The sequence below is a fragment of the Canis lupus genome, chromosome 15, assembly GCF_003254725.2.
Source record: "Canis lupus dingo isolate Sandy chromosome 15, ASM325472v2, whole genome shotgun sequence".
NCBI classification, from domain to species: Eukaryota; Metazoa; Chordata; class Mammalia; order Carnivora; family Canidae; genus Canis; species Canis lupus.
Genome location: NC_064257.1, coordinates 34999620 through 35576335, shown reverse-complemented (window position 1 = coordinate 35576335; position 576716 = coordinate 34999620). Strand labels below are relative to the sequence as shown.

Here is a 576716-nt window from a genome sequence, read left to right as displayed (position 1 = left end):
GGAAGATTAAATAATCAATACTTAAATATTTAATCTCTTTAGAATGTATGAAATGTATTCTGGCAGTAACATTTGGTTTGTTCTTTGTCCTAATTTTATAAACAGTGAGCCACAGAGTAAAATATAGTCAGAATCTAAATAAAAACCAGTATAACAATTCTACTGCCTATACATCTTCTTTCTGTTTGGATTTGATAGCTAAATGTATTTAAGATTATGTTTGCAGGGCAGCCCAGGTGGCTCAGTGGTTTGGTGCCACTTTTAGCCCAGAGCCTGATCCTGGAAACCGGGGATCAAGTCCCACGTCGGGCTCCTGTGGAGACTGCTTCTTCCTTTGCCTGTTCTCTCTGCCTCTCTCTCTCTCTCTCTGTGTGTCTCTCACGAATAAATGAATAAAATCTTTAAAAAAAAAAAAAAGATTATGTTTGCAGTAGGCAAATGGCTGATATTCTTTTAGCTTAATGATATGGGAAACAGTGGTTGAAAATGTCTAAGAAGGAAGAGTATAGTTAATATAGGTAAATAAGGTGAAACCAATGCAAAAGTTAGTGAGCCTAATGATTTTTTTGAGTTTTTTTAAATTCCAGTATAGTTAACATACAGTTTTATATTAGTTTCAGGTGTAATATACAGTGATTCAATAATTCTAGATATTACTCAGTGCTCATCAAGTACCTAATGATTTTTAAAGCAAATTTCCACATTTCCATCATTAATTAACTTTTCCATTATACTCTGAAATACATATTTAAGTTATTCCAAATCCAAAAGGTACTATGAAATTCTATGCATTTTGACTTTTGGAATTGTGCTGTTACAGTACTAAAAATAAAGATTTTATCAGCTCACGACAAAGGATCCCATGCTGAGGTCAATGTGAAGATAAAAAAAGTCTTAAAATCTACCAAATTGAAAATTTTACGAGGAAAAAGAACATTGTATCCAGAATCATGGACTAACAGAGGCTGCACTTGTCCAATCCTCAATCCTGGTAAGCTTTATTAGACTTGTCTAGCTTAATAACTACTTTGTCTATGCTGATTTGCTCCTTGTATTAACATTCTCAAACCACAACTGAAACAAACTCACCGAGATGAGCACTGGGTGTTATTCTGTATGTTGGTAAATTGAACACCAATAAAAAATAAATTTATTATTAAAAAAAAAAGAAACAAACTCACCAAGAGTATCTCTTCTTTTCACCATCTGAATTCTGGGAAAAATCCAAATAGAATTCTTTGAGCTGACATCAAAAAATTATTTCTCTTCCACACATTTTATAAAAGTAAAATATTTTTAAATCCAGCAATATAATATTTTCTGTTCTAAAAGAGAAGTCTCAGCTTGGTTCCAGGTGCCAGTAGTATAGAAAACACTTTCATAAATTTAGTTGCCACTAACAATTCATCTGAAAGCTAGGTCCTAGTGCAGTGCCCTGGGTAGGATTTACAATCCCAAAGGAAATTCAAATGCAAAATTCCATCTGTACAAATAATATTGAATTTATTTTTACAATTGCATGAGAAGCATCTGTGTCTCCTGGATAGAAAACAGCTCTAATTCTCATCATTTTGTTTTTCATTAAATGATCATTCTGGTTTCAAATTAGAAACAGCAGAAATTAAAAACAGCAGGAATTAAGGGAAATTTGCATCTTAAAATGTAATTACCATGGTAGAACCAAGCAAGTAAGCGTGGGATTCTTACCTTTACACTCTATAAGTGCACTTTCATACTGTGTCATAGGCTCTTTATTTCTCTGTCTCCATTAAATTTGAGAATGGGTTTTAGATTTTTGATCATAGCATTTCTAGTACCTACCATTAAATGATAACATGATATCCAGATTAAGTTCTATTAAGACAAGTATCTTTTTAAAAATCTTCTGTATTTCTCACTTTGTGTAGTTACCATCTGTGTCTTTATGGCACTGCTAAAACAGGTGCATAATTTATGTTCTGGATCTAATTCCTTTCAAATAAAAGCCCAGGAAACCCCAGTTATGTTCCATAAGAAGTCACTGTAGTATCTGATTAATAACTGAGAGAAATAGATAACTGAGTGACAGAGAAAAAGAGAAACTATCAATGAAATATTCCCCCCAACCTAAACAACCTAAAATATAATATAAAACTCTTGACTTTTTGTCTGTTGACTAATCTCTTCCATCCTTTTATACCCCTTTAGTATTTTACATAAATTCATTTAAATTTTCATAAGGAAAAGGAAACAAAGACATTTTCAATAATAAACAAATATGTTTCCAAAGAACAAATGAAGTAATCAGAATCTGAGATTTTGAATACAGGAAATGAAGAGTCATTAATTTAGGTTCTATTTCCCAGTAATCTGTGTGTAGAGGCTCTTCCTGCAAGCACTTTCTACTATCTTGGCAAAAGAATAAATAATCTGTCCAGTTTTTTAGTAAAACATTAAAAAGAAAAAGCTTTGAGCATCTGAGCCACCCTCCAGGAAGTGAACTATACTTCCTCATCAGGTTTCTGCCAGAGTCAAAGAATCAACTGAGTTCATCACAATTGAAAACATAAGTGCAATTATTCAAAGAATTCTTAAAAACATGTTTACTTGCTTTGAAGAAAAGACTGGAACCTGCCAAAGCAAAACCAGACACTCTTTCATTTCACTTTGTTTTTCCATTTTTTACAAGTTCAGTAACTAAGGCCAAAGAAAGCTGATAAGAAAATTCGGAAACCTGAAACGCCAACTAGCTTCCTCTGCTACTTTTTTTGAAAAGGAACAATCTAATTGGCAACCCTGCAAATTCATTCATTCCTACATTCATATATACACTTACTCATTCATCAATAATTTGGGATATCAACACTAGCAATAAAGTATGTTTTTTATGAGAACAAAATAAACTTTGTGCCCTCAAACGTATCAAAGTAGATGTCAAAAGCATAAAAATAGGAAAGTAAAAAGTAAATGCTAGTAAGTGATACAACAGATAACATTGTTTTCTATGCTAATTTTTTACATGATGCTGCTCCATAATTTGTGGATTTATTCAGTATCATTTTTATTAGTTTAATGTATATTCATACTTTAATGGAAAACTCCTATAGTATTTCCTCTCTTTATAGTTTCAAAGTAAATTCATTTAAAATACTAGACTTAGTGGAGCACACGGGTGGCTCAGTGGTTGAGCATCTGCCTTTGGCTAAGGTCCTGATCTTGGGGTCCTGGGATCAAGTCCTGCATCAGGCTCCCTATGGGGAGCTCGCTTCTCCCTCTACCTATGTCTTTGCCTCTCTGAGTCTCTCATGAATAAATATATAAAATCTTTAAATAAAATAAAATCCTAGATTTAGCAATGAAGTTTCCTAAAAATTATTTATTGTATTTTTACACAAGGATTTTATTACTTAAAGTATGATACAAACAATATCAAGACCATTATATTTTAATTAGCCCATTAATTAAATACTGGGATTCTTTTCATACAGATGCCAAGGTTACTCTTTAAATAATGTAAATACCTTATAATCCATCTTAACATTTGTGCTTTCCAGTGCTTAAAATCTCTACCATTATTTTCCCTTTATTTTCTCTCTCTCTCATTTTTTTTTTATGAAAACACCATCATAGATATTTTTAAGTTTAGGGCTGATTTCTTTTAATAATATTTTAAATAACCCTCTCCTTATAGAATGTATACATGTGTACATTATAAAAATTTAGAGGAAAAGTTAAAGTTTCACATTTCTTACCTCCAGAGATCCTCTCTGTTAACAGCTTAGTGCAAATCCTGCAAGGTCTTTGTGTGTACATATATTGTATTTTTTCACCAAAATAAAATCATAGTATGCTCCATTCTACAACCTACTTTATTCAGTTAGTGATCATTGCCTTCAATTATAGTTTCTTTTCACACGTTCTAATACTCAGACGATATTCCAATTTCCTAACTAGCCCAAAACTGTCCTTTAGAACTGGTTTGTCCTTGTCAGTGTTTAATCCAGGATAACACATTGTATCTGGTTTTAAAGTCTCTCAAGTATCTTTTATTCAAGCACAGTTCCTTTTTTAATTGTTGTTGAAGAAATTATTAGTATTGAAGAATCCAGGCCAAATGTCCTGTAGATTATCTTACCTTCTACAGTTGTCTTATTGGTTCCTGTGGTGTCATTTAGCTTGTCCCTCTACCTCCTATGTTTCTTGTAATCTCTAAAGAAAAGCTTGATAGATCCAAGACAAACATTTTGACTAGAATCCATTAGAGATATTGCTGGGTATGGACTTCATGTTAAATCCTATCAGAACACACATAGGACCTGGATAACCCACCATCGGAGTTGCTAAACTTGACCGTTGGTTAGATGATAACAGTCTGATCTCTCCATTGGGCAGTTTTGTTTTCCCTTTAGAGATTAGAAAGTAATAAGTGTGGTATAACTTCATCATGATACAAATATTCAGTTTCCCACTAACCATTGACTTAATGATGTTACCACCAACTAGCAATCCTTCCTGAATCAATAATTTCATTGGAGCTTGAGAAAAGATGTTTTTCTGATTCCCTTCATTTACTAGTTGACATTCTTCTGTAAAGGGATTTTCTCTTTCAAGCTGGGCTATAGGTTACTGTTAACCTATAGCTGCTATTCACAGTTCCTATTGTAAAGACAGGATAAGTGCTAAATTCTTTCCCTATAACTCCCAAAGTACTCATTTTTCAAAGTAAGTAAGGTTTTAACAGCTACCTCAAAAGATGATAAATTAGTTTTTCTCTGAATTTCTTTTTTTGAGTATCATTTTGAAATTACAGATTTTTGTTGATTCAGTATGTTTCAATAGATAGCAATTATTATGTTCCTTGTTGCTCAAATTATCACAACTTTAACAAGTTGTAGCCTTTTCTTCCTAGCTCCCATGTCCTTTTACAGTGATCCCCATTAGTCTTTGAGAGCTTCCATGCTTTTTAGCACAATAAGATATCCCATGCTACTCTGTATTTTCCTGCCCTGAACCTGTAATAGCATTTCTGCAAGAAGCCTTGTTTTGTTTTTAGTGAGATCTGTTTAATTTGAGACCACAGTATGTCCATTATAGGTGTTCATTGCTACTGGGAGGCCTTCTAAAAAAATACATATATATATATGTTTTATTTTATATATTTTATTAATATATATTAATTTTTATATTTACATACAAAGCCATGAGTTTAAATTGGTATTTTCAGTTTAATATTAACATCTAGTATTGTCTCTTAAGTTTTAAAGTATATGTCTCTTTATCTTGGAAAGTTTTCTTTTATAAATGTAATTACTTATTTGCTCTGTCCTATAATGTTAAAGAAAATTGTTTCAAAACACCAATATTGATATTTTTAATAATAAATTTATTTTTTATTGGTGTTCAATTTGCCAACATACAGAATAACACTCAGTGCTCATCCCATCAAGTGCCCCCCTCAGTGCCCATCACCCATTCACCTCCACACCCCTGCCCTCCTCCCCTTCCACCACCCCTAGTTCGTTTCCCATTATGCTGAGTGAAATAAGTCAATCGGAGAAGGACAAACATTATATGGCCTCATTCATTTGGAGACAGAACATGAAGACCAATATTGATATTATTACAAACATCTACTGAAGGAGATTAACATACTTCATTTTTTTGTTGTTGTCTAGATAATGAGATTGTATTTTCATTTTTCTGTACATTAGCCAAAAATTTTTATTTGAAGCCCAAATAATTTTGAATTACAAATATCTGGTGAAGTCTCATCTTTTTCTTTAAATATGACAAACAAATGTCTATATTCCAAAAATACATGGACTTTCTATAGGAAATATGTATTACTTTATATAAGTCATAAGTCTCTTCCAATATGTTTTCCCAAATAGTTGTTTCACTTTTATGAAATCCTCCTTAATATACACTACCATACATAGTGAGACTCCAAAAAATACTAATTTATGGCAGTATGCTAAGTACCCACAGAATCCTCACTTCTTTATCATGGAGGGTAGTACAGTATAAAGTAAAAGTTCTACAGCCAGACAGACCTGAGCTTAAATCCAAGTGCTGCTATTCACTGGGAGACACTAAACAAGCTTTGTAATCTTGCAAGGCCTTAGTTTCCTTATTTGTAAAACCAGAAGAAAAAAAAAACCTACTTCCTAGGGTTATTTTCAAGATTAAATGAAATAATACACACAAACCATTTAACATAGAGTAAATGCTTAATCAGTGCCAGCTGTCATTGCCTGTGACTCCCTATTTCAACTATGAATATATAAAACCATGAACTGTGCATATGAAACCACTGAGGTCACATCTACTCCCTTCAACAAATTATGATACTGTGTAGCCCCTAACTTTGTTCTCTTTTAGGTTTGGAATACCTTGTGGCAGGACATGAAGATGTAAGAACAGGCAAACTAGTCGTGAATATGAAAAGTTTTGTCCAGCACTGGAAACCATCCCTTGGAAGAAAAGTCATGGATATTTTAAAAAGAGAGTGCAAGTAGCAATATAGGTATATAGCACATAATGGCACTTCTCTATGTATGAAACACAAACTTAATGGAAAGGAGACCTCAAAAATGAAACTGAAATTTTTTAAGTGCCAAAATATACAGAAATATTCCAATTCAGGGGCCTTGTCTAATCCGTCTTTTGGGGGGCCATGTTTAAATACAGTTTGTGTCATAAAGACAAATGAGAAATCCTATGCTGATACCTACTTTCTATGGGACTGATTCTGTAATTCATAACTATTAAGAGTATTTTTAATAGCAGTATGATATTTAGCAGTAATCCATTAAGAGCAGTACATCTAACTCCTTCCAGCTTCAGATATGTTACTTATATTTGTGCTACTTAAAGTAATTAAGGAGATTTTAAGGACTCCCCAACCCAACTATCAAAAAAGGTTTCTCTTAAAAAAGAGCCTTCCTTTGTGTGATGTGTGTGAACTTTGGTCTGTGGGGTGTTAAATGGAACCTCTCCACATGTATATAGTATTTCCTTGTATAAAGCACTTTACTACCTACCACTTGTGTTGTGAAAGTTTGAAGACTGTTGTTGGCGGAAAGAAAAATAAAGGGCGTGTATAAACACCTACTGAAACAGAAGCACTGCCACTATGTGTGGACAAAAGGAAGTTGTATGGTTTTAGCTCTGAACATTTGGAAAAAACCTAAAAGGAGAACATGTTTGCATATGAAGTCTCAGCTTCAGGGTAGAAGTTAGATTCCACAGATACCAGCCATGATGAAAATATTTTTTAAAAACTAAACAAGATGAGACTTTAATTTAAGAAGAAGAAATCATAAGTGTAGAAATGCTTGAAGAGGAAATGGACTTTAAATTTTTAAAAGCTCATTTATTTGCAATGCACTTGTATACACTGCAAAAATTATTGTAGACACGGAATTTATTTTTGTGTTTAGTATTTAAACCTGAATGAAACAGTTTCTTCCTTATCTTTATTAACAGTATATGGCCATTATATTTACTCATTTTTTTGACACAATGTATGTGATAGTTCACCAAACTACAGTTTCCATTATTATTCATCTTCTGTACCCATGCATAAACACAATACATACAGTTTCTTCCGTACTTGAATATACAAAACATAAACCACAGTGCCATAAAATTAACTTCACATACAGAACATAGTTTTTTTCCTGAGGTCCTGTGGACTTGCAATATATATATATGTTAATTTTTATATTTCATATATGTAATAAAGGAATATGATTTCCCGATTTTTGTCTCATTTCCTGATCAACTTTTTTAATGATGCTAAAGATTACTTTATCTTAATGAGGGAACTCAAAACTAATTCCCTAGGAAAATCAAAGAAGGGCCTGGTACTTATACTCTTTTACTCTGAGGTATGGCGATAGAGTGGAAGCTAATTGAGATGGGTTTAGTTACTATAGTCTTTGTACATGAACTTTTATCAGATGCATTTTTATACTACATTTACTTTTTAAAAAGCAATGGAAGCTCATTGTTGAAAATACAGAAAACTGGGTGCCTGGATGGCACAGTTGGTTAGGCACCTGACTCTTGGTTTTGGCCATGTCATGATCTCAGGGTCATGAGATCAAGCCCCATGGTGGGCTCCATGCTTAGAATGGAGTCTACTTGAGATTATCTCTCTTTCTCCTTCTGCCCCTCTTGCTCATGCTCACTCTCTCTAAAGTAAATAAATAAATCTTTAAAAAAAAAAAAAAGGAAACCAAAAAACCATATCAGAAAAAAAAAAAGAACCCTACATTTAAACCATCCTGCAATGACAGCTGTTAGCATTTTAGTATCTAGGCTGCTAGCCTGCTTTCTACACATGTACATACCTTTTATAGAATTTGAATTATACTATACATATTCTCATGAAATCTGCTTTTTTTTTTTTTTTTTTGAAATCTGCTTTTATTACCTGTGGCATGTCTTATCTTTTCCTATCTTATCCTGGTAAGTGGAATGCCATCTAGTGGGGCATCATTTACAAACAATTATCAAACATGTCAGCAAGTATATCACATCAAGAAAAATATTTTAAATACATCCAATATAGAATTTTGCTTAAGTTTCAGAATTGCCAAGGAGTCTTGGCTGGCAATACATTTCAGTTTATTTAAATAATTGATTACCCATTAAGAAGAATACAAATAATGTCTATTTTTTAAGGGTACAAAAATGTACATAATATATTAAGATTAAAAAAAAAATTGCACAGTCTCCTTGCAAGGAGCCTGCTTTTCCCTTTGCCTGTGTCTCTGCCTGTCTCTATGTCTCTCATGAATAAATAAATAAAATATTTTTTAAAAAAGGGACTCCTGGGTGGCTCAGCGGTTGTGTCTGCCTTCAGCTCAGGGCATGATCCCAGGGTCCAGGATCGAGTCCCTCATCAGGCTCCCTGCATGGAGCCTGCTTCTCCCTCTACCTGTGTCTCTGCCTCTCTCTGTGTGTCTCTCAAGAATAAATAAATAAAATCTTTTTTAAAAATAGCAGAATACATATAGTCATAGCATCCACCCTAAAACACATTTATAATATATACAGTGTTCTAAAAGGCCTGAAAGATAAATAGATTATAGCAGTATTTACCCCTGTAAGGGAAAGAAGAGAGATTTTCACTTTTTATTTTGCATATATCTATAGTGCTTGACATTCTTTTATTGATCATGTACTACTTCTGTAATTTATTTTTTTAACAATTCAAAAATGTAATCAATTGTTTGTAAGGTTTGTTCAAGCAAAGTTATAATTAAAAGTTTAATTTTAACTAGTTTGTCAAATTATTGAGCCCCTTTATGTCTTCTCATTCCTTTTTAACTAGAATCTTTTTCCTTAGGTGCTCTTTCAAAACTTTTTTCTGGTAACATTGAAAAAAAAATCATTGTTATAACTGTTTCTTAGTATCTTCGTTCTTGGGGCACCTGGGTGGCTAGGTGGTTGAGTGTCTGCCTTTGGTTCAGGTTGTGATCCCAGGGTCCTGAGATCAAGTCCTGCATCAGGCTCCCCGGTAGGGAGCCTGTTTCTCCCTCTGCCTATGTCTCTGCCTCTCATGAATAAATAAATAAAATCTTTAAATATATATATATATATCTTCATTCTTAAATCCCCTGCAGCTCTCAACTGCAGTTTTAATTCCTTATGAGCATCATTTGGCTTCCAAAATAGAAAAAAAAAAAAAAAAAGAAAGAAATGCTATGTTCCCCACCTGTTAAAGTGTCAGCAAGCTACTCATGGCTCCATTCCCATTCCATCATTCCATCATTCTGCCATAGTTCCTATCTATACTTTCTCTTCCTTGGCAGCTTTCAAAATAATCATCACAGGACCAAGGCAACAGAGTCATATAAAACTTCCTTCTGTGGCTTTACCTTTTTCAAGAACTGCTAGGGAAGTCTCTGCCCCATGAGCATTACTCCCTGTACCACTGGGCTTTATTAGTCAGACGATTAGTCCACATACCTATCTGTATGATTTGCCTGAGGTCAAATCAGTCTATGCCCTCTCATTACATCACTTTCCCCATAGGGGACGTTACTAATATTTAGAATGTGATGCAATGGAAATTCTCAATAATAGGATAATCTTTTAATAGTGTCCACCAAATGAAGTCAAATCTGTGGGGATGTGACCATGAGTCCAAAAAGCAGTGTCCTTCTGGCTACGTTAAACAGAGAGCTAGGCTTGTTATGGGTAAACATAGTTCTTTGGGATACTTTGGGTTCTTGCAGAACAAATCCTTTGCTAAAGGATCAGAGACTTATCAACTCTGAAGGGTGGGAAAATTGGAAAGAATTTTCAAGTATTTGAAAATTCCTTGTGCAGGCTGTCCTGTAGCCACTCCCCTGGAATGCCTGAGAACAAGGAGCATGAGTACCGCCTGGGTATTGAGGAGTTTTGTCAGAGGCCCCAGGATTGAACTGCTTTTGTGTTCATTGTTTCAGTGATAAGCAGTCCCTTAACCTAACTTTATCAAAGAGCCAAAGTTACTCATGACTTATTTCCCACAGTTTGGAAGGAAAATATGAACAACTTCAATTTTGCAAAGGAGATTGATATGATAAAAATGGAATAGAAGTAAAGGGGTGTGTCTTGCATGACTGATGTTATTTTCAGTCTCTCAGAGAATGATTTGTCTGAAAATACTTTTTGAAATATGATGCCCTTTTCTTTGCTTTCTTACACTTTTGCCAAAGGGATTTAAAAATTCCTCTACTTACCATTACTGGTTATGTACGAGACCTACAATATTTTAAGTGACAAATTCCCAGATTTACTATCAGTTCACATATGCTGAATATCAACAACAACAACAACAACAACAAAGCAGAATGTTAATCACGAGAAAGAAAGATGCACTGGGCCAAATAGATATTTCCAGAATTGAGATGTGCATGCTGTAAAGGGAGAGTTTTAGTACATGCTGAATACATCTCTGTTTTCATAATATGTAGTTACAGGTGAATTAGCAATGAATTAATTTATAAATCCAGAAATATCTGAGATTTACTAGAAATCATAGTGCACTTCACTGAATAAAGATGTGAACAGCAACCAGGCAGGGATTTCACTTCCCAGAAAGAAAAATAACTACTGTGTAAATTCACACAGTACAAGCAAATTGGTCTGCCCAGAAACTCCCTGCACACCTCCTCTGTCAGGATATTTCAAACTTAGTGAGTAAAAAATACCAAAGATAATAACACTAACAGCAATTGATAATTGAGAGTTTACTTCAAGGTAGGTATTTTCTACGTGCTTTTCTAAGTATTATTCCCATTTGTTCCTCCTAGGCACCCCTGAAATGTATGCCATTATTATCTCTATAATAAGGAAACCGAGGCAGAGGGAGAGTAAATCGTCCAAGGACACTCAGCTTATAATTGTGAAGCCTGGATTTGAACCTAAGAATTCCACTTCCCAGAGTTCATATTTCCACCACTCAAAAGGGATTCTGGCCTTTAGAAAGGAATGCATGGGAGGTGATGCCAAGTGCACCATTTTCCTCATCGGCTGTGTCTTTTAGGTCGTAGTTGAAGGAAGAACACTGAAAGTCAGCATTTCTCGCAGATCTCCTCCTCCATACTCCACCTTATAATGTATCCCATTTACCAAACCCTGCAATTACATAATATTCTACTGACTTTCTCATTTTTACATTGCCATTGGGTAATAGTGTTTACCATAATCTATAGCAAGATAAACTAGTAAGAATCCGTTTTTTACCTTCACTGTTATCCTTTTGGTTTGGCACTCTGAGATCTATTTTAGGCATAGGCCTGCTTGTGTATTTATCGATACCAACTCTGAATAAGCTGCTATGAAATTCAACAGCATTCCAAATAAATTCTCTCAGCTCTGACTTTAGCTGTGTAGAGTAATTCTGCTTATAAGGTGAAGGAGAAGACATTACACAAGAGAAAGACAAAAAAAACAGGAAAAAATGGAGAACGTAGGCACTTCGTCAACCAAGGAGAGAGAGCAAGGGGCAGGAAAAAGGGGTAAAGATATAAGATAATAGGGGCATGTTGTGGGCTTATTGGTAGAGCATGTGACTCTTGATCTTAGGGTTGTGGGTTCAAGTCCCAAGCTGGGTGTAGAGATTACTTATAATAAAATATTTTTAATGTATTAAAATACATTTAAATATAAAGGAAAGCAACAGCTGGTATAGAACCCAGGTGGGGGATGCCTGGGTGGCTTAGGGGTTAAGCACATCTGCCTTCAGCCCAGGACGTGATCCTGGAGTCCCGGGATCGAGTCCCACATCGGGCTCCCTGCATGGAGTCCACTTCTCCCTCTGCCTGTGTCTCTGCCTCTCTCTTTCTGTGTCTCTCATGAATAAATAAAATATTTTTTAATAAAAAATAATAAATCAGGTGGTCTGTTCTAGTAACAATATGCAAAATATTTCAAAGTAGAACATACTCAGCTAACCAATTCTTCAATTGTGAGATACTATGGTTTATGCAAGATAGTTCTGAATATTTATTATGAAATTTTTCCATCCAAGTTTCTTGCTGTTAGTTATGTTTGAGGAGACAGAAAAGCAAAAGGTAATAAAGCAACAGAGAAACCTTAGGTAACTATAATTGGGAAATTAGGAAACCAATTGGTTTTACCATATACTGAAACAGAATTTTAAATTTACTTTACTTTTACAAAGTAAATAGTCCATAAAATATTTAATGTCAGTAAGCATTGTCTAGGAGTCTTTTTCAATATACATACTCATTATAATAATAGTTAGCACTTTTGCCCTTAGTAGGTGCCAGGTGCTATGCTTAACTTCACAGGACTTTTCAGACCTCACTCAATAACCTTGCAAAGTCCCTATTCTAATGAGGAAACTGAGAACTAGAGGATTAAATAGCTTGTCTGAGGCCATAAAGTGAGTAAGCAGCCAAGCTAGCTAGCATTTGAACCTTAATTAGCCACCTCTAGGAATGCCTGGGTGGCTCAGCAGTTGAGCGTCTGCCTTCAGTTCAGAGCATGATCCCGCGATCCTGGGATCAAGTCCCACGTTGGGCTCCCTGCACGGAGCCTGCTTCTCCCTCTGCCTGTGTCTCTGCCTCTCTCTGTGTGTGTCTCTCATGAATAAATAAATAAATAAAATCTTTCAAAAAAAAATTAGCCACCTTATGATCTACTAATGCCTCTTAACTGGTGATTCTCGAATAGTGTTCATAAAAATCAGCAGACATGTTTGTTAGAGGGTAGAATCCCAGGCCCCTACCTCAGAACATCTGTTTCAGAAGGTCTGGTGAGGACCAGGAATGGACAATTTAGCAATACCAGAAACATCACTCCAGACACTTTTACAGAATAGTCTGAATAAAGTCATAGAATTTATCATTAATTCTGTTTCTCCAAATGTATCTCCCTCTGGTCATAAGTCTACTTGGCCTTCATCACAATGTTATGAATAAAAGAATCATTAGTCTTGTTATAGTTACCCAAGACTAAGATGGTAGAAAAGGGGAATTGAAAGGAGATCCCTCCAGCTATTATGTACCCTACTTCCTAACCTGGCCTTAAACAGAATTGTGAAATATCTAAATGTGTCTTTGATATCTTAGCTCTTCAGTCTAGTTTGGGGAATCTCCTCCCCAAGGCTTATTGGCTTCACACTGCTCTAGTCTACAAGAAGATCCTACACAAGACTCTAATTCCCAATTTCCTTCAGCCTTAAATAGTATATTGATTTAAGATACTACCCTTGACCAAGAGGCTGAGAGATTCAGAAGATAAAATCATTCTAATGAGATACTTTCCCATTTTCCCACTTTCCTCTTTCTCCCTAACACAATGCTTTATTGACCCAGATAAACCATGCGTGTCTGCAGAAAATTTTTAGTGGGTGATTCTTATCATGGGAATTTCAGGCACTGATGGCAGGCGAGTGAAAGAGTTATTTTTGGTCAGATGTGCCTTTCAATGCCTCATAAATCAGGCTGCTTAGGCAGCCTCCTAATTTCTACTTAGGCAGTGCTAGTCCTGCTGACACACTCAATTTTACCCTAGTCAGAGGCTAAAGAAGTAAGGAGAAAGGTGAAAAAGCAGTGACATTGAGAAAGGAAAACAGAGGGGACCACCTAACTTGCCCTCTCTCAGAAATGAGGATTCAACCACAAATAAAATAATAAACCACGCAGACTTCACATTTTTCTTTCCCATTCTTGTAAACAAGAAATAAAAACCAGGGACTATCCTTTCCTTGATAGGTATGGAGAGAAAAATCAAGGAAATCCATCACAGCAAATTTCTACTCCTTAACCTCAGAAACACTCACATTACGTACACATACGCACTCCAACCTCTGACGCATGGAGACTTGTCCAGCAGTGACCTTCAGCAACCTAGAGAGCTTTTTATAACATTTGAGAATGCACAACTGGATATTTTTATCAGCATGTGCTCTGGCTTTGATAAATGTTACGCTAAGCAGTTTGAAGCAAAAACACAAACAATGAATACATTTTTTTAATGCAGTAGCTACAAGAACACTTAATTAGCATCCTCCAGAGTTGTGCAGGTTTTACCAAATGTCTCTGTAAAGAAGACCAAGTTTAGAAAAGATAGCTCCAAGTTTTAACTTGTCCCCAAATGTTATCTAGTAAGATTAGGCAAAAGGTATTTGAGAAGTGATGTTTAGGGCAGCCCCGGTGGCGCAGGGGTTTGGCGCTGCCTGCAGCCTGAGGTGTGATCCTGGAGACCGGGGATTGAGTCCCACGTCGGGCTCCCTGTGTGGAGCCTGCTTCTCCCTCTGCCTGTGTCTCTGCCTCTCAGTCTCTCTCTCTCTCTGAATAAAATAAATAAATCTTAAAAAAAAAAAAAAAAGGTAGAGAAGTGATGTTTAAAGCCTCATTTTGGCTGGAGTTGATTTGCAAGATTCTCATTCAATATCTTTATGTGTTTTCCTTTTTTTAAACAGAAAATAAAATAACACATGTCTAAAAAACAATAAATGCCCTACAACATGAAGAGTTCTTTTTTTTTTTTTTTTAAGATTTTATTTATTCAGGGATGCCTGGGTTGCTCAGCAGTTGAGCGTCTGCCTTTGGCTCAGGGTGTGATCCTGGAGTCCCAGGATTGAGTCCCACATCGGGCTCCCTGCATGGAGCCTGCTTCTCCTCCCTCTGCCTGTGTCTCTGCCTCTCTTTCTGTGTCTCTCATGAATAAACAAATAAAATCTTTTAAAGATTCATTCTCTCATTCATTCATGAGACACACACACACACACACACACACACAGAGAGAGAGAGAGAGAGGCCTGGGGATATAGCAGTGAACACAACAAAATCCTTACTCTCATAGAGCTCACATTCTAATGGGGGACGACCTCCAGAAGATAGCTGTAATATTCCCTGATTTCTATCCATGTTCTACAGCACTCACTGCCCTAAATGATTTAAGAGAAATAGTCTTTTTCCATCACTAAGGGTCACAGACCCCTCATCCTGATTGAATTCAACACTGTTTTTCCCCCCAGATGAACTGAAAGCAATACATGACTAAATTCTTCCAAGTGAAAACCTGTTATAATTGGATAATGACCACAAAGCAGGCGGTTCTGTGGGGTTTTTTTTTTTTTTTTTTTTTTTTTTAGTTATACTAAGTGCCTCAAGGGAAGTAGCAGAATTCTTCTACCCGCCACCCATTATGGAGCTGACAAGGTCCTGCTCTGTGCCATACTTCTTAATTTTCCTGTTGGCTTTAAAGATTTATAACAGCTCTAACACCTATTGCGTGAGAAACACAGGGATCCCTCAGTGCCCAAACCATGGTGCACTGGCCAACTTTGCTCCCCAGAAGCCTGCTGGGGACTCATCTACTGGAACCAGGGCAGCTTGGGAAGATTCACTTGCTTCTGTGAGAAATAACAGTGACCATAATAGAAAAAGAAATTCTAGGCATTCTTTCAAACCGTTGGGAAGTTCCAGCACATTCCAGTTGCAAAAGAATTCAAGTCCCTCCACTCCCGTCAAAACTCCATCACCATTCTTGTGTGCTTTGTACATTTTCTAGACCAAGGCCTAGTAATTATTTTTTAAGACTTTTTATTTATTTGAGAGAGAGAGAGAGAGAGCATGAGGGAGGGGACAAAGGGAGAGGAAAGAAAGGGAGGAGCAGACTCCTCGCTGAGCAGGGAGCCTGATGCGGGGCTCAATCCCAGGACCCCAAGATCATAACCTGAGTGGAAAGCAGCCACTTAACCAACTGAGCTAGCCAGGCACCCCCAAGACCTAGTAATTAACTACAAATTCTTTCCCTGCCCCCCCCCCTTTTTTTTAATCATGAACCACAAGGTGATTCTATAGGTGAATCTGGGATTTGGCAATTATCCTTAGGCTTTGATAATCCTCAAGCAATGACAGATTTCAGATGTTTGAAGATTCTCAATATAAAGCATTGCTATTCCAGAGTACTGTGCCAATCATTTGTGATCTGGAAATTTTGCAAAATATTTTATTCCTTAAGCTTTAGAAATCCATATCCATGATGACTTACAACTGTTATTGGATAAGTCTTTACTCTTTTCAAGTTCCAGAAAGCCAAATGTTCTCGTGGTTTGTTTGTTTGTTTCTAGGCCCAAAGGATTCCCAACATCACTCCTCTTTTAATCCTCTGTAAATTTCATTCTCATCTGTGATTCTATTTAGAAGACATCTTACTTATTACTTACCTCCTAACTCTTTTTTTGCCTTTTTCTTCCTCTACAAAGTAAAGAAGAAAAATAAGCAGAAAAACAGAAGAAGTTGATCCAACTACTCTTAAGGCGAAGGAAAAAAAATCTCTCATCATTAAGAAGTATTCCTGAGGAACTTCAACTGGTACAAATTTGGCTACTGCTACTAGGAGTCAAAAACACTGACCTTGGGGTGCCTGGGTGGCTCAGTTGGTTAAGCATCTGCCTTTGGCTCAGGTCATGATCTCAGGGTCCTAGAATCAAGCCCCGCAGCAGGCTCCCTGCTCAGTGGAGAGTCTGCTTCTCCATCTCTCCCTCTGAGTACCCCTGCTTGTGCTCTCTCTCTCTGTCTCTGTCAAATGAATAAATAAAATCTTAAAAAAAAAATACTGACCTTGCGCAGCCCCCGTGGTGCAGCGGTTTAGTGCCGCCTGCGGCCTGGGGTGTGATCCTGGAGACCCGGAATTGAGTCCCACGTTGGGCTCCCTGCATGGAGCCTGCTTCTCCCTCTGCCTGTGTCTCTGCCTCTCTCTCTCTCTCTCTCTCTCTCTCTCTCTCTCTCTCTCTCTGTGTCTCTATGAATAGATAAATAAAATCTTAAAAAAAAATACAGACCTAGATAACACGGCAGAATTATTATACCCTGCAAGAGAAAGCATTACATTACTGTGCCACAGATTCAGTATTTATTTCCTTCAATACAGAATGCACATACCCTCATTCCAATAATTGAGGGGTGGAAGAGGGAGAAGACTAATACAATTCAAACACTAGCAAACAGAAGTCAGGTGGGAAAATAATACTGACAAGCAATAGTGTGTCACCCCGGGAGAAGTGCTATGAATGAACTAAAAATAAGCAGTGCTGAAAAGCCTTGAATGAGAGATTGTGGAAAGCATTACAGAGATGATGGCTTTAAATGGATCTATCAGCATCCGCTCAGCTTTTGAATTTCACTAGGCAGAGGAGACAAACTCTACACTGTGGTTTTATAACAACTATGATGACTCAGATGCCCAGACTCCCCTGAAATCCAAATACCACAGTCACTGAGATCTGCTTCATATGCATTATCTTCACAACAACTTGATGCTAACCTCTGAGGCAGGTGCCATTATTATTCCCATTTTAACCTAGGAGGGAAAGGGACCCCAAGTAGACAAGTAGGCTGCTGTAATCCACATGGTAAGTGAGCAAGTGAGAGTACAAGCCCAGGTCTAAGCCCCAGACTCTGTGCTCTAGGTCATCATACTATAGCACTCCTTCCTTAATATGTTCCTTTTCAGTCCACAGAGGTGGCCAACTGCTCTGGCTCCCCCTGCATCTCTGACTTCTCTCTGGTTCTCTGGGTTAGTTGATGAAAAGACTCAGGGATTGAGTCCTGAGACAACAACTGGGTAACTCTTCCTAATGCTAAGCTCCACCACCGATAGGAGCTTCAGCACCTCTATTCTCATCTCCCAGCTAAGACAAAGAAATGATGACAGCTCTATAATCTTTTTTAAAAAGTCACTGTGTAGGAAATGTTGTCCTTATGGCTCCATTACCTAAAAGTATACCTTATAGAACAGGCACTGGTGATACTCTGATTACCTGAAAGGATACATCTTATTGAAAAGAAAACCAAACATCGTGGGTAGCCATGATAGTGGCTATGCCTCTAGACTGCCACCTTAGAAAAGGGAAAGTGGGGCACCTGGCTGGCTCAGTCGATTGAGTGCATCTGACTCTTGATTTTGGCTCAGGTCATGATGTCCTCGCTCAGCAGGAGAGTCTGCTGAAGATTCTGTGTCTCCCTCTGCCCCTTCCCCACTCACACACCCATGCACACTCACCCTCTTTCTCTAAATAAATAAAGAAAATCTTTTTTTAAAAAAGGAAGGAAAGTAATGGTTCACAATAATATATTTGCTCATTTTCACATTTTTTAATCTGTTCTCTTTTATTAGATTATACAAGCTTTTTGAGGTCAAGAATCACATCTGTTTTATTTTTATGGTATGCACATTGTATCCCCTGTGCATACCATAATACCTGGCATATAGGAAGTGCTCAGAAAATATTTGTCAAATATCACAAATAGGTGATATCCCCAAATTTGAAAAGCATATACAATTACTCCTTTTCCTTTCTTTCTTTCTTTTCTTTTTTTTTAAGTACACTCCACACCCAGCGTGGAGCTCAACATGGGGCTTGACTTCACACCCTGAGATCAAGACCTGAACTAAGTCTCCCTCTGCCTGTGTCTCTGCCTCTCTGTGTTTCTCTCATGAATAAATAAATAAATATATATTAAAAAAAAAAAAAAGAGGGATCCCTGGGTGGCGCAGCGGTTTGGCGCCTGCCTTTGGCCCAGGGCGCGATCCTGGAGACCCGGGATCGAATCCCACGTCGGGCTCCCTGCATGGAGCCTGCTTCTCCCTCTGCCTGTGTCTCTGCCTCTCTCTCTCTGTGTGTGTGACTATCATAAATAAATAAAAATTTAAAAAAAAAAAAAAAAAAAAAAAAAAAAAAAAAAAAAAGAGACGCTCAACCAACTGAGCCACCCAGCCAGCCCCACCTCCTTTTCTTTATTTATTCGATCATTCAGATTTATTGAACAGCTGCTGCAAAAACAGAATAATGGATTGGTTAAGTACATAGAATCTAGATACTGACTGCCTGGATTCAAGTATTGGTTCTGGTACTATCTGTGTGGCCCAGGGCTAGCCAACTGTAAAATGCAAGAAATAACAGCACCTAACTCACACCGTTATGAGGATGAAGTAAATTAACATAGGTAAAGTATTTATAATAGCACCCGACATATAGTAAATACTAGATGTTTGCATGATGATGATGATGGTATTCCAGGCTTCAGGACACTAAGGATATAATACCAAAGAAGTCTAGGTCTCTGTGTGCTTACATTCTAGTAGGAGAAACCATCAACCTGCTAGTGATCCAGTAAAACAATTACAAATCATTTTAAAATGAAGAAAATAAGAAAATGAAGAAAATAAGGCTTCCCTGGTGTTGAGAAGCAGACACCGAGGTGGAGTTTAGAATGCAAACTATTTGCTAAGGAGGGTCCTTAAAATCAGCATCAGTGCAAGAGAGAGGAGAAGGAACTAGAGGCGGACAGAGAGAGAAGTTGGTGGCAAAGCAGCCTGAACCCACCCCTTCGGGAATGTTGAAGTGCACCAACCCTTTGTAGTTTCCTGACCATTATACCCCATTGGGTGTGGGTCACTATGGGAGGGGGTGTGGCCTTGCTCTCTGCAGCTGAAGCAATCCCCCAAAAGGGCTGACAACTGAAGACTGTCTGCCAACAGCACTCAGCAGCGAGGGCAGCAGAGCCTCCACTGCAGAAGGCTAGGGCAGCACAACACAGTATGCATTCCACCCAGTAGACAGGACGGTAAGGGTGAGTTTCTACCTAAAAGAAAATGGTCAGGGAAGACCTCTCTGAGGAGGTAATATTTAAGCTGATAGAACGATACATGAGGAGGCAGCATTCTTGTTATAGGAAGTAGCCAGTACCATGTCCCCTAGGTCAGAATACGTTGGCAGTGTGAAGGGCAAAAAAGAAGAGCAGTGAGGCCAGAGAGTGGTATAAAGTGAGGTCTGAAGAGGCAGGCAGGGGCCAAAATATGAGAACCCTTAGGAGTTTGGATTTTATTCTGAGTCTTGATGGGCAGCTATTAGAGGGAAGTGGAAGGATCTGATTTACTCTTTTAAAAGATCACTCTGGACAATATGTGAGGAATAAGTGGAAGAAAGGGAAAAAAATGAAGGCAGGAAGATAAAAGTTTACTGAACTTTTTTGGATAAGAGATGGTATATTGATGAGAAAAGTGGATGAATTTACATGCAGAACTCTGTAGGAAACCATGCAGGGATTGCTAATAGAATAAATGTGGAAAGTGAAAGAACAAGCAATCAAAAATGACTCCTAGTTTTTTGGCTTAAACAACTGGAAGGATGATGGTATATATTGAGATGAAAAAAAAGGTAAATTTAAGAGATGAAAGTAGAGTCACATCTTAGATTTCTTTTTTGGTTTGAGATATCTATTAAACATCAAATAGAGATGCCAAGTAGTCAGCTGGATACACAAGTCCAGAGCACAAAAGAGAGAAAAAAGGCTAAATATTTATATTTGGACATTTATATTAGACAAATAGGTGATATGTTGATCTGCTACTGCTATATAACCATTATCACCAGTCAGTGGCATAAAGCAATAATATATATTTTTAAAGTAGGCTCCATGCTAGGCATGGAGCTTGAAATCACAACCCTTAGATTAAGACCCACACTGAGATCAAGAGTCAGATGCTTAACCAACTGGGCCACCCAGATGCCCCAATAATAGTTTATTTTTGCTCACATCTGCAGATGGGCTGGGGTTCAATCTAGGCATCTCTGTTTCTATCTGAGGGTTAGGTGAATGGCTATACTCTGAATGCCTCATCCTTCTGGGACCAGCAGGCCAGAGAGGCAATGGTAGAGGCTCAGGGAGGGAGAGGAAACAAGCAAGGTCTTGAGAAAGTTCTAGGAAATGAAAACAGGTATCAAAGAGATATCTGTGCTCTCATGTTCACTGTAGCATTATTCACAATAGCCAAGATAGGGAAACAACCTAAGTATCCATCAATGGATAAAAAAGATGTTATATATATACACACAGGAACATTATTCAGACATGAGAAAAAAAGAACATCTTGCCATTTGTAACAATATGGATGGAAATTGAGGGCATTATGCTTAGTACGTCAGAAGGAGAAACACAAATTCTGTATGATCTCAGTTATTTGTAGAACCTAAAAGAACCAAACTCAAACTCATAAAAACAGAATAGAATGGTGTTTACCAGGGACCATGGTAGAGAGGAGTCAGAGAGATGTTGTTAAAGGGTAGAAACTTGAAACTAGAAAATGAATAAGTTCTGGAGATTTAATGCACAGCATAGTGATTATTGTCCACAATACTGTATTATACATTTCGAAGTTGCAAAGAGACCAGATATTAAATGTTCTTAACACACACAAAAAAAAGATAATGAAGTGTGATAGAGCTGTTAGCTAAATCCACAGTAGTAATGCTATTGCAATATATAAATGTATCAAATCAATACATTCATATACCTATACAGTGTTACATGTCAATTGTATCTCAATTTTTTAAAAAGTCCTGGGCTCATGATACTGGCCTTGACTTTCACCAGTATATCATTACCCAAAGCAAGTTACATGTCCAAGACTTGTATGATGACATCTTGGTTGAGGAATTGGGAGAGGGAAGCAAAATTGGAGTCCATAATTTAGTCTGCCACAGATGAGATCAGCCAGGCGAAGAATGTAGGAAGTAAAAAGAGCCAGGCTTGGACAAATTCCCAAGGTGCTTCAGCATTTACCAGTAACCTAGAAGAAGAAAAACCAGGAAGGATTTGGGAGCAGCAAGTGCAGTTGGAGAATAATTAAGAGAACATGAGAGAGGTAAAAGAGAACAATGTTTCAAGGAGACTGTTGGATGTTGCTGAGACATCAAATAGGACACGAACAGAGAGAGGCCTATGATAACTGGCAATACGGTCCGCCAATCCAAGGTGTTCCATAACAGGACACCAGGATAGCTGAGAGCATAAGACCCTGTTGTCTCATCCTAGGTTCTCAGACAGCAGGAAATCAAATTATGTTTGGACTATAAACAAAAACACACCACTCCACCAGGAATGGTGGGGATTAGGAAGGTGAGTAATTATTAGGTTGTTTAAGGCCAGATTGGTGATGTTCTTCAATATCTGCCTAGGGAGTTGGAACTTGGTCCTTTAAACAACAGGAACTCATTCAAAGTTTTTTGAGCAGAAGAGTGATAAATTCCAAGTGTTGGATCTAAATGTAGTGTAAGAAACAGTGGATCATAGGGGAAGAGAAGAAAAAATAAAATCAGATGAAATCATAGAGGGAGACAAACCACAAGAGACTCTTATTCATAGGAAACAACAGGGTTGCTGGAGGGGAAGAGGGTGGTGGGATGGGACTGGGTGATGGACATTAAGGCAGGTAAATGGTGTAATGAGCACCTGGTGTTATATAAGACTCATGAATCACTGACCTCTACTTCTGAAACTAATAATACATTATATGTTAATTGAATTTAAATTTCAAATAAAAATTTTAAGATAAATAAATAAATAAATGAAGTGTAAGATGGATTTGATAGAGAAGAGACTGGTGGCAAAGAGCAGGTTATCCTTGTTCTATCAGCCAGACCTCTTGCCCAGATCCCGACCCGAGAGAAACTTCGGTTCCCTTAGATCAAGTTCCTGATGCTTGTTACTATTAAACTTTCTTGTCTGCTTCTTCCTTGCCTGGCTGAAACTTAGTTGACTCATGATAACTTTCTAATCAAAATCTGGGTCCTGGGACACCTGAGTGGTTCAGCGCCTGCCTTCGGCTCAGGGCGTGATCCTGGAGTCCCCCGATCGAGTCCCGCATCAGGTTCCCTGCATGGAGCCTGCTTCTCCCTCTGCCTATATGTCTCTGCCTCTCTCTGTGTGTCTCTCATGAATAAATAAATAAAATCTTTTTTAAAAAATCTGGGTCCTGACCCTTGGCCTCCACCTTCCATCTCAGCACTCACTTATTTAGAATTATCACCTTTTCTTTTGTGTCCATGTAGGAAGCTCCTGCACCAACAAGCTTCAGATGGCAGCGTGAAACCAGAGCCTATCTTATTCACAATTCCAGGATGCTGCTCTTCAGACCTGTTCCCCCTCATCCCTGCTGCTTTCCTTCCCCCAACCCATCCCTTTCCATTCTCTCAGAGCATGTGAAAGTTCACGGAGTTCAGAACATGGTGGTAGTCTCCAAATCACTACTAGCATATGCTCCATTCCTTCCCTAGTCCTCCTCCTCTCAGGCTTGACCTCTGAGGGATATCTACCTTGTACAAATCCTCTTTCTACTTGAAGTCCCATTGGGCTTCTTAGTGACTCTTAGTATGGTGAGGTAGGGTTAGGGTGCGAACAAACAATGATCCTAAAAAGCAACCACTTTGTCCCGCTTTGGCTCAATCTGCACCATTTCCCAAGAAGCCTAAAGGAAAATGCATCAACAAACGTCTTACATAGTGAAATATTACCATTGGTATTACATAGTAATTTGGCTTGGAAAATTTCTCCTGCATTCTCATGCCTGGACTTCCAACACATCTACAGAAAGATGAACAGGTGTTGTCTCTAGAACACAAGGATTACTTGAAATGAGCTGTGGTTTAAAATGAGAAGTCATTATTTGATATATGCCAGGAATCTTAATTTTATAGGGTCATGATGTTTTTCTCTAACAAGTACATCTTCAATTGCTATGCATGGTATTTTCCTGTTGTCTGCTAGCCAAATATTCTTTAGCTGACTGGTGCTAGCAGGAAATGGAGAAAATCATAAAACTGGAAATTAGGAAGTAATGACATCAGTATTCAAATCACAAAAGACAAGGTGGAAACAAATATTCTGCTTTAACCTTGATTTATACTGTTAACAAAAGACTGAAGTTGGCAAAATTGGAAATTACTAACTCTCCTCAGTCACTACCATAGTAAAAATTTGTTCCCCTTACCTCAACAGTACTTCATTTGGCCATAGTGCTCACTGGGAAATTGGCAGTGACATGTGAACTCTCTCAGATTGCACCACTCCTGGGTTCTAGCTGCATCCTCTGGCCACAGAATCCTTTTGTGGCCTCTGCCTCTTCCTTCAGTCTTTGCTCTGAAAATACGACAAAGAGTAACTATGCTGCCCACCTGATGACAGAGCAATTCAGAGCTGCCTTGTTCTTACATTAAATTAGGCATCTTCAGAAGCAGCTTTAACTCTGGTCTCTGCTATCAGACTATTTCATTATTTCATGGATTCTACAGTTTGTGATACCTAACCTAAATTACTCTTGTCTGATAGGGACCAGAGTAGACTACAAGGCTGATGGTTCATGCTGCTCCCTTCGCCCATGCATCCCACTAGTGGCAAAAGTCTCATAAACTCTGATGTCGGGACCCCTGGGTGGCTCAGTGGTTGAGCATCTGCCTTCAGCCCAGGGTGTGATCCCGGAGTCCCGGAATCGAGTTCCACATCGGGCTCCCTGCATGGAGCCTGCTTCTCCCTCTGCCTATGTCTCTGCCCCTCTCTGTGTACTCTCATAAATAAATAAATAAAATCTTTTTTTAAAAAAAAAAAGCCTCTGATGTCCTTTGTTGCCTCGTGAGTTAGTTACACTTCTTAGATGGCTCTGTACTACCTTTGTCAAAGAGTGGTTCATTGCATTTTCTCGGCTAATGATCCAATATTACTTGCATAGATCATACCTCACAGCTTTTCCAAACAAACTTTTTGAATTTAACTTGTGTAAGGCCCTAAAATATCATAGTAGGGAAGTTAGCTTAAAAGAACACATCACAGTTACACTCAAAGCTGCCACCTGACTCTGTCGTTTAGGTCTCTGAGACAGGACATGGGCCCACTGACCCTTTTTTAGCCAATGTCTTGAAATGTGTTCTTGGCCTTTCCTCCATGACTTCCATCCATATTACTACCCCCAGATGAAACAGGAACACGTGAGAAAACCAGCCCTGAGTATCTCTTAGCTTCTCCAACGTAGACCTATAACACCATGGGTTATATTGGTGAAGAAATGGAGTCCATGACTAGAGCCTGAGTCAGAGTCAAGTTGCTTCAAATATTTATTGAGCACCTTCTTTATGCCCAATATCAAGGAGATCTTGGCACCTAGCTATTATCACTAGTCCCAACAGGTTTCCCTGAAAGCATGATTACATCACATGCTTTTCACAGCCCTCACTGCCCTCCAGTAATTATGGAGCAACACTGGGTAACTGTGGACTGTTGAATGAAGCAAGCCTGGGCCACAGATGAACCAAAAGCAGATCCAGTAAAGCTAACTCCTTCATCCCTCCTGGATCCTCCAAAAAGCTCAGAGTAAACAGTACCTTTATGTTATTGTCATTATGTTGTGCTTCCCTCCTTTGCTTCATTACTTCGTATCTGTTGCTTAGACTGTAAACAGAGACCCAATGCCAAGACACAAATAAAGTCACCAGGAAACCCAGCTCCAGGTGCCAGACCTACCTTTGTGCTTTTGGACTATTGCTGTTTGTGTAGAGATGGCGGGGGGAAAGTGCCACATGGCTCAGTGCTCATTTGTTTCCTGCTCTGTTAGGTATTAAACCCCAGCAACCTGCCCAAGGCTCAGTCTCCCTCACTATAGCTAACTAACTAGAACACTAACCCCCAGCTTAGTGCCCCATAAGCACAGTCCTCTCCTCTTTTCTTTCTTCTTTTCTTTTCTTCCCAAGACCCTGTGCTAATTACCATTATATAATAAGCAAGAAATGTAGAATGCAGAGATTTCTTTATACTTCTCCTCATATGGAAAAAAAAAAAAGAATTGTTGATTATCTTAACCTACACATAACTTGTGGAACAGAAAGATTCCTGTCAAATAATCCTCCCTTAATAGATTCCCTTCACTATTATAAACTAAGACATGACCTTCAAGCATTAGTACCCAGACAATACAACATTTGTGTGTTATTTAATTAGCTTATTTCTTTTGTTAATGTACATTCCTGTGGTTATATCACTTTCCACTCAAACTTTTTAAAAAATGCTACATGGTATTAAAAAATTTTTTTACCAATGTGTCCATACTTTTGCTCCATTTAAAAAAAATTTATTTCACCAGCCAGGCTCTCGCAATGTTTTGAGGTTATCTCATAACAATGGCTAATTTATTAAGTCCTGGAAAATTATAACAACAGTAAGTCTTTGTGCAAAGTTGGCATGCTGGAGATTTTTGGTTAAAAAAAAAAAAGAATGTGATAGATCTACCAGAGACCACTGTCATTTCTGTACCATCTAATCCTCATTATGGAGTGATTTTTATCAAATTGGGAAGTGATCATGTGGCAGCCTAAATAACACTGGAAAACTAATTCAATAAATCAGAAGGGTTATTCCATGTCATCTACATGCTCAAACAAGAGGGAGAGCATATTGGCTTTAATAAATCCTCAGTTTCCAGCCAAAGGACTTTCAGAGCTCTTGGCTGCCTGATCAGATGTCTGGAATTATGAAAGCAAAGAAAGGTTTCAGACATAAGGAGGAACTTCTGATATCATAAAAGGAAGATTTGAACTGGACAGATTGCTTAGTATTCTACGTAAGTATCTAATAAACATGTAATTGTCTGATAATTGTTATCTCATTTTACATATAAGAAAACTAAAACTAAAAAGAGTTAAGAAACTTGCTCATAATTAGAGCTAGGAAATGATGGATCTGCAATGCTAATCTTTCTGTAATGTCCACATCATAACACAGGATATTAGAGGGTATGCTGGTTTTGTCAGTGATTCCTACTCAGTTGGCCAGCCAGCCTGGGCATGCTGTATGTGACCAGTGACTCAGATCGCTGGGTTGATGAAGTTGAGAGTCATTTAGTGATTCAGCAAATATTATTGAAAAACTACTATGTGTCAGGCACTGTTCTAGGTGCTAGAGAAAATGCAGTGGATAAACAGACAAAATCCCTTTCTTCCCTGAGTTTACATTCTACTGATGGGAAACAAATAAAATAAGCACATACCATCAGATGGTGATAAGAATTTTGAGGAAAAGAAGGATAAGAGGAAAAGAAAAAACTTCAGTGGAGGTGCTCATCTATTTAGATGGTCAAGGAAGTGCTCTCTGATAAGAAGACATTTGAGCAAAGAATGAAGGAAATGAGGGAAGGGAGAAGAAAGTGAACCATGTCATATCAGGGGAAAGAGCATTTCAGTCAGAGTGAACACCAAGTGAAGGGCCTAAGCCAGATGCTCTGCACACTTAGGGAGAAGCACTGAAGATGCCAGCAGGGCTGCAGCAGAGTAAGCAAATGGGAGAGTTGAAAGGGATGAAGTGGAATGGGTGGCAAGGAGGGAAACGACCATGAAAGACCCTTTGGATCCTACAAACATTTAGGGTTCTACTCTATGTGAGATGGGAAGTCCTTGGGAAGTTTTCAGTATGGTGACATACTGGTTTATGTTTTAAGGGGTCTCCTCATAATTAGCCAGTTGACTTGGATGCCTCTAGGCAGCAAGGCCCCAAAAGACAAATGGAATGAGTAGTAGGACAATAGTGCAAAGGACATGGGCTTTGAAACTAATTCTGTGTCCAGACCTCAGGCTCCATCACCAGCTAGTTCTCTTAGTCTTGCACTAATTATATAACCTCTTTGAAACTCAGTTTCCTCAACTGCAAAAAGACAATAATATAATCTACTCTATAATTATTAATTAAATCAGATATGTAGAAAGCACCTGAAATATTACTGTATTTTATTAGCATTAAAAAAATAAAAGTAACCAGACATTATATTTAATTTAGTGATTAATTATTGAATTATTTACCATTATTAAAAATAATACAGGCAAGACCTGGACTGGATAACATTTCTTCTCACTTCTAGAATAATAACAATAACAAATTAATAGTGGAGAAGATAAAGGATGTGCTCTTTCTCTTAAAGAAAAACTTTGTATTTTTGGAAATTTTCAAAGATATACAAAATTAAAGCAAGTACCCTAATGAGACCCATGTATACAGTTTAAATAATGAGCATTTATTCAATCTTATTTCATCTTTTTTTCTGCAATATTTTAAAGCAAATCCCAAATATATTATCATTTCAACTATAAATACTTCAGTTTGTATCCCTAACAGAAAAGAATGTTTTTTAACATAACCCAATACAATGAATATATTTAACAAAACTAACAATCATTTCTTAATTTCATCTACCATGCAGTTCATGGTCAAATTTTTCAGATGTCTCAAAATATCTTTCTACAGTTGTTTTGCTCAAATCAGGATCTAAACCAAGCCAATAGATTGCACTTGCTGATATGATTCTCAGGTCCCCTTTTATCTGTGACAGTTCCTCCTTTTTTTCTCCCATGACTTTTGTTTTGGAAGAAATTGTCATTTGAAGGATATGTTCTCTTAATGGCAGGTTAGTAATGTTCCCTCCACAGGCAGAGGACATCAAACCTACATATTATACTAAAGACCCAATCCAAGTGCTTTCTGAGAGGTGTAAGGGGAATGTTTTCTGCTTCTGAAAGAGGAAGTTAATACTATCAACTCTTGTAGAGAAAATACCACTTAATATGGTAAGGAGCTGGCCTTAGACTCTTTAAGATGGGCATAAAGGACTCTTGTGAAATAGACCTAATGGCTTTCTTCTGTCCTAGAATTCTCTGGGACCTATCCTTAGACGTGTATTTAAATGATCACCGTGAGATAATGACCTAACAGAATTTCCTGGTTTCTGTTAAAGAGCAATCAGAAATTCTTCTTTGTTGGTAAGAAATTACAAGAATACTTCTTGCCTAGTGAAAGAAGACAGGTCAGTTATTGCTATGATAGCCTATACATGGCCCTTAAAACTGATGGCCCAATTGGATTAGTTTAGATAAATTCAACTCTGCAGTCCTAACTAGAGCTAATAGGCTTTCATCAATTCTTTCAGGTAATTCAATAGAACAATACTCAAAAGAATTAAAGAGATACTGATAAATTCTGAATGAGCAGAAGGGGTTTTTTTTTGATAAGAGGGGAAAAAAGCAAGATAAATGTAGCCCCTGTTGGTTCTATACCATGGTATGAGTAAATTTTATCAAAGGATCACTTGTAGAAATAACTACCAAGGAGATAAACATCCAAGATTCTGACCAAGAATTGACTTTTGGAAGCAAATCAAAACTTAGATATTGGTTCCCATACACATTATTTAACCATCAAATACAACATTCCTTTATAGACCTTAATAAAGGGCCAAAATTATAAATGAAGTGTTTGTATTCATTACAAAGTATTTTGGACTTAGGGATTCTTTTGAAATGTCCATGTGAGTCAACATGGGGTGGAAGCTGGAAAAAGAAAGCATGGTCTCCCACTCATAGCTAATTCTGGCTCTGGTAATCAGGAAAACACAAGAGACAGCCAAGTATGGACTGGCAACCCCAACTATCTTGTTTTGTCATTTTGTCTTTCACTCAATAATCAACCTTCCTTGGGCATTCATTAGAATGTGACCTAGCACTACGTCCACTGTGTTCTGAGTATAATAATTCTTCATCAAAATGTGAGGCCAGGAATTGATTTAACACTGATATTCATTTTTAATTAAGATGGATAATTCAGAAAGATGTTATTGTTGGCAAACAAACCACAAAAGGAAATCAGTGGTCTGTGAGACATAAGGCAGGATGGTGGAGAGAAAAGAGTAACAGGAGAATAAAATAGGAGAAAGAAAGAATATTTTTGTTTTTAAATATCCCAAATAGGGGATCCCTGGGTGGCCCAGTGGTTTAGCGCCTGTCATCAGCCCAGGGCTTGATCCTAGAGACCCAGGATCAAATTCCACATTGGGCTCCCTGCATGGAGCCATGGAGCCTGCTTCTCCCTCTGCCTGTGTCTGTCTGTCTGTCTGTCTGTCTCTCTCTCTCTCCCTGTGTGTGTCTCTCATGAATAAATAAATAAAATCGTTTAAATAAATAAATAAATAAATAAATATCTCAAATAACTGATGAAAAAGAAAAGAGAAGAAAAAGAAGAAATGAAGGAAAAGAAACTATAGTGACAGCTTTAGGTTCAAAGATGTTTTTAAAAGTTGGCACATGTGAAGTGCCTGGGTGGCTCAGTCAATTGAGCATCCAACCTTTGATTTTGGCTCCAGGCATGATCTTGGGGTTCTGGGGTCAAGCCCCAGGTAGAGCCTTGAGTGGAGCCCTTAGTGGAGCCATATGTTGAGTTCCATGCTCAGTGGGGAGTCTGATGGAGATTCTCTTTCTTCCTTTCCCTCTAGCCCTCACCGACCTCCCTGCCACTGCCACTGCCACTCACATGTGCATGCACTCTCTCTCTCAAATAAATAAATCTAAAAATGAGTGGGAAATATCAGGGAGGGAGACAGAACATGAGAGACTCCTAACTCTGGGAAACGAACTAGGGGTGGTGGAAGGAGAGGTGGGTGGGGGGTGGGGGTGACTGGGTGATGGGCACTGAGGAGGGCACTTGATGGGATGAGCACTGGGTGTCATTCTATATGTTGGTAAATTGAACACCAATAAAAATAAATGTATTTTAAAAATAAATAAATAGGGATCCCTGGGTGGCGGAGCGGTTTGGCACCTGCCTTTGGCCCAGGGCGCGATCCTGGAGACCCGGGATTGAATCCTACGTCGGGCTCCCAGTGCATGGAGCCTGCTTCTCCCTCTGCCTATGTCTCTGCCTCTCTCTCTCTCTCTCTCTCTCTCTCTGTGTGACTATCATAAATAAAAATTAAAAAATAATAAATAAATCTATAAATAAATAAATAATAAAAATAAAAGTTGGCACATGTGGGATGGCTCAGTCAGTTGAGCAACTGACTTGGTTTTGGCTCAGGTCATGATCTCATGGGTCACGGGATGGAGCCATGCTCAGTGGGGAGTCAGCTTGAGGATTTTCTCTCTCTGCCCCTCCCCTCATTGCATGCTCTCTCTCTCTAAAATAAATAAATAAATCTTTAAAAGTTAAAAAAAAATCTTTAAAAGTTGGCACATGTAAGATTGTGGCAGAAAGCTTCAAGTCTCCTACATGCTGGGCCGATTGGAGGCAAGTGGAGCGAGGTGGAGGGTAGCCTGTATGTGCTTCATCGGTACTGACAGGAGGAGTGAAGGAGGCTCTGTCTTGGATCAGACCTTTCCCACATATACACAAGGCTGAGCTGTTCCACTGGGCTTGGTCTTTGGGGTGTGGACAGCCCAATCCATTCAATGTACAAATGCTGTTTACAGCTATTCACATTGGTTAAGGCCTAGAATTGATAGAAAGCAGCACAATTTTTAATCCTTCAATTTCAAATCTCAACAGGAGGAATTTTGGTTAGATGTGACCAAACTTCTATAAGTTGCTTTAACAGAAAACAAATCTGAAAAGCTGGCAACTGATAAGGGCTGTTCCTTGGAAGAAGGCATAATATATTGATTATGTTTCTTCAAACTAGAATCACTAAGACCAGTGGGAAAATACAGGAAGGTAGATTGCAACTCAATCCTTAAGAACATTTTTTAATGCTTTTATCAAACTAATCATGAAACTCTGAAGAAGTGAGACATATGACACTGAAAATTGTTAAGAATAGATAACTTCTGCCAGAAAAACTGAACAAGAGTGATTTCCAACCTTGGTAGGACTATGAGGACCATTTTGAAATTTAGTTAGGACCCCCAAGTTAGTATTTGTGCCATAGTATCTGTTAAGAAACCATGATAACTAATGCTACAGACCTGTCCACTTAAAAATTATTAAAATGGTAAATTTTCCTATGTTTATAGTTTACCAAAATAAAAGACAAAAAACCACGATGACAAAAAAATTAATTTAGTAGTGCTTTTAAAATAAATTTACATATTGGGGCACCTGGGTGGCTCAGTCGGTTAAGTGATTGTCTGTCTGCCTTCAGCTCAGGTCATGATCCAGGGGTCCTGGGATCGAGCCCCTCGTCAGGCTCCCTGCTCAGCGGGGCAGTCTGCTTCTCCCTCTCCTCTGCCCCTCTCCCTGCTTGTGCTTTTTCCCTCTCTGTCTTTGTCAAATAAACAAAGTCTTTTACAAACTAATAAAATATAAATAAATTTGTATTTTATTTATTATAACAGCACTCACATACATTAGAAAAATAATAGTCATTATTTCCTTTATTCATTTATTTATTTACAGAATACCTAATGTGTCCTAGGCACTGATGATACAAAAATCAATATGGTTCCCAACCTCAAAAAACACATATATTTGCAAGACTTGATATTTATTGATCTACATACAATGCTGTTTCACATACCAATTAGAGGGAACCAACCTTGTCTCCAGTTTCTCAGGAGTCCTGAGCCTGCAGGTTGAAAACTACCCATATAAAGCAATTTCCTTCTTCTTTAATCTTCTTTAAACCTCTACTATGTGATATAAACAAAAACCCCATTCAGTAATAATATTTGGCTATAGGTAATATGGTAAAGCATGAAAAGTTCATCCCATGCTGATTTGGTCACAAGAATATAGACCTTTCTCATGTAACCCAATATGCCCTTGACCAGAATAGGAAAGTGATTGATACACGTTAATTTGTCATTCTAGGTTTGGACTTTCACACCTATTGTACAAAAAGGAAAAAAAGAAAAGCACATTTTTAAAAAGTTCTTCCGAAGGAGTATTTAGGGACATCTTAAAAATGGGACTATGAACCACTAGTTTAAAATAAAGAGGTTTTGCTTTAGTATCACACTTAATTTTGCTCTTGTAAAAGAATAGTCAGATAGTTAACAATTTACCTGACATCTTGGGTGCCTGCCAAGGTACTTGCTGATTTCATTCTAAAATGTGTCCTTCCAGGGGGTACAAAATGAGAGTGATTCCTCTGTTTTGCATCTGTATTTGATACACTTTCCTTTAAGGAGGGAGGCAAGGGAAAGGGGGGATATCTCATATTTAACTATACTATTTGACAACAGAGAGCCCTCCAGTAATCAGGGTTTTTTTCTTCTCCACTTGGCCCCCAACTGAGCAGGGTAAAATCCTTTCCTACCTGGAGCGCTGCAGGGGGTGTGACAAGTGGAGATATTACTGGACATTTGCATTTAAAGAATTAATAAAAATTCCTCATTTGCCTGAAAGGCCTATGAAGTTTATAACCTTGACATTTTATAACCCCCTACACTGGTTTCCCTCCTGGTATGGCCAAACAAACCAACATAAATCTCTATCTTAAAGAATGCAATTAGTAATGTGCTACTGGGCCTAGTAATGTACTAGAACTATGCAGTTCCCCAGCCACAGAATTTCACAAAAGGGAAACAAACAATGCAGAACAATGAAAAGCATTTCCTAAGCTATAATAACCTTTAGGTCACCCATATTAATGACAACTATTCCATGTGAACATTTCTTTTTTTTTTCCATGTGAACATTTCTTAACCAGTCTATCGAGAACAAAAGGTCAAAACTACCTTTCGTTGAGGTTAACATAGAAAAACTTATTTTCACTTATTCTTGCCTAGAAATTGATATTATTGGTGCTTCCTGGGGATGATTTTCAAAGTTTAGTCTGTCTTAAGGCTCTCTGAGATCCATCCCTAGAGTAGTACTGAACCCAGTCTGCCTCTATGGTCCTGTACTTTAGGCAACACAGAAAGAGCTCATTAGAGCTGTTGCCAAGCCCACTAGAACCCTGAGAATGGTGGGACACCTGGGTGGCTCAGTGGTTGAGGGAGCCTGCTTCTCCCTCTGTCTATGTCTCTGCCTCTCTCTGTGTGTCTCTCGTGAATAAATAAATAAAATCTTAAAAAAAAAAAAAAAAAAAAAAGAACCCTGAGAATGGGCCTTGCCAGGGGAAAGTGATGGGTTCTACTATGAACATTGTTGTAGTATAGGAGGAACACTGGGAAGGGAGTACACATGGAAAATTCAAGAATATTTTCTGAGCCAAGGGAGAGAAAGAGAAGCTGGCCCTAAGTCTGTCACTGAAAAAGAGAACACAGAACACTGATTAGGACTCCACAGTCCTGCTCCTCTTGTGTAATCTTTTTCTTTTCTTTTTCTTGTTTTATTTAAATTCAATTAGCTAACATATAGTATATCATTAGTTTCAGATGTAGTTTTCAATAATTCATCAGTTGCCTCTTGTGTAATCTTATAAAAGGAATTTCTTGGAAGACAAGTGGAGTCCCAAACTGGTGAGGCCGTTCAGGGCTTTGGTAGAGACCCAAGCACTCATCGGAGGTAACTGACATTTTTAGTCACTGTGTTTGGGAAGGGGGTTGAGCGATGGTCACCAAACATTAAACCTGAGAAAGTCCCCAAGACCAGCAGCACCACTAGGAGCTGCCAGGGAAGTCCTGGCTGATAGGAATGATTCCCAAGAGCAGCAGTGTCAACTGTCTTGAGGGATACTGAAGTCAGTCTTTTTTTTTTTTTTTTTTTTAAGGTTTTATGTATTTATTCATGAGAGAAAGAGAGAGAGGCAGAGACATAGGGGAGCCTGATGCTGGACTCTATCTCAGGACCCCGGGATCATGCCCTGAGCCAAAAGCAGACACTCAACCACTGAGCCACCCAGGTGCCCCTGAAGTCAGTCTTTACTGGCTATATAACAGCGAAGAGGGAAAAGGATGATCTTTTCTTCTTTTGGAAACCACTCTATGCTCTCAAGCCCTTTTGCCCTAAACCATGTGGATCCTTGACTCCAAAATTATTTCCTGTTTTTTTTTCCCCTGAGAAATCCTTGCAGACTTCAACCTGCCACCTTCTCAGCAGCCTAAGTCCACAGCCTAAGCATGGATGGCTTTCTTCAATTGATGTCCCTCATGAAACAGCCTCTCAACTAAGAATGGATGGCTTTCTTCAGCTTGATCACCAGCACTAACTCCTACTGCTCTGGCTTCAGGGATAAGGCATCACCCTCCCCCTGCCACATCCTTTTAAGACGTAACAGGCCCTTCCAGTATTTCATCACAGCAGATTACCATCTCTAATAAGACTTCAACCAAGGTTCAAAAGTAGCCAACTGGAAGACAGTCTATCTCCTAAAATGTGAACTAAATGCATTAGAATTGTCTGGAGTATTGCTACAAACAAGGTTAAGGGCTCCACTTCACACTTATTTAATTGGAATTTCTAGAAGTGGGTCTCAGATATCTGCATCTATAAAAAAAAAAAAAAAAAAAAAACCTCCCCAAGAGCATACCAATATGCACACCAATACTTGAATCACTGGCATGGGAAGTAATTTACAACTGCTATAAGATATGCCTTCTCCTAGAGCCTACAGGACAAGGAGTCAACATCCAGGGGACCTCAAGGTACTTTCATATCTAGATTTCACCCAGCATTCATGGCAGAAGCTCTGGCTCAGTCCCACCACTTGTAGTGTACTGGCATGGCCATGCAGCAAAGCCCAGGCAAAGTGCCAAAAGGTCCAATGAGAGAAGAGCTCTCTCTGTTGCCTCAGTCTAAGGCTCACCCAAGTCCTGCCTTATTTCCAGTCCTAGGATTTGCCTCTTCTGAGATATGTGAAAACAGAATTCCTACTGTCATCACGGAAACTACGACCCCTCCAACTTACAAAAGGCATGATCTTGCTCTGAGCATCTCAAGGATAATCACTTCAATATATTTTCTGAAGTCTGGGCCATTTCTTTCCCAAATAACATCATGGCTTAGGCATTAACAGTCCAAACTCAGCTTCACCAAGTCCAATCCAGTTCTTTTTATAGTCTCTCCTCTGTTTTAAGATAAAAATAAGGCCTACATCCCCTTTCCTGTAGTTTTCTTGGCCCTATAACTCAGACTATGTAGTGAATCTTGTTTAAGCAGAATATAACAACTCTCCCCAAGAAAAAGCAAGAGGTAGCAGACAGAGGAGTCTTGATCCATACCTGGAAAAGAAGCATCTCAAGTTCTTTGATTCTAAATAGTGGCATCAATTGTCAGAGAGAGCATCAATATAATGCAGTTAAAAAAAAACATATTAAATGTAAATAAAAATGCTTTCCTAGGGACTCCTGGGTGGCTCAATGGTTGAGCAGCTGCCTTAGGTTCAGAGCATGATCCCGGATTCCCAGATTCGAGTCCTGCATCGGGCTCCCTGCATGGAGCCTGCTTCTCCCTCTGCCTGTATCTCTGCCCCTCTCTCTCCATGTCTCTCATGAATAACTAAACTCTTTAAAAAAATGGTTTACTAAACAATGGCATAAACTTACTATATAATAATGTTACACTCTATTGTGCAGTATTACAAAGTTAAGGACTTCTCCTATTCATGAACTTCCAAATCACTTTTTATAGAAAGCATGATACAAAAAAAAAAAAAAAAAAATTAAAAAAAAAAAAAAAAGAAAGCATGATACATGGTATCAGCAACCTTGATTTGGAATAATACTTGCTGTTCCTCTTTACCGCCTTTCGGATTAACAGAGTAACTTCAAAGCAGATTACTTAAAGAATACCAGGATATATTCTACACTCTGCATTTGTTTTTATTTTCTTAGTTGAATTGCATATGAGTGCAAGTCAGACAGCTTTCCTTGAATATTATCCAGAAAGTTTTGACATAATTTACTACTTGAGTCTTTCATGATGTCTGAATCAGTTATACCAATTCCTCCTATATTTAGTAATTTCCATTGCCTTTAGTTGTATTGTCAAGCCCATGATACCTAATTATTTTGCCCAAATCACTGACAAAATGAAACAAAGTATTTGTGGATGGATCCCTTTCTTGGAACCTGGAAAGCATGTGGTTTTTGCTAACCAAGAAAATATGGACAGCAAATCCATCTTTGACAAACTTTTGTTCCCTGAAAAAAAAAGTATATCCTATAGATTTTCATGCCCTTCAAATATACAGCAACTTTTCATTGTTATATGAAAGTGTAATCTTTTAGAAATTATTTTGAATGACACTAAAGGACCCAAATTTAAATTTAATATTTTTAAAAAAAATAAATTTAATATTTATAGTATTTATAAATACTGTACTATTTATAAATAAATATTTATATTAAATTTAAATTTAATATTTATAGTATTACGGAAATCACTCCACCAAAGTGACAAATAGGAATTTCTATACATGGCTTAAGTTTCCATTAAGTAACTGTAAAAAATCATTTTAATTCCCAGTTCTGTTGGACAGTTGGTAATTTCAAAATCATTAAAATGTAAATGGTAAGTAGTTGCAAAGATACAACTCTATCTGCACTATAAAGGACCTACTTTTTAACACAGAGAACATGTAAAGTAGTTTTACATTTAGAAAAAATATACTATGAGCACACACACATGCACACAATCAGCTCTAGGAAGTGTAAAGATTTAAATATGAAAAGCAAAACTTAAACACTCTTAGAAATACATATAGCATTTAAAAGAATGATCAATAAACATCTAAAGAGATGTTCAATCTTACTAGTAACAAGAAATGTAAATTTAAACAATCAATGAGATATAAGATAGGTATCTGATAATACCTAGTAATACCGAAGAAGTGGAAAAAATAAGAACTATAAGACTATTATTTGTATAATGGAGCAATTTGGTAATATCTAACAAAGTTAAAGGTACACCCCACTTCTTGATTTATCCTTAGAAAAACTTTCACACATGTGCTCAAAGAAACATACCAAGCAAAAACCAAAATATCTACCAACAGAAGAAGAGATGAGTAAATTATGGTATATTTATGCAATAGAACCATATACAGCAGTTTTCTTCCCCCCTTATACAGCAGTTTAAATAAATGTATTGAAGCAACACCTATCAACATGGATAAACTTTAATGTTTTTTTAATTTTTAAATTTATTTTTATTTAAATTTAATTAATTAACAGAGTGTATTACTACTTTAAGAGGTAGAGTTCAGTGATTCATCAGTTGTATATAATACCCAGTGCTCATTATATCACATGCTCTCCTTATTTTTTAAAAAATATTTATTTATTTATTCATGATAAACACACACACACAGAGAGAGAGAGAGAGAGGCAGAGGGAGAAGCAGGCTCCATGCAGGGAGCTCAACGTGGGACTCGATCCCAGGACTCCAGGATCACATCCTAGGCCGAAGGCAGGCGCTGAACCGCTGAGCCACCCAGGGATACCCACATGCTCTCCTTGATGCCAATCACCCAGTCACCTCATCCCCCTACCCCTCTCCTCACCAGCAACTCTCAAACTCTCAATTTGTTTCCTATAGTTAAGAGTCTCTTATGGTTTGTTTCCCTCTCTGATTTCGTTTTTATTTTTCTCTCCCTTCCCCTATACTCCTCTGTTTCTTTTTTTTTTTTTTTTTACTCCTCTGTTTCTTAAATTCCACATATGAGTGAGATCATGTGATAATTTTCTTCCTCTGATTGACTTATTTTGTTTAGCATAATACTGTCTAGTTCCATCCACCTCATTGTAAATGGCAAAATTTCATTTTCTGATGGCTGATTACTATTTCATTATATATATATATATATATATATATATATATATATATATATATACCACATTTTCTTTATCCACTCATCTGTCAGTGGACATCTGGGCTCTTTCCACATTTTAGCTATTGTGGACATTGCTGCTATAAACACTGGGGTGCAGGTGCCCCTTTGGATTACTACATTTGTATCTTTGGGGTAGATACCTAGTAGTGCAATTACAGGGTTGTAGGGTAGATCTATTTTTAACTTCTTGAAGAATCTCCATATTGTTTTCCAGTGTAGCTGTACCAGCTTACAGTCCCACCAACAGTGTAAAAGGGTTCCCCTTTCTCCACATCCTCTCCAACATTTGTTGTTTCCTGACTTTTTAATTTCAGCCATTCTGACTTGTGTGAGGTGGTATCTCATTGTGGTTTTGATTTGTATTTACCTGATGTCAAGTGTTGAACACTTTTTCATGTGTCTGTTGGCCATGTATATGTCTTCTTTAAAGAAATGTATATTCATATCTTCTGCCCATTTCTTGATTGGATTATTTATTCTTTGGGTGTTAAGTTTGGTAAGTTCTTTATAGATTTCAGATAGTAACCCTATATCTGATAAAACATTTGCAAATATCTTTTCCTATTCTGTCGGTTGCTTTTGGCTTTGTCAATTGTTTCCTTTGCTGTGCAAAAGCCTTTTATCTTGATGAAGTCCCAAAAGATTTTTATCTTGATGAAGTCCCAATACTTCATTTTTGCCTTTGTTTCCTTTGCCTTTGGAGACATGTCTAGCAAGAAGTTGCAGCTGAAGTCAAAAGGGTTGCTGCCTATGTTCTCCTCCAGGATTTTGATGGATTCCTGTCTCACATTTAGGTCTTTCATCCATTTTGAGTCTATCTTTGTGTATGGTGTAAGAAAATGGTCCAGTTTCATTCTTCTGCATGTGGCTGTCCGATTTTCCCAATACCATTTGTTGAAGAGACTGTCTTCTTCCCATTATTCTTTCCCGCTAAGTCAACAATTAGTTGACCACAGAATTAAAAGTCCATTTCTAAAAAAAAAAAAAAAAAAAAAAAAAAGTCCATTTCTTTAAAAAAAAAAAAAGTCCATTTCTGGGTTCTCTGTTCCATTCCATTGATCCATGTGTTCATTTTTGTGTTGGTACCATACTGTATTGATAATTATAGCTTTTTAATATAGGTTGAAGTTCAGAATTATGATGCCACCAGCTTTGGTTTTCTTTTTCAAAATTCCTCTGGCTACTCAGGGTTTTTTCTGGTTCCACACAAATTTTAGTATTATTTGTTCCAGCTCTGTGAAAAAATGTCAATAGTATTTTGATAGGGATTGCACTGAATGTGTAGATTGCTCTGGGTAGCATAGACATTTTAACAATAATTGTTCTTCCAATTCATGAGCATGGAACATTTTTCCATTTCTTTGTCTTCCTTAATTTCGTTCATATGAGTTGTGTAGTTTTCAGATCTTAATCTCTTTGGTAAGGTTTTCTCATAGGTATCTTATGGTTTTTAGTGCAATTGTAAATGGGGTCAATCCCTTCGTTTCTTTCTTCTGTTTCAGTCAGTATATAGAAGTGCAACTGATTTCTGTGCACTGATTCTATATCTTGCCACTTTGTTGAATTTCTGTGTGACTTCTAACAATTTTGAAGTTGGAGGCCTTTGGGTTTTCCATATAGAGTATCATGTCATCTGTAAATTGAGAGTATGACTTCTTTGCCAATCTGGATGCCTTTTATTTCTTTTTGTTGTCTAATTGCTGAGGCTAGGATTTCTAGTACTATTTTTGAACAACAGTGGTGAGAATGGACCTCCCTGTTGTGTTCCTGACTTTTGGGGAAAAGCTCTTGGTTTTTCCCTCATTGAGAATGATATTCACACTGGGCTTCTCATATATGGCTTTTAGGATATTGAGGGATGTTCCCTCTATCTCTACACTGTGGAAAGTTTTAATCAAGAAAGGATGCTCTACTTTGTCAAATGCTTTTTCTGTATTGAAAGGATCATATGGTTTTTCCTTTCTTGTATTAATGTAGTGCATCACATAAATTGATTTGGAAATGTTGAATATACCCTTGCAGCCCAGAGATAAATCCCACTTGGTCATGATGAATAATCCTTTTAATATACTGTTGGATCCTATTTCCTGGTATCTTGGTAAGAATTTTGGCATCGGGGCAGCCCCGGTGGCTCAGCGGTTTCGCGCTGCCTTCAGCCCGGAGCGTGATCCTGGGGACCCGAGATTGAGTCCCGCATCCGGCTCCCTGCATGGAGCCTGCTTCTCCCTCTGCCAGTGTCTCTACCTCTCTCGCTCTCTCTGTGTCGTGAATAAATAAATAAAATCCTTAAAAAAGAAAAAAAAAAAAAAGAATTTTGGCATCGATGTTTATCAGGGATATTGATCTATACTTCCCCTTTTTGGTGGGGTCTTTGATTTGGGGATCAAGGTAATGTTGGCCTCATAGAAAGAGTTTGGAAGTTTTCCTTCCATTTCTATTTTTTGAGACAGCTTCAGAAGAATAGGTATTAATTCTTCTTTAAATGTTTGGTAGAGGGACACCTATAGGTGGCTCAGTGGTCTAGCATCTACCTTTGGCTCAGGGCATGATCCCGAGGTCTGGGGATTGAGTCCCATATCCGGCTCCCTGCGGGGAGCCTGCTTCTCCTTCTGCCTGTGTCACTGCCTCTCTCTCTGTGTCTCTCATGAATAAATAAATAAAATCTTAAAAAAAAAAAAAAAGAAAGAAAGAATAAAATCAAACAGGTGAACAGAAGAACAGAACAATAAACTAGATCGTGGGTACATTTTGATCTGTTTGTTATAAGAAACTAGATCCCAAAATTGTGAAGAAAAAAAACATATATATACACACACACATATATACAGAAATAAAATTGAATACAATGAAAGAAAGCAAAAAATGAGATATAAATATAAATATATATATATTATGTAAACGTAAAAAAATGTTTATTTAGAGACGTAAAAAAAGAGTTGATAAGGGTACCTGGGTGACTCAGTTAAGCAGTTGTCTTCAGCTCAGATCATGATCTCAGGGTCCTGGGATGGAGCCCCAAGTCGAGCTCCCTGCTCAATGGGGAGCCTTCTTCCTGCCCCTGCCCCCACTCATGCTTGCTCTCTTTCTCTCTCAAATTAATAAAATCTTTTTTTAAAGTTGATAAAATCAGAAATTAGCTGAAAAGGAAAAATAATTTTAAACTGAAAGACTACAGAATCATGAGAAAAATAACATGAATTCTATATACTTTTTTCCCCTAGCGCTGGAGTTTTGCAGTTCTGTATGATTGGTAAACTTGGTATTAGCTGTATCTTCTGGGGGTGGGGCCTATTGTGCTGATTCTCAAGTTTTGTTTTGTTTTGTTTTGTTTTCAAAGAGAGGTGGGAGGGTTGGGTTTTTTTAAGATTTTATTTATTTCTTCGTGAGAGACACAGAGAGAGGCAGAGACACAGACATAGGCAGAGGGAGAAGCAGGCTCCCCACAGGGAGGCCGAGGTGGGACTCCCTAGATTCCGATCCCGATCCCGAGACTCCGGGATCATGACCTGAGCCGAAGGCAGACGCTCATCGTCCTGATTCTCAAGTATCTTTGCCTGGGGCTGGGTTCAGTGTCAGCCCCTCCAGATTGCTGTATGTGGCTTTTGTCCCCTAAAGACTTTCTGTACCACTTTGGGGGATGAAAATGGAAGTGGCAGCGCCCCATCTCCGCCCTGGAAAGGGAAGTTCACCACCCCCCCCACCCCCCCCACTCTCCAATAAACCATCACAGAAAAGCAATCACTTTTGTCTGCCTAGTTCCCATCCACACTGCGTTCACCCAGCCTGTGACTGCGCCTTATCTCAGGTATCTTATCCTGTTTGGAGTCTCCAAATTTCACAGACTCTGGCGGCAGAACACACACTTCTGGGGCCGGGGGTGGGGGGTGGGGGGCTCCGTGGGGCTCCGCCACTTGCTGGACCCACACTCTGCCCCAGGTCATGCTCTGTGGCACCCCCAGCTGAGAGCCCACTCCTGCGCTCGCTGATTGCAGCTGGCTTCCCCGCTCCGATGCCTATGAACTCTGTGGCAATCAGGCACCCTCATTCTTTCCGTGACCCTGGGGATCCTGAGACCATGCTGTCCCACCTTGGATTCCATCCTGCTTGGCCACCTGAGTGCCTTTCAGGGACATCCCTCTCTGAAGCAAACCTATAAAAGCTCCGATTCTGCACTCCACTGCTTATATCCCTTTTGGCTACCTGGCTTACTGAGGCCCCACCCAGGATTTATCTTTCAATATATTGCCTTGAATTCACTTCTCTGCATCTCCTACCTTGCAAAAAGTGGTTGCTTTTCTACTTGCAGAATTGCAAGAATTATTTTCTTAGATCTCCAATCGAGTTTGCAAGTGTTTATAATGATTTGATAGCTATCTAGCTGAATTCCGGAGAACAGACAAAATTAGTGTCCCTTAGTCCTCTGCCTTCTTGCCTCCTAAACCTTTTATGCTAAACAAAAAAGCAAAGTAATCTACAGACTATAGGTACAGAATGCCGTTTATATAAAGTTTAAAATCAAACCTACCTATTGTTTAGATAAATATATACACTATATTGTACACAATGTATATATATATATATATATAGCATATATCCTACACAATATACTATATCCTACACAATATACTACATACTATACAATATACTATATTGTGTATATATATACTATATATGCTATATTGTTTATAGATATATGTATACATATAATAAAAAGAGGCATAACAAAACAAACAAACAAAAAACCCAAGCAAAAATAAAAACAAAAAACCAGGCATGGGAATATTAAACACCAAATTCAAGATAGTGGTTATCACAGGAAAGGGGCAGATAAGGGGTACACAAGTATTTCAACTATATCTTACTTTTTGGTACTCTTATTCCAAAAGAAAGAAACAAAAAGATCTGAAAAAAATGTGGTAAGATGCTAAGACTTCTTAAAGCTGGGTAGTGGGTATGTTATTTGTCCTATTATTTTCTATACTTCCTATATGCTTAAGTTATTTCATAAGTTTATAAAGGAGAAAGATCATATTATGAGACAATAACAACAGAACTTAAAGACAATTGATGGGTCATTGATACTGGGTTAGCTTTGTCTTCCACTGTTAGATGAGAGTTACTCCAAGTAGATAAATGAAAATAAGTCAAAAATTTTCTGTGACACAGTACTTGAAAGCATTAGCACATTTCAGTATGTATTTGTAAGTAAGCATACTGATCACTTTTAACTGACTTGAGTGATAATGGGAAGTAATTTTCCATTATTTTCACTTAACAATGAAGCTTTAAATTGAGAACAATTAATAAAAGAAAACTTCATATTAGTTTTTCTTTAGGAGTACTCTTCTCACTTTGAAAGTACTAGTCCTTTCATATTTCCAAAGATGAAAGAGAAAGAATGTTTTTAAATGATGCTTTTAGTGACTTTAAAGAAATAGAGTTCCAAAAGGTGAACACGTTGCGTTTTTTTCAGTGCAAAATCAAGTCAAAATATAGGAAGCAGCATGTGGTAACAAAAACACCACAAAGCCAGAAATCAAGAAACTGAATTTTAAGGCAGATTTTGGTACTAACTAGCCTCTTAAAAGTTCGGAGATTACATTTAGTTAATCCCTAAATTCTCTTTCAGTCCCAATTAAGAATATTTTAATTTATCTTGAACAGTAAACTAATATGGTGGTTTAGTGAAAATAAAAAGCAAAATGTAGCCTCCAGATGAAAGGCAAGCATTTTAAAACTCCCAACCAGTGGCCTAATCATCTAAATCCAGAGTACTATTTGCTAGGCACCAAGTAATAATCAGATGGTCAATTGGATCATAGAGGCATATCCTTGTGGTTTGAGGAAAACTGAAGTAATTGAGAAGAACTAAGACTATTGAGAATAGAACACTATAATCAGTGGTTCTCAAATTTTCCTGTGTATCAGGATCACTCATGTATCCTGTGGAAAATACAGCTGCCAGGGCTCCATCATAAAAATTCTGATTCAGGAAATCGAAAGTGGGACTCAGCTGTATTCTTCATAAGCCCCACTGATAATTTTAGTGTAGACAAGCACCTAAGACAAACGCATATCACTGTTATATAAACCATACCAGCAGATTTACTGGTCATTTTACTTAGTTATTAATAGCAGAGTTATAACTACGGGTTACAATTGTTTAATTATCACGTACCTTCTCACTTAAAACAAACAAACAAACAAACAAACAAACCTGGTCATGATGACTGATGACGATGATAATGATGATAATGATGATTGTGATGACCATGATGATGATAGTAGCTAATATTAATTAAGCATATATTATTATTCAGTCATCATACTATGTTTTCTACCCATATAATCTCTTTAAAACCTCACAATAACCCCAAGAGATAGGTGTTGTTGATGTTGTTGTTGTTGTTGTTGTTATTGCCATGAGCTGGCCCAATATAACAGTTAGTGGGTGGTAATGCCAGGATTCCAACTCAGGCCAATTGACTTCAGAGCCCAAACTATCAACTGCTGCCTTATACTATCTCTATAAGTGGTATAAATCCCAACTATAGCTCTTAATAACAACAGCTGTCATTTTATAATACACCTACTATGTACTGAACTCTGTTAAACACAAAATCTCATTTAATCCTCAAAGCATTCCTGCCAGTTAAATATTTCTATCCCTGTTTTACAGATGGGGAAAGGGACTGAGAGATGGGGCCACACAGCTGTGACGTCGCAGCACTCAAACTTTAGGTCAGATCTGCTGGCTCCTAAGCCTATTCTTTTTTGATTATGTCATACTGCTTCTCAATCTATATCAGTGGCCAGAACCCCAATTCCTATCCATTTTCTCCTTTTCCTGGAATCTTAACCTTGTTCTGCCTGGACTGGTCATTTTCTAAAATACCAGTGGCTCTAGGAGTGTATTGTCCATTATATCTGCTTCTGAAGGCCAAACATTGTGTTTTGGATACTTGCCTCTTAGGGCTGTTTTAATTTTCCCAGCATTCTACGGCAGTGGTTTCCAAATTTTGTTTTGACTACTCAACCTTATCAGCAAAACATTTTGAGAAGTCCCATCATACAAGTATTTATTTATAGATTATATAATATGTACTCATATATTATGTATTTCACAAAACATGAAGAAGTAGAACTCTTTTTCATTTTTTTTTTTAAGTAGGCTCCACACTGGGCCTCAGGACGCTGAGATCAAGACCTGATGGCTAACCAAATGGGCTACCAGATGCCCTAAAGTAGAACATTTTTAAATAAGATTTTTTAAATGTAAGTATACAAATATTTCTAATATTTTCTTATGACATCCCCCTATGGAAACTATCACTTTAAGAAACTCTCAGAAGGTCTGAGGACCAGAGTTAGCAATCTCACAATTTAAAAGTTATAAAGCCCCAAGAAAGCAGCTCCTAACCTGCCTGAGTTGAAAAACCTTTTAAAAGATAGAATCTCAAGCCCCACTTCCCAAAATTCCAACTTAGAACATGTTAACACCCTACTTGTGATAGGGTGGAAACCACTGCACAAAGAGACCCAAGCCCTGGCCAAAGGACCACAGGGTCAGTGATAACAGTGATTATATCTGTTTGGTTCTAATATTATTGCCTCGCCCTCCATGGGCTTATCTCTCTGATAAACTCTGACTCATAAGATTTCAATTATCCTTCTGATCTCTAAGAGGAGAAATTACTTAGGCCTACTCTTTGGTTTTTAGATGGAAAAGGATAGTTCCCAAGGCATTCTTTTCCTACTAAGAAGACTGTCCTAGGTAATAATGGACAACTTTCTCAGGTGGATTGGTCTTCTATCCCTTAAAAGAAAGATCCCCATTCCCAAAGTAGCAATGTAAGCACAAAATAGCTTTTCAACCATCTGGCTAGGCTCAATGCAGAATGCCTTTAATTATTTCTTATCCACTATCTTTGGGTTACATTTATGCTCAAAATATTACCATTTCCAAAAATAAATGTTTCTTTGAAAGATTTTATTTACTTTGTTGAGAGCGAGAACAAGTGAGCATGAGTGAGGGGAAGGGCAGAGGGAGAGAGAGAAGCAGACTCCCTGCTGAGCAGGGGGGATGTAGGGCTCGATCCCAGGACCCTTGGATCATGACCGGAGCCAAAAGCAGATGCTTAACAGACTGAACCATCCAGGTGCCCCTAAAATAAATGCTTTTAATAGTTAATTTGATTCACACAGCTACATTTTTGGGTTCGTGTGCATGCATGTGCGTGTGTGTGTGTGCACGCACTGTACATGATTGAGGGAGAATACAATCATGCAATCTCTTCCCAGGGTCATGTCTTAATAACCCACTGTATCCACACTTGAGAATGGCTTATCAAATGTTTGCATAAGCCATTGTGTTTTAGGATATCAAGAGAAGATTTTCACTAAACCAGCTGATTAGCGTTCATTAAAATAGATTAAAGTATCTACTGTTTCTCAGACCCACTCTGACCAACCTCAATTATCACCCTTTACTTTCTTATCTGACTTGGCATTAATTCCTAATCTGTCTTTGGTCACGAGTTTTGTCTCTTTTTCTAACCTCTAAACCTCTGAGTGATATGGGGGATTGTAGAGGCCCGGGAAAAATTAAGGCCATCCCACCTAAAGTTTATCATTAGCACAAGTACAGCCATCTTAGGCCCCTGTGAATAAGAGCTGAACTTTATGGGAAAAACTGCAGGGAATCCCATATCAAAAAGACAACAGAGCTCAGAATTGCCCTCGGCAGAGAATCCCATATCAGAAAGACAACAGAGCCCACGCCCCTGGTAGAAAGTCCCATATTAGAATGAGAACAGAGCTCAATGCCCTTAAGCCCCATATCAGAATGTAAACAGAACTTGAGAAATTCCTCCACTCCTTCTGAAAATCCCCTAGACCAACCTATAAAAAACCCAGCTGTAACCCACTTCGGGGTCCAAGTCCCTGCTCCGCTGTGTTGGGTATACTTGGGCCCAAGCTCGAGCTTGCTAATAAACCCTCATGCGCTTGCATTGGTGTCGGCTCCTTAGTGGTTTCTCGGATTCCCAATCTTGGGCACAACAGGGATCCCTGGGTGGCTCAGTGGTTTAGCGCCGCCTTCCGCCCAGGGCATGATCCTGGAGACCCGGGATCAAGTTCCACATCAGGCTCCCTGCATAGAGCCTGCTTCTCCCTCTGCCTGTGTCTCTGCTTCTCTCTCTCTCTGTATCTCTCGTGAATAAATAAATAAATAAAATATTTTTTTAAAAAGATATGAGTAACAATATCAAGTCTATAGCTGCAAGTGGATAGCTATGAATGAAGCAATGGCAGCAGGAGAGGACCCCATGCCAATTTGTTCTCCAAATATATTCACAAGGCTTATAAAATCACAAACCATGAAACTGATGAAGTTTCATTTGTTGAACAAGCCAAAAATATATTTCCCATCTTAAAAAACAAAACAAAGGGATCCCTGGGTGGCGCAGCGGTTTGGCGCCTGCCTTTGGCCCAGGGCGCGATCCTGGAGACCCAGGATCGAATCCCACATCGGGCTCCCGGTGCATGGAGCCTGCTTCTCCCTCTGCCTATGTCTCTGCCTCTCTCTCTCTCTCTCTCTCTCTCTCTGTGTGTGTGTGACTATCATAAATAAATATTAAAAAAAAAACTATTTTGTTAGAGAATTCATTTCTCACACGTAGAAGCTGAAATGAACTAGTCGTGGAATGACAAGTTTTGTCATTATTTCATCCATTAAAATTGAGGTGACTATAATTTTGAACTCATTAATCTTCTTTTTAAAGATTTTATTTATTTATTCATGAGAGACACAGAGAGAGACAGAGAGGCAGAGACACAGGCAGAGGGAGAAGCAGGCTCCATGCAGGGAGCCTGATATGGGACTCGATCCTGGGTCTCCAGGATCACACCCTGGGCTGAAGGCAGCGCTAAACCGCTGAGCCACTGGGCTGCCCTGAACTCATTAATCTTATATTTATGAATTTATCCTAAGGAAATAAGATATATCTGAAAATTTATATTCAAAGCTATTGTTCTCGATGTTCCTATAAAAAGGAAAAATTGAGGCCAATCTAAGTGTCCAACAGTAGTAATTTTATTAAACTGTGCTATGTTCATTAGATTAAGCTTTAAATCATGTTACCAGGGGTGCTTGGGTGGCTCAGTCAGTAGTAAGGTGCCTGCCTTTCACTCAGGTCATGATCTCCAGGTCCTGAGGGAGCACCACCTCCCTGCTCAGCCAGGAGTCTTCTTCCTTTCCCTCTGCCCCTCCCACCTGATCATGCTTTCTCCTTCTCTTCCTCTCAAATAAATAAATAAATCTTTTTAAAAAAATCATATTACCAAGTAATATTTTAAGAAACAATTAAATGTAGGAAATATCATATGGTGAAAGGAAACATATAGTGTTGTAAACAGTGTTGGATTTATACAGACTTTGAAGATATCAATTTTGTAAAGAGTGTTGGATTTATACAGACTTTGAAGATATCAATTTTGTAAAGAGAAAATGCTTGTGTCAATTTCTTTAAAAAGACTGGAAAGGTATACAAAAATATTTGTAATCATCTCTGATAAAATTTCAGGTAAAAACTTTCCACATTTTCTACAATAAGCATTCTTTTACTTATATACAGATACACACATTACTGAAAAATGATTTTTATCATGAAATATGCTTTGGTCCTAAATCACTGTCTTTTTTTTTTTTTCTAAATCACTTTAATTTGAAAATCCATGTAAACAGAATTTCCAACATTTTATTACAGAGACTACTCAGTGTATATTTATATTATTATTCATATTACTAAATTTCTTTAAGCCATGTTCACTTACATGAACATAATATTCCTATGTTGTTTTTATTCCATCTAATTTTCTTAGTATTTGGGTATATGTTAAAATTACAAAGAGAAAAATATTCTCTGACATCTAGTACTAAAGAGTTACAGTAAATATTCAAAGGAGCCAGCTAATAATAATATTATTTCTTCTATAGGAAAAGAGAATTTTTTAAAAAGATTTTATTTATTTATTCATGAGAGACAGAGAGAGAGAGAGAGAGAGAGGGGAGAGGTAGAGACCAGGCAGAGGAAGAAGCAGGCCCCATGTAGGGAGCCCAACGTGGGACTCCATCCCTGGTCTCCAGGATCACACCCTGGGCTGAAGGCGGCGCTAAACCGCTGAGCCACCTGGGCTGCCCAGAAAATAGAAATTTTAAGACAGTAAATCATAGCAAATAGGTGGCCTTTGCTATGCAATGATAAAACTCAAGTTTCTCACGATCCTGTAATATCTGTCTTTATATTAAACAGTGTCAGCTTATATAATTCTTTGGGCTACAAGTTAGTAACTCTAAAAATGATCAAAAGGAAAGTTAGCACTTATATGTGACTCCTCAAGTTTCTAAGTTTTTCAGAAAAAGCAAAGAAGACATGGAAATTTTCAAATATATATATATATATATATATATATTTGACTTGGGACTCAATCCAGGGTCTCCAAATCACGCCCTGGGCTGCAGGCGGCGCTAAACCGCTGCGCCACCGGGGCTGCCCTCAAACATATTTTAAAGTGTTGACTTGGGGTTCCCCGGGTGGCTCAGCAGTTTAGCGCCTGCCTTCGGCCCAGGACAGGATCCTGGAGTCTCAGGAGTCCCACATCAGGCTTCCTGCATGGAGCCTGCTTCTCCCTCTGCCTGTGTCTCGGCCTCTCTCTCTCTGTATCTCTCATGAATAAATAAATATAACCTTAAAAACTAAAAAAATAAAGTGTTGACTTTTGGTATTCGTAATGGCTCATCTCTTCATGGGATCTATGCCATTAAAAACACAGATAAATCACAGAAGAAAAGCACCATCCATTTAATTATCCCAATGAAGATGAGACAGAGAAAGGGAGTGGAGAGCTTCCACCCAGCAACCCAGCTTTAAGCCTTCATGTGTTGTTCGGACATAATGGCATGAACAGTTTTAATACATCCACAGAACAGTATTCCTCTGACAAGTTATTTAAAAGATTAGTGCCAGATATTGGAGGGAGGATGTGCAAGTGAAGGCTGAGTGTAGCTCATTTAGTGGGGGTCTTTAAATTGAGCTATCACATAATAATAATTTTTTTTCTCACTATGCAACAAAGGACAAAAAGGCAGGGAAGCTTAAAAGAGCTATTCATGAGAACAAAATTTGAGCTCTGAGTCAACTGTTTACACATTGCAAATGTATTTCATGCACTTTAACACAACACCACCCTTGGTGGTGATGCCTGCCAAGCTCCAGATTGTCTTAAGTTTAAGGACCCAAAGAAGTTGACTGTAGGCTTTAAAATGTCCCCAAATGCACTGTTCTCCCAGGTAAAAAGGAAATACCTGGATTTTGGACTAGCTCCTCTCCTAAATCTGCTACTGTATATAATTCCAACTTGGAATCTCTTCCTTCTACTTATACAGATGGTATCATAACTGGAAAGGGTTTCCCAGATAAAAAGCAAACATGATTCAAGGTTGAGACCTTATTAGCATTTCCAAAGGACTATGAAAAGCCTCCATTCTATCTCCCCTGCCAAGTAAATTTTGTTTTGCTGAGCTTTGGCACTGTTCCTCTGTTGTCATGGTGGGGCATTATTGTCACAGCTGTCTCAGGGGGTGCTGCCTTGAATATGTTTAGAAAATAACACACAAATAAGAAACATGACATTTGCTATACAACCACACCTACTACTGCAAAACTCCAAGCTGGCAATATATGCATCACTTTGCACTTAAAAAAATGAACACAAAAAGATGAAATTAAGCAAATGAATGAATGTATTTACTACAAAGAACATAGAGTGCATACAGATGCTTTCACTAAAGGGAAAACGCAAAACAAAAAAAATAATACTTTGAAGATGTACTTTTTAATATGAACAATTAACGCAAACTCCTCAAAAATAATTATAAACCATTCCATCCAACTGCTCCAACTGCCTGCTTCACTTAGCTATTTTCTTTTTATTTTTTTTATTTTTTTTCAATTTTCTTTTTAAAATGACCATTTTGTTTTGATTATCTTGTTCTTCAGGAAACAGTGGGCTGTCAGCCTTTTGAAATATTGCACTATTCTCAATTTCATATTGATTATGAATTGAAAAAGGTACTTATAGGGAAGTTGATAATAGTACATATAATGCCTTGAATGATGAGTAAAATGTGAATATCTTATGCAACATACTGGAATTTCCTTTACAAGCTTACTGCCTTTTTTTTTTTTTTTAATTTATTCATGAGAATACACAGAGAGGAGAAAGAGAGAGGCAGAGACACAGGCAGAGGAAGAAGCAGGCTCCATGTAGGGAACCCGACGTGGGACTCGATCCCAGGTCTCCAGGATCACACCCTGGGCTGCAGGCAGTGCCAAATCACTGATCCACCGGGGCTGCCCAAGGATACTGCCTTTAGGATATTTATGTTTAACCAGAATTACAGGTAGGAGCCTGCAACTAATGTGCATTTAATGAAATGTTGTTCATTATATACTTACTAATAAATAAGTGGCTCAGAGGTCATTTAACATCTCTTAACTACCTCCATAATGATTTCAGGTTAAAAATAAAAAACATAAGCATTCTTTTACTTATATACAGATACTTAAGTTGCCACTTTTAACTGACATCTTCAGAGTCAAGGGAAATGGGAGCATTTCTCCATACCATCACAGACTTGCCATGGGATTTTGAGAAAGTTATTTACCCAATCATCACTTCTCTTTCTAGAAATAGATTATGTGATTAAAATAAAGTAACAATGCTTCCAATGTATAATAATTGTAAGTATTTAGGGAATTCTTACAATACGATACACTCACATTAAGATATTGGTTTGAGGGACACCTGGATGGCTCAGCAGTTGAGTGTCTGCTTTTGACTCAGGGTGTGATCCCAGGATCCAGGATAGAGTCCCACATCAGGCTCCCTGCGAGAAGCCTGCTTCTCCCTCCTCTGCCTATGTCTCTGCCTCTCAGTTTCTCTGTGTATCTCATGAATAAATAAATTAAAAAAAAAAAAAAACATTGGTTTGAGGGTTGCCTGGGTGCCTCAGATGGTTAAGCATCTGCCTTTGGCTCAGGTCATGCTCTTGGAGTCCTGGGATCAAGCCCCATGTCAGGTTCCCAGCTCAGCAGGGAGTCTGCTTCTCCTCTCCCTCTGCCTGCCTCTCACCCTGCTTCTGCTTTTTCCATCTCTCTCTCTCTCTCTCTCTCTCAGATTAATAAATAAAATCTTTAAATAAAAAAAAAGATAATGGTTTGAACACCTTAACAGAATCCAACATAACAGGGACTCAAATAAGAATGAAGACTTGTTTTTCCACATAAAAGTCTGAGCTAATAGATAAGAAGGAATGTAGGGTGGCTTTCTTCCATGAGGTCACCAGGGACCTATATTTCACCTATCCTATTGGGTTTTTTTTAAGATTTTATTTATTTATTCATCACACACACACACACCCACACACACACACAGAGGCAGAGACACAGGCAGAGGGAGAAGCAGGCTCCCTGTAGGGAGCCTGACATGGAACTCGATCCAGGGTCTCCAGGATCACACCCTGGGCAGAAGGCAGCGCTAAACTGCTGAGGCACCCGGGGTTGCCCTCACCTATCTTATTGTTCTATTAGATTAGTGATGGAGAAATTATAGTTGGTAGGCTAGACACCTGCTTTTGTAAATAAAATTTTTTGGAACGTAACCATGCTCAATTGTATATCTGCTTTTGAACTATGATGGCAGATCTGCGTAGTTATGATAGAGACTCTATGGCAGGTAAGACTGTAAGTCAAAGTATTTCCTATCAGGCCCTTTAAGAAAATTTGCCAACCCTTGCAGAAAAAAAGTTACTATATGAAGCTCCCAACCACAATTCAAATAATTTACTACTACATTGCAGCTTGTGTGAAAGAGTAAAAAGAGAAGTAAAGATATCTTCCTAAGGCACAGATTATCTCCTTTCACATCCCATTCATCAGGCAGGACATAGTTCTAGGGCCCACCTATGTACAGCTGGAAAATGTTTCTAGCCTGATAACCATGTATCCAACTAAAATCTAGAGGCTCTATTCCTAAAAGGAAGATTGAGGGAATGAGTATCAAAGGCCAATTAGTAGGCACTTTTTTTTTACAAACCACCTCTCTGGCTGCCCAAGTATTAATATATACCCTTCTGATATGTAAGAACACATTTACCTCTTTCCCAAGGGAACCAATACATCCTTTCCCAAGGGAACCAATACATACCTCTTTCCCAAGGGAACCAATACAAGCCAATTACCAATCCCACTTTGCAGTCCAAGGTCTCTGAGTGTTAGGCAGTCCTCTCCATCAAGTTTGGATGTGGTTCCTTTTGGAACACCAACTCATAAACTAAGACATCTAATATGCAGTGGTGTGGCAAAGACATGATAACCATAAAAAAAACTCCAGGTCAGAAAAGGGAAGAATGGGAAATATATAGTAGTCACTGGTCCGTAGCAACTGTCAAATCCTAATAAGCAGAAACTGCAAAGATTCCCTGCCCTTGGGATCCCTGGGTGGCTCAGCAGTTTGGCGCCTGCCTTTGGCCCAGGGAGTGATCCTGGAGACCCAGGATCAAGTCCCATGTTGGGCTCCCTGCTTGGAGCCTGCTTCTCCCTCTGCCTATGTCTCTGCCTCTCTCTCTCTGTCTCTCATGAATGAATAAATAAAATCTTTAAAAAAAAAAAAAAATGGGAATCTTTTTTTTTTCCTGACAGAAAGTAAGTCCCTTCGTTGGCTCACCTGCTCAGCCCTGATTCTGCTATCTGGGAGTTTCTTTCACGCCCATTATCCTCTGTAGCCACATCTGAAGTGAGTATTGGAGACTATGCTCTTCCTGGAGATTGAAAATTTTCCCAGCCTGTTTCCTACTGGTGTGAGCTTGGAGGCCCCAGGGGCTGTTTTAGGGGTTATAAAATCATAGGTTTGTGGCTTCTCGCAGACATTTAAGAGATTTCTCTTAGTGGTGCTCCTGGAGTTGTATAGTGCACAAACTGCAAGGCTGTATGTGATGACCTTTACTCTGATCGAGGTCAAATTCTAGGATGGCTCTTAAGAGACCCATTGGAAGACAGGTAGAAAGAATTAGTCTAGTGAGCCAAGCTTACCAAGAAGAGTTGAAAGTCAGAGTGATGGCTCCAAATACTTTGCAGCTAATATCAGAATCCATCCTGAACCAGCCACAACAGAGCTGTGAGTGCACCCCTGGGGGAAATTTCTGGGCGCTTATAAGTTGAGTGGAGCTCTACCTTTTGGGATCCACAGAGTTTTTGCCGGAGTCCAGCCCTAAACAAGCATTACCCAGAAAGAGGAAACATTTTCTCCTCTCTATCCCTCACCTTCAATACAATGATATGGCATTAATATAAAAATTTTACTCTTCCCTCCAAGCAAACTAAAAATTCCCCTTGGCTATGAGTTCTTCTCATATCCAGATCAGAATTAATCAATTCCTCCTCAGGGCTCAAGTAGCATTTACAAAGTGTGATCATTTAGTGGTTGATTCTAGTTACTTAATTTTCCTATGACTTAGTTTCTTCCTGGAAATAATAGTAAAGATTTCATAGAATTATTATAAGAATTAGATTTGTTAACATTTGGGAAACATTTGAACAATTCCTGTTACAAGTGGGAAAGCACTTGATAAAATTTGGCTATGATTATTATCATGAGCTAGTGAATTCTATTTTTTGTATAAGCAATTTGGACTGTGTTTCTATAATTTCCAACTTAAAGTGGCCTGATTCAGTTTTGCTTTGTAAGAAACTGCTAAGAGACAAGAACCAATCCCTCATACTTGGCTGGCTCAGTTGGTTAAGCATCTTTGGCTCAATTCATTATCCCAGGGTTGTGGGATCAAGCCCCATGTCAGGCTCCCTACTCATGGGGAGCCTGCTTCTCCCTCCCCTTCCTACTCATGCTCTCTCTCACTAACTCACACACACCTTCTCTCTCTCTCAAATAGATAAGTAAAATCTTTTTTTAAAAAAAAGATCCAATCCCTCAACATAAGCTCATTTTTTCACTTCGAATTATACTGAACTGTGCAAAATTTGTTTTCAAGACATTTAATATGAAGGAAATCTAAAATTTTTAATTGCATACGGAACCTGTTATGCCTTATGTTCAACACACAGTGTGGACATTGTTAGCTACCTAACCAAATCCATTACCTTCCTGACAGAACCCTGATGGGTTCAAGGATATATATCCCCATCTACATTACACAAACCTGATTCACTCTCAGCTTTGGGAATAATTCTAAATTATCTAAAGCAATGGTTTCCAGTCAGGGTGATTTTACCTCCCAGGGGACATCTGCAATGTCTAGAGACATTTTGGTTGTCATAACTGGTGGGAGGGTGCTGCTAGGGTAGAAAACCAGTGCAATGCAAAGGATAGCCTTTCACAATAATTATTCCCTACAAAATGCCAATAGTGCCAAAATTAAGAAATCCTGTCTAAAGGGAATCCCACCCTTCTTATGAGTGGGAATAATATGTGATCCAATTCTAATCAATGAAATATGAGAAAAGGTTTTCTAGATGCTTTAGGGAAAGCTTTTCATCTATTCTAAGAAGATCAGGAGTTCCCCCTGCCCCCATCACATGCCAACTTAGTAAACAGTCTAATCCCTCCAGCAGCCATCCTCTAACCATAAGAGAAAACTACCTGAGGATTAAAAGAGAACAGAGCAGAGGAGTCTGTGTAGCTCAGTCAGTTAAGTGTCCAACTCTTGGTTTCACAGGGTTATGAGAACAAGCCCCATGTCAGGCTCTGCACTCAGCTTTATCTGCTCCAGAGTCTCTCGCCCTTTGCCTTTCCCTCCCCCACCTCCCCATTCCTACTGGTGTGTGCTCTCTCTTCCTCTCAAATAAAAAAAATAAATCTTTTGAAAAAATAAAGCTAAAATAAAATAGAACAGAGCAATATGAAGAACCTCTGATTCTTGATGACCTACTGAAACCACTGGACCTACTTTGCCACTGGAGATTCTCTTATGTAAACTAACACACTTCCTCATTTTTGAAGTCTGTTACATATTCCATGAATTATGTCAAAATCAAGTTTTTATTAAATACCTACCATACCAAGGATAGTATTAGGCACTGAGAATATAAGACAGTCAGTTGGCCCATTGTAGAATTTCCATTCTAAAACAGGGCATGTATCTCCAAAGAAATAATTATAGTATGTACTACAATAGAGATAGGTGCAATGTGAGCCTAATGGAATAAATATTAATTTCCTTGTCTGAGAAATCAAGTCTGTCTCCCTTACTAGCTAGATTCCTTAGGAGCAGAGATTCAAATTGTTTTCATCTTTTGGTTCTCAATATTTGGCATGATTCCTTGTACACAGATGTTCAATAATATTTGGTTAATATAGTCAAAAGGAACATTTCTGCTAGGTTCTCGGATGTGCCTGTTGATTTTTTATAGGTTAAGAGTTCAAATGCAATGCATGTATATCCATTAATATTTCCTCCTATTTTGTCTCCAGCCTTATCTAGTGTGCATGTGTATGTATTTGTTGTGCTTTCAAAATGTGTTTAAGGTACCTTAAAATGTAAAATAGTGACATATCTGAATAGACACTTTTCCAAAGAAGACACACAAATGGCTAACAGATCATCAGGAAAATGCAAATCAAAACCACAATGAGATATTACCTCATATCTGTTAGAATAGCCATTATCAAAAAGTCAAAATATAACAAATGTTGGCGAGGATATGGAGAAAAGAGAATCTTTGTGCACTCTTGATGTGTATATAAATTGGTGCCACCATTATGAAAAACAATTTAGAGGTTACTGAAAAAATGAAAAATAGAACTACCCTAGGAGAGCCAGCAATCTCACTTCTGGGTATATATCCAAAGGAAATAAAAATCACTATCTTGAAGAGACATTGGCACCCACTGAGAGGCTTTAGCCCAAGGAATATAATTGTAGATTCACTTTAGCCTGAAATACTAGGAATACAGGACCCAGAGAAATCAATGGAATTAAGGAACAGGGATCCCTGGGTGGCGCAGCGGTTTAGCGCCTGCCTTTGGCCCAGGGCGTGATCCTGGAGACCCGGGATCGAATCCCACGTCGGGCTCCCGGTGCATGGAGCCTGCTTCTCCCTCTGCCTGTGTCTCTGCCTCTCTCTCTCTCTATCTCTCACTGTGTGCCTATTATAAATTAAAAAAAAAAATTAAAAAAAAAAGGAATTAAGGAACATTAACCAACGTACCTCCTTAAGAATCCCTGTAAAGATAAATATTGATTTTAAGATGTGCTGATGATGTGATGAATGCACTGAGCATGAGCTATTTTCTGATGGGTGTGCCAGGAACAGTGAAAATGACACTTCAAAGCACAGATCAATAAACTTGTTTTTAATGCATCTCTAGCTGCCACGTTTGAAATTACATGTTTTTATCCTTACAAAGAAAACTAGAATAATCCTTCAAGATTTTCCAAGTTTAAGACTGTCTACTCCTTCCTTCTACTACTTCCCTTCCCACATTATGGACTTGAATTTTGTCTGTTTACTCTGATTAGTGATTTTCAGTTTAAACCATGTCTCTATCTTATTCATTCATTCATTTGTTGATAAAATTGTATATATTTAAGTGTACAACATGATGTTTTGTTATAAGTATACATTATGAATATGAAATGATGTTCAAAACCAAGCTAATTAACTTATCCATTACCTCCTATAGTTATGATGAATATGTGTATGTAGTAAAATCTGCTCTCCACAAATTTCAAGTACACAGTACATTATCATTAGCTATAATCACCATGCTGTACATCAGGTCTCCAGAACTTACCCATTTTATAACTGAAATTATATATTTATTATATATATTACACTGCTTTACACATTCCTCCTAACATGTAAAGAAGTATTAACATCATTACTGCATGTGCGCTAAAAACCCAAGTCTTCTGTTCCCTTGGGACAGAACGTTGCATGTGGGGTGGATGATCAAGTTTCTGTGACCCATGTCAGTTACACAGCAAAGCCAGATCCCATAGCAAAATCCCACAAAATGGAAATCAAACTTAAATTTCTTTATTAGCATTGTGTAAATAAATCTGGATGTGTTTAACTTTGAAAAAAATGTAATATATATTATTTATAACTGTAATATATATTATTTATAACTGAATTTGTACCCTTTGATCAATATCTCCCCATTTCCCTGCCTCTAGCATCTGGTAACCACTATTCTACTCTCTGTTACTATGAGTTTGATATATATATATTTTTAGAATCCACATGTAAGTGATACCAGACAATATTTGTCTTTTTCTGTCTGGCTTATTTTACCTAGCATAATACCCCCAGGTTCACTTATATTGTTGCAAATGACAGGATTTCCTTCTTTTTAAGGCTGAATAATATTCCAGTGTGTATATACATACACACAAATATGTATATATGTACAAAAATATGTATGTACAACTTTCTTGATCCATTCATTTGCTGATGGATATTAATGTTGTTTCCATACCTTGGCTATTGTGAATAATGCTGCAGAGAACACAGGAGTATAGACATCTTTTCAAGATAATGGTTTCAACTCCTTAGGGTATATATCCAGAAATGGGATTGCTGAATAAGAAAGCTATTTTTAGGGCAGCTTGGGTGGCTCAGCGGTTTAGCGCTGCCTTCGGCCCAGGGCATGATCCTGGAGACACGGGATCGAGTCCCATGTCGGGCTCCCTGCATGGAGCCTGTTTCTCCCTCTGCCTGTGTCTCTACCTCTCTGTCTCTCTGTTTCTCATGAATAAATAAATAAAATCTTTAAAAAAATGAGTTATAAATAATAGCAACCTATTCTTTAAGGAAAATATATGTAACCATAAAAATAGCTTTTTTAAAAAAAGATTTTATTCATTTATTCCCGAGAGACAGAGAGAGAGAGAGAGAGAGAGAGAGAGAGGCAGAGAGAGAAGCAGGCTCCCTGCAGGGCACCCAATGCAGAACTCAATCTCAGGACCCCGGGATCATAACCTGACCTGAAGGCAGATGCTCAACCACTGAGCCACCAGACATCTTCATTTTTTTTTAAGATTTTATTTATTCATTAGAGACACAGAAAGAGGCAGAGACATAGGCAGGGGGAGATACAGGCTCTCTGAACAATTTAAATGAGTTTAAGCCAAAAAGCAAATGAGCAGCTTGTCTGAAAAGTTCAAATACAGCTGTATCCTGAAGCCAGACCAATACTGGTGACTTTTATTTTCTCCGTGTCCCCACCCTACTCCTATTTGTTAGTTTTCTCCTAATATAAGACAGCCCCCATGAGGTTTGAGAAGATTTCCATGTGTGGCTTCCATGCTGTATTCTAACCTAGCAACTTCTCCATTATGGCCAAATGAATGAGGCCCTAGGAATTGTAGCCCATCAGAATCACAGGAAGTAGAGAAGAGGTAGTTCCTATAAAGAAGAGATGCTGGATTGAAAAAAAATGTTTAATGGCCAGTATAGTAAGAAAGTATAACATCACATAAATCATATTGCTCCAGAACGTTTTTAGGCCCATATACAGTGCCTGTAACAATTTGTGTTCTACCAAGGTTGAGAAGGTTGGTGGCAAGGGGAAACATTGGCCTTCTGTCCTAGAACTAGTTACCTTGCATCATGAGAATGTACTTGTGTTATGCTAACCTTACAGGCTACATGTTCCACAGATCAACTCTTCTATTTTGCTGTTATCTCAGATAACATGCTTAGCTCCTATTCTGAGTATATCATGTGTGAGACAGGATAAATGGGCCCTAATATGGCAGCAGTTCTTTTCTAAAGCACATTGAAATCCTGGGAAGACTGGGGTTATAGCCTATGCTCCAGTGAGTCTGTTAAGATTACTCATGATGACTCTAGGCTATGTTTGGAACTCTTTCTGAAGTGAATAAACAGATGGCCAGCAGTGGCTAAAATTGAAAGTAGTTTTTAAAATGCTGAGAATCAATTACTTTCATATCCTCCAAGCTTAAATATCCTTCAGAAATGACTGGACAATATTTACTAAGAAACATGTGCCTTCTGGAATGAATTCAGCTCAAGGAGAGCAAATGTGCTGTAATATTCTAAGACATGAATTCAAAGTGATATGAAAAAAATTACTGGTTTCATATCCCTATCACAGAAGTCTTGAGGCATAATTAATTGATGATGATTGCTTTAGAAATATTCTGAGCCAAGACTTCACCAAAAAAGAAAAGTATTTTTCTCATCAGCTTTCTAATAGCACTATTATTCACAAGAAATTCACAGGAATGGGCATGTGATATCTTAGAAAAGTGATCCATTTAGGGTATGCTTGAGCCAGAAACAGCAAAATGGTGGGAAAGGCAAGTTTCTGAATCCTAGAAACTATGCCAGTAGGATTTTTGGAGGGCCAAAAAAAGATAGTGAATCAGCCAGTCCAGCTGTGAGAATGCAGCTGTGAGTTTGCTGAAGGAAATGATGAAGTAGAAGGCAAGCTCATCAAATGACATGCCACCAAGCTGAGAGCAGTATTAGCACAGTGGAGGACAAAATAAGTATTTCCAATGACTTTAAATTAGAGACTTGGATCTAAGAAAAAAACTTCAACAAGACTAGTCACAAATTAGCATCAAATAAAAATCTATAGGAGCAACATAGGCTGTAGGCAGAAGTTGTGGAGCAGTGGAACAAGGTATATCACACTCTAATGGAGAGTTTAGAGTATGTAGAAAGTATCTTGTTCAAATTAATTCACAGATTTAAAAACAAACAAACAAAAAATAGGTCTTGCCCAGAGAAGATGTTTCAATTGTCTCTACTTAACAAATTACCCCCCCCCAAAAAAAAAACTAGTGCCTTAAAATTGCTTATTTGCTCACAATTCTGTAATTTGGGCAAGGTTTGTTACTGTCCCACATGGTGTCAGCTGGGGTGGCGCAACTATGACTAGAGAATCAACTTCCAAGATGGCCTTACTCACAGGCTGGCAAGTTGGTATAACTGTCAGTTAGAAGATTAGCTGGGGCTGTTGGCTAGAGTCTGGTTCTCCTCCCCATGGCCTCTCCATGTGGCTACGTTGGGCTCATGGAGAGGCCATGTGGAAGACAACTGCTCACAGATGGCAGTCTCAGGGTAAACATATTACACAGCAGCTGGCTTTCCCCAGAAAGCTAAGTCTTCTTAAGGCTTAAGCCTGGAACAAGCACAGTGTTACTTCCTCTGAATTCTATTGGTTAAAGTGTGGCCAGTCCAGATCCAACAGAACACCACACAGGTGCACGAATATAGGAGGCATGGTTCAGCTTACCACAGAGGAGATGTGACTTGTACAAAGTTAACTATATGCTACTATTAGAGGAAAAATTGATGCTAATAAGCCCATAAAATAAAGCAAAGGGGAAGAGAGAAAGAGGATTGCTTTGTATGGCTGCAAAAGAAGAGAAAAAAATAAAGGAAAACAAACATAAATAGTAAAATAATGATCCTATTATAAGGACCCTGGTCAAATCTCAGCTTCACAATTTAAGAGAAACCTGAAATTTTTAGAGATAAGTCAGAGGGGAACAGTAATTAGGAGTGGAAGATAGGAAAACAAAACTTATGAAAACTTTTTAAAAATAAAGTTATATAGCCTGAAGAAAAGAAGACTGTAGTGTGACTTGATGATGAATTTCAAAGCAGTGTATCAACATTTACCACCAATCTCTATGCTCTCAGAACAGGAAAAGAGGATATCTATTTAAATTGATCATATAAGATTCAGGCTAAAGAATTTCCCAGAATATATGATGGACTATAAAAATTAGAAATAAAAATTTCAGTTGAGCATCCAACTCTTCATTTCAGCTTGGGTCACGGTCTCACAGTCTCTGGGTCATGCGGTCGAGCTCGTGTGGGGCTCCATGCTCAACACAGAGTCTGCTAAGGTTTCTCTCTCTCCCTCTCCCTCTGCCCCTCCCTGCTCTTGCTCTCTCTCTCTCTCTCTCAAATAAGTAAATAAATCTTTAAAAAACAAAACAGGAGGACCACTGACCTGGGGAGATAAAATAGTGATTATGAGCACCAGGTCCAGAGTTGGACTCACTGCAAGTTTCTTAACAATGTAAACACTAAGGTTTTGATCTGTAAAATGGGGATAAATAGTAGCTAACTCACATTCTATTTTGCAATTGCCATATGGATCCATTTGACCCTTTAAAAATCAAAGATAGGGATCCCTGGGTGGCGCAGCGGTTTGGCCCCTGCCTTTGGCCCAGGGCGCGATCCTGGAGACCCGGGATCGAATCCCACGTCGGGCTCCCGGTGCATGGAGCCTGCTTCTCCTTCTGCCTATGTCTCTGCCTCTCTCTCTCTCTCTCTCTCTGTGTGACTATCATAAATAAATAAAAATAAAAAAAATAAAAATAATAAAATAAAAATAAAAATCAAAGATAAATTACGGGATATTAGTTGATCTTATTTTTCGTATATCTTGAAATATTCTGCTATTTCATCAACCTTGGAATAAGTTTATCATTACCAACTAATTATTCTCAACCATGATTTTTAAAAAGATTAAAATAAAAAAACAATGGAAGAAATATTAAATTACCAAGAAGTATGTGCAATGGTGGAATATAATAACATTCTTCAGCTTCTTTTTCTTTTCCTTCAGTTTCTTATTGTACTGACCAAAGTATTGAATCATCTTTCAAGAAGGCATAAAAGATATAGGAAAGACTATCTTTGAGTCTTTTTTTTTTAACTTTTTTTTTAAATAACCTTGAAAAATTTGAACGTTCAAGTTTAGGAGGTAAGAGAGTTCAGGGAAGGAAAAATAATACTTCATATGGTACACATGACAACAAAGAAAAATGGTAAATGAATAATTAAGGTTTAGGAAACACGCCCCTTAATTACCTAGAAACCTCTCAGCTAGATTGTAAACACACGGAGAGGGCTTTTATAATTTTTTTATTCTCCCCAAGCTGGGCTGTGCTGGGTTCATAGTATTCTTTTAATAAATGATTGATTAATTGAAAGAAATGGACTCAAGTCAGTCCTTCGTGTCAGTAAAGTGGAATGGCCAGAAATAACAAATCTTGTAGTCCAATTAACCTGGGTTCTAATTCCTGTTCTGCCATTTAACTAGACATTTTACCTTAACTTACCCCCTCGGAACCTCAATTTCAAGATCTATGAAAGAGAAGCAGTAACAGTATCTACCTCATAAGACTGATATAATACTAAGAGAGCTAATACAAGTGAGATATTTAGAGTGGTCAGTACGTGTTAGCCTCTTTTTCTTTTTCTGTTAACAGTTATTTTTCACTAGCACAGAAATCAAATGTTCAAAACCAAATGTCAACAGCATTAAAACAATAGTCTCATATGACTACTTTTTTCAAGAGCAGAAGCCAGCTTTTCACTTATTGTTATGATTTACGATGGGATTACATTTATCAAGGGAATGAATTTAAAATCTGGAACTGGTTTTTCCCTTAATAAACCAAGCAAAAGAGCTCCTTATGACAGGCAAATTATATCTTTTAAAAGCAAAAGGGAAGAATATAATTCCCTTTATCATGTGAAAAGGACTAGCACTCATAAACTTTGAAACTTTTTCAGGATCAACTTGATAGAATGAATACACAACAGAAAGGTTATAATATTCTTTTCTACTTCCTCATGCTTAATAAAAATGAAACTTAGAAAATAATATCATGTTTTTTTCAAGATTGCTCTTTACTAGGTGAGAATAATATTAATAATAGTATTGAGGGATCCCTGGGTGGTGCAGTGGTTTGGCGCCTGCCTTTGGCCCAGGGCACGATCCTGAAGACCCGGGATCGAATCCCACATCGGGCTCCCGGTGCATGGAGCCTGCTTCTCCCTCTGCCTGTGTCTCTGCCTCTCTCTCTCTCTCTCTCTCTCTCTCTGTGACTATCATAAATAAATAAATAAAAATTTAAAAAAATAATAGTATTGATAATGATAATAATGACAGCACTTAATAAGCACCATAAGTGTTCCACATGAATTATCTCATTGAATTATCATACTGATTCATATTATATACTTAAAAAAAAGACGCATGAGCAATTTTAAGAAGTTGATTCAAAGAATAAGAAGGGTGAATGAGACAGAAATTGTGATGAGCCACCCAGATCCCTCATCATTGAAGGACTTGCTACTCCACCTGCTAGGAGAACTGTTGGCAGATAGCCCTACCCTGCATTAACACCTTTCAGAAATTGTCTCAATCAGCTATCAGCTGTCTGCCAGCCCCTTCCAGGATTGCCTGAGAAGCAGAGAGCATCTTTGCTGGAAACTATGCCCCTTCCAGGTTGGCCCACATCCAATGACTAACTGTTGCAAGAGTACAAAGTCTTGGCCATCTAGGGCCAACTTAGGGCAACTCTGAAGGGCCAGTCTAGCTTCAGAGCTGTTTGTGGGGTAGGCTGGGATTGTGGTTGGTGCATATCACAGCTGGACTTATCCCTCTGCTTCCTTCCTCATGTTTTGACAAGTTTTGATCCCAAGGGCTCTGCTTAATAAACATCCTTCATGCTCATCTCTGTCTCAGAGTCTGTGGCCTGGGAAACCCAATTGCAACACTGCAAGTACACTACTAATAAAAGGCTACTTTCACTCACACAAAAGATCTATCTTTAATAATATGTTATTAAATTTACTTATCATAAAATATGGAATCCCAGGCAATTTATATTATGCTTAGTCTTATTCTGTACACTTCCATAGCCTGCAGGTTGGAGGAAAGATGGCCATGGGATAGCTATGCTCTGACAGAGCACAGAGCTAGTTCTAGCATACAGAGTGGGTAAATATTGGGAAACAAAACTTGTCAGACTGAAGGTGATAACTGATCCCTTAACCAAAATAAAATCAAAATAAAGAAAAGTAGGATCTTCCTCTGGAAAAAAGGACAAATCTAAGTGATACATTCTGATTGGGAAAATTTTAATTACAGAAATTTTATAAAATTAAAAAGGAAAAATACACTCTTTCCTCACACTTCAGTCTTTGTCCCATTTCCCAGAGGTAGTCACTATTGGTTTGGTGTGCATCATTTCCAGACTTTTTTCCATGAGTATTTAATTATAGGTGTACATATGTTTGAATATGAATTTTTAATAAAAGTGGAATTTATGGTATGTGCTGCTCAGCAACTGACATTATGGAAGTAATCTGCTTTACTCAAACTACTGATTTAAATGTTAATCACATCAAAAAACCACCTTCACAGCAACATCTAAGATTGGTGTTTGGCCAAACATCTAAGCATCACAGACTAGCCAAGTTGACGCATAAAATTAATCATCACAAGACCACCTCTTGTCAAGTTGGCACTCTTTAAACCATACTTAATATATAAATAAAGATAACAAGTGTCTTTGGGGCACCTGGCTAGCTCAGTTGGTAGAGCATGTGATTCTTGATCTTGGAGTCATGAAATCAAGCCCCATGTTGGATATAGAGCTTACTTTAAAATTTTTTTAAAATTTTTTTCTTAAAAATAATGTCTTAGTTCATGCCACTTACCAAAGTACCATAGACTGAGTGGCTTATAAACAACAGAAATTTCTCATAGTTCTGATATTTGGAAATCTGAGAACAAGGTGCCAGCATGGTTGATTTCTAGTAAGAACCCTCTTCTGGTTGCTGACATTTTTTTTTTTTAAGTAAGCTCTACACCCAATGTGGGACTTGAATTCACAAGCCCAAGATCAAGAGTTATATACTCTAGTTACTGAGTGAGCCAGGCCTTCTAGACTGCTGACTTCTTGTATCCTCATATGGCAGAGAGCAGGGAAGAAAGGTCTCTTAAGACTCTTATAAGGGCACTAATGCTATTCATGAGGACTTCACCCTCATGACCCAATCATAATTACCTCCCAAAGGCCCCATTTCCTAATACCATCACAGAGTTTCAACATATTAGTTTAGGGAAGAAACAAGCACTCAGTCCATAACAAATGGTTATACTTCCACCTAAAATGATACAACTAACTTTTGTACAACTGAAAAAACATTAACCTTTTCCCCAGATGAAGATGCAAAGTTTTTGGGTGATGTTCACTCTTCTTAATAGCATATAACTCGGGGATACCTGGGTGGCTCTGTGGTTTGGCGCCTGTCTTTGGCCCAGGGCGGATCCTGGACTCCCGGGATCGAGTACTGCGTCAGGCTCCTCGTATGGAGCCTGCTTCTCCTTCTTCCTGTGTCCTTGCCTCTCTCTCTCTTCCTCTGCCTATCATAAATAAATAAATAAATAAAATCTTAAAAAAAATAGCATATAACTTAGGGATGCCTGGGTGGCTCAGCGGATGAGCCTTTGGCTCAGGGAGTGATCCTGGGTCCGGTGAACAAGTCCCACATTAGGCTCCCTGCAAGGAGCCTGCTTTTCTCTCTGCCTCTGTCTCTCTCATGAATAAATAAATAAATCTTTTTTAAAAAATCATATAACTTAAATATTATGATATAAAGTCAGTTTTATATAATATGATAAGGGAAGAAAACAAAGATACTTGCTACACACATACATACACATAAACATATTCATAACATAATAAAGAAAAAATACTCATGATAATTATAGACCTCATTATTACTGATCATGTGGTCATACCTAGTATTTAAAACTATTCTTCTACTCTTGGGATCCCCGGGTGGCTCAGCGGTTTAGCATCTGCCTTCAGCCCAGGACCTGATCCTGGAGATCCGGGATCGAGTCCCACATCAGGCTCCCTGCATGGAGCCTGCTTCTCCCTCTGCCTGTGTCTCTGTCTCTGTGTCTCTCATGAAAAAATAGATAAGATATTTAAAAATAAATAAATAGGGATCCCTGGGTGGCGCAGCGGTTTGGCGCCTGCCTTTGGCCCAGGGCGCGATCCTGGAGACCCGGGATCGAATCCCACATCGGGCTCCCGGTGCATGGAGCCGCTTCTCCCTCTGCCTATGTCTCTGCCTCTCTCTCTTTCTCTCTCTGTGACTATCATAAATAAATAAAAAAAAAAAATTAAAAAAAAAAATAAATAAATAAATAAATAAATAAATAAAACTATTCTTCCACTTTCTATTTTGTATTCCCTTTGTCCTCAGCAAGCACCTCAGCTAAGATGGGGTAACTTAAACCTTCAATCCTAAGGGGTTTTACCAGGTGGGGTAATTTAAACCTTCATTCCTAATTGGTCTGGGTCATCTCTGCTTCTACCTGAATGGAGTTGTTGTAGTTTTCCGTTAACTTTAACTACATGGTAATAACAAGAGATAGCCAGGGATGCCTGGCTGGCTCTGTCAGTAGAAAATACAACTCCCGATCTCGGAGTTATAAGCTGAAGCCCCCATGTTGGCTGTAGCAAATACTAAAAAAAGAAAAATTAAATTAGAAAAAAAGGCCCAATATACCTTTCTTCCCCTCCATTGTGAAGTAGCAGTCCAATTTCCCCTTGGTAATCAAGATCAATCACTTCATCCAGCGCAGAACTCCATTCTTTGCCCATTTAGAGGCATGGGGAACCCAAAGTGGCCAGATGGCAGTCTTAACTTCCAATTCAGTGGAATTATTGTTGGGTCTTCTAGTAAAGGCATTCTTCTATTTGGAACCAAGACCTCTAGGCCAGGAGTGCATGAGGTCATAAGGACAGGAAAGAAAAACTTTACTAGGGGTAAAAGTGAGTGGTTCCACTCTGGTTTCCACCCCTTGATTCCTGGACCCATGAATCCTGGCTATGGAAGAACAGCAGAATATATAGAGCATATAGAACCTCTCAGAGAATCTTGTGCTAGCCCTACAAGATATTGCCACCTAGCTGGCACTGTAACTGAGTATTCAAAAGGCCATTCCAGCATTCTATGAAGCCAGCTGCCTCATAATGGTGAGGAACACAATAAGACCAGTAAATTCCATGAGCATGGGCCCACTGTCACACTTCTTTGGCTGTGAAGCAAGTTCCTTGATCAGAAGCAGTGCTGTTGGGATCCCTGGGTGGCGCAGCGGTTTAGCGCCTGCCTTTGGCCCAGGGCGCGATCCTGGAGACCCGGGATCGAATCCCACGTCAGGCTCCCGGTGCATGGAGCCTGCTTCTGTCTCTGCCTGTGTCTCTGCCTCTCTCTCTCTCTCTCTCTTTGTGACTATCATAAATAATAAATAAAAAAAAATTAAAAAAAAAAGAAGCAGTGCTGTTAAAAAAAAAAAGGCAGTGTTGTGTGAAATACCATGATAATAGAAAAGGTATTCTACTTTTTTTTTTTATTTTTTATTTTTTTGGTATTCTACTTTTGATTGAAGGATTACATGCAGGGAAGGCAAATCTAGATTCAGAGTGTCTATTCCAGTAAGAACAAAGTGCTGCCCCTTCTGTGATGGAAGTGGCCCAATATAATCAACCTGTTAGCAGGTAGGTGGCTGATCACTCCAGGAAATGATGCCACACTGGGGGAGCAGACTAAGGACTCAGCAGTGGTCCTAGCCAGGTTAGCTATGGTGAAGTCCATGCTATTTAGCCTATGAACAATTTCTATCCCTGCCACCATGGACACTTTGTTCATGAGCCCATTGCACAATAACAGGGGTGGCTTGGGAAAGAGGCTGACTGGAATCCACAGAATAGGTCATCCTATCCATTTGGTTATTAAAGTCCTCCTCTACTAAGGACATACATTGGTGAACATTCACATGACACAAATATCTTCATATTTTTCACCCAATCATCAAGATCTATCCACATACCTCTTCCCCCAATCTCTTTGCTACCAATTTTCTAATTATTGTCTTTCCAAGTCTCTTACCAGCCAGCCAAACCATTGGCCACAATCCATGAATTAGCATATAATCATTAATCTGGCTGTTTTTACTTCAAAGCAAAATGAACAACCAGGTGCACTGCTTAACATTTTGCCCACTGAGAGAATTTTCCTTCATCATTGTCCTTCATTTCCCATGTTCATTTTCAAGTGATGCCTACATATCACACAGAACTACCTATAAACCAGGCCTACAATTTTGCTTCTTCTGTCAACTCATTGTAGGAAAGAGGCACCAGCTGAGAAAGAAAAGGTAATGTAGTAGAAGTAGGGATACTTTTATATCTGTAGTATAAATTTAGGTCATTCATTTTAACAGCTGGATAGTATTTCATCTTATCCTTGTACCATAATACAACTATCCCATTGTAATGGGTTTTTAGTTGCCTCCAATTTTTTTCTTTTAAAATGTTCCAGAGAATGAATGAACATATATATCCTTAGGTACTCGTGAGATTTCCATAAAAATTAGATAATAGAAACAGATAAGGTATTAACTGTGACAACTAGATTTGCTACCCTAGAACAAAGATGCATCCACATCAAGAAGCTCAAAGAATCATTTTGAAATCTATTACAAATATCCCCAACCACTCAGAAAAGAAACTAATGAGACTCTCAAGAGAATGTGTATTTTATCACTTGATATTGTTGCACTAACATTTAAACCAATATAGGTGGGGATCCCTGGGTGGGTCAGCGGTTTGGCGCCTGCCTTTAGCCCAGGGCATGATCCTGTAGTCCCAGGATCAAGTCCCACATTGGACTCCTGGCATGGAGCCTGCTTCTCCCTCCTCCTGGGTCTCTGCCTGTCTCTTTCTCTCTCTCTCTCTCTCTCTCTCTCTCTGTCTATCATAAATAAATAAATCTTTTAAAAATAAATAAACCAATATAGGTTAAAACCAACTGTTTTTGTCCACAGTTTTGAGTTGACTTAGCAGTTATTGTCACCAAATGAATTTTGGGTATTCAACAGTCAGAATATAGTCCACATTATTTGAAAGTCTTCTGTTGGCTGCTTCCACATATTACCAAGTAGATCAGTTAGCTATTCAGTATTTTCTGATGATTGTTTCTATCCCAAGAGATGGTCCAATCCTACAGTTATTTAAGGACCACACTCTAAATTCAATGAATAACTTATTCTTATTTCCACATAATAATATATATTTTCTAACTTTGCCAAACTAGTGATCTTAACAATTTATAGTTTATAAGTCAAAGAAATTCATTCCATCCCAGCCAAGAGTATAATTTTCTTCCAGTTTTTTTTTTTTTTAAGATCTTATTTATTTATTCATGAGAGACACACGCAGAGAGAGGCAGAGAAACAGGCAGAGGGAGAAGCAGGCTCCATGCAGGGAGCCCGAACTGAGACTCGATCCCGGGTCTCCAGGATCACACCCTGGACTGAAGGCGGCGGTAAAATGCTGAGCCACCGGGGCTGCCCTCCAGTTTCTTTTATGAAGGACTTCTAACCTCCATATTTGAGTGTTTAGTTATATTTCATTTGTGTAAGATGAGAATAGTCCTCTCATACAGAGGTAGCTAAAATGTGTATCTCTATTTACAGTCCACGGACTTAGTAGAGATTTTATCTCTGAATCACATGGCAAAAACTTCAGGCAAAGCGCTTTACGTCTTTGTCAGTTTCAAAAGAAACCAATGTTCAGACTAAAGGTAATCTTTTCTTCAGTGGATCATCTATAAGCAGAGGCTGCTTGTTACTCACAAAAACTTACAAGTGAACCACCTTGTAAAAATAGCTTAAATTCCATCATTGGGATTTTATTTAGAGTCTTTAAAGCTTTTCAGTCTACTAAAAAAATCTCTTAAGATACAAATTCTTGGGAGAGTTAATCCCTTAAGCCAAGAGATCCATCTTCATTAAATAATTTAGAAATGAGACGTGGGATTTGGGCAAAAAGATATAATCAGAAAGAGAAAGAAGGCCATTGACTCAAAAAATTTTGCCTATTTTACAATTTTACTAGTAGTCTATTCTATTCTCATTACATTTCTGGTAATAAATAAATCAGAAAAATAAATCCATACTGACTTAGGCTTGTATATTAATTTATCCTTTAAAACATTTCAAACTATGGATCTGATAACTGATAGAGAATGCCTTATAGATATCTCTTCTCTTAGACACACTTTCTTTTCAACTCATGAACTTTCTTTTTCTTTATTTTTTTTTTTAAGATTTTATTTATTTATTCATGAGAGACACAGAGAGAGATTGAGAGGCACAGACACAGGCAGAGGGAGAAGCAGCCTCCATGCAGGGAGCCTGATGTGGGACTCGATCCCAGGTCTCCAAGATCACACCCTGGGCTGAAGGCGGCACTAAACCGTTGAGCCACCTGGCTGCCCAATGAACTTCCTATATATACCTTGTTCCTTCCAGAAATCATCAATACTTGCCAACTCTGGAGAATGGACCCCTTTTTATTCTCCCATCCCTCTGGAGCTAATCATTATCTTAACTCTTATCATGATCATGTATTTGCTTTCCTTTAGTTTTACTACCCGTGTGTATCCTTAAATAAAAGAATTTAGTTTTGTCTATATTTGAACTCTATAGATATGGAATCATCTATATGTATTCTTTTTTGTTGCTCCACATTGTTGCCGATAACTCCATATTGTTGTTTACAGCTGTATTTTGCTCATTTCCATTTCTGCATAATTTTCCAATTTATAAGATACTTCAATTTATTCCTCCATTATACAGTTAATAGATATTTATGATGTTTCCATTTGGGGGCTACTATGAACAGTGCTGTTATTATAAGCACTGTTAGGGAAGCCTGGGTGGCTCAGCGGTTGAGTGCCTGTCTTTGGCCCAGGCCATGATCCTGGGTTCCCGGGATCGAGTCCCACATTGGGCTCCCTGCACAGAGCTTGCTTCTCCTTCTGCCTATGTCTCAGCCGTTCTCTCTCCCTGTGTCTCTCATGAATAAATAAATAAAATATTTTTTAAAAAAGCACTGTTGGGGATCCCTGGGTGGCGCAGCGGTTTGGTGCCTGCCTTTGGCCCAGGGCGTGATCCTGGAGACCTGGGATCGAATCCCGCGTCGGGCTCCCGGTGCGTGGAGCCTGCTTCTCCCTCTGCCTGTGTCTCTGCCTGTCTCTCTCTCTCTCTCTCTGTGTGACTATCATAAATAAATAAAAATTTTAAAAAAAAGCACTGTTAAACATGAACTCTGATAAACATAAGCACACAGTATATTCCTAGGTGTGAAATTGTTGTGTCATAGAATATGAGTGTCTCAACTTTACTTGGTAATGCAAACTAATTTCCAAAGTGGTTGTGCCAACTTACACTGCTACCAGAAATGTGTGAGAGCTACTATTGCTCTTATCCTGACCAACCCCAAATTTTTCTAATTTTCAAAAATCTGGTCAGTATAAAAAAGCATCCTACTTATCTTCATAGCCCTGATTAGAAATGAAGTTGAATATTTTTTTCACATATTTTACCACAGATTTAGATATCCCTTATTATGAAATGGTGACACTGGCTTTCTCCTTTTTTATATAGGGTAGTTTGTTTTTTAAGAAGTTATTTATTCTGGATACTAGTATGTACTTGACTGGTGTTATAGGTTGTAAAAATCTTCTTCTATTATAGAATAGAATATGTCTTGCCTTTTCTTTTTATATTGCCTTTTGACCTTTTTTTTTTTTTTTTTTAATTTTAGGACAGCCTCCTAATCAGAAGGAAGCCTAAAGGCCCGCCCTTGGAAAGAAAGTCCATCATGAAGAGTAAGTCTCCCACATGGTGAGGGAACAGCATGGGGGCTGGTACCAAGAATGGTGGTACTCACCAAAATTTGATTGATCCTTATTTTTTTCCATTCACTGAACAAAATTCAACTTGGAAGACCCATCCAGAAGCAACCTTCTTCTTCCTCTTCTTGACTTTCCTAGTCTTGCCTTCTTCAGACTAAACAACACAAAGATTCTTTCATTCTTCCTTAATGTCCTAATTTTATATCCTCTCATCATCCTAATTGACGAGCAGAAAGTAGAATAAACTATCACCTTCTTTACTTCAAATATAATACCTCCATTAATGTATTTGCTTTTTCAGAAACCACTTTCCACTGCTGCTTTTGTATGCTATCCACAACTAAGTACTATACTGACATAAATTTAAATGTCTATTTGTTAACACTACCAAAAGGGATTTTGTTCTGAAAAACAAGTGATTGAGTCTAATATTTCTATATTTCTCTCATTCTTAAAAATAACCTCAGTTATGTTGCTTAGGTACTTACTGATGGTTTCAAATTGTTTAAAATACATATGTACACACACACATTTCTTGAGAGGAATTAAAATCACTTCTAGTAAAACATGTATCTAAGTGAGTTCTATATTTCATTCTTTAACATGTAAAAGTAGAGTTTTTTTGGTCACTTTGTTTTCTTCACTATTCTTTTCTTTTAATGAACCAAGGAAAATTCTGTTTCTCTGCCTAGTCACATTCTCAGCATATGAATGGGACAACACCTTTGCCCCTCTCAGAAAGTTTTTTTTTTCTAGCATAGACAATTACAATTATGAAGTCTTTCCTTTATTTCATTGTGAAGTTTCTTTTTCTTTTTGAAGAATTACGACTGATGCTCAAAAAAACTCAATTATGCCTAGCAAAATTCCATTATCTAATTTCCCCAAGGGGTACTAGTGAGCCCTGCCCCACCAGCCAGGATACACAAGAATTCTGTTTTAAAGCAGTTCCACATGAATGCCTGTTTCTCCCTTGTGTTCTCCATGGCTGGGAATCACCTCTTTGAAAAACACAATGCCATGCTGAATGTGCATTTTTCATTAAAATGTGACCTGTTTCCAGGCTGGTATCTGTGCTCCACATTCAACTAACCCTTTGGCCAAATTCACACCCACATATTTTGGACATTCTTCTGGCCTAAAACTGCACCCAGATCATCTGTTCTGTGCAAAGGATTAATAAAAAAAAAATGTGTGTTCAGGTCAGAAGCCAGTCTAGTGACTGTACATCCCTCTTCAGATGTTAGATCAGCTCACAAAATATATGAGACAACTATCAGCCTATCAGTAAGTTTTTGGCTTACTTTAAATCTTAAAACCTTTAAACTAATAGATGAGAAGGTCACGAGAAAAACAAAAAACAAAAACAAATCTTAGAGAACATTTTCTTTCTTTCTGTTTTAGTTCTTGGCCACTTGATAATGTCTTATGGTTTCTAATATTAGACTCCCAAAGAAAATCTTTTCCTTAGGATATTCTATTATAATCAAGAGTCTAAGAAAGACTTGGGCTATTTTTCTATGAGTAGAAAGAACAAGAAAAATATAATTTTAAATATCAAAATTAAGTGGGAAGGAAAACTTGCATACATTTTTCTTTACCTAGAGCTCTTTCTTTTCCTCTTTTCTCTGCATCACCTCTAGAAAGAAAAGCCATAAAGGTAACCAACTTGGGAAGTAGAACCTGAAACATATTTAAGGAAAATGTATTTTCAAAATATATTGATATGAATATATCTTTTTAAAAAAAATTAATGCAGTGCATAAAGAATGCACCAAAGACTGATGTCTAGACATTATTCTCAAATAAAATCTCCCAAGTTATATTATATAAACCCTCAACTATATTTCCCTTTTGCATATAGAGAGTTAAATGATCATAAAGATGACTAGAGAAGGCTTACCTACTTTTGCCTAAGCAGATGAGTTTAAGAACTATATAATCTTTCATAACCAAAGATGTAACATTTCTCTCTATCCTTCTGCTGTATATCAAGGCCATTTGCCACCCAGGCAGGAAGGAGCCAACAGAACAGACATTTGCAGTAGAACCCTATGAGTTATTTAGACCAAAAGAGGGAAGACCCTCTGTTCTGGCCACCAGATGTTGTAGCTATCTCTCCAAATGTCCTGTTGGTGACCTTGACTAGTTAGCATTCTGTGTTTGGAATAGATGCTGTGATTGCCTCTCACTCTCTCTTCTAGTCCATAAAAACAGAATTGAGTTTCCTCCCCATTGCCTCAACCTCCACCCCACCAATCGTAGGGAGGCAAGAATAGAACCTAAGAACTGATCAATAAATGTGGCAGGGGTGACGGTAAAACTATTGTGGAAGTCTTGGTTCTTAACTCTCTGCTTTTTTTTTTTTTTTTAAGATTTTATTTATTTATTCGTGAGAGACACAGAGAGAGAGGTAGAGACACAGGCAAAGGGAGAAGCAGGTTCCCCACAGGAAGCAATGTGGGACTCGATTCTGCAGAGTCCGGAGTCCCGGATCACGCCCTGAGCCAAAGGCAACACCCAATCACTGAGCCACCCAGGCGTCCCCCTAACTCTCTGCCGTAAGAATAAATTACTTACAAAAACACTGATACAACTTAGAAAGAAAGCAATTTCAACTATAGCACATCTTGCAGCATTGGCCAAAGACATAGTGAAAACAATGCTACAAACAAAACAAAACAAAAACTGGGATACTTGGGTGGTTCAGCCGTTGAGCGTCTGCCTTTGGCTCAGGGCTTGATCCTGGGGTCCTGGGATCAAGTCCCGCATCAGGCTCCCTGCACGGAGCCTGCTTCTCCCTCTGCCTGTGTCTCTGCCTCTCTCTCTCTCTCTCTCTCTCTCTCCTCTCTCAACAGTTTTCAATATTCCTTTCACCTTTTAAATTTACACTGACACTTTTTGAAGGTTAATGAATCTGGATGCAAAATAGAATTAACAAATGTAAATGTTTGCTTTTATTTCAGATAGCAGAGCAGAAAAGATAGCTGCTTTGTGGAAAAGTATTATCCCAGAGCACCCCCTGATGGCAAAAGGCACTAATGTAAAGTGCTTCCATGGGAAAAGTAAAAAGTGTTTCAAATCTTCAATATAAGTGGGAAAATATTGCTATTCCACTCTTAAGACCTTTTCTTCATTTTCCTTTTAATATTTTTATTTCTTTATTCTTGAGAGACAGAGAGAGAAAGAGAGAAAGGGAGTCCAACAAGAGACTTGAACCCAGGTCTCCAGGATCACTCCCTAGACCAAAAGCAGGTGCTAAACCACTGAGCTACCCAGGCTGCCCTTCATTTTCCTTTTACTTTACTTTTTTATATAAGCTCTATGGCCATCGTGGGGTTTGAATTCACAACCTCGAGATCAAGTCACATGTTCCACCAACTGAACCATCAAGTTCTCTTCTTTATTTTTTTTTTCCCCTTTTCATTTTTGTTGGGAAATTAGAAATCATCTTGCCACTTAAAAAAAAAAATAGTCCCGGTTCACTTTATAGGTAGATTTATTTACTACAAAAATAATTTCTTTCATGCCAGAACATGGAATTTTATACCTTAGATTCACCCAATAAGGGTAAAACTAAACCAGTTTTTATACTCCTGTTGAGCTTAATTCTCAAATAGCCTTCTTCTACCACTACTGAATTTAAAGTGTTTTGTCAAGTGCTGTTCTTCACCAAACCATGCATACCCACTAACCTCTGAATTCCTCTTGGATGTCAGCTTTATAGCCCATACATGTTATGAGTGCCATATGAGCTGTTATTTACTAAACAGGATCATTAAGTCCTATTGTTAAGATCATGAATGGGCACAGCTGTACACATGGTTCTCTGGAAGGGTTTTGCTGCAGCTAGAAAGATAAGTGAGATAATTCTGCAGGCAGGCAAATGTTTATAATAACTTAGCACAACCAGAAATTCATACATAACTTGTTTTTTCTTTTTTTTTTTTTAAGATTTATTTATTTATTCATGAGAGACACAGACTGAGAGAGAGAAGCAGAGACACAGGCAAAGGGAGAAGCAGGCTCCTCACAGGGAGCCCAGTGTGGGACTTGATCCCGGATCCCAGGATCATGACCTGAGCCGATGGCAGATGCTCAACCACTGAGCCACCCAGGTGTCCCAACTTGTCTTTTTCTAACTATTAAATAGACTTTGAATTTTTTATATGTACTTAGAATACACCTTTGTATTCTTGTATTAAACTTTAGAAAAAGGCATTTGAATTTAAATGCATAATAGAATTTGGTTTAACAGCATCTTTAAATGCTAATCAAAAGAATATTAGGTATTGAGTTTTCCTATTCCTTTGAGAAAACATTCTCATTATTAATCTATAATCACTTTATCCTGAGGCATGATATAAATCCCATCATAACAGTGTTCCAACAAGGTCAGGACTAACTAAGGAAACCTGAGTCCTACAGAGTTAGATGAGACCTAGGCGTTAAACATGGGACCAAAGTCAGGGGGTAGTGACTTGAGAAAAAGGCTCACAAGTACAAGACTAAATACCACGTTAGAGGAGGCAAGGGCAGGAGGGATTATTATTAGACAAAAGGCCCAAACCAAATGTCCAAACCAGCTATTTCCCAGTATAAGAGTGGGCCAGCTGCTGCCAGGATTTGGGTCTTCATGGATAAGAGCTGGGGCAGGGTATTCTCCCTAAAACATCCAAGAGTAGGTTACTTGCTGAAAGGTAAGTCCAAATAAATGTTCTTGAAGAGTTCCAAGTAGCAAGCCAGGTAACCAAATCAGTGCAGGTCCAGTGGGTAGAAGCATGACCTAGAGCCAGTAAAGGAGCCAGTAAAGTTCATGCAGCAGATATCTTTATACCTTGGTTATCACAAAGAAAAGGCAGAGAAACTGAAAAGTCCCTGCCCCCAGGTTTAGCAGTTAAGGAGCTGAAATGAACCTGGCCCACTGATTTGAACTGTATTAAGATTTTTTAAATTCTTTTAAAAATAAATAAAATGTTCCTTTTTTTTCCTTCCAACAAAAAAGTCCCAGGACTCAAAACAGAACATAAAGCTTTCTGCCCATGGACACTGCTGAGTAAGCATCATTAAAGTCTCCCCTGGGGGCGGGGTGGGGGAGGTGGAGCTAGGATGGCTGAGTTGGTTAAGCATCTGCTTTGGGCTCAGGTCATGATCCCAGGGTCCTGAGATGGGGCCTCTGAGTTGGGCTCCCTGCTCAGCAGAGAGCCTCCCACTCCCTCTGCCACTCCCTCTGCCACTCCCTCTGCTTGTGCACTCTCTTGCTCTCTCAAATAAATAAATTTTTTAAAAAATTATAAATAAAATAAAATCTCCCTTCCCACCATGGTTATGTCTAAGTCAAAATATCCCAAAGAGTATGAACAGCCGTGGAAGTTCTTCTGTGGAGGTTTGAGATTTGCAACGACCGATGAGAGTCTGAGGAGCCATTCTGAGCAGTGGGGAACGCTTATGGACTGTGTGGTAATGAGAGATCCAAACACTAACCACTCCAGAGGCCTTATTTTGAACCGTATGGGAAAACTGAAGTGACTGACATCATGACCAAATGAGGCAGTGGCAACAAGAGATGCTTTGCTTTTGTAACATTTGATGACCATGACTCTGTAGACAAGACTGTCATTCAAAAATACCACACAAGGAGATCTCTGGGTGGTTCAGCAGTTTGGTGCCTGCCTTCCACCCAGGGCATGATCTGGAGTCCCAGGATCGAGTCCTGCATTGGGCTCCCTCCATGGAGCCTGCTTCTCCTCCGTCTGCCTGCCTGTGTGTGTGTGTGTGTGTGTCTCATGAATAAATAAAATCTTAAAAAAAAAAATACCACACTGTAGGGACTCCTGGGTGGCTCAGCGGTTGAGCATGCGCCTTTGGCTCAGGGCCTGATCCAGGGGTCCCAGGATGGAGTCCCACATTGGGCTCCCTGCATGGAGCCTGCTTCTCCTCCCTCTGCCTGTGTCTCTGCCTCTCTCTTCATGTCTCTCATGAATAGAATAAATAAAATCTTTAAAAAAAAAACCCACAACACTGTGAATGGCCCCCACAATGAAGTAAGGAAAGCCCTATCTCAGTCCTCAGTCCTTCTCTCGAGAAATGTTAGTTCCAGAGAACTGTTGCAGCCACTTTTACCAGTGATGTATCATGCTTCATCCAAAAGTGCCTCCCTCACCTGTCCCAGCCTTGCTATTGAAGCTTACCGCACACTGAACTGAATTTCAGGGCACCAGGGCAGCTGAACAGTTTATCTCATTTCAGTGGTCTATACCTCTACCAGCTCCTTATTCCAGAATTTCCTGGGAACTACCAGGAAAGTCCACTAGAGGTCACTTTATTGCCACCTGCAATGGATGGAGAATTTCAGAGCTTCATTTCTCCTAGAAAGGTTATAAAAATAACAGTGTTGATGTTAAAAGTTCTAAGGACCTAGGATAGCAACTTGGGAATTAATATGTCTTTTCATGCCATGGTGTAGAGTGTTCCCAGAATATCAAACAGAGGAGGCTAAAGGTGTTTATGGGAATTATGAAAAATTGAGAGGAAATTGGTCTACTGCTTTTGAAAAGCCACATTCACCACCTATCCCTACATAGTAGACAGAACCCGTAGGACTCCAGTAGGACACTAGAGCAGGCAGGGTTCCTAATTTGGAGACAGTACATCCATGGGTATCAGAAGGTCTCTTACCCTCTACAAGTGTGTTTTTCTGAGGACAGAGAGATCCTCAGAGAGATTTAAGAGATAAGGGACTCAAAAACACAGGCAGAGCTGCTCTTTTTTTTCCCACCCACTCTTTCCTGTCACCAAGAAAATTCAAAGAGAAATTTGGACTCTGAAACCTTCTCCAGGGCAGCCCAGGTGGCTCAGCGGTTTGAGCGATGCCTTTAGCCAAGGGCCTGATCCTGGAGACCCAGGATCGAGTCCCACATCAGGCTCCCTGCATGGAGCCTGCTTCTCCCTCTGCCTGTGTCTCTGTATCTCATGAATGAATGAATGAATGAATGAATGAATCTTTTTTTAAAAAATGACACCTTCTCCAACACTAAGATTTTTCTCAGCCAGCCAGAAACAGATCAAGGAATTGATGTTTCAACCCCCTGTTCTTTATAAAGGGCTTGAATGACAGCAACTGAAAGGCAAGCAAAACTTCAGCATTCACCACCAAACTAAAAGGTACAGAGTCAATGATAATTGCAGTGAAGGCTGAATTCAGCCTAAAAACAAAAGGAAGATAACATGAGAATGGCTCACCAGGACCCAAAACCCTAGGCGCTAGGGACAAATGGGAATCATTGACATAGAAAAAGGGGTGGAAACCCTCAGTGTGATGCAGATTTGTTTGAAGTGGAGTGACCCCCTCCTAGACAGGGGAATCCCCACAAGCCAGCCCACCCCTCCCCCACATCCCTGTGTGAGCTCACAATACCTAGCCTTCTGATGGCAGTTGCCTCAGAGGAATGTAAACTGACCAAAATGGAAAGCTTTGGATGAGTGGAGCTGGAGTCTGCCATCGGTATAAAGTCTGAGAATTTAAAAAGTTCTGAAGTGTGAGCAGGTGAGCCTGAAAGAAAAGAGAGCTGAGACAACTGCGCTTTATTTCTGTCCTGTTAGGGATAGAAGATTTGGGTTTTGAGGTATACTTAAACCATCTCTGGGGAGTTTGGACTATAGAGTGCTTTAGAAAATAAAGGCCTTTGATTTTGAATATTACTCCTGATTCCATTTATCAATTAAATTTGACTTTATTGTTAAAATAGCAAAAATCCTGTCCACTTGCAGATGGTTCTAGGTATCCTGGTACCTACACACTCTCCCTAATCCTCCAGGGAAATTACTGTATTCTCTTGTCTCAGCACTGGGCTCTCTCAGAATTGGTCAGGCTTATGGAAAGAACTGGGTTTTATACTATGTCTTAAAGCAATCAAACTGTAAATCCTATAGTGGAATTATCTCAAAATAGAGGCATAGTCCAATTTTGGAGCAGTTTGCCATCCATACTGCCCTAAAGATACTAACAGGTTCTTTTCAAATCAAAGGATCAAACAGGCACCTCTGTCTACAAGCACTTTGGGGGGAAAAATGAGCCAAATGTGTACCTTCAAGCCAATTAACATCCATTAGACTACACAAGCAAGTAGAAACAAAACCAAGAGATTGCAAGACTGATTCCAGCTCCAAAACAATTTCTGTGACCTTCGCAGGTCCCTTATCTTCTGGCTACCACAAGATACTCCACGTGATCAGACATTCAGCATATTACAGCGAAAAGTCCAAGGATTCAAAGTCCAGGCTTTAATCCTTTGCAAACTCTGAGATCTAGATGCCAATGTAGCTATTTTCTGGCTGGGTGATTTTGAAGTTATTTAATTTCAGTTTCCTTATCTGTAAAAAGGAAATAATAAACTCTACCTTGTAAGGATTAGGGGTGTGTGTGTGTGTGTGTGTGTGTGTGTGTGTGTGAATTATTCCAGCCCCCTCTTGGATGACAGGCTAAGACAAAATACAACGTACTATACAGAAAGCACTTTGAAAAACAAAGGTATTATATAAGGAACAGTAATTTAATATATCCATGATGACTTAGAGCATATTGAGCTTTCACTTCTGCCATCACACACAACAAAAATAGACTAAAACCTGTTTCAGATCTATTAAAATTGCTCCTTCAATCATTTGCAGGACAAATACAAAGCTACCAGAAGATTAGTCTCTATTCAACATCAGGAAAAGTTACCGACAGCAGTCCTAAAACAGAAGGGCTGTTTCTGGAAAGTGTGAGTTCCCTGTTAGTAAAGATCCTAGGACTGGGGAAGATGATGGGAGGGAAATGAAGAGGGAACTCATGAATGTCCAGATCAACCACTGGCCTGGACTTTATCAGGTCTGAAAACCCTTAGCTAGAGAATTACAGAAGGATATTCTACATCATGGGGGACCTGGATGGCTCACTCGGTAGAACATGGGACTCCTGATCTCTGGGTAGTGTGTTCAAGCTCCACATTGAGTGTAGAGCTCACTGAAAAACAAAAACCAAAAAAAACTACACCCTTGATCTACTTTCCAACTAGCATGTTTCCTAACTGGTTGCACTGGTTGCATTAACTGAAGAAAAAATATCCATTCATATTTTCTGCTTCTTTGCAATTATTTCTAAAAACACTCAGTCAATGGTAGCTAAACACCCAGCTCTAGGATACAGTGGCTTAAAAAGCAAAAGCTACATGGGCACCCAGCTGGCTCAGTAGGTGGAGCAACTCTTAATCTCTGGTTCAAGCCCCATGTTAGGTGTAGAGATTAATACAAATAAATAAACTTTAAAAATTAATAAATAAAACAATTCTTTTAAAAAAAAAAAAAAGCAAAAGCTACAGGGTACCTAGGTGGCTCAGTCAATTGAATTCAGGCTCCTTGAATTCAGGGAGTCTGCTTGGGATTCTCCCTTTACCTCTACCCCTCCCCTAGTGTGCTTTCTCTCTTTCTCGCAAATAAATCTTTTTAAAATATATTTATTTAAATTTTATGTATTTATTCACGAGAGACACAGGGAGAGGCAGAGACACAGGCAGAGGGAGAAGGAGGCTCCCTGCGGTGAGCCTGATGCAGGACTCAATCCCAGGACCCCAGGATCACCACCTGAGCCAAAGGCAGACGCTCAACCATTGAGCCACCCAGGGGTCCCTAAAATAAATCTTTTTAAAAATATTTTTAAATGTAAAAAAATAAAAAAGCAAAAGCTACATTAATGGCATAAAAAATTATTTTGTAGCACATTTCAGATTGTTTGCTTAAAAACAAATACAAACTTTTATGTATATATTTGAATTCAGTTCTCTAGTTTACCTTCCTAATGAACTACTCTTTTTTCATAAGAATTCTAAGAAAAACAAATATGTTATCAGAGCATCTGAAGACTTTTGAAGTTAAAATAAGCTAGAAACTACTAAATAGATGTTTTGTGTGGCATACCTAAAAGCAAACCCAAAGCAGAGAGCTGCCAATTGTCTCAATGTGTATATAGATCAAAGCACTGTATATAGTGGTAATATACACAGAAATCTCTGGATATATACACAGAACCTCTTCCTGGATTCAAATCCTGATGTCACTACCTGTTAGGTACATGACCTAAAATAAGTTACTTGATCTCTGTACCTCAGTGTCTTCATTGCCAAAATGGAATAACAATATATATCTTCATAGGCTTAGTATGAGGGTTAAATAACGAAATACTTAAAAAGCTGTTTGCATATTCCCCAGGCATATGAGTGAGTGCTTATAAAGTAATAGATACCATTAACACAGTAGCTTCCTATGGATGGGTGATAGGTTTTAAATACAGACTTGCTGAAATATTTTTAAATGAAATTTTAAAATATTTTATTGTAAAATATGGTAATGACTACAAAAAAAACTTTAAAAGAACATTAATTACCCATAATCCTACCAATTAAGGAAAGGGCTAATACACTTGGTGTGTTTCTTCCAAAATATTTTTTCTTGTATGTTTTTCCATAGTTGGGGATCATATGTTCACAGTCTAATAGATTAAAAACTAAGGTTTAGAGCTTCACCTCCTTCAGTGTCTAGGTGAAGTCTTCCCATATATACCTTGAAAAACTGTATTTTCCTCTTCATTATCCTCTTTCTCCAGGAATTTAATACCTACCTAGTAAGGGCATAGCCCTGTGATCCCTGGCTGCTGCTTTTTCCTCCTTTTTTTTTTTTTTTTTAAAGATCTTATTTTTAAGTAATCTCAACATCCATTTTGGGGCTCAAAAAACTTCAAGATCAAGAACCACATGCTCAGGCAGCCCGGGTAGTGCAATGGTTCGGCGCTGCCTTCAGCCCGGGGCCTGATCCTAGAGAGCCGGGATCGAGTCCCACGTCAGGCTCCCTGCATGGAGCCTGCTTCTCCCTCTGCCTGTGTCTCTGCCTCTCTCTCCCTCTCTCTCATGAATAAATAAATAAAATCTATAAAAAAAAAAAAAAGAACCACATGCTCTACCAACTGAGCCAGCCAGGTGCCCCTCCCTGGCTTCTTAATGTGAATTTTCTTTTTTTTTTAAGATTTTTATCTATTTATTCATGAGAGACAGAGAGAGAGAGAGAGAGAGAGACAGGCAGAGACACAGGCAAAGGGAGAAGTAGACTCCATGCAAGGAGCCGGATGTGGGACTTGATCCCGGGACTCCAGAATCACACCCTGGACCAAAGGCAGGAGCCAAACCGCTGAGCCACTCAGGGATCCCCTTAATGTGAATTTTCTGACTTTCAAATGTCTCTCTCTTTCCTAAACACCTTGGGAGGTACCCTCTTCTTTCATAACCCAAACTTCGCTTCTCTCCTTTTCTCCAATGCCAGCCTGGCTCTGGAGAATTCCTTCCCTGGACTGTGTGGAGAGAGTTTAGAGTTGGAGCTTTTTCTCACCATGATTTCCTTCAACATTTTATAACTCTACAAAGTACATAAAGCTTTCATAGATATAATTACCCATTTGTCCTCATATTAGATGTACAGCAAATGGGCATTCTGGCTGGATCAGTCAGAAGAGCATTCAACTCTTGATCTTGGGGTTGTGAGTTCAAGCCCCATGTTGGGTGTGGAGATTACTAAAACTAATAATAATAAACTTAAAATAAATAAATAAATAAATAAATAAATAAATAAATAAAATATAACTTTAAACTGGATAGTCCAGAAATTGTTCCTCACTCTATAATAAGGCACAATGATTATCAGAAGTAGAAATTATCAACTACTACCATTGAATCTAGTACTTTTCTTTTTGGATTTTATTTTTAAATAATCGTTATACCTAGTGTGGGACTCAAACTTGCAACTCTGAGATAACTTGCAACCCTGAGACCAAGAGTTGTATGCTCTACCGACTGAGCCAGTCAGATACCCCTCTAACCTAGTACTTTTAACTGTGTAGTTCATTCTTACTATAGCTATTGCCAAGTAGCTAAGCTATTGCTTCAGCAATAAAATATATCACCATCATAATGTACTATCACCATCATCAGCAAACACCTACCATTTATCATGTGTCTAAGTAATTGGTTATATCTATTTTTACACATATTAGCTCATTCAATCCTCAAAACAACTCTGTGAGATTACCTATTATGCAGGTGAAGAAAAGAGAATTGGAATCAAGATCTCTTTTGATTCCAAAATCACAGAAATTTTTTTCTAATTCATACCCTGAAAAATCTTTTTTTTTTTTTTTTAAATGTTTATTTATTTATGATAGTCACAGAGAGAGAAAGTGAGAGAGGCAGAAACACAGGCAGAGGGAAAAGCAGGCTCCATGCACTGGGAGCCCGACGTGGGATTCAATCCCGGGTCTCCAGGATCGCGCCCTGGGCCAAAGGCAGGCTCCAAACCCCTGCGCCACCCAGGGATCCCTGAAAAATCTTTTTCTGATCACACCTCGTTTCAGAGTTTTGACACATTCACATTTCATAATACTCTAACATAACATCTTTCAGATTCATGCTAGAATATTAGACTTCTAGAGAGACAAAGACTTATAAAATATGTCTGCGAAGGTAGTCCTCTCTGAGAGAGTATACTTTCTGGCACAAGAAAACATGAAGTGGGAAGACAGGGAGAAGATGCCTATTCAATCAGCTAAACTGGCTAAATCCCGGAGGCAGCTAATCACAGCCAGTACAAGTACAGCTTCACAAAAACAGGCTGGCAATAAAATACTTCAGATAACCAAACCAGAGAAAGTCCAAGGCAGTCCAAGATGCCATCAAGTACTACTGCTCTTTGGCTGATAGAATTATAGAGAGGTTCTTAAAGTTTTACATATGACAACTACCCCTATCATTTGGTGAAACATTTTCCAGCACAAATTTCATAATCTGGGATAATTAGTATAATCTATTTTCTTCTAAAGGCTAAAAAGAAAATAAAAGTTCGATTTTCCAAAATATTCCAGGAAAAGACACCTTCTAAGCTCTTTCCCTGTCTCTCTATTATGGCTCCTATATGTGGCTCATAGTAGGGAGAATGACAAAGAACTCAGGTAGAACAAGCTGCCATTGTGCAATTTTCAAGCTTCTTGAAAGAAACAGAAAACAAGAAAAACAAAATTCTTTAAAAATTCCTATCATCCTATCTACAATGCCCATCTCTGGTTCCTCCTGCTCCCTACCTTACCACCCCCATTATCTGGCTCATCTGAACCTTCTGGCTGGTCTTAGAACCTCATAAAAACAACTTCTTTCTAGCCAATCTGACTGATGCTCGCCCAGAGATCCAGATTGGAGAGCATAGCATATACAGCATGTATACATACTTTTATGTGTGTACACATGTACACACAAGATGGCCAGCAGGACACACATGCACAAAGGATATTTGGAAACAACTATTCCACATGAAGTAGGGGTATAATGGAGGATGAGCAAAAAAAGCTGTATTAAGAGCTAAGGAAATATAAATGGATATTGTTAGTCAAATGAATGTATGGAATTTAATCTCAAGAGGCTGTCTAAATAAATGTAAGTACTAGTCTCATAAGACCAAATATCTAGATTTACTCAATAATCATGTATAGGGGGACGCCTGGGTAGCTCAGTGGTTACACATCTGCCTTCGGCTCAGGGTGTGATCCTGGAGTCCCAGGATCCAGTCTCACATCAGGCTCACTGCACGGAGCCTGCTTCTCCCTCTGTCTATGTCTCAGGTCTCTCTATCTCTCTGTGTCTCTCATGAATAAATAAATAAAATCATTCAAAAAAATTATTTCAAAAAAATCATGTATAGGCACGTATAGGGAAAGTCCTAAAGGTTACAAGGCAGACTGATAAGACAATAACATTAATTATTACTACCAATAATATCTTAATCTGATTATTGCTCCATGATTTCCGAAGAGCTGTCATATCCATTCTCTCAGATACTTACCACTGTTCACAGGAAGTTGAAGCTCAGATACCATTTTTGTTATTTACACTCAATTCCTTCTTTCCCTCCTTCCTTCTCGCCTGCCTTCCTTCCTTCCTTCCTTCCTTCCTTCCTTCCTTCCTTCCTTCCTTCCCTCCCTCCTTCCATCAAGTATAGAGTGCCTAAAACGTGTAAACACTGTTTGAGGTACTGAAAATCCAGCAGCGAACAAGACATAAAAGTTGCTATTCTCATCTAGCTTATAAGGTTTTTTGTTTTAGTCATTGAAGGATAATTGACATGTAATGTTATTTTAGTTTTGGGTGTACAATATAGTGATTCGACAATTCTACACATGAGGGGCGCTTGGCTGCCTCAGTCGACTCTTGATCTCAAGGTTGTAAGTTTGAGCCCCATATATGGTGTAGAGATTACTTAAGAAGAAAATCTAAAAAAAAAAAAAAAAAACAAAAGCAAAATAGCACCCAGGTACACCTGAGTGGCTCAGTCAGTTAAGCATTTGCCTTTGGCTCAGGTCAGGATCCCAGGGTCCTGGGATCAAGCCCCATGTGGGGCCCCTGATCCGTGAAGAGTTTGCTTCTCCCTCTCCCTAAGCCTGCTGCTCCCCTTGCTTGTGTGCCCTCTGTCAATAAATAAAATCTTAAAAAAAAAAAAATCTACACATTAGTCATTGCTCACCTCAATGAGGGTAGTCACCATATAATGTTACTACAATATTATTGACTATATTCCTTATGCTGTAGTTTCCATCTCTGTGATTATATACCTTACATTTCAGTAAGAAAGAGACAATATACAATACATATAATAAGGGACGCCTGAGTGGCTCAGCGGCTGAATGTCTGCATTCAGCTCAAGGCGGGATCCCGGGATTGGGATTGAGTCCCACATAGGGCTCCCTGCGGGGAGCCTGCCTCTCCCTCTGCCTATGTTTCTGCCTCTTTCTCTCTCTCTCTCTACGTCTCTCATGAATAAATAAAATCTTAACAAAAGAAAAAAAATAGGGCAGCCTAGGTGGCTCAGTGGTTTAGCGCCACCTTCAGCCCAGGGCCTGATCCTGACCCAGGATCAAGTCCCACGTCAAGCTCCCTTCATGGAGCCTGCTTCTCCCTCTGCCTCTCTCTCTCTCTGTGTCTCTCATGAATAAATAAATAAAATCTTAGAAAAAAAAAGAAAAAATACATATAGTAAATAATTACAGAGCTATTTAGAACGTGATATTAGAATGATGCAGTAATTTATAAAATATGAAATACTATGGAAAAATAAATACATCAGGGTAATGGGAAGTGTTAGAGGAGGGCTATAATTTCAAATAGCATTGTTGGGGATCCTTGGGTGGCTCAGCGGTTTAGTGCCTGCCTTCGGCCCAGGGCGTGATCCTGGGGTACTGGGATTGAGTCCCGTGTTGGGCTCCCTGCATGGAACCTGCTTCTCCCTCTGCCTATGTCTCTGTCTCTCTGTCTCTCTGTGTGTGTCTGTCATGAATAAATAAATAAAATCTTTTTTAAAAATAGCAAAATAGCATTGTCGAGACAGGCCTAATTTAGAAAGAATATGGGCACCTGGGTGGCGCAGCGGTTGAGCATCTGCCTTTGGCTTAGGTCATGATCCCAGGGTCCTGGGGTCGAGTCCCACATCGGGCTCCCTGCATAGAGCCTGCTTCTCCCTCTGCCTATTTCTCTGCCTCTCTCTCTCTCTCTGTTTTGCTCATGAACAAATAAATGAATAATCTTTTAAAAAATAGAAATAATATATCTTGGAGAAGAGTAGGCAATCAGAGTGACCAGCCTGTCCAGAGGTCTAGGGGCAGGAGCTTGACTGGACTGTTTGATGTGCAGCAAAAAGACCAATGTGATGAGGAAAATCATAAGAGATAAGGAAAGACAAGGGAGAAGGCATGGGGCCAGATCCTTTATAAAGACCCTTGAGGTCTTTATAAAATCTTTTTAGCTTTTATTCTGAGTGAAATGGGAAGCCTTCTTGACTGTTATGATGAGAGTAGACTGCAGGGGGAACAAGAATAGAAGCAGTGAGACTAGTTAGAATATGCTATTAAATAATCCAGGGCAAGAGATGACAGCAGCTTTGTCCATGGTTACAGCAGCAGAGGTAGAGAAACAGATTCTCATTATGTTTTGAAAGTAGAACCAAAGAGATTGATTCTCTGATGTGGAGTGTGAGGGGTAAACATATAGGATGTCAAAAAAGACACTGAAGTTTTCAGTCTGTGCAACTAAAAAGGGTAGAGGTGCTATTTACTAAAAGAAGGAAAACAAGACAAGTAGATTTGAAGAATTTGACATTTGTAAATGTTAAATTTAGATGTCTATTAGACATCCAAGTGATGTTGGATAGGCAGATATTATGAGTCAGAAGCTAAGGTGAGAAGTCTGGATTGAAGATAAAATTTGGGAAGTATCATTATTTAGGTGGTATTTAAAACCATCAGCATAGATGAAACCACTAACAGAGTGAGAAAAATAAAGAGATAAGGACAAGAAACTGAGCCCTGGTTGCTTTCCAACATAAAAAGTGGAGAAAAGAAGGGCAGCTGGATGTGTCAGTTGATAGAGCATGCAACTCTTGATCTCAGGGTCTTGGGTTCAAGTCCCATGTTGGGGACAGAGTTTACTTTAAAAATTAATTAATTTTAAAAAATAAATTACTTTAAAAAATAAAAATTAATTAATAAAATAATTAAAAAGTGGAGAAAAAAGAAAGATTCAGCAAAGGAACTTGAGAAGGAATAACCAAAGACAGAGGAAGAAAACCAGGAAAGTGTGGTATTCTTGGGACACAAAAGAAATATTTCCAGGAAGAGAAAATGGGCAATTGTGTTAATACCCCTAATGATGAAAATTAAGAATTGACCTCTGTTTATAACAATTTAGAAGTTGCTACTACTAGGTTGCTCCACAAGAGCTGCTTTTATGGAATGATAGAGATGAAAGCCTAACTGAATTAAGTTTTAAAGATTATGGGAAGACAGCAGCCCGGGTAGCTGAGCAGTTTAGTGCCGTCTTTGGCCCGGGGTGTGATCCTGGAGACGGGATCGAGTCCCACGTCAGGCTCCCTGCATGGAGCCTGCTTCTCCCTCTGCCTGTGTCTCTGCCTCTCTCTCTCTCTGTGTGTGTGTATTCTCATGAGTAAATAAATAAAATCTTAAAAAAAAAAAAAAGATTATGGGAAGACAGAGTACCTGGGTGGCTCAGTCAGTCAAGTGGCTACCTCAGTTTTGGCTCAGGTCATTATTTCACAGTCCTAGGATGGAGTCTGGGTAGGGCTCTGCCCTCAGCAGGGAATTTGCTTGTGGATTCTCTCTCCCTCTGTGCCTCCCCCCCACTTGCATGCTCTCTCTCTAAAATAAATAAATCTTTTTAAATTTTTTAAAAAATTTAAAAGATAATGGAAAGAGAAGAATTAAAGACAGCAAGTTTAGAACATTTTCTCTTTTTTTAAGATTTATTTATTTGAGCAGTGCCTGGGTGGCTCAGTCCATTGAGCATCTGCCTTTGGCTCAGGTCATGATCCCAGAGTCCTGGAATCAAGCCTCACATCAGGCTCCCTGCAGGGAGGCTGCTTCTCCCTCTGCCTCTCTGTCTGTCTCTCTCATAAATAAATAAAATCTTAAAAAAAAAAAAAAAAAGGAAAAAAAATTCCCTTATTTAGTCATACCCTTTTGTTTTACAGAAGAAAAAAAGCAAAACTTGTATTAGTTTAATGATTTGTCTAAACAATTACTATTGGGAGCAGCTGGCTGGCTCAGTGGGTAGAGCATATGACTCTTGATCTTGGGGTTCTGAGTTTGAACCCCATGTTTGGCATGTAACCTACTGTAACAACAACAAAAAAACCCAACTAGTTACTGTCAGAAGCAGGGCTATAAAGCAACAGGTCTTTTAGCCTTAACCAAGTCCCTGATTTTTTCTCATTATTACACTTGATCTTAGCCAAAAGGCCGAGAAGCGATTCTCATTATTACAATAACGTTGATCACATTGTATTGCCAGTCTTCCTCATCCCATAGAATTCCTGGAAGGCAGTAACAATGTCTTCTCTGTCTATAATATATCCCTTGATTAAAGATGATGAAGGTAATGAATCAAGCCCCTGTGCCATAGAAACAACCTCAAAATCAGATAGAGGGGCTTGCAATCCCCTTTAATACCACTTGTCTATAAATAAATTAATTAATTAATTAATTAATAATAATACTTGTCTGTACTAATTTCCACACTGTCAGAGATACCTGAATGAGTTTTAGTGAAACAGTGAAATAACCCTGAGCTTTAAAGCCAAACACACCTGAGTTTAAATCCCAGTCTGAAATTAACTATGACACTAGGCATACTATTTAAAATTTCAGAGCTCAGTTACCTTATCTGCAGCCCAGATCAGAAAGGCCAGGGAGACAGGTATCAATGCCTATCCTGCAAACTAGCATGCTATAGGTGTTCAATTAAATGGTAGTTATTTTATTGTTGTTATTGTTAATGAATTAGCTAATTCATTCATTAAAAAGTAGGGCATTTTTTAACTCCTCTCTGCATATCAAAACCTCACCTGTCAAAAACAAAAACAAAAACAAAACAAAACAAAACCTCACCTGTCCTTTAAACCATTTCCAGGCAGACATCTCCAGAAATTTTCAGAGTGGTAACTACCTTTTCTTGACTTCACATGAAACTGAGTGACCCATTGGATTATAAATTCTATCTTGTCCCATTCTCTAATTTTTTACTATGTGCATATCTCATTTTTCTCATCGAATTATAAACTTTTTGACTACGTAATAGGGTAGCATAGAGAGAACAGAAGCAGGGAAACCAGCACACTGGCTAATTATCATAGCTCTGACAAGGGATGATGAGAATAGGAACTGAGGCAGTGGCAGTGGAAAGTGAAATGGGTCTCAGAGACACTTTAATAATAAAACTAGCAAAATCTGGCCCCTGATTCAATGTGATGGATAATGCGGGGGTGGAGATAAAAGATGATACTAAGGTGTCTAAAATAAATGGTTGACTAGATGATTCTATTATCTAAAATAAGGAGTAAAATAAAAAGAAGAGATTGGAGACTGGAGGTGGTGGTAGAAGGAAGGACAAAAAGTATTAGGGACATGTTAAGTATTTTGCAAGTAGGCATAGGTGGGCAATGAAAAGAGAGAAAAGAGGGTGGCCTGGGTGACTCAGCGGTTTAGCTCCACCTTCAGATTGAGTCCCATGTCAGGCTCCCTACATGGAGCCTGCTTCTCTCTCTGCCTGAGTCTCTGCCTCTCTGTGTCTCAAATAAATTAGATAAATAAATAAATAAATAAAATCTTTAAAAAGAAAAGAGAGAGAGAAAAGAATCTAAAATCCTAAAAATGCTTGGTTTGGGGATATTTCCTCAGGAAACAAAGGGCGAGCAGGATGTAGGAGCTTGGAGAAAGCAGTTCATTCAGTGAGTGCAGAAATAGGACCAGGGAGTAAATGTTACAAGTAAATTAATTTTTTATTTGCCATAAGGGAGAATTTTCTGATAACATAAACTCTGGAAGCTAAGTATCCCATTGTATGATTTTGGATCAGTCATTTCACCCTCAAGCTGTCCCATCTGTAAAATTCATACCAAAGCTGCTATTCTTATCATTTGTATGCTAGTGCTTATTAGGATACTTCCTGTATCATTGAATGTGACAGAAGAAACAGATTTCACATAAAATGCAGATGGAGTAAGTAAGGTTACAACTCAGATCAGGAAGATGAATAAAGCCTTAATTATGAACTAGTTGACCCCCACACCTATTCATAAAATAAGTAGTTTTTTTTTAAAGATTTTATTTATTTATTCATGAGAGACACACAGAGAGAGGCAGAGACACCGGCAGAGAGAGAAGCAGGCTCCATGCAGGGACCCCCATGTGGGACTTGATCTAGGACTCACACCCGAGCTAAAGGTCGAGGCTCAACCGCTGAGCCACCCAGGGATCCCCAAATAAGTAGTTTAGAAAGCAGATACTTTTTAACAGAAACAGTTTTCTTCTTTGAGACTGTCTTTCCTTACCTATTTTTCTGTCCATTCTTCAAGGTCATGAGTTTACCTATGAGTGAATAAATTATAGTAGAAGAGCTTCTATAACTTATGTAGAACAACATCTCAATCAATTTGGACACCTTGAAATACATATCAAATTAGCTTGGCAAGGCAGGGATCTAATAGGAGATAAAATGTAGGTAAAATTCTGTAAGCCTATTTTTTCTCATTATATTTATACAAATTCTGCTTGGAGATTCTAACACAGTATATTCCATCTGATTTAGACAGGCTTAAATACTTTTTTTTTCACAAGTAGACAAGTTGAGGGGTTGGGGGTGTTTTAATTACTGTTTCTCAAAAGAAATAACTTCCATGGTACCTATAAAGTACACTGCAAAGAAAAATGGTATCTATAATGTATACACACTGTAAAGAACAATGGCTGTTCATAGGAAGACTTGTTTTCTAATCCCAGGTCGGATGAATGCTGTGTAGCTTCAAACAATTCAGTTAATACCTTAATTTCCTAACCTATGTAATGAGAAGTATGAAGAAAGAAAATGTATGTGAAAATCCTGTGAGGTATAAATTGTTCTGCAATGAAAGGCTTAACTAATGCATAATTCCTCCTTTCCTCAATCTATTTATACAGAAATGGGGTCCTTAATTAATATCTTTGAGATAATTCATAATCCTCTCCTCCCTCCATCAGATTTATTAATCAAATGATTAAAAGTATTTTAGTAGATAGGTAAAAGATTTAGTGACAAACCCTGCTAAAAGAAGAAAGCCAAATGCCTCTGAAAAAGGTAAGAATATCTTAAATGAAAAAATCAAAGACTATATATACATTTAATGTATTTGTAAGACAGATACTCAGTCTTTATTATTTCTCAAATTTGTCAATTGAAAAACAAAAGTAGTGGTGTAATATACTCCATAGGCTTAATATTACATTAATCAAAGCTGATGACCATGAAAACCATGTATTGTTGTATTTGAACCACTAATTTCAGATGAAATCTAAAAAACTCAAGTCCCTATTGTTAACACTGACATGCCAACAAAAACATTAAGGAAATCCTTTGTAGCTAGTTTATACTAGTATGCGTTTACTTGAAAAAACAAAATATGTAGTAACTAATGTATCTAAATCCTAATGTAAAAGCCTTCAATAAAATCCACTCAGTCAAAAGTTGAACAAATTATACTACATAGCTTAATTTAAAATCTTTGTTGTCATGCATCAAAGTCTGATAACCATACTTTACAATTTAGTGTATGTGGTTAGACCATTGCCTAGATTAAATAAATCCAAAGGTACATATCCATTCCTACAGGAGCCAGTTAACCTGAAAAGGAGGATAAAATCAGTAACCTATCACTATCACAACTTGCTATCTCTCCAAGTTCTCTGATCTTGGTCAAAACTGAGTTCAAAGGGCACTTGATAAAATTGTGGATGAATAGCCTTGGTAAAAAACTACTTAAAATGCCATCTTCACAAATGAAGTACAGTACCCCTTCACAAATGAAGTACGTACTCTAAATATAGGGAACAGAGCATGCTGTGATCCAGTTAAGAAAGGGTTTTCCTCTCTATTGCTAAATTGAACACCTCTCAGAGTGGATCCCACTCTGGGAGAATTTGAACAAGTTGAGCCTGTTTCCTCCTCAGCTGTAAAATGAGGATAATAACACTGACCTCCTTAGGACAATTGGGAGAATTACAGTAAGTACAGTAAGTAGTGAATACAAGCTAACTAAGCAAAAGCAGGAATAGTAGTACCCAGAGCTGCAGCCCTCACTGTTCTCATTCTGTCCTAATGCATAGGAGATCATGTACAGGTCTTAGAATAAAAAGTAGGAATGTGTTTTAAGAAGGAAAGGGTGATCAACTTCAGCAAAGGGTGAAGGAAGATCAATGGCTTTTGAATTTGACAGGAAGGAATTGTTGCAAAGTTTGCTTTAGAATATTTTCAAAGCAGTAAAGTGAAAAGCCTGATTGTAAGTGACTAAGGTGGCTCAGTTAGGCATGGATCATGATCCTAGGGTCTGGGATCAAGCCCCACACTGGGCTTCCTGTTCAGTGGGGAACCTAATTCTCCCTCTGCTGCTCCCCTTGCTTATGCTCTCTCCCTCTCTCTCTCAAATAAATAAATGGATAAAAATTTTTTTTAAAAAAAAGGAGATGGCAGGTGTAAGCCAGAGGTTTTCAACAGTTTGCCTCCAGCAATCACTATCAGAGTCATGATGATTTTTCTAAATCAGAGAAGGACCTATATTTCTAGGCTTTTTATTATAGTTCTCATTTACAATAAATATTAGAATTGAGAAAAACAATTACTGAGACTGTCTTGTTACCATGGTCTAAGTCACAAAATGTCCTATTAGTGGTTGACAATATATAAAATCATTGAGGTTATAATGGTACAGAGAACACTGATGATGCACTAATAAATGGAAAGTAAAGTGGGCAGGGGGAGGCAAGCCATATCTCTAAATAGGAGACTGACAGAAAATGAATTTTTAGTGATTGTGATGAAATATGGTTTCATGGCAACTATTTCTATGGATACAAGCTTGTTGTTCACGATATGAGGGAGAAGAGAAATACAGTGGTTGAGACAAGAAACCATAAGTCAGGCAATTTCTTTCAAGATGTGGAAAACTGCATGTTTGAAAGCAGAGGTCTAGGAGCCAGTGAAAAGTAAGAGAACAAAGAAATAGAAGAAGAAAGCAAGAAAGCTTAGCCACCAAGTACTTCACATAGGATAGGATATGATTCAATAATGATAATAGGAATCTAACATTTATTGGGAACTATTATCATTTAAAAATTGTTACATCTCTGTGTTATACACAGTAGCAGCTTAATAGGAACAGTGCAATTCTGATTCTTACTGTTGTCAACAAATTTGTAAATTATGTAGAAAGATCATTTATCCACCTTTTTAAAAAAGGTATACTTTTTAATTGTATTTTTATTTATTTATTTTTTTTAGATTTTATTTATTTATGAGAGACACACAGAGAGAGAGAGAGGCAGAGGGAGAAGCAGGCTCCATGCAGGGAGCCTGACGTGGGACTCAATCCCGGGTCTCCAGGATCATGCCCTGGGCTGAAGGCTGCGCTAAACCGCTGAGCCACCCGGGTTGCCCTACTTTTTTATTTTAAAGATTTTATTTATTTATATGAGAGAGAGAGAGAGGGAGAGAGGGAGAAGCAGACTCCCTGCTGAGCAGGGAGCCCAGCAACAGGGGCTCAATCCCATGATGCTTAACTGACTGAGCCACCCAGGCACCCCTCCACCTTTTGTACTTAAATTTCACTTTGAATTCATGTCATACTGCATGTTTTACAACAGCATTCACATAATCCTCAACAATGTGAATCTGCTGAGTCGGTTTTGTAATTTTCATTTTCAGATATAGAAATTAAAATACATGAAGGTTAAATGACTTGAAAAGGGTTCTTTTTATTTTTCTTAAGCCCAGAGATGATTATGAAGATACAACTCTTAAATTTTCAAGAGATAAAGTGTCAGACTTCCTAACTAGCACTCATCTTAAAATGTTTTTTGTTCATTCAGATTCTATTTCCCCAAAGACCCAGTGAGTGCCCTGATGCTATTCCACTCTTGATCAGATCTCTCAGAGGTAACATAATATCTATGCGTGTTTCTCATTTCTCCCCACCCTTCCCCCGTCATCCTCCAAATTTCAAAACTCATTTCCCATTATCTTCAGAGCACTATTAATTTATCTAATTCATTAGTTTGCATTAAGATATTAAAACTGATCAGAGCTTGGGGTACCTGGCTAACTCTGTCAGGGAGCATGTGACTATTGATCTTGGGGTTGTAGGTTCAGGCCCCATGTTGGGTGTGGAGCTTGCTTGGAAAAAGAAAAACTGATAGAAGCTGAACAAATTATCCTCTCCTAGATTTGCATTTTAACCTGGGGCCTTAAATTGTTTTATTAAGATGGCATTTCTGACCCTCATAATGGAGCCAAGGAAGTTTGGTTTTTCCTGGCATCCCTTCACATCAACACATCAGAGGCATACTTTATAGGACTTTTTGTAGAAACAACCATAACCTTCATTACATGTACCGGAGTATTAAACAAAAAGGGAGAAAATTACTCATAATAAGACTAGCCAAAATTATAATCCTTTTTGCCCAGCTTAATTTTGTGATTGATGATAATATTAAACCAGTTTCATCTTAATTCAGTAAAATGTTACAAGCATAAGCAAATAAGTTAAAATGTTTAAGTTACTCTTTAATACTATTACTCATTTTCATGAAAAGAAAAAATAATTTTATAAGTGCTGGTGAATTTATACAGTTTCCTTTCGTGATCAGTCCTGAGACATTTTAGAGTTCTCATGCAAATAGATGAAAGAAAACTTCATTGTTGCTAAAAAGATCTCATTTATGTCACCTTTTGTTTTCTACTTATTGACTCATCATTATTTTTCTAAAGATCAGGAGCCACATATATCTAGTTTAAAAATTAAGAAACCTCTATCAAGCATCTGTTCTGCTTAGTTCTGTAAACACTTGTTTCAGGACCAAAGACAAAATGAAATAGATGGAGGCTATCTGTCTTACATACAACCTCCTTTCCCTTTAAGACTCTCCTGTGGAAATGTGGTTTTCTAGAACTTCATTCATCTCTGGTTACCTGAGCAAGGAGAAGCTAACTGATACTAATAGACGGCTGAACCAATGACTGTCACCAAGGGGGCTCTCAGCCTGAAAGAAAGTCACCTTAAGATCTTAAGAAGAGGGGCACTTTGGTGGCTCAGTTGGTTAAGTGTCTGCCTTTGGCTCAGGTCATGATCTCAGGGTCCTGAGACCAAGCCCCTCATAGTGCTCCCTGCTCAGTGGGGAGTCTGCTTCTCCCTCTCCCTCTGCCCCTCCCTCTGCTCATGCTCTCTCTCAAATTAATAAAATTCTTCAAAAAAAAAAACAAACCTTAAGATGGCAGAGAAAAGCAGGGTGGTCATCCTGGATTTTGCACATGAAAAATTGTCAGCTTTTTTTTTTTTTAAGATTTTATTTTTAAGTAATCCCTACACCCAACGTGGGGCTCAAATTTACAATTCCAAAATTAAGAATCACATGTCCTACCTACTGAGCCAGCCAGGTATGCCAGAATTGTTAGCTCTTTTTATTGCATGTATATATCCTGAAACTACAGTATGAAGTTTCTTTATATGATGTAGTAGTTTACTACATTAATTGCTGCTTTATGTTCAGCTTTCTGGTTTTTTGCAACTCTAAAGGATGATGTTTCCTTCCTTCCAAATCGTTTGGGAAGATGTACATGATTATACAAGCAATTATGGTTAACCACCTATACTTTCCTTATTATTTTTTTTTTAAGAAATGGGTTTAAAAACATGTACAGAGTATAAAACAAAATTTAGGTATCTCAATCATCTTTCCTCATGAAAGATTACTTTCCCTAATGAGGGGTGCCTGACTGGCTCAGTTGGAAGAACAAGGAATTATGGAGCTCAGAGACATGAATTTGAGCTCCATATTGGGTATAGAATACTTAAACTAAAAAAAAAAAAAAAAAAGAGGGAATCCCTGGGTGGCTCAGCGGTTTAGCGCCTGCCTTTGGCCCAGGGGGTGATCCTGGAGTCCTGGGATCAAGTCCCACATCAGGCTCCCTGCATGGAGCCTGCTTCTCCCTCTGCCTGTGTCTCTGCCTCTCTCTGTGTGTCTTTCATGAATAAATAAATAAAGTCTTTAAAAAGAGAGAGAGCAAGAGAGAAAGATTACTTTCCCTCATGAAAGGTACTTTTAGTATCTTTTTGGTATGGTTTACTAAAGTTTTATATTAAAATTTCCAACTCTAATCCTTTTCCTTTCTCTCACTGCTTTTCCAGATTCTTCCCTTGCTTGCTATGAGAAACAGAGACTAAAACTTGGTTCTACATGTTTCTCAGAATACTAATTTTTAACTTCTATAGTATTTATCCTCCAGTTAACTATTACTTTAGTATAGAAGGAAAACACAACTTAATGGATTATAAACACAAACAAAACTCAGTTCCTGACCTTAAGAAATTTTACAGGTTAGTAATAATCCTGAGAGAAATGATAATGATAAATATATTTTATTTTTCTTTTTACACTTTATGAAGGGTTTACACATGCAAAAGTTGATTTGATCTTTAAAACATCCTTGTAAGGAAAAAGGACAGCAACTATCTTCTTAATTTTACAGAGGAGATAGAAGTAAAACTTGCAACACATTTAAAGAACTAAAAATATGTAGATAAACTGTCATACATTGTGATTATAACCAGATAAACAGGGACGCCTGGATGGCTCAGCGGTTCTGCGCCTGCCTTTGGCCCGAGGCATGATCCTGGATGGAGCCTGCTTCTCCCTCTGCCTGTGTCTCTGCCTCTCTCTCTGTGCCTCTCATGAATAAATAAATAAAATCTTAAAGAAAAAAAAACTAGTTAAACACGTTATATCATTATACACATACATCCTTAGCTTATCCTTAGAAAAGTATCTAGGCTTACAAAAATATCTATCCCACATATTTGCCACAATGCCTAAAAATCTCATTTTATTCATTTTTATCTATCTATTAAAAGATTTTTAAGTAATCTCTAGATGAGGCTTAAACTCACTACTTAAAGATTAAGAGTCATACACTACTCCAGGGCATCTGGGGGCTCAGTTGGTTAAGTATCTGCCTTTGGCTCAAGTCACAATCTCAGGGTCCTGGGATTGAGCCCTGTGTTGGGCTCCCTGCTCAGCAGGGAGTCTGCTTCCCCCTCTCCCTCTGCCCTTCCCCCCATCCCCTGCTTGTACTCATACTCTCTCTGTCTCTCTCTTAAATAAAAAAATACAATCTTGGGGCAATAAAATGTTGGTGCACCTGGGTGGCTCAGCGGTTGACCATCAGCCTTTGGCTCAGGTCGTGATCCCAGGTCCTGGGATCGAGTCCTGCATCCGGCTCCTCACAGGGAGCCTGCTTCTCCCTCTGCCTGTGTCTCTGCCTCTTTCTCTCTCTGTGTCTCTCATGAATAAATAAATAAAATCTTAAAAAAAATACTAAATATACTTTAAAAAATAAATAAAATAAAATAAAAAGTCAACACTCCATTGACTGAGCCATCCAGGCACCCCTAAAGTCTTATTTTAGAAATCCCATAAAAAAAATAAAAAAAAGAAGTCCCATAATCAGTGTCTATAGGAGGTCCATTACAAATAGTCTTAAATAGAGAAAAATGCAAAAACATTTCCAAGCACAAATAATTTACTACATGATAGTTGGGCTCCTTAGAAAATGGAAGTTTGGGATAAAGGGTGCTAGAACAAAATGGGAATCATTTTGCTGGGAGAAAAGAGAGAAAGGCCCTGACAGATCTGAGATAAAGCCTTGGGCAAAAGCAGCCTGTGGATCCCTGAGAAAACTGAGTAGGGTGGAGATGGAGTCGATACTAAAAGGAGACCCCAAATGACTAGCCTCACAATTTTGCTACTGCTAATGACAAAACCCTGGGCTCAGTTTCAGTTTCTGGTAGGTCTATGTTGGAAATTCACTGCCAATGTACAAGCGTCCTTCACAGGCCACCAAATAAACACTTAACAGCCCTTTAAAATGAAATCAGCTTTGGTATCTTCTACTTCTTAACTTACATTTGCCTCCCTTACCAGGGCACCACACTCATTCTTTCTTTCTTAGAATTAAAAATGGTGTCTGTTTGGCTCTATCCATAGAGCATGCAACTCTCCATCTCAAGGTAGTGAGTTTAAGCCTCACATTGGGCATGGAGCTTACTTTAAAAAAAAAAAGAATTTAAAAAGGCTAATTTTAAAGCCATTTCTTTCTCCTCACTTTCTTCTATCTATATTCACTAAGACCATATTTTGTCATCTGCCATTCTATTTCAATATTACTCTCTCTTTTCTTATATATTTGCCTCAAATTTAAGATTCTTTGGGTAACTCTATTTAAAAAAATAACTGCAGGGTGTTGCTACACCTTAATCAAACTATAGGTCTGAGTCCTTTAGTATTTTCTTTACCTATTTTCTCCATTAAATCCTTTATCTCTTCCTAATGTTGAAATGAAGGTCATGGGCATCTCAGTGCCTAGCATGATGCCAAGCATATACGTGTTCAAAAATATGTGTTAAATGAATCCTTTATAACTTTTTTTTAAAAGATGTTATTTATTTATTCATGAGAGACAAAGAGAGAGAGGCAGAGACATAGGCAGAGGGGGAGGCAGGCTCCCCATAGGGAGCCTGATGCAGGACTAGCAACTTAATCCCAGGACCCCAGGATAACCACCTGAGCCAAAGGCAGACAGTCAAACACTGAGCCACCCAGGCACCCATAACTTTCTTTTTTTTTTTTCTTTAAAGATTTTACTTATTTGAGAGAGTGAGTGTGTATGTGTGTGTGTGTGTGTGTGAGAGAGAGAGAGAGAGAGAGAGAGAGAAGAGAGAGAGATTACTAGCAAGGGCGAGGGGCAGAGGGAGAGGGAGAAGCAGGCTCCCCGACATGAGATGGGACTGGATCCCAGGACCCTGGGATCATGACCTGAGCCAAAGGTCCACGCTTAACTGACTGAGCCACCCAGACACCCTCTTTCATAACTTTAAGAATTATTAATAGGAACATATAGTCTATCAAATTCTGAGAATTATTTTTTTAAAAAGATTTTTATTTATTTATTCATGAGAGAGACACAGAGACACAGGCAGAGGGAGAAGCAGGCTCCATGCAAGGAGACTGATGTGGGACTTGATCCCTGGTCTCCAGGATCACACCCAGAGCTAAAGGCAGACGCTCAACCGCTGAGCCACCCAGGCACCCAAACTCTGAAAATTCTTGTAAGTAGTTTCCTCAAAGTTAACAAGCTCCCAAATTCTTTAATTGACCATTAGGATTCCTAAGATATTTCGTATCTTCATGAAAGACTGGAATACAGAATTCTAAAAATCTGCACAAAGATTAAAAAGCAGCTCTAAGATTATACAAAATTTGCAGTGTTTTGTCTTCCTTTAATTCATTCACATTTTCAGGATCCAAGGAAGAATAGGTTTGTGTTCTACCCACTTCAGAAGTTGGATATGGCCAGAGAATTGAGGTATCGGAGTCATTAAAATTTTATCGTTAGAAAACTGTCCACTTACCTTAGAAAAAGGGCAAATTGCCATTTCTCCCAATGTGGGGACTGTGGAAACAAGGGAAACCCCCATACACCATTCCACGATCCCATATTTTGTGAGGGAGCATCTAATTTTAACTCATGAAGCATTTTGAGAATATTTTTGGCCAGCAGTATACTCTTAAAAGCTGTAAAGAGACACACAAGCAAAGCAAGTGCACATTCCTTGTCCCCTAAGAGGTTACAATGCAGAGAACCAGGCGTGGAACTCAGAACAAAAGCTGTGACTGCATAATAAGGTATTGGGGTGTGGGGGATGGGGCTCTGAGAGCCTAGTTACTAGGAAAGCAATTTCCAGGAGGTGAGAGTTTAGGCTAGCCCTGAAAGAGTTTGATTGTAATGATTTGCAGGAGTGAAAGTTGGAGGGCCTTCTACGTAGGAGATAAACATCTGCCCTGATTTAAAGGTGGGAAGTGCCTGAAGTGTGTGAAACGTAAAGAGACTGACCTAGCAGTCAAAGGTGGATAAAGGGGAAGACTGATTTTGAGGAGATAATAGGTAAGTTTGGGGAAGACTTGATGACGTGTGAAGGGAAGAAGACATTTTTTTTCTTTGTTATAGTAAGCTTAGATTTCATGAAAATTAGTGTAAAACAAGTAGGAAAATTGCATGAGAAAAAATGAGTATGACAGCTATATAAAAATGAGATTGCAGTAGAGAGGTTCTGGGGGTCAGGAAACAAGCTGGACACACCAAAATTTAGGCCTAGGTTCTTAAGACCTAGAATAAAATGGTAGCTGAGGGAATTTTCAAAGCTGAATAAATAGTAATAACAATACATATAAAGCTAAACTACAATCTCATTGCTTATCTTTAATCATTAACACAATTATTTTTTAAAAGATTTTATTTATTTATGAAAGACATACACAGAGAGAGGCAGAGACAAAAGCAAAGGGAGAAGCAGGCCCATACAGGGAGCCTGATGTGGGACTCGTTCCCGGGACTCTAGGAACACGCCCTGGGCCGAATGTAGGTGCTAACCCACTGAGCCACCCAGGGATTCCAATTATTAACACAATAATCTCCAGAAAATTTCTTATCTCCAGCTCATCCTTCCCATCCAGCACCTCTCCCTAGCTTGTATCTTTGTATTCAGTCCTATGCCTTACTCAACTTGCCCTTGTTTTGTTGTCTTCCCATTTCTTTTTTTTAATTTTTAAAAAATTATTTATTTATTCATGGGAGACAGAGAGAGAGAGAGAGAGAGGCAGAGACACAGGCAGAGGGAGAAGCAGGCTCCATGCTGGGAGCCCGATGTGGGACTCCATCCTGGGACTTCAGGATCACACCCTGGGCCGAAGGTGGCGATAAACCGCTGAGCCACCCAGGGATTCCCCCCACCTTTTTTTTTTTTTAAGGTTGTATTTATTTATTCATGAGAGATACAGAGACACAGGCAGAGGGAGAAGCAGGCTCCCAATGTGGGGTCTGATCCAGGATCAGGCCCTGGGCCAAAGAAGGCGCTAAACCGCTGAGCCACCCGGGTTGCCATTCAGGCACCCCTGAAAATAAGATTTTTGAGGATATCAGATATACTTAACCTTCCCCATAGTGCTGAAAGTTAGGTTATTTTTTAAAGATTTTTATTTATCCATTCGTGAGAGACACACACACACAGAGACAGAGACACAGGCAGAGGGAGAAGTAGGCTCCACACAGGGAGCCTGATGTGGGACTCGATTCTGAGTCCCCAGGATCACGCCCTGGGCCAAAGGCAGGCGCCAAACCACTGAGCTACCCGGGCTGTCCAAGTTAGGTTATTTCTGATTTTCACTATCCTAAATAACACTGAGATGAATAGCCTTCTAAGTTGCTGGAGTCTCAGGTAAAAATTATTTGTATTCCCAAAAGTAAAATCCCTAGATTGGCAGTGGCAAACTTTTAATATTTGCCAAAGACCTTCCGGAAGGGGTTTTTCACATTGAAAATGAAGAGCAAGGGTACTGAACTCATATTTTACTTTCTAGGAAATGCGGGAAGCACTATATCGTTATGTCGGAAACACTTAGAATGAAAAACTCCCTCTTAAGAGATACTCTCTAGTAATGCATTTAGTACATTTTAGAAATTAATGAGCTGAGAAAGATTACAAGACAGCGGTTGATGTGTTTTGAGTGGGAGGAACGTGCAGGGGACAGAATTGAATTATAAAGAATTATTATGCACTTAAGTATGAGGGGGAAATGAAGGAAATATTAAGCTCTATAAATTCATTCCTTATGTATAATCTTTATGTGCATGACTACATTTTATGCAGTTGAATCATGTACATTGTTTTTTTTTTAAGATTTTATTTATTCATGAGAAACACAGAGAGAGGCAGAGACACAGGCAGAGGGAGAAGCGGGCTCCATGCGGGGAGCCCGATGCAGGACTCGATCCCCGATCTCCAGGGTCACGCCCTGAGCTCAAGGCAGACGCTTAACCGCTGAGCCACGCAGGCGTCCCTATTTGGTATTTCTTCAAATATAAATTGATCACACTGAGGCCGCTTTGTGATCTACATAAGAATTCTCGAGGTTAATATGCCAGATGTTAATTAGCCTTTTCCCTTCAAACTTCTGTTTCCGATAATATACTACGAGTACCTTCGTGCGCTCGTTTTTATTCTCCAGGTCATACTATGGAACGATATTCCCCAAAGTAGCTGTTGACTAGAAGACATGCACAATTTTATAACTCGCCTTACATATTGCAACGTAATGCACTTCACGGACGTGCTACTAACTTGGCGCGTCCGTCTTGCTGCTCCCACCTCTCCTGAGAAAGGCAGGGTCTTTCCACTCGCAATACTCTCCTCAGGGTAGCGGAGGCGGAAACGGCTCAGAGCTGAGCAGAGAGTAAAAGCTCGACAAATACTAACGGCTTAGTCTTCGTGTACCTGTACGTTTGACTTTAGTCCAGACTTTTCAGCTTCATCTTCATCTACCTGGACGTTGGGCTTTCCTCTTCTCCAGATTTTTCTCTCCCGGCTCTTCCTTTCGGTGTCTATCTCATTATCTTAAATTGGCAATTTCAGGTCAGTCGGCAACTTCAGAGTCAACTAATTCTGGACAGGGGTGTCCCTTCGGGCCCCTTAAGTTTATTTCTCACTAAGTGTGCCATTCTGGAACCTTCCTTGCCCAATTGCTGTCTGAGGAGGCTGAGTCCAAGGGGATGCCCTTGAGCTCACACCTGGGTTCCTCCTCAGAAAGGAAACGTTTTGTCGAAGAATTTCTACGCCAGTTAACCTGCGCTGATTTTTATTTTATTTTATTTTTTTTTTGAAGACAACCGAACTGGCGCGCGTCTCTGCCAAACAGTCCGCCGCGGCCTGAGTCGCAGAAACTCCGTGGGCTGTGCCGCGTCTCCGGACTCGCGGTGCACGCTGGCGACGCCGCCCCGGGCCGCGGCCTGAGGACAGGTGCCAAGCCGGCCTCGGGAGGGAAGCCCGGCTCCCAGCGCCCCCGGGGGCAGCCGCCGAGCGAGGCTGTGGAGCGAGGCTGTGGAGCGAGGCTGTGGAGCGAGGCTGTGGAGCGAGGCTGTGGAGCGAGGCTGTGGAGCGAGGCTGTGGAGCGAGGCTGTGGAGCGAGGCTGTGGAGCGAGGCTGTGGAGCGAGGCTGCAGCCCGGGCGCTCCCGAGGCGCGGGGGGCGGGGCAGGGCGGCGTCACCGCTGACGTAGCCGCTCGGCCGGGCCGCCGCCGCCGCCGCCGCCGCCGCCGCCGCCGCCGAACCGGGGGGCGCGGGGCCCGGCGTGAGCGCAAAGATGGCCGCGCCGGCTCGGGCGGGTGAGTGTGGCGACGGGCGCGCTGCCTCGGCGTTGGCCGAAGGGGGCGGGGGCTGTGCGGGCGCGGAGGTCCCACGGGAGCCCCCCGGGGCCGGGAGGCACCTGGCGGCGTTTTCCCGCCGCGCTGGACGCGGGGGCCCCTGAGGGAGGGAGGGGGGCTGCGACGGACGGAGGGGAGCGAGCCCCCGGGCGCGGAGGCGGCGCTGGCAGCGGCGGCCGGTCCGGCGAATTTAGAATTGGCGCCTGTGGGAAGTTCCGGTGGGTTGTGCGATGCCGCGGCCGGCGTCCCGGTGGGGCCGCCTGCCGAGTGCGCAGGGATGCTGCGAGGAGCCGCGTCCTCGGCGGCCGGGCTCGCCGTGCGGCCACCCCGCGCGGGGCTGGAGGGGGGCGGGTTGCGAGGGGAAGGGGGGAAGAGCGAGACTGTCGGGGAGGCGCGGGGGGGGGGGGCAGATGTGCGAGACCCGCGGTCCGAAGCGTTGAGGAGACGGGATCGCGAATCCCGCGCGCACCGGGCGCTCTGCGGAGCTGGTCTCCCTCTGCCCCGCCTGCCACCGAGGGATGCTCCACGCCCTCGGGAGGCTTTGCCAGCGCCGTTTCTGGTCCTCCGTTTGCGAGGAACGGCTTGTCCTCTCTGCCTCGGTCGGGTCCCAGCGTTGCCAGCACCTGCTGCCACTTAGAGACACTTAGGATTTTGGGATTCTAGCCTAAACCATCCCCGCTGGCCTTCGGGGAAGGAATGCTAATAAGCTAACCTCGTTTTGAGGCATAAGAAATGGGTCAGCACTAGGAGAAAAAAAAAAAAATGCTCAAGTTTAAGAGGTAGTAGGACACGGTCCTCCTAACCCTCACCCCCAATTAAAAAAAAAAAAATGAAACATGGTAATTGTTGCAACTGCAAGTTTGAGCTGTTGTAAATTCTACCGGTAACTGGGTAATTTCTTGCAGTCTTAATTTTGGAAGTAAACAATTTAGCGAGTCTCAGAAGAGTCGCTTTGTTCTGAAGCCCTCCCGATTCCCTCCCCCCTCCTCCTCCCGCTCTTTAATGGTCATATCTTGCAAGTAACGGGATTGTGAAATTAGCATGGAAATAGGACCTTCAGGCCCTGCACTTGAATTCCTTATTATCTGTGAAGTAGCTGCCTGTGGGGAAAAAGTAGGGGGGTGGTAACATTGGGGCCTGGAATTCCATATTGAGTCGTCCTTAAAACCAGTATTCAGTGTAAACAAGGAAAAAGAATTGGCTGTTCACTGTGATCAAATTCAGAAAGCCAAACATGAGTTAAGTACATGTTTATAGAATATTTCATAATCTCAGTGAGATATTTAGTTGTCTTGAAAGAGAGGAAAACTTTGTATTCTTGGAACCCTAATCTTTTTATTTTTAATTTAGCATCTTGGGATTTGAAAGAGATTTTTACTTAATTTCCCCCACTACCACCCCCCCCCTCCCAGATTTTAAAGAGATTTTAAACATTTTGGCTTGTTGAGCTTCTATCTTCCCTGCTCTGATTTCTCTTAACATTTTGTGTACTAGCCATTAATTTTGCAATGGATGGCAGATTTTTTAATCTAGGATTTTTTCATAAGATTTTCTGTATTGAAATTTAGAAATATTCTAATATTGAACAGAGTTCAACGCATACATTGTAGACAGTTGAAATTTTTTTGTCTGTTTTGATTGAACATTCATCTTGTTTGTTTGTTTTTAAGATTTTATTTATTTACTCGTGAGAGACACAGAGAGAGAGAGAGGGAGAGAGAAAGAGAGGCAGAGACACTGGCAGAGGGAGAAGCAGGCTGCCTGCAGGGAGCCTGATGTGGGACTCGACCCAGGGACTCCAGGATGATGCCCTGGAATGGTGCTAAACCACTGAGCCACCCAGGGATCCCCTTGTTTTTCTTTTAAAATATCAATTGTCTCAGATTTTTTCAGTTTAAAAACATTTAAGTGATAAGTGAATCTGTGTTGTATACTATACAATGATACACTTACTGGAATATTTAAAATGAAAATCTGTTGATTTGGGTTAAAATATTTATATTGTTTCTACTTAATTATCTTTATACCCCCCCTTCAGATTTTTTTTCATTTTGTACTGCAAAAATAAAGGAGTAAGTTATCATATATATCCTCTACCAAACTTTTCCTCTACATACTTGAATCTTATTGAGTATTATGGTGGTACATAAGAGGATTTTCTGCTCATTGGGTTGTCTGAGGGCAGAGTCTGGTTGTATTTTGTTTGTATCCCTAGCACCTATCTGCTTAACATGCTGGAAAACCCCTTGTAAATGTTTGTTGAATTGTGTTTTCAAATGGTATAGAGATACAGAGAAAAGCAGTATCTTGACTTCTTGGTAGCAGAAGAAAAAGGGTGCTCTGGAGTTTTTCTCCTTCCTGTAATGTTAGGCAGAACAAACATGGTTGCCAGATTCTAATGGCAGATTAGAGAGAGACTAGAGCACAGGCTTAAGAGTCTAATCAAGGTAGGAAATTTGAATTCAGTAATGGCGGACAGTTTTGCCAGTAGGCCCAACCTAAATATTTGACAAGTAACTAAACTGTAGGACTCAATAATACTGGCTTTCTGGCAAAGATTAAGAGTATTGAAGTACATTGGTTTTTCACAGCACTTTCAGGTACCATAAAACTTTATTATAAAGAATTCCTTTTTCGTGGAGTTCTACATAGGAAAAGCTAATTTATTTATGGTCCCAAGAATATACTTGTTAGGCCAAATCATGAATATGCTAGAATGATAGTCTAGGCATTTTATGCAAAGTATTTGAAATCCGTTTTCTAGACACTTAGTAGAATGGTCAATCTTTTTGTGAACATTTCCCTCATTGTTATGAAGTTAGCTGCAATAGATTGATGTATAAGTATGGTGGTGTGACACTAATGATAAATATTTTGGAACAAAATTGCCCATGAGTGAAATACTTAAAAGCAGTGATGGGTGAGGAAATCAATTAACCTGGTGGGAGAACTTGCTTTCTAGAAGCTTTTTCTTAGAACATTATCAACTAGATTCAATTTCTGTGCTTCTGGGGGGTGGGGGGTGGGGTGGCAATGTTAAGAGACGTGGAGAAGATCCAGGGTAAAAGAATATCCTTTTTTGTCTAATGAGGAGTTTCAAGCAAGATCAGGGTAATTATAGACTCTAGATCTCTAGAAGCAGAAAGAATAACCACAGCCTTTCTAGGATAAAGGAAAGGAAATACATCATGATTGACAAGAAGAGGTGCCAAAGCACATAATAGGCATAATAGCATACCTAAGAGGGAAAAGGGAGTTCATTGTGTTCGTTCATTCAATAATTTCTTCCTTCAGAATTTTGAACCCTTTTGTACCAGTCACTATGCATGTCCCTTGGCATTTTTTTTTTAAGATTTTATTTTATTTACTCATGAGAGATACAGAGCGAGTGAGAGAGAGGCAGAGGGAGAAGCAGGCTCCACGCAGGGAGCCTGACGTGGGACTCGATCCCGGGTCTCCAGGATCAGGCCCTGGGCTGCAGGCAGTGCTAAACTGCTGCTCCACCGGGGCTGCCCTCCCTTGGAATTTTGTAAACATCTCTTAAGATAACAGGGTACTATGGTAGTTCCATAAAATAAATGGAAATTTGTAAACTACTCATAAGGAGTGGGTAGGGTTTGCCCTAATTACTATGGATAAAGTTATTTTCATTCTTAATCCAAATGCATGCAAAGATTGTGGTGGCTAGTAATTTTTAAGGCCTACTTCCTGTTGAAATTGCCATTTCCTCCTATCTTTTATTATGGAAAATAATAAGTCTCCCTACTTTTAATAGCTTTTAGAGGATCTGTTTAGGTTATTTGGTACCGTTAAAAGAAAATTAAGTTTTGTGGGTGGCTCTGTCAGAAGCTGCCCACTCTTGATTTTGACTCGGGTCGTGATCTCTGGGTGAAATCAGCCCTGTGTGGGGCTCCATGCTCAGCACAGATTTGGCTTGGGTTTCTCCCTCTCCCTCTGCCCCTCCCCTCCTCAAATAAATCTTTCTTTAAAAAGTAAGTTTTGTTATAAAAATTAGCTTTGTTAAAATTCAACATATGCCTACTCTTTAATATCTGTCCCTCTGGGAGGTTCTCTAATAAGATAAAGATGATTACTGTAACATGATTTTATTAAATATTCTTTTTATAAAAAATTATTTATTTTAGAGAGAGAGAGAGAGAGCACACACACCCACAAGGAGAGGGGCAAAGAGAAAAGAGTCCTAAGCAGACTCCACACTGAGCACAGAGCCTGAGGTCATCACTCTGAGATGACCTGAGCAGAAACCAAGAGCCCCTTACTCAACCCCTTACTAAATAAATAAATAAATAAATCTTTAAAAACTGTACAACAGTGCTATGAGACACACTAGGAATTATATCAAATGCAACTTATGTGATCGTTTGACAAAGTATGAGCTATGGAAAGGGAGAAGCTTCTTAATAAAGCAAAATATTTTAGCATTTATTCAGATTTGAAAATACAGATTATTTTTAGGAGCGTATATTAGCCAGATCCCTCATTCTGTGTCACTTTAAAAAATTTTTTTTAAAGATTTTTTACTTTATTCATGGGAGACACAGAGAAAGAGGCAGAGACTTAGGCAGAGGGAGAAGCAGGCTCTGTGCCGGGAGCCCAATGTGGTACTCCATGGATCTCAGGAGATCCCAGGACCCTGGGATCAGGCCTTGAGCGGAAGGCAGACATTTAGCCACTGAGTTCTGTGTGTCACTTTTTTTTTTTTTTATTGATTTATTCATGAGAGGCAGAGAGAGACACACACAGGCAGAGGGAGAAGCAGGCTCTATGCAGGAGCCCCATGTGGGACTCAATCTCGTGTCTGCAGGATTACGCCCTGGGCTGAAGGCAGGTGCTAAACCGCTGAGCCACCCAGGGATCCCCCCATGGTTTCTTTCTAAGTGTCTTAAGGTGTAAAGGGAGTGGCCAGCTGAAAAGATCATTTTGTTGAGGTTAACAAATTTATAGTGGAATGTTAATTTTTTAAAAACCTTTTATCTATTTTTTTGAGAGAGAGCATGCACACATGACCAAGAAGTTGGGGGGAGGAGGGGAGAGGACTAAGTGGACTTCCCACTGAACAGGTAGCCCAACTCCATCCCAGAACCCTGGGATCATCACCTGAGTTGAAGGCAGATGTTGCTTAACCTACTGAACTACCCAGGTGCCCCGGATTGTTAATTTTTGAAGAAAATATTAGCTACCCTTCTAATTTTTCAGTGATATTTGTAGCTCTTAGTAATATTTATATTTGGAGCATAAATATATATTTAAAGGGTCACTACATATCCTACCAAAACCTAAAATAATCTTTTTTAACTTTTTGATCTATTATTTTTTATTTTTTTAAAGATTTTATTTTGTGGACATTTGAGTGGCTCAGTCTGTTAAGCCTCTGACTCTTGATATCAGCTGAGATCTTGGTCTCCAGGTCCTGAGTTCAATCTTGTGTTGGCTCCATACCCTCCACACAGGGTATGGAGCCTACTTAAAAGAAAAAAAAAGATTTTATTTTATTTTTTTTAAAGATTTATTTATTTATGATAGAAATAGAGAGAGAGACAGAGACAGAGACACAGGCAGAGGGAGAAGCAGGCTCCATGCCAGGAGCCCGACGTGGGACTTGATCCTGGGTCTCCAGGATCGCGCCCTGGGCCAAAGGCAGGCGCTAAACCGCTGAGCCACCCAGGGATCCCCAAAAGATTTTATTTTTAAGTAATTTCTACACCCAACATAGAGCTTGAACTCAAAACCCCAAGATTAAGAGTCGCACACTCCACCAAATGACCCAGCCAGGTGCCCCTGTTTATTTTTTAAATTTAAAAAGATTTTTAAAAATATTTATTTGAGAGCAAGCAAGCACAAGTAGGGGTGCAGGCAGAGGGAGAGGGACAAGCAGACTCCCTACTGATCAGGGAGCCCCAACTCGGGGCTCAATCCCAGGACCCTGAGATCATGACCTGAGCCAAGGCAGATGCTTAACCAACTGAGCCACCCAGGAGCCCTAAAGATTTTATTTTTAAGTAATCTCTATTCCTAACATGGGGCTCAAACTCACAACACCAAGATCAAGAGTTAAATGCTCTAGGGGCACCTGAGTGGCTCGGTTCTGTCCATTAAGCCTCCTGACTCTTGATTTCAGGTCAGGTAATGATCTCAGAGTTGTGAGATCAAGACCTGTGTGTGTCATCCCCCCTGCCAAAAAAAAAAAGTTGAATGCTCTATTAAGAGTTGAATGTATACAGACTGAGCTAGCCAGATGCCTAAAACAATCTTAATTAGGGGTGGGGAAGTATATCTCCATTTACTTTTGTTTAAAATCTATTTGGGTATCTGAAAGCACAAAGAATGGAACAAGACATGTGGTAGGCTGTGGTTAAGGATGGAGAAAGTAGGATAATGACATCACAAAATATCAGGAAATTGCCTTGACTGACTCTGAGGGGGAAATGGCCACTTGAGTGGGGATGGAGGGCAATTTTGGTCACTAGTGATCCATGACTTCCTATTCTTTCTTTTTCCTTTCTCTCTCTTTTGAAGTATAATTGACTTCCTATTCTTGACCACTTACTCAAATGTTATAAAGAGAGCTGAAGCAAAACCTGCATTTAAACAAGTTGGTTGATTGTGCCAAGAATTGGGTAACCTGGAACAAGATGGCTATAAAACCTATAGGATTGGTAATTGTCATCATTTAAGTGGTGTTTAAAACCATGAGCATACATGAAGTGGGGCACCTGAGTGGTTCAGTTGGTTAAGTGTCCGCTTTCAGTTCAGGTCATAATCTCAGGGTCCTGGGATTAAGCCCCTGATCAGGCTCACTGCTTGCTCAGTGGGGAGTCTGCTTCTCCCTCTCCTTCTCCCTCTGCCCTCCACCCTGCTTGTGCTGTCTCTGATGCTGTCTTTCTCTCTCATATAAATAAATAATCTTTAAAAAAAATCCTGAAGGATCTTCATAAAGTTTTTTTTTTTTTTTGCTAAGATGATCAAAACCTGTTTGAGATATTATCCCTCACTGGCCATAGGGAACCTACCCAACAGTTCAGTGGGTATGAACTGGGTGAATATACAAACACAAGGATTCACATTTGGTACAACCCAAGTCCTTTAGGAAGTTAGAAGAGATGATAGATAGATAGATAGATAGATAGATAGATAGATAGATAGATTGATTTAAAGTAATCTCTAGACCCAACATGGGGCTCACACTCACAACCCTGAGATGGAGAATTGCAGGCTCTACAGAGTGAGCTAGCTAGGAATTTCATAAATCTGCTGTTTTATTGAACTATGGGGAACAGAGGATTTCTTTTAAGATTTTATATGTTAGGACTATGGAGGGGGAGCAGAGGAGGAGTAGGGGGCCTGACATGGGGCTTGATCCTGGGCCCAAAGCAGATGCTTAACCCAGGCACCCCTGGGGAACAGGATTTTAAGAGTAAAACCGTCAAAGCAAACTTGAAGATTAATTTGCCAAGATAGTACAGGAAGAGCCTGGATGATGGGAAACCAGTTTGGATGTTACTGCTGTACCTCAGGAATGATATAATAAAAGTCCATAATAAGAATGATAACTCTTCAATTGAAAAAAAATAAGAAAAAAAAAAAAGAAAAGAAAAGAAATAAAGACTTGGGAAGTGATAACCTTATATCCATAGGTGACAAATTGAATGTTTGAGTGGAAAAGATGGGAGGAGTAAAAACAACAAAACCTATTCTGGATACTTCAGTGATGATATACTATCTTTAATAAGAGAATATTGGAAAAGGAACTAATTCTGTGAAGGTAAGATGTATTGGTAAGCTAAGTTTTGCAGTGTGCCTGAGACTGATGCAGAAAGATTTTGGTGGTCAGCTATTTAGAACTGCCAATAGGATGAGCTATTGAAATATATGTCAGAAAGGTATTACTACATGCTTAAAACCTGGATTGTATGATGCAAAGGGCTATAATTTGAGTAGATTAAAATTAATTTCAGACACTCTACACTGGGTGGTAAGCATGAGCAGTTTTGTTTTATTGAACTGTAACAAGTTATATGTTTTACTAATGATATTTGATTTTTTCTATGATATAAATTTTTAACTAAAAATACCATATTTAATAAAATTGAATGTTTTATTTTTCTTCTAGTCATTTTAGCTTTCTATTTTGTAATTACCTTAATTATATGTTAACCCTCTGTAAAATAATCAGCTTTTTCAATAAGTCAAATACAATTATTTTCTTGAACTTTAGGGAATTTTAAAAATAAAAATGCTTAGTTATAGGGCATGAAAAGCTTAAATCATTTAAATGGTTTTCTTTGAGCCATTTGAAAATTTTAATTGTCTTTAAGCAGTGAAGAATGACAAAGCCCTCAGAATATTTATAAATCGGTCTTTAAAATAAAGATAGCGTACCTGGTTTCAAAAAACACATTTCGTAGATATTCATTGGAATTTTAAGTATGAAACATTTTTTAAATACACAAAATGATAGTATATATATTATTTTAATCTTTATAGATTTCGTTCAAAACATCATGACTTGTGTGTGTTGCTATTATATACAGGGACAGGTAATATTTTATCAGATTCTACATGAGGATGCAGAAATATTTGGTTATCTCTATTTAAAGTGAATATATTGCTAAAAATTACATAATCAATCTCCAAACTAACCAGTTAATACATAGCTTCTCCACAGTGGATTAGCAAGTGAAAAGAAGTGCTCTGAACCCAGTAGAGGAAAATAGGAAGTGTCAAGAAAATACTCCCATCCCCCTTTCCTTTCCTCCCAGCTCTTAGGTCTTTGTGTGTTGAGGCCCCTTTGGGGATACCTTAGTAAGTGTCTTTGAGCTTTGGCTCTAAGCAGCAGTGCTAGCTGGAAATCTCAGGCAGCAGTCTTGTTTGCTAGCTCTTGCTTACTTCCCTGCCCTTCTCTTGGTTGTATGCCCCCTCTTGGTTTCTTTCATAAGTAAACAGGGTGGGCCCCCTGCTCTAAAATATTAATCTCCTGATCTGTCATTCCAGCCTCTGGTTTCACTTCTTTGTGTGTTTGTTTTGGTTTTGGTTTTAAAAATTTATTTTGGGGATTCCTGGGTGACTCAGTGGTTGAGTGTCTGCCTTTGGCTTAGGGCGTGATCCTGGGGTCCTGGGATCGAGTCTGCATCAGGCTCCTTGCTGGGAGCCTGCTTCTCCATCTGTCTATGTGTCTGCCTCTCTCTGTGTTTCTTTTCTTTTCTTTTTCTTTTTTTAATATTTTATTTATTTATTCATGAGAGACACACAGAGAGAGGCAGAGACACAGGCAGAGGGAGAACCAGGCTCCGTGCAGGGAGCCCCACGTGGGACTTGATCCCAGGTCTCCGGGATCGGACCCTGGGCTGAAGGCGGCGCTAAACCGCTGAGCCACCGGGGCTGCCCTCTCTCTGTGTTTCTCATGAATAAATAAAATCTTTAAAAAAAATAAAAATTTATTTTGAAGTAATCTCCACACCCAACATGCACTTTGAACTCACAACCCTGAGATCAAGAGTGTCTTGGGTTCTACCAGCTGAGCTAGCCAGGGAACCCTGGTTTTCACTTCTTTGGATTTTTTAAAGGATTTTATCTTTAAGAGATCCTCTTTTAAAATGCAAATACCCTGGTAGAGGTCAGACCTTAGTTCTCAGCTAACATCTTAATTATCAGCTAGCACCTTAGTTAGGGTGAGAAGAATGAACCCTTGGCTAAAAGTGAGAAGTTGGGGTGAGAAGAATGAACCCTTGGCTAAAAGTGATAAAACTAGAAGGAAACGTGTATTTACAGCAGCAGCTGCAGCAGCAGTATTGTCAGCTAACATGTACTGAGAGCCACATAATTAAGTGACAGGGTTTATTCTAGGTGCTTTATACATATACATTTATAAAATTCCCTCAACAACCCTGCTGGTGTTCTTACTATTGTATTTTAAAGATAAGAAAACTGAGGTGATTGGAGCATAAATAATTTGTCTAAGGCACACAGCCACATGTTAACATTGAGGCTTTTGGATTTCAGAGTGTGCTTTCTAACCATTTTGTTGTGATACCTCTCCACTGCTATATTGCCTCCCAGAGAGATGGCATCTGATAATCATTTCACCCTTTTCATGACTTTTTATTGAATAGAATCATGTTGAAGGGTGCGGAAGGTCTTACTATCATCTAAATAGATTTTTTTAGTAATATCTAGGCATGTATTTGCAGAATATATTAAAGGGAGTAAAGAGGCTATATTTAGCACATACATATAGCTAAATCATACACTAATATGTATACCTACTTAAAACTTATACAAGTAATATGCTCATAATTTCTAGATATTTGAAAATATGAATAACCCCAAAATAGGCTATATACTTTGTAGGGTTTTTTCTTTTGAGTCTTCTCTGAATTTTGTGTAAAGTGTTAACTCATACCACCTTTAAAATTTAGAAAGAGGGGCTCCTGGGTGGCTTAGTCAGTTAAGCCTCTGCCTTCAGCTCGGGACTGGGATTGAACCCCTGTGTCCTGTGTCTGGGAAATCCTGCTCAGCGGGGAGTCTGTTTCTACTTATCCCTCTGCCCACCCCCACTTGTGCTCTCTCTTTTGCTGCTTCTCTCTCAAAAATTTTTTTCAAAGGAAAACAATTTTTTTAAAGATTTTATTTATTTATTCATGAGAGACACAGAGAGAGAGGCAGAGACATAAGGCAGAGGGAGAAGCAGGCTCCATGCAGCGAGCCTGACATGAGACTCAATCCGGGGACTCCAGGATCATGCCCTGAGCCAAAGGCAGACACTCAACCACTGAGCCACCTAGGCATCCCTCAAATCTTTATTATTTTATTTTATTTTATTTTATTTTATTTTATTTTATTTTATTTTATTTTATTTTTTAAGATTTTATTTATTTATTCATGAGAGACAGAGAAAGAGAGAGAGAGAGAAAGGCAGAGACAAAGGCAGAGGGAGAAGCAGGCTCCATGCAGGGAGCCCGATGTGGGACTTGATCCGGTCTCCAGGATCATGCCCTTGGCTGAAGGTGGGCGCCCAACCGCTGAGCCACCCAGGGATCCCTCCCTCAAACCTTTAAAACATTTTTATAATGAAATAATTTCCCTTGAGTACAGATAAATGGCATTTCTCTCTTCATCTCAAGCTGAACTAATAATTACTGTCTGACTTACAGAAATAAATGTTTAAATTATCTCTGTATTCTTTATATGATCCTTTTAATTTTATTTTTATATGATTTTTTAAAAAAGATTTTATTTATTCATGAGAGACACAGAAAGAGAAAGAGAGAGGCAGAGACACAGGCAGAGGAAGAAGCAGGCTCCATGCAGGGAGCCTGATGTGGGACTCGATTCCAGGACTCGAGGATCACGCCCTGGGCCGAAGGCAGGCACTAAACTGCTGAGCCACCCAGGGATCCCCCCATATGATCTTTTTAAAAATAAAAGTAGAAGGGTGTCTGGGTGGCTTAGTTGGTCAAGTGTCTGCCTTCATCTCAGGTCATGATCCTAGGGTCCTGGGATCAAGCCCATGTCAGACTCTTTGCTCAGAGGGGGAATCTGCTTCTCCCTCTCCCTCTGTGTGCTCTCTCTTTCATTCTCACTCTCTCTCAAATAAATCAAATCTTTTTAAAAAATAAAAGATAAATAAAAGTAGAAGAGAGCCCTAGATTTTTCTCTTACTCTCCATATTCGATCAGTCCTTTCAGCCAATGTGTGTGTAACACTAATTTACCTCTGCTCCCATCTTTGTTTCAATGCCGCTGCAGCTTTAATTTCCATATAATATCTGGAGTAATAATTTCCTTTTTTTTTTTTTTTAAAGATTTTGTTTATTCATAGACACAGAGAGAGAGGCAGAGACACAGGCAGAGGGAGAGAAGCAGGCTCCATGCAGGGAGCCTGACACGGGACTTGATCCCAGGTCTCCAGGATCACACCCCAGGCTGCAGGCGGCGCCAAACTGCTGCGCCACCGGGGCTGCCCTGGAGTAATAATTTCTTATAATCACTCACCCTGTATCTAGATCTGCCATTTCAGATCCATCTGTAACCTATGTATCTGATCATGTCATTCTTCAGAATTCTTTAGTGGCTTTTTATTGCCCACAGGCCCTGGAAGCAGGCTTGGGGATGATTGGGGCAGGGAACTTTTGAGGTTCCAGGTACTGGTGAAGGAGTCCAAAAGGGGAGTTAGGGATGTGTGCTGGTAACCACATCCTAAAAAGCAGGGACCCTCTAAAATGGCAGGTCTGGGCCCTGGTGGTTTGAGTTCAAAGGCAGAGTGTGCTGTAGCTGTGTAAACTTTGGTGGCAGCAAGAATCAAAGTGGGGAGACCAGTTAAGGAGCCTTATTGCAGCAATCCAGGTGAGACTTGATTGTGCTTGGCGTGGTGAGAGCAGTGGAGGTACTAAGTAGTCAGGTTCTAGATATATTTTTAAATATATAAACCAATTTTAAATATTTTAAATATTTAAACCAACCATTTTTCCTGAAGGATTGGTGTGGGGAAAGAAAGAGGAGTCAAGAATGAGCATTTAGCTTCAGTACCTGGAAGGATTTAGGATAATGGAGAATATTCATCACTGATGTCTTAATTTTGCCATTAGCAATTATTGTTGAATACTAGCAGTTCTAATAAGATGCTATATTTGAATAGGTTTTGGACTTTAGGAAATTTTGGAGGAAGAGAAATAAACTTAAAATATGCTCTTGTATGCACATGTAATGGTCAGGACTGGTCAGCCTTAAGTCCATATTCAGGATACACCCAGCATCTGAAAAAGTTAAGTGGAGGGAAAGGGGCTCTTTGATTGCTAGGAGATTTTACAAAAAAAGAGGTGGGAAGGAATCAAAAATTAGCTTCACTTCTGTAGCTTTCTTAGAGCCCTGGAGGTGGCATCTGCAAGTACTGCTGAAATTCATATTGTCTTGCTGCCCTAAAAAACTTAAAGCATCGATCATGCTACATAAAATGATCTGAGTGTTTTGTAACTAGGTTTCCACCTGTGACCTGAAATTTGTGATTGATTTGCGTTAAATCAGTGAAGGAACTATTTTGTGATCCCTACTTTTTAACTAGATTTCAGTTTACTAGTTTTATTTTTATTTTTAAATATTTTATTTTTAAGTAATCTCTTAACCCATCATTGGACTCAAACTCACAACCCAGAGGTCAAGAGTCATGTGGTCCACCAACTGAGCCAGCCAGGTGCCCTATCTTTAGATACTTGTAGCAGAAGTAAGTATTCCTGACTCTACTATGATAAAGGAGCATGTTTCTGGTCAAAACCATATAGGTTTCATTTGTTTTATTTGATGGGGGGTTTTGTTTTTGTTTTTAGAATGAGCTTATGATTTCAGATAGTGTGTAGGCCTGCCAGAATGTAAAAGTTCATAATATTGTCATCCACTTCATATTCTTCCTTTTTTCTCTTTGCCTGTGTATCCTTGCACATTCCTAAGAGGCCATTCAAACACAGTTCTCCTCTTTTGTGTTCCTCCCTCCCTAAGGCAAATTGTAAAGTCTATCAAATTAAAAGTATGTTATAAAGCCATAAATTGAAGGTCATTATTGATTTATTAGCAAAAAGCTAAATTTAAAATGGTAATTAGGTAGAATATTGTGATTTATTTAAATAAATAGAATATTAAGATTTGTTCACTATAACTGCCATAATATATATATAGAGAGATTTTATTTATTTATTCATGAGAAACACAGAGAGGCAGAGACACAGGCAGAGGGAAAAGTAGGCTTCCATGCAGGGAGTCCGACGTGGGACTTGATTCCGGGTCTCCAGGATCACTCTCTTGAGTGCTGAAGGCACTGAAGGCAGCGCTAAACTGCTGAGCCACCCGGGCTGCCCTATAACTGCCATTATAGCTACCATTTATTGGGTGTTTAGTATGTGGTAGACAAATATTTTATCTCAATTCTTCATTGAAATTGATGTGATTCTTCCCTGTTTTACAGAAGAATTTTAGAGAAGTTAAAATAATTGCTCAAATCAGACAAACAGTATGTGGCAGAGGTAGAATTCTTATCTCTTAAGTTTTTATTTCAGAACTCATGCTTTTACACTGTGGTTATGCTTTAATAACTATGTTGATAAGGCTCTCAAAATGTGGATATTTGTAAGATCTATTTGAGTCCCTTTAAGAAAGGGAATGTAGTTTTATAAATTGCCCTCAACTGTTACATAGGAGGATGGATCTTATTCTAGTTCATTGAAAAGGGGTCAGTACCCATTCTTTACCAGTAGATGGTGGCAGAAAATTAAAAACAGTTTTCAAAGGGAACCCATTAGAGAAAATAAAGTGAAGTGTGTGGTTCTCTCTGAGCAAGGCGGATGAGAGATTAGAGACCTCCAGAGCAAGAGAAAAGTGAGAACTGTCTGTGGCTTATGACAGGCAGCCCAGAAATTGGGAGGAAAGGAAGCAAATTTATAAAATTATTCTTGGAAAAATACCTTATAAAAAAGAAAGATACTGCTTTCTTTTATTTAAAAATGGTATTGTTCTGCTTAGTTTTCAGATGCTTCAGGTATCGTGAACAGAGACTTGTTTGGATTATGTGTTTCTCAGCTAGACTAAATAAATGTTAACAATGGATAAGTGCAAACATATTGGGCAGTTGCAGCTTGCTCAAGACCATTCCATCCTCAACCCTCAGAAGTGGCATTGTGTGGACTGCAATACAACTGAGTCAATTTGGGCTTGCCTTAGCTGTTCTCATGTTGCCTGTGGAAGATATATTGAAGAACATGCACTCAAGCACTTTCAAGAAAGCAGTCATCCTGTTGCATTGGAGGTGAATGAGATGTATGTTTTTTGTTACCTTTGTGATGATTATGTTCTAAATGATAATGCAACTGGAGACCTGAAGTTGCTACGAAATATGTTAAGTGCAATCAAAAGTCAAAATTATCAGTGCACCACTCGTAGTGGAAGGGTTTTGCGGTCTGTGGGTACAAGTGATGATACTTACTACTTACCTGATGGCACCCAATTTCTCCTTCAAAATGAAGATCAAATGTATACTGCCCTGTGGCACAGGAGAAGGATATTGATGGGTAAAATATTTCGAATTTGGTTTGAACAATCATCCATTGGAAGAAAAAGGCAAGAGGAACAATTTCAGGAGAAAATAGCAAAAAGAGAAGTGAAGAAAAGACAACAAGAATTAGAGTATCAAGTTAAAGCAGAATTGGAAAATATACATCCAAGAAAGAGTTTACGTTTGCAAAGTCTAGCTCAGTCTACTACTGTAGAAATAGTTCCTGTTCAAGTTCCACAACAAACCCCAGCATCACCAGCAAAAGATAAAGTAGTATCTACCTCAGAAGATGTAAGATTAAAAAAAGCCAGTGACTCCTCAGGTAAACGAAGGCCAATAGTAACCCCTGGTGTAACAGGATTGAGAAATTTGGGAAATACTTGCTATATGAATTCTGTTCTTCAAGTGTTGAGTCATTTACTTATTTTTCGGCAATGTTTTTTAAAACTTGATCTGAACCGATGGCTGGCTGTGACAGCTGGTGATAAGACAAGGTCACCTTATAAGCATCCACCAATCACAGATGCAGTATATCAAATGAATGAATGCCAAGAAAAAGATACATGCAGTGCTCTCTCCAGACATCCAAGTTTATCCTTAGGACTAAGTGGTGGAGCATCCAAGAGTAGAAATATGGAACTTATTCAGCCAAGGGAGTCCAGTTCACAATACATTTCTCTCTGTCATGAATTGCATACCTTGTTCCAAGTCATGTGGTCTGGAAAGTGGGCCTTGGTCTCACCATTCGCTATGCTACACTCCGTGTGGAGACTCATTCCAGCCTTTCGTGGTTATGCCCAACAAGATGCTCAGGAATTTCTTTGTGAACTTTTGGATAAAATACAACATGAACTAGAGACAACCGGTACTAGGTTACCAGCTCTTATCCCCACTTCTCAAAGAAAACTTATCAAACAGGTTCTGAATGTTGTGAATAACATATTTCATGGACAACTTCTTAGTCAGGTATGGGTTTTTTAAAATCTCATTTTCATCTTGGGGAATTCATAAAATGAAGCCTAAAAATATACCTTTTCTCTGTATGTCTAGTGTGTTAGAGCTAGGACTTTTTTAAGGTAAAAATTGCTTTTTCAGAAGTCAGCTCACGTAGTGTTTCACTCATTTACAGGTTTCCTTCATGAATCACTGAAAGTTTTTCATCTATGATATCAATGTTTTTTATTTTTGTTTTTGTTTTGTGTGTGTGTGTGTGGGGGGGGAATCAGGAAACAGCCTCTTAGGTTAATATTAAATTCATTTTCTGAGGGATTGAGAAGAGAGGGTTTAACTCCACAGAGAATAGATTTGAAGATGCTGCTGTACTGGGAATGGATTTTAGTAATCTCAGGATCCAAGAAGTAGCCCTGGAGGACTTTTTTTCTATAAAACCAAAGGGGTATAAGATCTGAAAACTTAAATAGGGAAATTTTAAAGTAAATAAATACGATTTCATTGAGAAAAATCCTGAATGGTTTCCTTTATCTTAATTACAGCTGTAAAAGTTGCCTTGTGAAAAGGAATCACAAAACCAGAATCTCCCATCTAATTAATAGCTCTCTGTAATGAGTGGACTTATTGGTAAACTATTAGTAGGCAAAAGGCTCTCTACTTTTCCATAGCATAGAGCTTAAAATTTTTTCTGTTTTAGGTAATTGGGCTGTTAGGTCATTTCTTTCCCCTTGCACACCTGCCTCTTCTCCTCAGTTCAACTCTCACAGTAATGATACCATCTTTATAGCATACTTTTCTGGAATGTAGCTTAAATATATTTAAAAAAATTTTTTTAAAGCTCATCATGGGGCTTGAACTCAAAACCTGAAATCAAGAGTCACGTGCTCTGTGGACTGAGCCAGCCAGGTGCCCCTGTAGTTTAAGTATTTCAAATATAATTTTCCTTAGAGTTTATCTGTGACACTTATTCCACTTAATGTTTCAGCAATGTAAAGATTCTACATTGTGCCATTTAGCAAGTAAGAGCTGTTTCTTGTGTTGCATGCAATTTTATTTTTCCATCATTTTTATACGGAAGTTTAAAATGCACTATTAATAGGAGTGCCTGGCTGGCTTAGTCAGTAGAGCACGTGGCTCTTGATCCTTGGAGTGATGAGTTCAAGCCCTACATTGGGCACAGAGCCTACTGAAAAAGTTAAAATGAACGATTATAAGTAGAAGTAATTTATACTCCTAAAAAAACCTATATGATACAGTAAATCTATGCAGTAAAAGAGAAATCATCCCCTTGTCCCATAACCCCACAACTCACACATAAAACTATTAATATTTTGGTATATATCCTCTGGTTTTCCTTCTCCTGTAGATTAAATTTTTTTATTTAAAGTTGTATATTTATTTTAAGTAAACTCCGTGTGGAGCCCAACATGGGGCTTGAACTCAAGACCCCAAGATCAAGACCTGAGCTGAGAGTCAGGCACTTTAACCAAGTCACCCACATGCCCCTATCTTCTGTACATTTATATTTTCTCCTTCTGTGTGGTCATGATGAATTTACCTGATTTTTTTTCATTATTAATGTAAAGGTCATTAAAATATTTGATATTTTTTTTACAGCATGTTAATGTCCATTATATGTAGAGACCATAATTTAGTTGCCCATTCCTGCATTGTTGACTTATAAACTATTTCCACTTTTTCTGTTATTATAATGTCACAATACATTTTTTTCTAACAATTTCATTAAGACAGAGTCCTAGAAGTAAAATTACTTGGTGTCAGAAGTTAAGACTTTTGATACTTGACTACAAATTTCTTTCCAGAAAGTTACTATTTTCTATTTCAAGTAATGCAAGGTGCTGATGTGCTTATTTTTCCCTTTATGGATGACTTGAAATTAGCCAAAAACTGGCATAATAATTTTTATTCTCTTCCCTTCAGACACATAATAAACTCTTAGGAAACTGGAAACCAGTCATCCAAGGAGATTCAGATGATTGGTTCCTGGAATGGCTTCTTCTTTCTTTTTTTTTTTTTATTCAAGAAGCTGTTCTCAAAAGGTTAAATCCCTGCCCAATGAGTTTCCAAACACCAAGAGTATTCTTTTCTTTGTGTCAGTTTGTTAAATCTAGAATCTGCATTAGACATGGCTTATTTATTTCATTGCCTGTTCCAGGAACCTCTCTTTTATAAAAGAGTTTAGTAATGTATCATGTAGGGATTCTTAGATCTATAGAGTCTGTCTTCAGTTTTGTGCAGTGTTTGTTGGCATTAAATCCTGCTGAGTGCTTCACTGGTTAAAACTGCCCCATGTTCTTCGTGGTTCCTGTATTTGATGAAGATTTTAATGTAGTGACGTTTGCTTTAAGTGATAGTATGACATCATTTACATTAAACGTCTTGTCTTTTGAAATTATCAGTTGGTAGGTATCCAATATATATAAAAATATACAAATAGTATTTTGTTTGTATCATGGTTAAAAAGCTATAGGGATTTGGGGGGAGAAAATTAGTGGAAGATGAGGAAGGAGAAAGGGCAAAATACAAGGCTAATAATCTAAACACATTAAATGCATGTAAATCGGTTTCTTTTTTTTAAAGATTTTATTTATTTATTCATGAGAGAGACAGAGAGAGAGAGAGAGGCAGAGACACAGGCAGAAGCAGGGAGCCATACTTGGGACTCGATCCCAGGTCTCCAGGATCACACCCTGGGCTGCAGGCGGCACTAAACCACTGCACCACCGGGGCTGCCCATAAATCAGTTTCACACACACACGATGTATACCTAATTAAATGAGTCCACAGGTGTTTGTTTACCTACATTCAGATTTGATTAATGCCTTTGGAGTACATAATGAGTTTAATGATAGTCATCGAAAGGAAAAATTGTAATAATGAAAAAAATTCCTGAAAGTATATAAAAAGCAGATTACTCAGAATTTTGATGGTGCATTTTCAGAAGAAAAGCTAATTCACTGGGAGTGACCTCTAGAGTGAAAGGAGTAAATGTTTTGATGGGATTGTAATCTGAGGAACTAATTATTTTTATTTGCAGGTTACATGTCTTGCATGTGACAACAAATCAAATACCATAGAACCTTTCTGGGACTTATCACTGGAATTTCCAGAAAGATACCAATGCAGTGGAAAAGATACTGCTTCCCAGCCATGTCTGGTTACAGAAATGTTGGCCAAATTCACAGAAACTGAAGCTTTAGAAGGAAAAATCTACGTATGTGACCATTGTAACAGTAAGTAGAGACTTTATATTGAGAGAAAGCTGAGAGATATCCTGAAAGCAGTTATGGAAGTAAACTTTGTTGGTTCATCAAAAGAAACTGGGATAGATATTTCTACTTTATAATTGGCGCTGGTGAACTATGTGTTTGTTTTCCCTTATTGATGACCTTTAAACTTTTTTGATCTCATAGTCAATTATGGAAAAGATTAATAAGAAATTTGAACTTAATATGTGAGGCAGAATAAAGAGGCAATAGGGAATAGTAAAAGGAAAGCATGGTATTTAGTACTAAATAAAATGTTTGCTTTATGAGTCCTTTTGCTATCTATACAGTCCTTTTGATATATAGATAATATACATATATAAGTGTGTATATGCATATACATATACATATATATGCATATATATATTTATTAAAGGAAATATATAGCTGGACTGCTGCTATGGAGATTGGCTTCATAAAAACAAAGATTTAGTCAAAAACCATCTGCTATCTCTTCTATATTCATTATTCTAATTGCTATGGATAGAAATAAAACACCTTCAAGGTGCTCACATACCTAATGGAAGAAACAGACAATTAAGATCTATTATGAGAAATTTTCTACTAGAGGTGAACCCAGGAACTCAGCACTGGGGGGTTGAAATAGTAATTTCAATTAAAGGAAAGCATCAAACTCCAGGGAAATTGTGTATGAAACTATGACAGATCTGCTGTGTCTTTTTGGTATCTTTATCTTCTCTATCAGTATGCATGTGGTATCTTAGAATACCAGGTATTCAGGTGTTCTCTAATTTCCATGTTTGAAAAAAAGGATCCTGGATCTTAGATACTAAACTTCAAAGGTAATATAAAAGAAATATTGGATGTTCCAGCACTGAAGAAATGTCACATCAATTGATGTTTTTTTTAGAATGCCTTCTATTAACATTTTCTGAGTGCTAATATGAACTCTGTGATAAGTAGCCTAAGATTTATAATGTTTGAAAAAAACCTTTATCAAATTCGAATGATGAAGTAATTTTTTTCTTGGACATAAATGTGAATGGTTCTAGATGCCTCCAACACCAAATCTGGGAATAGAAAGATATTATGAATGAATATAGAATATGGTTTTATAACCTGTTTCTATGTGTTTACTGGGTTTACCAAATAAAGTCCTATAAGAGCTGTTATAATTTAATACATAAAGGCAAATGTTTAAAATTATAAGTCAGGGAGTTGACATCACGTATATAGCCGTATTTGAGGCCATACATTCAGGGAGGTGATCCAAAAGTAAGTCTAGGACATTAAGCAGCACAGGAACAGGAACAGCACAAGTCTCAGGAACAGAGACCTGGAAGACAGGATACCTATGGCAGGTGGAGATGGCTTAGAAGACAGCCTCCTGGGAGACTAATTCCACCTTAGGAGAAGCAGCTGCTGCTGTGGCTGGAGTCAGAGCTCTTGTATACGTTGAAGGACCGCTCCTGGGTGTCCAGAGCAAGCTCTGGTAAATAGTGCCCCAGCCAGAAGCTTTAGGTAGACCTCTAGAGAAGCAGAAGAGACAACAAAACAGAATCCCAAGTGCCACTTGTTTAAGATCTGGTATGAAAACAGCAAAAGCAAGACACTGAGGGAGGCCTCAGGCTCTGAGCTGGAAGAGGACTGCTTTATCAGGAAGTAGGAAAGAATATTCTGAGCTATTAAGGGCCCACCCCCACTGGAATTCCAATTTCCCTCAGTAAATGAACTGACCATGATATTTTCAAAGAATTTGGGAAGAGTATATTAAAGTATGTTTAGGGAAAGTTTTAACTTTTTCTTTAATTGGAATAGTCAAATTCATTTTTAAATATTACAGCACTAGATCATTCTGTTGCCTTATTTGTAGGAGTATATTAAATCAGATACTTAATTGTTTATGTGTCTGTCTGCCTAACTAGCTCTTAAATTGTGTGTGTTTGTACTTACAAGTTTTTTGAGAACAAGGCCATGTCTTTATCTCTAGCGCAGTATAATATGTTTCTAAAGTATCTAAAGTCCACTCAGCATTTCTTTGTATTTTTAAATTTGATTCTTATTCTGTCTTTGATGTCACAGCAAAGCGTAGAAGGTTTTCTTCAAAATCAGTTGTACTCACAGAAGCACAAAAACAGCTTATGATTTGCCACCTACCTCAGGTTCTCAGACTACATCTCAAACGATTCAGGTCAGTAGTAGTAATATTCCAACTACACACTTCTTTTGTTTTAAAGATTTTTTTATTTTTAAAGTAATCTCTGTACTCAATGTGGGGCTTGAATTTACAATCCCAAGATCAAGAGTCTCATGCTCTACTGAGCCAGCCAGTCTCTCTTCCAACTATACACTTCTCATTTAGTCATTCCTTTTGCTTATAGTGCTTCAAAACTTAACACATGATGAAGCAGATTTTAATAGTATAAATTCGGCTAGCAGATGACTTAACATCTATCTACTTCTGGGTTTTTTTTTAAAGACAAAGAAATTCTGTCATTATCTCTAGCCTTGACTCATGGACACCTTCCGTATTCAATAAGAATACCCTGGTTAGCTTCCCTGGATTGACGATGAGTAGACCCTTCACATTTTCTGCGTAGTAATATTATTCTTGCAAACTTCTGCTTATAGAGTTTAATATTCAGCATATTTTAGGTATAAAAGTTTAAAATTTTTAACTTAAGAGTGGCCCAACTGCTTCATTCTTGGACGATATCTAAGGTATTGTATAGTTCAATTCAGAGCAGTTAACAAAAACAAAAAATCTCTAGTGTTCAGAAACAGGTGAATTAGTTTGCATAACTATTGGTTAAGCAAGGCATATGGATTTTCACACCTTGAAATAACTACGTTAACCTTAGAGCTTATTCTTAAGTTACTTTATGTGCTGTGATTTGAAACTATTGAAATCATGTTTTTCACACATTGGTTTTTGGTTTGTTTAAAGTTTCTTTTTTTTAATTATTTTTTTAAGATTTTATTTATTTATTCATGAGAGACACGGTGGGGGGTGGGGGGCGCGGGGAGAGACAGAGAGACAGAGAGACAGAGACACAGGCAGAGGGAGAAGCAGGCTCCATGCAGGGAGCCCAACATGAGACTCGATCACACCCTGGGCTGAAGGTGGCGCTAAACCACTGAGCCACCCAGGTTGCCCTAGACCATCCTATTTAAAAGTAGCACCACCTAACCCTCATTACATTACCTATTTTTGTTTATTTATTTATTATTTTTTTTAAGATTTTATTTATTTATTCATGAGACACCGAAAGAGAGGCAGAGACACAGGCAGAGGGAGGAGAAGCAGGCTCCATGCAAGGAGCCCGATGCAGGACTTGATCACATCTGCCCTGAGCCAAAGGCAGATAGATGGTCAACTGCTGAGCCAACCAGGTGTCCCTTATTTTTGTTTAAATGGTAAAACCCACTATCTGCAATTAGTAGTTTATTTACTTATTTCTCTCCCTCTGGCAGTAATGACAGGGACCTTGTCTATTTCACCTGTATCCCAAGGCCCAGAACTGAGCTCTGTGCATAGTAGTTGCCCAACAAATGTTAATTAAGTGAATGAATGGGGCATATACAGAAGGGGGAGCACTTCAGCCCAAGGGAGCAACATGAACAAAGGTATGGAGGAAGGAACAGGGAAGTGTACACAACAAAAGGTTTAGTGAAATCAGGTGAGACCTGTCATTATGCATAAAATCAAGTGGAATGGAAACAGGAAGATTAGTTAGGAGGTTAATTTTGTATTTCATGGTAAGGTAAGAAGGGCCAGGGAGCATGGATAGGTAAGAGCATAAATAAGATTCTGTAAAGATAGAACTGAAAGGATTTAAATTTTTTTTTTTTTTAATTTTTGTTACTTAAAAATTTGCATTGAATTGGCTACTGTAATCTGTTGAAGAGTTCCTGTTCTTTGTAATTGCTGTTGTAATCTGATATTTGAAGCTCTCTTTCGAGTTAAACCTATTTGACTCTATCCCTTTCCGTCTTTTACCCAAAACCTTTTTGACCCTTCATGCGGTATTTGTTACTGATTCAGAGATTTTGTTTATGCTGCCTTTACCACATTTGTCTTTCTCTTTTTCCTTCATTTGTTCAAAAAGCCCTATTGTATTTGCCAGTTCATAAAATGTATAGGATATATAAAAGATAAAAGGGAGAACAGGATTGGGGAGGGGCATACAGGAACCTCTGAAAAAGCATTAAAAAAATGGAACATTCCTAGTACCTTAGTACTACTCCCCACGTGTGCCTCCCAGTCCTTATTCTCCCTTCTCTTTGAAGCAAACCACTATGAACTAGGGAGATGGGGTTTTCTTGTTATCATTTTACTGTATTTCCATCAGCGGGGAAAAAAACCTGGGCACCCAGCTTAATCCATAGGAATGAGTATTGTCTATTTAGGTGGTTTACAAGTGTTTATTTAGCATTATTAGATAATGTCAGGTTTGAATTTTATGGTGAACTGAAATAATCTTTTGAATGATAGGAATTATAGGAATGTGTGTGAAACAAGTCCCACCCCCCCCTCCCCTTTTTTTACATGCTTGGTCTTCCATGTTGACTAGTTAAAGGTACATTGAATATAGGATCTTTTATAGATTTCATGGGGAAGGGCAGCTTGAGTGGCTCAGCGGTTTAGCGCCTTCGGCCCAGGGCATGGTCCTGGAGACCCGGGATCGAGTCCCACGTGGGGCTCCCCGTAGGGAGCCTCCTTCTCCCTCTACCTGTGTCTCTGCCTCTGTGTGTATGTGTGTGTGTGTGTGTGTGTGTGTGTGTGTGTGTCTGATGAATAAATAAAAATCTTTAAAAAAAAAAGATTTCATGGTTAAGTCTTGTGATATGACTCCTACTTCAACAGATAATTTAATTTGCAAGTCTCACCTTTAGTTCCATAGATTTTATATTGTACTAATAGCATTTTCAGTAATTTTGCTTCATAAAACCTTTCTCCTTCTCTACCACTGTTATTTATCATAGCTTCATGTTTTATGCTTTAATGCTATCATATTTTCATCTATGTATATCTGTAGTCTCTTCACCACCGCATACCAAGCTGCATTACAATTTCTTGAACAACACATTATTTTCCCCTGTAGCACCAGCTCATACGATGTGTATGATGAAAACATTGCTTGCTATGCTTTGGTCCAGTATCAGGAAGCATGACCATCAGACTGAGCAAATGACAGTACAGAGGCATTATTTATGTCTGTCCTAGTGAGTATAGTGGAGGGTCCCAGTTCCTTTTTTTTTTTTCCCCTTAGAAGAGCTCTCAAGCGTTCTGAAATTAGAAGTGCGTTGCTTTGTCCTGCTTTTTCCCCAAATCTAGCCAAGAAAGGTCCAGATTATGTCTCACAAGAACAAATTCTAGCTTCTAGGGTAGCCTCCTCATGGTGTGACAAGGCAACAGAGAATTAAAAACCCATTAGTACCTTGAATTAGTATATTAGAAAGGGGAAACTGCTATAGGGCCATAATTTCCTTTGATGAAAAGTTCATTTTCTTCCTATATTATCATCTAACTACAGAAGGCAGATTTTTTTTTTTTTAAGATTTTATTTATTCATGATAGAGAGAGAGAGAGGCAGAGACCCAGGCAGAGGGAGAAGCAGGCTCCATGCAGGGAGCCCGACGTGGGACTCGATCCCGGGTCTCCAGGATCGTGCCCTCGGCCAAAGGTAGACGCTAAACCACTGCGCCACCCAGGGATCCCAGAAGGCAGATATTTTAAAACCTAATCAGACCTGTTTAATAAGCTTAAATTCTTCCATTTATAGCCCACTTCAGCATAAAAAGGATTTTATAATTACATTATTTTACATATGATACTTTGTATTCTATACTGAGGCCTAAGTCTATTATTGTGACTGTCTGAACCTAGTACACTTTTTGATAATTTTACCCTGGTTTGTTCACAGGTGGTCGGGACGTAATAACCGAGAGAAAATTGGTGTTCATGTTGGCTTTGAAGAAATCTTAAACATGGAACCTTATTGCTGCAGGGAATCCCTGAAATCCCTCAGACCAGAATGTTTTATCTATGATTTATCTGCTGTAGTAATGCACCATGGGAAAGGATTTGGCTCAGGACACTACACTGCCTACTGCTATAATTCTGAAGGAGGTATAGATGGGGAAAAGTATTTTATCTTGGGTCAGACTTGGAAGATAGAATTTAGGCTTTATGATTTCTAAATTGGCCACTTAGTGAAGCCACATGACCTTTTGTTTTTTTCCAAGAATACTTCTGCAGTTAATAAAAAAACAAGAATTTATGCAGAAAATGGGCTATATTCTGCAGGATAGTAGTTTTGACTTTCAAAGGCTATAGCGATAGGATAATAAGGATGGTCACATTAATGAAGTCAGTGCTATCTTACAAGCACATTTCTAAGGGCAAGTCCTCTATTCACTGATTTCTTCTAATTATCTTTGTTAAACAGAGCATCTAAGTGAACTGGGGAATCACATATTTAGAATAAACTCTGGGTTCAGGTTTTAACAAAACTCACTTTCCCTTACTGCCTCCATGGACCTTCAAGGACAGTCTTCATAGGTAGCACAAGTGATTTAGGTTTCACTTTTTATCTCCCCTTTCCTTAACTACTGCTGAACGAAAACTGAGCCTCCCCGTTTGTACCATTTCCCCTCACCCAGAAAAGGGGCGTGGACAGAAAGCCCACATAATCTATGAAGGCAATTAATTTAACAATGAACTACCAAGAGTAAGTTGTACATTATTTGTTTTACGGTATGATTAGCAGCAGAAGCATTAACTGGCAAGATTATACCTAGAATTAAAGGTCGTGTCAAGTGAACTAATCAGATTTTTAAACTTCAGATTTACTTCTAGAATAAAGGCAGACAATTCCAGAATAACATACAGCCCAAGCTGTATTTCTCAGTAATAAAAGTGAATTGGCTAGATAATTATTTTCTCCTCAAAGAAACTTAACTCGCACTGAAACTAATACCCCTAAATCCATTTTAATTTATACTTGAAACTTTTAGTTATTTTATAAACCCTAAGGTATATTTCTGTGCTTCACTCTAGGGTTCTGGGTACACTGCAATGATTCCAAGCTAAGCATGTGCACTATGGATGAAGTATGCAAGGCCCAAGCTTATATCTTGTTTTATACCCAGCGAGTTACTGAGAATGGACATTCTAAACTCTTGCCTCCAGAACTCCTGTCTGGTAGCCAACACCCCAATGAAGAAGCTGATACCTCTTCTAATGAAATCCTAAGCTGATCCAAAGACAGTGGGGCTTTCTTCTTGTGATTTTATATATACTTTTTAAAAGGGCTTACAATTTTGAGCTTGTTTTTTTACCTAGGAATCAGTGCACTGTTTATACATTTTGTATCTACAACAAAGCTCTTTTTACAGAGACAAGATTAGCATAAATATGTACTATCAATGACAGCAAGTAACTTTTTTCAAGTACTTCAGAGTTTTAAACTTTGTGTTTACTTCAGACTGGCATTACCTTTTATATTTTGATGTCTAAATTGGCTCAGATCATGAATTTGTGCAATCTTTTACCGAAGTTCAGGTGGCATCATTTTATATTTATCTTTTGTAGGTATTTTCTATACAAATTCTTAATTAGATACTTTCTTCACTGATAGTCATACCAAAAAAAATTTCTTTCAGGCCATTTGCATACCTGAAGTTACTTTTGCCCCTTGAAGGGAGTTAAACTACTACATTCATTGTGAACTATCAAAGTATCACCTAAATACTCAATTACACTAATTGATATTCCTGACGCTTTGTGTGTTACAGGGCTCAGAATAGACATTACTTTGGCTAATGGAACTTCTATTTTTCCAAAGATTTATTAAGATTTAATAATTGTTCTTTATTTGGCATGGTCCAACTTTATACATGAAAATGACAGCTTTATAAATAGTATGTTTAAATTACTTCAGTACTGTTGACATGAAAACGATGGCTGGGATTTATAATGATGATTTGGCAACAAACAGGTTTGTCCAGAATCTAATAAAGTCTTACCAAAAATCTGAATTCAGCAGTGTATTATGATATATAAGTACCGTTTAACTTGAATAGTTCATTTGATATGTTTAACATTAATCTCTTAAAAAGCTTTGTACCACATCCTACCTTGAGATTTTTAAAGGAAGAAATCTTGAAGAGATAAAAATTGCATAGGACAGAGAAAATAATTGTTCAAAATTGGCAACTGGGCAACATGTTCAGCATCTCTTATTTCTAAATAACTAAAGGCTTGGACAACTTTTGCTCTGATTATGTGAAGACTAAGAACCTCAGATAGTCAAGCACTGGGCCCTTACTTTATAATAGAGTGCAAGTTTAGGTAATTTTTTAAAATATAGCATGACACACTCTTTGCTCTTCCCTAATAATCTCACTAGATCTCTTTAAAATCCTACTGCTGCTAATTATCCACTAACCTCTATATATCAGCTATTTAACATTTTAGCTCAGTTTTAACCACTGGAAGATCTTTTTTTCCTTTTTTAAATGGGTTTTCTTGCAGGTTGAAATTTTTTTTTTTTTTTAAGATTTTATTTATTCATTCATGAGAGACAGAGAGAGAGGCAGAAGCAGGCTCCATGCAGGGAACCCGACGTGGGACTCATCCCAGGTCTCCAGGATCACACCCTGGGCTGAAGGCAGCGCTAAACCGCTGAGCCACCCAGGCTGCCCGCAGGTTGAAATCTTAATGAAAGATGATATCCTACAGAGTGTTATTCTCTGCTAGTAATCATCTATTAAGTTTAAGCTTGAAAAGGACCTTTGTTAGCAAATTTTCCTTAAATTTCAAAGAGCAAGTTATTGGGCAGCTGATCGTGAAGTGCAATGAGAATTTATCTTTGAACAGACAAATCATTTATGCCAAATATATAGCTTGAGTATTAAATGGCTTGGAAGTTTAAAAAATCGTTCATTTAAATACCTATGCAAGTTGTTACCTCAACTGTTAACATAATTATACCTCATTAAAGATTTATGTGTTCAAGATACTAGAGTCTAGCCTTTTTTAACTTTAAGGATTACTTTATACGTGGGTTAACTGCTGTATACTCTAGCACCTAATTTTAGGGACATAATTTTAAAACCACTCTGAAAGCTTTGCTGTTTATAATAGTATAAGTTGCTTATTTCAGTACTTAATTTCAATATAATATATGAAAGAAAGTGCCTTAGGCTTTTACTTTTTAATCCCTCAAACCCAAAACCTATGGGGGAGGCTGTGTGTGTGTGAGAGGTCAAGAAGGTATATGAGAACTCTACTTGCTGTTCAATTTTGCCACAAACCTAAAATTGATATAAAATTAAATAGACTTAAGACAAAACTAAAACTTAGCCAATGAACAGAAACTTAGATTTCTTATTGTGTATCTCAGTGTAGACTTCTACATTCAGCTAAGTTGATCTAACAAAAAACAACATGTTTTGGTTGTAAAATAATTTACTAAAGGCACTATTTGTTAAACATCAAACTAATAATTTGTTACCAAAAAGGTACATCATTGTAAACATGACAAAATGATTTCAAGAGATACATGGCTAGTAGGTAAACAATACAATTTTAAGTGACAGCTTTCCTATTTACAAGATCATATTCCTTCCAGCTCTTCCAGGGGCTTGCAAGTGATGCTACTGCTTGTGACAGTTACCTGAGAGGGGAGCTTGGAGCTCCTAACTGGTTTGAGATCACTACTGCTAAAGAGGTCTTACAAAGCTCCAAAATTCTTCACTCATAAGGTCATTTGAAAACTCTTGAGCTTAGAAATCAAGATACTTTCTGTCTCCCACCAAAACACATCAAAAAGATATGGATTCAGAACCCCAAAAGAACTAGCTGGAGGGCACAAGCCCTGTAACATGTCTATGCATGAATTGGTGAGCTCTGCCACTAAGCACATCACAGAAAATGGAGAAAATAATCCAAAAGTAGCTATTGAACATTAGCACCATAATAAACATGGCTCATATAGCTAAAAACTAGATTGTTTATCCCACCAGGTAACATTCATTTATAGCTCTAATGCTGAAAGAGCAGCTTTTTAATGTATAAGTGATCTCAGTACAGAAGTCCGGTTTTAATTCCTATGAGAAAAATGTTAAACAAAATACAAACTAAACAGCATCCCAGAGGCAGTGAATCTTACTGTGCTAAAGCATATACAGATTAAGGCTTTACTTTGGTACATAAACAATTTTGAAATTAGGTTGGAACATTACCAACAAATCAATTACAAAGAATTCAAGCAATTTGTTTAAGAATCTATAGTGGGACTCAGTTCAAAAGTATTAGGCATCTTACATTCAACTTATGCACTTAGCTGCCATAATAAGTGTTACTGTAACTTCACTCCCTGAAATGCCACCCACAGTTTTGAATTCAAGCCAGTCAAGTGTTAAAAGAATTTGGTTCATTAATGAAAAAGCCTAATGATTCAATTAAACTCTTCTAACTAGAGAATGATCCAAGTATAGGAAGTTTCCCTGTTTTAGTATTTGTAGTTTCAAATGCCCTTTTGGTTTACTGAGTAAACACATTTCCTAATAAATACCACCACTGGACAATAGATCTAAATGTTAAGATTTTACTAAGTCAAGGTTTCAAGCTGGTACAATGTTCCTACTAGGTCATGTTTCAGTTAATCTTTCCAATGTCAGGGAAAAAAATGAAAGACAAAGACTAACATGGTTTGAAAAAGAAAATAAAGGCAAACTATTCCTAAAGCTATATTATGAAGAGTCTCCAATTTTATGCATGTATAGATCTTGTTTTAGCCACTATGCCAGAAGTTTCAGTGTAGAGGTTTACAATCTAGATAAAAGGCTCTACAATTTCCCTACATGTTTAGCTATTTACTGTGCAGAATTATAACCACAGACATTGAAATATAGCTCTCAGATCTGAAAATGTCTTTATTTTTTAGAAAATGGATTCCAGGAAGGTTAAAAAGCAATACCAGAGGGTATAGGTGCAGAATTGGATGTAGTCATTCAAAGCATTCAATTAAGAATATGGCAATATAAATATCTGAAAAGCATCTCTTAAGTGTTCAAAACAAAAAATGTATAAGTCATTCCTAACTAATTTGAGCTTTATAGCATTTCCTAGATGGGAAAAACAGTTAACATTTGAAAGTCCTGAAAGCTTTTTCCTTGACTAATTACATCAGATGGTTTGCCTTTGATCAAATTCCTTCCTTTTTAAACATGGATAAAAGCATTACATAGGTCCACTGTTAAACAGACAACATGTTGCAAATTACTTCTGGTATAATGTATTCCAACAAAGCTTAGAAAATAAAAGATGTTGAGGCGGCTTTGGACTAAGTTTAATAGTCATCTCCTCTGCTGACAACTTCTTTACACGTTGGACGCAACAGTATGGTATGTTCAAACTGCGCTGTATATGATCCTTTAATGTCACATAATGGTGGATATGGATCTACAATGCCCAAGTCACACAGATTCTTCAGAGCCATCAAGTATTTACTTTCTCCCAAGCGATCCAGCCATCTGCGGCAGAAGGCTAGGGTGCCAAAGTTTTCATTGATGACATTCAACAAGTGTTTTGTTCTTGGAAGCCTAAGAGGAGAAAATCCAAAATTAACAGGTAGCTAAATGAGTTACCAACTCATTTTCCCCATTAAGGAAAATTTATATAGTACACGTGGCTTTATTCACTAATTCAAAAAACATTTTGTTGCCTCTTTGAATATTCAAGTCAGAAGGTAAACAACCCATACCTAATCCTACATGGCAACTGAATGGGAGACCAGCTGAAAGCTATCTTATCACGTTTATGTGTCTATACATCTGTGTGTTAAATTCCCAGTGGAGACTCATCAACAGTATTATGGTGGCAATTTCCTTTTTTGTACATCAAGCTGAAAGACCTGCGCATAAAGGAGGTATAAATCCATCCTTCAACAATCTTCTCCAAGAAGTTTAAGGGGGGAAAAAAAAAAAAAAGAAGTTTAAGGGGGGAAAAAGGTAAAAATACAAGGTTTACCAAAAGGAAAGTATTAACAAAAACCTAGAAATGACAGCAAAATAATTACGTGTGAAATTATTGGAAATTGGATCTGAACAGAATACTTGTTTATATCATTTTTATTTCAGTTAAGATTTGTAAGAGGCCAATTTCTATGCCGTACTACAAAAATCCACATAATTTACTGGTAGGCTACAGAACTTTACATTATGAATGCACAATTGTGGATGTTTGTTAAATTTTTTAAAATGCTAACTGGGAAAAGAAACTTAATACTCCTAAAAACAATGGTCTCACCTGATTGGCACGTGTCCAACATCAAAATTTTTCATATAATGTGAACATTCCATGTCATCATGAACAACGCCTTTTCCTGTGCTTCCAAAGGTTTCAATGGCATACACTTCTCCTTCCTAGAGTATGTAAAGGTCACAGGGAGAGAAGAAGAATCCAGAACTAATCAATATTGCCATTTGTTAACTTCAGGCTGAGGTATTACTTTCTTCACATAAGAAACAACATAAAAAAACTCTAATAGTCATTACCCGCCCTTCTCTGCTTTATCTCCTTAGCTCTTTTTGGTCTGTGTCCTCCTATTAGAATGTCACCTTTATGGGGCACCTGGGTGGCTCAGTCAGTTAAGCATCCAACTTTTGATCTCAGCTCAAGTCTTGATCGCAGGGTCGTGAGTTCAAGCCCCACACTGGGCTCCATGCTGGGCATGGAGCCTACTTTTAAAAAAGGAATGTAGGGATCCCTGGGTGGCTCAGCAGTTTGGTGCCTGCCTTTGGCCCAGGGCGCGATCCTGGAGTCCCGGGATCAAGTCCCACGTCGGGTTCCCTGCTTGGAGCCTGCTTCTCCCTCTGCCTGTGTCTCTGCCTCTCTCTCTGTGTGTCGCTCATGAATAAATAAATAAAATCTTTATAAAAAAATAAAATAAGTAAAATAAAAATAAAATAACATAAATAAAATTAAAAAAGAATGTAGCCTTTACATGGGCAGGGAATTTTATTTTGTTCACTACTACATCCTCAATGACTACTAAAGAGTCTGGCACCTAAGAGATGCTTAATAAAAAGTGGTGAATAAGCACTCTTTTGGCATACCCAATATCCACAGCTAACTGTGCCCTGTTCTGACCAGACACAATTTGCACACACAGAGACCAATTCCTATTGGAGTACAAATGGCAAGTTAATTTCACTCAACATACTATATACTCAACTATCACCAACTTTAGTTTGGAAAAAAAATTAAACAACACAGACACTGTTAATGGCATATATACCTCCATTCTTGTTGCCTCTCCTCCTTTCACAATGGGCACTGTTTTCCCAGCATGTATTCTATATGGCCCAATTGAATGTCCATTTAGGTTACGGATTGGTTTCACTGGAATAACAGAAAAAAGAGTTATTCAAAGTCTACAGAAACACAAACATCTCTTGGCTTTTTTTTTTTTAATTAATTTATTTATGACACACACACACAGAGAGAGAGAGAGGCAGAGACACAGGCAGAAGGAGAAGCAGGCTCCATGCATGGAGCCCGATGTGGGACTCGATCCCGAGTCTCCAGGATCAGGCCCTGGGCTGAAGGCGGTGCTAAACCGCTGAGCCACCCAGGCTGCCCCAATCTCTTGGCTTTCTGGCAAAGAGTTCAAGAATCGACTTAAAATTAAGACATGGCTCTACTAAACTCCATGTTGACATAGTTAAATGCAAACTGGAAAACCAGTGGAATATAAAAAGATGTTTGCTACAGTGTTACTGATTAAAAACTAGAAGGGAGTAAGAGGAGATAGTGGGAAAAGAACAAACTATGTGATGACACAACAGGGTCATCTAAAGAGGTATTGTTAATAAAAAGTTATAAAATGCCATGTGATTAGGGATTACAAACATAAAAAAATATGGCTATGGTTAAGGACCAAAAGGTAATGTGAAAATGAGAATTTTGTGTTGAAATGTCAGGATTATAAAACCTTAAATTTTATAATTATAGCACTTATAGTTCGTTATTTTTTTTTTAAGATTTTATTTATTTATTCATAAGAGACGCACAGAAAGGCAGAGACATAGGCAGAAGGAGAAGCAGGCTCCATGCAGGGAGCCTGATGCGGGATTTGATTCCAGAACCCCGGGATCACGACCTGAGCCAAAGGCAGATGCTCAACAAATGAGCCACTCAGGTGTCCCCAATTCAAGTGTTAATAAAGGAAAATCTAAATAATTCCAAGGTCCAGAGACCAATGTCAAATTGTGGTATATTCACACAATGGAACACTACACAACAATAAAATGAAACAATAAAAACAAAAAGTTGGTGATACTGAACTGAAATAAACCCAAAGAAAAAAGAACAAAAGAAGGCACAATTACATATATACCGTTTTGTTATTATATATCAAAATTAAGCACAATCATGCTATTGTTTAGGGATGCATAATTAGGTGATAAAGACCAAAGCAAATGCAAATACTTTAGTACTCCAGACAGTGGTCTGCTAAAGGAAGGCTGCACTAATTCAAAGGGGTATATAGAATTGAAGGGCTTTTGGAGTGCTGGCAACATTCTATTCCATAAGGGATAAAATTATGTAGCTTTCACAGTTTAGCTGAATTTTTATATTGTGTATCTCTAGTGTGTATTTCACAATAAAAAGATTTCTTTTAAAAAGATTTTTTATTTATTTATTCATGAGAGACAGAGAGAGAGAGAGAGAAAGAGAGAGAGAGAGGCAGAGATACTGGCAGAGGGAGAAGCAGGCTCCACACAGGCAGCCCGATGTGGGACTTGATCCCGGGACTCCAGGATCACACCCTGGGCTGAAGGTGGCGCTAAACCTCTTAAGCCACCAGGGGCTGCCCTAAAAAAAGGTTTTAAAAAATCTAGCTCTACAGTGCTAGAATTCTCAGTACAAGCTACCTTTTTTATCAGGGCAGAATTAGGTAGCAGGATTTTGAACTCTACAACAATGAAACGATGACAATTATATTTAGAAAATGGCACAGAAAAATAAAAATTAGCTCTTCAAAAAAATTCTCCTTATACAAACAATAAGCTAAGTTTGCTTTAAAATTCAGCAAGCTTGGGCAGCCCGGGTGGCTCAGCACTTTAGCACTGCCTTCAGCCCAGGGTGTGATCCTGGAGACTGGGGATCGAGTCCTACTTCGGGCTCCCTGCATGGAGCCTTCTTCTCCCTCTGCCTGTGTCTCTTGCCTCTCTCTCCTCTGTGTATTCTCATGAATAACTAAATAAAATCTTAAAATAAAAATAAAAATTCAGCAAGCTTTACATTTCTCCAAGATGTGGCAAACTTACCCCACAGGCCAATCAAAAACACATTTACATAAAAAGATTTCTTAGCTATTCCAACCTAACATACAACCAAGTTACATAAAAGCAGGGCACAGGAGTATACATTTTTGTATTACACAGGTTGTGACAACACCAGGCTAATTCTGGGACTAACTGTAAAGGTTAACTTTCAATTCTACAGCTTCTGATGAAGGTAAAAATCATTCCCTTGATGGCTGAGTTATGTGGTTTTTGGAAACTGCTGCTCAGAGTACAGCTTGTCCATTTTTTTATCTTCCCAATGTCATGATTTGTCTATACCCTTTCTGCTCAAACTAGTAAAAATTAATTATACCACCCTCCACTAAGAACCTTAACACAATAACTGGTATCAAAAAGGGGTGTGAGGGGGATCCCTGGGTGGCTCAGCAGTTTGGTGCCTGCCTTCGGCCCAGGGCGTGGTGCTGGAGTCCCAGGATCTAGTCCCACATCGGGCTTCCTGCACGGAGCCTGCTTCTCCTCTGTGTCTCTGCCTCTCTCTGTGTGTCTCTCACGAATAAATAAATAAAATTTAAAAAAAAGGGGGGGGTTTATGTTAAACAACAGAACCTAAAGTGTTGCACCGGCTTAATGGAAAGAATAAGAAGGCAGATACCGATTCCAATATTGCAGGTTGGCATTGTTTTTTGTTTTTTGAAAGATTTTATTTATTTGACAGCACGAGTCGGGGGAGCAGGCTCTCCACCAAGTAGGGAGCACAACGTGGGGCTCAAACCCAGAACCCTACGATCATGACTGAGCCAAAGGCAGATGCTTAACCAACTGAGCTGCCCAGGTGCCCCTGCAGGTTTGCAGTTATGTGGGGACTCAACATTAAATCAAACTCGCTTAATACACCTTGAAAGGCAGACCACAAGCCAACCAAAGTTGTAAAATTAGGAAAAATTAGAAGGGAAAGATAATATGAGAGGGACTTGAATAAGCATTGTTTGTTGTGGCACCAATCCCAAATCTGGGGGCAGGAAATGACAAGTATACATTTCTTAAAAAAAAAAAAAAAAAAAAATGCCCCACTACAGTCAAAGAAACTTGGGTTCTGGAGTTTTTACAAAGTTCATCTAGGCTCAAAGATACCCCATAATACCTCCCATCCAAGTGTGAGCAGCCTTAAAGTTTTTTGATTTGTACTGATGTTCACAAGATCTCTGAGAGAGGAACAAGGATAGACACCATCAGGTTGCAGAGGAAGAAATCCTTCTGCAGTTGGCAGAAACATAATACTCTATCAGTATCAACAAAATTATGCAAAGAATGCTAAGTGATGTGGATTTACTGAGGGCAAGGAGGCATGAGTATCTCTGCAAAGAGGAACATAAAGAAGAGAGAGGATGTAGTTAAAAAGGGAGAGAGGTCATCAATGGAAAGAGCCTCTGGCTTGTCTCTCAGCCTCAATTTAACTAAGTCACAGAAAACCAAGCCTGCATTTTGGCCAGCATGGAATAAATCCCTGGGTGTCCTTCAGTTACCACAGTAGTTTGGCAATAGTTCCCACCTAGTGACCACAGTTTCCCTAATTTGAGGATCACTGACATTTTCCCTCTTTATATTCCCAGGAGATAAAAATAAAGCAGCTGACCCAAAGAAAGCATTCAACACTATTCTGTAAAATTAATTCTGCAAGAGGTCATATGCATTTCAAAGTAAGATACATTTAAAAAAAACATACCTTGATAGGTCTTCCCATCTATTTCAACCTCATAGGATTCCATAACTTCTTGGATGGCCTCACCAACATCACATAGACGGACATCAATTCCAGCACACTAAAAACAAAATGATGTATATTAGAATTTTACAGCAATTTGTTAGTATTTTAAAATAAAGGACAACTAGATAAACTGCTTTGCACGTTATAACTTTTATAAAAGTACACTGTACTAGAATTACACACTTAAAACCCTAAGGCCAGTGGACTGGTCTTACATAATCCAAAGACCTTAAATGGGCTATAAAATGTTCAAAATATGTTCAATGAAATTTCCTTCTAGTTCACATACCTTTATTCCAGTGTTAGTGGCATCCTTTACAGCTTTTAATAATGTATCATATTTGGGATTAAAAGTAACAGTAAAAGCACAGTCAATAATCCTACCTGAAAGAGAAAATTATTTAAGTTGACTTAGCAGCTAGTCAATTTGCCTACTTTATAGCATCTACTCTATTAACTTTGCTAGTTAAAAGGAAAATAAAACGTGGGTTCAAATGAAGGCAGCAATCCAAGTACCCAGATAGCATTCACAATCAAAGTGGAAAAAAGTATAAATTATATAAAGGTTTCAGATCAAAAAAACTAATTCCAGTGTTAGTATATTACTTCAAGATAGTATCAATTCAGTACTAACCCAGGTGGCTAAGCAAAAATAGAAACTAATCAAAGAGAAAAACCCAGGGGACTAAGAAATAGCAATGTGGGCAGAGAAAATGTACAAGGTCCACAGACACTAATCATCAGTCCAGCTTCACCAATTTATCAAAACCTCAGGTAAGTACTTAATCTGAGTTTTATTTTCTCACCTAGGGTGAGATAAAAAGATACTAACCTAATGAGGTTTGGGACAGAATTTAGAAAAGCCAGCAAGTATATTAAAGGTTGGTAAACTTAAAAGGTTCTCAGTAAATGTTTGTTGTTGTACGGATAAATGTCTGAAACAACATGAAGAAATATAAGATTAAGTTCTTCAGATTTTAATAGAAAGAGTAATAAACCTCAATTACCCAAAGATTTGCATTATACTCCATTTAGTAGGATGCTTAAGAGTACATTTCAAAATCTGCCTCAACACAACTCTACTGAAAAGTGTGGCATAAAGAAGAAAACTAGCGAGTTCAAGTAACTATATCCCCACCCAACAGAGAAAAGACTAATTTTTAAGGGGAGGGGAGGGGGTTTCATATTTCCAAGAACTCACCACTTATATGTGTTCCAAAGTCTATCTTACAGATGTCATCATACTGTAATACTGTTGTATCACCAGCATTTGGAGTATAATGGGCAGCACAGTTATTCAGAGAACACCCCGTAGGAAAAGCCAGGCCTGCATTTAATCCATTCTCTTTAATTAGCTTTCGTGAACAGTCTTCCAATTTTTCACTATTAAAAAAAATTATTTACTTTTACATTTTTATCCTTATATATCTTATACATCATCAGCTCCAGAGAGTTTACTAAAAATTCTTAAATTACTTTCTTGAAGTGATCTGAACACTTCCTGGATGTGAATAAGTAAGAGTTCTCTGATGCTATGAAAATAGTAGCTCATCTCTAAAAGATGTAAGAATTTAATTCCACTAGAAATCTAAAGAAACAGAACCACATGAACCACTTTTAACTTAGTTTACTAGGAAATGAGATTCTTAACTTAGACTAATTTAAATGCTGATTATATTTTATTTGCTCAATGTTGCACATTTAAAAAATCGTCTAAATTACAGAATTGTTGCTTGTTACAGCTAATTACTTCTAAAAGGGAAAAACTAAAGAAATAATTACTTTATTGTTTTCTTCACTGCATTATAACTTATGACCAATAATTTTAATATGAATGTTAGCTAGCAAAGTAACAGATCTCCAAATAAAACATAAGAATCATAGTAATGTGTGCATTTGCACATGTAAATGTACATGAGTACAAAATAGGGTGGTTGAGGTACTAATGCCCCTCTTACAATTTTCTCATTACATTTACAGTACGAGATGTCAGAAGATATTTCTAGGAGTTTAACTTCAGGTTTTAGCAAAGTAGTAATGAAAGCCAAACATTACAGTCAGAGTTAGCACTAAAAAAAAAAAAAAAAATTATCATGTTCTTACAAAAACATATTCCTTTTACCAGATTTCTATCATTGTCATCCCAGGCTTGATCCAGCTCATAACATATTTTCTAACTTGTCGATGTGCTTCCGCAGCTTCTCGAAAATCATTCCAAATCTCTTCACTAGCTTGATCTAATGCTTTCTTTTCTTCACTCGTAGTTCTCCAAGCAGCTGTTCGCCTTTACAGTATGCACAGCATAGTATTAGTCATTTAAGAAACAGCAGATAAGCATTAAAACTGAGAGATAAAAATATATTAAGACATTTTAGATAAAAATGTTACATATTCAGTTTCTTTTATTAAAAGTCAGCAAAGTTTCTGAAATACTAGTCACACAATTGCAATCAAGCCAAATCAAGTTAAACCTTTTGAGAGACTCAAAATCCTCAAGTGAGATTTTATTCATACAGAGACTAAAACTCTGCCACACAAAAAAACATAAAAAGAAAAACAAACAAACAAACAGAGAATTCAGAAGAGAGTCCTAGAAACCAAGCAGTGGGAGAAAAAAAGTCATTCTTCCACTCAAGGTTACAGTCTAGAAGACTTCAAAAGACTATACCAAAAATTAGCATTTAACTTTATACACAGGGTAAGTACTAATGTGAAAACTTGCTCTGGAAATCTATATACCTTCCTCAAAACACAAAATATTATGTGTTTTTGTAGGATTTTTTCTAATTGCATATATATAAGAAGTGATCTTCCTTCCTTGAAGGATATAGCTCATATTTTAAAACTGCCAAGAGCAACAAACATTTTCTATTCAGTATCTGGGAATGAGGAGATCCACTGACTCCCTTTTAAGCGCACATTTCAAAAACAGTTAACGGTTTTCAAATGAAAATCTTTTAAGAAGTTGTAACTTTCACACATTAAGCAATATTGAATATACAGTTCACAAACTCAGTGATCACTGATGTATAAATACATTCAGTTATAATAAAAGTGATGTCTTCGGGATGCCTAGGTGGCTCAGCAGTTGAGCGTCTGCCTTTGACTTAGGGCATGATCCCAGATTCCCATGGAGCCTGCTTCTCCTCCCTCTGTGTGTCTCCGCCTCTTTCTGGGTTTCTCATGAATAAATAAAATCTTAAGAAAAAAAAAGTGATGCCTTCAAGAAATTCCTATTTGTCTTAAAGAATAGCTTGCAGGCAAATCCAGCCTGGCGCCTGTTTTGTAAGTAAAATTTTACTGCAATACAGTTATGTCCGTTTGTTTACAGACTGTCTATAGCTACCTGCATGCTACAAAGGCAGAACTGAGTAACACTTAAGGCCTGAAATATTTACTGTATGTCTCTTTAAAGTTTATATAACTGCTCTACACTATGCCCCTAAGTTAATGCCCCCAAATGCTGGGAATTGTTCTGTCACTGTCAAGTTCATATGATTACTTCCTACTGCAGTAGCTACCTGTGTGCCAACATCTAGCACCTCTAACTTGCTACATAGACTCAAAGGGGCTGTCCTATGTCAATTTAAGGGTACTTAATCATCAAAGAGGCTTCTTTGGCTTATTTTGTTTGGAAATGTATTTTGGATCTGTATACTGACATTATCGGAGAACTGAAATATTGCAGCACCATCTCTTAAAGTCAATTTTATCTCCACAAATACTTAAATGCGTATGAATTACTTTTATTAGAATAGTGACAATCCAAGAGGCAATTCCTAATAAAAGCATTCAAATGAACATCCTTAGACTGAAAGGTAACAGGAAAAGATTCAGTAACAAGTATATTCTCAAAATGATGGGACAGACCAGCCACAATATCTAACTGAAGATGTAACTCCTCAGTCCATGCTCTCCCATGAATCCAAAAATATTTCCCAGGAACAAAGAACCTGAATATTCTAAGAACAAATCATTTTCTGGCAGAAGAGAGTAGTGGCTAAAGTCTCAGATCAATTTTTAAACAAAACTTATCACAATTCTTCATCTCATCCAAGGCCATAACTCTGGCACATATACTTGACAATGACTGAACAGCCATACCTATATGCACACCCTTGTCTCAAAAGCCACACATTTTGTGAAAAGCAAAAATATCCTCAAATGTTTACTCTAGGATGGTCCATCCACAGGGAACTGATGGATATCATGCATGTAGGGCCACGAATATGAAATTGGTCATTATCAATTCCCATTTCTTCCCAATTCTTCAAACCCACTTTTACAGGTTAAAATGTTAAGTATAATTAAATTACAAATGCTATTTGACTACATTTTAGAATCAAAATACAGTACAATAAAAATCCCCAATCTGAAATCAATAGGCCTCACATGATCTTATACTTTTTTTTAAGATTCTATTTATTTATTCATGAGAGACACAGAGAGAGAGAGAGAGAGAGAGAGAGAGAGAGAGAGAGAGAGAAAGACACGTAGGCAGAGAGAGAAACAGGCTCCATTCAGGGGGCCCAATGCAGGACTCGATCCCAGGACTCCAGGATCACACCCGGGCCAAAAGCAGGTGCTCAACTGCTGAGCCACCCAGGCATCCCTGATCTTTTATTTCTGAAGCCACATAGCTGATTCACAGAAGCAGTGAATTCAAAAGGTTATGGAATGTACTGCATTATTGGTAAAGAGCTACCAATCAGAAAATGGATTAAAGGGAGTGCTGGGTGGCTCAGTCAGTTAAGCATCTGCCTTCAACTCAGGTCATGATCCCAGGGACCTGGGACTGAGCCCCACACGGGGCTCCCTGTTTAGCTGATTGCCTGCTTCGCCCTGTGCCTCCCCCTGCTTGTGCTCTCTCTCATATAAATAAAATCTTAAAAAAAAAAAAAAAAAGAAAATGGATTAAAGAAATTCTAAGTCTTGAGTTCAAATTGAAAGTCATTAAAGTAATATTCAAGCATCTAAAATTACAATTCTAAGCTTGTACTAATTACAAAAAATATGAAGGAGCTGCTCCCCTTTCCAAAACCTAGTATTTTGATGTTCAGTCTATTTAGCAAAAATAGAGAAATTAATTAAGATGAAAAAAAACATGCTGAGCTCATAATAATTATCTGAAAGAGCAATTAATTCATTCAACTGACAGAGGTGGGTTAGAAATGCTTTTAAGGGGCATCTGGGTGGCTCAGTCGGTTGGGTGTTTGCCAGGGTCCTGGGATCCAGCCTTTCATCAGGCTCCCTGCTCTATGGGGAATCTGCTTCTCCTTCTACCCCTCCCCCTGCATGTGTTCTTGCTCTCGCACTCTCTCCAATAAATATATAAAATCTTAAAAAAAAAGGCTTTTGAAATATGTTGTGTCTGCACAACAAAACTATCAGAATAACTGCTCAATAGAGAATCCTTATAGAAGTGTTTACAGAGTATGTAAATTCACACCTCTTTCATATTTCTGAGTCTTCAGTATTTCATCATTTTTACTAGATTAAGGGCATACATATAAGTAAGACCAAAAGATACAAGGAATCCAATTAATAATTTCTTTTTTTGGGATCCCTAGGTGGCTCAGTGGTTTGGCGCCTGCCTTTGGCCCAGGGTGTGATCCTGGAGTCCCGGGATCGAATCCCACGTCGGGCTCCTGGCGTGGAGCTTGCTTCTCCCTCCTCCTGTGTCTCTGCCTCTCTCTCTCTCTCTATGTCTATCACAAATAAATAAATTTAAAAAATTAAAAGAAAATAATAACAATTTCTTTTTATTAATCGCAGACTTTTAAAAAAAGATTTTACTCATTTATTCATGAGAGACACAGGGAGATAGGCAGAGACATAGGCAGAAGGAGAAGCAGGTTCCCTGCGGGGAGCCCAACGTGGGACTTGATCCTGGAACCCCAGAATCATGCCCTGAGCCAAAGGCAGATGCTCAACCATTGAGCCACCCAAGCGTCCCCAACTAGTAATTTCAAATTTCATAAACACTTGTAAACTAAACACATGGATAACTTAAAAGCTAATTGTATTTTTAAAGCACTGTATGGCATATTTATTAAAAACCATTTAAAAATGTCCCTAAATTTTTTTTTTAAATGCATGTTTTTAACCCAGAAAGAATTAAGAATGCATGCAGACATGACACCAATTTCTTCTGAAAACTGGTACTTAGAAGGGAAAAAAATAAAGCATGTTTTAGCTCTGCCTATAGTTAACTAATAAAGTTAACTGATACTCAGCTGATAAAGGAAAATCCTTCTTACAGAATGTCAGCTAATAAATGTAGAAGGAAACAAAATTAGAAAATCACCATTTTGCAGTCCCCAGTGAAATAACTGAGTAAGCATGGATGGGTATTAAAATAATTAAGTAGAAAGTTGCTGAAGCAAAGAATATTCCAATGGTACCAAATTACCCCCACAGATTACTTGGAAACTGCAAAAAGAAAAAAGTATCTTTAAAAAAGAAACAGTTGGCTGTTACCAAATTAACCAAGTGATCAAACGGTAAAACCAGTACTAAAAAAACATAACTTTACAACTGATGTAATAGACTATGATATAATATGAAGCACATATCATAAATGACATGTTTTTCCTGTCAAAAACATTTAATCTAAATCTAATCTAACCCTTTACAACTAATTCTGGTTTACAGAAAATAAAGGAATAGAGAAAAAAGTTTAATGACACCACAAGGATACAGTAAGAAAAATTGCAGGATAGGAGTCTTTCTAAACTAGTCTCTTCAAAAAGTCAGTGCAACAGAGAAGAAAGCGAGAATTCTAACCATATGCACTGTATGAACCTTGACTGAACCCTGGTTGAGAGGGCAAAAATAGCTTAAGAGATATTTCAGGGACAATGGAAAAAAAATTCTAAATATGAACTAGGTATCTATATAATACTGGAAAATTACTCTTAATTTATGTAAATGTGATAATTTGGAGAATATCTAATTCTTGGGAGATGCTTTAAGTTTGTTTGTTTTTCTAAAACAATCACGTGGCCCAAACTTACAACCCTGAGTTCAAGACCTGAGCTGAGGGGCATCTGGGCAGCTCAGCTGGTTAAGCTTCCAACTCTGGATTTCTGCTCAGGTCATGATCTCAGGGTTGTAAGATTCATCCACAACAGGTTCAGTGCTTAGAGGGGAGTCTGCTTCTTTCCTTCCTCCTCTCCCTCTGTCCATATCCCATCCCTCTGAAATGAATTAAAAAAAAAAAAAAAAAAAAAAAAAAGACCTGAGCTGAGATCAGAGTCGGACACCTAATGACTGAGCCACCCAGCCCAGATAGATCCTTAAAGTTTTTTTTTTTAATTTTTTAAAAAATACTTTATTTATTTATTCATGAGAGACACACAGAGAAAGAGAGAGGCAGAGACACAGGCAGAGGGAGAAGCAGACTCCATACAGGGAGCCCGACGTGGGACTTGATTCTAGGACTCCAGGACCACACCCTGGGCCGAAGGCGACACTAAACCACTGAGTCACCCGGGCTGCCCTGATCCTTAAAGTTTTTAGAAGTGAAGACTCAATGGAGACCTGAGGTACCTGGCTGGCTCAGGCAGCAGAACAAGCGACTCTTGATCTGAGGGTCATGAGTTCAAGTCTCATGTTGGGGTTGGAGATTACTAAAAAAAAAAAAAAAAAAAAAAAACCTCAAAAAAACAAAAAAACAAAACCACCTCATTTTTAAATGGTCTAGCAAAAAAAAAAAAAAAAAAAAAAGAGAAAGAAAAACAAATACATACATCTACATCTACATAGACATATAAAAATACTGTTTATTTCTCTACTAACATGAAAAGAAATTTAAAAATGGGTTACAGAGGCACCTAGGTGGCACCTGGGTGGTTGAGCATCTGCCTTTGGCTCAGGTTGTGATACCGGGGTCCTGGGATCAAGTCCTTATCAGGCTCCCCACAGGGAGTCTGCTTCTCTCTTTGCCTATGTCTCTGCGTCTCTCATGAATAAATAAATAAAATCTTTTTAAAATATTAAATTAAAATATTAAAAAATTAAAATGGATTAAAAAGCTGTTTGCAGTATAGATCTATCTTGAAGAACATTCCCAGGTATTTATAATACACATTTATATAGGGACTATAGAGGAAGAAATAGCATGTTAATAGTGGTTTTAAAATTCATTGGTAGAATTTAGAAGAATATTTTAATTTTTTTCTTTTTGCTTATTTGTATTTCCTACCTCTTCTATAATGGATGTGTACTGCTTATAGAACTGTCCCAAATAACTGCCTACTAAATTTAGAAATAGGTATCAAGAATTTGAAAATAATTCTTCATTCTACATCTAGAGATCTAGAGTAAGAGAAAAATCAGATCTGATTAATATACAAAAATGTTCATCATAAAATTTTTGCTATGGTAAAAAAAAATTTGCTATGGTAAGAAATTCAAAACTAGGGAAATATTCAAAAATAGAGAAATCACTAATAAAATTATGCTAGGTACAATAGAGTAGCATTATAGTCATTCAAAATTGGTTTTAAAAATGTTTAATGGCACAGGAAATGCACACAGAATGTCAGTTTTTTAAAAGGGAAAATTATTAATTATAAGAGGAAAAAAATAGTAATATCACACTAGAGAAACTGGATAATACCTTATCCAAGTGATGAAATCTGACATTACATGCCTCAAGATGTTATCTGAAAAGGATAGGTTATCTACTTGTCCAGTATTCCATCCAAAAATATACAAATTACTGGGCGCTTGGGTTGCTCAGTCAGTTAAACATCTGACTGGCTCAGGTGGTGATCTTGGATTGAGCCTCAGGTGGCTCTGCAATAAGCAGGGAATCTGCTTTTCCCTTTTCCTCTCCCTCTGCCCCTCCCCCTGGTTCATGCGCTTTCTCTCTCTCTCAAATAAATAAAATCTTAAAAAGAAAAATACACAAAATATTCAAATAATTCAGAAAAAGTAGTATGAATACAGATTCACCAATAACATGTTCCACATTTGCCCTCTATCTATCTTGCAAGGAGAAAATTTAATGTTACTGGTATATTACACAGTATATGCGTAATTGTCATACTCCACTGAGAGAACAATAGATGAGACAAATGTTAAAGAAAACCTGAATAAAAGGTATGCAAGAGTTCTTTGTACTATTCTCTTAATATGGAATTATTTCAAAATAAAAAGTTAAATACTGCACTCAACATGGGTGGTAGTTACACAGGTGAGTTCTTTGTGATAATTAATGCAATTTTTAGTAAGTTTATTAAAAAAAAATGAAGAGGGAAAAAAAAGAGAGAAAGATAAGCCAAGAAACAGACTCTTAACTCTAGAGAACAAACTGGTGGTTCCCAAAGGAGAGGCAGGTGGGGGGAGGGGATGGGTGAAACAGGTGATGGGGATTAAGCAGCGCACTTGCTGTGATGAGCGCCAGATGATGTATTGAAGTGCTGAGTCACTATGTTGTACACGTGAAACTGTATGTTAACTAGCTGGAATTTATTTATTTATTTATTTTTATTTTTTTTTTTTTAACTAGCTGGAATTTAAATGAAAAAAATTTTTTAAAATGAAGGTAGGTATAAAACTATAATACTTTACCAAATCTGTAAGAATACTGATTCTGATCTATTTGCAAATAATCAAAACTGGTTATATGAATGTCAAAAAATATCAAAATATCAAAAAATTACTGAAGACCAAACAATCACAATAATTTTTTTTACTTCTCCACAGCATACATTGCTTTTCAATATTTAAGCATTACTCAAAGAAATACTATAACATATAATTACCATCTTTCTCTATTGTTTCAAAAACAGAAGTTATTCCACCTCCATAATATTTAATTTGCAATAGAAAATGATAGTAAGGATGGAAAGATAGTTTTTAAGGTTTGTAAAATCTCAATTTTTCTTGTATTAAATATTACTTCAAGTGTTCCACCACATTCACATGGTTAATAAAAATATTAACAATCTACTAAAAGCATAGGAAATCAATGACTTTCTTCCACTTTAGCAATAAACACATAGAAATGGAAACAGGTGTGATAACATCTTGTTCACATCAGTAACAAAACCATCAAACACTTAATAAGTTTAACAAAAAAGGGACAGGACCTATCTGAAAAAAATCAGAGTCAGTGGGAAAACATACTATGACAACAGGTAAGACAATATGACACAACTGTCAATTTTCTTAAATAAATGCATAAATGCAATTCTGATCAGACTTGTAACGAAAAGCATTTTTCTGTGGGTTATGTATGTTAGGAATATAAGCCTGAGCATAGCTAAATATAAAAAAGAACTGTGTTCAGGTGTGTGTGGCAGAAAGAGATCTGCCTTAAATTATCAATATATATTTTAAAGTTGATGATAATCAGAGATGCCTGGGTGGCTCAGACGGGTAAGAGTCTGCTTTTGGTTCAGGTCATGATCTCCAGGTCCTGGGACTGAGTACCACCATCATCCCACATCGGGCTCCCCACTCAGTGGGGGGTGGAGGGGGTCTGCTTCTCTCTGTTTCTCCCCACTCCACCCCTCATGCTCTTTCTCACATGTGCTCTCTTGCTCTCAAATAAATAAAATCTTTTAAAAAAAGTTAAAGTTGCTGATAATTAGATCCAAATAGTACTAGCTAAGAATACACAAACAGATCAGTAGAATAAAAGAAATTGGTGGATTATGAAAATATAGTTCCTTCATATGAGAATATAGTATATGCCAAAGGTAGTCATTCAATTCAGTAGAATGATTCATTTATTTAAAAAAGATTTTATTTTCTTAATTGGCAGAGAGATGGAGAGAGTCAGAGAATACAAGTGGGGCAATGTCAGAGGGAGAGGGAGAAGCAGGCTCCTCACTAAGCAGGGGCTCAAACCCACAACTCTGGGATCATGCCTGGAGCCAAAGGCAGATGCTTAACCAACTGAGCCACCCAGGTGCCCCTAGAATGAATTATTTAATAAACAATTCTAGCACAATGGGCTTTCCATTTCAAAGAAAATAAAATTAGCACTCTCAACCTTACACAAAAAAGCTCCACACTAACCAAACGATGTAATAAAACACAGAGTAAGAAGAAAAAAAAAAAAAAAAAAACCCACAGAGTAAGATTTTGGAAAAAAAAAAAAAAAAAAGCTATGAGACTGCTAGGAACCTATAAATATAAAATAGTATAAAACAGAAACACAGGGATCCCTGGGTGGCGCAGCGGTTTAACGCTTGCCTTTGGCCCAGGGCGTGATCCTGGAGAGCCAGGATCGAATCCCACGTCGGGCTCCCAGTGCATGGAGCCTGCTTCTCCCTCTGCCTGTGTCTCTGCCTCTCTCTCTGTGACTATCATAAATAAATAAAAAATTAAAAAAAATTTAAAAAAAATTAAAAAAAAAATAAAACAAACACAGACTATATACAAAATTTTAAAACTTCTGGAAGAGTAAAAGAATAAAGCCAACAATCAAAAAATGCTCAAAATCATTAGCAGTCCAGGAATCATAAACTAAAATATTAACATATTCTTTGATTCAGCAATTCCACTCCTAAAAAACTATCCCATAATAAAACTTCCATAAGAAAATAATACACATACATACACATATATACATATACATGTATACACTCAGAAATGTTTATTACAGAATGGTTTGTAATACGGCTAAAATATTAGAGGCAAAATGAATGCTCATCAATTAGAAAATGGTAGATTAAAGTATAGCATATTATGAAGCCATTCAAAAGAATAGCTATTCTGATGGACTTGGGAGGACCTTTCAAGAAATAGTCCTGAAGGAGAAAGGTGAGGAAAGTGTGCCTGTGATTCCATTCTGGAAAACAAACAAGACCAAAACAGTCCCCTTCTATAAACAGACACAGATGACCACATATATGAGCATATTAAAATATGGAAGGCTACCTGCTGGGTGGTTATATAGGTCTGGAAGGAAGGGAAAGAAGAAGGAACAAGCACAAAAAAAAAAAAATTAAAAAAATTGTATATAAAAATAAATGTATTATATGTACTATGAAAATTTATGATAATTAATGTGAAATTACATGTCTGTGACATTTCAAAAATAGATGCTTTAAGATAGAGATAGTAATTAATTTAAATTCAAAGAAAAGATGCTCCTGACATAATATTTCAGAACTTTACATTTATTCCCCTAAGTACCGGGAATGAAGGAGGGGGATTAAAATATAACAATATCACATTCTTCCCTAAAGTCCTAAAATTTAAAGAAAACAATGATATCTTTACAGGTCAATGAAACAAGGCTACAGTAGAAGCTTTCTTAACCAACTATTGCAACCACTGGATTAACTGATGCTCTTTATCCCTCTGTAAAATATACTGACCAATGCCCACTGTATGCTGAATATAAGGGGCTGACAGGTTCCTGTTCTGAATAATAGCAGTAGTTAACACTTAATGCTTACTATGTGTCTGTTACTCTCCTAAGTGCTTTACATATGTTTATTCCTCACAACAACCCTATGAAGTGCTCATTTTATAGATAAAGAAATGAAAGCAAAGACATGATCAATTACTTGCCCAAGTCACAAAGCTAATAAATGTTAGAGCTGGGACTGAAGTGAATCCCAGCTTCTGTGTTCTTAACCAGTCAGCATAATGCCATGATGAATATCTACTGACCAGCTCTAAAGTATCCTTTAAGAACACTTCCAACAATCAGGATATTTGTTTCCAAACCAGTGTAAATCTTTTTTACTTGTTACTATAATTATGTAATTAGTTATATAGTACGTACAAAGAATTGTTTCTATGAAAACTAAATTGACTACTCAGAAAAGTCTCAATAAAGGCAAGTCATCAAAAAACACTTCTGTCAAATTAAGTGTAGGTAAGAACTGCAAATGGTTTCAGGGAAAAAATGTAAACATCCAGGTTCAGATTACTTAGTTTTTATTCACAGAAACTCAAAATGGAGTATTTCATAGACAATGCATTATGGCTTATGAGAAGAAAAAAGCGGAGTACGATACAAAATCCATCTTCAAATATCCAGAATGATGAAAAGCAAGTATTTGTTTAAAGGTAACTTTTATCAATGAAAATTTTAATGTTTTGTGATCCCCATTTTAACATACTTTTTTGATTAACTGAACTATTACTGGTCCCAATCATTTTGGATAAGAGGGCTTCTACTGTATTTTTTGTTAACAAATTCATAAGCTTTTATTAAGGCAGTGGAGCAAATTCTGAGAAAAATAAAATCTGCTTTATTGCTAAGCTATAACTTTCAAAAGTCAAACTGGAAGTTATTTTATGATCCTTACCCATCTTGTGTGGGTGGGTACTCGCATTCTTGTCCTTTGGGAAATACACCATTAGGATACAGGTCACATATTGGAACTGAGGGAGGGTCTGTTTGAACTTTTGCTGTGAGATACAAATAAAGTATTAACTTCTGTAGTTAAAAGTAAAATTAAGCAGTTATCATTTCATTACAGTTTTTCTCAGTTCCTAATGATTATTTTATGTCCTAATTTTAAGGAACCTCCTTGCTATCACAGCCTTATAGTTAAAAACAGAAAATATTTCACCATGCTGGCCACTTCCTCTCCAATTTACTATTGCTTAGGAATAGAAATATTCAACTCTCAAAATTCCAATACGTATTTAAATAGTGTATGTCTTGGCAGAAAGCATACTTCTAATGTTTTGTCTTTATTTACTATAATGGAAAAAGAATAGCAAATAGAGGCCGGTTTTCACAAATAAAAATCAAAGAAGTAATAAAGTATAAAAGAGACTCTATAGCAATGAAGTAAAATATAAAGATATTATGTATTAATAAGTGAAAAATTTACTTCAAGGGTATATTAGGTATAAAAGTTAAGATAAACATATCCAGTGCTAAAGAATATAGGTAGCCATATACAAATTTCCAGATACTTAAAAAGTTAGTGCTTAGCATACATTTTAAGGACATTACTTCCCAAACTATATTCTAAAAGACACCAGTGTTCCAAGATGATTTTTAAAAACAAATGATTTGTCTTATAAAACAATTTTTAAGTACCTAAGAACTATTTAGAGTTCTTATTATATGTAACTGCCTTTTAGTAATGAATGTTGTTTCCAAAAAATGCCAGGAAACAGAGTATATTAATTTATGCAGTGATATAGAATATTCAATGTGTATCTGCAGCATTTCAACTACTGAGGTGAAATATGTGGTTTCCATTTGATTATAACTGGTCTTATGGATTGTGGATCTTAAATTTCAACACATTTTGCTCTCTTTGTTCTGCAACGGGGGGAAAAAAGAACTACATAAATACAAGTATAACTGTTCATTGAGTCAAATCATTTACCTATGGAACCATACTTCGGTTCCTTCTTTTAACCCAAACACACAGCATCTCATGAGCACTAAATGTTTTTCTCTCTTTACATAATGTTTAAGTGTTCTATGGGCAAGTAATCTTAAGAAAACATGTTTTCAGTTCCTCCTAAGAGAGAACTTTAGAATTTAAAATCAAAAAAGATCTTAGAGGGGGACACCTGGGTGGCTCAGTGGTTTAGTGCCTGCCGAAGGCCCAGGGTGTGATCCTGGGGTCCCGGGATCGAGTCCCGCATTGGGCTCCCTGAATGGAGCCTGCTTCTTCTCCTTCTGCCTGTGTCTCTGTCTCTCCTGAATAAATAAAATCTTAAAAAAAAAAAATCTTAGAGGTCATCTTAATTTTGCTTTACACTTAAATCCAGGAATTCCATAATGCCCCTGACAGATGGCAGTGAGCTTCTAAGAATGGAGACAGTCTTTATCTCCCAAGTGAAAATCCACTCATTTTGAAAGAACTGTAACTATTATAAAGCTCTTCCTACATTAATTCAATACCTCCTTGTTACTTTCATCTGTTAGTTCTAGCTTTATTCTTTGCAGTTGAAAGAATTTTACTTCTCATATTTACTGACTCCTTTCCCTCTATAAGAAACCACTTTAAAGGGGCACCTGGATGGCTCAGTGGTTGAGCAAAGGTCTTTGGCTCAGGTCATGATCCTGGAGTCTTGGGATCAAGTCCCGCATCGAGCTCCCTGTAGAGAGCCTGCTTCTCCCTCTGCCTGTGTCTCTGCCTCTTCTTCTGTGTCTCTCATGAATAAATAAATGAAATCTTGAAAGAAAGGAAAGAAGAAAAGAAAAGAGAAAAGAGAAAAGAGAAAAGAGAAAAGAAGAGAGGAGAGGAGAGGAGAGGAGAGGAGAGGAGAGGAGAGGAGAGAAGAGAAGAGAAGAGAAGAGAAGAGAAGAGAAGAGAAGAGAAGAGAAGAGAAGACCACTTTAATGGGATGCCTGGGTAGCTCACAGGTTGAGCATCTGCCTTCAGTTCAGGGCATGATCCCAGGTCCGGGAATCGAGTCCCGCATTGGGATCCCTATGAGCCTGCTTCTCCCTCTGTCTATGTCTCTGCCTCTCTCTGTGTCTCTCATGAATAAATAAAATCTTTAAAAAAAAAAAAAAAAAAAAAAAAAAGGAAGGGATATGATTCTTAACCCCCTCACCCCTATTTGCCAACCCAGAATTTGTCAATGTTTCTTTTAGGTTGGTAATAGAATGGACTTCTATTAATAGTCTAAATAAGGTATAAATTAGTGTAAAACTATGATTCTAAAAATCCTACAGCTGTTAGTTAAGACTCCCTGCTTTTTGTGTTATATCACACTAGCACTCAAAATCCTTAGATCCTATCACCTGTACTAACTTTATATATGTCTATTAAATTTCAACTTAATACTAGCCTATTTCTCAGTCTTCCTGATCTTTTGAAATCTTGAGTTTTATCAACCAAAGTAGTATCGCATTATCTTCAGCTTGATCTCATCTACAATTCTGATAAAGATGCCTTTTATATTATCCATAAATTATTAAGGACTTGAAAAGATCATTAGACAAAAAAAATTGTACTCAAAACAAGAGGGTTGGAGTCCAGCCTTAACCACTTATTAATTGTGACTTGGGACAAATGGCTTGATGTGCCAAGCTTCAGTTTCCTCATCTACAAAATGAAGAACCAGATGAAATCTTGGATAACCTTTGAAAATTATAATGCACTATGTCCAAGTTATTATCTAAAACTATGTAGAATTATAATAATCTGTACTGCAGCTATCATTAACTATCATTTATAACTCTCTCACTTTATAGATGAGGAAAATGAGGGCAATAAATAGCCCATAATTACATTATTTGGTTTATTCCAGAAGTGATTTATGATAGCCTACGAGGGTATTTAAAATACACAAATAGAGACAATAAATTAGAGAATAATAAAAACATGGAAAAAACATAAAATAGAACCTGAAATACTGCTAATACAAAACCATAGATTTGGCTCTAAGCCCTCTAATAGCCAAAATACAAACAAAAAAACAAAAGAACTAGTTTATTTGCATGGGTCATGTTTATGAGATAAACACATTAGGTACTCAGGAAAAATATTATTATTCTTGATACCAAGACCAGACAAAAGATTCTCCCGAGAGTACTCATAAAGAAATAAAATGAACAGCAAGTTCAGTAACATCCTCAGAGGAGGCACAATAAAAGCTGATGGCATCATACTAAAACATGTGTCAGTGGAAGAATTCTACCAAGGGCAAATAGGCAGTAGCCCTTTAACATTCCTCCCTGCTTACCTATCTTCATTAGGGAGTAATTTAAGAGACTGGGAGAAATGGTTCTCTGAAGCCATTCTCAGGTAATACCACGTCTCACAAGCACACTGTTAACAATTTTTGAATGGAAGGAATAGGACATCACAATCACTGGAAGATTCCTAGAACACATGGACTATACGGGCAGCCCCGGTGGCCCAGCAGTTCAGCACCGCTTTCAGCCCAGGGTGTAATCCTGGAGACCAGGGATCTAGTCCCACGTCAGGCTCCTTGCATGGAGCCTGCTTCTCCCTCTGCCTGTGTCTCTGCCTCTCTCTCTCTCTGTCTCTCATGAATAAATAAATAAAGTCTTAAAAAAAATATGGACTATGCAAGGGACATACCTGACATCCTATGACAAGAAAAATCTAAAAGTAGTTGCCTGAATAGAAGGAAGGCTATCCCCCATCCTCACCTGGAGAAACATCAGGAATATTGCTGATAGAGCCAAAAGTTTTCTTAAAAAATATTTAAGAACTTCTCTCAACCTAGAGATAAAAATGAGTAAAGCCCCCAATATCCTGATTCATAAAATTTCAACCTGAAAGACTTAAAGGAAGGTATAACCAGATACTCAGTGGTCCCTAATAACGCAGAGGGCATCCAGAATTAGAACTTGCTCTGATTCTCAACCCAACCTTTATTCTCTAATACTTTACAGTCTCCCTGTCTCCTTAATAGAATTTCAGGTCCCTGAAGAGGCTTGGTTTGCCATTTATAAAAACAAAGCACAAGCAGGATCATATTTTAAGTAAATACGAAACAGTACAATGTTATTAATAAAATTTAACGACATGCACAAAGTTTAATAAATATTCATCAAGAATCTCTTAGCTTCAAAGCTGGCAAACGATGTTTATCCTATTACTGTAGAGTGGTACCACTTTACTCAACCCTGACGGAATTGTTATTTGTTATTCAAGTTTTAAATTATCAACTTATTCCTAAACTGCAGTAAAATGCAATCAACTTATTATCAACATCCCTTAACTCAATAATAGGTAAAGAAAATACCAAAAGGATTGTTAAATGAAAAAACAGTTGTGAGCTTCACTAAATTCTAGCTTTATAAAGCCTAAATGTATTTCCTTGACATACAATGGGATCTTAAGGAACTTCAAACCCACTCTTCAAACCTGCTGGTTAATACACATTTTTAATTTGTCAGGTTAGATCAACTTAAGACACTAACGTCCTCTCTTCTTCTTCTTCTTTTTCTTCTTCTTTCCAGTTGCTCCATCTCCATCCCCATCTCCATCTAGGAAAAGACCATTTAAAGTATTTATTTAAACTTCATAAGCAGAGGAACAAGGCAAGTATAAGCAGACAAGTACAAATACACAAAGCATCTTAAATAGCACATAATGAAGCTGGCACAATATTCTTAGAAAATAATTCTGAATATTGCTAATGTAACAGAATTTGTGTAATCAAAAGCACTAAGGAAACTTGACTTCAATTTACTCTAATAAAAGAATTGTTGAATAAGATATTCTTAAGAATAAAAACTGTATTAACTCTTTCAAGAGCTAAGAACTAGTGTTAATTTAATACTAATAATAATGACCATGTGACTTCACCTAAAATAATACTAGTGTGCTTACATATGCTTTGCAGTTCAACACCCGTATTTCATGACTTCATGTGACCCTTAAAGCAACTTTATGAGATAAAACAAGGAATGTTTAAGGGACATGCCCAAGATAATCCCAACCGGTAAACAGCAGAACTAGACCAAGAATTAAAAAAAAAAAAAAAAAAAAAAAGAACTAGACCAAGAATTTGTCACCTAATTCCCAATCCAGGGAGGAGTATTTGCGGTGTCATATTTTAAAATATCTTTTCCTGCATAGTTATTATTAGAGAAAAGGAGTTCTCCTTCTGGTCAAATTATATGCAAAAATCAGAACGTATATATACTTTTACTAGGTTCACAGTTCTCAGATTCTCAAAAGAACCTGATGCCCAAAAATGGGGATTGAGAACTAATTCAAGAAAGGGGCACCTGGGTGATTCAATCAGTTAAGTGTCCAACTCTTGATCTCAGCTCAGGTCTTGATCTCAGGGTCATGTGTTCAAGCCCTGTGTTGGGCTCCATGCTGGGCATGGAGCCTACTTAAAAACAAAAAACAAACACAATATCTGCCTGCCAGATTTTTTTTTTTTTTAAGATTCTTTTATTTGAGAGACGAGAGAGCACAAGCAGGGGGAGGGGCAGAGGGCAAAGGACAAATGGACTCCCCTCTGAGCATGAAGCCAGACTTGTGGCTTGATTCCAGGACCCCAAGACCATGTCCTGAGCCAAAGTCAGACACTTAACCAACTGAGCCACGCCAGTGCCCCTGTCAATTTTTATAACAATCTTATGAAGCCCATACTATACTCTTGAACTTGGAGAAAAAATAAAGAATGCTATTATGGCCAAAATTAAATAAACAGTGACTTAAAATGTTTTAAATAAAGGTATCAAAAATAGACTGAAGTGTCTGAATTTCTAAAAATACTGCTCAATAATTAGAACATTCATTAAGTACTCCCATCTACCCACAAATCACACTGCTATAAAATAAGGAAGCTGTGGCAGACAAATGGAAGTTGACAGCTTAATAGTATGTTCACCATATAGTGTTCTTTTAGATGTTTCACATAGTGGCAGTAACTCATGGCTAGTGTCAATAATTGTAGATCATGAAATCCACACCCATAAAATAATGTCAAATGACTGCTTACATTTTCTTCTCAAAGAGCTCTTTTACTCCCAGACCGATAAGCAGGAGACATAAAGGAATTTTTCTTTGGTATATTCTTCTAATTATCAAACCAAATTGCAACCTTTTTTATCTTTTTTGCAAAAACGATTAGGGGTTTCAATGACCCCCAGTTGTCTGTGAGCTCTTTAAAGATTATATACCATTTCCTAAGTTAAGGCACAGGGCTAAGCATGTGATAAATATTCATTCTATTCAACAAATGAATGTTCTTTTAGTTTATTTTATCCTGTTTTTTTTCCACCTAAATGAGAAATAGGAAACAGTAGTTTAGCAAAGACGGAGATAAGAAGATATAGGGCTTTAATGGACTGATAGGAAACTACCAATATGATAATTTTTTACTTACAAAATTGCAACTTATTTCTATTATTTTCTTCTTCTGTGAGAGAGAGAGAGAGAATCCTAAGGAAGCTCCACACTCAGCAGAGCCCAAGATGGGACTCAATCTCATGACCCTGAGATCATGACCTGAGCCAAAAAACAAGAGTCAGACGCTAAACCCCTTGTTGCTACAAGCATTCCCTCTTTTAAGTTTTTTTTTTTTTTTAAATTTTTAAGTAATCTCTAACCCAATGTGGGGCTTGAACTCACAACCCCAATACGCAAAGTTGCACATTCTATCAACTGAGCCAGCCAGGTACCCCACAAAATTGCAATTCCTTATGTTTAATCTTATAAAATTGGGTATAAGAAACATGGGAACACCGTGGAAACATGAATGACTTACTCATTATTGGCTTCTAGATTCAAAAGTCCAACAAAAATAACATGAAAATTTTTTTAGAAAACACAACTTTCAATTTCCTCATGTGTCTTACAATCTAATTCACATAACTTGTACTACAATTTTAATAGTAACTTTCATTCATTCAGTAAATGTTTCCTGAGTTCATAAGTGCTAGGTAACAGGGACAGAAAAACAAGGTAGTCTTTACTCTGGAAGAACACACAATGCTTAGCATACTGCTACATACACTAGATTCAACCTAAAACAAATGCTTCAAGATGTATAACTAATTTTAGGGGTGCCTGAGTGGCTCAGTCAGTTAAGCATTTGTCTTGGCTCAAGTCACTATCTCAGAGTCCTGGGAGAGAGCCCCACATCAGGCTCCCTGCTCAGCAGGGAATGTATTTCTCCCACTCCCTCTGCTCTCCCACTTATGCACATGAACGTGCGCTCTTTCACTCTCAAATAAAATCTTAAAAAAAAAAAAAAAGGCGTATAACCAGTTTTAAAAACATACTAAAAATCCTGCAAGCTGTGTGATCTTGGGCAAATTATTTAGCCTCTCTCTACCTCGGTCTCTTCATCTTTAAAATGAGATAAGAGGGATCCCTGGGTGGCGCAGCGGTTTGGCACCTGCCTTTGGCCCAGGGCGCAATCCTGGAGACCCGGGATCGAGTCCCACGTCGGGCTCCCGGTGCATGGAGCCTGCTTCTCCCTCTGCCTGTGTCTCTGCCTCTCCCTCTCCCTCTCTCTCTCTGTGTGACTATCATAAATAAATAAATTTAAAATAAAATAAAATAAAATAAAATGAGATAAGATGAAGCTCTTCCTTTGATACTCAATCAAGGTCTGTATTTAGTATAGGATAATAGTCAGTTTATTACACTCTTTTATCAGGATACTAACAGTGTGGATCCAAATACCAAACTATATACGCTTATGTTCCCATCCATTATACCAATGCACAATTTATGTTTTTATGTCTTTCTTTCATAGCATCCCAGGATATTCTTAACAGGCAGAGGCTGTTCATATTTATTTCTGTACTAGCCCTATGCTCCAATCAATTAATGTTTGTTGAATGAAAACTGGGCATCTATATGCAAGGAAAAAAAGGAATCTCAACTGTTACCTTGAACTATATACTCTAAATGGATATAAACTTCTTAAAATTAACTCTAAATGGATATAGACTTCTTAAAGAGAACATAAGAAAAAAATTATCATGATCCTACAGACAACAATTATTTAACTTTTTGGATAAAACACAAAAAACATAATCCAGGAAGAAATAAAATAAATGAGACTATAAAAATTAAAATCTTTTCTGCTGCAAATAATACCAGCATGAAAGAAAATATTAGTAAAACATATCAGATAAAGAACTTGTATGAAAAACAGGGGTGCCTGAGTGGTTCAGCTGGTTAAGCATCTGCCTTTGGCTCAGGTCTTGATCCCTGAGTCCCCGGGATCTGGGATCAAGCCCCTGCTTAGCGGGGAGTTTACCTTTCCCTTTCTATCTTCCTCTCCTCCCGCTTCTGCTTCTGCTGCTCCTGTGCACAAGCTTGCTCTCTCAAATAAATAAATCTTTTTTTTTTCCTAAAGAACTTGTATGAAGAGAGGAGCCTGGATGGCTCAGTGGTTGAGCATCTGCCTTTGGTTCTGGTCATGATCCTGGAGTCCTGGGGTGGAGTCTTGCATCTGGCTCCCTGCAGGAAGCCTGCTTCTCCCTCTGCCTATCTCTGTGTCTCTCATGAATAAATAAATAAAATCTTTAAAAAAAACACAAAACTCGTATGAAGAATATATAAAGAACTTCTACAACTCAATATGAGAACAAATAACCCAACTGAAAAGTGGACAAAAGATATGAACATTTTGCCAAAGATATATGAAAGGCAAAAACATGAAAAGATGTTCAATATCTATCAGTCATTAGGGAAATACAAATTAAAACCACAATAACATACCACGACATACCGGTTAGAAAGACTAATTAAAAATTAACAATATCAAGTGCTTCAGAGATACAAAGGACTTGGAACTCTCAACCAGTGCTGACAAGAGAGCAAAATGATACAGCTATTCTGGAAAATAGTTTGATAGTTTCTTGTAAGATTAAATATACACTTCCCATATGACCAGCAACCCTACTCCTAGGTATTCACACAGGAGAAATGAAAACTTACGCCCAAAGACTTTTATGCAAATGTTGTCTTTATTCATAATACAAAAACTAGAAACAACCGGAATATCCCTCAACTATTAAGTGGTTAAACACATCTGGAATACTACTCAGCAATAAAATGTAATCAATTACTGATACATATGCAACAAATGGATGACTCTCAAAAGTATCATGCTAAGGTTAACAAGTCAAAAAAACCTGCACGCTATAATAATTCCACTTATATAATATTGTAGACAAAGCTACGTAACACAAAGTGCATCAGTAGTGGTGAGGGATTGGGGTGTGGAGCAAGAGAATGGACTACAACACGGTAAAAGGCAACTTTTTGGTGGAGATGGAAATGTTAAATGAAAATGGTCTATATCTTGGTTCTGGTTACCCAAATGCATACATTTGTCAACTCACCAAGCTATATACTTATAAACGGTGAATATATAGAATGTACAATATCATAAGTAAGCCTAATGAAAAGTATGGACTTTGCATAATAGTGATGTATCTATGTAGGTTCATCTATTGTCACAAATGTACCACTCCAGTGGGGGATACTGATAATAAGAAAAGCTATGCATGTGTGGTATATGGGAAATCTCTGTACCTCCTGCTTAATTCTGCTGTGAATCTAAGTAAAACTGTTCCAAAACATAAAGTCTGTTTTTTGAAAATGGTGAATTTATGCCTTAACAAATGAATGTGACTTAAAACTTTATTGAATTACTTCTAGCACACTGGCAAATGCCCACAGGATTAACTATTCACACCAATACTCCAATTTCAAATTAAAACCATCTAAATTTAACTCAATACCTTCTTCTTTGCCTACACCCACCTCCCCAAATCTATCAACCCATTCTTCCTCCCTATTTTACCATTTCAGTAAACAGCACCAATTTTTTTTTTAAAGATTTTATTGGGGATCCCTGGGTGGCTCAGCGGTTTAGCGCCTGCCTTTGGCCCAGGGCGTGATCCTGGGGCCCCGGGATCAAGTCCCACATCAGACTCCCTGCATGGAGCCTGCTTCTCCCTCTGTCTGTGTCTCTGCCTCTCTCTCCCCCTATGTCTATCATGAATGAATGAATGAATGAATGAATGAATGAATAAATAAATAAATAAATAAAATGTTTTTTTTTAAACGGGGGGGGTGGGGGTGGAGAGGGATCCCTGGGTGGCTCAGTGGTTTGGTGCCTGCCTTTGGCCCAGGGCGCGATCCTGGAGTCCTGGGATCGAGTCCCGCGTCGGGCTCCCAGCATGGAGCCTGCTTCTCCCTCCCCGTGTCTCTGCCTCTATGTCTATCATAAATAATAAATAAATAAATCTTAAAAAAAAAGATTTTATTTATTTATTCATGAGAGACAGAGAGAGAAGCAGAGACCTAGACAGAGGGAGAAGCAGACTCCTCACAGGAAGCCTGAAATGGGACTCGACCCTCGACCGGGATCATGCCCTGAGCCAAAGGCAGACGCTCAACCGCTGAGCCACACAGGCGTCCCCAGCACCAATTTTCTGTCCCCCAAGTTCAAACCTCTAAAACCTCTAGAGTCTAATGCCTCTCTTTTCTTCTTCCCCTACCGAAAGTCATTTAAGTCCTTTGAATTCTGCTTCCACAATCACTATTCCATTGAACCCTTCCCTTCCATTCTCATTTATGCTCACTCATTTAAAGATATTTGAGAGACAGCGCATGCACACATATGGGGTGGGGGGAGGGCGTAGATAGAAACAAAGAGACTCCACACTGAGCATGGAGCCTGACTCAGGGCTCAATCTCAGGACTCTGAGATCATGACCTTAGCTGAAATCAACAGACTGAACCACTCAGGCACCCCACCCCATCAATTTAAATCATCATTACCATATGCCTGGGCTGTTAAGTGCCTTCCAAAATGATCTCCAAACCTTTTCCTAGATGTTTCCTCCCCTTCTAACAACCCTGCATATATATGAAGACAAAATTAATTTTTTATAACATTCTTCTCCCTTTTTTAATCATTTTATTTTTTAAGTAAACTCTATGCCCAACGTAGGGCTTGAACTCACGACTTCAAGATCAAGAATCACATGCTCTACCAACTGAGCCAGCCAGGCACCCCTAAAACATTCTTTTAAAAATGCTCCAAGGCTCCTTCAACAAATCATATGGTCAATCTGCATTATTCCCTACACTTTGAATACATTCTCAGCATTGTTCTGCCCCAAAGTGGTCTCTTCTGTTTGCTTTTATTCAAGTCCCATTCCTTCCAAGAAGCCTGCCTTCAGCACTCAGCCCGGATTTCCAACTCCAAATTTCAAAAAACTTTATAGCAGATACTGGTATATCTTTTCCCCTCTTTGCTTTGTCTCTCCACCTCCACCATCAGTTTTCCTTCAGAACAAAGATTCTGAAATACTACCTTTCCATCCTTTCAAAGAACTCTCACAACAGGGATCCCTGGGTGGCGCAGCGGTTTGGCGCCTGCCTTTGGCCCAGGGCGCGGTCCTGGAGACCCGGGATCGAATCCCACATCAGGCTCCTGGTGCATGGAGCCTGCTTCTTCCTCTGCCTGTGTCTCTGCCTCTCTCTCTCTCTCTCTGTGACTATCATAAATAAATAAAAATTTAAAAAATATATTAAAAAAAAAAAAGAACTCTCACAACAGATTAACAGTATTGATTCACACTGATTATTAAAGTGAATTAGAAAAATTCACTTGGAGAAAACCAATAGTCCTGAAGTCATCTTTATTTTTTTTTTAAGATTTTATTTATTTATTCATGAGAGAGACAGAGAGAGGCAGAGACATGCAGAGAGAGAACCAGGCTCTCTATGGGGAGCCTGATGCGGGACTCAATCCCAGGACCCCGGGATCATGCATTGAACAGAGGTGGATGCTCAACCACTGAGCCACCCAGGAGTCCCGTAAAATCATCTTTAAAACATTGACGATTTCCGGGATCCCTGGGTGGCGCAGTGGTTTAGCGCCTGCCTTTGGCCCAGGGCGCAATCCTGGAGACCCGGGATCGAATCCCACGTCAGGCTCCCGGTGCATGGAGCCTGCTTCTCCCTCTGCCTGTGTCTCTGCCTCTCTCTCTCTCTCTGTGACTATCATAAATAAATAAAAATTAAAAAAATCTTTAAAAAAAAAATAAAATAAAATAAATAAAACATTGACGATTTCCAATCTGACAAGCAAAATTTTCTCTTCAATGGCAAGAGATTCATACAGCTTTGTAGTGGAGCAATGGAACAAGGAATGCATTTCAAGATTAACACTGTAATACTCTACACAGTAGGCCTACAGTAATCTATTATATAACCTTGAATTTACAAGTCCCTTTCTTGCTAAGAGTTCAAAATATGTTCATAATTTGAAGCACAAACCAAGATAAAATGGACAAGAGGTTTGCTTAAAGAAAAGCTAACTATTCCCTTGAACCTTAGCACTTTTCCCACCAAATTCTGACTATATAAGCTCCTTGAAGGTAGAGAGATTATGCATTATCCTAAAGTGACAGTTAAAGTATAACAGGTATTTTTTTGCTAAGGATTGGAAGGTACAAGCCCAAACTGGCAGTGCTTAAGGAAGAGCAGTAAACTGTAATAGTAGATAATTCAGAATGACAAAGCCCCATCTCCCCTTCTACCGAAAGAGGCTATAGAATAATTAGCAAATATTCCCTCCACTGTCTGATAGCATCAATTTCTAGAATTCTAAAAATTACTATCTTTAAAGAAATCTTACAGGACCAACAGACCACAAGAAGCTAGGGTCAGGGAATTTATAATCGAGTTTAGCAGCACTCCAATATACTCCTTGAGAATAAAGAAAGGGAGCTTTCATACAGAGTAAAAGGAACCAAACTTGAAATCAGGTTCTGGATTTGAAACTTTGGTTCCACTCTACACATATCAGCTGTGTCACTCTCAGCAAATGACATAATGACTACCATTGTCTTCACAAGTACAATAAGTATTAATTGTTCAATAAATGTTAGTTAAATAAACAGTTCTTTAATTTCTTTTTTTTTTTTTTTTAAGATTTTATTTATTTATTTTAGGGAGAGCAAGAGTGAGAGAGCAGAAGCAGGAAGAGAGAGAAAGAAGCAGGCTCCCCACTGAGGAGGGAGCCCTAGATTCGGCTTGATCCCAGGACTTTGGGATCATGACTGGAGCCTAAGGCAGACACTTGGCCAAATAAGCCATCCAGGCACCCCCCCAACAATCCTTCAATTTCATCTTAATACCTCCTATTTGGCATTTTACCAAGTACATTTTTAAAAACTTGAGATGTGTTATTTGAGCAGCCATTCAACCTATCCAACTTTTTAAAAACTGCTAGTAAATACCTTTTCCTTTTTATCTGTGCTATTGAGGCTTTAATGTTTAAGTAAAACATCAGATAATCACAAACTTTATGCACAAATTAAGTAGTTTTGTTCAAAGAATGTCGTATCTTCTTGCTTTTCCAACCACAAAAATCAAATTTACCATTTACCTTCATCGTCATCATCTCTCTCTTTCTCTTCCAATGCTTGTCTTTCCAATTGTCTTGCTACCTCATCAACTGAGGCTCCTGATTCTTTATCAGGTTCTTGTTGCCCTGCTGATCAAATATAACAAATTAAATCTAATAAAGGTACTTTCCAACTAGAATATGTTTTAAGGATTCTGGAGAACATAGAAGTCCTTTCCTACCTGATAAGTACTTGAGAAACAAAACCAGAAACATTATTGTGAACATAATAGAATTTATGTAACGACAAAGAAAAATCTTTCATTTGTAAGTAGCATTGTCCATTCAACAAAATATCCATTACACTGTCTCTGTGCTAGCAACCAAAGGATAAACAAAACTGTGAGTTTGTCCCTATCCATAAGTTGTTTAACTTTTTAAAGTATTTAACAATTAGACTACTATAACAAATGGTTTACTAACGAAATAGATACTTAAAATAGGTAAGTTCTTAGGAAGTTCTTAGGAAGAGGAGGATTTCTATGGACACTGGAAACTTCAAGTCTTCACGAAAAATATGTTGTCAAGCTAGGCTGGGTAAAATCAAATAAATAAGAAAAGATATTTCCATTACTAAAAAACAAAATTACTGAACAGCTAAGCACAAGACCAACCCAACCCCCCCATTGCCTCCCCCCCCACCCCCAAAGTGAATACAATATAGCTGTAGTAGCAGTAGGTGTGTGTAGAAAGAGATAGTATTACCAGTTAGCATATACTGAAGTGATATTCTGGCTACTGTAGAGGATTCATATTGAGAGCTACAACTGTTTAATAATATATCACGGGACCTGAATGGACAAACGGAAGTGCCTGGATTTCACGGAAAGCCAAGAACAGCCACCAGACTATGTCCTGGGATTAAACGGTCTCTGCAAGAGTCCAGCACCCACAACTTTCCCTTTCCAATTCCCACTTAATCACAATTTCAGAAAGATAGAGACTTCCAACCCCTCTCAACTTCATCTTCATCACTTACGGCCTCTCTCCATTTGTCTCTCAATCTCTGTGTGGCTGATTTTAAAAACAGGTACAAACACTGTTTTTCCTAAAATGAAGGACCACGAACAACACTGACTTCTCAAAATATTTAAGGTCCTAACTCATAATGTAATCCAAGTATAAACTTTCAGCTGTTTTCCTTGCCTTACCAGTGGATTTAGAGAAGTTCCATTCCCATCTACAGAATATTCTATCCGAACTGCCTGCAAATGGCATCATAATTCAGGCCTAAAAACCCTGAAGCTTGACGATGCCATGGGTTTAGGCAGGTGAAGATTGGAAGCACGACCACACATTCTGCATTACTACTCAGTGACGTGACCGCGTGGGCATACACACATAGACACACATCTCAAAAGTGCAGCCGGCAACAAAAATCCCTCTGTAAACCGGGAAGGGGGAAGGGGAGTGCGGTCAAGGCACTAAGACTCGCCCACTCCATCCCCGTCCTTGGAAATACGCTCCAGGTTCCTCCAGCCAAGAGGCGACAGTGTGGGTCAGAACCAGGTTTTTGAGGAGGGCGAACGGCGGGGAGGGTGGCGGGGCTGAGTCCTGTGCGCGGCTTCGAGTCGGTTGCACGACCTGTGAGGCGGCCTGAGTTCTAGCACTTCCCAGGGCTGAGGCCCGGCGGCCCCGCGACTACCTCACGACAGGGCTGAGGCACCCTTCTCACCCCACCCCACCCTCAACAGCTCCCCCGTCCCACAGGAAGAGAAGCCGCCTCTCCCCGACCCTGGGGATCCGTAGCCCGTTCTGACACACACCCTGTCCTGGGATTCAGTCCAGGGCGGTGTGCCGAGGCCCCGGTTTCTGTCACTCCAGCAGGGCCTGGGCCGAGCCGTTCGGCCATCCCTGACGGGGACCGGGAACACATACAACCCCCTTTACCTGTGGCAGCCCCTTTACTCTTCTTCTTCTTCCGTCTTTTTTTCTTGGCTGCTTCCTCAGCCGTAGAGGCAGCTCCCTCTTCTCTGTCGTCCGGATCCAGGTCGCCATTCAGGTGGCTCCCGGAGGACGCTGCCTCCTCCACGCCCGCCATGTTGCCCGAGAGAGCGCGCGCGCGAGTGAGACCGAGCGACGAGGGCCCGCTCCTTCTTCACCCACCTACACCAGCGACACCGGAAGCCGCTCTCGATGGGAGGGGCGCAGGGAATGCTGGGATGTCGGAGGACTCTAGCGCGCGGATCGCGCGCGAAAGGGCGCTGGGGTCCTCTCGGGTGGAGCGCAGCGCTGTGCGGTGGATGCTGCCCCGAGCTCCTCTTTCGGCCCGCGCGTTGGGCGTTCCCTGGGCAAATGTGCCCCGCGTTGGGGCAAGTTGAGAGACTGTTCTTGCCCTGTGGACAGGCCCAGCCCCGTGGAGAGAGGGGGGCGTCTCTGCTGAAACCAAAAAGTTCTGTTCGTGGTATCGGGAAGCGTCCCGGAAGCGAGGAGAGGGCTCCCAAATGTGTTCGCTTGTACACACTCCTTTTTTATGACTCAAAAGGATTGCGTTTGTTTTTTCCTTAGAGCTCGCGGCGAGGCTGTCCGGGCCCTTAAGGAGATGAACCTGCAAAGGAGCCTCGAAGAGGCAGGAAGAGATGGACGGGTTTATCGTTAGAGAAGGCGAGGGGAGCGGATTAACTGCAGAGAGCTGCGGGGGGCGGGGGGCGGGGGTCGAGTCGGATGACTGAAAAACGTCCGTTGTTGGCTTTAGCGAAGCTACTCAGGTAGAGATGGACGCCGGACTCCAGAGAGTTGAGGAAGGAGAAAGAGGTGAGGACGTAGGGCATCTCCGCATCCTTCCAGATTTCCGCTTAAATGCCACTCCCTCCGAGACCCCTCACTCCACAATCTAAATCAGGCTCTGCTTTTACAACCCCTTGTTGAATTCTTAACCTTTTTCCGTGGCAGTTTGTCATAATCTATTTGTTTGATAAATTGTTTTCTATCTTCCCAACTACCTCGAGCTCCGTAAAGAAGGGAACCCTGCGTGTTTTGTACTCTTATCGCCAGCACCCCAGAGCATACTCTGAGCTCAGGAAATAATCATTGTATAAACAGCACTTTAAGAGCTCCAAGCCCTTTATTATGCCGTTTCATCCGCTTTTGAGTTCGAGGGAATTAGTTTTGTGAACTTGCATCAGATCATACAGCAAGTGAACGGGAGAGTTAGCATCTAAACCCAGGCCATCAGGCACCAAAAGTTTAATAATCCTGTACTCTGCCTTCCCAATTGAAATTTCAAGTCAGTAAATATTTATTGATTGTACACTAGAAGTAATTTTTCATAATGGAAGATTTAAAAAAGTGAATGCCGGGATTCCTGGGTGGCTCAGCGGTTTAGCGCCACCTTCAGCCCAGGTCCTGATCCCGGGGTCCTGGGATCGAGTCCCACATCGGGCTCCCTGCATGGAGCCTGCTTCTCCCTCTGCCTGTGTCTCTGCCTCTCTCCCTCTGTGTCTTTCATGAATAGGTAAATAAAATCTTTAAAGAAAAAAGTGAATGCCACAAATCTATACCCTCAAGAAAGTAGCATTCAATGAGGTAGACATGTAAATAAACATGAATAAAACTAGGTGCTAGTACTTTCCTTAAGCCATTTATTATTTTCTATTCCAAACTAGTGTATCACAAAGCTGAGAAATTTAAGAGTCCAAAAGATCCTCAGACTAGAGGCAAGAATGTGGCTGACTAAGTTCAGGAGAAATCAGAGCTTTCACCCTTTTGAGGTGCAAACTTACTGTCAGAAGCTTTTCAACATCCTTATAAGTAAGATCTGCCACATCAAAAATGCCTTTAAAGTTTGTTTTAAATCTTCCCAGTTCCTCCCTAAATTCTAGGAACACTTGGACTATGACTACTACCTCGGACCCAGTACAGGAAACACAGGGTCCTGGAGGACAGAAACAGAACAGTAGGATCGATAAATGAATTTTCACAAAGGAGTGCTGGAGGCATAAGTGGATCTATAGAATTATCAGTGTCAAGATAAAATTTGTTCAGAAAAAAATAAAATACTAAAATGCAATGATAAAATACAACTTCTTTGTTGAAAGGGATTGTATTTTTTTTTTTTTAAGATTTTATTTATTCATGAGAGACACAGAGAGAGAGGCAGAGACACAGGCAGAGGGAGAAGCAGGGTCCATGCAGGGAGCCCAACGTGGGAGTTGATCCCAGGTCTCCAGAAACAGGCCCTGGACTGAAAGCGGCGCTAAACCGCTGAGCCACCGGGGCTGCCCAAGGGATTGTATTCTACTTACCTTTTCTTTCTTTTTTCTTTTTTATTTTTTTTCTCTTCTTTTTTTTTTTTCCTTTTTTTTTCTTTCTTTTTTATAGATTTTTATTTATTTATTTGACAGAGAGAGAGTTAGAGAACACAAGCAAAGGAAATGGCAGAGGGAGAGGCAGAAGTAGGCCCCCCAGCCCAATATGGGGCTCAATCCCAGGATCCTGTGATCATGACCTGAGCTGAAGGCAGATACTTGACCCGCTGAGCCACCCAGGCTCATCCCTTCTTTCCTGAAAAGAAGCAAGAAGATAAAACTTTAAGGTAGTAGTATAAAAACAATACGTATCTTAACAGTATGGCAATGGATATTTACTGGATGACTGTTTTTCCAGGATACTCCAGAGTTTGAGGTAACTAAGTAAATACTTAAAATAATAGCCCATGACACTCCTTGTTTTCATCATTTTTCTTCATTTGGTTTTCTCTACAAGAGGAAGTTGAATAGGACAAAGGAATGACAAATGTTGAAAACCTAAGAATTTAAGAGAACTAAGAATCTAAGTAAAAAAATATAATTCAATACCAGCATAGACTAGAATATTTTTTCTAGCAAACTAAGGCTGTTGGGAGGCTACAGAGAGAGGTTGAATTGCAGAAACATTTTTAACAGAATTAAGAGAACTTGATGGTCCATTAAATGTGGAGAGGTAGGAGTTGAGGATGACACCCAGGTTTCTGGCTTGGGTTCCTGGGTGGTTAATGGTACCACTCCCCGAGATAGAGAATAAAGGAGGAGGAGTAGACTTTGTAGGAGTTGGAGAGGAAGATAAGCTTTGGGCATTTTAAGTTTGAGATGCCTGCAGGACATCCAGGCAAAGATATCTAGTAGTCAGAAATATGGATCCAGAGATATAGACATGTGAGTTATTAGGGCTTGGGTATGGTAGAAGGCTGTGAATGCAGTAGTTCAGGGAGGAGAGAAAAGGACACTAATGTTTGGGGGTTTTGTTTACAACGGGAGCGGGAGTAGGAAATTCCATTAAGAAAACTTCAAAGGATAGTAGGACAAGAAAGAGAAAATGCTTTAGAGAATAATCAGATGGAAGTATGGAGAGAGAAAAGTTTTTTTTTGTTTTTTTTTTAAGATTTTATTAATTTATTCGTTAGAGAGAGAGAGAGAGGCAGGGACACAGGCAGAGGGGACAAGCAGGCTCCATATAGGGAGCCCGATATGGGACTCAATCCTGGGTCTCCAGGATCAGGCCCTGGGCTGAAGGCCGTGCTAAACCACTGAGCCACCCGGGCTGCCTGAGAGATGAAAGTTTTACAGAACAAAAGTTTGGTCAGCTCTATTAGCTGCTGAAGAAAGATTGAGTAGTATAAAGCCTCAAACTAGGCCATTGATTTTAGCCTTCAGGAGGCTACTGGTAACTTTAGTGAGAGCCATTTTGTTAGCACCAAAAAGGGATCCTCACAAGAGGTTGGGATGCATTGTCTTGAACACCAGCTCAAGAAGCAAAGGATCCCTTATCCCAAACCTATTTTATCAGTGACCCTTGCAGTACTCCCCTCTTTTGTTCTCTTGAACAGGACCTTTCTTAAAACTAAGTGTGGCTGTTTGTTTTGTTTTGTTTTGTTTGTTTTTTTCTTAAGAAGGAGACAGAGGCAGGGGGAGTGGCAGGAGAGGGAAAGAGAGAATCTTAAGTAGACTCCAGTGCAGAGAGCCCAGTGTGGGGCTCCATCTCACAACCCTGAGAGTACAACCTGAGCCAAAATCAAGAGTCAGATGCTTAATGAACTGGGCTACCCATGCACCCCTAAATTGACTCTTTTGCCACATGTTTTTCTATAATCCTTTCCCTATTTTAGTTCTGTCCAACAATATCCTAAGTTACTTTTTATTTTACACTTTGTTCTTTTTGTAACTGGACGATAGATGCTTAATAATACAACTTCTTTATCTTCCCCATAATCTCTGTGTAGCATGCATGTATTTAGGCTGGACTTTGGGAAAGGTTTATATGGTTGCAAGCAATATTCCTATGGCCAAGATGTCAGGAGTATCAGTACCAACATGGAAGTTTCAAGTGTTTATTAGTCAAATACACATAGGAATCAATATTAAGAGTTTATAAAAGAAAGATAAGAACTACATGAAATACTGGAGGACAAACAACAGTACCATTCATAAGTTCCCTCTTCCCATCTTTCCTGGTTGGCTTAGTTGGTTAAGCATCCTATTCTTGATCTCAACTCAGGTCTTGATCTCGGGGTCGTGAATTCAAGCCCCTCATGGAGCCTACTTAAAAAAAAAAAAAAAAAAAGATGAGGGTTATTTTGGTGTTAAAGATCAGGGTAGGCTGAGTTGAACTGGTAGTATACTGTGAATGTGGTGCAGAGTTGAACTAGTAATGTATTATGAATGTGGTTGTAATATGGAGAAAGATTAGGTGCTTTTGGTCTCCTCAGGAAACTTTCACACTTGAAAAATTATGGAGGACCCCACAGATATTTGTTTATATGATGCCATAGATTGAATGTGTCTCTCCAAAATTCATATGTTGAAAAATAGGCCCAATGTAATGGTACTTGGAGATGGAGCTTCTGAGAGGTGATTAGATCATCAGAAGAGAACCCTTATGATTAGGATTAGTGTTCTTATAAAACAGGCTTCAAAGAGACCCTTTACCCTTTACACATATGAGGACACAGGCATCTATGAACCAGGCAGCTGGACCTCACCAGACACTGAATCAGACAACTTGATATTGTCTTACAATTACTGAAGTTTGTTTGACTTTGGTTTTGTTTTTTGTTTTTATCTTTTTCTCTTTTGCTTCAGTTTGGATGGCTTCAACTGCTTTGCTCTCAAGGTCACTTATCATTTATTTTATAGCGTCTAATTCCTGTCAAATCTATCCAGTTAATTTTTCATTTCAGATGCTATATTTTTCAGTTCTAGAATTTCCATTTTGCTTTTTTTATAGTGTCCATTTCTTTATTAAGATTTTCTATTTCTGGGATTCCTGGGTGGCTCAGCAGTTTAGCACCTGCCTTTGGCTCAGGGCATGATCCCGGATTCCCGGGTTTGAGTCCCACATGGGGCTCCTTGCATGGAGCCTGCTTCTCCCTCTGCCTGTGTCTCTGCCTCTCTCTCTCTCTCTGTGTATCTCATGAATAAATAAATAAAATCTTTAAAAAAAGGATTTTGGGATCCCTGGGTGGCGCAGCGGTTTGGCGCCTGCCTTTGGCCCAGGGCGCGATCCTGGAGACCCGGGATCGAATCCCACATCGGGCTCCCGGTGCATGGAGCCTGCTTCTCCCTCTGCCTGTGTCTCTGCCTCTCTCTCTTTCTCTCTGTGTGACTATCATAAATAAATAAAAATTAAAAAATAAATAAATAAAAAAATAAAAAAGGATTTTTTGTCTTATTACATTTATATTTTCCTTTAAATTTTTAAACATAATAGCTGCTTTATTTTTTATTATTTTTTTATAATAGCTGCTTTAAAGTTCTTATCCCCTATTTTCATTCTCTCTCTCATTATTTAAAAGATTTTATTTATTTATTTGATAGAGCAAGCACACACAATCAGGGGGAACTGCAGAGGGAGAGGAAGAAGCAGGCTCCCCACTGAACAGGGAGCCCAATGTGGGGCTCCATCCTAGGACCTTGGGCTCATGACCTGAGGCAAAGCCAAATGTTTAACTGACTGAGCCACCTAGGTGCCCCTCATCTCTCTCATTTCTGAGGTTACAACTTTTTCTCCTGGTTAAGAGTCACATTTACTAATTCTCATGTCTAATAATGTGTTATGCTGGATACTACAGATACTACTTTGAGTGACCTTTGTTCTCTTTCATAATAGAGAATTGAATATTGTTAAAATGGTTAACTTACTTACATCTCAGAGTGCCTGGGTGGCTCTCTCTCTAGCTGTCTCTCAAATAAATAACTAAAATCTTAAAAAAAAAACCTTATGGGTAGCCCAGGTGGCTCAGTGGTTTAGCCACCTTCAACCCAGGCTGTGATCCTGGAGACCAGGGATGGAATCCCGCATCAGGCTTCCGGCATGGAGCCTGCTTCTCTTTCTGCCTATGTCTCTGCCTCTCTCCCTCTCTCTCTCTCTCTCTCTCTCTCTCTGTGTCTCTCATGAATAAATAAATAAAATCTTTTAAAAATTTACTTGCATCTCAATGTGATTTCAAGGTTTCTTTTAAGGTTTTTTTGTTTGTTTTTTACGTAGAGCTATAGTACACTTACTCTAGGGTACCACTCTTTAATATGAAATCCACTAATCATGTATGGCTATTAAATAATTGAAATGTGACTAGTCCAAATCAAAGTGTGTGTTAAGTGTAAAATGAACACTGAATTTCAAAGACTTAGTTATGAAAAAGAGACTGTAAACTATCTCTTTTTAATTAATAATCTTCCATGTTCATGGGGTGCCTGGCTGGCTCAATTGGTAGAGAATGTAACTCTTGATCTTGAGGTTGTGCATTCAAGCCCCACATGGGTATAGAGATTACTTAAAAAATAAAATCTTTAAAAAAAATCTCTGTTGCAAAAAAATAATCTCCCATGTTGGTTACATGTTGAAATGATAACCTTTTGGATATATTGGGTAAAATAAAATATTTTATTAATATTGTCTATTTTTACTTTTTTTTCTAAGAGGTTACTAGGAAATTTTAAATAACACTTCCATCATTATATTTCTATTGAATAGTGTCACTGTATTGCTAGATTAACCCTGTTCATAAAACCTGGCCTTTCTGGGATACCTACTAAATTTCTGAGGTAGTTAATTAGATCTTTCCACTGTTGTTGGTTGGAATACCAACATCTCACATTATTGTTTAACTTTTTTTTTTTTTTTTTAAGATTTTATTTATTCATGAGAGACACAGAGTGAAGGGCAGACATAGGCAGAGGGAAAAGCGGGCTCCCTGCAGGGAGCCTTATGCGGGACTCCATCCTGGGACCCCAGGATCACGCCCTGAGCCCAAGGGCAGATGCTCAATCACTGAGCTACCCAGGCATCCCCTGTCCAACTTCTGATCATTGTTCAGCCCATAGCTTCTCCATAGTTGTTCTGTTTCTAATAGTTGTTCTTTGTTTTGTGGAGTCATTTCCTGTGCAGACCTCTCTGTGTAGCTTCCTTCTCACTGATATCTGATCTCCATCCACCTCCTCAGTTCAGATAGACCACCATGCTTTATTTGGCCTTTCCCAGTGGAAAGTACCCCCAGGCAAAAAGCCATTGTAATCATGAAACTAATTCATTTGTTTTTCTTTGGCTAGGAATAACAGTTATATGTTTCCTATTGATCAATATCTAAAAACAGTTATTTATTTTGTCCAGTTTGATCATTGTTTATGGTGGAAAGTCTTGTGTCAGTTTTAGTTACTACATCATGATTGAAAGTAGAATTCTTTTTCTTTTAAATTTTTTATTTATTTATGATAGTCACACACACACAGAGAGAGAGAGAGAGAGAGAGAGGCAGAGACATAGGCAGAGGGAGAAGCAGGCTCCATGCACCGGGAGCCCGACGTGGGATTCGATCCCGGGTCTCCAGGATCGCGCCCTAGGCCAAAGGCAGGCGCTAAACCGCTGCGCCACCCAGAGATCCCAGTAGAATTCTTTATTATAATCTTTCACTTCCATGTTGCACATTTTCCTTAAATGTCTCATGGGTATTCCAAAATATAGAGGACTTGGTGCTCAGTTGGCTTTCTTAATCTAGAAATTCCAAGCTGACATTCCCAGTGACTGAGGATGACTGAGATAAAAGACATGAATGGAATCAGCTGGTCTTGAAGTTCTGGATGGAACTCTTGTATAAGGTTATTTTGGAGTCAGAACCAACAGATCTCTAGAATTCTTTGGTCTGAAAATTGCAGAAGCTAGTGAGACAAGAGGTTGGTACTTTTAAAGGCATTTGGATATTTTTGATCTTTGGAATCTGACACCTTAGGTTATGGGTAGAAGCTGGAACTGACTGAGGTTCTTGGGTACTCCTTTTTTAAAAAATGGTAAATTTAAATATCATAAAATTCACCATTTTGAGGTTTTTAGTATATTACAGCTGTATAATCACCACTATCTAATTATAGAATATTTTTCATACATCAATTGATAGACCTTTGGGTTCTTTCTATTTTTTTGCTGTTATAAATAATACTACTATGAACATTACAAATTTTGATATGGATGTACATATTTTCATTTCTCTTGGATATATATCTAGGGATACAATTGCTGAGTCTTATGGGATAACTCTATGTTTAAGATTTCGGTGAACTACCAGACTGTTTTCAAAAACAACTGCGCAAAAAACAAAACAAAACAAAACAAAAAAAAACAAAAAACCTGTGCCATTATACAGTCCTACTTGCAGTATATGAGATTTCTAATTTCTCCATATCCTTGCCAACGTTTATTATTGTCTTTGCTTAATTATAGCCATCCTAATAGGTGTAAAGTGGTATTGCATTTTGTTTTTGATTGGCAGTTAATTACTTATAATGTTGAGCATCTTTTCGTGTGTTATTGGTAATTTGCATATATTCTTTGAGGAACTGTCTATCCAAAACTTTTATCCATTTGTAAATTGAGTCAGTCATCTTTTATCTTTTTTATTGTTGAATTTGAGTTCTTTATATATTCTGGATACTAGACCCTTATTACATATATGATTTGTGAATATTTTTCCCATTCTGTGATCCGTTTTGAATTGATTTTTTGTATTCAGTGTGGTATAGGGGTCTGATTTCATTCTTTTGCATGTAGATATCCAGTCGTCTCATTACCATGTATTGAAAAAACTATTTTTTCTTTCATTGAATTGTTGTGGCACCTTTGTCAAAAATTAATTAACCATAAATATAAGGGTTCGTTTCTATTTTTTGCTTTAGTTTTATTTATTTATTCATGAGAAATACAGAGAGACAGAGACATAGGCAAAGGGAGAAGCAGGCTCCCCGGGGGGAGCCTGATGCAGTACTTAATCCCAGGACCCTGGGATCACAACCCAAGCTGAAGGTAGAGCTCAACCACTGAGCCATCCAGGCATCCCATAAGGGTTCATTTCTAGACTCAATTCTAATTCATTGATCTATATATCTATACTCATGCAAGTACCACTTTTGATTACTGTAGCTTTTGTAAGTTTTGAAATTAGGAGATGTGAGTCCTCCAACTTTGTTCTTTTTTTAAGATTATTTTGACCATTCTATATTCTTGAATTCCTATGTGAATTTTAGAAATGTTAGCATAGGTGGTACCTGAGTGGCTCAATTGGTTGAGTGTCTGCCTTCAGCTCAGGTTATCATCTCAAGGTCCTGGGATTGAGTCCCGCATCAGGCTCCCTGCTTAGCAAGGAGCCTACTTCTCCCTTTCCTCCACCCTGCTTGTGGTCTCTCTCTCTCCCTCTTTCTTGAATAAATAAATCTTTTTTAAAAAAAGAGAAAGAAACATTAGCATATTCATTTCTGTGAAAAGGATCATTGGAACCTTGACAGAGATTGCACTGAATCTATCGATCATCTGGGAAATATTGCCATTTTAACAGTATTAAGTCTTCCAATGCATCAATACAGAATATCTTTTCATTTAGTTAGGTCTCCAGTTTTTTCCAACAATATTTTATAGTTTTCAGTATACAAGTATTTTTTTTTTTTTAAGATTTTATTTATTTATTCATGAGGGAGGGACACCGAGAAGCAGAGACACAGGCAGAGGGAGAAGCAGGCTCCATGCAAGGAGCCTGACATGGGACTCAATCCTGGGAATCTGGGATCATGCCTTGAGCCAAAGGCAGATGCTCAACCACTGAGCCACCCAGGTGTCCCATCTGTCTCATCAGTGTATAAGTCTTGAACTTCCTTAATTTATTCTTAAGTATTTTATTATTTTTGATACTATTGTAAGTGGGATTTTCCTAATTTTACTTTCAGGTTTTTTGTTACAATTACATGGAAATATGACTGATTTTTCTATATTGATCTTAAATCTTGCAGCCTTGATGAATCTATTATCTGTAATAGTTTTTTTTTGTGGATTCCTTAGGATTTTCTATATATAAGATCATGTCATGTGCAAATAATTTTCCTTTGCAAATGGGATGGTCCTCCCTTCTTTTTTGCCTGTCATTGCATGTACTTCCAGTACAATATTGAATAGAAGTGGTAAGAGAGGATACCTTTTTTTGTCTTGTTCCAGATTTTAGGGGAAAGCTTTCAGTCTTTCATTATTAATTAAATATTATGTTAACTGTGGGGTTTTTTTTGTAGATATCTTTTATGAGGTTGAGGAAGTTCCCTTCTATTTCTAGTTTGTTGAATATTTTTATCATAAAAAGGTGTTGGATTTAGCCAAATACTTTTTGTATGTCTATAAATATGATCATGTGGTTTCTTGTTATTTATTTATTTTTTTGTCCTTTATTTATATGGTTGTTACATTGATTGAGTTTTGGATGTTAAAGCTACCTTTCATTCTGAGATAAATCCCACTTGGGCATGGTGTCTATTCCTTTTTATATGCTGCTGGATTTGATTTGCTAGTATTTTTATTGAGGATTTTTGAGCCTATATTCATAAGAGTCTGTATCTGTGGTTTGCTTTTTATAATGCCATTGGTTTTTGTGTCAGGGTAATGCAGGCCTCATATATGGAGTTGGGAAGGTTTTTCTCCTCTACTTTTTTGAAGGGTCTGGGGTACTCTTAATGCTTGATTTTTGAGACTTCCAACCTTCCTTTCCTTGTGGATCTAGGCTAGAACTGTTTACAGTTTGTTGATGTTCTCAGGATCATCTTTTTATTTCCTTCTTCTTGCAATACTACCTCCCTGATTTCCTCAGGGAGGAAATCCCTATGTTTCAAGATAATAATGACCTGATTTGAAACACTGTATACATTTACTTGTTTAAGGTGTTTTTTCTCCTCTCAAGGAAACATATCAGTTTACCCTTGAGCAATGCTGGGGTTGGTGTTCTGACCAACCCTACACAGCTGAAAGTCCACAAATAACCTTTGACTCCTCAAAATTTAACTAATAGCCTACTGTTTATCTGAGCTTTATCAATAACATAAACAATCAATTAACACTTATTATAATATCCTGTATTTTTATAATATGTGTATATATGTATAATATCCTGTATTTTTATAATATGTATAATATCCTGTATTCTTATAATAAAGTAAGCTGGAGAAAAGAAAATATTATTAAGAAAAATCACAAGAAAGAGAAAATACATTTACAGTACTGTAAAAAATGTGCATATAAGTAGACCCATGTAGCTCAAACTCATATAGTTCAAGGGTCAACTGTAGTCTGTTTTGCCACAATTTGTGTTTCTGTAATGCAAATTAGCTGATAATAATTAAATAAGGGAATGATACAGCATAGCATGGAAGTTATCATCCTTAACTTTTCATAGTTGATTTTTCTAGCAGTAGAGGTAATAGAACTATAACCTTTATTAGGATGGAGAAAAGCCTTCAACTCAGCTGCTGCACAGGCAAGAACTCTTTCAACTCTTAAAAACAACAACAATAACAACATAAAAAAAAGAGTACTAGTTCTCAGGATCCCTCCCCAGAAAGGCACTCTCTCAGACTTATGGCTCTTAGACTATGGCAGGCTTCACTTCTTTCTGTGCCCACCTTAAAGCAACCCTATTGGCAAGAAACTCTACTTTATCCACATTATTTCAGTACCCCTAAGTTTGCATTTTTATTTTTATGTTGTTGTTTAATATCCCCTGAAGTAATTTCTGGCTATAAGTGCCTTCCTGGGCTATTTACGTTTCACCTCAGGTGCCAATTATTGGCACGTGTTTTTTTGTGCTTTGGTTCCAAAGTAGTATAGATTTTAAATGTTGTGCCCTAACCCTATTTTTTCCATAAACCCTATTATTTTTAGTGCACAATATTGTAGGACATGAGGTTTTCATTACTGTGTGTCACATGTTACAATGTAAATGCTTGTATTTTTACATTTTAACCAAGGATTTTTGAGATACTGGATTTACTTAAAGTGGAATCTTTACTATGGCAGGACAGTGAAATGGAGATGTTTAGGTAAATAGGAGTTTTGCTGTCCCTCAAATATTTTAAGGAGATTCTCCTACTTCTTTTTAAGGAAGAGCTAGTCCAACCTGGGCCTCTGAAAATTTTCTCCACTAATAATAGTAACAGCTAACAATCCTCAGTCCCTCACATTTCCCATTCCATTGATGCTGTGGCTGCTACCCGTTCTCCACTGTGTGGTCCATCTTTCCATTGTAAATCCGGTAGGCTCATTAGCTTTGAGTTAGCCAGTCCTAGGCTTTCTCCTCCTCCAGTCACGAGGGTAGTTTTCACAACCTGCATGGTAAAATGTGTCCTCTTGGTCAGTGCTGCGCAAATTTGGGCACTTTTCAGAATCACCTGAAGGGCTTGTTCAACCACAGGTTCCTTGGATGCCACCTCCAGAGATTCTGACACAGTATACATTAAGTCTGAATGAGAATTTGCATTTCTAACAAGGTCCCAGGTGATGCTGAGGCCTCTCATCCAAGGACCACATTTTGAGTGCCATTGCTATAAATGGCCCTGTCATCAGCAGTGTCACTTATCTTCATCAGTTCCTCCCACATCAAACCCAAGACATTGCATTGGCATAATAATTCTCAACTAGGGGCACTTTTAATCCCCAAGAGATATTTGACAATGTCAGGAGACACTTGTCATAACTGGGAAAGAGGTTATGCTCCTGATGTTTGGTAGGTAGAGGTCAGAGATGTTGCTAAACATCCTACAATGCACAAGATAGCTTCTTACCACAAAGAATTATCTGACCCAAAATGTCATTAGTGCCAAGGTTGAGAAACTTGGCAGTGACATGCTATTGCTTTGTTTGCCCACAGCATGCAATCCTTCTGATTGTATCTATACCGAGTTGATAGCCCATGAAGTGAAAATACAAGCAAAGAAACAGTTCCATTCCCCCATCCCACAATTTTTTATATTTCATTGAAAATAAAACATCTAAACTTTAAAACTATGAAGTGCTTTGGGATATCAGCTACAAACATGATAACTTGTCTTCAGAATACTAATTTCTCCTTTTTAGGTCTCATGGCAGAATGGAAGCCTTTACTGAAGCTAAATCTTTGGACATTGGGCCAACCTATTTCTTTGATCAGGTAATAATATAGCTCAGTCTCATCAAATTGTAGTTTACTCTTCTAAAAATAATTCAGTTTGGGCCAGCATTTTTCTCTGTTTTTTTTTTAAATTTTTTTTCTGTTTTCTTAATTAGAAAATTTCCTTTCATTTTAGTGAAACCAAAAAGGAAAACATGGAAAAAGAGAGAACATGAAGACCATTTCCTCCATTTGAGATACACCTCAGGAGCTAATTATAAGTAAATATTTGGAATTATTCTTCAATTGCTGGGTTACTTTACATTTTCTTTTTTTTTTTTTAAGATTTATTTATTTATTCATGAGAGACACAGAAGAGAGAGAGAGAGAGGCAGAGACATAGGCAGAGGGAAAAGCAGGCTCCTCAGAGGGAGCCCAAAACAGGACTCGATCCTGGATCCCAGGATCATGACCTGAGCTGAAGGCAGGTGCCCAACCCCTGAGCCACCTGGGCGTCCCTACTTTACATTTTCAAAGAGTTATAAGGTGTTCAGGACCAGTGCTTCCCTACCCTATTCCCCAACTTTCAAGAAACCATAACAAGGAATTTTCCATTTCAAAACTGACCATGATGCCAATCAGAGAACTTTATTTTAGCCAAATCAGTGATTAATTAAAGCATAATTGGTCATATCTGACTAGCTACCCTGTTTTTTTGTTTGTTTGTTTGTTTTTGTTTTTTTGTTTTTGGTTATTCCACAACACACCCAGCCCCCACTCTTACTTTAGGGAGTTTGTAGTAGCTGTTCCCTTTGCTTTCTTCATTGTTTACTTTCTATTCCTCTTAAGTTTTTACTTAAATAGCACCTTTTTGTTGAGATTTTCTTGATAATCCTATTTCAAATTTCTACCCTATCCTCACCTTGGCATTATCTATCTGTCTTCCTAACTTTCCTCTTGTATTTGTCACTTTCTGACATTCTAAATGTCGTTCTTATTTCTTTGTTTGCCCTCCCTTTCTTCATGGGAGTATCAAGTCTATAAGGGAAAGATTTTTATTTTTATGATTTTATTTATCTTTTAAAATAAGAGAGGGAGAGAGAGCATGTGCGAGGGGCAGAGAAGGCATAGAGGGAGGAGAGGGAAAGGGAAGAATCTCAGGCTGACTCCATGTGGGACGTGGAGCCCATTGGGGGACTCGATGTCACCACCCTGAGATCATGACCAGAGCCAAAATCAAGAGTCAGTCACTTAACCGACTGAGCCACCCAGGTGCCCCAAGGGAAGATTTTTTTAATCTACTTGCTCCTTTATCTATCCCCAGTCCCAAAAGCAACACTTGAGCACATAGAGTGGGCTTATGAGAGATCTGTAACTTGACAACCATGGGATAGTGTCAGCCATCAAAGATAAATGAAATAATGGAACAAGCCATTTCACAGTGTTTTTACCCACTACTTACTACAGTTTCTTTCTTTTTTTTTTTTCTTACTATAGTTTATTAATTTGGAAATTAAAATACCCCAACCTGTCTTAGAACATATATCTCAAGGTTGTATAAAGTTAAAAGCTGTCACTTATACCAGTGAGTTCTTGAGCAGGGGCAATTTTGCCTCACGAGGGACATTTAGCCATATCTGAAGGCAGTTTTGGTTGTAATGTCTAGGGATGTGGTGCTATTGTTAATCTAGTGGGTAGAGACCAGAGATGCTGCTAAACATCCTACAATGCACAGGACAGCCCCCCACAACAGGATATTATCTGGTCCAAAATGTCAAGAAGGCCAGAGTTGAGAAACTCTGGTGTATACTAATCTGGTAGAGTTTGTTTGTTTGCTTTGAGCATGCTGTAACTTTTCTCAAGACCACTGCAAATTGCTGCTCTTTTCAGAAGTCTATTGTTTTTCATTTCCAACTCTTTCTGTTTGAAAAGTGATTCAGCACAACTTGGTTATTTTGTATTCACGTTGCTTGGCTTATAATTGGCACTCAGTAAGTGAGTTCGGGTTGTCATATGGGCAATAAGTAGGTCTGTTTATTATCAAGCTCCAGGGCTTTGTTGGCTGCCCAGCTTTTTCATTTGATGTATGTCTTAAGCATTGCTTCTGTTTATTCTACTTGGAAACACCAGTGTTTCTACCACTGACTATCCTACTGCTGCCACTGCAGCAGGAATAAAATCCACACTTCTTAACCATGAATGGCATGTCCTTCTGTCATTTCCTCTCCTGCAGGCCTTCCAACCTCCTCAGATATCACTCTTTGTCACTTGTTCCCCAGCCATGATGGCTGATCTATTCTTTTAACAGCATAACTCATTCCTGCTTTTGGTTCTTTGCATTTGCTGTATACTCTGCTTTAAATGCTTTTCTGCCATATTATTTTATGCTTGGCTCTTCCTCATCATTATTCTAGTTTCAGTGCAAATGTCACCTCCTCACAAAGGCCATCCCTGACTACCCAAACCAAAGAAGCCAATCATACACCTGCCCATCACTCTATTATAGTGTCTTGTTTTATTTTCATCATCCTAGTTAACACTACCCATGCTTGTTATATCCTTCCCTTCTCCCTCTTCTCCCTTCATGTTTTCCTTCTTGTCTTTCCCCAACTGTAATCTAAGGTCCATGGGGGCAGGGTTATGCCCTCTTTACCATGTCTCTCCAGTGCCTAGAACCATGCCTGATGAATATTTCTTAAATGAACGAATCATTTCTTCACATCTGCAGTGCTTAGAGAGAGGGGGCTACTTTAAGATTGGGCCAGGTGTTAAGACCTTTATTGTTGCTTATCCCTTGTTAAGATTATTAAGTCTGGTTTTAAAATGGATAGTCCATTATTAAAGTTTCTGTCTGAAAAATAAACCAGACATATAAATATTTTTTAAGTGTACATTAAATTTCTTAACCTTCTGAAGGAGGTAAAATTATTGACCTTATTTTATATATGATAAAACAGAGGCAATTAATAAATGGCAGGTATTAATATTATTGTAATATGTACAGTTTTTATCATTTTATTTGAGCAATAGACAAATCTGGCAATTATGAATGCATATTTATAGAATGTTGCAAAGAAAATAACTTTAAAATGAAGATAACACAATAGCTGGCTCATAGGGTTAGTATTAGAGTTGGTATAATGATGTTTATGAAAGCAGCTTTGAAATCCATAGAGATATATAGAAATTTAAGGAGTTATTATTGTAATATATTTAAAGTTTTCAAAAATGAGTCTTATATATTTTAAATATCTGTGAAAAGATAAACATTACTTGAAGATCAATATTTAAGATCTATGTTTAGAATTCTTATGCCAATTAAAATACCTTTTGATCTTAAAAAACATCCCTTTTATTTTACATTAAATACTTAGTTGGGAAACTAGTATTATTTCAAACTATGTGAATGGAATTATTATTTAGAAGATAGATGCAAGTGGCTCTGTAGTGCTGTTTACCATTTTAGAAAAACTTTATTTAGGTGAAATTCCATCCGGTGCCAACATGTTTTACTACATTGACTTGGTGAAAGAAAACACTTTGAAATTGTTATGACTAAAAAAAAAAAAAAAAAAAAAAAAAAAAAAAAAAAAATTGTTATGACTTGGGTAGCTGTCTTAGAAATCTTTGAGCAACTAGTTTAGAGAACATTTCAAAGGACAGTTCACTTAAAGTATTTTTGTTCATGCCTCTGATGGTGTAGTGAAATTAGTTTTTTTTTTATGCAATAGATATTTGTGGAATGAATGAATAAAGATGGTAGCCAGATTATAGATTTTAAGGTCCTGAAAAGGGAAGGACCGAGACTTCTCTCTGTATTCTATGTAACAGAGTGTCCACACAATATATGCTTGATTATCCTCCTAGATTTATTAATCAACTATCTAGAGGCTTGAAGATACCTTTGATGTTGCTCAGTGAAATATGTGCTTGGGATATAAATATTCTATATTTAACTCATGGCTCCCATCTTGAAGAAGGATCACATCTGGGCAAAGCTTGAACCCACTAAAGTTGCTACCTGTACCTAAATCAATCTTTTTTTCTTTATTCTAATATTTGCTGAGCAAATATGTGCTAGAGAAACAGTAGTGAACAAAACAAAGTCTCTGCTTCATGGAGCTGTCATTGAAGCAAAAGGAAACAAAAAAAGCCAAGTAAACAAGTTAATATATAGAATACCAAATAGTGATATGTGCCTTGGAGAAAATAAAACAGATTCAAGGGGAGGAGAGTGATGCTGTTTTGTATAGGGTGTTCAGAATGGCACCATTTCTACAGTAATATTTGAGTGGAAGGTGGATGTGAGGGTGTATGGTACATAAATGTGAGAAGCATCATACCTGTCTGTTGGAGGACAGCAATGGGCCAGTGTAACTGAAGCAGAATGAATTGGAAGAGAGTAGTAGTAGGAGATAAGATCACAAGAATAAGAGGAAAGGGAGAGGGTCTGATCATGAAACACCTTAGATGCCATTGTTATACAGGCTTTTACGCTGAGTGAGATGGGAAGCCATTGCAAAATCTTAGTGGAGAGGGGTCACTTGACTTGAATAAATGATCAGGCTTACATGTTGAAATTCAATTTTAAGGATTAGAGAAAAAGCAGAAGATTTGGTAAGAGCCTATCTATAATAATAATCTAGGCAAGGGATGATTGTAGGTTAGCTAGTATGGTAACTAGAAAGAGGGACAATGAGGTTGCATTCTGGATGTAGTTTAAGGCAGAGATGACTGGGTTTGTTATGAAATGGACATTGAATGTGAGAGAAGGAAGATAAAGATATCCAAAGATAACTCCAGAACATTTGGCCCAAGCAGTTGGAAGAATGGAATTGCTATTTATTGAAGTAAAAACTAAGGAAGAACAGGTTTGGTGGGAAAATCCGACATGTTGGATAAGCTGAGCTTGAGGTGCCTATTAGATATGTTATGTAGGAAGTTAGATATACAAGTCTGGAGGTCAGGTGGGAAGTCAGAGCTAGATATTTGTGAGTTGTCAAGGTCTAAATGGCTTTTAAAACCTTTTACTTGGGTAAGATTACATGGGGAATATTGGTAGAGAGAAGAAGAGGGGTGTGAGAGGGAGAAGTTGATGAGAAACAAGCAAAAGAGTTGGAGAAGGAATATCCAGTGAGGGAGGAGAACCAAGAGAAAGCGTTATTCAGAAAACTAAATGAAGAAAATGTTTTAAGAATGTTCAGTTATGTCAAGTGCTGCATTGGGGTTGTGTGAGTTGAAGACTGAATAGTGACCATTGGATTCAGCATGATCAAGGATTTTGGTGACCTTAAAATAGGCCTATTTGGGCAGCCCAGGTGGCTCAGCGATTTAGTGCTGCCTTCAGCCCAGGGCCTGATCCTGGAGACCCGGGATCGAATCCCACATCAGACTCGCTGCATGGAGCCTGCTTCTCTCTCTGCCTGTGTCTCTGCCTCTCTCTCTCTCTCTCTGTCTCTCATGAATAAATAAAATCTTACCCCCCCAAAAAAGAGGCCTATTTGTGGAAAGGTGGGGACACATAGAGAGAGTTGAATATAGAATAAGTATAAACAACTTTCAAAGCTTTGCTTTTTCAAAGCAAAACAACTTTTACTGTATACCACTTCACACATGCTAGAATGGCTATTAAAAAACAAAAATGTAAAAAAAAAAAAAAAGTAACATTCCTGCCCCTTGGCCAGAATTCTAAGGCTTTCTGCAAAGATTTGAAAAATGGCAACAAATGAAAGTATCAGCATCTTTAGTTCAGCATCCTTGGCTATGAAGTATGTAGATGCACTTTTACCTGAGAACCCTCTACAAGAAACATTTAAAAATGCTTGGAACTATATGTTGAATAATTATACAAAGTTCCAGGTTGCAACATGGGGATCCTTTATAGCTCATGAAGTTCTTTATTTCTTGTTCTGTTTACCTGGATTTTTGTTTCAATTTATACCTTTCAGGAAAAAAAGCACAAAATTCAAAAGGATAAACCAGAAACATGGGAAAACCAATGGAATTGTTTTAAAGTACTTCTCTTTAATCACTTTTGTATCCAGCTTTCTTTGATCTGTGGAACTTATTATTTTACAGATATTTTAATATACCTTATGATTGGGTAGGATGCCAAGATGGTATATGCTTTTGGCAAGATGCTTTGGCTGTGTGGTGATTGAGGATACCTGGCACTGTTTCCTGCATAGGCTCTTACATCACAAAGAATATATAAATATATTCATAAAGTTCATCCATGAGTTTCAGGCTCCATTTAGAATGGAAGCTGAATATGCACATCCTCTGATTCTTGGAACTGGATTTTTCATTGGAATCATGCTTTTATGTGATCATGTCATTCTCCTTTGGGCATGGGTGACTATTCGTTTGATAGAAACTATTGATGTCCATAGTGGCTATGACATTCCCTTGAGCCCTTTAAATATGATCCCTTTCAATGCTGGTTCTTGGCACCATGATTTCTACCACATGAACTTCATCGGAAACTATTCTTCCACATTTACATGGTGGGATAGAATTTTCGGAACAGACTCTCAGTTTACTGTCTTTAATGAAAAGATGAAGAAGATTGAGAAAAAGATGCAATAAATATCTCATCTCAACTATCCTGAAAGCACACACCTTTCCTGAATTAAAGCGAGTAGCTAACATTGCTTCTGTGGAGCAGAAATAGACATGTGTCTTAGCTGCTAAGTGATACAAAGAACATTAACAACCTTTAATTATCTTCCTAGTGGGAACTTTTTCTACTTTACATAGAAGTTCTGTATGTGTAGAAATAAGTAAATATATAACGAAGTATGATTTTCGTGAGGAGGTTGTAAAGGCCATGTTGCTAACCTTACAGAAAGGTTTTAAGTAATGGAAGAAGTATCAGTCTGTGTCTTTCCCCCGGTAACACCAGAGGCCTGAAGCTAAGATTGGTCTTTAAAATCTTGTAAGTATATAGTGGCCATTTTAGTGTCTCTCTCTTTTTTTTTTTTTTTTTTTTTTTAGATTTTATTATTTATTTATTCATGAGAGACAGAGAGAGCGAGCGAGGGAGGCACAGACAGAGGGAGAAGCAGGCTCCATGCAGGGAGCCCAACATGGGACTCGATCCCAGGACCCCAGGATCACGCCCTGGGCCAAAGGCAGCACTAAACCACTGAGCCACCTGGGCTGCCCCATTTTAGTGTCTCTTTTCAGAGTTTTGGCGTCATATTGAACTTTAAACATTTTCTAGAATTTGCCTAAACATCCAAGTATCATGGGTCGAACCATATCGATCCACAGTGAGAGTGAGGCTGCCAAATCAGGAATAGCCAGCCTCAAGAACTTCCAATCTGATCCTGAGCTGACTGGTTTGGGGTGATTCTCCTTCTTTGAGAAGCCCTTTTGGATGGCAGTGTGCTACTGGTTATCTATAAGGCATTTTCGAGTTGTCGTAAATGGAATATTTTAGTCTAAAGGTTTTCGGGTTACTTGAATTTTTTTTTTAATTGAGCTTTATTTTTGCTATTTACCATTTAATTTTTATATATCAAGTTTTCATTATTCTTAAAACTGTATCTTGAAACATTGTGTACTGACTTGCTGTATTTGCACTTTGAACTATTGAAATAAAGGTGATTTTTTTTGGTCTGAAAAAAAAAAAAACAAGCAAAAATGGGTACACCTGTGTGGCTTAGTCGGTTAAGCATCCAACTCTTGATTCGGACTCAGACCATGATCTCAGGGTCATGAAGCTGAGCCCCCAGTCAGGCTCTGTGTGCAGTGGGGACTGCTTGAGATTATCTCTCTTCCTTTGCCCTCCTACCCCCCCTTTTAAAAATAAAGAAAGAACTCTTTAAAAAACAAAAAACAGGGGATCCCTGGGTGGCGCAGTGGTTTAGTACCTGCCTTTGGCCCGGGGTGTGATCCTGGAGACCCGGGATCGAATCCCATGTCGGGCTCCCGGTGCATGGAGCCTGCTTCTCCCTCTGCCTGTGTCTCTGCCTCTCTCTCTCTCTCTGTGTGACTATCATAAATAAATTTAAAAAAAAAAATTTAAAAAAAAAAAAAAAAAAAAAAAAAAAAACAAAAAACAGAAGGTAGCAAGAGTTGGCAAGGATGTGGAGAAATTGGAACCTCTGTGCACTGATGATGCGACTGTGAAATGGTGCAGTAGCTATGGAAAACGATATGGGATTTCCTCAAAAAATTAAACATAGAATTGCCATGACCAGCAATTCCAATTTTAGAAATGAATGAAGAGACTTCAACAGATAATGTATACCCATGTTCATAGCAGCATTATTCATAATTGCCAAAAGGTGGAAGCCACCCAAATCCATTGACAAATGAATGGATAAACAAAGTGGGATACACACATACAATGGAATGTTACCCAGCCTTAAGAAGGAAGGAAATCCTGACACATGCTACAACATAGTTGAACCTTGAAGACATTATACTAAGTGAAATAAGACAGTCACAAATGAACAAATATTGTATGCTTCCTCTTACATGAAGTTCATAGTAGTCAAAATCATAGAAACAGAAAGTAGGATGGTGGTTACCAGGGACTGGGGGGTGAGGGGAATAGAGTATATTGGTATATAGGGTGTATCATTTCTCCTCTACCCTTTCAGGGTCATCTGCTGGAATGGATATAAGACAGATCAGTAAGAGATAAAAATACAATTTTTTTTGAAGATTTTATTTATTCATGAGAGACACACAGAGAGAAGCAGAGACATAGGCAGAGGGAGAAGCAGGCTCCCTGCAGGGAGCCCGATGTGGGGCTTGATCCCAGAACCCTGGGATCACGACCTGAGCCAAAGACAGACACTCAACCGCTGAGCCACCCAGGCACCCCAATAAACATACAAATTTTATCTACTAATTTTTACATTGTATATAGGAGCCCTCTCAAGAATGAAGACCTAGTCAACTAGACCTGAATGCTTATATACTACGTTGGATAGTGATAAACTATGAAAATATGACAAAACTAAGGGGTTGGGATAGAGCAGTTAAACCTAGAGAAGTAATTTGGAAGGTAAGAGTTAGTTTTTAAAAATCTGTACAGGGGATCCCTGGGTGGCTCAGCAGTTTAGCGCCTGCCTTTGGCCCAGGGCCCGATCCTGGAGTCCTGGGATCGAGTCCTGTGTCGGGCTCTGGGCATGGAGCCTGCTTCTCCCTCCTCCTGTGTCTCTGCCTCTCTCTCTCTCTCTCTCGGTCTATCATAAATAAATAAATAAATCTTTAAAAAAAATCTAGATTTTTCCTGGCCTCAACTTCCTCTCTGGTGTTAAGAATATTTCTTATTTCTTAACATGAGAGTTTTAGCTCCTGCTTTCAGGAAGAAAAAAAAGGTCAGAATGCACTCCTTGCATTTGTTGTCTTTCAAATGCCTTTAACTCAAAATAATCACTATGCCAAAGTGGCAGATTTTGGGGTGGCATGCTCTGAATCTCTACAGGGAGAATGGAGAGTTAGTGTTTAATGAGTACAGAGTTTCAGTGGGGGAAGATGAAAAAGTTCTGGAGATGAATGGTAGTAATGGGTGCATGACAATGTACATATACTTAGTGCTATAGAACTGTACATTTAGAATTGGTTAAAATGGTAAATGGTAATTTTTATGTTATGAGTATTTTATCACATGAAAAAGTTTTGCTTTTAAAGAGGGAAAATATGGTATTGTGGTTGGCAGGGCATTTTCACCTATACATTAGTTCTTAAAAGTTTATGGAGAAAATCATTGAGAAATTTGTAAAAGGAGACTGCTAGTAATGCCTTATAAAGGAGAGTTGGGACGCCCGGGTGGCTCAGTGATTTAGCATCTGCCTTGGCGTGATCCTGGAGTCTTGGGATTGAGTCCCACATCAGGCTCCCTGCATGGAGCCTGTTTCTCCATCTGCCTGTGTCTCTGCCTCTCTCTCTCTCTCTGGGTCTCTCGTGAACAAATAAAATCTTTAAAAAATATTAATAAAGGAGAGTCAGCTGAAACCTTGTCTTCTTTAGTCCCTACATCCTAGATTCAAACCTTGTGCATTTTAAGGACCCAGAGTTGGATATGATCAAAAACGAGGGTAATCAGCATGTGGAACATGGACTCATCAACCAAAAATATTTGTGGGATGGGGCACCTGGGTGATTCTGTCAGTAGGGCATCTGACTCTTGGTTTTGGCTCAGGTTGTAATCTGGGAATTACAACCTGAATTATAGGCTGAATCATGGAATCAGCCCTGGATGGGGCTCTGTGCTCAGGACTGTGTCTGCTTGTCCCTCTCCCTCCCCCTCTGCTCCTCCTTCACTTGTTCATGTGCTCTTGCTTTCCCTCTCAAACAAATAAATGAAAAAAGAAAAAGAAAGAAAAAAAAGAAAGCGTAGACTTTCTTTCCATTTTTAAGAGAAACTTGGAATGTGGATTTTCACAGAATACCTCTGGCCCTCACATACTGGCAACCAATCCAATTTTTAAAATGCCATGTACACTTCACTGGATAAGCCAAACAAAATATATCTCTGAATTCTGCCCCATGGCTATTTGCCACTGAATTCTGGCCTAGAGCTACCTAGTTTACAGGATTTTCAGAAACTTGTTCACTGTCACATAAAATATTGCTTAGGCTGATATTTTTCTGGACTCATCTGACAATCATAGTCCTTTCTTTATATCTAACAACACTCCAGAAAATGCAAAAGAAATCGAAGAACCCAGATGAGTGCTCCTTAATATTAAATCTTTTTTTAAACTTAGTTTTGTTGAAGTGAAAAGTCTTTATCCTAGAAATAAATATAACATTTCCCCTTCAGTAATAAGAGAGATAAAAAATTTACCTCCTAAGGTTGTTGAAATATCTAGTTCAATATCAACTGCCTATTAATTAAAATTTTTAGATCAACAACAGTTATTATTTAATAAATAAATGATAGTAAAACTATCATATTATATATAGAATACTATGAAATAGAAATAACACCTATTTAATAGAGATATTTTTAGAGTTGAATAAAGTTGTCTATGTGAAAGTACTTTATAACTATAAAGTGATGAATACATTTATAGTATCATTATTACAATAGTTAACAAAGGTTATTAAAACAAGATTTCTGTCTTCTAAAAACCAGTGAGTATATAAAATTACATATATACGTACATATAGATATACAACATCTGTATGTGTGTACGATCATGTGAATATATATATATTTATATATATATTTATATATATATATATAAATTCATGGGGTGGGTCAAATTACACACTTTTTAAATCACCAAAAGTATCCTCCTTCATTTTATCCTTTTGTTTTTGTTTTATTCTTTTACTTATTATTTTAGAGAGAGGGAAAGAGAGAGCACGAGTGGGGGAGGAGCAGAGTGAGAGAGAGAACCCCAAGCAGGCTTCCCACTGAGCATGAAGCCTCATGTACTGTTCAATTCTGCAACAATGAGATCAAGACCTGAGCTAAAATCAAGAGTCAGACACTCAACTGAGTGAGCCACCCAGGCGCCTTGATCTCCTTTCATTTTTTAAAATTAATAGTAAATTTCAATGACTATAAACAGATGTTTTTTTTTATTTTTTTTAATTTTTTTTTAAATTTATTTATGATAGTCACACACACAGAGAGAGAGAGAGAGAGAGAGAGAGGCAGAGACATAGGCAGAGAGAGAAGCAGGCTCCATGCACCTGGGAGCCCGATGTGGGATGCGATCCCGGGTCTCCAGGATCCCGCCCTGGGCCAAAGGCAGGCACTAAACCGCTGTGCCACCCAGGGATCCCCAGATGGTTTTTTATAATCTTACTTCTGCTCAATTTTAACTTTCCATACTTCATTGTGAAGATTTTCTTGACTTATCTTTCATGTAACTAATTTTCTCTTCAGCTTTGTGTCTAATATGTTATATGTTTGTTTTGTTTTAAAGATTTTATTTATTTATTCATGAGAGACACAGATAGAAAGAGGCAGAGACACAGATAGAGGAGAAGCAGGCTCCATGCAGGAAGCCTGAGGCAGGACTAGATCTCGGGACTCCAGGATCACGACCTGAGCCAAAGGCAGATGCTCAACTGCTGAGCCACTCAGGCATCCCTAATATGTTGTTAAATCCATCTACTGAGTTCTTAATTTTGGTGATTGTATTTTTCAGCTTATAATTTCTATATAGTTCTTTTTCAGATATGCTCTAATATTTATACGTGTGTGGGGGTGTGTGTGTAGTTTTCGATTCTTTGCAGAAATTCTCAATTTCCTTGGTCATAGTAAGCAGAGTTATTTTAAACTCTGTATCTCCCTGTGGTTCTATTTTATCAATTGCTGTTTCTCCTGGCTCTCATTCATGTTCTCTTGATGCCTTGTGAATCTTGTTTTATAAAACACTTTGTATCACACATTGTGCTTGAAAATTGTTTTTAAAAATAATTTGAGGGCTAGGACAGAGTTAGCTTCCATTGGAGGAGATTTACATTTGTTTTTGTCAGAGGCTTGGGGATAGCAACACTTTGGGGTCACCTTAATTAAATGTCAGGGAATGCGATAATTGAAGCTATGTTATAATGAGCTGGACTAGGTGTACTTCTGGATAACCCTTACTTCTAGTATGCATGCAGCCTTTTTGAGACTCAACCAGTAACCTTGCCATGGAAGGCCCTAGATTCCAAATTTTTAACCCTTAGCCTCCACAAAGCTATCAAAAGCCCTACTAGTCTTTCAGTCTCTCAAATGCCTCTTATAGAATTAGTAAATTATCTTTCCCCACCCTGACCTTCCATGAGGGGGGAAAATAATGGGGTTTTTCTCTTTGGATTCCATCTTCTTCCAGATACTGATAGTAATTCGTCACTTTCTTGTTAGCTCTCTGTAGTCTTTAAGATTTTTTTCAAACTTTGTCCAGCGTTTCTAGTTGTCCCCAAGAGAGGGTTACTTTGAATTACCTAGGTGCTATTAGCAAATGGGGAAGACCACTTGCAAGTTTTAAACATGCTATGCATAGTTGTTTCATAAACTGTGGCTAAAAATTCCATTATCTGAAACACTTAGTCTCTTTGTAGATCTATTTATGTTGCTGCTTTGGAGTTTCAGTATAATATAGTAACATCTGATGGGGTGTGTAAGACAGGCTAAGAGAACAAAGAACATGTTTGTCCACTAACCTAAGAAATTCAGGTAAGGCTTTCTGGAAGAAATGACCTCTGTCTTGTCTTATAATTAAAGTGATTAATAAGCAACACACATGCATGTTTTTATCTCCTGTGTACAAACATAATAAATATTCATTGTAGAAAAGTTAGAGGGGAGCCTGGCTGGCTCAGTCTGTAGAGTATGCAACTCTTGCATGCGAGTCTCTCAGGGTTGTGAGTTTAAGTAAGTGGGGAGCCTACTTGAAAAAAAAGGAAGAGTTAGAAAATATCCAATAAAAAATGACTTCCACAATCCAAAAAAATCAATGTACTTTTTGGAGGATCTTTGCTTAGTCTCTGTACTACCAGATATGTGATATAGACATTACACACTTTGAGGACATCCCACATATACAGTTATGTATAATCTTTATATATTATAATATATATATTTTTTAAATTTTTTTTATTTTTAAAAAATTTCATTTATTTATTCATGAGAGACACAGAGAGGGAGAGAGGCAGAGACAGAGGCAGAGGGAGAAGCAGGCTCCACACAGGGAGCCTGACAGAGACTCGATGCCTTGGGTCAAAAGCGGTGCTAAACTGCTGAGCCACCCGGGCTGCCCTCCAAATACTTTTTCATGCTACCCATTGTATGAGAATGGCATTACTTATTTAGCTATATCCTTATAGTCACTAGGTTTCTTTCAATTCTATTATCAAAAGATAATGTTACAGTTAGCAATTTTATTCACAGATGTTATATACCTTTTCTATTACAATTTAAGATGGATTTCTAGAAGTTGAATTGCTAGGTTAAAGAAGATAAAATATCGTTAAGGCTTACATATGTTTTTGTTTGTTTGTTTGTTTGGGTTTTTTTTTATGATAGTCACAGAGAGAGAGAGAGAGGCAGAGACACAGGCAGAGGGAGAAGCAGGCTCCCTCACCCTCCTCCTTCCTTTTTTTCTTTTTTTGGCTCATGTCAACCAAAACCAACATTCTCATGTACCCCAAGATAGCAATTTACCTGTTGTCATCCACTTCTCACTGTTATCCAAGATCTGCTTAGAAAATGGTAAGATCCCTTTACCATCCAAATTAGGGTCTACTCTGATGAGCAACCACAGTGAGAATCACTTACATTCCCTGAATTTGGAAACTTTCTCCCAGTCATCCTCTTAGTATGACCTTAATCAAAGCCAGGCTTTTAAGTTCATGAATGCCTAGTCAAAGTTTTCAAATGCATCTCCTCTAACCCAGTCTTCCTTGATATCTCCACTTTTTTTTTATAAATTGTTTATAAAATTGTTTATAAATTTTATAAATTGTTTATAAAATATAAAAGTTATATAATTGTTTATTCATGAGAGACACAGAGAGGCAGAGACACAGGCAGAAGGAGAAACAGATTCCATGCAGGGAGCCTGACATGGGACTCCATCCCAGGTCTCCAGGATCGCCCCCCCCCCCGGCTGAAGGCGGAGCCAAACCGCTGAGCCACAGGGTCTGCCGGTTATCTCCACTCTGCCCGGTATCTCCACTCTTACACCTGGGAGTTTCTTCTGGTTCTGAGAAACTACCTTTAGGTCGGCATGGTCTTCCATCACAAAAACATACCAACTTGGATAAGAAACTAAAGCTTCTGTGTTAAAAGACAAATATTGTTTCTTAAACTGTTTAAATGTTATACAGGAGACTTCTCAAGGAAGATTATGGTTACAAAAATCTAGAAAGAATACAGTCTATCCCCAAATGAGGTTGTAAAAGGGATAGGATATGGGTTGTTGGGAAAAGGGAACCTTGTCATCCCTTGAAATACAGACATAATGTAGCTAGCTGCTGTGTGGCTCAGGGAGTGAGTAAGAGTTGGGGCTGGTTGCCCTGGGTCTAATAGATTTGCTTTTCATAATCTTTTCGTCATAATCTAAGAACTTTAGAAACTGTTGAAAGTTTCTACTTTTAGAGAATGTGCTTTTAGGAGTCAGGTATCCCTCCAACACCTCCCCATGCCCTATAATTAAGGAATAGAATTTTATTATTAAAACTGTCTCACTGGATTGGGATAGGTATTGAGGAATATGCATATGCTAAGAACAAGCTCAGTAAGCATGGCAAAACAGCAAATAGGAATGAAGTAAGTCATGAGGTATCCAGAGGGTTCAGCATGAAAATGTCCAGGAATCCAAATAGGTGGGTAGAGTCAGTGATAGGCAGTTGAATGGCAAGCAGATAATCTGTGAGAAAGGAGCAAAGTCTTAGTCATTAAGGGGCAAGACTGAAATCCCAAAGTGAGAGTCTGGGATTACATTATATAACCCTTAGGAAACTGGGATAGAGTTTGTTCAGTCTTCTCTAGTCTAGAGTTAGGGCTCTCATGATCCGGTTCTCATGATCTGGATGATGAAACTGAATGTGATTTGTTAGTCAGGAGTCTTTAAGCTGTAGGTGACAAGAGCCCAACTCACACTAGCATAAGCAACAAGAGAATTCTTTGCTAGTGTACTGGGGGCAGCTCACAAGATTAAAGGGAGAACTGCAGGAGCAAAGATCCAAGGCAGGATGGTGGGAAGCAACACTTGCAGAGATTCTTCTCTGTCCATCTCTGCTTGACTAAATTCTACAGTTAGGCTTGCTTTACACAGTGAAGGAGGATAGTCACTGCCAGCCCTAAATTCACATACTCTGTGTCTAGAAATAAAGTGCTTCTTTTCCTCTAGTGTCCATGAAGTAGACAGGAACAGAACCCAAGTCTGCGGACTACCAATAAAATGTTCTCTCTTGAGAGATGGGATCTCGAGACTAGGGGATGCTGACGAAGCTCATCTGTAGGTCTGCAGTGTGTGTAGGATTCTTAAAAGTCCTCTAATACTTCAGAAGTCATCATAGGGATTTAATTCCTTGGGTAGAAGATTTGGTCCCATTTTAGTGCAAATCTCCTGAGGAGGAGTAATTCTTAAGCTAATTACTTATATTTTATATGAATGGATTTGGGTTCTTTTTTCTTTTTTAAAGGTTTATTTATTTGAGAGAGAGAGAGAGATTGTGTGTGTGTGCACGCTCAAGCGCTCAAGCATTCAAGCACAAGCTGAGGGGGCAGATGGAGAGGGAGAGAATCTCAGACTCCCCACTGAGCATGAAGTCCAACTAGGGGCTCAATTTCATGACCCTGAGATCATGAACGGAGCCAAAACCAAGAGTTGGTAACTCAACTGACTGAGCTACCTAGGTGCCCCTAGATTTTAGTTCCTTTTTTAAGTAGGCTTGGGTAGACTAATGGCTGAGCAGGATTTATATAATGGGTAAATTTTTAAATATCCCCTTTAAGTTAATATTTGGTCGTGTTGTTGTTATTTCAAGGTTGGATCTTTCAACATCCTCATTCAAAAATGGAAATTCTGAAATGGAAGACAATCCTCAGTACTGCTGTGAAAAGACTACAAGAAGCCATCATTCAAATGTAGGGAGCCCTCTGCAATTTTTTTTTAAGATTTATTTATTTCAGAGATAGAACAGGAGAGAGAGAGTGCACACACACACACACATACAGAAGGGGAAGGGCAGAAGGAGAAGGAGAGAGAATCTCAGGTAGACTCCCCGCTGACCGAGGAGCCCCACACTGGGCTGGATCTCACAACCTGAGCCCAAACCAAAAGTCAGATGCTTAACCAACTGAGCCACCCAGGCACCCCTTCAATCTTTAGAATTGTATACTTTTATGAGGTATATGATGGGTAGATAGGCAAGAAGAGGTGCAAAGCCTGTGGGACCCTGGGCAAGTCACTCTGTCAATTTGCCTTGTATCTGTAATATGAAAAAAATGCATACTTGCATGCACACATAAACCCCTCTTTTCCTAGTAACTCACAGAAATAAATCACTGCAGTATACAACTTTATCCATTAGTCAGCCTTGTCAAGTGACCAGTACAGAATCCTATGTGAAAACAGTAGAGAGGAGAGAGAGAACAAAAGAAGTCAGGGAAAGAAGTGCCCACAATAGGAAAAGCTATTCTAAAGAAATATGAAACTAGTCCCTGTGTTCAAGAAACATGTCACCTAAACAAAGAAGAAGAAACATGTCATCTAAAATGAGAAACTAACCATCTCAGCAAGTTGTCTAACAATCAGCAGAGGATAAATGAAACAATTAGGATAAGAACCAGAGCAAGCATTGACAAAATATCTACTCTGGAACTAGACAATGGAGCTGATGCTTTTCATTTGTTATCTATACTACTTAGAATAACCCCATGAGAGAAAGGCAATTATCATCTCCATCTTACAGATGAGGAAACTAATGTGCCAGGAAGTGTGGCTATTTGTTGGGAGTCATACAGATAGAAAAAGGCAGAGCCAGGATGAAACCCAGGTCCATCCAAAGTGCACCGATGTTCATCAACCATGCTTTATTTTCATTCCAGTTTTCCACCTGGCCTTTGGTGTGAAAATAACCACTTATGCTTTGTGGAATGTCTTTTAAATGTGATACATGCTTAGTATTTAAAATACTTATTTAAGGGACACCTGGGTGGCTCAGTCTGTTAAGTGGTTGAGCATTTGCTTTTCAGCTCAGGTCGTGATTCTGGTGTCCATGTCCTCCATGGGGATGGAGCCCCATGTTGGGTGTAGAAATCATTAAAAAAATAGTAATAATAAACTTTACATAAAATAAAACAAAATAAAATTACATACAAAAAAGTAAATTGCAAAACGAGAAATGTTTAGATCAGAAGAAAATACATTTTAATACTGTTGATAAATCTAAATTGTTAAGAGAGATCTTGTAATGTGAAATTCTTTATTAGATTTTTCTAAAATACTGGCTTTTCCTGCTCTGGACAGGAATCAAACAGCTTGTGCAAGGACTAGGAAAAAAGTGACTGCAATCATCTGACTCAGTCTCTTTGATGGTGTCTTTCTTTTTAAACCCCTTTAAGGAATGGGAAAGACAGAGTAAGCCCAGAGCCCGGGCCTTGGTTAAGATGTTAGATCTTGTGCTGAAAATTCCTGGTGATTTAATAACAAAGAATAATTTCTAGTGAAATTTAATATTGAAATTAGTATTTAAATTTTTAAACTTTGTTTCACTGAAATTATTCTTTATTGGTTGAATCACCAGGGATTTTTACATTTAAATTAGTAAATTTAGGGACCCCTGGGTGGCTCAGTGGTTGAGCATCTACCTTCAGCTCAGGACGTGATCCCACAGTCCTGGGATCCAGTCTCACATCAGGGTCCCCTGCATGGAGCCTGCCTGCTTCTCCCTCTGCCTGTGTCTCTGCCTCTCTGTGTGTCTCTCATGAATAAATAAATAAAATCTTTAAAAATAAATTAAAAATAAATGAATTAGTAAATTTACTATATTGGTAGATTTAGTATCTAAATTTACATCATATTAAAATTATTATTTTAAAACACCTATGCTTAGGGGTGCCTGAGTGGCTCAGTCAGTTGAGAATCTGACTCTTGATTTCAGTTCTGGTCATGATCTCAGGTTTGTGAGACTGAGCTTCACATGGAGCTCTGCATGGACTGTGGAGCCTGCTTAAAATTCTTTGTCACTCTCTGCCTCTCCTGGCTCCTGTGCACTTCCTCTCTCTCTCCCTCAACTATGCATAGTATATAAATTAACTTTTATTGTGCAGTTATCAATGTTTTGTTTTAAGATTTCTCCCCCTAGTTTCTATAACTGGAAAAATCTTTCCTCATGCTAAAATTAGATAAACCTACTCTATTTTTAATTTCTTTTTTTTGCATTTAGTTGGAAATTTTGTTGTGTGTGGTATGAAGATTCTAGCTTTCTTTCTTCCATGCTAGTAATTATTGAGTGCTAATAATAATAGCTAATGTTTATCGAGTGCTTGTCTTATATAAGCCACTACACAAAGCAATTTACATGCCTCCATAAGTCACTGCTTTTATGCCACGGTCAGAAAGCTAGTGAATGGCGGAGCTGCTATATACTCTCAGATTTGTCTGATACCAAGGGCTGAGCACTATCATCACTCTGGAGCCACATATTGAATACATTCTGTGTTATCCCCTGATTTGAGTTCTCAACTTAATCATACCTTCAGTCTTACATACATTAAAGTCTGCTTTTGAGCTGTCTATTCTATTTCATTGATCTGCCTAATTGAGTTTTCATCTATCTCAAGAATTCAGATTATACAATATGAGAGAGACAAGCAGAATGTTAAGAAAGGGAGCTTGAAGCCAGCCAAATTTATTGGGCTACAATCCCAGCTCCATCCACGCATGTGATCTTGGGACAGGCATCTAATTTTCTCTTTGCCTTATTTTCCTCATATGTAAAATGTAGTTCCTCTAACTACCTTCTAGAGTAGTTGTAAAGCTTCCTAGCACATTCAAAGAGGATGTGCTTGGAAAGGAATGAAGAGGCATTCAATAACTGTTAGCTATCACCATCTTAATAATATCTGATACAACGAACTTCCTCTGGTTACTATTTCAACATCAAAAACAGCTTAAATAATTTCACCAATTTATTCTTCCAGGTGAACTTAGAATTAGTTTTTCAAGTTTAAAAAGACCTCAAGTGATAGGAGCAGGCACTGTATTTTAGGGGTGGGGGGGACTTATAGGTAGTATAAGAACTCCCTGTACTTTCCACTCAATTTTTCTGTGAACCTAAAACTGCTCTAAAAAATAAAGACCAGGGGATCCCTGGATGGCTCAGCAGTTTAGCGCCTGCCTTCGGCCCAGGGTGTGATCCTAGAGTCCCAGGATCGAGTCCCACGATGGGCTCCCTGCATGGAGCCTGTTTCTTCTTTCTCCTGTGTCTCTGCCTCTGTGTGTGTGTCTTTCATGAATAAATAAATAAAAATCTTTTAAAAAATAAATAAAGACCAAAGCAAAAATTGAAAGAAAAAAAAAACTTGGAGTCAGAACATCTAGATTCATTAGTCAATGGCGTGGGATCTTGTGTAAGTCTCTTGAACTCCCTGAACCTCTGCTCCTTTAGTCATTTAGGGATAATAACATGTCTTCTGCTTACCACAGCAGGTAGTTGTGACTCAGTATATATAAGCGTACTTTGCAGACACTGAAGCACTAAGCAAGCAAAAACCATTTTTTAATAACCCAGTACCGTCAGAAGTGGTTTATTGAAACAAGCCTAGAACCAAGAAGAGATGGCTTGGCAGAGTAGATGGAGGAGGTGAATTTAGCTGGCACACAGCACCAAGGATGAGTATGGTGCTGTTATACATCACCCATAGTAATAAACTATGTTAAAGGAGTGGTTTTTTAACAGTGAGAATTGCTAATGTTGGTAGAAATTCATTCCCAAGGCATTTATCATATACAGAATCCAAGCTTTAAAAAGAACTCGTGTAATTTTACAGTGTGTGCATTACAAAGCATTTCTGCAAGAAAATCAGCCAAATTATAACATCCCTTGGTTCCCAGGGTAAGAGATAGAGCATGTAGATTTAAAAAATGATTGCTGGATGAAATGCAATTTTAAGCAAATCAGAACTATTGGCATTTGTACCCTACCAAATTTCTATCACATTTGCTCAACACAGAACATTGTAGAAGTTTAATATCAAGTCAGACCTAGGGAAATTAGAGAAGAAAGAATCTTCTGTAGCTCCATTGGCAGGTGCCAAATAGACTCTCTTTTCTTATCACTGGAAGACTAGTCTGACAAATGTAGTGAACCCTCCCATCCCAGACCAGATCCCAAAGTGCTCCTTACAGCAGAGCACATCCTCCACAGTGGAGCCTGAATCAGATCTCTGGGCTGTGACTAGTGAAGGTCTAGTCTTCTGATTTTATTCATATTTACTATTATGGCATGGTGGTACAAAAGCATTAGGCTAGGAATCCCATGCTTGCTTCTAGCCCTGTCCCTGCCGTTTCTTATTTGTGTGACCTGGGGTACAAGAGGCAATGTCTGTAAAGGTACAGAGCTTGAGCTTTGTAGTTCACAAAAATTTCATGCTCCCATTTGCCAACCGTGTGACTTGGGGCACTTATTCTGCTTCTCAAAGCTTTACTTTTCTTATAGAAGATGGAGGTCCTACTAAAATGTACCTCATAGGGTTATTGAAAACATTACATGAAATCATGGGGTTAAATAACTTAGCACAAACTGTAGAATATAGTGATTGTTTGATAAACAGTAACCATTATTTAGGATTTATCAATTCCTTTTTCTGTGCTTTGGCTCCATCTGTAAAATGGAATGAGACATTGTTCAAGCATCCTTCAGTTCTTAGAGTCAGTGAATGCCCTCACTATATTGAATTTAGCTTAGATTCCTAGGCAGTTTTGATTTGAGATGATTCAAGATGTAGTTACCTTTCTATTCCAGCCTCTCTCTTAAAGTGGTCCAGATGCCAGAGGGCTGGGATAATTGGGTAACTTCTGACTTAGAGAAGGATTCTTTTGTAAGCCCCAACAATGACTTTTCCTGGGAATGACCAATCACCCAAAACTTCCAAGAAACCTTTTATGCAAATATTAGGGCTCCTTTGTTGAACTAATCAATTTGGTGATAATTATCACCTGCTGGAGAATCCAGAGGTCAACTTCTGACCCTCAGGCAAGAGGAAAGCAAAATCACCCACTGCTAGTTTCTTGAGAAAAGGCAGAGAAGGGCAGCCTTTTGTTGGGAGAGAGGCTGGTTTGTCTTTACACAATAACCAATACTCCTTGTCTAGAGTCTTGTTAAAGGGATTAGAAAAGGAAGCACTTACTACTTTTAAAGGAGTTATGAGGAACTTCCCCAAATAATGGTTGCCCACTGGCATTCATATAAAGTAGGAGATTTTGCATGAGAGTTTTTTGCACTATAACTTTGTATCTTGATTTCTGGCCTTGCAGGTAAGGAGGGGGAGCATGCCTTTGTTTTCTCCCAATGTTTATAACTATTTACACTTTAGAGGCATACTTACCTTTCTTAATAATCTGAAAGGTCCATTTGTAGAGAGTTACAGAAAAATGGAATCATGTTTCCGCATTGAATGAAAAGGGCCAAGATGTGGGCCGGGTTAATGGTCATTAGATTCAGGTTTTCAATTGGTTTATACATGTGTGTTGTTAGGCTGACATCCTGCCAGCGTTTGATGCTCATAAATGGAGTGGCATATGTGTGTTCTATGTGGAGAAGAGTGGCAATTTATAATTGCTCTTTTATGAGAACAGAGGAAGGAGAAGGAAAGCAAAACAAGAAACAAATGGCAAGAGAAACCAGTTGTTTTAATCAAGCATTTCCATTTTTGAGTGGTAGATCTGGTCTTTGCCCAACCTCCTGGCTCTGGTTCCTTTCTCACAGGACTTGCTGAGAAGTCCCCCACCCCCCCTTCTGAGAGGGGCAAGCAACCCTTGCTGGTTGCTAGGGACTCCCATCCCCAGCACCTCCTGTGCCAACAGCACTATGGCTATTATACCTCTCTCTCCCTCCATTACTCAGCTCTGTTATTCCCAATTACTTTTTTTCATCATCATAAATGTACTCTTTAGTCCTCCCATCTCCTATTTCACCCACCCCGCCTCACCCCACCCCTCTCTGATAACCGCCAGTTTGTTCTTTAGAGTTAAGAGTCAATTTTTTTGGTGTGCCTCTCTCTTTTCCCTTTGATTGTTTGTTTTGCTTCTCAAATTCCACATATAAATGAAATCATATGGCATCTGTCTCTCTGATTTATTTTACTTACCATTATATTCTCTAGCTCTATCCATGTTGTTGCAAAGTAGATTTCATTCTTTTTTATGGCTGAATAATATTCTGTTATGTATATACCACATATTCTTTATCATCTACTGATGAATGGGCTGCTTCCATAATTTGGCTATTGTAGATAATGCTGCAATAAACGTCAGGATGCATGTATTTCTTTGAATTAGTGTTTTTGTATTTACAATTTATAATTTGTATTTGTAAATACCCAGTAGTGTGATTGATTCCTGAATCATAGAGTGATTCTATTTTTTTAATTTTTTGAGGAACCACCATACTGTTCTCCACAATAGCTACACCAGTTTGCATTCCCACCAACAGTGCATGAGGCTTGCTTCTCTACCACATCCTGTCAACACATGTTGTTTTTTGTGTTTTTGATTTTAGCCATTCTGACACATATGAGAATCATGGTAGTTTTGATTTGCATTTTCCTGGTGATGAGTGATGTTGAGCATCTTTTCCATGTGCCATCTGTATGTCTTAATTGGATTATTTGTGTTTTGGGTATTGAGTTATATCCTTTCTTTATAGATTTTGGATACTAACCCTTTATTGGATATGTAATTTGCAAATATTTTCTCCCATTCCATAGGTGGTCTTTTAGTTTTGTTGATTGTTTCCTTTGCTGTGCAGAAGCTTTTTATTTTGACATAATTCCAATAGTTTATTTTTGCTTTTATTTCTCTTGCGTCAGGAGACATAGCTAGAAAAATGTTGCTATAGCCGATGTCAGAAAGATTACTACCTGTGCTCTCTTCAAGGATGTTTATGATTTCAGATCTTTAATACATTTAGATCTTTAATAAATTTTGAGTTTATTTTTGTGTATGGTATATGAAAGTCATCCAATTTCATTCTTTTGCGTGTTACTGTTCAGTTTTCCCAACACTGTTGAAGAGACTTTTTTCCATTGTATATTCATTCCTCCCTTGTCAAACAAGGGAGGAATGATATATATATACATATATATATACACACACACACACACTATATATATATATATATATAGTATACAATATATATATACACCACATATATATACATATATGTATATTGTATACTATATATATATGTATATATATATATATATATATATACACCACATCTTCTTTATCCATTCATCTATGGATGGGCATATCAGCTCTTTCCATAGTTTGGCTATTGTGGACATTGCTGCTATGAACATTGGGGTGCATGTGCCCTTTTGGATCATTATATTTATATCTTTGGGGTAAATACCCAATAGCAAAAAATAATAATAATACCCAATATCACAATTTCTGGATTGTACAGTAGATCTATTTTTAACTTCTTGAGGACTCTCCATGCTGTTTTCCAGGGTGGCTATACCAGCTTGCATTCCCACCAACAGTGTAAGAGGGTTTCCCCTTTCTCTTCATCCTCACCAACATTTGTTGCTTCCTGATGTGTTAATTTCAGTCATTCTGACTGATGTGAGGTGGTATCTCATTGTGGTTTTGATATGTATTTCCCTAATGCCGAGTGATGTTGAGCATTTTTCGTGTGTCTGTTGTTTATTTGTATGTCTTCTTTGGAGAAACATCTGTTCATGTCTTCTGCCCATTTCTTGACTGTATTATTTGTTTTTTGGGTGTTGAGTTTGATAAGTTCTTTATAGATCTTGAATACTAGCCCTTTCTCTGATATGTCATTTGCAAATATCTTCTCCCATTCTGTAGGTTGCCTTTTAGTTTTATTGAGTATTTCCTTTGCTGTGCAGAAGCTTTTAATCCTGATGAAGTCCTTGTAGTTCATTATTACTTTTGTTTCCCTTGCCTTTAGATATATGTCTAGCAAGAAGTTGCTGTGGCTGAGGTCAAAGGCGTTGCTGCCTGTGTCTCTTCTAGGATTTTAGTGGATTCCTGTCTCACATTTAGATCTTTCATCCATTTTGAGTTTATTTTTGTGCGTGGTATTAGAAAATGGTCCAGCTACATTCTTCTACATATGGCTGTCCAATTTTCCCAGCACCATTTGTTTATGAGATTGTTTTTTTTCCTTTGGAAATTCTTTCCTGCTTTGTCAAGATTAGTTGACCATAGAATCTGGGTTCTCTCTTCTCTTCCATTAATCTATGTGTCTGTTTTTGTGCCAGTACCATACTGTCTTGATGGTGATATTATAAATTTGTAATATAGCTTGAAGTCTGGCATTGTGATGCTATCAGCTTTGGTTTTCTTTTTCAACATTTCTCTGGCTACTCAGGATCTTTTCTGGTTCCATGCATATTTTAAGATTATTTGTTCTAACTCTGTGAAAAAATGTCAATGGTATTTTGTAATGTAACTTGTAATCTGAAATTGTGTTACTTCCAGTTTTGTCCAATTGCTTATTTTTTTTAAAGAAAATTTAAAAAGTGGGGCTTGAATTCATGACCCTGAGATCAAGAGTCACATGCTCTACTGACTGAACAGTTAGGTGCCCCATCCAATTACTTATTTTTAATCCCTTAAAAAATTTCCTTTTAGGGGATCCCTGGGTAGCTCAGAGGTTTGGCGCTTGCCTTCAGCCTAGGACGAGATCCTGGAGAACGAGGATAGAGTCCCACGTCCGGCTCCCCCTCATGGAGCCTGCTTCTCCCTCTGCCTGTGTCTCTGCCTCTCTCTCCCTTTCTCTGTGTATCTCATGAATAAATAAATAAAATCTTTAAAAATAAGTAAATAAGTAAATAAGTAAGTAAGTAAATAAATAAATAAATAAAAATTTTCCTTTCAGCATAGCTCTTCTCATACCCCAAATTCTACACTCAACCAATAAATGCACAAGTATGCATACATACACCCACACATACGCACAGACTAATTTTTCCAAACACTCCAAGACCCTTATTGAGAGATGCCAGCTCAATTTTAGGAATTTTCAAGTGCACCCTAAAATGAAAACCACTGAGGATTCCTGTTTGAATATGCTCTGAATCTGAAGGGACTTGCTGAGGGCCACCTTAGATATTCTTTTTATCCTGTTTCTGAGGTTTGTTTGTTTTGCATTCCACTCTCTACCCATGTTAGAAATGCCCAAACTGCTAACTCTTCTCTGAGAAGGTAGCTCCCACTTCTCCTAGTTAGAGTCCTGACATTTCTGATTATTCTCAAGTGTTGGTCATGGATCTGCCCAATTCCATCCCCACATTCTTTCTTTTTTTTAAGATTTTATTTATTTATTCATGAGAGACACAGAGAGGGGTAGAGACATAGGCAGAGGGAGAAAAGCAGGCCATGCAAGGGGTCTGAGGTGGGACTCGATCCCGGGACTCCAGAATCATGCCCTGAGTAGCTGGGACCAAAGAGTAGACGCAAAGCCAGTCTCTGGCTGTTAAACAGGTGATGTTGGGCTCCAAGACAGCCAAGGATGTCTTTAGTATATGACCTCTGCTTTCCCATCCTGATTCCGGAGTCTTCTTTTTTTTTTTTTTTTAAGATTTTATTTATTTACTCATGAGAGACACAGGGAGAGAGAGAGGAGGAGACAGAGGCAGAGGGAGAAGGCAGGCTCCATGCAGGGAGCCGGATGTGGGACTTGATCCTGGGTCTCCAGGATCATGCCTTGGGCTGAAGGTGGCATTAAACTGCTGAGCTACCTGGGCTGCCCTGGAGTCTTCTTCTAATGCCATGTTGCCAACAGCTTCTACTTGGCATGCTTGGATGCACGAGTGTATGAACACACGTGTGTGTGTGTGTGTGTGCACGCATGTGAGTATATATGTGTGTGCATACCTGTGTGTGCATATGTGTTGAGGGCAGGAAACTGGGTAAGAAGTAGGAAGGTCTGCTTCATTGGCTGACCCTCAGATACAGAAAATGTGAATCTGCATTTTATACTATGGCCACAGCTCCTATAGCCCCTGACAGTAGGAATATGAGGAGCAGTCTCATGAAGTGAAGAGAGTAGAGAATTTGGAGTTGATATGAATGACATCGCATCCTGGCTTTATCGTGTAGATACAAAACTCAGGCACTCTCTAGAATGAGTATAGATAGCACCTATCTCTAGGAATGTATGAATTTTGCCCATGGAAGATACCTAGTGAATATTTACGAATGGTTTAATGAATGTTCCAAGGGAGCTACCTTAATTTCAGGGTCTCTGTCTGAAATGTAGAACATAGATAGTTTCATATTTACCTATCCTTTCTTTCTACCACCTTATTATTAATAAACATATATGTATATGTTCTTCACCAAATTGTAAAAAAGAAACAGCTAGTATATTTAGAAGGCATGCTAAATACTGGGATCTATGCCTAGAGGTCTGTGTGCATCAATTAACCAGAGATTCCCTACATTTCTGTGAGGTATTGTTATTCCCATTTTGCAGAAGAAAAACAACACGACTCAGAGGAATTTAGTATTTTGTATACTTTTTATACTTCCAAGAGGTAGCACCAGTGTTTACCTCAGGTCTTGTCCAAAGCCTGTCCTGTATTGTGCTGTTCCTATGGGGCTACTTACTAGTCCTGCATTTGCTGCAGCCTCTAGTACAGTGTTTCATACACAGCAGATCCTCAAGAACTGTTTAAAAATGGTAGGCACACGGGACACCTGAGTGGCTCAGCCATTTAGCGGTTTAGCATCTGCCTTTGGTCAAGGGCGTGATCCCGCAGTCTCGGGATTGAGTCCCGCATCGGGCTCTCTGCATGAAGCCTGCTTCTCCTCCCTCTGCCTATGTCTCTGCCTCTCTCTGTGTGTGTCTCTCATGAATAAATAAATAAAATCTTTTAAAAAATAAAAAATATAATAAAAATGGTAGACACTCAATAAACATTTGACTGAGGATTTCCAAATCCAGCTGTCCAGATCTAAGGAAGCCTACTAGATTGACAGTAGTAAAGTCACAGCCATTTACGCACCCTCCAGCCCTTGATAAGATCAGGAAATAGCTAGTTCTTGAATTTTTCTTTTCTTTTTAGGTTTATTATTTATTTGAGCGAAAGAGTGTGAGAGCAGGGAGAGGGGCAGAAGGGGAGAGAGAGACAGAAGGGGGAGAGAGAGAGAGAGAGAGAGAGAGAGAGAGAGAGAGAAAGATAGAGGAGCAAACTCCCTGCTGAGTGTGGAGCTTACCATGGGGCTTTATCTCAGGACCCTGAGATCATGACCTGAATCAAAATCAAGAGTCAGATGCTCAGCCAACTGAGCCACCCAGGTGCCCCATTGAATTGTTTTCTCTTGAACAGAAAAGCAGAGGAAGCAAAGCTTAAAAAAGAAGGATTCAACAAACAACTCATCCTATGCCACTATAATGATCCAAAAGATATGATAAACGTGAACCACAGTTCCAAAGTTTCTCAATGTTTCTGGCTAGAGCTGCTGAAGAGAAAGCCCAAGATGCCAACGGTCAAAGAGGCTGACCCAGAGATGAAGAAGTTCCATTATGCGCTGGTAGATGGCTCCTCTCTGACCTAATATCCTTTTGACATTCCAAGGGGAAAAGAGGATGGAGGGAGCGAGCCAGGCATGATGGAAGGGAGTGATGGGTAGGGTATTTCTGTCTCAGCAGAAAATCACATTGGAAAAGGAAGTCAGGTTCCTTATGGTTTATTCAGTCTTTTTCTCCCAAGGGTCCACATGTCTCTTTTACAGACATACAAAGAGTCCAATATCTAAAAAACTAAAGGATGCAAGACTACCTACAATAGCTGAAGCTGAGGAGGAAGATGAGGTCCATTCATTCAGCATCTCACAAACGCCTAGGGTTGCCAAGTTTTCTCCTAAACTTCAAGTCTCCAAAATATACCTGAAAAAGAATCTACTTGAATATAAACTCCTTGCTTCTGAAATACTGCATGAACTTGGAGAGATATTGCAGAAATATGCAGAGTGTAACCGTATATACCCTGCAGGAATTGTAAATCTTATGAATTACAGTTGGCATGATCTTATTGAAGGTGCTTATGAGTGTGCAACCAAAAATTCAATCAAAAACAGTGCCTTGCAAGGAGATCCCAAAGCGACCCAAATCAGCAGCTATTCAAGGGAGGAATATCATAAGGAAAATCATCTTGTGAAAGTAAAGAAAGACCACCATGTTCCATCTGGTAAGTAGAAGTTATTAGTTAGTTTTATAAATAATCATCCAGGTTTTTTAAAAAAAGAATAAAAACAACAAGTGAGTGAGATATTGCCAAAACATTATATTAGTGATACTTGGTTTGTGTTAATAATTTTAATGTGTATTAGTGAAAGTCAGGAGAAAGATAACAAAAATTTATAATGCTTTCATTGAAATTATCTATTATACTTCTTGTGATATGAACTCTCTGTCTCAGGGGATCCTACAAATTCTTTTACTGTGGCAGGGTCCAACAGAAATATGATGCTATCCACATACATAATGTTTTTAGTTAATTTTATTTAAGGTATTTTTTTATTTTTTTAGATAGAGGGGTGGGGGAGGGGCAGAGGGAGAGAGAAACCCAAGCAGAGTCTGCCTGAGCACAGAGCCCGAAACAGTACTTGATCTTACAGCCCTGAAATCACAACCTGAGATTGCCACCTGAGCCAAAACCAAGAGACTGTGCCACCAACTGTGCCACCCAGGCACTGCATTAAATTAACTTTTTATCTTAAGGTGATTATAGACCCACATACAGAGAGATCCCATATGCCCTTTACTCATTTTCTCCATATGACATCTTGTAAAATTGTAGTTCAATATCACAACCAGGATATTGACACTGATACAGTCCAGATTCAAAATATTTCCGTCAAGGTAAGGATCATTCATACTGTCCTTCTGCAGCCACACCCACTTCTCTCTTTTCTCCACCCCCTTTTTAATCCTGGCAACCACTAATGTGTTGTCCATTTCTATATTTTTGTCATTTCAAGGATATTATATAAATGGAATCATACAATATATAACTTTTGGTGATTGCCTTTTTTCAATCAGCTTAATTCTCTGGAGATACATCCAGGTTGTATATACTTGTAGTTTGTTCTTTTTATTGTTTAGTAGCAGTTCATGGCATGAATGTACCTGTTTGTTTAATCATTTGCTCCTTGAAGGACATCTGGGTATTTTGGTTTTCCCCCCCATTTTTTGGCTGTTTTGAAAGCTGCTAAAACACTCATGTATAGGAATTATGTAAATACAAGTTTTGATTTTTCTTTCATAAATGTCCAAAAGTACAATTACTGGGCTATGTGGCAATTGCATGTTTACTTTTATCTGAAACTTTCAAACTGTTTTCCAAAGAGGCTTATACTGCTTTACATTCCCACCAGCAATGCATGAATGATACCATCTTTCCATATCCTCTCTTGTGTTTGGATATTATCATCATGTTTTATTTTAGTCATTCTTAGAGGTATGTAGTGGTATCTCCTTGTAGTTTTCATTTGCATTCCTTTTTTTTTTTTTAGATTTTATTTTCAAACAACCTCTACACCCAACAAGGGGCTTGAACTCACAACTCCAACAGTCTCATGCTCCACCCATTGAGCCAACTAGGCACCCCTAATTTGCATTTCTTTCATGGCTAAAATATTGAATATTTGCCATCTATATATCCACTTCAGTGAAATATCTTTCATTTTTTTTTTTTTTTTGCTCATTTTCTAATTGGATTATTTGCTTTTTGCACTAAGTTTTGAGAGTTCTTTATATATTCTAGGTACTAGTCCTTTGTTGTATATGTGCTTTGTAAAAATTTTCTCCCAGTGTCTTTTCAACTTTTTAATAGTGTGTCTTTTGCAAAGAAAAATATTTACATTTTGATGATATCCAATTTATCAAAAGTTTTCTTTATGAATAGTATTTTTGGTATCAAGTCTAAGAATTCACTGCCTACCCTTAAATCCTGAAGATTTTCTCCTTATTTTTTTTCTAGAAGTTTTATAGTTTCAAATTTTACATTTAAGCCCGTGACCCATTTGGGGTTACCTTTTGTGTAAGATGTGAGACCTAGGTTGAGGTTCATTTTTTGGCCTATGGATGTCCAATTGCTTCAGCATCACTTGTTGAAAAATGCTCTTTCTGCCATTGAATTGATTTTGCATTTTTCTCAAAAATCAGTTGGGCATATTAATGTGAATCTATTTCTGGGTTCTCCTTTTGTTTCTGCTCATTCTCATTCATGTTCTCTTGACTCCCTCTGAATATGATTATTTTAAATTTTGTGTCATACATTGTATTTGAAAAATTATTTTTAAAAATAATTTGAGGGCTAGATGAAATTATCTTCAACTGGAGGTGATTGGAAGCAGGGACTCAAACAGATGTTTGTATACCAATATCATAGCAGTATTATTCACAATAGCCAAAAGGTAGAAACAACCCAAATGTCCATTGTGTATGGACGTGTATATGGATAAACAAATTATAGTATGCACACACAGTGGAATATTATTCAGCCTTAAAAAGGAATGATATTCTGATACAGGTTAAAATATGGATGAACATTGAAGACATTATGCTAAGTGAAATAAACCAGAAACAAAAGGACAAATATAATATGATTCCACTTATATGAGGTACCTAAAGTAACCCAATTCATAGAGACAGAAAGTAGAATGATGGTAGCAAGGGGCTCAGGGGAAGGGAGGATAGGGAGTTATAACTAAATGGGTAGAGTTTCAGTTGAGGAAAATGAAAAATTTCTAAAGATGGTAGTGATGGTTGCATAACAATGTGAATGAACTTAATGCTACACAATTAAACACTTAAAAATGGTTAAAATGGTAAATTTTATGTTATGCAAATTTAACCACAATAAAAATATTTTAATGGTTAAGTGGTAAATTTTGTTGTGTATATTTTACCACATTACAAAAAAAAGGGCAGGAGAGGGGGAAAATATTTGCAAGTACCAACCCTGAGAATGTTAAAAATAATAATAAAGCCTTAGGGGTCTGAAATTTTTCCTGATAATGATTTTAGAAAACTTGATAGGGAAATATGAGTCACTGGTACAGACATGCAATTAAAAAAGGATGAGGAGGGATCCCTGGGTGGCGCCGCGTTTTAGCGCCTGCCTTTGGCCCAGGGCGTGATCCTGGAGACCCAGGATCGAATTCCACGTCGGGCTCCCGGTGCATGGAGCCTGCTTTTCGCTCTGCCTGTGTCTCTGCCTCTCTCTCTCTCTCTCTCTCTGTGTGACTATCATAAATAGATACAAATTAAAAAAAAAAAAAAAAAAAAAAAGGATGAAGAACCTCACCAGAGCTTAGCACTATATTGTGAAGAGTACTGGTAGACCCCGTTTTTATCCCCAGAGTGTAGCTTTATCTTTAGGACTTAAGATTTTTCACTTTGGCTTCTATTGTGTTGAATATATACGAGCAAGTTTCAATGTAGCAAAAGAACTGATATTTTAAATATTACAATCATATTAGTCTATAATATTTTACAGATCATAGAGATCTTTCTAGCCATTATCTAATTTAGTTGTCCAGACACCCCTGTCCAGGATTTCTGTTTCACTAAGGAGAAAACTGAGATGCCAAAGGGTCAACTTGCCCAAAGTCATACAGTTTCAGAAAGAGCCATGATCTCAACCATGGTCTTTTAACTCCCAGTGTAGGGTCCTTTCTGCTACTTTATCCCTAACTCTTATTCTGCTATCATATGAGAGATAATAATTTTGACAAGGAGAATAAATAGTAGTGGCAGCTGTCTCTACAAGACCCCTCTGAGACAGAGAAGTAACCCAGTGTAGTGAGTAACCTTTGCTCCTAGGATTCCTGGGTCCAAATCCTGACTATCTCACTTACTACTTATATAACTGAACACATTTCCTAATCCCTCTTTGCCTCAGTTTCATTTTCTGTGACGTGGTATTGCAAATTGTACCTCCTTCCAGGGTGGTTCTGAATATTAAATAAGTTAACACTAAAGCACTTGGAAAAGTAACGAAGTATGGTAGACACTACTTTTTTTTTTTTACACTACTTATTTTTTTAAAGTTTTTATTTAAATTCCAATTCAGATAAAACGTTGTATTAGTTTCAGGTGTACAACATAGTGATTCAACACTTCCACCCATCACCCAGTGGTAGACACTACTTATATGTTTGTTATTTTATTATTATTATTATTACTATCTTCATTATCTCATGATCCTCAGAGTAACCCTTCAGGATGTTCATATTATAATAGGTTCCTGATGGTTCATGAAGCCCAATACATTTGCTTTAACAAGATAGTTCTAGCAATACAATTTTTACTTTTTAAGATCAGGTGATTGCTGTTAATTAAGAGATTGAAAGGCTCTGTAGCAATGGTTCTCAGAGTGCGGTCCCTGAACCAGTGTATCAACATCACTGGGAACTTGTTAGAGCAAGTCCTAGCAAATTTTCTGGTCTTAATCTAGACTTATTTGAATTCCTCATCTGTAAAATGAGAATGATTAATGATAGAACTTTGTTGAAAGAAATAAATTATATAATGCACATAATGTGCTTAGCATAGTAGCTGGGATATAGTAAGTGTTCAATAAACATTAGTCATAGTTATTTTGTACATTCTTATCTGTTGCTTATCATCTCATCATTATAATTATAATATCATTATAATTTTCTCATCTTTTAAATTGAATTAAATTTTATTTTTATTTTTTAAAATCTTAGATGTAGCCTATTTGCTATGGGATCCTGGACTTGTGGACTTCTCAATTCATATATAAAGTTTGAAGCTACTATGAGTTTTGCTCTCTTTTCAAAATACCCGTTAGTATTTTGTTTTTAGACAGCTTTTAAGGTCTAGTTTTTCTCTATAGGAAAATTTTCTTCATAGACTAATGAGATTTCTTGTTTTAGATTTATTTATTTATTTTTATTTTTATTTATTTATTTTTTTTTTAAAAAAGATTTTATTTATTCATGAGAGACATAGAGAGAGAGAGAGAGAGGCAGAGACACAGGCACAGGGAGAAGCAGGCTCCATTCAGGGAGCCGGACGTGGGACTCGATCCCTGGTCTCCAGGATCATGCCCTGGGCCGAAGGTGGCGCTAAACCACTCGCTGAGCCACCCAGGTGTCCCCTTGTTTTAGATTTAAATTTAGCATAAAACTTAATAAAGATACAAAGAAGTCTTGTGTCCATGTAGCCTTTTTTTAAAATGTCTTTACCAGCAACAGGCTGCTATCCTCCAGTTGCTAAAAGAATAAATGAAAATAAAACATGAATGTTTTCTCAGTAGTTCTCATGTGGAAGGGCAGTTCTTAGGACAAAAACATTAAAACAATCTTTTAGTAAATCAAGAAATTATGCAGAGGAATTTTCAATTTAAAAAGCTGTTTCATTTCCAGAGCAAATAAAAATATTTAATGGGTCATGGGTCATTATGGGTTCTTATAGAAAACTTTGCTAATGCCCTGGTAAGAATATTAAAATATTGACAACTGATTTTTGTGTTGATGATGACCTAGAAAAATACTCACTTTCTCTTCTCTTTTCCCTCTCCCCCCTCAACTTCCTCCTCCTTCCTTTTTTTCTTTTTTTGGCTCATGTCAACCAAAACCAACATTCTCATGTACCCCAAGATAGCAATTTACCTGTTGTCATCCACTTCTCACTGTTATCCAAGATCTGCTTAGAAAATGGTAAGATCCCTTTACCCATCCAAATTAGGGTCTACTCTGATGAGCAACCACAGTGAGAATCACTTACATTCCCTGAATTTGGAAACTTTCTCCCAGTCATCCTCTTAGTATGACCTTAATCAAAGCCAGGCTTTTAAGTTCATGAATGCCTAGTCAAAGTTTTCAAATGCATCTCCTCTAACCCAGTCTTCCTTGATATCTCCACTTTTTTTTTATAAATTGTTTATAAAATTGTTTATAAATTTTATAAATTGTTTATAAAATATAAAAGTTATATAATTGTTTATTCATGAGAGACACAGAGAGGCAGAGACACAGGCAGAAGGAGAAACAGATTCCATGCAGGGAGCCTGACATGGGACTCCATCCCAGGTCTCCAGGATCGCCCCCCCCCCCGGCTGAAGGCGGAGCCAAACCGCTGAGCCACAGGGTCTGCCGGTTATCTCCACTCTGCCCGGTATCTCCACTCTTACACCTGGGAGTTTCTTCTGGTTCTGAGAAACTACCTTTAGGTCGGCATGGTCTTCCATCACAAAAACATACCAACTTGGATAAGAAACTAAAGCTTCTGTGTTAAAAGACAAATATTGTTTCTTAAACTGTTTAAATGTTATACAGGAGACTTCTCAAGGAAGATTATGGTTACAAAAATCTAGAAAGAATACAGTCTATCCCCAAATGAGGTTGTAAAAGGGATAGGATATGGGTTGTTGGGAAAAGGGAACCTTGTCATCCCTTGAAATACAGACATAATGTAGCTAGCTGCTGTGTGGCTCAGGGAGTGAGTAAGAGTTGGGGCTGGTTGCCCTGGGTCTAATAGATTTGCTTTTCATAATCTTTTCGTCATAATCTAAGAACTTTAGAAACTGTTGAAAGTTTCTACTTTTAGAGAATGTGCTTTTAGGAGTCAGGTATCCCTCCAACACCTCCCCATGCCCTATAATTAAGGAATAGAATTTTATTATTAAAACTGTCTCACTGGATTGGGATAGGTATTGAGGAATATGCATATGCTAAGAACAAGCTCAGTAAGCATGGCAAAACAGCAAATAGGAATGAAGTAAGTCATGAGGTATCCAGAGGGTTCAGCATGAAAATGTCCAGGAATCCAAATAGGTGGGTAGAGTCAGTGATAGGCAGTTGAATGGCAAGCAGATAATCTGTGAGAAAGGAGCAAAGTCTTAGTCATTAAGGGGCAAGACTGAAATCCCAAAGTGAGAGTCTGGGATTACATTATATAACCCTTAGGAAACTGGGATAGAGTTTGTTCAGTCTTCTCTAGTCTAGAGTTAGGGCTCTCATGATCCGGTTCTCATGATCTGGATGATGAAACTGAATGTGATTTGTTAGTCAGGAGTCTTTAAGCTGTAGGTGACAAGAGCCCAACTCACACTAGCATAAGCAACAAGAGAATTCTTTGCTAGTGTACTGGGGGCAGCTCACAAGATTAAAGGGAGAACTGCAGGAGCAAAGATCCAAGGCAGGATGGTGGGAAGCAACACTTGCAGAGATTCTTCTCTGTCCATCTCTGCTTGACTAAATTCTACAGTTAGGCTTGCTTTACACAGTGAAGGAGGATAGTCACTGCCAGCCCTAAATTCACATACTCTGTGTCTAGAAATAAAGTGCTTCTTTTCCTCTAGTGTCCATGAAGTAGACAGGAACAGAACCCAAGTCTGCGGACTACCAATAAAATGTTCTCTCTTGAGAGATGGGATCTCGAGACTAGGGGATGCTGACGAAGCTCATCTGTAGGTCTGCAGTGTGTGTAGGATTCTTAAAAGTCCTCTAATACTTCAGAAGTCATCATAGGGATTTAATTCCTTGGGTAGAAGATTTGGTCCCATTTTAGTGCAAATCTCCTGAGGAGGAGTAATTCTTAAGCTAATTACTTATATTTTATATGAATGGATTTGGGTTCTTTTTTCTTTTTTAAAGGTTTATTTATTTGAGAGAGAGAGAGAGATTGTGTGTGTGTGCACGCTCAAGCGCTCAAGCATTCAAGCACAAGCTGAGGGGGGCAGATGGAGAGGGAGAGAATCTCAGACTCCCCACTGAGCATGAAGTCCAACTAGGGGCTCAATTTCATGACCCTGAGATCATGAACGGAGCCAAAACCAAGAGTTGGTAACTCAACTGACTGAGCTACCTAGGTGCCCCTAGATTTTAGTTCCTTTTTTAAGTAGGCTTGGGTAGACTAATGGCTGAGCAGGATTTATATAATGGGTAAATTTTTAAATATCCCCTTTAAGTTAATATTTGGTCGTGTTGTTGTTATTTCAAGGTTGGATCTTTCAACATCCTCATTCAAAAATGGAAATTCTGAAATGGAAGACAATCCTCAGTACTGCTGTGAAAAGACTACAAGAAGCCATCATTCAAATGTAGGGAGCCCTCTGCAATTTTTTTTTAAGATTTATTTATTTCAGAGATAGAACAGGAGAGAGAGAGTGCACACACACACACACATACAGAAGGGGAAGGGCAGAAGGAGAAGGAGAGAGAATCTCAGGTAGACTCCCCGCTGACCGAGGAGCCCCACACTGGGCTGGATCTCACAACCTGAGCCCAAACCAAAAGTCAGATGCTTAACCAACTGAGCCACCCAGGCACCCCTTCAATCTTTAGAATTGTATACTTTTATGAGGTATATGATGGGTAGATAGGCAAGAAGAGGTGCAAAGCCTGTGGGACCCTGGGCAAGTCACTCTGTCAATTTGCCTTGTATCTGTAATATGAAAAAAATGCATACTTGCATGCACACATAAACCCCTCTTTTCCTAGTAACTCACAGAAATAAATCACTGCAGTATACAACTTTATCCATTAGTCAGCCTTGTCAAGTGACCAGTACAGAATCCTATGTGAAAACAGTAGAGAGGAGAGAGAGAACAAAAGAAGTCAGGGAAAGAAGTGCCCACAATAGGAAAAGCTATTCTAAAGAAATATGAAACTAGTCCCTGTGTTCAAGAAACATGTCACCTAAACAAAGAAGAAGAAACATGTCATCTAAAATGAGAAACTAACCATCTCAGCAAGTTGTCTAACAATCAGCAGAGGATAAATGAAACAATTAGGATAAGAACCAGAGCAAGCATTGACAAAATATCTACTCTGGAACTAGACAATGGAGCTGATGCTTTTCATTTGTTATCTATACTACTTAGAATAACCCCATGAGAGAAAGGCAATTATCATCTCCATCTTACAGATGAGGAAACTAATGTGCCAGGAAGTGTGGCTATTTGTTGGGAGTCATACAGATAGAAAAAGGCAGAGCCAGGATGAAACCCAGGTCCATCCAAAGTGCACCGATGTTCATCAACCATGCTTTATTTTCATTCCAGTTTTCCACCTGGCCTTTGGTGTGAAAATAACCACTTATGCTTTGTGGAATGTCTTTTAAATGTGATACATGCTTAGTATTTAAAATACTTATTTAAGGGACACCTGGGTGGCTCAGTCTGTTAAGTGGTTGAGCATTTGCTTTTCAGCTCAGGTCGTGATTCTGGTGTCCATGTCCTCCATGGGGATGGAGCCCCATGTTGGGTGTAGAAATCATTAAAAAAATAGTAATAATAAACTTTACATAAAATAAAACAAAATAAAATTACATACAAAAAAGTAAATTGCAAAACGAGAAATGTTTAGATCAGAAGAAAATACATTTTAATACTGTTGATAAATCTAAATTGTTAAGAGAGATCTTGTAATGTGAAATTCTTTATTAGATTTTTCTAAAATACTGGCTTTTCCTGCTCTGGACAGGAATCAAACAGCTTGTGCAAGGACTAGGAAAAAAGTGACTGCAATCATCTGACTCAGTCTCTTTGATGGTGTCTTTCTTTTTAAACCCCTTTAAGGAATGGGAAAGACAGAGTAAGCCCAGAGCCCGGGCCTTGGTTAAGATGTTAGATCTTGTGCTGAAAATTCCTGGTGATTTAATAACAAAGAATAATTTCTAGTGAAATTTAATATTGAAATTAGTATTTAAATTTTTAAACTTTGTTTCACTGAAATTATTCTTTATTGGTTGAATCACCAGGGATTTTTACATTTAAATTAGTAAATTTAGGGACCCCTGGGTGGCTCAGTGGTTGAGCATCTACCTTCAGCTCAGGACGTGATCCCACAGTCCTGGGATCCAGTCTCACATCAGGGTCCCCTGCATGGAGCCTGCCTGCTTCTCCCTCTGCCTGTGTCTCTGCCTCTCTGTGTGTCTCTCATGAATAAATAAATAAAATCTTTAAAAATAAATTAAAAATAAATGAATTAGTAAATTTACTATATTGGTAGATTTAGTATCTAAATTTACATCATATTAAAATTATTATTTTAAAACACCTATGCTTAGGGGTGCCTGAGTGGCTCAGTCAGTTGAGAATCTGACTCTTGATTTCAGTTCTGGTCATGATCTCAGGTTTGTGAGACTGAGCTTCACATGGAGCTCTGCATGGACTGTGGAGCCTGCTTAAAATTCTTTGTCACTCTCTGCCTCTCCTGGCTCCTGTGCACTTCCTCTCTCTCTCCCTCAACTATGCATAGTATATAAATTAACTTTTATTGTGCAGTTATCAATGTTTTGTTTTAAGATTTCTCCCCCTAGTTTCTATAACTGGAAAAATCTTTCCTCATGCTAAAATTAGATAAACCTACTCTATTTTTAATTTCTTTTTTTTGCATTTAGTTGGAAATTTTGTTGTGTGTGGTATGAAGATTCTAGCTTTCTTTCTTCCATGCTAGTAATTATTGAGTGCTAATAATAATAGCTAATGTTTATCGAGTGCTTGTCTTATATAAGCCACTACACAAAGCAATTTACATGCCTCCATAAGTCACTGCTTTTATGCCACGGTCAGAAAGCTAGTGAATGGCGGAGCTGCTATATACTCTCAGATTTGTCTGATACCAAGGGCTGAGCACTATCATCACTCTGGAGCCACATATTGAATACATTCTGTGTTATCCCCTGATTTGAGTTCTCAACTTAATCATACCTTCAGTCTTACATACATTAAAGTCTGCTTTTGAGCTGTCTATTCTATTTCATTGATCTGCCTAATTGAGTTTTCATCTATCTCAAGAATTCAGATTATACAATATGAGAGAGACAAGCAGAATGTTAAGAAAGGGAGCTTGAAGCCAGCCAAATTTATTGGGCTACAATCCCAGCTCCATCCACGCATGTGATCTTGGGACAGGCATCTAATTTTCTCTTTGCCTTATTTTCCTCATATGTAAAATGTAGTTCCTCTAACTACCTTCTAGAGTAGTTGTAAAGCTTCCTAGCACATTCAAAGAGGATGTGCTTGGAAAGGAATGAAGAGGCATTCAATAACTGTTAGCTATCACCATCTTAATAATATCTGATACAACGAACTTCCTCTGGTTACTATTTCAACATCAAAAACAGCTTAAATAATTTCACCAATTTATTCTTCCAGGTGAACTTAGAATTAGTTTTTCAAGTTTAAAAAGACCTCAAGTGATAGGAGCAGGCACTGTATTTTAGGGGTGGGGGGGACTTATAGGTAGTATAAGAACTCCCTGTACTTTCCACTCAATTTTTCTGTGAACCTAAAACTGCTCTAAAAAATAAAGACCAGGGGATCCCTGGATGGCTCAGCAGTTTAGCGCCTGCCTTCGGCCCAGGGTGTGATCCTAGAGTCCCAGGATCGAGTCCCACGATGGGCTCCCTGCATGGAGCCTGTTTCTTCTTTCTCCTGTGTCTCTGCCTCTGTGTGTGTGTCTTTCATGAATAAATAAATAAAAATCTTTTAAAAAATAAATAAAGACCAAAGCAAAAATTGAAAGAAAAAAAAACTTGGAGTCAGAACATCTAGATTCATTAGTCAATGGCGTGGGATCTTGTGTAAGTCTCTTGAACTCCCTGAACCTCTGCTCCTTTAGTCATTTAGGGATAATAACATGTCTTCTGCTTACCACAGCAGGTAGTTGTGACTCAGTATATATAAGCGTACTTTGCAGACACTGAAGCACTAAGCAAGCAAAAACCATTTTTTAATAACCCAGTACCGTCAGAAGTGGTTTATTGAAACAAGCCTAGAACCAAGAAGAGATGGCTTGGCAGAGTAGATGGAGGAGGTGAATTTAGCTGGCACACAGCACCAAGGATGAGTATGGTGCTGTTATACATCACCCATAGTAATAAACTATGTTAAAGGAGTGGTTTTTTAACAGTGAGAATTGCTAATGTTGGTAGAAATTCATTCCCAAGGCATTTATCATATACAGAATCCAAGCTTTAAAAAGAACTCGTGTAATTTTACAGTGTGTGCATTACAAAGCATTTCTGCAAGAAAATCAGCCAAATTATAACATCCCTTGGTTCCCAGGGTAAGAGATAGAGCATGTAGATTTAAAAAATGATTGCTGGATGAAATGCAATTTTAAGCAAATCAGAACTATTGGCATTTGTACCCTACCAAATTTCTATCACATTTGCTCAACACAGAACATTGTAGAAGTTTAATATCAAGTCAGACCTAGGGAAATTAGAGAAGAAAGAATCTTCTGTAGCTCCATTGGCAGGTGCCAAATAGACTCTCTTTTCTTATCACTGGAAGACTAGTCTGACAAATGTAGTGAACCCTCCCATCCCAGACCAGATCCCAAAGTGCTCCTTACAGCAGAGCACATCCTCCACAGTGGAGCCTGAATCAGATCTCTGGGCTGTGACTAGTGAAGGTCTAGTCTTCTGATTTTATTCATATTTACTATTATGGCATGGTGGTACAAAAGCATTAGGCTAGGAATCCCATGCTTGCTTCTAGCCCTGTCCCTGCCGTTTCTTATTTGTGTGACCTGGGGTACAAGAGGCAATGTCTGTAAAGGTACAGAGCTTGAGCTTTGTAGTTCACAAAAATTTCATGCTCCCATTTGCCAACCGTGTGACTTGGGGCACTTATTCTGCTTCTCAAAGCTTTACTTTTCTTATAGAAGATGGAGGTCCTACTAAAATGTACCTCATAGGGTTATTGAAAACATTACATGAAATCATGGGGTTAAATAACTTAGCACAAACTGTAGAATATAGTGATTGTTTGATAAACAGTAACCATTATTTAGGATTTATCAATTCCTTTTTCTGTGCTTTGGCTCCATCTGTAAAATGGAATGAGACATTGTTCAAGCATCCTTCAGTTCTTAGAGTCAGTGAATGCCCTCACTATATTGAATTTAGCTTAGATTCCTAGGCAGTTTTGATTTGAGATGATTCAAGATGTAGTTACCTTTCTATTCCAGCCTCTCTCTTAAAGTGGTCCAGATGCCAGAGGGCTGGGATAATTGGGTAACTTCTGACTTAGAGAAGGATTCTTTTGTAAGCCCCAACAATGACTTTTCCTGGGAATGACCAATCACCCAAAACTTCCAAGAAACCTTTTATGCAAATATTAGGGCTCCTTTGTTGAACTAATCAATTTGGTGATAATTATCACCTGCTGGAGAATCCAGAGGTCAACTTCTGACCCTCAGGCAAGAGGAAAGCAAAATCACCCACTGCTAGTTTCTTGAGAAAAGGCAGAGAAGGGCAGCCTTTTGTTGGGAGAGAGGCTGGTTTGTCTTTACACAATAACCAATACTCCTTGTCTAGAGTCTTGTTAAAGGGATTAGAAAAGGAAGCACTTACTACTTTTAAAGGAGTTATGAGGAACTTCCCCAAATAATGGTTGCCCACTGGCATTCATATAAAGTAGGAGATTTTGCATGAGAGTTTTTTGCACTATAACTTTGTATCTTGATTTCTGGCCTTGCAGGTAAGGAGGGGGAGCATGCCTTTGTTTTCTCCCAATGTTTATAACTATTTACACTTTAGAGGCATACTTACCTTTCTTAATAATCTGAAAGGTCCATTTGTAGAGAGTTACAGAAAAATGGAATCATGTTTCCGCATTGAATGAAAAGGGCCAAGATGTGGGCCGGGTTAATGGTCATTAGATTCAGGTTTCAATTGGTTTATACATGTGTGTTGTTAGGCTGACATCCTGCCAGCGTTTGATGCTCATAAATGGAGTGGCATATGTGTGTTCTATGTGGAGAAGAGTGGCAATTTATAATTGCTCTTTTATGAGAACAGAGGAAGGAGAAGGAAAGCAAAACAAGAAACAAATGGCAAGAGAAACCAGTTGTTTTAATCAAGCATTTCCATTTTTGAGTGGTAGATCTGGTCTTTGCCCAACCTCCTGGCTCTGGTTCCTTTCTCACAGGACTTGCTGAGAAGTCCCCACCCCCCCTTCTGAGAGGGGCAAGCAACCCTTGCTGGTTGCTAGGGACTCCCATCCCCAGCACCTCCTGTGCCAACAGCACTATGGCTATTATACCTCTCTCTCCCTCCATTACTCAGCTCTGTTATTCCCAATTACTTTTTTTCATCATCATAAATGTACTCTTTAGTCCTCCCATCTCCTATTTCACCCACCCGCCTCACCCCACCCCTCTCTGATAACCGCCAGTTTGTTCTTTAGAGTTAAGAGTCAATTTTTTTGGTGTGCCTCTCTCTTTTCCCTTTGATTGTTTGTTTTGCTTCTCAAATTCCACATATAAATGAAATCATATGGCATCTGTCTCTCTGATTTATTTTACTTACCATTATATTCTCTAGCTCTATCCATGTTGTTGCCAAAGTAGATTTCATTCTTTTTTATGGCTGAATAATATTCTGTTATGTATATACCACATATTCTTTATCATCTACTGATGAATGGGCTGCTTCCATAATTTGGCTATTGTAGATAATGCTGCAATAAACGTCAGGATGCATGTATTTCTTTGAATTAGTGTTTTTGTATTTACAATTTATAATTTGTATTTGTAAATACCCAGTAGTGTGATTGATTCCTGAATCATAGAGTGATTCTATTTTTTTAATTTTTTGAGGAACCACCATACTGTTCTCCACAATAGCTACACCAGTTTGCATTCCCACCAACAGTGCATGAGGCTTGCTTCTCTACCACATCCTGTCAACACATGTTGTTTTTTGTGTTTTTGATTTTAGCCATTCTGACACATATGAGAATCATGGTAGTTTTGATTTGCATTTTCCTGGTGATGAGTGATGTTGAGCATCTTTTCCATGTGCCATCTGTATGTCTTAATTGGATTATTTGTGTTTTGGGTATTGAGTTATATCCTTTCTTTATAGATTTTGGATACTAACCCTTTATTGGATATGTATTTGCAAATATTTTCTCCCATTCCATAGGTGGTCTTTTAGTTTTGTTGATTGTTTCCTTTGCTGTGCAGAAGCTTTTATTTTGACATAATTCCAATAGTTTATTTTTGCTTTTATTTCTCTTGCGTCAGGAGACATAGCTAGAAAAATGTTGCTATAGCCGATGTCAGAAAGATTACTACCTGTGCTCTCTTCAGGATGTTTATGATTTCAGATCTTAATACATTTAGATCTTTAATAAATTTTGAGTTATTTTGTGTATGGTATATGAAAGTCATCCAATTTCATTCTTTTGCGTGTTACTGTTCAGTTTTCCCAACACTGTTGAAGAGACTTTTTTCCATTGTATATTCATTCCTCCCTTGTCAAACAAGGGAGGAATGATATATATATACAATATATATACACACACACACACACTATATATATATATATATAGTATACAATATATATATACACCACATATATATACATATATGTATATTGTATACTATATATATATGTATATATATATATATATATATACACCACATCTTCTTTATCCATTCATCTATGGATGGGCATATCAGCTCTTTCCATAGTTGGCTATTGTGGACATTGCTGCTATGAACATTGGGGTGCATGTGCCCTTTTGGATCATTATATTTATATCTTTGGGGTAAATACCCAATAGCAAAAAATAATAATAATACCCAATATCACAATTTCTGGATTGTACAGTAGATCTATTTTAACTTCTTGAGGACTCTCCATGCTGTTTTCCAGGGTGGCTATACAGCTTGCATTCCCACCAACAGTGTAAGAGGGTTCCCCCTTTCTCCTTCATCCTCACCAACATTTGTTGCTTCCTGATGTGTTAATTTCAGTCATTCTGACTGATGTGAGGTGTATCTCATTGTGGTTTTGATATGTATTTCCCTAATGCCGAGTGATGTTGAGCATTTTTCGTGTGTGTCTGTTGTTTATTTGTATGTCTTCTTTGGAGAAACATCTGTTCATGTCTTCTGCCCATTTCTTGACTGTATTATTTGTTTTTTGGGTGTTGAGTTTGATAAGTTCTTTATAGATCTTGAATACTAGCCCTTTCTCTGATATGTCATTTGCAAATATCTTCTCCCATTCTGTAGGTTGCCTTTTAGTTTTATTGAGTATTTCCTTTGCTGTGCAGAAGCTTTTAATCCTGATGAAGTCCTTGTAGTTCATTATTACTTTTGTTTCCCTTGCCTTTAGATATATGTCTAGCAAGAAGTTGCTGTGGCTGAGGTCAAGGCGTCTGCTGCCTGTGTCTCTTCTAGGATTTTAGTGGATTCCTGTCTCACATTTAGATCTTTCATCCATTTTGAGTTTCTGCCCTCCCTGGGGGTGGCACATACACCAACATATTCAGTGATTTGCCAAATCAAGTTATCCTTGGAACCTTCACGCCTTTTGGATGTGGTAACATTTCTTTTCCTAATGGGTATGTGAGATGCCAGACAAACTAGAATCTGTGGGTAGGCCGAGGGGTGGAGCAAGAGCTAAATCCCAACAGAGGGGAAGGACAGGAAAGTGATCTTTCACATGATCAACCTCACTGGGAAAACAGATAAGGAAAATGAAACATACGCATGTGTTCACAGCAGCTCTAGATACAGACTGACAAGTTGTAACAGGCCGAAAGAGTCCAATTGTGCCATCTGTGGAGTGATGCTGTGGCTCTCAAGAGCAGAGGGACCTGAATGAAGGGAAGGCCCCAAGAATGCAAACTGCTGGGAAGTGAAAGAGGGAGATTTATTTAGGTGAGCCAGGTATCAGCTGGGCCTCTCTGTCCCCTTAAGAATGTGATCACGCTGGCAGCACACCATCCCATGCCCTTAGAAGGTCACATCCAGGGCAACCCAGGTGGCTCAGCGGTTTAGCACTGCCTTCAGCCCAGGGCCTGATCCTGGAGACCTGGGATCGAGTCCCACATCAGGCTCCCTGGGTGGAGCCTGCTTCTCCCTCTACCTGTGTCTCTGTGTGTGTGTGTGTCTCATGAATAAATAAATAAAATCTTAAAAAAAAAAAAAAAAAAAAAAAAGGCAGCTCCGGTGGCGCAGCGGTTTAGCGCCCCCTGCAGCCCAGGGTGTGATCCTGGAGACCCTGACTTGAGTCCCACGTCGGGCTCTCTGGGTGGAGCCTGCTTCTCCCTCTGCCTGCAGTCTCCGCCTCTCATTCTCTCTCTGTGTCTCTATGAGTAAATAAATAAAGTCTTTAAAAAAAAAAAAAGAAGGACTCACTGAACCTTAAAAAAAAAGTTACATCCCCCCCAAGAATGCTGCAGAATTCTTAAGGGTTATGATCTGGTGTCTCCTCTGACTTTGGTACTCTGTCTCCTCTGAATCTTGTTCTCCACTCTCTTGTAACTGTGAGTTTATTTTGACTTTCTTTTGATGTGAACCAATTTTTTTAAATCGCTTTTTTTTTTTAATTTTCCATAAATACCACTCAATGGAGGCCTCTGTGAGGATGGCTGAATTTGTTGGTAATTTGGGTCACAGGTAGCTTACTGCTTAGTGCATCAAACATCTCAAATGAAGTGTAAAATGTAGGAATGTGTTCCTTTTTAATAAAGATTTCATTTATTTATTTGAGAGAGAGAGAGAGCATACAAGTGGGTGGAGGAGTAGAGAGAGAGGGACAAGCAGACTCCGTACTGAACTGAGTGTAGAGCCTGATGCAGGGCTCCATCCCACCATCCTGAAATCATGACCTTAGCTGAAATCAAGAGTCGGATGCTTAACTGACTGAGCCACCCAGGTGCTCCTGTAGGAATATGTTCTTAAAAGTGGTTCATCTATCCAACATGTTGTCCAATTCTTCATTTTCCTCTCCAAGATCCTCTTTTCTTCTTATCCTATTTTAGGAGCCCCTCTTTCCTTTCATTCCCCACCCTCCAAATCCATCCATTTTCTTAATGAAAGAGAAGTTCAGGTCTTTATAGCTATATGCCCAACCAATTAACATTTGTATATTCAGGCACTTAGCTAACAATCCGGATAAGTCATCCTGGGAGTAGGCATGAGGAGATAGAAGAGGGATCAAAGAAGGAGTGAGGTTATTTTTATTGCCACACCATTGCTACCATACGTCTCATTCATTCATTTGTGTATTTCTCCTTTCCTTCATTCCTTTTTTTTTTTTAAGATTTTATTTATTTATTCATGAGACACACAGATTGAGAGAGGCAAAGACATAGGCAGAGGGAGAAGCAGGCTCCATGCAGGGAGCCTGATGTGGGACTCGATCCCAGGACTCCAGGATCATGCTCTGGGCTGAAGGCAGGCACTAAACTGCTGAGCCACCCAGGTGTCCCATCCTTCATTCCTTTAGTAAATATTTATTGACCATCTATCACATGTCAGACACTCAGAGAATAATACAAAGGTCCTGTTTGTCAGGAGATGTGTTACAGGAACACTGAAAAGCAATATTTAGAAAGGGAAATAAATGCATAAAGTTGAAACAAAAAGGTATCTGTAGAAACTATTTATATTCATTGATTCAACAAACATTTGCAGAGGACCTACTGGTGTGAGCACTATTTAAGCACAAGGGATGTAGCAGAGACTAAAACAAAGTCCTGTCCTTATATAGCTTACATTTTAGTGAAGGCAGACAGTAAAAACAAACAAATATACACCATATCAGGTGATAAAGAGGACTTTAAAAAAATCAATTATTAAGCTGGATAAGGGGAAGTAGATTCGTGGGAATAGGAAGTTGCTATTTTGTACTGATGGCTAAAGAAGAACTCTTTGATAAAGAGCCATTTGAGCAGAAACCTATGGTAATGTGGGGCATACCATGCTGTCAATAGGGAAAGTGGTCTAGACCGAGGGAAAAACCAAAAGTATGAGCATATTTAACAAATCCAAATTAAACCATGATCTCTGGAATGCTGGCTCCCAGAAAATGTCACCAAAATATCAACCCGATGAGAAGACAAAGATGAATTTATTCTAACCAAGGGAAGGGAGATGGAATCTTCATAATTTCCTGTGAGTGGAGAGGCCAACCCAAAAATCTACTGGCTGAGGAATAAGGTCTTCTTATCATGGATACAAATTTTAGTCCACATGTTCAAATAAGCAGGAAATACAACTTCATTTTTTAAACCCTCAATTTAATTTCTAGGTATATTTCTAGGCAGAAACTTAAAATGCTGGTATCCATGCCCTAAGAGTTTATTTCAGTTCCAAGGAGCTGATGAAATGAGAAGACATTAGTGGTTGGGGAACTGTTTTGTTCTTAAACATCTTCATTCCAAATGGTCTGCAGTGATTGGTCTCTGAAGCTCATGGGTGCATCCCTCTGACTCTAGTTATAAGGTCTTTCAAGACCAAACTCTTTCTCAGATGCTTTCACATCCTTCTCAGCACACAGGAAACATTTGTCTGGCTCTGTCTTATGCTGAACATGGGAAAATTGAGACTGTCCTACTCCCATCCATGTAGAGCCCCATGCAGTATCTATTCTCTTACTCTTGAATTATGTTGAGCCTGAGGTCAGTTCCAAGGCTCACCACCTACCCAGACTTTCACATACCTCAAATTCACCTGGGGCCTCTACTGAGCTCCCCTTACCCCCACCCCATCCTGCAACTTGGCTTCAGGAGGATGGCACAGAGCTTTTTCTCTAAAGGTCTCTACTGCTGAACTCTCTTACCTCTGACATTCCTTTCCATGCCCACTCCTTCGGGGTGGGAAAATCTGCTCCTGACAGATTGCAGTCTCCCATATCCCTTTTGCCATGTGTCTAGAGTTCAGCTTTTTTACTCCAAAAGCCAAGAATTTGACACTTTTATTTTCACAACACTTTCCTGAAACCACAGGTGATGTTCAAGATCTACGTGAGTAGGAGAAGGCCATGGGTAAGGAGGAAAGACTGGGGAGAGGGTACAGTGCAAATTTCTCCCACTACATTACATAACATTCCCATTAAGGGTGATTAGTACATGAACAGTGTAAATACTTAGAATGTATATATGTGTGTGTGTGTGTGTGTATGTATATACATTTACATATTGTACCATAAAAACATGGCAATCTATACACAATATTTATAGTCATTTAGCAAGAAATATATATGCGTTATTGCTTTTATAATCATAAAAAATAAATATTATTTTAAAATTTATGTATATACATTGTGCCTATCCCATAGTATGGTTGTGAAGACCTAAATAAGACAAATTACTATGTAAGTTCTTAGGGCATCCTAAGATAGGGATGATAAGACAGAGATAAGTTTTGAATGTGATGGATATGTTTATGGCATAGAATGTGGTGACGGTTTCATGGATGTATACTTATCTCCCAAATCATTTAGTTGTATACATTAAATATGTACAGCTTTTGTATGTCTGTCATAACTCAAAGTGGCTTTTTTTTATATATAGATGGATGGATGGTTGGATGGATTGATGGATAGATAGATGGAAATAGGTCAATAGATAAAGATTTGAAAAGTTCACGAAATGGTGATGCTGTGTGGCAGGAAGAGGGGGCAGAGAGTGTGTGGAGTGGGGAGTCTTGAGACTACCAAGGCTGAGAATGTGTGCACATGTGACAGTGTACAGGCAGGAACAACACTGAGAGATGCCATCATAGGGACTATGAAATTATGTGTTTTAAAGTGTTATGGCTCTATACTGCTTTAGGAAATGTGCCATAAATGTGCCATAGCTAATATTTCTTTGTAAAGTCAGAGATGGTTAAGTGTAGAGATACAATACTAAGAATGGAGTCTGACCTGGAAGACCTATACTGTTCTTAATAATACTGGAATTTCTATCTGTCCTTGGAAATTGCCCATGAGGATCTTGATCTCAACTTCTTATCCCAGTGATATTCCTGAACCTAACCGGTGCCTGATCCAAAGCTCCCCCTGCTTTCCACCTGCAGCTTTCCCCAATTCGAATCCCTCCCTATCTCATATTTCGGAAATCAGGAAAAGGAGGGAAAGGTATGCCACTAGGTGTCAGAGTAAGGAGAGAGGTAGCCTAAAGGAGTCAGGTAACAATGTCAAAATGTCCACAGCCAAACAAGTGCAGGAGGCAGAAGCTGCAGGTCTTTTTCAAGACCACCACCTTCAGCAGGTGTTAATTTATTGTTGGTTGTCTGGGGCTGCCATTACAAATTGCCATAAACTGGGTGACTTAAAGTAATAAAAAGTTATTCTCTGGAGTTCAGGAGGACAACAGTCAGAAATCAAGGTACTGGCAAGGTTGATTCCTTCTGAAGGCTCCGAGAGAGTATCCATGCTATGTAGTTCTCCTAGCTTCTGGTGGTTGCTGGCAATCCTTGGTGTTCCTTGGCTTGCAGACGATCACTCCAATCTCTACCTTTATTTTCATATTGCTTTTTTCTCTGTGACCTCTCCTCTTCTTACAAGGACACTAGCCATTGGATTTAGGACCCATTCTAAATCATCTTGAAGTCTTAAGTATATCTGCAAGCCCTATTTCCAAATAAAATGACATTCTGAGATTCAAGGTGACCAGGAATTTGGGAGGTACACTATGGCAACTCACAATAATTACTGTTCCTTTATATTTACCTTTATTTGAGATATTACGTACCCTCATACCTCTGCCTGCTCGCCGTCCATGTACTTAATTTCAGTTTAGTTGGTGATTCATATTTAAAGCACCACAGATGGAAAATTTTGACCAAAGTTAACTTAAATATATATATGCAGCAAATAAAAGAAAACCATAAAATATGGGCTTAAAAAAACATTTTCTAGCCTTCAAAGCTTTAGGAAGAGATTGACATTGTAGCCTATTCATATGACAGCTTTTCAGTGAACTAAGGCACCATGTCAGTAAACTCATCCTCCAGATTTGCTGAATTTGAATTTTTCTGAATGAGCCCTAATCTCTTATTTTCCCATCTTTTGTGTTTTGAATTCTCTTGATTTCAAGGTGATGGGAATTGAAGGTTAGGTCATCCAGAAAGCAAGATCCCCCTCGTCCCTTTTTAAAACCATTTCATAGATATGCTTTTATGTGTTTCTGGCATGTTAAGCATTTCATATGATGACCATGCTTTGGGTGAAGCCCCTTTCCTAACTGTTATGAGCCAAATCACCTGTTGAATGTGACAGAAGTTTACCAGCAAAAAGAGTATAGGTCCACAAAAAACTAAAAATAAATTTAAAAACTAATGCTTGATTCTCAAGATGCAAATAGAGAGAGACAGATGGGGCAGCAAAGTGCCTTGGTGAGTGGCATGTAAATACCTGCCCTCCATGTGTAGAGCCTTTCCCAACTTTGATGTTGAGATGAAAAGATGATGACAGAATCTGGAAGCATTTCAAAGGCAGAGAAAGTGCATACTTTCAAAAAACTCTTTCCCTCTCCCAGCCCTAGTAGCTCAACAGTTTCAAAAGAAAGATTAATAAATACTACCTAGTTTTATGGCATTTTAAATGAACATTTTATTCTGTGACACCACAAAGTGGAAAAGTAACAATTGCTTTCATGAAGTACAAATGTATTTTCACTCAGTTTTTCCAGGGATCATTAAAGTTAGATTCTTTGGAAATTGTTTCTGGAGAGCTCAGTTAAAACATCTCACCCTTATTGACTGCTAATATATATCGCTTTATGTTGAGGGCACTTTTTCATGTTTTCTCGTTTTCCCAGGAACTATCATGATTAGGTGTAATTCCTAGCTAAGGCAAAGTGAAGCTCAGAGAAAGTGGATAATGTTTCCCAGGCTACATGGTAGAGAAAAACATTGAAGTCAGTTTTCAGACTCTAACCCCAATGCTATTTTTCCTCTTTCCAACCTTTAATACATTGAAAGCTGAGAACACAACATATGAGTAATAATAAGAGTAGTAATAATCAGGGGCACCATAGTAGTACAAGTGGTTAAGCTTCCGACTCCTGATTTTGGTTCAGGTCGTGATCTCAAGGCTGTGAGATCGAGCCCCACATTGGGCTCTGCACTGGGAGTGGAGTCTGCTTAAGATTTTCTCTCTCCCTCTTCCTCTGCTCCTCCAATCCCCTTCTCTCTATCCTTCTCTTAAACAAAATAAAGAGTAGTAGTAATCATAAACATAATCATTTGGTAATAAGCATCGGTTAGATGTATCTAGCAATAGGTTGGAGCAACAGAGAAATTGGGCTTTGTGTATCTAGCAGGCTAAGTATCTAGCAGTATCTAGCAGGCTAAGCTCAGGCTTCTTGACAGGTAGCTATGTTCCAAAGCAGTAAGAGTAAAGATAAATCTCAGTGCATACACAATTTTCAAGTCTTCTCTAATATCATGTTTGCTAAGGACTCATTTGATTAAAGCAAGTCATGTGACCAAACCTAGATTCAAGGAGTGAAGAAATAGACATACTTTTCTTGGAAGAAGCTGCAAAATATTGTGGCCATTGTTGGAATTGATCACAAGGGCAACACTTGAATCTAAATTATGACTTCTCTCTTTCTCTGTATCTTTCCATCCCTGATTCTATTTTAATCAATTGCATGTAGTAGAATTTGAGAATCATGAATATATAAAATGATCACTTAACAGTATTAGTATGTTAACATCCAATCCCTCCTCTCAAGAATGTTCATGAAAATTTGCAACGATTGATTATCTTCTTTCTCCTGATTTTGGTCCAGATGTTCCTATATTCTCACTTGGAATTCTGTGTCATCCTCTGATTCCTTGCTATAGTCTGTAGATGATTCAACCTGGGTTGGTCATGCCCTTTTATTTCAGGTCTCAAGTACGTTATCTATAACTGCTCACAAAGTTCAGATACTATGAAATTTATATTGTGTTAATGATTTCTTTCCCTGTTTGGTATTCTATAGGATCCCTACATTCTTAACTGTCTGGAAATGTGAATTCTTCTTGGACTCACTAGAATATCTGTGAATATCTCCTAGAAATTGATATTTAAAACAATGATGGAAGTAATTTAATGGAATTCCCCAGGTATAGGCTAATGATGCTTTAAATACTTTTCCCTTTTGAAACTTGATGCTTCTTTTCTTCATGACAAGGTGTTTTGCAGCTCTAGCATTTGGAATTAACAGCTCTTCACCTGCTGCCTCATCCGGGGGTTTCACTATTAACTATTTCATAAAGACTTCCGTGTGGATTTTGTTGTCCAATGAGAGTTTGTATCAAAATGGAACTTGGTGACTTTGAAACTTTCAGAAGACCTTTTTCCTGTACTAGCCTCTTTCCAACCTCATCTCCTACCACTCACCCCCTTGTTTACTAAATTTCTGTCTCTCTTTGTGGTCTTCATAGCCTTTGTTTCCTGGGACTGAAAGTTCTCATCCCAACTCTTTGCAAGACGGGTTTCTTATCTTTCAGGTCTCAGTTTAAATGTCACCTCCCTGGAGAGAGCTTTTCTTTTTCCTTTTTGTTTAGATAGCTTTATTGAGAAAAATTATATTCTGTAAAACTCACCCATTTAAAGCACACAATTCAATGGGTTTTGTGGAGGTATATTTACAGGTTTTGGGAGGTATATTTACAGAGTTTTGCAACCATTACCATTATCTAATGTTAGAACATTTTCATTACCCTGAAAAGAAACCTTATACTAATTAGCATCCACTCACTCTTCAACACTCTCACCTCTAACTCTAGGCAGCTATTAGTCTACCTTCTGCCTCTATAGATTGGTCTGTTCTGGATATTTCATATAAATGGAATCATATAATATATGGTCTTTTGTGACTGGCTTTCTTCACTTACCATTAGGCTTTTAAGGTTCATCTATGTTGCAGCATGTGCCAAACCTCATTCCTTTTGACAGCCAAATAATATTCCATTGTATAGATATACTACCTTTCATTTCTTCATTCATCAGTTGGCAAATATTTGTGTTGCTTCCATTTTGGGTGCTACTATGAGTAATGCTACTGTGAACATTCACAGGTTTTTGTGTGGACATATGTTTTCATTGCTCTTCAATAGATAACTAGGAATGAAATTGCTGAGTTATATGGTAACTCAATTTTTAAACTTTTAAGGAACTTCCAGACTGTTTTCCAAAAGAAGCCTGTTCTGACCATCCATTTTAAGAAGGCCTCTCCTTTCCATTATTCTAGTGATGACTTTATTGTTTCTTAGCACTAATCATGATCTGAAATGAAATGTTCATTTATTGGGTCTATGGACTAGTATCTGAGCTCCATGTTGGGAGGGATCACTTATATCTTGTTCACTCCGTTGTTCCCAAATACTTACTATGTCCCTAGTATATAGTGAGTGCTTAATAAATGTTTGTTGAATGATTGAATAGTGAGTGAATAAGACTCTTGGGAATATTTGTGTCAAGCTATTGGGAATGGATGGTGGGGAGTGGGGAGGCTAGGATAGATGGAATTCTATAAAAACCAGTCATAGAAATTGTAATCAAAAAGGTTGTAGCAGTTAGAGGTTTTTTTTTTGTTTGTTTGTTTTGTTGCTGAAAGTAGAGTTAGGATCCTTTGCTATAGCAAATAATAGAAAATTCTACTCCAAATTATAGAGAGGATAGACTCTAGATACAGTATAATTTGTGATTTGGTCATGTCATGAAGGATCCAGATTCTTTTTTTTTAAGATTTATTTATTTATTCATTCATTCATTCATTCATTCATTCATGAGAGACACACAGAGAGAGGCAGAGACACAAAAAGATGAAGAAGCAGGCTCCTCACAGGGAGCCTGATGCAGGACTCGATCCCCCCTATCCGGGATCATGCCCTGAGCCTAAGGCTCAGCTCAACCACTGAGCTACCCAAGAGTCTCATGAAAGATCCAGATTCTTTTCATCTCTCCACTCAGCTATCCTTGGCATCCTTTCCTTCAAGGTGGTTCTCCTTTGTGGCGACTAGTGACAGTGGCTACATGCTCTTTTTTATGTCTAGGAGTTAAAAACTTTTTTTCCAGAATAAACTATATATATATATATATATATATATATATATATATATATATATATATATGTATATGTCCTTCCTTTCAGTCTCTTTAGACCAATTTAGTCATAGGCCCAATGTCAAGGGAATGCCATGTACCTATGGGCTTGGATACTCAGCATCTAACCCCTGTAAATGGGGATGGACTCAGTGAAGGGTGAAGAGCTGAATGAACAGGAATTTGTTCAAAAGGGAGGAAGGCTCTTAAACAAACAAGGGGCAATTAAAAAAAAAAAAAGGAAGGAAGGAAGGAAGGGAGGGAGGGATAGGGAATGGACGTGAGGTAGGCAATCAACAGTCAAGTAGATAGAACTTGATTTGGGTCAGCAATCTGTAAGGATCTGATCCAGTGGGAAAGGGCAAGGCAGCAGGAGGATTTCCAAAGATGTGGTGATAGTCAGTGGAAGAGAGAATAGTACCTGGACCAGGGACTGGCGAAGTTTTTCTATAAAGGGCTAGATAGTAAATATTTTGGGTTTTGCATGCCATACAGTCTCTATGGCAGCTACTCAACTCTGCCACTGTAGCATGAAAGCAGCCATAGCTAACACATAAACACGTGGGCATGGTTGTGTTCTAATAATATTTTTACAAAAACAGGCAGCAGGCCAAATTTGGTCTGTAGGTTAAAGTTTGCCTAGACTGTGGATAATATCACATAATTATCCTTGCTATTGAGAAAACAGCTTAGAAGTCATGTTTTGCTAAAGTTGGATCAGCATTTTCTTTTTTTTTTTTTTAAAGTTTTATTTATTTATTCAGGAGAAACACAGAGAGGAGAGAGAGAGAGAGGGGCAGAGACACAGGCAGAGGGAGAAGCAGGCTCCATGCAGGGAGCCTGACGTGGGATTCGATCCCGGGTCTCCAGGATCACACCCTGGGCTGAAGGCGGCACTAAACTGCTGAGCCGCCCGGGCTGCCCTGGATCAGCATTTTCATTCTTGTATGTACTCTTAGACAAGGACTCTCCTCTAAGCTTGAAGATTTAATTCATAAATACCTAATATTTATTGAGCACTTACTATGTGTAGGCTCATCTGCATTTCATTATTTATCTAATTACTCTCTTGCTGCTTTCAAGATTTTCTGTTTGTCATTGGCTTATTAATGGTTTGACTACAATGTAAGTGTGGATCTCTTTGAACTTTGAATTGTTCAGTTTCTTGGATGTATATATTAGTGTATTTCATCAAACATGGGAAGCTTTGGGCCATTATTTCTTTAAATATTTAATCCTGTTTCATATATGTTAGTGTTTTTAATAGGGCCCCATAGCACCCTAAAATTCTTTTTTTTTTGAGAGGGAGTGAGAGAGAACAGAGGAGGCGGGGGAGAGAGAAAGAACCCCAAGCAGACTCCATGCCCAGTGTGGAGCCCAATACGGGCTCAATCTTACAACCCTGAGATCATGACCTGAACCGAAATGAAGACCCAGGTGCTTAACCAACTGAGCCACACAGGCACCCCAGAACTCTGAAATTCTATTTCTCTTCACTCTTTTTCCTTCCTGTTCTGCAGACTGGATAATCCCTACTGAGGTATCTTCAAGTTCACCGATTCTTTTGTCAACTCAAACAGGGTAGCGAAGTTTTCATTTCCATTATTGTACTTTCTAATTCCAAAATATCCACATTGTTTTTTTTAAATTTCTTTTTGTTTCTATTCCCTAATGAGGAGTCATTATAATCCTATTTTTCTTCAACTAAAAATTATTCCCTTTAGTTTTTTTTAAACATATTTATATTAGCTGACTTAAAGTCTTTGTAAGTCCAACATCTGCACCTCTTAAAGATAGCTTCTATTTCCTGCTTTTTTCCCTATGTGTAGGCCACATTTTCCTATTTCTTTGCATGTCTTATAATTTTTTACTGAAGCTAGATATTCTAGATAATATATTGTAACAACTGTGGATTCTGATCCCTTTCAGATTGTAGAAGTATATCTTTTCTAATTTTGTCTTTTACAAATAACCCTATGATATAATATGCAACTCACCCAGACCAAAAAAAAAAAAAAAAAAAAAAAAAAAACCCTTTAAGGCATAACTCCCTTATGGAAGCTAGTTTTTCCTAGTATTGGCTCCTGAATCTGTTTCTTAATAGTCTGATAGGGTCAGCCTAATCTAGGTATCAATATATAATGACACTCGGGAGAGTTGTGAAGATAAAAAAGAATTGTTTAAAAAGGTCTAAGCTGGGGATCCCTGGGTGGCGCAGCGGTTTGGCGCCTGCCTTTGGCCCAGGGCGCGATCCTGGAGACCCAGAATCGAATCCCACGTTGGGCTCCCGGTGCATGGAGCCTGCTTCTCCCTCTGCCTGTGTCTCTGCCTCTCTCTCTCTCTCTGTGTGACTATCATAAATAAATAAATTATTAAAAAAAAAAAAAAAGGTCTAAGCTGGGCAGCCCTGGTGGCACAGCGGTTTAGCACCGCCTGCAGCCTGGGGTGTGATCCTGGGGACCAGGGATCGAATCTCACGTCAGGCTCCCTGCATGGAGCCTGCTTCTCCCTCTGCCTGTGTCTCTGCCCCTCCCTCTCTCTCTCTTTCTGTTTCTATGAATAAATAAATAAAATATTTTAAAAAAGAAAAAGGTCTAAGCCTATAGTCTATGGTGATAAACTCCAAATAATCCTCTACAATATACTGATATAAAGAAAACTGCAAAGGACATTTGTTCAGAGGCATGTGGGATTAGTGTTTGGTTTTACATAACTAAGAAGGTGAAAACATCTAAACATCTAACTGGCAGCACTAGGCCTGAGTTGCAGGCTGGACCCTACTGCTCCAGACTCTAGAGCGCCAGACTATCCTGAGATGCCCATTTGTTGCATGAATATTCTGATAATTGAGTCAAAATCTTTGCTTAAGTACTGTTTATTAATGTTAAATCCTTATTAATTAATTCACTCCTGTGTGAGACTTCACTTTCCTTTAACGAACAGAAAATACTGTCTCTGACTAAGGGTTGCTGAAGCTTTCTGCAACTCTAACCAGAGAATTAACTATTTACAGCTTCTCAATAAGAAAGTGCACTATGATGTAGGAGGGAGGGTATATTACTGTTTGTACATAAAAGTAATTCATGGACATCACAAAAAAATTGTATTGCACGGAAATTAAAATTCTCTTCTCAACCTCATACCCCTTCTATCAGTGTATCTACAGCAAAGAACATTTTTATTTATTCTTCAAAATATAGTGGATTTAAATCCCCACACATACATCCAATCACACGTTTGCTTAGTTTTCTCTTTTTCTTTTTATGACAGGCATTTTAAATTCCCAGTGAAAAAAAGTATTTCATGTCCTAAAGTCTGAGCTAAATTTGAGACTCCATTTGGGAGGTCCTATAATCATTCATTGCAACACCCTTAACACATCCCCAAAAAGAGAGCTCAATTGATAAATAAATGATAAATAAAATGTAGTCTATTGATACAATGGAATACTATTTAGCCATAAAGCAAAATGGAGGACTGATACGTGGTACAATATGCATTAACCTTGAATGCATTATGCTAAGTGCAAGAAGCCAGTCTCAAAGACCACATATTGTATGATTTCATTTGTATGAAATGTCCTGTATAGGCAAATCTATATAGATAGAAAGGAGATTAGTGGTTGCCAGGGAGACTAGGGGAGGGAAGAATGGGGAGTTACTGCTAATGGGCATGTGGTTTTCTTTTGAGAGTGATAAAAATATTCTAAAATTTATTGTGGTGATAACTGTCCAATTCTGCAAATACACTAGAAATCACTGAATTGTACATTTTAAATCGTGAATAGTATGACATGTGAATTATATCTTAATAAAGCTGTCATATATAAAAAAGAACTTGGGCAGCCCGGGTGGCTCAGGGGTTTAGTGCTGCCTTCAGCCCAGGGCGTGATCCTGGAGACCTGGGATCCAGTCCCACGTCAGGCTCCCTGCATGGAGCCTGCTTCTCCCTCTGCCTGTGTCTCTGCCTCTCTCTCTCTCTCTGTGTCTCTCATGAATAAATAAAAAAATAAAACCTTGAAAGAAAGAAAGAAAGAGAAAGAAAGAAAGAGAAAGAAAGAACTCAAGGGAACCGGGTGGCTCAGCGGTTGAGCGTCTGCCTTCGGCTCAGGGTGTGGTTCCGGATTCCCAGGTTCGAGTCCCACATTGAGCTGCTTACATGGAGCCTGCTTCTCCCTCTGCCTGTGTCTCTGCCTCTCTCTGTGTCTCTCATAAATAAATAAATAAATAAATAAATAAATAAATAAATAAATAAAATCTCTTAAAAAAAGAAAGAACATGGGCGGCCTGGGTGGTTCAGCAGTTTAGCACCGCCTTCAGCCCAGGGTGTGATCCTGGAGACCCTGCATGGAGCCTGCTACTCCCTCTGCCTGTGTCTCTGCCTCTCTCTCTCTGTGTCTCTCATGGGTAAATAAATAAAATATTAAAAAAAAAAAAAAGAAAGAACTCAAAACATTAATATGTAATTTGCTGTCCTATATTGCATCATTAATGTAGATGTCATTGTTTCCCTTTTGCCTGCATCAACATTGGACCTAAATGTTGTACTCTTTGTTTGCAAAATCGTGTGAATATTTTTAAATTCCCCTGTCATTAAATCATGTTAAATTTAAAATAAAACCTATAAATGAAAAAAGAATAGTGGGTGATGCAAAAGATTGGGCCACATGATTTCTGAGATCTCCTTTAGGACTAATTTACAGGTAATTTTACAGAATTACAAGTCAACAATATTTTTTTTAAAGATTTCATTGGTTCTGTTTGTTGTATATTCTTTTTTTTTTTTTTTTTTTAAGATTTTATTTATTTATTCGTGAGAGACACAGAGAGCGAGGCAGAGACATAGGCAGAGAGAGAAGCAGACTCCATGCAGGGAGCCCAGTGTGGGACTCTATCCTGAAACTCCAGGATCATGCCCTGGGCCGAAGGCCGGCACTCAACCACTGAGCCACCCAGGCGTCCCAACAAGTCAACAATATTAAAATTGAAATAAAAGTATATCTCAAATCTTCACTTTCTGGGTAAAAACCGGAATGTTTAGTGCCTTGGTCAGGCTTTACTATTGCTTAAGAGTTAAGCTTATACTGGGAAATTGTCCCCTTGACTATTTGTTACATAAAATTAAATGTCCAAGATGAGGATTATATTCATAAAACAGGAGGGGATTTCCCCCCACTTGCCGCTGTGGAGTGACTGTCATCCTCATCCTCTTCCTGTCTTCTTTGCTGATGGTAACTAGCAAATGAATACAACACCATCTGCTGATGATATTTTGGGAACGTCACAGAAGCCCAAAACACTAAGCCTCACGTCTGAGTACTGCCCCTGTGCAGTTTCATCGTGGGCATCATACACCATTCCTTGGGAAAGGATACGGTCTGCCTCAGAACTAAAGCCTCTGAAAGAGAAAAGCCAAAAACAAAAACAAAAAAAACTATCTTCAAAGAGACTTCATTATTTAATCATTAATTATCTTTTAAACCAATCCTCCTCTTGCACATCTGTCATCCCACCAAAGGGGTGTCTTGATGAGAAGGTTCAGCAACCTGTACCAGCAGGAAAATGAATAAAAGGGGGGCATGGCTGGGACCCCTGTTGCCAGGATCCAGTGTGTAAAGAAACACTGGGCCTGTAGGGAGATAACTCCCATCGCAGTGCACCAGTGGACAGTTCGGGTCTCCCCTGAGGCTCCTCCAAGGAGTGAGAACAGCTGACGGCTGGACTGCCCAGGGTGAGTGAAAGGCTGTTCAAGAGAGGAATGCCCTCCATGTGTCCAAGCAGTGGAACTTCTATTCCTGATGTTTGTACTAGGTTGGTTGCTTTGTTCCTCCTGTCCATCTGTTAGACTGCAGGCTTCCTCCTTAAGTCAAAAGCACCCCTTTTATACTATCACCTACTCTGAATCTTTTATTAGATGGTGAACTCCCTTACTGAACTTTGTTTTTTTTCCTTCCTGACTTTACATTAGGCTGCATGTATTCTATTAACCAACATTCCTCAGCCTGTTTCCCCATCTGGAAAATGGACTCATAGCACCCATATGAGTCCATAAGTGAGTCCAATTGTGAGGACTTAATAACAAAAGCCAACACTTCTTGAGAACTTACAAGGTGCCTGGCTCTGTTGAAAGCACTTTACATTATTAATTCATTTAATTCTTACAACAACTCTGTGAAGTAGATGCTGTTGTATTGCCAATTTTAAGACAAGGAAACTGGGCAGCCTGGGTGGCTCAGCAGTTTAGCGCCGCCTTCAGCCCAGGGCATGATCCTGGAGACCTGGGATCGAGTCCCATGTCGGGCTCCCTGCATGGAGCCTGCTTCTGTCTCTGCCTCTCTGTCTCTCATGAATAAATAAAATCTAGGAAAAAAAAAAAAAGACAAGGAAACTAAGCCACAGAAAGGTTAAGAAATCTGTCCAAGCTCACACAATTAGGTAATAGGAGAGCCAAGTTCAACATCATTAACCATCTGGCTCTACACTGTTTTGAAACCATGAAGCAACACTGCCTATTTTTTAAAAAGATTTTATTTATTTGAGAGAGAGAGAGAGAGAGCGCGCGCGCGAGCGCTGGGGGTGGGGGACAGAGGGAGAAGCAGACTTCCTGCTGGGTAGGGAGCCTGACTCGGCTCCATCCCAAGACCCTGGGATCATGACCTGAGCTGAAGGTAGATACCCAACCAAATGAGTCACCTAGGCATCCCAGAAACACTGCCTATTAAAAGGAGATATTTAAGACTTGGCAGATAGTAGGTTCCCAGTAAATATTATTTATCAAAATAATTAATATCATAAGACTGAAAATGCCCTGAGAACAGATTGAGCACCTCATTCCAGGCACCCCTCAATGCCTAACAGTGCCTAGGTGGTGTCTTACATCCAATAATTACCCAATATGTATTTGTTAAATTGAATCCATTTTGTCAGGGCAGGTCAGACTTTAAGCCCCTACTCTGCCAGGTGCTGTGCTGAAAAGAAAGAAGATACAAAGACAACTTAGAAATGAACACATAGTGTGATGCTACTGATCCAGAAAAGCTAATAAAATGCTAGGCTGCACTGATAGACATATAAAGTATAGGGAAGATAAAACTGACACCTCCTGTTCTTCATCACCCAAATCTCATCTTTCCAAATCTGTATGGTTCTTGAATCCATACATGTATTTTCCATCTCTCTCATCCCAGCCCCAGTCCAAGCTACTATCTTCCCTCTGACCTCTGAATTGGTCTCTAGCACCTACTTTGGTTCCTTACCAATCTGTTTGATCATGTCACCTCTTTGCTGTTATGAAACCCTTCTATGACTTTTTGCTCTTAAGATAAAATCCATGGTACAGTGTAGGAAGCCCTGCACATGGCCCCTGGCTGCCAGTCACTCTAGTCTCATTCATACCACTCTAGACTCTAGCTACACTGGCTTTCTTTCAGTCCCCTGAATGCATTATGCCTACCACGTTTCTCATGGCCTTGTGTGTGTGTGTGTATGTATATATATATATATATATATATATATATATATATAAAACCATTTAGAACACATTCATGGGCAAATGTCCACCCCTGATTCAATGAGCCACAGCCAAGATGGTGGTACCACATGATACAATAATCGGCCAGCAGAGCCCATTCCTATGACTGTATAAATGGGGAGTTGCCAAAATAGAAAACAGTGTTTCTCAGAAAGGGGAATCTTGATCATTTGAGCAGATATATATCAACCTTCCCTTCAAGAAAAATACTCAGGTAGAGGCAAGATGACATCCTCCAAAAATATGATGGGAAGGAATCCTTAAAGGCTACGACCTGGTGACTTTCATTGCCTCAGTCAAATCAATGAGTCCATGAATTTTTCTGGTTCTAAATAAGTCACGTTTCTGTCTTTTTTGTAGCCAAATAATATCAATGATGTTTAATCAGGATGGTGGCCTGGTGATCAGCAAAAAAAGAAAAATCGTAAGGGAATGGATGTGGCCTTCAAAGGGAAAACTTGATGATCCAGTTGACATTTGGGTATTATTTTACAATTTATCCTTCTTATATCTATTTCTTATGCCATACCAATAATTTACTTTAAGCTCCTAAAATATACTATCGGGGAAAATAGGATTGAGAGGACTGAATTATTCAGTTTGGGTGTCTATACCAGCCAATTAACCTGACAAATCTTTATTTCAGTTTTTTTAGTTCACTTGCTTCTTTTTTTTTAAGATTTTATTTATTTATTTATTTATTTATTTATTTATTTATTTGAGAAAGAGAGCAAGCATATGCATTTGGGAGTAGAGGGGAAGGACATAGGGAGAGGGAGAAGGAGAGAATCAGACTCCCTCCTGAGCACAGGGCTTGACACAGGGCCTCACATGGGGCTCCACACAGGGCTCAAGTCAGGGCTCAATCATACAACCCATGAGATGACTACCTGAGCTGAAACCAAGAGTCAGACACTTAACCGATTGAGCCACCCAGGTGCCCCTACTTCAGTAGGTTCTTTCTTATGGATTTGTCTTTGCTAAGCAGCAGTTACCTTTTCTTTTAAAGTAGGCTCCATACCCAGCATGGAAGCCAATCCAGGGCTTGAACTCATGACCTTGAGATCAAGACCTGAGCTGAGGTCAAGCATCAGACTGACTGAACCACCCAGGCACCCCAAGCAGTTACTTTAAACAGTAATTTTTAAAAATTATCATTAGATAGTATTTTGTGTATAATATAAAAATATTTTAAAAATAGGACAATATATAATATTCAAAGTGAAAGTCCCCTGAGTCTCACTCTGCAGAATTAGCTTTGTAAATAGCTTAATGTGCATTTTTGTCAGATCCAGGGTCAGAAATTCAGATAATGTAAGAGTGAGCTTACCAATGGGAACTTCTGTGAGCTGGAAAGTAAGTGTCCTCCCTACCCCAAAGGAGACAGCCTTTAGTGAGGGCCAAAGCACTGTTGCCACATGGGAATGTGGGCCTAGGCCTGCTATATTTTATGATTTTTTAAAAGCCATGAATTAAAAAAAAAAAGCCATGAATTAAGATTTTTTTGATGAAAAAAAAAAAAAGATTTTTTTGATGAAATATCCTGATATTTCAAAGTTGGCAATTAATTCAAACTCTAACATGACTAAACCAAATACTTCTGAGATGCCAGTCTGTAACCTCTGTGCAAGAATTTATTGGTTCATAAATAGTTACTTTATGTGTGTGCTGTATTTTGTGTCCAGGGCCACTGCATATGGCTGTGCAGGTGTCCTGTACAACCAACCTTAGAGGTACCAGTTATAAAGAGCTATGCTGCCCAATATGGCAGCCACTAGACACCGTGGCTGTGGTCCCTCAAACTACACTGTAGGTGTAAACTACACACCAGATGTCAAAGACTTAGTATAAAAAACAAGTATGTAAAGTATCTTATTGATAATTTTTATATTAGTTACACATGGAAACATTAATATTTGGATATATTTAGTTTTGAAATGTTTTTTTAAAGTAATTTCACCCACAGGGCACCCAAGTGGCTCAGGGTTGAGTGTCTGCCTTTGGCTCAGGTCGTGATCCCAAGGTCCTGGGATTGAGTCCCACATTGGAGTCCCCGCAGGGAGCCTACTTCTCCCTCTGCCTATGTCTCTGCTTCTCTCTCTGTGCCTCTCATGAATAAATAAATAACATCTTTTTTTTTTTTAAAGTAATTTCACCTCCATTTTACCCTTCAATGTAGTTACCAGAAAATTTAGAATTACTTATGTGGCTCACATTTATGGCTCATGTCATATTTATACTGGACACACTATTGTGTGAAAAGTACCTCCAGGTCTCTGTTCTAGACAGTTTACAAAATCATCCACAGTGGCCATGTATCCTGATTGGATTGCCATTTTTAAAGAAGTACTGCTTAGCTCTGAAAGTAAAGAAAGTAAAGAGTCAGTAGAGAAACTGCTCCAGCAAGCCTGTACATGCAAGTTTCCTGACACTCAGGAGTCAGCTTCCTCATCTAAAAAAAACCAGGATACCTAATAGGATAGATTATTCAGTTCAGATTACCTCAGGCAGAAGCTTCAGGAAGCAGGGGAGTGTAGCTTGTAACCAACCAAAAGTCCATGCATTCTTAGAACAATTAACTACCACGCTTTATCTACAGCAAGCCTTTTAAAAATATGCTTTGCAAATCTGCAGGTGTTCACTTGACCTTTAAAAGTTGTTCATCATTACTTTTCTATCCTTGTCATTTATAAAATCTCTCCAGCTTTAATAAGCTTCCCAGTAATAGTAAGACTTGTAAAACTTCTAAGCCCTTGACAGCCATTAATGACTTTCCTCATCATCAATGGAATTAGATGTTGTCAACTCTATTTTATGAGAGACTGTCTCAAGAGCTAGAATTACAACTCAGAAGTACCTACAAACTGACCCAGAATTTTCTCAATCTAAAGTGAATCTGACTTTCTTTATAAGACATGACCCCATTAATTGCCTTCCTTCCCTCAAGAAGTCATAACAACACACAAATTTGCAACACAAGGAATGCCTGAGTGGCTCAGCAGTTGAGCACCTGCCTTAAGCCCAGGGCAGGGCGTGATCCTGGAGTCCCAGGATCTAGTCCTACATTGGCTCCCTGCATGGAGCCTGCTTCTCTCTCTGCCTATGTCTCTGCACCTGTGTGTGTGTGTGTGTGTGTGTGTGTGTGTGTGTGTGTGATGAATTAATAAATTTAAAAATCTAAAAAAAAAAATTAAAAATAATTTGCAACACAAAACCTAAAACCTATCCCTGACTTAATGGAACCAGAATGAAGCTGTGAACATCGATCTCAAATTTCCTTCCACACGTCATACACATGTCTTAAGATTTCCATTTGAATTATGAGCATGAGAATTCTGTGTAGGAAATGACAATCCTTTATGTTGCCCCCAGGTGAACAAGTTCATTAAAGTGGAGATTTCCGGGCGCTTTGCCATCACCTTGGTCTACCAATGGCATCCTCAAAGTCTAAAGCTATCTCTGGCACCTGTAAAATGCAAGTTTTTTCCTTCATCCTTACCTGAGGAGGTAGGTCCAGAGGTTTTTTAAAACATCTTCATGCCACCACCTCAGTGCAGACCAGAGCAAGAGCAATGCTGACTGATTTTAGATTCTTAACTTTTAGTATTTCCTGGTAATTGCTATAGTAAAGATGTTGGAATCTTGGCTAATTAAAAATCTTGCTAAGGTTGAGGCACCCGGCTGGCTCAATAGGAGGTGTGTCCTACTCTTGACCTCAGGGTTGTGAGTTCAAGCCCTACACTGGGTGTAGAGATTACTTTAATGAATTAATTAAGTTAATTTTTTAAAAATCCTGTCAGAGCTGTTCCTGGACATTACCTGTGAAATAACTGGAATGATGGGAGGTTAGAAAAAGGTAGACTTGCGAGAAAAATGAACACCTAGTTTCTTCTAAGGTCATGATTCCTAAGCTTTGGAGAGAATTAATTTCCTGTCTCTGATTTGGGTGAATTTTTTGCATTTATATAATCTGTGATTTCTATAAATGATGTGAGGTTTTTATATTGTTTCTAACTAAAGTGAGATTCAATTGATTTAAAGTCATTATTTTTTTTTTAAGATTTGTTTATATATTGGGGGAGGAGGGACAAGGGGAGAGGTAGAGAAAGAAAAGCAGACTCCCTGCTGAGTGGGGAGCCCAACTGGGCATGGTCTTTGATTCCAGGACCCCAAGATCATGACCTGAGGTGAAATCAAGAGAAGGACTTAACTGATTGAGCCACCCAGGTACCCCTAGAGTCACTATTTTTAAGCAAAAGTAGCATTCTAAAGACTCTAAGAGATGAGCATTGTAAAAACTATGGCTCAGAATAATGTTTCTTAATAAGCATTTCACACTTGTGCTAAATCTCTGCTGAGGAATTTTAGGCTAAAGCTTTTGTTTGTCAAGTGTTGAGACACTCAAATGTCAGTATCTCTAATTTTACCTAGTTAAAGTATTGAGCTAATTTGACTAACTTTGATCAAACTTTGGAAGGTTTTAAAATTTTGAGTGCATTTATGTGAATGAAACACATATTACACAGCATGTATGAATCTTCAATGAAAGACCTTTAGTTTGGGCAGCCTGGGTAGCTCAGTGGTTTAGCGCCGTATTCAGCCCAGGTCATGATCCTGGAGACCCGGGATCGAGTCCCACGTTGGGCTCCCTGCATGGAGCTTGCTTCTCCCTCTGCCTGTGTCTCTACCTCTCTGTCTCTCTGTTTCTCATGAATAAACAAATAAAATCTTAAAAAAAAAAAAAAAGACGTTTAGTTTTAGGGACAGACATCAAAACTGTGTTACTCTTGGTTATACCGTAGAAATACCATGCTTATTTCAAATATGCTGACGTGGTATAATTTTTGCCACAAATAGTGCTTTTACAGTAAACGATCTTGCCTCCCTGGATTTTTATGACTATGCCATCTGAAAAGAGCTTAATATTCTCTTTCAGCCATTCCCTGATGTCAATCCCATCTCTGCAGAGGCCAGGGAGTTATTCAAGGCCTATAGAGTGAAGGGCAAGCATATGATATCCACAACCCAGGACAAAGATGTAAGTGTGAAATCGTCACTATTTTGATATTACAGGCAAAGGTAATTTTCAGTTTTCATGTTATTCTAGAATTAATGTTCTCTTCCAACATGGTCTGTATTTGTTATAGAGAGCTGAAGGAGCAAGCAATTGCACACAAATGGCCCCATTTATATAATTACTGGAAGGAGCATAGGATGATTTGCTGTTTGTTTGTGTTTAACTTTTTAAAAAATATTTATTTATTTGAGAGAGAGTGTGCACAAGAGAGAGAGAGCACAGAGGGAGAGGGAGAAGCAGGTAGAGCCCAATGTGGGGCTCAATCAGAGGACCCCAAGATCGTGACCCAAGGGGAAGGCAGACGTTCAACCAACTGAGCTACCAGGGCACCTCTGTGTTTAACTTAGCATCTTAGCCATTTTTAAGTGTACACCTCAGTGGCATAAGCTCACAGTTCATATTATTATGCAACTATCACCACCCATTCATCTCTAGAACTTTTCCATTTTGTGAAACTGAAACTCTGTACCTAGTAAACAACAACTCTCCATACCACTCTCTCCCAGCTTCTGGCAACCCCCATTCTACTTTCTAGCTCTATGAATTTTACTGTTGTAGATACCTCATATAAGTAGAATCATACAGTACTTATCCTGTTGTAACTGGCTAATTTCACTTAGCATAATGTTCTCAAAGTCCATTCACACTGTATAAGATGTCAGAATTTTCTTCATTTTTAAAACTGAATAACATTTCACTATATGTATATGCCACATTTTATTTGTCTATTCATCTGTTGATGGGCACTTGGATTCCTTCCATATTTTAGCTATTGTGAATAATGCTGCTAGGAACATGAGTATATAAATATCTCTTTGAGGGGATTCCTGGGTGGCTCAGCGGTTTAGTACCTGCCTTCAGCACAGGGCATGATCCTGAAGTCCCGGGATCGAGTCCCACATCAGGCTTCCTGCATGGAGCCTGCTTCTCCCTTTGCCTATGTCTTTGCCTCTCTCTCTCTGCCTGTGTCTCTCATGAATAAATAAATAAATAAAACCTTTAAATAAATAAATAAATATCTCTTTGAGATCCTACCTTCAATTCTTTTGGATATATTTCCAGAGTGGAATAGCTGGATCATATGGTAATTAGATTTTTAATTTTTCAAGGAGCCACCATACTGTTTTCAATAGCAGCTGCACCATGTGACATTCCCATTTACAGTGCACAAGTGTTCCAATTCTCTATATCCTTCCCAACACTTGTCACTTTCTGTGTTTTTCTTTAAATAGTAGCCATCCTATTGGGTGTGAGGTGGTGTATTTACTTTTTAAAAATTAACTTTATTGATGTATGATTTATTGTTTTATAAAACGTATCCATTTTAAGTGTATAGTTTGATGAGTTTTAACAACTCTATTTAGTGGTTCATGAAATCCTGATTCTAGAAATTCTTGTTTCTCAAGAAGGCATTAATGGCATTTGAGGTGATAATTCTTATTTATTCAGGACCATTGCATTATACATCCTTAGTCCCCACAAACTAAATGCCTATTATGCCATTAGTCAAAAGGCCCATGCACATCTGTGAATACCCCCCAAGAAAGGATGTACTCACTTGTGTTGAGAACTGTTCTATATTGATTATTCCTGGGGGACTATTTGGATATATGGTATAGGGAGATCAACCATAAGATAATTGCAGTGATCTAGCCAAGATATCATGAACTGAACTAAGCTGGCAAGAATAGAACATAGATGAGAGCTCCAAGTTAATTAGGAGGCAAAATTCATAGTATAGTTTTTTGGCTTATGTGTTGAGATGGATAATCAATCACTAAAAAAGATAGAATGAAAACAGGAGAGGGCCAAGAAAACCAACACTTTAGAGGCAGGTTGAGAGGTAGGAGAACCACGTCACTGTGGTGGACATGGTGAGATCCATTTCTTTCCCCTTCCTCCTGTATGCCTCTGTACTACAGGGGTGGGAAAGCTAAAAACTGTATTTCCAGACACCCTTGCAGATTCGATTTCTAAATGCATAGTAAACCCCGTTCATTAGATGTATTCATAAAAGATTTGGAAGATGAAAATAAAGGGCTGCATTTTCCAGCCACAAGCATCACAGACACTGAGACACAATCGTGGCAGCTTCAGGCTCTAATCTCACAGCTTTAGTGCACTGTTCCTGAGCCCCACAGCTCCAGGGGTGATTGTAGGCCACACCTTCCTGATCTGGCAGAGGCAGCAGCTCCCCTAGCTGGTGGGTTGGTGTTCTGGGAACAGCTGGAGATTGCCACTTCTTCTCTTTCGGAGACCTTAGGTAAAGGCTAGAGAGTTTTCTGTTTCTTACAATTGATGACATTCAAAGAAAGTGAGTTTCAAAATGGAGGGAATGGTAATAAGATGAGCCTTTCAGAGAAGCCAAGTGAATGAGAAATAAAAATCAATCATCCATTGGGTTTGTCTTAGGAGGATCAACAGTGATTTCAGCAGGAACCATTTTAGGGTACAAGTTGAAATGGAAACCTACTTATAGAGAGCTGAGGAACAGGTACCTGAAATGTAGAAATTCTTGTCCTATTATTGCTGGCATTTGCTCCTGGTTTGGATTTGTATAGTATGAGAAAAGAGGAGTGGGTGTCCCAAACCTGTGTTTTAGGCCTCTGCTCTCAGGCTTTCCTAGACCAGTTAACTTCTTATGTGTCAAACCACTTACCTTCTCAGTCTGCACTGGAGCAGTTTTCTTATCCCCCAGATGGTAGTAACAGTAGATTCTTCTTTCTCATTGTGACAGACTTAGCAGCATGCCTGTGGTTTGGGTTTGTGGTTGTTCTGGAAGGGAACAATCTGGCAAGCTTGCATTGAGGCTCACATGTATGGGGAACCCAAGTCTTATCTCCCTCTATTTGTTCTGCTAGATCCTTTTGGAGTGCCCCTCCCTCACCATAATTCCCACACCTCCCCTATTCAATGCATATGAGAAGGCCCTTGCTGGTTTCTGTCTCAGATAGAGGAAGGCAAATCCACACTCTCTGGTCCAGGCCTCTATAGCTTCTCTCCCCTCAAGTTGGGTAATCTTCAACTCTTAAGTTGTCAAGGGTGCTTGATGCTATTAAACTGGTGATCATAAAAAAAATAAAAAATAAAATAAACTGGTGATCATTTTTTAGTTACTTAATATAAACTATTTAGAAATGATGCTCTTTGTAAGTTGATTGAAGTGTGCTTACAGTCTTGGTTTTCTAATATAAAAACTTGCTTTTTTCATATGCACGGTCTTTAGTTTCTAGGGAAGGTAGTGTCACAAAATCCCTTTGATGTTCATTGAGTGTGTTAAGTGTAGGAGAAAAGAGTAAATGATAAAATAGCATGTGCTGTTTGATTCCACTTTTGATCAAAGAAAAATATATTCTTATATGTGTATTTTAAAAGACTGGAAAGATGTATGCCTAATTTTTTTATATTGAATAATTATTTTTGAAATAAAAAATTTTTGAAATATGTAAAGTCCCGACAAAGATGAAACAGTACAAGTAATATTAGCAAAAAAAAAAAAATCAGAAAAAAAATATTGCAGCTCTGAAGGTTTGACATCATAATTTATACTCATTTCTGTCATGAAATCTACACTTTCCAAAGACTTAGAATGAGGACACTTTCTCCACAGGGCACAAAAAGCCTTCTTGTGTTACTTTCTTAATAGAGACTGATATGTTTATCTCTCACGTTCACAAATAGCACAAAATAATCAAGAGAGTCCCTTTGTGTAACTTCTCTAAATAACGCCTACAATCAGCAATTTTCCCAGACATCCCCTCCCTTCAAAATAAATATTCAAGATTGTGCAAGCAAGAATATTGAATCATCTTCTCAACTGTGGCAAACTTACTCCTTTTTCAAATCTTCCTGAAAGATGAGTTCTTTTTGTTTTTTAGATGTTTCATGGTTCAGGTTCTTTGAGTTGTATTTCTGAAGAAGAATGGGAGGGCATGAACTTTCAAAGGAGATTCTGTTGTTGTTTAATTTTTATTAATTTGTTGTTCTAATTTCTTTGTTGAATTTCACGTGAATAGTTGATAAGCTAACTCAGTATACCAAAACACCAACAATTGTCAACAAGTATACTATTGAGTTTTCTATTTTTGAAGCTGTACACATAGTTCATAGGCAGATATCTGACACTTTGGGGAATTATTTTTTTCTGTCAGACATTTCTTGCAATCTACTTTCTTTATGCCCTGACATGAAAGGCAAGTGGCTTTCCAGTCCTTTACCTTTCACAGGCTCCTCACCCTACCCAATATGTTTGCAAATTAAGCTAATCTTGACAATTAGAAAATGAGTTGGGAAAATGTATTTAAGATAAAATGAGTGATATGAATCCAATTCAACCAAAAAATCCTAGTAAAGAATGAAATAGAAATGCTACCTTGTAAACAAAGCAGAGGATCACAGGCAAAAAGAGTCAAAAATAAAACAAGACAAAATCAGAGACGGAGACAAACCATAAGAGATTGTTAATCATAGGAAATAAACTGTGGTTGCTGGAGGGGAGGGCGGGAAGGAAGAGGAACTGCATGATAAACATTAAGGAGGGCACATGATATAATGAGCATTGGGTATTATATAAGACTGATGAATCACCAAACTCTACCTCTGAAACTAGTAATACATTATATGTTAATTAATTGAATTTAAATTTTAGAAAAAAAGGAAAAAAAAGAAATGCTACCTTGGGTGATACATAACCTATCTAAAGAATGTCTTGCTGAATGAAACAAAAATATAATAATAATAATCTGAAAGTGCCTATTGCTCCCTCTTCTTCCTTTTTGAGTCTGATTGTAAATAGAGATAAGGAGTCAAGTAGAAATAAAGGTATTTATTTAAAAAAATTTTTTTAAGACTTTATTTATTTATTCATGAGAAACACAGAAAGGAGAGAGAGAGAGACAGAGAGAGGCAGAGACAGGCAGAGAGAGAAGCAGGCTCCATGCAGGGAGCCCGACACGGGATCCATCTTGGGTCTCCAGGATCACACCCCGGGCCGAAGGCAGTGCTAAACCGCTGAGCCGCCCGGGCTGCCCTATTTAAAAATTTTTAAATTGAAGTATAGTTGACATACAGTATTATGTTAGTTTCAGGTGTACAACATAATGATTTGACAATTATATACATTACAAAATGCTCGTCATAAGTGTAGTTATCATGTTACCATACAAAGTTATTACAGTACTATTGACTATATTTCCCATACTGTACTTTTCATCCCTGTGATTTATCTATTTATAACTGGAAGCTTGTACCTCTTGATCACCTTCACCTAAATCAAGGCATTAATTAATCAGGGATAGGCCTCACTAGTAGAGTTGTATTGGAAAAGCTGGATTGTAGGTAGTTTGGACCTGAGACCCCCTAAACCTTCCCCTAAATTGAAGAAAACCCATTAAAGTGTAAGCTGGAAGACCTGAAGAGAGAGAGACATGCCTGTTGGTAGACTTCTCACACATGGATTGGATATACAAGGCAAACTACATAAGAAGTGGTCAGGGAGAGCAGTCAGTGTGGCCCAACGAAGAAAAGTGGTCCAGTGTGGTGGAATTTCACCTGCCCCTCCCTGGCTATGGGAGAGGCACATAGGAAAAAAAGGTGCTGCTTTCTAATGTCTTCCTCATTTGTTTCAGAATCTTTCTGTCAGATTGCTTCAACAAAATCTTTTTCATTTTAGTCATAACAATTGCCTGAACAACAAATTATCTTAAAAACTGTTGAAAAGGTGCCACTTTGGAAAATGTGAGCAGGTTAAGTAACTATCATCTGTTCTTCCACTAGCTACGTTGTGTCTTTACTTGTGAAGAGAACTGTAGGGACGGAAGAAGAAACCAAACATGCCAGCCCTCCTAAGATATCTTGAAGAAAAGAAATGAAGAACCCTCCTTCCATGGAAATCTGAGGAGATAGAGATAAGGTTTTCCCTTAATAAAAAAGACTGGCTGAGTTTCCAAGACCATTAAAGAACAGATAGTCTTTTCAACAAATGATTCTGGGAAAACTGGATATCCATATGCAAAAGAATGGAATTGGATCTCGTTCTTCAATTATAGACCTAAATGTTGGAGCTGAAACTATAAAACTCTTAGAAGAAAACGTAAATGTAAATCTTCCTGATCTTGGCTTTGACAGTGGTTTTCCTAGATACCACACCAAAAGCAAAAGTGAAAAAAATAAAAATAGATTAATGGACTTGATCAAAATTTAAAACATTTATGCTACTAACAATACCACCAGCAAGTGAAAAAATAACTCACAAATGGGAGAAAATGTTTGTAAATCATATGTCTGATAAGGGACTTGTATCCAGAATATATAAAGAACTCTTACAACTCAATAATAAAAAGATAAAGAACTCATTTTTTTAATGAGAAAAAGATCTGGATAGACATGTGTCCAAAGAAGGTATATAAATGGCCAATTAGCCCATGAAAAGATATTCAAAAAAATTAGCCATCAGGGAAATCTGCATTAAAACCAGAATAAAATACCACTTCACACCTATTAGGATGGCTAAAATTAAAAAGACAGATAATAACAATTGTTGGTGAACTTATGGAAAAATTAGAACTCTTATTCCTCACTGCTGATGGGAATGTAAAATGGTGCAGCCACTTTGGAAAACAGCCTCATAGTTATTCAAAAAGTTAAACATGGAGTTATCATATGACTCACCAATTCTTACTCCTTCATAAAGAAATGTAAACATGTCCATGTAAAAATTTGTATATAACAGCATTTTTCACCAGCTTGTAAATGGATAAAGAAAATGTTTTCTAAAAAAAAAAAAAAAAAAAAAAAAAAGAAAAGAAAATGTGTTCTATCCATATAATAGAATAGTATTCAGCCATAAAAAGGATTGAAATACTGATACATGCTGGGTGAATCTTGAAAACATTATGCTAAGTGAAAAAGGAGGTCACAAATGATGACAAATACTATGATTCTATCTGTATGAAATGTCCAAAACAGAAAAATCTTTAGAGGCAGAGGGTAGGTCAGCCTAAGGCTGAAGGGCAGGGAAAAATAGAGGTGACTGCTTATTGAGACAGAGGATTTTTTGGGGGTGGGGAGAACAGTGTACTAAAATTTAGAAAAGTATTCTAAAATTATATTGTAGAAGTGAGGGATCCCTGGGTGGCTCGGCAGTTTAGCACCGCCTTCAGCCCAGGGTGTGATCCTAAGGTACCGGGATCAAGTCCCACCCACATCGGGCTCCCTCCATGGAGCCTGCTTCTCCCTCTGCCTGTGTCTCTGCCCGCCCCCCTCTCCTCTGTGTCTCTCATGAGTAAATAAATAAAATCTTAAAAAAAAATTGTGGAAGTGATTGCACAATTCTGTGCATCTCTGCAAATAATCTAAAAGCCATTGAATTCTACATTTGTAATGGATGCCGTTGTCTGATATGAGTTATATCTCAATAAGGCTGTTTTTTAAAAATCTGGCTGGACACCTTTACTTCCATCTGTATAGCAGAAGAAACTTTAGCAGAAGAAACTTTCTGAGAAGCTTTTTACTGCAAAACACCTAGAACTGAATACATATTAACTAACACAAATTTTAATGTGTTACCAAGTTCACAAGAAAGTAAGGGATATTGTCTTATTATTTAATAATTCATACATGTGAAATAAAGTTATAGTGAAAGCAAGAGAACAAAAATACCAAAATAAAAATAGGGCAAACACTTTCCCTTGTGGGGAGGAAGGGAATACAAGGGAGGATGGGTGCATAGAGAACTAAAGTTTAATTGTATTGACAATGTTCTGTTTATTTAGCTGGGTAGTAGGTACACGAGAGTTCCTTTTGTCATTCTTTATACATTATTCTCTAAATTTTATTTTTAAAACACACATATACCCTTGAAAACATGACATTCCTATGCACAGAAAAATCAAAAGTAAAAATATAGAGTGAATTTAATAAAAATCCAGTAAAATACCTATATTCAGGATTCAGTCAATTTAAATCACTTCCTAGAAATTTGAAGTTCATCAATACTTGACCCAAAGCAGCAGCTATACCTCATTTCCAAAAAAGCTTCAGGGAATATGATCAATTTGACTTTGTCGGAATTAAAATCTTTGAGAGATACCAGTAAGAAAATGAAAAGGCAAGCCACAGGCAGAAAATATGTATAATATCCACATCTGACACAGGACTTGTATCCAGAGTATATAAAGAACTCCTACAACTCAATTAAAAGGCAATCCAATAAAAAATATGCAATAGATTTGAACAAACGTGTTGCGAAATAAGGTATAAATGACCAAAAAGCACGCAGAAAGACGTTCAACATCTCCAGTCCTCAGGGAAATGCAAATTATAACTATAATGAGTTAACATCTCATGCCCCTTAGAATAGCTATAAATGAGGGGCACCTGGGTGGCTCAGTGGTTGAATGTCTGCCTTCAGCTCAGGTCATGATACCAGGGTCCCAGGATCAGGTCCCGCTTCAGGCTTCCCATGGGGAGCCCGCTTCTCCCTCTACCTGTGTCTCTGCCTCTCTCTCTCTGTATCTCTCATGAATAAATATATAAAATCTTAAAAAAAAAAAAAGGAATGGCTATGAATAAAAGATTGATAATACCATGTGCTAGCAAGGGCATGAAACAACCAGAACTTTCATACACTGCTGGAGGAAGTGTAAAATGGTATAGCCAATATGGAAGAATTTTAGCACTTTATAAAGTCAAAATTATACTTAATTGCTGTGTGACCCAGCAATTCCATTCCTAGGTATTTATTTACTCAAGGACAGTCACCTATTTTCACATAAAGACTTCTACATGAATGTTTGTAGCATCTTTATGCATAATTTAAAAAAACTGGGAACAACCCAAACATGCGTCAACTGGTTAATGGTTATTCCATATAATACAATGGAATATCACTAATAAAAAGGAATGAGCAACTGATACACAAAACAGATGAATCTTAAAAACGTTATGCTGAGGGCAGCCCAGGTGGCTCAGTGGTTTAGTGCCACCTTCAGCCCAGGGCCTGATCCTGGGGACCCGGGATAGGGTCCCGCGTCAGGCTCCCTGCGTGGAGCCTGCTACTCCCTCTGCCTGTGTCTCTGCCTCTCTCTCTCTCTCTCTGTCTCTTGTGAATAAATAAATAAAATCTTTAAAAAAACCCACACATTATGCTGAGCAAAAGAAGCCAGAAATGAAAGAGCACACACTATCTGATTCCAGCTATGTGAAACTCGAAGACTCTTTGGGTCCAGGGGGAGTTGCTTGCCAAGGGCAAGGAGAGAAATTTGGAAGATGTTGGAAATACTCTAGATTTTTATTTTGGTGGTATTCACAAGGCTATACATTTGTCAAAACTCATTAAACAATACACTTTAATGGATGCTGTTTATTATATGTAAATTGTACCTAAAAAAAAAAAAAGACTTCAAAAAAGAGGCAGGTTCAGCACAGGTCAGAAGGAGAGATCTGTAGAAGAGTCACACTTTGAGCATCAAATGGATATAACAAGGGCCATGAATTTGAGAGGACTGGGATATGTTCCCAAATCATCCAATTATGAGCTCCTACTCTTTGAAGCAGCATGGAAAGGGAAAATGCAAAGGGCTTTTTCATGTTATTTTATTCATTTTTATCACCTATTTGTTCTTCTTGCTCAGTCTGTTAATTATACAAACTCAAAAAAATAATTCCTACAGAGTCTATGTTCCTGTGGGAGAGACAGGATGTTTCAAAAATTTTTAGATTCATGTATTACCACTTTGGTAATACATTTACTTTTCATTTGAAAAAAAACACTTCTTTCTCCTTTCGCTTTTATATTTTCAAGAACTTCTTACAGATGTTGGTCATGCCTGTGAACTATCTCATTTCATCAACTCCATATACAGTCTTTCCTTGTTAGCAAATTCTGCTTTTTAGCAACTCTTGGATAATTTTGTCAATTTCATTCTATTAAAAGAAAATATCTAGAGAAATTTGCTTCGGTTTTGATTAACCGACTCAGTAAACACGTGATGGAGAGAGGCTTTTAAAAGCAAGGAACCAGGGGATCCCTGGGTGGCTCAGCAGTTTGGTGTCTGCCTTTGGCCCAGGGCGTGATCCTGGAATCCCACATTGGGCTCCCTGCATGGAGCCTGCTTCTCCCTCTGCCATAACCTGCCTCTCTCTGTGTGTCTCTCATGAATAAATAAATAAAAATCTTTTTAAAAAAATAATAAAATAAAAGCAAGGAACCAGTGTGGAGGGTTTCAATATCTAGGAAATTTTTGTGAGTAGAAAAGTGCAATCACTTTGGTTTCGAAATTAATATTTATTTTATTGAAGTGACCGATTTAAAAACTCAGTTTGGGGGCACCTGGGTGGCACGTCTCAGGTCATGATCCCAGGGTCCTGGGATCAGTTCAGATTGTTTTAGGTCCACTAAAAATGTATTTATTTTATCTATAGACTCTAATAAGGTAACAGTTGCCTTTACCTTTCCTTGATTAATGTTTGATTAACTCAAATTTAACTGACTGTATCTCCATAAACAGACTCACATACAACTTAATGAATAACAACCTCATATATTTTTAAAGTGTGTTTTTATTTTTAATATATTTTGCTCCCCTTTAAGTACCTCACATGCATATTTACAACCCTCGCAAAATATTCTCAAGTTATTAATTTTTGTAAAGCAAATAAATTGGAGAAATCTCAAGTTCTCTTAAATACTCCAATTACTTTTTGAACTTAGTCAAATGATCTTACACCTTAAAGCTTAATAATCAGAAGTCTAAAATCAGTTGATTCAATTTAAATTGAAAGCCCAAGTGTAATCTCTCAGATTCTCTAATTTACCAAAATCTCTTTAATATTTCAAACATAACAAATACATAAGATTATCTCAATGATTCAAAATTCATTAATACACATTAAAGTTCTAACATTGTCAGATTAATTTATTTCTCTATTTGAGTTCTAAATTTTTCTAGGGATTCTTTATCAGATTTTTGAGTCTGAGACTCAGTGCCTAGGATATATATTTTTGGGTAATTTTTATCAACATCTTGGATGGGTTCTCAGTCCCTTTCAGAGTCATTATAACAAGAGAGTTTAAATGCAAGCCCTTCTGATAGGATTGATTTTCCCAGGTTCAAATTAAAATTTCAACTTTATGTCTGATTTTTGTAAACCAAATTTCTTAAAATTCTTGCTATCCACTTCATTAATGTCTTCATGGGTCATTCAACTCTGTACTTTCTTCAGATTGTTTCTGGGTTCTGCTCATCTCTTATATCTTCATCAGGCTCTGTCATAACACCCAATTGGATAACGAGTTTATATATGTGCACCTTTTGTATGTAAATATGAAAATGTCCATATAATTATGTATACTTAATGAATAACACTGAATTATCAACAATTTTCCTAGTCACATAAGCTCATCCAAACTTAAGTAACCACTCTATTATGAAAAGATCATGTGTACTGCTCACTACATGTATTTTAAAGTCTAATATCTTCATGATGTACTTTTTTGAAACTTTCTTCTGCTAAGTAGAAACTCAACATTTTGAGTGTTAAACTTGCTGCTTAAGCTTTTTTTTAACACTATGTGCTTATATCTAAGTAGCCCTTGTGCTATATTATAATTGTTTTGGTTTTGTTTTAATATAGTTGACATACAATGTTACATTATTTTCAGGGTACAGCATAGTGATTGAACTTCTCTATACCTTATGCTATGCTCAACACAAGTGTAGCTACCATCTGTTACCATACAACACTATGACAATTCATTTACTATATTCCTTATTCTGTACCTTTTATTCTCATGACTTATGCATTGCGTAACTGAAAGCCTATATCTCCCATTTCTCTTCACCCATTTTGCCCCTTTCTCCACCCCCATCTCTCTGGCAACCATAACCATTAGTTTGTCTGATATATAGGTCTGATTCTACTTTTTGTTTGTTTATTCATTTGTTTTCTTTTTAAACTTCATATATAAGTGAAATCGTATGGTATTTGTCTTTCTCTGTCCGACTTATTTCACTTAGCATAGTACTTCCTAGGTCCATTCATGTTTTGCAAATGGAAAGATCTCATCCTTTTTTTATGGCTTCATAATATCCCATTATGAATAGTGTATCTTCCTTATCCATCCATCTGTTGATGGATCCTTAGGTTGCATTCATATCTTGGCTATTGTAAATAATGCTACAATAAACATAGGGTTGCATATATCTTTTTGAATCGGTGTTTGCCACGTGGCACATTCTGATAAGAGATGAAACAATTACTCAGAGTCCAGTATCTTGGAACAAAGAGAGGCCCAAAAAGGCTTCACCATCAGGCACCGCCAAGAAGAACAGGTGCCGAGGGGAAGCCCCGAGTCCAGTTGGGTCTCGGGTTTATTATTGTAGAATGTAAAATAAGCGGAAGCAAGGAAGGAAAAACAGCTCAAGAAACCAATCACATGAGGGGCAGCAGGGACCTGCCTATGTGACTGTCCACACAGGTCTCAAAGGAGCATTAACTAAGGGCCAGCAGGGGATGGGAGAACTGACCTCAGCAAGCCTGTCTATCCACCAACATTGCTGTTTTCATCATGTACTCTTTTCGGTATGGACCGATGGCAGGGATAATTGCCTTTTGCTACATGCATAAAGTTGTTGCATTATGCATATCCCTGTAATTGTTTCTCTTACCCACTGAGGTCTTGCTCTCCCTTCATTTTCTTTGGGCAAATACCCAGTAGTGGAATCATTGGATCATATGGTATTTCTAATTTTAATTGTAATTAAATCTAGTGTAATCTAGTTTTTCCACAGACTGTGAGCTCCTTGAGGATAGGGAGCATGGCTTTTTCTCATTTTTTGTTGTGGTAAAATATACATCATACAAAATTGACCATTTTAGCCATTTTTAAATGCATAATTCAGTGGCATTAAGTATACTCACAAGGGGACGTGACTTTTGGGCAGCCTGGGTGGTTCAGTGGTTTAGTGCCGTCTTCAGCCCAGGGCCTGATCCTGGAGACTTGGGATCGAGTCCCATGTCAAGCTCCTGCATGGAGCCTGCTTCTCCCTCTGCCTCTGTCTCTGTCTCTGTCTCTCTCTCTCTCTGTGTCTCTCATGAATAAATAAATAAATAATCTTTTAAAAAATTTTAAAAAGGGGGACATGACTTTTATATATATCGGTAGTCTCAGTTTCTGGCAAAGTACCTGGCCCATAAAGGGGCCTGATAACCTGATAAGCATTTGTTGGACAAGCTACTGATTGAATGAGTAAGTAAATAAATGAATGAGTTGATGTTTTATAACTATATATTAAATAATCTATATGAATTAATATGTATATATATAATTTCCTATTTTGAAGCCAAGTTTAACAGACAGAATGAAAATGGCCACATTTGATCCTAAAATGGACATAAACCCTATGTCTGACATCGCAACAGGTATTAAATTAAGAAGACTACAGAAGAAGGTCAAGCACATCCTATTTCACTGGCTGTATTACTACAGATTTGCATTGGGTCAGTTATGGAATCCATTTTATTGTTCCATATAACCTGTTCCCATCATTCAGACTTCCAGAAGATCAACATTCGAATGCTTCTTCCTTCCAAAGTTCCCAAGGTAGTGAGTTTGTAAACTGTGAAGCAGTATACATATAGATTCTTATCATGAATCTAGGTGATTAGCCATAGCAAAAATATCTAAGGAAATGACTTTAATTTCATTTCCTTTCTCTTTTTGGAGAAGATAATCAGTTGGAACACTTATGCGTTTTCATAAGGGAAGGTACTTTCATATTCATATTTCAGATCAGAAAATACTCTTACCCTTCAACCACCATGGTTCAGTCTCTGCATCAAAACCTCAGTCCTTGCTAATGCCTTTTGTTCATTTGCCGTGTTGAGAAGAAACCTATGTACTCCATTAGAATGTGCTATTGCAATGTCAGCTCACAGCTCATGTTTGATTATAGAGCCCATCAGTTTCAGGTCATGGCTGATTCTCATATTCACAGTTTCTATAAAGTCTCCACACACACTGAATTAGTCAATATTGAACCAGAGCTCCTAGGAGAAATGCAGGGTGAAGTTCCTCTGAGCCTCTGGTCACAGTATTTTTGTCAACCTATAAATACATAACTTTATTTTATGTGTTTCTGTCTGAAGACATCTTTTTTAATTTTTTTATTATTTTTTAATAAAATAATTTTTTATTGGTGTTCAATTTACCAACATACAGAATAACACCCAGTGCTCATCCCGTCAAGTGTCCCCCTCAGTGCCTGTCACCCATTCACCCCCACCCCCTGCCCTCCTCCCCTTCCACCACCCCTAGTTCGTTTCCCAGAGTTAGGAGTCTTTATGTTCTGTCTCCCTTACTGATATTTCCCACACATTTCTTCTCCCTTCCCTTCTATTCCCTTTCACTATTGTTTATATTCCCCAAATGAATGAGAACATACACTGTTTGTCCTTCGCTGATTGACTTACTTCACTCAGCATAATACCTTCCAGTTCCATCCACGTTGAAGCAAATGGTGGGTATTTGTCGTTTCTAATGGCTGAGTAATATTCCATTGTATACATAAACCACATCTTCTTTATCCATTCATCTTTCTTTTTTTTTTTTATCCATTCATCTTTCGATGGACACCTAGGCTCCTTCCACAGTTTGGCTATTGTGGACATTGCTGCTATAAACATCGGGGTGCAGGTGTCCCGGCGTTTCATTGCATCTGAATCTTTGTCATCAAGACAGTGTGGTACTGGCACAAAAGCAGACACATAGATCAATGGAACAGAATAGAGAACCCAGAAGTGGACCCTGAACTTTATGGTCAACTAATATTCGATAAAGGAGGAAAGACTATCCATTGGAAGAAAGACAGTCTCTTCAATAAATGGTGCTGGGAAAATTGGACATCCACATGCAGAAGAATGAAACTAGACCATTCTCTTACACCATACACAAAGATAAACTCAAAATGGATGAAAGATCTAAATGTGAGACAAGATTCCATCAAAATCCTAGAGGAGAACACAGGCAACACCCTTTTTGAACTCGGCCACAGTAACTTCTTGCAAGATACATCCACGAAGACAAAAGAAACAAAAGCAAAAATGAACTATTGGGACTTCATCAAGATAAGAAGCTTTTGCACAGCAAAGGATACAGTCAACAAAACTAAAAGACAACCTACAGAATGGGAGAAGATATTTGCAAATGACGTATCAGATAAAGGGCTAGTTTCCAAGATCTATAAAGAACTTCTTAAACTCAACACCAAAGAAACAAACCAATCATGAAATGGGCAAAAGACATGAACAGAAATCTCACAGAGGAAGACATAGACATGGCCAACATGCACATGAGAAAATGCTCTGCATCACTTGCCATCAGGGAAATACAAATCAAAACCACAATGAGATACCACCTCACACCAGTGAGAATGGGGAAAATTAACAAGGCAGGAAACGACAAATGTTGGAGAGGATGCAGAGAAAAGGGAACCCTCTTACACTGTTGGTGGGAATGTGAACTGGTGCAGCCACTCTGGAAAACTGTGTGGAGGTTCCTCAGAGTTAAAAATAGACCTGCCCTATGACCCAGCAATTGCACTGTTGGGGATTTACCCCAAAGATTCAGATGCAATGAAGACATCTTTTTTTATATATATTGTTAACACATTAACATTGAACTGATGGCCAATAGCACTATAACTCATGCTTGAACTAAGCCTATTTAACACCTGTATTTTCTCTGTACGGACCTTCACAGCCTTCTTGCACTTTGGGATGCTAGACAGCACTTCAGCACTACACTTGAAGTCCATTTTATTTTATTTTATTTAACATTTTTTATTTTTTACTTATTTATGATAGTCACACACAGAGAGAGAGAGAGAGAGAGAGAGAGAGGCAGAGACATAGGCAGAGGGAGAAGCAGGCTCCATGCACCAGGAGCCTGACGTGGGATTCGATCCCGGGTCTCCAGGATCGCGCCCTGGGCCAAAGGCAGGCGCCAAACCGCTGTGCCACCCAGGGGTCCCTTGAAGTCCATTTTAAACAGCAAAATCACCAACAAACAGCACAAAGATGCAAAAATTTTGGCACTGAATAGACCACGTTAAGGACACTTGCATATAGCATGAGAGTGGAAGCAAGAAGACAGAGCATCTCCTTGTTCAACCTCAACTGGGAAAATGCAAGTTGCCACTTAAATTTTTCATAGCTCCACACATCTACAAGTGACCATGGAAGTGCTGCAGATATTGACTTAGGGTTACAAATAAACTGTAGTGAATAGGCAAATTCACAAGAACAGAATCTGCAAATAATCTCCAAAAAAGCAAGCTTCTCCACTTGAGGAAGTAATTTGCTACTCATTATGGCATACTGTAGAGTATTCCAAAGGATTTGCCACAGATGTTTTTACACAAGAACTAAGAAATGGAAATCCTTAGTCCTCCAGGCAGTGACTAAGTAGGGGTGATTGAATCCCTAGGATAGTTGATTCCACCTGCAAGCAGCCTAGTGTGCCATACCAATACATCATATTTTCTTTTTTTATATCAGATTTTCTATGATAAGAATCTGTATGTATAGGGGTTGACAGTTTACAGTTTCTATGTGATTGAAGAAAAAAAAAAGGCTAGGAAGCATTGATCTGTTGCATGGTCAAAGCACAGTCTTCAGAGTTAAACAGACCGGTTCAAAGCCTGGTTCTGCCTCGTTCTAGCTGAGTGATCATGGACTTGTCTGTGATATCATGAAAATAAGAGTACTCACCTCAGGAGGGCACTTACTTCAGTTGGATAATTCATTTAAAGTGTTTGGCACATTACCTGGCATAAGATAAGCACAGACAATCAAACTCCCATGGATTAGATTTGTTGATAACCTAGAAATTTTCCATATAGATGCTATGTATCCTCCAGGCAACCAAGAATTGCACTTAAAATAAGGAGAACCAATAGAAAGGCACTTCTGAAAATCCAGATTAGTGCAGCCAACTTAACCCATACGGCTCAATCTATAGATACCATGGTCCACCAAAGGTTTTCAGTGATGAATATTCTGTTTACATTTCAGGAATAGAATCCCTACACATAGGCAAAATGCCCAACGTTCCAAAAAAAGTGATCAGGAAACAAAAAGTCTCATCAGCAAGATTTCCTCTGCAACAAAGTGCAGAGGGAAAAGATGAGAATAAGGAGTATCCTCGATACCGGAATACCTTCCTAAAACTGAAAGGTGTCTTTAATCCTGTGCCTCTCTTTCACATCCAGAAGACCCCAGTCAGAGATCAGTCCTTCAGGTACCAGCCTCATTTGTCTTAATAATTCCTAGTACAGTTTATATTTGAAAGAGCTTCAGACGGATGTCTCATCCAGTTCTCCTCCAAATGCTGAGCAAGACGTGTGACGTTGCTTCACACAAGACTTCTTTTTTTTTTAGCTTTTTTATTTTATTTTTTTTTTAATTTTTTTATTTATTTATGATAGTCACGAGAGAGAGAGAGAGGCAGAGACATAGGCAGAGGGAGAAGCAGGCTCCATGCACCGGGAGCCTGATGTGGGATTCGATCCCGGGTCTCCAGGATCGCGCCCTGGGCCAAAGGCAGGCGCCAAACCGCTGCGCCACCCAGGGATCCCCACACAAGACTTCTAAGTAGGGTGGGCTAAGGTGTTGCCACTTATGTGCTACCAATGAAATATTTTTCCTAAAAGTGGGACAAATTTATATGCCTAGATTCAAGCATGTGAATTCTCCCCACCCTGCTTCCTAAGAGGAATTCGAATCAAGAATCAGGAATCAGATTTAGTTTGTTTTCATCTCTTTGGCGAGCACATATTTGAAACCTGACCATATGTTTGGGCTGAAGTACTCCTGACTCTGGTAACAGTAAGTGAGGGCCAGGAGTTATGCTTCCCTTGCCTTCTCCCACAGTTCTCCTGAGAAAAAAGTGCCCTTGTTTTCTTTACCAGCATAAAAAGCCAAGTTCTCTATGCATTTGTATCTCTGAGACAAGTTACCAAACAGAGATGCTTCCCACCTCAAGTGGAAAAGGCCCAGATGTCACCTCCATCCAGGTCTGGGTGGCAGAGGGTAGTGTAGTGGGTATCCAAGGGGTAGGTTGTCTCTACACTGGAATCTACACAGGGTGGCAGCCTTAGGAAGCTGCAAAAGAAGCTTTGCCCCCTCTCACCACTAGTACTACAGGCCAGTTGGGCAGACATCTGCTAAGACCCCTAGGAACAGAGAATCTCTAAAGCTCCCAATCCTAATACTGCTTCAGCAACATTATTGAAAACAGTAAATTTAAACAAAAGTGGCAAATGCCATAAAGGAAATGTTTCTTGTATTTAAAGCATAGGCAGGGGTGCCTAAGTGGTTCAGTTTTTAAGTGTCTGCCTTTGGCTCAGGTCATAGTCCTGGGATCCAGCCTCACATCCCGAGCAGGAAGCCTGCTTTTCTCTGTCTCCCTCTGCCCCTTCCCCTGCTCATGCTCTGTCTCTCTCTCTCTCTCTAAAATAAATAAACAAAATCTTTTAAAAAAGAATAAAGCATTGGCAGCAGACTTTATAAATGCCACTAAACAAGCAGTCCTATCAGATACCTGGTCACAAAATGAATTCATTCAACCAAAAACTGTCATTGCTGCCTACAGGCATGTGGGCAATCAGTTAGCAATACAAAGACTTGGTCCCTGTCCTCTGAAGACTTCAAAGTATTCATGTATACCATTAATCAATGGAAACTAAGAAAGAAAGCAGAGAGATAGAATGCTGAAGGAATTTTATGGAAGGAGAGATTTTTTTTAGAAAGGATTTTTTCCAGGAGCCTTTGAATAGGGTCTGGAATGACTGGGAGAACTGGGATATGCAAGTAGGGAGAGATGATACCCCAGGGGGCAAGATGTGTAATAAGGATGGTGATGGTACTAATAACGTCAAGGATGGTTAACATCTATTGAATGTTCCCTATACACTCAGTACCATGCAAAACACTGTACTTGCAGGATTTAATTTAATCCTCATGACACAACTCAGGAGTACAATTATAATTAATCCCATGCTGCCCTCTCCACCCCACAAAGACACAGCTAGTGAGCAGAGCAGGGATTTAAGCAAAGGCATATAGAGGGGACAGTGCAGGCAAATTGGAGGAATGCTGAGCAGTTGGGTTTTGCTGGTGCTTAGGATATGGAAGATAGGATAAGCAGGATTGGGGCCAGATCATGGGTCCAAGTAGCAAAATTAATCAAATCCTTTAAAATTCATAGTGATGCAGCAAGCAAACACTGTGTAAGGTAGGCCTAAGACATTTATTCAGACTTTTAAATTTCCTGTGAGAAGTGAAAACCCAGTCATTTCACATTTGTATAATTATCTAATAATAATGTAGAATTATCTTTATGGCTTGGTTATATGTTGCAATGACATCTGAAGAGATTGATATTAATTCAATCAGGGCTCCATTTATTTCTATAAAAACTTAATGGAAAATTTTATTTTATTTTTAATGGAAACTTTTAAATCTGCAATTGTACTCTAAATCTTGAAATAAGCATAAAGGCTTAAGCACCAAGCATGAGAAAATCCTCTTAAGTGCAACACTTCTCCATATGATTTCCATGCTCTAGTTCAATTTCTAGCTAAATCTTGTACATGGAGGACAGGCTGGCTGACACCTGACAGAGGGAAAACAGCATAACATCCTGATAACACACTAGCAGAGGATATTAGCTATGATATTTCAGCAATCACGTCCCTCTCTAAGCCTCTGTTTCTCTATCCATAGAATGGGGATAATAATACCTACTTCACAAGACTATGAAAGAATTAAATAGGATGAAGCATATCAAGTTTTTAGCACTGTCTACCACATCCCATAATGCCCCTAAGTAAGGCAGTTAGTATAAGCCAGCCTGTTAGTGAGAGTAACATGCTATTCTATTGCATAAGAAATTGAGATGGACTCTATATCCATCTATATATTAAGAGTCTTGGTAATTCCCTTTGCTTTTAAAAAAGTTTATTTCTGTTTTGCCTAGCCCACCGACCTAATTCTTAAAGGACTGAACAGATTTATTTCTAGCACATGGTCTATGGGCCCTCAATATGGTAACTTTGCTTTCCATTCATTCCAGTAAGGCAGCACCTTCTATCATGATACACATTGGAAGTTAAAATTGCCAATGCAACCCTTAAAATGCAAGTGTATTGAATAAAGCTGAGAAGAGCAGTACACATACAAAAAATATATCCATCTAAATGTTTTAAATGCATGTATTTATACAGTTTAAGTTTTCAATGCAGAGGTTAATGCACAGGAAAATGCTGGTAGTGTAATAATGTTTGGATGTCCTAAAATGCTGAAAGAAATGAACAAGTGTACAAACACACTAAGGTATAGCTGTAGGTCAGCCAATAAACCTATAAAGTCCCCATGTAGTCACATTCTAGTTCCAATTTCTCCTATTAAGCACAAGCAAGGTGCCATATTCTGTGCAGTGTTTCATAGTCATTATTGGTGGGGCTGAATTACAGGTGTAAGTTGAAATATCCCTTCGTCTACAGATCCATCCATCCTACCAGGAAGTATGCAACTTGCTTCAAAGAGTAAGAATAGAATTTTAAGAGCCCAGGTTCATCTCAGAAAATGTGAGTGGAATAGTGTCTGTGCAGCATAATACAGTATTTTGACAGAATGCTGCTAAAGCTATAGCAGTCTATAAATAAATGCGGTTTTCAGCTCCAGAACTTACTTCAAGCCCTGTCTATATAAGTGCCATTTGACAAAAGAAGTAAAATCAGTGTGAGGTCTATGGTGACAATTCATAAGTGTGTAGTATTAATGCATCCTTTCTCCCACCTTTTTTTTTTTTTTTTTTTTTTTTTGAGAAAGAGAAGGAAAGGGAAAGAGCCCTGCATAGGGCTCCAGGCTGAGCACCCAGTCTGCTTGGGATTCTCTCTTTTCCCTTTTTAGATTTGCCCTATTATTTTAATTTTGTCTAGATGGAATCCATATTTTGACTATTGATTTTGTGGATTGTCTTTGTTAGAATTAGCTTTCTTGGTATGTTTTGGAATTTTGGATTATAGGCTCATTTGAGTGGAAAGTTTTTCCTCTCTCTTTCTGTGATGTAGTGTGTCTCTGTGTATTGAGTGTGCACTGAGTATGTTAAGTGTGTGTGTCTGTTTACCTCTCCCTGCCTAGTGTGTTTTCAGTTGCCACCACCCAGAACCCTGAGGCTTACTTTCAGAATCACGTCCAGTAATGATGGGGTGGGTGTCCTGCCCCAAGAATATTCGGAATACTGCAGACCAAGTCTCCAGGCAGGCAAGCAGCTTAATTTAGTCCTGGTTGTTAGGCACAGTAGTTGATAGACTGGAATTACTCAGGGATGCTCAGAATGCCTCTTCAGAAGCCCTGATGTTGGTATGCTCTGTATTTACCTGTGATAGGTTTCTGTAGACAAGGGTGGGGACGAAAGAGTAAGTGGCCATGGGAAAAGAAGGTGTTACTGGGGCTGGGACTTTTAGCAGCCTGTTCTTTACAGGATAGAGATCAGAACCTTAATTCCAAACACGTCTGATTTATTCGATGGTAACTCCCTGCATCTTGCTCTCAGAGCTCTCTGCTACTGTCTTGCCACTGGCAAAGGTGGTATTGTTATGTCTCTTGTTACTCTTTACCATTCGTATTGTGGACCAGATCATACGTGCTAAAAGTTGGAGTTTTTTAAAATTATGTGCTCTTTAGGGTATAAGATTGCTAACTCTAGAAATAGCATTAGTGCATTTGAAGAGGAAAAATAAAGTGGAAGGATTTGCTGTACAAGACTTTAAGACCTTTTATTTATTTTTAAATTTTTAAAAAGATTTTGTTTATTTATTCATGAGAGATAGAGAGGCAAAGACATAGGCAGAAGGAGAAGCAGGCTCCCTGCATGGAGCCTGATGCGAGACTTGATCCTGGAACTCTGGGATCACGCCCGGAGCCAATGGCAGACGCTCAACAGCTGAGCCACCCAGGCATCCCTATTTATTTATTTTTAAAGTTTTTATTTATTCATTCATGAGAGACACAGAGAGAGGCAGAGACATAGGCAGAGAAAGAAACAGGCTCCCTTTAATGAACCTGATATGGGACCTGAGCCAAAGGCAGATGCCTAACCACTGAGCCACCCAGGCATCCCAAGACCTTATAGGAAGTAATAGTAACTAAGATAGTGTGGTATTGGGATCCCTGGGTGGCGCAGCGGTTTAGCGCCTGCCTTTGGCCCGGGGCGTGATCCTGGAGACCCGAAATCGAATCCCACGTCGGGCTCCCAGTGCATGGAGCCTGCTTCTCCCTCTGCCTGTGTCTCTGCCCCTCTCTCTCTCTCTCTCTCTCTCTCTCTCTCTCTGTGACTATCATAAATAAATAAAAATTAAAAAAAAAAGATAGTGTGGTATTGGCACAGGCTAGTTAGACCAATGGAATAGAATAGAAAGCCCCAATCAGACCCAGACAATATGGAAATTTGATACACAACAGAAATAGCAATACAAACCAGTGTGGAAATCTATGGTGGTGGGACAACTGGTTATCTATCTACCTACCTATCTTAGATTTCTACTTCCCATCATAAGTTGCCAGTAAATTAAAGAGCTGAATATAAAAATCCAAATAATAAAATATTTAGAAGAAAACATAAGGAGAATATTTTTATTGTCTTGAGGTAGAAAATAAATTCGTAAATCAAACACACACAAAAAACAAACATAAGGGAGAGAGTTGATAAGTTTACATTAAAATAAAAATCTTATATGCAAAAGAAGGAAATATACAAAAATCTCATTGCAACAGTTTGCAATAGTTAAAAATAGGAAACTACCAGAGCCCTGGGTGGGCGGGGCAAAACTCACAGTTTTGGCTCAGGTCATGATCTCATGGGTGGTGGGATGGAGGCCTGCGTTGGGCCCTGCACTCAGCAGAGAGTCTGCTTAGGATTCTCTCTCTCCCTCTCCTCTTACCCCTGTCACCACTCATGCTCACTCCCTTTCTTTCTAAAATAAGTAAATAAATCTTAAAAAAAGAAAAAGAAAACTACCTAAATTTCCATAACCAAGAGTTTGTAGGAATTTTTTTTGTTGTGGACAACTACCTTTGTTTTTTTGCCCATCCAGCATGTGAACCCACTTTCCATGTCTGGGGGCTCCTCTACTTGCCAAGGCAGCATGCGCTGCCACTATAGATGACAAAAATGTCAGATTCAGTCCCCTCTGAAACTAGGGCCCAGGCACATGACCCACATGCCACCAGTCCTATGAGCCTGCCCCAGATTTTCATGCAGCTGCAGGGGTTGCCCAGACCCCGTAGGCAGGGAGGGCTGTCAGTTCCACATGGCTCCAAGAGGCTGTGGCGGCTGTGGTTCTCAAGGCAGTGTTCCAGGTCAGCACAGCCTGCAGGGCAAGCTCCAGAGTCCGCTCCAGTAGCTGTGGCTGTGACATCCCTAGTGGACAAGTTTTACAGCACGATTTGGGACACTTTCCCTGTCAGTGGACTTTCCCTGTCAGTGGACTCTGCAAGCCTGAGTCTTCCACCTTTCCAAATATTTTCTGAGTTCTTTAATACATTTCTTTGGTTTTGTTTGTTTGCTTAAATTAGCCAGTTTGTTTCTCTTGCCCTCAGCTAAAAACCTTAACCCTGATAGATTATGAATTATGACATATTTTTGTGTAACATACATGAGAATAGCATACATCAAAATCAGGGTAAAAGTTGGGTGAAATCAGGAGGAGTCCTTGGGGCTATAAGTTGTATCTGAAATTATACTAATGAAAAAAAATATATATAGCAAGTGTAGTAAAATACTAAAATTTGATAAAGCTGGGTGGTGTGTACAAAGCATTTTTTCCTTCTTATTCTTCTCTCTTTAATAGAAAACCACATGCACACACTGACACACACATATAAACTTTTACTATAATGAATACAGAACTACTCAGAATCTGAAGGTTTAGAACAACAGTATTCTACTGAAATTATTTGCCTCTCTTTCCAAAAAAGAAGATCCATTACTGAGTTGGCCTGTATCTAAATTCACTAATAAACATTATAACAAGAAAGGGAGAAAAAAAGATGTTGCAAATGGGTCTAGTAGAGCATGAAAGTGAGAACTGAAATAACATATTTACATGTGTGGGTTTTATTACAAGGAAATATATAATCATCATTTCTCAGAAATGTGCTCCTACGAAGGGGAGGCACCAAGACATTTTGAAAAGCACAACTTCAACAAACATAACTGGGCATTTATCACATTTACTAAGTTCCTCAGGTTCAGCATAAAGGAAATGAAGCCAATAATGAATATTCTAATGATAATAAAAAATACTCTCCTGGCTATCCAGTAATGCTAGTTTTAAGTTAATTAAAATATCCTATATAACAAATTTCAGCATCATATAAATATTCTTTAAGTGTAATTAAAATTCACAAAGTTTGGTTTTATAAGCCTCATAACCGCCCTAGACGTTTTGTGGAAACATGAACTTATCCCTACATTACAGATGTTAATACTGCGGCATAAAGAAGTCAGAAGATTTACATCATGTTGAGAGTTAGTGGATAGAAGACAGATCCAAATTTAGCTTTCTGATTTCCATTCTGGCTATTGGGTTACATGGTTTATCCAGTTTATTACTAGACATAAGTCGGCTCAAAAGTATGCTACAGGTGTTTCACCTCCAGTCAGTGAGAGAGCAGCATTGTAATAGAAAAAGATACACATGGGTTCAAGTTCTAGCTCTGTCATTTACTACCTGTGTCTTTAGTCATATTATTGAATTTCCCAAGCCTTGGTTTTCCCCATTTGTGAGACAGAATAAAGTGAGTATCTTACAAACCAGCCTCAATGCATTCTTCTTGCATTTGTTAAACTGCAATTAACACGCTAAGCCTCATTCTTACTGGCCAATTGTTTGCAATCATTTGGTTTAATTAAGTCCTTTGAACACATAGCTTATGTTTGTTTCAGAGCCATAGGTGCTCATGTAACCGAAAAGGTTTACATTTAACTCCCTTGGTGTGTTGACAAGTATTTTAGCATGTTGGCACATAAAGTTCTGTCCAGAATTAAATTTAAATGCTTTACCAAAGTAGCCACTTTGGTTCCTTTTAAGGTGATATTTTGTCTGTCCTTTTAGTTCTCTCTCTTTTTTTAAGATTTATTTACTTATTTGAGAAAGAGAGCACATGCATGCATGCATGCACAAGCAGACTCCTGGCTGAGCACAGAGCCTGATATGGAGCTCAATCCCAGGACCCCAAGATCTGAGCCAAAATTAAGAGTCAGATGCTTAATTGACTGAGCCATCCAGGGTCCCCTGTCCTTACAGTTTTTAAACGTGATTTCTAACCATTATATTTCTAGGCTTCCTCCTCCTTCAATTGAGAGCAAGGATGCATGGTTTTCTTCCCAGTTGCTTTGTCCTGTGGTCCTCAGGAGGACATTGTGTGGGAAGGAAGGGGGCCAATGTAGCACTTACAGCATCCCTGAAGTGACAGACCTGGAGTATGATCACCTTATAAGCAACCAGCTGTCCTCCATGGATCAGGTCATTATAGTCCATGTGTTCTCAGCTAATGAAACGGACAAGACTATAATAGAAATGGCCAAAGTGTATAGGAAACTGAACAGATTCAAAAGCATGCCTTGCATTCAGGTGAGTGTCATGTGTATTAAGACAAACCGTGAATAATGTTACATCTTAATACATTTCCTCAGCCACACAAAGGGAGGAATTTCTCCCCTGCTTTTTAAATTGTGGTATGACCTTCAGCCAATAAACCACCTGCCTCCCACCCCTGGTAACCACTTTTCTGACTTCCTTCACCATAAATTAGTTTTGTCTGTTTTGATTTTCATATGCATGGAATTACAGTGTATGCATTTTGAAATACACAGTATGTTTTTATGCTTATTTTGCCAGAGAATAGGAATGGTAAATACCAGGCATGCCAGCATCCTCCTATCCTGCATCCCTGACAGACATTGCTAATCCTGCATTCTTTTCAACCAAGCCTAGAGTGGGCCTTAAACTCTTTTTCCTAACTGCACAGCCCATAGCCACTACCCAGCTGATCTGAGTCGTAATTCCTTTTTTTTTTTTTTTTTTAAGATTTTATTTATTTATTCATGAGAGAGAGAGAGAGAGGCAGAGACACAGGCAGAGGGAGAAGCAGGCTCCATGCAGGGAGCCTGTTGTGGGACTCGATCCTGGGAATCCAGGATCACACCTGGGCCAAAGGCAGGCGCTCAACTGCTAAGCCACCCAGGCGTCCCATGAGTCGTAACTCATAAAGGCTTTTCCACATGATAGCCTTTACCCTCAACACATCTAATGAGTATTCTCTGAGTCTTGTGGATTCTATCCATCACTGTGACATTTTTTCCTATTCGTGCCTTTTTTCCGATCCCACTGCTTCTGCTTATTTCAGGCCTTCATCACCTCCCGTCTGATTCTCTCCAGTGGCTTCTCTGACGAGTTTTCCTGCTTCTGGTCTTGGCACCTCTGATATTTGCTATACATTGCTGGGTGTTCTTTTTAACATGTGGACACGACTGCATCATTCTTCTGCTTACGGGAGATTGCTTACTAAAGATTCTCATGAGACTCTTCTCAGGACTTCCCTTCGGGCCAAGTCCACATTCCTTAGTGTGACATTGAGGACCACTTCCCAGTGGGGCTCTTCCCACCCTGACTGTTCAGTCCCCTGTCCCAACCCCAGTGATAGCCACAGGGGATATACTAAAGAACCTTTGCCGAGTCCAGATTTTGTTCCCCATTAGGTGGAAGCTGAGGGCTTGGGCCATGTTGCCCCTTGCAGAGCTGCTTCCACTGAGTGGCTTTTTAAGATGTTTTGCCTTAAATAGCCCTGAGCTTCTTTTGAAGGATGTTATATTATATTCTCCAGGCCTACTGTCCCCTATATGAAGGCTGATGTGAAAATTCTCTTTCTGAATGAGAAGCTTTACTTCCCATGAGGATCCAGTATGTTTCCTCTTCCCCGGTAATGAGATTTTTGGTGCCCAACTGGGTTACTCTTTTCACTTTGCCTGAAAGTACAAAGTTTCAAACTGAATTATGACAATAGAGTAAAAACTTATGGACCACTTATCTGAAATCCATTTCTTCTTTTGGATCCAGAGCTTCTGTTGATGCTGAAATTTTCTCATTGTATTTTTTTTTAATTTGTAATTTTCTCTTATACTATTCTTACTTCCTATAAACCACCTCCAGTTTTTGTTAAAAAGGCAGAATATAAACAAATTTAAAATTTAAGTTTTGGTGAAGGAAATATTATTTCGTCTAGCAGAATTGATAGGGAGCTTGCAGCAAAGCGACATGTCATTTTGTAACTCTGAAGGGTGAAGAGAGAGGTTGCAGGTATAATTGGCTGGGTACCCCATGGTACCCAAGATTCTTTTTTAGACTATAAAAATGAAGAGAATGTTCTCATATGAGAGACCCTAAAAGGAATACAAATAAGAATGGGGAAGATTGTAAAACATGTAAAATTCACTGAAGAACTCCAGTTTTCATCAAAAGGGTTGCCTAGTCAGACCAGGGTCTTGGCTCCCTCTTCATTCTCTTTCATTCCACCTAACCACCTAACCACCTAACCGTGAGGCCTGTGTGATGCTGAAATTGTTAAGCTTGGGCCACTTAGAAGGTAGATAGCAATGAGAATTCACCAGATACTCTGGTAGAAGCATGAAGAATGTAGACAAAGCTCCTAGAAGGTAGCCTGAGCCACAGAAGATATGGGGTGGGTTCGGAGAGCATGGAAAGTGCTGGTTCTGGAGCACTGGCAGCCCCACCCTTTCAGCTTGCTCTGAACCTAGATTCCTCTCCCCACTGCTGGAAACTTCTTGATGGCAGGACCCTGTCTTGCTTACCATTAGAACCCCAGTGCTCGTCCTGGGGCCTCGTACATGGTTAACATCCCCCTTTTTTTTAAATTTTTTTTTTATTTCTTATTTTTTTATGGTTAACATCTTAAATGTTATTTGTCAAGTGAATAAATGAACCAACAAATGAATGAATGTTTCTTTAGCCTGAAGGCCAGATATGAGGGTATATGGTCACTGCTGATTCTTTCCTGGTTTCAGGGGAGGTTCTCTAAGACTGTGGGCTTGTGGATGGAACTAAGTCTCCCCTGAAGAGACAGACAAGCTGAATGGATGAGAGAGCAGGACCATAGTCTGGAAGAGTTCAACTCCTCACTGGAAAGACAATAATGGGCATCAAATCCCAAGAGCTCTGATATACTTGGTGCAGACAGTACCTGTCATCTTCCCTCCCCCCACCATGCCTGGCATCTAATAGACACTCAGTAAATATTTGTGGAACTGATCTGAAATGGCAAAGTCAGAATAAGATCAAGAGAGCAAATATTTATTGAGTACTTACTGTGTTGCAGCTGCTATTTACCTGGAATATTATTTAATTCTCAAAAGGACGATAAATGGCTGGCTCTCTGCATGTGAGTCCATTGAGCACAGGTCAATAACTGAGACAAGACAGTTAAGTCACTTGTCCAAGGTTACCCAGTCAGGAAGTGGTGGGGCTGAGATTCACACCAGGCAGTCTCACTCCAGGACCCTAGCTTTTAAGCACCATGCTATGCCATGTAGCATTGTGGAGGAGGAAAAGCAGTGGCTAAGTGGAGGGCTCAGGGGGTGGTGGACAAGAGTGGAATCAAATGAGATGAATGGGGATCCCTGGGTGGCGCAGCGGTTTGGCGCCTGCCTTTGGCCCAGGGCGCGATCCTGGAGACCCGGGATCGAATCCCACGTCGGGCTCCCGGTGCATGGAGCCTGCTTCTCCTTCTGCCTATGTCTCTGCCTCTCTCTCTCTCTCTGTGTGTGACTATCATAAATAAATAAAAATTAAAAAAAAAAACAAATGAGATGAATGGATTGGGAGGAATGGCTCATATCCAGCACTTCAGAAATGTGTGCTTGGGCATGTGAAGGCAGAAGGCATGGAAGGAGCTTCATGTATATCCTCAGCAGGAATTGGCAGGCCAGTACAGCTCAGAAAAGGAGCCATGCCTGGCTGAACCCTTTTAACAATAAGGGAATAGGCCCCCAATATTAATAATATCTACTTGAGGATGAAGCTTTTTGATAGCAAATTTCTGTAAATTTATTTATTCAGATAACAGACATTCACTGAGCTCCTACAACATGCTGGGTAGTGTGGTAGGAACTTGAGACAGAAAAATGAATTAGACACCGATCTTGTCCTCAAGGAAAAGACAATCCAGAGAACTGTCATGACACACAAGATGGTGAAATGAGTGCTGGGCCAGAAGTATCAACAGAACATTTAGGCAAGAAGTGGCTTGCAGGACTAGTAATACTTGTAAGACTAGTAGGGATTAACTGGGTGAATATTTCCCACAAATTGCATTTTGGAAGGCATGTTGGAAAACTGCGTGTTAGAAGGCAAGAGGATAGTAAATTGCAGTCTGAATCTGGGAAATGGGAAATACATCAGTATGGGGGAGTGCAGTGCATTTTGAAGGAGCTAGAAGCAAAATAAAGTTAGCAGAAGCCTAACTATGAAGTTCAATAAAGAGTCTGAATTGTCCTTAAAAAGGAAGAGGAGTCATTAAAGGACTTTAAGCAGATAAGTGACATGAAAAGATTTTGTTTTTTAAAAGGATCATTTTGACAGAATGTTCCAGAAAAGATCGGAATGACAGAGAGACCTAGTATCACATTTACCCAGGTAAGAATTGGTCCAGCAGTGGCAATTGGAGTAGAAAAGAATGCTGAGTTTGAGTAGTAGTTAGAAGCGAGACTCTGTAAGATATGGTATGTTGAGGGAAGAATTTAAGATGTCTCCCAGCCTGGTGCCTGGGTGGCTCAGTCAGTTATGCGTTGCCTTCGCCTCAGGTCATGATCCAAGGGTTCTGGGATTGAGCTCTGCATTAGGTTCCCCGCTCAGTGGGAAGTCTCCTTCCTCTCCTTCTGCTCCTTCTCCTGCTCATGCTCTCTCTCATTCACTCTCTGTCAAATAAATAAATAAAATATTTTAAAAATATATATCCCAGCTTCTCATTTGCACAGTGAGAAGAAGGGCAGTACTATTTTTTGAGATGAGGAATTCAGAAGGATGAGGACAAGAAATGTCCGTTATCTATTACCATATAACATACCACCCCAAATTTACAATCCTAGAACAGCAATCATGTATTTGCTTATGACCTGCTCAGGACTTAGCAGGGATGACCTGACTGTGCTTCACACAGCATTGGCTGGGGTAGTTTGAGTACAGCTGAAGGATTCAAGAATAGCCTCATTCATATGGCTGGCAGGTAGTATTGCTGACATTTCGGAGCCAGGGGCCTCTGTTCCTCATGAGGGCCTTTCTAAAGGTTATTCCGTTTTCTTCACAACGTGGTGTCCATGTTTTGAGGAATGTTCTAAGAGTTGAAAATGGAATCTGGAGACCTCCTAAGGCCTGGCCTCAAAAGTTATGCAGTATAATACTCTTGGTCAAAGCCTATCACAGGGCCAGCCCAGATTCAAGGGTAGTGGCAGTAGACCTCCATCTCGATAGGTAGAATGGCAAAGAGCTTGTGGGCATCTTGAATCCACCATAAGAATCTTTGAAGAAGGGTGCCTGGCTGGCTCAGTCAGTACTCTTGATCTCCGGTCATGAGTTTAAGATCTCTGGGCAGAGATCTTACTTAACAACAACAACAAAAAAAAAAAAAAAAGAAGAGAAAGATGAAAAATTCATATTGGGCATGTTGAGTTGGAGGTACCTGAGTGTCATCAAAATGGATACATGGAGGGGAACCTGGGTGGCTCAGCGGTTAATCGTCTGCCTTCAGCTCAGGCTCCTTGCTGAGGAGCCTGCTTCTCCCTCTGCCTGTGTCTTTGCCTCTCTCTCTCTGTCTCTCATGAATAAATAAATAAAATCTTTTTAAAAATGTACATAGAAAAGTAGGCAATTCAAGCCACAAGTCTGGTACTCAGAGGAGAGCACCAGCTTTGGAAGACATTTGGTAGACATTTGGTAGACATCATTTTTCCTTTTTGCGAGGGAGCAAATAGGCTCAGCCCAGGTGGCTCAGCAATTTAGCGCCAGCTTCAGCCTAAGGCCTGATCCTGGAGACCTGGGATTGAGTCCCACATTGGGCTCCCTGCATGGAGCCTGCTTCTCCCTCTGCCTGTGTCTCTGCCTCTCTCTCTGTGTGTCTCTCATGAATAAATAAATAAAATCTTTAAAATAAATAAATAAAGTCTTTAAAAAAAAAAGAGGTCAAGAAATAGAAGAAACATGAAAATGTCCGCTGGCTTTGGCAACACAGAGGTCTTTGATAAGTATATGAAGAAGGCGTTCCTAATGGATTGGTAGGAATAGAGTCTAGAATTTTTGGTTCAAAGATGCAACACTGCTGAATGGAGCAAGGGATTTGTTACCCGGGATTTAATGTCTTTACAACTTTTTGCTTTTTTAGAGTTGTTCAGATCCCTTTCGAATGCTCAAATACAACATCACCTCTGCATGTAAATTTACTGGCGGCAGTTGTCCACTTCTGGTTCAAAGGCACAATGTCATTCCAGGAATATTTTTGGTATGTGCTTTGAGATACATGAATGCTTTAATCAACCTACTATGTTGTATATGTAAATGATGTTGTGGATGATGCTTGCATGACTTAGAGATTATTTATAGGGTGAACAAGAGAAAGGAGAGAATGAAGAAACAGGTAAGTTTGAATCACAACCTTCTGTGGTACCCCCTTGACTATGGGTGTTTTTATACGGGCAGGTTATAGCTGTGGATATTCTTCTAACTGTTGGATTATCATTACAATGGCTCTAGTGAAGTTAAAAATTGAATACTGTTAACACTGAGGTGATCAAATCATTGGCCTTATAAGTTAATATGGGATTATAAATGCTAAAATTTAATTCTTGCATTTAAAAAGCTTATAAACCTAATTGAGGAGATAGGATACATAATACCCATATATATTTTTAAAGATTTATTTATTTATTCAGAGAGAGAGAGAGAGAGAGAGAGAGAGAGAGGCAGAGACACAGGAGAGGGAGAAGCAGGCTCCATGCAGGGAGCCCGACGTGGGACTCCCAGGTCTCCAGGACCATACCCTGGGCTGCAGGCAGCGCTAAACCACTGCGCCACCAGGGCTGCCCCATAATAGCCATATTTTAAGACTCAATAGAATAACATCTGTGATTGAGACAGCCTGGTATGGTAGAGAGAGCATGAACTTTGAAAATCGGCAGACCTTGGTTCTACTATTTGCTTGCTGTGTGACCTTGGGCAAATTACTAAGCCTTTCTGAGCCTATTTGCTCCCTTGCAAAAAGGGAAAATGATAACCAATTTATAAAATTGTAAAAATTCAGTGAGATCATGGGCATGAAGTGCTCGTTTCAATTCCTGGCACATGGTGGATAAGTATTGAATGTTAATTCCCTTCCACCAATTTTTCAATTCAGCAAATGTATATCGAATGTCTGCTCTGTGCCAAGTACAATATTGGTTCTGAGGATGCAAAAAAAAAAAAAAAAAAAAAAAAGAGCCACAGTCCCTTCTGCCACGGAACAACTAGTTCAAGGGTAGAGGGGTGCAGTCTGTGGCTTCCTGAGAGGTATGAGATGTGAGCTGAATGCAGAAGTGGTTTTCATACAGAGAGGTAAAAAGGAGAGGGAAGTTCCAGGGAGAAGCGATGTTATTATTATGGGTAAAAAAGGTAAAGGCTGGGAGCACAAGGAATCTGGAGACCTGGCTTTGCTGTTTGTTCATTAGTTTGAGACAGAGAGAGAGAGAGAGAGAGCAGGCTTGGTGACCGGGGACCAGCAGGCGGAATGGGGGCAGAGGAAGGAGCAGAGAGAGAATCTCAAGCAGGTGTCATGCCCTGCGTGGAGCCTGAGGCAGGGCTCGATCTTACAACTCTGAGATCAAGACCTGAGTCAAAATCAAGAGTCTGAATCTGATGCTTAACTCACCTCACCACCCAAGTGCCCCTAGAAACCTGATTTTTAGTCCTGGCCCTTCCTTTATAACCAACTGTATGCGTTTGGGCTGATCTCATCTGGAGGCGGAGAGGACTGGATTAGGTCAGGGGCTCTTACCACTGGCTCCTGCCTTAGCTTCATGAATAAATGATTTCTGAGCCTCATCCTAAAACAGGTAAATCTTAATTCCTGCAGATGAGATTCAGCATTAGCTTTACATCAACTTCATTATGAAACATTTTACATACAATACACTCACTTTATTGTACAGTTTCAAAAACTTTTGACAAATGTGCATACTCTTGTAACTGCTTGTGCAATCAAATGTTGCCACCACCCCCAGAAAGTTCCCTTCAGTTCTTTCCCTCAGACTTTGTCCCCAGGCAATCACTGATTTGCTTTCTGCTGCTATAGATTAGGTTTGTCTTTTCTAGAATTCATCTAAAAGAATTCATAAAATAAGCATTCTTTTATCTGGGATATTTGAGATTTCAGTGTTTTTTAAAAACTTCCCTGGAGGGCCCCTGGGTGGCTCAGTCCACTGAGTGTCCAACTCTTGGCTTTGGCTCAGGTCATGATCTCAGTTATGAGATCAAGCCCCACATACCGCTCTGCGCTAGCATGGAGTCTGCTAAAGTTTCTCTCTGTCCCTCCCCATGCTCGCTCACTCATTCTCTCTCTCTCTCTCTCAAATAAATAAACCTTTTTTAAAAATAAAAAATAAATAAAAGCTTCCCTGGATAATTTTAATGAGGAGCAATGACTGGATGATCTCTCAGGGTCCTTCTAGCTAAAAAAAATCATGGTCTCATCTGCTAGTCTAGAGATAGACATTGCATTTTAGGAATAATGAGTGACTGTTGTCATTGTAATAATTATGATAATACTAACACTAATTGAACTTTTACAACGTGCCCAGGCACTTTGCTGTTATTCATTGTATATTCCTACCTAAATCCACATAGCAGGGATTAACCTCAGAGGGGGTAGGTGCTAATATTATCCCTGACAACAGAGATGGAAACTAAAGCTTAGGGAAATTAAGTAACCCATCCAAGGCCAAAGAGCTACCTAGCAAGTGGTGGGGTGAGGATTCAAACTCAGATTTCCCTCCAATAAACAAGAGACTTTACTTTTTTTTATATCTTTTTTTAAAATTTTTATTTATTTATGATAGTCACAGAGAGAGCGAGAGAGAGGCAGAGACTTTACTTTTAATCAAGATGCTACAAAAGCTCCTACGAGGTGAAGTCTGAGCTCCCACTACTTCAGGAGTGTAAAGTGATACCAGATGAATGCTTTCAGTTTGTTGATGAGTTCCAGCTGGGGAGAAGAAATTAATTTAAGGGTACATTTAGCAAGAAAGGCTTCAGGCAAAGAGCCTCTCACCTTAATATGAAAACTAAGCCGATTTGTTGCAAATGTCAAATGACAGTTCAGACTAAAGAGACTTCAGGGCACCTGGGTGGCACAGTCAGTTAAGCATCTGACTCTTTTTAAAGATTTATTTATTTATGAGAGACAGAGCGGCAGAGACACAGGCTCCATGCAGGGAGCCCAACATGGGACTTGATCCTGGGTCTCCAGGATCACACCCTAGGCCGAAGGTGGCGCTAAACTGCTGAGCCACCCGGGCTGCCCAGCAGCTGACTCTTGATTTCAGCTCAGGTCGTGGTTTTGGCTCAGGTTGTGGTCTTGGGATCATGAATTTGAGCCCCTCATTGGGTTCTGGGGTCCGTGCTCAGTAGAGAGTCTGCTTGAGACTCTGTCTCTTTCCCTCTGCCAATCCCCCACCCCACTCGCACACTTGCAGTGCATGCTCTCTCTCTCTCTCTCTCTCTCTTTCCCTCTCTCTCTCTCTAAAATAATAATCTTAAAAAGACCAGAGAGACTTAGGGGAAATGAGATGGGGCAGAGGCTGCATCCTGCATGTCTTTTGAGATATATACAAAACTGAGATAGCAAGAATAGTTCATCTACTGATATCACTCTAGTAAATAACCTCAAGTTTCAATCCACATATACACACAAAAAAAATCTATTTTTAGTTTTCAAAATACACATCCACTGTCACTATGAACAATGAACAATAAGTCTTATTCTCTGGTAGGGAAATCTTCTCACAGTACCTGGCAGGTGATCAGATACCTCCCTGCTTCTGCAAGTTCATTTGATCCTGTGAGTCTTGGCAGACTTGCTTGGTTGGTTATAGTCTATGCTTCCTATAAATTTACTGGTGGTTTAAAAAAAAAAAAAAAAAAAAGCATGGGCACAATGAAAATGTGTGTCTTCCTTAAGTTGCCCTCATCCGTGACGCCCAAATCCAAGTCTTGTCATGAGATCCTCCCAGTTCCTTGTAAGAGAATAGCGAGATCACCTAAGGCTGGCTGCCCAGCCAAGAGCAAGGCATAGCCTCAGCCCGCTGAGCCGTCTGTCCACTGGGTGACAGTGTTGATCCATCTGGTTTAAATGTGCTTTGTCTCTGGGCCAGAAAACTCCGGGAAAGATTGCAGCCAGATGGCTTTCTGAGGGCCTTGGAGAATAGCTCTGACTTTCTTCTCAGAGTGTGGCAGAGTCAGTCTGCTGTCTTCATTTTTCAAGGGAAAATGTGAGGTGTAGAATTGTTCCTGTTACCACATCGGGCTGGGTTTCTGTGGGCAAAGTGGCATAGAGGGCGGATCTGATTGTCCATAAGAAGTTAACATGTGTTTTCTTCATACTGTAACGAAGGCAAAAAGCCTCCAAATAACATTGTGAAAACTCATTTCAGCTCTTTATCCAGATGCTGTGGGATGGATTCATTCTTTACCCAAGGTGCTCACTCTTACACACATGTGCTAGCATATGGGATGTGCATTACCCAGGCTCTGAAGAGGGACAAGACTGTCCGTGGAGTATCATTTCCAACTTGCCAGGGCACAGTTTTACATGGTTCCATCTGTTTTGACGTGATCCCTGTCTTCAGGAGGAGAAATAGAGAAGCAGAACAAATACTGTAGTACAATTCGATGTGATCAGGAGAAAGGATAGTTATATAATGCAAGAGGATGGGAAGGAAGGATGGAACCATCCATATTCCCACTTTAAAGGACAAAACAAAATGAGTTGAGTGTTTGCTTCAAGATGCTAAGAGGGTTGGTTTCAGCAATTTTTTGTTCTCTACCTCTTCCCCCTCCCTGAGATGGAAAGGACGATGATTTAAAATATTGGGACTCTTCAGTGAGCAAAAAAGTCATGTTAATGTGATACTGTGCTCCAAACCCTTTTAAAATCAGTTTGAAAAACTAAAATAGATTTATCAATTTAAGAAATTACACCACAGGGGCAGCCTGGGTGGCTCAGCGGTTTAAGTGCCTGCCTTTGGCCCAGGGTGTGATCCTGGAGTCCCAGGATCGAGTCCCATGTCAGACTCCCTGCATGGAGCCTGCTCCTCCCTCTGCCTGTGTCTCTGTCTCTCTTTCTCTGTCATGAATAAATAAATAAAATCTTTTTTTTTTTTAAAGAAATTACATCACAGAAGTTTTTTTTAGCACTAAAGGGTTGTTGTTGTTTTCTCCTTTGCTTTATTTGATATTGTTTGGTCTGATCTATTTGTGCTGATAAGTTAGCACTTATATTTCATTACACTTAACAAAAGCTTTGGGTTTCTTTTTTTTTTTTTTTGATATTTAAAAATATTCTAAAACTGCAGTCATATTTTCTTAGGGAGTTCTGCCGGAGTTCTGAGACCTTCAAGTGTGGGTTAGAAATCCAAACAGGTTGTCTGACTGCAAGAAGATTAGGCTCTCACTCTCTAGGGCTCACACCGACATTGAGCCACACAGAACAAAGGGCCATAGAAGCCAGAATATGACGCTCTTGAGCTGTAAGCGACTTCCCTTGTCTCTGCTCTTTGGACATTTAGAGGCCTTGTGGCCTTATCTATCACACCTAGACAGCAATGGGCCTACTTAGGACAAGTTGTAAGCACTATGATATTCTCTTCATGTGCATATTAAGGACATTTTATCTGTGTTTTGCTATTCTCTACCCAGCAGGGGCCTACTGGTTCATCCAGCAGAAAGAATAAAAGGATTTATGAGAGGTGGCTCCCAGCAGGGGAGGTTGAGGACTTTCTGGGACTCACCAGAGCAGAATGGATTTTCTTGGGAAGCAAAGCCAACCTGCAGAGTGTCCCAGCATGTCTCTCTGCTTCACCAGCAAGACACAATGGAAATAGAGAATGGGTTAGAGGCGTGTGCACCTGCAGGCTCCAGGAACACCTCCTCTGTTTATCTCTGCAGACATGTGCACAAGGTGCATTCTTCCTCCAATTTCTTCTACTTTCTTCATTCTCTAATGAAGGTCTTTGGAGGCTTATGTGGTTGCTCTGTGAAAAGCCAGCACCATCGATAGTTTGAGAGGAGGGCTCTAGTAGCAAAACCCAATTTTTTTAAAATGTAAAAGCCTAAAGGAGAAGATAAAAATCATCCATGCTTCTGCTACCCAGAAATAAATACCATTAATGGTTCAATGTATATCTTTCCAGTGTCTACACACACACACACACACACACACACACACACACACGCTCCAAACTGGGGTCTTAAGGTACATATAACAATATATTATAATAATTTCCCTAAATCATTAAGTATTATTTCTATATTCTTTTACAGCAGCATCATTTATGTTGGCTGAATAATATTCCAATATAAGCCTGTACCATGATTTATTATTTAATATCTCTCTTGTTGCTGAATACTAAATTATTTTAAAGAAGAAAATTTAAAAAATAGAGCTGTCTCACAACAACATAGATGGAACTAGAGAGTATAATGCTCAGTGAAATAAGTCAGAGAGACAAATACCATATGATCTCCCTCATACATGGAACTCAAGAAACAAAACAAACGAGCAAAGGGGGAAAAGTAGTGAGAGAGACATTAGAGCTGTCTAATGTGGGAAGGCAGACCTTTGCAAAGCAGTGAGCTCACGTTTTCAGAGGCTAGAGTATAATTTTTGAAGGGACAACTCAGAAGAAATTGCTACCTTGAGTGGGTGCCTTCTTTCTATTCTCTGGTCCCATTTCTCTTGGCAATTATTTTCCTGCCCAGGATTTACCCTCTTTCACTGTTCTTCAGTTTTGCCTTACTCTTAGGATCCTGGCTGTCTCCTCCCTACTCCTTAGCACCAGAATCAGGAATCACTGATTTTGTGTCTCTGTCCTTACCATAGGACTTTGGAGCCAAAGAGGGGAGTCCCTTTCCTGGGCAAAATGACCAGGTATGCTCTAGGCCCAATCACCTTGTCTGTTTAATAGTCAAAGAACTTGGCATCACATCATAGAAAAAAATATACTAGGCCTTTAATGTTCTTTAAAAATGGGATACTATTTAAGATGGGCACAAGAAAGAATTGGCCAAAGAAAATATATCTTTCAAGTGGATGCCCTCTATGTACAGTACCATCAGTATGTGTACATAAAGAGTGAAAATAATTCTGTCGTTAGTTATAAAGTTTAGCGACATTGTATCCATTTCTTGAGATCTTGATTCTGACTTTGATCACATGAGGGGTAGGACCCCACTCTTCTTAATTTTATTGTATCCTTTACAGAGGTTACAAAGTCAGTGTTTGTAAGGCCAATTTGTGATGAAAGAGTACATTTAATATTTAGAATCCAAGAATCCAAAGGACATCCCTAACTGTTTCCAAAAGGCAGTAGATAGCTTTCATTTTCTGTTTGGGAGCCCACTGTATAATCTGTATAAGTAAAACGAAGCCAGTGATTTAACTTCAGACAAAAAAAAATTTGTTGGATGTATTTCAGCAACTCTTATTATCAATCAGAGGGAATAAGCCACATTGTCCGAGGAATGATGTGTTTATAGAAAATTATAAACACAATTCTAAATGCCTCTAATAAAACACTGAATGGCAGAGCTTCAAACTGAAACAGCTGACAGACCGATGGCTGTGTGGTGACACGCTGATTTGCCCCTTCCTCAGCTTCTCCCAAGCTGGCTGTGATTGCTTCCTTGCACCCAGCCACCGGCTCTCTGTTTAGGGCAGACCGCCTAGCTTTTAGGAAAAAAAGGCCTTCAGATCAAAGTCTTTGTTGGATATTAAATTTCTTTAATGAGCCCCTTCCTTCCTAATAGTTTATGGTATTCCCCTTAGACATTGGATTGGACTCAAATTTAGTACAAATGACTAATGGTAACTTTTAATAAGTAATGTTTTCATTTATAAACCGTTCTGTATATCTCATTTGATTGAATTCTTATAACAATTCTGTGAAGTTGGCATACCAAAGGTCATTTTATCTCTTCCTGACTAGGGAAGCTGAGTTTAAGTGGTGGAGTGGTTTATCCAATATCACACAGCTCATCAACCCTGTGGTTGGGTTGGCAGCTTCCAATCCGATAATCTTTCTATTGCACATGAAAAGATAAAGAGAGGAGGTGTAAATTGATGCAGCTGCTGTGGGAAACAGTATGGTGGTTTCTCAAAAAAATTAAACATAGAATAATTGGAAGCAGGGACTTCAACAGATATTTGTTTCAGGGGAGCATTATTCACAATAGCCAAAATGTGAAAAATCCCAAACAACCATTGATGGATGAAAAGATAAACCAAATGTGGTATACGCATGCAGTGAAATGTTCTACCTTAAAAAAAAAAAAAAAAAGAATAATGTGTGCCACGTTGTAATACGTGGTATACGGTCTGCGCTGTGTGATGATTCTGATACAAGCTGTGACTTGGATAAACCCTGAAGACATGACGCTAAGTGAAATAAGTGGGACACAAAAGGACAGATATTTGACGAGGTACCTAGAATAGCCAAATACATAGAGACAGAAAGAAGAACCGTGGTTTCCTGGGGCTTGGCAGACAGGAGAAAGGGGATTTATTGCTTACTGGGTACAGAGTTTGTTCAGGATGATGGAAGGTTCTGGAGATGGCTGGTGGTGATGGCTGCACAACAATGTGAATGTCCTTAATGCCACTGAACTGTATGCTTAAAAACACCTAAAGTGGGATCCCTGGGTGGCTCTGTGGTTTAGCGCCTGCCTTCAGCCCAGGGTGTGATCCTGGAGACCTGAGATTGAGACCCACATCAGGCCTGCATGGAGCCTGCTTCTCTTACTGCCTGTGTCTCTGCCTCTCATTCTCTCTCTGTGTGTCTCTCCTGAATAAATAAATAAAATCTTTTTAAAAAACCCCAGCTAAAGCAATAAATTTTTTAAAGAATATTTTACCACAGTAAAGAGAAAAAAGGAGAGACAGTGTAGGAAAAGCAGCAAACCTTTGATTGTAGCTTTGGTCTGTCTCTGACTTGTTGGTAACCTCAGATAATTCACCTTTCTGGTCCTCAATTTCTTAATCTCTATATCGAGGCGGCACTGGATTGGATAATCTCCAGGTATCCTCCAAAATCTAACAGTCATCAGAAAACTGCGTATCTGAGGACAAAGCCCTACTGGCATTTCAGCTAGTGTCCCACCTGACACTTGAACTAACACTTGTAGAAAAGATACATTTCTTGGACAAGTGATAGAGAAAAATGACATTTTCTATGCTTTTCAGAAATAAATGTTAGAGTCGCCAGGTTTGTTAAAATACAAGCCTGTAGGAAGAAGTCCAGACAAAACGTCCAGGCGCTTTTGGACTTAGAGAGAGAGAATTCAGACACCAATTAGAGCCTAGAGAAGCTCCAGAGTAAAGTCGGTGAAGCCAATTATCACAAGTTCAGTGGGTAAAAAATCAATCTCTTATACAAATATAGTTTATCACTTTAAGTACAACAAATACCATTTTAACTATCACAGTTTCCTATTACAAATGTTAATGATTCCAAGCATGCAAGTCCAAGTCCACCGGCCTTGAAACCACTACCATGAATCTATGTCCCCAGAAAGCTCTTTGCCCTTCTGAGTGAACAGCCTGAGAAACCCCACTATAGAATACGAATAAACCTGATGGTAGCTCATCTGTATATATTCATAATCTTTTTTCTTCCTTTTTTTTTAATTTATTTTTTATTGGTGTTCAATTTACTAACATACAGAATAACCCCCAGTGCCCGTCACCCATTCACTCCCACCCCCCGCCCTCCTCCCCTTCTACCACCCCTAGTTGGTTTCCCAGAGTTAGCAGTCTTTACGTTCTGTCTCCCTTTCGGATATTTCCCACACATTTCTTCTCCCTTCCCTTATATTCCCTTTCACTATTATTTATATTCCCCAAATGAATGAGAACATATAATGTTTGTCCTTCTCCGACTGACTTACTTCACTCAGCATAATACCCTCCAGTTTTTCTTCCTTTTTTTTTTAAAGAGACCTCTTTAATTTTGTTCAAAGTAATTTCGTTCACATTCCGTATCACTAAGCAGCAGAATCTTCTTATGGTACAGCTCTTAGCATTCCAGAGATCTAATATTCCAAATAACAGATCATCTAGGCTTCTGACAGGAGGGCACTGCAGGCAAGAGCTGGAGATGATGTAATGGCCCTCTCCCTCCCCCGATCCCTCCTTGCCTTTCTGGTCCTTCCTCAGGCCTGGGCCCCCATAAGAGGCAACACTAACAAACTCCCAGTTATGCAATAAACACGTCAAGGGGATGAAAAGTACAGCACACAGGGCAGCCCGGGTGGCTCCGCGGTTTAGCGCTGCCTTCAGCCCAGGGCCTGATCCTGGAGACCCGGGGCCGAGTCCCACATCGGGCTCCCTGCATGGAGCCTGCTTCTCCCTCTGCCTGTGTCTCTGCCTCTCTCTCTCTCTCTGTCTCTCATGAATAAATAAATAAAATCTTAAAAAAAGAGAAAAGTACAGCACAGGGAATATTGTCGATCATACTGTGATAATATTGTATGGGGACTATATTCACCTTAGTGAGCATCGCATATGTACAGATGTGTTCAATCACTGCCGTACACCTAATATAACATTTTATGTCAACTCTACTTCAATAAGAGGAGAAAAAAGTGGCAGCAGTAGAGCACTCTAGGCAATGATTAGAATAAGTTGGGGCCAAACAGGCAGGGGGTTGTGATCTGTCAGGGATGAGGCTTTGATGGGGGACAGAGATGGGGATCACTTGAGGATCTGTGCCACCACCTGGTCAGAGTAACTAGGGTGCCTAATCTTTTTTGTTGTTGTTGTTGTTGTTAAAGATTTTATTTATTTATTAATGAGAGACACAGTGAGAGGCAGAGACATAGGCTGAGGGAGAAGTAGGCTCCCTGTAGGGAGCCCCATGCGGGACTGGATCCGGAATTCTGGGATCATGCCCTGAGCCAAAGGCAGATGCTCAACCACTGAGCCACCTGGGTGTCCCACTAGGGGGCCTAATCTTATTTCTCAAACCTAAGAGGTACTGGCTTGCCGAGGGTCTGTCCTGTCAAATACCCTGGTTTGTTATTGAACTGCTGGGCCTTGTTTCAATAATAATAGGTAGCCGTTGTTGAATCAGAGGGCATAGGATTTAGAATTTTGTCTCCTCACCAAAGAAACAGAATGGGGAAGGATGAACTGCAAATAGGAAAACCAGTTCCTTTGATCTGGATCATGAAGGAGTCAAGGTATTTCAGAGAGCATTTCTGGTTGAGGTCCCCTCTGGGAATGCTGGCATTTTTTAGTGTTCTCCTGTGAGTCCTCTCCAAACTCCCATACTCTTTTCCACAGACTCAGCAACTGTCTCTGTGTGCTAGTGACACACAAATCTCCAGCCTGGGTCCCAGCTACTCACCCGAGCCTTGGACCCATAGACCCATATGCCTCCTGGACTGCCCCACTTAGGGGTGTTTTAGGTAGCTCAGAGTCAACATGTCCAAGACAAAATCCATCTGGATCATAAAATGTATGGTGGAGAAGGCATGAGGATAGTTGCAAAAGATGAGACTAGACCAGATCACGCTAGGCCTTGTGAGTCATGAGGGGAAAGAGGAGATGTAGAGGAGGGGGAGAGAGAAAAAGAGGGAACGGAGGGGGTGAGGAAGGAAAAGTAGAGGAGAGACAGGATGAGGAGGGAGAAGAAGAGGAGGAGAGAGAGGTGGAGGGTGAGGATGGGGGAAAAAGAAGAGGCGGGGAAGGAGGAAGGGTACAGAAGGAGGAGAAACATGAACTTGATCGTAAGGAATGAGGAGCACTGAAGTATTATAAGTAGTGAGTGACATGAGTGTATATCCATGGTTTAGAAAGATCACTGTCAGTCTGATATATAATGATAATATATCAATACTGATATGATAATATCAATATGATAAGATAATGAATTGGAGGGAGACAAAACTGTGGGCAGGGAGAACTTTTAGGGAGCCTTTGGGGCAATCTGGGTGAGAGAGGAAGGAGGCAGGGGACCCAGAGCAGCGACTCTGCTTGGGCTGGAATGCTGGAGGGGGAATGGCATGCCTCAGAGGCCGGCAAGGTGATGCCAGTGATGTTGCCCATAATCCTAGGAAAACTCTAGGGAACAGAACCCGGGCTGCTTAGTCACCTGCCTTCTCTCCACCTAAAGAGTCTCATCTCACACGAAACCTCCTTCGTTCCTTCTTGGCACAAAATACTGAGTGCCTACTATGTGTCCAACACTATATAGTAAGCGAGGAAAAAGAGTGATAGCAAGACAGAGGGACAGCAGCGAAGGATGGCCCCCCTCATGCTGCTTAAAAGATTCTGGGTTTTATTTTTATTTTTATTTTTTTAAAGATTTTATTTATTTATTCATAGAGACACACACACACAGAGACAGAGGCAGAGACACAGGCAGAGGGAAAAGCAGGCTCCATGCAGGGAGCCCGATGCGGGACTCAATCCCAGGTCTCCAGGATCACGCCTCCGGCTGCAGGCGGCGCCAAACCGCTGGGCCACTGGGGCTGCCCTGAGTTTTGTTTTAATTAGGGAGCCTGTTTCCTATGAATTCACTCATTCATTTGTTCCTTCCCATCCTTTCCTCTTTCTTCCCTCCCTTCTCTACTCCCCAGGCCGCCCCCCGCAACAAATCATTAGAGTTCAAAATTGATTTTAAACCCTCATAGGAAAAAAAAAATTATAAACCCTCATAGGATCTAAAAGGATCCCAGTGGGTCCCTACATATGGCAAGAGTATTTTTGTTGAGATGTATTTGTATTTGATGAAGTCCTGATTAAGTGTTTGAAAAGACCTCTTGGATAAACCATGACAACATGCTAAATGAAAGAAGCCAGACAGGAGCGGCCACATATTGCATGTTTTGTGTATATGAAATGTCCAGAACAGCCAGATCCTGGAGACAGAAACTAGATTAGCAATTTCCAGAGATAGATGGAAAGGAAATGAGGGGTGACTCCCTGTTGGTGTGGGCTTCCGTTTAGGGGAATGAGAATGTTCTGGAATTAGATAGTGGTAAGGGTTGTACAACCTTGTAAATATACTAAAAACCATTGAATTGTACATTTAAAATGGAGACATAATGTTCATACAGTTTTTTTAAAAGGACCTCTTCCCCTTGCCACCCTAAAAAAAATACCAAGAAAGAAAGAATGTAGTAAGAGGTCAAGGTTACCGGTCATAAAAATTGTTTTTGCTGTAGAAGCTGTGAATTGGGTTTCATATAGATCTATCCTAAGAACACAAACTAGAAAACTATTGGGTTCAGCCAATAGTTCCTACATTGATTATTCTGTATCAAATTTCAAAGGCTTCCTTTCCTTCTGAATTTCTAAATGTACCTTCTCTTCTTTTTTTTTATTTAAGATTTTATTTATTTATTCATGAGAGGCACAGAGAGAGAGGCAGAGACATAGGGAGAGAGAGAAGAAGGCTCCCAGTGGGGAGCCCAATGTGGGACTTAATCCCAGGACCCCGAGATCACACCCTGGGCCAAAGGCAGACACTCAACCACTGAGTCACCCAGGCATCCCTCTAAATGTACCTTCTAATCATAAATACAGTGAATAACAAAAGGTAGTGACAGTGAAAGAGATTTATGTTTTTCTAGTTTTATCCTTCGCTCTATTTTATGGTCATGAAGACATATATTTTGTTTCTTAATCAATTAAGGATCTTTGGTCACAAGCAGCAGACACCCATTCTGACTAATATAAGGGGGCAGGGGAGTGGTTTTGGAAGGATTTAGGGTAAGCCACAGAATCAAAGACAGACTCTATTAGCTCCTTTGTAGGGCAGCCCGGGTGGCTCAGTGGTTTAGCGCCGCCTTCCGCCCAGGGCCTGATCCTGGAGACCCGGGATCGAATCCCACGTCGGGCTCCCTGCATGGAGCCTGCTTCACCCTCTGCCTGTGTCTCTGCCTCTCTTTCTCTCTCTGTGCCTCTCATTAACAAGTAAATAAAATCTTAAAAAAAGAATTTATTAGTTCCTTTGTAAGACCACAGCTGGTGGCCTTATGAAGCAGGGCAGCCGGGGTCACACGCACCACCACCGGATGGCACCAGCTCTTAGTGGGGTCCCTCTCAGCCTGCCTTGCACCTGCAGTCCATGAGAGATAAAGTCTGATTGGCCTAACTTCAATCACTTGTCCAACCACATGCAAAATACACCCAGAGATCACATGGGTAGCCATGAGTTGCAGTTTTCAAAAAGTCTTTGTATGTTCATGTCCAGATTCTAGTGGGTAATATGAACAGAGAAGCAGAGCTGTTGGGAGTTGAATGACCTTGAAAATTTGCTTCCTCTGTATGGTGCTTCTAGTTGGGAAAGCTGTGTAACCTTCCGTCAGGGCTCTTCTTGGGTAAAATATTGAGAATGAAATTGCTCTTTATGCTTCCAAGTAAATTACACGGTCACTGCATTTCCCTGCCCAGTTAATATAGAGACTGGCAAGGAGAATTGAGGAACTGAAGCTTCACACAGGGAGAAGTGTACAAACAGCTCAGTCTTAACACCTGACCCAGGAGGAGCCATGAAAGATGGGCCACGGAGACATAACTACTTACAGCCATTTTTATAGGCTCCTATTTCTCCTCTAAGGAAAAAAAAAATACTGTGTAAAGTTTAAGAAAAGAATTAACCTGACAAAAACCAACTAATGAGGCAATTGGAAAGAACTGAAAATTTCATTCTGTTTTCTTTCCAAGTCTAGCACCTCCTTCATTAAGACATGGCTTTGAAACCTTTAAAGTTAACTTCAAGTATGTGAAAACTAAGAAAAATCTATAGAAACAGTTGGTTTAAGCATGTCTGGTTTGACTCTGAGGACTTAGAATGTAGGCTCTTCTGGCTAGGAGGCTAATCCTATAAGGCTGCATGCACAGGGTGCCTCACTGGCTCGGCTGGTGGAATGGGCAACTTTTTTTTAAAGATTTACTTATTTATTTGAAAGAGAAAGAGAGAGTGGTGGGGAGGGGCAGAGGGAGAGGAGAGTCTTAAGCATGGAGCTCAATGTGGAGCTTGATCTCATGACCCTGAAGTCATGATCCTGAGATCACGAACTGAGTTGAAACCAAGAGTTAGACCCTTAAGTGTACCACCCAAGTGCCCCTGGAGTGGGCAACTCCTGATCTTGGGATTGTGATTTCGAGCCCCATGTTGGGGGTAGAGTTTAGTTTAAAAAAAAAGTTGTGGGGATCCCTGGGTGGCTCAGCGGTTTAGTGCCTGCCTTGGGCCCCAGGGCATGATCCTGGAGTCCCCGGGTAGAGTCCCACGTTGGGCTCCCTGCATGGAGCCTGCTTCTCTCTCTGCCTCTCTCTGTGTGTCTCTCATGAATAAATAAATAAAATGAGACAGAGCAGTGATCAAAATTTTGATGAAGTGAGAACATAAGCTTTGGGATCAGAAACCTAAGTTCGAATCCTAGGTCTATGCCTTATTTTTGTGACTTACCTCAGTTTCCTCATCCACAAACTGGGGAGAAAAATCACCTACAGCTACTGTTGGGATGTTGTGAGGGTGGGATGAGTTAGCATATCAACAGGGCCTGGATTTAATGGCTAGATTTAAGTAAAATGCAATCTTTACCTGTTGCTCACAGGGTTGATGTGAGACTAATTGTCCAAATGAGAAATGATATGTTCAAATAAGAATGTATGTTGTTGTTGTTTTTTTTTTAAGATTTTTAATTTATTTATTTATGAGAGACACACACACACACACACACAGAGAGAGAGAGAGAGAGAGAGAGAGAGAGAGAGAGGTAGAGACACAGGCAGAGGCCGAAGGCAGGCACTTAACTGGTGAGCCACCCAGGCATCCCAGAATGTATGTTTAAATTAGAAAAGTATTTAAAGACTATTGCTAAACCAAAAAATATGAAGTTCTTATTTTGAGGAGAGGGAGTTACACTCAAACATGGGTATGGAGCTGACATTTAAGCTTTTGATTAGTGATGGTGGTGTGTGTGTGTAGACGTAAAGGGTTTAACGGATGCCTTAGCTATGTTGAGCCCCTACTCTATTTTTTTAAATTTTTATTTATTTATGATAGTCACAGAGAGAGAGAGGGGTGGGGCAGAGACATAGGCAGAGGGAGAAGCAGGCTCCATGCACCGGGAGCCTGACGTGGGATTCGATCCCGGGTCTCCAGGATCACGCACGCCCTGGGCCAAAGGCAGGCGCTAAACCACTGCGCCACCCAGGGATCTCTCTATTTTTTTTTTTTTTTTTTAAGATTTATCTATTAGAGAGAGAGAGAGAACACATGAGCAGCATGTGGGGAGGGGTAGAAGGAGAAACTTTAGCAGACTGTGCTGAGCACAGAGCCTGCTGGGGGCTCCATCCCAGGACCCTGAGATCATGACCTGAGCTGAAACCAAGAGTTGGCCTCTTCACCGACTGAGCCACCCAGGCGCTTCTCCTTCTCTATTTTTTTAGTACTGCCTGAACCACAGCCTTTCCTTCCCTCGTTACCTTACTTTTTACTAGGGCAGTAGTCCCCAAACCTGACCGTCCAGCTGTGGAGCTCTTTCAGAAATACCGACCTTGTGCCGCCGAGAGCCTCATTCAGTAGGTCTAGGGGGAGCCTGAGTATTTTTCAATAGACCCTAGAGTGATTTTTATATGCGACCAGGGTGACGAGCAGGCATTTCTCTTGGCCTCTAGGAAGAGATGAGGGTAGCTCATCTCACATCTGCTTTCTTTTCCATTTGCACCTGCTCTAGAACCTCCCACCCAGTCCTACCATCCAGTGGCTTTAGAAACCTTCCATCTGCTAGTGACCCCGACGTGAGCATCCCCACGGACAGGGTCTCCCCTGAACTCCGCGTGCCTTCCCGGTCCGATGCGCTACTTCACTCTCTCACCGGAGCACTTCACAGGTACTGTGATTTGATTTAACTTTCCCCAACAGAACTCTTCATTTTTTTCTCCAAAACCTGTCCCTCCCCATTTCTTCATTTCAGGAAATGACCCTTGCTCACTGTACTGAGACCAAAAATGCTGAAATAAATCTGGACTTCTCTTTTTGCATACCCTCCTGGAAATCCTCCTGCCGATCCTGAAGCCTCTACCTTCCTAACACGCCCGCCGTTCAACCCACCCCACCGCACCAGGCAGCACCCTCTTTCACGAGGGCTCCTGATTGTGTCTGCGTCTGCCCTTGCACCTCTACTGTCTGTCCTCCATAGCGACTAGAGTCATCTTTATAAAACCTATGTCAGATTACAGCACTTGTCTGCTGAGAACCCTCTCCTGGGCACTCATCACCCTTGAGGTAAAATCCCGGATCTTTTCTGTGGGCCACACACTTCATGTCATCTGGCCCTGCCTCTTTCCACCTCCCACCTGCTCAGCCACCCTGGTCTCCTTGCTACCCCTTGAGCCTTTACACGTGATGCTCTCTTCTCTGGTTGTTCTCCAGAGAGTTGCACAGTTTATTCTCTCACATAATCAGATCATAGGCAAAGGCTACACCCTCTGTGGCCTGCCCTTTCCACTGTGTCTAAAAGAGCCCCTTTCACTCTCCATCCCTTACTTCTTTATTTGGCACTTATCACTTACGTGGCATCTCATCCATCTACTGGTTTATTATCTGATCCCCCCTGCCCCCCCAGTGAGGGCAGAGACTTTGTCTTGTTCATTCCTGTATCCCAGTGCCTAGAAAAATACTTCATTTTTTTAAGGTTCTATTTTATTTATTTACTTTAAAGATTTTATCTATTTATTTGAGAGAGCATGTGTGCAAGCAGATTGCGGTGGGGAGCAGCAGAGGGAGAAGGACAAGCAGACTCCGTGCTGAGCACAGAGCTGGCTGCAGGGCTCGATCCCACGACCCTGAGAGCATGACCTGAGCTGAAACTGAGTCGGATGCTCAACCTACTGAGCTGGCCAAGGGCTCCAAGGTTTAATTTTTAAGGAAGCTCTACAACCAACATGGGGTTCAAACTTACAACCCTGAGATCAAAGTCACATGTTCTATCAACAAGCCAGCCAGGAGCCCCAAGTAGATTTTCAGTAAATACTGGGATGCCTGGGTGGCTCAGCGGTTGAGTGTCTGCCTTCCCCTCGGGTTGTGATCCCAGTCCCTGGATCTTAAAAAAAAAAAAAAAAAAGATTTATTTATTTATTCATGAGAGACAGAGAGAGAGGGGGGCAGAGACACAGGCAGAGGGAGAAGCAGGCTCCATGCAGGGACCCCGATGCGGGACTCGATCCTGGGACTCCAGGATCACGCCCTGGGCCAAAGGCAGGCGCTTAACCACTGAGCCACCCAGGCATCCCTAAATAAACCTAAAGGAAAAAAAGGATTTTCAATAAATACTATTTGACTGAGTGAATGAACACTCACCATTCCTCCCATCAGAAATGCCAAACCCATTTTTACTTTGCTTTGCCCCTTTCATTTATCAGTCAAGTCTTGCCCCAGCTTTTGGCAAGACCCAGGCATTTCTATAAGGTAGGAATTTCCCAGGAAAGAGAAAGAGAAAGAAAGAGAAAGAAAAAGAGAAAGAGAAAGAGAAAGAGAAAGAGAGAGAGAGAGAGAGAGAGAGAGATGGAGAGAGAGAGATATAGATAGATACTGGAGACCCAAGGGAAAAGAATACCAGCTGTGAATCGTAACCTTTTCACATAACTAATTCCCTGAATCCTGGTAACAATCCCATGAGGTGATGATGCTCTGTTAAATGTTTCCATTTGGGGTGCCTGGGTGGCTCAGTTGGTTAAGCATCTGCCTTCAGCTGAGGTCATGATCCTGGGATCCTGGGATGGAGCCTTACGTTGAGCTCCCTGCTCAGGGGGGAGTCTGCTTCTCCCTCTCCCTTGGCCCCTCCCCTCGCTCGTGCTCTCTCTCTCTCGAATACATAAATACAATCTTTAAGAAAAAAAATAGATGTTTCCATTGAACAGATAAGGAAACTGAGACCTCAAGTTGTTTACACAGCTAAGAGGTGGAGCTGAGATTTGAACCCAGGTATCCCGACTCAGAGTCCAAAATGGGAAAAACGCAGAGTCTGTTAGCAGCATTAGGATGTAATACAGGAGCCGGGGCAAGTAGAACAGGAAATGGCCTCCTCTTTGTTTTTTCAAATGAGACTTTTTTTGGATTCTTGGGAGAGAGTGTTTTGGAGGTTTCCTTATTCCACTAACACGTATCCCTCATCTGGTCTCTACTTAAATGAAAGAGTTGCCATCTGGAGGCATCTTGGGCAGGTTCATTAAGTGGTGACTGCGTTAGAGGGTAGTTAGAATCTCTGCTTTCTTTTAGTCATTAGGTCAATATTTGGTTACCCCAAGGCTAGTATATTTAGTTTGAGACAACAAATCACGGACTGTTTGCTTGATTTGAGTTGTTTGGACAAGTCTTTCCATTCTGTTCCATTCAATTGCTGGAGCGATAGTATAATCAGTGTGGTTTAAACACTTAAGTTCGGGACCTCTGGATGGCTCAGTGGTTGAACGTCTGCCTTCGGCTCAGGGTGTGATCCTGAGGTCCTGGGATTGAGTCCCACATCAGGCTTCCTGTGAGGAGCCTCCTTCTCCCTCTGTCTATGTCTCTGCCTCTCTCTCTGTGTCTTTCATGAATATACAATCTTTTAAAAAAAAAAAAAAAGCACTTAAGCTGTCACCACAACCAGGTTAAGTGGGACAGCCTGGATCCCACTAGATAATAATATCTTCTTAGTTTATAAAGGGCTTTTGCAAAAAGAGTCTCACACCAATCTTCTGATGAGTAATAAGGAACCTAAACATTGAGGACAGTGGCCTCTGGGGGAAATGACTGCCCTGTACAAAGAAGTACTTGGCATCCTCTATATCCCTCTTCCTTGGCTTTGTTTTCTGTATAGTATTTAACACCCCCCAACTCCTGATACATCGTCTGGCTCTCCCCTATAGGATTCACTGAGGGCAGAAACCTTGTCCACTGCTCTCTCCTTAGCACTGAGAACAGTGCCTGGCATGTGGCACACACTCAAACTGAATGGCCATTATAGCCTTGGTGAGTTAAAATACAAGACAGAGGGTACATCTTATAGTGTTTTAGTTAATATAGACTATGTGATAGATTAAAAAATTCTTCAAAATGTGGTACCCATGGGAAAAGTACCAGGAGTCCTTATTTGATAAAATGCTCGGCACCTCTGGATTAGATTATTCCAGGTTTTGAGTTTCAACTGCACTTTGACTCAATACAATTTCAGTAAGAAAAATTTAAAAAACAAAAAAGAAAAGAAAAAAAATTTCAATTTTGGTACCAGGTCTGATCCTACCCTGGCCTCTGTACATAAAAATATAATGTTTTTGTTTTTTCCAATCCAACATTCTTCTGTATTCTCATTATTTTTGCAAGAACTGAACACTGCAGCCTTGTCTCCTTTTCTCTAGGCCCCAGGGTTAGCCTAAGAGGAGATGGCTTGGATACACACAGAATGATAAACTTTCTTCTTATATATGAATAGAAGTCCAAACTAACTGCGAAATCCTACACACCTTCAACTTACCAATTTCTTAAATTATACTCTTTTCCCCTATTATACAAGTATTTCCTATTATACAAGTATTTTAGGTGAAAAAAACCTGAGTCACCCTACGTCCCAGTTAAAGGGATTATCACTGTTAATTCTTCAGATCTCAGTATACCATGTATTTTGTATAGTAATTATGTCATTAGCTCTCATGACCAATGTGTCATAGCTTCACCTTCTAAGTTTAGGCAAGATAAGTAAGTGGCATCATGGCTAATAGCCAGCATGTACTAAAGAATAAAGAGTTTCAGATCAAGGAACAAGATATGAAACAAGACATAGATTCTTCTGTTGCTGAGGGGTGCCTGGGCAGCTCAGTTGGTTAAGCTCACTTAGCATAATGCCCTCTAGGTCCATCTAGGGTCCTCTCAGATGACACATTCTTATCCCTTCTTATGGCTGTGTGATACTCCGTTGTTACACAAAACTAGAGAATAATACTAAAATTTTGCATGGAACCACAGAAGGCCCCAAATAGCCAAAGCAATCCTGAAAAGGAAAAACAAAGTTGAAGATATCACGAGTCACAGATTTCAAGATATTCTACAAAGCTGTAGTGACCAAAACAGTATGGCACTGGCACAAAAATAGACACATAGATCAATAGGACAGCATAGAGAGCCTGGAAGTAAACCGACATTTATGTGGTCAATTAATCTAAGACCTAGAAGACAAGAATATACAATGAGGACTGTTAAGTAGGCATAATCTGTTGTGACAACTCTGAATATCAGACTCTACTCTCCTCCCCGGACTTTGTTTTTGTTGCTATTTGTTGTTATTGCTGTTTGTTTGTTTGTGTTTAGTGACATCCCTTGACTAAGTCTTCAAAGTCTCTATTCCCTGTATAGTTCCATCACTGAAGTCTGCTCAGTTAGCGTGGTGGTGTGTCTCTGCCTCTCTACTGAGAGGTCATCTACTAAGTTCACAAAGCCCCTGTTCTTACTGAGGTTCAACAGTTGTTTTTTATTTTAATAAGTGATCTTCAAATCATTGTGAGCCTTTTGCTAATGTCTAGAGTTCTGAAAAAGTTGATTTTGATGATTCTTGCCATCATTTTGTTTCTTTTATGGAGGAGCAGATTTACATTAGTCCTCATGCTGCCATTCCGGAAATCCTACCTCTTCACAAAAATCTTTACTCATATTTGCGTCTCATCACTGATTAGAAATGATGAAGCAAAGTCTGCTTCGGCTCGGGTCATGATCCCAGACTTCTGGGATGGAGCCCTAAATGCGGCTCCCTGCTCTGCGGGGAGCCTGCTTCTCCCTCTCCCTGCCGCTACCCCTGCTTGTGCTTTTGTCTTTCCAACAAATAAATAAAAATCTTTTTTAAAAAAGATGTAAAAAAATACTTAATTCTTAGCTGGAACCAGCTATACTTAACTACCATCTTCCACCCCTACCACCTTTTTTTTTTTCCCTTAAGATTTTATTTATTTGAGAGGCACATGCAGGAGTGGGCTGGGGGCGGGCAGAGGGAGAGGGAGAAGCAAGCTCCGTGTTGCGCAGGGAGCCTGATGAGGCTTTCGATCCCAGAACCCTAAAATCATGTCCTGAGCTGAAGGCAGCTGCTTAACCAACTGAACCACGAGGTGCACCCCCCACCCCCCCGCCTTTTCATCCTCTTAATCTTATTTCTTAGGCTGCTCACCTGTGCCATAAACATAGTCCCTTTCATCCTGGAGTAGAATGACAAACTTGGCTTTACATAGAGTTGTAACTTTTTTTTTTTTTTTTTTTAAGATTTTATTTATTCATGAGAGACACAGAGAGAGGCAGAGACACAGGCAGAGGGAGAAGCAGGCTCCATGCAGGGAGCCTGACGTGGGACTCGATCCCAGGACCCCTGGATCAGGCCCTGGGCTGAAGGTGGAGCTAAACCGCTGAGCCACCCGGAGTTGTAACTCTTCATTAAAAAATAGAGAATCTGAGAATTATAGCCCCAGAAGAGAATTTTAGAGGTCGAGTCCAATTCATAATTTGTTTTTAAACAGAGGAAACTGTACCTTGATGTGGTTAAATGATTTGCCTGAGTTTTATAGTAGTTTTGTCCGTAATCCAAGTCTGCTCAAGCGCTCTGTACTGTCCTAGTTTGGCTGTAAAATGAAATGAATCTGCCGGCAGCTGATGTGAAAGCTTTCACAGCTGGGGAGGATACTGGCCCTGACACTCCAGGTGTCCAGCTTGGAGTGAAAAAACTGAGCCTGTTTCCTACCTTCAAACAATATAATCAAGTTCTAGGAACATGTTTGATGCCCAATATTATTTTGTATATAAATGTAAACATTTTCTCATAGGGACACATTTAACCTCTTTCTTCAAAGAAGTGCCTGTTTGTAGAGCATGATTCTTGATCTGGGGTCATGAGCTCAAGCCCCATGTGGGACATAAAGCTTACTTAAAATTAAAAACAAAACAAGCTGAGAAAAAAGAAGTAGGACTGATTTTCATATGAATAGATTCTGAAAATGTTCTATATTAATTTTTACAGATGTACATTCGGGGAAAATTAGTATTTGCCAACTTTATTTTCAATGGTTATAGCACATCGGCTAAAGACCTTCAAAAGCAAATTGTGAAGACAAGGAGTGATTATTACACAGGACATTTCCTACCCAAGGACTTCAGGATCCAGTAGAGTAACTATACATACTCAACTTTCTCACACTTTCAATTAGTAAATCCCAGGCAAGGGCCACATTTCAAGAATTGCCTTTATGAATGCTTGTGTCTTGCTTCAAATCTTCTCTGGAAAGAGGTAGCTAACCTATTTAAAATTTCAGACCCCATCCATCTGAGGCATCTTTGAGCTTGCTGACAGGACACCATGAGCTAAGCTTACCCTCAAGGGTTGAGAAAATTTACAAACAATAAATTATCACTAAAATTAAATGGTAGTGGACGGGCCCAATATTGTGTGTGTGGGGGGGTGGGGATTCAATCCCTTTATGAATCTTGTGGTAGATGAATGTATGGAGGTGGCAGGTAGTGGGCAACAAACGTTACTGGAATGGTGGAATATGAAGAAAATAAATGGGGGTGTTCAACTGGAAGAAATGAATTGCTTCCACATGTCCCCTGTCCGTACTGCCTTGCTTTTCCACAATATAAAAATCAGGTCGTGTGCATTTTCATATAGAACATTTTTGTTACGTATTTTTTGTAATAGTAAAACAAACAAGTAAATAAAAGTTCAGTTCAAGGAAGGCCACTTTCTTTTTAACTAGCACTCAGTCTGCAGTGCCATTCTGGAGTTACCATGAATGTTCCCGACTAGCCAAGCTTAGAATGACTCAAACTAGTAATTCATTCAATTACATAGGACAAAATATGGTCCATTGGACATTAATGGTCTTCTGGATTCAGTATGCTTTTTCTGTCAGGGAGGTCATATAAGTCAACAAATATGACCTGATTAGAATGTATACAATTGCTGACAGTCACTGAGAAGGGTGAAAATGGAGCTTTTAAAATTCATCTGCTGTTTTCACTCTGATAAATTATCATGTGAGGCACTTTTATGACCAAACAAACTTAGACTAATGAATCACAGCTTTGCTAAAAACACTGCTGTCTTTTGTCAGTATGTTAACAGATTCTGGAAAATACTGTAATAGAAGAAAAAATGGAGACAAAAGGAAAAGGAATTTTTACCTTTTGGTTAATTCATGTTGCAAACACCAGAGTAAAAAAAGCATACACACGGAAGACACTAAGCAGTACAAATTTTATTAGAGACTTGTTAAGCTTAGGAGGAACAATAATACAGACATATACAAACCTGTTTGTTCTTGTAAAAATCCTTTAGAAATTTGATATGAAAAATACATCAAGTGATCAAAGAAAGTACTGACGGGAAAGGTTATAACCTCAACTCTTCAGGTGGGTAGGAAATGTACAGTTCTACATAAAATATAAGTAGTCAAAGGTAAAAATTAAAATATCTCTGGGAGAACAGGCTAACACCCCAGTTTTAAATTAAGAAATGAATTAATTAATTAATGAATTAAATGAAGACTGACTTTAGAAACTTACTATGTAAACAAGCCTGAACTTTGTAAGACAGTTCATACCTTCCTGTGTTCAGTATTACACAATGTTGAGAGAATGTAGATGCTCTCCAAATACCGAGAACACTTACTGTACATAAACATATATGGATTCATACATTTCAGGCTATGTCAAGAAATAGTTACCTATGCTCACAGATTACTGCACAGATACAAGACTGCTGATGTCAGAACATTTTCATGCTTGAGTGAATGCAAAATGTCATAAGTTTTGGAAGATATTGATAGAAGGCTCATCTATTTAATTCCAATATAGTTCATTAGAAAAAAAATGAATCTGACAAATTGAGGCATAAATTGAGTGAATTTACAAGACAGTAAATGCATTTAAATCATTTGACATTAAAAGGAATCAAAATCCAAAGATCTCTCGATCCAGTCTATTGTTATATCCACAAAATACACATATACTAACATGTATAGTGTTTGATTTATGCAAACAGGAAAATATTGAGAAGGGTAAACACAGTATGATTTAAAAGGCAAAAATAATAGAATCGATGGGATGAATCATCTATGTGATGAATGTAGAACAGTATTAATCCCAGAGTTGAATTCTTCAGAATGGGCCTCAACCTCACAGTCCTATTTTAAAGGGTAACTCATTGATGCAATTTTTCTGGTGACAAGGCCTGAAGGAATAGCACAGTTTGGGGCTCTTTTCACAGGTGGGAGTGAAATTGTCTGATTGTCTGTAATTATTTCAAACATAGTCTAAATCCAATTAAATGTCAGTATTACCAAAGTATACATTTCCATTGTCTAGCATAACCTGTGGATTTGGGGTCTTTTCATGCCTCTTCAGAAAGCCTGTCCTCAAATTAAATAAATTAGCAATGTCATAGTTATGATGTGAGACGGTATGATGAATCAAGTAGGTCAGAATCTTTTAAAACGCCAGAGCAGCAGGGTACAAAAATAAATTTACTAAAAGCCTTATTCTGCAAAATACTTTAGCAATCTGTGAAGTATTGATCCATTTCCACTCTACCACTCTAGCTTGTTTCCATCAACCAGAGCAGATTCTGAAATGTAGCTTACAATGAATCTGACAAAGGACTGTCTACAAATGATGCTAAGGTTCTTCCCAGACCTGAACCTAAAAAGCAAGCTCGAAGTGATATAGTGGATTCAAGAAGATTAAAAGAAAAAGGCATTGGTCTCCAGAAACAAACGTTTAAAATTATTTAGCATTGGAGTTACAGGGCAAAGACCAAATGCCTTTCAGAAACTATGCACAATTCAATGAGACTGTTATATTGTTGAGTAGAAAGTGAGAAAAACAGAACCAGGGATTTGGGGGAGAAATTTTTTTCATGGCTAAATTGTCTAATCATAAAATAGAGACAAAGATCTGGTAAGTTACAATAACAATTCTCCTACCAGCAATTAATAACCATATTACATACCATATTTCTACTGTGATAAATTTTACTATAATATCAAAGTCTGGTAGACTTTATCTTGCTATCCACTGTTATTCCTCTAATTTTAGAAGGATTAATCAACCAATTTTTGCTAACTGTTGGCACACATACAAAGAAAAGTGAGTTTTGGTGAACGCAGGATGTTTAGTCAGCCTCAGGTTCTCTTCAGTCTTCACACTCTTGATGTTCCAGGAATGATGCGCGAGTTTAGGTTGGTTCTAGGATAGGCCCAGGGGCCTGGTTTGATCTGGGATCCCTGGGACCATACCTAGAACAAACCCAAACAAAACCAAACTCCTTGGGAGTGCTTTCAGCTCAGGTGACTTCTGGGCTTTTCACCCATATGGACCTCCAGGGCTGTATCAGGACCATACAGCAATCTTTAAGGAAAGGGAATGATATTTCTGGAGTTTTCTGTACATTGCCAAGTGCTAGTACTGTGCAGAAAATAAGCTTGACTTAAAAATGGAATTAATTTTTAAATTTACTTGGGAGGGAGAAAAAAAGATACTGCATTTCTTAGTATATCCTAAAAAATAAACTTGCATGCTTCAGTTTTAGAAAAGATGTTCAAAGATGAAATAAACTCATTTGTAGACAGCCAACCTTTACGAAATGCTGTAAAAGTGAAAAGTATAAAGTTCAAAACAGTAGAATTATCCCTTATCTTGAGAAATTCTTAAGATACAGATAGGGAAATATATATTTCTACAACAATGACTCATAGAATATACTCACTTTGAAAAACAGTGTGTCAGAAGCATACACAACTTAAATATTGTCCTATTTTAAGAACTGCCATGTGATGAATGAATTTCAGTAAATAGGGATGAAAGAAATTAACTTAATTGCTGAGGTTAAAATGTACAGCATTTAAAAAATACCATATGCATTTTAATTTATCACACATTTTAGGATTTCCATAAAATCAACTCCTCCTTCATGTTATGCTTTTGTATATGTATATGTGAATCCTGGAATCAATTAATCCTTTTTTTTATTTATAGAAATTACACTGAGTAGAATCACTTTCCTCTCGTGACTATACTCAAGTCGTAGCACTAACCAAGGTTTGGCATCATGACTGTCCTGTAATGGCAGTCTCAACTCAAGAAATGAGTTTGGATCATCTATTTTTAAATGAATATTATATCATAAGTCCCTTCCAGTAGCAAATGAATAACATTAGGTGATGACTCATGGCCACAGACTGATTTTCCAATTACCCTGCATATGATGGGTGGATGAATCAACATATGGACTAAAACATAATCAGCCTTTGGACTTAAGTTATTCAAAGCCAGGATATCCCTTTCTAGACAGATTTGAATTTTACCTGCAAACATTATAACATGCAAATTTCATGTTTATTTTTCATTCAAGAGAGAAAAATCATCACGCTTATTTAACATATTAAATGATAATTTAAACACACAAAAAAGAATGACACTGGGAATTTAGTCATTCAAATACCTGTCAATATCACTAGATGTAACACTGATAACTTTTGAAAACTTTTAAGATACATTTCATTGAAAGAAAATAAAGATACCATCTTAGAAATTCTCCACAAAGAATAATTTACTTGGGGTGAAACTGCCTAGACCCTAAAAACCTTATTACTTCTCATCTCTCTGGGATATCAATGATGAAAGTTTTCTTATTTCCCAGGACTCAACCTACTTTGTGTTTCAGAAATGAAGATGCATCTCTCTAAAAACAAAACCAAAATGACAACAAAACCAAACTAGGCAAATAAATTCTTAGCAGCATTGTGACATCCAATTCATTTAGAGAGTACTATAGAAAATGCTCATTTGAGTGGACTGGTTTTAATCAGAGCCAAAAAATTAAATGATAGAATATAAAGAAGGTAAAGTATGGAAATGAAATGGTTCCCCTTGTACAAAAACAGCTCTTCTATTTTGAGAGCCGGTATCAAATTTAGTAACTTTACTTATTTTAAAGATAGCAATGAAATAGGTAGTGAGGAACAGATATCCACAGAATCCATATGTTTAGGTACAATTCAGTTTTTTAGGTCTTCACTGAGTCAATGTACTCCTCCTTTATACATTACTCTAGCTATCTTAGTTACCTGGTTTCCAAAACCAAAGCAGACTTGAAGGAGCATTACGAAGGTAGAGAAAGGCCATTGCTACAGGCACACTTAAGCAAGCAGAAATTGCAGGAACTGGAGGAATCAGAACTAACAGAAAACAAAGACAAGATGAAAAAAGCACAGCAGAATGGAGCCATTTAGTAAAAAGGCATATAGCTCTCAGGGCCTAGTTAGACTATTACAGTATAATAACTGTTGTTAATAATGATCATTCTGACATCAAAAAAGATTAAAATGATTTTCATATATTGTTTAATAAGACAGCAATGCATACTGGTTTAAAAGGATTACCTTCAGAAATTATTCCAAAAATTTTTAATGCTTAAAGGGGTTAGGGTCTATAGAAAACTGGGATATCTAGAATACATCATTCTCCAAATACTCAGCCAGTTCTTACTAAATTAGCCATGCATGTTTAGTCTCAAGCCTATAGTTCTAGAATATAAATCTTGGTAAAACAGAGTTAGAGTCACATTTATAATGTTCTAAGTTTTCAGTCTGTGTCCTATACTAGGAACAATCAACAAGAACAAAACATTTAACATTTTCCTAAAATATACACAATGATTTGTACAAAGATAATAGTCGAATTTTCTTTTATAGCTGAATTCATTAATGGCGAGTCCTAGAAACATCAACATATAAAAACTGAATTAATACTTTAAATATATGGCAATCATATATTCAACCAACTATTTTTAGCAAGTTCTTAGTAAGTAATGAAGAGGCAAACAAAAGTATGCTAAGCAGCCAAACAGGTACCACAAAGTCCATGCACTTAACTGACAGAAAAGCCCCTTAGCCTTCTCTCAGTCTACTTACTCTTACTTTACAATTCTAGCAAGGTTGACAACCTGGCTTCTCAGATCATGGCAGATTAGAAGCAGCAAATTAGGGGCTTAGTGCAAGAGGCAGGCACCCAAGACAGCAGCAAAACAAAAAGTGAAAACTGATTTTGAGGGAAGATAGAGAAGCTGTGAAAACTAGACATAGCTCTAAAGCACAGCATTGCAGGACCTTGGAGAAAAAGGACCTATAACCTCATCTATTGCAGGAGCCCCTGTGGGTGCATTTCTACTTATCACCTCGTGATAGGAACTGATATTCTTAAACATGACAAAGTTAAATTAAGATCCTGAATATTCCAGAAAAAAAAATATGGTACATTCTAGAAATTTTCCTATTCACTATTAAATAAAAATGTTATGATTAAATGATTTGCCTCAGTTACATGAAAAATAAACTCATGCAAAGCTAGTTACCTGTCAGTGGTCACAGGTAAATTGTTACCATACTTAGGGTATATTTTCCATTTTTTCTCTGCCAGTAGATTTGCAGCTTTCTTTTCTAATATAAGTGTGAATTACACAGACATGTTCTTATCCATAGAAGTGGAAGAATAAGTCAATCTTTGCTTTGTCTGGTTTTCATTCATGGCATGCTGTCTACTTTAGTTCAAATAATGAGTCAGCTGAGCTACAGCACAGTCTTAGGCATTTAGTTCTTGTTTCCTCTGGATATGGAAACAATGTATTATGATTAAACTAAATCAGTTGAACTCTTTCTACATGATTTCTAATTTATTAAAATATTTTTGCATTTTATATTACTTATAGTATATAAATAAAAGTCAGAGTTAAATGATCCCTTCCGATTAAGACTCCACTGACTTAAAATTTTGGAATTGTTTCAGAACTTTAATTCTTTCTATGCTTTAACATCAAAAGCTTCTCCACCTTTATTATGTGAATTCGAATATTACTATTTATTTTTTTAAAGTGAGTTTTGAATTTTTTGAATTATATTACTAATATAACCAGATCTTGTTTTTTCAGCCTCAAAAGTTTCACTTCTCTTTTAACTACTTTTGAGAAGTCAGAATTTACCAACATCACTTAGCAAACCAGAGAATTTGGTTTGGGTTGGAAAAACTCCCCAAGACATGATAAGGACAGCTGTATGCATAGCTTTTAAATGATGGATCTGAGATTTAAACTCAAGTACATCCTTTTGTATTACAGTCTTAAACCCATATTCTTAAATTTCCTTAGTAATTTGCCTTAAATGTGTTTCTCCTGATTTGTGTCTAATAACTTGAGAAATCAAACCTGAGTCAATACATCAGTTCTTAATTAAATATATTAAAACGTATACTTTTAATGAAGCACAATTTTAAAGAAGACTTAACTTATGAAGTCAGATAATACAGACAACTTAAAAAATAAGCAGAGGACGACAAATCAAACACCAGCAAGAGTTTGGCCCCAGGTATGCCAGATATGCAGGGTTTTAATGAAAGCTGAAAAAAATAAGAATTTTACGCATGATAACTATTACCAGGTCATTTATTGCCATGACTTTCCTTACTGTAGGCAAAAGGTAAAAATCTTGTCTTCAAGAGTACCCTAAATAGCTTCTTTCGTGAATTCTTACATTAAGTACCAGGTTTGTCTTGGTAAAATAAACTATGCAAATGTTCATGTTAAAAGCTGTTAGGATATTACTCCTCATAAGAACTATCCTGTCAAAATATCATTGTAAAACTTGGAAAGCACAATTATAAGCATTGCATCACAAAATATTTTTCACAGAGGGCTTCTTTTGGAAGAAGGATGGCAACTATTAAAACTAGTCAAAAGTCTGATAATACAAAGTGAAATATTCTTAGAAAAGTAACAAACGAGTACTTACTTATATTACACTGGCCTATTAGTTTTTATTTCCTAATGTATTCATGGTAAGAATAGACAGAGGTTCTTAGATTTTACTGGGCATAAACGTCATCTAGGCCTCATTCCAAAATGACCAGCTGAGAATGATTGGGAGTATGGCCCCAAATTTGAAATGTAAAAGTAAGACCTCCAATTTATTCTAAGGTAGTTGCCCCATAAAAAAACAAACAGAAAACCCCAAACAAAACAAAACAAAACCTGAGAAACACTGACTATTATAAAAGAAAATTAGGAATATTCACAGGGAAGGTAATATTTTATCTTAGAAACATTTTAAAAGATGAAAGAAATTTTGAAAACTACACAAAAAAGAAGCTTTAAGGCCCAAGATTCTTATATCATGGTTTCAACAAGTAGAATTTTTATGGAATTAATTTAACTGGTGAGTAAAACAAATCAGACTGGAGGCTCAGGAATTCTTGATTAAAATCAGTCTTTTAAAATTAGAAAGAATCACCTCAGAGACTATTGAATAAAACTGATAAAATATTATGACGATATTTTTACCAAACTGCTATAATAAAAATACAATAAAAGAATTAAAAGTTATTAAACTCTAATTCTTCCTGTGTAAGTTTACAGATTAAGAGAAAGATTACTAAGTTTTTCCGTAATTGCTGCTTCTAAATTCAAGGAGAAAAGGAATTGGCAAACTAAGTAATTTATAAAGAAAGTATTATTATTTATGAATACAATCATCAGTCTCAAAACAAGATTTGTTTTTTCTTGAAATTTAGCTAATTATTTCTAAGTAGTAAATTGGGCCTACCCTAAGATAATCCTAAGAGCTTAATTATGGATAAGTCCCAGAAATTTTTGGCAATAGGCAGAAGCACTTACTGTACGAAGGATCTCTACTATTCATATAAAGCAGAACCAAGTTTCTCTTCATGTTAAAAAATAAATTTCCTAAGGTTGGTGGAAAAAAAATAAAAATCCCCTTGGTATATATAAATCTACTAACTCAAATTGCTAAGTTTACAGGAATCTGAATGTTTCTTAACTCTAAAGACAATCTATATTCATTGTGTAATCTCCTCTCTAGGACAGCAGCATAAATTATTATTCCTATACTTTCCCCAAAGTAAGGTCTATAAACTATGTCAGCGCATAAGAGCTACTGGTTTCAAGAAACAATATACTCCTGAAAATGTCACATTTTGAAAATGCAATGATTTAACACTGGACAATTTGGAAAGCAACCTCTTTTAAGAGGTAGTTTATAAATGAAGTACTAAGGAGACAAGGATGCTTTCCAGGAAGCAGACTCAATAAGGTGGAAAGGGTATACCTTCAGGCTGGGAATCAGCAGCTTAAGGGACCGGCTTGCATTAATGGCACTCAATTATCTGTAGGCAAACCTAAACAAAGAACTTTCTGCAAAGTTGGAAATGGGGCCTTGGACGATAGGGACCCCAGTTGACATTATCCCTACTGATTATATATAACAAGAACAGAAGATAAACACAAAAAATAACTGAAAGGGTAATTTTTAAAACAGTACAATGTTTTTCTTTTAAAGATTATTAGGACATCTTAAAGTTAACTGCGGAATACAGGTATGAACAAGAAGTGTAAGAAACAGGTCACAATCCCAGTACTTTTGACACTACTTTTTAGTTCCAAACCCCAGTACACATTAATTATATAAATTCCATTTTTTTAAATTCAGAACCTGCATCTTTAAGATTGGTATAAACAAAAATAAAATATCAACAAGTTATTAACATAATAGCTGCAGTTATTAACTGCAAGAATATAGTAAAAAGGAGCCACACTGAATCTTAATGTTCTTGCAACAGAATTATCCCAGTCATTTTATGGTAGCAAATTCTGGCAAGAAATGATAAATTTGTTTCTTATTAAAAGTACCTAAAGAATTTCCAAGATCGATCAGTTGTGCTGCAAATAAAACAGCAATTTACTCAAGAGAGCCCTTACCTTTCTCTTATTTTCCTAAAAGATTTGCCATTTACAGGTTAGCTACTATTTTCAGAGCAGTTGTTCAAACCAGGGTTCTTGCTGTAAATTCACATCTTTATAAATAGTAAACTTAATACTCATTTTCCCTTTCCAGTGGATTATCTAGTGTTGAAGCTAAAACACCTGCATAAAAGCAACAATTTAAAATCCTTCATGGGCATCTTGGTTCTTACTTCTCTTCTACCTCATTTTTATTTTCTTGTATTATTTGTTCTTCCTCCTCATCACCAAAAGTCTGTTCCTGCATGGTGGTAAAGGAGAGAGATCTAGCAGCCACTTCTGCAGCAAGACCAGCAGTGAAGTTAAAATCCGATGACAGCTGGAGCCGTGCCAGCCTCTGCTTAATGGAGGGCTGTAATAAGTCCCTGGGAGTTGGATGGGCAGTGGACAGGCTACCTACATCTGACTGCTGAGATTCCTCTTCACTCTCACATTGGTAACACACTCTTTCTTCAGCTCCTTGGAGGAAGACTTCATTTGCCGAATTGTCTTTATTTTTATCATCTAGAGGGTTTTCACATAAATACTCAGTCTTACTACTTATTTCATTGTCAGCTGTGGAGGGTTTACTATTTTCCTCTTCAGTATCATTTTTACCAACTGTCCCCATATCTGAATCCACTGATGGTTCTGAATTACTTATGGGTTCCACTGGGTCTACAGGAGACAAGGATTTCAACACAGCTTCAAAGGAAAAAAAGAAAGAAAGAAAGAAAGAAAGAAAAAAAAGAAAGAAAAATAATAACTAAGGACCCAGCAATGATTTAAACTTTAATTTAAATTTCCAGTATTTTTTCTTATAAAGAACAATAAATAAAAGCTAAATAAAACTTTCTAGTAAAATCTATGTAAATTTATAAATCCAGAGAACTTTATAAGAGATAGAATGCCTAAGAAATGAAATGAGATGGGGTTTTGATGAAGATTTTAAAACACATCACACATTCTTTTATTCAAAATATTAAAGCAGTGGTTCTCAAAGTATGGTCCCCAAACCAACATCAGTCGTAACCACCAGGTTATCTGGCAGAAATACAATTCTTGGGCCCCACCCAGACCTACTGAAGGGGACACTGAGTGGGACCAGCTGTGCTGATAAGCCCTATGCTCAACTCTGATGCACACTAATGTTTGAGAACCATTCTTATGAAAGAATAAGCAACATGGTTTTTACTGATAATGTGGGAGTTAAAAGGCCTAAAGTCATCCAGATAATAATCGTATCTTATGCACATATATATTTACAAGTTAAAACAGCATGGAAAAAAATGCACACAGTTCACCTTACTTGCCAACCACCTAATAAGACCCTGATGAAAGTAAAGCCATAACTTCTACACATTTTGTAATGTCACAGAAAAATATAAACAAAATAAAATCTGTATTCAAGATCAACTATTGTACAAAGCATAATACATAAATATTATATCCATACGGTAGAAGTTGTCCTTTCAAGGAAAATGAAGTTTTATTTAGCCCCTCTTCATGTTAGTAGGCAGTGGGTTGCTTGCTAGGCAGTCTCTCCTCCCAGTATGAGGGGTTAGTACAATACAATATATTAGGAAGCATGACGGAAGAAAAAAAAAGTGCTTCTTGAAGATCTGGCGTTTATTTAAAAAATAATTTGTAAAAGGTGTCCATTTCCAAGAAAGAGATCCCTAAGCTGCAGTAACTCCACTAGAGAGCAGCAACAACAGAAAAATATGGCCACAGCAGGTTCCAGTGTAGAATATCCCTCTCTAATTCCATTCGGACTTTACCCCTGTAGGCAGAGATGAAAATAACTCTGGAAGATGTACTGAAATTTTTCACGGAAAAAGCATTTTATGGTATCAGCAGCTTTTTACTTATTTTCACAAACAAAATCAGCATTACTACCCTTTCAAATGTAAACTACCAGAAGCACATACCTGAAAAAAGATAACATTTCTTTCATTGTTATATCCTTGCCCATACTGTCAATAGGATATTTAAAAACTAAATGGAGAAAGTACTGCACAATAGAAAGGATACAGGTTTATATACAATGGTATTTTCAGTCTTCATGTACAGTTTGAGGCGATAAATCTAGTTCTTAAAGAATGAAACAGATGTTGATTGATATCTCTGATTATGGCTAATTAAATAGGGCAATATAATCTGGGCAACTGGAAGATCAAGTGTTAACACTGCTGGAAGGTAAGCCTCCAGGAGTGCAGGGATATTTGTCTCTTGATTATGCACTCGGGATACAGCAGGAAACAGTACCTCAGTAACTCCTTGTTGAGTGAGTAATTTACTGAATGAACACTGTGGGGGATAATAAAGCCCCTACTGACAGAGATGGTAATTTCATTATACAGACAAAACCACTGAACACATAGAAAACAATAGTGCCTAAAACATAATACTCTCAATCTCTGATTCATGTAGGCCCAACATATGAACAAACAGGTTGCAGGAACTCTATCTTTACTGCTGCCCCTGGGTAGTTTTTAATCTGTTGCATATGTTGCTGCTCAAGTGCCCCTCTGGTGTGAGGCTTTGCAGTGGTGGGAGAGGAAGCAGGAGAGGAGGATTTGCCAACAAGCAACCAGTAGAAAGGCGGCTTGGTGGAGAAGACAGAATTCTTGGTAAAGAGATCAGCATGAATGTTTTTTCTTTTTCTTTTTCTTTTCTTTTCTTTTTTTTAAGTAATTTCTACCCCCAACATGGGGGCTTGAACTCATTATTCCAAGATCAAAGGTTGCATGCTCTATTGACTGAGCCAGCCAAGTGCCCCAGCATGAATGTTTTTCATGAGTAAAAACAATCAGTTTGTGGAACCATAGTCTCATTATAAAATATAACCAGAGGAGGACATCTATATTAGAAAGAGTAGGAAATATAATTGGAAATGATGGACTCATATGGTAGAGAGGCTTGAAACCAGAAAAAAGAGTTTAGATTTAATATAGCAGGAAAGGGGGGAACCACTCCAGATTTTAAAGATAGCCATTATCAATGTACTACTGTTTGAGAAAAATCAGGAGGGAGCCTGTATAGATAGAAGCTACCTCAGAAGCTATCTTCTAAGGATAGCTTAGAAGAAAAAGGTATTGAAAATAGAAGTCAGCTGGTGTACCACACTGGCAGAGTCAGTAGAGCATGCAACTCCTGATCTTGGGTTATGAATTTGAGCCCCACGTTGGGAGTTAGAGGTTACATAATAAAAAAGAAAATGGAAGTCAGTTAAGACAGCATTACAATTTACAAGCACAATCCAATAAGGACCCGGGCTATTAAAGGGGGCCTTGGGATGAGGAAGGATAAAACCAAGAAATGTATATGTGGACAAGGGAGAATGGTAGGGCTCCTAAGAGAAGAAAAGAGAAACCTGAGGAACTTTCCAGAAGTATAGGTAATCTATAAACTTCTAGTGAAAAAAGAGAACAGGAAAGAAGGCAGTTGATTTTGAGGCTCCACATAAGTACTCTATAAAAGGGGAAACCCACTCTCCCTACTTAGAAAACTCCAGAAGTTTCTTCTCAACTAGGAATTAGCTAGTTTGATACTGTCAAGTATTAAGCTTCTCCTCATTCCTTCCCTCACTTCTCATGAAATCCAACTAAAAAAAAAGGAGAGTGGGAAACTTAAAGGAGTTTAACACTAATCATCAGTACTGACAATCCAAGTATGGAGACAGTGCACACAAAAGCACCTCCTTTTCTCCCATCTACTAAAGTGTTCAAATCAATTACATAACCTTAGTGATGTAGCTAATTGGCCTAGATTTTAATTCATTTCTTTCAATGGTAAACAAAGGGTTTTTAATTTGGTGCTCCATTGAGGTATTTATAATATCAACATAAAGAGTACAGAGTTTAGAATCTCAAATTCACTAAATTTGAAAACACTGTAATTTATTCAACTCACTGCCTATTCCAAATAAAATTTAGTACAATATCAAATACCTGATGAAAAACTCTGATTTCATACTCCCAATTTGATTATATACCTACTCTTTTATTGATCATACTGATTTGTGTCTAGAAGAAAAAAGTACTATACTTGACAGATCCCTAAAATTAAAGCTATAAGAATTATATAGCTAAAATAAGATTCATAGTTCAAGAAAAAAGAATCCCCTATAATAAAATAATTTTTTACTCTGAAGTAAGTGCTTACCGTGATCACTAAATAGAAGTTGCTTCCACTTCTGCCTTTCTGCCTCTGATGCTTTAAATCCCAGCACAGATTTTAATTCTTGGAGTACCCTTTTGGATTCTTCATGCTCACGCTTCTGTCTCTCTCTGTCTTCTTGAGACAAGTAATAAAAATCATCCTTTCTGAAATCACTGTCCATATCTATATCATCTACATAAGCTTCTAATTCCTGAAAATGAATAAAAGAAAAAGCACTTTACTTCAAGCAGACAATTTTCTGGTAGCATTCATTAACTTGTACCTACCCAGCTCCAAGATTAAAAAATGAAGACTCTTGGCACAGGTCACTAAAGCAAAGGTGGGCAAACAGAGCAAATATATTATTATAGATAAACTGAAGTCTTAAACTTAACAGTTGATACTAAAAGGGATTGTAGATAAGAAAGTTTAATAACTTCAATCATTATTTTTCTGCTCTGATACCATTCTATAGATCCAGTTAAGATTACAGTTATTAGCTCTATAAAACCAATCAAATTAGAAGGGCTGGTGGTTTGTGGAGGTGGTCAGGTATGTTGTCTTTTTGTGGTAGGTACCTGCAGTTCTTTCTGACTTCTCAGGACGTTTGAACATTATTCTAGGATTGGGGAACCTCATCTTATGGTTCTTCGTCTCACTAAGGAACAGACTAGGATTCTTGCTTACCCAGCCTCCTTGCAGTTATGGTTCAGGCAAATGACTTGGGATCCGCTATATCTGTATGTGGATCACATCTGTCCTAGAAGTTTTGTTACAAAGGGAAGGAGGCATCTAAAGGAATCCATTTTGGCAAGAGTGGTGGCAGATCAAGTTTCTAGAGGTAGAGGTTCTAAAGGGAGTTTTTATTATTCAGCAATGATGGAGCAAATGGCAATGTCTGCAACCAGTGACTGGGCAGTGATAATGCAGGAAATGGAACAGTTCTTTTGAGTGATTTTGGCTGTTTACAGCAACCTGTTTCAAACCTGACTATGTGACCCTCAGAAATATTGTCAGTCAGGTACTGTTTTCTAAAACAATTTTTTTGTTTGTTGGGGCACCTGGGTGGCTCAGTAAGTTAAGCGTCCAACTCTTGAATTCAGTTCGGGTCATGGTTTTGGGGTAGTGGGATGGAGCCCTGTGTCAAGCTCCACACTCAGTGGAGAGTCTGCTTGGGATTTTCTCTCCCTCTCTAATAAAATAAAATCTTAAAAAAAAAAAATCTTTTGTTTGTTAAACTAAACAGAATTGGTCTCCTTCTGCAATTAAGAATACTGAGTAGACAATTATGACCAAAGGAAAAGAAGTTTTCCTTAGAATAAACAAAAGATATTTTTGTCAATATCTAATTAAATCATTAAAAAACTGTTTCTTTAAAGTGAGGTATATACATGCTGTCAAATGCACAAATCTCAAATGTACAGGATTTTACATATGTATATTGACCAGTAACCACTAGTCACATTTCCAGCACCCCAGAAGTTACCTTTGCCAAAGCACTCATTTGTAATGTGTTTGATCACTTTTAAGTGTCTAAAAAATAGACAGTAAGATATAAATAATATGAAAATTTGCTGGTAGATTCAAATTTAAGGCATTAAGACATACAGACAAATGATTTGGTATCAGTTCAATATACTATGCTGTAATTTTGAAGTTCATCACAAACATAAATTTAACAACTTAAGTCAATAATCATCCATACCTCTTACAGAGAAAGATAGGTAATCTTTGTATGTAGATTAAAAAGCAATTTTCACCATTACCTGCTCCTCAGGGATTGGATCTTTGTCTGCAATGTGTAGAGTAGGCTGCATCAAAGGTACCACAGTACAACGTGGATTTTCACATACTATTTCAGGCTTGCCTTAAAAAGCAACAGGCCACACAGAAATGAGTGAACATCTAATTAAAAAACATTATTAGTACTAATATTTTGCCAATTTCATAGCCCAACTTGTTCTCATTGTAACTTTTAATTTATATTAAAAAATTAAGGATGTTAAAATTAACTATAACAGCAACAGACTTAACAATTAAATTATATTCTCCCTTCTTCACCGTACCATAGTATCTGGCATACAACAGGTACTCTATAAATACTCACTGAACAAATCAACTTTTGTTCATGGCATAGGAACAGTTTCAAAACAGACCATCACTTTTCCCAACAAAAAATAAACTTCGGGATCCCTGGGTGGCGCAGCGGTTTGGCGCCTGCCTTTGGCCCAGGGCGCGATCCTGGAGACCCGGGATCGAATCCCACATCGGGCTCCCGGTGCATGGAGCCTGCTTTTCCCTCTACCTATGTCTCTGCCTCTCTCTCTTTCTCTGTGACTATCATAAATAAATAAAAATTAAAAAAAAAATTAAAAAAAAAAATAAACTTCAATTTTGCACTTCCTTTATATCACTTCTACTCTCAGAAGCTAGAATTGGAAATGAATTTCAAAAGTAATAGCATGAAAAGATCACCCAGGTGTTAACTTTAATTACTTAATATTAGTGTCTGGATTTTTTTTTTTTTTTTTTTTTTTTTTTAGTGTCTGGATTCTAATCACAGGGTTACTTAGCCTCATATCCAGCTCTCTACCTTTCATCATTATCTCTCTACTTAAAAAGAAGTAGAGTTCAAGAATCTAGATTTTTACCTTTCAAGAGTAATGACAGGTAACTGGTTGGCACCAGGGTTGGGGGGAGATTCCTGGCTTCAGGGGTTGGTGTGGACAAAGCTAGCTGGACTGGAATGAGATGGGATGGGAAGGACTCTCAGTAGGTGTGAGTGAGTAGCAATGTGGCTCAGGGGACAGCCCATATTGTCAGGCGATTGCTTACATACAAAGGATTGAATAAGTAAGTAAACATTGAAGATAAAGAGAGCCAAGTTTCTTATAATCAGAAAAGAGAGGGACAAATAAGGAGAAGGACATAATGAACTATGTAGTGTTGGGACTGAATTGGAGTATTGGTGTGAACCCATGGTACACAACATATATGGACAGAGAGATAGTGATATATACATTTACACAGATATATCTCACCACCCTATGTGCTTAGAAATGGTAAAATCCCAGTGGCCAGGAGTACTTAGCACCCACATCTTGGTTTCTAAATACCATTTTTCCACTAAAGGAATAGGGCATCTTGGATACATGGCTGTTATTAGGGCTAGGGGCAAAGTAAGTATGAAGAAGTAAAGAAGTAGTCAAAGAATGATGATGGCACAAACCACCTTGAATAGGCTCCCTCTGGTTAAACTTTGGGCAATTTGAGCAAAATAGTACTATAATACTAACATGTAATATAATACTAACATGTAATATAATACTAACATGTAATATAATACTAACATTTAATAATCCTGTTTGACTAACAAATTATGATCTACAGAATAAAATAAAAATCCATACATCCATATTGATATAAATAAGTGGAAAACGGGGGATGCCTGGGTGGCTCAGTGCATAAGCACCTGCCTTCAGCTCAGGGTGTGATCCTGGAGTCCTGGGATCGAGTCCTGAATCGGGCTCCCTGCATGGAGCCTGCTTCTCCCTCTGCTTGTGTCTCTGGCCCTCTCTCTGTGTGTCTCTCATGAATAAATAAAATCTTTAAAAAAAAGTAAGTGGCAAAAGGGCTGCTTTGCCTCACAACAAAATGCTAATACGTATAAAAGGAAAAATGGAATTAGAAAATCACCATTTGGCAACAATCACAATAATATCTAATTTGAGCAAGAACTACTAAACTAGTAGTTTAGTATGCTAAATGCTAAATGCTAAAACTGTGGGTAAGAAACCTTATTTTATTTTACTCAGAGAATTCACTCTTTTTGGTATCTAATTTTATGAAGTTAGACAAATTAAGAGTCATATAACCACCACTACCCACCATAACCAAGATATAAATACAACTAAGATACAGAACAGCTCCATCACCTCAAAACATTTACTTATGCTGCCCATTCCTCCCTCCATATCCAACTCCTAGTAACTGCTGGTATATCGGCCATTCCTATTAAATTATACTGTTTTAAGAATGTCATTTAAATGCAATCATAGACTATGTAGTGATTTGAGTCTGGCTTCTTTTGATTAACACAGTGTATTAGAGATTCCTCCATCTTAATGATGTATCAGTAGCTCATTTCTTTTTTATTGCTGAGTAGTATTCCATTGTGTGGATGGATTTAACAGTTTGTCTACTCATCAGCTGAAGGACACTTGGACTGCTTCTAGCTTTTAGTGATTATGAATAAAGTCACTATAAACATTTGTTTATAGGTTTTCATGTGAACATTACATTTTTTTGAACATTACTTTTTTATATCTCTTAAATAAATATGTGAAATGATCCTAGTGGGGCATATGGGACATATATGCTTAATAGTGGGAAAAAACTTATATAATCTCAGGATATTTTTTTAAATAAAATTCTTATTATGAAAGACAAAAAAAGGCTAAAGTAGAATAAAGAACATAAAAGCTAAATGCCATGTGTGATCTGGATCTGGGCATGTAAAATTACCATTGGATCAATTAGTGAGATTAGAATGGGATCTGTGGATTAGAGAGCAATATTAGATCAATGCTCATGTCCTGATTTTGATGGTATATTGTAGGTAGGTAGGAGAATGCTCTTTTTTCAAAAGTGCAAACAGAAGATTTAGGGGTAATGGGATCTCATGTCTGCATCTTACTCTCAAAATGGTTCAGAATAATACCACCAAAAGAATTTATAGACAGATACTGAGAGAGGTACGGCAAATGTGGTAGAATGTCAACTGAGGAATATGGGTGAAGAAGGCTACTTTGAACTATCTTGTGTCATTTCTGCAGTCTTGAAATAACTTAAAAAGAGCTAAGAACTAACTAAAGCACCTGCTTTTTTTTTTTAATTATTTATTTATTAATGAGAGACACAGAGAGAGAGAAAGAGAGGCAGAGACACAAGCAGAGACACAGGCAGTAGGAGAAGCAGGCTCCATGTAGGGAGCCTGACGTGGGACTCGATCCCGGGTCTCTGGGATTACACCCTGGGCTGAAGGCGGCGCTAAACCGCTGAGCCACCTGGGCTGCCCAAAGCACCTGCTTCTTAAAAAAATCATACAAATATTTTATTCAAAGTCACATAGCTATGGCTACTATGAACATTTTAGTGAGAAAAGTTTGCCAATGACTTATATCTTAATTAGTATCATTATCACCTATAAGCAAAAGCCGCATATGCAGAACATCATGGCTTATCACTTGCCCAATGTTTTGGAGACAGTTTTAACAATCATGTTCAAGTGACTGCTACAATTTACCATCTCAGAGTATGCTAAGGGGAGGAATAAATGGGATGTATCTCTTAATTCCCAGTCATTTCTGAGTGTTTCCATTTAAAGAAAATGTGCTCAAGAAACTAACTGGAATTTAAATAAAAACTTGAAAAAAAAAAAGAAAATGCACTCAAAAGTTCTAGACTTGTCATATCAAAAAGTTTAACATGCATAAATATTTGCATATATTAAAAATCATTGGCAAATTTACCCTCTGCAGTCAAATGCTCTACCCCTGAGCTATACCCCCTGGCAGATTTACCCTCTGAAGAAAAAATTTACTAGCCATTTACATTTTATTTTATTTATTTATTTTTTGGAAGCCATTTAGATTTTAGATATAAAGGAAATCTATTAGTGATGCATCCATCAGTAATTAGCATGTTAACATTTCCTTTGAAAAAAGTTAACTTTCACTATGTAAAGACTTATTCAGCTTCTTAATGACATTAAAGTATTACAGATCTAGCTGTAAACAAAACAATGACTAACAGGATGATAAAGCATTAATTATCTTTGGCAGCAATACAATTTCTACACATATATATCTGATTATCATAAAGGTTCAAGGGATAAACATGGTACTGTTTATAGCACAAATTTAAAAATTAATATGCGAAATATTTACAGTGAATTAGTGAAATTAGTAAAAACTAATATAAAGTCTGGGTCAAATGAAAGCCATTTTGCAGAAGATTTCAAGATCGCCCTTTTGCCCAGCAACACAAGGCATTCCGATGTCACCATTTAATAATGGCACTTAACATATTTCAGACCCTTAATAACAAATACACAGTACTTGCACAAATACACAGTACCGCCTATCATAGCATTGGTTTACTATTTCTGAATTTCTGACATATTTTACCTTAAAAGCAAGACTCCATTTCTGGCCCCTAACTATCAAACTCATTACTACACTAACTGGAAAAGAGTTTCTAGAAGTTCTAATAATGGAAAACACTTATTAAAATCTGTCCTTTCATTAAGTTTTTTAAAAAGGAGCTAAGGATTCAGAGAACTTTCAAATCATATTAATTTGTTTACAAAATAAGGCCAGACTATATTCAGTGTCAATTTGTATGTACAAGTTCAACATTTCTTTCAGTAAGCTAAATTTTGTCAAGTCACTTACATCATAGAGATAAGAAATCCACCTAACAAAATCTTACTGGACTAGAGTAACCATGTATGATAGATGTACATGAAGGAAAGCTCTCACTGGTACCTTTTCTATCTGTGTTTCTTCGTAGTAGTCGGTCCACTTGAGAAATGGCCTCTTCCCAGCAATTGTTGCTTGCCTGAACATGGGGCTGAATCAACTTTAACTTCTGTTCTAGGATTTGATAAGATTCTGATACTAGTTCTTGTGTTTCTTTAGTACAAACAAGTTTTTCAAGTTCATCTTCAAGAATTATTACCCTGAGTAATAAAAACAGAAATGGATTTCTAAAATATTAAATTAATAATTTATAATTCACAAAGCTTATTTAAGTAATAAGCTTATAAGATGAAAAGAGTTCTGGAGATGGAAGGTGATAATGGTTGCACAAAAATGTATACGTACCTAATGCCACTGAAATGTATGCCTAAAAATGGTAAATTTAATGTTATGTGTATTTTGCCACAATGTTTTTAAAAGCTTATAAAAAGTATCACCTATTAAAGAGTATCACCTATTTATTTAACAGAATTTCTTTTACATATATGAGGCCACTTATGAACTGAGAGGATAAATTAAGCTCATTTCATATTTAATAGGAAACAGAACAGAATCAGGGAGATTAGGCATATATATGTATAAATATAATAACATAAAAATTATAGCTAACATTTTACTTGCATTTTACAGATGAGGAATTAGGTCCAGAGAGTTGAAGCAGCTTGCCTAGAGTTATGCAGCTGGGAAGCTGTAAGTCTGGACTGAATCTAAGCACAAAAGTGTAATACCACAGAAAGATAAAGACCATGGTACAAGAATTCAGAAGAGGAGGAAGTTGTTACCAGCTACGGGTACAGACAGGGAACAGCTAAGGAAGAGGTACTTCTGAGGAAGCACTGAAGGATGGATAAAATTTTAACATGTACCAAAATGAAGAAGGTCATTCTAAATGGTACATGGGAAAAGGCATTATGCAGTTTATTTGGACTGAAGGAGTGAGAAATAGAAAGGCAGACTATAATTAGGTTATAGCAAATCATTTCAACAGACTATTTTATACATACTTTGGTCCATGCTGCTATACTCTGAAACCAGTGAAGATTTCTGGTTGAGAAAGCAAATGTATGCCTCAGAAACATTAATTTGGTAGTGAGCACTCTAGAGGCAGAGAGAACAGTAAAAGGGTTAATGCCCTAGTGTCCATACTAGGAAGAGCAGAGGGGATGAGTGAGAATGAGGAGTGACACACAAAACAAATGTTTAGATAACGCTTTTAAAAATTGTGTGCAGCAGTGCCACAGAGCAAATCAGATCTGGTTTGTGACTGGTATACTCTGTTTGAAAGGCAACATATAGTACCATATATAGAATATTTCATTTTTAAACAGGAGACATCCTTCCCATGCGTAATCCACAATCTGCCCCAGGCACAAAGCCCCTCTTTTCCATGTCCATCCAGTGTAGCCTTTTTCTTCCCTGAGCCATCTTCCCTCACTCTAATGCATTCTACTAAGTCCTATGTAGTTCTGATGCTATTGCCAAAAGTCAATTCTTTAGAGACTCTGGCTGTGCCCAATACGGCACTTCCACTGAAAATTTTTCTCTGACATATACCCAACATTTGTTGTCCCCTCAAGTAGAGATTTCCAGGATCAAGTACATCAACTATAATCTCATCAACTCACTGAATTCCCATGCCTTTCCCTGATTACCAACACAACATGACCCCAACCATCATTTGATTCAGTCATATATTAGAAGTATCTGTTACAGAAAAATGTCACTGGACTGAATGGATCCTACATCTGACCAAGGCAGAGTACCAATAATACCAGGCCAAGTAGAAGAAAAACAAATATAAACTATGGACCCTGCATTTTACTATTCAACTTGGGCCAAAAAATGTGTCCTCTGGTTCAGAAAATATCCAAACCTGCTATAATTTATTTTTAAAAATTGTAATATATTATTCTTCAGCTATATATATATTATTATTCAGCTATATATATACCAATACCTTTATAACTTACTGTTCCAGGGCTGGCAGCTATGTTCCTTAAATTGTAGGCTCCAGGTTAAGAGCCCTAATTAAAGAGTTAAAACAAGCTCAATCTTTGTTAACATCTCCATTTCAGCTCTCAAACAGAATGAACACCTGCTTTTGTCTTAGGTTTCTAGGTTTTCTGTTGAAATCAGACAAAGTTAATACTATAAATGACTCCCCCAAATTATAGAACTTAGAATCATTCTTTCTTTGCTACATTAATAGCTATAAACCATCCTCCATGCTGCATGTCTCAATTTTGCTGCTGCTTTCTAGCTATGACACAAGCCAACAGCCAGAATGAAGCTTGCTAATCATGGGGACATTTTCTTATTTGGCTTCTAAACTTACTCATTCAGTAATGCTTTGAGATGGAGTTGCAAGCTGCGTACTGCTGTGTGAACGTTATTCAGTTCTCTTGACTTCTGTTGAGTTTTGGATAGACGTTGGGGTACTACGGACTGGTGCTGAGTTTCAAAGTACCGATAAAACTCATAGCTGCGCTTAAGCTCTTCCAAGCAGGCAGAATGAGCATGAGGTAGACCTTGAGTCACATCAGATAAAATACGATGAGGCAAAAGTGCTGGAGTAAGTAAGGGCCTGGGAGGTGAATTAGTTGTAGAAAGTAGTAGGGCTAACCGTCTGAAGAACTCCGAACTCTGTGCCACCCAGAGTTGAAACAAGACCTAAAAAGAAAAAGGGACTACATCAATAAAAAAAATTGTCAAAATTCAAAACAAACATAAATTTGTTTATCTTAACTTCTGGTTAAATTTCCCACTTTATCCTAAGTAATGAGTATAGCTGAGTTTGAACTAATCCTGAAGAGTAGCCAAGAATGTTAGATTGAGTTATGTAGTCATAGCATGTGAGAACTTCTAATATAAATATAGCATGTAACACCAGTATGTATTTTAGAATAGTTCTATCCTAGAAAAGAAGTGTTGATAACGAGATACACTTATTAAAAATGAATATTCCTTGATGCATTACTTAAAAATTTTACACAAAGTAGAAAAGAAGACAGTAGGAATAATGGACCTATGGAAGTCCAAAGAAATGAATCAGTGATGCATCCAAAATTTTGGGTTCAAAATTATATCATTTTGGTCTAGGGAATAGCTAAGAAATAACATAAAAATCAGTCCCAAGTGTTCATAACTCTGAATGTCTGGCACGAGAAACTGCAAAATCCACTCTTGAGAGATACACCCTGAATCAACAAAGGATTTCTCCAGATGTAGTCCTGTTCAAGATGTGGACAATATCCCACAAATAAACAAATACATGAGGAAGCAATCTAGTATGAGTAAGAGTGGACAACAAAAAGATAAATGAACACTTGGATAATTCAGATTTTAATTTTTCACAGCCGTGGAAGTAGATATTACTTTGATTGCTTTAGTAAATGAACTTTAAGTTATACAATTAATGTATTTAATATGAACCTATTTTACTATTAACTTGCTTTTTTTAACTGAGCAAAGTCAAATTTCTAAACTGCTAAAGACACACTATCTAGGAATTCTTGAATTTATATAAACAGCTTACCTCCCAAGTCTTCTTATTTAATAATTTTGTGACTGCAATTATTTTCTTTAGTCTTTTATTTGATCATTCAGCAAAATCTTGAGCACCTAGATATTGATAATGTTCTAGGTGTTGATAATATGACAGAGTACAAAACTGAAAAAAAAATTCTTTTTTTTTAAGGTTTTATTTATTTATTTATTCATGAGAGATACACAGAGAGAGAAACAGAGACATAGGCAGAGGGAGAAGCAGGCTCCATGCAGGGAGCCTGAGGCAGGACTTGATCCCAGGACCCTGGGATCACGACCTGAGCCAAAGGCAGATGCTCAACCACTGAGCTATCCAGGTGCCCCCAAAATCCTGTTCTTGATGGAATTATATTCAGGTGGCAGGGGTAGCAAAAGATTCTAACAAGTAAAAGATAGTTTCTTGGCTGATGAGCTATGGGAAAAAACACAGCAGAGAAGGGGAATAGTGAATGTGTGTATACATAGGGAGAGGGAAAGGGAGAGAGGCAGAAGGAGGGAAAGATGGGGTGGCCAAAAAGGTCTCTAAAAAAGCGTCATCTGAAGGAATTGAGCCATGGGACTATTAACAGGGAAGAGAGTTACAGGAAGCAGGAGGTTCAAGTGCCAAGTCCTGTAGTAGGAGTATACAGTATGTGGCATATCTGAAGAACAGTAAGGTCAGTATGGCTGGGTACAATAAGTAAGGGAAGCATGGTAAGCAATGAAGTCCCTGAAATAACTGGCTTTTATTCTAAGAAAAATGGGGAGCCGCTGAAGGGTTCTGAACAGTCAGAAGGTTACTACAATAATCCAGGTGAGAGTTAAAGGTAGCTTGTACGACACTGGTTAGTGGCTAAGAGGAGAGCGATAGTGAGACTCTGGATATACCATAAAAATAGAACAAAGACAATCTCTTGACAGACGGTTTATGAGAGTAAAGTGTTATCAAGGATGATGGAGTTTGGGCCACAGCAATGGAAAGAGTTAAGTTGGCATAGCTTAAATCATTATTGAATCACTACTACATTCTCCAGTTAAACAAAACTAAGAAATATACATTTTTTCCCATTTGTTGTTTGGATAGGGAAGTGGCTCTGGATAACAGCATAACCACTGCTTATGGGCAAATAGCATTTTTTAAATGCTTTAATGATTTAAAGCATTTTCACAAAATGGGGATTTTTTTTTAAAGCAGGAAAAATACTTTAAAAAACCTAAATGAAAAAACTAGATGAAAAAACCTAGTTAAAAATTTGAACAAAGAAAAGAGAGATAAGGATTCTATTATACTTAATATTCCATATACATTGCCTTGGGCACAACAAAGAGTAGTTTTTTTTTGTTTAAAGGTATACCACTTGCTAAATTTTTCTGAGAGAAGATATGTGAACAATAAAATCTAAATCCAAAAGGTATTTTCTTTATAGACACACTAAAAATTACAAAGGGAAACAAAAGGCCCTGATTTATTTGTAAAACATCTTTCACTATATTTTTTTAAAAAGCTTTAATTAATGTTGTCCTTTAGGGAGAGAATTTTCCTTTAAAATTTGACTTACAAAATCCGTTTTTAAATTCTTTATCTGGGTACAATGACAACTATACAAGGTGGCAAAACACTGTTTTTGAACATTATACAGAGGTTTTCAGTAGTTTATAAACTCTATGGACCTCAAGATAAAGCTTCTTGCAGAGACTGATATTCCTGGTAATAAAGCAACACAATCATTGAGTTTGGTTATGGATTACTTACGTGTCAAGATAAAAGCAAAAGCCAAAGTAGTAAAGTTAGTTTAATTTGTAAAACAACTTTAAGATTTTTATTTATTTGAGAAAGACTGTGAGCATGAGAGGGCATAGTGGGGGAGGGAAAGGCAGAAGCAGACTCCTCACAGAGCATGGAGCCTGACGCAGGGCTCAGACCCAGGACCCTGAGACATGACTTGAGCAGAAGGCAGACACTTAACTGACTGAGCCACTCAGGTGTCCCTATGTTAAACTGCATTACGAACAACTTTAGGGAATCAAGGAAACCAGTAAGAAAATTATTGCAGTAACCTAGGTAAGAAATGATGAGGGCTAGAATGAAGATGGGCAGGAAGGGATATAATGGATGGGTTTAAACATTTTCAAGGTCAAACAGACACAAGAATCTATTGACAAACTGGATACAGGGGTAAAAAGATAAGAAGGATGGTATCCAGGTTTCTAGCTTAATAAGTTGTGTGCCGCCATTTATTGAAATGGGATAGAAAGGTGGTAAGAATAAATCAAGGCAAATTTCAAGTAATAGTAAAGGAAAAAAGAAAACCAAAAGAATTAGAATATTTATGTGAATCTGAAAATTTTAAAGATACAGAGATCAATGCAGTCTCAAAACAAAATGGATCTTGGTATGTATGCTGTCAACTACACTTGCACGGGCTTTCATGGGTATCAAGTGAAGTTCTTAAGATTAGAAACAAAGAGATATCTAAGTGGTGTTTGCTAAATACTGAGAAGGAATCTAAAGACACTGGGACTGACTATTTAAAACCACTACTAGAATCTTACCAAACACATGGTTTTTGTAACTTGCTTTTATTTTGTTTTTTCCATCTTAAAATTTTTCTACTACTCATTTCAAAGAATGTACCATAAATCATCATTAATCTTATATCACTGAACTTTTGTTTCCAATATTTATCGTTGTAGGAATACCATGAACCTACCTAGAGTATATTTTGATTACTTAGATAAATCTTTAAGATTACTGAAGAGTATGTATCTTTCTGAAGATTGATACTAACTGCTAAAGTGAACCAATTTATACTTTTATTAAAAGGTCTCTTTTATTGTTAGGTCTCTCTGATCTTCATAGATAACAACTATTACCAACTTTTTTTTTTTAATTTATTTATTTTTATTTATTTATGATAGTCACAGAGAGAGAGGCAGAGACACAGGCAGAGGGAGAAGCAGGCTCCATGCACCGGGAGCCCGACGTGGGATTCGATCCCGGGTCTCCAGGATCGCGCCCTGGGCCAAAGGCAGGCGCCAAACCGCTGCGCCACCCAGGGATCCCTATTACCAACTTTTAAGATCCTTAGCAAAATATCTACCTATTGCTAATGAGATTTAAAGTTTTGTATTTATCGGCCATTTCTATTTGTTCCTTTGTGAACCAGTTTATGCACCTGACATAACTGGTCTAGGCTTCATATACCATGGTACTCTTTATGTAGAAAGATTTGTATCTATCCTTGTTAAAAATCACTGCAATTTTTTAACTTAAAAGTTAATTTTTATATAGTCAAATAGATCATTTTAGGCAGATTTTCCAAGGAAAGATTTTGATCTTCAGAGTTCTTTACCCAAGTTTGTTAAAACAAATAGTCATAAAATCATTCATATTGGTTTTCTATTAATGTAAAATCACTTATCTATAAACTCTGATTTAAGGCAAGAAATGCTTTTAATAAGAATTTTAGGTATTTTGATATCAAAATATAAGGATCACCTCATCCAATCTTCATGATGCTCTCAACTCTTAAAGACAGCTTCACAAACATCAAGAAGGATATATTATGATGATAGTATTTAGCCATTTACATTAATATAGCACAGGTACAATCTATCTTTTGGTCAGCCCTTCCGCTCCACAGACAGATTACCTTCAAAGCAGGCAGGCTAAAGCCATCTGTAAGATTATGGGCTTCCTCTTCTGAAATCTGCTCTTCACTAAGTCCCAGGCCCAGCTCCTTAAAAGGCACCACACAGATGTAGTTGGTTACATTGTCACTCTCAGAGTTCAGGGGGTAGGTTAAATTAGGTTAAGGCAATCAACAAAGCCTTTTCATTAAAAGTATAAAGGGTACAGTAAAACCATCAAAGATTACTAATCTTTATTCTGAACTGTGACTTGAGGTGATGAATGCCCATTAAAAAAAACAAAACAAAAACAATCTCAAAATCTACTATATTAACATACCTCTGGTATCTTACAGGATACTTGTGAATAAAGTATCTTTACATCTATCTAAATAATTAAAAGTTCAACTCTTTACAAGTGCTAAAGTGCTAACTTCGTTATTTCTGACCAGTACCTTTAGAAACTGTATCCTGTACTTTACTGTAATCATGGCTGAGGGCCTGACTATGCTCTAGGAAACATCTCTTCTTTGCAGTGTGCACCCCGCAGAACATCATTAGCACTAAGCCTGTTGTATTTAAGTTGTTCCACACAGACTACTGTTCTGTTTCTGCTTTCCTCTTCCTCATGGGCATCTATCAAATTTACTATGTGATATTTTTCCCCTTCAAGAGATTTTGTTTTGTTGCTGTTTTTAATTTAAGGTTTTTGTGGGTGGTGGTGGGGGGGCGGGTGGAACAGAGGGAAAGAGGAAATCTTAAGTAAGGCTCCAAGGCTCCATGCTGGGCTAGATGCTCCCAGCATGGAACCTGATAGGGCCTTGATCTCACAACCCTGAGATCATGACCTGAGCCGAAATCAAGAGTCAGATGCTTAACTGACTGAGGCACCCAGGTACCAGCCCCCCTTCAACAGTTTTTGTAAAGAATTATATCCATACAATTCCTGATACTGAACTATTTTTATATTTCTAGCATACTCCTATCTGGTCATATAACAATATTTTAATATAGTACTATAGTAAATCTATAAATATTCTATTTAAGTATTTTGTATCTCCATCTGTGAGATTGGTCTAATTTTTAATTCTTTGTAACTTGTGTTTTGGTACTGCAGTTATAGAATCTTCATAAATAAAATGATGTAGGGGAGGCTTCCTAACCTTTTCTATGGTCTGAAATAGTTTTTTTTTTTTTTTTTTTCCGGCAGGACAAGAACTAGGATTTATTTTAGCAGAAGTGATGTCCGGGAGCCACACGGGTGGGCCCAGGAGCAGCCACGGCAGCAAAGGCCTGGAAGACAAGGCGCCTCTGCCCTCCCGGCCCACGGCTGCCCCGGGGAGAGAGCCAGAGGAAGCCCGGGCCGCCGCGGCACAAGATGAAATAGTTTTTAAAAAACTTTAAAAACCATCTGGATCTGATAGTTAAAATTTCTTTTATCAATTTAGTTTTTGAACATGTAAATATATCTACAGGATTAAAAATTAATAAGGTATAAAAAATTCATAAGGCATTAAGAGGACAGTAAAAAGTGCCTTCTACCCTTGTCCCTTAGCCACCTCATTTCCCTGGCCAAAGGCAAAAGCAATCACTCTTACTAGTATTGCTCAAGACATCCTTGTGCATCTTTCAAGATATTATGTATACATGCATACATAAAAGCAAATCCAAATATATAAATGTGTATGTGGGGATATATATCATATACAATATATATGTATCTCCCACATATATATAAAAGCTACACACACACACAGTTATGCACAAATGGAAGCATAGCATAAATAATGCTCTGTACACCTCATTTTTTTCCCAACAACATAATTTGGGTATCATTCCACAGTAGTGCATCAAAAACTTTATCACTTTTTTACAGCTGCAAGTTTTCCATTGTTTATATATAACCAGGTGTTTTCTTTTTTAAATGGATTATTTTTTATCACATACCAAATCTCTTTTAAGTTTTTGAAATCTTCCCAGGTCAGTTTTGAAGGTCTGTATTTTGATAAGAAATTAACCATTTCCTCCTACATTTTCAAAGTTGCTGCCCCAAAGTTGTATATATTATCTCCTTATACATATTTTAATTTCTTCCCTATCTATGGTTACACCTCTGTTCTCATTACTAACTTTGTATATTTCTACTCTTTGATCAGGCATCCAAGGGTTTATATTGGTCTTTTTAAAGAAATAATAGGTGGATTCTTTTTTATTTTAATTCTTTAAGGTTTCTTGTGTGGTAAATATGTTCTGGTCCCTGACTACTCTGAATCTCATCTCATACCCCAACTCCCAACCTACTGTGCTCTCTAGTCAGGATGGCCTTCTTGCTATATTCAATCACACTAAAATAACTCCTGTCACAAGATCTTTTTACTCACTGGTCCATCAAATTAGAACATGATCTTTCTCCTCATTCAAATCTCTTTTTAAATGTCAACTCCTTAGTGAGACCTTCCCCTACGATCCAATCAAAAGCAGTAACCCACCAATCACTCTCTATCCTACTCTGCTGGGGCTTTTTACTCTATAATAGATATGTGAAAATCTCATCTGTTCACTTTTTATTCATTATCTAATCCACTAATCCACTAGAAGGTAAGAGTCATGAGTACAAAGATTTTGTCTTTCTTGTTCACTGCTAGGTTTCTATTATCTAGGAAAATGGCACAGGAAACACAAATTTGCAATCTTCATTAGGCTATCCCTTTTACTCCCTTACCCCTCACTAAACTGTTAAGAAACTTGAGGCAGGGATCATGTCTATTACGTGTACCACCATAAATTTAGTGACTGGCATATTGCTTGGCACTGAGTTTATTCTCCAAAAACATTTACTGAATGAGTAACTACTTGAAGTTCACATGCCACACTACCATATCTCTATCTATTTTCGTATCTTTGCTTCATTCTACTTGGAATGCAGACACTTATTATCCTCAAGGTCAAGTCCTTAAAAGCATTCTCTGACCCTACTGACCAAGTATATGTCATGCTATGTTGGAAGGTACCCTCAGCACTTATACTGTATTATGAACACCAGCTTATCTATTAAGTACACTCAAGTCTTTAGAAGTAGGGCATATAAGTTTTTATGTCTTTGTAGCACAGAGCAGAAGTATTTAGGTAGCAGGGAATTGAATGGACAAATTCATGACTAAAATTAAAATGCTTTCAATTTCCAAAGTATTATAGTACTGTACAGTTAAAAAATATATAGAAAAGATTTTAAGTCATAAGTCCTACAGTCAAGACACAACTTCACCTCTTACCAGTTGTGTAACACCAAGCAAATCACACAAAATGGAGATTTTATTTAGTTTTTCTCCTAAAATGGAGATAAAAAGACCTAGCTGGAAAGGTATATATAAAGATATAATAAAGCACTCTGTAAACTTAACATTTACAGAGTTTACCCCAAATACTGAAGGTACAAGTAGTGTTTTTGCATTCCATTTACTCATAATTTAAATTATCTATGAATTTTAACTGAAATAAAGATCCTATATACCTTTATTTCCTGATAAACAGAACTAATTTCCTGACTTAGTAAATTTAAGTGACAGACTTACTGTCATGCAGTCTCTGAGTGTTTATTATACACCAGACAATATCTAAGCACTTTACATGCACTAACTCATTTGATGTCAACAAAAAAGAGTCAGGAAGAGTATGCTGTTATTGCCATTTTTAAAATGAATAAAGTGAGGTACAGAAAGTTAAGAAGCTTGCTTAGAGGTCAGCTAGGCAGTGACCAATACAGCCAAAATTTAAACTTAACCAATCTGACTTGAGAGATTCTGTTTTTATGAAAGGGGAAGGATTTCCTGTTACCAGTTTATTCCCATGTCATGACGCATATTTGCTGGGTCCAGTAACTTAAAAATGTCAGACCTAGCAAGGCCAGATTCTCCTGACTTTATTCTTTAGACAAGTGAAGGGAGGGCCTTCAAGTTTTTTCCTTGTTGAAACTGAGCCACACAAGAACAGAAAAACTTTCTTCCTGTCTGTTATTGTTATTCCCTCTAGAATGCTTTTCCAGTTTTAAAATAGAAGTGATAATGGAAATTAGCTTTAAAACAGGCATCTCAGTTTACACTCAACTTATACAGGATGCAACTATGCTATCTATATTCACAACTCTGGAAGCATATTTATTCTTACATATAGACAGAAAAGGATATTTTTTCAGCATATATAGGGTAGCTAGCCTTGCTGCTTGAAAGTTGGCTCTTACAGTTCTGTAGACAGCTTTCCGAAGACCGATGAGATGCTGACTGGGATGCTGTCCAGCTTTATTAAATGGGCAAGCAGCACTGACCCTGTCAAGCAAACTTGAAAAGTAAAATGTGATACAACTGTACAGGTGTCCTAATGTTTTTGTTTCCTCAATCCACAATTCTATTAAACTTAGAAAAAAAATCCTTTTTTGTGATTTTTATTAGAAAATGACTGTAAATATCCCAATTCAGGTCTCACAAATAGTCATTTCTCTGATACATGTATAGCCACCAAAAAAAAAAGACAAATGAAAAATTAAAATCTCAGAGTAAAGGCTTCTTCTGATATGAGAAAACAATAAATTTTAGTCAAAATATAGTAGAAATGTAGGAATACTTATGTAAGACATTGCAACTTTTTGATATAGACACTCTACTTGTTAAAATATACTAGAGCAGTACTACTTTATATTCAGTTTTTAAAACCTATATCTACAGTAAGCATGAAAGCCTTAATTATAAAAACTTTTACATTCTTAATATGCATTTAATATGTTCATTAATCATATTTTTGGTCACTTGTACAGAACAATCAAATATTATATAGAAATACATTCTGTACATTCATAAAAGTAGGGTAAAATGACTTACCCACCTGCTGCCACTGGCACTTACCTACTCAAAATGAAGTAGGGGACGCAGAGAGATAACAGGACCAGTGGCCAACAGGGGAATGCAAGTAGAAAGGCAAAGGAAGGGTTACTAGGTAGTAGCAGAGCTACTCTCAAAGCTATTCAAGAAGATGCATTTTATAGCACTTTCCAAAAGATAAAAGGGGAGTACCTATTTGCAACAATGATATATAATATCATCCTTTTATTAATGAAACAAAAAATAATTACATATTACATAGTTATCAGATAATAGTTTTTTCACCTAACCAGTAACCTTTCCTAGTAACAAAACAAAATATTGAAATTTATAAATTTCTTATACTATAACCATAAATTTTCAAAACAAGATTATCTAACTCAAAACTCTTAAAATATTAAATCAAACTAAAATACATTCAGACATTAACGAAATGAGACAAAAAATGGTTAAATTCCTTGCTAAAGATGACAAATCGAGGCAGAACAAAACACATGTTTTCAATTTATGGTACTATTATTGAGTTTCATTTTACTAATAAATCAGTTGTAAAGATGACAATATTTCTAAAAGCGTTATGGTTCAAGATTCATTATCCTTCATAATTTTTTCTCAATCCATTATCCAGTTAGATGGAGATAAGTGAAACAATTTTTTCCAACATTTCTTTTGTCTGACTGCACGTCAACAGAGTTGTAATCTAGTGGTAAGTCCTGTCTAGCTGGCCTATTTTAGCTCTTTGTGCCAATTCTATACATAATTCTCTAATGTAAGTTGGAAAATGACAAAAAGCACAAAATCCCCTATATATGCCTAAACATTAACTGGACACCTAGCCACTCTGCTTAACCAATCTTCTCAATGAAATACTGTGCAAATCAAGAATGAAAAGGAGCTATTTTTAACTTTTAAAATCAAGATGCTCAAACAACTTAATATTTGCTATTCTCTACCAACAAACAGACTTTAACTATAATAGAAGGACAAAAATTAACAGAGAACTATTACATTTTGAATTAAGCAGAAAGGGAAATTACAAAATCTCCTTCATGGCTTGGCATTGTTTAAACACTGTTCTAGAATGCAACAGAGTGAAGAAGGAGATGACTACTGGAGATTCTTCTACTACCTGGGTCATGATTTTCCATAGACAGTTTTCCTGTCAGTACTGTTTAAGTGTTATTCTAGAGAATGGCAAAGTGAAGAACGAGTTGACTACCCACGGTTCTTCTGTGCTCCCTTTATGTGATTTTCCAGGTATTAGTAAAATTAAGAGTAATTATTATTCTTCACCATATACTTACTTTCTCCCACCTACATATTGCAAAGGTTATAGGAGTTAAATAAATCATCATATAGTACAGTACAACTGTTATTTGCTAGTGGTTAGTAGGTAGCCTAGTGGGCTGGAAACAAGCTCTAGAGTCAGGTGGAATAGATCTGAACAATTGCTCTCCCATGTGTAACTGTATGCTTTTAGTTATATGTAAAATTACCTAACACAGTATTTGGAACATAAATAGTACTCAATAAATAAATATAACTACCCTTTTAATAAACACCCTATATATCTGGTAGCTTAATATTTAATTATGAATAGACTAGAATATTTAATTTAACTTCCTGTGAGAAGGTGAAACATCATTATTTGTCTGATATTCTGAGAGTATTAGTGCCAAAATATCTTCTAACATTTACCTAAGGAATATCCTTAATGCATGTCAAAATTTTTCAGAATGAATTCAAGTCCGATACATCTATTGTTTAAACTGAGGAAAGAGAGCATCTGGCAGAGAGTAAAGGAAACAAAGATTTGTTGGGTAATTTTGCATGCTAGGTCAATGTGAGGCACTCTCTCTACATTATCTCATAAAATAATCACATGATAACACAGAAATAATCATAATTCTCAAAGCTCTTCGGTTTCTCAAAGTAGATAAGCAGAATCACACTACATATTAAATCCAGCATATAATGTATTTATTCCTTCACAGTTAATAGACTTTAGTAAGTGCCTAAGGGGAACCTACTTTTTAAAAAAATGCAACACAGAAATGAAAATAGGTAATAAAATTCTAATTTATGGAGTAGAAAAAGATTATTTTAAAAATAAAATGAAGAATGAACTCACAGTGTAAATCCTCTGGAAATGACTTCAGTTTCTTGAATAAGACGTAAAGCTTTTCTCACAAGGTTAGTAAAAGCTCGGCTATTTGTTGCTGTATCTTCTAAATGGACATGGTATTTTTTTAGAGTTACTTGTAGTTTGGCTGTCCTCCATAATCTCAAAGCTCTTATGATCAGAAAAATAAATAGAATCATTCCCCATACCAGCCAGGAAGATACAATCCACCAAGTAGGAAGCATAATGAGCAAACTAATGAAGGCAAACAACACTGAGACATCCCTACAACAAAGAAACCGAGAAAATGATATTCATCAGACCAGAGAAAGATGTATTACTTTAATCAGTAATTTAGGTTTACTAAAATAGATAAAATGCTAGCTTCTTTGTAAAGTAAAACTTAAAAAACTATGATATTTAAACAAGTAATGTGAAATAGTTAAAAAAAAATCTAGCAACTAAATAATGGTGCTTAGGTATTAAATTCTGAGCTAAGTTTAGGTAATACATGTCTTCTGAAATGACTTTTTTTTTTTTTAAAGATATGGACTCCTCTAACCTAAAAACAAAGTATAGAGTTTAAAATCCAACTTTAAAATTTAAAAGAAAAATAATTTTTACTAATTTTTAATATTAAAATACATTTTAATAAGTCATTATTTAATAAGTCATTATTATTTTTTTAATAAGTCATTATTATGAGTTCTTTTCCCAAGTCAGACACTAATTACTTGCACAGAAACAAATATCTCAAGAAAATATAAGTATTTTTCCAATAGAAATAATATATACTTGAGTAACTGTTTCATTTAAGTCATCTAATTTTAAATAATCACTATCATAAATCTGGAATATACATACTTATAGCAGCCCATAATATGCACAAGCTTTGTACTTTTACACTGCTTTATTTATTGATTGATTTTTAAAAGATTTTATGTATTTATTCATGAGAGACAGAATGAGAGGCAGAGACACAGGCAGAGGGAGAAGCAGGCTCCATGCAGGGAGTCTGATGTGGGACTCGATTCCGTGACTCCAGGATCATACCCTGGGCCAAAGGCAGGCACTAAACTGCTGAGCTACCCAGGGATCCCCTACATTGCTTTAAATTAAGTAAAAATATATATGATTTTTTTTTTCTCTAGGTCAATTAGAAATCTATAGACTAAAATCCATCTTTCAGGCAATGAAGACTTTGGTAAAAAGGTATACAAGAAACAGGTGAATATAGGGAGATGTATCTGAGGATATCTAGAAAAACACTTAAAGATAGTTTAATAATCATTATAAAGAAAGTCACGTGTAAGAATGCTTCCTAATAAATATTTACCTGCCCTAATTTCTTTTGGAATCCTTTAACTTTCAGATGGTACTGATAATATCAAAGCAAAATCTCATCATATACTTTTATGTATTAACAGCAAAATCTAAAAGTATTTACAGGCCTGAAGGCTGCTTAATCACATCATGGCTAAAGGAAACTTGAAAGTTAAAGCTGTAAAATTCTTAAAACCCTGGTTCCTTGTAGCAGCCCCTTGCATTCTTATATTTGTAAAGGATAAGATGCTTTACTTCATCATGATGCTGAGTGCTACAGATTTAGAAGACATACCTTGCTACCTGTTACAGTATGAAACATTTGTCAGCATGACAGGGAAGACATAAATTCAGAACACTGAGGCCAATGTTATGTAACTGCCTGGATAACTTGAATAGTTCAAGCAATGATTTTGTTCACTTAATAAACCCATACTTTAATAGGAAGAAGACATGAACAGTTCTTTATATATAAATCCTTTTTGCTATTCTTTCTAAAATCATGGCCTGGGATTTCTGCATTAGACACAAATACTTCAAGTAGTCAAAAAGTTTTAAGGATTGAATTGTCAGTCTATTCTCTACAGCTTCTTGCCAACAAATCAAGAATTGACTGTTTTACCTCATGTCCCATCCTATTATTGATATTTCTATAATGTGTTTATGATATAATCTATTAACTTTAAAGATATATGAAGAATTGGCTAGGACTGCACGCACACATGTATACAGGTATATGGGTAAGAGAGATTCCTGGGGCAATGTTATGCCTGCTCGTGGGTTATTAAACACAAAACTAATTATACTGAATTAAAATATGTAACAATAGGATTTTTTTCCAGCTTCACTTTAAATAGTATTTATTTTGGAAAGGTACTTAAAAAAAAAAAAAGCCTCTTTGGTATCATTACATTAATTACTATGTTAAAATGTATGGAATGTTTATGTCTTTACAATAGAGAATATGATGATGGATTTCCTCTGCTAATACCATATACATAAGCAAAGGATAGATGATTTCTGGACAGTACCAAATATTAGGGGTTGCCAAGGAGCAAAGCGTTGGAAGGTGTCCATTTTCCTGTTGTTGAGGTTGCCCTGCAGACAGGATACTGGGATCAAGTAGCTCAATCAGTTCCACATCCTCTTGTAACAGAACTTCCTGTTGCAGGATGGTATGTAGTGAGTCGAGTCGGAATCCAATATCCTTGCCATTAAAAAACCGGAAGAGAGGCATTATTACATACATAATTTTGTATTAAAGGCTAAGCTCCTAATATGCTAACAAAATTTAGAGAATTTATTTTCAGTATAGCCTCCAAGAAGAAGATACAACAGTCCAATCAATCTATCTTTAGTATGATGTATGGGATTTTAGTTTCACTGTAAATGTGAAGCAAAGATTGAGATGGATGTTACTGAGCCACCAGATGTGAATTATAAACTTTTAATAAAGAAATGTGAAGTATCTATAGACTAATAAACCTGTCTAGTTAAGCCTAATTAATTAAATTGCTGGAACAGAGCATGGAAACTATAATCCTGTAACATAAGATGCTGTCCCTGGATACTGTAACAATATGGCCAATAAAGTAAGAATTACATCAGCAGGATCCAGACCTAAAAACAGACTTTGGATATTAAAAACACAACATTAAGGAATGTAATGCAAAACGACACTAACATGTGCATAGCACTTTATAGTTTACAAAATGCTTTCACATACACTAGCTCATTTATTCCTTCCTCTTTTTCTTCTATCAAAAAAATTATATATACCAGGAACCATACTTGACACCAAGGGCACAAAAAATGAGCATAACATACAAGTCTCTACTCTTAAAGAATTCACAATTTAATGAAGAGGACTAAAAAGTAAACAGTTACAACATAATGAGCAAAGAGTGCAATAAGGTGTATGCTGGAGTATTACGAAAATGGCACAGAGGAACCAAAACTTGCAATGAAGTTGGAGAAAGGAGAAGAGGTGATGCCTGAGCTCAGTCTTAGAGCATGAACAAGAACTGACCAGATCAAAGAGTTGGAAGAGGGGGATGGGAAGAACAAAAGCCAAGTCATTCCTTTCAGTTTTACATAGAGTGTACATGGTAAAAAGGTGAAAGACGAAGGGTGCCTGGCTGGCTAGGGAGGAGGAGAATCCAACTCTTGATCTTAGGGTTACAAGTTTGAGCCACATGTTCAGTGTAGAGGTTACTTAAATAAATAGCTAAACATAAAAAAAAAAAAAAAAAAAAAAGGTGAGAGGTAAAGTAGCAATGTTACACAGGTGAACTTCCACAAAAACTCCATGATGTACATTTCCATCCTCCTCTATGTTCTATAGAGGAGAAAACTGAAGCCCAAAGAGAATAAGTAACTTTCCAGAATTCTAATTTCAGATCCTAAATCTTTGGTAATCAGTTATATTTCTCTAAATGGAGTCTGCTGCATGAAAAATACAAAGTTTTATTATGTATTAAATTTAGGAATAGAATGGTCCTATTATAAGATAAAAATAAAGAGAGATCTTTTAATGACAAGGCCTTTAGCTATTAAAGTAAAACTAGGGTTTGAAGGCAATGGATTTGCTCTTCTTAGCCAGTTAATCATTCCCACACAGGAGCCAACCTATCCTGCCTAAGTTGACCATAATGGGGACTTAATAAGAATGCAGTGATCCAAAAAAAAAAAAAGAATGCAGTGATCCATATACCTAACTATCTAACTATGAGTGCATGTCCTCTCAATTGTGTGTTATATATCACTTCTGGAGAAGGAGAAGAAAGAACTTTTTTTTTTTTTTAAGATTTTCATTTATTTTTTGAGAGAGAGAGAGAGAGAGAGAGAGAGAATGGCAGGCAGAGCTAGAGGCAGGTTCCCTGCTGAGCAGGGTGCCCGATGCAGGGCTTGATCCCAAGACCTTTGGATCATGACCCGAGCTGAAGGCAGATGCTTAACCGAACTGAGCTATCCAGCGCCCTGAGGAGAATATTTTTAATTAATATTAGTCCTATATGGACATATTTATTGATTTTCTTTCTTTTTTTTTTTTAAAGAAAACTCTCTGCCCAAAGTGGGGCTTGAACTCACAACCTCAAGATCAAGAGTCACATGATCTACTGAGTCTGCCAGGCATCCCTTTATTGATTTTCAATTATCTAAAACAAGAACATCTTCTTGGAATGCTGGTCTTCCTGGTAGGACTTTTTTTTACCATCTACGGACACACCCTGCATGCACCTGTGCAACACATTTCTTTCATCTTTAAACCACTGCCTCTTCTCCTTTCTTTTTTCCCTTCCCTTTCCTTTCTTTTTTTTGTAGTTATCACACAATGTTATATTAATTTCACGTGTACAACACAGTGATTTGACAACTCTATACATTATGCTAAGCTCACCATAAGTGTAGCTACCATCTGTCACCATATAACACTATTATAGTACCAGTGACTAAATTCCCACTGTTGTGCCTTTTCATCCCTGTGACTTATTCATTTTATAATTGGAGGCCTGAAGCTCCCACTCTCCTTCACTCATTTTGCCCATCCTTCTATCCCTCACCCCTCTGGCAACCATGTTTGTTTTCTGTACTTTTGGGTCTATTTCTGCTTTTTTGTTTGTTTTGGTTTTTAGATTCTACATATATGTAAAATCATACAGTATTTGTCTGACTTATTTTATTTAGTATAATACCTTCTAAGTCCATGCATATTGTTGCAAATGGCAAGAATTCATTCTTTCTTTTTTTAAGGCTGAGTAATATTCATTGAATATATCTACCATTCTTCTTTATCCATTCATCTATTGGATACTTAGGTTGATTCCCTATCTTGGCTATTGTAACTAATGCTCCAATAAACATAGGGGTACATTTATCTTTCTGAATCAGTGTTTTTATTTTCTTTGAGTAAATAGTCAAATAGTGGAATTACTAGATTACATGTGTATTTCTAATTTTTTGAGGAGCTTTCATACTGTTTTTCATGGTGGCTACACCAATTTACATTCTCACCAACATTACATGAGGGTTCCTTTTCCCCCACATCCTTGGAACATTTGTTATTTTTTGTCTTTTTGATACTAGCCATTCTGACAGGTGTAAGGTGATACCTCATTGTGGTATTGACTTGCATTTCCTTGATTAAGGATGCTGAGCATCTTTTCATGTGCCTCTTTTCTCTTCTTAGAATCATGATTGATTCTAGGGTCACCTGGGTGGCTTGGTCAGTTAAGTATCTGACTCTTGATTTTGACTCAGGTCATGATCTCAGGGTCATGAGACTGAGCCCAACATTGGGTCCCATGCTCAGCATGGAGTCTGCTTGGGATTCTCTCTCTACCTCCCCCTCTGTTCCTCTTTCAGCTCACTCTCACTCTCTCTCCAAAATAAATAAACCTTAAAAAAATCATGATTCTAACATTAGGAACCAATTATTTGACCCTCCACCCCACTTTCATAAACAGAATAGCACAATTCACTTTATACCACTGTTGGAGAAGGGGTGGAAGGAGGATCACGGCAGCTTTTCAAGTAATCTTTGAAATAAATCTCCACACATTGGCCTTATTATTTGACTTGGATCCCCCCCACAGTAATATTAAAATATTAAGTATTAAAAATTAAATTTTTGCTATAAAAGCTTTAAATTGTACTTTTATGAGACCTCTATGCACCTATATATGGGAAGTTTAAAGAAGCTTCACTAAAGGAAGGCTATAGCTCAGAGATAGGGGGAAAGCTATTAACATAAAAGGGAGCTTTCGCTCTTCATAGCTCCTTGTATAGATATGTTGCTTAATGAGGTACACATTTTCTTTAACATCATCCTTGGCATCAGACCTGTCTGCAAAAGTGGGTTGTTTCCTCAAAACTATTCTGCTCTGAGGCAGTACTAATAGCTCTAGGAATATGTGATTCTAGAATGTGACTCACTACCTAAAATCACCTAAACATACAAATAAACTTGAAAGTGACCAAGACACTCTAAATAACTAAAGCAGTGTTATCTAGTACTAGACTGCCTCTACAAAGGAAGAATTTGGACTATATTCTGATCATAAAATGAAAGATTTATTAAACTGATAAATTTTTTCTTAAGGATAAATTATAAAATTGTATGATACTCTTTAATTATAAAAATGAGAATTGCATTAAAGAGAGAGGCTGTTGCAATACTGCAATCAAAGTAGTGGGGAAATAGATACCTGTTATATTAAGAAACATCTCCTGGGTAGTCTGGGTGGCTCAGCGAGTTAGTACTGCCTTCAGACCAGGGAATGATCCTGGAGACCTGGGATCGAGTCCCACATCAGTCTCCCTGCATGGAGCCTGCTTCTCCCTCTGCCTCTCTTTCTCTCTGTGTCTCTCATGAATAAATAAATAAAATCTTAAAAAAAAAAAAAGAAACACTTCATAATAATCCTATTTGGACTCAGGTCCAAGTCTCAAATAAATGAAGACCTTTAAAAGGTACTAATTCTGATTGACTAAATATTAGTATCATCTGTATGATTGGGTGCTGTATGCTGTGGGGGGGTGTACCACGTGAACTTTGGCTCACCCTCAACAGTATGAGTACCAAGACCTAGTTTGTACGTAGGTTTATATCCTGGTTCCACATCTTAATTCTCTGCTTCCGTTTCCTCATCTGCAAAATGAGCCTAAGAATAGTAGCTACTTCATAGGGTTGTTGTGAGAATTAAGTCAATATTCATAAAATATTAAGTAGTGTACAGTGAGCATTTATGTGGTCAGTACTATGTAAGTGTTGGCTGTTAATGTTGGTAGTACACATAAAATAATTAAAATACAATAAAGAAAAGCACCCACAATACAAAAACCTACAAAACATGGCATGGATAATTATTACTATATTTCTAAAGAAAATAAGGATCCAATAGGCTGAAGTTTGTAGGAAAGGCCTTGAGGAAGAGCTAGGACTACTTAGGAAAAGACTGCAATAAAAGAGGAAAAATGGAAAGAATTCTACCACAATATAATGGCACAAAAACAGACATACAGAATAAGTGGAATAAAAGAAAAAGAAGACTGGGTTGGCTGATGAAAACATGGTGGATAAGGCTGGAAAGGTAGTTCAGGGCTAAATTATGCAGACTTTTTCATGCTGAAGTGATGAACTAGACTCGATTTGATGGGTAACAGGATCTTTTAAGGATCTAAATGGAAAAATGGTATGAGAAGGTAACTCAAAAGATTTCTGCCTGTATAGAATGAAAGGGTATGAGAAGCACAGCTAAAGAAGAGAGAGATTTGTTTTTACCCCTAGAGATAGAGAAGGGAACTATTCATGCATCAATATATTTCAATGATCTTGTATATTTTTAAATATATTGTGCTGTTTCATAAAGCTGATGAAGATCAAATGAGATAACATGTGTGAAAGCACTTTACAGGCTAAAAAGTGCTTAAAAAGTGCAAATACCACTACCATTACAATTGTTATAAAAGAACTTTTTTTTTTTAATCTCTAAGAAGTACTACTTTAATAAAAAGGAACAATGGCAAAAGGTTCAGCTATCATGGAACAACTGCCAGTATTTTTATAAAAGGAAAGAGGGAATGGTTCAGTATCTGTATAGCCAAAAAAATTTAAATATGTCATGGCTGAGAGAAAAGTCAAGCATCTCATGCCAGAAGCCAACAGGGTAATTCCTTGTTCCATTACTAGTAAATGATTTCTTTGGTATGTACTTCTTACAGTTCTCTATAATACAGGCACAAAAGAAATGCATATAGAAGCTGGAGCTTTACAGTGAAATGTGCGGCCAGTGACAAAGAACCAAGAATGAAAAGATCAGGACTATGTAGACTATGATTAAACCACAGAAAAATGTATATGGATCCATATACCTTACCACAGTCTTAGTATCTCTGAAGGATGAGGATGGCTCCACCTGGATAGAGATGATATTCTACGTAGGTGACAAGACACTTCATTGACCTTCTCAACATACCTACAAAGATGAAACCCTGAACAGAGAACTTGCCCATTTGGATTGCTAAAAAAGTAATTTAAGTCAGTCAATACATAATAATACTCAAGCTAGAGAGTGGTATGTTATAATGGAGAGCCTGGGCTTTGAAACAGGAGACCTAAGTTCAAATTCTAACTATAACTTTCTACCTAACCATTCTTGAACAATTCACTTAATAAGTAATCTTAAACCAAACTATCTGAATCTCAGGTTTTCCAACTGGTAAACTGCACTAAACCTTATAGTGTTTGGATTACCAAATCAAAATGTGAAAGCACTTTGTAAACATCTCTTTACAAATGATAATTTACAAGAATGATAATTATCATCATCTTAAGGTCACAGACCAGCAGAGGATCCTGAAATATGCTTTCTTGTAACTTGATTATTCCTTCTGAGAGCCATGAGAACTTCCTAACTTCGATTTTTTTAGCTATACTATCTGGATTTTGCATTGCTTAGGATGTACAAAGTTGAAGCACTCCCCCTTGAGGGTCAGAGGTCAAACTCCAGATCTATTACAGTAGAGAGTAAGGAAAAAAGGAAAAAAAAAAACAAGTCTCCCAGGAAAACAAAGACTCTCAATGGCCACAAATCCAAGTCTTTGGAAAATTCTGTGATTAGTAGTCTCAGGAAACTAAATTTTACATATGAAGTTGTCAGAAAATGATAAATTAATGATAAATAAATTAGAGGGGAACCACTTTGATTTTGTCCAAACTTTGTAATCACAGACTGTGGGATAAGGAAAAGACGGGCTCCTAACGAAATGGGAGAAGATCTCACTAATAGATATATTCCTTTCCCTATTGAGAGGAATACTTGTCAATGGAGAAAGATAGCAGCAGGAAATTAATAATCTAACAAATAAGGTATTAATAACTACCAGAATATTCTATTCTAAATAGCTAATAGCCTCTTGAAAAAACTATGAAATAATACTAATAAATCCAAATTCAAAGATCCACAACTACTGAAGAAATTCTTGGTGTTTTTTTTTTCTTTTTTCTTTTTTTTTAGGTGACACCAACAAACTTTATTAACACTTAATAAGGCGGGTAGTCTTCCTTCAGAGATTTTATTCTCCTTTCAGAATTTCTATTTAGAATCAATCACTGCCCAAATCAGTAGCAAAACATTCTGATTCACTAGATTCTGTCACTAATAAACCGGAGCTCAGAAAACTGACAAAGAAGTAGAGCAAACACTTACCAACTTGTGAAGTAAGTCATCTTTCTTATTGTACTGAGAAAAAATCCAACTTTTGATGGTTTCAGCCACTTTTAACAGGATGCCTTGCTGAAGGAGATGAATGACATAGTATAGGATTTATTAAACATATCCAAACAGCAGAAAAACTTCAAATAACTTACTTCTAATCAATCAGAATTTTTATTAGAAAAAGGGAGAAAAGAAATCATCTAGGTTATATCGTTTGTCACTATGTCTCAGGCTTCTTAATAGTTCCTACATTTACTTGCACATCAGAATCACCTAGAGATTTCAGTTAGAAATATAACTCTTGGGTCCCCAGACTAAAGGTTCAGACTCAGTAAGTTTGAAATGAGACCTGAAAGTAGATTTTTTAAAGAACACTCAGAAGTTATCCTGATGCAGCCCATTTACCTTGAATATCTCAAAATGATGACAGTATGTATTTCAAAATGAAAACCAAACGATGCACCCAGTTCTCAAATACCAAGAACATTTCATTCCACAATGCTATCTATGGCAGAAAGATATTTTAATCAATTTTAGAAAAAGTATCTCGTACTGAGTAAAAGTTATATTTTTAGTCAGCCAAAAATTCAATTTACCTTAATGTTAATAGCCATTTCCTGTATATGCTAGTAAATGAAGTTTTCGTTTGTTGAGTGATTACTATATCCCTGGTATAGAAAAAGGGTCATAGGAACAAAGATGACTATACTTAACTGCTGTTTTTAAGAACTTAGTATAGAAGACATGGTATAAATAATTACAAACCAATTTAAGGTTTGAGAAAATGTAGGAAAAGAGGTCAAGAGGTGCTAACACTGAAGCTATGCCCTAACAGATGAGCAGGAATTTAACAAAGGAGGAAGGAAAATTCTGGGTAAGAGAACAGGATGAATAAAGGGGACAGCCATGGAAGCACATGTCATGGGCATGGTGGCATAAACTGGGACAGGCTAAGACCCAAAGGAAGAAGGGAATAGTCATGATCACTGAGAGAGGTTTTAAAGGGCTTTGGTCTTACATGCCCTAATAGTTTAGACTTTATCCTGTAGGCTGTGAGGAGCTATCAAAGATTTTTTTAAAAAATATTTTATTTATTTATTCATGAGATACACACACACACAGAGGGGCAGAGACACAGGCAGAGGGAGAAGCAGGCTCCATGCAGGGAGCCAGATGTGGGACTCGATCTCAGGACCCCAGGATCACGCCCTGGGCCGAAGGCAGGTGCTAAACCACTGAGCCACCCAGGGATCCCCTATCAAAGATTTTTAAGCAAGGAAATGAAACAATAAAAATCAGCATTTAAGAAAAATAACTGGCTACAGTGCAGAGGCAGTACTGGCAGGAAATGACTGTAGCCAAGAAGCATGATTAGGAGAATATTTAATAGTCCAGCTAAATACTGACAAAGGCCTTAAGTAGGATAGCAAAAAAATGGTAAAGGATAAGGGTTGGATTTTCAAGACATAAGAAGTTCACTTGATATATCATTTAGAGACCAAATTAATGTGGGAGTAATAGGAAATCTTAAGTTAACTGAAAGAGTGGTAATTTGGGAACATGGGAAGAATATTTTGTTTGTTTTACATATATGAATCTGTTTCCTGGAGCACAGTCTAGGTGAAAATGTTTAACAAACATCTAGCTTTCAGTGAAGACAGAGAACACACATAAGTGGTCAATGAGGGCAAGAAAGAAGAGGAGATCACTCAGAAAAACTGACCAAGCAGAGAAGAGGCCTGATGCTAAAACTTTATGGAAGGAACATTTATGAATAATCACAGGAAAACTAGAAAAAATATACAGAGAATGAATATTCATAGTGAGAATACCAGTAAGAGTACATCATGATAACATTAAAAAGTAAAAGTTAAAAAAGAGTGATTAAGGCTAATAAGTTTTATCACGATCTCATATTATACAAAAAATTTGCTTTCCAAAGAAAATAACTGGTACTTCACTGCTTGAACAGAACTTTGGGGGCAATTCTAAAAATATATCCTTTGAGAAGGAACTAAATAATGCAATAAATCTTTCTAAAATTTAGCTGTCCCAGATTTAGAAAAACTCCATTTTAGAAAAATATAGCTCATACAGTTGAAATATGTAATATGAACACTAAAGGAACTTTCTAGATGTGGTAATTTTGAAAACATTCTTTGGGTATTTTTTAATTTCTGAGGACTAGCAAATTTAAACTCTCATTTTAGTTAGTTATAAATTAATAACACTTCTATATGTAAAAATACCTATCATAAATGAAAAGGATTAAATACCTGTAAAGCCCAAGTTTGAACAACAACAACAAAAAAGGCCAATGCCCATATCCTGCCTAAGACTATCCCATGGTCCATTCTTGTCTTCTGTTGCCAAGTAATCTCAAATCCAAGTTTTAATCTATAAATAACCTATTAGCTATATCCTTTGGTTTTGCTTTCAAAACACTTCCCAGGAACAATCATATTTGAAAGGGGCAGAGAGAAGAAAGAGAAAGAGTTTAAGTCCAGAGGACTAGCAAACTGGTTCTGATCCATGTGAGCTCTAACTCTCTAAATCCTACCCTGGAAGCATCAGTCAAAAAAACATTTCTCTGGTATTTTTTCTTCTCTTGCAAATGGCCCCCCAGCCTGGTTACCTCACATTTTAGAGGTTTTTCTAAGAACAGGAGAAAAAAGACTTCCTTCTCTATTACCACAGAGTAACTAATTGAAAACTTTAAAAAGCCTCCTCCCAAAAATAATGATGTCTTATAATAAAACACTGATTAAACTAGAATGTTCAAGAAATGAGGTAATCTGGTTTATTTTTTCTATTAAATTAGAATTCCTTTTGTTAAAACTGAAATGTACTAGAATATTTTTTAATTTTATTAAGTATGGCTAATAGAACATAAATGAATCTAGTAAATGAATTTTATAGAACATAATTGGAGATTCTTCCCGTATCTCAGCCTTACAATTTTATACATCAACTGAGATATTTATTACATAAAAGGATTCTGTGGAGTTATAAAGGGTATCACAAATTGAGGTAAATATACCCACTCCATCACATATCCTTGCTTACGAAATATGTTATCAATCTGCTTTCTTACAACTTGTGCTCTCTTTTAAAAAATAATACATAAAGAAAGAATTCCAATTAATACAAAAGTCCTAACGGTTGAGTTCTCTTTAAGGTTTTAGTATATTTTTCTGGTTTCCTTCCAAACAACTTCAATATTTTAAAGAAATGATATATTTTAATCCTCAACCACTTTAATTTCCATTCATTATAGAAATTATTGAGATAGTCCAAAACAGTAAGGAGTTATATTTATCTAAACAGTTTTGTACTTATGAAATAAAAAATAAAGTCTTACCAGTGTTGGGGAAGACATGGAGGTGCTTTTAAGATGTTTTTGTTTGTTTGTTTGTTTCTTTGCAAGGATAAGGGCAAAGGCAGTTTAAATAATCAGTGAGGTGAAGAATAAAAGATTAATCATAGGGATGGGACGTTGCGTGGCTCAGAGGTTGAGCATCTGCCTTTGGTTCAGGGCGTGATCCCAGGGTCCAGGGATTGAGTCCAGCATTGGGTTCCCTGTGAGAAGCCTGCTTCTCTCTCTGCCTATGGTTCTGCCTCTTTCTCTGTGTCTTTCATGAATAAATAAATAAAATCTTTAAAAAAAAAACAGATTAATCATAGAGATTGAATGTGCTTTCTTACCTTTGGCAGGGCTCTTGCAGGAAGCTTTTGTTGTCCCTCTGTCACTGTGCTTTTTTCTGGTTTTGGTGACAGAGGAGAACATATTTCAAAGTCTGTGTGTCCCAGATCCTGTAAGTACTGGTAAAGTGGAGAATTCTGAAAGAGACATATAAAATAAAGCAAACTTCAAGATGATTACTATGTCAAAAGTTTTAGAGGACAAGTTCAATACCAGACTTCACTATCATGACCAGTATGCCCAAATTCTTTAAAGCTTCATCTATTAAAAAGTGAATTGTCTGTCACAATGCCATCTAACATTTTTTAAACAATCTACAAACAATTCAACAGAGGGACCCAAAAAAGGAAAAACTCTAAACACAGATTTTTCTGAGTGGGTACCAGCAAGAAAAAATGAATTTAGGAATATAAATAGATTTGTTAAGCAATTTCTTTGCCCAAATATTTGTAGTATTAGAGTAGATGGCTTCAAAATAGCCATGTCCTTGTTATAGATAGCTCCTAAGAGGACCTACAGTGAAAAGACGGGATTACTTGAAGCCAAGAATTAAGCAATGATTATATTACATTAATTATAATTTTATCATACCATCAGTCATTAATTCATTCAAGCACAAATATGTATTATCTACCATATGCTCAACACTGTAAACAAACTTAAAACTCCAAGAAGTTACCCAAAATAAGCTGTTTCTTAAATACAACCATATGGCAAACAGAGACTCTGTGACTAATAAAAGCAGTAGAACATGGTGGCTAAGGGATCCCTGGGTGGCGCAGCGGTTTAGCACCTGCCTTTGGCCCAGGGCGCGATCCTGGAGACCCGGGATCGAATCCCACATCGGGCTCCCGGTGCATGGAGCCTGCTTCTCTCTCTGCCTGTGTCTCTGCCTCTCTCTCTCTCTCTGTGTGTGTGACTATCATAAATAAATAAAAAAAAAATTAAAAAAAAAAAAAAAAAAAAAGAACATGGTGGCTAAGAACAAAAACTCTGGAGCCAGACTATAGGTTCAAATCCTAACTATGCTTCTTACTGGCTATCTTATGACAGTTTATAATCCTGTGTTTCAGCTGTCTCATCCTAAAATAGGAATAATAATAATAATACCTAGTTCATACAGTTCTTATAAGGACTAAATAAATACAAAGCACTTAGAACAGTACCTGGCCCATAGTAATCACTCAATTTATACTTCAACTTTATATAAGCTAGGTGGTAAGGGCACAGGTTTGGAACAGACCAGACCAAACAAAAAAACAAAAACAAAAAACTTCAATTCCATCAGATACATCAGTATCTGTTGGATGAAAAAATCTATGGGACAATTTTCTGAATAAAAATCAAGGTTTAATTTTAACTTTCAGTCTTCTCTAAAAGCACAAAGTTGGTGATATGTTTAAAAATAAACCTTGACTCCATTCAACAAAAATATTTAATACTTTAAAAAAGACCTTATGTTAGGTAATAGAGATACAGTAACAACCACCACCAAAACAGCAACACAACTAACACAGTACCATATGGCAAAGGCTTACCTAAGCATTCTACTTGCATCATTTCATTTAAGGTTCACAACAAATTCTAAAAAGTATGATCATCATTTCTATCATTATTATTGCTAATTTCCATTGCGTAGAAGATGAAACAGATTCACTGAGATACAGAAAGCAGGATAGGTCTGACTCCAAAGCCAATACTCTGTAATATTATACTACACCATCTAAAATAACAAATAGTTCCTCCTGCATCTAAATAGGAAGACAGGGAAACTTCCTTATGGTTTAGTATAGAAACATCAAGCAAATCAATAATTACAGGATTGTATCAGATGCTATGGAAACAAAGGGGAGGCAGTTAAATTTAGAGTGATATTTCTAGGGACTATATCCCTGAGTTTGGGAAAATGAGGAATAGTGGGAATTTGCTTGTACTGGTAGCAATTTGCGGGGTATCAATTCCAGAAAATGAAAGACAAGTAAAACGCCTCCTTTTTAAAGTGATGTTTAATGCTCTTTTGAGAAAAATATGCAAAAAATGATAATAAAAGAAGGAATATGTTTCTTATCTCTCTACCAGACAAATCTCTGGTAGCATAAATGGTTAATCTTTATATCACCCATAATGTATCTTCAAATATTGCCTTGAATTACTCAAGTATTTCTAAAATGAGTTGTGAACTCCACCCTGCTGTCTCCAGAGTGGCAAAAGCACAAGAATGCTTGTTTGGCTGGGCTGACCTTTTGAAAAGTTTACATACTTAGAAAAAAAAAATAAAAAACCCAAACTTGTTTTTAAGGCAGTAGAACCCTTTCTTCAAGTGAACTCCTATGGGGAAGAACAATAAATAAGATGGATCAAAGTGGAGTTACTCTAATTCTAGGGTTGCCAAAGTTTTTCTGTAAAAGGCCACACAGTAAATATTTCACACTTTACAGGCTATATGGTCTCTATTGTAACTAATCAATCCTGCTGCTGTAGTGTAAAAGTAGCCACAACAATACATAAACCAATGAGTGTAATTATGCTCCAATAAAACTTTATTTATGGAAATACTGAACTTCTTATAATTTCCATGTGTCACAAAATACCATTCTTTTGATATTTTCCCAAACTACTTAAAAATGTAAAGTCCACCAGTAACAGAAAAATAGGTGGGGAAGGGAGAACAAATCTGGCCCAACAGCTAGTTTGCTGACTCCTGTTCTAACTAAATGCTCAGTAGTTATCCTGAGGCATACTCTTGATTGCCACTTGTTCTTTGGCAGGAGGCTTGTGGGGTAGGGATGGGGCCAAACTTCTTTTCATTCAAATTCTAATACCTTTCTTGCTACACACTTAGCTGATGCTGTGTCAGCACTGAACCCAAAGTCCCTTCCTTTTCCAGTTTATGTCACAGCTCACAAAATAACAAAACTGGATTACTTGTAACATAGTTCTACAAGATTAAACAGAAGAGAAACAATGAATACTGTGTTCCCTGTGTGTGTGTGTGTATACACACACACACACACATACACACATACTGCACATCCACTACGAGCATACATATGCATATTCAGTTGGGAACACCATAAACTGAACACCTGTTATAACACACTTTGCAAAAACAGCAGCATTAATCATTTACCTTGACTAATACCAATAATGTCCAACTGTATAATTCTGTTAGTACCTTATTCTGCCTTTTCTACAAATGTGAAATTTTTCATTACCTTTTTGGTTGGTTTCACAACGTTCTTGTCAAAGGTGTGAAATCCATCTATTTGAGCCTATGCAACAATGAATGATGCTTTAGTAGTTCTGGTTTCTTCCCCATCTCTAGTGATAGAATTCATCACTTTCACCCTAGAAAGCACTGTTTTACATTTGTGGAAAATTCGGGCTTGCTAAGGCTATCACTGTGCCTTGTTTCATGGCTTTATATAACTAAGTATTTGACAAAATTTCAGAGTAGATAATCTTTGGAGACTAGGGATGAAAGTATTGCATGCAGGTCCAGGGCAGCCCGGGTGGCTCGGCGGTTTGGCGCTGCCTTCAGCCCAGGGCCTGATCCTGGAGACCCGGGATTGAGTCCCATGTTGGGCTCCCTGCATGGAGCCTGCTTCTCCCTCTGCTTGTGTCTCTGCCTCTCTCTCTCTCTGTGTCTCTCATGAATAAATAATTAAAATCTTTTTTTTTTTTTTTAAAGAAAGTATTGCAGGTCCAACAGAATGTAACTCCAATCACTAGTGTATTTCATATTTGCACTTTCCTCTTTTGGACTGCTACTACAAATCATACCACTTTCTAACACATATAAACTCAGACTGTATGAACTCTAAAGCTCTTATTCATTACGTTTATGATAGTATTCTGAGTTGTAGCATTTATTTTACTGTTTTATTTCTATTTTTATGCTTCAATCACTTTTGTGCCAAAATAAAATTTAAAATTTAGTCAATGACAACAATAACACATAAATGAAAAACAAAGATCCTGTGGTTAATGAACTGAACATGAGCCAAGATGAAACTGACCAAAGTAGACCTTGTAGCACATGAGCAATTTTTAAGAAGGCAAAGGGATTTTTGGTAACATTATTATTTTATTAATTAAAAAAATGTTTGGGGGCTAACACTACACTTTTTTTCTGAAGTTGCCAAATAACCTGTGTACTCTGGCAGATCTCGGAAAACCACATCATTACTAGTGGTTCGCAGATTTTTTTGGTCTCAAAACCTGTTTAAGGTCTTAAAAATTATTGAGAGCTCCAAAGAGTTTTTGTGGATGTCTAACAACATTTATCATATTGGAAATGAAAACTAAAATTAAAATGTTTATTAACTTAAAAATAACAATAAACTCATTACAATATTAATGTAAGTAATACAATTTTAATGAAAAAAATCCAAAATGAAAAAAATGTATTGACCAAAGTGGACTGTTTTACTTTTTTTGCAAATCTTATTATCTGGCTTAATAGGAGATAGCTGGATTCTTATACGCTTCTTCATTCAATGTGTTGCAGTTTATTGTTCTGGATGAAGTATATAAAGAAAATCAAGCCTTAAACAGGTAAGCAGTTGAAGGAGCCTGGGTAGCTCAGTGGGTTAAGCATCTGACTCTTGCTATCAGCTCAGGTCTTGATCTCAGGGTGGTGAGTTTAAGCCCCATATTGGGCTTTAAGCCCAGCATGGAGCCAACTTAAAACAAACAAGTAAATAAATATTGTTGGAAAGGGAGTATTTTAATAGTCTTTTCTGATAACTGCATTAACAAAAATAGCTATAACAAAACTCAAGTGATAGTTTTGAAAAAGTTAATTTTAATGTGGAACGTGAAACCATATTGATGAGCTTTTCATACACTGTACATGAATGAGAGTAAAAAAACAAATGTGTTGTATTAAAACGTGATTGCCCAAAATAAAATAATGTATTTCTTCTTTTCAGCAAGATGAAGCTCCACATTACAAGAGCCCTAACCACTGTATTTACAGACTTGGGGTTATTAGGTTTATAAACAAATACACTGAAATCTCTATGTCTCATATAGTGAATATTATTCTAGGCTGATGGTTAGCCTCAGAAAGAGAATATTTTTTGGAGGGTAAGGCAGAGTAGGTGATGATAGGTAATTTTCTATTATAACTTTTTTCCTTGGTTCAAGCAAAATAGAACCACAAATGTTTCAGTTAAGTTATTTTCTTGAAGAGAAATTATTAGCACTGGACTCAGACTATAATTCTGTAGTATTGGAGAATGTTATTGTTGCCAAAAGAAATATGAGAAACCTCAGACACAGCATGTGGGAGCTTCTCCTCAGGAAATCCTTGTGGTTCACTATTCCTGTAAATTTTAGCTGACAGAAAACACACATCACAGAACCAGAAAGAATTCTGCTAAATGAAAGACGGCCAAGAGTCTTTGGTTGTGCTGAGATTTTTCTGATGGCTGAAACATATTTTTGTAAGAAAAATAAACAAAAATAGACAGGAAACCCCAACATTTTTGCTGAACAAGCACTTCAAGAAAATGACTCAGTTAAATTCGAGACTACCTGCATATCATGCCCACCTACCCATTAAAGATATCAGATCCCCTTTAATACAGTTTGCTTTCAGCCTGATTTGTGGTGCATTCTATAGAAGTGCCAGTGCCATTCTTGCTGGCTTCCATTTAAAAAGGAAGATAAATTGGTGCTGAAATTGAGATGATGGGTAAATACTTTATTATGTGCTCTTGTAAACTGATTGATTGATTAATTGATTGATTTTTGAGAGAGAGAGCTAGCAAGCGCAAGCAGTGCACATGTGCTGGTGGCAGGGGTGGGGGGTGGGGGGAAGAGACTCCACACACACTCCATGTTAGCACAGAGCCTAACATGGGGCTGAATCCAGAACTCTGAGGTCATAACCTAAGCCAAAATCAAGAATCGGACACTTAACTAACTGAGCCACGCAGGTGCCCCCCTTCTAAACTGCTTTAAACCCTTATAGAGAGAATAAATTGTAACCTTCCAGGTTCTAGGCCAGAGAGGGAATAAGCAACATACCAACATGGCAGCATTAGGCAACTCGTTCAATAATAAATACTAACTGAACATCTATGTGCCAGGCACAAGGAAGAAAACGGAACAAAACAGGTGAGGTCCTTGCTAAAAAGTTTCATTATATGATACTTCTGATAGGATTATTGCTTTTAACTATCAAGGAAAATAGTGAGTATTCTGATACTTTCCAGGTAGGCTGCTATGTTTCAGGAAAATCCTCTCTTGGTCCCAGTTTCCTTAAGTACAAAATAAGGATTCTTTGGGTTTCTTAAACTTGTTCAAGTGGTGAAACGAAACTCATGATGTTCCCTGAGAAACAAAATAAAAAAGTGGTATGCTAAAAAATTCTAATTTTGTGCTAAATCAAATGCCATCTTATCCTACACAATCAGCCAGTGCCAGAATACAGAAATTCTACATAGCAAATTACCCAGTTTCCTCAACAAATGAGCAATATAATAAAGGTGGAAGAAGTAGAGAAAACTGCTATAAAGGCCAATGGGGCATATCATCCAAATGTAATGTATGGGTTTTGTTTAGATCCTGGTTTGAACAATTGTAAGACAGTTTTTTAGATACTCAAGGAAATCCAAATGCAGACTAGATATTAAGTGATACTATAATCAAACTAACCTGATCCTTGGTGAGTCACAGAAACTACACCAGGTGAGTTGTCACACAAAGGAACTTTATTTGCAGCATATAAGTAGAACACGAGGAGTAACTTCCAAAGCCTGACTCCCTGAGCAAGGGTGAACGGGTTTCTTTTATTTAGGATTAGAATGAATAGGGGTGCCTGGGTGGCTCAGTGGTTGAGTGTCCACCTTTGGGTCAGGGCTCAGGTCGTGATCCTGGAATCCTGGGATCGGGGTCCCGCACTGGGCTCCTCAGAGGGTGCCTGTTTCTTCCCCTGCCTATGTCTCTGCCTCTTTTGCTCATGAATAAATAAAATCTTTTTTTAAAATTATTTTTTTAAAAAAAGGATTAGAAAAAAAAAAATAAAAAAATAAAAAAAGGATTAGAACGAATATTTACATAAGGGTGCCTTGTCACCACTAGATCAGCATATAGGGTGGCATATGTGTCTTAAGGAAATATACCTATGTATATGGTATGTTCTGTAAATGAGGCTTGTGCTCCTTCTTGGATAGAGGTTTTGATATTATAATGAGGAAAAGGTAACTGTTCATCACTCTATGGGTCACTTCATCCATGGTCCAACTGTGTAGACATGAGTTGGGGGTTAAATCCAAACTGATCTGGGTGTCCTGGGCTGGCTGGAATTGTTTATCTAGGCAGACCTTATTGCTTGAGTGGTAGTTTCAGTTTATATCATGGGATGCTATGCCCCTCAGGTCTTTTGCCTGACTTAAGAGATAAGTTGGAAAAAAGAACTTTAGGAAGAATGTGGGACAAAAGTCTGTGGGTACAAGCAGGTGAGTAATAAAGGTCAGGTCTTAGGGTCTAGCTGGTGACAATATAAGGGAATCAATATTAATTTTATTAAATAATTACACTGGAGTTAGCATTTAAAAAAAGGACAGAGTGTATTTATCTCTAAGAGATGCATACTAAAGCACTTACAGGTGAAATTAGGTAATGTCTGGGGTCTGCTTTGAAATACTCCAAGAAAAAAGGTGGGGATAGGAGAGGAACAGATGAGATAGCTTGGCAAAATGTTTACACTTGCTCAAACTAAAGCCAGGTGATGAGTACTTGGAGCTTTTACCATATTATTCTTTCCTTTTTAATATGTAATATGTGCATGTATACATATGTATAATCTTAAAAGTCCATTGTAAATTTTTAAAAAATCAGATGCCAGTTAAAAGATCTGCATGCTGAAAACTATACAACACTTATGAAAGAAATTGAAGAAACAAAACGAAATGGAAAAACAGTCCAAGCTTATGGATTGGAAGAACAAATACTATTAACATGTCTATACTACCCAAAGCAATCTATGCATTCAATACAATTCTGATCAAAATAATCAGCATTTTTCACAGAACTAGAATAGTCCTAAAATTTGTATGGTACCAGAAAAGACCCCAAAGAGCCAAAGTCATGATGAAAAAGAAAAGCAAAGTGAGAGGCATCACAATCCCAGACTTCAAGCTATATTACAAAGCTGTAATTATCCAGACAGGAAGGTATTGGCACAAACAGACACATAGATCAATGGAATAGAACAGAGAACTCAGAAATGGACCCACAACTCTATGGTCAACTAATCTTCAACAAAGCAGGAAAAGAATAGCCAATGGAAAAAAGGCAGTCTCTTCAACACACAGTATTGGGAAAACTGGACAGCAACATGCAGAAAAATGAAATCGGTCATTTTCTTACACCATACACAAATATAAGTTCAAGATGGATGAAAGACCTAAATGTGAGACAGGACACCATCAAAATCCTAGAGGAGAACACAGGCAGCAATGTCTTTGATCTTGGACATAGAAACTTCTTACTGTTTCCCTTCCTGAGGCAAGGGAAACAAAAGCAAAAATGAACTATTGAGACTCAACATGATAAAAAGGTTCTGCGTAGTGAAGAAAACAATCAACAAAACTAAAAGGCAACCAACAGAATGGAAGAAGATATTTGCAAATGACATATCAGATAAAGGGTTAGTATCCAGAATCTATAAAGAACTCACCAAACTCAACACTCAAAAATAAATGATCCAGTTAAGAAATAGGCAGAAGACATGAACAGACATTTCTCTAAAGAAGACACAAATGGCTAACAAATGAAAAAAAGCTGAACATCACTCATCATCAGGGAAATACAAATCAAAACCAAGAAATATCACCTCACATAGGTCAGAATGGTTAAAATAACAACTCAGGAAACAATAAATATTAGCAAGGATGCAGAGAAAGGGGAATGCTTTTGCACTGTTGGTGGGAATGCAAACTGTACAGCCACTCAGGAACACAGCATGGAGGTTTCTCGAAAAGTTAATAGTAACTACCCTATGACTCAGCAATTGCACTACTAGGTATTTCTCCAAAGGATACAAAAATGTTGATTTGAAGGGGCATATGAACTCCAATGTTTATAGCAGTGCTATCAACATAGCCAAATTATGGAAAGAACCCAAATGTTCACTGACTGGTGAATGCATAAACCACATCTTGTGTGTGTGTGTGTGTGTGTGTGTGTGTGTGTGTGTATGAGTATTAGTCAACAAAAAGAATGAAATCTTGTCATTTGCAACGACATGGATAGAACTAGAAGGTATAATGCTAAGAAGAGTAAGTCAGAGAAAGACAAATACCATAAGATTTTGCTCATATGTGGAATTTAAGAAACAAAACAGATGAACACAGGTGAAGGGAAGGAAAAATAAAATAAGAAAAAAACAGGGAGGGAGGCAAACCACAAGTGACTTTTAATTATAGAGAACAAACTGAAGGTTGCTGGAGAAGAGGTAGATGGGCTAAATGGGTGACGGGCATTAAGGAGGGCATTTGTTATGAGCACTGGGTAATGTTATATGTAAGTGATGAATCACTAAAGTTTACTCATGAAACCAATACTATGCTATATGTTAACTAACTTGAATTTAAAAAATACATAGGGGCAGCCCTGGTGGTGCAGCGGTTTAGCGCTGCCCGCAGCCCAGGGTGTGATCCCGGAGACCTGGGATGGAGTCCCATGTCGGGCTCCCTGCATGGAGCCTGCTTCTCCCTCTGCCTGTGTCTCTGCCTCTCTCTCTCTCTCTCTCTCTCCCCCCGTGTGTCTTTCATGAATAAAAAAATAAAATCTTAAAAAAAAAATAAAAAATGCATAAATAATCAGATGTCAGGTTTTCCTAGAGTCTGGTATAAAAGATTAAAGAAAATAATATGGCAGAAAAATGTAAAACTGAGAAAACTCAACTTATTATTTTAATCTGGGGAAAAGATAAGCTTATTAAATTTTAGAACAGAACATTCACATCTTTCCAAACTTCCATAATTGTAGAAGAAATTGTAATATCTATTGAAAGAGAATATAATAGCAAATGTTAATTTAGTTATATATTTATTTTTTTAAAAAGATTTTATTTTTTTATTCACGAGAGACACACACACACACAGAGAGAGAGAGAGAGAGAGGCAGAGACACAAGCAGAGTGAGAAGCAGGCTCCATGCAGGGAGCCCAATGCGGGACTCGATCCCAGGTCTCCAGGATCAGGCCCTGGGCTGAAGGTGGTGCCAAACCACAGAGCTACCCGGGCTGCCCTAGTTTTATCTTTAAATAAATTTGTAAGTTAATCACACCAGCACCAACTAACATACTGTAACGTATACACATGATTCTTTATGTATTTATGAATACTGTTTGGCAGATATTTGGATTTGCACATTTTCTGCAACAATGCTCAGGTCACTCCATACTACTACCAAGGATAACAAATGTCAAAGGTATTCTCTAGCAATAAGCTTTCAAGTTACCAGTCTTAGTGGAGGTAAAAATAAATGACTAATTACTAATTAGTCAAATAATTGACTAATAGTCAATGTCAACTATTCATATTTACTTTCCACAAGCTAATGGAAAGTTTTTGGAATAATCAAGTCTCAATTATGGGATTTTTGGAGCCATGTTTCAAAAATAGCATTAAGCAAGACAATTAAAACCAAAAACTAAAAACCAAAGATTATGTTCCTATAGAGCAGTAGTCTTCGAAGTAGATTTTGCACCCATCCTCCAACTCCAACGTCTGGAGACATTTTGGGCTGTTACAACGGGGGAGGGAAAGAATGTTACTGGCATATAGTAAGCACGTAATATCCTACAATGAATAAGAGAAGGCCCAAAAAGAGTTTTTCAGCTCAAACTGTCAATAGTGCTGAGGTTGAGAAACCTGTTTTTAGAGCATAAGGAATCAGATTGAAAAAAATTCACACAAAAAAAGGAACCCAGCAGCTCTTTTCCTTACTTCTTATTTTGGGAGAATGATAGATTAAAAAAGCAGAAACCAAAATGGAAAATTAGTTATTTTTCCATGACTTGCAGTCTAAAACTCAACAGGCATTCTAAGAGTGAAATGAGTTATCCTCAAAATAACTGCATCTAAGTTTATGCACTAAAATTTTAGCCAGCCATCAAGAAAAGAGTGATTTCCTTTGGTTACTGGCACATATCTGTCAATGCTAGAGGCTCAAAGCTAATCACCTACGTCAAGCTAAGAAATAGCCCATAGAACCTTAGATGCTCTTTTCAGACTAACTCTGATGTACCCTATGGATTCTCTCCTCTTTCCCAGAAGGACGGTCTGCAGAGCTGTACACTCTTAGAAAAGCACTTTATGTAGCCTATAGTAACTATTGGCCAAATTCGGACACTGGTTTCTACTCTGTCTTCTAGATGCCATTGACTGAGTGCTAATAGCATTCCACTGGAAAAATCATTTAGCTTGAAAAGAGGAAACAAATGGCAATCATCATTTGTTCATGTATACTAATCAAATATTTAATGAACACCTACTATATACCTGGCACTAAATTACAGAAATTTTCTGCCATTAACTTCTTTCTGGGAATATTCAAGAAAAAGCTAACATTTTTTTAGCTATAAAAGGAAATTAAGTTCAACTGCTCAACTTCAGTTTTTTTTTTAATATTTTGCTAATTTATTTTATTTAAAAAAATTTTTTTTATAAATTTATTTTTTATTGGTGTTCAATTTGCCAACATAGAGAATAACACCCAGTGCTCATCCCATCAAGTGTTTGCTAATTTTTTTTAAAGATTTGAGAGAGAGAGAGAGAGAGACAGACAGACAACGAGTGAGTGCACAAGCAGCGGGGAGAGAGAGAAGCTGACTCCCCACTGAGCAGACAGCTCCAACATGGGGCTCAATTTCAGAACCCTGGGATCATGACCCGAGCTGAAGGCAGACACCTACCCGATTGAGATACCCAGGCACCCCTGTTTTGCTATCTTTAAAATAAAAAATTCGAATAACACAAAAAATATAAAATGAGAAATACTTTTATCCTACCCTTCATCTCTACTTCCTCTCCTAAATGTAATCAACATTCTTTGTGAATACATTCTCTCCAGATCTAGTACCCATTTATGCTTGAAAGGCTGGCAATGGAGGGTGCCAAGATGACTCCTACCTAGATTTCTGGTTTGGACAATTAGGTGATGCCATTTACTCGAATATAAAATAGTGGCAGAACAAGTTTGAAGGGGGAGCCTGTGAGATACTTAATCATGAATACTTTAGGTCTAAAATATCTGGAGATCAGATAATTTGAATGCATGGATCTGAACTTTTAGCAAATAGGTATGGCGGCAAATCCCCATCGTAAAGTACAGATACAGAAACATATTGAGGTGATGAGATCAGCTAGAGATAATACAGAGCATGAGAAGATAAGAGGGTCCTAAGAGAGGCCAATATTTTAGAAAAGAATAGGGCCAAAGCTGGAAAATAGTAAGAGTGATGATAGTAAAGATAGTTAACATTTCTTGAGTGGCTTATATGGTAGGCATTAAGTTAAGGATGTTTTATAATACTATATTTACTCCTAACAACAACAAGACAAATTTTTACTTCTCCTCCAAGTTTAAAAGGAAATTAGGACATATGGAAATTAAATAACTTGTCTAAGATCACCCAGCAGGAATGTAAAGGTAGCTGGTGTTGAGTTCAAAGCCTACACCCCTAATAACAAAATTCTCTTTGAGGAAAAAGGTATCTAGAAAGAGGAACCAAGTCTTCTATCATTTGTCCTTTTTTTTTTTAAATTATAAGCTCCATGCCTAACATGGGGCTTGAACTCACCACCCTGAAATCAAGAGTCATATATATGCTCCATCAACTGAGCCAGCTAGACACTTACTGTTTTAAACTAAACTAAACTAAACCAAAACTTATTGTTTTAAAATATAAGTTTTAACACTCAGGTATGGTAAGGCCAACAGATCAGGAGATGACTGCCACTGAAAAGCCAGTTATATTCACAGGTCTCAAAAGATGGAGGCAGACCATCTTTTGAAGGGAAAATATGACACAGTGGGCAGCACCAGGACTGGTCAGGATAGGAGAGGGGAGGAAATTATGGACCAGAGCCTTTATTGTGGTTTCTTTGGAAATGAAGGGGAAGGCAAGGCAAGCAGATTTAAGACTGGCTAGTTTGAATAATTTCAACAGGCTCTGAAGCATAGAGGCTGTTCCTAGTAGGGTCTGGTACCTCACCCTTGGGATGATTAGGGTAGGTACATTGTGGCCAGGTGAGAGATGTATAATCTAGAAGAATAGTTCGCTGTCTCTTGGGAAGAACCGGTTAACTCTGGGAGAAGCTGTCCCTCCCAGGTTAGAGAGGCCCTGAGATGATAAATGCATGAGAATACAAAAAGTAAAAGACATGGTTAACATACTTATATATCAGATTTTATATTCTGTAAGGTTCAAAATGCTGATTCTGCATGGTACAATTTTTAACTGAGTCCTATTTTTTCTTTTCTTCAGGTTGTCCTCATCTCAAATTATTCCCCTTTCACTGGTGGCTTTAAATTTCAAAGAACTATGGTCACTTGAATCTGGATGCACAAATCTGGGTTTTTTTTTCCTTCTGTGAATATATTTTGGAGAGTGGCAACTCCAAATCTTTATAGAATTGTTTTTATGATCTCCAGGCTCCATGATTTTTCTGTTTACTCATCCTTAAGCGAGTTCTATATTTATTAGTCTAGAGTTAATAAAGTAGCAATTGGGAATAATTTAGGCAGAAATCAAAGGGAAAATTTCAGGTATAAATGCAAGGAAGAAAAATAATCAATAGGCAACAGATTACCAATTTAGAAATCCAGTCACCAAAGGTGACAGAGCCGATATGATCAAGATCACACAAACACAAACAAGTATTCCAGTGCTGCAGTTTCCCACAGGCTTTGCGAGTCCTCAGTAGTGGGAGTTTGGAAATGGTCCCTGACCTGCTCTGCCAGGCTATTTCTTAGGTGACAGCAGTGTTTAGCTCTGGTATGGAGATGTCAGAGGAGGATGTTAATTCTGTTTGATACTACTGAGATGCACTTTTTTTCCTCACAAAGGAATCATCAATGTCAGTTCACATCTGTTTGGTTGATTTTCTTCCCATTAATTCCTCCTAAACAACAGCAACACCAAACATTTACTGAGTACCTACATTGTGCCAGGCACATTTCTAAGCATTTTTATGTACTAACTCGTTTCATCTTTATAATGACTTTATGAGACAGAGCTCTTCTAAGATAAAAGGCAACTAAGGCATATAGGGACCCAAGTAACTTGCCCAAGGTCACAGAAATAGTAAATGATAGATTCAGGATTTGAACATACACAGGCCAGCAGAGCCAAGCTGTTATTTACTTCACTACATTGCAAATATTTAGAGTAATAAATTCATTAACTCAGTCTAATACAGTATTTTGTATAGGTTTTTTTTTTTAACCAGAAACTGGACTTGTAAATTTTAAAATTATCTAACAGATTAAGTCAAAAAATTTAATATAGCATAATTCCCCTGATAATATCTACATTTATTTTCAATCTTTTCTCTTCCGAAGAGCTATATAATTCATATGTATTTACCTCAGATTTCACATACCTTGAAACTAGCTGCGAAGAATCATGGGACTATAAAAACAATAGTACTTGATTTTTACAAATTATTTTCAAGTCCAGCTCATTGAGTATTTTTTTTTTTAAGATTTTATTTATTTACTAGAGAGAGTGAGGGAGAGAGAACACGAGAGGGGGGAGGAGCAGAGAGAGAGGGAGAAGCAGACTCCCCACCAAGCAGGAAGCCCAATGTGGGGTTCAGAGTTCAGGTTTCGATCCAGGGACTTGGATCATGACCTGAGCCAAAGGTAGATGCTTAACCTTAGGCTGAGGCACCCGGGTGTCCCAGCTCACTGGGTTTTTAAAACAAGTCTTATGACACTGAAGAGAAAATATGGTCAACATATGATAAAACTAATCTCCTTAATTTACAGTAAGACCATATAATCCAATAAGAAAATATTAAAAACTAAAAATATGGGCAAAGGATATAAAGAGGCAGTTCAAAGAAAAAAATACAAATGGGTGAATATAAATAAAAACATGTTAGACTCTACTCAAATACATAATTTTAATCTGGTACTTGGCAACAGTTAAGTTTGATTGTGTTTAGTGTTGGCAAGGGTATGAGGAAAAGATACTTCATACACTATTAGTGAGAGTACATCTATAAAATATATCTATTGACCTTGCAATTCAACTAGTTATCTATTTTATGGATATAGTTATAAAAGAATGCTTAAATGTACATACAAGGACACTGACTACTGCAGCCATTTAAGAATCCACTTACATTATAAAAAAGTCAAATTATACAACATTTCTATGTGTATTATGCATACATATTTGCATATATATATAAGTGAATGTAACACACTGAAAATGATCTGGAAGGTAACTGGTTACAGTGGTTATTTCTGGGAAGAAAAGAGGAGCAGGGGAAGAGAAGGAAGGGTAAGGGAGGGCTGATGCTTTCCCTGTGTTGACTTTTTTTATAATGAGAATATACTCATGCGTTATTTCTTCGGAAAAAGGTACCCAGCATAAGGCCTGATATAAAAGGTGTTGAACTGTTATTTTAGCAAATGAATACAATGATCCTGTGCACTTTTCTGCATCAAAATTAATGATCAAGTCAACTATCACACAGTTTTATTATTTAAAATGTTAGTACTGTATCAAAGCCATACTATTAGGTCTGATAAAATGCTAACTATTGTCAGATGTCATTTGATCTCTACAAATCTGTATGAAACACAAGAACCAAGAGGAAAAGGCAGTTAGCTACTAAGGCAGTAAGAGACAGGAGGCATGAGCACAGAGACATGAAATTTTATAACAGAGAAGAGACTTTGTTAATGAAGACCTTAACTTACAATAAACCTGTGCTTACCTAGAAGCCTTTGTTTCCATTCCCTTGTTAACAGAATTCATCAAATTACCTAAAGGTAACTTTTCTTTAAAAAATCTGTATCCATTTTTAATTTCTTCAGAAAAGAAAATACTATAAACTTTAATTTGATGGAGAATATCTGCCCGGAAATGATTGTTCACTAGCTATTAAAAATATTTTAAAAGTCTTTTATCATTGAATGTAGTTTAAAGCTATAGGACTAAATGTAATGACCCCATATAGAACAGTAATTTTCTGGGAAAATATGATGGAATAGGAGGAACTCCTATTGTCAATTGTTACGATGTCCTTATTTATTCCCGGTTAACTGCAGAACACCACAAAATAAGCTGATGAGGAAGACTGTCATTACCAAATTACACAAGGTAGCTATTTTCTCTATTTTTAATGAAGACCCTTTTAGTTATAAAGAACTGAAACTGTCATAATTAACAAACCCTACCAAAAAAAAATTTCCCCATTACTATTATATTGCCAATATACTGAATTTCTAGACTTTTCACTTATCTTTATTTTTTTTTTTCACTTATCTTTAAATCAGTATACAACCAGAAAGTATAATTTGAACATAACTGCTCACTGTCTCCTCCACCCCCAACCTTAAACCTTAGCTAGGTAATATCATAAAAAAGTACCTTGCAAGATTAATTATAAAATAACAGGAAATACTTTTTGGAGTTTACACATTTCAACACAAATTCTAAATTACTATACCCAAAACCTTGAATCCAAGCATAATTTCATTGTTCAATATGAGCAAAGCAAAATCTAATCATAGAACTAAAAAAGATTAAGTAAGCTAAAAGCATCCATAAAAATTGGTCCTACTAATGAAATAAACTACTCACGGACAGCATAGTTATAATTTCTCCAATGGACCTAGATGAAAAATTTATTGCCTTTTGCCCATATTCTTTTGATCCATACACTTCTTTCTTTGATGGTTCCCACTTGTTTCTCCAGAAGAGCTATACTACAAAATGGCCACTGAACTGGAGGGTGTGTCTTCATCATTACTAAGCATTTTCCTATCAGAAGCAGCTCTCTGAAAAAACCTCAACATAATTTCTTCATTGCCACTCAGTATTACTCTGTAAGTGCAGAAGTAATAGAAAGAATAGGGTTTTAAAAATGCCTTTAAAGGATATTACTTAAAACTTGTCTTAACTTAAACATTTTTTTAAAACTAGCAGCAGGTAAGACACATATAAATTCTCCTGGCTACAGGTTTCTAAAATTTCCCAATCAAAATGCATCCTATCCAATTAATCTTACATGAAGTGTTACACACAACAAAAAGTTTTAAAGAGAGTAACTACATTTTTTCTATATAAAAGCAGAAATGTACTTAAGAACAGTAGTATCTAGTCCAAAACAAAACATATCCATCAAAAGAAAGCTGAAGAGATGCAAAGGGAGAAAAGTGACTTGAACAGCTCATATACTTGATTGAATATAAAGAGCGACAGTGACTTGGTCTTAACTAAGGGAAAGGAAGATAGCAATGGTGGATTGAGTGCTCTCAGTTCTGACACCATCCTTAATATCATTCAATATCTGGTTAATCAACTGGCATATAATGGGCACTTACTGAATGCATGGCAGAAGCAAAGTAAGGAAGTGAAACTCATTTAACTACTTTAGGACAAAAATTAGAACGAGGTCAAACACATTGGCAACACGCTGTGAGAAGAGCATGCAATAAACATTAAAATGAGATCTGGGTATCACTAGATCATATCCAACCTTATTTTTTCTCCTTATCCCAAATGATAATAAAAAGAGTGGAGAAAGAATTTGTGGTTCTCTTAAGAGATAAAGGAGACATTTTAACTCTCAAAATGATGCATTAAGTCCTTTCATTCGAAAGAGAGAATCTCTAAGGAAAAGTAAAACTAAAAGGACTGGGCAAGATACATACAGAAGTGGAAAACCCACTTTAATAAAGGTCAGAGAGATTAATGGTACAGATTAGTCCACAGAATCCCAACTTTGGGAACTTATGCAACACTGGTACAGAACCAGGAAAACTAAAACTGAGTAAAGGTTTTTGATCTAAAAAAGGACTGGAAATGAGCAGAATTTCTTTCTGTATTTCCTAATTAATGGAAGACTCTAAGGGTTTACTCTCATTTATTCAACCTATGAGATTTGAGAAAAATTTAATATTAAAGGATGATCTGGTATAACTCCTTTATAATGGGAAGCAAATTTTAGAGAAATTAAGTGATTTATTCAAGATATCATTGCTAATTAATGTCAGTCTCCTGACTACTAGTCTAGTCCCCTTTCTCCAATGCTTTTATTTTTTATTTATTTTTTAAAGATTTTATTTATTTATTTGAGAGAGAGAGAGAGAGATAGGGACAGAAAGCACGAGCAGGTGGGGTGGGGGCGGGGGAAGAGGGAGAAGCAAGCTCCCTGCTAAGCAGGGAATCTGACTCTGGACACAATCCCAGGACCTCAGGACCATGACCTGAGCAGAAGGCAGATGCTTAACCAACTGAGTCACCCAGGTGCCCCTCTACAATGCTTTTAAAAAATGAAAGCCTTTGGGGTGCCTGTCTGGCTCAGCAGGAAGACCATACAACTCTTGATTTCAGGGTTGCGAGTTCAAACTCCATGTTGGGTGTAGAGATTAAATAAAAAACTTAAAAAAAAATGAAAGCCTTTAATAGAACTATGTAAAATACCAAGACAACCATAAAAATAATTTAAGCATTTTATACCATAACTTGAGACAAAGAAACTTGCATAAATGCAAATAAACTTCTAATAAATGCAAATTAAAATAAACTTTTAATAAATACAAAAAAACAAATAAGAGACCTACTTACTATGTTTTAGAATGCTTATATTGTTTTTTTATATTTTATTTATTTATTATGAGAGACAGAGAGAGAGAGAGGCAGAGATACAGGCAGAGGGAGAAGCAGGCTCCCCGCAGGGAGCCCGACGTGGGACTCAGAACTCAATCTCAGGACCCCAGTATCACGACCTGAGCCGAAGGGAGATGCTCAAAGGCTGAGCCACCCAGGTGTCCCGGAATGCTTGTATTTAAAAAAAAAAAGTTAAAGTATTTTTTTTTGCCCCAAATCTGTTCTGTTTCATTGGTTTTATTTTTTTAAATGTTAAAATCTTTATTAGAGCTCTGAGGATATGTGAAGCCAAAATGAAAGAAACAACAGGACCCATACAGAAAAAAGCAAAGACTTGTTTTCCAAGAATAATTTTTATAATTCATGTTAAACAAACATTATTGTACATCTGGTAATAAATTAGCTTTGGCCTTAATATTAATCCTTTATGTCAATAAGGTTCTAATTTAATAACTTCATTAATAAGTATTTTTTCTATTACAGATAGTGACGAAAGCATGAATTTTACTATGCTTTCAATCTCAGCTACTATTCAGAAATAGAATATTTTATATAATACAATTGTGGAGCTTAATGTACTACAGAAAACTGAAGATACATTTTAAGTGAAAATAAAATAATACAATGCCTTAAATTTTATTCCCGACAGTAACTCCATTATCAAAATAGCAAATACTGTCAATGTATACATTCACAAAAACAACTTACTTCCATTAATTAAATCAATAATGCAAGAAGGAAAGAATCTACAAATGATACTTATAAAAAATGCCTTAATGTTCTTTTGAGATGTATAACAACCTATAAAAATATAAAGGGTATTGGAATTAAAATATAAAAAATTAAAATATAAAATATAAATTATAAAAATAATATAAAGATAGGAGAATTGAGTAAGAGAGGATTTTTTAAAAAATAGAAAGAGAGAGACAGAGACAGAGCAAGCATGAGGGAAGGCAGAGAAAGAACCCTAAGCAAGCTCCGCGAAGAGCCCAAGGCAAAGTTTGATCACAGGACCCTGAGCTGTAATCAAGAGTTGGACATTCAACTAACCAAGCCACCTGGGTACCCTATGAGAGGATTTTTTAAAGTACTTTTAAATGTGCAAGGTACTGTGAGACCCATTTCACGTTTATCTGATTGATTAGTGTGGGGATGGAGGGCAGGGATATAAACCTGACCATACTCCCAACAGAGTTAACAATAATTTACTGAGAAGTATGCATGAGGGAAAGAAATCCATATAAGGGGCAAAAATTAGCTTTCTCAGTAATTAACAAAGGAAAAGAGAATGAATTTCAACAAACACCAAAAAGAGTTCAACTACAGAAAGTAAGGTTACTACATACAGAAATGTGGAATAAAGATCCCAGTGGACAACTTTGTCCCTATAGGGGAAGTTACAAAGAAATGGTTTAGATGCACTACAAATTATGCAAAGAGGCAGAAATATTTGTCCTTCAGATAAAATGTTCTTATTTTCAGGTACTCTTCCCTCTGGGAGTGGAAGGATTTAAAAGAGGATGCCTGATTCAAAGTTTCTGCAATAAATTTATAATGAAAAAATATGAAAGCTACAAAAAGGCAACATCAGAAATTTTTAACACCTGCCTGAGGTCAACAGACTTCCTACTCTCAAAACATCTTAGAGATAACAATTACAGAGTAAAATGATGATACTGGTATTTCTGTATTTATTTTGCTTAGCAGTATCATGTTAGATATGCTGCTCATCATTTTCTAAACTTTGTTCAGCCTGAGAGGTCTGAGTCTGAGGTTATGCTGTCCTTTCCACTGGAGCCTTTTGGGGTAGTTAGGCTCAAAGATACTGGAATTAATAACTTTGAACATATATATGGAATCTAGTACTAATAAAATGAAGGTGGTCAGATTCTCGGGCAAGGACTGGACCTGGACCTGGGAATCTCACTCTTCTTTTCCTTTCTTAATTCCTCTACTACACCATCTTTCAGTGCACTCCTAGACCACCCAGACTAGCATAACTCAAGGGTGATTTCTGGACCAGAATGATAAGAAAAGACAGTAGGCTTATGAATACTACAGGAAATTGATATTAAATCAAGATACTTGGGGCATCTAGGTGGCTCAGTGGTTGAGCATCAGCCTTTAGCTCAGGTCATGATCCCTAGGTCCTGGGATCAAGTTCCGCATCAGGCTTCCCACAGAAAGCCTGCTTCTCCTCTGCCTCTCTTTCTCTGTGTCTCTTATGAATAAATAAAATATTTTAAAAAGTCAAGATACTTAAAGAATTTTAAGTAGGGAAAGGATGTATTTGGAATACTTTCCAAAATTTTGCTTTACCTAAATTTAAGATTTTAATGTTAATGTAGTATGACATTCTGAGTATGTCTTGATATAAATGAGTCTGATTTCTGACTCTGAAAGTCATTAAAATAACACTATTAAAACAAATACACCAAAAATATCCAGTCAGATTTTCTTCAGAGGAGAGGTTAGGTCCTATGATGGATATGATAGACTAGTTTGTTCAACCTCCATTCTATCTTCCTGCTTTATAAGTGTGAGTCTTATATTAAAGAGACAGGAAATAAAGAGACAGGAAAGCTAAATGTAAGTAAAATTTCCCAAATTACCTTGCAGCTAGGGTGCTAGATATAAATTGGGCTTTTTCTTTCTCTCTTCTTTTTTTCCTTTCTTCCCTTCCCTTCCCATTGTCCTTCCTTCTTATATGTGTTACCAGCTTTCTGGTAATGCAGAGGCAGTTGTAGTAGAGACAGTGGATAGATTTCAAGTTCCAGTACCACTGTACCAGTTTTGTGGGTTATTGAGAGGCAGTTGTGATGGTTTCCTGATTCTTATGTTGTTGCTTATGATCATGATCATGTGTTTTCAGCTTCATAAGCATTAACAACCTTGATATGATATTGGGTTCCTCATCTTTTATCACCATCCTGGCCCCTCCCCGGTTGATGTCTCCCACCCCCTGGCCTGTCTTCAGGAAGAATCCTAATCAGTTTAACCAAAAACCCCTCGCACCTCAGTGTTTCCTCTTAGTAATTAAATTCCTACTTGCCCATGCTATATTTGTAATTAAGCCTGGTTCTGCACTGCAGTCTCTTTTCTCCTACTGTGATAGTTGGAATTAAAATGTTTTTACTGCTTTAAACACTGTCCAGCTCTGGTTTTTAACAGAATCTCCCAAGGGTGCAAGGTTTATTATACATGTTAATAAACTTTGTTTTTTCTTGTTAATGTTATCTTTTATTACCAGGGGTCTCAGTCAAGAATTCAGAAGGATAGAGGGAAAATTATTTTCCTCTCTTATATTCCCTGTTGTAAAATCAGTTCAAGAGCACAGAGATGGGAACCTGCCTCTTTTAGAAGGTATGCAGTGAAGTGTTCATGGATTGAAAGATCCAGTATTTTAAAGACAGTGAGTCTTTCCAAATCAAAATACAGATTCAAAGCAATCCCAGTCAGAATCTCAGTAGGTTTTTTTCTTAATTGAAATTGATAGGCTGATTCTAAAATTCATTTGGAAATGCAAAGGACCAAATATGAAATAACCAAAGCAACCCTGGAGGAAAATAAAGCTGAAAGGTTTATCCTACCAGACACTAAGACCTACTATAAAGTTACACTGATTAAAATAACATGTTATGGCACAAGGATGGTCAAATTGACCAATGGAAAAGAGAACATCCAGAAACAGAGCTACACATACAAGGTATCCTGATTTATTACAAAGGCAACATAGTAGGTAGTTCAGTGGGAGAAAGAATGGTCTGCTGCACAAATGTCAGGTTAACTGGACATCCATTCGGGAAGAAAAATGTTGACCTTTACTTCATACCATGTAAAAATCAGTTCCAGATGGATGATCTAAATGCAAAAGGTAAAATAAAACTTTCAGAGAAAACACCTAACCTTAAAGTAGGCAAATATTTCTTTAAAAGCACTAACCACAAAAGAAAAAGGTTTAATCGGATTATAATAAAGCTAAGAGCTTCTGTTCATTAAAAGACACTATTAAGAGAGTGCCACACACATTCTGAGATATTTGAGGTGCATATATCCAACAAAAGACTTATATCCAGTATTATTTTTTTTAACTTATTTATTTATTCATGAGAGACAGAGAGAGAGAGAGAGAGAGAGAGAGAGAGGCAGAGACACAGGCAGAGGGAGAAGCAGGCTCCATGCAGGAAGCCTGATGTGGGACTCAATCCTGGGTCTCCAGGATCACGCCCTGGGCCAAAGGCAGATGCTCAACCACTGAGCCATTCGGGGAACCCTATATCCAGTATTATGTAAAGAACTCCCTTCAACAGTGAAAGACATAACACAATTGAAAAATACACAGTTTGAACTGGCTTTACAAAAGTGGATAGATACATAGGGTGGGCTCATAAACATATAAAAAGACTCAGTTTCCTTATCAGGAAAATGCAAATTGAAAGCAAAAGAATACACCAGAAGACACAACCAGAATAGTAACAAGAAAGACTGACATTACCAAGTGTTGGTGAGGATGTAGAGCAACCAGACCTCTTATATACATACTGCTGGCAGGAGTATAAACTGGTACAACTAGGTTGGAATAATATTTAGCAATATCTACAAAAGGTGAACAGGTGCATTTCCCATGACTCAGTAATTCTACTTCTAAGTATATACTCAACAGAAATATTGTCAACAAGGGGCGCCTGGGTGGCTCAGTCAATTAAGCATCTCTGCCTTCAGCTCAGGTCATGATTTCTGGGTCCCGGGATTGAGCCCCACATTGGGCTTCCTGATCTCTCTCTCTTCCTTTGCTCCTCCCCACCACTTGTTCTCTCTCTCTCAAATGAATAAAATAAAATAAAATAAAATAAAGACATTCAACAAAACATATATATTAAGCAACGCTAGCTAGAAGAGTCCCAAATTGGAAACTGCCCAAACTAGAACAGCAGAATGGATTAAAAAGTTGTCACTCATATGGAATACTATGGAGAAATAAAAATGCTCATATGACAATATGGATGAATCTAACAAGACCACAGAGCAAAAATAAAGTCAGTCTAAAAAAGCATATACAAATGGAATTGCACAGTGTATAAAGTATAAAAATAGACAAAATAAGTTATTACAAGTCTGAATAATGGTTATCTCTGAGGTGGGCAAAACCCACAGAAAATAAAAGGTAGCTTCTGGTGTGCTGGTGTTGTTGTTTCTTGATTTGGCTGTTGGTCACATGGGTGTATTTAACACGTCAAAACTTGTCAATCTGCACATTTATGATTTGTACACTTATGCATATTATGCTTCAGTAAAGCTTATATGACAAAAAACAAACAGCAAACTAGAAACAATTTTCTGTAAGTGTAATAAGGCTAAGTAACACTTGAAGAACTTATGCTTGTTTTTTTGCAAATCATTGTTTTTGAAAAAATATCTTATTTATTTATTTGAGAAATACAGAGAGAGAAGAAGCCAATGACCATGAGGAGCAGAGCAGAGGGGGAGTTGGACCTGAAGAAGACACCGCATTGAGCAAAACTTGGGGGCTCCATCCCACCACCACGAGATCATGATCCCAGCTGAAACCAAGAGTCACGTGCTTAACTGAATGAGCCAACCAAGAGCCCCTGCAAACCAATTTTTAAGAAACTAGCATCCAAGGGTGCTTGGGTGGCTCAGTTGGTTAAGTGATGGGACTCCTGATTTGGGCTCAGTCATGATCTCAGGATCGTGAGACTGAGCTCTGCTTCAGGCTTCTGGCTCCATGCTGAGCATGGACCCTGTCGAAGATGCTCTGTCTCTCCCTCCTCCAAAATAAAAAATAAAAATAAAAAAAAAGAAGCTGGCATCCAATAGGAAAGTAGACAAAAAATACAAAGAGAAACATGCAAAGAAATTTAAATGGTTCCAATAAATGCACAAAATATAAATTAGAACAATGGAATGCTATTTTTCCACATCAAATTAGCAAAGATTAAAAGAAACTAAAGGGATCCCTGGGTGGCGCAGCGGTTTGGCGCCTGCCTTTGGCCCATGGCGTGATCCCGGAGACCCGGGATCGAATCCCACATCGGGCTCCCGGTGCATGGAGCCTGCTTCTCCCTCTGCCTGTGTCTCTGCCTCCCTCCCTCTCTCTCTCTCTGTAACTATCATAAATTAAAAAAAAAAAAAACCATTGCTGAGCATTTGGTGAAATGAATATTCTTATTCCTAGTGGAAATATAAATTAGTATAACCTTTCTCTTATTTCTCTATAAGTTTTAAAAAACTGACCAATTAGTTTCACTTCTAGAAATTATTCTAAGGAAAAATCAGAGTTGCAGTTAAGATGTAATCATATCAGTGTTATTACAATGTATTTTAAAACAATATAATTATCCAAAATGGGTAAATGGTTAAATTATAATACACATACATAATATTATTAAATTATTAATAATGTTTTCAGTAATGAATAAAGAATCATGATGAATTTAAGTTAAAAATACATACAAAATTCTATGTGGTATGATACCTTTTGTTTTAAAAAATATCACACATTAAATATACATTTGCTTTTAAAAAGTCTGTAACAGCACTATACTACTAATAGGGGCCATCTTTGGGTGATAGGATAAAGGATGATTTTAATTCTATAGCTTATTTTCTACAATGAAATTTTTTTTTAAGATTTTATTTATTTATCAATGAGAGACACGGAGAGGAGGAGGGGGAGAGGAAGGGAGAGAGAGGGAGGGAGGGAGGGAGAGAGAGGGAGGGAGAGAGAGAGAGAGAGAGAGCGAGCTCGGCAGAGACACAGGCAGAGGGAGAAGCAGGCTCCACGCAGGGAGCCCGGACGTGGGACTCGATCCCATGTCTCCAGGATCAGGCCCTGGGCGGAAGGCGGCGCTAAACCACTAAGCCACCCGCACTGCCCTACAATGAAATATTTTTGAGCATCCATTACTATTATATTCATAAATCTAAGAAAATATAGGGTAAAAAAAATAACAGCTGCCCAGTTTTCTTTACCCTGAGCAACCTAGATTTTTGTCTCCTTCATCTCCCACATTCAATCTGTAACTGTTTTCCTTGATTTTACCTTTAATTCTAAGAATTCCCTATCCAAGCCATTATTCCATTATTTCTTCTCTCCTTTCCGAAATTCAGACACTTGCCTTCCCAACTGTGCTCCTCAAATCCAGATTCTTCATTTTGGTAAATAAAATGGCCTTATCTTCCACTACCTCTACATTCTAGCCACATCAAACCCCTTTAGATAGCGACCCTCCACACTCATGCCCCTGAAAAAATCCATACCAGGTCCTCTCACACCTCCTAACCCTGGCATGTTCAGTTCTCTTTCCCGGTAGTGCATTTTCTCCTTTCGTTCTAATCCGATTCATAGTTCAAGGCTTACCTCCGATATCACGTACTGGGTGTAGCCTCTCACAAGAACAGACTGCCGTTTCCACATCAATCCTCCAATGACAGTTTATACATATTTCACCATTTATCACTCTGCAGTTTAATGCCTACCTTTTCCCACTGTTTGGAATGGGTCATTCCTTTTTTTTTTTCTTCTTTAATTTAAAAAAATCTGGTTGGATGAGGAAACCTAAAGCCTACATACGTGCAATAGATCTACACTGGATGTAAGCTTTCACCTGGATCTGATAGACAAATGGCAACAAAAACACTCGCCTGTTTGTTGTTGGTGGTGTTGTTTTTTTTTTTTTCTTTTCTTTTTTTTCATTCAAGATGGCAGAGAACGTCTTAAAATAGTCCCACACAAAAGCACTCACACCCAGAGCCTCGCGTCAGGAGAGCTGGCTACACCTAGCGCAACAGCAAAGGACAAAAGAATGGCACCTAGATGTTGAGATGCCTCGGTCCTAATCATTCTCGGTAGATCCCACACACAGATTTTAAAACGTGTTAGAAAACTAGCACCTGCTGCCTTCATTACGAGGGCCACGCCTCGACTGTGAACCGTGACCTGCGGCACTTCTGGAGACAGACCCAAAAAATCCGGGACGAAAAAGGGGGGAGGCTAAGTTGTATTGAGGAGTATCCAAAAAATGCACGATCGGGCCCCGCCCCACCCGGGCGCTGAACCCCCGCGGCATAGTCATCTCCCGGGAAGGAGCGGGCAGGGCTCCGGTGCGCGGGCCTAGCAACGGGGCCCCAGCTGGGAATTCTGGGCGGGCCTGAGGCGGAGATTGCCGCGGCGACCGTGCCTGGGGCTACACCTGTCAGGCTGCGACCCACACTAGGCCCAGAAATCGCCGAGATTCGATGCCCGAGGCGGGTAGGAGCGTCACCCGATCCCTTCTCCTGGGATCTGCCCTTCGCCTTACCCCGCGTCCTTCTCAAACAAAGGCAATCCATACCCACCGCCATTTTCCCCTTACCTCAAAAACCACTTCTTCGTCAAACTCCGGTGTCATCCTTCTCCGCCATGCCACCCGCCTCAGCACGATGGGAAATGAAGGCGGGAGAGCAGGCGGCACCCCGGCGTCTGCAACGGACCGTCGCGTCTGTCCACAAAACTACAATTCCCAGCAGGCCGCGCAGCCCACGCCCCCTTTTCACGACCGCTTATTGGAGCAGAGGTTGAGCGTGTGGGCGGGAGGGGCGGGAGCGGGAGGAAGCTCACGCCCGCTGATTGGAGGAGGCTGGAGCTTTTGTCCGCCTTTTACGGCCGCGACTAACAGGGGGCGCCAGGAGCACTGATTTTTTTTTTTTTTTTTTTTTGGAGCTGGAGAGGAGCACGCGCCGGCGGAGCCGCGGTGAGCCCTGCTCGTGCCCGCGCCTGGCCGTCCGTCTGGAGCTCGGCTGACTGGCGCTCGTGCCCGCCCGCCGCCTGCGGCTCGCGCCCGGGAGCGTCGCCGGGCCCCGGGAGCCGGCCGCGTCCTTTGTGCGGCGCTCCAGCTGCGCCGCGGGGCCGCGGGACGGAATGCGGGCGCCGTGGAGGCTTTTCTCTTCTGCCCAAACTCTTGAAACAATGGACTGTAAGAGGAGCAGGGATTGAAGGGGCGAGCGGGGAAGCGAGCTGCGCGGGGAATCATGACTTCTGCCGCCGGTAAGTGACGGCGCTCGCGCTGCGGCTGGAAAGTTTGCAGCGAACGCGGCGGGTCGTGGCTCTGGAGCAACTTTCTCCTCACCGGGGGGTTAACGGCGGGGCCCCCGCCCTACCTCTCCCGAGGGCCGTGCGAGTGCTGAGCGGACGGCGTGTGCTGCCGGGCTTTCTCGTCCCTTCCTGCGGAGAGGGGCTGCTTGGCAATCGCGTATCTCCTGGGACCGCCCTTTAAACGCGGAGCCCCGCCGCGCTGGGAGCTCTCCGCGCCAGGTGAATCAAGACCTGGGAGCGGGGAACACTGGCTCGTCGCTCCTCGAGTTTGGGGGACGGTGCTTTGCGTGTCAAAGGAGTTTAGATTCCTGTGTTAAGCAATCGGTTATTCTAGGGAAGGGCAGTGTTCCCGGAGTATTGAACTCGGCCCCTGTGCCGGGTCGCTGTGAACCCAGTATCCATCCCCTGGAAGCCCTGGCCCCTTCCTTAGTAGACGGAGGAGTTTAGACCCTGGGACTCCCTCCTGTCCCGGTCGGTTTTTCCTCTTACCTGAGAAGCAAGAAGTAGAATTGTCGATGGCGATTTTTTTCTTCTTCTCATCTTTACCCAGTTTTTATGGATTTTTTTCCCCCTATTTCTACCTGGTTCGTGTAAACGAAGCCTCATTTTCTGTCTGCCTTGCATAGTCCTTCCTCTTCATCCAATTGACAAAGCCTGTGATTTACCTTTGTGTGGATTTTGAGCAATTCTCCACGTATTTTTCTAAACAGTCTTAAGGAGCAGTTCTTAGTTTCCAAATATAATTAGCAGAGTCATTGCTAATTAGTATGAAAATCACTTTATAAGAACATAGGTTGATTTTTAAACCAGAACTCAATAATACATGAACTTTTGCGGGTTTTTTTGTTTTCTTCTTTACGTTTTTGCCCACGTTGGAAGAAATACATCTTTATTAGAAGTATTATAGTAAAGTGGTGTAAGGCTTTCCTTCAAAGTTACTTCTAGAATCAGCACTTCAGTATGATTAATTTTTCTTTGCTTTTCTTGGCATTTGTTTTAAATTCCTGCAACTCGAAACTGTCAAACAGCACTCTAAATGTTCTGATCTGTATTATTCCTAAAACAGATATATTGGAGTGTTGCATTGCTAGACGTAATCAGATTACAACCAACAAGGCAAGAAGTTAGCCAATAAAAATAAGAAGAAAGGAGTGAAGTATTCGTGAAGATGTTACAGAATCTTTCCTTTTTAATGCTGTGTGTATGTATAGGAGTTATCATATACTGTGGGAGTTATTTATAAACTACCTTTTTCTTACTAAGGGCAGACCTTCTACTTAAGGTGAACTATTTTCGTCTTAAGTTTCTGTGCCTCACCTTTCAATTTTTCTTTATTACTGACCCAGTCCAGTTACTTTAAACTTAAAGTCGTTGGATATTTAAAATCTTTCCAGGGGATCCCTGGGTGGCTCAGCGGTTTAGCACTTGCCTTCCGCCCAGGGCGTGATCCTGGAGACCCGGGATCAAGTCCCTTGTCAGGCTTCTGGCATGGAGCCTGCTTCTCCCTCTGCCTGTGTCTCTGCCTGTCTCTCTCTCTCTCTCTTTCTCATGAATATATACATTAAAAAAATCTTTAAAAAAATTAAAAAATAAAAATCTTTCCAGCCATTTTTAACTCTCCCCTCCTTTGGAATGTCAAACACATTTAAAATGTTCATACCTTAAATGTATTATTTTCAATTCTAGACCTAATAGTTTATAATGAACAGGTACAGAAGCATTTAAGTTGACATTTAGATGTGTAAATCTGATCTAGGAGTCAGTCTGGAAGTTTATGATTCTTTCATTTGAATTACCCTAGGATAATGCAGGCTATTTTTATATTTTATCAACTTTACAATTAAAGAAATCCACAGATATTTTTGTGGTGTTTAAAAGAGGAGCACTGGGCAGCCCCGGTGGCACAGTGGTTTGGTGCTGCCTGCAGCCGGGGGTGTGATCCTGGAGCCCCAGGATCGAGTCCCACATCGGGCTCCCTGCGTGGAGACTGCTTCTCCCTCTGCCTCTCTCTCTGTCTATGAGTAAATAAATAAAATCTTTAAAAAAATAAAATAAAATAAAAGAGGAACACTTCCTGTGTTTAGCTGAGTTAGTTGGTTTCTAGCCTGATTTGCTGAGAAGCATTAACTACCTTTTTGTTCACCCATCTGTTAAGATTTTTTTATAATTCTTTCTCATCTCTAAATGAAGAATATGGAAGAGAATTGAGGCTTTATTTCCATTCCATTCTTATATTATTATATGCTTATCATTCTTACAAGCTCTTTATGATGCTTTTTTGGTACAATAATGAATTTCATTAAAACTTTAGGGATACTATTCGTGATTGGAGAGGATGTTTGTTTATATTGAATCTAATCTGTGGTATTTGAGATGATTGACTTAGTTTTTTTTTGATTGGCTTAGTTTTTAAAAATAAGATAAATGCTAAAATAAAGTGTTGTAGAACATCTGACTTATGTGTATCCTGAAGAAGAGCTTGTTTTGTTTTCTGCATCTGTGAATGAGTAGGCCAATAATATTTTAGAATTATTCTAGTCAGTATATGAAAAAGATATTTATCAGTGTATTTTTCACATTTATGTTTAAAACACATACAGCCTCATTAATGCCTATGCTTTGCCTTTTGGCTGGTCCAATAGCTGAGAAAGTGTGCACGTGAACCACAGCCATTTGTGTGTAACAGATGACGAGTATGTTTGTAATAGTAAAATGGTACCAGTGCTTTACTTTCTTACCTTATTTTTCCCTGGAGCCAAACAGCTGTGTAAATAAAAGATGTGCTGCTTTGCTCTACAGCTTTTGGGTATAAATGTTGATACAGTATTAAGATCCAAAGGTACTGGGTGCATTTCCAAACATCATGCACTTACTTCAAGAGTGACATAGGAGCAGACTGTAATATAACGGATTGTTATTTTTTGAGTTTTGTGTTTCTTTCGAAATAGAGCCACCAAATACTACTACTAAGAAAGGATTCGGGATATTGCTGTATCAGTGACTTAAACACTTGCTCTCGCTAAGAATTAAAAATTTATTCAGTAATCCTATTGAAGTTGATTCCTGCTAACTTTTCAAAATATTATTCTACATTTAAATGGATACTGATTTTTTTTTTTAAAGAAATATCCTGTTACTGAGGCATATTAAAGGGTATGTGTATTTGTGGTAGCTTTCACTATTCCCAGGCCCTAATTTCAGCATTGGGGATAAAGCAATGTGTTAAAATGCCTCCTTTCCTGGAGCTTGCCTTTTAGTGGTAAAGACTGACAAAATTATACTGAAGAAAAATCACACAGGGAAAAGAGATTAGAGAATATAAGGATTCTCCTGAAGCAAGAATCACAGAAGTTATAATCTCAGAATCATATAGGCTTTAGAGATCTGTTCTAGAGATCTGTTCGGCTCCCTCATCTACAAGTAAGGAAACTGAGGCAAGCAGAGCTTCAGAAAGACACAGAATAAGGTTAGCCAGCTGAGTTTTGTCATCTGCTTCCTCCAATAGACAGTTAACTAAAAGTGGCAAGCTAAATTACGCAGTTATTTATTTAATTCAGTGAGTGTGTTGAGCATGTTAGGTACATAATGCTATGCTATATTTGTTAGGAATCATCCACAGCTCTTATGTAGTTACTTGAATTTCTACAACACTGAGAGATAACAGGTATTTGTGGCTCTTGGAAGCTGACTCGTATAAAACACATTTGAAGAAAAGACTAAAATTGGTACCAAAGATTAAAAAACAATTTAACTAAAAAAGCAAAAATTGATTGGATACATGGTCCTGAAGCTTTTGACAAGGCTGTTGAGATTCAGAAAGTAAAAGATTAATTTGATGAGATTGAAGTTTTGTTTTTTGGGGGTTTTTCTTAGTTGTGGAAAATACACCTAACATAAATTTACCATCTTTATAAGTGTATAGCTCAGTAGTGTTAAATACCTGCAAGTTACTGTGCAAACCAATCTCCAGAACTCTTTCCATCTTGTAAAACTGAGTTGTTTTTATTTTAATTCCTTCAAAAATCCCAGAGGTAGGATGTTTTAAGAATGGTTACAGAAATCAACATGACAGTTTGTCAGATTTCATTATCTGGGGTAAGGTAGGAGGTTTGAAGGAGGCCCTGGGCATTCATACTTTTCTCTTAAGACTTGATAGGTCAATGGGCAGCCCAGGTGGCTCAGCGCTTTAGCGCCACCATCAGCCCAGGGCATGATCCTGGAGACCTGGGATCCAGTCTCATGTCAGGCTCCCTGCATGGAGCCTGCTTCTCCCTCTGCCTGTGTCTCTGTCTCTCTGTCTGTGTCTCTCATGAATAAATAAATAAAATCTTAAAAAAAAAAAGACTTAGAAAAAAAGACTTAATAGGTCAAGGGTTTGATTTAATAGACTATTATAGCAGGGTTCGTCATTAGGCTTTGAATGGGTTTACAATTTTTTCTACTCAAAAATAATAGCATGCTTATTGAATAGCTAACTGAAATTGTATAGCTTTGGGAGTTTTTATTAAATTATTTTGGAAGTATTTTGTTACCTTCTTTATCAGGACATTACACCCAGGAATTAAGTGAGAAAGCACATGTTATCATGGGACTTTGGTTTGGGAAAATGATTGGTAAAAAGAAGTAGAATGGCCCATTCTTTCTCTCTCTCTCTCTCTCTCTCTCATGTGTGCTCTCTCTCCCTCTCCTCTCACTCCCCCCCCACTTTCATATATTTTCCCAAATGTTGTGACTAATTTCGTTTGTTGAAAAAAAAAAGTCATCATTAAATTAAGTATCAAAGCTTCTGTGTATTCAAGTACTTTACGTCCAACAGATATTTTGAAAAATTTGAGAATTTTTTTTAGTAAATTGTTTTTATTAAGCATTAGATCCTGTTGGACGAAGATACATGAAGTGTAAGAAACATAAGATAAATTATTTTTACCTCAGATCTCCTTGGGGAAATGTGACTAGCTGATAAGTGATAGTATAGGGAGAAAAAGAATCTAAGGAAAAAAAAGATACAGCCCAAAGATGTTTGGGCTCTGTATATCTTCATTTTATAGGTCTTTTGTGAGTCTTTTGTGAGGTGCCTTTAGGCTAGGAACAGGTCTCTACAAATCTAGTGTAGTATAATAGGTGTTTATTAAAAAAATAGGTGTTTGTTAAGTGCTTTTTATATAATGTGAGAAAGGATTGCTACAGTAGAGATTGTGGTCATCTTTTAAATGTTCTAGAATAGTAGTTATTAATAAAGAGAACACTGAATATTCACCTGTGGAACTTAAAAGAAATACACATGTCCAGGCTGTATTCCCAGAAACTCTGATTGATTAGACATGGCATAGAACCTATACACATGACTTTTTAAAAAATAAAGCTCATTGAAGGAATAATGACAATTCCTAATGACAGTGCCTATACAGAGAAATACCAACTTTGTAATAAATCAGATAATATAGAAGAATTGGTTTTGTTTTTTAGGTTTGTAAAATTTCTGATTTCTGTATTCCTTTTTAAGATTGTTTTGGGGTTCTAATGAGGTAGATTCTTGAGAAATGGCACTTAAACAACTCTGTGGTATATTATTGAGGTAGAAGAATAATTGATATGTAAGCATAAAGGGTGTCTTTTTATATAACTGAGGCAAATTCACTCACTTAGCACTTGGCAGACAAACTAAGGTCCCAAGCAGAAGCCAGGGATTTCATTTAGTGTCTACTGAAGATAAAATAATCTGTTCCAGATTTAGAAGAAAAATGTATTGGACTTGCTGAGAAATGTACACTCTGCCCGAGCTTTATATTATTGGAATTGAAGGGCAATTTAAGGAATTTTCAAGAGTAATCTGCCTAGCAAAATGCAGGTTTACCATGATTGTCAAAAAAAGTAAAAATGTTATCAAACTTAAGTATTTATCATCTTTTGATTTGGATTTTTATTCTTTGTCATCAAAGTATTATTTTTTTCTTTCCTAGAGATTAAGAAGCCACCAGTGGCCCCCAAGCCAAAGTTTGTGGTAGCAAATAAGCCAGCTCCACCTCCTGTTGCACCTAAACCCGATATTGTAATTTCTGGTGTTCCACAGCCAACAAAGAAAACCAAACCAGCAATAGCCCCAAAACCAAAAGTTCTGAAGGGCTCATCTGTTAGAGACATCGGGCAGTCACCATCAAGGAAAATCATTGTGAACCTTGAAGAGCACAAACAGGAATTACCTGAAAATGCTGACAACTCTAATTGTAAAAATGTAGGGCATCAGAGCAGTGATTACATTCTACCAGTGTGTTCCTGCAATTCTCAGTGTATCCATAAACTTGGGAATAGAGAGAGTTTGTTTGGAAAGCAACTTATCTTAGAGCCCCTGGAAATGCATGAAAATTTAGAAAATAGTAAAATTGATGAGTCCTCTTCAGCTATAAAAACAAGGAGTAAATGTGATTCTAACGTTGAAAACATCAAGACCCAGACTGGAGTAGTTTTAAAGGCAAACATCCTAGAAGAGAAGCTCAAAGATGTTTTAACACAACGAACATCACCTTTTATTTCTCTACAGAAGCACAGATCCACAGACAACCCAGAAATGAATGATGGCTATAATTCCAACAGACAATTCAGAATTGAGTTTGCAGATTTGTCACCTTCCCTGTCCAGCTTTGAAAAAGTTCCTGATCATCACCGTTGCCACCTACAGCTACCTAATGATGAAACTTATCAGCATACCAGTGAAAAAAGTAATACCTGCTTTCATTCATCTGAACAAGAAACTCTGGAAAATGATGGTAAAAGGAGTACTTTTCTACCTTCAGGTGGTGTTAGTAAGAAATCAGAAGTCAAAGACCTTGGTCCCTTAGAAATTCACTTAGTACCATATACCCCCAAATTTCCAACCCCCAAGCCCAGAAAGACACGGGCTGCTCGTCTATTACGTCAAAAGTACATAGATGTTCCTAGTGAAAGTACTGAAGAACCAGGGAATTTAGACAGTAACTCTTCTTGTCTTTTAGATGCTGCTTTGAAAAACAATAAAATCAGTATTCTTCATCAGAATGTTTTGTGTAACCAGGAACGGGTGGACAAAGTGAAGCCAGGAAATAAAGGTGAATTGAATGTGGACTCCAATGGAGACAGACAACATTTAGTCAATCCACAGAAAGCTATGCATCATGAAACATCTTCCTTTGAAAAAATGGAAACTGATTCTAATTTATGTTCTGACAGCAAGACAGTAGATGGTTCTAGTATGTCACTTGCTGTGGACAAAGGGACCAATTTTATAAGATGCAGTACTTTATCTATGAGCCTGCCTAAGCAACTCAAATTAACCTGCAATGAACATTTGCCTACCACCTGTAACCTGGGAGTGTCTGCCTCTCAAATGCAAAAGGAATCTACAATAAAAGGTGAAAGTTCCTCAAGAATTGTCCCCAAAAAACCTCAGAGACACAGCTTGCCTGCTGCAGGAGTTCTTAAAAAGGCTGCCTCAGAGGAGCTTGTGGAGAAAAGTTCTTACCCCTCAAATGAAGAAAATAATTCAGAGAAGGGTCTAGAAAGAAATCACCTTCAGCATTTGTGTGCCCAAAACCTCAATATGTCGTCCTCCTTTGATATGCCTAAACGGGCTTCAGAAAAGCCAGTGTGGAAATTACCTCATCCTATTTTACCCTTTTCAGGGAACCCGGAATCCTTAAAGTCTGTCACAATATCATCAAATAGTGAGCTTTCAACTGCCATGACTAAGCCTAGAGCAAAATCATTATCTGCTATGGATGCAGAAAGGTGCACTAAGCCTTGCAAAGACACTCAAAAGAAAAACTCTTTAAAGAAGTTGCTCAACATGAAACTGTCCATCTGTTTCATGAAGAGTGACTTCCAGAAATTTTGGTTCAAGAATAGCCAGCTTGGAGACACAACCACAGGCAGTCTCTCAGGTGGGGAGAAGAAAGGAATTGAAAGTGATTGGCATGGCATGTTGGTAGAAGAGAAGAGAAGTAAGCCCATCAAGGCATATTCTGCAGATAACTACAGCCTCGAATCCCAAAAGAAGAGGAAGTCTCGGAGCCACACGAGTGCAGCTAATGGACCAAGAGCTGAGTCTTTGGATGATCAAATGCTTTCCAGGGAATCATCATCTCAGGGGCCTTGCAAATCTACTACAAGTGGCTGTGCACCAGAGTATGAAAATGTACGCCATTATGAGGAAATACCAGAGTATGAGAACTTGCCATTTATTATGGCCATAGGGAAAACTCCCGAGTTAGAAAGGCAGAATTCCAGAAGCATGGAGGACAACGATGCAAATGTGTATGAGGTAGAAGAGCCATATGAAGCTCCAGATGGCCAGCTGCAACTTGGACCCAGACATCAGCATTCCAGGTAACACTTAGGTGTCTGACGGACACTACTTCTGCATGGATCACTGAAATTGACCTTCAGCAACCCTGTGAGTTGGGGAAAAATCACTTGATGAGAGAGTGGTTTAGTTAAGCATATATTAAATTATTCCAAACTGCAGTGTTCTTTTATCATATAGTCAGTTAATGAGTATTTTCAGTGCAAGCTTGCAAGTAGCTGACTTAATAGCTGATTCAAAGGGTATGAACCAGTGGTAGTGTAGGTAGTACAAGGGAGACCTAGAACAGCAAGGTTGCAGGCCCTCTAAGGCACCAACGTAGAGGTAATAGCAGGAATCTAGGGGAGGAAATTGTCCAGTCTGGTGAGGTTCATTTGTTAGGTGTAGAAATGTGTGAAGTTAAAAAAAAAAAAAAAAAAAAAAAAAAAGGAAATGTGTGAAGTTTGGGGGCGCCTGTGTGGCTCAGTTGATTGAGCATCCAACTCTTAATCTCAGCTCAGGGCTTGATCTCAGGGTCTTGAGTTCAAACCCTGTATTGGGCTCTATGCTGGACATGGAGCCTACTTAAAAAAAGAGGGAAAGAAAAAGGAATCTGTGGAATTTGAAATCCATGCATTTGCCTTGTCAGGTAAAACTTCTAAATTTACAAAATTTTCTATTCTGAGGATTATTTTGCTTCTCAAAGACTAATTACTACCATCATATGGACATAGGAAAAATGTGGGAAAGGGAAAGCTACTATCCTTTCTTTCTCACCTTTGTATGTGTATTTACTACCTCTGATATCCCTACTGTACCCACCTTATTGAAACCTTGACCATCCTTGGTGGTCCAGCTCAGCAACCATTGGCTATGTTATGAAGCTTTTACAGACCTAGTAGGAAATGTTTATTTCCTATTCTGATCTCCCCATTATGCTGTGGTATCCCTACAGCCTTTATCTCAGTTTGTCTTAAGGTATAGTCATTCATTGGTATGTCTGATGTTCTGTATTCAGTTGTAAGTTCCATGAAGGGTTTGAGTCATATCTTTTATCCCTTAGGAGGCCAAGGCCAGACAAGGGTGTTTGGAAGGATGAGTAGATGTTGGTTGGGTGAGAGAATGAATGAAAAAGAGGCAAAGTAAACAACCACCGGGGAAGCTTTGTTCTCTCTCTGTAGTCACAAAGAGGACCTTGCAGTGTATTTAAGATGTTATGTGTGTAACATAAAGCATACAGGCCCTTTTTGAAGTCTTGATGTTCTTAGATCACTCACCCCAACCCTTCAAGTACTCAGGTCTTACAGTAGGACTTTTGTAGAAATAGTAGCATATATGGTGACACAGTAGGGGCTCAGAAGATTATCAGGTGAATTGAATAAATAAAAATGTCAAGCAAAATCTTAGCGTATCAAGTAAAATTGTTCTAATTTCTTTTAGTGTTCAGATGCTATCTTAGCATTTTTCTCTACTCATCATCTGTGCCCTTCCTCCTTTGAGCCTTAAAAGACTTACCCTCCTTGCCTAACTTTTCTCATAGCTGACTTTATTCTATTTACAACTGCCTGAGCATTAATACCAAGGTAAAAGCCTTTTCTTTGGCATAAATATTTGGACAGAAAATTGAAATTAAATATCCAACTAAAAAAAAATTGTGTATACTCTTGCTTGCTCTTTTCTCCATGGAACAGTTTTGTTGGTAGTGCTTTCCTCTTAATATGCTTTTGTATAATGTGTGTGTGTATGTGAAAGAGGAATTGATTTGGCTTCTTTATGGTATACTACAATCCTTAGCTAAGGCAAAGTTTTTTTCTTGAAATTGGAGATTTGGCTGTCCTATTGGCCCTTAGGCTTAAATCCCAAGAATTTGTGATTATTGCTAACACCAGCTGTAAACTTTGGAACTTGTCCTTTTTCTGGTATGTTTCTTATGCAGTTAGGGCACTGCTGCTCTGGTGGTGGTGGGAAACCAGTTTGGAAGGGGTTAATGTACACAGCCAGCCAGTGCAGCTGGATGGCATTCTTAAGGAGGGTTCTTTCTCAAGGCCACAGGAAACTGAGGGCGGCTTTGGACAGGTTACAGGCTGTCAAGTAGAGCAGCTTGGTAAAGAGTGAGTGAGCTCTGCTTTTGAATTAGCTTTCCACAGAGATTTTTGTTTAGGCCTGGAGCAGAGAGCCAGGCTTGAGACTCTTGAAATATGCCAGCTGAATCAAAAGCCTTCAGTCGTAGGGTCAGAGTAACAGCTTTTCCTAGGAGATTGTATCTTTTGTAAAACATTGAATAGACAGAGAAAGCAAAATCCAAGCCTTCATGTGGAGGACACCTGGACACCCTGACACAAGGTAAATGAGAAGTGGGACATACATTTCACGTGAGCTGAGTGGATCCAAATGGAAATCCTGTTTGGCAGTCTGGCTGTTGAAAATATATAGGCCTCTGCTTGGGAGTAATTAATTTAAAATCCAATACAATAGAATTCTAAAATGATAGAAAAAACGCAAACGAATCCTATTTAAGATGGTGCTGCTGGAATGAATAAAGAAGTGTCTTTAACAGTTCCTTGATCCTCAGGGAAGAGATTCTGGATCTTTCATAGGGACTGGTTCACAGAGACTTACTAGGTTTGCAGAGTCCACAGATATAACCAACCGGATTCTGGAATAGTAAACAGACATTGCCAAGCCTGGGGTGGCCCATACAGTCACCTTCTTTAGAGTACAGATGTTTCATGAATCCAACAGCTGGTATGAATTTACTAATTCATAGCATGTTTGTAATTTCTCAGTAAGAAATTGTGTGCAATTCCCCAGTTACAAATTGGATTGTGTTCTAAAAAGTTCATGATAATTTGGAAATTCAAGCGTATTGCCCAAAGAAAGAGATTTGGAAATGTTGGTAGAGGACCTGGGTTAGCACCTACATTATATTAACCATTACTGAACTGGCTCTTCCTTCCCCTTTCCTAGGTGAATTCTTCCTCCCATTGCTTCTTTGTCTCAGACAGGAGCTTTGGTCAGCCTGGGTGGGGTTGAGCACCGTTCTGTCAGAGGAGCACATCCCCTGGGTCTGAGACAGCAGTGTTTGTGGAAAGGGTGAGGTGACTAAAGAAGAATGAGGAAACTGGGGGCTGTGTTTGCTCTGAGAAAGACTGTAAGGCATTGGCAGTGATAAGGAGCAGGGAGGGGCTGGGTAGTTGGGCTTTAGTGTGCAGTGGATGTTTTTCCCTCTTTTCTTCTCACTATTCCTATCCCCTGCCCCCTTCCCTCTCCATTCTCTGCATAATTCTGCGCATTGAATTTCTGACCTCAGGCAAGAGTGAGGAGGACAAACTGGAGGAAGGGCGTTTGATGGGGCAAGGAGTGGTCCTGGGAATCCCTACAGCAGGGAAGAGTGAATAGTCAAATCTGAAGGTAAAAGAGGGTAAAGGGAATTCCTGTGGCCAGAGAAACAGTTGCTTTACATGGTCCCAGATAGGTCGTCCTTTGCTTACTGCTCTGGGTTCTCAAAAGCAGGTTTTTGGGGAGCAAGATTGTGAGAAACTCAGGCATTTTGGTACCTTTTGGGTATAGTTATGAGTTCTCTTCCCCAAAATGTTTCAAACATAATTATCCTAAAATACCTCACTGGCCAATAGGCCTTTCTTTTTTCCTCACTGACTTGTCCAGTTAGTGAATGCTTATTTATTAGTATTATTAAGAAGTTTGATTTTCATAGGGAAGTTAGTAAATTCGGGCCTTTAATATTAAAGAGTTATAGACAAATCAAAATAATAGTGTGCAAATATGGGAATTTTTCTCTTAAAATTGTAGCAGATGTCTTAATTCTCTAACCAAGAAAAATTTTCCTTGCCACCTTTCTAGGTCTTTCCTCTGTAGTTTTAGTTATTATAAGCGCTTCAAAAAAAAAAAAAAAAAAAAAGAACAATTATTGGGTTTTCCTGGGTAACTTGGCAAGCCCTCAGTTTATTTATTCCATGATATTGACTGTGTGTAAAGCACTGTGCCTTCAAAGGTGAAAGAGGGGTGCGTGTTCCCAGAAACTTCTGTCTAGTGAGGTAGCAGACAATTAGAGGGCAACATTTTTTTTGTTGTTGTTGTTATTGACCCAAGCTTTGTTTGAGTTATACCCCAATTAAGGTATTAAAGTTGACTTCACGGATTTGTTAACACTTGACCCAAGGCTTATAAAATGGATGTGATTGAATTTAGCATGTAGGAGGTCATTTTCTAATCTTGATAAGAGCAGTGTCATTGGTATTCTGGGAAAAAGCCAGATTGCAGACTGAGAATTTCAAAGAGAGGAAATGGAATCAGCCAATGTGGATGGCTGTTTTCTTGAAACTTTGCCTGGAAGTCCCCATCACTTGACAGGTTTGGATTTATCTTTCGGTTTTCCTCAAGTACCAGGATTCAAAATAAAATAAACTTCAAAATAATTTCTTCTTGGGATGCCTGGGTGGTTCAGCAGTTGAGCATCTGCCTTTAGCTAAGGCTGTTATCTCAGGGTCCTGGGATTGAGTCCTGCATCAGGCTCCCTGCAGAAAGCCTGCTTCTTCCTCTGCCTAGGTCTCTGCCTCTCTCTCTGTGTCCCTCATGAATAAATAAATAAAATCTTAAAAAAATAATTTCTTCTTAATTAATTTGTATACCTTCATTTCTGATAAAAGGAAGTCTTAAGTTTTTTGTCTTCTCCCCATATTAAACACAAAACTGGGCTTAACGAGCTGCCAAATTACAAATCCTCTAAAATCCTGTTATGGCTTTTGTGTTATAAATCGTCAGACCTGTGCTAGAAGATATCTCTCTTGGGTTGCATTTACCATCTGGTGGTATTGTTGGATTTTAACGTAATGATTAAAGTATAAATTAATAGCCCTAATAAGCATTTTCATCTTGTCACAGCACTGATAAGATTATGCACAAAGGGTAAGGGTTAGGACTCCTATATCTCAAAAGAAGCCCTTTCCTTTGAGTTATTTTCAGCATCAGCTCAGGAAATATAAAAAAATTTGCATGGCTCTTTAATTTATCTTTCTTGTGTTGGAATCATAACACACAATTTTGGCAAATCTGTTTGTTTACATACTTACCCTACATTTGAAACTGCAGCTAGATGCATTGGATTTTAATTCTTGGCAATAAGGCTTTTCTTTTTTTTTTCTTTCAAATTAATTATTAGCAATTAGTGAAATTGCATTATTTTGTCCAGCTCTATCACTTTGGTCTCATTTCCTGCCAAAACAGATAAGTGACATTTTATCAAATATATGCTTTTCTGTGGTAGAATGTCACATTATGCTTTTAGAGGTATATTTTTAGTAAAGAGATAGAAGAACAAGTATCCTACATTGTGATTGTGTGCACATGCACACATGTACACACACATCCTGTCTTCGTAAAAAATATACTGTTTTGAGATGGCTGATATTTACGCATTTCTGGGGGGAGGGGGAAGGTAGCATTATTTTTAGACCTAATTGGTTTTCTATTGCTGTGCTTATTAACTTTTGGAATAGTAAAAATCTAAAAATTCTCTATTTAGCCAATCATATCATGATTTTACTTTTTAAAAATTATAATTAGTTATATCAGTGAGACAGAAATTGCTTTGCAAAATGAGTTTCTGACCTGTTTCCTGGAAAAATGTTCTCAATGTGATCCTTTTGGGAAATGGCACATGTGGGGAGGGGACAAGGAAGTCCCTCATTCTTTTCCTAAGCATTTTTAATTCCTGTAAGGACCTAATAGGTAAAGATAATCTGATAATCCATCAATCAGTAGTAAATGGATTAAACCTATTAGTAGGATGTTTGGACCTCAGTGCATTTTTGCAGTAGAAATAATTGTGAGTAGGTCTTGGGTTCCTAGTCAGCATATAGGAACTTATTTAGCTTCTAATATATGAAGAATGCAGTAGAATTAATAGCAGATGAAACTATGATAATACTAAAGCAGAGCAATCAAATAAAATTTTTATAACTTTTAAGTACTGGTACATTCAAGAAGGTAGAGGGCAGTGTGTTGAGGAAAATATTAAGGGGGAAGGAACAGGATGAAGAGGAGGAGAAGGTAAAATTTGGCTCACCATTTCTCCAGGTGGTTCAGGGGAATTCCAAATCTAGGCTCATGTTCTTATGTAGGGGGATGAGTATGTTCATATTTCAGACATTCATAATAATGCCAGTGCTTTGTATATTACTTTTGTAAGCTTTCTGTGTTCTTCCAGACATTTCTTTTAAATGCATCATCTTTTCCTGGAATTGCATAGATTAATTTGTTTTTTAGGGAAAGCCCTTTATTTAAAAAGTAGACATGTTTATATGAGCCTATTTATTTTAATACTTTTTTGTAACTTTGTTAGTAGCAAAGTGTAGCAAAATGTGTTACAACTCAAAGAGCAGTTCCAGTTGTAACACATTTAGGTATGGGAAGCTATAAAGAAGTACTTACTCATCTTTTTTATTAAATATTGAGTTTAAAAATTAAGTTTAAGAACTGAACTGCCTAGTTTTTCTGAGTGGTATAGAAAAACTGCTTTGGATTGATCTGAATCTAGTAAGTGTGTTAGTGGATCTCTGAAGAGAAAGAAAAAAGTATTTGCAAGTAGTTTTGACATCTGGCAGAGATAATCTATCCTTGGAGTTAATAAAACTTGGGTTGACCAAATAGACTATATCAATGTAATAAAGTGTGATAGTAGCATTTCCAGGAAGAACAGCTATCTTCTGCAGTTTTCTTTTAGATTTCTCAACCTTTGTTTGCATGTATTATAGATTCATTTTGGTTCTATATAAGTGTGGACTTGAGTAAGGTTGTATATGGTATTATCATACCTTTTTATATGAGAAGAAATCAAATCATGGTGATATTAACTTCAGGAAAAATGGACCTCTAAAATGCAACTGGCTTAGTCGTTCTGAGCCCTAATGTCCAAGGATCTGTTTACCAGGCTCTCCCATTATCAAAGTGTTTTGGTTTCTGCTTCAGGAAAGGTGAAATAATAAACACTGAACAAAGAAAGTCAGTTTCCCCTGAATGTTTAGATAAAAATAAAAAGGAAAACAAACACAGTTAGCCTTTTTCTGTTTAAAAGGTACAACTGCTTAGTCTTTAGCTCTTGTGGATTCCATTGAAAACTTTGTTTTACTTAGGTCATATTTTTCTTTGAAGTCAGTTTCTTGGTAACATTTATGATAATTGATATACTTGGGCCTATGTTAGTATCATCTGAAACGTTAGGAAATAAAGAATAGTTTTGGCTTTTAATAAATTTGGAATAGCTTATACTTTGTTTTCTTCATCTGAAAAGCAGTTCTGATTTGAACTGTTTGTCAATTGTAATTTCAAGTCCAGGAAAGTTGGTATAATATAAAGAAGGAATAATTAGTGACTTTTTTTTTTCTGTCTTTTTATTGGTCTTTACATGTATCCAGTCACGAGTCAACAGAAATTTCAATTTAAATGAGTAGTAGTTTCACTCAAATTTTTATTGCATGGTTCCACTGTTACATGAGGGGAAATGAAAGCACAGTTCCTCCCTATGCCTTGCTAGGTTGTGACAAGGACTCAGGACAGGGGAGGGAGAGATGAGTAATGAGATTGTTCATGTGTCAGATATGATTTATTTGGTATCAGGTTTGGGTGAGGAAACGTACATGGGGTGTCTTTTGGGTAGTTTGAGGAATTTGGAAAGTCAGGTATGCCTTTAGTGGTTTTAGGTCAAATGTAGTTATGAAACCATTAAATTTTAGAACTAAAGGAGTCATTACAATTCACCAGTGCAGCCTCTTCATTTACTGATGAAGCCAAGCCCAGCAAGACTTGTTGACTTTCCCCATACCACAGAGATGGGAAATTACAAAACCAAGACTCCAACCTTCTGCTTTAAAATACCACATTGTCCCTGCTAGTGCTGTTGTGGAACCTTTGCAGAGAAAGTCAGCAAGATTAGGAAAACTCAGGTGATCTTAGTTGTTATAAAAGGTTCAGATTTGATTGTGACACTGCCTTTTTTCTTCTGTTACAAGAGATAGACAGGAAGGACAGCTGCGTACAGCTTATGAATGCAAGATTATATATGCATATGAACATAGGATTTATGGCTCTGTTTTTAAGGTGGTTTCAGGGAGATGAGGATTCAAATTAAGCAGAAACTTTTCAGCCAATGAATACCTGATGGTTCTCACATATGTTAACAAACTTTCTTCCCTCCATTATCTGACTCTCAATCAATCCAGTTTTTCCCCCACTTCATCAAAAGTTTATCAACCAGATAATATCAAAGAAATGCTGTTAACATCACATAACACAGATTTCATGCTAAATAGTAATAGCTGCTATTTACTCAATATTTCTGGTATGCCACCATCATGCTAGGAGCTCTTGCATGTGTTTGATTTAGTCCCTGTTATAAGACAGATATTATCTTCTTTTACAGATGAGGAAACTAAGACTTAATGAAATTAAGTAACTTTCCCAAGGGCACACAGGTTTATGTAGGTAAACTTAGTGTGGAACCCAGTTTTCTGATGCTGAGACATGACTGATTTTAAATTAGAACATGTTCATAATGTTCTGTGTTACAAGGCATTGGTTTTGCCATTTTTTGTTTCTTTTATGTTTGATATTGGTAGAGGTCTATGAATTTTTTATCCAGGGGACAAAATATTTCTGTACACAATTTGTACACTGTCTAGACAGAAAACACAAGGACATCTGCAGTGATATGTATAGACATCACTGAGCATTTTCAGAGGCCCCACATTTTTCATGCAAGAGAGCTCATTGATTAGAAAATTTTTATGGTTAGGAAATTGATATTTCAGTGTTTGGAAACTGAACTAATCATACCATGTTTGCATTTAGTCAAGTTAATGGTGGCTCTATTCAAAGCAAGTTAAAATGGTTCCTTTCATTTACCACCATTTCTTGGGGACATCGGTGACACAGAAAGAACTATGCATGTCTCATATTTTCCTGCTGATTTACATGAAAGTTACTTATTTAGCTGTTATCACTATTTGTCATGTCATTCTGTCAAATACTTTCTGACCTCTGAAGCACTGTAGTTTAATAGTTAATCACTACTTATGGATCCCCAAAGTAAATAATTTTGTAAGGCTGAAATACCTTTTATGATACCATCCTATCCTTATTATCTTTTTTTTTTTTAAGATTTAATTTATTTATTTATTTATGAGAGAGAGAGAGAGACACGCAGAGACACAGGCAGAGGGAGAAGCAGGCTCCATGCAGAGAGCCCGATGTGGGACTCAATCCCTGGTCTCCAGGATCACGCCCTGGGCAGAAAGCGGCACTAAACTGCTGAGCCACCCAGGCTGCCCTGTCCTTATTATCTTAATGAAAAAAAAGAGATTTAGGTGAATGGCAGGGCTTTTTTCCCCCAAAGAGGCAGGTGATACACTCTCTAGTTGAATATTAGAGGAGATAGGATTTCTGCAATCTTGTAAATTACAAGAGGGCAAGACCTGAAACTGGGTGAGGGAATGCATAGATTTGAGCTGTGGGTTGAAAGAAATTCTTAGATGAGCACTGTTTGCATCATTTCTGGGGCAGCTGACAACCAAGAGATTTATGGATTCTATCTCCAAGGTGACACTGATCATGATGCCTCTTTGTGACTTTTTAATTTGGCATCTGTAGTTATCCTGCCTTGGTTCAGCTGAATTTGGCTAGTTTTAAGTAAATAAAGGCTGAAAATCATCTTATAGAAAACATACTTAAATTCCTTCTCTGCATACTCTGCTGGGTATTTTAACAATGTGTGCTTCATAAAATTATTTCAGTGCTGATTCTAGGTTTCTCTAAAGCAATCCTGATAAGACCTCTACTTGGGTATTAAAGGAGACACATGTAAAGGAAAGAACCCAAGTTATATTTCATTTGAAATATTCTATAATTCAGACTTCTAATTTTTAGGTTTTTTTTTCTCAATCCAAATTAAAATCTATCTAGAAATAAGTACACAATGTGCTTCATTGTGAGGATGTTTCATTATAAAAAAAGTGTATAAATATATGCTTGCATTTTTTAGTCTACAGGTGTAGACATATGTTTCACTGCCCTGTATATCACTTGTTTCCTGCCTTTCCTCTTCTAATGTTTTATCCTAAAACAGGATAGAAAGGGGATAGCAGAGTGCTACTGCTCTGAAGGCTTTTGTTAGAGGAGCCTGCTGAAATCTCATGGCCTCAATCTGCCAGTTTTCTGTGACTCTCATGCCCAAAGACTCCTACCTAATGACAGTTGATTTCAAAGGCGTCTGGTTCCTATGTAAACGTAGTGACATTTTAGCTGCTACTGGGGATATTTTCAAGTGATTTTATTCACTAGTAAGCCAACAACATCAAAGACAGTTGTTTTAGACTTTATTTTATAGAATTTATAGAAAATTTTGATAAAATATAGATTTTACTTTTATAGAAATTAATAAACTTAATTCCCCTTGGATAAACCAGAAACCAAATAATTACCTCTTATTATGTCTTTCTCTCACACTGGTCTCAACTTTTAGAAATGAGGGGTGGGGGAATCAGACAAGAAGTCAGAGAGACCAAAGACAGTTCCTATTCATAAGGAATTTACAATCTGGTTAATTATTTCTAAGTTGAAATTGTTACTGATATAACTGGATTCATGTGTAGTTGTGAGAAATAGTACAGAGAAAAAGTAATATCCTGTAGCTAGTTTCTCCTTGTGATAATATTTTGTAAAACGATAGTAAAATAGCACAATCAGAATATTAACAATGATAAAATCTGCTGATCTTATTTAGATTTCCCTGGTTGTACTTGTACTCAGTGTATAAGTAGTTCTATATAATTTTATCATGAGTTGGTTTGTGTATCTACCATCATAGTAAAGATACTGAGTAATTCCATCATTGCAAAGATCCCTCTTGTTATCTCTTCATAACCATACCAGCATCCCACCCATCTCACTCCCCAGTCCTTGGCAACCAGTAATCCATTTTAAATTTGTCATTTCAAAAATGTTACATATCATGGAATCATCATTCTATTCATTCCTGGAGATCCATCTGAGTTGTTGCATGCATCTGTAATTTTTCCCATTTATTACTGAGTAAGATTACAGTTAAAGGACAACCAGTTAAAGGGCCATTTCTATTGTTTGGCTTTTAACAAATAAAACTATAATGAAGGGCAGCCCGGGTGGCTCAAGCGATGTAGTGCCACCTTCAATCCAGGGCGTGGTCCCGGAGACCCGGGATCCAGTCCCGCATCGAGTCCCACATCGGGCTCCCTGCATGGAGCCTGCTTCTCCCTCTGCCTGTGTCTCTGCCTCTCTCTCTCTCTGTGTCTCTCATGAATAAATAAATAAATAACCTTTTAAAAAAATAAAGCTATAATGAACATTCATGTATAGGTTTTTGTGTGAACATATGTTTTCATTTCTCTGGCATAAATACCCAAAAGTACAATTATGGGTTATGTAGTAATTGCATGTTTAGTTTTAGGAGATGTTGCCAAACTGTTTTCCAGAGTAGCTGTACCATTTAACTTTCCCACCAGCAATGTAAATAGTTGGGTGTCTCCACATCCTCTTCAGCACTTGGTGTTTGTGAATTTTTTTTTTTTTTTTTTTTTTTTAGTCATCCTGATAGGTGTGCAGTGACATCCAGTGTGGTGATTTTGCATTTCCTTGATGGCTGATAATGTTAAATATCTTTTCATGTGCATATTTGCCATCTATGTATCCTCTAAGGTGAAATCTCTATTTCTTTGGCCCATTTTCAAATGAGAATCTTTGGTTTATTGTTTTTAAAGAATTATCTTGTAATTCAGCATCATTTGATGCCCTATGCCCCAGAGACTAAAATTCAAACTCTTTGCCTTATAATATAAGACTTTTTGTGGTCTTGTCCCAGTTGGCCTTTCTAATCTCATCAGTTTGCCCACCTGTATGAGACCGACCAACATTCCTAAGCACTTTGCTTATAGCTTTGTTCTACAACCTGACACACCCTTCCCGCCAGACAGGTTATCCGTCATCCTTCTAGACCTAACTCAGATGTTACCTTTAGTAAAAATCCCCCCTTCCAGTGTAGGAAAGGTAAGAAAGGGACACCTGGGTGTCTCAGCAGGTTAAGTGCCTGCCTTCGGCCTGGGGCGTGATCCTGGAGTCCTGGGATCGAATCCTGATGGGGCTCCCTGCATAGAGCCTACTTCTCCCTCTGCCTATGTCTCTGCCTCTCTCTTTCTTGTGTCTCTCATGATTAAATAAATAAAATATTTATTAAAAAAAAAAGGTAAGAAAATATTCCTACCTCTTCAACCCATCCACTTGTCCTACTTACACAGTTCTGTTGTCCTTTCTAACACTTTCTATTCTCATTGGTATAGTATCTGTTTTTTATTTGCCCATCTGTTTCTCCTACTAAAATATAATCAGCATGAATGAGAGGCATTTAATTTTGTTAATAGTACTTTCTCCCCAGTGCCTAGAATAGTGCCTGACACATAGTAGGCACTTAGTAAATATTCATTGGAAGACTAAATGAGGAGGTAAGTTTATGGATACTTGTGTTGCTACTCCATTCCACAGCATATTGCCTAGCATTTCCTGTTTATGGTGTAATAAAATTAATAGCTGCTATCTACTGTATTGATTGTTATGTCAAGTAGTACTAGTCACCCCTTTTCTTGGTCTGCTTTTGCACAGCACTACCTCACCTTTCTATCATAGCACTTTGTTAGCTTTCCCCACCACTTCTTCCAAAAAGAGGAACATAAGACATAAGAAATATAAGGATAAATTTTATGAGAGTATAAGCATCTTTGTGTCCCTGGCCTCAGCAAATACCTGGCACAAAATAGGTGGTCACATCTGAGTAAATAGTTATCAGGTTATATGTTGCTTTTACTTGTATGAGGTCAGAATCCAGCTGCATTTTGAGTAAACCAGTGTCCCACTGACCAGACTTCCAGAATGCACCGGAAACATCTGTTAATTTTGGAAAGCAATTACACTGACTTGGAGAATTAGCGCTATTTGCTTAAACAGAGCTCCCTTGAAGAAGAGAAATTGAGCTAAAAGACTTTGTATGAGTATCTTTATTAGATAGTGAGCATCCTGCCATGTTATGGAATTGTTAAGCAAGAAACATTCCATTCTCCTTATTCTATTGGTCTTCTTACCAAACCTACAGAAAGAAGCCATAGGTCTAAATTCCCTGCCAATCAAAAGCAATTTTTGACAGTTTCTCAAAATAGTACAGATCTTAAGGTACCTATTTGATATGTTATTCAGAAAATACAATTATATTACTAAAAAAATAAATAAGTAATTTTATAAAACTCTTCTTAAATGAAAGACCTGTCTCTGTAACCTTACATGTAGTAAGAAAACAAATTAAAACAAAATTCTGAGCAGTTTGTAGGTACCTTTGGAGTTAGCCAGAATTTACTAAGATGCTCCAAAGTCAAGAATCTGGTGAAGGCCTTTGTGCAGTTTTTATATATATATATGGAAATGATTGCAATGATTTAGTTACTGAAAATGTACTTATATAGGGTGAATTATCTATATAATTATTTTAGGATTTGTTTTTTTTTAATTTATTTTTTTAATTTATTTTTATTTTAGGATTTGGATATCTAGTCTGCCGAAATATATTTAGACTCTTTGTTGTCTGCAAATAAAGTGTATTAGGAACGCCAATCTAGAGGAGTTTAGTATCCAGATGGAAAAATTGTCTTACCTTAACTAAAAAGTTATGAAGTCTTTTAGAAAAATGTTCACTTAAAAAAAACTTCTTTCCTTTATCTTTTAGTATTCTCACTATTACAACAGATAAAATCCCATGTTGTAGCTGTTAGGAAAACAAGTAAAATATAGAATATGCTTGTGATTTTGCACAGAAAACCCATGAAAATTATTTAATAGGTTACATGTTTCCTTTTCATGTATTAAATACTATTTCTAGATCACAGATTCTTTTTTTTAATAATAAATTTATTTTTATTGGTGTTCAATTTGCCAACATACAGAATAACACCCAGTGCTCATCCCGTCAAGTGCCCCCCTCAGTGCCCGTCACCCATTCACCCCCACCCCCCGCCCTCCTCCCCTTCCACCACCCCTAGTTCATTTCCCAGAGTTAGGAGTCTTCATGTTCTGTCTCCCTTTCTGATATTTCCTACCCATTTCTTCTCCCTTCCCTTCTATTCCCTTTCACTATTATTTATATTCCCCAAATGAATGAGACCATATAATGTTTGTCCTTCTCCAATTGACTTATTTCACTCAGCATAATACCCTCCAGTTCCATCCACGTTGAAGCAAATGGTGGGTATTTGTCATTTCTAATGGCTGAGTAATATTCCATTGTATACATAAACCACATCTTCTTTATCCATTCATCTTTCGATGGACACCGAGGCTCCTTCCACAGTTTGGCTATTGTGGACATTGCTGCTATAAACTAGATCACAGATTCTTAACTACACATCAAGTACTATGCTGAGTACCATATTTGGAGAAGGATAAAGGGAACTTTTAAAATGAAAATTGGTACTAAGGCTTTAGCAAAGAATATAAAATAAAGATGTGAAGGGTGAAAGTTTTCTGTGACTATTAAATGAATTTTGGTCTCATTAAAATATATAAACTCTTTATAGTTTTTTTAAATTTTTATTTATTTATGATAGTCAGACACAGAGAGAGAGAGAGGCAGAGACATAGGCAGAGGGAGAAGCAGGCTCCATGCACTGGGAGCCCGACGTGGGATTCGATCCCGGCTCTCCAGGATCACGCCCTGGGCCAAAGGCAGGCGCTAAACCGCTGCGCCACCCAGGGATCCCCATAAACTCTTTATAGAGCAAAATTTAATCACTGAAAATAAGCAAATATATTAGCTCTAATAGGTTTAGGAATTTATTTGTTGGTAAAATTAGTTTACGTATGTTTTTATATCCAGTGGTTATTTGATTACCTCTTGATTGTTGATGCTTTTGTGTAGTAGACTAAGTGGAGATCCTAGCCAGTTCGTTGAATGTAGCCTTGTTAGATCTATTCTCCATAGTACTAATTCTAAACATCTTTAATTTTGATTGAGCTCTTCCCACTTTAAGGAGCAAAGTATTTTCAGATGCTCTTCTGTACTATGTAGATTAGTGCTCATTGAAATCTTGGCCCCAGTAAATATTTCTTCTGTCCTTTTTGCTAATGCCCTGTGGGTGGATTCCATGAGTTAAAATCTGTGACTGTGTATAGAGGTGTTGGAGTTCACAGTAGCTTCTTTCTATTTTGCCATACTCACCTGAGGTTAAGGTGAAAACATTCTTTCTTACTTGGGTTTATCATATAGGGAATTTATCATTTTCCCTGACAGGTGGTACACAGTCTGGAGGGTTAGAAGTGTGTTCACCTATAGTCTGTACAGGAAGTATACTGAAAATTATTGCCATAATCTACATGTCAACATGGTCTGATCTTTTTCTTTTTTTTACATTTCATGGAAGGCTTAGATGGAGAGGACTGTCTCCAGCCCATCCTCCCCTTACCTTTGATCTTTTCTTCCTAAGTATTAAAAAAAAAACTGTTTATGAGAGATGCTTGAAATAATTGAGGTTATTAAACTTGGGAGAAGGAGAATGGGGATTTTCGTTTTTTTTTTTTTTTAATGTTTTTTAAATTTTTATTTATTTATGATAGTCACAGAGAGAGAGACAGAGACAGAGACATAGGCAGAGGGAGAAGCAGGCTCCATGCACCGGGAGCCTGACGTGGGATTCGATCCTGGGTCTCCAGGATCGCTCTCTGGGCCAAAGGCGGGCGCCAAACCGCTGCTGCCACCCAGGGATCCTGGGATTTTCGTTTTTTATGTATTTTCTTAATTATAAAAGTTACATAGAATTCTTTTTTTTTTTCTTTTAAAGTTAAATGTGCATAAAGGTGAAAACTAAAATCCTCCTTCCTTTCCCTTTCATTATCCCCCTCCATTCCAGTTGAGGGAAGAGTTTTTCTGGGGGTTTTGTTTGTTTGTTTTGCTTTTTAATATGGAAAGTTTTAGAATAAATGGAAAGTTTACGAGTAGTTAATCTCTGTTCCCAGGAGGCCTTTGTTATCTTGGAGGTACTTGAGAAAAGCAGAGACTGTCAGCACTGTTTCCTCCTAGACAGGAAGCCTTCCTTCTTGTGTCACCTCCGTGCCTTACACAAATCCTTAACACACCGGGAGCTCAGTGTACTGCTAACCCTAGGGTAATGCGGACACACATCACAGATGGAGGAGCACATCACGCTTGGTCTTACTACCTGCTCCTTGCTTCTTTCCTCTTTCCCTCTTTCCTTACTATTTTCTGGTATCTTAACTTCCCCTCCCTCCCTCCCTCCCTTCCTTCCTTCCTTCCTTCCTTCCTTCCTTCCTTCTCCTTTTTTGGTGCCTTTAGCTAGCTAGCTAGTGGCTCAAAGTAGGGTTTGACAGAGTTGTGACGTGCTGTTCACTAGACTCCTTTAACTTTAGGATGAAAATCTGTAATTAGAAAAGAAATACAGGTACTTTGCTTTACATGGCAGATTAGAATTCACATAACCAAAAGAATCAGCACCTTCACTGCATGACACATGCTTTTTGTATCTTTCAGAGCTGTCTTTTCAGTCTGTATGTTCATTGTAATTTTTATTTACCAAAGAGGGTTAAAGCTAGTGTTTAGAAAAGTGCTTTTAAAAGTATTTTGAGATCTAATGAGACACCTCTAACTTAGTTGGTGACCGAAATTCTTTCAGAATTAGGAGACAGTGCTGTAATGTGGGTAAAATTGTGATTATTCTGCGCTGCAGGATATTACTGTACAGGTAGTAAGCTCCCAAAAAGACACAGTGAAATTAAACGTTTAGAACAAGACCAAGGGTGACCTGCTGTGAAACCATGGCTCATATGATCTCATTGCAGGAGTTCTTTACTCAGCAGTGTACACTGATGATGAGCTGTTTCACATGACTGATAATGCAGAAGCTTCTCTCTGAAGTCATTTTTTATACAAGTCTAGACTTTTAAGTGTCTAATTTTTTTTAATATTACAGATGACACTAAATGTATGAGGACAGAGAACATGCATGCAAGCAAATGAGCTTTCTATGACGAGGCACTGTTGTTAACACATTATTCATATAAATTCATTCAATCTTCATAAAGCTCTTTCAGGTAGACAGTATTATTATCCCTATTTTATGGATGAGGAAACTGAGGCAAATTGAGGTTAAGAGCTTATCTTAGATAGTAAACGGCAGAGTTCAGATTAAAACAGAGACAGTTTTTTGCTCCAAAGCAGATATACTGTGCTCTGGGTAAGCTAATAAAGTGAGGGTCAGTAAACTTTTTCCCTAAATGGTCAAATGGTAAATATTTTAGACTTTACAGGCCATGTGATCTCTGTTGCAACTATTCTGTTCTGTGCATATAGTGTGAAAGCAGCTATAGACAGTCCAAAAACAAATGTGTGACTGTGATCCAATAAAACTTTATTTGTAGACACTGAAATTTGAGTTTTATGTAATTTCCACATGTCACAAAATATTATTCTTGATTTTTTACCACAATTTAAAATGTAAAAGCCATTCTTGGCTCTTGGGCCTTATAAAAAGAAGAGGCAGACTAGACTTGTCTATGCATACTATACTATTATTGTGTGAGATATTAGGATAAAGGCCACTAATTTATTAATTCATGCATGCAGGAAATAGATCAGGTATCATACTAAATTCTGGGGTGATCACTGGTGAACAAGAACAAAACCTTCCAGTTCCTCTTGCCATTCATTCCACTTATTTAATGGACTAAGTTGTTGTTGTTCTCATGTTTGCTTTTTAAAAATTTGTCTTTATTTCCTGCCTATTGCATGTACCAGACAAGTATACATTATCTCATTTAATCTTCATAGCTGGTGGCATTATCTCAATTTTATAGTTTAGAGAAACATAAAATTAAAGAGCCTGAAGAGCCAGCCATTACACACAGCCAGGTAAAAGTAGAGTTTAGATTCAAATGCAAGTCTGTCTTAGGTTTAGGTGTTTTTTCTTCTCTTTGCTACTGCCTTCTTTCTCTCTGCTCCTAGAGATGTATGAAAGTGTAATGAAATGCTTCTGATCCTGTCTAAAGTGAATCTTTGTATCTCACTTCTTAAATACATGTTTATTTTTACTTCTCTTCCATTTGTCCTGGCTCTAGCTTTCAAAGATGCTACACAAGTTTGTTAGAATGTTAAGATGTTTCTTGGTTTCCCACTCAAGAAAGCTAAAAATAAACACAGAACTAGTTAATAATGTAACCAGTGAAAAGATTCAAGGATGCATGGGAATAAGAGTGGAGGAAGAAAACCCATGTCCTTTTGTCCTCTACAGCCTCTCAATCTTGAAACAATAGACCTGTGTCCCCATGCTCTGAGAAAGAAATGGTTTCCACGTAGGTCTCTTGGATTACTGATGATTCATAGATAGCCTGGTAGACTTTTAGGACAGTTCTTTTGTGGATAGTACCTGAGGAAGACAGATGATAAGTAGAATTGTTCATGTATAGTTATAGTTTTAAATAAGAAAGTGAACTGATGTATTCATGAGTGACAATTTAACCTCCCCATCTCAGCTACTAATGGATTCACAAGAAGCCTACTATCCTTTTCCCCATGGCAGTGGGAAATCCCAATTACACGTTGTAGTTCCTGTTAGAAAAAGGGGACATTTGAATAGGCCTGGCTAAAATAAGATCTGGGATGGAAGGCATATGTCCTTTGAGTTTAACTACTGGTTTCTTGTAATTCTCTACTATTTTATTTACTAGGGTCTGTACTTAATGTAACACTTAATATTCTATAACATGGAATATATCATATTTCTATAACTTGAAAATAGCATAAGTTTATTACAGCAGACTTTGGATGTATCTGCAAAATATAATTAGGTGTATAGGAAGCTAACTTGATATACCCTTCAAGGGGATTCATTGGGATAATTCTATTAGAAACTACTAGTGTACCTGCTTTGTACTTAAAAATCCTGGAAAATGGCACCCTCTTTGGTGGTTTTAATTATTTTAAATTAATAATTATTTAAAATAATAATATTTAGTTAACTTACAATTTATATGTAATTTAAAAATAAATATATAGTTTAATATTTAAATTAATTTGCAATATAATAAATGATTTAATTAATGATGTTCTTATTATTTCCTATTCACCCTGTTGGCGAGCAAGGGATTCCTGCCCTTGGGTTATAGGGATTGCCAAGTGCATGATACTAGACAGATGAGATTAATAGCAGTTTATTGGTCACATATACAGCCTAGGGGAGGAGGACATAACATGCCACACAGGGCCACACTGGGATTGCATTGGGAACAGTGAGTCATCAGGGGCTATGGAAGCCAGTATCAGGGTTGGGGGTGACCTTTGGTTCCCATGGGAGGATGTGATTGACTGGTTTGAATAATTGCATGTGTTGGCAAGGAACTAAAATTCTCTACCCAAATGTAGCCGGAATTGTCCCTATAATACAGAAAGTTATTTGGATAGGGCACCCTACCTGAGGGAACAGAGCAGGAAGGGCAGCTGGTCGTTAGACCATTTGGTGTCCTCTTGGTTTTCCATAGATGGAAAGGCAGAACACAATAGGTGTTATACAATAGTAGTTTCGTACCAACTCGCAATCAAGAGCATAGCATGGGCAGAGGGAATGATCATATTTTCCAAAAGTCTCACCACCTTTTCAGTGGCTGCTCAGATTATGAGGAAAAGAAATTAGCGTAAGCAGTGTGGCATGTACAATTGATACAAAAACACAAGGTCACCCTGTTTAATAAGATAGAAGATGAGGTGTTATCTTTACTGTTCTCATCAACCAGTCTTACTCCCCTGACCCAGCTCTCCCACTAGGTTCCCGACTCTGGTGTTAGAACCTGGCAAGGCCAAGGAAAGGTGTTGAGTTGGATCCCCAATTCCCATCGTGGATGGATGATTGCCTTTTCTGCTGTGGCTGCCTGCCAAGAGAAGGAGGTCTCTCTCTAACTTGGTAGACCTCTAACTTCTCATCACGCAGAAATCCTCGCCACCGCCTTGCCCCTATCACCCTCCACAACACTTCCATTCCGACCTCCAAGCCTTTGCTCATACCATTTCCCTTCAGTCCTCTTCCACTTAGGATGCCTGTGCTCCTCTTCATTCACTGGACTCTTCTTTCAAGTGCCTGTACCTCAAACCTCTGACTGCCCCAGCCTGCATGGAGTGTTTATTTTTCTGGTTCTCTAGCCTTAGTGTCTGTGCACTGCCTTTAATAACACTTAGCATGCACTAACTTCTGGTTGTATTCATTTTAGAAAATACTCCCTGCCTTTATGCTAATTATTTGTGGATATTCCAGTTCCTTCTGCCTCTATCTGTTTAGGAAGGTTCCACTCAGCAGGTAAAAAGGGGAGCAACCGATAAAATTTACAGTTTGAACATTAATTCTATTAGATTATCTTCATCCAGCCCCTAAAATAATATGATATATAAGTCCTCAATATTTATTGAGATAAATGGCATAGCAGTTTTATGTATTTTAAATATTATAATATATATGAAAATATGTGTATAAATTTATGTGTGTAAATATCTAAATATGCAGCATCTGTATGTGTGTGTGCCTGTATGTGTCTAAATGTGAAGCACCCTCGTGTAGCCATCCCAACCTCATTATTTCTAGTGTCCTTTATTTGGTGTGATACTAATGAGTTACATATTACATAATGAGTAGGTAAAGGGAAGAGAGTATATTGGATCAACTCTAAATTGACTTAAAAATTTTTATTTTTCCACAAATAAACACCATCTTGCTGTAATGACAAAACTGGATTGGCATCCTGCTATATTTTATTAGAGGCAATTCTAAGCTCAATAGAATGCTTTTTTATTTGTATTAAGAAAAAGATTTCTGTGCACATTTCTTCTTGAAGAGTATTTCAAGGAATCATTCTCAAACCCCTCCAAATTTTAAGAAAGCAAAATTGCTGGTAATTCAGTGTTTGGTATTTATTTTAGCTAGTGCTTATTTCAGGAGATATTTTTATAACAATCTATTCCTCTCTAGCTGGGAGCAGCTCATGCTTGAACCAGATGCCTTCCAGCTAAGCCAGAGGGACAAGAGTGTCTGCTGGACTGTGATCAGCCTTAGGCTCCTCTTGTCTCACTGGGATTGTACCTGGAACACTGCAGGACATGATTGTCCTTACTTAGAGGCCAGGAATTCTCCACACCCCAGAATGCTATGGGAGATGTCTAATAGTATATGGTACTGTTCACTGTGGTATAGGCAGCAAGTTGTGTGGTTACTCTGGCCCCCGTAGAATGTTGAAGAATCCTTTTACAACCTCTTTTTCTTTTTTGATTGTTAAAAGATTTCTTTATTTATTTGAGAGAGAGCATGCACGTGTGTGTGTGTGGGGGTGTGTGTGTGGAGAAGTAGGGAGAGGGGCAGGGAGAGAGAGAGAGAGAGAATATCCAGACTCCCTGCTGAGCACAGAGCCCAGCGTGGGGCTCAATCCCAGGACCCTGAGACCATAACCTGAGCTGAAATCAAGAGTCAGATGCCCAACCAATTGAGCCACTCAGGTGCCCCTCTTTTTTTCTTTTTAAAGCCATCAGCTGGCTGGCCGGAAGCTCATTCCTCCAATCTATTATCAGGAGGCATGCTAATAATTTTCCCCGAATAAACCCCTACAGGTTGTAAAGGAAAGCAATCTGTATACCTTTCTCACATAAAAATTAGTTCTTGTTTTTTTTTTTTTTTTTACTTATCACTCTGGGAAGAACTAAGCAGTACCTAAAGAGTTGGTGCTTTGAATCATCTTTCTAAAACTTTCCAAAGTCTCTGGGTTTGTTGTGTTGTCTTTGAAAAAGTAATAATATACATATTAAAAATGTTTTTAAAAAAACACCAAAAGGTAAATTGTGAAGTCTCTCTTAACTCAGACCTTACCTTAGTCCCAGAAGCAAACATTGTTATCAGTTTCTTTTGAATCTTTACAGAGATATCTACTGGTATATTTGTATTTCTGGGTGTGTGTGTACAATTATATACAAACAATATATACATACACACATAAAAATGTGTGTTTCTGTATATGCAAAAGCGTGTTTTTTGTTTTGTATATATGTTTTTCTGTGTGTATGTGTTCTTTTGCTTTTTTACGCAAATAGATGCACACTGTTCCATGCCTTGATTTCTTTTAAACCCAGCCAAATTCTTGGAGAACAGTCTATATCATTGTGCATAGATCTACCTCATTTCTTAAACAGCTGTTTAGAAATTCATTGTATGGATGTGTCCCAGCTTATTTAACCAGTCTCCATATTAATGGCCTTTGATGCAAACTCTTTTTAGTACTGTTTCTTTGTAGTTAAACCTTCCTGACTCTAAAAAGCTACTTAAGTATAAAACAGGTGTGAACATCTGAGTAGGTTCTCTTAAGGAATTTTGAATTCCTTTTTTTTTCTTTTTTAGGGTATAGTTTTGTGTTTTAATAATTCATATAAATAATACAAAGGCTTTTTGCCTCCCTCTCAACATTATGTGTCAGGTTTATTTATTTATTTATTTTTTGCATTTTTAAAAATATATTTTTAAAAGATTTTATTTATTTATTCATGAGAGACACACACAGAGAGAAGCAGAGACATATTCAGAGGCAGAAGCAGGCTCCTTGTGAGGAACCTAATGCTGGACTCCATCTGAGGATCCCAGGATCATGCCCTGAGCCAAAGGCAGATGCTCAACCACTGAGCCACCCAGGTGCCCCATTTTGCATTTGTTTTTTAAACTGTCATCCTGCAATGACTATTTTAAACAACAGCCTCAAGGTACCAACCTTTGATTTTGTTTTTAATCATTTAGGTAATCCTAGTAACAAATGCATTTCTGGGGGAAGAGAATGAGAATGGTATTTTAAAAGTTAAGGATCACCCTAGAAATTGAAGTGGGTGTCCGTCACTGAAGCCTGGTATTCCATCCTGACAGTGTCTCCACTTTTAAACTTTTTACATTCCATCCTGACAGTGTCTCCACTTTTAAACTTTTTTTTTTTTTTCACTTTTAAACTTTTAAACACCCAGTTTATATTTCAGGGAAGCTATTTCTCTGTGGTTCCTTTTCCTGAAGCTATAGAATCCCAGCTTGCTATTTTTAAAAGGTTTGGTTGTTAACACCTCTAAAATTCACCAACCAAAGAATGAAACACTTAATTGTGTCTATTTTATGTTGCAAGTTTCTTTTCACTTCCTTTTCTCTTTTTTGGTAACAAACTCCTGCTATCCTATCCCTTATTGCAGTGATTTTATTCATTTGTATTTTGTGTTTTATTAATCAAAGTGTTTAACTCAAAGAAGTTAATATGCTATATATTATATATATATTTTTACTAAAATCAAGACAATAATATCATTAATTTTTAAAATTAAAGTTTCTCTTAACTTCTCAAGAGATTAAAAATTAATGTATATTTAAAAAATAAACTAATAAACTACCTTTCTTAAAAGGGAAGGATTTTCACTATTATTACTTATTACGGTAGTAAGAATACCATCCGTCCACAGCCTTACATGTTATTCAATCACTGAAGTTTCTTTTTAGTCAAAGCAGTTAGTAATAGAAAATACCTATCACATGATAGCACATAGGGGTCACACTTGAAGAACCTGATTTTTGTTCAGGTCAGATAAGTTTGCTTCAGGCTCTGTTATCTTTTGGCTTTTATGTTCTGTCAGCCTGGCTCTGCACGTACTTAAAATAATTGTTCAAGATCATATGTTTGGAAAACCTAAAAACATGCCACAAGTACATGAATCTGGCTTTATTTGAGGATGAAAGTGGGCATATGTACCTATTTCACAGTCATGCCATGTTTCCTAAAAGTAGTAGAGAGGTTACTTAATTATTTTAGGGGTAGTTCCCAGCAAAGTCATCTGGGTGGAAAATTATCCAAAAACTGTAATTAAAAAGAGGACCTGGAAACAAGAATAAGAATGGTTTTTAAATCCTTTTTCTATGGGGACGCCTGGGTGGCTCAGTGGTTGAATGTCTGCCTTTGACTCAGGGCATGATCCTGGGGCCCTGGGATCAGTCCCGTGTCAGGCCCCCCACAGGGAGCCCGCTTCTCCTTCTGCCTATGTCTCTGCCTCTCTCTGTGTGTCTCTCATGAGTAAATAAATAAATAAAATCTTTAAAAAAATTCCTTCTTTAATGGATTTGATTCATGATTCTCAACCTGAAATTCAATAAAGGAGCTGAAGTACCAGAGTAAAACTAAATGTATATTTAAAAACTAATGTATAAACCTATACCCTATAAACGTATATACCTATAAAGGTATATACACTAAATAGAAACACTTTTCTAGTGAAAATCGTGAACCAATATTATGTAGTTGGCATATAATACATAACTTATGAAAAAAAGTTTTTGCTGACTTTTCTATATAATGTTCATCCTTAAGTGCTCACCAGTAGTTTTTTCCATTCATTCTGCAATAAATATGAAAGCAGCCAAAAAAAACACCTAATCACCAAGTCATAATGAGACAGCATTTGTAAAAGAACTATAACAACATCCTGAGGACTAACAGGTTCTGTTCAGTTTGATCCAGGCGTAGAAGGAAGAGGAAGAGAAAGATGACAGTTCAGATTTACACGTTGTGACTTAAAAGTGAGAAAGAAACTTTGAAGCTGAGGATGTTGGAATAAACTTTTTTCCTTCAAGTTTGAGAGGAATTATGTGGAACATTCTTTGTTTAAGGGTCTCAGAATAAAATTGCAGGCAAGAGAGGAAAAAGATAACTGGATTCATCAACAACAGAGGACAGAATTCAGTGCTTTCAAAGTGTTCTTCAGCTAACTCTGCTTCTCCTTTTCCTTCCTCTGCTATCCTTGTCCTTCTCCCCTCCCTTTGCTGGCATTTTCAGCTTCATGGAGGTTCACAAGAGTATTTTGGTAGTAATGTCTGGTTCAATGTTGTACAGATTTCACGTTCCTGAAAATTCAGGGGTAATCAATTAAATTAGTATTTTTAAAAAGACAATTCCTTCTGAATGAGAAATTTGACGTACTCCCAGTGGAGGATGTATTGTCCCTATATTGTAAATAACATAAACAAAAAATAAGTAATTTTTAAAAAATGATGGTATTAAATAATCAGTCCAAATGTGTAGATCCTTGACATGTGGAACCAAAGAACAGCTGCCTAATCAGTGGGAATTTGCTTCTGGTGTTACTCTTCTCTGTCCTTACTCCATCCAGAAACAATTCTCACTTGAAAAGGATGGCCTGGGGAGGTAGAGCCCAGACCTGACCTTGTGTTGGTTGTGGTTGCAGCTTACTTTCCTTTACCTTGATTATCAAATTATGAAATAGCCAGGCAGGAAAGTATGGAGGAAACACTATGTTCTGTTCCTTTAGCCCACAAAGCTGACAGTGTTAAGACATTATCTTTTGACACTTGGGAAGGAAATGTAAAGAATAGAAGAGCCCCTAATTTAATGGCTGGCATTGGTAAGGAGTTGGTAAGGAATATTTCATTATGAAAGATCTATAGATTTAAAAGCTGTTAAGGATTACATGGGAAAATAGATTAATCAATAATTTTTCTTTTTGATCACGTAGAAATGAACATGTAAATGTGGATACTGGCTGCCATCTTTCCTGATTTTGCTGCTAAACCCATTCATTATCTTTCCTTTAAAATCATATTCCTTTAAAAAATAAAATCATATCCCTTGTTAATATGTTTCTATTTCAATTGTGATGTTTCCCTCATTTTGCTAGTGACTGTTCATGAATTCTTGAAGGAAGACTCAAGTTTTTCCCCTCCCTCTTTACCATAGCCCTGTTGATTTTTTTTTTTAACTCTTAGATCCAACCCTTCTTCTTAATTCCTCATGTAGCCAACCTCATTTAGGCTGTCTGCACTGTTGAAATTACTTCTTAGACCTCCTTCCACTTCTTTCACTGTGCCCAGCTCCATTTGGCCCACAGTTAGTTCACTGACTTTGGGTTACAAGATTAGTCTCCTTAGAATCCAGTTTGCTCATTTTCCTCCCTTTTATGCTTCAGAAATCATAAGTGGTCTCCAGTATTTACCATCCAGATGTTTGGGGAGCTCCTTTCATTCCAGTTCAATCTTTTGAGATCATTAAGAGGAGCTCACTGATGCTAATTAGTGAGCATCTGGTTGGGTGGGGGGAGTGGGGCAGAGGCTGTGCCTACAAGGGCTGGATTGATGGAAGAGGTATTGTTTTCTTCTTGAATTGGTATGAGAGAAATATGGTAATGATATTTGAGTTGGAGGTTTTTTTTTGTTTTAATTTTTTATCTATTTATTTTTAAAGATTTTATTTTTATTTTTTCATGAGAGACACACAGAGAGAGAGAGGGAGGAAGAGACACAGGGAGAGGGGGAAGCAGACTCCATGCAGGGAGCCCGATGTGGGACTTGATCCCTGTTCTCCAGGATCACACCCTGGGCTGAAGGCGGCGCTAAACCCCTGAGCCACCCGGGCTGCCCATGTTTTTATTTTTTTTTTTAAGGTTTTGTTTATTTGGGCACCTGGTGGCTCAGTGGCTGAGTATCTGCCTTTGGCTCAGGTCATGATCCCAGGGTCCTGGGATCCAGTTCTGCATCTGGGAGACTGGGATCAAGTCCCTAGGACCCTGGCCTATGACCTGAGCCAAAGGCAGATGCTCAACCACTGAGTCACCCAGGTACCCCTCCAGTTGGAGTTCTAATGAGGAAATCTTTGAGGTTTACTGGAAGATTTGAGAGTTCTTATTGAAGGCCTACAAGATGAATATGGACTCTTCTGTTGTTTGGCACCTGTCATCCTCTCCAAGCTCCCCCCCCCCCAATTAATTATGTATAGGAGATTGTGCTGCAGCCAAAATGTTCTTTTAATTTTATTTTATTTTTAAAAAATATTTTATTTATTTATTCATGAGAGACACAGAGAGAGACAGAGACATAGGCAGATGGAGAGGCAGGCTTCATGTAGGAGCCCGATGTGGGACTCGATCCTGGAACTCCAGGATCACGTCCTGAGCCGAAGGCAGATGCTCAACTGCTGAGCCACCCTAGTGTCTCCAAAATGTTCTTTTTATTTCCTAAATACAAACATTCCCACTTCCACACCATTGATTATGATGCCTAGGATGGTGTTTCCCTTTTAAACCATACACTATTGTAGTATTCCCCCTCTTCAAATCTTTGTGATCACCACCACCAAAAATACTTAGCGTCTGAACCTCTGAGATTTAACAGCCTTTGCTTTCTAATATAATTTTTGTTTATTCAGTAAAAATTTACTGAGGGCCTATTAAATGTTAAGCAGTATGCTTCCGATTCAACTGAAAAAGACCATTTATTTGTTCTTAGGAGTTTATGTTTTAGTGAGGGAAATAAATATATCACCATGTGCGGTTGAGTAAGATGGTGTGGGATTTAGAAGAGGTAAGTATATTAATGTGGGATAGAGAGGGGGTGGCCAGGGGAGGTTTTCTGTAGGAAGGCAATTTTCAGACCTAAAATCTCCCAGTATTTTGTGGCTGTTATGTTTTGATCCATGTCCTTTTAATATTTAAAGCTTTTTTTCTTCTTGTTATTAAATGTTAACTTTTGTAAATAATTGTACCCCTAATGGTTGTGGCAGCTAGCTGCTTACCATCTCCTTAATAATGGCTTTCTAAATGTTGGACCAAGAAACACCTCTCAGCTCTCTCTCAGACAAAATAAACCTAATTTCTTTGCAGGTGCTACAAGCTTTGTTGCTGATTATTCAAAATTGTTATACTGTTGAGTCTAAGAGTGCACGGAGTGAAAAAACCACAATTACTTGGATTTTTGTTTATAACCAGGTTGTGATTCAGTGCAGCAGGGTGAGGCCTGAAGTTCTGTTTTTCTAAAAAGCTTCCTGGTGCTGCTGAAGCAGCTCATAGATTGAATGTGTCTTGAGTAGCAGGGTTTTAGAGGATGTAAAGAGATAAAGAAGATAAAAACAAGTGTTAAGGTATGTTTTCTTTTATTTATATGAATGTACCCTGCAGTCTCTACATCCTGTTAGCTTTATTTACTCTTGCTAACTTAACTTAAATCAACTAATTACCCAACTGGGTTGGGCTCCTGTCTGTGCACCCAGCGACAGTGAATCTTGCCAGTGATCTGACTAGGAAGCTTCCGCTCTCCACTCCCAACTCCTCCCTGGGGAGTGAGTCTCCTCCGTGTCATGGAGCTATGATAAGGTGTGCACCCACTTAATTGAGGCTGCGATATGATTCCCCAGGCCCTCCAGCTACTGAATAATAAGGAACCCCTGTCTTTGGCAGAGGGAGGTGTTCCTTTTGGCATTCTGCCTTCATCCAACTGATTTCTGTAAGAGATGAGTTCCAGGAATGGCATGTGAGGCTAGTCTGTATCCTATAATGTGTAATCAGGAACTGGCAGAAAATTCATCTTTAGCTTTTAAAGTTCCTGTTAGAAATTTTCATGACTGGTGGAAACCTTGGCAGTTGAGTGGACCTGCCCCTGACCTGTGAGGGACCTGTGAGGGTGAAATACAACTATCTCTTTATTCTGAGTGTTTCCCCTGATGATTTTCTTTTCTGTGCATCTTTTACTGACTCTTCTATTCTGCGATATTCTTGTAGACTGCAGGCAGGAAAGCAGTTGCTACAGTTAATTTGTTCCTGAGTCTTTACAACCAAAGTTAGAATTATTTCTGTTGTCTTCCTGGGGAACTTTGCTGTGGAATTCCCCCTACCCCAAACTGGGATTGTAACAATGACTGTTAGATTCAAGAGCTCTGTTTCAGTAGAAAGTGGGAAATGTTGACAGTGTCAGGCTGGTGAGGCAGAGTTGGTAAATGGCCTGGTACAGTGATTTTCAGACTTCCAACATGTATCCTCTCAGGGCCCTGCAACCCTAGACTTTTTGATTCAACAGGTCTGGATCAGAGCCCAAGAATTTTTAACATCCTTGTCCTTTCCCATGTCTTATGAGGTGGTTACCTAAAAGGAATTGGTGACAATCAGGGTGGTTGGGCACATGTTTACAGTAGCACATGCATTGCTTATTGTGTTCACCATCATTACCTCCCAATTCTGATAGATTGGTTAATTGCTTTTAAAAAAAGAAACACTGAAACCCAGGGAAACGCCACTGCTTCTAATGTTCCTGTGTAGCTAGTGAGTGCCCCTTTTGTGGTAACCCAGCCAAATCCTGTGAGGCTCCATGATTTATATGAGCAGAGACCTGTTCTTTTCAAGTAGATTTGGAAGTATAGGATTAGGGCAGCTGGAAAACTTGCTTCTCACACCCACCTTCCTATTATGAAAATACATGCTTTCCAAGATGTTTGTTTATTTATTTATTATTATTATTATTTTTAAAGATTTTATTTATCTATACATGAGAGACAGAGAGAGAGAGAGAGAGAGAGAGGCAGAGACACAGGCAGAGGGAGAAGCAAGCTCCATGCAGGGAACCTGACGCGGGACTCGATCCCAGGTCTCCAGGATCACGCTCTGGGCTGAAGGTGGCACTAAACTGCTGAACCACCTGGGCTGCCCCCAAGATGTTTATTTTAAACCAAAAATGAATTTGAGTTTTTAACACCTGAGATAGTGAAAGAAAAGGGGAAGTTTGGTTGGTCTGGATATTTCCATCCCTGTGTTTATATCCATTAGGTATACCTTACTTACATCACAGGAATAACATGGTTTGTCCTGTGTGGTTTTTTGGTAGTGTTCTTGTTATTTAAGGTGACTAATGTGGATAACTTTCACTGAAGCAGTTCTGGAGCATCCCAGGAAGGACACAATGATCTTGGTCTTGGTCTTGGTGAACTTCCTTCAGATGAGGAAGAAGACATCAACAGTTCTGATGAAGACGATGTCAGCTCTGACTCTAGTAAAGGGGACCCTGACCTAGGAGACAAACAGGTATGTGTTGGTATTTAATTTGTTTCTACTTGTGTGTTTGTTGGTCTCTCGTGACATTTGGAAATAATATTTATTAGCACGATAGGCACAAAATTCCTAGTTAGTTTTTTCTTAAGATTTATAAAATATTTTCTAATTTAAATTTAGTTCCTGCTATAATGTAGTACCTAAGATGTCACATTTCTAAAGGTACATCACTTAGAGATATTTAGTAATATTTTGAGAAATTATTTTTGGCACTGTCCATTGGTTTTCTTTTGGGTAACAAAAATACCCTCTCAGGATTGTTCCTTGTATTGCTAACAATTCTACTTGAAAAAAAGGAATTACATGCATTTCAGACTTAATGAAATCTTTTTAGAGATAGAATAAAGACTGCTATTAATAACACAGCAGGATTCCCTTTGAGGTGATTCAGTATTTGTATTTTCAGTATACATTGCAATAAGATTGGCTACATGTTGATAATTATTAAAGATACGTTAGTACTTGGAAGTTCATTTTATTTTCTCTAGTTTGACATGAATGCTTTATTATAACTACTTTTTTTTAATAAAGACATCATTACAAGGGAAAAAATAACCCCAAGATGTGTTCGAACATCTTACAGCAAAACAGAATTTGAAAGGATCCATATAGCAAGCCTATAAAACTGTAGAGGAGAAAACCCACATTACCTAACTTCTATGCCATAACATCAATTGTTTCCTCTTTAATGTATTTTTGCTCTATTTACATTTATTTCAGCCTTAAATGAATGGTATAAATTGTGTAATTGTTTGAATTTAAATCCCAGCTCTACCACCTAAGAGCTAGGTGAGTGGGCAAATTATTTAATCTCTTTGAGCTAAAGTGCCCCCATTTTATGAAGAAAAGAATAGAATTTATCTCTTAGTTGAGGACTAAATGATTTGATATGCGTAAAGTCTTAGAACACTGTTCAGTACATTGTAAGAACTCAATGATTATTTGCTTATTTCTTGTAAGACTTAATACCATAAAGTATTGAATCATATTGTTGGGAGTAACCACTAGAAGTTGTTTAGTCTTAAGTCAGATGAGTTTGTAAGATGCCTAAGACAGAGGAGGGACCGTTCTTAAAGGCCCACAGCATCCCTCAGTGGTGTGTGGGTTTTACTTTGACTGTTGAGTAATTCGTCTGGTGTTTTACTACTCTCTACTCTGATTTGAAAGCTTATTTTCCTTGTTGCTTCTTCATGGATACAGATTCTACAAGTATTTGTAAAATTCTATTTCCCAGATATATACCAGATGGAAAAAAGTATGAAGTAGGTATAAAGCAGTGTTCAAGGTTTTTGCTTATGAACAACTTACATCCTAATGGGACAAGAGGGTCATATATTCACGGGACTAGTGAGAACTCCAGATTATTACATGCTATGGAGTTAATAAAACAGAGCAATGTGCTGGGAACTGAGGAATCTACTTAGGATAAAGGCCTCTAAGAAAGTGATATCTGACAGAAATAAATGACCAGAAAAAGCCTAAGCCTTCAGGGTTTGGGGAATAGGCTTCCAGTGGTCTTCCGCTCTAAAGGCAGTAATTAAATGAACCTTTACTGTCTTGGCTAAACTGCAAGTTCTTTTCCTAACAAGTACTGTTTCCCGTTGTTTGGGTTTGTTTGTTTCTCTTGTTCAAACTCTTTCTGATTTCTCCCAATGCTTCTTTAAGTATAGTGACCAAAAGTGATGTCCACATTCTCCTAGGGGTCTCACTGATGGTATAAAGGAACGATTTCTCTCTAGCCCTTTGGTGTTACACATCTTCTCAGCACTTCCTGTCACAACACTGCCTGGTTGACTCATTCGTTTTGTGGCTATTGGAGACTTCCAGAGTTCCTTCCTCTGTGTTTGTACGGGCCTTTCCTTTCCCTTTTGGTATTTGTATTGTTGGGCTTTGTCTTTAGTTGTGCCACTTGCTGCAGTATCACTGTTAAATATTTTTCTGTTTTTAAAATGAGATTACTTCTTCAGTTAGTCATGGACATCTAGTATTTTTATACCTGAATCTAGCATATTGATAATTTCCCTCTTTTAGAGTTTTTAGCCATCCTGACGACCTCACTGCCTCTTTAGCTGTGACAGCAGTGGCAATAATTAAAAGAGCTAAGTGTCCCTTTCTAGATGGTTGCTGATCTGTTTAAGCATAACGTGGTAAATGCTTTTCTCTTAAAATAATTTGCTTTCAAAGTGTTAAGAAGAACATGGTCTTGGGATACCTGGGTGGCCCAGTCAGTTAAGCATCTGCCTTTTGCACAGGTCATGATCTCAGAGTCCTGGGGTCCAGCCCTGTGTCAGACTCTACGTCAGGCTCCCTGCTCAGTGGGGAGTCTGCTCCTCCCACTCTTCTCCCTCCATCCCCACTTATGCATGCCCCCCCCCCCCAAATAAATAAAATCATCAAAAAATAAAAGAAGAATATCATGATCTTTGGAGCCATATTGCCTGATTCTTACCACTTACCAACTCTGTGGTCTTGAGCAATGTGCTTATTATCTTTGTGTCTTAGTTTCTCCATCTGTAAAAACAGGAGGGAATAGGATAGATGCTTGTTTTTCTTTCTTTCTTTCTTTCTTTCTTTCTTTCTTTCTTTCTTTTTTTTTGACACTTGTTTTTGTTTTTTAAGATTGTTATGATGATTAAGATCACACTGAGGACTTAAAACATTTCTGGCACAAATTGAGTGCTCAGCAGATTTTAACTGTTCTTATTGACATATGTAAAAAGAAGCAAGCAAAATCTTAAGTATGTTCAGTCATTCCTTGTATAATGAAATATAGTTTCAAGTATCTTTTCCTATCTTTGATGAATAAATCCGAAACATGTTCACATAAAAGGTAATATTGTGTTCTCACAAAAAACATGAAATTTGGCATCCTAAGACCTGTGGTTCAGTCACAGCTCTGCCACTTACTAGACATATGACCTTGGTCAAATAATAATTTTAAGTCAACTAGTTTATTTATACCAATCTCATTTCACAATGGATTTCAAGTAATAACAAAAAAAAATGTATGCCAAAATATGTAGTTAAATAAAGGGGTTAATAAATCGTGCTGTAACTACTGGACATCCATATGCCAAAGAATAAAATAGACCTCTTCCTTTTACCATACACAAAAATTAACTCAAGTGGATCATAGACCTAAATGTAGGAGCTGAAACTATAAAGCCTTTAGAACAAAATATAGGAATGACTCTTCATGACTTTGGGTAGGCAAAGGCTTCATTGATGCAGCAACAAAAGTATAAGTGATGGGAGGAAAACGAAATTAAAAAATTTTATACTGCATAGTGTCATCAAGAAAATGAAAAGTTAATCCACAGAGGAGGAAAAAATATTGGCAAACATCTCTGATAAAGGGCTTGTATCCTGAGTATATAAGGAACTCTTACAACTCAATTAAAAAAAAGAAATTTTAAAATGGGCTATCTGAATAGACTTTTTTTTTTCAAGGAAGGTATACAAATGTCCAGGAATATGGAGAAATTGGAATCTATATATTGCTGGTGAGAAGGTGAAATGGTACATATAAACTTTTTTGGAAAATAGTCTGTCAGTTCCTCAGAAGATTATATTTAGAGTTATCCTATAACCCAGCAATTCTACTCCTTGGTGTACACCCACATGAAATAAAAACATATGTCCAGACAAAATCTTTGTGCAGAATGTTCACAGCATTCATTATAGTAAAAAATGGCAGGAACTCAAATACCCATCAACTGATAAATGGATCCATCAACTGATAAATGGATCTAACAACAGATGAATGTATAAATAAATGTAGTGTATCCACACAATGGAATCTTACTTAGCAATTAGAAACTGTGCTGGTATATGCTACAGCCTGTATGAACCTTAAAAATAGGCTAAGTGGAAGAAGTCAGTCACAAAAGACCACATAATACATGATTCCATTTATATGAAATATTCAGCATAAGCACATCCATAGAGATAGAAAGTAGATTATTGGTTGCAAGGGGGTACACAGAAGGGAGGTCAGGGAGTGACTTCTAAGGCATGGGGTTTCTTTTGGGGTGATGAAAATGTTCTAAAGTTAGATTGTAGTGATGATTACATACCTTGAATATATTAAAAACCATTGACTTCGGCTGCCTGGGTGGCTCAGGCTGTTAAGCGTCTGCCTTTGGCTCAGGTGGTCATGATCTCAGGGTCCTGGGATCAAGCCCCACATGCTATCCCCTCAATGGGGGGTTCTGGTTCTCCCTCTGCCCCTGCCCACCATTTGTAGTCTCTCTCTCACTCTCTCTCAAATAAATAAAATCTTTACCAAAAAACCCCCTAAAACACTGACTTTATGTATGTATGTATGTATGTATGTATTATTTATTTATTTATTATTTATTTTTATTGACTTTATGTTTTAGAAGAGCAAAAATACATTTTATGGAATGTGAATATTCTAATAAAACTATTAAAATTAAAAATTGTGCTAAAGGGAAAATAGTAAAGCTAAGTGGAATATTGTACAGAGTAATGCCTGTGGTGTAGTTCTATTAGCCAGCAGGTCTTTGGAGTAGAAACATAGAAAGAGACCTTCTTTTATATAACTTCTTTGACCCTTAGTTTCTCAGGTGACACAATGGGACAGTAATCTCCTGAGTCATTCCAAGGATCATATAGGATATATAGTTGTAACATACCAAATAATTACAGTAAAAACACTTCTGAGGTCAAGAAAGTTTATGCACACATTAGGCATTTGTAATATTCTTTTAGGATTGTGTTTGTGATAGGTTGTATCAGTTTCCTAGGGCTACTGTTACAAAATATCACTAACTGGGTGGTTTAAAACAACAGAATTTTATTGTCTCAAGTTCTGGAACCCAGATATCCAAAATCAAGGTGTGGCAAGGCCATGCTCCCTCTGAAACCTACAAGAGAGAATCTTCTTCCTAATGGCTTGCTTACGATCCTCACTGTTCCTGGGCATATAGCTGCAGCACATAAGTCTCTGCCTCCATCTTCACAGTGTGCCCCCTTCGTGCGTGTGTACTTCTTCTCTTCCTGTAAGGACACCATTAAGATTAGGGACCCATCCTAGTCCAATATGACTTCATCTTAATTTACTAATTTTATCTCAACAATCCCATTTCCAAAAGAGATCACATTCTGAGATCTCTAGGGATTAGGACTCCAAAATTTCTTCTGGAGGCCAGTGATTCAATCCAAAACAGGTGTGCCAGATTTCATGGACATAATAATGAACACAAAACTGATAGTATGAAATGTTTTCCTTATGAAGTATATCCAGACTCAGTAGGAGAAAATAATGGATATGTGCCACTGGGCTCTTGTTTTGCCTTTGTGAAAGGAGAGCAAACAGATGCTCAGAAAGATAGTCTTGCAAAGGTAAAAGTGCTACCAGGAAGGGGAAGAATGTTAACATTGTATACCACATCTGTGTGCCTGCACTTGTCTTTGTACTGTGGGTACAGATATTATACTTAATCTTTAAAAACATGCCATTCACTACCATCCCAAATGTGTTCCATCAACATCATTCAGTTTCTGTGGCTTATCCCAAGTTACTAGTAGAGATAGCCATGGTAATCTCTATTTTTTTCCTGTTCTAAGTTTTTAGTTTTATGTTTTGGGGTCTTTACTTTCAGTGCTTAATAAATGGTTATTTGAAAATGAGATCTGTTCATTCCCCTTCATTGTAGTTAGAATATAGACCACTGTTCAACTTTCCTGTATATTGACTTCTATACCTCCTTCTTTTCCAAATTTTCTTTGTAAAATAGCTAATATGATATATACCCTATGAAGAAAAGGATGAAAACCCAAGAAAACTTTGTCCTTTCTAGGTTAATCATGGTGTAACCTCATTTGGGGGATAATTTAATGATAAAGATGCCTGAGAAAGGCAGATCTGGTTGTTCAGTTTTTTTGCTTTTTTAGTAGAGCCCTTGAGTAGCATAGCAGAGGCCTTTTAAGAATTCTATTTAGCGCCATCTGGGTGGCTCAGTGAGTATCTGCCTTTGGCTCAGGTCATGATCCGGGGGGTCCCGGGATCGAGTTCCACAATGGTCTCCCAACAGGGACCCTGCTTCTCCCTCTGCCAATGTCTCTGCCTCTCTCTGTGTCTCTCATGAATAAATAAAATCTTGAGAAAAAAAAAAAGAATTCTATATTAAAAAATAATGGATAAATTTCACTGGATTTTACTTATAGTGAACAAATGTGAATAGAGGAGAACACCATTAAGAATTTACAAAGCTGAGCTATTATCAAGAGATCAGAACATAAAACTGGGTTTCACATCAAAGGTTCTGTTTTGGAATTTGTTTGACTTATGATCTTCACAAAGTAATTTCATTGTGGCTAATGTTTCAGCTTCCACAGCAGGGTACTTCTGGGAGATGCAGTTATTTAACAGGCAATCTGCTTTGAAATGCGATGTAATTCAAGTGAGGACTGTCATTAACTGGAAAGTTGAGATGCCAAATACGGCCTCTCGAGGTTTTACAGTGGGATGTATTTTTCCATCATTGTTTGACTTGGGTCAGAATAAGTCATTCTTCTTACAAGTTGAAGATAATACAGAACTTTTTACTTTGTTCTGTTTTTTAGTTATCTTTGACTTTCTATTTTGAAAATGGTTGTAATCCATTGGATCATTTTCTAATAGTTACTATCCCTCTTTAGCTCTAGAGTTTTCCTAGTTTAAAAAGTAGACAAAAGAATACATAGATGCCTAGAATTTTAGAATTGTAAAAGGCCTTTAATCATCTAGGCCAACCCCTTACCCTTTTTTTTTACATGATGAAATATCTATAATGACCTAATAATTTGTTTCAGATTATATTTTCATGTTACTCAATACATATTATTTTTAAAATATTTCTAATAAATCTCTTTAAATTTTTTTTTGTATATTTTTTATTGGAGTTCTATTTGCCAACATATGGTATAACACTCAGTGGTCATTCTGTCAAGTGCCCCCCTCAGTGCCTGTCACTCAGTCACTCCATCCTCCCACCCACCTCCCTTTCCACTACCCCTTGTTCATTTCCCAGAGTTAGGAGTCTCTCATATTCTGTCACCCTCTCTGATTTTTTCCCACTCGTTTTCTCTCCTTTCCCCTTTAATTCCTTTCACTAGTTTTTATATTCCCCGAATGATTTAAATCATGTTTGTCCTTCTCTGATTGACTTACTTCACTTAGCAGAATACCCTCCAGTTCTAACTCAATACGTATTCAAAAGCACTGTGCTCTGTCCTTAGATTCTGAGATGACAGCCACCCTTATATACATTTGCTCATTCATGCATATCAGTTGCACAGTGGACCAGGTATTGTGCTATGTGCAGAAGGATACAAGGTCCTAAACTAGGGGGAATTAAACATGTCAGTAAATAAACAATCCACTGGATTAAGTTCTGTACATACATGAATAAGAATAACTTGTCCTGTGGCAGTGGTAGGGAGAGAATATGAAGGCAACCTTCATAAAGGAGAAAACCCTTGAGCACCCTCTTAAAGAATAAGTTGGAATTTGACAGGCAGAAACTTTTGGGGAGGGGAGAAGTGAGGAGGGAAGTCAAAGCAGAAAGGCTTATAGGGACAGACATGCAAGGGCAGAGCACACTTGGAGTTGGCAAGGTGGTGCCATTATGGCTGGAGTAGAGAGTATATTGTGTCTGGGAGCAGAAGATAACTAGACACCCTGAGAAGTATCTCAGATACATGGCAAAGGAAACTTGAGTCTTTGTTGCCCATAGGTGATAGGGAGTTGCTAATGTGTTTCAACCTGAGAATTAAAGTGATTATCTTTACATTTTAGGACTGTTACTCTGTGACGGTATAGAGACTGGGTTGCAGTGGAATTAAAAAAAAAAAAAAAAATCTAGAGCCAAGGAAACTACTTAGGTTCTTACAGTAGGGTAAACAGGAAATAAGGAGGCAATATTAAAGGAGAGAGGTATGAATCAATGAAACTTTAAGGAAATATTCATAAGGATTAGTAGACAGGACTCAGTTGTGATCAAAGAAGGCGGAGAAGAAAGGAGTCCAGATTTCTGGCTTTGATGAGTGGCTATCTGTAGTATCTAGTATGCAGATACTTGATGACTTAAGGAATGACCAAAGGTCATCAGATGCTTTATTCTTTGTGAATCTTTTCCTGAATTACACACTGCTGCCTGTTAAAATCTTTTCCTCCTTCAAGAGGTCAGCACATTTCATAGTTATTTGTGTATTTGGTCTGTTCTCTTTATTCACTTCTTGAAGGCTGGGGCTCTTCAAAAATTTATCCTTAATTTCCTCTTCTAACAACCACTTTCCTGCCCCATCTCAGACCTACAGATCAGAATTTCCAACAATTCAATGGGAACCTGAAATTTAAGAGCGGCCTGGGGTTCTAATGATAAGGAGTGTTTTCAAATTTAGCTGTAGAGCAATGAATCGGCTGAGGGTAGAGCTGTTTTCTCCTACTAACTTTGCTATCAAATGATGGATGGTCAGTTACTATAGATTTTTGAATGGTAGTGTAAGGATGGTAGTCACTCCTTCCTCTTGGAATGATCTCAGAATAACAAGGAGGATAAATACAAATTCTGTCTTTGAGGATATTAGAAGATGTCTAAAACCTCCAATCACAATATATGAATAAAGGCTCCCATTTCCAGCAGCAATAAAGTTTCCTCCACATCCTCACCAACACCTGCTACTTTCTGATTTTTTTTAGCTTATTTATTTTTTAAAATAACCAATACTTTAGTAATTTAGTAATCTCAAACTCACAACCCCAAGATCAAAAGTTGCATGCTCTTCTGAGTCAGCCAGGTGCCCCACTATTTTCTGATTTTTTTTTATTACCATTCTATGGATATGAATTGGAATCCCACTGTGGTTTTAATGTGCATTTCCCTGGTGACTGATTATACTGAGCATCTTTTCATAAAGTTATTGGCTATTCTTAAATATTTAATGAAATGTCAGTTCACAAACTTACATATACTGGACACAGAACCATGTTTATGAATTTTTTTTTTTTTTTTTTTTTTTTACCACCTGGGACTTTTATTTTCTTTATCATGGCTTTTTAAGCATAAGTTTTAAATTTATGAAGTTTAGTTTATCGATATTTTCTTCTTTTATGGATCATGCCTTTGATGTCATATCTAAAAACTGTTATCCTATACAGGGTCACAAAGGTTTTCTTCTAGAAGTTTTATAGTTTTAGCTCTTAAAGTCTAGGGTACATTTTTAAATAATTTTTGTTATGTGGTGTCAGCTTATAAATTCATCTTTTCACTTATGGATATCTAATTGGTCCAGCAATTTTGAACCATTTATTGAACAAAAACCAACCAGACAATTCTTTCTTCCATTGAAGTGCCTTGACAACTTTGTTAAGAATCCATTGACAAAATTAAGGGCCGGCTTCTCTCAATTTTTTCCCTTTGACCTACATGTCTGTCTTTATGCCAATACTCACCATTTAGAACCACCCCCCCCCCCCCCCATAGTTTACAATCTCAGCTTCTAGAAGGGAAACACATCCTTCATACTCACCAGCTCCAGTGCCTCTGAATCGATGCCACTTTCTGTCTCAGGGTCTTGCCATGCCACACCTGAGATGTTTAATGTTTAAATCTTAAGATTGTAAAGTTGCAAATTCAGCACTTTCATTTTACAGATAAGGAATGTCAGGCACACTGTAATTGTTTTTCTAAGTTAAAGTATTTTTTGTCCCCTGCTGGAACAGAAGCATGATATCTGCCTGGGGATAACATTTATTATGGAGTCATCACATAGTTCTCTCTAAATGAGACCTGGCAGAGCAAGGTTCTGAAGAGGGAAAAAATTGTTTGGAGTAGAAACTTAACAAAGGCAAAGTTATAAAAAGAGGAAAGGAAGAGTGCCTGGGTGGCTTAGTCAGCTAAGCAAGTGACTCTTGATTTTGGCTCAGGTCATGATCTCAGGGTGCCAGAATTGAACCCCTCATCCAGCTCTGTGCTCAGCAGAGAGTCTGCTTGAGATTCTCTCTCTCGCTCTGTGCTCCCTTTATCCCCCAACCCCCACCACACTTGCTCCTTTGCACTCATTCTCTCAAATAATAAACAAATCTTAGAAAGAGGAGCGTAAATAAAGGGGAAATACTGAAAATAAAGTACACCTACTTGAAGAGATGGTTATAAAAGTGGCATACAGTTTTAGGTGGCTCTGCTAGTCAAATGCTTCACCGTCTACAGTATACCTCGGTTTCTTTAAAGCTATTGCTAGCACCTCTTGACCTTTAAGGGACATCACATCATTTGAAAATAAGAGTGCTGAGTTATGGCTTGATTTCTTTCAGGTCTTTTTTTAAAAAATAGATTTATTTAATTTTTTTGAGTAATCTCTGCACCCAATATGGGGCTCAAACCCACAACCCTGAAATCATGAGTCTCATGCTCTGCCAACTGAGCCAGCCAGGCATCCTCATTTTTCATTTTTAATGCATTTCTTCTGGCTCTCAATTTTAAAAAGATATACTGTATTTTACAAATATTAAACTTTCTAGCTACAGATGATATAAAGAAACTCATTATAATAGGAAAGCAGTGACTTGCTAAATTTTTCAAAGTAACAATTATCCCTGTGTGTGTGTCTGTGTATGAGTGTACAGTCATGGTTATTAGCACATGACTGATACATGGTCTGCAAGATAAGGCTGTGTTTAAGACTGCTTCCTGAGGAATGTAGCTGGTGAATGGAGCTGAGTATCTTATGCTGCATCTTGCTCAGTTGAGCAAAACTTATCCAGTCTGTTGGTCATGATCATCCAACAACCTGTTTTAGAAAAGAGGAGTAATAATGTGGATGAAAGTCAAATTCATCTATCTAACTGTTCCTTAAAAGATAGAGTTTGAGAGGCACATGGGTGGCTCAATCTGAGGGACATCTGGATGGCTCAGTTAAGTATCTGCCTTCAGCTCAGGTCATGATCCCAGGGTTCTGGGATGGAGCCCCACATCTGGTTCCCTGCTCAGCAGGAAGTCTGCTTCTCCCTCTACTCCTCCCCACTGCTCATGCTCATGCTCTCATGTACACATGTGCGCGTGCTCTCTCTCTCTCTCTCTCTCTCTGTCTCTCAAATAAATAAATAAAATCTTTAAAAAAAAAGAATTTGGGGGCTAAGATCAAATAGCAAGGCAAAATATCTAAGGCTAACTAGACTGCAGTATTAATGCATTCTGAATTAATAACTCTTTAAAGACTTTTTGTAAATAGTTGGTTTCATAGCCTACCTTGAATATTTTTTGCATAATAATATTTATATTCTGATGGAAGAGTTAGGATTTTTTTATATCGTATTTAAGTTCTTATGTACTTAAATATGAAAACATGGAAGGAATAAATACACACTGCAAGATTAGTATTTATTCTTGGAGGAGGAGGGAAACTTGAATGTTATATATAACAATTTGTTTCATAAAATGTTTTAATCCAGTATTGCCGAATGTTTGGCATTTGTTAAATCTTAAAGGAAGCAGAGGGGAGATATATATGGGTATATATCTAGCAGTGAATCTTTGTGAGGAGATGCCATGATTACCAGCAGATAAGAGAAATTTAGGGTAGTGGAAGAATTCCTAGGTTAGATAATGGGAAGAACTCATGTTTATGTGATACCTGTAGGAGTCATTTCTCCTGTAGAATATGACTTTTTAGTTTTGAACCATTGACAGTTTTGCTCCACCAAGGCTCAGGCTCCTCAAGACAATCCATCAGTCCAGTGCTGATAGTGCTGAGAATCACCTATTGCTCTCAGCTCCTCCTGTATTATGCTTCAATAACCATATGTAATTCTTCATGTTTGCCATTGGAGATGTTATATAGTATGAAATCAGAAACCTAGAAGTATCAGAGTTCAAATTTACATCAAAGCTGATCTTCATTATCCTTTTATGAGTTAATGCTTTCTTTATGCACTCTTATCCACAGGATGAAGATACTGGAATGAAAAGTAAAGTCCATCATATTGCCAAGGAGATCATGAGCTCAGAGAAAGTGTAGGTATTCAGTTTATAATTCAGAAGACCATTTATTTCCCCATTGGCTCATTTAAAACATTTATATTTTTCTTTTACAGCTTTGTGGATGTGTTAAAACTTTTGCACATTGTAAGTATCTGCAAATATTTTCTTAAAATCTGAGTCTGTCCTCCTTTGCATCTTTCCCTATGTTAAAAAATTTTCAGCATAACTTAAATATACTTAACGTGTGTGTGTGTGTATATATATATGTATATATATGTATATATATATGTTAGAAAATTATGGTTACATCTTTAAATTCATATATGTGTGAATATATTTTCTAAAATGTATGTATCTAATGTCTGTGTAGTATTACCAGATGATTCCTGAAAAATAGGGCCTTTATATCCATGTCTCCAAAGTCTTCAAATTTTCTGTGTTCATAATAAAGAGTTTTTAAAGTGATAATATTTCTTGTTGGGTAGTTATGGAAGATGTTTATCAATAGAATTTTAGACAGTATAAAAACAATATAAAAAGAATGTCATGATTGGTATTCAAAATTATTCTCCTTCTATCTGAATCAGCTCCCAGAAATAGACACTTAAAATAGACATTTTTACGACTAACTTTTTATTTATTTATTTATTTATTTATTTTTTTTAAATTTTTTTTTTTATTTATTATTTATGATAGTCACAGAGAGAGAGAGAGAGAGGCAGAGACATAGGCAGAGGGAGAAGCAGGCTCCATGCACTGGGAGCCCGATGTGGGATTCGATCCTGGGTCTCCAGGATCGCGCCCTGGGCCAAAGGCAGGCGCCAAACCGCTGCGCCACCCAGGGATCCCTACGACTAACTTTTTAAAAGTTCTCTATCCAATTTTTATAATTGTCAACTTGAATGAACCTGTTGGGAAACAATTATGATATGTCTGACAGCATATTCATTTTTCTCATGCACTTTTTTATACATGCAAGTTTTTACAAGTTTCATTACGAATTGGAAGTTAAAGCACTTTTAATCCTACTTTATTCCAGTTATATTTTGGCAAGTTATTAAGACTTAACAAAAGAAGGGTAAGTTAGAGGAAACAATGAAGAAAGAAATTGAAGTGGAAATTTACTTAGATGGTATAATTACTAACATCTTAATTACTGAGACTTGGTAGGTTCACACCCATTAATATCTCTAAGAGTATCATTATTTTCAGTTTTCCTTTTGAAAGATACATGTGAATATGAAAAGTAGGGTACACTTAAGGGTGGTTCATATTCACTAAATGATTCCCTGTGTTCTGTACTTAGTACAAGAGAAACCAGGAGCTCTAATTCCTGTGTGAAAAACCTCTAGTTTTGGAAACTTTTCTAAAACAATTCTTAACATTATTGTTTTAAGAAATTACTATCCTGTGAATAGTTTCTTACATAACTCTTGACCATGTTGCTTAGTTCTCTTTATAATTCATTTTTAAAAATTATAGCATAATATTTGGTCACCCAAACTTATTTGTTGAGTTTGAAGTATATTGTCATTTCAAATACATAACAGCATGATGAATAAATAACTTTTCAAAATAAACTCCATTTTGAACTGAATAAATTCCATTTTTTACTGAACCTCTCTATTGTTTTAAACAATTGTATTGGAAAAGGAAAAAGCAAAACTTCCTTTTTCTTTAAAGCTCAACATATATGTAGGACAAATTGTACATTTTCTCGTAGAGATGTTTAAATAGAAATTGGACCTCTTTAAGGATATTTTAAGCATTTGATTGATAAGCTCATGGAAGCAAATAATGCTATGGAGTCAGAAAAGCTTGGTTAGAACTTCAGTGCAGTATTTCAGCAAATCTTGCATGGTACACATGTTGAATATTCATTCCAAGATGAACAAGATGAACAACAGAGTCCTAGCCCTCATAGTGCCAATAGGTGAGTGTAGTGCTTCTTATGATGAGGGACTGGATTTTAAAATTTCCAAAATCCATGTTGGACCAGAATGTTTGTAAAATACAATAGAAATGTCATGACCATGTCATATTGACATAAACGTTTCCAATCCTTTATCCACCCTTCTAATTAATATCTTTGTGGACCAATAACAATTTAAGGACCACACTTTGAGAATGTTGGCAAAAATATCAGTGCCTTTTCTGCCTAAGTAGATTCTGTTGTTGTTGTTTTAAGATTTATATATTTATTTTTTAGAGAGAGAGCGAGCACAAGCATGCATGGGGGGAGAGGCAGAGGGAAAGAATCCCCAAGTAAACTCCCCATTGAGTGGGGAAGCCAGATGCAGGGCTCAGTCTCCTGACCCATGAGATCATGACCTGAGCCAAAACCAAGAATCAGAGGCTTAACTGAGCCATACAGGGACCCAATTCTGTTTCTCAGTAGCGATATGAAATTAGTCTAACCCTTCGGTCTAGCTTTCCTCATTTGTAAGATGGGGATACAAATACTGATCTCTCTGGTTGTGAGGAATTAGTGGAATAAAGTGTGTGAAACAGCCTAGTATTGTGCACAGTATACAGTAGGTACTCAAATTGCCTTTCATTACCCTCTTCATCTTCCCTTGTAGAACATCAATTAATGGGAGGAATTCACTGTTATCAAACAGTAGCCTTTTTATAATTCTATCTCCTTTTCCCCCTGTACTAAAATTTTAATGGAGGAAGTTCTGATTCCTATACGTAGAGAAGCCATTCAGAGCTTCATTACTTTAATGGGGCACCTGAGTAGCTCAGTGGGTTAAGCATCTGACTCTTGATTTCAGCTCAGATCATAATCTCAGGGTTGTGAGATGGAGACTCAGGCCCTGTGCTAGGCATAGATCCTGTCTAAGATTCTCTCTCTCCCTCTACTCCCCCAGCTCGCCCCACTCCCTGTTCACCTGCATACACTCATACATGCTCCCTCTCTTTAAAAAAAAAAAAAAAAAAGCTTCATTAGTTTATTTATTGATTACTTAAAACTATGTATCTTATTCTTACCTCTGTATTTTTTAGAACAAATCATAAACACTTGGGACAGTCAGACCCAAGTATTTCCCATGTCATTTCAGATCTGATAGATCTCTTGGATGGCCTTGGCCTCTTCCTAGATGGTGTTGAACTGTGAATCATTCAAAACCCATCTTGACTGGTACATTTTCAGAACCTCTTAAGACTTTAATGTAGGAGTGAGAGTAGATCATCTGCCAACCTCATGTTAGCATCCTGTCTGGTATGTGCAAATGTTAACTCAGCAGAGCCCAGCTCTAATGGGAACTTTAACAACAGAACATTAGCCAGGGGAGAGCCATTACTAGAAGAGACTTGTTACCAGCATAATATGGATGAAGTCAAAAGAATCTCTTATTTCATTTTACCACCCCCACCACATTGTTAAAGCTCATATTTACTCTTCTATTAAAAGTAGTTCACAAAGGTAGTGCCCATGGATGGTAGTAATCCTGAGCACTACTGCTATCTGACTTCATATAAATGAGTTAATGTCTGTGTTATATCCTAGAATATGACTACTCTAAAATATCTCAATGACAGGCTTTAGATAATCCAGTGGATATTTTTTTTGGATATCAACTAGGTATCCAAGTGGCTTGGGAGAAACTATTGTTTCTGTTATACATGATTTCCTGTGAATAGTTTACTATATTAGAGATTCTAGAATAGCATTAATAGATCTTTCTGTGATGATAGAAATGCTCAGTATTTGCACTATCCAATATTTTTAAAATTTAAATATGTCACTATAGTTCACTAACACATTATATATTACTTTAATATATCACTGTAGCTCGTGGACATTTCTTTGTTTAGAATTTGCTGAACTAGGTGACATAGCTCATAGAAGAAAAACTAAAAACCTAAACTAAAGAATTTCATCATTTAAGCTGGTATGACATTGGAAGAAAATAGGCATGGATGGAGGCATGCAGTTTAAAATCTACTCAAGATTCTATGAGCCAATATATGCAGTTGAGGCCTTTGATTCATCTGCCTGATGTTTGTGAGGGAAAATTGGGCCTATAGCAGCAATGTCCAAGACTTTACAATTAAGGTTTTTTTGTGATAACATGCTCTGCAGTATTTGCCATGAGCTTCTGGACTTGGAACTAGGTTGATTTTTTTTCTTTTCTTTTCTTTTTTTTTTTTTAATAAGATCTTATTTTTAAGTAATTTCTATTCCCAACTTGGGGCTCGAAGTTTCAACCCTAAGATCAAGAGTCACATGTTCCACTGACTGAGCCAGCCAGGCACCCCTGAACTAGATTTTTAAAAAAGGTTCAGGGATACACAATGCCTCTAAGTCAATATCCAATACTAGTGTTTGTTTTTTCAAATAGTAGTGCCATCCCTGTGGCTGCCAAAGTCAGAAAACTAGGATTTGTTCTTTATTTCTCCCTCTCACTCACTTCTCCAGCCAACCTATCAGCAAACCTCCTGATTCTGTTTCCACTTTACTGCCACCAACCTAGTCCAACGTATCTCTTATATAGACAACCATTCCAGCCTCCTAACTGAGACTCCTGTTTCCATTCTCACCCTTCTTCCAATCTGTTTCTTATACGATTTTTTTAAAAATAATTTTTAAGAGTGATTTTCTTAAAATATGTATTAGAGCATGTCACTCCCCTGCTTAAAACCCTTTAAATGACTTTCATTCCATTAAGAATAAAGTCCACATGGGGCACTTGGAGGGCTCAGTTAGTTAAGCATCTTGCCCATGGCTCAGGTCATGATCCCAGGGTCCTGGGATCAGGCTATGTGCTGAGTCGGGCCTGCTTAGCAGGGAGTCTTCTTCTCCCTCTCCTGCTCCCCCTGCTTGTATTCTCTCTCTGTCAAATAAATAAAAATCTAAAAAGATAGATAGATAGTTACACCTGGGTAGTTCAGTGGTTGAGTGTCTGCCTTCAACTCAGGGCATGATCCCAAGGTCCTGGGATTGAGTCTCGCATCAGGCTCCCCGTCGGGAGCCTGCTTCTCCCTCTACCTACATCTCTGTGTCTCTCATGAATAAATAAATAAAATCTTTAAAATTAATAAATAAAGTCCACATTACTCACCAAGGCTAGTAAATAGAATGACTCTATGTCCCAGTCTGCTTTTGATAGTCTTGGTTATTGTCTTGACATGATTATTATCACAGTCCCTTTTCTCTTGTTGAGTCATTAAATTATGGTTCTCCCTGGCTAGAAAGTGCTATGTAATTTGGTCTCTCACTAAGATGAGATGCAGGGGAAAGAGAGGTTTTCTCTTATTCACTGACCATGTTCTGGCCATACAGGCCTCCTTACGGCTCTGAGTTTAGTTGCTAATGTTATTCTGGCTCACAGCTTTTGCTAATTTAGTTTCCTAGAATCTTTGTTCTTCATTTCATTCCTAGCTAGTTTTTTCTTTTTCCTTCCAATTTGGGTTTAATGCCACCTCCTCAGAGAGGCCTTCCTTGACTATCCTTTTCTCTTTCACTTTCACTTTGTATTCTTCTTGGCATTTAATATAATTGCATATTGGTTTACTAGTTTATTATGGTCTACTCTACTAAAATGTAAGCTAGGTGAGGGCAGGGATCATATCTTCAGCACCTACCATCATTCATGTTCTTTGGAAGGCTTTCATTAAACATTTGTTGAATGAATGAGTGTGACTAATTGATCAGTGGTTAAGAATTCTGCCTCCACCACTATGTTCTCTTGGACAAATTAGTCAAGCCTTCCTTGGTTTCTTCTGGAAAATGGGAATAATAAAAATAATTGCATTAAGTTGATGTGATGATGGGACACCTGGCTGGTTCAGTCAGTAGAGTATGACTTATGATCTCAGGTTGTGAGTTCAAGTACCCCCATTGGGTGTAGAGGTTACTTTAAAAAAAATAAAATCTTTAAAAAAAATAATAAAGTGGGTATGATAATTAAATGAGATCATGCAAAATAAATATTAAGCACTTAAGTAGTTTTAGCTGCAGGTTAAGTAGAGGGACTTCAAGATAAACTGCTTTTTTATTCAGACCTTATTTATATAAATTAAAATGCATACTACTTAATTGTGATGTTTTCAAATAAGCTTTTAATCAAATCAGTCAAAATAGCTTGTTTCTGAAATAGACCCTACTAAGGTTCTTCCTCTGCTAGGAGGTAAGTTCCATGAAGACACGGATTTTTACATTTCATTGATTCTTATCCCAGTAAATTCATATGTGTTGAATGAATGATAGACAACTAATGAATAAAATAATACTTGGTAAAACTTTAGTTATTTATATTTGTTTTTCCCTAATGTAGCAGGGTTGTCCAATCCAGAGCTTGCTATTGTATTACATATAAATGCATATTTTAAAGGTAAAACACCTTAGATACCTTAATATAATTAATTAAGTACAAGTGACATACTTTTGTTGTTGTTTTTGTAGTCTGATTTTCTCTTTGATGGGAGACTAGTTTAACACACAGCTTTATAAACTTATTTTACAAATGTCCAAATAGCATGACTTAATTTTTTTGCAAGAGAATGATCAAAGACTGAGGTCTTTTTTTGACAAAAATGGACTGATTAAGTAGTAAAGTGATCCTAATAATGAAGCATGTTTGCTCCATCGTTTCTTTAGGTTGAGACACACTTACCTTAAAAATTTGAAAGACTCTCAGTGAAATCCATAGAGTTAGAAGCAATGTTACTCAGACATCTATGTGTCTGTTGGTAACTAGACATATCTTTTATTATTTTTTAATGCACTATGAAAAGCATAGAAGATTTTCTCCTAGAAGTCTTCAGTTTTTCCCATCTTAAAATAACTTCATCCTTTTCTGCTAAATGCACCCTGTCTTTTGAGTCTTGTTAACCATTCATTATGATTTATTTCTTTAGTTGTAAAGAATGTTCTTTTAGTGTATCTTCACAAGGCTGCCAAACCTTTACTTTTTGAGCAGCTTCCTTCATGTGACTGTCCTTCACTGAATGAAGTTCATTGTTAAGAGCTCCCTTCTCTCACTGCTGAGGTGTTTGTTTTCCCTACTTTGGTTTGGTATTTCCTTCTTATAATATGCCTCTACTTCAGAGTTCTCTTTCCAAACTTTAAGGGACTTGTGGATCTTTAATGATATTCATGTGATCACTTAAATTAACCAAATCTTCTTTACTTAAATAGATGGCCTTCTACTGAGCACTCTGTGTGCCATGAAACATGCTAAAACTATGTTATTGAAATTGCCTATTTTAATCCTCATAACAACCCTATCAAATAGGTGTTATTTCTGTATCTTCAATGAAGAACACTAATTGCCAGAAGTAACCCACTACTAACTAAATGGCAAAGCCAGACTTAACTCTAGTCTCTCTGAGATGTTGCACTTAATGATTGTTCAGAAATTGATTAAAAATTATTACTGGAAATCTCTAGTATGCTATATGGGGGATAGTAGTATATCTTTGGGTATATTAACTTGTTCAGTTGGCAAAAAAAAAAAAAACAGAAATTCTAGTTTTACATCTTCTAAAGAGGAAAATGAAGCTAAATATTGGTCACTTAGGAAATACTATGTAGATTGCTTGTTAATGTTGTTAAGGGAGTTAGAGACTGGAGATAAAAGATTGGTTTTAGTCATGTTTTATACAGTTTGCATGCATTGATGATTATGCATAATGTCACCAGGTCTGAATATATATAGAGGGAGGCATCATTTCATTGATCAGATATTTTAATTTAAAAACAAAATCAAAATGTTAGTGTTGGGACATTCTCTCCCCTCTACATTTACTTCATAGTTTCATACCCCTTTCTGCATATTTATCAAAGCTCTTTGACCTTTGCAGCTGCTTTGCTTTTGCATAACATGAAGTGTTTCTTAATGCCGTTTATTAAGAGTTGCCTGCAGAGTTCCCCGTGCATCCATATGTCCGTTTAGTCTTTATAATCCACTGTGTCATCATACTGGTTAAGTAATGGCCTGAGGTCAGGAAGCCTAGTCCGCACAGCTTAATTAAGTCACTTACTTCTCTTTGGCATCAGAGCTGTAAAGCCTGACCCGACAAGTAAGACCATCTGTTTTGTGCTTCACTGTTTTAGATGTTCATACTTGACTTTATTTGCATTGATTTTTGCTTTGGTCTTGCCCAAGTGATCAAAGCTTGTAAGGCTAGTATGTTAATATCTGAGGAACTGAGTATGTTTGAAAAGTTGATCTGGTTCTCATTTGTAGGTTTTCTGGGAATTATTAAGAATAATATTATGATATGCTTTATAATTCAGGATCCTATTTCTATTGCTTAAAAGTGCCGAGCTGAACCACACATTTGGTTGCTGTGATCAGAAACTTGAGTGTAGGTGGTTCAGTTTTACATAAGAATCTTTGGTGGGTTTTATGTTGGAAGCATAGACTGCACTATAGGTGGTTGATATAAGTAAACTCTATTGCTTGCCTAACATTTTCACACTCTAGTTCCCACACCCCTTCCATTCTAATTACCCAGCCTTTCCAGTGTGGAAAAGTATACTCTGGATCTAATTTTTGAAGTGACAGTCGTGTGGTCTTAAGTCCTTACTGATTTAGTCAAGAAGGTGTTGGAGAATTTAAATTCTTCTGCCCCAGAATAGTTTTGCCTCTGGCTCTTAAGTGTCATCACACTTTCCCAAATTATCCTGGCTGTTAGCATTTAGAAAAATAACCAGACATATGTTATAATCATCCTTTTTATTTAAAAAAAAAAAAAAAGAATGTTTTCCTCCTTCTAGTGGCACCAGTTCTAGAAATGGTTGAGAGTGGCACCAGTTCTAGAAATGGTTGAGAGTGGCACCAGTTCTAGAAATGGTTGAGGTTCATGAAGAGCTGAAAAGCTAAAGATTCTGCATGTAGTTCTTGTGTGCATTAGTTACATCTGGCACTGGGGCCATAGCACATTGCTTTCAGGGGATGAGCTTTTGGCCAGAGCCATGTGTAATTGTGAAGGCCAGGAGTAGCAAGTGGAGTTCTTGGTGTGGGTTGCATTGGCCTAGTATAAAGGTTACCCATTTCTGTTTTCAAAAAGGTGCAATGAAGACTAGTTGATGGCCCTAGTAGTGCCTGCTTAGAATAGATAACTTCCTGAGCGCCTGAATGGCTCAGTCAGTTAATGTCCAACTCTTGGTTTCAGCTCAGGTCATGATCTGGGGTTGTGAGATCAAGCCCGCTTTAGGCTCAAGGCTCAGCACAGAGTCTGCTAGAGATTCTTTTCCTTTCCTGTCCCTCCCCTCTGTTCCTACCCCACTTCCCACACACATGCTCTCTTTATCTAAATAAATAAATGAAATCTTTTTTTTTTTTAATGTAACTTTCTGGGTCCTAGGAATAATTTGTAATAGATAGAAACTCTAAATTCCTATCATCTCTAGTAATTGTTCTTTTGTTCTCTTAATTATTACATTTCTATTATATTTTATTGTGCTACTCATAGTTTTAACAAGGACAGTATAGGCCACTAGTTCATCCAGAGCTACCTGCAATCATCCAGTAGTACTGGAAAAAGTGACACTTTGCCTGGTATGTGACAGATGCCTCCAGTTAGAGGCAACCATCTCACTGGTCAGCCCAGTGTGAATTTGGCTGGCCTCTGTTGAATGTTTCTTAAATAAACAAGTTTCCCTTTTGGCAACGGTGTCAGACATACGGAATGCAAGAGTCTGGCAAAAGCTATGTCAAATAGGGTCCTTAAGCTACTTAGCTGCTAATGGCTACTGTCACTGCTGTGACTGAGGAAATATCTTCCAATTGGAAAATAAAAGTCGACTTGCTGCCAGGAGACAAACATATTCATCATTTATTCTACCAGAATAAAGGGCAGTTATAATTGCTTTGCTGAACAAGGAATTCTTGCATTTAAGTTATATTAATCATTAAATTGGTAAATAAAAAAAAAAGGAGAAAGAAAAAGAAAAAGCACTATCGAGGATGTTTACTGTGCTTTCAATACTGTTGGGGTTGGGGAAATTATTTGTGACATGTAAATATATTCTGCAGTTCTTGTGCCTGTTGGAAAAATCTAATGACTTTCAGAAGCATTAAGTAGCTCTATTTTCTCTAGTAAATGTGAATGCTGATAGAAACAAGCTGCTAGGAGGTGGAATTTGGCCAATATCCATTTGGTTTCTGGAGATGTTTTGTGTGGTTTTCTGGATTGGAGTTTATGCAAGTTATAAATTCCTATTTTATATTACAGTAATTAGCTGTAAAAGTAATTCTTTAGTTACTGGTCTAAGTAACTTGGTTCCTTTGGGCCCATGTGACTGTTATACCAATAAAATTAGTCCCAGGTATTGAGGCCTAAGGTTAAGAGTTTATTAGCACTTGTTTAGCACAAGAGGATTTGAATTGTCTGAAATAACTGTCCTTTAGGAAAGGAATCCTTTCACATGTACTTTTAAATTTCACATAAGTTTTTATCTTTCACAAGAAGCATAAGGAATGTATATGGTTAATGTCTGTATATTGAAGGCAAGTGGTTGAAGGGGTCAGAGGAGAAACCAGTTTTTTGTTTTGTTTTGTTTTGTTTTGTTTTGGTCTATTTGATTTGCCCAGTGAATCCCTGAAGGGAAAGTAGTTAGAAATAAAGATTGAGGAAGATGAAGCCTAGTAAAGAGTCTTTTTGACCCAACTTTGCTTTAAGGTTTTAATTAAACCTGCTGTTTCTAAGAAGGAACAGTCTCTATTTTTGAGTCCTTAGGACTGTGGAACAGATTCCACTATTGTTTTACTTATTCCCTGAGGGTGGCCTCAAGATAGGGTGAAACCAGACAAACAGGATCTCAGACACTACCATCCTTTCCAAGTCCTCTGGGGTGACAGGGTGGGATGGTGTGGATTTGTTGTAAAACATGGTATATAAATCATTTTCTAGGGAAAAGTTGATGGAAAAAATATGGAAGGAAAAAATTTTTTATTTTGTGTAAAGTATAAATCCCAGTGAATTTATTGAGAGGTCACTTAGAGGGAGAGGGAGTTTTAAGGTCCCCAGTGAAAATATTTGATGGATTCTGTGTGTCAGACACATTGTCAAACGCTTTAAGTGTGTTATCTGATGATGTGGAATATGAACATCTCATAACCCACTTAACAGATGAGGAAAATGAGGCTAGCCCAAGGAAGCACAGTAATACTGGATCCAGTATTCTCTGATCATCAAGAATGTGCCAGTCTCCTCCACATGCCTTACCTAGAATGCTCTTGTTGTTGGGAAATCATTACTGAAAGTGAGCAAAGGGACTTTCCAGAAAAAAATTGAGATCTCTTAGGGACTTCTAAAATAAATGATTTTTGTTCATATAGCATTATTGGAATAAGTTTAAAGGCTACTTAGAGTTGCAGTATAATTTCCAGATACCCTTTAATATAATTACTAAGTTTGGAGATCAAACCAAAAGATTTAAGAGAAATGTCATACAGACTGTTTTAAAACCAAATTTCTACCATAGGTACTTGGTTGTGTTGGATTTTTTCTGTCCAACTAAGTAGGATAGAAGGAAGTGGGCACTTTCAATTTGTAATTCTACAGAGAAAGTACAGTTTGTGATTTATATTGTTTTAGAGGAGAGAATCACTAGGGGGGAAAGCTTTATATCAAAATATATGTCTATGTATGTTATTTTTCCTTCTCTGATCTGTAATAGGATTTTCGAGACGCAGTGGCTCATGCTTCCAGGCAACTTGGGAAACCAGTTATTGAGGACCGGATCCTAAATCAGATCCTGTACTACTTGCCTCAGCTGTATGAGCTTAACCGGGATCTCCTGAAGGAACTGGAGGAAAGGATGTCAAACTGGTAAAAATGGACTGAGCAGCTTTCCCAAAGTCCAATTTCAGATGAAGCCATAGGGCCCTGCTTGTGACAGAGAGGTGGTGTTCCTTACATTGAGTTGTTTCAATGGACTGAATCTTCTTGGCAGTTACCTGTAGATTGGTCATTTTATTTTTATTTTATTTTCTTAAAGCTTTTATTTATTTGAGAGAGGGCAAGTATGTGTGAGAGAGAGAAGGAGAGAGAGCTCGCATACGAGCAGGGTGGGGGAAAGGTGTGCAAAGGGAGAAGCAGACTCCCTGCAGAGCAGGGAGCCCATCCCAAGACCTCAAGATCATGACCTGAGCCAAAGGCAGGCACTTTCTGAGCCACCCAGGTGCCCCAAGATTGATCATTTTAGATGGCCGAAATTCACAACCTTGATGCACTGAGCTCAATTTTAGACTTGTTTAAATTCTTTGGTAATATTGCCCAAAAGCAAAAGGGTTCATATTTAGCCAATTTAACTTTTTGAGACTGAAGGAGTTTACTTGACATATTCACATCAAAATGTCTTTAAATGCTTTATTATCTTTTCGGAAGTTTCATGAATCTTTCTTTATATTTTAGAAAACAGGCCATTCTCTGAGATATAATGGGTTTGTTTGGTTTAGAAAATTTACATGTGTATGATACCATTGTAGGCTGTAGATTTCCAAACTGGAAAAGAATACCAAAAAGGTTAACTGCTTCAGTGGGTTGTAGAAAGTAAGCAGAAACTTCAGTAACATTTTTGGAAACATGTAGGAAATTTGTTCTAGGGGGATCAGATTTATTGTCCCTGGGGAACCCCAAATGGTTAGAATTACAAAATAGTGTCACATACTTTCATGATCAAAATTTCCTTGTAAGTTTTCTTTTTCAGAAAAATACCTCTTGCCTGATTTGGAAATATCATGCCTCTCTGCATGTTGGGAAAATGTGTTAGATAAGTGATTAATTCTTAGATGCAGCCTAAGTATAAAATAACACAGAGTTAAGGACTGAGGATGACTAAGAGGTATTTTTAAAAGTCATACTAGAAATAAAATGTGATTACAAAGAGTTTTCCCAGGACGCCTGTGTGGCTCAGTGGTTGAGTGTATGCCTTTGGCTCAGGGTGTGATTCCGGAGTCCTGGGATTGAGTCCCACATAAGACTCCTTGTATGGAGCCTACTTCTCCTCCCTCTGCCTATGTCTCTGCCTCTCTCTCTGCTCTCTCTGTGTCTCTCTTGAGTAAATAAATAAAAACTTAAAAACAAAACAAAACAAAACACAGTTTTCTCATACACAGTCTGTCATTCTTCTTATAATAATTATCTTTAAAATTACTCAATTAGCTTAGTTTTTTTAATTGCCTTTAAAAGATATACATATTTATGCAAGTAGATGGTAAAAGAGGCTTAAATATATGTTTTGCTTGTGCTAAAAGTTTTCTCGAGTTTAGATTGATAGATATTCTGCGTTAAAGTATTAAGCATTCATAAGAAACAGACTAAATTGATGAAAGGGACAGCTAAAACGATAATTATGGGAAAAGCTGCACTTATTACTGACATAAAACTCTTCTAATCCTTGGATAAGATACTTATTAAATAAAATCTTTTTCTCTCAGGGGCTTTCAAGTTAAGGTATACTTTTTGGTTTGTATGCTTTCTAAAATAACACTAATTTTTACATTGGCTTTTAGTAACTGTTGAGATACTTCATTTCTGCATTCAGCAAGGTTTTGAGTTTTCTATGGTATACTCGTGAGGGCTCTAAGCATGGTGGGAATATCACATTGCACAAAACAGATAAGGCTCTTGCTCTCATTTTAGTGAGGGGAGAACCAGAAAAATAGACAAGAAGCATTAGATGAAAGCAATTTTTGATCTGGAAAGATGTGAAATAAGATGATGAACAGGCAAGTGAAGATTGGGTGGCTAAGGAAGGCCCTTTGAAGAGGCAAAGCACTTTAAAGTCACATCTGAACATAAAGGAGAAGCTGGCCAGGGTTCCTTATTTCCAGGCATGCAGAACCATTAGTAAAAGTTTGCAAAGTGGGAATGACTCTATGTCAAAGTAATATAAAGAAGGCTAGTGTGGTTGGAGAATACTGAGAAAGGAGAGAAGCGTGACACAGGTCAGAAAAGTAGGTAGCAGCAGGACCAATGGGGCTTTGTAAGCCAAGGTAAGAGGTTGTTGGTTTTCCTGCTCATGGGAGGCCATCGAAAGTCACATTGATGTAATGCATGTTTTTAGACTCCAAGGCTGTGCAGAAGGATGAGACAGTAGAAGCAGGGAGAGTCAGAGAGCTGGGAAAATCCAGGCAAGATGTGATGGTGACCGTGGGAATAGTAAAAAGTAGGCATTTGGGGATAGGAGATGTCATACAAGAAGAGAAAAGAGGAAGAGCTAATGGCTTAGACTTGGGACTCTGCTCTTTGTTGGATGTTTTAGATACATTAATGACTCTTTATATTTTTGTCTATCTCTTCTCTATCTTAGGACTGAACAACATAGAATTGCTGATATCTTTGTAAAGAAGGGACCATATCTAAAAATGTATTCCACATACATCAAAGAATTTGATAAAAATATAGCTTTGCTGGATGAGCAGTGCAAGAAGAACCCAGCTTTTGCTGCTGTCGTTAGAGATTTTGAGGTATTTTGCTACCATATAATATTGAACCCCTTTTACATTTTTTGTTGTTTTTAAAGCTCTACTAATTTGCAGTCATTGAAAACGAAAGGTATTAAAATATAAACCCTTCAAAGTCAAAGAGGGGATTGAACAAATTAAAAGGTGAGAACGTGTGTACAAGATTTATTTTTTATTTTTTAAGGATTTTATTTATTTATTCATGAGAGACACAGACAGAGAGAGAGGCAGAGACACAGGCAGAGGAAGAAGCAGGCTCCGGGCAGGAAACCTGACATGGGACTGGATCCCGGGTCTGCAGGATCAGTCCCGGGGCTGAAGGTGGCGCTAAACTGATGAGCCACCCGGGCTGCCCAGTGTACAAGATTTAATTTAGAAAATCTCTTATTGCATGCTAGAATATTTTGATGGGTCTCCTTTTTTGTTGTTGTTGTTGTTGTTGTTGGGAAGTACATATAAAATAAAACTTAATCATTTTAGCCATTTTTAAGTGTATAGTTCATAGCATTAAGTACATTCACATTGTTTTGCAACCAATCTCTAGTACTCTTTTTATCTTACATTGCAACACTGAAACTATGCCTAAAACAATTCCCTAGTCTCCCCTTCCTAGCATGGTGACCATCATTCTACCTTCTGTCTCTGAATTTGACTACTCTAGGAACATTTCTTATTTTTAACTCATTTTTTCCTTTTATTGTTCTAACAACTGATCTGCAGTGAAGGATGGGAAATATAATTTGTTTCCCTTTAGATAAATAACACAGGTTCAGTGTCAAAGTTATGAAAAATTAATGACGTGTTTATAACCAAAGCACTATGTTTTGACTCAAGCTAGGAGAGTACAGCCAGATTTGATTAGAGATAAATGATATAATACATCTCTTGAAAATTAGTTTTAACTAAAATTTTATTTAAGGCCTTCCCCCAATCTTGAATAAAATTGTTAATTATTATGTGTTTTAATATATATTTCTCTTTTTTTGAAACTAAAAAAAATCAGTGAGTTCTAGTCATGCAAATTTAGAAAAGTTGTGCAAGTAATATTTCTGATTTCTTATTTGTAAATGAAACACATAATTAAACTTGAAATAATTTGTTGTCTTTTTCCTTTTTTTTTTCTTTTTCTCTCCTCTGATGTCTTCATGATGTTAAGAAAGGAAATGTGATTTATATAGCTATGGCAACTGATAATTGACCCAGGTTTTCATCAGTGTCCAGTGAATTGTTCTGTTGCCTTGGCAGCAAAAAAAAAAAAAAAATAAGACAGGAAAATTAGCTGTCTTGGTTAATGATGCTTGCATGGTAGATGCTTGCTTAAATGCAGTATCGTTATAATTTTAAAAATTATTCTGTGTACCAGACCCTAGAGGCGCATATTTAGAAAGAGATGAAATGATCAGAGCAAATCTAAAGAAACCCTTCCCCACCCACCTGAGCTGTGGAAGAAGTGCAGGGTATCTTAGGATGCAGGGATATTTTCACTCAGCCATTTTGATGCCATCTCACAGTAAATTCCCTGTTTTGGAGAATGGCTGCAAGGCCCAGGATTGGTTAGGAGTGTCTGTTGTACATACTAAGGAAAAGAGCTTTAAAGGCAGAATCAAATGCCTTTTTTGGTCAAGTCAGAATGGCTCTGGAGTCAAACATTTCTATATACACTGATTTGGAAGTTGTCTTTTATAGCCATTCATCTGAGAAAGACGTCCACATTTCTATCATTATTAGAAAAGGTATGCTTGGGGATCCCTGGGTGGCTCAGTGGTTTGGCACCCGCCTTCAGCCCTGGGCGTGATCCTGGGGTCCCGGGATCGAGTCCCACGTTGGGCTCCCTTGCAGGGAGCTTGCTTCTCCCTCTGCCTGTGTCTCTGCCTCTCTCTCTGTGTCCCTCATGAATGAATAAATAAAATCTTTTTAAAAAAGAAAAGAAAAGGTATGCTTAGCAAGACTGCTTTTCGGGTTATCTTTAATTTCTGCAGTGCTCCCCAGTTATCGTGAGTATACTGACCTTAGGCCCTGCTTATTATTTGAATCTAGTTCCCAGTAGCTTTATTTCTTCTACCTTATCTTTAGGGCCATGCAGTTCTTTGGGGTTTGTTTGACCTTGTGAATACATTGGCAGATACTTTCCTAAGTGGCAGCTGCTGGGTATGATGGGCTCTAATTGACCTAGAGCACAGGCTGCAGCCACCCTTGTCTGTGAGAGGGTTGTGAACAAATTTTTCCAGTGAGCCCATGACTTTAGAGACCTACCTGTGGGAGAGAGGGTGGGCTAAGTGGTGAGTTGGCTGTGGTTTCACTCTCAACGTAAAAGCTGTGCCTTAAATAAAGAGAGCTTCTCCATGAGTCTCCTTCCAGAGTTGTTGGCTTTCTAAAGTTTGGCTTCCTGGACACTTGAATCTGGATCTTTTGCTTCTTAAAGTGAAGGCTTGTGTTTATTTTGGATACCATTTCGTTTCAGATGAGCCCACGCTGTGCTAATCTGGCCCTCAAGCACTACCTGCTAAAGCCAGTTCAGAGGATCCCCCAGTACCGGCTGCTGCTGACAGGTGGGCTTTGGCGGTTTGCCAACCAACCAGTGCTGCTTTTATGAAACTCTCCCTCTTCTAAGAACAGCTTTCTTTCTAACACTCCAGTAACCCCTTTACCTGATTTATAGATTTATTGATTATAACCTCACATAATATATCGCCGGAACTGAACTTCTCTTGTTCTTTGATCATCCCCGTGTGCATTCTCTGCTCTGGGCATTCACACATGTACATCATACCATCCCAACCCCACATCCCTGCACTGTTTTACCTGATTAATATTATTAATCCCAAGAATGTCCTTTCCCAACCACTCAAGAATGAGTTTAAGGGAGTCACTCCTACATATCTGTATAGCAACTACTCTTGCCCTCACTTACCTAAGAAGGTATAAGGGCTTTGGTCATAGTAAGTTCTAAATTAATATCAGCTGCTATTAATAGTAGTAGTACCCTTAACATCATCATTATTATTATGTTGTTATCATGTTCATTGCCTGTATCTTCTACTAGACTGTAAACTTCAAGATTACAACATTGCAGGATACTATAATAGTGAAAAAAACAAAAAGAAGAAGGGCGGAGCCTATGATTTGAGTGAAGGCACATACTGCTCTCAGGGCTTTATATTCATTGGCTGTCCCAAGTCTTCACGATAGGTGTGCATATATCAGAATATTATTTACATAGATGTAATCACAGGCCTATAAAGATAAGTAGTTTGTCATCACAGAAAAGCTGGTACAGTCTCACACCAAGTCTAATATCTGATACATGCTACTAGGCCCTCTGGAGTATTTGCTGAAATACAGTGGATATACAGTGAATTAATATACCTATGTCACGTACATTAAGAATTGTGTCAAAATGGGTAAGAATATCAAAATGCCACCACAACTAGGGGCACCTGGGTGGCTCTGTGGTTGAGCATCTACCTTCAGCTCAGGTTGTGATCCCAGGATACTGAGATCGAGTCCTGCATTGAGCTCCCCACAAAGAGCCTACTTCTCCTTCTGCTTGTGTCTCTGCCTCTCTATGTCTCTCATGAAATTAAAAAAAAAAAAAAAGGCCACCACAACTGTAAATTCCATCTGCAGTAATTTTATGTGAATAGATTTTGAGGTACTTGGTTCCTATTGGTATTCTTAAAAAGTGGTGTGCATTCTTCTTTCCTTAATCCTTTCTCATAAGCCAAGAACTATGTTGGATAGAGTAGGCGAATCCTGGAAAACCAGGATTTCCTGATAGTCCTTTAGGCAAAGCCTTCCAGGGTTGCCTTTTAAAAGACAAAGTGCTGTTGAGGAATACCCCCTTCAGCATCAGGACCTGGCTACCCTAGGTGTTTCAAGTGTTTACTTTGAATTTCTAACTGTGAATCAGGCACTAGATTTTTTCTGGAATGACATAAGGCAAACCAAATAATTTGAGGATATCCTGTCCATTTGTACTTTCTTTACTTTTGGCAGAGATTTAGAATACACAGAACAAAAGGAAGTACAGATGCATGTGTTGTGTTTTTGCTAGATAAGTTCAATGCTGTATCATAAATGAAGCTATCAAATGACTTAGGCTCTTTCTACAGCTGTGGAATGAAATACTGTTTTTAGTGGCAGAAGAACTACTGTGGTTTCAAATGAGAGAAGAATGGAACAGGACTCTCAAATTTTAATGTAAAAATTCCCCCCCCCCCACACACACACACTATGACAGATCAAAGTAAAAAAAGCTACACATACATTTAGTTTAGGATTCATGTAGCATTTGGTTTTAACTAACAAATGATGAAATAGCAAAAGCAATTTTTAAGAATTCTTTTTTAAGAGAACAGATTTTATTTTGTTTTATGCTAGCAGCATAATATAAGCTTGGGGTTGTTTTGGTTTTGAGCTGCCTCTTCTCTAATCTTAAAGCCTGCCATCCCTTCTTTAAGTTGGTAAGTCTCCATTATTTATTTATATATGGTAGACCCTCAGGAATCGTGGATTTGCTGAAGAGTAATAGTGATGAATGGATTGTTCAAGGTCACAAAATCAGGACTAAAGTTTAAGAAAGAACATAGACTTTGCAAAGAAACAACATAGACCTCATATTCTTCATCCTATGCCTTTTCATCCATTGATTCAAATTCTTCCTTTCCTCTAAGCCTGACCTTAAATCCCTCCTTGCTTTTGAGGCCATCTCTGATTAGTACAGTCCTCCCTGACCCTTAATATTAGTGTCCTGTGTCCTAGCAAATATGTACAGTATTCCTTCCTTACTCGTGGGGATATGTCCCAAGACCTCCAATAGATACCTGAAACCATGGATGGTACCACATGCTGTGCATAGTCTTGCTTTTCCTCTAGCTACGTACCTATTATAAAGCTTAATTTATAAATTAGTCACAGTAAGAGATTAATAACAATAATAAACAAAATAATTATAACCATATACTGTGACAAAAGTTAAGTGAATGTGCTCTCTCTTTCTCTCTCTCTCTAAATATCTTATTGTACTATAGTTATGCATGTGATGATATGAAGGGAGGTGAGTGACATTAGGCACTATGTATCCTTAGGCTGCCATTGACCTTCTATCACATGTAAGGAAAATCTACCTTTATTCTCAAAGCAGTTGGCTTTGTGTAACTAAAACCATAGAAAGTGAAACTGTGAATAAGGGGGCACTACTGTATTCAGTGCCTTGTGAATTTGCTAATATTTTTCAAATTTGAATAGTGGTTCCTTAATTTGATTATAAACTCCGTGAGGTCAAGGAGTGAGTATTTTACCAATAATTTAGTGCACTCCAACTTATCTAGGTCAGTTGGTTACCTTGGAAGCCATCCAGGAAATAAATTGGCTGTTTTTAAGCTTAGTTTAAAACATCCTGTTAACCAAAACATCTTTAGCCTAAAGGACAACATTGAGGTAGAGAATTTCAGAGGTGATGTCTTCTTCTAAAGGGAAGACCTGTTCAGAGAGGTTGAAATGTCCTTCCCAAGACTACACAAATGGTATTGATTAAAGTGTACATATGGTCATATAATCCTAAGGACCTATGGAGGTTGTGATACTACAGTTTGTTTTATATTTTATTTAAAATTCTGACTTTGCAGTACCCGTTTTCGTGATGTTCTGATTTCTCCCTACTTTGAAAGCTATATCTGTGGTTGCTATCAAAGTGCTCCTTGTGTATGTACTTAAATTTTCAGAAGTTGGATTTTAAGTCTTTAAGTTTGCATCTGTTCAAACGTCTTAGTTAACTGGGTCCTCATCTTTGGATAAACAAGCTCAGTGTTTTAATCCTGTGAACCACCTTGTGGGGTAAATACTTTTTTTTTTTTTCATTTTTTCTTTTTTAACTTTTCATTTTAGAATTTGGAGTAATTTCAAGTGCACAGAATATATAGGAACAGAGAGGAACAATGAGACTATTTGGGACAACTTTTGACAACTTTGATTTATTAATAAGTTTCAGGCAGACAAGGAGAAAGATCCCTGCCTAACTCAGTGTAGATTTATTTGTGCCTACTTTGGCTTCTTAAGAGGGGAAGATTGAAAAATGTAGTGATGAAGTACAGATAAGGTAGGCTAGTTTCTTTTGGAATCCTTTTAGGGAAAGGTAAATGGAAATCCCCAGATACAGCAACCTGCCCCTACTAGTCGACAACCATCCTATTGTCTTGCAATATTTTCTTCCTGGACATAATTTGGCTTTCACCTGGATATTCTTCTTGGGCTTTGTCTTCATTCTTCACAGTAAAAACACTTCCAACTAAATTCCAGGGAGTATTTTTTTAAGCTCAACCCAAAATAGGATTAAAGAAAATGCTGTGTTGTATAATGAATGCTTAAGATTAGATTTTTTTTTTTAAAGGTAAAATAAAGTAAATGATTTCCTTAATTTAAGTAGAAAAACTTGTAAATTTTACCTTTATATTAGGCACTCAAGGCAAATGGATCTAGCCAGGTCTTGAAATCTGCACGGGGCCCACAACCTATTTCGAGTTAGGAGCATCAGAGTCTCGAGGCCACAGTGAGGAAGTGAAGGAAGGAAACAGGTGCCATTGTAGGAACAGCATGAATTTTTTTATGTCTGCTTATTTTTATCTTCATCTCTTCAGTGTTGAGACCATCTTTATTACCCTAACCTTGGGTCTGGCCTAGATTCTGGCACATAACAGGGACTGTAAGGAGCTGAAAGGCTTAGGGAATTAAATGTTGTTCCTTTTCATAAGGTTGAGAATCCCCTGAATGTTTGATGGCTGAATGTTTGATAAATTGTTAAGAGTTAAAAATACTCTTCCAGTTATCCAAACACAAAATTGTGGGAAGGACTCTGAAATGCTTCCCTTTTCTCCTTTTTTCCTCTGTTGTAGTATCTGCCGATCAGTTTTCCTCTGCCTCTGCTTCCTGCTCTTTCCATTTCCCTTGTTATGTTCTAGACTAGGCCTTTCTAAACTCATGCCAATTTGTGGCAGTACCACCTCCAGGTAGCCTGGCACATTGTCACAATCTCTTTTCAGGGACACCAAAAAGAAAAACACACTCCTCCTGTGTCTCCCCTTTATTCACATGCCACCATCACACTCACAATACTGGCACCAGATGTGTGGTTTTGTCCTAAACCAGGCAGTTATCTTTGACACGAGCTAAGTGTCCTATACGTTGATTCAATTCTGACATTATCTACCTGGCAATAGTATCCAATTCTACAGAGTAAGGGCTCAGTCCCATAAGACTGCCCCTCTGCAAACTTCACATGCCATTCGCAAGTCCCAAGCTGTCACCTGTATTTCTGATCAACCAGCTATAAATCTGGGTTCCTGTGATCCCCTCCTTGGGTTTGATAATTTGCTAGAATGGCTCCTAGAGGTCAGAGTACCACTTATTTTCATTTGCTCATTTATCCCGAAAGGATAGGATGAAAGATACAGGTGAAAATCTAGATGGAAGAGAAGCATAGAGCAAGCTATGTGGAAAGGATCTTGGAGTTTCCATGCCGTCTCCAGGCACCACTCTCCCAGCACCTCCAAGTGCTCAGCGACTAGAAGCTCTAAACCCTGTACTTGGAGACTTTTATGGATGCTTCATCATGTGGTCATGATCCATTATTAACTCTTCTTTAGCCCTCTCTCCCTTTCCTGTAGGATGGAGAATGGAGACTAAAAGTTCCAAGTTTATAATCATGGCTTTATCTTTCTGGGAACCAGCCCTTATCTAGGAGCTCTTCAGGAACCCACCCAGAGTCACCACATTAGAACAAAAGGCATACCTATCACCTAAAAAGTTCCAAGAGATTTAGGAGTTCTGTCAGAATTAGGGTCAAAGGCCAAACATTAGAACAAAAGATGCTCCCTAGTGCCCTTATCACTTAAAAAATTACAAGGGTTTTAGGAGCTCTGTGCTGGGAACTGGGAACAGAGGCATATGTATATATATGCAAACTGACTTATCCTATCGTAATGTAATATACTGGTCATTTGTCCAAACCCATAGAATGTATGACACTGAGAGTAAACTCTAATGTAAACTCTGGGGTTTGAGGGGGTTGTGATGTGTCAGTGTAGGTTCCATCCATTCTAACAAACCTAGCACTCTGGTGGGGGATATTGATAGTGAGTTAGGCTGTGCACATCTAGGGTAGGGGTTTATGGGAAATCTCTATGCCTTCCTGTCAGTTCTGCTATGAACATAAAATTGCTCTAAAAAAATAAAGTCTTAATTTAGGAAGGAAGAAAACCCTTATTATTTACAATATAAAGGCCATAGGTTATAACCCAGAATTTCCCAAACCTTGTTTTCCTTTGTTCCAGCTGTAGTAGTTTTCTTATTCTCTCCTGAAACCTGCCCTCAAGGCCAGCTTGTCTCTTTCATTAATCACTATTTATATGGGCTGACCTTGAGCTGGACACCTGTATAGACTGGCAAACACCAAGGTGGTCTTTGTACTGATGGAGTCTGTAGTCCTCTTGAGCCATGCCCAACCACTCAGCCTTCCACCAAGCTCTTCTTCTCCTCATGTGTTTGAGTATATTTGAGGATTTATTTTTCTTAAAGGCCACTTTTTTTCTTTGAAGGAATCTTTTGTGTGTGTTAAAAAAATACAAGCATTATAAAACAAAGTCTTTTATCTTCTGCCATCCAGAGATGATTATCATAGACTCTTTTAGATTTTTTTGTCTCTGTGTTATAGGCAGTAAAAATTTTTTCAACAAAAAAAAAACCTTTATTTGTGGAAAGTTACTACACTGGTGTTGAAAAAAGTTGAATCAGTGAGGATCATGTCGAGAAAATAAAATGAAAAGCATAATTTAAAAATTCCTCTGAAATATCTTTTCCATTTCTATATTTAGGGGGAAAACAGTCCTTTGAACTTTGATTAAATTTGGATCAGGTAGTTTTCTTTGATCTTGTTCAAAATATTTATGTTGTAAGTGACTAACGACATATTATATTACTTTTCCGGTAATCTTTGCCTTTAGTCTGGGATGGCATTAACTCCCTCTAGGTTTTAGAAATCCAGGATTTCCCATGTCGGTAGAAAATGGGATATTAAAAACATCTGTTACAGTGTTCTGAAGCTATTAATTTGAGTTATGAACAGACTAATAAGCAGATTCAAGAAAAGGTCAGGATCATATTAATGCATGACTTTTAAAAAATCCTTACTGAAAAACAAAACTCTGCTTAACAACTATTTGTTTTATAACCCAGGACTAATTGTCTACATCAGAAGTCATTCTAACACTTTGTCTAGGGCAGAATTTGATGAAAGGTGGGGCTGTCCCGGGCACCGGCCAAGGAATTTCATTCCTAAAGAATCCAAAGACCCTGATGTAAGGCAATTCTATCCATGTGACACGGGAGGGTGATGATATTCAGAATTCCTGTTATTAGCTCAGCTCTCACTCTGTTGCAATTAATTTTTTTAAAAGATTTTATTTATTTATTTATTCATGAGAGACACACAGAGAGGCAGGCACATAGGCAGAGGGAGAAGCAGGCTCCCTTAGGGGAGCCCGATGTGGAACTTGATCCTGGGACTCCAGGATCACGGATCACGCCCTGAGCTGAAGGCAGATGCTCAAACCACTGAGCCACCCAGGCGTCCCTGTTGCATTTTATTTTTATTTATAGTTGTGGACAAGGTATTTTGAGAGATGATGCTTAATAAATTATATCCATGAAATAGTATTGTGGAAATAAACATTTAGTACTATGGAGAGACTTTAAGATATAGGCATATCTGCCTGTTCTATTAAATTATAGCTTTAAAATGTAATCTCAAAAAAAAAATTAAAATGTAATCTCAGTTTCTCTATAGAACAGAAGTTCTTAACCTTTTTTTGTGCCTGGATCCCTATGGCAATCTGATAAAGCCTATGGATCTCTTAGAATAATTTTTTTAAAGTTACAGAGTAAAATACATAAGACTAAGAGGAAACCAATTGACCTGAAATGCAGTTATTGAGATAATTTTAAAGTGTTACATGTTAATACATGTGCTGCTTTAGTAATGCATTAAGTAAGAAGATCTGGTGGCAGATCTATGAATTACTGTGATTTTGATGTAGTGGTGACAATAAACAATATTTTGAGATATCTACAACAGCTGTAATGTGATATAAAAAATGTATGACTTCTCTGGTGATAAAGTCACTGGTATCATTGATGATACTGTGGTTTGTTGCCTACATTCATAATGGAAGGAAATTCTGTATTTCACTTAAAGGGTAGTGAAAATATTATTTGTTTCTTTGTGTGTTTTACCCATCCAAGGCTACAGATCCCCCAGAATCGTACCCATAGACATTACAACAAAGCCATTCTTTTTCCAATTCTTAGTGTATATTTAACTCAGATTCCCTGTAGATAGCCAAATGCCTCTATTGCTGGGACTTGCCTTGCTAAAGCAAGCTGTGTTGCTAAAGAGTTTTCCTCTTATGTATTTGTCAGAGTTATGGGCTTACGTCAGGAGCTGTTCCACTTGAAGAAAACTGAGATTCAGTCATACTTTGAATTCACTTTGGTGCTTATGTTTGCTTTATTTCACTCTTGGCCATTATTTGGGGAGTAAAATAAAATATACTTACTTCCCTAAACCTAAATTTGCTCTTTGTTCATAATCCGAGTGGTAAGGACCAAATATAGATAAGAACTGCTTTAAGTGGGGCTTGAGTGTGCCAACACCGTTTCAATACTTTTGAGATGCTCACTTGATAAACTGGCAGTCTTAACGGCCGGAAAATGTATCCACAACAGAAAGCAGTCTCAACCAATGGATATTTACTTTGTTGGGAGACTTCCTATGGTTTTGACTCCTCTGAGGGCATCCTGGATGTGCCTAGCTAGTCTGTCCCACTAAAAAAGGGATCAAGAGGAGATTCTGCTACACAGTTTTGTGTTAGGATGAGCCCAGAGTTGGGTTTGGTTCATGAGTCCTTTGGACATACTCCCTTAGGACCAGACTTACCAAAGTCTAGGGTAGTCCGCCTCCTATGGTTATGTGCTGTGTAAGGGCTTCAACTGACTGACGTCCAGCTTCAGCTTGCAGTTTGTTCACCATCATGTGTCCTGGTGAGGAGCTGCATCAGCCCAGGAAAGGTAGCCTTTTCTAGTTCACAGAAAGGCATTGCTTACTTTCCTAGCCATGAATCTGTGAGCCTGAGAGCCCAGAAAGGTCACATTTTCTAACTTAGACAAACACCATATGTACAAGAGGCAGTCCAGGACAGCAGAGACCAGAATTGAATTAATATTTGAGAGGCAGGAGAATGAGAGCAGAGGCCTGAGCATTTTTTAATTAATCTGATCCTTAAAGTATCAATTCTCAACGGCTTAGTTGAGATTAGAAGCAAGAAGTAGTAACCCTAAATGGACTATCATTTTAGTCCATCATAAATTCAGGAAACATTTGTTCAATATGTACTGGTCCTTATTCTAGATGCTGGGATATAAGGATTTAATTTAGGCTCCTTCTCCTCATGAAGCCTTCAGTTTAGAACTTATGCTAAAATGGTACTTGACGCCATACAATCATTAATGAAGTTTCTGACAAATTGTCAATGCTCCATCTTCTCATTAAGGTTAACTTGAAATTTTGGGATTTTATCAGTACACATCAAAATGATTTTGTATATAGGAAGAAATAGAGTACATCATTAAAGAATATTCTAGGAGGGAAACAGTACTCATTCTAAAACATCAGCAATTAAAAATACATAATGCCATTGCAAGAATAGGCTTACTGATTGAAAAATAATAATTATTCTGTTATTATAATAGAGAAGTAACTTAAAAACACCCTGTTTATAAGAATCTAACGTATGATAGTAGGAAGTGTAAGACAGTAGAAAAAAAGGATTGTTAATTGAATAACCTGTTAAAATTTGAAAAACTAAGATTCATATGTCAGTGAATACACTAAAAATCAAAATTAAACATAAACAGGCAGAACACAGAAGCTTTTTAGGGCAGGGAAAATACTCTGTACAATACTATCATGATGGATGCATGTCATTTTATATTTGTCCAAACCTACAGAATGTCCAACACCAAGAGTGGACCATGGACACTGGGGGATAATGATGTGTCAGTACAGGTTTATAAGTTGTAGTAAATCCTCTGATGGAGGATGTTGATAATAGGAGAGACTATGCATGATTGTGAGCAGGAAGTATATGGAAAATCACTGTTCCTTCTCCACAGTTTTATTGTAAATTTAAAACTGCTCTTTAAAAAAAAAAGCCTTACTTAAACTGAAAACTTAATGTAAAGCAGTAAAGTATAGTAAAAACAGGAAAAAATGAAATGTGTTATTTATTAAAACTCTTAAGGATAGAGAAAGGAGGAGACATGGTTTTCTAAGCCCAGAAAAATAAAGAAGTTCTTTTTTTTTTAAATAAAGAAGTTCATAAATAAATAAAAATTTAAAAATAAATAAATAAATGAATGAATGAATAAAAATAAATAAGTTCTAAAGGAAAATACTGATGCCTTTCTAGTATTCTAAATAATAAAAACATAAAGGCTTAAAATACAGTCAAAATTAAAAGATATAAATCAGAAAAATATGTTAGTAGCAAACATGAAAAAAATTGCTTTCTTGCTAAGAATAAGACTCCCATAGATATATGGACTAAACTTAGGAACAAAGAGTTCACTCAGAAAATGCATAATAAATACACAGTGGCATATCTAATATCTTCTGAATCATAAATATCAATTAAAACAAGTTTTCAGTTCCTCCTACCACATCAGCAATAAAAACCTACAATACACATAATTGAATCATTTTAGTGAAATTGATATTCTCATGTCATTTTAAATTAGTACATCCCTTTAGGGAAGGTTTCTCATGATATATTAGTACTTAAAAAAACCCTTCATTCTCACTGATCAGGAAATAGTTTGAACTATGGAAAAAGACATATATATCAAGGGATCCTGATCGTTATTTATAATTAAAACGATTACACAGTTATTATTCAAGCCCATTAATTTTCATAAGAGAAACAGTACCCTTTGTCTGAGGGTACTGTTTGTAGTTATGCATGGGCATATCTATATGTGCCCATTCGGTATACAGCAGAATCATGGGCAAATTAGGGTATGTGGCCATCCTATTTATAGCAGCCAAAACAAGGTAACTTTAAAATGACCTAAAAGTCTAATAGAGTACCTAAGTACTGAATAATATATTCCTGTCATGGGATATTATTCTACTACTCTTACGGAAAAAAATATCAAAATGTAACTGAGTTATACAATCCTGTATGTTATTAAAATTTAAATTAAGTAAAAGCAAGCATTTTATAAAAACAGAAGGAAATACTTTTAAATAACAATAGTTATTTTAGAGAGATGGCATAGTTTCAGTTTTGGAGTTTTCTCCATTATTTAATTTACCAAATTTCCTATAATGCATTTTAGAATTTTTTAAAAAAAATATGCTTCATAATACATTAGAATGATAATCATTACAGTTTTTCAATTTGGTCTGCCCTACTTATTTTATGTATGAGGATACTGATGCATAAATGCTACAGATCATGGCTAAGTCACATGCCTCAGCTAGAGGTAGCTGGACAATTGAAAATCTGTCTTCTCATTACCACTGAGGGCTTTTGACCACTTCACCAAGCTGCCTTGAAGATGGCAGCAGTAAATGTGTTTCAACTTAACATTTGACTCTTTTTTGTGGTATTTAACATAATCCGCACTTTGTTTCAGAAGTCAGACTAGTTCTTAGTTGCTTTGGCAAAGCAGCTTATTTTCAGATCCCATAATTCAGGATGTGTAGCTGATTTCATTAGATATGTAAAGAGGAAAGAAGAAATGTGGGTGATACAAAGCAAAACATGTCCTCCAATTCAAAACACTTGACTTTGGAACGTTACTGTCCAGTACTTTCATTTCCTCTGTGCTATGCCACAAACAGGTTTCTCAGCACACAGTCCAGGAATCCGACGGGGTGTCATTGAATTAAAATGTCCAAGAATTCCACAGATGACTCAGTTTTAGGAAGGTTAAGTGTACTTCTGAACAGTTTTCTGCTTTAAGTTGATTATTTTTTGATTAGGCAATCAGGGTGTTAAGGTTACTAGCAGCCTATATATAGATATATATCTATATATTTATATCTATATCTATCTCTATATATAAAATATGGCTTAGACCTCTCACAAGATACCATATTTGTTGTGTCCTTATTCTTTCACTCTGGGCCTCGTATATGAGAACAAAATTAACTTGTATTATCTCTTGAGGTACATGGGGTGTTTGCTTAATTTTGTGCTTCTAATGGTGCTAATGGGGATAATTAACTTTTATTAATCAACGATGCCACCTGGTGGCCAGAAAGTACATTTTATGGTGCCCACGCACACTGCAATCAACTTTTTTTCTTTGGTACAAGTAACCTACGCGACATTTGAAGCATTTTTATTAGCAAAGTTTTTAAAAATGCATAGCTTGGTTTGGCAAAAGCAGGAAAGTCATGGAATACTATCAGTCTAACGTGGCACATTGAAATAACTACTCTACTCTGTTGTCATTGTTTCTAATGAAACTCAGGCAGGATACTCAGTTCTAAATGGTACAAGTAAGAATTCTCTATGACTCACACAAGCATGTCTGTCTGGTCTCTGTTCCTGGGTTTCACCTGGGTTATAACAGTCACTGGGGCAGCTAGTGGTTTCAGTGCTCCTCCCATCTGACTCAGAGGCTGATCGGTCACATTCTTCTCATTCTGCCGTTAAGGCACTGAGTGATTCTTAACTGAGGGTTCATGGTCTTGTCTTCTTTGAAATGGTAAAAGTTCTCAAAATGATGTACTGCAACAAGGTCCCCTGAAAATATAGATGCATGAATAGGATGGATTCACTGGAAAGTTGAATTTCTAAAATTCAATTTTAGAAAATTGGATTTTGAAAGTTGAAATTTAAATTGGCAAGGAAGGTAAACTTAAGGTCATTACTTCTGTGGTTAGAAGCATGATTTTGCAACATCTTAGTGGTGGGTTTTCTACTTAGCCCATTTGTGTATTTCTTTTTTTTTTTTAATTTTTATTTATTTATTCATGAGAGATACAGAGAGAGGCAAGGACACAGGCAGAGGGAGAAGCAGGCTCCATGCAAGGAGCCCGACGTGGGACTCGAACCCAGGAATCCGGGGTCACGCCCTAAGCCAAAGGCAGGGGTTCAACTGCTGAGCCACTCAGGCATCCCCATTTGTGTATTTCTACTCTTTTTCTGAAAGTTCAGGATGGCAGGCTGAGCTCAGGGGGGAAAAAAATGAAACTCAGAAGCGTATCAGGTTCAGCCCCATGATTCTGAGGTCAGTATTTCCTAATATGGACATCTTCCAGTGAGCTCTCTTGGTTTAGAGAAATGTGTCCATTTGCTTGTGTATACTTCTCTATTAAAGAACAAAAGTTGAAGATAAAGTAGAAACTTCCATGAATCTTATACTTAGGTAAATCTACTTTCCTTTCCACACTCTTCACCTCACTAGAACCTTTAAGGAACATCACTTTCGATTCATGAGACAGCCTGGATATGGAAAAGATGTAAGAAGGAGAGCAGGTTTTTCTCCTCTCCTCTCCTCACTCTTATAGAAAAGTTAAATATTTGGACTTACCGAACATGGCTTATAAATCGAGTGCATTCTGGGTGGGGTCAGAGTAAGATTAAGTTAATTTTTCATCTCCAGGTGAGGCTAAGTCTAATGTATAATATATGTATTTTGTTAATTTTTGTGGTTTTCTTATCTATTTGACTGGTAGCAAACTCTCCAACTGGTGTGTTCAGATTACTTGAAGAGCTGAATAACTAAGTGATGGTCTCCGGTAAGATCGGACCTATGCTGTGGTGTGTGCAGAAGCTTACTGTTGTCACACACGGCATCTCACCAGAGCTTGTTGCCAGTGCTGGATATTTACAATGAGCATGTCTAGACTCATAGGTTCTTGGGTCACTGTCTCAAAGGTATACAGAGTTTCAGCAGTTGGGTGTGTTGTGTGTATGTCATCTATTGAGTTTAAAAAACTCACACTAACATCCAAGTCTCCCTTTGTGTCTTTGAGCATGACTTCATAAATCCATGGGATGAAATTATACTGTTCCATAACTATTGCTGAGTGGTGATTGATTCTGATAGAAATGCATTCAGTCTCTTCCTATGCCTTTCCTCTTTTTACTTTCTCAACTCCCACTGGCTTAGGATTGGTTTCAGCCTTTATTGCCCTTTACCTAAACATAATTCTGTCTAAAAAAATTATTTATATTTTTATATATGAAGCATTTCTTGTCCCCTGTATGCAAAGGCCCTGGCTAAGTGCTTCAAGGAATAGAAAGATGAATCCAACATGGGTCCTGCCCGCAAGGAGCTTTGAGTCTAATAAGAAAATGATAGAAGGCATAAAGTAACTACTGTGTAATGTATTATTCAAAGGGAGAGAATATTTCTTTCAAATGGAAAGTTTGGCAAGAGAAGAGGAATTTGAGATGAACCTTGAAAAATAGGATTACAATTTTTATATGCAGAGACAGAGAAAAGGATTCAGTAGAAGGGAACATTAGGGACAAAAAGTATAGAGCCAGGGACCACATGAATTGTTTAATGCATTACACAGAATCAGACTTTGGTAAGAACAAAGGGCCTGTGTTAAGTAGTAGCAAGAGAAAAAAAAACAGAAGTCAATAGTGATCCTGTAGTAGGGGGAATTTAAATTCCAGGGAACAGAATTTGTTTTGGGGTGTGTATATGTGGTTTTTGTTTTTTAGGATTTTTCTTTTTTTTTTCAGAATTTGTTTTGAGAGGTAATGGGAAACCATCCAACATTTCTCAACAGAGTATGAAGTACCTTGAGACCCCATGGCATTCCTTAGTGTTAAAGAGTTATAAAATATAACCTATTGGGGCAGCCTGGGTGGCTCAGTGGTTTAGTGCCTGCCTTCCGCCCAGGGTGTGATCCTGGAGTCCCGGGATCAAGTCCCATGTCAGGCTCCCTGCATGGAGCCTGCTTCTTCCTCTGCCTGTGTCTCTGCCTCTCTCTCTTTCTCTGTGTCTCTCATGAATAAATAAATAAAATCTTTAAAAAAATTAAAAAAATAACCTATTGCCTTAAATTTTTTCTGTATAATAAAAACTACTATATACCACATAGCTTATTTGAAGATCATCTTCATCTAGAACAGAGTTTCTCAATTGCAGATAATTCTTTTGGGTCAGATAATTCTTTGTTGTAGGGTTGTCCTGTGCATTTGTAGGATATTTAGCAGCACCCCTGGCCTGTAGCCACTAGATGCCAGTAGCACCCCCTTTTCCCCAGTTATGACTATCAGAAATGTCTCCAGATGTTTCCAGATGTCTCCTGGTGGGCAAATTTGCCCCATTTGAGAACCACTGCTCTAGACATATTTTTTATATTCCTCTGCTGTTCTCTGCATTGTTAAACTCTTAGAGTGACAAATCCCTTAGGCATTCAGTCTATCAATACTTAGAATTTTGTACTGGACATACATCTGATTTGAAATTAAGGCAATTCATGTGTATTAGACTAAAAGTGCTGAACTGGGCATCAGGAGACCTGGATTCTAGTCCTGACTATGCCACAAAGAGATAGTGGCTTTGGTGAGACCCTGTGCTCAGTAACCTGATTCCTCTTGAAAATGACCAGTGTGACTGACCCCTGATGCTCTTTCTAGCTCTGAACCTGGGTCCTGATTTCAGATGCATCTCAGGGCTTTTATTCTCTCACATTTTTAGAAAGTTAGCACACATTGAACTAGCACATATATATTAACCAACCAGTATTGAATAAGAAAGATGAAGTGATTTTTCCTTAGTGTTTTATTTTACTAAATATTATAATCCTTTTCCTTTTCTAGATTACTTGAAAAATCTTCTAGAGGACTCTGGAGATTACAGAGACACTCAAGGTAAATAATTTTTATGGTATTATATATGTTGCAGAAGTTCTTATGTTGTAGCCGGTCACGGGACCCAGCATTATCTGGTGTGAGGAAGGTTCCTTCTATGCTCAGTCACTCTGTGCCAGTGGTAAATTCACCTTCTCTAGATGTCTGTTGCTTTGAAAAGCAGGGATTGAAGCAGTTGATCTGCACGATCATTTCCAGCTTTAAAATCATGAGTCCATGAAGTGATCGAACTATATAGATCAGGGATACAGTCTAAAATAGCATATTCTGGGACTCTTTGATGCTAGACAGTTGCTTTATTATCCTTTTAACCCTCACTCCTGGTAGCACTTAAAGGAAAACTTCCATTACAATGCAAGGGACTCATTGATATTCACAGGTTAATCCACTGTGTGTGTCTGTCTTTCTCACTCTCACACACATATACACACAGGGATTAATTCTCTTCAGGATAGTAGTGTTTCTATTTATCCCCAAAACACTTCTTTCAAATGCTATAGGTATATCCCTGGCTCCAATCTGAAGTACATGTCCACCTCATTAATTTCGTGAGTTTTCATCACAATTCTTGCACATCCTTTACACTTTTAGAGTACAAACTAAACAGGTTTGTAACTCATTTTGTAGAGATTCTTATTCAATCTCTAAATCATGTTACTTCTACTTCTGTAACATCTATTTACAAGTGTTTCATGTTTTTAAAATCATTATTATTATTATTATTGTTGTTTTAGAGAGAGAGAGCATAGAGTGGGGGGAGGATCAGAGGGAGAGGGTCAAGCAGACTCTATGCTGAGCGTGGAGCCCAACTCAGGGCTTGATCCCACGACCCCAGGATCATGACCTAAGACAAAACCAAGAGTTAGAAGCTTAACCAACTGAGCCACCCAGGCACTCTATAAAAGCACCTGAAGAGTGTTTTGCTTTTAAAAGTGCTTTTTTTAGAGTGCTTGGGTGGCTTAGTCGATTGAGGCTCCAACTCTTGATTTTGGCTCAGGTCATGATATATGGGTCATGAGATGGAGCATGGGGCTCCCCATTCAGCAGGGAGTCTGCTGGAGTTTCTCCCTCACCCTCTGCCCCTGCACCTCCCCCGTGTGTGTGTGTGTGTGTGTGTGTGTGTGTACTTGCACTATCAAATAAATAAATACAATCTTAAATAGAATAAAAGTGTTTTGTTTTTTTTTTAAAGGCAGAGTTTAGAGTAGAAGATGTAGTGTGCTTCTTAGGTGAACATGTAATCTAGTTGTAATACCCATCAGATAAAGAACAAAACACATAGCTTTAAAGTCAAGATGCACTGAGCAGTGCAGAATCATTTTGAAGGGGGGGTAGTGTGAAGATTGAAGAGGCAGGGCTTTGCTTAGAAAGAAGTGGGACCGGAAATGCGAAATGAAGGGTGGACAAGATGAAGAGTGGGCATTCCAGATCAGTGTCTGCTTCATTTTAGCCAGATCTTAGTGAATAGGGCCTCAAGACAGCATCTATCCCAGAGTTTCTGCCTTTAAGGAAAGTGAGTTATTAGCCCCATTTTACAGATAGAACAAAAAAAGGACCAGAGATGAAGGAGCTTGTTTAAAGGAAATTATACACTTCAGCAAAGAGATAGGTTTGAATAAGTGGTGAACAATGAAGTGTACTGTATGGCCAGAAGTGTGGCAGTAAAATGGTCAGCAGTTGTAGACAAGAGTGCCCAGGGAGGGGAGAAAATGAGACAAACACACCTCTAGAAGTTAGGCAGAAGAGTGAGAAGAACAAAGTCGCCAGAGAAGAACAAAGTCGCCAGGGATCCTTAGGGGGATGACATGGGGAAAGTAGAATTGCAGGATGGATGGAAGAAGGTAGTGTGGAGACCTGGTCACCAAATAACAGCAGCTTTATCATTTTATCCATTCATTCATTAAATCCTAAAGCTTTTCTCTCCACCCACTGGGAATTCACATGGGCCAGAAAGAAGGGAATGTGTCCAGGATCATCTTTTGAATATCTGGTGTGCCAAGTGTCAGGTGCAGTACATTCTGATCCATGCATGGAGTATTTATAAGGAAGTACTGTAGCTTTTCCTTGATAATGCTGATAATAATACATGTTTAAAGAATGTAGAAACCTCTCAGGTTAATATCAGAAAGGGAAACTAACTCTTGGTGGGTTATAGTATGTAGATCAAAAAAAACAACAATAACAACAAAACAAAAAAAAAACAAACCTCAACCTCTTTCCAGAAATTGATTTTTTTTTTTTAATAGTCCTTTCCTTGCTGATTACTGCCACTGCCACACCAGCCTCAGGGGATATACTTCCCTCTAACACTGTATTATTTTTTCTCAATGGGAATGCTACTGTCCTAGAGGATAACCTTCTTTGTATGAACTTCTAATTCATTGCAATTGCAATGATGCTTAGCATTCCTGGTTCCTACCCACTAAAGGCCAGTGAACCTTCCCTGTCATTTCGACAACCAAAAATTGTCTTTACCCATGTCTCTAGAGAAGCATTACTATCTTAAGAACACAAAAGGAGAAAAAGTACAGACTTTTCCCTTTGTATCTAATTATGAAGTCAAGATGATAAGACTGGAGGATTCAGAAACACTTTGCTAAAGGCAAGGGGTTAATAAAAAGAATAAACAGAAACGAAGCTAAATTACTCAGCTCACAAAGTAATGCATGTCATTTTCTAAGGCCTAGTTTGCTTCTGTGTGGCACTTCCTCCCTCTTGGGATCAGACTAACAAGAGGCAGCTGAGTCCTGACCCTCTAGATTGCCACTTCTCATAGTTCTGGTTTCCTATCCTAGGGTACTTCTCTCTCAAAGCAGTTCATAGTGGAATGGTTCTTAACTTCCAGGTGAAATCCTCTCCTTGTCCTTGTAAACTTCAGTATAATCAAAGCTCAGCACAAAGCAACCCTAACACTCATACTGTTGATACCTATTACCTATAATGTCTTCTTTAGAGTCTTTCTTGGGCTCATTTTTTTACATAAGTACTGTTTTTCCTTGCTGTTGCCCCCATCAGACCTCATCATCCATATTTCTACCTCAGTTAACTTTGGGCCCCTCCAGAGGTTGCTGCTACAAATTTGCCATCTTGCCATCAGGAATTGTTTAATGTTGCAGTTCACTGGAATAACTGATGTCCTTTCTGTTCCTGCACATTTTAGATGCCCTTGCTGTCGTTATAGAGGTAGCCAACCATGCCAATGACACTATGAAGCAAGGAGTAAGTATCTCGATTTCAGTGGCTGGCATACTTTTGAACCTGGGGGCCTAGGCCTTCATATGCTATATATTCTCTTTCTGTAGGACAACTTTCAGAAGCTTATGCAGATTCAGTACAGCTTAAATGGACACCATGAAATAGTGCAGCCTGGACGGGTAAGTGTTTTAGGCTGCCTTTGGCAAATTTAGTACAATGCATTTAGACAACTTTTATAGCTATTTTGCATTTCAGTTCTGAAAACAAGTTATTTGTTGTTTTTACTCTTCACTGACTCAATCTGGATCAACTCAGTTCATTCTATCCACTCAAAACATTCGTGATTTAAGTCACTGTGACAAGAAGTCCAATTCAATTAGGAGAATGGCAGGGGACCCCACAGAGTATCTGATTAAATAGAATCATTTTATTGTGTAATACTAACTGACCTCACACAGCTTTAAGGAGAATTTCATTTAAAATCTTTAAAGTAAGAGGGGATGATGAGGAGAGGGAAAAAATTGGTATTTTGATGCTCTTCATAGAGCACAAAAGTGGCCTAGAGAATGAATTCAGGAAAATTACAAAATGTAATTCTCAGGATGTTGGCTATGCCCCATGATTAAGTACATGCTCAGTCAATTACATTTCAGACCACATAGTACCCCTGGGACCAATACTGGATTTATGAAACTCTGCTGGCTTGTCCAACTCCTTAAAGGGTTTAAAAAGAAACCATGACTAAAAAGTCACATGGAAATTATGTCCACCCAGCCCCGTCTCCAAAAAAATTCTGGGGAAAGAAAGCTGAAAAACAAATTATATGCATATTATAGTCGTGTTATGGTGGGACTAAATGGGCATTTGTTTGGATGAATCAGGTTTTTCTTAAAGAAGGAACTCTGATGAAGCTGTCACGGAAAGTCATGCAGCCCCGAGTGTTTTTCCTGGTAAGTGGCCATGTGTGTTTCTTATGAGCCGGAGGAGGGGATAATTGCCTAATGGATGGAGACATTTGTATATGACAGATAAGCTTAACACATTCAGAGAGTTTTAGTGGGATCTTTGACTGGCTGACTTGGTTACTTGCATTTCAGTTATAGGAAGCAAAGTCTTTTATGATGCATCACCAGAAAATTATTTCCTTTTTGAATTCAGTTTATGTCATTTCTGACTTAGAAAAAATGATTCAATCAATTATTTAGTCAGGTTATAATGCTTCAGTGGGATTTAGAATTCAGAAAACATATCTATTACAGAACTTGGAAAGAAAGCACATTTTCTAGAAATTGCCTTTTTAAAGTAATTCTAATAAGGCACTCTGGATGGTCATAGTTTATATAAGTGGACAAAAGTGTTTTTGTTCAGAGAACTTTTAATGAAAAAGTAGCATTTATCCTCTATTTCAATGTCTTATCAATGTAGGTTGATAGTTGTTGGTTGATATTTGTAGATTGATATTTGTTGCTTTAGTTTATCCTATGAAATATTTCTACTTTCAGTTTAACGATGCCCTGTTGTATACAACACCGGTGCAGTCCGGGATGTATAAACTGAACAACATGCTCTCATTGGCTGGAATGAAGGTCTGTACATCTGTTAGAAGATATTTCTTAACTCAAATAAATTTAAAGAAGCCCTAAGATAATCATCTTTCTTATATCCTTGACTTTCCTCTCTCCTTGTGTTACTGTTTATGTGTTCATTTATTCATTCACTAGTCATTTGCTCTCTCATACATTCATTTATTCATGAGGTATTTATTGAGAACTATAAACAAAACATGGCAGTAGATTTGGTGAAAAATACAAGATGAATTGAATTATGATTGTTTTTTGACTGTCCCCCAAGACCCCACCTCCCCAGGAGCTTATTAACTGGTTGGGAAGATAGTACACTACACATAAATACCAGTAGATAGACAGTAGTAGATATCACTGAAGGTACAATTCAAACTGTAAAGGTACAATTAAATTCGGGGGGAGTTCTGGGGCACCTGGGTGGCTTAGTCAGTTAAGTGTCCAACTCTTGGCTTGGACTCAAGTCACAATATCAGGGTTGTGAGATCAAACCCCATGTTGGGCTCTGCACTCAGTGCAAAATCTGCTTGAGATTCTCTCTCCCTGTCTCTCTCTGCCCCTCCCCCTCAAATAAATAAATAAAATCTTTTTTTAAAAAAGAAAGGTTTTGGGGAGTTCAGAAAATAACATGCAGCTTTCAGTGGGATCTGGTGGAGAAATTGGTAGCAGCTAGGAAACTGGGAGAAGCGAGGAAGTCTTTGGAGAAAAAGCCACAAGCCTTAAAGAATAGGTCACCATTTGGCCATGCTGATAGGTGGGGGAGGCATTCCAGGTAGAGGCAGTAGTGTGAGCAAAGTAGTAGTGGGAAAGTTGAGCCTATGTGTATGTAGGTATTTAACTCTGGCACACAGAGTCAATGAGGGAGAGTCGTGGTAGATAAAGGTGAATGTGAGGGTTGGTGGATGATAGCAGTTAGGGTATTGGGCAGGTTTAGATGAGATTTGCAATAGGATGAATTTGCTCAAATTGTTTTGCTTTCTTTAAGGTCAGAAAACCTACCCAAGAAGCATATCAGAATGAACTAAAGATTGAAAGTGTAGAACGTTCCTTTATCCTCTCAGCCAGGTAAAATTTAAAAATATGTGAACATTTACCAGTATTACAGCATTTTTTACATTTAGATTTACTGGACTTACATTTTTTTTCCTTTTCGGTCTTAAAACCATGCAGTTTACTCTTGGTTTGTAAGTAAAATGTCTGATTGCTGATTCAGTAATGTGTTTGAAGCACGAAGATAAAAATGTTCCTGTGAAAAGAATAATGATGCTGAAAAGTGCCTTGCTCATCTTTGTGTGTGTGTGTGTGTGTCTGTGTGAATTCTTCGAACCTTTTACAATGGCAACTAATGTTCTTAAGACACCTAGTACTTTATAATTCACTAGGAAACTTGCATAACCTGGAGAGGTCATAACAAATCTACGAAGTAGATGTCATCTCATTAGAAATGAGGAAGACTAAGAGAAAAAGTGAATTGCTCTCTTAATGATACATAGCTGGCAAAATCAGGATACAAATAGAGATTTTTTTTACTTCTCAATCTGTTGTTATTTATGATACCACATTGCCTCAAAGTGGAACCTGCAGTGACTTATGTAAACCAAAATATATTACCATTACTTAGATCAAGTACCAAGGAAACCAGAAGCTGTATGTCTCATCCGTGTACATTACTGAGTTACTGGCCACGTGGCAGAAGGGGATGTTTGGCAGGATTTGGCTGGTGTAGATAGAGACACCAACAGCCATAGCATGTTCCACTGCTGGATCTGGATAGCAAGTCTGGCCAGCTCTCAGACCTAACCTCTAATAAAAATAGTTGCAAACACTTAACGTAGCATTTACTTTGTGCCAGGCACTCTTCCTAAGCACTTTCTGTATTTTCCTTCATTAAATCTTCACAAGCACCTTGTAAGTTACTAATTTTATACCCATTTTTTGGTTAAAAAAGCCACCCAGCTATAAGTATCAGGGCCAGGATTTGAACCCAGGCAGCCTGCTTCCAGCTATGTCTATACCAGTAAAATCTACTAGAATTCTCACTAGCAGCTAGTGTCCTAACTGGAGCCATGTTTTACCTGGCATCGTGCACGATGTTGAACTTGTCATTTATTTTCTCTTTTAATTTCCACAATAACTAGTAGAGTAGGTGTTGTTTTGACCTTCCAGATAAGAAAAATGCAGATTCGTAACACTATAAGATTATACAACTAGTAAGCAGTGGAGCTGAAATTTTAACCTGGTGTATCTGGCACTGGAAGTCATGCTTTCAACCATTATAATAGTGTCTATGTCCATGGATGTCAAGGACTCAAACCAAGGACTCAGTCTGACTTCCCATAATGGGAACAAGAGCAGCCCCTTGGGTCATTGTCACTTTTCTGAAATGGAATGGCCACTGCTGCCTGACACCAGATTTCGGGATAAGAGAAGACAAATAGGGTTTGTTCAAGGTTTGTCAAATGTTTCCCAACCTCCAGCCAAAGCAAGCAGTTCCTGGGAGGTACCTGATACATCCTACAGGTTAATATTTGGAGAAAGATGGTAAACTCTTGATTACCTGGAACTGAGACTTTTTTTTTTTAATTTGAATAAAAGTGCAAGGAACATCAAGCCTTTATGCAGCAGGCTCCTGACAAATACTTAAGGATGGTTCTCAAAATCAAGAAAGTGATTTTCAAATATCCAGAAAGTACCTACAGTAAAGTCAAGTTTTCAGTTGCACGTAAATATCCTAACTAAAAATATGCTTTGGCAAAAACAAAATTCCATTTTATTAAAAATTAAATAATTCAGGGGCGCCTGGGTGAATCAGTCAGTTAAGCATCTGCCTGTGACTCAGGTCATGATCCCAGGGTCCTGGGATCGAGCCCCATATTAGTCTGGTTCCCTCTGTTCAGTGGAGATTCTGCTTCTTCCTCTCCCTCTGCCTCCCACCCCCTTGGTTGTGCTCTCTACCTCAAATAAATAAAATCTTTTAAAACAATTCAGGAAATGATGATAAATCCTTCTTTGGTTGCCATTCAGGTAAATATGTGGATGTCCATATAGGCCTCTTAGACCTTAGTAAGGTTACTGGAATTTTAAGTGTGATGGGAAACCCTCTGATGGTCTTAATAAGCCTAAGAATTTGTGTGGTATAATGTATATTTTTAAATGAGGACACTGGCTTTTTTTATAGATGATAGACCATCTAGAGACTAGAGTAGAAATTGGAAGTCCAGGTAGGAGCTAGATGATGCACTTTTGAACTAGAATGGTAAGAAATGATCAGAACCAGGTAGAGTTAATAGGATTATTGATGGATTAAATGTGGGTTATGCAGGAAAAGCTATAACTGGAAAGTTCTTGATAAAGGGAAAGCAAATTTCAAAGGGAGGATTAAGGTGGCCTGGGAAGATGGGAGTAGACACATACTGAATGCCGCCATTATACCATGCTCTTTTTCTGAGCCCCCCACCCAGCCGCAGTGAGTGGGTACAGTATAACATGTAGGAAGGAGATGAGAAGGCCTCCTGTGATCTGGTTCCTATGGACCTCACCAGCCTGATTTCTCTCCATTCTCCCTGCCCCCACCATGTTCTAAACAACATTGCATGTTTCACCAGCATGGATCTGCATACTCTCCATGCATGCCAGCCTACCTCACATCCTCCTGCCTTTTGCACAGGCAGCTGCCTGGAATTGGTTCCTTTGGTCAGTAAGTAATATGGATTCTCTACCTTGGGCCAGGCATCATGAGACAGTGGAGAATTAAAAGGACCCTTCCTTCTCTGACCTTTCAGTCTATTAGGGAAGACAATGCTTAGCAAAATGTCAACAAAATCAATTATTGTGATTAAGGAAAACTACCAGATGCAAAACAAGGAACCTTGAACTAACTTTGGTGGAGAAAGGGCAGTCAGGGATAGCTTCCCGAAAGACCTGCTGTGTCAGTTGAGTTATGAAGGATAAATAGGAGTTGGATAGCAAGGCAAGAAGGAAAGGAAGAGGCTGCTGATCATTAGGAATAATGTATACGAAGGCCCTGAGGTGGAAAGGGCATTGTGGATTCAAAGAACTGAAAGACCAGAATGGCATGAACAGATAATGAGAAGGGGAGTGACCCTTCTCAAGCCTGGAGGGACAGGGTGCAGAACTTGTGGATTTGGGTCTTGAGCCAAAAATCCATAGGAAACCACTGAAAGGTTTGCACAAGGGAATGTGATCATATTGACCTTTTTAAAAGTTGGTTGCTGGGGTGCCTGGGTGGCTCAGTTGGCTAACTCTCTGCCTTTTGGCTCAAGAGATGATTTCAGGGTCCTGGGATCAAGCTCTTCACTGGGCTCCCTGCTCAGTGGGGAGTCTGCTTCTCCCTCTCTCCACTCATGCGTGCTCTCTCTCTCCCTTTCCCTCTCTCTTAAATAAATAAATTAATTAATTAATTAATAAGATATTGAAAAAGTTGGCTGCTAAGTAGAAAGTGGTGTAGAAGGGGAAGTAAAGGAGATGATTAATTGGACATGGGGTTGAGAGACAGAGGGGGAGAAGAGCTAGTTTCGGGCTTGTACACTGTGCCAGGTAGTAATGCCATTACTATCCCTGGGATAGGGAACACTGGGGGAGAAACAGCTTTGGGAGAAGAATCAGGAACTTAGTTTCAGATATGCATATTGAATATGTACATGCCTATCAGTCATGGAGTCATCAGGGTACCTGGAGGGCTCAGTTGGTTGAGCTTCCAGCTCTTGATTTTAGCTCAGGTCTTGATCTCAGGCTTGTGAGTTGCAAGCCCCACTGGGCTCCACACTGTGCGTGAAGCCTACTTAAAAACAAAAACAGAAACGGCCATCAGTGAGGCAGTGCCTATTAGGACTGAGGGGTCAGAAGGGAGCCCAGACTTGGCATATATTTGAGAGTCATCAGCTTAGAGAAGATAACCAAAGCTAGGAGGCCAAATGTAGGTGTATAGAGACACTAGTCCTCACCTTTGCTGAGCTTTCCCCACTACCTAAATAAGGTAATTTACTGCTTCTTTGTTCCTGGTCTAATATCTTTATTATATCATACAGTAATTACTTGTTTTTGTGTCTCACCTCATTAGATGTGAGCCTTTACAAAGTCATGTGTTTTGTATGCGCAGTTCATGGCTTAGTACCATGGCCCTCGGTAGGCTTCTGCTGGCGATGAATTGAAATGAAGTGAGGGCAGCCCCTGTGGCACAGCGGTTTAGTGCCGCCTGCAGCCTGGGGTGTGATCCTAGAGACCCGGGATCGAGTCCCATGTCGGGCTCCCTGCATGGAGCCTGCTTCTCCCTCTGCTTGTGTCTCTGCCTCTCTCTCTCTCTCTGTGTGTGTCTCTATGAATAAATAAATAAAGTCTTTAAAAAAAAATGAAATGCAGTGATATGGCCGTTAGACCTTAGAATAGCATTCCACAGTTAGTCAAGGAGAAAATAGTGTGGTAAGATATAACATACCAAAAACCCCTTGGTAGGTTTTTGGTAGGTTTTTCCCTTTGGAAATTCATCCCAATCAATGGGAGAATGGTGCTTACTTAATACAAATTTTGCTTTGTGGGTAATGTGCACATTCCATAAAGAAAAAAATACTTGGTTTAACTGCATTTTAACTGAGGAAGGTGCTGAGTCTTCTGCTAACCATGTTACAAAAGACAACCTAGAATGTCTCCACTCGAAACTGCAGGCAAATGTGTGTGGTCTGTGAGAAATGTGTTATCAAGAGCTGGTAAACATTGTTTTGGCAGATCCCCACACAAGAGAGCCAGGAATGATTAAATGAAAGAACAGCATATGTGACATGATTTGCACAGTCAAATCACATTCCACATGCTCCCAGGGCTCCAGAAAAATCAGACGGCAGTTCTCAAATTAACCATCTGCCTCTCTGCTTTCTTTTACTTCTTCTACTGAAAAAGTAGAGGAAGGGGAGAGAGTGAGAGAGAGGGACAGTATTATTTTATGAATGTTTACTTGGAAGCTTGAGCATATGTTCTCATAGCATAGTTCAGAGAACAGAGATGAATGACACGGTGGTGAAGGGTTCAGTCTATAGCTACACGTGGGTCTAATGCCAAGTCAAGTCATGTAGCCTGTTGTCTGAAGCAAACTGTCTAACATTTCAAATCCTCAGATTGCTTATCTGTAAATGGTGCTGGTTGGTGATAATGATAGTATTGGGGAAAGGAGGTGTAAGATCCAATATATATTCCATGAGGTAGCTCTGAGGGATGAGATGTGATGACATTTGCAAAGCATTTAGCACAGTTGGCTGACATGTAGTAACTGTTAAATAAATGGCAGCTAGTTGGGACAGAAATGGTAGAGTAATAGAGGTAATTGAGGCAGGTTTTGTTTGGCTTAGAGAAATAAGAGCTATTCTATTTTATTTTTTTTAAAGATTTTATTTATTCATAGAGACAGAGAGAGAGAGAGGCAGAGACACAGGCAGAGGGAGGAGCAGGCACCATACAGAGAGCCTGATATGGGACTCCATCCAGGGTCTCCAGGATCACGCCCTGGGCTACAGGCGGTGCTAAACCGCTGCGCCACCCGGGCTGCCCTATTCTATTTTATTTTATTCTTGGTATATAATGAAAATTTGAGGAATATACTAGTTTTAAAATTTTTATTGGTAAAGTGGATTTCAACTTTTTAATATCCATATGAGTGCATATTCTAAATGGCACTTAAAGCCATTCAGTAGGAAGGTACATTTCTACTATAATTTTTGTGGGGAAGGCAAGTGGTTTTTTAATTATAAAAACATTATTTAAAGTTCAAATATTCTTAAAATTAGAGTGAATAATACAATGAAGCTGCATATTCAGTCACCCAGACTCAAAATTTACCAAGATTTGGGATGCCTGGGTGGCTCAGTGGTTGAGCATCTGTCTTTGGCTCAGGGTGTGATCCCAGGGCTCCAGGATCGAGTCCCACGTTGGGCTCCCTGTGAGGAGCCTGCTTCTCCCTCTGCCTATGTCTCTGCCTCTCTCTCTGTCTCTCATGAATAAATAAATAAAATCTTTAAAAAACAAACAAACAAACTTGATTCCTTGGAATATTTTTAAATTCTAGGATTATGTCTCAGGAAACTCCTTGTTTATGTAAATAGCCATAATCATTAATTATATGACTAGCTCTTAAGCCAAGCAAAAAAACTCCAAATTTAAGAGACTTCAATAGTATAAAGCAGTACTTTGGGGAAGAAAAAAAGCATTGTATTTGCTAAAATGCCATGTGTTCTTTAATGCCCACTCTGATTATTTGTGCGCACAAACCTCAGACCTGCTGCCTGGGACTAGCATTGTTGGGGAGGGTGGTGGAATCTGTTGCCATGGCAGGAAGAAAAGAAGTAGGAAAAAGGCAAAGAATAAAAGCTGACATCTGGTTGATGGAACCTTCTTTTGCCCCCAACAGTTCTGCCACTGAAAGGGATGAATGGCTAGAAGCGATTTCCAGGTCAATAGAAGAGTATGCCAAAAAAAGAATCACATTCTGTCCTAGTAGGAGTCTTGATGAGGTATTGTCTTTTCCTTCTTATTCTTTTTCAGTTCGTTTCAATCAGTTTTTACGCTAAAGAAACTTTTCCCAGAGGTTTAGAAAAGCAACATGTGTTTCACAGAAAGATACACGTGTGGGTATAATTTCAGAGCTAAATATCCTATAAATGTCTAATTGCAAGTCTGTGATAACATATAGCACATTCATATTTTTTCTGGTCGTAAAACTTCATTGTAAAAAATTGGGGAAATACAATATAAGGAAGAAACTAACCAGCCATCATGGTACTACCGCAGGCATTTTTTTAAGTTAATTTTGCAACAAAGGATTATTAGGATACAGCTAATCTTAATATCCTGAGAAAATGACAACTACAGTAGCCCATCCATTCCACATCTTTAATGACACCATCAGCATTGTGGGCCGCCATTGCCCCCCCAAAAAAGGGGGGGCTCAGTTCTGTAGCATTCTATGTGCGTGGAGGTAATGAAAACTCGTTCTTCCACAGGCTGACTCAGAAAATAAAGAGGAAGTTAGTCCTCTTGGATCAAAGGCTCCCATCTGGATCCCTGATACCCGAGCCACAATGTGTATGATCTGCACCAGTGAATTCACTCTGACGTGGAGACGACACCACTGCCGGGCCTGCGGGAAGGTTGGAGATGTTGACCTCCATCTCCATTATGGTTTTTAATAGCTCCAAGCTGTACATAGTGAGGAAGCATATTTCCTCCTGTAAACCATGGCAGGGGAGAAAAAGATACTGAATCATGGATGGTATTTTCTCTAAATATTTAGGCAGAGGGTAATCTTATTAGGGAACTCACCCTCACCTACCAAAGTTATTATAGAATGTCAATAATAGAGAATTTTCATTAAAAAAAAAAAGTTCAGGGATCCCTGGGTGGCGCAGCGGTTTAGCGCCTGCCTTTGGCCCAGGGCGCGATCCTGGAGACCTGGGATCAAATCTCACGTTGGGCTCCCGGTGCATGGAGCCTGCTTCTCCCTCTGCCTGTGTCTCTGCCTCTCTCTCACTGTGTGCCTATCATAAATAAATTAAAAAAAAAACAAAAAGTTCAAAATTAACTAGACTCCCACATTTACTGTTAATTATTGAAACTACATTTATCTAGATACTAAGTATTTTACAGAGGAATTTTCAGTGTTAAAGTTATCACCAGTGACGTATCTAAGCCTTCATGACCTCGTTAGTCAAAGGAGTAGAGTAACAATGAGAGTTACCACAAAGATTAAACGGAGTCTGTTTAAAGAGCATTTAGTAGAGGGCCAGACAATTGGTAGAAGCTCACCAGACATGGTTACAGTAAAGATGATGATGATAAATACAGCTAACAGAGGACTTTATGCACACCACACATGGTTCTAAACATTTCCCACATGTTAATGCTATTAGCATTTTATTTTATGGAGTTAGCACTCACTCAGTCATAGTTTGTGGCCTCTTTATCTTGCAGTGTGGTGTTGTGTGTGAATTCACTGCAGGCCTGAACTCCACAGAGGTGTTATTTCAAGTCACTGACTAAGAAAAGGTTTTAAAAGCACTCTAGGTAGACAGCATTATCTATTGTAGCATATTAGATGGTTTGATACTGAGGTTATTCTAAATGAAATAATTCCATTGTGTTTTCAGATTGTATGCCAAGCTTGTTCATCAAATAAGTATGGTTTAGATTACCTGAAAAATCAACCAGCAAGAGTATGTGAACATTGTTTCCAAGAACTGCAGAAACTAGGTAATACATAAGTAAAGTTTAACAAATTCCTTTATTTCCAGGTGCTTTCAAACAACCTTCTGAAAGAATCATCTTAGGTATATTAGCAATATGATTGGTGATGCTCATCTCAAAATATTCAGAATTTTGCTTTCATAATTTAGTTGTTTTCTTAACTCCTAGAGTACCAATTGTAGAAATGTAATTACAGGATGAAATGCTTTTAAAACAGTTACAGGGGAACTTTAGCTTTCAACTAATTTTGAAATTTCCAGTTTCATAACTGCATGCTCTTAACGACTCATTTTTACCTATCTGTAAAGTAATTCTCTGTGGAAATATACTGGGTGGACCTTTGTTAGCCTATTTCTAATCACTTGGACTGATTTGGTGAGATTTTATGGTATATATAAATGTTGAGCTTTTCACTAAATACAAAAATGATAAATCATATCTTCCTACTCATTATTGCAGATATGCATCCCCACAGTTAAGATGAATGCAGCTAGCAGGATTGCTTGGGGTCTGTATTTTAGAAAGAGAATTTTAGTTAAATTCCTAAAACCTATAGGATCTAAATTTCAAAAAAGTTGTCATTCATTTCCATGAAGGATAGCTTTCCATCAGCAAATGAGAATGTCTCAATGAATAAAGCTAGATGGCATGCCACTTCAGAATCCATATTTACAGCATAATAGTTAGTAACCATGTGTTTACATTTTCCAAAAAGACACATTTATCTAATCCTTCACTGGCCTTTTTGTTCCTTCCTTTGTTCTCTGGGTGTATAATATAGGCTGCAAACATTCAACATTCAGTTTTTAAAATCTTCTTCCCTAATCACCCACACACATTTTAGTCAGTAAATCTTGATTAATTTATCTTTGAAGACCTGTCTTTCTCTTGATTTCTTCATCTCAGCCCTTTCTTTCATCTGGACTACTGTAATAGTTTCCCAATAGGTTTTCTGCTGCACATCCTTCCTCCTTCCTACTGCCAGATTTTTTTTTTTCTAAATTCAATCTGTTCATGTCACTTCCCAGCCTAAAAGACCTTTGATTTCCCACGGTTTTAACAACAGTCCACATTCCTTAGAACTAGCCTTTTTTCCCCCTCAGCCTTATTATTCTCCAAATAGATGATCTAATTTCATACCTCTCTGCTTTTGCTTATTCTGACCTCTCTTCATGGAGTCTTCTTCGTACTCCTTTTAGCTTGCCAAACTCCTATTATACCTTAATGGCCAACTCAAATATCTTACTCCCTCCCCACCTTTCCCTGAACCTCTGCCTCAAAATTAATGGCTTCCTTATCTTGTCTTATAGCCCCTTTTCTAGCACTTCATTCATTATAATATTCTTATTTGGTCGTATATCTAAGTACTAAGTGATTCTGTTTTCTTTTTTTAAATCAGGAGGGAAGTTTATATAATTTATTTAAAGTTGGTAGTACAGTAACATGTATCATTATTCTGAAGGCACAAGAGGGTAATCCTTTCTCGTAGTTTACAACTGAAAGAGCATAAAATCAGAGACCGTGGAAAATCTTCCTCCCTCTCAACTTCTGGCCATCTATCTTTTTTCCCTGGGGGTCTCAGGATCATCAGCTTCTTAAGTATCCTTCCATAGATGCCTTATGTAACAGTATTTATTGATCTGAATTAAATTGAATTACAAAATGCTTACCACTGGCTACATAAATGCACCTGATTTGTTTTAGATCACCAGCATTCACCTAAGATTGGATCTCCTGGAAATCACAAATCTCCTTCAAGTACTTTGTCATCAGTTTTACACAGTATTCCATCAGGGAGGAAACAGAAAAAAATCCCAGCTGCTCTCAAAGAAGTAAGTGTTTCCATTAAACTTGCAACCTGATATAGGCTGAATTATTCATATGCATATAATATACTGTTTTTCTTCCATAAAGGAAGATGTCATTTCCCACTACTATTAAGACAAGCATTTTAATACTGGTGATGGATGTGGTTGATGCCTCACTCTCTTGCTTGGTCCACCATATGATCTGAGTCATTCAGAAAATTGCAGTTGAAAGGTTTGAGATTTTATAGCAATGATAACGAGTAAAGATAATTTAGACACATGTGAATTTTTAATATTACCTTGAGGAGACCTCATGCCAGAGAGAAGTCTACAGAATATTTTGGGCACTTTATTAGCATCTACTGATCTGCGCAGTTTGTTATTTGTAAGCATTGTAAGCATTGGCTATATACAGCTGCACTGATAATAAATTCTTTCAACTTAAAAGAAAAATTTTAAAGGTTAGGATAGGCTGCAGAGTTGGACCTGTCAGTGGTATAATCCACAGGCATCACCAGTATCCTATCCCATCTTCTCGAACTCAAGTGTTCAGTCAGCTAATGTCAGCACTGCTTGTCTAACCACCTCCATTTTTTATTAGTTTATTAATTGTTTCCTCCGTGACCAGTTTTCTGGCCAGCAGAGGAGAGTTTTAAATTTTTTTCTCTGGAGGTGTTCTACCATGGAAAATGGAAGCAAACAACTCTAAAAATTTGACCAAGATCGTGTTTTTTTTTTTTTTTTTTTAAGATTTTATTTATTCATGAGAGACAAAGAGAGGCAGAGACACAGGCAGAGGGAAAAGCAGGCTCCATGCAGGGAGCCCGATGTGGAACTTGATCCTGGGTTTCCAGGATCATGCCCTGGGCCGAAGGCGGCACTAAACTGCTGAGCCACTGGGGCTGCCCCAAGATTGTGTTCTTTATGTAAAATTCAGTGTATTCCATCATGGCAATTAAAACACTAGGAAATGATTCATAGCCAGTCTCATGAGATAGTGAGAAGAAGACTTAGAGTTCTAATTGCCAAGTTTCTTAAACTGGTTAAGCCAGTGTAATACTCTGAACTGTATCTTCCATCACTCAGTTCCTGACTCTAAATTGACTTTCAGAACTTAAGGTTCTTAACCAACTGAAATAGTTTTCAGTTTTCTATAATTTTTTGCCTCTCCATTCTAATATCACAGTTTATAAATATAATTCTTACATTTGCTCTTCTTGTTAGTCTAGACTCCACAGTGCCGGTTACAAAACTGTTTTTAATCTAGACTAGACTCAGCCTAACTCCAATCGCATTTTGTATCTTTCCACTCAATCACATAAACAGGCCTTCCCTGTCAAAACTCTACTTCCTGACTGTAGCTATTTCTTTTCTCTACTGGTTCTCAGAATCCTCCAGAGCAGCACAACAGCAGCACCTGGGAACTTACTAGAAACGGAAATTCTTAGGCCCCACTCAAGGTCTGCAGAATCAGAAACTTTAACAGGCATTCTCTATGATTCAGATCTGTATACTAAATTTTGAGAACCACCACTTTGCACCTTTGCAATCAGACAAGGAAAATTAATTTATCCAGTTAGGTGCTATGAAAGTTTCCTACATGGGAACCTATGTTTTTTATCTTTATTTGTAACTATGGTGAAATTCACATAACTTTAAATTAGCCATTTAAAGTATACAATTCAGGGTTGCCTGGCCAGCTCAGTGAGTGGAGCATACGACTCATGATCTCAGGGTCCTAAGTTCAAGCCCTGCATTGGGTGTAGAGTTTTCTTTAAAAAAATATATACAATTCATTGATATTTAGTGTAATCACCACACTCTGCAAATGCCACATTGCTCTAGTTTTAAAACTTTTTTATTACCCCATAAAAACACCCTGTACCCATTAAATAATCAGTCCCCCCTTGTCCTTGCCCTCCATCCTCTCTGGTAACCCCTAATCTGCTTTCTACCTTGATGTATGTAACTATTCTGGATATCTTGTATAAAGGAATAATATACTACATGACCTATTGTGTCTGGCTGTTTTCACTTAGCATAATATATTAGAGGTTTACCTAAGTTATAGCATATATCAGTACTTTGTTTCTTTTTATATCTGAATAATACTCCATCATATGTATATACCACAGTTTATCCATTCATCTGTTGATGGACATCTGAGTTGTTTCTACCTTTGAGTTACTATGAATAATGGTGCTATAAACATTGTGTGGACATATTGCCATGTGGATATATGTTATCATTTGTCTTAATAATATGGCAGTTTATGTTGAACTTTTTGAGGAATTGGGAATTTTTATTTTTATTCCAGTAATGTTCAATACATTTTTAGAAACTCCTTATTTGTAGAATGACATTCAGAGCCACAGTATCCTCAGTAATGGCAGGCTATGTCACTTGAGTTAGATTTGATTTGTATTTTAAATAACCAAATCATTCAGAGGAAAGTTTTGTGATTCATGTGATTAAGCTGGTTAAGAACAATTTTATTTGTAAAAAAGAATATAGAGGATAAGGGGCACCAGGGTGGTTCAATTGGTTAAACATCCAACTCTTGATTTCAGCCCAGGTCATGATCTCAGGGTGGTGGGATCAAGCCCCACGTTGGGCTCCACGCTAAGATTCTCTTTCCCTCTCTCTGTGGTCCTCCCCCTGCTCACACTCTCTATAAATAAGTGAGCAAAATCTTTAAAAAAAAAAAAAAAAGATAATAGAGGACTATGCATGACTATTCAGTATTGTGACTGATATTCTTTTATAGTTAATAAACTAATTTAAGAATATTCCAAAAGAGGGGCATACAAAATGTTTTGATCAATTATAGTAACACCTAACATAAGTACATAGTAGTATCCCAATGTAACTACATTTTAAGCATAATCTCATTTGAATATCAACACTAATTTAAAAAAGACTATTCGGAAAAAAAAAAGACTATTCGGTTGTATTCTACAAGGGTATTACTTCTTTGTACAAATTTATTTGCACTCAACAGATATTTCTAACTTAACATTAGATTTAAATTTTCCACTAGACAATATCCTCCTTCTCATAAAATTTATAAGAAATTAATACAATACATAATTAAATGTAGACCTTTAAAATTCATGGAATCCACCTGTATGTTTTCTGTTGCTGCATAACAAATTACCACAAAAGTAGTAGCTTAAAATAACATACATTTATTATCTCAGGAGTCTAGGCATACCTTAGCTGGGATCTCTGCAGGGCCAGAATCAAGGTGTTGGCCAACGCTGAGTTCTCATTGCAAGGCTAGGAAGGGTCTACTTCCAAGCTCACTCAGGTTGTTGGCAGAATTAATTTCCATGCCACATAAGCTTCCCAAGACAACTACTTACTTCTTCAAAGCCAGCATGGGAGAGTCTCTAGAGCCCATCTACTAGCAATATGGAGTTTTATAGAATATAACATAATCATGGGAGTGACATGCCATCATCTTCCCGATATTCTGTTGGTTAGGAGCAAGTCACAGGTCCTCCTCACACTCAAGGGGGAGGAGACTGTACTGTAGTGTGATTATCAGAGGCAAGGATCATGTGGAACCATCCTAAAAGTCTGTTCACGATTCTAGGGAGCCTGGTTGGCTCATTTCGTTGAGTGGCTGACTCTGGTTTTGGCTCAGGTCATGATCTCAGGGTCCTGGGATCAAGCCCTGCATGGGCCTTCCTGCTCAGCTGAGAGTCTGCTTGAGGATTCTCTCTCTCCCTCTGCCTCTCCCCTCATACCCCCACCAAGTGTATTCAATCACTTGCACACTCTATCTCTAAAATAAATCTTTCTAAAAAGTCTGTTCACCATTCTACTAATAACACAATTCCTAAACTTGGCTTTTTATTTCTGTTATTCTGAAAAAAAGAGAAAAGTTTCAACTACCAGATTATAATTATTGAGAGCTTACTGTCTTTTGGCCTAGAGAATAAAACATTTTCATCCTTTTTTATGAAGCAAAAATAAGCTTCTCTCAGACCAAAATTTGGGGATCAGAAACTAATCCTTTAAATCACCATGAATAGGGATCCCTGGGTGGCGCAGCGGTTTGGCGCCTGCCTTTGGCCCAGGGTGCGATCCTGGAGACCCGGGATCAAATCCCACATCGGGCTCCCGGTGCATGGAGCCTGCTTCTCCCTCTGCCTGTGTCTCTGCCTCTCTCTCTCTCTCTCTCTCTGTGACTATCATAAATAAATAAAAATTTAAAAAAAAAATAATAAATCACCATGAATAATATAATTTTCCATTTACCTCTCTGTTAATAGTTTTTATAAGTCTAAAAAATTATTGAACAGAGTTAAAGGTTTGACTAATTTTCCCTAACATTGCAAAATACAAAGAACAATAAACAGCATATATGGTCCCAAAAATGCAACTTTCAAAAAACATTTCTGATCTTTAGAATTATTTTTCTTCTGGCAACCCAGAAAACACAGGTGATGCCACAAAGAAATACATGCAAGCACAATGAAACCAGGCAGAATGCTGGAATTGCTTTTTTTTTTTTTTTTTTAAGCGAAGCGGTGGGGAAGGAAGAGAATCTTAAGCAGGCTCCATGCCCAGTGCAGAGCCCAACATGTGGCTTGATCTCACAACCCTGAGGTCATGAGCTGAGCCAAAATCAAGAGTTGGATGCTTAAGGGACTGAGCCACCCAGGTGTCCCAGTGCTGGAATTGCATTTAAACAGAAGGGTGTTTCATGCCTCTAGTAATGGTGGTATATTTGTATTGTAGCCGACTTTGAAAATAATAAACAGCTTCTTTCTGACACATTATATTATTATGGTAATTGCTTTCAGTACCAATGATCAAAAGCAATTTTGTTTAACTTTTTGTTTGTCTAAAAACCATTAAACTATATATGGGGTTTGCTTATGTAGGTATCAGCAAACACAGAAGATTCTTCCATGAGTGGCTACTTGTACAGATCAAAAGGCAATAAAAAACCTTGGAAACACTTGTGGTTTGTCATAAAAAATAAAGTGCTATATACATATGCTGCAAGTGAGGTAAGATCTGAAATCTAAAGATGAATAATTGTGGGGTCTGGTTTTATAATGCCAATTGGAAATTATTACAGAATCTGTTTAATCTATTTGTTTTGTGCATATTTTTTGTTTTGCTTTGCTTTTGGAGGGGGAGATATTGCTGTGATTTTTTTTTTACCGTCAACAATGTCCTCATGCTCTTATTCAAAAATGTTAGGAATTTTCCATAGTATTAAAATGTAACTTTTTTTGCTGTCTTGTGACTACTGACACCCTCACTAAAGGCAAAGGTTCTAATCCCTTCTGCCAAGCTCTCTTGGTTGACACTCCCTTGACTATCCCGGGATTGTACTGATCAGGCTTCAGCTTAGATAAGATAGACTTTGGTTTATAAACAATTCCTGGCTATTTGCTCGAATATTGCCCTTTTCTACTATCTGATCATCCTGTGTTCCAACAACATCCTATAAAAACCAATGCCCTAGCATCCAAGCTTTTCCTTAGTGGGATAGGGTAAATCACCTACCTTTCTTTTTCTTTTTCTTTTTTTTAATATTTTATTTATTCATGAGAGACACAGAGAAAGAGAGAGGCAGAGACACAGGCAGAGGGAGAAGCAGGCTCCATGCAGGGAGCCCGACGTGGGACTTGATCCCGGGACTCGATCACGCCCTGGGCCAAAGGCGGCGCTAAACCACTGAGCCACCTGGGCTGCCCAATCACCTACCTTCCTGAGCTTGTTTTCTGCATCCATAAAATGAAAGTAATAGAATTACCTACCTCACATAGTTGTAGGGAAATATGTGAAATTCATTGCATATGAACACATTGAAAACTAGCACCATGTTTGGCTCATGAGGTAGGTGGGGAGGGGACAGCTTAATATTGTTGAATAAATGAAAAGTAAGTAAGTTGCTAGAATTATCATTGTTTTATATATGTGTGTGTATATGAAATTCAATTATAGCTATATAGTTCAAGAGTTTGCAAATCAGAATTTTGTATCAATTTAAAGTCTCATCTTCCTTTTGTGTCTTTAAATTAGGACGTGGCAGCTTTGGAGAGTCAGCCTTTACTAGGATTCACTGTCACTCAAGTCAAAGACGAGAATTCAGAGTCTAGAGTGTTTCAGTTACTACACAAAAACATGTTATTTTATGTGTTCAAAGCAGATGATGCTCACTCAGCTCAGAAGTAAGTAATATAGACATTTTTCTTTTATACATGAGTTTCAAGTTGTTACATGATTGATTTTAAAATAACCTACTTTCATGCATGGGGACAACGAAGAATTTAAATCAGAGATCCAAATTAGTTAGATTTAACATATTTTTCAAAGTCTTTAGAATTGTTTTAAGGGCAGGCAAGAGATCTGGAATATTTTCAGGAGGTAGAGGGGAAAAGAAAATAGGTAGTTCTGTCCAAAATATTTTGTCTATACATGACCTCTGAGGAAGCAGCATGAAGCTGCTCTGCTGAAAGGAAAGGAAGCTGAGGCATTTGACCTCTCCTTCAGTAAGGGTAAGGATCATCTCTTAAAACATTCCAGGACTTTGGCAATCCAGTGATTCAATTGTGCCATGGAACAGCGGGAGTTTAAACAGCTGCTTGCTAACTTACTTCTTTGGGAAAAGGGTCAAACACATTAAGAGGCTCCCATGCTGTTCCCAATAACTGAGTAGAAGGAAATGGGTATCATTTTAGATGGTAAAGACTTCTAAACAGTCTCTTCAGAATTCCAACAAGAATATTTATTTTGATGTCATGAGGTTGTTTAACATAGAGAAGCATATCTCTGTGAAATCCAGGTTCTTTGTAAACAACACAGTGTAGTTACCTTTCACCAGATCTTTCATTTGATTTTTTTTTTTTTTTTTTTTGGCCTCACAAGTTATACGGTTTTGTTTCCGCTAAGAGCTTAGTGCTCATGTTTTCTCAATAGGCTTAAAACATGCATGCAGAACGCCTTAAGTAAACAAGGCTTGTCTTTTCTTAAGGCAATTAGAACTAATGTTCGAGAATTATATATGTATTGAATATTAATCAGGTACAATGTGACAGATACTCTGTAAGACTTTTTTTTTTTTTCAGTCTATGTTAGGACATCTAGGGTATATCTGTTACTCCAAATAATTCTTTTTCAACTGAACTGAAGAATATTTAAAATTATGTTACTTAACTATTCTTTCTGCAAAAAACTACTTGGATAAAAGACTAATCGTTCTAATATTCTGTTAGGAACTACATTTCTTGTGATTTTTATCCAATATTCATCATCAAACTGATAAAATTTCTTTTGAATATACATCTTTTGTTTATATCATTAAGTTGACAAGGTAGAAAAACCTTCAAGACAATTGAATGTAGTTGAGTGAAGGGAATCTGCTTACCTACAATTTAAAATTAATACAGGCTAAATTCTAAGTTTCTCTTTGGAGTCACTAATATCATGAAGTATTTTTGCACATTATAGAATATTAAGATGTCTTAATTTTAATGGAAAATTTTTAGCTTTTTAAAAGATTTTATTATACCTTGTGCCATTTGCATTTAAATTTTTGAAAATTCTGTCTTTGAAACTTGAGCTAAACCTGTTACAGGCTACTTTTACTAACTGAGTGATTTCAAATATTCATAATAAGTTCAGAAGCCATTACAGTACTAGGTAGGTACAAAAAGACTACCTCCAAGTGTCTTCTGAATAATTGCAGCTGTGGGTATTGTCAGATAAAACTTTGAGACTAATGAATTTTGGAAAGACTCTACGAAACTCTGAAACACTTTTTTTTTTTTTTTAGATACTTTATATTGTATGCAAAATTTTGATCAACTGAGGTAGATCAGATGTAGATTCTCTTTCATTGAGAATGTTAGAACAGTTCTGGACTATGGATGCCCAGGGAGTTAAGAGAGGAGGAAACAGACAAAAGGTGGTGTTCCTAAAAGCAGAAAGGAGGTGGAAATAAAAGTCTTTGCAAATGTATTCATCTCCCAAACCAATTTTATGGGATCATCAGGATTTCATAGAGCTTTTACATGAAATGGCCCCTTCTTCACGCCTCATGGACATACAAGATGTACTTTTGGGGCCAAATTTTGCACCATATTACCAAATAAAGGACAATTCCATATATGCAGAATTCTAATTTGGTGTAGGAAACATCTTAAATATACTGCTAGGATGATTGAATCCACAGGCATAACTATGATTTGTATTGTTTTAACATCTATTGGATGATTGCATTTTACAAATCTAACAAATTTCTCTTACTAATAGGTGGATAGAAGCATTTCAGGAAGGCACAATATTGTAGTGATGTTGGTTTTATCCCTTCTGTGATTCCAAATGGGTGGAATTTCATCAGGATGGAGTAAATGCAGGACAGAAATTTTATATAAATAAACACTGCCAAGATAAATCCAGCCAAAATCTTCATCAAATATTAGTAATTATTTTGTTAGGTATAAGATAATTTTTTAATGTTTGTTTTTTCATGTATGTTATTTATTAAAATTTTGATGTTTACTTAATGGTCAGAATTATTTCTGAGACTCACACTGAACTCTAATGTACCTTTTCTTTAGAAACCAGAAAACTTAATATTGGATACTGTATTAACTTTGTGACACAGATTTCTCAATGTGTTTTCTCAATGTGCTTTATCATGTTACATTGTAACATTCCTAGTTGAGGTAAGTCTTTGTAAATAAAAAACACATCAAGGAGCAACTTTCCATGCAGTATTTGGTTTAGAAATTACTATAAAACTGCTGATGCAAAAAATATATGTTTTTGAATCAATAAACTTAGATGAATTTTTTGTATCTTTTAATGGAAAAACACACGGCCAACTCCTACCTCAGTAACTGTGAAATGAAATTCCAGTAAATTGTCTAGAGTATTTCTGTTGTACCTCTTTTGGCATGAGATAATGTTACATCATCAAGGCATCACAGCAAAGGGATAGAATGTGAAAATTTTCATTGAGCTATGAGTAGGAAAGAGAATGTTTTCATTTGCAGAGGAACACAACTGTATGGTCTTTATATTAAAGTCTAATCCTTTTTTTAAAGCTGCCAGTTCAACACAAACATAAATGTATTTTTAAAACAAAATATAACAAGCATTATATTACACAATACCCTTTGCTATTCTAAGTTCTCTGAGTCCAACTCAGTGTGGTGTTTGTATCTAGAAAGAATGTTCCTTTCCTATAATACTGTGCTTTAAAAAATGAACTGGAATTACCATACCAAAAAAGCACAGATTCTAAGCCAGTGTTCACTGAAACTGTATCCATTTTTTAAAGGTTATTTAATACTACTTTGTGTTATGTCCTCCCTGATAAATAAAACAAATCCTTTATTTCCTTAACCAGTTGCCAAATGCACCTCATTAGGAAAAATTTATATTCATAATTCTGGTGCACTTACTATGTGAACTGCTTTGTACACAAAATTATTGATGAGTAGAAGAAAAATGAAATTCACAGTATGATTAAAGTCATTCTTGATGCTCATAATATACATATATTGACTGAGCTTAAACTAAATATAAATTATATTAAAAGGCAAGGTCATCCATAGAATATTTCACAAAAGGGCACAAGGATTTTCCTTTCTGCTTTTATATAAAGTATTTCCTAATTCACTGTGATACTTACCATTGCCAAAAGAATTACTGAGTGCCTTTCTGAAGCCTTTTGAATGTTGTCTGTTGCAGCACCAGAGCCTCTACTAAATTGAGAGTTGTCTGCTATAGTTTTTTTCTGGCTCTTTCTTGCTGTGGGATCATTTTAAACTCTGTTGCACCCTCACATGCAATCCTCACATGCTCTCTCCCCATTCTTTCTGTCCATAATAGGCAAACTAATACGTCTTTGCAGCTCACTAATTTTAATCAAGAGAAGCATAAATAAGGCTTCCATGTTAAAAATCCTTGTAGTTTTTAGTGTATCCTTTCTGGAGACCAAGATTGTACCTTATAAAGTGTTTCCTTCTGTTTCTTTGGATCTAGCATTTTGCCAATGACAAGTTATTTGGAGTTTTGCCCCTTCCTCTTGAGCTCTCAGTCTTCTGAATGTAAGGTTTGGCTTAAACCTCAGAATCTAAAAAAATATCAGCTAGGCTATTTTGTCTTCCAACAGCTGGCTAAATCAAGAGCCATTTATAAATCTAAATAGAAACAGCATTGCACAAACTTCTATTAATATAGTTATATGTGAAACACCTGTATGACTGTACTGGCTACTGGCTTCACTCCATGAGGGGGTTTTGAAAATACACATACAGTTGTTTGAGGAAACTATCAGATTACCATCCACCCCCCCCCCAAAAAAAAATGTTTTAAATGTGGAATAGTGTTATATTCCCTTTTCCCCCTTACCAATCCTTCATAACTTACTAAAGCTGATCAACTATTTATTTAACCTCTCAGTTAATGTCAACTGAGAACCTAATAATATACTTTTATTGTAAAGTTACTTTAAAAAGTAAATCTCTTGAGAGGTAACATTTTAGAGGGGGGAAATGGTATTATTGGGTACATTGGGAGAGGAAGGGGGATGAGCAGAGGGAGAGGAAGAATCTTAAGCAGATTCCCTACTGAGTGCAGAGCCCAACACGGGGCTCAATCTCATGATCCTGAGATCCTGACCTGAGCCAAAATCAAGAGTCAGACACTTAACATAGTACCCGAATGCCAAGAATATTGTATTTATTGTATTATTATGCTGATGCATGTGTTTCCATCACACTTCAGGTTTCTCCTTGTATTCATAAGGAGGAGAAAGAGCAGTTGTAAAGCTAAGCAAAAGGCACTAAAAATAACCTTGATAAGAGATGCCAAGTTAAACTAGGGGATGCCTGGCATTCTTTGTGCCCCCCTGCCCCCCCATCTAGGGTCCTCATAGTAAATGTAGAGGATCAAGCAGAGTCCTAGAAAAATGAGAAAGGTTATCTTAGGCATCATCCCACATATCCAAACCTCTCTCCAACCTCTTCCCCTGTTCTCTAATGTACCCAGTATGATCTTATTATCGTTTGCCCAAGATCCTTAATTCTCTTCAACCAAAAGCTTGATGCTTTTGAGTATGCAGTAACATTCCTTAAAATGAGATCAGAGCAACTTTAATATAAAGCAGTAATGAAACAAGTAAGTGAAGAAGATAACTTTAAAGTGTAGTTTTGTTAGCCAGATGCTGGCTGTTTCTCCAGAAATAGAGAAAGCCTGTATTTAGTAATTTAGTTAAAATGTAAATGTTATCACAGCATATGTTTATCGGTCTTGGAGTATGCATCCATTTGTACTCTCATTTTTGAAGTTTGAGATCCACTGTAGTCAAATGTAGTCACTAGGATTTCCAGAGAGGTAAATCCTTTTTCCTTTGTTATACAGTACATGCCTTAAAGGCAAATACTTGTATCTGTGTCTCACAAAATACCTAGCCTGTGTCTTTTAAGAGAAAATCATTGTTGAAATGCATAGAAGGTGTCGACAGGATTCATGTCATCTACAACTCAAACACAGCCCCCCACATGCCCTCATTGTAACTCCGATCTTAGACCTACTCTTTTCCTGCAAGGCCATATTTGCAACTACCTGTTGGACATCTACGTGAGTCCTCCTTAAGCATTTTAAACTTTACATGACCACTTTCTGTTCATTCAGATCTGTTTATTTTCTTCTGTGTTGGAAAAACAGCAGTCTAGGCTCCAGAATCTGCCTCCAAGTCTCAACAAGACCCTCTGCTATTGCTCTTGTATGTGTTCCATCTTCATTCCTGTTACTGCACAGCCCCTGGCTCAAGTCCTTGTTACCTCTTCCCAATAATTAGAATAACTTTTCTTCCAATTTCAATGCCTTCTTTGCAGTCTTTTTATTTTTTTTTTCACAGTCTTATTTTAAACACTGCCAGAGCTATCTTATACATGCTAACCTAGTTTCATCCCTGCTCTTTGCAGCCTCCGCTGCCTTCCCAGTGGCTTGGTATGGAATACTTTTCCTCAGGTATCACACACTCCAACTAAGCCCACCCCAACTTTTCTCTCTTCACATGGTTTTCTTCTTTGTTCTCACCTTCTTTCCAACTCATTTCTGCCTGTGTATCCAAGACTTCTGTGACAGTTGGTCCTAGTCTTTCTCTCCCCTATTCCTCCTCTCTTATTCCTGTAGACCAAATCTAGTCCCTCCTTTCTCTGTGTCTCCATCATCGTTAGCTAGAAAACACACTTTCTTCTGGTGCCTATCACATTCTGTCCTTGAGAATCTGAGCCTCCTTCTCAGCATCTGGCAGAGTACCTTGTATGCTATGGACACTCACTATTTGGCAAATTAAGTTACTCCAAATGGATTCCTTCTGATTTTTATTTTTTTAAGTGCCTTCCATGTACAAATATTCTGGAGCCTATGCCACATTTACTATTCTCTAAAGGAAAATCTTACCTATGACTTTCCTTTTTAAGCAAAGATAATTTCCAGTAGGATTTAATTTTAAGAAAAAATGAGTAGGAAATTTCCAAAAAGCCTCAATAGCAAGTCCCTTAGTTGTGGGGAGAGATGAAAAAGGGCAACTCTCTTTTATATGAGTTGGTCATAGCATGTTAAGAACCAGTCTTGAAATACTATATATATATATTTTAATGACATGAATTTCTAGAAACACTTTTGACCTAAAATGATAATACTTTGTATCTTATTGTCCATATATAGATCCTTTATAAATAAACCAAGTATTGTAAATAATGTCAATATGTATTATATTTATAAAAAATAAATTTACTGTATCTACTTTCGGTGTGATGATGTCTTTTAAGCCATATATTTTTCTAGAGTCACATATTTAAAGATGAACCACACAGCCCTGTTTTCAGAGAATGAGGCATAAAGCATATTCCCCTTCTTAGAGATCGTTGCATGCCCTTTTACCGTGTCTTCCTGCCTAGTTCCAGAGGGAAATGATAGAGATATTCTCCTAGCCAGTGCACCTATGTTTTTTTCTGACTTGGGCTTCTGGCCTGAATCCATGACTGCTTTTCTAGTGCTGGATCAATACTAAAGAAATGTCAAGGACCCCTTCTCTTAAAGTCCACATCACACAGTACTTTGCACAGAGGACAGTTCTTCCTGCCTCACCTCTATGCCACAGGTGGTTTCTGTCCGTGCTCTTGTTCTGTCATACGCCTCTTTTTTTTTTTTTTTAAGATTTTATTTATTCGTCAGAGATACAGGCAGAGGGAGAAGCAGGCTCCCTGCAGGGAGCCCCATGAGGGACTCGATCCTGGGACCCCAGGATCAGGCCCTGAGCTGAAGGCAGAGGCTCAACCGCTGAGCCTCCCAGGCGCCCCTGTCATGGACCACCAGGCATTGTCCTGTATGCTTGGGAATACACCAACTGACAAAAAAGCCAGCCTTCAAGAAGTTTACATTCTAGGTGGTAATTCTTGCGCCATCTAGCCATTATACCTATTTACCCACAAGAGCGAATAAGTGAATCTTTGCCTTCCTGCGCAGGATTCTGCCTTCGCTTATTTTAGGAAATCTTAAATATTTTATTGGCATCTATCCAGACTGATAAACTCCTCTAATAAACTTGTAAGAGGTAACCTAAAACAAAGCCCAATTTTCCACAAGTTAGAAACCAAACTGCCTAAAACTGCTGAGGTTCTCTAGTGCTACCCAAACCTGAAGGTTCCTTTAACGCCCGAGACCACCTTGGGCAAATGGGATGCTAAGCGCCCCGCGGCTTCCCCAAGTCCTGGATAGGGCCGCGCCGGCGGTGCGGTTCCCCTCCCAGCCGACAGGGGGCGGCGGACTCTGGCTCGGGTTTCCTCGTTCCTCCACCCGGGGAACGTCACGACCTCCTCACCGCCGGTCCACCAGTAATGCGCAGGCGCGGAGGGGAGCACGTACCGCAGAGCCGAGGGAGGGGTCACGAACTCTGACCCCCCCAAATACACAAACCCAGAAAGCTCCCTGCCCCCACTTTTCCTCACCCCCAACCCCTTGAGCTTTCTCCGACCTGTCTCTTCCCGGAACCCCAAGCAGCCACCACAGCGGACCGTCCGGCCTACGCCCGGCGCGGGACGTAGCTCGTCGGGGAAGCGCCGGTAAGAAGTGCCGAGGAGGGAGCAGAGCCGCCGTGGCCGCGCCCGGGGCGGGGGGCGGGGGCGGGGTGTCCCTTCCTCCCACCTGCCGACGGCCGCACCCCCGGGTCCCCCGACAGCCTGCGGGCTGCGGCCGGCGGGGCCGGCCCGTGTGGCGGCGCGGCGGCAGGCTGCTCGGCGTGGGCTGGGAGCGCGCAGTGGCCGAGGTGGCGGCGCCGAACGTGCGGGGCTCCGAGGGAGGCTGAGGCGGCGGCGGCGGCGGCGGCGGCGGCGGCGGCGGCGGCGGCGGCGGCGGCGGGGCCGGGCGCGGAGCGGGGCCGGGGCCGGGGCGCGGGAGGCGAGTCCGCGAGCTGCACGGCGCGCTCCGCAGCCTCTCCCCCGGCGCCTCCTGCGGCGCCTCTGACCTTTCACCTACAGGAAAAGCTTCCGTCTCGGCGCCGCCGCCGCTTCCCCCGCCGAGGAGAGCCGCGCGCCGCGGCCGGGCCCCGGGGGCGCGCCGTGGGCTCGAGCGTCGGCGACCCGGGGCCTCCGTCCCCTCCGACGCCGCTTCCTAATTCTCGTGGCTGCTCGGGACGGACGGAGCGACGCCCTTGACTGGCCTGCGCAAACAGGGCGACGGCAGCCCTTGTCTTTGGACCCGTCTTTTTTGAGAAAAGCGGCGCGGCCCGGGGTGCTCCCGGCCCGGGGCATGTCCTGGCTTCCAGTAGTCCTTTTGTTTGAGAAACTGCCTGCAGCCCCTGCACTTCACCATTTTAGGAGTTACAAATGGTGCCAAGTTGTCTCGGAACCTTCACTAAGTAGTAGGGTCGGCCTGTTGATTAAACAAATAAATACTTGGAAAGGAAAAGCCAAAAGGACTGGAAATTACGGCCTTTCGGGGTTTTGTTCCTCTGGATGTTGTAACATGAGCCTTGGATGTGGACGTTCTTGAGCAGCGTCGTCTGGATGGTTGACTGGTACACGGTGACTGTTGTAAAATTTTGCTTCCGTGTCCAGTTCGTAGATCTAGAAGAGGGATGTTTCTGTTCTTGTTCTTGTTTTTTTTTTAAACGCATGGCATCTACGTGTAACTAATTTCATGATTCATTTTAGGAGCATTTCAGTCTTTTAGGAAGAGTTTTGAGGGAGATACAGATGAAAGGCATTAAACATTTCCAAGTTATGTCCGCTTTGTGTTTCTGTCACACAAAGTGTATAATTGCTGCCCTTCGGGAATAGAAAAGACAAAAGAAACAACATACATAATTAATGGTATAAATATAGTTACCTTTTTTCGATTTTTTAGAACCCTCTTGCAGCCTCTTAAAATCTTAGTGAAAGGGCTGTGGGAAATGTATCTCTACGTAAGTTTTGCCTTTAGAAGTTAACAAAAGAAAAAAAAAAAGAAGTTAACAAAAGTCTCTGAATTCACATCAACAGCTTTAGGGTACACAGTAAATGCTAGACCCACCTCAGTGGACTGGATTTTTAAAAATTTGAACTGAGTCTTGAACGTCTCGTGGGATTTAAGAGAGGGGAGAGGAGCCTGAAAACGGTATATTGAGGCCTAAAGAATATCCCAGTTTGACCTGAAAAGGGGCCCCTCTTGGGAGCAATAGGAGATAAAATGGGAAGATGAGGAAGTCAGACTAGAAAGAAACTCTGTGTCCACAGTGACAGGAAATATTGAAAAAATAAAAAGAGGAAACTTTATCCTTTGGCCATTAAAGAGACATTGGTGGTTCTGAAGCAGGAGAATATGGATGGTTCAGTTCTGTAAGCGCCCTGAGATACTGTTGCTTGTCAAAGGAGCTGACCCCAGAATGGTTTTTGTCTTCTTGGCACTTTAAATATGCACAAATATGGTTTTTGCCTAATAGGGGCTTTTCATGTATATATTAAATGCGTGTTCGGGAAACTGCAGTAGCTCAGATTTTACCTGAAGGGTTAACTTGAAGGCCTTCAAGGCTAGTGGAGGTTTTATGAACTCCTTGAAATGCAGCATACTGTCATTTGCAGTGTGAGTGAATGAATTTGTATTTTCTGGTGAGAGAAACCTTACTTCCGTCAGTTTTCTTTTTTCTTTTCTTTTCTTCTTTTTTTTTTTTTTTTTTAAGATTTTACTTATTTATTCATGAGAGACACACACACAGAGAGAGGCAGAGACACAGGCAGAGGGAGAAGCAGGCTCCATGCAGGGAGCCAGACATGGGACTCGATCCCCGGTCTCCAGGATCACACCCCGGGCTGAAGGTGGCACTAAGCCGCTGAGCCACCCGGGCTGCCCAGCCTTGAATATTTTTTAAAAAATATTTAATTTAAAAGATATCTTTTTTCTTTTTTATTTATTTTTTTTTAAGATTTTATTTATTTATTCATGAGAGACAGAGAGAGAGAGGCAGGCAGAGACATAGGCAGAGGGAGAAGCAGGCTCCATGCAGGGAGCCCGACGTGGGACTCAATCCGGGGACCGTGGGATCACGTCCTGAGCTGAAGGCAGATGCTCAACCACTGAGCCACCCAGGCGTCCCAGGAATCATTGTTCTTAATGAAGACAGTACAATATTTTAAAATACGCCAATGAGACTGAAACTATTTTGTATTCATACATATACACACACACACACACACATATATATACAACTCAAGGACAGTGCTAACGTGGTAGGCCTCTGAACGAGGCTACTTTTCTCCCACACCACCAAAAATGTTTCCTCCGAGATTCATTTAAATCCATTATACCATAGTTTCTAATGACTGTTATTCTCATTCATTAGCTTCTGCTCTAATACCATTATTCATTGAAAATTGACGCTGTTAATCCCTTTCCTGCCATCAACATGGATGACTTAAGTCACCGTGAGGACAACCCAAACTACAACCAATCTAGTTCCAAATCTCTTGACTTAAAAGTCCAATAATACTCATTTAATTGAAACTTTAATATTTTTATGCCTGATTGCTCTAACGTGTATTTAATATTATTTCACCTTTTAATATTCTTCAGAGTCTTCCCTTTATATGATTTAAGGTGTCATTTTTTAAACCTTATATTCTAGCCATACACACTAGTAATTAATTCCTTGAATTTACCATGTTGCTCATGGTTCCGTGTCTCTGGCTAATGGCTTCTTTTTCTACCATGACCGTGGAATCACTAGATCAACATAAGTTTTCTAAGACAAAATTTAACTCCAACAATTGAGGCAAAACAAGCAGTCTTCACATATTGTTGGAAGTCTAAATTGCTATCACCTTCTTAGAAACGTAACTTGCCATTGTCTATCGAGAGTCTTAAAAATGCTCATGTTCGTTGACCCAATACTTCATTCACTATTCTTCTGCTCAACAAATACTTATTGAGTGCTTACTATGGGTGAAGTATTTTTCTAAGTGTTAGAGATAGAGCAGGTAGTGTTAAAACAAATTCCCCCTTATGAAGGTTCTATTTTGGTAAAATGAAACAGGCAACAAACAAATAAATATACAATACCAATAAATGGCAAAAAGCGGAGTGGAAAAAAAATAGAGCAGGGCTAGTGACAAAATGCTGGAGGGAAGGAATTGCAATTTTTAATAAGAGGTGAGATGACTCTTCTGAGAAGGTGACATCTTAGCAAAAACAAAGAACAAAGATTTCTACAAAAAATTCTTTCATTAAAATAGCATATGAGGAAAATGCTTAATGACAGAAATGCTAATGACAAACTAAATACAAAGATCAAGAAACAAAATTTTATTTACAACTGATTCTAACTATGCAAAACACACAAGGGCTAAAAATAAACATTCTCAAATGTTAAGTGACTTCTGGGTGAGATTTATAGGCTACTTATTTTCTTCTTTCTCTTTTTTTGAACGGGTATCTACAGTTATGATCAGAAAATAAGCATTTCCTCATTTTTAGCCCAGTGTGGGCCTGGTGTGGGCCCAGTGTGGACATAAGATTATGTCCATTTGTCTCCTACATTTGTCCCCGTCCTATGCATAGATGACCCATCTCTAATAGACTTCTAAGGAAAAGATCTGTAGTTTTCACTGAACCTCTAATATTTAACAGTACCTAGTAGTCATTTAACTTTAGTACGAATTTACTGAAACATATTTACCAGGCATTGTGAGACTTTAGGACTTGACGGTGAACAAAGTGGAAAAGCTCTGCCCCACAGGGCTTGTGTTTTAGAGAAAACATTTTTTAAAATCACCATGTGCTAATTGTTATGAAGCAAATTAGGTAGGAGTGATGAAGAGAAAAACAGAGAAATCGAATAAGTTTATATAGGAAGTAGTGTCCTAGACCTCAAGTCAGTAAATCAGAGTTCCAATCCCGTTTTTATTACTTAGTAAATGTATGAGCACATGTCACTCACTGTGAGGCTCAGTTTCCTCACAAAAGAAGTGGATTCAACATAATCTACTTCAAAAAGGTGTAAAAATTCAGTGTCAGTGAGAATATCTACACCAATGGTTAACAGTTTCTTTTTTGTTTTTTTAATTTAAAGATTTTATGTATTCATGAAAGAGAGAGAGGCAGAGACACAAGCAGAGGGAGAAGTAGGCCCCATGCAGGAAGCCCAATGTGGGATTTGATCCCAGGACTCTGGGATCACACCCTGGAGCCAAAGACAAATGTTCAACCACTAAGCCGCCCAGGTGTCCCGGTTGACAGTTTCTTTATAAATTAGAAATATTTCCAGAAAGCTGAATGAACACAGCGCTCAATACATGAACAAGAGGAGCTCAGAACCACCACACTAGAGGGTGGCTCTGGAGAAACCTCATGGAGACATCTGAGTTAGGCGTTGAGGGTTAAGTATTTTCACCAGCCTGAGGGAAAAAGTAAAAAGCAGGAAGATGCTGTCTTTACTATTCCAGACCTGATTAAGATACAAAAAACAAACAGTCCCACATTTTTGGCCCTGATTTTTTTTTCCTGATTTTTTTTTCAATTTACAATGATCTCATTTCTATTTACCTTCCCAAAGAAAAAAAGCATAGTATGAGTGGTGCCATCCTTCTTCCATTCAGATTCAAAATTTTAAGTCTGTGTTCTTTTTTTTTTTTTTTAAGAATATATTTTTTTAAATTTTTATTTTTATTTATGATAGTCACACAGAGAGAGAGAGGCAGAGACATAGGCAGAGGGAGAAGCAGGCTCCATGCACCAGGACCCCGATGTGGGATTCGATCCCGGGTCTCCAGGATCACGCCCTGGGCCAAAGGCAGGCGCCAAACCGCTGCGCCACCCAGGGATCCCGAAGTCTGTGTTCTTTGACTACATCAGAAACCGTTCATTTTTCCCCCACCAGCCCCAATACCATTAACTAAATGTAGGCTGCTGGCATCCAAAGCAGTATTTTGCAAACTGTGTTGTGAGCCACTTATGGATGGAGAAATTAATTTAGTAGGTCATATTTCTTTTTTTAAAGGAAATGGAAAAGAGTACATCAGATATACTGAGGGTAAGAATAGTCTCATTAAGCCTTTATTTCAGTTTAATCTGTGTAAGTGTGCTGAGTCATGATGCAAAATGTATTTTCTTGTGTGGGATGCACACTCTTTTTTCCTTTCCTGGTGCTTTACTACAAAGTAGAAAATAAGAAGCCATATAGGGAGAATAAGAGTAGAGACAAACAAAACAAAACAAAACAAAAAACAACATAGAGATAAGGAGATCCCTGACAGCACCAAAAACCCTAGCTCCATTTTTTCCCAAAGTCAGCTCTACTTGAGTCATATCAGTGTAAATCCGCTTTCCTCCACCTCCTGCCTTTTGCTTAAACTAGCCATAGTTAGGCCTTTATCACAACCAAAGTGACTAATACATTATCATAAATACCTGCTTTTATGCCAAATACCTATTTCTTTTGTACCAGTTTTTATCATTTCTTCCTTGCTAATACTTTCGTTTATCAGAATAAATAATACTATCCTCTGGGAATTCCTGAATTTTAGTAAAACTTAAAACATCTGGATATAATTTGTAACTTATTTATTATTAGGGAGAGAGAAAGAGCGTGCACAGGAGGGGTGGGGAACAGGCAGAGGGAGAGAGAGACTCTTAAGCAGGCTCCGTGCCCAGTGTGGAGCTGATACAGTATCTCGCAATCCTGAGAATCTGAGCCAAAATCAAGAGTCAGGCACTTGACCAACTGTGCCACCCAGGCACCCCACAATTTGTTATTAATTTAGATAGTATACCTCCTTTTTGCAAGTGGTGGGAAAAATTTTTAATGAACAAGATTATATAATGTATTTGAATTATTTCATGGATTTATTTACATATAAATGTTATATTCCTTGACAGTTTAATGAGAAAAATAAGTAATAATGAAAATAGGATCATACATTTGACTTTATATCATTGTGTCTGTGCCTTTCTAGACTTGAATTTTAATAAGCTGGCTTGATAGACACATAACAGGCTTTATAAGTAGGATAAGGTAAGTAGTTTGATATTGCAATGCATGTACCATACATACCTATGTTTGGTTGGAGAGGGGTCCAAAGGGGAAGAGTTCTTAGTCTGCCTTTCAGGTCAAATCTGTTCCCTAAATTCCTCTCATTTCTGTCTCATTCAGTACAAATTGAGGTATATGATCACTGAGGTATTTCAAAAACTTTGCCTAAGCATTCTTTTGCTAACCAGTGGATTATTTGGATCTGTAAAACAATATGAACAAAGGCTCTAGACTACTGCAGTAATGCAGAAAGTTTATAAGGAAAGAAGTCGAAGGGGGTGCCTGGGTCGCTCAGGTGGTTAAGTGTCAGACTCTTGATTCAAATCCTTTAGCATTTTTATTACCATTAGCATTGCTAATGAAAAAGTATACAGTTAAACATGAACCTGTACATGTTTATATACCATGCACATAAGTACATTACACATTATACCCTAATATTCTTTGGTGTCTTTGCTAGAAGTTGATTTAGTGTAATTTTTTGCTCATATAATAGTACTGAGATTTGACTTCAGTTCTTTCTATTCATACACTTAAAAGTAATCAAACAATAATATATACAAATAGTTTACCTAAGTTTTCATTATGAAGTAGCTTCTTTGAGGCTAATGTGCTAATAACATTGGTGTAGATTTTGGGATTTCTGGAAAAGATTCCTTTAAACTGGCTTTTTGTTTTCTACTACTTTTTGTTTGTGGTAATACTTGTAGGTAAAATTTAAAAGAGACAGACACTTATTCAGCAGAAAGTCAGTCTGCATTCTACCCCTGTTCCCAAACTTCCAGTTCTCCCTGGAGATAGTCACTGTAATCTCTTTTTTTTTTTTTTTTTTTTTTTTTTTGGTGTTCTTTCAGTCTTTCTTCTCTCTAGGTAGCATTGTAAAGGTTTCCTTACATGTATTGTGCGCATTTCTTACTAGATTTGTGCCTGTTATGAACTGAATTGTCATCCGCTCCCTGATCAAATTGAAGTCCTGGCCATCATTACCTCAGAATGTGACTATATTTTGCCATGAGGCCTTTAAAGAGGTAACTGAGTTAAAATGAGATCAGTAGAGTGGGCCCTAATCCAATATGACTGTTGTCCCTATTAAAAGAGATTACAACACAGGCACAACAGAGGGAAGACATGTAAAGAGACAAGACTGCCATCTACAAGCCAAGGAGAAAGGTCTTAGAAACCAACCCTACTGACAGCTTGTCTCAGACTTCTAGTTTCCAGAATTGTGAGAAAATTAATTTTTTTAAGATTTATTTATTTAATTTAGAGAGTGTGTGAGCTTGAGCAGAGGGAGAGAATCTCAAGGAGGCTCCATGCTGAGCACGAGCCCTCAATCTCATGACCCTGAGATCAAGACCTGAGCAGAACTAGAGTCCGATGCTCAACCATCTTAGCCACCCAGATGCCCCAAGAGAAAATTAATTTTTGTTATTTGAATCCATACAGCCAAAAGTAGCCCTGTTAAGCCTTTGTTATGTCAGCCCTAGCAAACCAATGGTACTGGAAAGTGGGGTGCTGCTTTAACAAATGCCTAAAAATTGGAACTGGGAGATGGATAGAGGTGGAAAGAGTTTTGTGATGCATGCTAGCAAAAGCCTAGATTGTCTTGAAGAGATTGTTGGTAGAAATATGGATGTCAAAGGACATCAGGCTCCCCACAGGGAGCCTGCTTCTCCCTCTGCCTATGTCTCTGCCTCTCTCTCTCTCTGTGTCTCATGAATAAATAAATCTTTAAAAAATAATATGGCTTCTCTGTGTGACTCTCATGAATGAATAAAATCTAAAAAAAATGAATATCAAAGGCAATTTTGGTAAGAGTTCAGAAAGAAAAGAGAACTGTAGAAAAGTTGCTGTTGTCTTAGAGATACACAGATTTGTGAACAGAATGTTGATAGAAATAATAAACATTAGGGGTGCCTGGGTGGCATAGTGGGTGGGCGTCGGACTGGTTTTAACTCAGGCCATGATCTCATGGGTTGTAAGATCAGCTCTACATGAGATCACGCTGCTTCATGCTCTGTGCTCAATAGGAAGTCAGCTTGAAGATTCTCTCCCTCTGCCCCTCCCCTAACACATGGGGAGGGGGGTGCTCTCTGTCTCTCAAATAATAAATAAAAAACTCTTTAAAATAATAATAAAGGGGCACCTGGGAGGCTTATTTGGCTAAGCATTTGACTCTTGATTTCAGCTCAGGTCATGATCTCAGGGTCATGAATTCAAACCCTGCCTTGGGCTCCTAGCTCAGTGGGGAGTCTGCTTGAGATTCTCCCTCTCCCTATGCCCTTCCCTACCTTTCCACCCCCACACACATATGCTCACAGGTGTATACACACACACACTCTCTCTCCCTCAAATTGATCTTTTAAAAAATAAACATTAAAGGTGCTTCTAGTGAAGTCTCAGAAATGAGAAACATGATACAGTATTGGTAACTAGAGCAAAATGAACCTTAGGATAGTGTCAAAGAACTTGGCCTTGTGTTCTAGCCTTTCATGGAGAGTAGAACTTCTAAACAATAAACTTGGCTATTTGTGGAGATTTCTAAGTAAACTTTTGGGGACTTGGCCATTTCTCATTGCTTATAGTAAAATGTGAGAGGAGAGAGATGCTGAAAAAGGAATTAAGAAAAATGGAACCAAGGGTGCCTGGGTGACTCAGTTAAGCATCTGCCTTCAGCCCAGGTCATGATTCTGAGGTCCTAGGATCAAGCCCTGCATTGGGCTCTCTGCTCATGCTCTCTCAAATAAATAAAATCTAAGAAAGAGAGAGAGAAAAGAAGGAAGGAAGAAAAGAGAGAAAGAAAGAGAGAGAAAGGAAGGAAGGAGAAAGAGGGAAGGAAGGAAGGAACAAAGGAACGAACCAGGACTGAAGAGACTATCTTGGGTGTGACTGGACAACCATTTGCTAAAGAGATTAGGGACATGTGATTTGTGGATCCAGTCAGCCATCTCAACAGAGGCCTGGATGGGGTTATCCAGGAGAGATCTGTAGAGGGCTCTTATATGTGATGGCCTCCACCACCATGAATTGCAGGGAAGGCAGTAAGATTTCTTTTATATCGCAGAAGTGTTGCCAGCTTGGACTGAAGGGGACATTCATAGGATGAATTGAAGAAAAACTGTTGGACTTTGATACTACTAGTTTGATACTACTAGGTGGGCCAGTAGAATTATTCAGTTTCAAACATTTGTTATTCTTTAAAAAAAGGAAGAAAGATCCAAAGATGAGTCAGAGGATACAGGCCTGGGGAGCAGCTCTGTTTCCTTGGTTGGTTCCAGAGAGGTTAGGCCACTGCTTTTTTATCTAGTGAGAAATAGTTAAATAAAGCTAATTATTGAACATTGCTTTAGTACAATTGAAGCATTTAAAATTTTTAAAGTCTTCTAAAGGAAAACAACTTATAATTTGGCAAATAATTATAATTATAGGGTATTAGTAATTTTATGACATTATATAATGTGACAAAGTCAAAAATAATTTTTGTATTCTTATTTGCTGATACAGAGAAAAAGCAAGTCAGAGTCAGCACATTAATCTTTCAGGCTCTCAAATCCATTTGGAGAAAGTTTTACCTTTAATTCTAATTAACCTTAATATGTAAGAAACTGCCACTAATAAAGAACAGTCACAAAATTGTGGAGAGATCTTTCCTTCAGAATGAATGCAATTCTTTTGTTAATTTTTACAGTATACTGGTAAAAGAGTGTGTCAAGTGGCTTTAGTGACATATTTATTAACAGATAGGATTACCCTTATTTAAATTAATAAACTACTCCTAATCTGCATCAAAGTTCTCCTGGTTAGCCTTCAGTATCTTTGAAAAGTAAAATTGTTTGGTATTGAATCATTTTTTTAATTAATATTTTCAAAATACATAAAAGCAAAGAGAATAGTTTTTATGAACTCCTGTATAAACTTCATTAGTTTTCAGTAATTGTCATTGCATGGCCAATCTTGTTTTGTTTATTCCCTCCTTCCCCCACCCACCCCAACTGGATTATTTTGAAACAAATCTTAGCTACATGTCATTTTATTTATAAATTCTTCAGGAAATATGTTTTATGAGTATAATTGTGAAAAGGTATCTTTTTATTTTGGCAGGACATTTTGGCAATTAGAACATGGCAACTATAGAAGAAATTGCACATCAAATTATTGAACAACAGATGGGAGAGGTATGTTTGATTTACAGTTCATTCTCAGATCCATCAAACCTACTTACATCAACTGTATATGCTAGGTTCTGGAAGTACAGAGATAAAAGATACTCTTGACTTTAAGGTAGCTTTAAATCTAGTGACAGATAGTCAAGTCATCCAACAGTCACAGTACAATGATAAGGGCTATAACAGATGACTATATAGAGTTATGGGAGTGCAAAAGAAAAACAGCTAATGAAGAATAGCAGAGGGGTGATGAGACCTGGAACAATTATGCCCTATTCCTTAGTAAGAAGTACCATAATCCAGAGGTTTTCAAAGTATCATCTAGGGACTCTTTTCAGAGACTCAGGAAGGTCAGAACTATTTTCATAATAATACTGAAATGTTAGTTGCCCTTTTTTTCCCCCAGGAGCTACCTGCCATGTAATGATATGGTATGATGAAACAGATCAACATATAAAAGATGTACATCACTCAGTGGGCCAGTGTGGTGTTAGAAAATCACAGACAAGTAAAGGATCTATTCAAATTGCAGGATAAACCAATGGATTTTAATACAGTTTCTGATTTAACATTGCAACTAGCCTTAAAAAGGCTACCACTTGTCAAGTTTGGATGTGCTGTCAAAGAACTACCAACACCTTGCCTGCGCCCATAGCTCTTCTCTAAGAAATAAGTTGGTCAGCCATTAGAATTTTGTTTACTTCACAATGAATATTACTGCTAGAAATAATCCACAGTGAAGCCTACAATAGCTTAGGCTTTACATGGTAAAATTTGTTATGAATAAACTGATTCAAATTCACATCTTACAGGTATCATTGAAAGTTGTTAGGGAAGATGGTTGTGGAAATAACCTATGTAAAATAAAGTTGAAAAAATAAAATAAAATAAAATAAAATTGACAGCAATGAAAAGTACACCCAGAAAAATAGGTCATGCTGGAAATAATGGTCAATAAAGAAAACTCAGATTGGCAGCAGCTATAATCAGTACAGTCTGTTCTAGATAAAAACTGATTAGTAATTCAGAACTTTGTTGTAAATTTTGCATAGAAAAGAATCTTGAAAATAATTTCAGGGAAATGGAAAAAAGTTGGAAACAAACCAACTTTGGCATATTAAATTTGAATGAAGGTATTAAATTGGCTTAATGAGTTTATTCTGTAAAATATTTGCTCAACAACAACAAAAGCCCTCAACGCTGGGCTAATTCTCTTTATTTGTGAACCTGCTCTTCCCCAGTCTCCTCCAACTCAGTAGATGGCAGTTGTCTTCCCAGTTGCTCAGAGCAAAATTTGGTAGTCATCCTTGACTCTTCTCTCTTATATTCCACATGTAGTCTATCAGCATATCTTGTCATATTTTCCTTCATAAAATATCCCAAATCCAATCATTTTTCTCCTCCAACATGGCTACTGCCCTGTACCCTGCCAGGATCTCTGCCCGTATAGAATTCCCAGATACTGCCATTGTGTGAGCAGAGCAATAGCATCCTTTCTGGTCTCCCTTAATTCTTCTCTTGAACATTCACAGGCTAGTCTACACACTAAATCTAAAATTACTCTTTTTGAAAAAGATCTTGCTACTCGGCTCTGTGACCTTCCAGTGGATCTCCTTTTCACACAGGTGGAAATCTAGACTTAGTCCTTACAAAGCCCTATACCATCTGGCTCCTGCTGTCACTCAGATCCCATCTTTTACCTTAATCCCTTCTGCCACGCTGTTTCACTCACATAGCTCTCTTGCAGTGTCTATTGCTTCATATGTGTGAAACACACTTCCTGCCCCACGGCCTTCCTTCATGTTTCATTTCCTCTTCCTGGGACTCACTAAGCTTTGGGCTGTTACTCAGGTCTATGCAAAAGTATCTCCTCATGGCTTTTGTTCCAACAGTGACTCTCACCATTTCTACCTTGCTTTATTTTTTCTTTGTAGTACTTAATACCATCTGACAATATTATTTTCTTGTTTGTTTTTTATCTGCCTTTCCTCACTGAAAGTGTTATGAGAACAAAGGTTTTGTTTATTGCCATATTTATTCCAGAGCCCAGAACAAACAGTGGTTGACAAATGGAATGCACCCAATAAACGTTTGTCTAAATGGAAGGTGGGAGGGAATGGGAAGCAAGGAATCAAAATAGGTCCAAGTGTTTTTTCTATTGTACCTTTATTTGCACATTTGTTTTTCTATAGGATGGGATTTTGTGGGAGTAGAATTGCTAGTTTTAAAAGGTATTGTGTATTTGTATCATATCAAATATATATATAAAGGTATCCTTTTTTAGTTTTGTCTGAAGGTAGGAGAAAATTGTGCCCTTAGAGGGGAAAAAAAAAAAAGATAAGTTGAATTGATTACTAATTTGACATGATTGTGTTAGATTGTTACCGAGCAGCAAACTGGCCAGAAAATCCAGATTGTGACGGCACTTGATCATAATACACAAGGCAAGCAGTTCATTCTGACAAATCACGATGGCTCTACCCCAAGCAAAGTCATTTTGTCCAGGCAAGATTCCACTCCAGGAAAAGTTTTCCTCACTACTCCAGATGCAGCAGGTGTTAATCAGTTATTTTTTACAACTCCTGATCTCTCTGCACAACATCTCCAGGTAAATACTTTAGAGTGTCTTTTCATCTTATACTTGAAAGAATTAAAAAGCAGGTCATAAGTCCTGATGTTAAGACTTTACATCCTACGTGGTCTGAAGGAAAAGAAAGAATTGCATAAAATTATGTGTTGTGCACATTATCTGTGGTGACTACCATATGCCACTGTACTTTTCCTTGTGCACCTTCACATCCATATATTTGGCGGGGGGGTGGGGGAAGGGGTTGGTTCTTAGTTGCATATAGTAAGAGCCACTCTGGCTAGTTTGTCCAGGAGGGGTTTTTAGTAAAGGATGTAGAGAATTCACAGAATTGTTGGGAAGGTTGAAGATACAGATCCAGGTTAGGTTTCCAAGAATAACCACTCAGACATGCTGCAGACCTGGCTTCTAAGAGACCTGCCACTTCTGCACGATTAGGAAACTACCAAATTAAGAGCCTCTCCTATGGTAGCAGCACTGCCTAAGACCAGACTGCCTGGGCCTCAAGCAAGAAGCTTCCAAATCAAAAAGTCAGTATTATGGCTGTGTCTTTGTCACTTTGCTCCTTGGTTGTCATCTACATATTCCTTGATGTAGCAGGCAGTTTTATCCCCAGTCTGCTTTAACACTGGAAGTTAGTCAGTGGTCCAGATTAACTTTGCATCATTTAAATTTTGCTAGTTATATATTTTTCAAAGAGCCAATTAAGACTTATATACACTGCATGCCTGTGCTTATGTAGATATTTTCACTGCTGGTTGCTGTGATTGAATACAAATCCAACAAACCCTTTGGAAACTTTTTCATAGAATGCCCACTTAAAATTGAATTCTCTTTTGTGATGAAAACCTGATCACATAAAGTTTCTTTTAGGATTGAAAAACTAATTAATAAAATACAAAATTTTGCCTGTATAACCTGACAGATTCTATTACCTTTCTAATTGCATCATTTGTATTATTTTTAAAAACAGCTGAAGTAAAAAGTGGGTGGGATTTATAAGAAGTTACTTTATCAACAAGACGGAAGTCACTAAAAAAATTTATAACATCATGAATACCTTAATTTCTTTTTACCAACAAATCTGATATTTTTAGAAAAGTTTTCTTTTTACCAACAAATTTGATATTTTTAGAAAAGTTTTATAGTTACAGGAATATTGAGCAGTTAGTATAGGGTTTCCATATAACCTCTCAAAACACAATTTTTCCTATTAACATTTTATATTAATATACTTTTATTATAATTAGCAAATTAATTATGATAGATTATTAACTAAAATCCATAGATGATTTTAGCTTTCCCTGATTTTTACATAATGTTCTTTTTGGTTCCAGGACACCATATTACATTTAGTCATTATCTCTCTTTAGATTCCTGTTAGCAAAAAAAAGAAAAGAAAAAAAAAAAAAGATTCCTGTTAGCAGTGATAGTTTCTCAGACTTCCCTTGTATTTGATGACCTTGACAGTTTTGAGGTATATTGGTCAGGTATATTATAGACGGCCCTACTATGGGACTTTGACTAATGTTTTTCTCATGATTAGACTGGGGTTGTTCGTTTGGTAAGGAGGAGCCCAGAGGTAAAGTGCCATTTTCATCACATCTAAATCAAGTAATCAAATTTACTATTGTCATGTTTTATAACTGGTGACATGGATCTTGACCACTTGGCTTAAGAAATGTGTATCAGATTATTTTTCCACTGTAAACCTACACTTTTTTTAAAAAAAATTTCTCTGTTTCAAGAGAAAAAGATAATATTGGTACTTTGCCTACTTTATGGATCACCTCTCAGGGCAAAGAAAGAGAAACTGGTTTAGGATAGAATTCTTCTGGACCAAGAAAATTGGATATCTGATCTAGTGACCTAAAGAATGTGGGCAAGTCCCTTAATCTCTCAATATTTATTTTTCCCCTAGGAATAATAGTAGATAAAAGATGAGTATCATTCACAATAGATGTGCTATTAAGGAAGAGTGATGCCTTTCATAGATGCTTTCAAAGGACAACTATTTTTTTTAAGGTTCTGTTAAAAACTAATTTTTATGATGATATAAATATAAAAAGAAATAATGCCATTGTAACATAGCAAGGGACAGCTATTTTAAGGACTACTTAAAGTTTGTATTTTTTTTAAGATTTTATTCATTTATTCATGAGAGACACAGAAAGAGGCAGAGACACAGGCAGAGGAAGAAGCAGGCGTCCTGCGAGGAACCTAATGTGGGACTCGATCCCAAGACCACAGGATCACGACCCGAGCCAAAGGCAGACAGACACTCAACCACTGAGCCACCCAGGTGTCCGTATTTAAACATTTTAAAATCAGGGCAGCCTGGGTGGCTCAGTGGTTTAGCGCCGCCTTTGGCCCAGGGCGTGACCCTGGAGACCTGGGATCGAATCCCATGTCGGGCTCTCTGCATGGACCCTACTTCTCCCTCTGCCTGTGTCCTTTCTCTCCCTCTCTCTCTCTCTCTCTGTCTCTCATGAATAAATAAAATCTTTAAAAAAATAAAATAAAATAATAAATAAAGTTTTTAAAATCAGAATTAACTCCTGAAGGCATTCACACCCCTAAGAGAAGAAAGAGTCAAAGTAGAGGGTTATTTTGTAGGTTGCCTTAAAGCCAAGTGAAGGTGATATGGTGAATGCCCTATCACATTTTTTGATAAAATGATCACATTTTTTGATAAATGATTTTGATTTTTGATTGAGTTAATTTGTTCATGTTTCAAAAGGTTGAAAGAAAATGATAAAAAAGGTTAGAAGCTAAATCTAAAAGAAGAAACTAGTATTTTTTTGCCAGCATTATGTTAGCTATAACTAGTGATTAGCTCTTTATATAAAGAGGGTTTATAATTTGTCCAAGGCCTCCCCACCCAGTCCGACTAACATGCTACCATTTATCAGACTCCACATCCCATGCTGTCTATGACTACACCTAATCCAAATCTTAGAATATTCATTGATGAAAGGTTTATCAATCATATTTCCATAATTACAAGTAAATACCTCAAAAAATTTAACTACTTTTCTGTTTTAAAAAATTCAGTTATCTTTTTATGCTGTTATAGCTTGTTTTTCCATGTGGAAAAATTTTGAGCTGTCATGATAGGGCTGATAGACTGCTGCAGTAATTTTATGTGTTGAATGAATAATGAATAATAAGTGCTTAATAGGTAAGATACATTAAATATTCATGAATTTGTTTGACATTTTATGGAACAAATTTAAAAGATATTCTTCTTACCTTTGCTTCTAATAACTTTGAAGTTTTTACTTGTATATACAGAAAATTAACAGTAGTTTAATTGATATACTCTTAATAGAGTTCAAAGTTTCAGAAGAACTTATGAGAAAGCAAGCAATAATTAAGACTAACTGTTCTTTTATATTTTATTTTAAGAGCATTATTAACAAATTATTTTTTTGTTTTTGTTTTGGGGGGTTTTCTTTAGCTCTTAACAGATAATTCTTCCCCAGACCAAGGACCAAATAAGGTTTTCGATCTTTGCGTAGTATGTGGAGACAAAGCATCAGGTAACATTTAAAAATAACTTTCTATATGTTGTGTTGTTGTGTTGTTAGAATAACTACCATACTACCATGTTTCTTCTTCTGAAAGCAAAAAAGAAAAGAGCATGTTGTTTTTATTTTATTTATTTATTCATGAGAGAGACAGAGAGGCAGAGATGGAGGCAGAGGGAGAAGCAGGCTCCATGCAGGGAGCCTGATGCGGGACTTGATCCTGGGACCATGGGATCATGCCCTGAGCCAAAGGCAGATGCTTAACTGTTGAGCCACCCAGGTGTCCCTTTTTTTTAAAAAAAGATTTTTATTTAATTATAGTTCATATTTTGAAGCCTATAAAATTTAACTGAGTTTTCCCCAAAGCTTTTTATTCACCTGATGATTTTTTTTACTTGAATGCAATTTAATTCGATCTTGCAATGACATAAAAAGCATATTTTGAAGAATTATGAAATTTTGCTTTTTTAAAAAAATGATTTGTTTATTTAGGGTCACCTGAGTGGCTCAGTGGTTTAGTATTTGCCTTCGGCTCAAGGCATGATCCTCAGGGTTCTGGATGGAGTCCCTCATCAGGCTCCCCACAGGGAGCCTACTTCTTCTTCTGCCTATGTCTCTCCTTCTCTCTTTCTCTCATGAATAAATAAATAAAATCTTTAAAAAAGAGAGATTTATTTATTTTGTGGGGGGAGGCAGAGGGAGAGGAACTCAAGCAAACTCCACACTAGCATGGAGCTCCATATGGTGCTCAATCTCAGACTTTGAGATCACAATCTGAGCCAAAACCAAGAGTCAGGTGCTTAACCAACTATACCACTCAGGTGCCCCAAAGAGTTTTTCTTTGCAAATGTAAGCTGAATATGTGGAAATTTTTCTTGAATGTGAGTTCAGTTTTGTCAAAGGAATTGCTTAAAAATGAATTGTGCTTAACACGTAACATCAAGTTGTTAACTTACCTGTTAAGCCCTGTTACTAGTCCAGGAATATAGAGTAACTTGAATCATTGAGATGGAAAAGCTCTGGTTACTCTTTATTTAATGCTGTGTATAGCTGAGCAGGCATTTCTCCAAGTATTATTAGTACTCAGGGTTATGTCATTTTAGTTATATTCATTGTTACATTATGCCAGGAAAGCACCCATGTTCACTAAAGTATAATCTTAAATCTTTTTCCATAGCTTCATTACAAAAATCTCCACTGCAACTTTTCCAAGAGTATGTTCAATTTAATAGATGTTGTATCAGAGAAATGACTTGTGAAGTGCTATGTTAATCAAAATGTGATGAATTGCTCCAGAAATTTAAAAAATGGCACCCGCAATAAGAAGAGATTACTATAGGGATACCTGGGTGGCTCAGCAGTTGAGCGCCTGCCTTTGGCTCAGGGCGTGATCCCAGAGTCCTGAGATCAAGTGCCACATTGGGCTTCCTGCATGGAGCCTGCTTCTCCCTCTGCCTATGTCTCTGCCTCTCTCTCTCTCTCTCTCTCTTTTTCTCTCTCTCTCTCTGTCTCTCATGAATAAATAAATCTCTTAAAAAAAGAGAGATTACTATAGGTGCACCTGGGTGCCTCAGTTGGTTAAGCATCCAACCTTTGATTTCAGCTCAGGTCATGATCTCTCAGAGTCATGAGATCAAGCCCCATAGCGGCTCCACAACCAGTGTGGATATTCTTTCCCTCTGTCTGTCAGCACTCATCCACCCACCCCCAAAAAAGAGAATATTATAGCTCAAATACTAATTGATATATTTTTTAGAGCATAGCTTTCAGAATAAAATACCTTTATATAAGAGAATTACAATTTGTAAGTTATCTCAGAAGTAAAAATAACTTTTACTTATTATGGTATTATGGATGGTTTTGCTCTTTCTTTTTCTGAAATTTTCCATATTGTTAACAGAATTAAAAATTCATATTGTTTAATATATTTAGCAAAGAGTATTGTTTCATTATCTGTTTAGTAACTTCTAAAAGATTTTTTCATGTCACAAACTCAACAATCTCCATTTCATCACATATATTGTTATTTTAAAGGGAAGAAATGGGTTTATTTCCATTTCTGTTTCAAAATATGTGACTTTTGTGTTTTCTTAAACATCTTGTCCCTAGGTCGTCATTATGGAGCAGTAACCTGTGAAGGCTGCAAAGGATTTTTTAAAAGAAGCATCCGAAAAAATTTAGTTTATTCATGTCGAGGATCAAAGGACTGTATTATCAATAAACACCATCGAAACCGCTGTCAATACTGCAGGTTACAGAGATGTATTGCGTTTGGAATGAGACAAGACTGTATGTATTAGCTTTAAAGGAGAAAATAATTTTAAGAATTCAGGCAAAGTCTAGAATTATGTCAAAATTTACTCAATATGTCAATATATATGATTTTAATTTACAGTTTTCCAACTATAGAAATGTGTACATATGCATGTATTTTTTATTGATTCAACAAAATACTTATTGAGTGTCTATATACTTTGCATGTATGTATGTTTGAACATATTTTTGTTTGTTTGTTTTTTTTTAAACATAACTAACTAGATACCAGTTTAGTTTTCGGTCAGACTACTAAGGTGATAAGTAGGGTAGCTAATTTTTTTTTTTTAAGATTTTATTTATTCATAGAGATGCAGAGAGAGAGAGAGAGAGGCAGAGACACAGGCAGAGGGAGAAGCAGGCTCCATGCAGAGAGCCTGACGTGGGACTCAATCCAGGGTCTCCAGATCACGCCCTGGGCTGCAGGCAGCACTAAACCGCTACGCCACCGGGGCTGCCCTAGGGTAGCTAATATTGATTGAGGTCTCACCATGCCTAACTCTGTATATAACATATGAATTAACTTATTCTCATAGCAGAACCCCATGCAGTAGGTAGTACTCTTACCCATTTTACATTTGAGTAAACAGATACAGTACCTTGCACAAGGTCACACAACTAATAAGTGGCAGAACTTGGATCTGAATCTTGGCAGGCGTTTGTTGTTGTTTTTTTCCCCCTCAGAAAATGTACATTTAACAACTAAACTATACTATCTCCTAAGTATCATGGAATAAAATTCCTATAAAATATACTACCTAGATTATATAAATGAAGATTATACCATTGAAGTATTTCTCAAAAACTCCCCCTGCCCTTAACTGAAAAATGTTTTAACTTTGGTCTTTTTGTGGCTCCCTATCAGTATTGTTTCCAGTTGGTCAAATATTATTTTTTTAACTCATAGATAGGTAAGAGACTTCTAACTTGAGTTTTTCCTTCTTGACAGTGAGCTTTTAAAAAATAAGAATTTCTCTACATTTCTACCATAGCTAGGCCAGGGAGAGAAAAGAGAATGAGAGATGCAAATTACTATTCTGAAGCAACTTTGTTGAAGTTGAAAATAATTTCTAAAAATAAATGATTATCTTTAGAGTTCAGTTATGCAACTGTCTCCCAGGAGAGCAGCATTGCTGACAGAAAGGTTACATTTATAATTGCCTGTAAGTTCCTCATTGTGATGTAATAGTTTAACACATTTCTGTAGCTGTTCAGTGTGAAAGAAAACCAATTGAAGTATCACGAGAAAAATCTTCCAACTGTGCCGCTTCAACAGAAAAAATCTACATCCGAAAAGACCTTCGAAGCCCGTTAGCTGCAACTCCAACTTTTGTAACAGATAGTGAAACTGCAAGGTATAGTAAAAACAAGCAAAACATACATTAAGTAGCTGGTCATTTGTTTTTCTTCCCAGTGAAACTAAGGCTAAAATTTGTACTTGTTTATTACAGGTCAGCAGGACTGTTAGATTCAGGAATGTTTGTGAATATTCACCAGTCTGGAATAAAAACTGAGTCAACTGTGCTGATGACACCAGATAAGGTGTGTTTAGTGCAATTAATTTAAAGCTTAAATTTTTTAAGATATTTTTTTAATTTCCACCATTACTTTGGTCAATTGATGTGCTTTTAAATATTCTCTATTAGAAATTACATTTTTTTAATATAAATGATCAATTATTTCAAGTGTTAAATGACAGCTAAAACAACTTAGTGACAAATTTGATGCCTTTATGCAAGGGAAAACAATCCCTAGATCAGGAGAGTGCTCTTACTGAAGAATTTGGGATAGGAGTAAGTTTTAGTGAATATTAGAGAAAGTAATATGAAAGTAGCCTCAATGGCTATGAGGTTGAAGATTTCCTTGTAAGGCTAGTGGGTCCTGTTTTTTAGGATAAGGTAAGCTAGTTAAAGTGAGGCTGCTGGATTATAATTGGTGTGTATTAGGTTTCCTTGACAGGTGTTTCTTGTAAATGGATGCTGACTTGGAGTTTTAGATTTTGACCAGGATAGCCTCTGTTTTGTATGTCCTCATATATGAATATCAGTAGAAATGTTCATTATTCCATTAGGACAATTATAGCTTCAAAATGAAAATGACAGACAAAAGTCTTCTAGGTTTCTTTCATCTCAAAATACAGCTCAAAAATAGAAATTACAGTAAGTGTGGAAAAAAAATTTTTAAGATGTACTTATTTATTTTAGAGAGCAAGAGCATGAGCAGAAGGGGCAGAGGGAGAAAGAGAGGGAGAGAGAATCTCAAGCAGACTTTGTGCTGAGCATGGAGCCTGAAGCAGGGCTTGATCTCATTACCCTGAGATCACGACTTGAGCCGAAACCAAGAGTCAGATGCTTAACCGACTGAGCCACCCAGGCACCCAAGCGCAGAATTCTTAATATTTCTTTTATGTTCCCCTACAGATTTTATAGTAACAAAATACTTAAAATATTTCAGGTGAAGAGAAATCCTAGCACCCCTTTTACTCAAAACATTGACTTGAGTCAGGAGTCGAAATAAGATTGCAAGAGCTCTCGTTATGTGTCTAAGTTACCTGGGTTCTCTTCAAGATTGGAGTGCTTCTTTACGGAGCAAGGAGTCTCAGGGGAAAAGTTTATTTATTTAGATAGAGCATGCGGAGTTTCTGCAGTGTTCAGAAACCCCTTATGAGAACAAAAATTTCTCCTAAAGACTCATGTCTGAAAACAGATTTTAGGGAGCCTATGATTAGTTTTTCTCTCAGCTTGTGATATGATCTGGTTTTATGTGACCTATAAAGATTATTCATCCAATTTATAGTCAGATTTATTATATATTTGTTGTTTAATAGTCTTAAGACACTCTTAATACCTGAGGTCTGGAATCACATTTCATCTGCCACTTAGTAGCTGCATAACCTTGAGCCATTTTTTTGACCTCTTGATGCTTAGTTTCCTTTCTCATCTGTAAAATAGGGCAAATAAGAGTGCAAACCATACAGGTTGGGCATTAGTATTTTGTTGTTCCATGGGAGGATTTGACCTTTTACCATATATTTTGGAATTAGAAGATTTTGCTTAGCCTTGTGTACATGATTCAAGGTTAGGACTGTAGTTACAATTGCACTGACGTATTACCTCCTTTAGGAAAGGAGGACAATTAAGTTTTGTTGAGAAATTACTATTTGCCCAAACACTACTTTTCTCTATGTCTTCGTAGTAAATTATAGTAACAGTCTTGTGTGGTAAGTTCCTGACAGTTTCAAAACTGTCTAGTAATAAGATGAGGTCTTTTCACATTGCCTACGAGTCTTCATTGACAAAAACAAGAAAATAGCTAGATGAGCATGTTACAAAATGGAAGAGAAGTTAAAGTTCTAGTTGAAAATTAAAACACTTAAGTGTTGACTCCTTTTACTCATGTATAGGAAGCCTGGAACAGTGGCTAGAGCCTGGGCTTTACCATCAGAGCTGACTGCCCCGTCTTGCCTCCAGTACTTACTGCTGGAGTGATAATGGATAATTTTTCTTATTGGTAATAAAGGGATGATGATTCCTATTTTACAGGGTTGTTAACGAGGATTAAATAAAATACAGGTACAAGTAGTAACCATGTAAGAACTCCACAACGGGTAGGTTAGTAAATGATTCTGGGACCACTCATTAATTTGGGGAGCACAAAAAAATTGTTTCACTCTATTCATGAAAATCAGTTTTACATAAACTAAAGAATTGCTATAACATGAAACAGCAAGGAAACGTGCATTTTCTCAGGATTAAGAACACTAAAAATAAAAACCATGAAGAAAGAATTGAATGTCATTAAAGGACTGTCAGTTGACCATAGAAGCAATTGTGAAGGGTCTCTCATTAATTAGGTTAGGATGGACTAATTTGAGTATTTTTTTAAAAAATGATTCACTTAAACACATCAAATATATAAAAATCTATAAATTTAGAATGGTACTTAAAACTCACCTGTCACCATTAGAGGTTGCTAAGGGCATTGACTCATTGCTCTGAAAACTGATAAAGAAAAATCAAGTATCTATCTGCCTTTCCTATGGAAATTGTATTTCTGGGTAGTCAAAGAGTTAAGGAAAATGTACTTTTACACAAAATAATTATAACTAATTAGTGAATAAAGAATAAAAGAATATATACATCACTAACAAAAGCTAAAGACAAATGGGAAAATGTGCAACGTGTAACAAAAGCCTGTTATTTTAAATATGTAAAGAGATATTCCACCTACACAGTTGTGGCATTTATTTAACATATTTCACACAATGGCTGGTAAAAGTTGGCGTTTTAGGAATTCTGTTGAGTAATAAATACATTGACCTTTTTTTCTCTTTTCAGTAAAATTAATTTTAACACTATACAGTAGTTCATAAGTTTTGGAAATTGTCAGAATTTTAATTCTAAAAAGAACTTAAGATCATCTAATATCTGTTTACAGAGAAAGGGATTGTTGATGTGAATAGATTAATCATGATGTACAATTTTTGGTTTAATTGTATAAACATTTCCTCGGAAAAGTACCTGATGTTTTTAAAATTACATATTCCTCAAGAAGTTTCTAAAAGCTCAGAGCCTTTTGATTTTACTTTCTAGGTTTCGTTTATCTTAATTAGAGTACTTTTGGCATTTCACAATCTAGAATTGGATATCTCAGACAAAAAGTTCTTTGATACCAATTTGCAGATTTTAACTTTTTTTTTCTTTTTTTAAAGGCTGAATCATGTCAGGGAGATTTAAGTACGTTGGCCAGTGTGGTTACATCATTAGCAAATCTTGGAAAAACTAAAGCTCTTTCTCAGAATAGTAATGAAATGTCAATGATTGAAAGCTTAAGTAATGGTGATACCTCTTTGTGTGAATTTCATCAAGAAATGCAGACCAATGGTGATGTTTCAAGGTAAAGTCTGTTTTGATCTTAAGTATTAGTATTTTTTTTTTTTAATTTATCCATGAGAGGCACAGAGAGAGAGAGGCAGAGAGAGAAGCAGGCTCCCTGCAAGGAGCCCGATGCGGGACTCGATCCCGGATCCCAAGATCATGACCTGAGCCAAAGGCAGACACTCAACTGCTGAGCCACATGGGCATCCCAAATATTAGTATTTCTTAAAATATTTTTATGTAGAATACTGTTTATAGAAGTTTCAGAAAACAAGTATTTGACTTAGAAGATGTAAAGCATAGTAAGTTTGAACTATTAACATTCAATGTAAAATGTTCAGCAGGTTACATTCTAAATAATGAATGATAAATGAATATTATAAGATTAGAAATGTAGTCATAAAATTTAGGAATTTTTTTTCTTGCTAAAGGTGATACTTTAGGTCTGACATTTCAGAGATTTTATCTCTGTGTATTTGGAGTTAAACATTTGTCTTATCCCAGGCAACCATGTCATTTCCCCACTAATTTCTAGTGATGAAAATAGATTTATTTTTTTTAAAGATTTTATTTATTTATTCATGAGAGACACACACAGAGAGAGAGAGAGAGAGAGAGAGAGGCAGAGACACAGGCAGAGGGAGAAGCGGGCTCCATGCAGGGAGCCTGACGTGGGACTCGATCCCGGGACTCCAGGATCACGCCCTGAGCTAAAGGCAGGTGCCAAACTGCTGAGCCACCCAGGGATCCCCTGAAAATAGATTTTAAAAATGTAATTGAATTAACTACAATTTTAAGTTGCACTTCAGGAAACTTGTATGGGAATTCTATTTTTCATTCTCTTAATGTTAATACATGAGGTGTAGAAACTGAATTTCTTCAGGCTTTTTTCACACTGTTCATCATTTAAATGTTGAGGAAACTGCATTTAAAGAGTCTCAATAAGTACTTTGTTGAACATGAGATTTTAAGGAACTCTAAAAGACCTCTCATTGAAAAATATGGGGAGCTATTTTAAATAAAAATTTGATTATATTAGTTCATTATTTGCCATCCTAATCTCAAATTCTTACATTTTAGAGGTAGCTGTGTTAACACAAGTTTTAAAATATTTTCTGAATATTTAAATAGGATCTAACTTTGTTATGTAGAATGCAGTAAAGTTGACATAAGTTCTTGTCCTTGTTCTTTCTAAATAGCTGCTGTATGTAAAGTAAATGGGTTGTTAATCTTATAGTATCAAATGTATAACTTATTGTAAAAGTATATTTTTAGACCAGTGTATAAGGGGTTTTCTTTCTGGTAATTACATAGATTTTTTTAAAAAGACTTTAATTCTCTGATAATACTGTTCATATAATACTTTTAATTCTCTGATAATACTATTAATATAATAGTTTTTCATACTATATATATATTGAAGTTGTTGCTTTGGGAAACAGATATCACTGAAATAGAATAACCAGTGATATACCAAAGTTCTGTTTTCTAAGTAATATTTTTAGGCCTAAATCTTAATTCCAGAATTTTATGTAGAATTTTATTTTCTTGTGGAGAATGACCAAGCTCATAGCATCTGATGTCTCCTTATAGGGCATTTGACACTCTTGCAAAAGCACTGAATCCTGGAGAGAGCACAGCCTGTCAGAACTCAGTAGAGGGCATGGAAGGAAGCATACACCTAATTGCTGGAGACTCAAGCATCAATTACATCGAAAAAGAGGGGCCACTTCTCAGTGATTCACATGTAGCTTTCAGGGTACTTCCATATATTTTAATATTTTTTTTATATTGTGTTACTCGTTTTGATTTCAGTCTTCCCGTCAGACATCAAAGTACATTTGTTGTGCTTTTAAAGTCAGAAATATTCCTAATAAAATTCAAAATAGCAGCTGAAACATACACACCTGGCTATATTAAAGTGATGGCTCAGTAAAGCATCCTGCTTATCAATCATGGTTATAATATCGATTAATGGTTTTAAGTCTATAAAAGCTACCCTTTAGAACATTTAGATTTTTGGGTGTTGTTAACTGAGTATTGACATTCATGATGTGTTGGCTGTATCAGTTTTGTTCAGTGCCTAGCTTCTACTACTTTAGTGTATACCAGTACGTGAGACCCAGATACTCTTAGCGTAGTAACTCTAAAGAACTCCATTTATTATGTATTGCCCTAATTAGCTAGCTCTCAGTATTATTTTAAGAATGTAACAATTACTTAATACATTTTAACTTTTGGCTTTTAACTTTTTACACTTTAATCATTTTGGAGGAGATAATTTGTAGTTTCTTTTTTGCTCCCTTAAATGCATTAATACATGATGGAAAGAATACATCTAGAATGTTAGAAAATAACTTTATCTTTCAAATACTATTTGGACTATAGCTACAGATACACTGATCTTTGAGGCCCTACATTAAGACTTTGATTTTTTGACCTCTCCGTTTTAATCATTCTTTATCTTTGCTCTGCTGACTGAGTACTGTCAGCAAATTATAAGTTTCCATGGGTTTCTAATGAAAATATACACAGTTATCAAATAGAGATTTGTGTGACTGGTACAAATAACACAAATCTAACACTGGCTAAAACTGCATACAATAAAATTTATATTTGTAAAATTTGACGTGGTAGATGTAGCCACAGAGAAAACTCAGTGACATAATAAATTGCTGTAACTTGATATAGTCAGTAAAACATAACAGTGAAACCAATCTTCATGTAAAATTTTACCACAGATAACCTATATGGAAAAAATTAGAAATGTTTTATTTGTACCCTACATGAAAAATTTTTATGGGGACTATAAGAAAAGACAATGGGAATAATGCCATTCTTAAAAATTATGGTAGGAGCTATGGACAAGGGTGGAATAAAGCAAAACTGATTTTTCCATTGCTCTTTCTTATTCTAAATAAAAGACTTGCTTTTGTTGTCTTTTATTTTCTACCTTTGGATTTAAATCGGAAGGAGAGGAAAAAGATATGTATTGCAAGGAAAAAGTATAGAGTACTTCTACAGGAAGTAGAAGTAATTTTTTTTTGTATTATTGTTGTTGATCTTGGTCCTTGAAATTTTGATTCTTTCAAATATTTGTTAAGGACAGATGAGTTAGGCAGATCAGAACTTTTTTCCTCTCTCTGAAGGTGTTTTGTTTTGTTTTGTTTTGTTTTTCTTTTTGTTTTCCTTTCTGTTTAGTCTTTGACCTGCTGTACTCTGGGTGTCCTTAGAATCAACACTGTGAAGTTTCTTGGTCTCCTGACAAAGACGGCTTCTTCTCTCCCTCTGATTCTTATTTACTGCCTTTGTGAAATCAAGAGTTATATGTTTTCCTCACTTCCCAGCTCAGTACTTTCGTGTAGTTGGCTTTCTCATTGATGTGTTATAAGTTATAAAACCTGCCATTTGTAATTAAAAACTCACTTCTCTCTTAGCAGCTGAGCTAAATAGCATTTTGTCCCTATTTATATACAGTGTAGTTTATAGCATGCTTTCATGTGTACATTCTTATATTTGAGCTTTAATCACAGTTGGTTGTGAAAGTTTGGATTTTTATTGTCATTTTGTACATGAAAAAAGATTCGGAGGGTTTCTGTGTTTGTTCAACCAAGCAGGAGAAGTAATTCTAATAATGCATTTTGGAATTTGGTTCTGGAGATCTAGAACAATAGAAATATTAAGCATTTTTTTAAATTTCAGAGTTTTTGGTGTGATTTCATATACTTTATTCTTGTTTCTTATAACTTGATAACATGGTTAATCAAGGTAGATAGAATTTCCATTTAGAAATAAGTGTATATTGCAAAGCTAGGTAGGTGATTTCCAAAACTGTTCTTTCATATGTATCATCTCAGTATTCAAATCACGATCCTTTTGGTCACCATGTTTGATGTTTGGGAGTCATCATCATTTCTCCACGCCTTACTCCCCTCCATCCCCTAATTGAACCCTACTCATTCTCATTCTTTTGTTTGAATTTCTCCCTTCTTCTTCATTTTTATCATATGTCCAGGCCTTTTAAAATTTCTTACTCAAACTTACAGTACTATCTTTGCTTCCAGTCTCTTCATCTTGTCTCCTGTGCCTTGGTAACAGAGTGATGTTTGTTAAAAATCAGTCCATTTAGGTTACTCTGCTACCTAAAAGCCTTCATCAGCTTCCATTGCCCATGTGAGATAAAGTCCATGACCTTTTAGCACCCTCCACATTCTGATTCAGTTGCCCATCATTTCTCAGACATGCCATCCCTTTCTTAGCCCTTTCTGTAGCTCATTCCATTTCCATTTCCATTTTATTCTTCCATTGAGGCTTCAGCACTTAGCATAGTATCTGACAGTAAAATCTCAGGGCATCTGGCTGGCTTAGTTGGTAGAGTATGTGACTCTTGATTTTTGGGTTGTGAGTTTGAGTACCACATTGAAGGTTGAGTTTACTTAAAAAAAAAAAAGAAAAATTTCAGTAAGTCGTTGCTGAATTATAATGTATAACAATGACATTTTGGAAGTAGAATTCAGATCTAACTCAAGTCAAATGATTTTTTTAAAGTTCTATCATTTAGCTTATTATCAGAATTATAGAAACTACTAGAAAGGTAATGATAGACAAGTAACTTCTAAAATGGGTAGCCACTTTTAGTTCATGTCAACACTCTTCACTCTTAAAAATCATCTCAATATATTGGGGCACCAGGGTGGCTCAGTGGGTAGTGGGTTGAATATTCAACTCTTGATCTCCACTCAAGTCTTGATCACACAGTCATGAGTTTGGGCCCTCTGTTGGGCTCCATGCTGGCTCTGAAGCCTACTTAAAAAAAATCACCTCAATGTACTGAATGGGTATAATTTTTAAAATGTGTGTAATTCAATTTATAAACCTGAAAGTCTACAGGCATTTTTGGGAAGCTTTTTAGCCCCTTTATTAGAAACTTATCTTCTCTATATAGAGGAAGAAATCTTTGTTTTGCAATCTAAAAGAGTTCTTGAATAAATTCTTTATTCTTCAGCCAGTACTGGCCAATTCATAATGCTAGAAGTGTATCTTGCTTTAAGAAAATTATGTAAAACATAAATTATGAGATATTTCTTCTCTTTATAATACAACATGGCAGTCTTTTAAATCATGAATTCCTCTAGTATATATTGCAAATGATTTAAATTTTCTGATTAAAGCACAAAGTTTTCAACATTACCATCACTGTTGTGTCAGTCAAGGTACATCTATCTTTTAGCCCTTATATCTAATTTTTAACACTATTTTACTTTCTTTCTTTTTTTTTTTTACTATTTTACTTTCTTAAAAGTGATTTTAAACTATTTGTTTTGTTTAAGCAACTCTTGTTTTGCATCTTACTTAGTCTACCCCCAAAACTAGTCATCTCTGTAAATTCCCCTGATTTTTCAGGCTTTGTCTCCCCTCCTCACCTTGGGCAGTTCTGAAAAGGTATTATAGTTCCCAGTTTGTTTGTTTTTTTATATACTTATGTATAGAAGCAGTTGCATCCTGATAATTATATTTAAGATGTTTAATATCTGCCTGCCTATAGTTATCTTAAGAATTCTCTTTAAATAATGGCATTTTAATTTACTACCCCATAAAACATTTCTCAGGCATTTAAAAAATACTCCGGGTGCCTGGCTGGCTCAGTTGGTGACTTTTAATCTCAGGGTTGTGAGTTCGAGCCCCACATTGAGTATAGAGGTCACTTAAAAATAAAATCTTTTAAAAAGTTTTTTTCTTTTAATAAAAAATATTCTTCTCATACGTGGAATTTCAGCTGTTAATTTCTCTGTCGTTTCATTAGTTGGCACCATTTATAAATAGATAAACCATTTGTGGCTAATAATGAACAAAGGCAGTTAATATTTTTTACATTTTTATCTAACATTTCTGGAGAACTTTTATATCATTTTGATGAAAACCTTTTGATCTGTTAGGTATCATAGACACCTTTGAGAATCTGATTAAAGCTATCCATTCCCCAGAAAAATACATATGGGTACATCCACCTACTCCACCTCTGAGGTAGCCACTGTTAACTCTGTGGTACATCTTCTGTTCTTTTTATATATATTTATGTGTACACACACACACACACACACACTGTCCCTTTCTCTTTAACATAAATTGGGTCATCTACATATTGTTTCATAGTTTTTCCACATAGATGTCTGTGAGGTATTTTTTTTCTAAGCCGTTATATCTCACTAATTTTAATGCCTACAAAGTACTTTATAGCATACATTATTTTCCTTAGTGATAGAAATTTAGGTTAGTGTTTCTTATGGATGAAATTACATTTCATTTAATAAGATTTTCAAAAATGCTTTTACAAGTGTTTTGATGTGGGATATTTATTTTCAACAGTTGACACACACTTAACATAACTGCCTAAGGTCAGCAGTACAAACTGACAGCCTGTGAGTATAATAGCCATGGACATATTTTGTTTTACCTGTCGATTTCACACAGAACCTGCTCTTTGAAAAACAGAGTAGGCAGTCCTGAGCCCAAATTACCATGTTTTCAATATATGGAATTCAAGTCATAGCTATGCTTTTTTTTTTTTTAAATGGTAGACATAGGTCGGGGGAGAGAGAGAGAGAGAGAGAGGCAGAGACACAGGCAGAAGGATAAGCAGGCTCCATGCCGGGAGCCCAATGTGGGACTCAATCCCGGGACTCCAGGATCACGCCCTGGGCCAAAGGCAGGCACCAAACCGCTGAGCCACCCAGGGATTCCCCATAGCTATGCTTTTTATCTGGGAATATGCCCTTCCTTAGATGGCACCAGCAGGCCCACTTCACTCATTATTCTTCTGACCCTGTACAATTGGAATTTGTTATTCCCCATAGCCTGCATGAAAGGGACATTTAATATACAAGATTGTTCCTTAAACTCAATTTGTTATTTACCATTATTTATAAAGGAAGAGAAGAAAGGGGGGAAAAAAAATGCACTTGTTAGACCAAGACAGAAATAACTTTTATAAAAACACAACCAGAGAGTATCATGATTAGTATTTATTAAATGGGATTCTGCTTATCTGAATATTGGTTTGTTAGCAATTATGACCTACTCTTTCTAAATCCTATTTTTAGCTGTAAAATCCAGTCACTTGGATTATTTCAAGACTTGCCTTTTGGTGAATATATCAAACTCATATTTGATATGTTTACATTTAACTTTTTCAAAGAAATTCTAATTTAGAACTGTCATAAGATAATTTACCTCAGTCCCTGTTCATACTAGCTCACCATGCCTTCTCCTATGCCTGAGTACCTGAATGTGCACTACATTGGGGAGTCTGCCTCCAGGCTGCTGTTCTTATCAATGCACTGGGCACTTTCGATTCCTTCCTTCCAGGCTCTAGGGTAAGTGTTTTGAAGTCCTTGAGTATAAATGTGATTTTTTTATAGCACAAATGTACGCTAAGCAAGCACTTTTATTTTGGATGGATTTGCATTAAAGGAAAAAATGGTATGACATTATTAAGTTTTGTTATTTATTTGACAAATTATGGCAGTATTTTCTTATATTATCTTTATGTGGGAAGAGTATCCATGTTACATAATTTGACTGAGTTAATAATTCAAATGGAATATATGCAGTGGAGCTGATAAGTCATGGCCAGCATTTATAGTAGGCTATCTTTGATCTGAGGATAGGGAGGCTGTAGGTATGTCCTGGGGTTAAAGGAGCTGAAACTGGCATACAGTGAATGTTTCAAAATAGAAACAATGGTTTTCCGGTCTATGGTTACAAAAAGTGGAGAAGGGGGAAAAATTATCAACCCCATAGTAACACTGTGATAATTTGGAAATACCTACCACTAAGGAGTACATGAGTAATCTGTATTACATCTGTATTACCTGAAGGTTGCCAAATTTATTTAGATTGTGTTAAAGTAACTGGTATGAAGGGGCAAAGAGGTGATGGAAAAAGTTAAGCCCATAGTTAGAAAAGTATTTTTCTAGTCAGAGGGCCCTATTCACCAATATGATTTCATAAATAAGCATAAATTTCAATATGCTTTCATATGCTGTACATCTGTTCTCCCGTTTGCCAGATAAGAGTGATAACTGCCCATCCTTTATTCTCACAGAATATTTTATAATAGGAATAAGAAATAAATCTCAATCATGACCTTGAAAAGCCTACATAGGGGCACCTGGGTGGATCAGTCTGTTAAGCATCTGACTTGATCTCAGCACAGGTCTTGCTTGATCCTCAGGGTCATGAGTTCGAGCCCCACGTTGGGCTCTTGCTGGGCTCTTGCTGGGTTTTAGCCTACTTTTAAAAAAAGTCACACATAGAACCCCACTGTCATTGGTTTATAATTTGGTGTTGGGTGTACTATGCATTAAATCACATACTTAACTAATATAATTGCATAGATTGAAAGCCTGATTTAGAATGGTTAACCTTTAGAACTATTATTGTTAGCCTTTTCTCTCAAAATAACATTTAGTTTTCAGAATTTCTCCAGGCTGCTTTTTTTAACAAAAAAATTAAAATATATAAATTTACATATTCACAATTTATATTAAAGGATTAGGTTTAATTAGTTCCCTATACTTGTAACTGGAGTACTTTTGTGTTGAAATGTAGCCAGGTGCCATTTTTTTATAACAGGCTATCAATTATTATTTAAAAAACCAAAAGGGAGTGCTTTGAACTCTTTAAATTATTATATAACACTATTGATCTTAAGTACTTCTATTAAATTAAGTGTAATTATTATATGGAAACATTCTCCAAATGTTAAAGAAACCAAAAATAAAGCCTGAGGTTTACAGTTACATTACAGTTTTACAGTGGCAGCCACATTTCCCTCTGATCTGTACTGAAAATTGGTTTTAATGTAACAGCTACAGGAGTCTTTGCAATTAGAATTAACCATTGGTGCATGTGAGACTATTAATCGATACATAAACTCTTATGGTCCCCATCTAGATCATTTGTAGTTTGAATTAATCAGATGGAAGAGGACTAAGTATTGATGATGGGAAATTCTGTTGTGTGGTAATAACAGCTATTCTGAATCTCCTAGAAACTGACACTGGTTGCATTTTTGTCCCTAGGCACAAAACTTGAGAACAAAGCCCTAATGTTACAGAGAGAAACAGATAAGCAACATTAATCATTTTCTAAAAGTCAAGTTTGGTTTGATTACTTACTTGAATGGAGGGGAACAGTACCTTTAAGAACCTTTCAAAAAAAAAAAAAAAAGAACCTTTCAAACAATGGATGGTTAATACTGTTTGTATTGTACAGTCCTTTGTGTTCTACAAGGATATTACTTTTTAAGATTTGTCATTTCAATACTTACAGGAATTCAGCTGTTTTTCACTTCTACCTGCATAATTTATGTGACTGCACAGTAGTAGGTTCAGTTATGGGTATTTGGCATGATTTGTCAGCAGTCCTCTACCTAGATTCTTGTAATATAACCAAAAGTTCTAAAGTAGCACTATTTGCTACAGAAAACTTTATTTCTTGAGTAATTTAAGAAACTTTCCATAAATACTAAACCTGAAGGATATATCTTTTAAAATCCCACTGAGACAAAATAATGTTTACTATAGACATGGGTTGAAAACAAGCTCTAATGCCTTATCACTGACTACTTTTCCAATGCCTTCTTTTCAAACAGATGCTGCTAGGTAAAGTATAATGCCTTGGGTTTATTTGCATAGAAGACAAATGGTTAGGGTATCCCCAGGGATAAGTGACTTTCCAAAGTCACATTACTTTATCAGATAAATAGTATAAACAATTATCTGATCCCTAATTATGAGTATTATGTACATATTTTAAAGAACTTAACAATATAGAAGAATAGAGAAGAATACATATAGCTATTTGTAAAAGAAGTTGACATATTTACTGTTATGCAACCTAATGCCTTTATTAAATAACACTGGCATTCCTTTCAGCATACCTAACTGGTACTTCAATGACACCTATTTATTAGCAACTTTTGCTTTTCAAAGGAAAGATGTTTTGAAATTAGATAGTATAATGTGATTACAATAGTTATTTTGTTTTTGTTTTTGTTATAAAGATTTTATTTATTTATTCATGAAAGACACAGGGAGAGGCAGAGACATAGGCAAAGAGAGAAGCAGACTCCTCGCAGGGAGCCCAATATGGGCGGGACTTGATCCCAGGACCCCAGGGTCACTCCCGGAGCAAAAGGCAGCCGCTCAACCACTAAGCCACCCAGGCGTCCAAGTTATTTGTTTTTAACAGAAAAAAGTTGATAGCAAACATGCTCTTACTGTCACAGAATATTAGCTGTAAATAGGGATTCTCTACTAAGAAATTGGACTTTAGCATTTTATTTGCTAAAATTTTAATGATTTATACAAAAGCATAGATTTTGAACAGCTGGATTCAAATTCCGGATTTATTCATCTGTGAGCTTTGCTACTTAACTAAGCTCTGTTTCTACGTTTATGAATTAAGAGCAGAAATGCTTTCTTGCTGGTGAGGCTACATAGCTGAGATGTTGAGTGTATATCACCTTATCTAGTGCTGCTACAAACTAGATTATCAGTGCTTGTTTTCCTTCACTCTCTTAGGAATCTTCTTTTTAAAAAGGACTTGCTGTTTTCCTTTCCTTCAAATGTTCAGACATTTGAACAGCATAGCTAGCTGTACTACAAGGATATTTGAGGTTTTGTTTTGGATGAAGATATAGATATAGTTATCTTTCTGTAATTAATCTCCATATTTAGTTCTTTCAGTGTTCCTTTGGAAACAAAATAGTATGATGGCTTATTCCTCATTTGCCACTTTTCATCTTTTTTCTTTTGAGGTACTCATAACAATTTTGGTGTTCCTCATCCTCTGCACGGTTACTCCTTAACCTTTTCTCTGAGCTTTCTACAACAAAGTCAGAGTACTTTCTTTACTACGAGGAGTAGTAGCACAGACCAGAAAGAGCTTTTTTTGTTGTTGTTGTTGTTGTTGTCGTTGTTTTTTAATCAGTTAGCTCTGTTCCTTTTCTTGTCCTGTGTCCACTAATTACCTTGGTTAGCTGATTCCTCCTTAAAACTTAAGAATCTCTCACTTACTCTCTCTCAAATAAATAAATAAATAAAATCTTTAAAAAATAAATGTCGTAGTATAGAAATATAAAGTAAAACTTCATCCTCCAGGGGTAACTAACCCCACTAATTAACAATTTGGTGTCCTCCTACCAGGCCTTTTCAGTTCCCTATTTTAGCAATCCAATATACAGTTGCATATCCTATTCTTTGTCTTTCTCTTTACAGTTGGATTTCTTCTTATGTCAACACATGTAAATTTATTCTTCTTAACGGTTACTTAGTATTCTTTTTTACAGGATCTACTATTGATTTACTCATCCTTCATTAGTAGACATTTGGGTTCTTGTTAATTTTCTTTGTTACTCTATCCAGTGCTGCAGTACTTACTGTAAATATAATATATAATTTACCTACTTTGTGTATTTCTATAAAATAGGTTCTTATAAGTGGAATTGCTGAGTCTAACAGAGTGTATGTTCTAGTTTTTAGATAGATAGGGACTATTAAATTGTCTTCCAAAAAGATGTTGAGTCAGTTAACATCAGCAGTGCTTATATGAGAATGAATGCATATTTCCTCAATTCTGATTTCAGGGGATCCCTGGGTGGCTCAGCGGTTTGGCACCTGCCTTTGGCCCAGGGCGCGATCCTGGAGTCCCAGGATCGAGTCCCACATCGGGCTCCCGGCATGGAGCCTGCTTCTCCCTCCTTCTGTGTCTCTGCCTCTCTCTCTCTCTATCATAAATAAATAAATCTTTTTTTTAAAAAATTCTGATTTTAGCTGTCTTTTCTGATACATGAAAATAGTATCTTGTTCTCTTTTCTTTGATTTTATTTTTTTTTTTTTTTAAATTTTTTATTTATTTATGATAGTCACAGAGCGAGAAAGAGAGAGAGGCAGAGACATAGGCAGAGGGAGAAGCAGGCTCCATGCACCGGGAGCCCGACGTGGGATTCGATCCCAGGTCTCCAGGATCGCGCCCTGGGCCAAAGGCAGGCGCTAAACCGCTGCGCCACCCAGAGATCCCTTTTCTTTGATTTTAAGATTTAAATTTTACATCATTTTTTAATTTGGAGATTTGAAAATACTGATTTTTTTTTCATTTAAAACTTCACTTTCAAATAGATTTTGATTGCCATAAGAAATTAGCAATACCCTAGATCTTTTTAAGTTTTTGCCATCTTTCTCTACTCAGATGTCAGCCCCTCAGACAGGCCTTCTCTAGCCCCCTTACCTGAACACTCCCCCCCCCCATTTTTAATACATCGCCCTACTTTATAGTAATGTAGAATTTTATTACCTGAAGGTAACTTAATGTATATATAACCATTTGCATGTGTGTATAATATTTATATAAAATATTTGAAATGGTATTTTTTATGTTTACCTTCTGTGTCATGGAGGCAGACTTAATCCTTCCTGTTTATTGCTATTTCTCCAGTGCCTTGAATAATGCCTGGCATATACTTTATGTCATCCTCTATTTACATAATTCTTATATCTCATAATAACTCTGAGCAGGGTATAGGACATACAGTTTCTCTTCATTTTATACAGCTGAGCAGCTGAGACCTGGGAAGCTTATTAGCCAGATTTCAAATGGATAATCAGTGGATGATCTAGGTTTTAAAACCCTGGTTGACTTATATTCTAGTATTTTTTCTACTCTCTCATGCTCTTGAGATTTCTTATTCAGAAGTTCAGGAGAGGGACCTTTCTTATTTTTATTACTCCTAGCAAAATCCTCAGTATGTCATGTTATAGGGATACCAATATCACATCTGAAACATAACTTAGAGAATAAACCATTTCTCCCAGGAAATCATTTGCTTATCTATCATCAATTCATTCCAATTACCTTTTCTTTAAAAAACATTAGCCTTCATTTAAAGCAGGAAAAAACTTGGGAAAGTTTTTAATGTATGCTTTTGCTTTTAATATTGTTTAAAATAATCTTTATTCCATCTGTTTCCATGAAATGTAGAATTAAAGCCCCAATTTTTAGTCCCAAATTCTACCTGCAGCTGTTTTTGTTTTGCTTTTGAAGGTTTATTTATTTATTTTAGGGAGTACACGCAAGTGGGAGAGGCAGAGGGAGAGGGAGAGAATCTCAAGCAGACTCCACACTGAGCACAGAGCCCAACAAAGGGCTCAGTCTTATAACCCTGAGATCACAACCTGAGCTTACACCAAGAGTCAGACACTAAACTGACTGTGCCAGCCAGGTGCCCCTGAAAACTTACCTGCAACTGTTCTTATAAACTGGCTGATTAAATAATAAGCTAGCTAACAATTAAATTTCTAAGTTTTCTTCATCGATTGCTATGTTACACAAAAGGCAATTGATCAGGTCCATGTCCAGTGATCTTTCTAGGATAATTTTAGTTCAGTAATATTTTTATTTTTTTATTTTTTATTTTTTTTTTTATTTTTTTTTTTATTTATTTATGATAGTCACAGAGAGAGAGAGAGAGAGGCAGACACACAGGCAGAGGGAGAAGCAGGCTCCATGCAACGGGAGCCCGATGCGGGATTCGATCCCGGGTCTCCAGGATCGCGCCCTGGGCCAAAGGCAGGCGCCAAACCGCTGCGCCACCCAGGGATCCCCAGTTCAGTAATATTTTTAAATAAAAGAGTCAGTTGTAAAATTTATAAAATACATGTTAATATCTGATACATGTTTGTTGTGTTTTGTTCTAATAGGCAAGAAAATAGCATATCATTGGTGAAAGCTTATTGGAATGAACTTTTTACTCTTGGTCTTGCCCAGTGCTGGCAAGTGATGAATGTGGCAACTATATTAGCAACATTTGTCAATTGTCTTCACAGTAGCCTTCAACAGGGTAAGGAACATTTTATATTTTCTTTTTCCAGGCTATCAGAGGAGGGGGGGCGTCAGTTCTACAAACTATATTATCATTAAAATCAGATAGCTAATTAATGTTTTAGATACCAACAGCCTTTTTACTAGAGGTAACTTTTACATTTTGATGAATTCATCCATTAGTCACCTAAAAATATTTTCAAAAGAGCATAACAAAACTGAAAAAATTATATTTTTAAGTCTGACAGGCTGCTTCTGACTAAGCCTTGTGATTTTTTTGCATACTTGAACATAGGTACCAAAGAATCCAGGGTTAGCTTACATAGAGGTGATCAGATATTTTTAAATACATACTTCCCACCAATTTTCAAACTTTTTTTTACTATAGTCCTTTGAATCCCAACATAGGCTGTTTTTTTTTGTTTTTTTTTTTTTTTAATCAGTTCATTGGGATGTATTCTCTTGTGTAAATAGTACTGAAGAGTCACAGAATAGTCTACTCTTTTATCTTTTCTTGATGCCATGGTAATTACGGCTTTATTTGAAGAAACAGGGAATCATTGATTTATAAATGTTTAACTTTAAATTGGCTTGTGACTAACCATGAGCATGTCCCATCCTCAAATGGGAAGAACTGCTTTTTGAATTTAGGAATAATTTCCAAATTGGGAATTATGTTTTATTTCCTTAGCATGTCTCATTTCTCATTGTTTTACATTATTTTTAAATCATCTGCTTCCACTTCCTGTTTGAGGGCAGAGAAGTCATTAAGATGATTGATTAACCGCATCATTAACAGTAGATATGCTAGAATTAACACTATTCCATCTTATTTATGGACTCCTAGTCTTGATTCATTTATCATGAATTTGTAAAGGATTATAAATAGCCTACTTCACTAAAGCTATAGTTGGCTAATCAGATGTATTTTAAACGTAAACACAATAAAATTTTTTATGAAACTTTATTATATCAACTTTTCTTTGGTCTTGGCAGTGTTTTTTACTAAGTATTTGTTTTTATTTTAGTAGTATTAGTAACTTTAAAACATCAAGGTGCTTTTGCTCATTTTTTCAACCAATTATAAACTTAAATAAAATCTTGTTATCGAAATTTGGGTCTTTTGTAGGCCAGTTTTTCAGGAGGTTATCTTTACAGCTTATCTTCTCAAAGGTGTATCTTGAAACACTAAATTTGCTGGGATTTTGTTTTGTTTTGCTAACAGCTTGTTTTTTTTGTTTGTTTTTTGTTTGTTTTTGCTTGAATGAGCAACGGCTGAAGATCACTAATTAGTTTCATCTTTACTTGCAGAGATATTTAATTTTAAACACTGACAGGTTGGTTATATTCAAAGCTAGAAATTAATGAGAAGGAATTACTTGGTTAAAAAATTTTAGCCAAAAACTAGAAGTTGTCATTTATTTATTTGTTTTTAAAGATAAAATGTCAACAGAAAGAAGAAAATTATTGATGGAGCACATCTTTAAGCTACAGGAGTTCTGTAACAGCATGGTTAAACTCTGCATTGATGGATATGAATATGCCTACCTGAAGGCAATAGTACTCTTCAGTCCAGGTACATAAATATTTACTTCTCGGGATCCCTGGGTGGCGCAGCGGTTTGGCGCCTGCCTTTGGCTCAGGGCGCGATCCTGGAGACCCGGGATCGAATCCCACGTTGGGCTCCTGGTGCATGGAGCCTGCTTCTCCCTCTGCCTGTGTCTCTGCCTCTCTCTCTCTCTGTGACTATCATAAATAAATAAAAATTAAAAAAAAAAAAAAAAAAAAAAAAAAAAAAAAAATATTTACTTCTTTTTTAAAATATAGTATTTGTGGGACACCGAGGTGGCTCAGGTTGCTAAGCGTCTACCCTCAGCTCAGGTCATGATCTCAGGTCCTGGGATCAAGCCCCACATTGGGCTCCTTGCTTAGTGGGGAATCTGCTTTTCCCTCTGCCCTTTCCCTTCCTTGTGCCCTCTAATGCTCGCTCGCTCTCTTAAATAAATAAATACAGTCTTGTAACACATAGTATTTGAGGGCGTGGAGAAATCAAAATATCATACATTGCTGGTGGGGATGTGAAATGATGCAGTTAAAGTGGAAACAGCCCAAGTGTCCATCAACAAATGAATAAACCAGATGTAGTATCCACATACAGGGGAGAATCAGTCAGCCATTAAAAGGAATGAAATTGGGATCCCTGGGTGGCGCAGCGGTTTGGCGCCTGCCTTTGGCCCAGGGCACGATCCTGGAGACCCGGGATCGAATCCCACATCGGGCTCCGGGTGCATGGAGCCTGCTTCTCCCTCTGCCTATGTCTCTGCCCCTCTCTCTCTCTCTGTGTGACTATCATAAATAAATTTTTAAAAAAAATTTTTTAAACAAGGAATGAAATTCTGATACATGCTACACCATGGTTGAAAACAGTACAGTAAGTGGAAGAAGTGAGTCACAAAAGACCACATTTTATATGATTCCATTTATATGAAATGTCTAGAATGGGTAAATCTGTAGAGACAGAAAATAGATTCGTAGCTACCAGGGATTAAGGGGTGGGGGTACATAGAAAGTGACTCCTAATGGACGGAGAGTTTCTCTTGGGGTGACAAACATGTTATAAAATTCAAGTCATAAAGACAGTTGCTGCACAACTCTGGATATACTAAAAACTATTGAATTACACACTTTAAATCAGTGGATTTTATGGATGGTAGGCATTTATCTAAGTACGAAAAGGAAAGAAATCATTCAAATGACATAATTATGTCCACAACAACATTTGAGTTCTTAGGCATATTTTGGTAGGCATCATTAGAAGGCAAAGGTGAGTATTGGTTTGTTAATGGGTTAAACTTAGAACCTCTTATTAGAGTTACCAACAGAAAAATGTCTCTTATTTTCCTGCCAGTTTCTAGCATTCACATAGTAAAATGACAGTTCAATGATCAATTTATGAATAAGAAAAATTTATTCTTTCAGATCCTATATTTTTTATTTTGGTATGTATTTCTATTCTGTACATGATATAAAATTACCTAAGGAACCTTGCATCTTAAACTCAGTGATACCAGTATGACAAAGCTTTTTTTTTTCCTGTTTCTTACAGTATTTCATGTAAATTAATAACATGTACTTCCATTTTAATCACAGCCAATTTGCCACCTTCATTTTCTTTAAAATTGAAAGAACGAAAAAATAAAATAAAATAAAATTGAAAGAACATAAATTTGATTTAATGCAATTTTATTAGATATTACCAATATTTTCTATTTAATTTTTATTCTTGTTAGAACAGTTTCCCATGTTTTTCAATATTGCCTAAGTTCTCTTACTATTCCCATTTTTGTGAAATTTTATAGTGACTATTGAAATGTTTATATAGTTTCCTCTTTCTGCATTATAGTTTTTCTGATAGAGATACTGTGCATTGTTTGATAATTTCAGACGTATATTTTTACCTAGCAGTGATCCTAACAATGATGAGGTGGTTCTTATGAAAAAAAAAAAATAGCATAGAATATAATCTGCAAATATTTCACTGGATTAAAGTGCTTCTTTTTTTTTTTTTTTTTTTTTTAAGTGCTTCTTTAACGAAGCTCATTTTATTTTTTTGTTCCTGTTGAAGCAAAATGATCAAACTCCCTTCCATGGCTTTTGGAATAGAGAAAACTATTTTAGTAGAAACCAGTGATGTCATTTATGTTTTAGAAAATGTATATGAAACAAAATAGTTTTAAGGGTATTAAGTACAGGGGCACCTGGGTGGCTCAGTCAGTTAAGCTTCTGCCTTCTGCTCAGGTCACAATCCCAAGTTCCTGGGATAGAGCCCCATAGCTGAGCTCCCTGCTCAGCGGGGAGTCAGCTTCACCCTCTCCTTATGCCCCTCCCTTGATTATTCTCTCTCTCTTTCTCTCTCTCAAATAAATAAAATCTTTAAATAAATAACTTTTTTACAAAGGGTTTAAAGGGCAGCCCGGGTGGCTCAGCAGTTTAGTGCCACCTTCACCCCAGGGCCTGATCACGGGTCTCCAGGATCAGGTTTCCTGGAGACCCAGGATTGAGTCCCGTGTCAGCCTCCCTACATGGAGCCTGCTTCTCCCTCTGCCTGTGTCTCTGCCTCTTTCTCTCTCTGTCTCTCGTTCTCTCTCTCTCTGTATCTCTCATGAATAAATAAAATCTTTAATTTAAAAAAAAAAAAGGGTTTAAAATACAGTGTCTGGCGTTTAGTAGGTGAATTACTAAATATGTTTGTGGAGTGAGAGAACCATGCATAAGATAGTGCTTTTTTTTTTTTTTAATCATACTTCCCACCCCCTCTATCTCACCTCTCCTTATTAAATGAGATTCAGAACTAGGGTAACATACATTCTTTAATGTTTCAGATCATCCAGGTCTAGAGAACATGGAACAAATAGAAAAATTTCAAGAAAAGGCATATGTGGAATTCCAAGATTATATAACCAAAACATATCCTGATGACACCTACAGGTATCTAAAGGTTAAATACTATCTAATTAAATCCATCTTAAAACTTTTTGTGAATCTATTACTTCATTATTTTCCATTCTAAGAGTAAATCAGTGTTTTTAGTCAGCAGACCTTTGAAATAGTTAATGCTACTAAAAGCAGAAGTGCATTGTTGTAGGTGATTTACAGGTAGTATTTCTTGGCATTTCTTACAATTTATAGGAGACTTGAGCAGAGAAAGCCTAGCTTGCTCAAGGTTGCACACCCGTAGCAGGCCTACCTGGGAACTCCGGTTGCCTGACTCTAGTGCCCAAACTCTGTTTTCTTCAGATGAAGTAAAGGATGTTAGTGAAAGGGAAAAAAACAGGAATGAATGAATAAAAACACCATTTGACTATTTTATAAATAATTTAGGAATTTGGTTTATGGTATTTCTACCAAGGTATTTCTTGAATACCAAGGTATTCCCTTGAAAAGAAATTTTTTTATAAGATCAAACTTAATTTTTGAAGAGGGATGGTATTGGAGAGTAGGTAAGCACATGGCTGTCACAGCCAGAAGACCAGGGCTTGACTCCTGACCCAGTCACTCACTCACTATATGTATGACCTTAGACAAGTTATTCAACTTCTGTGTTTCAGTTTCTTTATCTGTAAAATGTAGATAATAGTACCCACAATTCGTGCAATGATTAAATCAGTTAATGTATGTAAATAGCTTGGGACAGTGCCTATTGTATAGTGTATTATATTGCATATCATGTAACATATGTACGATATAAGGGCTATATAAATGTGTTTACTATTATTAATTTAACATGCTTCATATTAATAAAAGAATGTTTTACATAAAATAATTTTTTACAGATACTACATAGTAGGTTTATAAGCCAGTTCCATCATGAAAACCATCCTTAGTTTACCTAACCAGTTTTCCTACCAGTCTTATTGCTGCAGCTCAGGTGGTAGAACAGACAAGAATTGGGTAGTTTGAGGAGAGTAGTGGCTACAAGAAAGTAACTTAATCCTCTTTTCAGTTGGTCTCAGATGTTAGAGTGCAAGGCCTTAGAATACAGGAGGGTTACACATACCCAAGCTTTTTGGAAAGTTAGATTTTTTATTGTTGGTTTTGTTATGATTGTTCTCAGTTTTTAAAGTTTGAAAGTTGTTTTATATCTCAATGTACAAATGTAGTATTTAAATTTTTCCTCCTTGACATACAGCTGGTTTGCTGACCTCAGTTCCATTAGGATCCACATACTTCGACTGATCTCTGGAATTCTCTCAGTTTCTTATATTCTGATTTGTTTAAAAATAATAAATTATCTTTGGATAGCAGTTTTCAACCTATACCTTATGCAATGTATGGTTTTGCCTTTAAAATCCTCAGTAGCATAGAAACTGGTAGGAATCATTTCATTGATCTTTACCACAACACAGAGAAATCAGGAGTAAGTGGCTAACACTCATTCACATAAGTAGGGAGGTCGTTGAATTAAGATTTGAACCAGTGTCTTGATTTGTATTCTGTGCTCTTCCCAGTAATAACTACTGCCTGTTTTACCATTTCCATTTGTTTTTTGATAACCATTGAGCCCCATGTGTCTTGATAACACAAAACATTGCTGTTCTTACAACCTCAACTGAGTCTCTAAGCCATTCTTAAGTATATAATTTGATCTCTGCTTTAATAACTTAGTTCCATGGTGGGGCACTTGGGTGGCTCAGCCGATTGTGTCCAACTCTTGATTTCAGCTCAGGTTGTGATCTCAGGGTCATGAGATCAGCCCTCTGTCAGGCTCTGCACTCATTGGGGAGTCTGCTTGAGATTTTCTCTCTCTCTCTCAAATAAATCTTTTTAAAAATAAATAAGTAACTTAGTTCCATGGCCCATATGGCCAGGCAGAGGCAACACAGTCTAGCAGCTAAGAGCAAGGCTTTCCTACAAAGTCTATCAACTGCATTTATATCCAGATGATTGTCATACCCTCTAAGGCTTGAAAATACTTAAGTTTTTATTTTAACTCTTGACAGATCTTTGTTAAACTAGACCACAACCAATATACATACAAAAATTATTCATATTTTTCTAAGTTTCTTTTTGATTTACACTCTTGTTTTTTCCTTTCCCTTCTTTTACTTTTAGGTTATCCAGATTACTACTCAGATTGCCAGCATTGAGACTGATGAATGCTACCATCACTGAAGAATTGTTTTTCAAAGGTCTCATCGGCAACGTACGAATTGACAGTGTCATCCCACATATTTTAAAAATGGAGCCTGCAGATTATAACTCACAGATAATTGGTCACAGCATTTGAAGGCTGAAATAGCACTACAAACCTTACTGTTTCCCCAGAACACAAGAAGATACCAAATTGAACTCATTGCTTCCAGGGTATCAGGAAATTTTGACTTTAAAGAGTAACCAAAAACCCAAGGTGTTTTTTTTTATTTTAACTTCTTAAGAATTTTTTTAAGTGACTGGCAGGTAGCAGGAATTAGAATTTCCCTTCCTGTCTTATTTAAGTGAGTAAGAAATACTATGAATTTATTCTTGGTTAAGATGACACCTTAAGCTATCACTTCTTGGCATCTAAACTAAGATCACTCATTACATTTTATCTTACAAACAAATAAATTAGTTTTTTTTTTTCCAGAATTGTGTTCTATTCATGTTTTTCATTATGAACTAGTATAAACACTTAATCTTCAGAAATCCCTAAGGAGGATTTCCTTGCATTTTTACTTTTCCATAATATAATCTGTTTGTTTTAATTACTATGTAAAAGATTATTTTATGCTCAATGGTATAATAACATTAGAACCATAGGAAATAATAATTGAATATATATTTTTTGTCTTTTGTGAATATTATGGCACCATTAGCATATAACACTCATTGCTGGCAATGAGACATAGGCCTACGTGAAATTTCAAGACTTATTTTTTAGTGTTGTATATTATTAGTTACAAGCACTTTTTATTTATGTATGTAGCAGAAAATTGTTTTTGAGAATGAGATAGGGTTCATGTTTTAATATTTTTGGTTTACTGCTGTGTTTTAAAAGTAGTAGAGACTGACCCCTAAAATGTTTCAGTATTTTAAAATAGATATTAAAATTGTTGTTCTTCCATTCCACAAAAAGCATCAGACTCCTCTCCCTCTTTTCTGACCTACATTAGAACTTCCTGACTTTTCCATGAGTTTTAGTCCTTTTCTTTTAGGTCATTAGAAATACCCAACTTATTAAATAATGGATTTATCATAGCCAATCTGTGTTTTCAAGGTGAGTTAAACTATTTTAAAGCAAATTTATAATTTTAAAAATTTAAGTTTTTTAATATGTAAAGGAATATGCACTGATGTTTCACCATAAAGGGGGGGAAAGCTGTTTTTTAACAATAGTATGAGCATCAGCTTGAAGCCTGTTGCCACGACAAAACCATTTTAGACTCCTTAGATGCCTTCCACAGTAATGTTTTCCTTAGCAAACCTGATGCTGTTAAATCTGCTGATTGTCATGATGAATTATTTTGGTATGTCTATTTGTTGATTTAAAAAAAAAAACAAAGATGGAGATTTTATTGCACTCAGAGTACATTTTTTAATAAAGATTTTTGCAATAGAAAGCTGAATTTAGGGGAGGGTGTGGATTTTACTAATTGCTACTTTATAGTAAATCAGAATTTTAAAAGTATCAACTTACAGTCTTTACCAACTTATTAAGGGAAACTTTTTTCCCTATTTAAAATGTGATTTTTTTGTCAACAGGTTTATTTATAGTTATCAAATGGGAAAAACTATATTTAGTACAAAATAATTCAAATGAAAAAAATCAGGAGGTTTATATCTTTATAAACCCAATGAAGTAAGCCAAGGATTCAGGAAAATAATTCTTTAAAATAATGTACCAGTGGTTAATTAAGATACATGTTCCTTTCAGGTATTTTTCCTGATTAAATTTGTGGTTATATTTGGAAGTGTTTTAAAACTATATTAAAATGTGACCTTCATTAAAAATGTCCATTTATTTGATTTCAGAGTCCTATTTGTTCAGTGTTTGGTCATCCATTTGTTTTGTTAAGAAGTCTCTAACAGGATTTATTAATACTTCTAGGGGGCACCTGGGTGGCTCAGTGGTTGAGTGTCTGCCTTTGGCTCCGGATATGATCCCAGAGTTCTGGGATCAAGTCCTGCATGGGGCTCTCCACAGGGAGCCTGCTTCTCCCTCTACTTATGTCTCTGCCTCTCCCCTCTGTGTCTCTCCTGAATAAATAAATAAAATCTAATAAAATAATAAAATCTAGGAAGGGAAATGCATGGAAAACATTTCCATATCAAATATTTCAGGATTATTTACAATTCCCTTTGAAGACTTTCCACTAAAACTGCAGACTATTATTTTGTCTCTCTCCTGAAATTTTAGTAAAATAACAGTAAAGTGTAGCCACACAATGATAAATCAAACAGGAAGCAAGAAATCAAAGCATAAGAGAATTCAATAAATTCTTGGAAAACAAAATGCAAGTAGAGAAAGACTGACTTATTAGCAGAGCCAGAACCAAGGAAGCTCTAATCTGAGTGCCTGCAAAAGGCAGTTCAATGAGATAGGCTGGTATCCAGAAAAGATGCTCTTTACCTAGAGAGATTGGTGCTCTTATTCAGAAATGATACTTGGGACATTAAAAAGATTGGTTGCAAGTCTCTGTACAAAATCATTGAATTATCTTTTTTCTGCCCTTACTTAAGTACTTAAGTCAGGTGACCACTTTTTTTCCTTCCACCTTTTTGAGCAGGAGGCCAGAGGTTAATTCTCTTGAGCCACTCAAGTGGAAGATCAGATTTAACAGGGTACCAGGAATAACAGAAAGCCTGGGTTAAATATATATAGGCTTAAAAATATGGATTAAGTGAAAATACGTATTCTGAATGTGGGTTCCCTAATCATGTTCCCACAATGCTGGCCATGGGTATAACCTCTATCAGAGTTGTTTTCTTCAGAGAAATTAATTGGCCTTAGAGAAAAGATTGCAGATACTCAACTTTTGGTTGTATCTTGGTGAAAAGCCTGCTTGCCACTTCATCATTCTTCAGTGAAGCCCACTAATTTTGAGTCACATGTATACATGGGGTAGACACTTTATTCCCTACCATTAAATATGAATTTAGAGCCAGGATCAACAGATAATTGCAGAAAATCTCCAGTACATTAAGAAGTCAGACACTGTTAGGGCTGAGGGGAGGCAAAGAAATACAATCCAGGCATCAGAAAAATATCCACCCCAAAGGTAATATTTTGAAAGAAAGTAGATGTTGTATCCAGTAAATGAGAAAAGATGCTTTGGGGGTGTCTGGTGTTTTTTGTTGTTGTTTTCAAAGCTTTATTTAAATTCTAGTACAATATTGGTTTCAGGAGTAGAATTCAGTGGTTCATCACTTATGTACAAAACAGTGCTCATCATGAAAAGTACCCATCTCCCATCTAGCACATCCCCCACCCACCTCCCTCCATCACCTCTCAGTTTCTCAGTTTCTTCTCTACCATTAAGAGCCTTTTTTTTTTCCATTAAGAGTCTTTTATGGTTTGTTTCCCTCTCTTTTCCCCCTCCCATATGTTCATCTGTTTAGTTTCTTAAGTTCTACATATGAATGAAATCACATGGTATTTATCTCTGACTTTTTTCACTTTAGCGTAACACCATGTAGTTCCATCCACATCATTACAAAACTTTTTGAGAAAACTCCATACTGTTTTCCACAGTGGCTGCACCCGCTCACATTCCCACCAACCAGTACAAAAGGGTTCCCCTTTCTTCACATCCTTGCCAACATCTGTTGTTCCCAGTGTTGTTAGCTTTGGACATTCTGACAAGTGTGAGGTGGTGTCTCATCATGGTTTTGATTTGTATTTCCCTGATGATTGATGTTGAGCATCTTTTCATGGGTCTATTAGCTGCCTGGATGTTTTCTTTGGAAAAGTGTCTATGGATGTCTTCTGCCCATTTCTTAACTGGATTATTTGTTTTTTGGGGTGTTGTTTGATAAGTTCTTCATAAACTTTGGATACTAGCCCATTATCAGATTCGCAGATATCTTCTCCCATTCTGTTGGTTGCCTTTTAGTTTTGTTGATTCAAGTCATGTGTGAAAAAGCAGACCCCAAAGTATTCAAAAGTATGACTTAACCTGTTTATTGAAAACATAAATACAATACATCATTGAGAGGTACTTAGGTGGTGAAATTAACTTAAAAAGCAAGGGACAGGTCCCTGGCTGGCTCCATCAGAATAGCATGTGATTAGATATTGGGGTCATGAGTTCAAGCTTCATGTCAAGTGTAGAGATTACTTAAGTAGATTAAACTTTAAAAAAATAAAAACAAGGGAATTATTAGTAAGTAATTTAGAATTCTAGTTACTTCTGGAAGAGTAGGAAGGAAGAAGATACAAACGGAGGGACATACAAGGGCTTTCAAAGTATTAATGCCTTCTGTTCATTACAAATTCTCTTGCTTTGTAACAAACCACTCAAATTTAGTGGCTTAAAACATTTGTTAGTTCATGATTCTAAACTTGAGTTTGGCATGGACAGCTCTTCTGTACCCAACAGCTCAAAGGGCAGGAATTGGGATTTTTGGAATCATTCACACACATTTATCTGATAGTGGCTGCTTGCTTTGCAGAAGTGGCAATCATCTGGAAGAGCATGAAGAACCAAAAATGTTGCTGCCACTCTTGAGAAGGATGTATCTCAGCAGCCTCAGGAGAATCCCAATGTAGAGAAGAGGTTATCTTAACAAGGTTTCCTGATGGGTCTTTGTCTAATGGAGTTGTTTATAAATTGACACATAAGTTGTGAGAAGTTAAAATAATTGTAGCATTTTGGACTAAAAAGATACAGGACAGTACAAAATAGACCTTTGGACCTTCAAACTTATATGGGCTACAAGACTAAGAAAACTACTCAGCGGGGCAGCCTTGGGTGGCTCAGCGGTTTAGTGCCGCCTTCAGTCCAGGGTGTGATCCTGGACACCCAGGATCGAGTCCCACATCGGGCTCCCTGCATGGAGCCTGTTTCTCCGTCTGTGTCTCTGCCTCTCTCTCTCTCTCTCTCTCTCTCTCTCTCTCATGAATAAATAAATAACATCTTTAAAAACAAAGGCAAACTTTAAAAAGGAAAAAAAACTACTCAGCTACAGACATAGGCCCCTTTTTGTGAAAAATAAAGGGTAATTTCCATGTGGCCATTGGGCAAGGGTTAAGAGACAGAGACAGGTGGAAACCAGATAGTCTTCCAACCTAGCCTCAGGGTCCTTGTCCATTTGGGCTACTATAATAATATACCACATACAGGATGTGAAACCACTATAGAAACGTAAAGATGGATAGAAATTAAGATGAACACACTAATGCTTCAGCAAACCTTGACTTTAAACTGAACAAATTTTTCTCTTCTCATTCTTGAAGCCTCCTCCTCCCCTTCACTGTTTTTCTGTAGAACCTTCTGTTCCAGGAATTCAGTATCCATCTTGAGATCTTTGCCAACCTCAGTGTAGACTCCGATGGCCAGCACAAGCACTAGTCATGAGACCACACCCTGAAGACATGACCAAACCTGGCTGGCAGCATGTACCAGATTCCTCTCAAAATCACCCAGGGGGCGCCTGGGGAGCTCAGTCAGTTAAGCATTGGCCTTCAGCTCAGGTCATGATCAGGTCCTGGGATGGAGCCCAACCACCAGCTCCCTGCTCAGCAGGGGGCCTGTTTCTCCCTCTCCCTCTGCCCCTTCCCTCTTGTCCCTGCTTGTGCTGCCTTGCTCCCTGTATAAAAAATAAAATCTTTAGAACAAAAAACAAAAAAAGCAACCAGATCCTATATTTTCGTATAAAATCTCTCAGCCTATTACCTTGGGCGAGTCTGCAATTTTGAAGGCATTAGCCTGCTGCAATCTCCTTTACCCAACAAATATGCCCGTCCTTTCTGGGCAAATGATAAAACTATCATTCCTCTTTGTCCCCAAAGTCTGTCTTTGTATTATGTTTTGGCTCAGGAGGACAGAGGTTGGTTTTTGAAAACAGGTGGCTTATAAACAACAAACTTTTGTTTCTCACAGTTCTGGAGCCTAAAAGCCCAAGATCAGGGTGCCAGTGTGGTCAAGTTCTACTGACTTCCTGACCACAGGTTGCAGACTGCTGACTTCTGCAGGGTCCTCACATGATGGAAAGAGCTAAGGATCTCTCTAGAGTCTGTTAGAGGCACTAATTGCATTCACGAGGGCACCATCCTCATGACTTAAACACCACCTAAAGCCCCCACCTACTATTACCTTTGAGGGTTAAGATTTACATGAATTTGGGGAGGGAGGACACATTCAGACTGTAGCACTCAGAAACCAGGCATCATTGGTACATCCGGGTGGCTCAGTCGGTTAAGCGTCCAACTCAATTTTGGCTCAAGTCATGATCTCAGGGTCCTTGACTGAGCCCCACATTGAGCGCCATGCTCAGTGGGGAGTCTGCTTGAGATTCTCTCCCTCTCCCTTTGCCCCTCCCCCTGCTCACACTCGCTCGCTCTCGCTCTGCCTAAAATCTTAAAATCATTGCTTCTGTGTCACTTTATTCATTGAGACAAATACAAAGGCCTCAAATTCAGAGGAAAATATACTTATTTTTTAAGATATGTTGGAGAGAGAGAGAAAGCACGTGTGTATGTACACACAAGAGTGGGGAAAGGGCAGAGGGAGAGAATCTTCAAGCAGATCCCATGCTGAGCACAAAACCCAACCTGGGGCTCAATCCCTTGATCCATCAGTGGAAACCAAGAGTCAGAGGTTTAACCCACTGAGCCACCCAGGCACCCCTAAACTATACCTTTTTTAAAGGTTTTATTCATGAGAAACAGGCAGAGACATAGGCAGAGGGAGAAGGAAGCTCCCTGAGTTGAGCCCGATGTAGGGACTCGATCCCAGGACCCCAGTATCAGGACCTGAGCCGAAGGCAGATGCTCAACCACTGCCCACCCAGGTGCTATTAAACTGTACTTCTTGATAGAAGAGTGGCAAAATTCTGTACCAGTATAGAGAACCAGAATTTTTTTGCAACCATTTTTGGAAAACAATCTGTCACAGATTGTTGTGTGACTCAGTTGTAGACTCTTAAGATTAAATAGACACTTTTATATATGTATTTCACAAAATTTGATAGAAAATAATCCTTAAATGGAAAAAAGCTAGATGGTCTTAGACTGCCAGATTGCCACAATTCCCTGTATCTAGAAGAGGGAGAATAAGTCCTTCAGAAGTTGTCAGGACAAACTGGCCCTTTAATAGATATGTACCAATAAACTTAGTAAACTGTACTGAGAGAATGGAACATGAATATATATGTGTGTGTGTGTGTGTGTGTGTACAGTGTTGTCAAAGAGCTTAATCCTCATCTTCTATGTTGGGAAGTCAGATAATATCTAAAATTAGTGTAATTTAGCAAAATGTTAGTGAATACCAAGATAAGCAGCTAAAGGGTTGAAACAATTCCCTGCCTGATTTTGGGAGTTGGAAATCAGATCAGGATGCAGAACTAATATGATTCTTTTGACCAGGTACATATGTTCCATGTATTAAATTTTTTAAAAATGGGTGAGCTAAACAGCAAATTAGATTGCTTAGAGCAGAATTAAGGTTTTGTGCAATATTTTTGTTCACATGAGCAGGGCAATATTACCTGAATGGATTCTGCTTATGCCTTTAGGTTTCTTTGGCTCTATAATAATAATCCTAGTATCAAGTTAATGACAAGCATCAGAACAGGGTACTGTGACAAAAGAGCAACAAGAGATCAAGAAAGAGTCCTTGAAATCAAATATAATAATGTTTTATTTTGCTTTTTTAAATAATTTATTTATTCATGAGAGACAGAGAGAGAGGCAGAGGCACAGGCAAAGGGAGAAGCAGGCTCCAGGCAGGGAGCCCGAAATGGGACTTGATCCCGGGTCTCCAAGATCAGGCCCTGGGCTGAAGGCACTAAAGCGCTGAGCCACCAGGGCTGCCCTATAATAATGTTGAAATGGAAATAAAATCTACCAAGACTGTACGGACTATAGGGCAGCCCCGGTGGCACAGTGGTTTAGCGCTGCCTTCCGCCCAGGGCATACACCTGAATGATTAGGATGTTGTGTTTTTTGCCACAAAAGAAAAAAAAAAAAGATGCCAGGAAACCAATTTGTAATTTTAAACACCTAAAAGAGAGAATCAAGCACCTATCTCGCCTTTCCTATATGAACTATCAGGAACCAGATAGTTGAGGGGAACTCTTTACAAAAGAATTGTGGCTAATGAAAAAATGAAATTATTAGGCAATGCTCACCACTGTCTGCCAAAAATCACAAAAAGTGAAACAGACACTGTGTATGCTTTCTGATGGAAAGATACCATCACCTATAACCTATATACCTAACAACATAAAAAATAAACACAAATCTGGTCCAGCACCTAGGTGTAATCACAGATACAGGCGAGAGGGGGGATAGAGGAACACAGGGACACAGTCAACAAAACCCAGACTATGGAACACTCTACTGGAGAAACTGCCTGTTTTTTCATCAAATAAACTGGAAGGACAAAAAAAAAGTAAGGAAGGGAAAAAAGGGGAATACAAGTTTTAAAGCATATTATGTATAATCATAAAATACCTCCTGGAATATTAGAATACTATTTAGTATCCTCTATTATTTAAAATTTTTAAGTAAATATGCACGATTTAATTGTCTAAGAAAATTTTAAGTCTTTAAATTCTGAATTTTAACTTTGCAACTAAATCCTTGAGAGCAGATAGTAACCTAACGCCTTTCGATACCTGCTCCTCGATCCCTACACTAGTGTATCGAATGTATTTAATGTCATTCGTGCTCTACAAGGAAGTCGAAATTTAGTCGTTTCTAAAGACTCTTGGCGCTAGGAAGGATTTCTGAAGTAGTCTGAGCAGATCATTTTAGGCGAGGAAACCGAGGTTCCCAAAGGAGCAACCTCCACCGGTGAAGGCCTAGGCTAGGCGAGCTCTCCAGCACCAGCCCGGCAACCTAGCACAGCCCCTGAAAACTGTTTAGTTTCCCGCGCCTTCGTTTCCCATGGAAACCAGCCGAGCGCCCTCCGCCGCTCCGCGCATGCGTAGAGCCATCCCCCGCGGATCTGGCGCGCATGCGCGAGCAGGAACTTTTTGTGGCCGGCACGGCGCTGCCGCGGGTTGGCTTCCGCCCGGTGCGTTTTGAGCGTCGCGCGGGGGAGGCTGGGCCTACGGGGCAAGATGGAGCTCCTGCAGGTCCTGAAACGGGGGCTGCAGCAGGTCAGCGGCCACGGCGGCCTCCGCGGCTATCTACGCGTTTTCTTCAGGTAGGCGGCCGGAGCCCTGCGCTTGCCCCCGGGAGTGTGCGTGAGTCCGTGGAAGGAGGCCCGGGCCGCGTCCCCTGGGAGAACTCGCAGGTCTTGTCAAGGACAGTCGGCCGTCAGTCTCCGCGCTGCTTCCCCAGGCCGAGGCGTGCGTCCAGGAGTCTCCCTGAGGCAGGATCGGAGCCAGCTGTGGAGACTGGAAGAGTCGAGGGCGCGTGGGTGCGGCAGCCCTGCCCGGCCTCCCGGACCGCAGCGCGCGTGGCCCCACACTCTGACCTTGGCAAAGTGTGTGCCTTCGTGGCCTCCAGCTGCCTCCTCCTCCTCCGGCCGGTAAACAGTTGACCGAGATGATGGTCAGGGTCCCGCCTAGTCCTGACATCGGTTCAGGTGGAGGAGCAGCAGCGGCCGCTCCTCCAGAGACCCAGAGCCGAGTGAAAGCCCGGAGACGTTCGGATCCTTTGAAGATGAACTACTTCGGGCTCCTGATTCCTTGAGGGTTTCTGCTAACCGCAGTGCCTCTTGGCCTTGGAGTAATAGATCAAAGTAGTCTCGTAATTTGAAGATATTGCATCTCTATACTTAGTGTAATTTTAGGACTGTGAGTGGAGTCGATCTGTCCTTTCTATCTTTCTCTGTATCTGCGTGGTCCTGGGGGCGACCTGAGCGGGGGATCCTAGAGCTCTTCCTTGAAAGCTGGCTCTTCAGCAGTGGGTGGCTTGATCCTGGAGATGAAGGCTAGACGTGCACAACTGCTGACTCGCCCCAGGTCTTATTTTACTAGTCGATGCAGCAGCCTTTGTTATACTCAACTCTTTTAAATTTGTGGGGTTTTTAAAAAATAATTTATTTATTCATGAGAAACACACAGAGAGAGAGAGAGAGAGGCAGAGACACAGGCAGAGGGAGAAGCAGGCTCCATGCAAGGAGCCCGACGTGGGACTCCATCCCAGGTCTCCGTGGTCACGCCCCGGGCTGAAGGGGGCGCTAAACCGCTGAGCCACCCGGGCTGCTCATAAATTTGTGTTTTGGACAAAGGATCATACTAAATTCTCTCTCTCTCTCTCTCTCTCTCTTTGGATATTCACAGGACGAATGATGTGAGGGTTGGTACCTTAGTGGGGGAAGACAAATATGGAAACAAATATTATGAAGACAACAAGCAGTTTTTTGGTGAGTACAGTATTTTTTAGTAAATAATGAGAGTGAGATTGAGCCTTGATTTAACTCTTTTGTTCCATAATGTACAAGGAGCTTCTTCAGTGACTATATAACCAACATACATTTTTTTTAATTTCATGGGATTATGTTATGCATATTATTTGTAAATGGAAATATTTTTACTTAAAACTCATGGGCCATTTTTCCATAATGGTAAATTGGATGTATCTACAGCATTCTTCTTTGTTTGGATTTTTGTTGGTGTTTTTTTTTTTTATTTTAAAAAAAGTTAGTTTCTTTTTAATAACAACGTAGTATTCCACTGTATGGAAGAAATCATTCCTTTTTCAAGTACTTCACTATTGATAGACATTTGGATTACCTTCAGCCTTATGCTATTAGAAACAATGTTGCAGGGAGGCCTGGGTGGCTGGGAGGTGTAGCGTCTGCCTTTGGCTCAGGGCATGATCTGGGATTGAGTCCTGCACCTGGCTCCTTGTGGGAAGCCTGCTTCTCCCACTGCCTGTGTCTCTCTTGTGTTTCTCACGAATAAATAAATAAAATGAAAGAAAGAAAGAGAGAGAGAGAAAGAAAAAGAAAGAAAGAAAAGAAAAGAAAAGAAAGAAAGAAAAGAAAGAAAGAAAGAAAGAAAGAAAGAAAGAAAGAAAAGAAAGAAGAAAGAAAGAAAGAGAAAAGAAAGAAAGAAAGAAAAAGCTGCAGTGACTTGCTTGTAACTACATCTATATTCATTTAAGTATTGTAAGAATAAATTCCTGGAAGTGGAATTCCTGAGTGTAAAAAGTACATTTAGGGGTGCCTGGGTGGCTCAGTGGTTGAGCGTCTGCCTTTGGCTCAGAGTGTGATACTGGGGTCCTGGGATCGAGTCCCACATCGAGCTCCCTTTGGGGAGCCTGCTTCTCCCTCTGCCTGTGTCTCTGCCTCTCTGTGTGTCTCTCATGAATAAATAAATTAAATCTTTAAAAAATATATATATTTAAAATTTTGATAAATGTTTATTGTGAGATTGTTAAGGCCCATTTTTATCATCATGACCTAATTCTGTGAAACCTTTTCCAAGGTTTTCTCCTCTGCCTTCACATTTCCCTGCCTAATTGGATTATAGTTTACTTGTAGTTGCTTATTCTCAAGATTGGTTTCTCTAATAAAAGAAGCAAATCTTAATTTTGTTTTTTCCCTTCAAAAATCTTTATAGTTTCCATTTGGTCTAGGACTTGGAAGAAGGCTTCAGGGTGGTTAAGAAGCTGCTGAGGGGCTGCAGGGAGAGGCTCTGGCAAATGCCTTAACACCAGAGGGGTCCCAGAGGGGGCCCTCAAAGGCACCTGTGCTCCAGAAGATTCTAGCTGTGCTTGAAAATCTGTATTTCCTTTACTAGATAAGGCCATATTTAATTAGCATTAGTTGATATTTACTTAGGAAAACTTTGAGGGCACCTGGGTGGCTCAGTGGTTAAGCTTCTGCCTTTGGCTCCAGTTGTGATCCCAGGATCCTGAGATAGAGCCCTGCATCAGGCTCCCCACAGGAAGCCTACTTCTCCCTCTGCCTATGTCTTTGCCTCTCTCATGAATAAATAAATAAAATCTTTAAAAAAAAAAAACAACTCTGTAAAGTAAATGCAGATTACTTTTTGTTTATTGGCTTAAAATCCATTATAGAGATGAATTCAGTATTTTCTAATTGGGGGTCGTAGGGGCAGTAAGGAAGGAGTGGAAAGAATTAATATTTATTGAGCACTTTTTTGACCAGTGCTAAACTAGATGTATGTGTGTGATATTAAATTTTCATAGCAACCTGAATATGTAGTATGTATAGTCCTCCACCTTTTTTTTTTTTTTTTTAAGATTTTATTTTTAAGTAATCTCTACACCCAGCATGGTGTAGAGATTACAACCCTGAGATTAAAAGTCTCATGCTCTACCAGCTGAATCAGCCAGGCACCCCTATATTCACCCACTTTTAATAGACATAGAAACTGAGGCTCATAAAATTTGCCTAAAGTCCATTGATAATAAGTAACAGAGTCTTGATTAGAATCCAGGTCTCTCCTCAACTTAAGGACCCAATAGAAACAGTCGTGTAAATTGTAGCTAGGCCCCTAACTATTCCACAGAAATTTGTTAAATAAAGAACGCTGCCATACTATTTTGATGACATGAACTGTCCTACTTATATAACCATTGTTTATAATGTTTATTTATTATATATAATCATCAATTTCCAAAAGGATCTCTGATGGTCATTTTAAAATATTTATATGGAAGCATATAATTTGAGTATGATTGCTTGTGAAAACATTTCTTCTGCCCCAGTCTCAGGAAGAGCTTTTTCTCTACTACATACCCTGAACAGCTGGGAACACATCCCCCTACTCTCCTCTACTCCGTTCACAGAAGAACAGGGGGGAAGCAAGAGTTCTCCACCCACAGAATGAGTCTCAGCCCTAGTGTAGGGATTTTGCTCTTACAGCTGCCAGGCTATTGATAAAAGCATACCATACACTTCCTGAGACTTGCCTCCACTAATATATCCAGGGTGCTATTCCTCTAACATTTCTCTCTTTTTTTAAAAATTTTTTTAATTGGAGTTCAATTTGCCAACATACAGCATAACACCCAGTGCTCATCCCACCAAGTGCCCCCCTCAGTGCCTATCACCCAGGCACCCCAACCCCCCGCCCACCTCCCCTTCCACTACCCCTTGTTCATTTTCCAGAGTTAGGTGATTCTAACATTTCTCTTCTGTAAGAACACAAAAACGTCTTTTATTAATAGAAAATAGTTGTCTTTGATATGCAATTATGCTTTTTGTTTGTTTTCGTTTTTGTTAAGGTTGTCTTTATTTCCTCACATCTTTATAAATGTTGATCTTTCCATCCAGGTCGTCACCGATGGGTTATATATACTACTGAAATGAATGGCAAAAACACATTTTGGGATGTGGATGGAAGCATGGTGCCCCCTGAATGGTAAACTAAGTCAACATTCTATTTTATTTGGCTTGGCAGTATTTATTTCATTACACAGATATTTATTGAATATCTATTTATAAAAGTCAGTGGTGTTCTGAAAGCATCTGTCCCAGGTATGGTGACTGTAATAAACAACCCTAAAACTTTGTGTCTTAAAGCAACAAGTAGTTATCTCTTATAGTTTTTAAGGGTTCAGGCAAGACACAGTCAGGATAGCTTATCTGTGCTTCACAATGTCAGGTAGAAGACTCAAATGCTGGATATCAGAATCATCTGAAGACTTACTCATTATCTGGCAGTTGGTGCTGGCTGTCAGCTGGGGACATAGCTGAGGCATTGGGTTGGAATACCCTCAGGTCACCTGGGCTTCCTCAGGCAAGTGCTCTAAGAGAAAGCACTTGGCAGAGCCCTATTGTCTTAACTGACTTAGTCATGGAAATCATCCAGTATCATTTCTGCATTCCGTTGGTGGAGGAAATTAGAAAACTCTGCCCAAGTTTAATGAAAGAACATTCCTATCTCTCTCTTTTTTTTTTTTTTTTAAGATTTTTTATTTATTTATTCATAAGAGACCCAGAGAGAGAGAGGCAGAGACACAGGCAGAGGGAGAAGCAGGCTCCGTGCAGGGAGCCTGACATGGAACTCCATCACACCCTAGGCTGCAGGCAGTGCTAAATCACTGAGCCACCCGGGCTGCCCCGATTCCTATCTCTTAATGGAGACATGTCAACATCACATTATATGGTGGTGTATGTAATGGTGTGCCTGTCTTTGGGGAAAAACAGTATGCCACATTACCACCTGGCTGTGGGTGAAGGGAAAGCCAAAAAGAATTGTGACTCTGAATATTTGGCAGTTTGACTTTGGGCGAGTTCTTTAACCTTTCTGGATCTTAGTTTTCTCATCTGTAAAATGAGAGCCCTCAAATTCCTTAGGTCTCCAAAAACTATAATTTTATAGTATACCTATCTTGACATAGAATTCTAAATGCTTTTATTTGAATTATCAAATTTTATATAAAATATTTCAAAGCCAAGTACTTATAATCTATATCATAGATTGCTAAGATAATGACATTTGTTTAATACACCATTAAACTTTAGATAATCTGTTATAGTCAGTCTAGAAAATTTCACCAAAAACTAAAAATAAGTGTATTAGGTTAACTGTGACATTTTATTTTACTTGAATTTAATCATCAGAAACCGTTTCAGGCTCTATTCACTTCCATTCCAAGACATACCTTGGAAGTCCAGGCATGTAACATAAGTGAGTGAAGTACAGTGTGAGACTGTAGGGAGTAGTGGGGATCTAAAGGACCGAAAAGCACACTCTCTGTAAGAGGGAAGCAGTGCTATTCATCACTCCCCAGTTCCATCAGCTGAGAATCCAGCCAACAGTCTCTAGATAGGATTTTTCAAGAGAAAGTAGAAATGCATATTTCATTGTGAGATTTGTTTTTTAAATGTTAATTTAAAATATTTGTCAATTTAAATACAGCCCAATCCAGTAGAACTTTTTCTGATGATAGAAATATTCTGTTTGTGCTGTCCAGAAAGGTAGCCCAGGACACTGTGAAATGTGGCTACTGTGACTAAGGAAGTGAATTTTTAATTTAATTTAAATAGGCTACTTGATTGGACAGAATAGTTTTTTAAAAATATATTGTGAACTAAGCAAAAACACAGTTGTCCGATTTCATCTACAACCAGTTTGAACCTCTCGTGTACTATTTGGAGTAATTAACTTTGACGCTTGTCAGTGATGTCATTTGAAGACCATGATACAGGTATACCTGTACCCATATAAGACGGTAAACTTAATAAATGTTGGGTGTGTTGACTGTTCCACCAACTGGCCACTCCCCTGTCTTCCTCTCCTCAGGCCTCCCTATTCCCTGAGACACAATATTGAAATTAAGCCAATTAATAACCCGCCAAAGGCCTCTAAGTATTCAAGTGAAAGGAAGAGTTGTGCATCTATCATTTTAAATCACAAGCTAAAAATGATAAAGCTTAGTGAGGTAGGCATATCGAAAGCCAAGATAGGCTGAAAGCTAGGCCTCATGTATCAAACAATTAGCTAAGTTGTGAATGCAAAGGAAAAGTTCTTGAAGGAAATTAAAAGTGCTACTCCAGTGAACACAAGAATGATAAGAAAGTGAAACAGCTTTATTGCTGATATGGAGAAAGTTTTAGTGTTCTGGCTAGATCAAACCAACCACAACATTCCCTAAGCCAAAGCTTAATCCAGAGCAAGGTCCTAACTCTGCAATTCTATGAAGGCTGAGAGAGGTGAGGAAGCTGCAGAAGAAAAGTGAAGCTAGCAGAATTTTGCTCATAAAGTTTTAAGTAAAGAAGCTCTCTCCATAACATAAAAGTGCAAGGTGAAGCATCAAGTGCTGATTTAGATGCTGCAGCAAGTTATCTGGAAGACCTAACTAAGATAATTAGTAAAGATGGCTACACTAAACAGATTTTCAATGTATAAGAAATAGCCTTTTATTGGAAGAGATGCTATAGGCTTTCATAGCTAAAGAGAACCCAGTGCCTGGCTTTGAAGTTTCCTAAGGATAAACTGGCTCTCTTATTAGGGGCTAATGCAGCTGATGATTTTCAGTTGAAGCCTGTATTCATTCACTGTTCAGAAAATCCTGTGGCCCTTAAGAATTATGATAAATCTACCTGTATTCTATTAGTAGAACAACAAAGCCTGGGTAATAGCACATCTGTTTACAACATAGTTACTAAATATTTAAGCCCACCGTTGAGACCTACTCCTCAGAAAAAAAGATGCCTTTCAAAATATTACTGCTTTCTCAAAATACACTTGGTCACCCAGGATCTCTGATGGAGATGGACAGTGAGATTCATGTTGTTTCATGCCTGCCAACACAGCATCTGTTCTCCAGCCCACATATCAGGCATGATTTTGATTTTCAGGTCTTTTTAAAGAAATACGTTGCATAAGGCTATAGCTACCATAGGTAGTGATTCCTCTGATGGATCTGGGCAGAGTAGATTGAAAACCTTCTCAAAAGGATTCATCTTTCTGGATGCCATTAATATTTGTGATTTCATGGGAAAGGTTCAAAATATCAACATTGGCAGGAATTTGGAAGAAGTTGATTCCAACCTATTGATTATGGATGGTTTTGAGGATTCAAGACGGTGGATAAAGTAACCATGGAAGTAAATGTAGAAATAGCAACAGAACTAGAATTAGAAGTGGAGCCTGAAGATGTGACTGAATTACTGAAATCTCATGATTAAACTTGAACAGATGAGGAGTTATTTCTTATGAATGAGCAAACAAAGAAGTTTCTTGATATGGAATCTACTCTGGTGGAGATGCTGTGAAGATGTTGAAATTACAGCAAAGGATTTAGAATATTACATAAACTTGGTTGATAAAGCAGTGGCAAGTTTAAGAGGATTGACTCTAATTTTGAAAGTAGTTTTACTCTGGGTAAATGCTGTCAAACAGTATCACATGCTATAGAGAAATCATTTGTGAAAGGAAGAGTCAAATCAGTGTGACAGACTTCATTGCTGTCTTATTTTAAGAAATTGCCACAGCCATCCCACTATCAGCAGCCTTCAACTTTGAGGCAAGACCCTCCACCAGCAAAAAATTAAAACTCCCTAAAAACTAAAAAAACAAACCTCCCTAATAGTTCAGATGATGGTTAGTATTTTTAGCAATAAAGTATTTTTAAATCAAGGCATATGTTGGTTTTATTTTTTTTAGACATACTGCTGTTGCACACTTAATAGGCTACAGCATAATCATAACTTTTACATATACTGGAAAACTGAAAAACTCCTTTGACTTGCTTTATTGCAATATTTGCATTATTGTATTGGTCTGGAACCAAACCTACGATTTCTCTGAGGTATGCCTGTCTTGGATTATGTCTTTGTAATAAAACTCATGGGCTCTTAACATGAGAACGCAGTAGTGATTCTGCATTTGAGGCTGGATTTTGTATTCTTTTTATTTTTTAAAATTTATTTATTTGAGAGAATGTGCACACACAAGCAGGGGGGAGGGGAAGAGGGAGAAGGAGAGAGAGAAATTGAAGCAGACTTCACGCTGAGCATGGAGCCTGACTCATGGCTCTATACCATGACTCTGAGATCATGACCTGAGCCGAAATTAAGAGTCAAATAAATGCTTAACCGACTGAGTCATCCAGGTGCCTCTGCTTTTTTCAATGGGCAGTAACAGTCTGTGGTTCTGTTAAAGTTTGAGAGACTGATTTTAGAAGAGCTATTTTCTCTGAAGGGCCATTTTATATGTCAGGGGCACTGTTTGAGTCCCAGGTCTTAGTGTGGGATTTGACTTTAGGAGGCAAGGTGTCCTAGTTATTTGTTTAATTGATTTTTTCGGGGCAAGATTGGTCTTTGGAGGATACAGAAGGTCAGTGGGCGGTCTTGTTCAGATCTCAGATGGATTGAGATCTATCTCCTCAAAGGACTCGTCTTTAAATTGGTGCTCATGGTCTGTATTTTGGGTGACTGTGATGTGGGGGCGGGAGGGAATTGATTTAAATTATGTGATGAAACATTTAAAATTATAAAGTAGTAAAAATTATGAGAAGATAAAAATACTATTCAGCCAAGCAAGTTCTTTTATATGACCTGAGATCACTTGGAAAAGAGGTTGAAAGCTGTAGAAAATAACATCACTCCAGCAGGAGCCTGAGGGCAGTTGAGGATATAAAGCTGAATTTCTTTGTGGAGAGAATCTTCCTAAGGGCTGCATACTTTTCATGACCCTTGTTTGTAAGGGAAGCTTAAAGGCTTATGATGTAGGGAGAAGTGCTGTTGGACAAATTCAGCTGTTTGTTTCTCATAACCCCCTTTGTTGAGTGTAATACACTGTGGAATTCTAACTTTGTGGATTCTTACCTTTGATCCATGAATAAATTTGAAGTTGGGTTGATGTATCTTTAATTAGAGAGCCAGGTATTATCTTACATATAAAGTAGTGAATAGCAAACCCAATTTATCATCATTACTCATTCAAATAACTGTTTATTGCATACCTACCAGGTGCCAAGAAATGTTGTAGGCACTGGTAGTATAACAAAGTTCTTGCTCTGATTGCGGGGAAGGCAGAAAAACAAATGCATTCCATGTTTTAGGCAGTGATAAATGCAAGGAAGATAACACGAAGCTGGCATTCATAAAGGGATGAAGAGTAATGGGAAGATCTGGTGGCTGTTTTATTTGGAGGTTAGGAAATGCTTCCTTGAGGAAATGATGTTTGGAAATGGGAGGGAGCAAGCCGGAGAAGAGGGAGGTGGTGGGAAGAGCTCCAGGCAGCAGGAACCACAGCGCAAAACCCTGTATGTTGAGATTTATTTGCTTGCCTTCAAAGAACAGCAACATGGCCAGTTTGGCTGGAATGGAACGAATGAAAGGAAGATTGTAGATAATGAGGTAGGAGAGACAGCTAGTGCCTAGATTATGCAGATGTGGTAAGCCATGGTTTTTTGGCTTTTTTTCTAAATTTCTTTGAAAGTCACTGGAAGGTAAAGCAGGATGTGATCTGTTTTACAATTTTTTAAAATTGGGAACAGTCCTACTGAACTTTCTGAAAAGTTACAAGTATTTGAGTCATTTCAAAGTAAGTTGCCAAAGGGATGACCTGAATACTCAAAAGTGTGTGATTCCTACAAACAAGGATATTCTGTGTAACCACAGTTTAACTCTCAAAGTCAGGAAATTCACAATGGCATACCACTACTGTCTAATCTTCAGACCCCATTTCATTTCATCAGTTGTGCCAACAAGGTCTTTCATAGCCAGAAGATCTAATCGCGCATTTCAGATGGATCTTACTCTGTCTAGTCTCCCTCTAGATTTGTTCCTTAGCTTTACCTTTATTTTCATGACCTTTACAGTTTTGAAAATTACAGGCGGTTACAGAAAGTCGTCCAGTGGGGGTCCGTCGATCTCATCTTATGACTAGATGCAGGCTATGTATCTTTGGCAGGAATGTCACAGAAACAACGTCATGTTCTTGTTGCATTCTGTTAGGTGGCACCCTATTTTGACTTGTCCCATTACTGATGATAAGTTCTCTCACTTGAATAATTCAAGTTTTGAATTAAAGTTTTGGTGATTCTGTCTGGTTTTTCCTTTCTAAAGTTTTCCCTTTGCAGTTAATTAGCATTTTGTGTCGAGGTACTTTGAAGTTATATAAGTATCCCATTACTTCTCAGACTTTCAGTCTACCCATTTTATGTCAGTATGAACTCCTGCTTTAATAATGGGTTATAATTCATTACTGCACTTGTTCCATTTATGTATGTATGTATGTTAATGTGTGTGTGTGTTTATTTATTTATTTTCCCAGTCCGCCTATTTTGCTTTATCACCCTATCTCCCTCTCACTGGCAACTATCAGTTTGTTCTCTGTATTTATAAGTCTGCTTCTGCTTTTTACTTTTTTTTTTATGTTTTGTATGTTATTTGTGAAATCTTATGGTATTTGTTGTTCTCAGTCTGACTTAGTTCACTTAGCACAATACCCTCTAGTCCAGTCATGTTGTCACAGATGGTAAGATCCTGGTCTTATATAACTAATACTCCACTGTATATATATCACATCTTTATCCATTCATCTGTGGGCAGGGGGGAGGGGTACTTGAATTGCTTCCATGTCTTAGCTATTGCAAATAATGCTGCAGTTAACATAGGGGTGCATGTACTTTTTGAATTAGTGTTTTCATTTTCTTTCCAGTAGTGGAATTGCTACATCATTTAGTAATTCTGTTTTTAATTTCTTTTGTTGTTGTTTTGTTTTAAAGATCTTATTCATTTATTTGACAGCATGCATGCACACAAGCAGGGGGCTTGGCAGGCAGAGGGAGCGGGAGAAGCCTGACGTGGGGCTCCATCACAAGGTCCTGGGATCATGACCTAAGCTGAAGGCAGACGCTTCACCACTTAACCACCACCCAGGTGCCCCTCTATTTTTAATTTCTTGAGGAACGTCCATACTGTTTTCCACCACAGTTGCACCAATTTCATTCCCACCAATAACATATAAGGATTCCTTTTTCTCTACATCCTCACCAGCACTTGTTATTTCTCATCTTTTTGTTGCTAGCCATTCTGACAGCTATAAGGTGATATCTCGTTGTGGTTTTGATTTGCAATTCCCTGGTGATTCGTGATGCTGGGCATCTTCTCATGTATTTGTTGACCATCCTTATGTCTTTGGAAAAGTATCAGTTCAGGTCCTCTGCCCATGTTTTAATCAGATTGTTTGGGGTCTTTTGGTGTCGAGCTGTGCAGATTCTTTATATATTTTGGATATTAATCCCTTATTGGATATATCATTTGCAAATATATTCTCCCATTCTCTAGGTTGCCTTTTTGTTTTCTTGATGATTTCATTTGCTGTGCAAAAGCTTTTCATTTTGGTGTAGTCTCAATAGTTTATTTTTGCTTTTATTCCCCTCGTCTGAAGGGACACATCCATAAATATGTTGGTAAGAGCAATGTCCAAAAAAATTACTGCGTGTGATTTGCATTTTAAAAGCATCTCTGTCGGGCAGCATGGGTGGCTCAGCGGTTTAGTGCCTTCAGCCCAGGGCCTGGTCCTGGAGTCCCGGGATCAAGTCCCATGTCGGGCTCCCTGCCTGGAGCCTGCTTCTCCCTCTGCCTGTGTCTCTGCCTCTCTCTCTCTGTCTCTCATGAATAAATGAATAAAATCTTTAAATAAGTAAATAAATATATACATACATGCATGCATGCATCTCTGTCATTGCTGTGAAGAATGAGGAAGGGCACAGTGAAAACAGGCTAATCACTTAGAAAACTATTATATGTAGTTGTATGAGCTGTTGGAGGCTGGACTAAGGTGCTGGTGATGCAGGTTGTGTTTTAGGACTGTTTCAGTTATCCATTATTCTATAACAGATTATCCTAAATTTAGCTTAAGACAATAAACAGTATCTCACAATTTCTGTGGATAAGGAATTGGTGCAATTTAGCTAGATACCTCTGGTTTAGGACCTTTCACAAGGCTACACTCAATATACTGTTTGGGGTGCAGTCATCTCAGGGTCTAATCTGGGAAGGATCCATGGCCAAATTCATTGACATGAACTGTAGGCAGACCTCCAAGATTTGCTTCTGTGCTCTCTCCTGTGGGCCTTTCCACAAGGCCATCTTTGGATGTGGCTTCCTGAGAGCAAGTAAAGAGATCACCTGAGATGGAAGACACAGCCTTGTGTGTAAGTAGTTTTCTTTTCTGTTTTTTTGTTTTGTTTTGTTTTGTTTTGTTTTGTTTTGTTTTGTTTTTTAACATTTAAGAGAGAGAACAGAGGAGGAGCAGAGTAAGAGTGAGAGAATCCTCAAGCAGACTGTGCTGAGTGTGGAGTCCAATGCAGAGCGATCCCAGAACCTTGAGATGACACCTTTTTTTTTTTTTTTTAATGCATTTACCATTTTTATTTCGCTGTGCAGAAACATACATTTCACCATGGGCTGTGTGAAACCAAGAGCTAGACCCCTCAACCAACTGAGGTGCCCAGGTGCCTGTCTTTTTTTTTTTTTTTTTTAATTGAAGTATAGTTAGCACAATACATATTAGGCCAGTCTTTCTAAAACCTAATCTCAGAAGTGACATCCTACATTTATGTTGTATTTTAGTTATTAGAAGTGAGCCAGTAAATACAGCCCACACTCATGGAGAAAGGATGAAAGGGGATAAAAACTTTAATCTTTTCCTTCCTCATTAGGGAAAAACTCTGTTCTTCCCTGCTATGTGTTTCTCTTGTGAGTCTCCTTTACTACTTATACAAAACTCTTCACTCTGACACTTCTGGTCACCAAGCTTTAGAAATTTTCCCCTACAACAAGTAAATCTCTAACACCAGCTGGATGTCCTACAGTTTAACTCATTCTTGACACTGTCTTCCTGGAGATAGCGTCAGATCCCACAGGTAAGGTTTCAGCCCCACAACACTGCGCTACTTTACCTCTTGTCCAGATGCCACTCATAAACCCAGATTGTCACCTGTGCTTCTGATCAGCCAGCTATAGATTGATCTGGAAGGGGTGAGGCAGAAAATTCCTAGCTTTTGATCATGGCTTGGTCTTTCTGGTGACTAACCTCATCCAGGACCATCTAGGAGCCTAGTCACAGTCACCTTGTTAGAACAAAAGCTACTCTTGACTGCTCTTATTAGGAATTTATAAGGGAAAAAAAAATAAAATTAAATTTAAAAAAAAAAAGGAATTTATAAGGGTTTTAGGAGACCTGTGTCAGGGCAACTATATACAAATACTGTCTTATATCACTTTTGATTGTCCTTAATTTTATCTTTTTTTTTTTTTAATTTTTATTTATTTATGATAGAGAGAGAGAGAGAGGCAGAGACACAGGCAGAGGGAGAAGCAGACCCGGGAGCCTGACGTGGGATTCGATCCCAGGTCTTCAGGATCGCGCCCTAGGCCAAAGGCAGGCGCCAAACCACTGCACCACCCAGGGATCCCTTATCTTTCTTTTAAACTAATTGCTGCCGTCCGGATAGTAATGCATAAAAGTCTTTATTTTCTTTTTTTTTTTTTTCATATTTATGCTAGTTAGCTTTTGTATAGAATCAGTGACTGATAAACCAAGTGAGTAATTAGTATCTACATGCAATTTGACAAGATTAAATGTTGAGAGTAAATTGGTGAAAAGTTTAGGCTCTTCTATGCATAATAGTATAAAATTACTGTTTCTGCTTTTATCAGGAGAAACAAAGATGCTTTTTTGTGAAGTGTTGGGACCTGAAATCTTTTAAATCCAGTTATAACAAGCAAATAGGGCTTGCCTAGATTTTTCTCTACCATGTATATACTTTTTTCCCACTTGGTGGCACCTTATGTTCATTTCTAAGTAACGTCTTTTCTCCTTCAGTGTATTAGAGTCTGTATCTCCTTATTGATTTTCTTGATAATGATTTTTCTTATTAGGATTAATGATTAAGTTACTGAAATAATATGTAAAAACATTCTTTTAAAAATAATAGCATATGTTGAAAATTTCCATTTTTTAACAAAATAATTTTTTCTTAAAGATTTTTCCAGGGCCATGGTGAAATTAAATGTTTTGCTCTTGTGAGAATTCCTTTTCCTTGTGGTCAGCTTTTTTTCAGTTAGTATATGATATTTTAAATGCCTTGTAGTAAAGTAGGGTGCAAGTTGGGGGGATTGCTTGGGGTAGTAGGAATCAAGGATGCTTCATAGGTTTGGGACTTGAGAGGTTGGATAGATGGTGGTACCATTCATTGAGATGGGAAGACTGGGAGAAAGGTAGGATAGGGAGTGGATAATTCAGTTAGAAGCCTCTTTTTTGGAAGTAGTCAGTTTGAGATAACTGTCAGAGAAGAAATATGTCAAGTGAACAGCCGGTATGTAAATCTGAAGCTTAGGACAAAGATCGGGCTAGCAAAGAAGAAAAGTAGCTAGCAAGGTTAAAAGGAAAGGAAGAGAGAATAGCATTTCAACAAGATGAGAAGGCTAGCTGTATTAATTGTTGCTGAGAGATTTCATAGAATAAGGACAGAAAAGTGTTCATGTGATTTGGCAATATGAACTTCATTGAATCTAAATGGAGAGTCTGTTCTTAAGAATTTGAGAGTTCGGGGATCCCTGGGTGGCGCAGTGGTTTAGCGCCTGCCTTTGGCCCAGGGCACGATCCTGGAGACCTGGGATCGAATCCCACGTCGGGCCCCCGGTGCATGGAGCCTGCTTCTCCCTCTGCCTATGTCTCTGCCTCTCTCTCTCTCTCTCTCTCTCTCTGTGTGTGACTATCATAAATAAATAAATAAATAAATAAATAAATAAATAAATAAATAGTTAGTTAGTTAGTTAGTTAGTTAGTTAGTTAGTTCATGGGGTGCCTTGGTGGCTCAGTTGGTTGAGCTTCTGACTCTTGATTTTGGCTCAGGTCATGATCTCAGGGTGTGGCTCCATGCTCTTCAGGGCAGATACCTGCTTGAGGAGTCTCTCCCTGTCCATCTGCCCATCCCACCACCTGCATGCTCGATACTCATTTGCTTTCTCTCAAATAAATAAGTCTTTTTTTTTTTTTTTTTTTTTCTTCAGTGAGATCAAGGGCACCTGGGTGGCTTGGTTGAGTGCCCAGCTCTTCATCTGGTCTTGTTCTCAGGGTCATAGGTCAAGCCTCATGTAGGGCTCCATCCAGGGTGCCCAGCCTAGTTAAAAAAAAAAAAAAAATGTGAGAGATCAGAAAAGTTTAAAGAATCTGGTATGGGGAAGGATAATCTGCATAGCCCTGTAAGAGACCACCACTGTCAATACTTGGCATATTTCCTTTAGTCTTTTAATAATTTTTTAGGTAGTAGTTGTGTTCATAATCATATTCAGGGTTTTCCCTGAATTTTCCATGTAATGGAAATTACAATTTCCATGCAATTTTCCGTGTAATGAATCATTACAATCACTCCTAATTTTTTTTCTGATTATAAAAATGTACAAGTGTTATAGAGAACCTGGAAAATCCAAAGATATGTGAGGTAAAAACAAAAACGCTAATTCCTTGGCCCAGAAACAAGCACTGTTAACATTTCATTCATTAATTGAATGTATATTTGAGGATCTGCTTTTGAATAGAGAAGGAATATTTTGAAAGGGTCACAGTGTGGAGAATAGATTGTAATTTATTAATCATAACCTTTTTAGAAGATTTATGATTATAAGTAACTATATATAGGTATGTGTGTGTATATATATATATATATACATATATCATTATTATATATAATATTCTGTTTGCTATCTCCTTCTTCTCAATAAGTCACAGACATTTCCCCTAGTCCACTAAATATTCTACTTGTCAGTTTGAGGTTTTTAGTGTCTGAGACGCATTTGATGTATAAAGGATTAATGGGAATTTGGCTTTAAAATTAATAGGCTGTTTATTACAGCTGCAATTTTTATTATCACAAATTTTTTTTAGTTTTCATTTTAATTCCAGTTAACATGCCTTGTTATGAGTTTCAGGTATACAATATAGTGATTCAGCTCTTACATACATCACCCAGTGCTCACCACAAATGCACTCCTTAATCCTCATCGCCTATTTCACCCATCCCCCACACCTCCTCTCTGGTAACCATCAGATTGTTCTCTATTATTGAGAGTTACAGCTGCAATTTTTAAAACCTAGTTGTTCTTAAGCCTTGAGGTCCAGTTTATAAATAGGATAACAAGATTAGTAAATTGAACATTTTTGCATTAAAATAAAGAACAATTATTTCCTCTTGTTTGATGAATGTTTGATAAACTCTAATGGAAAGGATTAAAATCTCGTAAACAATTGTCTCCATTTGCAAGTTTAGGTAATTACATTCCTTTCAACATTTTAGGTCACATTTATAAATGCAGTGTATTTTATTTTTTTTGATGTCTTCAAATGTCCAATGCAGATAAACAGACCTCTCAAGCAGAATGTTCGTAAGCCCTTAGATGACTCATGTTTAGCCAAGCCAGAAACTGAAGAGTCATCCTCACAAGTCTTTCTAATATCCAGTCTATCAGCAGGTTTTTTTGTGCTTACTTTCCAAATATGTCCTACATCGATCATGACCTCTATCAGTATTATTCTTGTCTAAGTCACAGTTCTCTCTTTCATGAAACTTTTTTTTTTAAGATTTTATTTATTTATTCATCAGAGAGACACAGAGAGAGAGAGGCAGAGACACAGGCAGAGGGAGAAGCAGGCTCCATGCAGGGAGCCCAATGTGGGACTTGATCCCAGGACTCCAGGATCACACCCTGAGCCAAACGCAGACACTCAACGGATGAGCCATCCAGGCCAGGCGTCCTGGGTTTTGTTGTTGTTTTTAACTTTAACTTTTTATTTCTTTGCTGAGAAAGAGAATCTTAAGCAAGCTCAATCTCACAACCCTGAGCTCATAACCTGAGCCAAAACCTCATCATTTAATCTTATTTGCAGAGTTTTAAGACATAGACATTTCTGTTTTTTTTTTTTTTAATTTTCTTTATTTATTCATGAGAGATGCAGAGAGAAACAGAGGCAGAGACACAGGTAGAGGGAGAAGCAGGCTTCACGCAGGGAGCCTGATGGGGGACTCGATCCCAGGACTCCAGGATCGCACCCTGGGCCGAAGGCAGGCTCCAAACTGCTGAGCAACCAAGGATCCCCCATTTCTGTTTTTATGTAATAGAATTACACTTTTTTTCTTTATGGCTTTTTGGATTTAATATTAATCTTAGAAGTGATTCTTCAGGGCAGCCCAGGTGGCTCAGCTTTTTAGCACTGCCTTCAGCCCAGGGTGTGATCCTGGAGTCCTGGGATCAAGTCCCACGTCGGGCTCCCTGCATGGAGCCTGCTTCTCCCTCTGCCTGTGTCTCTGCCTCTCTCTCTGTGTCTCTCATGAATAAATAAATAAAATCTTTAAAAAAAAAAAAAAAGAAATGATTCTTCATGTGGTGCCTGGGTGGTTCAGTTCAGTCAAAAGCATCTGCCTTTGGCTGATCCAGGGTCCTCAGATAGACTCCCTGCTCCGCAGAGGGTCTACTTCTCCCTCTCCCTCTATCCCTCACTTGGCTTGTGCTCTCTCTCTCTATCCTTCACTCTCTCTCTCGAATAACATTTTTTTTAAAAAGAAATGTTTCTTCACATTCTATAAATATCACTATATATTATGAATATGAATATTCCCTCATGTTGTATCTGAGCATTATTAATCTGTCTGGAATCTATTTTGATATATAGCTTAGGAAATCTAACTTGATTTTTTTTCAACAAAATTAAACATCTAGCATAATTTGTTGATAAATACTTAGTTTCCCCAGTAATTTGATATGCCATTGCCATTCTTACCTTATATATAGTCTGTTTGGGGACCTTTATTCTGTCTTATTATTGTACTTTTTTTTTTTTTTTTTTTTATGATAGAGAGAGAGAGAGAGGCAGAGACACAGGCAGAGGGAGAAGCAGGCTCCATGCACCGGGAGCCCAACGTGGGATTCGATCCCGGGTCTTCCTGATCACGCCCTGGGCCAAAGGCAGGCGCCAAACCGCTGTGCCACCCAGGGATCCCTGTACTTTTTTTTTAACTAGTTTTTTTTACCATTCTGTTTTGAGCCTTTAATATCTGGTAATGCCAGCCTTCCTGATGTGAGTTTTCAAAATTTTCTTGGGTAGACTTTTAGCTGATCCTTAGAATTATAATTGTCCAACCCTACTAGGACTTTGATTCAGATTGTATTTAATTAAATACAGTTAATTACAGTTACTGAGCCAGCAATATTTGAGTTGGCTGTCTTACAATGAACTATTTTTGTTTTTTAAACATTAAATTTATCATTCCCATCCTGGGGTTAGATGGATCTAAGGATTTTGGCAGATACTTAAATGCTATCATAATCCTAATCCAGTTTCATCTCTTGATTATAATTTAAGTTTCTTGGCTAAATGGTTCTTTTCAACCATTGGGAAGTTTTGTTCACACCTCAGCTTTGTGGCATATGTGCTGTGGGATCTTGGGAAAGTCATTTCAATTCTGTTTACTCAGTTTTAAAATTTGAAATAGGGATCCCTGGGTGGCGCAGCGGTTTGGCGCCTGCCTTTGGCCCAGGGCGCGATCCTGGAGACCCGGGATCGAATCCCACATCAGGCTTCCAGTGCATGGAGCCTGCTTCTCCCTCTGCCTGTGTCTCTGCCTCTCTCTCTCTCTCTCTGTGACTATCATAAATAAATAAAAATAAAAAAAACATATTAAAATTTGAAATACCTACATTAGTATTAAATAAGTGACTTGAATGGTATGTATGGGTATGTTTCATAAACTAAAGTAGGACAAATAATCATTTTAGTGTGATGTATATTTTTACCTCAAAAAGCAATCATGTTTTTCTTTAGTCTTTCATATGATTTTTTAAAATAATTTTTATTTATTTTTTTAAGTAAACTCTATACCCAACATGGGGCTTGAACTCAGAACTCTGAGATCAAGAGTTGTATGCTCCACCGACTGAGCCAGCCAGGCACCCCTCCTACCCATTTCTTGAAAAATTGAAAAAATTCTTTGGAATTTCTATGCCCAATGATGTTAACTAGAAACACTGCAACATGAACATTATGATCAGAAGCCAGCCTTGATTCCCAAAATTAATAATTTATATTATCCAAGAAGAAGAAAGATACAAAACTGCCTAGATTTTTGTTGTTAAATTTGCTGCTATCAGGATGCCTGGATGGCTCAGCAGTTGATTATCTGCCTTCGGCTCAGGGCATGATCTGAGGTCCAGGGATCGAGTCCCGCATTGGGCTCCCTGCGAGGAGCCTGCTTCTCCCTCTGCCTATGTCTCTGCCTCTCTCTCTCTCTCTCTCTCTCTCTCTCTGTGCCTCTCGCAAATAAATAAGTAAAACCTTTTTTTTTTTTTTTTTTTTTTTAAGATTTTTACTTATTCGAGAGAGAGAGAGAGAGAGGCAGAGACACAGGCAGAGCGAGAAGCAGGCTCCACGCAGGGAGCCCGATGCAGGACTCGATCCTGGGGCTCCAGGATCACACCTCGGGCAGAAGGCATCGCCAAACCGTTGAGCCTCCTGGGCTGCCCCAATATGTAATATCTTAAAAAAAAAAAAACAAAAAAAAAAATTGCTGCTATCTGGTAAGATTTTATTGCCGGAAAATTTTCTGAAAGGGAAAATTAAACTTTCCTTGTTATTAACATTTTTTAAATTAAATCTTTATTTGAAAAATACTATCTTAAAATTATAATGCTGTTTCTATTTGAATAGGAGCAATTGTAGCTCCAATTAAATAACAGTAGCTAAAACAAAAACAGATAAATCAAAATAACTTTAAAGAAGAAAACACATACAGATGTGCCATGGTTGTAGGTGTTCAGGATCTGACTGCTGTGAGCTGAGTCAGATGTGCAGGTGACTCCAGGTCCTGGAGCCTCAGAGCTCCCTCCTCCTTCCTGAGGGGACTGATGCTATAACGGATCCCCTGACACTTCTGGGTCTCTGGGCTGCAGATGGACAACGGGAGTAAAAGGACCACTTGGGAAAGTCTGGAAGTTGGACCTCATATTGTCCATTTGCCTGTTGTGATCATTTTTCTTGTCTTAGCTTCTTGAGTTTTCTCCCAATCAACACAACTGCTATATAGCTTTCTTGGGCTCTTTTCTCATGGAAGAGGATCTCCTTTCGATAGTAGGAAGTGTTTCTCTCCAGTTCTTTGGCTGTGTGTTCTGCCACCTTGTAGAGGTTGTGAATCTGATATGTGGAGTTTATGTTTCTGCACACTTTGGGAAGTTTCTTCTTTATTTCTAAGTATTATGTTTCCTCCTAAGATAATTTTCCCTGAAGTTGCATGACATGTTCTTAATGTAATTTGAAGCTTCAGCTGCTTAATCTCACTTTCAAGCTGTGAATTTCCATGCTGCAAAGATGCTTCCTCAGTTTGGAGATTTGTTTGTCCTGTAAGCTCTTAATTCATTTGCTTTTCTTCCCACGATTTTCTGGCTATTTATTGGTTTTCCTCTTCAGGACTTTGAAAGGATCCATTGAAGTCTGCATCATCAGTGACACACTTCAACTTCTGCCCGATACACGGGGTCATTGCCATTTTCTGCTTCGCTCTTTTGCTCAGCTTCCCAGTTCACATGATACAAGTGTGACCTCTAAGGAAATAAGGGAAGGGGATGGTCTTTAGGTTTTCAGCCATTAATATTAATTGGCTAACTTTATCTTTCAGTTCCTGTTCTATTCATGAGTTCAACTGCTCCAGCCCTTTTTTTCTCCTGCTGCTTTTCCTGGACTCTGCATCCATCTCAGTTTCTTGGTGGAGCAGTTCTTGGCTTTCTGGAAAATTAGTATTTTTATTCAAATCATCCATTTTCTTCTGAAACTGTTCTTCATCCTCTGATGTCTTTTTTTCCCTTAGATTTTATTTACTTAAGGAACGAGCACAAGCAGATGGAGAAGCAGAAAGGGAGGGAAAAGGAGGGGAAAGAATCTCAAGCATACTATGCGCTGAGCATTGAGCCTGGCACAGGGCCCAATTCCAGGGCCCTGAGATCATGACCTGAGTTGAAGGCAGGTGGTTATCTGACTGAGCCACCCAGGTACCCCAAAGATTTTTATTTTTGTTTGTTTTTGATTGAAGCATAATTGACATATTATATTAGTTTCAGGTGTGTAACAATGATTTGAGATTTATATACATTATGAAATGCTCAGCACACCCATCTGTGATCATACAAGGTTATTACAGTGTTATTGATTATATATTTCCTATGCTGTATTTTACATCCCTGTGATTTACTTATTTTATAACTGGAAGTCTGTACCTCTTAATCCCCTTCACCTGTTTCACCCATTTGCCCCACTCCTCCCCATTGCCAAACACAAGTTTGTTCTCTGCATATATGTCTGTTTCTGGGTTTTTTTGGTTTCTGGATCCCACATATAAGTGAAATTATACGGTATTTGTCTTTCTCTGACTTACTTCCCTTAGCATAATACATTCTGGTTCCATCCATTTTGTTACAAATGGCAAGATGTCATTCCTTTTTTATGGTTGAGTAATATTCCATTGTTTATATTCATTTATTGATGGACACTTAAGTTCCCTCCATATCTTGACTATTATAAATAATAATGCAGCAAGGAACATAGAGTCGTATATGTCTTTTTCAGTTAGTGTAGCTGAACAGGCACATATAAGATTTGGACTCTTGATTTCTTAAATATCATTTTAAATTTTAAGAGTCTTGACAGCAATTATTCTAATACATTTTCCTTTTATTTTAATAGAATAAATTAATTACTTAACCTGCCTCCACAAGGTAAAAGTTAAATATCTCTGCTTACATAAAGCCCCTTGGTAAGTAACAACCTTCGTTTTGACAGCTAATCCCTCCTTTGAGTGACTAGTGGAGCCTGTCTCACTGCCAGCATCTCAGAGGTTCAGAGCTTGTGTTCATAGTCACAGTTTATTGGTCCACATCACTTTCACTAGTCCCCAATTAATGCTGGAGAATATAAGACGCCAGCCTAGGGGTGCCTGCGTGGCTCAGTCAGTTAAGCTTCTGCCTTCCGCTCAGGTCATGGTCTTGGGGTCCTGGGATCAAGCCCTGCAGAAGGCACCCTACTCAGTGAGGAGTCTGCTTCTCCTTCTCCCTCTCCCCCACCCCCTTGCTCATGCTTACTCTCTCTCTCACTCTCAAATAAATAAAATCTTAAAAAAATAATAAAAAATAAATAAAAAGGATTTTACTTTAGGAAGTACCTATTTAAAAAAAAAAAAAAAAAAAAAAGACACCAGCCCAGTGTGTAGAGACATCATTTTTTATTATGCTAGCTGATCATGGTATATCTTTAGAAACAAATAGAGCAACAGTAATAGTAATTTATCTCCTCTCTTAGGAGAGGCTAATTGGTTTTGGCCAATTACCTCTCTATACCTATCAGTTACTGCTAGCAAATATTCTTAAATAGCATCACAAACTTTTTTTTTTTTTAAAGATTTTATTTATTTATTCATGAGAGACAGAGAGAGAAAGGCACAGACACAGGCAGAGGAAGAAGCAGGCTCCATTCCATGCAGGGAGCCCGATGTGGAACTCAATACCGGGTCTCCAGGACCATGCCTGGGCTGAAGGCGGCGCTAAACTGCTGAGCCACCCGGGCTGCCCATAACCTTTTCTCATTAGCTTTAGTTTTAGTTATTTTACTGAAACCTCCTCCACTTGCCCTTTTCTGTATAGCTGAAAAATCTCTTTTTTTCCCTTGGAGCCACATTTCTCTGCTTGTTCCCACCCATTACTCCCTTTTCCCTTAACATCATCCTGTCTTTGAGCTCCCAGCCTTGGGAGATCTGGTGTGAGTTCTCTACTTCCTGTGCCATATAAACTCAGAGTGGCTTCCTGCTCAGTTCTACTCTTTGTCCCTTGGACTTTATTCCTTCTTTCTCTGCCGTTAGTAGCAGCATCACTGGTCTCTTTCCTTTCTACTCCAGGCATCCAGCTTCCTTTGAAATTAAATTGTTAAACACTTAAAACTGAAATACTTGTGAATTTTCGGCTGTGATTTAATGTTTTTAATATAATAAATCGTATGTCCTGTAACACCTGCTCTTAAACTTGAATTTAAGATGCACACAGAGACCTTTTCTTCAGCAGGAGCCTTGTTGAATTTTAAGCTAAAGCTCCATCACCAGAGCAGCCTGAGCAAACTGAAATCCCAGAGCAGCCTCTAGCATCTAATAGCAATAGTGTATTCATCAGTTTGGAAATACCTTTTTACATCTAAAATTAGGGTACATATTATAATCAATAGTAGTGTGAGTTAGTTGGTAGCATTTTTTCCTTACAGATACATAAACTAATGTGCATCTTAAAATTGCTAGTGTCCTCCATATGATGAGATACAGTAACAGTAAAAGCATAGCTAACGTTTTGTTGTGTACCTACTGTACACAGGAATTTTTCTAGGGGCATTTAATCCTTACATCATCCTTGGGAAGTCAGGATGCTCAAATGAAAAAGCTAAGGCAGGGATCCCTGGGTGGCGCAGCGGTTTGGCGCCTGCCTTTGGCCCAGGGCGCGATCCTGGAGACCCGGGATCGAATCCCACATCGGGCTCCCTGCATGGAGCCTGCTTCTCCCTCTGCCTGTGTCTCTGCGCCTCTCTCTCTCTCTCTGTGACTATCATAAATAAATAAAAATTTAAAAAAAATGAAAAAGCTAAGGCATATAGCAGTTCAGCTAGCAAGTGAGGGGAGCTGAGATTTGAGCTCAAGCCACCAGTATAGCCCCAGAGCTTCCCGCTCAGTGCTCCTCCCACCACACCACCCTGCGTCTTTGTAACTGTCTTTCTCTTCCTCTTAAAGGCATCGTTGGCTTCACTGTATGACCGATGATCCTCCAACAGTAAAACCACCTGTTGCTCGTAAATTCATCTGGACAAACCATAAGTTCAATGTGAGTGGCACTCCAGAACAATATGTACCTTATTCTACCACAAGAAAGAAGATTCAAGAGTGGGTCCCACCTGCAACACCTTACAAGTAAAGACAATGGAAAACAGTTTGAAATGTGAAATATGGGGATCTTCAGGCAATTGCACTTTTACTGCTTCCTATTAATTTGATTAAAATTGTTTGATTAAACAGTGTCTTTTGTGCTTTTTTTGCCCATACCTTTATCGTTCATGAACTGCAAAATAGAAGCTTCCAAACGTGAGTGATTGAAGTACACTTCTGTTGGGTGGTTCCTGGTCTACCCCCTTGCCACTGTGTCATGTCTGTGCTTCATGATCTCACCTCACATAGCTGATCCGCAGGGGAAGACCTAAAGCTGAGCTGAGCTGACAGATTTTCTTGTGGGAAACTGAAAGGTGAATGGAGGGCGACAGAGGCTAAGAGTCACCAGAACTGGATGGCTTTTATGGCAGCTCTCTAGAGAGGAGGTCAGCAGAGATTTCCTATTTCCTGAATTTGGGTTCTTTCATAGTTTATTTGGACCTGTGAACTATCCCAGGATCCATCCCAATGTATTCTTACTTCCTTGAGCTAACCAAGGTCATTGATTTTGTTGTCGTTGTTGCTTACAAACAAAGGAATTTTAATACCCAGATTGGTTCCAGAGAATGGGTTATAGGCAAAAGACCTTCAGGGAGAGGTGGGCTCTCCGGAATTGATTGTATCTGGATGGGGTGAAAGGCAGTGCAACGCCCCTCTGTATTCTGGATGGAAAGCTAGCAGCTTCAGTGATCAGCTTTTCAGGCTCTATTGCCTTTAGTCAACCAGTTTCCATGAGCCCCTGAGCAGGTGGCCTTTGGGTACTGTTTAGCAGCCACCTTAGAACAATTAATGGTATTGGGGGAAATACGCCAGGATTATGGAACCACATGGTTGCTTTTAAGAGCACTGGATAATTTACAGGAGAAAATGAACCTCAATTCCCAAATCTCAACTCAAGACATTGAGTAAAACTCAGGACTTTGCTTCTTTGCTAACCTCCTCAGGTTTCTTATATGAAAATTAAGGGATAGTGGAGCACCTGGGTGGCTCAGTGGTTGAGTATCTGCCTTTGGCTCAGGTCAGGATCCTGGGATCAAGTCCTTTCTCCTTCTGCCTATGTCTCTGCCTCTCTGTGCCTCTCATGAATAAACAAAATCTTGAAAAAAAAAAAAAAAGAAGCCTCGGTGGCTCAGCGGTTTAGCGCCGCCTTCAGCCCAGGGTGTGGTCCTGGAGACCTGGGATGGAGTCCCACATTGGACTCCCTGCATGGAGCCTGCTTCTCTCTCTGCCTCTGTCTCTGCCTCTCTCTGTGTGTGTCTCTCATGAATAAATAAATAAAATCTTAAAAAAAAAAAAAAAAGACTATTAAGGGATAGAGCTGACTGTTGGTATAAAGGACATGGAGAATGGAGAAGAAGCTAGAATATCATTGACTATACATTAGGGTTACCTGGGGTGTTTTGTTTCTTTCTTTGTTTTTAATAAAGAGGTCCAAGTTAATAAATCAGCATCTCTGAGGGTAGGATCCCAGCACCAGTATTTTTTAAAGCTCCCCACTTTGTTCCCAACCTGATGAATTCATTTGCAGCCAAGGTTATGAACTACTGAGCTAAAGAAATACACCAAACATTAAATGTGAAACATTTAAGACACTAAAGTTTGTTCATGGTCTCACTGCTAAGTATTCCTTACTCAGCTGGATCTGGTTAAATGTTGTGCCCTCAGGATACACTATACATTGTGCTCTGTTGGGCAGTTTGCTGATTGATTAACAGAACCAAGCACTAAAAGCTGGTCTGTGCTAGACTGGGATTTCCTATACTCTGTCCACCCGCCCCTTCACTAACTTTGAAGCCCAAAACATTGATTTCTAATGCCATTAGGAATACATCAGACTTGCGAGCAATTAGAAATTCTGTCCTGGCTGCTAGACTTTTTGGGTCAGATATGCTAGAGGTTCACCTGTGAAAATGGGTGTTGTCTTTATGGGGAGGGAGAAGGCAGAAAGAGGTGATAACTAGGAAATGATCTGAGCTGCAGCAATCTCTGGCTGTGGTTAAGTAATCTTAGGGCCTCTAGGTGTGAGAGCACCAGGCATTTACTTAAGGGCTTAGCCTGATTTTTAAGATTTTTTTAATGTATTTATCTGAGAGAGAGAGAGAAAGCATGAGCATGGGAGAGGGGCAGAGGGAGAGGGAGAAGCAGACTCCCTGCCAAGCGAGGTGCCTAATGTCAAGCTCCATCCCAGGACCCAAGATCATGACCCGAGCTGAAGGCAGATGTTTAACCAACTGAGCCACCAAGGTAGCCCCCCCCCCCTTTTTTTTTTTTTAACAACTGTACAGGTCTAGGAAATAAGCACTTGAATCAAGCTACCAATATCACAGTTTCTCTCTTAACTCTTGGACGTAAGTCAATTCTCAGGACCAGAACGCTTGCCTTAAGGGCTGTGCTCTAATAGTAGATAGGTGTACTATGGACCTTCTACCCAGCTGCTTCTTCAGGTGATGTATACTTGGAATAGAGAAATATCTACAGTTTTCAGGATCAGTGGTCACTTGCTCCAAATTAGTACCAACTTTATGGAGAGCTAAGAACACTGTGGCCCACTCACTGGTCAGAATAGAGACTATGGTAGGCAGATGGGACTCTCAACTCACTGGGCCATGAACTTTTCTCCCTTCACTCCATCTCATGGTTTATTTCCTCAGTTCCTAAGTGTAGATGGAATGGACATCCTTTGCAGAACCTCCACATTAGGTCTCTGCCCTGAGGAGTAAGTGTTCCTGTGGCAGAAGTCCAAGGAGAAGCCATTGTAGTGTTCCTTCCCTACTAGAATAATAAATGAAAAAGCAGGATCTCTTTGGGGGTAATTACCAAGGTTAGTACAACCACCAAAAGGTAGAAAGATACAGATCATTTCTGTCATATCCCCAAATGGACAGTGTACTCCATTTGACCAGTGAGTAGGTTTGATAGGTCTTAGAGAATGACAGTGGACGCTACAATAAAACTAATCTTGAGGTGATCCAAACTAGCTGCTGTTCCTAAAATGGTCTTTTTATTGGAGCAGCTTAATACAGCCTCTGGCATTTGAGAGGTAACTATTCGTCTAACCACTGCATTTTTATCCATTTCGGTTTGTAGAGTCCATCAGCAGCTGTTTGCTTTAACATGGCAGGGACAGAAATAGCTTTATAAATCTGTCTCATGAATGTCAGCTCCAGCCATTTGTTACACAAGGACATGTAATGAGTCACTGAACCATAGGATGTTATAATACTTCACTGTGTTGATGCGGAGCAGGAAATACCAGATACCCTGATGCCTTGGTAAGACACATATATGCCAAGAGAGGAATCTGATTCTCACAGAAATATAGGGATTTGACCCCTTAGTGAAATTCTCAGGGATTCAGTGGTCTAGCACATATTGAGATAGCTCCTCCAGGGTTAAGGACAGATTGCTACAACTGAAAAAGGCACAGTACTTTGTGGTGCCCTGGATTTTAGAGACAGCATATAGCACACAGGTGTCTTGTACTTATGTACCAGATGACCTGAAAACCTAGCAGTGCAAAAATGGTCTCTCTCAGTGGCCCAGGCTCTAGTCCAGGCAGCTCTGTTAGCTCTCAAGGCATCTAGATGATTGGGATACCTATTGAAGTCAGAAACAAGTGTCTCCACCAGAGTCACGGGGGAAGCCCACAGGATTTTAGAGCAAGCCCATAACCCCCCTTCAGGAAGATTACTATTTTCCCTTTGAGAAACAGCTTCCATTTGCTCTGTAAGTTGGAAACAGTGGGACACCATGTATTATCTGATCCACCTACTCATAAAGTTGACCATT

At 38.0% G+C, this 576716-nt stretch overlaps 10 protein-coding genes, 1 long non-coding RNA gene and 1 other non-coding gene across 35 annotated transcripts in view; 7 read left to right on the top strand and 5 right to left on the bottom strand.

The window, feature by feature from the left end:
* The window catches only part of NTN4 (netrin 4), a 124991-nt gene extending 115723 nt beyond the window's left edge, over window positions 1–9268 (top strand). For both annotated transcript variants that reach the window (XM_025439153.3, XM_025439154.3), the window contains exons 9-10: window positions 821–991; window positions 6361–9268. In XM_025439153.3, coding sequence (XP_025294938.1) covers window positions 821–991; window positions 6361–6497 — 308 coding nt within the window. In that variant the 3' untranslated portion in view covers window positions 6498–9268. The remainder of the gene's footprint in view (window positions 1–820; window positions 992–6360) is intronic.
* Window positions 1–68689, bottom strand: part of LOC125752513 (uncharacterized) — a 101704-nt gene extending 33015 nt beyond the window's left edge. The window contains exons 1-3 of the long non-coding RNA XR_007402207.1: window positions 68262–68689; window positions 66964–67104; window positions 24292–24440 (exon numbers count right to left, since the gene is read on the bottom strand). This is a non-coding gene — a long non-coding RNA (uncharacterized LOC125752513). The remainder of the gene's footprint in view (window positions 1–24291; window positions 24441–66963; window positions 67105–68261) is intronic.
* A 12171-nt stretch (window positions 68690–80860) lies between these two features.
* Window positions 80861–133721, top strand: USP44 (ubiquitin specific peptidase 44). Of its 10 annotated transcripts, none has more exons than XM_025438695.2 (8): window positions 80861–81003; window positions 82128–82222; window positions 114081–114208; window positions 120951–122445; window positions 125489–125684; window positions 127761–127869; window positions 131606–131811; window positions 132742–133721. In XM_025438695.2, exons 4-8 carry the CDS (start codon window positions 121021–121023, stop codon window positions 132939–132941), a joined length of 2136 nt encoding a protein of 711 aa, XP_025294480.1. In that variant the 5' UTR covers window positions 80861–81003; window positions 82128–82222; window positions 114081–114208; window positions 120951–121020; the 3' UTR covers window positions 132942–133721. The 10 variants fall into 10 exon arrangements, with proteins under 10 accessions (XP_025294480.1, XP_025294477.1, XP_025294479.1 ...); XM_025438692.2 differs by lacking the exon at window positions 114081–114208 and adding an exon at window positions 96988–97054; XM_025438694.2 differs by lacking the exon at window positions 114081–114208.
* On the bottom strand, window positions 105097–118456 carry LOC125752545 (translation initiation factor IF-2-like). The gene is made up of 5 exons (XM_049094251.1): window positions 118437–118456; window positions 106333–106762; window positions 105894–106179; window positions 105309–105448; window positions 105097–105240 (listed from the first exon to the last, which is right to left on the bottom strand). The coding sequence occupies exons 1-5, from the start codon at window positions 118454–118456 to the stop codon at window positions 105097–105099; spliced, it is 1020 nt and encodes a 339-aa protein (XP_048950208.1).
* Window positions 133722–136604: 2883 nt separating the features above from the next.
* On the bottom strand, window positions 136605–171747 carry METAP2 (methionyl aminopeptidase 2). Of its 6 annotated transcripts, none has more exons than XM_025438703.3 (11): window positions 171496–171747; window positions 169588–169692; window positions 160619–160684; window positions 156051–156153; window positions 144890–145051; window positions 143969–144150; window positions 143057–143151; window positions 142726–142822; window positions 138989–139092; window positions 137998–138113; window positions 136605–137291 (listed from the first exon to the last, which is right to left on the bottom strand). In XM_025438703.3, exons 1-11 carry the CDS (start codon window positions 171644–171646, stop codon window positions 137039–137041), a joined length of 1434 nt encoding a protein of 477 aa, XP_025294488.1. In that variant the 5' UTR covers window positions 171647–171747; the 3' UTR covers window positions 136605–137038. The 6 variants fall into 6 exon arrangements, with proteins under 6 accessions (XP_025294488.1, XP_025294487.1, XP_048949890.1 ...); XM_025438702.3 differs by having other exon boundaries at window positions 169588–169695; window positions 171496–171733; XM_049093933.1 differs by lacking the exon at window positions 171496–171747 and adding an exon at window positions 170757–170838 and having other exon boundaries at window positions 169588–169695.
* Window positions 171748–171772: 25 nt separating this feature from the next.
* Window positions 171773–192800, top strand: LOC112654312 (methylsterol monooxygenase 1-like). The gene is made up of 5 exons (XM_035699175.2): window positions 171773–172359; window positions 173949–174139; window positions 184948–185020; window positions 185157–185241; window positions 190909–192800. Exon 5 carries the CDS (start codon window positions 191069–191071, stop codon window positions 191546–191548), a length of 480 nt encoding a protein of 159 aa, XP_035555068.1. The 5' UTR covers window positions 171773–172359; window positions 173949–174139; window positions 184948–185020; window positions 185157–185241; window positions 190909–191068; the 3' UTR covers window positions 191549–192800.
* A 6284-nt stretch (window positions 192801–199084) lies between these two features.
* On the top strand, window positions 199085–306645 carry LOC112654825 (uncharacterized protein C3orf20 homolog). Its single transcript, XM_049093932.1, has 13 exons — window positions 199085–199139; window positions 221618–221717; window positions 247370–247490; window positions 250382–250516; window positions 251946–252047; window positions 265430–265586; window positions 269160–269385; window positions 277495–277786; window positions 283605–283721; window positions 289166–289427; window positions 300215–300370; window positions 300455–300765; window positions 306509–306645. The coding sequence occupies exons 2-11, from the start codon at window positions 221647–221649 to the stop codon at window positions 300280–300282; spliced, it is 1551 nt and encodes a 516-aa protein (XP_048949889.1). The 5' UTR covers window positions 199085–199139; window positions 221618–221646; the 3' UTR covers window positions 300283–300370; window positions 300455–300765; window positions 306509–306645.
* A 1080-nt stretch (window positions 306646–307725) lies between these two features.
* VEZT (vezatin, adherens junctions transmembrane protein) lies at window positions 307726–381827 on the bottom strand. Of its 7 annotated transcripts, XR_007402204.1 has the most exons (15): window positions 381682–381827; window positions 354432–354566; window positions 350718–350804; window positions 349386–349424; window positions 343539–343714; window positions 341194–341469; window positions 338376–338525; window positions 334215–334362; window positions 329372–329706; window positions 327043–327236; window positions 322261–322361; window positions 320498–320705; window positions 316310–317035; window positions 311613–311723; window positions 307726–310132 (listed from the first exon to the last, which is right to left on the bottom strand). XR_007402204.1 is itself a non-coding variant. In XM_025439454.3 (13 exons), the coding sequence occupies exons 1-13, from the start codon at window positions 381715–381717 to the stop codon at window positions 316521–316523; spliced, it is 2388 nt and encodes a 795-aa protein (XP_025295239.1). In that variant the 5' UTR covers window positions 381718–381827; the 3' UTR covers window positions 311861–316520. The 7 variants fall into 7 exon arrangements, 4 of the variants coding, with proteins under 4 accessions (XP_025295239.1, XP_025295241.1, XP_025295242.1 ...); XR_007402203.1 differs by having other exon boundaries at window positions 311613–317035; XM_025439454.3 differs by lacking the exons at window positions 307726–310132; window positions 311613–311723 and having other exon boundaries at window positions 311861–317035; window positions 338376–338513.
* Window positions 381828–382037: 210 nt separating this feature from the next.
* FGD6 (FYVE, RhoGEF and PH domain containing 6) lies at window positions 382038–493727 on the top strand. Of its 2 annotated transcripts, none has more exons than XM_025439399.3 (21): window positions 382038–382352; window positions 388361–390758; window positions 420559–420706; window positions 432686–432753; window positions 432834–432864; window positions 444359–444510; window positions 446996–447152; window positions 449611–449698; window positions 465056–465106; window positions 468267–468325; window positions 468409–468480; window positions 469183–469251; window positions 469804–469887; window positions 470867–470946; window positions 477296–477398; window positions 477888–478034; window positions 479031–479133; window positions 480832–480959; window positions 485831–485959; window positions 486984–487132; window positions 489216–493727. In XM_025439399.3, the coding sequence occupies exons 1-21, from the start codon at window positions 382337–382339 to the stop codon at window positions 489250–489252; spliced, it is 4269 nt and encodes a 1422-aa protein (XP_025295184.2). In that variant the 5' UTR covers window positions 382038–382336; the 3' UTR covers window positions 489253–493727. The 2 variants fall into 2 exon arrangements, with proteins under 2 accessions (XP_025295184.2, XP_035555026.1); XM_035699133.2 differs by having other exon boundaries at window positions 420556–420706.
* Window positions 431103–431175, bottom strand: TRNAM-CAU (transfer RNA methionine (anticodon CAU)). Its single transcript has one exon. It is a non-coding gene; the product is annotated as a tRNA-Met (tRNA).
* A 1154-nt stretch (window positions 493728–494881) lies between the features above and the next one.
* On the top strand, window positions 494882–541342 carry NR2C1 (nuclear receptor subfamily 2 group C member 1). 2 transcript variants are annotated; one of them, XM_025439400.3, is made up of 14 exons: window positions 494882–495046; window positions 505585–505658; window positions 508027–508257; window positions 511697–511778; window positions 513876–514055; window positions 515287–515434; window positions 515531–515621; window positions 518791–518975; window positions 520550–520715; window positions 526208–526329; window positions 532717–532856; window positions 534276–534413; window positions 537220–537325; window positions 539450–541342. In XM_025439400.3, exons 2-14 carry the CDS (start codon window positions 505605–505607, stop codon window positions 539622–539624), a joined length of 1818 nt encoding a protein of 605 aa, XP_025295185.1. In that variant the 5' UTR covers window positions 494882–495046; window positions 505585–505604; the 3' UTR covers window positions 539625–541342. The 2 variants fall into 2 exon arrangements, with proteins under 2 accessions (XP_025295185.1, XP_025295186.1); XM_025439401.3 differs by lacking the exons at window positions 518791–518975; window positions 520550–520715.
* Window positions 541343–548501: 7159 nt separating this feature from the next.
* On the top strand, window positions 548502–573014 carry NDUFA12 (NADH:ubiquinone oxidoreductase subunit A12). Its single transcript, XM_025439136.3, has 4 exons — window positions 548502–548688; window positions 549773–549855; window positions 552739–552826; window positions 572736–573014. The coding sequence occupies exons 1-4, from the start codon at window positions 548603–548605 to the stop codon at window positions 572914–572916; spliced, it is 438 nt and encodes a 145-aa protein (XP_025294921.1). The 5' UTR covers window positions 548502–548602; the 3' UTR covers window positions 572917–573014.
* The last annotated feature ends 3702 nt before the right edge of the window (window positions 573015–576716 follow it).

Bases quoted from the DNA above. Each gene is read 5' to 3' on its own strand.
- LOC125752545 (XM_049094251.1), bottom strand. From the start codon at position 118,456: ATGGCAGATCTAGATACAGG. The intron at 105,449-105,893 runs GTTGTCTTCAAA...CTCTCTGCTCAG, and splicing joins CAGAGACGCGCGCCAGTTCG to CTCTGAGCCGTTTCCGCCTC. The intron at 105,241-105,308 runs GTAAGGCGAGTT...ATCGTTCCATAG, and splicing joins AGTGCATTACGTTGCAATAT to TATGACCTGGAGAATAAAAA.
- USP44 (XM_025438694.2), top strand. From the start codon at position 121,021: ATGTTAACAATGGATAAGTGCAAACATATTGGGCAGTTGCAGCTTGCT. The intron at 122,446-125,488 runs GTATGGGTTTTT...TTTTATTTGCAG, and splicing joins ATGGACAACTTCTTAGTCAG to GTTACATGTCTTGCATGTGA. The intron at 127,870-131,605 runs GTCAGTAGTAGT...GTTTGTTCACAG, and splicing joins CTACATCTCAAACGATTCAG to GTGGTCGGGACGTAATAACC.
- METAP2 (XM_025438702.3), bottom strand. From the start codon at position 171,646: ATGGCGGGCGTGGAGGAGGCAGCGTCCTCCGGGAGCCACCTGAATGGC. The intron at 145,052-156,050 runs GTAAGGATCATA...CATACTGTAAAG, and splicing joins TACCCACCCACACAAGATGG to GCGAACAGCTGCTTGGAGAA. The intron at 142,823-143,056 runs GTATGTGAACTA...TTTTGTTTTTAG, and splicing joins CCACTAACACTGGAATAAAG to TGTGCTGGAATTGATGTCCG.
- LOC112654312 (XM_035699175.2), top strand. From the start codon at position 191,069: ATGCCAAGATGGTATATGCTTTTGGCAAGATGCTTTGGCTGTGTGGTG.
- LOC112654825 (XM_049093932.1), top strand. From the start codon at position 221,647: ATGGAAATTCTGAAATGGAAGACAATCCTCAGTACTGCTGTGAAAAGA. The intron at 247,491-250,381 runs GTATTATTTTAC...TGTTGCCCCCAG, and splicing joins ATGATCCAGTTGACATTTGG to GTGAACAAGTTCATTAAAGT. The intron at 269,386-277,494 runs GTACCAGCCTCA...TTATATTTCTAG, and splicing joins GTCAGAGATCAGTCCTTCAG to GCTTCCTCCTCCTTCAATTG.
- VEZT (XM_025439454.3), bottom strand. From the start codon at position 381,717: ATGACACCGGAGTTTGACGAAGAAGTGGTTTTTGAG. The intron at 354,567-381,681 runs GTAAGGGGAAAA...TGTCTCTTTCAG, and splicing joins ACGAAGAAGTGGTTTTTGAG to AATTCTCCACTTTACCAGTA. The intron at 322,362-327,042 runs GTACCAGTGAGA...TTGCTTTTTAAG, and splicing joins AAGAAACACAGATAGAAAAG to GCAAGCCTGAAATAGTATGT.
- FGD6 (XM_035699133.2), top strand. The intron at 432,754-432,833 runs GTAGGTATTCAG...TTTCTTTTACAG, and splicing joins ATCATGAGCTCAGAGAAAGT to CTTTGTGGATGTGTTAAAAC. The intron at 449,699-465,055 runs GTGGGCTTTGGC...TTCCTTTTCTAG, and splicing joins GTACCGGCTGCTGCTGACAG to ATTACTTGAAAAATCTTCTA.
- NR2C1 (XM_025439400.3), top strand. From the start codon at position 505,605: ATGGCAACTATAGAAGAAATTGCACATCAAATTATTGAACAACAGATG. The intron at 515,435-515,530 runs GTATAGTAAAAA...TGTTTATTACAG, and splicing joins ACAGATAGTGAAACTGCAAG to GTCAGCAGGACTGTTAGATT. The intron at 520,716-526,207 runs GTACTTCCATAT...TGTTCATACTAG, and splicing joins ATTCACATGTAGCTTTCAGG to CTCACCATGCCTTCTCCTAT.
- NDUFA12 (XM_025439136.3), top strand. From the start codon at position 548,603: ATGGAGCTCCTGCAGGTCCTGAAACGGGGGCTGCAGCAGGTCAGCGGC. The intron at 548,689-549,772 runs GTAGGCGGCCGG...GGATATTCACAG, and splicing joins TATCTACGCGTTTTCTTCAG to GACGAATGATGTGAGGGTTG. The intron at 552,827-572,735 runs GTAAACTAAGTC...TTCCTCTTAAAG, and splicing joins AGCATGGTGCCCCCTGAATG to GCATCGTTGGCTTCACTGTA.